Source organism: Callithrix jacchus, chromosome 20, assembly GCF_049354715.1.
Source record: "Callithrix jacchus isolate 240 chromosome 20, calJac240_pri, whole genome shotgun sequence".
Taxonomy (NCBI): Eukaryota; Metazoa; Chordata; class Mammalia; order Primates; family Cebidae; genus Callithrix; species Callithrix jacchus.
In genome coordinates, this window is record NC_133521.1 from 45125837 (window position 1) to 45691048 (window position 565212).

Here is a 565212-nt window from a genome sequence, read left to right on the forward strand (position 1 = left end):
GCAACCTCAAACTTCTGGGTTCAAGTGATCCTCCTGCCTGAGCCTCTTGAGTCACTGGGACTACAGGCATGCTACATGTCTGGCTAATTTTTAAATTTTTAGTTGAGATGGGGTCTTGCGCTGGTGACCAGGCTGGCGTGAACTACTGGGCTGAAGTGATCCTCCAGCCCCAGCCTCACAGTGTGGGCCACCATACCTGGCTGCATATTTTATTGATTCTAAGATTTGAATTTTAACATCTCTAAAATTAGGACGTATTTACACGTAATGACAGTTTTTTTTTAATTCTTAAAACCATAATAACATAATGGTGTATCTTGCAACTCATGTTTTCTAGTATTCCACAAAATACAGTTGCTATTTTGATAACTATTAGTCGAATATGCATACTCTATTATTAGAATTATTAATATAACAGAATATAGCATGTTTAAATTCACATATATTCATTTGAATAGCTCCAGGACTGTGGTAAGAAGTCAGTCAATGTCAGGCATTATTCCTATCACCAACTGCCCCCAGTCGGGAGGAAGTGGCCCATTTAGCTGGAGCTAAAAGAATACCCAGGGCCGGGTCAGTCTCTAAATCACCCACCTGTAAGTGAGGCAAAGAGCCCGGCAGGTCCTTCCTCCATCCTTCGCCACTCAGGTTCTAAAAATCAATTTTGCAGTTGCTGGCTAGATGGAGGGGAGCATGGGGCAGATGGAGATCGCTCACCCACCTGCTGGGTTAGGGCTAGGGTTTAGGGCTAGTGTTTAGAGTTAGGGTTATGGTTAGGCTTTAGGTCTAGGGTAGGATTTGTTAGGGTTAGGGTTACGGTTTAGGTTTAGGGTTAAGGTTAAGGTTTAGGGTTAGGGTTAGGTTTTAGGGTTTGGTTTAGGAGTTAGATTTAGGGTTCACATTTAGGTTTTGTTTTAGTGTTATGGTTTAGCGGTAGGTTTAGGGTTTTGGGTCAGGGTTAGGGTTTAGGGTTGGGTTTGAATTAGGTTTTATGGGTAGGTTTAGGTTTAGGACTCGGGTTAGGGTTTGCTTTAGGGTTTGAGTTAGGGATTAGGGTTAGCTTAGGGTCATGGGTAAGGATTTAGGGTTAGAGTTAGGTGTCCGGGTTAGGGTTAGGATTCGTGTTTCTGTTGAGGGTTAGGTTATGGTTTCAGGTTACCTTTAGGGTTAGGGTTTGGGTTAAGTGTTGGGGTTAGGGTCAATTGTTAGGGTCATGGGTTAGAGTTAGTGTTAAAGTTAGTCTTTAGGGTTAGGGTTCATTTTATCATGATCCTGGGATTGGTTTATGTGGCTGCACAGCAAATGCCCATCAACTAGTTTACTTAGAAGAATAAGCGGGGCCGAGCACGGTGGCTCATGCCTGTAATCCCAACACTTTGGGAGGCTGAGGCGGGCGGATCACAAGGTCAAGAGATCGAGACCATCCTGGTCAACATGGTGAAACCCCGTCTCTACTAAAAATTACAAAACATTAGCTGGGCATGGTGGTGCATGCCTGTAATCCCAGCTACTCAGGAGGCTGAGGCAGGAGAATTGCCTGAACCCAGGAGGCGGGGGTTGCCGTGAGCCGAGATCGCGCCATTGCACTCCAGCCTGGGTAACAAGAGCGAAACTCCGTCTCAAAAAAAAAAAAAAAAAGAATAAGCATTTATTCTCCCACAGTGCTGCGGGACACAACTGTGGCATTAGCAGGACCGTGCTCCCTCCTAAGTCTCTATGGCCAGGACCTTCTTAGCCTCTCCCCGCTTCTGTGGGCTTCAGGCTTTTCCTTGTTTCGTAAACGCCTCACTCCCGTATCTTACCCCGTCTTTGTGCGCCTTCCCCCGTGTGTCTCCGTGTCCTGTTCTTTTCAAGACACTATGGTTGTATTTAAGCCCCATCCCGTTCTATTGTAACCTCATTTCTAACTAACGACTTCAGCAGAGACCCTGTTTCCAAATGAGGTCACATTCTGAGGTTTTGGGTGGACATGCATTTTGGGGGTTTCAGCCCCGAACACCTCGGGACCGCAGCGCTCCCTGACTCTGTTCTCCACTTCCTCATCTTTGCTTTTTTCGCTCCCTGGCTCGTCTGCCGGTTCTGCGAGGCATCTCCAACACCAGCCATGGTGAACAGTCTGTTCTGTGCAGACGGAAAAGGCGGCGCCCAACCAGAATGTCCTCGGGGCTGCTGTTGGAAGATTGTCAGTTAGAGAAGAGATGCGGGAAAGATAAACGCAGGAGAAATAATTCATAGAAGGGAACGGCACACTGCATGGCCTCACTCCAGCGCATAAAAGTTTGTTACCACAGTTCCTTGGAGCTCTATTCATTGTTTTTGTTTTTCCTTTCAGAAAAAAACGAAACGAAAATATTCCAGTTAAGCGCTGAACCTTTTTTTTTTTTTTTTGAGACGGAGTTTTGCTCTTGTCACCCAGGCTGGAGTGCAATGGCGCGATCTCGGCTCACCGCAACCTCCGCCTCCTGGGTTCAGGCAATTCTCCTGCCTCAGCCTCCTGAGTAGCTGGGATTACAGGCACGCGCCACCATGCCCAGCTAATTTTTTGTATTGTTTAGTAGAGACGGGGTTTCACCATGTTAACCAGGATGGTCTCGATCTCTTGACCCCGTGATCCACCCGCCTCGGCCTCCCAAAGTGCTGGGATTACAGGCTTGAGCCACCGCACCCGGCCCAGCGCTGAACTTTTCAAAGCACAAAGACAGCACAAGAAAGTGTGAGTTTAGGGCATTGGCTCTTCTCTTTGTTAAGGTGAGAGGGAAATAAGCAAGGCAAATATGTTGTCACTGAGTGTCACAAATGAGACTGTCCTACCAAGGGCCAGAAGGAAGCCTCTTACGAGTCCTCAGGGTTTGTTAATTTTAGGGAGCCTCTGGGCACCCTGGGGTCCCAGTGCTGAACAATGCTTCGGGGATTGTTTAAAAGGCACTGTGCACTTGGTTTTACTGGAATTGTGGAAAAAGTTTTATGAGGTCAGGTCTAATTATTTAAAAGCTGGATGGGATCTTAAGAAATCATATATCTCAGTGTTTCCCAGAACTGTATCAGCCTTAACACATTTTTTTTGAGAGAGGGTGTCACTCTGTCGCCCCGGCTGGAGTCCAGTAGTGGGATCACGGCTCACTGTACCCTGAACTCCTGGGCTTAAGCAGTACTTCTGCCTTAGCCTCTCCAGTGGCTGGAACTATAGGTGTGCACCACAATGCCAGGCTTAATTTTTTTAAAGTTTGTCATACAGATGGGGTCTTGCTACAATGCCCAGGCTAGTCTCAAACTCCTGGGCTCAAGGGATCCACCTGCCTTGGCCTCGCAAAGTGTTGGGATTACGGTTGTGAGCCACCACACCCGGCCAACACTTTTTTTTAAGTAACGAATATTTTGTAATGCTTCTTTTATTATTCTGAAATGAAATTCGTAGAAAATATAACCCACCTACAAACCAGCTGCAAAAAGAAAAACAAATTGCTGTAATGCCCTGACTGTAACATAAAGCAAAAGCACGAAGGAAAGTCAATTGTAATAAAATGATATGGATTTGACAAGGAATGTTCAGGTCCGGTCGTATCAGGTGACATGATGAAGTGGCCTGATGCTTGCAGCAAGACAGTCACATAAATGTGATGGCCACAAGTGCAGGTGGACACAGGTGTGTCACGTGGAGGCTCAGAGACCGTGCAGGTGCTGCTGCCAGTGATGGGATTTTCCCACATGCTGGACAGCTCCGGGGGGAAGTCCCCCTTATCACACAGTGGTTGCATCCCCAGAATATCCAACGTAGATGACAATGATGCAAAAACAGACACACCCAGAGTTCAGTTCTAGACCCATGTTTTACAAGAGGATTTGTCATTCACCAAAGCCTGGTGGGACATGGAAAACCAGAGGGATTGGGGGACTTCTTTATTTGGGGAACTGTCCCACTTGTACCCCTGAAAACTTCCAGAAGGCCCCTGGGGGCAGCGCAGCTTCTGTCCAGGACCACCGATCTCTGCCGTTGGTTACTTTTTAAGGTCAGCAAAACGAGGCCTAACGCATGCCACAGAGCCGAGTGTCCTGGAGGGATGTGATGGACGAGCCTGGGACGCCCTCAGCACAGGGCTCTTCCCTCCCAGCACCAGTCCCTCCTTCCTGCTGTGGGAGGGCGGGGAGACATGGAAGCTTCCAACCTAAGTTGCCTTCCGAGCTGCCATGCCTGTGAACTAGCCTCCTGGAGGGGGGAAATCCCAGGCAACCTGGACGTTGGTTTACTACAGTGAAGAGTTTAGAGCAGCACTTCGGAATCAGACTGGCCTGGGTCCAAGTCCTGGCTCTCCCATAAACTGGCTGTGGGTTCTTGGGGAAGTTCCTTAATGTCTCCCCGAGCCTCAGTTTTCATCACTGTAAAATGGGGTTAACAGTATTCCCCAATTACAGGGGAGTTGAGAGTACTTAGCGCAAAAGATGCATTGACTTTTTCTCTTGTAGCGTGGGAAGCACCAGGCAGTGAATTTGAGAAAGTGACAAAAGAGCCTTAGCCTGGGAGGCTGGAGCAAAGAAATCCCTTTTCGAGGAATCCTCCGCCACTTGGTTTGTTTTACAATTCAGGGGAACTAGGCGCACTGACATGTTGTGCGCACCTCCATCTAGTTCTAGAACATTTCTGTCACCCCACGAAGATCACCCGTATCTGTTGGCAGTCCCTCCCCATTCTCTCCTCCCTCCGGCCCCTGACAACCGCCCATCCATTTTCTGTCCCTGTAGACTGGCCACGCTGGACCTCTCGTGTAAATGGAATGAATCATGTAATATGTGGTCCCTTGTGTCCGACTTCTGTCACTCAGCGTCGTGTTCAAGGTTCTTCCACGTTGTCGGGTGTGTCAGAGCCCCGTTCCTTTCAATGGCCAATAGCGTCAGTTGTACGGATGAGGAGTTCTTTGCTCCTCAGTGGTGGGCATTTGTTTTTTTCCCACTTTTCGGCAACGGTGAGTCCTGCTCCACTTTGAATGTCCTGGCCCCTGGCCTGTCATTGGTGTGGAATGAGAGCGAGCTGGGGCTGTTCTGAATCTGGGCCTTTGTTCTGGGTAAAAGGACACAGTCTTTGGAAGGAGACAGACCTGGGTTTGGATTCCGATTCCATATAAGTCACCGGTGCCTTAACCTCTCCGAATCCCAGCTTCTTCGTCAGACAAAGGGGTGGTTATGAGGCACGGAGATGACACCTGTGTGTGCTCAGCACATAGTAGGGATCCAACAAACAGTCTCTCATTTGTGTTCAGAAGCTCCTTTAATGCCTTGGTTATTACACTGCAGCCTGGGCAGGGTGTCCCTTCCCCCAGCTCCAAGGTACGGCTTCCTATGGGTCCTAGTCAGGGATGCACCTGAGCCAGCTGGTAGGGCTCACAACAACAAGAGCCAGTGATGAGTGTGTCTTCCCTACTCCACATTCAGAGACTTTGCATTGCCACCTTGGAATCAACCCACTGGGAGTGTTCACAGCCTGGAAATCAGCAAACCTTCAAAGCAGGGTTTATGCCAACCCCTGACCCCTGGAGAGCCAGTTGTTAAACATTTACCAACACCACAGGTTCTAGTATTTTCTGTTAAGCTGGCCTGGTGGCAACAGGCCAGAGAGATCGGGAGAGGGTGAGGCAGGGCAGTTCAAGGGTTAAGCCCAAGGGTGCTGGAGCAGATATGTGATCTTGGTCCTGGCCTGCAGGCCTGCCACCACTACAGAATCTGTGAGCTCCACATCCTCACTGTTCCCCATCTCCCTTGGAGCTCAGCTGTGCCAGCAGTCCCTGGAGGGACGTCTGCTGGGTGGGATGTAGGGAGTGGGGACTTCTGGGGAAAGCATTGCTCCCCAGTAAAAGTGATGCAAAGGAGGAGCCGCCTCCTTTTCTTGGATGTTTTCATATGCACACGGTGACTCCTGGAGCTGCAGCAGCCACCATGTGACCATGTGGAGAGAGGCCTAAGAAGCAGGCCAGTGTGCAGAGAGTGTGAGGGCAGAAGGAAAGAGCTTGGGTTCCCAGTGGCGCTGAGCCAACCCTGGAGCTGCCACCCCTGGACTGCTTACATGAACCAGCAAAAGTACCTTGTTCTTTAAGCCATTTTAATCCAATGCTCTGCTAGTTGTAAACCAAATAACCCTGATCCAGATGCCAACACATGAAGAGAAGAGCAGGAAGAGACTATGATTCCAAGGAGAATTAAAAAAAAAAAAAAGAATTCCAAAGGGTAAATTCAGAGAGATGACCTACAGATTAGAAGCAAGGAATATGCCCTGGGTAAGGCCAGGCAAGGATTTTTCCAATTCAGGAAGTGGAAAAATTCTGTTTTTATTTTTATTCTTTTTTAATTTTTAATTTATTTGGAAAAATTCTTAGAAAAAGTATAATCCACCAAAACTGACTCAAAAAGAAAAAGAAAGTCTGAATAGTCCTATAACCTTGAATAAAATGGACTAGTAGTTTAAAATCTTCCCATAAAGAGCTGGGCATGGTGGCTCAGGTGTGTATTTCCAGCACTTTGGGAGGCCAAGGTGAGTGGATCACCTGAGGTCAAGAGTTCGAGACCAGCCTGGTCAACATGGTGAAACCCCGTCTCTACTAAAAATACAAAAAATTAGCTGGGTGTGGTGGTGCATGCCTGTAATCCCAGCTACTCGGGAGGCTGAGACAGGAGAATTGCCTGAACCCAGCAGGCGGAGGTTGCAGTGAGCCGAGATGGCGCCATTGCACCATCCAGCCTGGGTAACAAGAGCGAAACTCCGTCTCAAAAAAAATACAAAGAATTAGCCAGGCGTGGTGGTACGTGCCTGTAATCCCAGCTATTGGGGAGGCTGAGGCAAGATAACTGCTTGAACTTGAGGGGCAGAGATTTCAGTGAGCTGAGATGGCACCACTGCACTCCAGCCTGGGCGACAGAGTGAGTCTGTCTCAAAATCATCCTCATCATCCTCCTCCTCCTCCTCCTCATCATCTTCCCACAAAGAAAACACCAGGCTCAGTGAGTTTTACAGATGAGTTCTACCAAACATTTAAAATGTCAGACAGTCTTACACAAACTCTTCCAAGTAATAGAACAAGAGAATATTTCCCAACTCATTCTATGAGGCCAGTATAACCTTAATATGAAAACCTGACAAGAATGTGTGAGAAAGGAAAATTATAGGTGAAAGTCATCACAGAAAATAGACACAAAAATCGAGACAAAATACTAGCAAAGCTAGCCACTGACACTTAAAAAAGCAATATGTGATGACAAGCACACATTTATCCCAGTAATGTAAAGGCGAGTTCACATCAGAGAATCTAGAAATGCCATTCATCACAGTGACGGGCTAAGGGAGAAAAACCTGCGCTTGTTCATACAGATGCAGACAGAGCAATGGCTGATGTTTAAATCCTTTCGTCAAAAAAACAATTGGCAAATTAAGACAAACGTTTCTTCATATGATAACACATACCCGCCAAATGTTACAGTAAACGTCATTCTTAAGGGAGCACATGAGAAAACGTTTCTTCTCTTCGACATTATATTTCTGGTGCCAGCGTAGAACAAGGAAAATGAATAGAGGTATCGGGGCTAGAAAGGAAGGAACAAAACTATCATCTTTCTCACATGACATGTCTACACTAAAAACTTACGTCTGCAGAAAAAAACACTAGAAATGATAACAGAGTTTAGCAAGGTAATTTCCGTGATTAAACGGTCAGATCTCAGAGGCAAGGGGACAGAGCCGTAGGCGTATGACTCGCACAGAAGCACACGGTGCTCTTAGCAAGCGCAGAGCCCATCCCGGGGCCACTTGTCCCCAGGGTGACTTCTTGGCTGGTGAGCGGGGGCAAGGCTGAGCCTGGACATCAGTCTGCAGTTCCACCTGGTTGGAGGGGAGGCATGGCAGGGTGGGGCGCCAGGTGTGGGCCTTCCACCCCTTCCAGGTGTGGGCCCCGTGGGTCTTTCGCTTCCCTCTCCACTGGACCCGGTAATCAAGCTAGCATGCAACCCAGTGGCTGGGTTAGTTTCCTTTGTGGCTGCAGGGAACAGGCATGGCCACATCTGATGGCCTTCCTTGAAGGTAGCACATCAGCTGATTCTGAGCCTTTCTCACTCGGCCTCTGTCTGTCTCTTGCTCCTTCTTGCCTCTCACCTCCCCAGGAGCAAGGGTCTGGTTGCACAGAGCTTCTGCTCATGCCCCACGTACACCCTCCTGCTCTAGTTGTCTATTGCTGCCTAAAAAACTACCCCGGACCTAGCGGCTAAAAAGCATCGATCAGACAGACGCGGCGGCTCATGCCTGTAATCCTAGCACTCTGGGAGGCCGAGGTGGGTGGATTGCTGGAGGCCAGGAGTTCGAGACCAGCCTGGCCAACGTGGCGAAACCCCATCTCTACTAAAAATATTTTTAAAAATTAGCCAGGCGTGGTGGTACATGCCTATAATCCCAGTTACCCGGGAGGCTGAAGCATGAGAATTGCTTGAACCTGGGAGCTGAAGGTTGCGGAGAGTGGAGATCGTGCCACTGCACTGCAGCATGGGCAACAGACAGAATGAGACTCTGTCTCAAAAAAATAAAAGAGAAAAAAGAGCAATCAGGTATTGTGGTCACAAATCTCTAATTTGGCTCGGCATGGTGGCTCATGCTTCTAACCCTAGCATGTTGGGAGGTCAGAGTGAGAGAATTGCTTCAACCCAAGAGCTTGAGACCAGTCTGGGCAACATGGTGAGACCCTGTCTCTGTCTCTACAAAAATTTTTAAAAAAATATTAGCCAGGTGTTGTGGTGAGTGCTTGCAGTCCCTGCTACTCGCAGGCTGAGGTGGGACAACCGCTGGAGTCCAGGAGGTCCAGGCCTCAGTAAGCAATGATTCACCACTGCACTTCAGCCTGGGTGACAGAGTGAGACCCTGTCTAAAAAAATAAATAAACAAATCTGTAATTCGAGCAGGGTTTGGCAGGGACAGCTCATCCTTGCTCTCTGTGGGGTCAGCGGGAGCAGCTTAAAGCCTGAGGGTGGTGACCCAATGTCTGGGAGCTGGAATCGCCAAAGGCTCTCTCACCTACAGGCCCAGTGCCTCACCTGGGGCGCTGGCTGAAACACCTACCATGGCTTCTCCACAGGGCTTGGCTCCAAGAGTGAGCGTTCCAAGAGAACCAGGTGGAAGTCGACTTACCTGTTACCACCCAGCCTTACACGTCACCCTGACCGTTATCCCAAGCCCACCAGGATTCAAGGCTCAGAAACCTAGACCCCAGTTTTTGATGGGAGAAGAGGCAAAAATCTCATGGTATGAAGAGTGTGTAGGAAGAGAAAGATCATTGCAGCCACGTTGGGAAACACGGCCCGTCACTCCTCCCCACCACTCCCAGCCTTCCCCTCATTTGATGACCAACCCCATTCTCTTTCCAGCAGAGGATACCCATGACCCGGGCTGGGCCAGACACCACGCACCGTCTCTCCAGCCACAGTGGTTGGTCCAGGGCTGGGCAAGTGACCAAAGCCTTTCATTTGGAGTTTGTACCTAGCTGAAGCCGGCAAGCCAAGCCTCTTCTTGCCCCAGAGCCAAGATGGCAGGGGTGAGGCCACATCAACTGTACATGTGACTTCGTGACCTGCAGCATCAGCCCTGGACCGCTTATCTTCTGTCTTCTTATGTGAAAAATTCCGCCCTTGGCTGGGGAAGCCACTGGAGGAAGGTTCCAGTGACTCACAGCTGAACACAACCCTAATTTACACTTGGAACAAATGGCTACATTCACAGGCACCCTAAGTTCATCACTGAAACACTTGGAACAAATGGCTACATTCACAGGCACCCTAAGTTCATCACTGAAGTCAACACAAAGCTCAGTGATGATCACGATTTGTGATTCTTCACAAGACGCTGTTGACAAAGAGACCACATCTCTCTTGTTTATCTTTCCATCCCAAGCACCAGACATCAAAGACTTAATACATTGGTCTTGAATGAATGAGTGAATGCAGCGGGCTAGCAAACGCCACAGCGATGGTGACTCTGGCATCAGATGGAACAGGGTCCCAATCCCACTCCCTGTGCTTGCCTGCTGAGTGACCTTGGGCAGCCCCATTAACCTCTCTTGGCCCCAGTTTCCTCATCTGTAAAACGATAATACAACTGACCATGTGCAAGGGTGGTTGTGAGGGTAACTGAGGTTGAACCGATGTTCACTGCTTTTGATGTTATTGAAATTGGTAGAGGTGATGAGAGCAAAAAAAGCCAGAATATGGGGTCCGGGCGCGGTGGCTCAGGCCTGTAATCCCAGCACTTTGGGAGGCCGAGGCGGGTGGATCACGAGGTCAAGAGATCGAGACCACCCTGGTCAACATGGTGAAACCCCGTCTCTACTAAAAATACAAAAAATTAGCTGGGCGCAGTGGCTCAGGCCTGTAATCCCAGCTACTCAGGAGGCTGAGGCAGGAGAATTGCCTGAACCCGGGAGGCGGAGGTTGTGGTGAGCCGAGATCGTGCCATTGCACTCCAGCCTGGGTAACAAGAGTGAAACTCCATCTCAAAAAAAAAAAAAAAGCTAGAATATGATCTCTCAAGTGTTCACCCCACCTCCATTCCTGAAGCAATGGGATCAGGCTCTACCGTGTACTTAGCCTTAGATAGGACAGTTTGGGTTGGGCTCTGTGGGTGGCTCTTCTGTTTGTCTCACTTGGGATCACCTGTGTGGCTACAGTCACCTGGCGGCTAATGGGGCTGCGTGGTCTAAGAAGCTTCTCTCACAGGCCTGGTGGTCATTTTGGTGGCTGGCTCTGCTCTTACAGCGGTTCCCTGCTCCACACAGCGTCATCCTCCAGTAGACAGCCTGGGCATCTTCACAGCATTTCGTCAAGAGTAGAGTGGCAACAGCAAGGTCTCTTGAGACTGAGGTTTTGAAGTCACACAATATCGCTTCTGCCACATTCTATATATTTGTCAAAAGCTTAGAAAGGAAAATATATTTCTTCTACATGCAACACTTTGCTTCTGACAGCAAATGGCAGGGTATTGATTACCCACACCAGCAAATCTTCCAACTTTTTGACATAGCTGGGTGTCTCACAGTTCAATCTAATTCCAACACTACCTAGAATTAGCACCAGATCTCACAACTGAGCGACTCAGTCCCATGGTACAGCCTCCACTTCAGATGCCAGTTGCGAGTCTCGGCCTCCCTTCAGGTTGACCAGCTATGGCTTACAGCTGATTTAGGAGTCCTCATGACCCCCTCCTCAGGCTCGATAATTGGCAAAAGCTGGGCGCAAAAGCTGGCTCATGCCTGTAATCCTGGGACTCTGAGAGGCTGAAACAGGCAGATCACATGAGGTCAGCTATTTCAGACCAGCCTGGCCAAGGTGGTGAAACCCTGTCTTTACTAAAAGTACAAAAATTAGCCAGACATGGTGGTGCGCGCCTGTAATCCCAGCTACTCAGGAGGCTGAGGCAGGAGAATCACTTGAACCTGGGAGGCAGAGGCTGCAGTGAGCCAAGATCCAGCCAATGCACTCCAGCCTGGGTGACCCAGCAAGACTCCGCCTCAAAAAAAAATTGGCAACTGACGTACAGAACTCAGGGAAATACTTTGCTTATGTTCACTGGTTGATTATAAAGAATGTGACTCAGGAACAGCCAAGTCATGGACAGGGTGGAGTGGACAGAGTGGGATGGACGGGTTAGTAGGAGAGGCACGGTGGGGGTGCGCGGTACAGAGCTCCTATGCCCTCTCCAGGTGCACTGCCCTCCCTGCACCTTGATGTGCTCAATAACTCAACGCAGAAACTCTTTGAAACGCCTTTCTAGTCATTTAGGGGTTCTACGGAGGTCACATTACACAGGCATGATTGATTACATCATGAGGCCTTGGGATTAAGTCGATCTCCAGCCCCTCTCTTCTCCCTGGAGGTTGGGGTTGGGGAACACGGTGACTGAAGTTCCAGCCCTCCTCTGGCAACCAGCCCCCACCCTCCAAGAGTCATCTCATTAGCATAAACTCAGATACGGTTACTAATAATGGTTTGGATACTTGTCCCCTCCAAATCTCATGTTGAACTTTGACCCCCAATGTTGGGAGTGGAGCCTGGCGGGGGGTGTTTGGGTCGTGGGGCAGATCCCTCACGAATGTCTTGGTGCCATCCATGCAGTAATGAGAGTTCTCCAGTTCTCTCGCTCTAGTAGTTCCTCAGGGACCTGATTGTTTAGAAAGCCTGGTGTCTTTCTCCGCGTGCCTCTCTCCTCTCCACATGACCCTTGCTCCTTTTAACCTTCTGCCCTGCCTGGAAGCTTCCTGAGCTCCTCACGGATGCAGATGCTGGCGCCATGCTTCCCATGCAGCTGGCAGAACTGTGAGCCTAATACGCCTCTTTTCTATATAAACGACCAGCCTCAAGCCTTCCTTTACGGCGACAAAATGGGCTAAGAGAGTTGTTATTGTCAATAACAAAAATGCTTTTCCCACTCTTACCGCTCGGGAAATTCTGAGGGTTTTAGGAGCTCTGTGTCCAAAACCAGGATGGAGACGATGTAAATGTTTCTTATTATATCACAATGTCACAAAACCCTTTGCAGATTTGTTAAGTCACATTGCAAAGTAGAGCCTGTATACAAGGCACCTTATTTCAGCTCCAAACCGAGGATCAGTTTCCCCATGAGCATATCATCCCCCCGGGCATTCACCCCCCAAATCTGCATTTTCCCCATCACTGTTGCAACAAATGACCACACAAACTGTGGCTTACAAAGCACACATTTAGTATTTTAAAGTGCAGGAGGACTGAACTCTAAAATGGGTCTGCCCCTTCTGGAGGCTCCCGGGAAGCATCTGCCCCCTTGCCTTCTGCGGCTCCTGGACACCGCCCGCATTCCTTGGCTCATGGCCCCTCCTGTCTCCCAAGCCAGCAGAGTGGCATCTTCTCCCCTTTCTGACTTCTTCCTCCCTGTCCCCGGGATCCCTGTGATGGCCCTGTGCCCACAGTATAATCCAGGATAACCGCCCCCACCTCAAGATTTTTAATTTAATCATATCTGCAAAGTTTCTCCTGCCAAGTAAGGTAAATTGCTTGGTAAGGTAGACGTCCACAGGTTCTGGGGGTTAAGACATGGACATCTTTGGGGGTCACCGTTCTGTCTGCCTGCAACCTCCGCCTCCCGGGTTCAGGCAATTCTCCTGCCTCAGTCTCCTGAGTAGCTGGGATTACAGGCACGCACCACCATGCCCAGCTAATTTTTTGTATTTTTAGTAGAGACGGGGTTTCACCATGTTGACCAGGATGGTCTCGATCTCTTGCCCTCGTGATCCACCCGCCTCGGCCTCCCAAAGTGCTGGGATTAGGGGTGTGAGCCACCGCGCCTGGCCCCTCTGGGGACTGTTTTAAGGGAGTGTGCCCCAAATACATCATTAAAAGCCTGGACCCGCAGCCAAATGACCTCGATTCAAATCCCAGCTCTCCCGCGTCCTCATCGTTCGACCTCAGCCAATGTGCTTCACCTCTCCGCACCTCCATTTCCTCTTCTGCACGATTGGGATGTGTCAGATCCTGCTGCCATAACACACGTGCCGTAGACCGCGTGGTTTAGACCTCACAGTCCTGGAGGCAAAGTCTGAGGGCAGGGAGCCAGCAGGGCCAGGTTCTGATGGAGGCTTTCTTCCGGCTCGTAGGTGGCCACCTTCTCCTAGGTCCTCACGTGGCCGGGCGTAGAGGAAGAGGGGGTGTGGGGAGAATGCGCTCTGGTGTCTCTCTGATGAGAATGTTAGATTTGGACAAAGTGTACGAAGAAATCAAGGAAAGAATGAAGCAACAAAAGCAGAGATTTACTGAATATGAACGTACACTCTGCGGTGTGGGAGCAGCCCCGAGCACAGGGGCTCAAGGGCCCCAGACACGAAATCTCATCCAGTCCAAATACCCCCCAGAGGTTTCCCGTTGGCCACTTGGCGTTCAGCCCTGTGAATGAAGTGGTGGCCTGTGATCAGTCCAATTGGTCAAGCGAAGTGACAAAGGTCACACTCCTATGCAAACATCTGATTGGTTGTGGAAAGCAACAATCAGAGGCTGAGGTGGAGTTAGTCTGTTGCCACAATCAGTCTGATAGGTCGCAGACAGCAGCCAATCAGAGGCTGAGGGGAAGTTATTCTGTTGCCACAATCAGTCTGATAGGTCGCAGACAGCAGCCAATCAGAGGCTGAGGTGAAGTTATTCTGTTGCCACAATCAGTCTGATAGGTCGCAGACAGCAGCCAATCAGAGGCTGAGGTGAAGTTATTCTGTTGCCACAATCAGCCTGATAGGTTGCAGACAGCAGCCAATCAGAGGCTGAGGTGAGGTTATTCTGTTGCCACAATCAGTCTGATTGAGAGGTTGCAGACAGCAGCCAATCAGAGGCTGAGGTGAAGTTATTCTGTTGCCACAATCAGTCTGATAGGTTGCAGACAGCAGCCAATCAGAGGCTGAGGTGAAGTTATTCTGTTGCCACAATCAGTGTGATAGGTCGCAGACAGCAGCCAATCAGAGGCTGAGGTGAAGTTATTCTGTTGCCACAATCAGTCTAATAGGTAGCAGACAGCAGCCAATCAGAGGCTGAGGTGAGGTTATTCTGTTGCCACAATCAGTCTGATAGGTTGCAGACAGCAGCCAATCAGAGGCTGAGGTGAGGTTATTCTGTTGCCACAATCAGTCTGATAGGTTGCAAAAAGCAGCCAGTCAGAGGTACTTTCAATTTCCCATTCGCCCGCAGAAGACGTGGGGGTTTGCAAAGGGGTAGCCGCTGGTCCTCCTGTCACTTAGGCGAGGAAAGGTAAGGCCCTCCTTTCAGTTTAGTTCTGGGAAGTCAGCATGAAGCGGCCTTAGGTTCGGGGCCTTCAGACCCTATTCTTCTGCCTCGAGGATGCCGATACGTGTCGGCTCTGTGTCCTCACCCAAATCTCGTCCCCAGGTGTGGAGGGAGGCTCCTGGTGGGAGGTGACCGGACCACGGGGCGGTTCCCCGAAGCGGCTCTCCTGATAGTGAGCAAGTTCTCGCTGGACTTGGTGGTTTTTTTTTTTTTTTTTTTGAGACGGAGTTTCGCTCTTGCTACCCAGGCTGGAGTGCAATGGCGCGATCTCGGCTCACCGCAGCCTCCGCCTCCTGGGTTCAGGCAATTCTCCTGCCTCAGCCTCCTGAGTAGCTGGGATTACAGGCACGCGCCTCCATGCCCGGCTAATTTTTAATATTTTTTTAGTAGAGACGGGGTTTCACCATGTTGACCAGGATGGTCTCGATCTCTTGACCTCGTGATCCCCCCGCCTCGGCCTCCCAAAGTGCTGGGATCACAGACCCGGCGGTTTGAGAAGGCAGTTTCCCTGCTCTCTGTTGCTCTTCTTGCTCCTGCCGCCGTGTAGAGAATTCTTTGCTTCCTCCCTGACGGTAAGTTTCCTGAGGCCTCCGCAGCCAGGTGGAGCTGTGAGTCAGTTAACCCTCTTTCCTGTAGAAAGGACCCAGTGTCGGGTGTTGTTCTGTGGCAGTGTGAACGCGCTCATACGGATTCTAACCCCTGCCTTACCGGGGTCCTGCCCTCATGGCCTCGGCGAACTTTAATCGCTTTCTGATTGCAAACACCGTTGTCCTGGGGGTGAGGGCTTCGACCTATGAGTTTTAGGGGCACACGATTCATAGCACAGGGCCATGATACCTTCCAGAGTCCTGAGGAGGAAATGAGCGAATACGGCTCAGAACGGGCTGCGGCACCGGGCAGTGCGGGGCGGGTCGTCATCATCGTCGTCTTCGTTTACAAAACTTACCTCTGGGCTCTGCAGCCGAGGTTTCACACGCACCCTAAAACACGAGAGAGAGGGTGTAAGAGGAGGCGGCAAGTCCAAGTTGGAGGGATAATAGTTTCTTCCAGGCCTCAGGGGGTTGCCCTGCATGCCTTTTGGGGTTTGGGGTCCCCCCATTCCAGCCTGGGGTTCTCTGACATTAGCATGCATCCCAGTCACGTATGTTACTCTTAAAATGCGGCTTCCTGAGTCTCGTCCCAGACTAACTGGATCGGCCCTTGGGGTGGAGCCCAGTGGCTGCATGGTGGCTCACACCTGTGATCCCAGCACTTTGGGAGGCAGAGGCGGTGGATCACTTGAGGTCAGAGGTTCGAGACTAGCCTGGCCAACATGTTGAAACCCTGTCTCTACTAAAAATACAAACAAACAACAAAAATTGGACATGGTGGCTTGTACCTGTAATCCCAGCTACTCCGAAGGCTGAGACAGAATTGCCTGAACCTGGAGGCGGAGGCCTGAAGGCAGAGGCTGCAGTGGGCTGAGCTCAAGCCAGTGCATTCCAGGCTGGGCAACAGAGTGAGACCCATCTTTACAAAAAATTAAAAAATTAGTCAGGGGCAATGGTATGTGCCCGTGGTTCCAGCTACTCAGGAGGCTGCAGCAGGAGGGTCCCTTGAGCCAGAAGTTGGAGACACCAGTAAGCCACAATTACACTTCGGCACTGCAGCCTGGGGGACAGAGCAAGACCCCGTTTCTAAATAGATACGTATTTCTGATGTCAGAGAAACTGTTTTCATCAACTGTGGGAAAAACCCTAAGACTCACTCATAACCACTGACCACGAACACTCCCAAGTCAAAGTTGTTTCTACCTCCCTGAATCCAAAACTCCCGCTGACGAGCACTGAGCCTTGATGTGAACATGGCCACATCCAAATGTCCAGGCAGCCCTACAACTCCTCACAGTCAGGTTCCTGCAGTTTCCTCAAGATGAAGAAGCATTTTGCAGGATGAGATCTGAGCATCACGCTCTGCCCAGTGATTCCGTTTGGAGGGGAAATGCTTTCCCATTTGCCAGGCAGAAGAGGTGGGGGTTTGCAAAGGGGGAGCCTCTAGCCTCTGGTCCTTCTGCTACTTAGGCATGAAAAGTTAGGGCTCTCCTTTCAGTTTGGTTCTGGGAAGTCAGCGTGAAGCAGCCTTAGATTCCCTCCTTCAGACCCTGTTCTTCTGCCTCAAGGATGCTGATGATATGGTTTAAATCTGCCCCACTCTTGCTTTCTAACGACACTTGACATCGGATGTTCACCACTGATGTAAGTTCTCCTCCGCCACTGTTAACACAGCCATGTCCAGCTACTGAGGCAGAGGCAGCAATCCTCCAGGCCGGAGCGTGTGCAGGAGACCTCCATTCATTTCGTAAATGTGAACGACGCAGTTGCCAGTTCCTTTTGACTCATTTTTTCCTTCCTTTCCACCGCTTGCCAGTTGGGGTGGACTCCAGCGTGGCTGAGGGCAGATGCCGCCGCCCCTGAGAGCTGCTTCTGGTTCACGTGGCTTCTGAGGGAACCACAACTCCAGCCCTCCTCTCTGTGGGGGACACACATTCACCGCTTGCCCTCTGTCCCCAGAAGACATTTTCTAACAGCCCAAGGGCCGATCTGGAATCAGAGAAAAACACTCCCTGCGGGAGTCTGGGGGAGTATATGGTTTGTGTTTTATTAGCCCTTGCTGGGTCTCCAGATCTGAACCCCAGCGGGGCCTGTGTCCTCAGATCTTCCCGAAGCGCACCCCTGAAAGCCAGCTTGGGCAGCCGGAGGATTAGAGTGAATGAAAATCATTAGCTGAGCTGTTTGTTTGGCACACGCGTGTGCGCAAGAGCCAGAGGCCATTTTCAAGGGAAAACGCCCGTTGCAGATTCCTAAAGCCTTTCTCATTTGAGACTTGATCCTGGCAACGACTTGATGAGATTGGTTTATCAGCGGGTCCATTTGACGGGCAGGAAAGTGGTGTCGAAGGGAGGCCGGGTGACTTGCCCACAGCCACACAGCTGAGAAACAGAGAGCCAGACCCGGGTGAGGACCTGCTGCCTCCGCAGGGCAGGGTACACCTCCCCCTCTCTCTTCCTCCTGCCCCCTTTCCTCTTCCTTTCTTTTTCTCCAAACTTCCATTCATGTATTTTAAAAACTTTTTTTGGAGATGGGGTCTTGCTATGTTGCCCAGGCTACACCCAAGCTCCTGGGCTCAAGCACTCCTCCCACCCTGGCGTCCGGAGTAGTCAGGATGACAGATGCTCAACCACACCTTGCTCAACAATTTTTAATTGAAAAATTAACATATGCAAATGATAAACAGTACAGGAAAGGACGCCAGACCCCCATTTTCTAGCTATTGTGTGCATATGTGCTTGTGAACACATGTGTTTGCACGCTTAGCTGTGCATGTGATACAGTACACGGCCTCCTACACAGACAGGCAACCCATGCACTGGGTGCCTCTGGTTCTTATTTCTCTCTCTCTCTCTTTTTTGCAATGGAGTCTCGTTCTGCCTCCCAGGCTGGAGTGCAGTGGCGTGATCTCAGCTCACCGCAAACCTCTGCCCCCGGGTTCCAGCCATTTTCATGTTTCAGCCACTCAAGTATCTGGGGTCGCAGGTGTCTATCACCACACCCGGCTAATTTTTGTATTTTTAGTAGAGACAGGGTTTTGTCATGTTGGCTGGGCTGGTCTCAAACTGCTGACCTCAGGTGATCTGCCCACCTCGGCCTCCTAAAGTGCTGGGATTGCAGGTGTGAGCCGCTATGTCTGGCCTTTCTTACTTCTCTTGAAAGCTGTCCTGTGTCCACCTGGATGGAGCCGCCACTCCTTTTGCTGACTGCACATGAGCTCTTGGTGCATGGGGACCAGGCTGTCCTTGTCCACGCCTCCCCCGCGACAGACATGAGGCTGCTCTCAGTCTCTGCTGTAATCAGCGTGCAGTGTGGGTCACGCCTTTAGCACATACATGCCTTCGTGCCCCTATGCCAGTGCATCAGTCAGCAAGAATCCTCGGAGGAGAACTGCTGTGCGGGAGGATTTACCCCTCTCGGTGCCGGGGCTGGGGTTAAACTGCTTCCCCATAGGCTGCACCTGCTCACATGCCTGCCCTCCGAGTGGCAGACCAAGCCCCTCACCCCTAATGCCAGGCAACGCAGAGCCATCCCAGGGAGCTCTCTCTAATCAAAGACACGAAGGTGTTTGATCTGCCTGATTTTCAAATGATTTACCCAGAAAATATCTACCTCTCTCAGCCCCTGGTGTGGGGAATATGAGCCCTTCCCTGGAAACACTGTTAGGGAAAAAAAAGGAAAAAAAGAGAGAGAGAGAGAGAATGAGAGAGAGAGAGCCCGTTGAAAAGGGCGTCCCTAAAACGTGGACAGAGGAAGCAGGGAGACTGGAGTCCAGACACTCAGATCCTGTTGTCACCCCACCAGGGCCCACCCAGCAACACCGAGACATTGAAAAGGGCCCTCCTGAGCATCTAAAAACAGTGCTGATCAATTCCGGCCACTGAGCCTCCCTCAGTTCCCAAATCACCAGCAGGGATTTTTTATACCCCCTCCACCCAGCCACCCTGGGTCCTATGCAGCCACCCTGGGTCCTGTGCAGCCACCCTGGGTCCATGCATCTCCGGGACTCACAGATGAGATGGAACTGTCCCACGCATGTTCTCTGGGGCAGAAACTGCTGCGGAGCCTGCCAAGGCCACTCCTGGGGGGCCAGGGCAGAGCGTCTGACCCAGGAGGCTGTGGCCTTGCCACCCCAGGCCTGGCATGGCCTGTGGACAGTGGCCCGTCCCACCAGCCACCAGGAACCTCCCTTTAGTGCCCACCCCATCCACCTCACCAAGACTGATCTAGAAATTATTTATAGACCCAAACTCCACAGAAACCATTGTGCCTGCCGTTGCCATGGCAATGGGGATGTGGCAGGAGCACCAGGCTTTCAGGCTTTCCCAGGCCTTTGGTGGCCGGCAGGGGCGATCAGCGTCTACCAGGAGCCCCTACGTTGCCCACCTCCAGAGACCCCCGGAAGTGAAGAAGACAGGCTTCCCACCTGCTTCCAGCAGGGCTGGCTGCGTCCTGGAAGGCAGCACCGCTGGTGAGTGGTTTGGTTTTGTTTAAAACCTGTCCATGAAAGCATCTAGAACAATGTCCCCAAGACCGGTGGTGCACCTGTCTGTCACCCGTGAAACCCCTCGGGGACACAGCCTCCGACTCCCACTGCAGAGCAGCTGCATCAGGCTCCTGGACGGCGGGGTCTAGGAATCTGTGTTTTGGTTTTGGGATCTGTGCAAATCCACGTGACTCAATAATCCAAACATACAGAGAGCCTGGGAACTCTTACCCTGCTCTGGCGCCCTGCGTGTCCTCTCTCATCTGCTTCTTGTGTCTCCGGCTTCTTTAGGGAGTCAGCAAATACGACACGGTCCACGTTTGCCTTTCCCTGCTCAGAAAATAAAGATGCCATGGCCAGGCTTCTGTACCTTGCTTTTCTCACTCAATGCGATTTTCCAAAGCTGTCACAAAATCCGCTCCTTCTTTATTATTTTTTCTTCTACGGCAGCACAGCGTGGGTTCCCTCCTGTGGGTGGGTGTGCCAAGAAATCTGCTTGCGTAACCAGACCTTTTTCCTAGGAGTTGCCCAGATGCAGCCCCTAGGATGAGGATGTGTTTGCAGTGACTGTTCAGGGAGTGCTCGCTGGGGACACAGTTTGGGGGTGGGAAGCTGGACCGGAAAGGGAAGGGAGCTGGGCAGGGTGCTACGTGGGCACAGTCCTTCTGTAGCCTGAAGGAGCTGGGGGAGGGTGGGGCATGCCTGACCCTGCAGGGGAACTGTGGAGGGTCAGTCATGCCAAGGGATGCCCCAGACTGAGACCAGGGAGCTGGGGGCTTCGTTCACCCACCCAGAACCCACCTGTGTTTGGTTAAGGGCAGTCTAGGGAGATCTAAGTTACCAGGCATTTCCATGCATGTGTGCAAAGCAGCTTCTCAGAGCCCAGGGCCCATCCTCCAAACCAGGGGTCTCCAACCTTTGGGCCACAGCAGGAGGTGAGCAGCAGGTAAGTGAGGAAAGCTTCCTCTCTATTTATAGCCTTGCCTGTGGCTCGCGTTAACGCCTGAGCTCTGCCTCCTGGCAGATCAGTGGTGGCATTAGAGTCTCATAGTAGCATGGACCCTGTTGTGAACTGTGAATGCGAGGGATCTAGGTTGCATGCTCCTTCTGAGAATCTAATGCCTGATGATCTGCCACACGGCAGTGACCAGCAATGGACACACATCCCTTCCCTTATGAAGCATACACTCCAGATCAGTGTTGCCCAATAGAGCTTTCTGCACTGAGGGAATGTTCTAGATCTGCCTTGTCCAATAAGGCAACCACTAGTCCCATGTGGCTGTTGAGGCTTTGAAATATGGCTGGTACTGGTTCGTGGCCTGCTAGAAACCCGGCCATACAGCGGGAGGTGAGTGGCAGGTGAGCGAGTGAAGCTTTACCTGTTTATTTACAACCACTCCCCATGGTCTGTGCACTGCCTAAGCTCTGCCCCCTGTGAGACCAACTGCAGCATTAGCTTCTCATACGAACGCAAACCCTGATGTGAGTTGTGCATCTGAGGGGTCTAAGTTGTGCGCTCCTTGTGAGAATCGAATCCCCGGTGATCTGTCGCTGTCTCTGATCACCCCCGTATGGGATTGTCCAGTGGCAGGAAAGCCAGAGCAGGGCTCCCACTGATCCTACGCCATGGTGAGCTGTATAATTATTTCGTTATATATTACAATGTAATAATAATAGAAATCAAATGCACGGCGAGTCTAACACGTTGAGTCATCCTGCGACCACTCACCCTGCCTGGTCCCTGGAAAAGCTGTCTTCCATGAAACCAGTGTCTGGTGCCCAGAAGTTTGGGAACCACCGCTTTAAACCGCTGCTGGTGCTGGAGGTATAAACACTCAAAGCCTTGGAGTGCACAAAAATGGTAAAAAGGGATGCAGGGATCGGCAGGGGCCCTGAGGTTATCCAGTACACGTTTTCAATGGGCTCTGTTATAACTGGTTCAGACAGGGAGCCTCCCAGAGCTGGGAATTCACCTGCCCCGGCTTCAGGACAAGCCATGAACAAATTATCACCCATTTACTCAGCCCTTCTGTGAACCAGGCCCTGGCTAGACTAAGGAGTCCCGGGTGTGTCGATCCCAGTGCGTTCCCTCCAGGGGCACGGCACTGGATAGGAGAGGGCCGAGCGCTCCCGTAGCTTGAGGCAGCTGGTGGCCCTGTGTGCTCCTGGCCCTGACTCAGAAATAGCATGACCTCGCTGCACCTCCTGACCTGAGATGTGCTGAGAAGCTCTGCAGAGATCATTCTGCTCATCAACAAGTTTTGTCTCTGTTTGTGCATTCAGCACAAAATATGCGTGTTGGTGTGATAAACTTTGTAACACGTTTCCAACATTTGATCTACAAAGTTTAAAGTCTTTCCAAAAAGCAGAGCCCTTGAAGGTACTGGCACAGATTCCACAATCTGAGGCCTCCTCATGGCCTCTGGAGCCCCCTTCTCCTGCTTCCCACATAGGGCTGCCGTGGGGGGTCCTCACGGCCTCTGGAGCCCCCTTCTCCTGCTCCCACATAGGGCTGCCGTGGGGGGTCCTCACGGCCTCTGGAGCCCCCTTCTCCTGCTTCCCACATAGGGCTGCCGTGGGGGGGAGGGTCCTCACGGCCTCAGGAGCCCCCTTCTCCTGCTCTCGCATAGGGCTGCCATGGGGGGTCCTCACGGCCTCTGGAGCTCCCTTCTCCTGCTTCCCACATAGGGCTGCCGTGGGGGGGGGGTCCTCACGGCCTCAGGAGCCCCCTTCTCCTGCTCTCGCATAGGGCTGCCGTGGGGGGGGGGTCCTCACGGCCTCAGGAGCCCCCTTCTCCTGCTCTCGCATAGGGCTGCCGTGGGGGGTCCTCACGGCCTCAGGAGCCCCCTTCTCCTGCTCTCGCATAGGGCTGCTGTAGGGGGGGGGTCCTCACGGCCTCAGGAGCCCCCTTCTCCTGCTCTCGCATAGGGCTGCCGTGGGGGGTCCTCACGGCCTCTGGAGCCCCCTTCTCCTGCTCCCACATAGGGCTGCCGTGGGGGGTCCTCACGGCCTCAGGAGCCCCCTTCTCCTGCTTCCCACGTAGGGCTGCCGTGGGGGGTCCTCACGGCCTCAGGAGCCCCCTTCTCCTGCTCTCGCATAGGGCTGCCGTGGGGGGGGGTCCTCACGGCCTCAGGATCCCCCTTCTCCTGCTCTCGCATAGGGCTGCCGTGGGGGGGGGTCCTCACGGCCTCAGGAGCCCCCTTCTCCTGCTCTCGCATAGGGCTGCCGTGGGGGGGGGGTCCTCACGGCCTCAGGAGCCCCCTTCTCCTGCTCTCGCATAGGGCTGCCGTGGGGGGGGGTCCTCACGGCCTCAGGATCCCCCTTCTCCTGCTCTCGCATAGGGCTGCCGTGGGGGGGGGTCCTCACGGCCTCAGGAGCCCCCTTCTCCTGCTCTCGCATAGGGCTGCCGTGGGGGGGGGGTCCTCACGGCCTCAGGAGCCCCCTTCTCCTGCTCTCGCATAGGGCTGCCGTGGGGGGGGGGTCCTCACGGCCTCAGGAGCCCCCTTCTCCTGCTCTCGCATAGGGCTGCCGTGGGGGGGGGTCCTCACGGCCTCTGGAGCCCCCTTCTCCTGCTTCCCACGTAGGGCTGCCGTGGGGGGTCCTCACGGCCTCTGGAGCCCCCTTCTCCTGCTCCCACATAGGGCTGCCGTGGGGGTGTCCTCACGGCCTCTGGAGCCCCCTTCTCCTGCTTCCCACGTAGGGCTGCCGTGGGGGGTCCTCACGGCCTCTGGAGCCCCCTTCTCCTGCTCCCACATAGGGCTGCCGTGGGGGGTCCTCACGGCCTCTGGAGCCCCCTTCTCCTGCTCCCACATAGGGCTGCCGTGGGGGGTCCTCACGGCCTCTGGAGCCCCCTTCTCCTGCTCCCACATAGGGCTGCCGTGGGGGGTCCTCACGGCCTCTGGAGCCCCCTTCTCCTGCTCCCACATAGGGCTGCCGTGGGGGTGTCCTCACGGCCTCTGGAGCCCCCTTCTCCTGCTCCCACGTAGGGCTGCCGTGGGGGGTCCTCACGGCCTCTGGAGCCCCCTTCTCCTGCTCTCGCATAGGGCTGCCGTGGGGGGGGGGTCCTCACGGCCTCAGGAGCCCCCTTCTCCTGCTCTCGCATAGGGCTGCCGTGGGGGGGGGGGTCCTCACGGCCTCAGGAGCCCCCTTCTCCTGCTCTCACATAGGGCTGCCGTGGGGGGGGGGTCCTCACGGCCTCTGGAGCCCCCTTCTCCTGCTCCCACATAGGGCTGCCGTGGGGGTGTCCTCACGGCCTCTGGAGCCCCCTTCTCCTGCTTCCCACGTAGGGCTGCCGTGGGGGGTCCTCACGGCCTCTGGAGCCCCCTTCTCCTGCTCCCACATAGGGCTGCCATGGGGGGTCCTCACGGCCTCTGGAGCCCCCTTCTCCTGCTCCCACATAGGGCTGCCGTGGGGGTGTCCTCACGGCCTCTGGAGCCCCCTTCTCCTGCTTCCCACGTAGGGCTGCCGTGGGGGGTCCTCACGGCCTCTGGAGCCCCCTTCTCCTGCTCCCACATAGGGCTGCCGTGGGGGGTCCTCACGGCCTCTGGAGCCCCCTTCTCCTGCTCCCACATAGGGCTGCCGTGGGGGTGTCCTCACGGCCTCTGGAGCCCCCTTCTCCTGCTCCCACGTAGGGCTGCCGTGGGGGGTCCTCACGGCCTCTGGAGCCCCCTTCTCCTGCTCCCACATAGGGCTGCCGTGGGGGGTCCTCACGGCCTCTGGAGCCCCCTTCTCCTGCTCCCACATAGGGCTGCCGTGGGGGGTCCTCACGGCCTCTGGAGCCCCCTTCTCCTGCTCCCACATAGGGCTGCCGTGGGGGTGTCCTCACGGCCTCTGGAGCCCCCTTCTCCTGCTCCCACGTAGGGCTGCCGTGGGGGTGTCCTCACGGCCTCTGGAGCCCCTTCTCCTGCTCCCACGTAGGGCTGCCGTGGGGGATCCTCACGGCCTCAGGATCCCCCTTCTCCTGCTCTCGCATAGGGCTGCCGTGGGGGGTCCTCACGGCCTCTGGAGCCCCCTTCTCCTGCTCCCACATAGGGCTGCCGTGGGGGGTCCTCACGGCCTCAGGAGCCCCCTTCTCCTGCTCTCGCATAGGGCTGCCGTGGGGGGTCCTCACGGCCTCTGGAGCCCCCTTCTCCTGCTTCCCACATAGGGCTGCCGTGGGGGGTCCTCACGGCCTCAGGAGCCCCCTTCTCCTGCTCTCGCATAGGGCTGCCGTGGGGGGTCCTCACGGCCTCAGGAGCCCCCTTCTCCTGCTCTCGCATAGGGCTGCCGTGGGGGGTCCTCACGGCCTCTGGAGCCCCCTTCTCCTGCTTCCCACATAGGGCTGCCGTGGGGGGTCCTCACAGCCTCAGGAGCCCCCTTCTCCTGCTCTCGCATAGGGCTGCCGTGGGGGGTCCTCACGGCCTCTGGAGCCCCTTCTCCTGCTTCCCACATAGGGCTGCTGTGGGGGGTCCTCACGGCCTCTGGAGACGCCTTCTCCTGCTCCCACATAGGGCTGCCGTGGGGGGTCCTCACGGCCTCTGGAGCCCCCTTCTCCTGCTCCCACATAGGGCTGCCGTGGGGGGTCCTCACGGCCTCTGGAGCCCCCTTCTCCTGCTTCCCACATAGGGCTGCCGTGGGGGGTCCGTAAATCATCCTGAAAATGGAGCCTTGCACTCAGGCACCCCAAGTTCTGTGCGAGCCGCACGCTTCTCAGCCAACATGCAGCTGTGCAGGAAGTTCCTTATAAGGATTTCCTACTCTGTGTGGACCATCCATGTGTGTGTTGTATCCAACCTCATCTGCATTCCAAGTCTGTGCCGAGCTTCCTGTGGGCAGGAAGGGCCCTTGCTGCCTTCTCCCTTGTGAAGTGGGGGCATGGCCAGGGCATGAGGTGTCTTTCTGAAGTTAGAGAAAGGGACCTGCTGGGGTTTGAATGTCTGTCCTCCCCAAAGCTCATGCTGAAATCGAATCCCTAAAGTGGCAGTATTGAGAGGCGAGGCCTTGGGGAGGTGATCAGGTGGAGGGGGCTCTGCTGTCATCGATCGATGAATCCGCGGGTGAACCGAGGGATGGACCGGTTAATGGTTATCCCAGGAGTGGGACGGGTGCCTTCTTAAGCAGAGGGAGGAAGACCTGAGTGAGCAGTCAGCCCCCACACCGTGGGACGCCCTGTGCCGCTTCCAGCCTCCATAACTGTAGGAAATAAATCCCCTTTCTTTATAACTTGCCCAGTTTCCGGTATTCTGTAATAAACGACAGGAAACAGGCTAAGAGAGCACTCCCACCTGAGTGGACTCAGCCTGGAAAGGCACAGTCTGCAGTGTGGGAGATTTTTAAAGGTGCCTCAGGATGGTCAGGACTCCATCCACGCTGACCACCCCTCCTCATTAACGTGGGATATCAATGAGGGCTTCGGTTTGGGTGCTGTAACGAAGACAAAGTGGCAGAGACTGCCAGAGGTGGAAGGTGAGTTTTCTCTGTCTCTCATACCGAGGTCGAGCTGGTGTGGCCCGGCGCCTTCTCATTGGTCACCCTACAATTCCCCTTGGGTGTGATCTTTGTCCATGTGCTGCAGGGCGGGGTCGCAGGAAGCCGACCCAGGGTGGAAATTTGCATGCAGGAAAGGCCTGGGCACGCTCTTGGGGAGAGGCAGGACCGGCAGACAGAGGAGGTGGCTGAGTTGCTCCCACGGGGGCTCTGAGGCTGGCATGGCCATCACAGTTGTCCCAAGTGGGAGTGAGGGGCTTGGCCTCTGTTGCCCCCCAAATAGGTGTGCCTCTATGCTAGCCAGCTCTCTTCTGCTAAGGGTAATTCCCAGAGAGAGCTGAGAGTGGGCCATACTCCAGCCAGCAGGAAGCGGCAGGGGAAGGGGAAAACTCCCCAGTCTGTGCAGGGAGAGGCTCAGAAGGTGGACGCATCACTTTTTATCCTTATCTCCACATCTGCCTGCAAGGGAGGCTGTGGGGTGCAGCCATGTGCCTGGTTAGAAGTCAGGGGTTAGAAGTCATGAGAGCAACGGGAAGACTGTGACACCTGGCACCCAGTCGAGCCAGCCCACAGCCTCGGTGCTTGGCAAATCAGTGCATGAGCAAAGGAGGGGTTAGAAGCAGCGTGCGTGCTGTCAGTAGGATGACTGTGATGTCTTCTCTTGGCTCGGGAGCACGAAGAGTGATCCTGTGTGTATTAGTTCCCTGTGCTGCATTGTGTCACAAACTGAACTGTTTAAAACAACACATGGCCAGGTGGGGCGGCTCACACCTGTAATCCTAGCACTTTGGGAGGCTGAGGCAGGAGAATGGCTTGAGCCAAGGAGTTTGAAACCAGGCAAGATAGGGAGACCTTGTCGCTACGATCTCTCTCTCTCTCTCTCTCCCTCTCTCTCCCTCTCTCTCCCTCTCTCTCTCTCTCTCTCTCTCTCTCTCTCTCTCTCTCTCTCTCTTTCTCTCTCTCTCTCTCTCTCTCTCTCTATCTTAGCTGGGTGTGGTGGTGTGTGCCTGTGGTCCCAGATATTTGGAAGGCTGAGGTGGGAGGATCGCCGGAGATCAGGAAGCCAAAGCAGCAGTGAGCTCTGGTTGCACCACTGCACTCCAGCCTGGGTGACAGAGCAAGGCAGGTCAAAAACCAAACCAAAACACAAACATGCACACATGACCTCACCATTTCTGTGGGTCAGGCATCCAGGCACAGCCTAGCTGGTCTGTGCTCAGGGTCTCTCAAGGCTGTAATTGGGGTGTTTGCTGAGCTGTGTTCTCATCTGCAGGTCCAACTGGAGCAGAGTCTGCGTTGCATTGATCTGGGCTGTTTGCAGAATGTATTTTCTGCAATTGTAGGGCTGAGGGCCTGCTTTCATGACTGACTGTCCCCTGGGGGCTGCCTTTGTCCCCTGCTCTGTGGCCCCCTCCAAGGGCATTTCACAACGTGGCTGTTTCCTTCCTCGAGGCTGGCAGGAGAACTCCTCACTCCAGCCCACTGAGATGGAGTTAATGCAATGGAACGGGCTCATAGGAACTGCCCCTCGCGTTGCCACTTTCTGTCATTCAGAAGCACGTGCTCACCCTCAGAGCTGGGGACCACACAGGATGAGATTTTCTGAGGGTCACCATGGAACGTGTCTGCCGCACCCTGATACCGTGGGGATAGACTCCAAAGGCCTGTGCTCTGGGCCCGTTTCTGCTGCTTCTGGGTGCCCTCTGCCCAGCCACTCACCTCTGCTGGACCTCAATGTCCTCCTCTGTCCAGCAAAGCCATAAAGGTCAGTGGTCATTAATTCAACACGGAAATGGATGCATTTGTTTTCTGAGATCCAGAGAACATGTTTAGCTGGTTTTGTGTTAGTCGTTGGAACACCCCCAGCTGTGGCCGTGAAAGCTAAGGGTGGCTGGGAGCTTGTATGGGCCGAATGTTTCACAGACACTTCTAGTGTAACCCTCAGAGAGGCTGAGGGACCTGCCCAAGCCACCCAAGTAGGAAACGGCGTGGAAGGGGCTCCATGAGGGTAGGTGGGCCTTCAGAGCCAGGCCCTTCCTGCTAGGGCACCCTCTCTCCTACTGTCCTGGCTCCCTGATGGAATCTAGCATTCCAGCAGGTAGCGGATGGTGGGAGGAGGCTACCCCTTTAACCTTGATGAAGTGCCAGGGAAGACTTTGGCAAGCTGGGCCCTTGTGCCCCATGCCCCCTACCCCTCCCTCGCCCCACCTCACTGCTTTCATCTGCGCTCAGGGCAGAGAAGGGCTGGTCTGACGTCCAGGCTGCACTAGTGTGCCAACCATGGGTGTCTGTCTTTACAACTGCCCGTCACGGGGGCACAGTGATCCGACCTGCGGACACGCAGCCGTCACCTGCCACTGCATTCACTGCCTCTGAGGCCTCCTAGGATGCCCATTGTCTGGCCTTTTCCACTTGCCTGGGGCATTCCTCTCTGGGTGGGTAGGGATTGGTGGTCTCCAAAGGAAGAAGGCGGTTTTGGTCCCTCAGTCAAGAAATGCCTGTCACGCTTGCTTCAGAACCACCCCAGGGGATGATTTATAGAGGTGTGGATTACCAGGTTAGGGCAAGTGGGGACTACAGCAGGCCCAGTGACCCTCAGGAGCTGGCTGCAGAGCTGCCATCCCTCGGGCTGAGGGAGGAAGCCTGTGGTGCTGGAACCTGGAGGGGAAGCCATATGGGGTTCAGAGCTGCAGAAGGTATGACCTTCAGGGAGGAACGCGCGGGCCAAGGACCCGGTGAGAAGGGCTCTAGGGAGGTAAGCGTCAGCCACCCTACTGCTGCCTTGTGCTGATCTCATGCCAGGGTGCTCCACAGCCAGCTAGAGGCCAGGGGGCAGCAGGGTCTACTTCTGCCTTGTGCTGATCTCATGCCAGGGTGCTCCACAGCCAGCTAGAGGCCAGGGGGCAGCAGGGTCTACTTCTGCTGTCAAAACCTGGGCAGAGAACAGGGTGGTTAGGGGCAGACATGGATGTGAGGGGCCATGGAAGACATGGGAGACATGACCCCTGGTGGTTTTGGTTCCCTATGATGTGGCAGGCATGGGGCAGGGTGTTGGGAGTGGGTCAAGGCATGTTCTGTGGCAGGAATGGAGTAGGGCATTTGGAGTGGGCATGGTGGCATGTTCTGTGGCAGGCATGGGGCAGGGCATTTCGAATGGGTGTTGGCATGTTCTGTGGCAGGAATGGAGTAGAGCATTTGGAGTGAGTGATGGCACATTTTGTGGCAGGCATGTGGCCGGGCATTTGGAGTGGGCATGGTGGCATGTTCTGTGGCAGGCAAGGGGCAGGGTGTTTGGAGTGAGCATGCTGGCATGTTGTGTGGCAGGCCCATGAGGCAGGGCATTTGGAGTGGGTGGTGGCATATTATGTGGCAGGCCCATGGGGCAGGGCATTTGGAATGGGTGGTGGCATATTATGTGGCAGGCCCATGGGGCAGGGTGTTTGGAATGGGTGGTGGCATATTATGTGGCAGGCCCATGGGGCAGGGTGTTTGGAGTGGGTGGTGGCATATTATGTGGCAGGCCCATGGGGCAGGGTGTTTGGAGTGAGCATGCTGGCATGTTGTGTGGCAGGCCCATGGGGCAGGGTGTTTGGAGTGGGTGGTGGCATATTATGTGGCAGGCCCATGGGGCAGGGTGTTTGGAATGGGTGGTGGCATGTTGTGTGGCAGGCCCATGGGGCAGGGCATTTGGAGTGGGTGGTGGCATATAATGTGGCAGGCCCATGGGGCAGGGTGTTTGGAATGGGTGGTGGCATGTTGTGTGGCAGGCCCATGGGGCAGGGCATTTGGAGTGGGTGGTGGCATATTATGTGGCAGGCCCATGGGGCAGGGCGTTTGGAGTGAGCATGCTGGCATGTTGTGTGGCAGGCCCATGGGGCAGGGTGTTTGGAGTGGGTGGTGGCATATTATGTGGCAGGCCCATGGGGCAGGGTGTTTGGAGTGGGTGGTGGCATATTATGTGGCAGGCCCATGGGGCAGGGTGTTTGGAGTGGGTGGTGGCATATTATGTGGCAGGTCCATGGGGCAGGGTGTTTGGAGTGAGCATGCTGGCATGTTGTGTGGCAGGCCCATGGGGCAGGGCGTTTGGAGTGGGCATGGTGGTCATGTTTTGTGGAAGACATGGGGTAGGATGTTTGGAGTGGGTGGTAGCATGTTCTGTGGCACACATTGGTGGCAGGCTAAGCAATGTGGCCAAGATCACACGTGGCAAGCAGTGGAGCTGAGCTCAGACCCGGGGTTCTCTGCCTCCAAGTGTCCCCTTCCTACTGTGGCAGACGGATCAGGAATTCCGATCTGAAGCCACCCTACCGTTCCTGTGGGCTGGGGCTGGTGTCTGCAGGCCGTGCTGTTGTTGACCATGGTGTGGGCTGGAGCTGAGCTCGGGAGGAAGTGCCGGGAAGATTGAGGCTTTGCTGCATTCTAGAGTAGGGGCGTGGATCAGAGGGAGGAAAGGAAAGAAAACGGGCGAGGAGAGAGGAGGGAAGGCCCCAGGGAGAAGCCAGGAGCCTGGGAGTGCGAACTACCCCACAGTCCAGACAGTTCTCTGCTGGTGAGTCAGCCACTAACAGCAAAGAGGGATCTAATTGCAAAAAGCAAAGCATATTAATGTTTTTTTGGAAAAAAGCTATAATAGCTTTATGACTTTGGGGTGGGGAGGATTTCTTTTACAAGGTCTCTGAAGCACAGACTGTAGGAGAAAATACTGATAACTTAGATGTGAAAACGTTAAAACTGTTGTTCAAAAGAAAAATTCTGGTGAATAAAGTGAAAATGTAAGTCTCACAGATTAGAAATTATCTGCAATGCAAGTAACGGATGAAGAGGAAGTGTCCACGCTCTGTAGAGAACTGAAAATCTACACATGAAAGATAAGCAAGGAAATAGACGGAGGCTGGGCATGGTGGTCACGCCTGTAATCCTTTGGGAGGCCACGGTGGGCGGATCGCCTGAGCTCAGGATTTTGAGACCAGCCTGAGAAACATGACAAAACCCCATCTCTATTAAAAACACAAAAATTAGCTGGGCATGGGGGTGCATGCTTGTAATTATAGCTATTAGGGAGGCTGAGGCAGGAGAGTTGCTTGAACGTGGGAGGCGGAGGTTGCAGTCAGTTGAGATCGGGCCACTACACTCCAGCCTGAGTAGCAGAGTGAGACTCTGTCTCAAAGAAAGAAGAAAGGAAGAAAGAAAGAAAGAGAAAGAAAGGAAGGAAGGAAGGAAGGAAGGAAGGAAGGAAGGAAGGAAGGAAGGAAGGAAGGAAAGAAAAGGAAGGAAGGAAGGAAGGAAGGAAGGAAGGAAGGAAGGAAGGAAGGAAGGAAGGAAGGAAGGAAAGAATAGAAAGATGGGTAAAGGGCTCCACAAGCAAGTCAGAGAAGACGCGTGTGGTTAACAAATGTCTGAGGAACCAGTGCCTTTGCTGGCTGAGAAATTGCAAGTCAAAGTCCCACGGTGATGCCTGTCCATGCCCAGCAGATTGACAAAACTTTAAAAACCTAGCCACCCAAGTGATGCAGGGGAGGAAGGGAAGCGGGTATCGTGCACTTTGCTGAAAAGAGGGTGGCTGCGCGCAACGGCCAGTGGAGCGGACAGCGTGTACGCCCACAACCAGACGCCCCTCTTTAAGCACAAGCCTCTGTGGTCCACAGCAGTGTCACCCAGGATGGCAGGCAACCTGGAAATATTCGTTGATAGAATGAATAAATAAATTATGGCAAATTCCCACAACGGGACACTGGAGCCATGACAAGAAATGAACTAAGGCCACATGGCTACAAGTCAAGGCAGAATGTCAAGGCAGAAAGGCTGAACGGTGGACGCTGCACGGCTCTGTGGACACACAGCTGGAATCATTCCTGGGAAATGTGGTCGGGAGCTGCATGGGAGGGAGCTTGGGAGCTCCGTCCTGCTCCTCACTTGCTTTCTCAGGGAGAAATGCGTGGGGAAGGCAGGATGTGTGTGGCAGTATGCACGCATGGACATGTGAGTGTGTGGCAGTGTGTGTGCATGTCTGTGTTAGCATGTGGCAGTGTGCACGCACAGACGTGTGCGTGTGCAGCAGTGTGTGCATTTGTGTTAGCCTGTGGCAGTGTGTGCACGGATGTGTGTGACAGTGTGTGCATGTATGTGTTAGTATGTGGCAGTGTGCACACACGAACGTGAGTGTGCGGCAGTGTGTTTGCATGTATGTGTTAGCATGTGCACGGAAGTGAGTGTGGCAGTGTGTGTGCGCGTATGTGTGGGCACATGGCAGTGCACATACGTGGATGTGTACGCATGTGGCAGTGTGCATGCACGGATGTGTCTGTGGCAGTGTGTGCATGTATGTGTGAGCACGTGGCAGTGTGCATGCGTGGATGTATGTGTGTGGCTGTGTGTACGGATGTGTGAGCTGTGGCTGTGTACGTGTACCAGTGTGTATGTGAAAGGTGCGTTTGTGTGGGTGTGTGACAGTGCGTGTCTGAGTGTGCGTGGCGTGTGATGATGAGTGAGAGTGTGCCAAGGAAGAGGTTTTACACTCCCTGGATGCAGGTATCCTTCCTGGGCCACTGCCCAGGTCCTGCCTCCGCCTTCGGTCCCTGCCTGTCACGGGGCATGGGGTACTTGTGCCACCGGCACCTGGCGTGGGTGGGCTCGAGAGGAACGAAGCTCCTGGCCTTTTTTACCCGAGGGAGTGGCTTCTGAGGGAAGTGTGGGTCACGAGGGGACCAGGCTGAGCACCTGGGGCTTTTTGGAGACGGCTCCCACCAGGTGTGCTGCCCCGGCCGTCCAGCAGGTGGCGCGCCTGGGCAGTTGCCAAAGGACGTCAGGCGTCCCGCCCACCCTTTGGAGCAGGCGGTGAAACTGAGGCTGGACTTCTTCCCGTGAACAGCAGGGAGTCCATTCCCGCAGTCCACGTGCTTATGGGGCCTGGCTGGGTGCTGGGAGCCATGGTGAGCAGAACAGACGAGGCCTTCCCTTCCGGATCTTGTGTCCCACTGAGGACACAGGCAGAGCCCAACCCTGAGGCTCTGCCGCCCACTCACACCCAGCATGGTTTGCACGCGAGACCCCCATCATCTGCAGCCCTGGGCCGCGTGGGGCCTACACAGACATTGCTGTGCACCACATGCCTCTCCTGTGAGCCTGAAAAATCCCTGCAAGAGTCCTGCCGCCTCCATCTCTGCGTGTTTCAGGGACAGGCAGCCCATCCTGGTGGACAGAGTGTGGGGGCACGGGGGTCAGCACAGCCGCTCCACGAGGCTCACCATGCTCGAGCTGTGTGGCCGTGGGCAGGCTGCGTGGCCTCTTAGGTGGCGTCAATGATGGTGACAACCACAGAAGGTCGTGGGGAAGGCTGACCAGGTGTGAGAATGCCCTGCAGAGGCACGGGCCCCCCACACAGGCACATGGCCAGACCGTCCCTGCTTTCATTGGAGGGTGTAGAGAGGGGAATTGCATCCCTAAAACATATGTCTAAGGCTGGGCGCGGTGGCTCACATCTGTAATCCCAGCACTTTGGGAGGCCGAGGCAGGCGTGTCACGAGGTCAGGAGATAGAGACCATCCTGGTCAACATGGTGAAACCTCATCTCTGCTAAAAATACAAAAATTAGCTGAGAGTGGTGGTGTGCACCTGCAGCCCTAGTTACCCAGGGGAGGCTGAGGCAGGAGTATCGCTTGAACCCAGGAGGCAGATGGAGCAGTAAGCAGCCTGGGTGACAGAGCAAAACTCCATCTCAAAAAAAAAAAAAAAATATATATATATATATATATATATATATATATATATATATATATATATGTCCAAGACTGGGAGCAGTGGCTGACGCTGTAATCCCACCACTTTGGGAGGCCGAGGTGGGCAGATCATCTGAGCTCAGGAGTTCAAGACCATCCTGGCCAACATGGCAAAACCCCATCTTTACCAAAAATACAAACATGAGCCAGGCATGGTGGCATACACCTGTAGTCCCAGTTACTCGGTACGCTGAGGAGGGAGGTTCACTTGAGCCTGGGAGGTAGAGGCTGCAGTGAGCCAAGATTGCACCGTGTCCTCCAGCCTGGGTGACAGAGCCAGACCCCATTTCAAAACAATCGATATGTTCAAGTCAAAACCCACTTGTGAATGTGGCCTTATTTGGAAATAAGCTCTTCTGCCAATGCAATTAGTTAAGATGAGGCTGTACTGGAGGAGGGGCGACTGTAAGTCCAATGCCAGGTGTCCTTTTAAGAGGCAAAGAGACACACACAGAAAGGGCCACATGAAGAGGCGGGAGGAGACCAGGGTGGTGTGGCCACAAGCCCAGCAATGCCTGGAGCCACCAGGCACGGCTCTACCCAATCCAGTAGAACCAGGGAAGGTCTGGCCGTGGTGCCTGAGCAGAGGGACCCCAGTGTCTCTGCAGGGTGTCCTCACGCCCAGCCAGTCTCCCCAGGACCCCCGTGGTGGTGCCAATCATCGTCCCCACATGTCAGTGCAGGAGGGGTCTTCCCCTAGAGACTTCGAAGGGAGCACACACCTTGATTTCCGGCTCTGGGCTCTGGACTGTGACAGAGAGGGTACATTTCTGCTGTAAGCCATGCAGCGTGTGGTCATTTGTCTCCACAGCCCCAGGGCTCAGGCAGAGGGAGAGCACAGGAGCGCAGAGGAGGCAGGAAACACCACAGCAGGGCTGAGAGGTTGGCTGGCTCCCAGCCCCGTGTGGCTCTGAGACCCGGATTGGCAGTAGCTGCACCTGGGTCAGGTGGGTGGCTTGTGCTAGAAGCAGAGGGCTCGTACCCAAACTCGGCACAGCGCCATGCCCAGCTGCTGCACGCGGCCCCCTCCAGGCAGTGGCAGCACCTTCACTGCAATCGGCCCTGGGTGTCCTTCCCCTTTCCTTGCTCTGTGGATGCTCTGAGACATGGCTGAGGAGGTGCTCCAGGCCGTGGCATGGTGAGAAAGGGTGGGCTCCGCACACGTGGCTCAGCACTGGAGTCCCGCTTCCACCACTCTCAAGCATGAGTAGGGGAGTTTACCTGAGCCTCCATCTCATGTGTACAAGGGGCTGAAAATACCTAGCTCACAGGGCTGTCGTACGGATGAGAGCGGACGTTGCCTGTCAAACCTGGCATGGAATAGGCGCACAAGGCATGTGACATCGCACAGACAAATGCTCCTGGAAACGGTGGGAGAAAGATGCAGACGCCCTGCCTCTTGGTTTCCACTGGGAAGTGACCCAGCCCTGGAGGAGGGGGCTGTCAACAGGGTCCATGCAGTGGGGGTGGGATCAGAGCCTGGACGTGCATGTGGCCCTTGCTTGGCATTTCCTCAGAGGGACAAGATTTCCTCAAGGGCAGAGAGGGGGGAGTCCACCTAACACCCGTGTAATTTGAGAGAAAGCAAAGGTTCCTCGGGAGGAACGCTGGAGTCAGAGGAACAGACGATGCTCTGAGGCTCCACAGGGGAACACCAGCGCTTCAGAGGCGTTGGGTCCGACAGGAGGATTCCCGATTCGGGTGGAATGAAAGGTGCACACTGGGTCACGAGGTTTTCTGCAGCTCGTGCTGGAGATTCCCTTCCAGTGACTCACTTTTTCAATGAGTCTTGGAATTCATTCATGCCGAGAGGAGCAACGGATGACAGACCCCTTGTAACCAGCAAGGGCTCTGTTCTCTGAACACAGGGCCCAGGGAGTGCCAAGAGAAGCCCCAAGCCCAGCCCTCTTCCCGTGCTGTTTGCCCGGCTGGAACTTGATGGCCAAGCATGGTCAGCTTCTGTTTGCATGCAGGAGGGACAGCGGGTGGGAGCAGCCGTTCTGGGGGAAGCTTTAGGTTAGATTTTTGTTGCTTATTAATTTTTATTTTTTTGAGATGGAGTCTTGCTCTGTCACCCAGGCTGGAGTGCAGTGGCACAGTCTCAGCTCATTGCAGCCTCTGCCTCCCAGGTTCAAGCGATTCTCCTGCCTCAGCATCCTGGGTAGCTGGGACTGCAGGCAGGAGTCACCACACCCGGCTAAGTCTGGTATCTTTACTAGAGACTGGGTTTCGCCATGTTGGCCAGGCTCATCTTGAACGCTTGACCTCAAGGTGATCCACCTGCCTTGGCCTCCCAAAGTGCTGGAATTACAGGCATGTCCCACTACACCTGGCTGCTTCTTTATTTTTTTAAGTTTACATATTTGCGTGCGACTGTACATGCTGTTTTCTTAATGGAAATGCTACGGCCTCGATGCCAATGGATGCACGGTGATATGGGCTGAGTGCGTCCCCCTCAAAATTCCTATGTTGAAATTCTAACACCCAAAGTGATGGCTTTGGGAGGTGAGGCCTGTGGGAGGTGCTGAGGTCCGGAGGGTAGAGCCTCGTGAATGGGATTAGTGCCCCACTTCCTTATGTGAGGACACCGTGAGAAGGCGTCATCTGTGAACCTGGAAGCCCTCACCAGACACCGAGTTTCCCCGGGCCCTGAATTTAAACTTCCCAGCCTCCAGAACTGCAAGAAATAACGTTTCTGTTGTTTAGAAGCCACCCAGTCCATGGAGTTTTTATTATGGCAGCCCACACGCACTAATACACGTGGGCATCTAGAGATAAAGCAGTTATAATGGTTAGTTTTTGTCTCTCAGTCAGAGTTGAACTTTGGTAAGTACAGTTGTTTTAAATGAACTGTCGCCTCAGAGGTCCCTGTGTGTCCTCTCAGCCGATTCAACACAACCAGCGGCCAGGAAGCAATCGTGGCTGCAGAAGAAGCTTTGCGCATAAACATGCTCGTCTCAGCGTGATTCACGACAGGAAGTATTGGGAGCAACTTACACGTCCAACAAGAGGCAAGGGTGAAATAGATGATGCTGCTTTCTCCAGATGGAATATTGTGGGATCATCGAAAGAGAGGGTTTAAAAAGGGAGAGAGAGATGGTTACAATGTGCCTGTCCTGGGACCCCGCAGTTTCACTTCAGAAGTTATCCCAAAGACAGGCACGAGGGCAAGCATGGAGAAAGAAGAGTGATGGGGTTTCCCAATTCTTACAAAAAAATCAGAAACCCCCCACGGTCCCTCAGTAGAGGCCTGGTGACACGAACCTGCGACCTTGCACAGAATGGAATGCAGTGACGGTGCTCAATTAGAAACAGGACCTAGCGAAGGGGCAACATTTAAAGGTGTGTTGCAGGAGGTGGGGGTGGTGGTGGTGAAGGGAGTTGTCTGGAAAGAGGGGAGCTGGGACCATCCAGAGGCCTGGAACCAGGGCCACCAAGCAGAGCTGAGGCTTTCAGAAGGGAAGGAGGCTCCTGCCCACCACTAGCAACCAGGAGGAGACAGGGGTAAGTACACTGCTCTCTCCACCCACTGTGCTCTGCCCTGGTCTCCTGCTGGCCAAATCCAACTGGAAGGCAGAGGGCTCAGTGGGGTGGGGTAGGTCAGCCCCCAGAGCATGGGGTGGGTGGAAAAGAGAGGAGATTGGGGGCTGGCAAGCTGGAAAGATGGCACTACATCTAAAAGCGTACCCGTGTGTGCCCAGAAATTCTGATGGTGACATAGTATAGTACCCTCATTGTCCTGATCTCGATGGAGCTGTAAGAGAGTACAGTGAAACAAAAACATTCTAGGCGTAGATGTATAGTGTGAATACACGTGAGTGCATGCATATCCACGTGCACATACACGCATAAGATGAAAAATGACAGAGAGCATCAAGCAGATAGGTAGGTATGATCTTAAATTTGGAAACCAATCAGTAAATACATTTATGTAGAGAGCTTTAAAAATCACCATCTGGCATCTGCGCACCACAGGGCTCCCCGTGATGAGTCCTGAGACCTGGCGGCTCCTTGTCCTCCCTCCACTCATTATACCTTTGATTTTCTGAATGTTTTTGCAATGTGTGTGTGCGGCTCTCAATGAGAAAAGCAGCTATTTTGCAGTAAACAAATAATGCTGCAAGGACAAGCGGTGTTTACGTGGGTTACAGCGTAACGTGCACTGGTGCACATGAGGTGGGAAAAGTCCGGTGCCCACTGTGAGTGTCTGGTGTGATGAAGAATGAGGTCGTGTGTGGGTGGAAGCATCCCTGCCTGGGATGGATCCAAGGAGTTAGACTCTGATGGGTGGAGGCCGCGTTGGGGCTGGTACTTTTATTCTTTCTCCACATTCCATGCACAAAACCAAACCAAATGGGCTTTTTTTTTTTTTTTGAGACAGGGTCTTGCTCTGTCACCTAGGCTGGAGTGCAGTGGCATGACCTCGGCTCACTGTAATCTCCACCTCCTGGGTTCAACAATCCTCCCACCTCAGTCTCCTAAGTAGCTGGAACCACAGGCATGCATCACCATGCCCAGCCACTTTTTGTATTTTTTGTAGAAATGGAGTTTTGCCACATTGCTCAGGCTTGTCTCAAACCCCTGGACTCCTGCCTAGGCCTCCCAAAGTGCTGGGGTTACAGGTGTGAGTCACCGCACCTGATCCCAAATGAGCTTTAAAGGGAGAGCAGGAGGCCCAATGATTGGCCAGGGAGGAGGCTGGGCTCCATTTCCAGGGAAGAGGAAGGGGCCAGGTCAGGTCTAGAGGCTGGCTGTCTCAGTTTGCAGCTGGGGAAGCCGAGGCCCAGAGGGAGCCTGTTATTAATTAGTGCTGGCTGACTTTTCTCCCCCACCCCAAGCGGGCCCTTCCGCACCTGCTCCCTCTTGGGACTAAATGCCCTACAATCCCCACTGAGTGGAGAAGCTGACAGCTTATAAAACTGGTTCCTCACTGCTCAGCCAGGCTTTGAACCCTGCTGGACTCCGGTGGCACAGGCTGCGCGAGGCTTGCCTGTCCCTGGAAGGGCCACTCCTCTCTAGTCAACGAAATCTCCTTGCCCAGGAAGCCGGACGGCCCTTGTCGCGGCCGAGTACCCCTGCCGTGTGCCTGGCTGTTGCCCTAGCTGAGTGCCCTCGATTTCCCCCTCTGGCCCGGGCAAAAGCGGCAGAGCTGGATGCCAGGGCCCCAGGGGCAGGGAGGTGAGTGGGTAACACTCCTCCCCCTGCAGGTAAAGTGGCCACCCAGCTTCAGGCCGCATCACAGACACACAGGCCCCCAGCCACTGCTGGGATCACTCAGCTGGGTAATGTCTCCACTTCTTAGCTGGACCAGAGCTTTTGCATCCTGCCAAGACTTTCAGGAAAACAGCTGTGTGGCTGGTGAGTAGAGGGGCCTGGCCCTGGGTAACCTTCCTGGCTAGCTGGCCCCAGGGACACAGCAGGCACAGAAACAGCCTCCCTTCTCCCCAGCTGCTGGCTCAGGGTCTAAGGGACGCTGACAGGCCTGTCCCCAGCTCAGGGCTGGCCCTGCTTCCCTTCCAGGCTGAACAGAAAGCAAAACATCAGCCTGCCGGCCTGTGGGGATTGAGAGGGGCAGGTGTCACTGCCCTCTAATGACCTGGACATTCCCACAGCCACTTGGGTTCAAAGAGTTTAAAAGTTCCCACTGCTCGGAGGACAAGGACAGGCCAAGCGTGTTTGCTAGTGCAGGCTGTGGATGTCCGACCCCCCAGGAGCAGGGATTCCGTGGTACTCCTGGGGGACTTTGAGGGCCTGTGAACACAGCAAGGAAAATGTATGTGCTTGTTTTCACCAGCTTTTCACACACACACACACAGACCCTGGTCTCAGGGAGATCAGTCAGCTGTGACTTTGCTGCCACAGAGCCCTCGATAGGGAGTGTCCACACGGACACCTCACACCAGCGCCGTCTTTACCTCTTCTCCAGGCAGGCGCTGTGATCACCCCACTTTACAGATGAGAAGACCCAGGCTGAGTGAAGGGCATTCAAGCCCACCTCGCCCAGGTCAGAGACCGCCCCAGGGTTAATGGAAAACCAGAATCGCAGGATTCCACAGTGGCTGACCGCCCCACACAGGCCCACCTCTAGCAGAGGAGATGGGATGGTTAGAGCTGGTTACTTAATGTGCTATAAAGAACTCCCTATCACTAAATTTCCTTCTGGAGCTGTGTGTGTGCGTGCGTGTGTGCGCGCGCGCGTGTGTGTGTGTGTGTATAACTGGCTTTGATGATAATCTGTGCATTTATTTATGCGTTTACTTTTTTTTTTTTGAGGGAAAAAGAGAAAAAGAAGGGAAAAAAAGAAAAAGGGAAAAAGGAATATTACTTCATTCCTAAAATGGGTTTCAATAATGGCCGATCAATATTTTGAATGTTTAAAGTGGTTAATGCATATTTTATATGTTTAAAATGGAGACCTCTATTGTGTTTATTTGTTCTGGCTCTAAGTTCAAGTCCTGGATATCGTTATCAATTTGTTGTCTCCTTGAATCTAAATCTCATTATGTGTCTTATGTATCTGGGTGTTAAGATCTCTTATTGTTACATTAATCCTTTTACCCTTGCATCCTTGTAGCTTTGAAATCTATTTTATTAAGTGTGAGAATTGCAACTCCTGCTTTTTATTTATTTATTTTTGCTCTCCATTTGGTTGGTGAGTTTTTTTCCATCCCCTTGTTTTGAGTCTTTGTATATCTTTAGATATATCATTAGATTTTGTGGATAATGTATATTATTTATGCGTTTAAAACATTATTCTGGGGAGGGATCCACAGGCTTGAATGTAATGGCAACTGGGTCCATGGCATGGAAAGGGTTAGGAACCTTTGCTTTAGAACCTGTTAGTAAAATCATAATGAGGAGGTGAAAAATAAAATGCCACTTCTATGAGAGCAGGGCCTGCCTGTCTCCAGCGCACTGCTCTCGTTCTGGCCTCTGAAGGAGCTCTGGGACACGGACAGCATCTGATTTCCAGAAAGCGTGCCCAAGTTGACACCTTTTGCCTGTTTCCACCCCTCTATCCCCATTGGTGCCGCTGAGGCTGTTGTACAGAGAGCCCTGCAAATGCAGCCTCAAGATAAAACCTTGAGAACAAGATGCTTCTCTCATATAAACCCCGGAGCTGCCATGCCCCTCAATAACCACATATGGGAGAGATGAGTTCCGGAGCAGTATGCAGAAATGGCTCTGCAAAACCAGCCCAGGTGCAAATCCTGGCCCCATGATTCACCAGCTGGGAGACCTTGAGTGATTTTCCTAACCTTTCTGGCTCTTGTTTCCTTAGCTGTGACATAGGCTTGATCATAGAACAATAAAAATTATTCCATATTTGCTTGATCACATATCTATACATTTATTTACCCAGCCATCTGACCATTAGTCCATCCACTCACCCATTCATCCATCTGTCCATCCATCCACCTATCCACCCATCCATCCATCTAGCCATCCATCCACCCACCCCCCCATCCATCAATTCATCCATTCACCCATCTATCTGCCACCCATCGACCCATCCATCTGTCCACCCATCGACCCATCCATCCATCCATCCATCCATTCACGCATCCACCTGTCCACCCATCTACACATCCATCCATTCACCCATTCATCTATCCATCTATCCACCTATTTCTCCACCCACCCACCCATCAATTTATCCATCCATCCATCCATCCATCCATTCACCCGTCCACCTACTCACTCACCCATCCATCCATCTATCCATCCATCCATCCATCCATCCATCCATCCATCCATCTATCCATCCACCCATTTCTCCACCCACCTACCCATCAATTTATCCATCCATCCATCCATTCACCCATCCACCTGTCCACCCATCCACCCATCTACATATCCATCCATTCACCCATCCATCTATCCATCCATCCACCCATTTCTCTACCCACTCACCCATCAATTTATCCATCCATCCATCCATTCACCCGTCCACCTACTCACCCATCCATCCATCCATCCATCCATCCACCCATTTTTCCACCCACCCACCTATCAATTTATCCATCCATCCATTCACCCGTCCACCTACTCACCCGTCCATCCATCTATCCATCTATCCATCCATCCATCCACCCATTTCTCCACCCACCCACCCATCAGTTTATCCATCCATCCATTCACCCATCCACCTACTCACTCACCCATCCACTCACCCATCTATCTATCATCCATCCATCCACCCATTTCTCCACCCACCCACCCATCAATTTATCCATCCATCCATCCATTCACCCATCCACCTGTCCACCCATCCACCCATCTACATATCCATTCATTCACCCATCCATCCATCCATCCACCCATTTCTCCACCCACCCACCCATCAGTTTATCCATCCATCCATCCATTCACCCATCCACCTACTCACTCACCCATCCATCCATCCATCCATCCACCCATTTCTCTACCCACCCACCCATCAATTTATCCATCCATCCATCCATTCACCCATCCACATACTCACTCACCCATCCACTCACCCATCTATCCATCCATCCATCCATCCACTCATCTATTTATCCATCCATCCATCCATTCACCCGTCCATCTACTCACTCACCCATCCACTCACCCATCTATCTGTCCATCCATTCATCCATCCATCCATCCATCCACCCATTTCTCCACCCACCCACCCATCAATTTATCCATCCATCCATCCATCCATTCACCCATCCATCTACTCATTTACCCATCCATTCACCCATCTATCCATCCATCCATCCACCCACCCATCCATCAGTTTATCCATCCATCCATCCATCCATCCATTCACCCATCCACCTACTCACCCATCCATCCATCCATCCATGCATCCATCCATCTACCCACCCACCCATCAATTCATCCATCCATCAATTCACCTGTCCACCTACTCACTCACCCATCCATCCACCCATCTATCCATCCATCCACCCACCCACCCACCCATCAATTTATCCATCCATCCATCCATTCACCCGTCCACCTACTCACTCACCCATCCATCCATCCATCCATCCATCCACCCACCCAGCTATCCATCACTTCATCTTCCAATCCATTTTATTTTTCGATGTTTCTCAGAATCCATACATTTCCCCCTAAATACTTCCACATGCAAATCACTAATCAGTCTTCACTATTTCAGAAACTTAATTTTACCTCTAGAAATGAAGTTGGCCAAGTCCTTCCTCCTTCTTGCCTCTCCCCACTCCCACCCTGCCACTCCAGGCTAAGATGTACTAAGGCGAGAACCAGTAAGACCCTCTGAACTCCTCCCAGGCCCCTTGTTTCTGGAAGCCCCTCTGTGGAGGAGGATCTAAGGACAGTCTGAAGTTGGTGTCTTTGTTCACGAGGGGTTGCTCCTCCTGAAGCCCTTTAGTGACAGCCAAGCACTTGCCTGGCTGTGGAGGCTTTTGCTTAGCTTCCCCTGGCTGTCCGGCCAGCTCTGGCACGGGTGCAAGTTCATCACCTTGGACCAGCTGCCCCAGAGGTAGCGAGCTCCCCATCACTGGAAGTGGTTAAGCAAGGACTGAAAGAAGCTCTGGTGAGGGCTGGAGGATGTTCTAGAGAAAATTTTACCCAGAACGGGGTTGAACTCCATCAGGACTTCTCAGCTTCTGCTCTGTTGGTATTTTGGGCTGGATAACTGTTTTGGGGCTGCCCTGTGCACTGCAGGACATGTTGCCATATTCCTGGTCTCAATCCATTGCATGTCAGTAGCAGCCACCTGCTAAGCAAAATAACAACCCATAATGCCTCCATGGGGGGTGAACCTGACTCCAGGTGAGAACTTCTGGACTACAGGAAATCTACGTCCCTTGGACCTTGAAATTCCACGGTTGGTCCTGCTCCCCAGGGCGCCTCCCTCCTCCTCCCCTGTGTTCATGGTCCTGTAGCCTTTCCGTTGCCATGGAAACTGGAATTGTCTTTGCCTCTTTTTCCTCCTTTGTCCACCCCATCTACACATTCTTTCAACCAACAAAACCCACGTGCCGAGCCCAGGGGACACGGATACGAACCGCCCCCATGTCCTCTTCTGGGGCAGCAGTAACAATGGTCTGGCCTCCCTGAGCAGTTTGAGGATGGAGAGGACGCCAGGAAACGCGCGGAGCAAAATGCAGGCTCGCAGTCGATGCTGCCAGCTCTTAGAATTGTAAGCTGTGTGGGGGGCAGGGGACACCGGGCGACAGAGGAGTGGCCAGCTCTGGCTGGGGGCCCGGGGGCCGGGGGAACAGATACCTGGCCTGCGTTGGAAGCAGGGTCTGCGGGGTGGAGGCAGTCTGAGCAGTGGGAGCAGCAGCGAGGCGAGGTTGGAAGCAGCACGTGTGTCGTCACAGAAAAGCCAGGAGGCAAGTCCCCCAAAGCCCCAGTTCCAGTCTTCGGGCTTGGTCCTCACCCTGGGGGCGCAATGTCTCTGGAGGGTTTTGAGTGAATGGCATGGATGGGGAGTGAGAAGGGGGCGGGAGTGGGGACTAAAAGAGCAGCAGGCAGGCAGTTTCAGCAGCCCAGGAACTAGGACAGCCTGGGGGCGGGGCCAAGCCAGGGAGGAAGCCAGGGGGCGGGGCCATTATTGGGGGAGCAGCCATATCCTTGGGGTGTAACTAGGTCTCCTGGGGTTGGAGCCAGGCTGCCTGGGGTGGGGCTAGGCATGGGGGCGGAGCCAGGCTCCTGCAGAGAACCCACGTGCCCTGGGCTTGGGGCCTTAACTGGGGAGACAAGCCAGATTTTCTTGAGGTGTAACTAGGTCTCCTGGGGGTTGAACCAGGCCTGGAGCAGGACCCAGACCTCAAGGGGTGAGGCCAGGTCTCCTAGGGGTGGTGCCATGCTTGGAGATGAGGCCATGACTGCGGAGGGAACCAGATCTCTTTGCGGTGGAACCCCGTCTCCTAGGGGTGGGGCTAGGACCAGGGCAGGTGCCAATATCTTGGGGGTAGAGCCAGGCCTGGAGGAGAAGCCAGACCTCAAGGGGCAGGGCCAGGCCTTTGGGTTGGGCCAGGACTCCTGGAGGTGGGGCCACACTTGAGGGAGGAGCCTGGTCTCCTGTGGGCAGGGCCAAGTAGGGTGGAGCCAGGCCTCCTGGGTGCTAAGGGAAGTCCAGACGGTGGGACCAACCCTGGGGCGGGCCTGCGCTTGGGGAGGGTCAAGCCCAGAGGCAAGGCCAAGCTGCGGCCTAGTTAGGGAAGGAAACCAGAAGAGGCGCCTCCTCGCTGGGTTTGCGGCTGAGCCTCACAGCCTGGTTTTCACGGGGTGCCTTCGTCTTTAGTCAACATCTGTCCAAACAGTACCTTTGAGAATCTTTGCCAAAGCGTTTGCTTGTAAGGATTGGAAACGACCATCGTCAGAGGACTGGTTAAACCGACCAAGGTCACTGACACCGCGCAGTGATGCGCAGCCGGTGTGACTGCCCCTGCGGAGGACGTCTAGGTGCGTTGTCGGGAGAAGGTGCAAGGGCAGACAGCGTGGTCTGAGTGCTCTGTGCCACCATTTGTCACAAAAGCAAAACAACATGTAATCATGCGGTTGTCTGTGCGTCCAGGATTTCCGGAAAGACCCCGCGGAACTGGTCATATTGCTGGCCTCTAGGAAGCCGGGGGTGGGACAGGGCTGCGAGGGACACGTCTCACGTCATTCTCACTTTAATCCTGAGCCACCTGGTGCTGCGTGGCTGTGGGGAACAGAACCAGACACAGGGCCCAGTGCGCAAAGGCGCGCGTTTCGCCCCGGGACCGGTGGCATCCAGACACAAGCAGTCCTGGCCAGGGCAGCAGCTCCACTGGAGCAGCAGCCTCATCTGCTCCTGTCGTCTTGACCTCACGACGGTGGCTCCACCGCTAAAGTCATGAGGCGGTCCAGGTTTTAGGGAGAGCGGTGCTCGGTGCAGCAGAGGGAAGGGCGCTTCCAGAAGCCTCCACGCTGACCTGCAGGTCTCACTGGCAGCCCTGGGCACATCGCCCTGCCAGCCACAGAGAAGGCTGGGGACATGTCGTTTCTTGGCGGCACCATGGCACGCTGGACAGAGCTGAAGCAATGTAGGAAGTAAGCGAGCTTGGAGCTGGGGCAGGCATGTTTGCACCTCATGGCCTTTGCACTCTGTAACCCTGTTTCCTGCCTGATAAATTCAATATCAGCCAATGAGCCATGGCTGAAAACCTGCCCAGGGGAGCCAGCTGCTCAGCCCCCCATCCAGACCCCCAGCCCGTGTCTGTGGCCCGGCCTTGGTGCAGGACCCCTGCCCCTGTGGGAGCAGAGGCAGGCATGGTTTGGTGGAAGGAGGTTTAAGGCAGCAGGCCCCGCTTCCTGCGGGTGAGAGGATGGGGGCCGTGCCAGGTGACAGGTGAGATGGCAGATGGTGGCAGAGGGGGGTGCCAGTCTGGGAAGTAATGAGGTAGCTCATTATCAGGCAATCTTTGTTTGTGGCTGAGAACTCAGCTCCAGCCCAACTCAGCTCTGCCCAGGTCAGAGGCCCGCTGCTGCCTGTGAAGAGAGCGTTGCCCTGTCGGCCTGCAGAGTGGGAGCTGCCCCTTTATAAAAAGTGCCTCCTAGTCACCCGGAGATGTGCTTCAGATGCAGATCCCAGGCTCTGTTACCCAGAGACTGAAACCCAGTGGGTCAGAAGGGTCAGAAGGGGCTCAGCAACCTGCATTTTTAGACAAGCTCCCAGGTGATTGGGATGCACGAGGTCCCTGGCTTGACTACAGATTTCTATCCAGAGGGCACAGCCCTACACCCAGTGTACACATTTGCTTCTGTTTGGTCCTCACTGGATCGCTACCCACAAGGTCAAACTATCACCACCGCATTTCACAGACAAGGAAATGCAAGCCCAGAGAGGTGCAGTCCTGTGGTCTAGGTCGCACAGCGGTTCCAGAGGAGCCTGCACCTGGCAGACAGCCTTGGCCTCCCGGCGAGAACGACAGGCAGCCTTGGCCTCCCGGCGAGAAAGACAGGCAGCCTTGGCCTCTGGCAAGAAAGCCCTTGCAGCTGCTCTGTTCTGTTTGGCCTTTTTTCTCTTTCTTTTTTTTTTTTGAGAGGGAGTCTCACTCTGCTACCCAGGCTGGAATACAGTGGCATGATCCCTGCTCACTGCAACCTCTGCCTCCCAGATTCAGGTGATTTCCTGCCTCACCCTCCTGAGTAGCTGGTATTACAGGCTCCCACCACCATACCTGGCTAATGTTTGTATTCTTAAAGTAGAGAAAGTGTTTCCCCATTTTGGCCAGGCTGATGTTGAACACCTGATCTGAAGTGATCCCACCTCGGCCTCCTGAAGTGCTGGGATTACAGGCGTGAACCACTGCGCCTGTCCTGTCCTGTTTAATCTTGCAACGCACTTGAAGATCTGACGCTGTTACCCACCTTTAATAGACAGGGTGGACTAAGGCCTTAGGGGCTGGGTGACCACTCTGAGTTCCAGCCCTTCCAGACAGTAGGTGTCTGTATTGGGGTTCTCTGGAGAAGCAGAACCAAAAGAGTACATGTGTACGTGTGTGCGCATGTATGTGTGCACACATGCATGTGTGCATACACATGCGTGTGTGTGTCTGCATGTGGGTGCATGTGTGTGCGTGTGTGCATTTGTGCACGCATGCATGTGCGTGTGTGCTTACACGTGTGGGTGTGTGGGGGGACATTTATTTTAAGGAACTGTGGTGAGTGGTTGTAGAGGCTGACAACTGCACGGTCTGTGCATACACGTGTGTGCGCGTGTCTGCATGTGTGTGCACATGTGCATGTGCATGTGTGTTTACACGTGTGGCTGTGTGCATGCATATGTGTGTGTGTATGTGGGGGGCATTTATTTTAAGGAACTGTGGTGAGTGGTTGTAGAGGCTGACAACTGCACGGTCTGTGCATACACGTGTGTGCGCGTGTCTGCATGTGTGTGCACACGTGCATGTGCGTGTGTGTTTACATGTGTGGGTTGTGCATGCGTGTGTGTGTGGGGGGGGACATTTATTTTAAGGAACTGTGGTGAGTGGTTGTAGAGGCTGACAACTGCACGGTCTGTGCATACACGTGTGTGCGCGTGTCTGCATGTGTGTGCACACGTGCATGTGCGTGTGTGTTTACATGTGTGGGTTGTGCATGCGTGTGTGTGTGGGGGGGCATTTATTTTAAGGAACTGTGGTGAGTGGTTGTAGAGGCTGACAACTGCACGGTCTGTGCATACACGTGTGTGCGCGTGTCTGCATGTGTGTGCACACGTGCATGTGCGTGTGTGTTTACATGTGTGGGTTGTGCATGCGTGTGTGTGGGGGGGGGCATTTATTTTAAGGAACTGTGGTGAGTGGTTGTAGAGGCTGACAACTGCACGGTCTGTGCATACACGTGTGTGCATGTGTCTGCATGTGTGTGCACACATGCATGTGCATGTGTGTTTACATGTGTGGGTTGTGCATGCGTGTGTGTATGTGGGGGGGCATTTATTTTAAGGAACTGTGGAACTGCACGGTCTGCAGGGTGGGCCATGAGTCTGGCAACCTGGGGGACGTCAGTTGTAGCTCAGGTCTGAATCCGTTTGCTGGCAGAATTGCTTCTTGCTTGGCGAATATCAGTTTTTTCTTCTTCGTTTTCTGTTCAACTAACTGGATGGAGCCCACATTCTGGAGGGTGGCCTGCTTTACTCAAAGTCCACCAATCAAAATGTTCCTCTCACCCCAAAACACCCTCATGGAAACATCCAGAATAACGTTTGATAAATATGTAGGTGCCCAGCCAATTTGACGCATAACACTGACCATCACAACACCAGTAACTACTTGTTGAATGACTAATAAACCTTCCTGGGGCCAGGCAAGGCCCGGGTCTGTGAGGGCCAATTGTTCGTGGGCATGAACCCAGGTCTGAAAAAGCTCCCGTGGCCCGTGGCTAGCTCCTGCCCAGGTGGCTGCCTCTTGCTGTGGCCTTAGTCCTAGTTCCTAGTTGCTCCCTGCTGGAGGTGAGTCCAGGATGGGGCCAGCTCGGCCCCCAGCCGCCGCTTCCACACACAGCCATGCCCAGCCCTGCAGGGCATCTGCAGTTCCGGCCAGGAGGCCGGTGGCCTCTCTGGAAACCTGTCAGCTTGTTCCTCACAGGGGTGGCCTCCAAACACCAGTGGCCTCTCCGGAAACCTGCCAGCTTGGTCCTCACAGGGGTGGCCTCCAAACACCTATCAGCACCTGTGAGGAATGACGGAGCCTTTGTTTTACACATGACCTGCAGCCTGCAGCTTGGCTTGTCCCTCTCGTTATGTAACCTGCCGCCTGGGGAGGGCTCCACGTCTTGCTGTGTTGACCTGAACTTGTCGTCGCAGGGGACTGCTCAGGCTCAGGTTCCCTGTGGGCAGGTGGTGTCACGTGGGGGCTTGGCAGTCCGATTCTGGCTGGAATCCCCACTCTGTGTGGCAGCCTGGGCCTCAGTTTCCTCAGCTGTAAAATGGAGAAAACACTAGGACCTGTTTCCAGGGCTGCTGTGGGAATCAAAGGGAAGGAGGCAGGAGCCATGTGTGTGTGTGTGTGTGTGTGTGTGTGTGTGTCCATGAACTCAACGCTGCCACGGCCTTCAGTGTCCTTATTGGGGTGCACGCGTGTGTGTGTGTGTGTGTGTGTGTGTGTGTCCCCATGAACTCAACGCTGCCATGGCCCTCAATGTCCTTATTGGGGTGCGTGTGTGTGTCCATGAACTCAATGTTGCCACGGCCCTCAGTGTCCTTATTGGGGTGTGTGTGTGTGTGTGTGTGTGTGTCCCCATGAACTCAACGCTGCCACGGCCTTCAGTGTCCTTATCGGGGTGCGTGTGTGTGTGTGTGTCCATGAACTCAACGCTGCCACGGCCTTCAGTGTCCTTATCGGGGTGCGTGTGTGTGTGTGTGTGTGTGTGTTCATGAACTCAACGCTGCCACGGCCCTCAGTGTCCTTATTGGGGTGTGTGTATGTGTGTGTGTGTGCGTGTGTGTGTGTGTCCATGAACTCAACGCTGCCATGGCCCTCAGTGTTCTTATCAGTGTGTGTGTGTGTGTGTGTAGGGGCACTTATTTTAAAGAATTGGCTCATGTCCCACCCTCCTCCCTGTCCCTGTTGTGGGCTTCCCTCAGGAGAAGGCTTTGGTGGGGAGGTGCTGTTCTGCACCAGCCATCTTCTTGCTACCTGTCAGCAAGTGGCTCACCTGCTGCCACTCCAGGCAAGCTGTGGATTGAGGAGCCCTAGTCCCGATCTGCCATGGGTCGTAGGAAGTCAGGCATCTGCATAGACCAGGAGCGGCGGCAGCCCGGCCCAGCTAGAGTGTGGCCTTTGAGGAGCCCTAGTCCCGATCTGCCATGGGTCGTAGGAAGTCAGGCATCTGCATAGACCAGGAGCGGTGGCAGCCCGGCCCAGCTAGAGTGTGGCCTTTGAGGAGCCCTAGTGCCAATCTGCCATGGGTCGTAGGAAGTCAGGCATCTGCATAGACCAGGAGCGGCGGCAGCCCGGCCCAGCTAGAGTGTGGCCTTTGGCAGAATCGTTCAAGTCCTGCTCTGCCCTCTGTGACTGAACAGGAAGCTTGGCATCTTTGGGCATCAGACTCCTCCTCTGTAAAACGAGGGTGGTGACAGCAGTGCCTTCAGGACAGTGTCTAGAATGAAATGTGAGATTGTAGGTGCTGTGGTTTGAATGTCTGTCCCTCTGAAATACTTGTTGAAACGTAATCCCCAATGCACCCAAGTTAAAGGCCCCAAGGTGGGCCTTTAAGAGGTGAGTGGGTCAGGCTGTGTGTGATGGCTCACTCCTGTAATCCCAGCACTCTGTGAGGCTGAGTCAGGTGGATCGCTTAAGGTCGGGAGTTCAAGACCAGCCTGACCAACATGGAGAAAACCTGTCTCTATTAAAAATACAAAATTAGCAGAGTGTGATGGCACATGCCTGTAATCCCAGCTACTTGGGAGGCTGAGGCAGGAGAATCACTTGAATCCAGGAGGCGGAGGTTGCAGTAAGCTCAGTTGGTACCATTGCACTCCAGCCTGGGCAACAAGAGTGAAACTCTGTCTCAAAAAAAAAAAAGGTGATTGGACCATGAGGACCGTGCCATTCCTATGTTAATGGGTTTTTAGAGGAATGAGTTCTTATGGACACTGGACTGGGGTTTTATTAGAAACACTTGAGCTCACACTCTAAGCCTCTGTGCCACCTCTGGGCACCACAGAGGGCTCCCACCAGCAAGAAGGCTCCCATCAACCTTGAACTTCTCAGACTCCATAACTGTAAGAAATCAAATCCTTTGCTTTGTAAATTTCCCAGTTTCAGGTATTCTGTTGTAAGCCACAGAAAATGGACTAAGGCAGTGGGAAAGGGGCTTATCCTAGAACCTGGCAGACAGTGAGGACCCCAAATAAAAATACACACCGAGGAGTTATCAAGAGCGGCCTGTCCATGAGGGGCCCTGCTCCTTCTTACCGTGGGCACTTGCATTAACTTCCTTATCAACATAGAATTAAGCTGGAATTAGGCGGGTGAGGCGGCTCATGCCTGTAATCCCAGCCCTTTGGGAGGCCGAGGGAGGGAGATCACCTGAGCTCCAGAGTTCAAGAACAGCCTGGGCAACATGGTGAAACACCGTCTCTACTAAAAATACAAAAATTAGCCAGGCGTGGTGGCAGGTGCCTGTAGTCCCAGCTACTCGGGAGGCTGAGACATGAGAATTGCTTGAGGTGGAGGTTGCAGTGAGCTGAAATCATGACACTGCACTCCAGCCTGGGTGACAGAACAAGACTCTGTCTCAAAAAAATAAATAAATAAAAATTAAATTAATCATCTTTTTCTGTTTCACCGTGTGCATTTAGTGTGTTCACAGAGTTGTTGCCCCGTGACCGCTATTTAATTCCAGAACTTTTCATCGTCCCACACGGGAACTCTGTCCCCATGAGCAGTTCCTCCCTGTACTCTCTTCCCTGGCCACCTTTTTTTTTTTTTTTTTTTTAACCTGTGCTGGCCATTTTCTGTAAGTGAAATCACACATGGTGTGGCTTTGTGTGTGTGGCTTCCTCCTCTTTGCGTGCTGTTTTCCGGGCTCATCCATGTTGTACGTGTCTGAGCTTCGTTTCTTCTTGCAGCTGAATGGTGTTCCATTGATCAGATCAGATGGACCACTCCTGATCTGTTCATCCACTGAAGGACAGTGGGTTGCTTTCTTTCATTATGTGCCCAAACATATCTTTTTTTTTTTTTTTTTGAGACGGAGTTTTGCTCTTGTTACCCAGGCTGGAGTGCAATGGCACGATCTCGGCTCACCGCAACCTCTGCCCCCTGGGTTCAGGCAATTCTCCTGCCTCAGCCTCCTGAGTAGCTGGGATTACAGGCACGTGCCACCATGCCCAGCTAATTTTTTGTATTTTTAGTAGAGACGGGGTTTCACCTTGTTGACCAGGATGGTCTCGATCTCTTGACCTTGTGATCCACCCGCCTCGGCCTCCCAAAGTGCTGGGATTACAGGCTTGAGCCACCACGCCCGGCCCACATATCTTTACTAGTAGAGTGTTAATGGAAGTATGGCATACATGGGAAAATTGCCCATGTCATACATGCACCATTAGCTGAATTTGCACTGGTGAATACAGCCATGGAACAGCACCCAGGCTGAGAAATAGAGCATTACCAGCCCCCGGAAGCCTCTTTTATGTCTCCTCCTAGACTGTCCACTCCCTGACAGTAACCATTAATCTGACCATTCATCAGCTTTATCTTCGAGATTAGGCCGGGCTCAGGAGCTCACGCCTGTAACCCCAACATTTTGGGAGGCTGAGACAGGCAGATCACTTGAGATCAGGAGTTTGAGACCAGCCTGGCCAACATGGTGAAACCCTGTCTCTGCCAAAAATACAGAAGTTAGCCAGGGGTGGTGGTGTATGCCTGTAATCCTAGCTACTTGGGTGGCTAAGGCAGGAGAATTGCTTGAACCCAGGAGGCGGAGGATGCAGTGAGCCAAGTTCGAGCCTCTGCATTCCGGCTGGCTGACAGAGTGAAACTTCATCTCAAAAAAAAAAAAAAAAGATTTAAGTCTGAGATTTACAGAAGTGAAATGAAACAGCGTGTACTTTCTGTGCGCCTGGCTTCTTCCAGCCACTGCCATAGCCGTGCAAGTCACGCATACTGTTATATGTTGTTTTAGTTCATCCATGTTCATTGCTGCATAATATTCCCTGGTGTTCCATGGTACAAATAGACCAAGTCCATTTATTCATCTGTGTGGGTTGCTCCCAGGTTAGGGCTGCCACCGTTCATGCTGCTGTGAATATTCTCATACGTGTCTCTTGGCGAACAAACGTACAGGTGTGAACCTGTTGCATCCTGGGAGTGGGGCCTGAAGTCATGGCTGTGCATGGTCAGCTCTCATTGATGCTGCCAGTTCTACAGAGTCCTGAGATCCAAGACCCTCTAGTTGTATCGGCAGGTTCCGGTTGTTCTACATTAACTTTTTTTTGTTGTATTGAAATACCGTTCACGTACCGTACAATCCATCCATTCAGAGTCCGCAGGCCAAAGCAGTGAGTAGATTCACGGAGTTGTGCCGCCATCGCCACAGCGTTTTAGAACATTTTCATCACTCCTGAACCCCTACCTGTCAACCCCCAATCCTTCCATCCCCTCAGCGCTCAGGTTTTCTGTGTCTATGATTTGGACATTTCATGCACATTGAATCACACAATATTTGTCTTTGGGGTTTGGCTTCTTTTCTTCAGCGTGATGTTTTCAAGGCTCATCCACACTGTGGCATGTGTAAGGATCCATTCCTTTTCATGACTGAGTAATATGCCACCATATAGATAGAGCACATTTTGTTGAATCATTCATCATGTGATTGGGTTGCTTCTGCCTTTTGGCTATTGTGAACATGGCTTCTGTGAGCATTCATGTGCAGGCTTTTATGGGACAGATGTTTTCCATTTCCTCGGGTAGGTATCCAGCAGAAGTAGGGGGTGCGAAATGTGATGACTCGGGGCTGAACTATTTGAGGAACTGCCAGATGGCTTTCCATGGCAGCTGCACTGTTTTAACATCCCCACCAGAGCTGTCTCTGTGCCTAAGAAAACACGCCGCTCCAGTGCTGAGCTCAGGCAGACCTCGAAGGGCTTGGCATCTTTTTGCTGGGGGGTGGGAGGGGACAAGGTAGTGTCTGCTGCAATGTTGGGGTCAGCAGCTCAGCAGTGTCCAGGACACCCTTGGTGGTCTGGTACTAATGCTGTGGCCACGGCAGTGTCTCAAGGTCCCGCTGCCCAGAGTCCCCAGCGGGACCTGCTGCCCACATCCTCAGACCCCTGACTGTGAACTGTCACCTTCCCACCCAGAGTCCCCAGTGGGACCTGCTGCCCACATCCTCAGACCCCTGACTGTGAACCGTTACCTTCCAGCCCAGAGTCCCCAGCGGGACCTGCTGCCCACATCCTCGGACCCCTCACTGTGAACCGTCACCTTCCCACCCAGAGTCCCCAGCGGGACCTGCTGCCCACATCCTCGGACCCCTCACTGTAAACTGGCACCTTCCCTTGTTGGCAAGAGTCTCCGGGGAAGAAGAATTGGTGTGAACTCCCCGTGCGGGGGGAAGTCTCATCATTTTTAGGGAGTTTCTCAGAGGCTGCCCAGTGGCAGTTGCAAGCCCATATGTGGCCAAAGCCCACTCCAGCCAGCTGGGGAAGGGGAACTCAGACAGCCCTTGAGCCTTAGTCCCTTGCAATCCAGAGAGTTCCCCTTGGAGTGGAGAAATTCCCCAGAACAAGAGGAAGGGTTCTAGGTCCTGCCTGCAGGCACACAGAAGCCCCTGGGGCAATGCCCCTTAGATACACATACAAAGGAGGCCACACACCCAGCAGCAGTGACAGAGCTCGGTGCCAAACACTGGACACTGAGGGGCAGGACATTCCATGTGGACGCATCTGCACAGTCTCCTGCCCAGAGAGGAGACCCTCAAAGGCAGCCGTCTTCTGGCCTTCTGGTCTGAGCCCAAATTCCCTGCTCTAACAAGGCCTGGGAGTTTCAGAGCCTGCCCCTCGTTCCACAGTGAACTTGGACAAGTCCCTTCCCATCCTGGGTCTCTTCATGCCCATCAGTGGGGCTCCGGGTACACCTGGTGAAGCCCAGAGTTCTTCCTGCCCTGAACTCTCTGGGAAAGCTGGGATGAACCCAGCTCTTTTTGGGCAAAAATCCTCCAGGCTCATTTGCCGGTCAGTGGCTGTCCCTGAGGCCATGTGAGTCCATATTCCAGAGCTCAGGAACACTTGGTGGTGGAGGCCAGCCACCCTGGCCAGAGACCGCCCTGTGTCTGTGGAGCCCTTGGCCCTCCCAGTGGTGAGGAGGAAGGAGGAGCCGCCGCTGGAAAATGCCAGGGGTCTACATTGTGATCGGCGTGAGTTTGCTCCAAGCATGGAGGCCGGTTCTCCTTCCCTCCTTCATTTGCTCAGCTTTGAGCTCACGGACTGACACCTACCAGGAATTTGATAGATATTTATTGAATGAATGAAGTCATTCATTCACTTATTGGCTGAAGAAGATTGAAATCTTACAGTCAGAAGCTGCGGGCACAGAGGCAGCCCAAAGCTTGTTTATTAAATGCCGGGTGGCTGCCCCTTATGTGGCCTTAGTCCTGGGCTCCTAGTTGCTCCCTTCTGAGGAGATGAGTCCAGGATGGGGCCAGCTTGGTGGCCGTGTCCTGCCAGCCCGGTGTGACTTCCATGGTGCCCTCAGGAGCAGGTGACAGTGTAGCACCAGGTGCTCACAGCGCCTGTGACGGCCTCACCTGGAAACTGGGGAAGGGGGTGGTAAAGATGGGCACCGTCATTACGTGAGGCTGACTGCTGTCCAGCAACAGAGGCAAGGCCGTTGGGAACAATGCTGGGTCGGGCAGGGGCTGCCTTTTCCTTGTCTGAATGCCATTCACACCCGGCTTCATTTTTCTTCTGAGTCACACTCTCCAACCTGGACAAGGCCATCTATTACTGGAGCTTTAAGCTGCTTTGTGACCCACAGAAGGACGGCCGCGCTTGGTGAGGCCTGTTCTGCCCTGGGGGCTCATTCTGCCCTGTTCTGCCCCGGTGGGGGCAGACAGGATTTTTTTTTAAATCGAACCAGAGGTGCTGAGCAGATTAGAGCAGCGTCAGCAGAGGGAAGATGGATGAGGCAGGGGCCAGGGGACGTCCTGGAAGCCCAGATCCAGGTTGTTTTTCGGCTGAGACCCACCGTAGGGCTGTGCTGGGCCTGGAAAGACTCATGACTTCTCAAGACCATTTTAATACCTTCAGTTCTTTTTTTTAGTTTTTGAAATGGAGTCTCGTGCTGTCACCCTGGCTGGAGGGCGGTGGCGTGATCTCAGCTTCCTGCAGCCTCTGCCTTCCAGGTTCAAGCAATTCTCCAGCCTCAGCCTCCCGAGTAGCTGGGATTACAGGTGCCCACCACCACACCAGGATAATTTTTTTGTATTTTTAGTAGAGACGGGGTTTCACCATGTTGGCCAGTCTAGTTTTGAACTCCTAACCTCAAGTGATCCACCTGCCTCGGCCTCCCAGTGTGCTAGGATTATGGGCATGAGCCACCGCGCCCGGCCAATACCTTCAGTTCTATATTTGCGGAAGTCGTGTTCTGAGATCTCTCTCTCCAGCAGCTTCCTACCTGACTCAACTATGATCCTCAAATGGCCTCCAGGCTTCTGGCCTCGCCCCCAGCCTCCTACCAGCAATAATCCAAACCCCACCTCGGCTCATTGACGGTGGACAGCATGCCGGTAAGGCAAGACATAGGCAAGGGCACAGGCAAACTTCCCGTGGAGGCCTGGAAATGAGATGCTTGGAAGCTATATTTTCCAATAAGGAAGCAAGCTCAGAGAGGCCGAGTGTCTGTCTGAGGTCCCATAGGTGCAGGTGGTGGAGCTGACACTGAACCTGAAGTCCGGTTCCAGAGCTCCACCCTCGCTCCTGTTACAGGTGTAGCCTCAGATCATGGCCCTGTGGCCCAGGCTGGGGTCTGCCCAACACTTCTGCGTCCCACCCACACTCCCCTCCCCAGGAAGATGCCCCTGAGAAGCCGGGCCACCTGGTTCTCTGCAGTCTCTGCGGCACCTGCCCCGACCTTCAGCCAGGATCTGCCAGGTTTTAGGACATCTTAGAGGATGTTCACTCAGGTGAGAAACCTGTGGATAACTGTGTGTGCCTAGGATCAAACATCACTGTACACACAAACGTGCACTGCACAATTTTACTCCATCCGTTGTCGGGAATGCAGTGATTTTGCCAGCGGAGGGGAGACTGTTGCGTTGAGAACTTTGGTTCAGAACCCAGGTTTTCACGCTTTGGAAAACCGCATCCCCAGTGGTCAGGCTGAGTAAGGTAGGTGGGTACTCCAGGTGCCACGCTGGGGCTGGGTGCCAGCGTTTGCTGTGGGCCATGGTGGCAAGCAGACGACAGTCCTGCTCTCTCTTCCCCAGGGAGGTGTGGAAAACCCGTTATTTTACATTTCTGTTTATTTCTTTCTGATCAGCTGCATATTGCAGTTGGGGAACTATATGGAGTCAAAGAAGGAGTTTTGAGGTTTCCATGCATTTCATTTCAGGATGACAGTAGACATGTAAAATTATTTGCTGTGAAGAAGGAGGTTGGTCTGTTGGGCTGAGCACTGCCAGCTGAGCAGATGCACCCTTGGGGATACTTGAATGCTTTTTAAATCGTTTCTAGGTGTGCCACTTGCGCGCTCTCTCCCCTCCCCTCCCCTCCCCTCCCCTCCCCTCCCCTCCCCTCCCCTCCCCTCCCCTCCCCTCTCCTCTCCTCTCCTCTCCTCTCCTCTCCTCTCCTCTCCTCTCCTCTCCTCTCCTCTCCCCTCCCCTCCCCTCCCCTCCCCTCTCCCCCAAACAGCTTTATTGAGGTATAATTAATATATTGAAATCTGGCCAGGTGCAGTGACTCATGCCTGTAATCCTAGCGCTTTGGGAGACCAAGGCAGTTAGATCACTTGAGATCAGGAGTTTGACAATAGCCTGGCCAACATGGCGAAACCCTGTCTCTACAAAAAATAAAAAAATTCGCTGGGTGTGGTGGCACACACTGTGGTCCTAGCTACTCAGGAGGCTGAGGCATGAGAATTGCTTGAACCTGGGAAGGGAGGTTGCCATGAGCCAAGGTTAGGCCACTGTACTCCAGCCTGGGACACGGAGCAAGATTCTGTCTTAAAAAAAAATCTGCACATATTTAATGCATAATTTGATGAGTTTGGACATAGGCAAACAGCCCTGAAACCAACGCCAGGATCAGGAAAATCAATACACCCAGCACCTCCAGAGCACTCCCCATGTCCCCTTGATTGTGGTAAGAACACAGTGCAAGGTTTGCCCTCAAACAAAGTTGTTTTTTTTGTTTTTGTTTGTTTGTTTTTTGAAATGGAGTCTTGCTCTGTTGCCCAAGCTGGAGTGCAGTGGCACCATCTCTGCTCATTGCAAACTCTGCCTCCTGGGTTCAAATGATTCTCCTGCTTCAGCCTCCCAAGTAGGTAGGATTACCAGTGCCCAACACCACACCTGGCTGATTTTTGTACTTTTAGTAGAAACAGGGTTTCACCATGTTGGCCAGCTGGTCTCAAACTCCTGACCTCAGGTGATCCACCCACCTCAGCCTCCCAAAGTGCTGGGATTGCAGGTGTGAGCCACTGTGCCCGACCTATTTTTTCATTTTTATTTTATTGTATTTTATTTTGAGACAGTGTCTCACTCTGTCACCCAGGCTGGAGTACAGTAGTGCATTCATAGCTCACTGTAGCCTCAAACTCCTGGGCTGAAGCGATCCTCCCTCCTCAGCCTCCCAAGTAGCTGGGACCACAGGGGTGTGCCACTACACTGGGCTAATTTTTATTTTTATTTTTGTAGAGATGGGGTCTCACTATGTTGCCCAGGCTTGTCTTGAACTCCTGGCCTCGAGTGATCCTTCCACCTCTGTGTGAGACACCGCACCCAGCTCCCTGGTATTTTTATGTAACTTCTTAAAATTAGCATCCAAATATGGTCCATGCCATGCACCCTGTGGTTCTGTGGCTCTTCCCTCCCTGGTCCCTTCCCATTTCTCCAGCCTACCCCACCCCAAGACAGCGGGGACACCCACTTTCCCTGTGCAAAATGGCCTTCCTGTCTCCCATCTGTGCATCCAATCAAGATTCTAGGAGCACCCACCGCGTGCTGAGAACTGGGGCACATTCCTGAGGATGACCCTGGTCGTCCCTGCCATGTGAACAGCAGAGTCTAGAGGAGGAGACAGTAGAGACAAGTGCTAGAAAAAGAGTGGCTGATGGCTGCCGCCACTGCTGAGAGGCCAGGAGCCTCCCCCTGCCTGCTCCCTCCTCCCTGCGCTGATCCCTTCCTCCTGTCCCCAGCGGGCCGCCTGGTTAATTACTGCTGCCTCCCAGCTTCTCCAGCTTCTCCAGCTCCCACACCTCCGACTCCCCAGCCTGAGGAAAGAGCCTCCCTGGTCCCCTTCCTGAATGATTTTTTCATGCCAGCCACACTGGGCTTCAGAAAGCGGGGTCCTGTGACAATTTCCTTTTTATCAATCAGTCTCAAAGAAATTCATAACCGACCCAGAGTCACCCAGAACCTCTGAGGCAGGATTCAAACCCAGCAGGACCTCAGGGTCACACTGTTTTTTCCCCTAGGGTTGAGAGAGCAGAATCCGGGTGGACACTGGAGTCCCTCTGAGTTTATGAGATATATCAGGGGTTGGCAAACCACAGCCCTTGGGCCAAATCCCACTGCAGCCTGCTTTTGTGAATAAAGCTTTATTGGAACACAGCCGCACCTGTGCACTGACATATTCCTTAACGGCTGTTCTGTTTGTCCAGTGGCAGAGCACAGGGATTGCAACAGAGCCAAAAATCTTCACTGTCCAGCCCTGTATAGGAGAGTTGGGCAAACTCTGTGCTACGTGCTTAGCAGGACAGAGAAGGAGAAACCCGTGGGAGCCTCTCTTCCCCCAACCTAAATTTCTTAAGATTTAAAATTAAAGGCACTTTCATGTAGTGGCCTATTCTTGAAGTGGCTCCGAAAAGGATTCCTCGTTCGGGAAGGCGGACGGCGTGAGACTGTGGAGGTGAGAGTAAGAATCGTAGGGCCCAGGTCTGAATTCTAAGCATATACTTCCCAATCTGTGTGCATTCCCTGCATGAACTATTTAATTTAAATTTTTAAAAAGAGGAAGAAAATAGCCATCTCCATGGTTTTTCCTTCTCATTGCTCCAATTCCATAACAACAAACCCTCCAGCAAGCCTCAATTTATTCAAATTCCTGAGCTGGGTTTGGAGGGGCGGGAGGCAGAAATCCCGTCCCCCAGATTGGATCGTGCTGTCACCAGAATGGGCTTGGTATTTTTTTCCAGTGAGTGCCTTGGTTTGCATGAGGACAGTCGATGGTGTCACGCCCACGCTGGGCGTGGCGGAGGAGAGGACTCCGTGGGGAGCTGAGGGACGGCCCACTTCCTTGAAGCCTGAACTCACAAAGAGGCATCAATGAGCCTCTCCCGAGCAACCAACCACCTGCCCACAGCCGGCAGGAATCAGTCCTGGCAGGTGAGTGCTTGAATTTCCCTGGGCTGCTCTAACAAACACCACAGCGGGGGGCTTAAGCTACGGGAACCATTCTTTCACTCTGGAGGCTGCGATGAAGGTGTGGGTGAGGCTGGTTCCTTCCCAGGGCGGCGAGGGGGCCCCTGGTCCAGGCCGTGCTCCTTCCCTCTGTTTCTTCACATCGTCTCACTTCGAGGCATGTCTGTGTCCAAATTTCCCCTTTTTATGAAGATCCTGGTCATACTGGATTGCAGCCCGCCCTAATGACTTCATTTTAACTTATTAGTTATTTATGTCATGAGATGGAGTCTCACTCTGTCGCCCAGGCTGGAGTGCAGTGGCGAGATCTTGGCTCACTGCAACTTCCACCCCACAGGTTCAAGCAATTCTCTTGCCTCAGCCTCCTGAGTAGCTGGGATTACAGGCGTGCACCACCACGCTCAGCTAATTTTTGTATTTTTAGTAGAGACAGGGTTTCACTGTGTTGGCCAGGCTGGTCTCAAACCCCTGACCTCATGATCCGCCCGCCTCTGCTTCCCAAAGTGCTGGGATTACAGGTGTGAGCCACTGCCTCTGGCCCTATAACCTCATTTTAATTTGATCACCAAATAAAGTCACATTCGGAGGTACAGGGGGTTATGACTTGGGGGAGTTCAATGATGGTTCCCCCTTGTCAGGGAGTGCACAGCAGGCTGCTTGGGCTGATGACAGAGCTGGGTACAGAAAGCTTTGGTGGGGTGACCTAGACCGTGAGTGCAAGCAACAGTGTGAGTGATCCTGGCCCCCACCCTCATGACCACAGGACCCCAACTCTTTCTCCAATCCCAGCCTTCTGGACTCCGCGTCACCGTGGGCATCTGTGGGGCAGGCAGCCTGGGAGGGGCAGGTGGACACAGTGATTCATGCCGCCTTCCCCGGTACACAGCGCGCCCTGGGAGGAATGGCTGTCATTGCAGTTGAACCCATGCAAGGAAGCCACTAGCATCTCATATTCCTGGGTAAGAGCAGGTATCCTCTCCCACTCATCCACTGGGGGGGTCTTGTGGCCTCCCAGCTGAATGAGGGGCTCACCCCTCCCACCCCTCAGTGAGGCGCAGACCGCACCTGAACGATTCTTTCCTCCACACCCTGGCACCAGCTACCCCTCCTCAGCTTTTAAAGTACTTTAAAAATCATTTATCAAGAAACAGTACTGATCAGGCCAGGCATAGTAGCCCACACCTGTAATCCCAGCACTTTGGGAGGCCAAGGCGAGTGGATTACTTGAGCCCAGGAGTTGGAGGCCAGCCCGGGCAACATGGAGAGACCTCATCTCTAAAAAATAAAAAATAATTAGCTGGAATTATAAATTTAAAATTTGCTCCCAGTGACTCAGGAGGCTGAGGCAGGAGGATGGCTTGAGCCAGGACGTTTCAGTGAGCTGTGATTGTGCCACTGCACTCCAGCCTGGGCAACAGTAAGACCTTGTCTCAAAAATAGGCTGGGTGCAGTGGCTCATGCCTGTAATCCCAGCACTTTGGGAGACTGAGACAGGTGGCTCATTTAAGGGCAGGAGTTTGAGACCAGCCTGGCCAACATGGTGAAACCCTCTCTCTACCAAAAATATTTTAAAAATTAGCTAGATGTGATGGTGAACACCTGTAATCCCAGCTACTTGGGAGGCTGAGGCAAGAGAATTGCTTGAACCATGGAGGTGGCAGTTGCAGTGAGCCGACATTGTGCCATTGCACTCCAGCCTGGGCGACAGAGCAAGACTCGATCTCAAAAAAATTAATAAAATAAATAAATAAGTACATGAAAAACATTAATCAGAATTTCTTTTCTTTTCTTTTTTTTTTTTTTTAGACAGAGTCTTGCTCTGTTGCCCAGCCTGGAGTGCCGTGGCATGATCTTGGCTCACTGCAACATCTGCCTCCTGGGTTCAAGCCATTCTCCTTCCTGCCTCAGCCTCCTGAGTAGCTGGGATTACAGGTGTAAGCCACTGTGCCTGGTCAGAATTTCTTGTGTTCCACATTTCACAGACATTTTCACAAAATGCCCTTAGAAGCCCCATGAGGAAGGCCGTGTAGGGAGAATGCTCAGAGACGGGAAGTCGCCTGTCCAAGGTCACACAGCTGAGACCTAAACGGGGTACTGATACCTGAGCCCTGGATATCCGCAGGGCTTGACATCCTTCAAGCACATGTGCACAGAGACAGCTGTCAGCAGGGATGCTCCCTGGAGGAAGGATGGCTCGCCTGGCATATGCTTCAGAAAAGTCAGGGGGAGGTAGAATAGGGGGTGGAGGAGAGAAGATGGCTTCCAGGTGGAAGCTGGTGATGGGCCCCAGGTAGGCACCCCAGATAGCACCCTAGGTGAGCACGAGGGGTTCATTATACTCTGCCTTCTTAGATAGGTGCGTATTTGTCATTTTCCATGTAAATGGGTTTTTTCCAGTGATCTTGAGTAAGTATATGAGATAGCCTTAAATGTAAGGCCAAGTTTCCCTCCATCCCCCAAACATATGCTTTACAACAGAGGGTGTGGTGGACGTGGTGTGGCTAACACAAGACTGGCCATGCAGGAGAATCGCTTAAACCTGGGAGGAGGAGGTTGCAGTGAACCCCAGCCTGGGCAACAAGAGGGAAGCTCTGTTTCAAAAAAAAAAAAAAAAAAAAAAAAAAAAGACAGGCCATTATGGAGGTTCAGTGGTGGGTACATGGGTGTTTTGTTGTTGTTATTGTTGTTTTGAGATGGAGTCTTGCTCTGTTGCCCAGGCTGGAGTACAATGGCACAATCTCAGCTCACTGCAATCTCCACCTCCCAGGTTCAAGTGATTCTCCTATGTCAGCCTCTCAAGTTGCTAGAATTACAGGCACACACCACCATGTTGGGCTGATTTTTGTATTTTTAGTAGAGACGGGATTTCACCCTGTTGGCCAGGCTGTTCTTGAACTCCTGGACTCCAGCGATCCACCCGCCTCAGGCTCCCAAAGTGCTGGAGTTACTGGCATGCGCCGCCATGCCTAGCTGTGGGTGTTTGTTATGTTATTCACCCTACCCTTTTATGGGCTTGCAAATCTCCAAAATAGAAATGAAATAATAATAAGAACAAACTGTATCAGTTTAGAAAGAAAGTCATCTAACCATTGAGTCTTCACAGGTTAGTCTTTTAATGATTTCTCTTTGCACAGCCAAGTACTGTCTGGGAAGACACCTTGTTTTGAAACAACCTCAACTGAGAAACTCTTAGAGGAAAACTGAGGGAAACAACAACAAAGGAGGGAAAAACAACAACAACAAAAAACCCACAGATTCAGTAGCTCTTCCTGAGGGCGGACCTCCCAAGTGCAGACACTGCCTTTTAAACATGTCTTTAAAAAGAAACACTGGGCTGGGCACGGTGGCTCACGCCTGCAACCCCAGCACTTTGGAGGGGCTGAGGCAGGAGGATCACTGAGCCCAGGTGTTTGAGACCAGCCTGAGCAACGTAGCAAGACCTTGTCTCTACAAAAAAACAGAAATAGCCGGGCATGGTGACGAGCGGCGGTCGTCCTAGCTACTCGGGAGATGAAGCCAGAGAATCACTCGAGCCTAGGAGATCAGGGCTACAGGAAATCGTGATTGCACCACTGCACTCCAGCCTGGGTGACAGAGTGAGACCTTATCTTGAAAAAAAAAAAAAAGAAAAGAAAAAGAAACATTGGTTGTAAGGAGTGGAACCCAACCCTACAAGTCAAAAGGGGTGGGAGTGGGGGTGCAGAATGAAACCTGTTGTGATTTTTTTTTTTTGAGGTGTAGTCTTACTCTGTCACCCAGGCTGGAGTGCAGTGGCATGATTTCAGCTCACTGCAACCTCTGCCTCCCACCTCAGCCTCCTGAGTAGCTGGAACTACAGGTGTGCACGACCATGCCTGGCTAGTTTTTGTATTTTTTAATAGACACGGTGTTTCACCATGTTGGCCAGGCTGGTCTCACAATCCTGAGCTCAAGTGATCCACCCACCTCTGCTTCCGGAAGTGCTGGGATCACAGGCGTGAGCCCCCGTGCCTGGCAGAGAGTCGTGTCTTGATAAAATGAACCTCAACAGCGCCCAGGGTGTATTAAAATCTCAGAGAACTCAGAAGTGAAGAGAAGATGGTGTGTTTTGGAAAACAGAGTTAGAAGACTCAAGAAGTAGTTCCTGAAGATGAGGACGGTGATGTTGACGCGGGTGATGGAGGCGAGTGAAGGGACTTGAGTGAGAAGCAGAAGAAGCACATCTTCCAAATTCATGCACTGCATGAGGGTGAGGAACCGCTGTACCATCAACCCAGACATTTACGAGACGTGGCGCCGTGATTTTGTTCTCTACACAAATTCTAGTTGGGTGTGCGGGTGGTCTTCCATGAGGTGACTCAGGGCCCAGGCCCTTTCCCTGTGGTGGCTTCACCATCCCCTAGGCACCAGGGTCTCGGGAGGATTCCTGGCATCCAGCCAGCAGATGGTGAAGACTTGGGAAGGATGGGTGTGGGGAGTTTCCAAGGCCAGGCGTGCCCACCATTATGTCCCAGTCTCACTGGACAGACTGTCATGTGACCGTCCTGGCTGCAAGGGAGGCTGGGAAATGGAGACAACCTGCGTTGTCAGGAGTATGGGAAGCAATCTGATGAACAACCGGCTAGTCTCCACCCTACACCCTATCTTATCTCACTTTCGATTTCAAAATGCATTTCTGATTTAATGAATGAATTACGTTGTGTGAGCACTCTTGTGACTTTTCCGTCCATGGTCAAATCATTTACATGTTCAAGATGGATGGAGAGCATGTAGAGGATCCAGTTGGATGTTGACCTGTATTTATGGTTCCCTCGTACGTAGGGCAAGTGCTAGTTCTTGGTTTGGAAAGAGGTTTGCACTAGATTCAGTGAAAAGAGCAAGTTGAAGAACAGTTCACAGTTAGAGTCCCTACTGTCACCTGAAGAGCTCACAGTTAGAGTCCCTACTGTCACCTGAAGAGCTCACAGTTAGAGTCCCTACTGTCACCTGAAGAGCTCACAGTTAGAGTCCCTACTGTCACCTGAAGAGCTCACAGTTAGAGTCCCTACTGTCACCTGAAGAGCTCACCGTTAGAGTTCCTACTGTCACCTGAAGAGCTCACCATTACAGAGTCCCTACTGTCACCTGAAGAGCTCACCGTTACAGAGTCCCTACTGTCACCTGAAGAGCTCACAGTTACAGAGTCCCTACTGTCACCTGAAGAGCTCACAGTTACAGAGTCCCTACTGTCACCTGAAGAGCTCACAGTTAGAGTCCCTACTGTCACCTGAAGAGCTCACAGTTAGAGTCCCTAATGTCACCTGAAGAGCTCACCGTTAGAGTCCCTACTGTCACCTGAAGAGCTCACGGTTACAGAGTCCCTACTGTCACCTGAAGAGCTCACGGTTACAGAGTCCCTACTGTCACCTGAAGAGCTCACGGTTACAGAGTCCCTATTGTCACCTGAAGAGCTCACCGTTAGAGTTCCTACTGTCACCTGAAGAGCTCACCATTACAGAGTCCCTACTGTCACCTGAAGAGCTCACCATTACAGAGTCCCTACTGTCACCTGAAGAGCTCACCATTACAGAGTCCCTACTGTCACCTGAAGAGCTCACAGTTAGAGTCCCTATTGTCACCTGAAGAGCTCACCGTTAGAGTTCCTACTGTCACCTGAAGAGCTCACCATTACAGAGTCCCTACTGTCACCTGAAGAGCTCACCGTTACAGAGTCCCTACTGTCACCTGAAGAGCTCACAGTTACAGAGTCCCTACTGTCACCTGAAGAGCTCACAGTTACAGAGTCCCTACTGTCACCTGAAGAGCTCACAGTTAGAGTCCCTACTGTCACCTGAAGAGCTCACCATTACAGAGTCCCTACTGTCACCTGAAGAGCTCACAGTTACAGAGTCCCTACTGTCACCTGAAGAGCTCACCGTTACAGAGTCCCTATTGTCACCTGAAGAGTTCACAGTTAGAGTCCCTACTGTCACCTGAAGAGCTCACAGTTAGAGTCCCTACTGTCACCTGAAGAGCTCACGGTTACAGAGTCCCTACTGTCACCTGAAGAGCTCACCGTTACAGAGTCCCTATTGTCACCTGAAGAGTTCACAGTTAGAGTCCCTACTGTCACCTGAAGAGCTCACAGTTAGAGTCCCTACTGTCACCTGAAGAGCTCACGGTTACAGAGTCCCTACTGTCACCTGAAGAGCTCACCATTACAGAGTCCCTATTGTCACCTGAAGAGTTCACAGTTAGAGTCCCTACTGTCACCTGAAGAGCTCACAGTTAGAGTCCCTACTGTCACCTGAAGAGCTCACGGTTACAGAGTCCCTACTGTCACCTGAAGAGCTCACAGTTAGAGTTCCTACTGTCACCTGAAGAGCTCACAGTTAGAGTCCCTACTGTCACCTGAAGAGCTCACAGTTAGAGTCCCTACTGTCACCTGAAGAGCTCACGGTTACAGAGTCCCTACTGTCACCTGAAGAGCTCACCATTACAGAGTCCCTATTGTCACCTGAAGAGTTCACAGTTAGAGTCCCTACTGTCACCTGAAGAGCTCACAGTTAGAGTCCCTACTGTCACCTGAAGAGCTCACGGTTACAGAGTCCCTACTGTCACCTGAAGAGCTCACAGTTAGAGTTCCTACTGTCACCTGAAGAGCTCACAGTTAGAGTTCCTACTGTCACCTGAAGAGCTCACAGTTAAAGTTCCTACTGTCACCTGAAGAGCTCACCGTTACAGAGTCCCTACTGTCACCTGAAGAGCTCACCGTTACAGAGTCCCTACTGTCACCTGAAGAGCTCACCGTTACAGAGTCCCTACTGTCACCTGAAGAGCTCACGGTTACAGAGTCCCTACTGTCACCTGAAGAGCTCACGGTTACAGAGTCCCTACTGTCACCTGAAGAGCTCACAGTTAGAGTTCCTACTGTCACCTGAAGAGCTCACAGTTAAAGTTCCTACTGTCACCTGAAGAGCTCACCGTTAGAGTTCCTACTGTCACCTGAAGAGCTCACCGTTACAGAGTCCCTACTGTTACCTGAAGAGCTCACAGTTACAGAGTCCCTACTGTCACCTGCACATCAACAGCTTGGGAGGTGAGTGGCTTGGCTGGAGGGTTCAGGGTGGGACCCCCACAGTGTGGCTTCAGCATTTATTACCTCCTGTGAAAACACAGGAGGTAGAAGATGAGTTTATCTTTCTTAGAAAAAATAATGTGTGTAGATGTGTGGCAAAATGTATATAAGGAAACAACCCAGAATATTAATACTGGCAATGCCTTGAGAATAGAAAGGGGAAAAATTTTAATAAAATAGTAAATATTTTATTGCCCATTCATACGGAAAAGTGCACAAATTGTGAATGTCCAGCTTGATGAATTTTCACAAATGAAACTCCCATGTGTAATCAGCACCTGATTAAGCCATAGAACATTCCAGACCCCCTTCCAGGCCCTCACTCCTCTCCCCGGGGTGGCCAGTCTGGCTCCGAATGCCCCAGGCTAGTTTCCACGGTTGCGGCCTCTGAGTCATGGTGAACGGAGCCTCCCAGGGTCCGGCCTCTTGCACTCAGACTCACGCTGTGAGAGTCACCCCGCTGTGTATGGAGTAGAGGCGAAGGGGTGCATTCCCTTGCTGTATAGTGGAGCAGAGACATTTCAGCCTTTCTTTATGATACTTTGTATTTCTCATTCCTCCAAGGTGGAGAGATATTGCTTGTACAAGGAAACAAAGTTTCAAAAATTAAATGGAGATAAAAACCATGTTGATTTCAAAGGAGAATTCTGACAGCAAAATCCCAGGGCGGTCTTTGTTCTCTGGTCCTGGAGGAACTGCAAAACATATCATTCTGGCCTTGGCCAGCCTGTCTGTCCACAGTGTCACCGCAGGCGGTCTCCTCTTGGGTCCCATCGTCCAACTTCAGCAGGCAGATGCGGCCAGATGTCCAGGAGCCAGGCGGGACACAGCCCAAGTCAGCTAAATATACGTGCGGGAGGCACCTCCCAGCCTGTGGGTCCCTCCTGGCCCCTTTCTTTCCCACTAAAGCCGGAGGTACAGGGAACAAAGGCAGCTGCCCCAGAAGAGCTGAGGCCAGGTGGGAGGTGCCCTGGAGAGTGGCCAAGCCCGTGAGCTGGGGCAGAGCCAGCTCTGTCAGCCATCGGCCATTGAAGAAGGCGTGCAGCTTATGCAGAGCTCGGGTGATTTGGGGGCAAATCTCCCAGCCCTTAGCTGAAACGGAAAGGGTCTGGAGGACATATGGGGTACCCCTTCCTCTCCGAGGCCAGGCTGTAGGCTGGCGTTGTAGAGCCTCCCTGTCTCCCACACCACCCACGCCCCATGAGTTTGCAGGAGCTGCCTGCCTCCTGGAGTCCTCCCTCCTGACTGTGGAATAACCACATGTGCTACATACACGCTGGTGTTCTTGCCTTCCTAGCGTGGGAAGGAGCTAGAACCAAGGGAAAGATGGCAGGCCAGAGTGTCCCTCTGCCGGGTGGCTGGGGGAAACAGTTTTGCTCACATCTCCAGGATCTGCTTTGGAGGCTCAGGGGGTGGATCCGGAGCTGGCTAGAGGGCTTTGCATCCCACCACTCGTGTGGTCTTAGGAAAACCACTTCGCCTCTGGAGTCTCAGTTCCCCCATTTGTAAAATGGGGATGATGGTAGGACCCAAATTATGGGGTTCTGAGAATTCAGTGGGTTAAAAAAAGTAAAACTCTTAGAATAATATTTGACTCATGATAAGCACTTGATAGCTATTATTAGGTGAGCAGACTCACACATGCACACACCCACTGATACATGTACACACACGCACACACCCACCGACGCATGTACACACACGCACACACCCACCGACGCATGTACACACACGCACACACCCACTGACGCATGTACACACACGCACACACCCACCGACGCATGTACACACACGCACACACCCACCGACGCATGTACACACACGCACACACCCACCGACGCACGTACACACACGCACACACCCACCGACGCACGTACACACACGCACACACCCACTGATACATGTACACACACGCACACACCCACCGACGCACGTACACACATGCACACATTCATGAATATACACACATACAGTACACACATACATATATGTACACAGTCATGCACACAGGGACAATACACACATGTATCTATACATGTATACACATGCAAGCACAAGACATATACATCTGCACATTACACATGTACACACACATACACACATGCATACACACAGAGACACACTGACACACATGTACACGAGTCACCCAGACTCTGGACCAAGGCCACCAGGGTACAGTGGGGCCCACCCTCAGGTGCCGGCCCTGCGCTTGCAGGACTCCCAGAGAGCGCCCACCTGACGTGTCGCAGCCTGGACACCTCACCTGCCTCCTGCAGCCCCCGCCCGACTGAATCTTCATAGGAGGCAGCATGGCCTGGTGCAGCCCGAGAGAATGAGCATCTCGCCATGTCTGGTGCAGTGACCTTGGGAAGGTCTCCTACTTGTTATTCATTCTCCTTATAAATTATTATTCATTCTGACTAACGGCAAAGTTGTTCCTCCCTTGGGCCAGAGGCTGACCCTGCTGTTTTAGATTGGGTTCCCTGGGCAGCCAGTTCCCTGGGAGCTGGGAGCTGGGAGCTGGGATCTGAGTAGAAAGAGTCTATCGGGAGGGATCCGAAAAGCACAGTGGGAGGGCGGGGGCACAGTGGGGAAGGAAAGGAGCCGGACCAGATGCAGCAGTGAGCAGCTGGGGCTCCATCTTGTTGTTGGGGGGCCAGGAGCGGCAGTTGTAGACAGCCCGCAAACCTTGACTCCCATTTGCTGTTGGAGGGCAGCTCCTGGGGTGTAAACTCCCAGCACTTCCAGCCTGCCCTGTGCCCTGGCTTCTGGCATGGCCCTCCTCCCAGATTCATGGGCACCATCTCTGCACACCTGTTAGCTCATACCTGGTCTTCTATTCATGTGTGAACAGATACTCACGGCAGGCCTTCATGTGCCAGACCAGGGTTCAGGGCAGCGAGGCATACATCCCTGCCTGCAGGAGGCTTACCCGCTTCATCCGGAAGTTTCCGCAAAGCCAAGAAGGATCTGAAAGCATGGGGCAAGGATGAGGAGGAGGTGAACAAAGGCCAGGCAGCACTGAGATCTGACAGACTGGTAAGAATTGGGTGTGTGGTGGGGGGAGGTAGTTCCTCAAAATTATATGAAGAATCATCCTCTGACCTAGCAGTTCTGCTCCTAGGTGTCTGCTCAAGAGAATTCAAACAGGCGCTCAGACAGATGCCATAGCAGCATTATCCACGATAGCCAGAGGCTGGACACTACCAAGGGTCTGTCACTGATGAACAGATAAACAGCGTAGTCCATGCATCCCGTGTGGAAAGGAAAGACGTTCTGAGTCCCACCGCAGCCTGGCGTGGAAACTGTGAGGCAATCATAAATATGACGGCATGTTGTGATTCCATGTACGTGAAATGTCTGCAGTAGGCAAATCCATAAACACAGAAAGCTCACGAGTGCTTGCCAGGGGTTGGGGCAGGAGTCAGGAGGGGGAGTGGCAGTGGCTGCTAACAGAGACGGGGTTCTGTTCTGGGGTCATGGGAGTGCTCTGGTGCTAGATGGATGGTGCTGCTGGTTGCAAGAACTCTGTGAATGACCCAAATGCCACTGTATTGTCCAGGTTAAAATAGGCAGGGTGGCATGGTGGCACACACCTATAGTCCCAGCTACTCGGGAGGCCAAGGCAGGAGGATCACTTCAACCCAGGAGGCCGGAAGCTGCAGTGAGCTGTGACCTCACTGCACGCCATCCTGGGTGACAGAGTGGGATGTCGTCTCTAAATTTAAAAATCAAATCAAATAAATAAAATGGTTAAAGTGATAAGTTTTGTGATGTAAAGTTTGCCTAAATAAAAAGAGTTAGCAGGGAGCAGGGGGGATTCTAGGCTGAGGGATGAGCATCACTAGGGCCTTGGGGACAGAGGCACTTCTCAGCATGTGTTGGAAATAGCTGCTCGGTGCCGCAAAAAAAAAAAAAATGAGCACTGAGACAAAGGGTTTTTCAGCAACGTGATTTTTACTTCCTGGAGGAAGGGGACCCTCACTAGCCATCGTGCCATGAGAGTACAATGAACACAGGAAAACACACAGATTTATCCCTTACGCATTTGGGGTCGTCCTTACTGCTGTGTCTGATCTCCGTTGGCTGGAGCCAGACCTCACGTTCTAAACTAAAACCCGATTGGCTAACAACTTAAAACTCTCTAAACAGGTAAAAGCAGTGGAGAGCTGGGGCATGCCTGTGAGCACGTCCAGCACAGGTATCTTGGTTAAAGTACAGGACACAGAATGTACCACGTGCCTGTAAGCACGGCGTGTCTAACAGCTACATAGCACAGGGCTTAACAAAGTTATTAGCACACTTATTCTTTAACAAGAAAGGAAACTAAGCTTTTCTACTTCCCACAGCCTGGCGCCCAGAGAAGCAGCAAGGCCTTGTACACAGAGCTGGAGGGGTGCAAGAGGGAGCCTCCCTGGCCGGTCCCTGAGCTCGCCTAAACCACAGCCTGAGATCCGGCATGCCCTACGCACTGTCTGCTTCCTGTCCTGGAATCTCTGTCATCTGGAGGTAGGTAGATGACTGATCCCATTTCACAGATGAGGGGAGGGAGGCCTGAGGCTTAGGGAGAAGGGTGGTGGGTGGGAATAGGAAACCCAGGTCTGTCTGACTCCCAAGCCCCTTAGCACGGTGGCGGGAGTTCCAAAACCCTCCTGTGGCGAGGGCTGCTGGGTTTGGTGTCAGCAGGTCAGAGTCAGGAAGAAACCTCCACCGAGGGCGGGCTCTGTGAAAACTGGGGCTGGCTCTGCTGATTCCAGAGTCAAGGCAGCAAGGGAACTGGCAGAGGACTAGAGAGAGGGCTGCCTGCCTGGAAGAGGGAGGGGGATTGCGAGAGGGAGGCTTCACTATCAGCACGTCCCTCTGCACGTGGATGTGCTGGGGTTGGCCCTGGCGTGGGCACAGCTCAGCACACTGTGACAGGGTTCATGTTGGTGGCTGCCGCCTCAGGCCCGGGGGGTGGGTTGTCACATGCCCTCTGAGGCCAGGACATGATGGGGAAGAGGTGTCTGGAGGCTGTGGGTGGTGGAACCTGCTGGGCCCACGTTCCTCTGTGTCCCCTTGCCTGGCCTCCTTGGGCCGAACAGGTTCCTCAGATATCTGCTGCCGCCTAACGCTCCCCCAGCCTCGGGGCTGAAGACAACGCATTTACCATCTCATGGTTTTTGTGCGTTGCAGAACATGGGCCTGCCTGGCTGAGCGGTGCCGGCCCAGGGATCTCACATGCCCAGAGTCAAGGCATTGGTCCGGGCTGGGGTCATGGTGGCTTCAAATGGGGCTGCAGGACCCAGTTCCAAATCGCTGGCCAACCTCAGGCCTCCGCTGGCTGTTTGCAGGAAGCCGCTGTTTCTCGCTAGCTGGGACCCCTTAGGGCACAGCACAGCACAGCAGCAGCTTTCCACAGAGAGGGAGAGAGGCTGAGGAGGCCACGGTCTTTCTGTAACCTCGTGTCGGAAGCAACATTGCTGCACGTCGGCCCTAATCTCTTGTTAGAAGCGAAGGACTAAGTCCAGCCTGCACTCAGGGGCAGGAAAGTTAAGCTGTCCTTTTGGCTGATCAGCATTGACTCAAGCGGCTCTGATCGTTCACCTGCAATGTGGCTCAGGACGCTCCTCCACCTGCAGCTACGCCGCAGCTCACACACCATCCTCCTTCCTCCTGGCAGACGAGTTGTTTCACCTTTCCGTTGCAGTCCTTGTTTTTAGAGGAAGAGTGTTGAGGAGCAGAGTGCCCAGGAATCTCTCTTTAAAACCAGCACCACCAGTGTGCTCAGCCGGGGGGTTTGTAGTTTCACCGAGGCTCCGTGAGCTGCTGTGTAAACTCTGCCTGAGGACGTGGCAAGAATGGGAGATTTGGGATGGGCACGGTGGCTCACGCCTGTAACCCCAGCACTTTGGAGGCCGAAGCAGGCCAATCATGAAGTCAGGTGATCGAGACCATCCTGGCCAACATGGTGAAACACCATCTCTAGTAAAAACACAAAAATTGGCTGGGTGTGTGTGTAGTCTTGTGGGCGCCTGTAGTCCCAGCTACTTGGGAGGTTGAGGCAGGAGAATCGCTTGAACCAGGGATTTGGAGGTTGCAGTGAGCCGAGATCGCACCACTTCACTCCAGCCTGGCAGCAGAGTGAGACTCCATCACACACAAAAAAAGGAATGGGAGATTTGGGGTCTGCAGCCTTGTGTGCGCGCTCTGGTCTTGCCACTTCCTGGCTGAGCAGCCTTGCACTCTTCCTCCAAAAACGAGGGCTATAAGGGAAACGTGACACAGCCTGCCTGCCAGGAGGCAAGCGGAGGCGGCATGAGCTGTGGCCTGGCTGCAGGTGGAGGAGCATCCTGTGCCACATTTCAGGTGAACGATGAGAGCTGCCCGAGTCAATGCTGATAACCAAAAACATTGCATCATCCGGGCGCGGGGGCTCACACCTGTAATCCCAGCGCTTTGGGAGGCTGAGCTGGGCGGATCACTTGAGGTCAGGAGTTCAAGACCAGCCTGGCCAACGGGGTGAAACCCCATCTCTACTAAAAATACAAAAATTAGCCAGGCATGGTGGCAGGTGCCTGCAATCCCAGCTATTTGGGAGGCTGAGGCAGGAGAATTGTTGAACCTGGGAAGGAAAGTTGCAGTGACTGAGATTGCCCCATTGCACTCCAGCCTGAGTTACGGAGCGAGACTCCATCTCAAAACAAAAACAAAACAAACAACAATGTGATATCGAGGAGAAAAAAGCCAGTAGTCGAAGGATTGGACAGTGTGATGCCCTTTACGTGAATCACGCGTGCCGTGCGGTTTCCGGGTGTTGACATAGGGGCAATGGCAGCAACAACGCGTGAGGGGCAGCAAAGCTTGGCGGGGGTAACCTCTGTGGGGGCGGGGGGGTGGGAAGGCAGAGTGGGTGGAGCTGTAACTCTAACTCTCTAGCGTTGATCTCCTTAAAGAACACTACAGAGCAAATATGGAAAAGAACATTTGTTAAATCTGGGGGGTGGTACAGGGGTGTCTGGTACATGTTGAACTGTTCATAGCTGGAAATTGTGAGTGTATTTTGACAGCCTCAGTTCTGTGAAGATGCTCTAGGGAGAGGCCCGGCTGGAGCACCCCATGTTGATAGGGATGCTGATATGGCAGGGCTTACGGGGGCCATCACATTCCCTCAGTGACACACATGTGAACACATACGCATGTTGTGCATGCCACAGAACCTTGCATCCGACCCCAGGAAGGGGGCTTGTCCGTGTGCAGTAGAGTCTGACTCCATTTCTGGTAACTGGCTACCCATGGCATTTAAACCTCACCCCCGTGTTCTCTGCTCCAGGCTCCAGGCGGGCTGATGAGAAGGCCCAGGTGTCCCCACTAGACCTGGCGCTCGTACGAGGTTCAAACCTTCCCATGTGTGCGGAAGCCCTCACCCACCCCACACGCTGACACGGCCCCCAGCTGGTCTCTCTCTCTTGCTACTGTAGCCATTTCCGGCCTGGCTTGGGAAGCCAGCCTCCTCACCCTGAGAGCCCCCTTCTGTGGGAGGCATGCTTCTCCCTGCACTCCGGGTATGTCTGGACATCTCAATGCAACTGCAGGTCGGTGGGGAGCTATTCCACTCCCTCTGTGTGGCCACAGCACATTGACGCCTGGGAGGCGCTCACCTCCGCATTCTGGAAGGGCAGGGCCAGGTGAGTCAGGCATCCACCAGCTGGCACTGGTGCTTTGTCTCCTGGACTCAGCCTGAGCTCAGCCGAAGCCCCTGGGTGAACCCTCTCCTCACTGGGAGCTTGCAGGCTGGCCTCCCTCTGCCCACCCCAGTCCACGGCTCTCCCCTAGGACTGGCCCTCAACCTCAAGGCCCTGGTGGTAAGAACTGCCCCTGTCTGCAGGGGGTGGACACCGTGCTTGTGGGTGGGTGGGTGGGGGCTCTTTCTCCTGGGCCAGCTCATCAGTCCTCGCAGGTGTGCATCTCTGAGCATGCACAGCCCCCCTAAAATGCTGGGGAGAACAAACCGCTTACAAATCTGCGGAGCTCAGTCAGCAGCTTGCCTCGACCATCACCAGGCAAAGGGGCCCTTATTCTTGGTGGCATCTTAGGTTCCAAGGAGTGTAAGGCAAAGGCCATCAGCAATTGTGTGGTAATGATTGGGCACAGGCCTGCCAGGGTCGTGCCTCCGGTGCCTGCGGTCATTACAAAAACTACCCTGAGGGTTTGCTGGGAGGGTTCACACCAGACCGTATGAAATTGCCTTTTAAGAGACGTAAAGCGGCCAAATACTGACAACTTCTTTTTTTTTTTTTTAATACAATTTCATATGGTTCATTTGAAAAGTGAAAGAAACTAAACATTTTGCACCCTCCCCCCACAACATTCACGCGGGTAGAGGTTGGGTTGTGAATCTCCCCAAGCCAGGGAGGCACAGGCATTTGTAGCCTCTTGGGGGTGGAATCACACACATGGGATTTTCCACATGGCTTCAGCGCTGCATGGTCACCGCCGTCCAGACGGGGTCTCCCTCGGTCCACGATCCTCTCTGGGCCTGCTCGCCAGGCGGTCCCGGGAACGCAGGCCCACAGGCCGTGAAGCTGCAGGAGGGCTCTCCAGCCCCTCTGTACAGGGCTCCTACCTTTCCCAACGCCACCGGCCAGGCCCTTCACTGCCCAGTCTCCATACGGAGAACGGGTGGCTCTGAGCCTCCCTGGGGCCGATTGGCTTGGCAGGAATTGGCTGCATCAACAGCCTGGCTGGACTGGTGGCTCATGGCAGCAATTCAGGTACTGTGGGGAAGGCAGGAGACCTGCCCAGACACAGGCAGCGTCCCAAGAATGGGCTTCTCCAGCCTGATGACCACATGTCAAGCCTGGCCATGAGCACACTCTCCTGGGCTGTCATCTGCCCCGGCTTCCTGTAAGAGGGGTGGGGGGGGCGTGTACACCCGGGGCCCTGGCCACTCAGTGTGTGGGCCCCAGACCAGCAGCATCACAGAAATGCAGAGTCTTGGGCCTCTCCCAGACCTCCTGGACCAGAACCTTCATTTGAACAAGAGTCCAGGGGACTCTGATGCACACAGGCAAGTAGGGAAGGCTGACACACACACAACCACTAGGCAACAGAGGGTTTGCAAAGTGCCCATGCCCTGCCATCCACCTTTTGGGATTTATTGGAAGGAAGCAGCCAGACACACACACACGTGTGCACGCACACACACACGGAAACATTTGGAAGATGCAGCATTTGGAAGAGTGATTTCACACATACACACACACACATGCAAAAGCATTTGGAGGAGTACCCACACTCACACACACACACACAGAAGCATTCTGAAGTGACCACACACGCACACATGGAAGCTTTCTGAAGAGTGACCCCCCACACATGTGCACACACACACACACACACACACACGAAGCATTCCGAAGTGACTACACGCACGCACACACATGCACACTCACACATGCACACACGCACACAAAGGCACACAGAAGCATTCTGAAGTGACCACACATGCGCACACACTCACACACACATGCACACATGGAAGCATTCCGAAGTGACCACACACGCGCACACACACATGCACACACGCACGTGAACACACACACGCACACACGGAAGCATTCCGAAGTGACCACACGCACACACACACACACACATAGAAGCATTCTGAAGTGACCACACATGCGCACACACTCACACACACATGCACACATGGAAGCATTCCGAAGTGACCACACACGCGCACACACACATGCACACACGCACGTGAACACACACACACGCACACACACACACACATAGAAGCATTCTGAAGTGACCACACACACGCACACACGGAAGCTTTCTGAAGAGTGACCCCCACACGCACACACACACACACACGCACACACGGAAGCATTCCGAAGTGACCACACACGCGCACACACATGCACACACGCACGTGAACACACACACGCACACGGAAGCATTCCGAAGTGACCACACGCACACACACACACACACGCACACACGGACACACGGAAGCATTCCGAAGTGACCACACACGCACACACACTCACACATGCACACACACGCACACGCACACACACGCACACGGAAGCATTCCGAAGTGACCACACACACACACGCACACACGCACGCACACGCACACAGAAGCATTCCGAAGTGACCACAGATGCACACACACACGGAAGCATTCCAAAGTGACCACACATGCACACACACACACACAAATACACGCACACACGGAAGCATTCTGAAGAGTGACTCCATGCTCGCCGCAGATGTTGTGGCACCCTGGCCCTGGTGGAGGCTTCCGTTTCCTCCTCGAAGAAACCCAGGGAGGTGGCTTCTCTGACAGAGAAGAAGCTGAGGCTCTGGGGGTCTAAGGAGCCTCAGGCTGCCCAGCCAGGATGAGGCAGCCTCGGGAGTTTAATTCAGAGAGCTGGCTTCTAGACCTCTCGTCCCGCCACCGGCCTCGGCAGCACATGGTCCCACAGTGGCGTTATTTACAATCAAAAGGCTGTGTGGCAATCCCAGCTCCAGCTCCAGGGCTGCCCAGGATTGTGGTGCCTGCCTGTGCGCCTGGCATCCTTCTCTCTAATTTGAGTCATGACTAACACCCCCCTTGTAGTACATTCAGGTCAACACCACTCTGTATTTATCGGCCCGGATTCTCTGCCTTCCTCCCTGGACTGTCCCCTCTCTGTGCCCTGTAAGAAGTCCCAGAACCCCAGGGGCTCCTGTGGCTTCCCAGCGGGAGGAGCATGCCGTCCTGTAGGCTGAGGCCTGCCCAGCTTTGGTTGCTGTGACCGATGCTGGTGTCCTGGCTTCCACTGGCCACTGATGGCCCTGTCTGTGCTGACCGGGAACTGGCATCGCCATGGGCAGCCCAGGGCAGTGCACATTCTAGAACCTGGTGCTCAGGACCAAGGGGTGGGAAGGGAAGGGCAGAATATGATACCCCCACCAACCCCGGTGTCACTATGTAACCACAGCTGTGGAATCTTCCCATTCAGTGGGTTCCCAGTACTTCTAGTAGGCACATGTCTTCCCACGGACAGCCATGGCCACCTCCCCACTGCAAACTCCTGGGAATGGGCGGCCAGGGACACAGATGGCCCAGCACTGGTGACATGCTGGTCTAAAGCTAGCTGGCCTCCTGCCACTTCTAGTCTTCCAGAGCCCCAGAGAAGAAGCCCACCCTCCCCCAGCACTGTTCTTGCCGGGTTTCTGCCCACAGTGAGGGTGTTTCAGAGGCAGTGTGAATTCTGGAGCCAGACTGCCTGGGTTCATAACCACACCCTGCTGCTTAGCAGCTGTGTGACTTTGGGCAAGTGGCTTTACCTCTCTGTTCCTCAACTTCCTCCTCTGTAAAATGGAGTCATAATAGCACACTTGCATGGCTGCCGTGAGGATTACAGGAGTTATTCATACAAGAAGCGTTTAAAAGTAAGCCCTATATAAACATCAGAAGGCTCTAAAGCAGTGTGTAAAAGGTAGAAACATAAAAACGTTTGCTATTATTAATAGAGACAGAGGGCACTGGCTCCCAGTAAGTAGGACCGTGGAAGAGAATGTAATGAAATGGGAAAACGGGCAGGACGATTGCAGCGTGAAAAGAGGGGAGGACAAATCAGCCTTTTCGGTCTGATCTGAACTTTGTAAAACACATCTGTGTTAAATGTATGTAGAAAGAACAACTGGAAGGAAAAGACCGTTAACCATCACAAATGCTCCATGGTTTGGGATGACGATTTTCATTTTTTTGTGATTTTCTGTACTTTGTGAAATTTCTGGAATAACCGCAATGGTTATAGTATGAACTAAGTGCATTTTTATGTTATGTTACGTTGTTATGTTATTTATTTATTTTCATAGAGACGGGGTCTTGCTCTGTTGCCCAGGCTGGCCTGAAACTCCTGGTCTCAAGGGATCCTCCCACCTCAGCCTCCCAAAGTGCTGAGGTTACAGGCGTGAGCCACTGTGTCTGCCCCCAAGTGCACTTTTAAAAGCTGCGCTGCACAGTAGAAAGCTGTAGCTCATGGCTCCCCAATCCTTTTCGTGCGGAGGAGCCACCTTTCGTCTTCCCAGAGCCTTGGTCCCTTCGGAAGGTGAAGGTGTCGGGGAGCTTGGGGCAGTGGGGATGTGACAGGAACCCTGGTCCCTTTACTGTCACTGGTCATTCAACTTCAAGATGAAGATAATTATGAAAAGAGAGGCAGGAGGAAGGAAGAAGAGGGATAACGCAGAAGGAGTTTGGATGGACCAGCAGGAAGGAAAAAGAAAGTTTGTGATGGCGATGATGATACAAAGGATAGCGAAGATGCTGTTGTGTCAGTGATATCCGAGGGCTTCCTGGAGGAAGGGCTGGTGCATTTTTCAGAGCTGCTCTTGGGTTCCCCACTTCTTGTTGTGCAGAGGAGCCACCTTTCATCTTTCCAGAGCCTTGGTCCCTTTGGAAGGTGAAGGTGTCGGGGAGCTGGGGCAGAGGGGATGTGACCGGAACCATGTTCTCTTTACCCAACTCTCCAGGAAACACACAGAGCTCCCAGGCCAGTGGCTCTGCCTCTCCCACCTCTTGGGACTTCTGTTCCTTTTCCTGGGGGTGCCTCCGGAGCAGGGCTGTGTGGACATGGTGGAGCCTTGTTTAGTCTCAGCCCCTGGTACACAGTTGTCCATGGATAGGAGGGATTGCTGCTGTTAACGGGGACAGTCACTTACAGTCACCGCGTGCACACAGCGTCATTCTGTGCCGACAGGAGGGGCTGGTTTTTTCTTCCCACTTAACAGGTGACAACCCACAGGCTCAGAAAGGCTGTGTAATTTGCCCGAGACCACTCCGCTAGCAAGGGGCAGAGTCAGGACTGAACACAAATCTTCAGAGCTCACTGCAGGCTTTCGCAAGTTCTTTACTTCTTATTCAGTCAGGAGATTCTGTAGCTGGCATAACTACTTGTCAGCCAGACCCATCTTCAGGTCATCAGCAACCACACTTGCCGTCGGTTGACTGAATGTGCTGAGCTTCGACAGTGGGGTCACGCGTCAGCCACACGGGTCAAGGGCACGTCGGTTTTGTTCCTCATCGCATTCCCAGCCCTGGCGTCACCTTTCTTGGATGATTCCTGAGTGAGCTGTTGAATGTTCAGCGTGAAGGGTCTGGTTTGGGGACAGCAAGGGTGGGTGCGGAAGGGGTTGGAGCAAAAAGAAGAGCCTTGATCCCACCCAGCTTCCCACCTGGTGAAGGGCAGAGACTCACTTCTGCTAGCCCAAGACAAGGCATGTTCTTGCATAAGGTGGAGCTCACAGAAGCTGTCATGGGGTGGGAGAGTCACTCAGGCTCCAGGGAGCCCCATGATCTTTGGCCCCCAAAGGGATGGAGCTGCACTTGAGCTGTCATCCTGTGACCTCCCCCTCACCCACGTCTTCCACTTCCCGATGGCCATCCTGGGACCAGCCCTTCCTCCAGGAAGCCCTTGGATATCCCGTCAGCTCTGGCCACAGTGTGGGGCAGGGGTGACTGTCTCAGAGCCAGATTTGTCCTGGTCTTTCCATGCTCCTGAGTCATTTTCTCCAAGAACAGGTCACGGGGACACCACAAGACTGACATCTTGGTTCCAACACATGCCCCATCCTCAGGGCACAAGGCTCTCATTTGAGAGGCAAGGCTGCCACATCTGAAATGGTGGCGGCTGGCACCACACGCTGTATTTCCTGTCCTTATAGGACCGTGAGGGCACAGAGCAGAGGAGGATGGATGCGGGTGAGCGTCCTCACGAAGAAGGTGAGTGTATCACTTGGGCTCCTGCAGACACAGCATCCAGAGAAGAAGCTAAAAAAAGAGAAAGATTTTAGATCAGCCTTCATCAAAATTACAAATTTGTGCTGCAAATGACACTATGAAGAAAGTGAAAAGAAAACTCACAGAATGGAAGAAAATATCCCCAAATTTTATATCTGATAAAAGACTTGTATCCAGGATGTATAAAGAACTCCTGTAACTCAGTCATAACAGTTTGGACAAAGTCTCTATCAATAACTTGGAGAAAAATAAAATAAAACGGGCAAAGGGTCCAAACAGGCGTTTCTCCAAGAGGACATACAGATGGCAAGTAAGCGCTTGCAAAGACGCATGGCACCGCTCACATCAGGGAGAGCAAATCACAGCGTGACCGCCCGTCTTTCTGAGGACGCTGTCATCAGAAAGACAGACAAAAACCAGTGTGGAAGAAGATTTGGAGAAACTGGAACCCACGTGTGCTGCTGGTGGAAACGAAGGATGACCCGGCCGCTGTAGAAACAGTCTGGCAGCTCCTTAAAAGGTAAAAAATACACAGTTACCGTATGACCTGGCAGTTCTACTACTTTTAGGTATAAACCCAAGAAAGTTGACAATTTACGTTCACCAAACCCTTGTACATGCACGTTCATCATAGCCCTACCTGGAAACACCCCACATTTCATCCACTGAGGAACAGACAAAGCGCGGTCCAGACACACAATGGAAGATTAACTGGACAGAATAGGGGTAAAAGCACCAGCGCTCCCTATGACACTGAGGAACCTCAAAACACTGTGCTCAGCGAAGGAAGCCAGCACAGAAGATCACATTACACTGTCATTTCACACCAGACCTCCAGAACTGGGAAATCCAGGGAAACGGGAACCAGGTGAGTGGTTGCCAGGGTCTGGGGGCACTGTGGGGGATGAGGGGAGGCTGCTAATGAGTATGGCCTTTCTTGCTTTTCCTTCTTTTGCTCATCTGTTTGTTCTGTTTTTTTGTTTTTTGTTTTTTGTTTTTGAGATCAAGTCTCACTCTGTTGCCCAGGCTGGAGTACAGTGGAGTGATCTTGGCTCACTGCAACCTCCGCCTCCCAGGTTCAAGCAATTCTCCTGCCTCAGTCTCCTGAGTAGCTGGGACTATAGGCATACACCACCATACCCAGCTAATTTTTTTGTATTTTTAGTAGAGATGGGGTTTCTCCATGTTAGTCAGCATGGTCTTGATCTCCTGAAACTCACGATCCACCCACCTCAGCCTCCCAAAGTGCTGGGATTAAGGCGTGAGCCACCACACACAGCCCCTTTCTCCCTCCTCTCCCCTCCTCTCCCTTCCCTTTCTTTCCTTGTCTTTTTTTTTTTTTTTTTTTTTTTTTTTTTGAGACAGGGTCTCCCTCTGTCACCCAGCCTGGGGTGTGGTGGTGCAATCACAGCTCACTGCTGCAACCTTGACCTCCCAGGCTCAGGTGCTCTTCCCACCTCAGCCTCCTGAGCAGCTGGGACCTTAGGCACATGCCACCATGCCTGGCTAAATTTTTGTTTTTAGTAGAAATGCGATTTCACCATGGTGGCCAGGCTGGTCTCAAACTCCTGGGCTCAAGGGATCCTCCTCCCTTGGCCTCCCAAGTGTTGGGATTACAGGCATGAGCCACTGCACCTGGCAGGGTATGGGCTTCTTTCTGGGGTAGTGAACAGGTAAAGTGACATTGTGGTGATAGTTTACAACTTTATGAATTACTGAAAACAGTGAATTGTATGGAAAGTACATTATATCCCCACAAATATTTTTTTAAAGTGTTTCATTTTCAAATGCTAGAAAACCCAACTCGAAGTGATCTAGGCAAAAAGGGAACTTGTTGGTGCCTATTCCTTGGTCAATGGGTTTGTTCAGAGATGGTTTGGCTTCAGGTACTGTTAGATCCAGCGTCTGAAATAGGTTGTCAGCTCCCAGGCCAAGCCCATCCCACACAAGGGCTGAGTATATGGAGACACCTGAGTGCTTTTGCCCCAGTTGAGGGGTCTCTCCTTCTTCCTGGAATTTACATTCTATACAATTCACCTGTTTGAAGTGTACAGTTCACCATTTTCAGTGATTCATAACGTTGTAAATTATCACCACAATGTCATTTTACCTTTCCACTATCCCAGAGAGAAACCCCACTGCCGGGCGCAGTGGCTCACCCCTGTAATCCCAACACTTTGGGAGGCCGAGGCAGGTGGATACCTTGAGCCCAAGAGTTCCAGACCAGCCTGGCCAACATGGTGAAACCCCATTTCTACTAAAAACAAAAAGAGTGGTTCATGGGCAGCCCAAGTCCCCTGCAGGCTGCACTGGCATAGGAGAGGAGGAGGGCGAGGCCACCCTGGCCCATCTAGGCAGAAGGCAAGGTGGGGGAAGTTCTGGAAGAGAAAGGGAGCTGTCCTCAGTCCCTCATTACCTCTCAGTTGCTCTGTGATCCCAAGAAACGACTTCACCATCATATTCATACATTTGGTCAACCACATGCATATACTGAATACCTAGTGTATACAGACACTGACTGCCCTAGGGAGAGAACGTAAACACAGCAGACCCGGTCCCTGCCCTGAAGCATTTAGTGACAAGCGCTGATGATGACACAAACCCAGCCACAGGGGTGCTGAGCGCTGATGCCTTTGGTGGGTGTGGGCCCAGGCAGGCTTCCTGGAAGAAGGAGAGACTTGAATGAATACACCAGGCAGAGGGAACAGAATGTGGCCAGGCAGAAGCCGGCTGGAGCAGGTGGGATATGGGAACTGGAGCATGATGTAAAGACCGGGAGGCAGGAGGGCTTGGCAGACAGCAGCTCGGGAGAGCCTTGGGATCCCTGTGAAGGAGACTGGGCATTATCCTGAGGCCAGTGAGCACTGATGAAAACCTGCCTTGACGGGACAGGTGGGAACTCACCTGGCCTGGCCTGGCCTGCACGCTGCTGGAAGCTGGTCTACACTGGCCTGTCCTGCACGCTGCTGGAAGCTGGTCTACACTGGCCTGTCCTGCATGCTGCTGGAAGCTGGTCTACACTGGCCTGGCTGACAGGCTGCTGGAAGCTGGTCTACACTGGCCTGTCCTGCATGCTGCTGGAAGCTGGTCTACACTGGCCTGGCTGACAGGCTGCTCAAAGCTGGTCTACAGTGGCCTGGCCGACAGGCTGCTGGAAGCTGGTCTACACTGGCCTGTCCTGCACGCTGCTGGAAGCTGGTCTACACTGGCCTGGCTGACAGGCTGCTGGAAGCTGGTCTACACTGGCCTGGCCGACAGGCTGCTTGAAGCTGGTCTACACTGGCCTGTCCTGCATGCTGCTGGAAGCTGGTCTACACTGGCCTGGCTGACAGGCTGCTGGAAGCTGGTCTACACTGGCCTGTCCTGCATGCTGCTGGAAGCTGGTCTACACTGGCCTGGCTGACAGGCTGCTGGAAGCTGGTCTACACTGGCCTGTCCTGCATGCTGCTGGAAGCTGGTCTACACTGGCCTGGCTGACAGGCTGCTGGAAGCTGGTCTACACTGGCCTGTCCTGCATGCTGCTGGAAGCTGGTCTACACTGGCCTGGCTGACAGGCTGCTGGAAGCTGGTCTACACTGGCCTGGCCGACAGGCTGCTCGAAGCTGGTCTACACTGGCCTGTCCTGCATGCTGCTGGAAGCTGGTCTACACTGGCCTGGCCGACAGGCTGCTGGAAGCTGGTCTACACTGGCCTGTCCTGCATGCTGCTGGAAGCTGGTCTACACTGGCCTGGCTGACAGGCTGCTGGAAGCTGGTCTACACTGGCCTGTCCTGCATGCTGCTGGAAGCTGGTCTACACTGGCCTGGCTGACAGGCTGCTCGAAGCTGGTCTACAGTGGCCTGGCCGACAGGCTGCTGGAAGCTGGTCTACACTGGCCTGTCCTGCATGCTGCTGGGAGCTGGTCTACACTGGCCTGGCCTGCATGCTGCTGGAAGCTGGTCTACACTGGCCTGGCTGACAGGCTGCTGGAAGCTGGTCTACACTGGCCTGGCCGACAGGCTGCTGGAAGCTGGTCTACACTGGCCTGTCCTGCATGCTGCTGGAAGCTGGTCTACACTGGCCAGGGCTCCAGCCCACTATTGTGACTTTTAGGTTCATCTCCAGTTTCTGGCCCTTTCCACCCTGGCTTTGACTTTTGGCTGCACCTGCCCTCCTGGAGTAGCTCAGCCTCTTTCCAAAGCCTTGCCCAGACTCTATGACTGTTGCTGCCTTCCTAGATGAACCAGAGGATTCACCAACCTCTTCCTGCCACCCACACTGCTCAGTGACCATCCGCGGGGATGAACGAGTTGGTTCCATGGTAGGTAAGACAAAGGCGCAAGGAAACCACCAGCAGCCTCAGCCTAATGAGGCCTAATCACACCTGTTAGCCTTGGGAGGCAGACAAGGAGAGAATAAATAAGAGCAGTTCATCTGGGGAAGCGTTACTTTGGATAGCTCTTCTCTCCCTTCCCCTCCCCTCCCCTCCCCTCCACTCCCCTCTTTCTTCTCTTCTCTTGTCGGAGATGGAGTCTCACTGTCATGGCGCCATCTTGGCTCACTGCAACCCCTGCCTCCTGAGTTTACACGATTCTTCTGCCTCGGCCTCTCAAATAGCTGGGACTACAGGTGCATGCCACCACACCTGTCTAATTTTTGTATTTTTAGTAGAGATGGGGTTTTACCATGTTGGAAGGGCTGGTCTCCTGACTTCAGGTGATCCACCAGCCTTGGCCTCCCAAAGTGCTGGGATTACAGGCATGAGCCACCACGCCTCGCATGGATGTCTTTGTGTGATTTGGCACCCTCTTCTGAGCAGGAAGGGGTGAGTGGGACCTCTGAAACTCTCTCTACCGCCATCCCCAAGTGCCATGTTGGCAATATCAGCTTGTGTCAAACAAGGTCAAAACACAGATCAGAAATAGCCACAGCTGAGATTCTTAAAAGCACTTTCAGACTGTCCCCTTCGTTTAAGTGACAGGCATTGATTCGGGGGTGCTTACTGCCCATTCATGTGGTCATTTGTTCATTTATCATTTACTCAAAAATGTAACGACTGCACCCCTACTGTGTGCCAGACATCATGGCAGTTGCTGAGGAGAAGAGAGAAGGAGAGAGAAGAAGAGGCATCTGGCAGGGCTCCCCGCTCCCCTTTTGAGTGGACGAGACCATGAGTAAAAGGATAATTACATGGCAGAGTGGTATATGCTATAATGGGGGTGCACAGGTCCTGACAGAGCTCAGAGACACCTAACGTGGCTCCAGGGACCCCAGAGAGGGTGTTGATGGTGAAGGCTGAGAGTGAATGAGTGTTCTGCAGAAGAAATGTGTGCACACGTTCCAGAATACACGGACAAGAAAGTGAAAGTGGTTGTTTTTAATAAAAACAGCCACAAACCATAGGCAACTTTTTTTTTTTTTTAGATGGAGTCTTACTCTGTTGCCCAAGCTGGAGTGCAGTGGTGTAATCTTGGCTCACTGCAACCTCCACCTCCAGGGTTCAAGTGATTCTCCTGCCTCAGCCTCCCTAGTAACTGGGACTACAGGCGCGTGCCACCATGCCCAGCTAATTTTTGTATTTTTACTAGAGGCGGGGTTTCACCATATTGGTTAGGCTGGTCTTGAACTCCTGACCTCATGATCTGCCTGCCTCAGTCTCCCAAAATGGTGGGATTACAGGCGTGAGCCACTGTGCCCGGCCATGTAACCAACTTTTATGTCGACCTGGAGTAGAAGGGTTGAGTCACACTTGAGATATTCTCGGGATGGAATACTATACAGTAAAGACAACAAATGAACCTTAGAGACCCAGCCCCATGTGTGAATCTCAAGCACGATGTTAGGCAGGAAAGAAGGCATTTGGTCTGATTTCAGTCACACGAAGCTCAAAAACAGGAGAAACTGGGCCATGGTGCTTAAGATGCACATAGGCAGGTGGCAGCATTAGAAAGACAAGCAAAGGCGACCACAAGCTCAGGTTAATGGCTCAGTCTGGAGGGAGGAGAAGGTTATGGCTGGAGAGGAACACACAGTGGGATTTGGGGTTTCAGTAATGTCTAATTCCTTGAACTGGGTGGGCATTATCTGGGCATTTGCTATTTAAGTATTCATTATATTATACAAATATGTGGCTTGGCCAGAGGCAACTCATTTTTTCCCAGCGAGGGGAGATTTGCACACTCGAGACAGAAGTGTGGTGGCTACAAGCCTGTACTCTGCTGTGAGTCTGATAGGCTTCCCTTTGTGGGCAACCTGACCCTGTGGGCAACCTGGGCAACCTGACCCTGTGGGCAACCTGACCCTGTGGGCAACCTGGCCCTGTGGGCAACCCGACCTTTGTGGGCAACCTGACCTTGTGGGCAACCTGACCTTTGTGGGTAACCTGACCTTGTGGGCAACTTGACCTTTGTGGGTAACCTGACCTTTGTGGGTAACCTGACCTTGTGGGCAACCTGACCTTTGTGGGCAACCTGACCTTGTGGGCAACCTGACCTTGTGGGTAACCTGACCCTGTGGGCAACCTGACCCTGTGGGCAACCTGGCCCTGTGGGCAACCTGACCCTGTGGGCAACCTAGCCCTGTGGGCAACCTGACCTTTGTGGGTAACCTGACCTTTGTGGGCAACCTGACCTTGTGGGCAACCTGGCCTTTGTGGGTAACCTGACCTTTGTGGGTAACCTGACCCTGTGGGCAACCTGACCCTGTGGGCAACCTGGCCCTGTGGGCAACCTGACCTTGTGGGCAACCTGACCTTTGTGGGCAACCTGACCCTGTGGGCAACCTGACCTTTGTGAGCAACCTGACCTTGTGGGCAACCTGACCTTTGTGGGCAATCTGACCTTGTGGGCAATCTGACCTTGTGGGCAACCTGACCTTGTGGGTAACCTGCTCTGCTTTACTGCTTGCTCACTTCCACCTTAGGTAAGTGAGTTGGCTTTAATGACATTTCACAGATGACATCTGTAAAACGATAATACTACCAGTCTCATAAAGTTGTTTTAGGGTTAAATATGACATGATAAAGTAGGTTCAGCACAGAGCCAGGCATATAAATGTAACCATGATCACTATCATTATTACTACCAACATCACCATTCTCATAATCCTCATCACCGTCACTGTCATTGCCATCATCACCACCACCATCATCACCACTATCACCATCACCATCAACACCATTATAATCACCACCATCATCACCACTATCACCATCACCATCATCAACACCATTACCATCACCATCACCACCACCATCCCCATCCCCATCATTATAATCATCACTATCACCACCACCATCACCATCATTATAATCATCACATGACCACCATTACCATCATCACCACCACCATCATCGACACCATCATCACCATCACCACCACCGTCACCATCATTATAATCATCACCATCACCACCATTACCATCATCACCACCATCATCACCATCACTATCATCCCCATCACCATTGTCACCATCACATCACCATCACCATCATCATAATCACCATCATCACCATCACCATCACTATCACCACTATCACCATCACCATTATCACCATCACCATCATTATCATCACATGACCACCATTACCATCATCACCACCACCATCATCGACACCATCATTACCATCACCACCACCATCACCATCATCACCATCACCATCATCACCATCATCACTATCACCACCACCGTCACCATCGTTATAATCACCATCACCATCATCACCACCATCATCACCATTACTATCATCCCCATCACCATTGTCACCATCACATCACCATCACCATCATCATAATTACCATCATCACCATCACCATCACTATCACCACTATCACCATCACCATCATCAACACCATTATAATCACCATCACCATCATTATAATCATCACATGACCACCATTACCATCATCACCACCACCATCATCGACACCATCATCATCACCATCACCACCACCATCACCATCATCACTATCACCATCATCACCACCATCATCACCATCACTATCATCCCCATCACCATTGTCACCATCACATCACCATCATCATAATTACCATCATCACCATCACCATCACTATCACCACTATCACCATCACCATCATCAACACCATTATAATCACCATCACCATCATTATAATCATCACATGACCACCATTACCATCATCACCACCACCATCATCGACACCATCATCATCACCACCACCATCACCATCATCACCATCATCACCACTGTCACCATCGTTATAATCACCATCACCATCATCACTATCACCATCACCACCATCATCACCATCACTATCATCCCCATCACCATTGTCACTATCACATCACCATCACCATCATCATAATCACCATCATCACCATCACCATCATCAACACCATTATCATCACCATCACCATCATTATCACATGACCACCATTACCATCATCACCACCACCATCATCGACACCATCATCACTATCATCACTATCACCACCATTACCATTGTCACCACCATCATCACCATCACCATCACTATCATCCCCATCACCATTGTCACCATCACATCACCATCACCACTATCACCATTACCATCATCAACACCATTATCAAATCACCATCACCACTATCACCATTACCATCATCAACACCATTATGATCACCATCACCATCATTATAATCATCACCATCACCACCATTACCATCATCATCAGCATCATCATTACCATCACCATTGCTACTATCACTGTCATCACCAGCATTAACACCATTATCATCATCACCACCACGGTCACCACCATTATAATCACCACCAACACCACTATTACCATCATCACCACCATCATCACCATCACTATCATCCCCATCACCCATCATCACCATCATTATAATCACCATCATCACTATCACCATCATTATAATAATAATCATCACTACCATTACCATCACCATTGCTACTATCACTGTCATCACCAGCATTAACACCATTATCATCATCACCACCACGGTCACCATCATTATAATCACCACCAACACCACTATTACCATCATCACCACCATCATCACCATCACTATCATCACCACCACCACCACCATCCCCCTCGTTATAATCATCACCACCAACACCACCATTACCATCATCATCACCAACACCATCACCACCACCATCATCATCACTAACACATCATCATCTTCACTATCCTTTCCATCATCGCCATCACAAACTGTCTTTTTCCTTCTTGCTAATCCATCCAAATTACTTCTGCTCTATCCCCATCTTCTTCCTTCCTCTCACTTCTCTTTTCATAATTATCTTCATCTTGAAATTGAATGACCAGGGACAGTGCTGTCTGGAGTCATAGGTAGTTCTAGATCTTAGTAAGTAAGGAAGTGAAATCATGCTTATCATTTTTTCAAATATCTTCCTTTCTCAATTTTAAACCATGTCTTATTGACAGAACTCATATCCCAATTTTGGGCTCAGAATTTGCTTCCTCTACTCGCACTAGAAATGCTGATCATATCTTTTCTGCCATCACAAGGGAGGACCCTGGCCCCCACTGGTTGACCACAGCTGATCGAGTCAGGAAGCGACACCTGACCCAGGCTGAATGTCTCTCTTAAGATTCAGGAATCCGGATCCCCGGAGTCCAGGTTAGTGACTTCAGGATGGGAAGAGCAGACTGCAGCAGAGAAAGCTGGTCTGTGGAGGGCAGAAACACGAGGCAGACTGGCTGACAGCAGAGATGTAGGGCCCAGTAAGAGAGAGACTGGCACAGTGGGAAAGTGGCCATCTGCAAGCTGGGCAGAGAACTCTCACCAGGGACTGAATCAGCCAGAGCCTTGATCTTGGACTTTTAGCATCCCCAACTGTAAGACACTGCTGTTTCCAGCCACCCAGTCTGCAGTATTTCGTTATGCCGTCCCGCAAAGACTAATACACAGGACTTGGTAAACGTGTTCTGTAAAGGACAGCATGGTAAATATTTTGGCTTTATGAGCTATATGGTGTCTGTCATAACGACTCCACTCTTACGTGGCAGTGTAGACGCCACTCTAGACACACATAAATGAATGGCCATGGAGGCACCTCAACGAAATTCTGTTGATGAAAATGGGCAGTGGGCCAGGTTGGCCTCTGGGTCACAGTTTGTGTGATACCTGGCTTAAAATAACAAGCTTTATCTTTTTTTTTTTTTCAGAAAATTGAAATGATGACAAGATGTGATGGGGAACACTTGTCTCAGCTCCATGTGGTTTTAGTGGGTGTCCTGCCCGGGGTCTGGAGGATCTACTCTCAAGATGGTATGCTTTTATGGCTGTCAAATGGTGCTGGCTGCTGGCTGCTGGCTGGGTGTCTGGCTGGGGCCGTCGGCTGGAGGACCTTGTTTCTCTCCTTGTTGGCATGTCCAGGTGCTGCTTAGGCTTCCTTACAGCACGGCAACTCGGTTCCAAGCTTGAGCACCCCAAGAGCATGAGGCAGAAGCTGTGTTTCTGTTTATGAACTGACCTTTGAAGGCACATTATGTCACTTTTGTGATAATCACACACTGGCACAGATTCAGGGGAAGGGAATGCAGAGCCCACCTCTCAACAGGCGGGTGTCAACCCCACACTGAAAGAAGATCAGGTGGAATGGGGGATCTTGTGGACATTTCACAGTGTTATGGCAAAGACAGGAAAGCAAGCACACATCAGTCGATTGTGGCTCAGTTCTTTGAAGGAGACCAACAGGCTTTTGTAGGATGAAAGGGGAACTTCCTTTCTGCAGTACAGTCAGGGAGCCTCTCTGGAGCTGAGAAAAGAAAGATTTCGTGGTCTGTTGTCATGGGAAGAGGCACCAGGCAAAAGAGCAAGGACCCACGTCTGGAGGCCCCAAAGGGTGCAGGTTGGAAGTCTAGGCAGACGTGGGCTTGAATCCCGTCCACTCATTATTTTCCCTCTGGCAAGGCACTTTACCTTGGTGGGACTAAGTGAGTCTTTTAAAAAGGAGCGTGCAATTCCACATCACCTGAGTCCATGAAATCACCAATGTGCTCTTATCCTAGTGCCTGGCTCACATGTGGGTTACAGCTTTTTTATCTTTCTCCCTGGTTTTTGTTTTTAAATGGCTGGGTGGTACTATGTTTATAAGGCTTGGAGAGTTTCCTCCAAAATGAAAGCAGTACTGCCAGCCCTACTTTAAGGGGGAATGATTTCCAAACTGTACAGAACAAATGCCTCTAATAGCTGCCTTTCAATGACTGCAGCCTGTCAGTGCTGGAGTGACGGACTACAGGAAATGAGAGGGTCAGTTGGAGTTGCGGAGAGGGGCTTGGAACTGCAAAGGCGTGGAGTGTACACTGGCCAAAGGTGGAAGGTGCTGACCAGTGGCTACTTGGAAGAAATCACCATGTTCCAGTAGGAGCTCAGTTGCAATCCACTGCTTGTGTGAAGGAAGGCTGCTGATTCAGCAGCAAAAGGGTTGGAAGTAAAATGGAAAAAATAAAAAGTAGAGCACAGGAGTGGTGGCAATGTTTATTTCAACAGGCAGAGGGCTGGACGTCTCCATGCAGGAATCCTTGACCCTCCTCGAGGGGACGGCCGCCAGGAACAGCATTACTGCTCACTTCCACAACGTTTACTGCGTGCTGCGTGCCTAGCTGTTGAATTCCCACGGTAACCCTATGGGAACTATGTCATCTCCATTTTACAGATGAGAAAACGGAGCTCTGAGACATTAGGTGACCGCCCAAAGCCACAATGCTCGTGGGCCCGGGGCCAGGATTTGGACCTGAATCTCTTGAGGACAAGGGTGTAGTTCCTTGGGCCCACACATTTATAATAGGGAAATTTCCATGGACACGAAATGGACACGAAACAGCCCAGAGATGCTCTTTCATACCCATTTAGGTGAACAAGGTAAAATAAATGGAAAGAAAATCAGAATTTTGAGGACACCAGTGTCGGCGGGAAACAGAGAACCACCAGCCCAGGCACGCTGCAGGGTGAGAGGTCAAGTGCTCCAGGTGTTTGGAAAGCGATTTGGCAGCTTCCAATAAAGCCCAAGATGTAGCTGGTCCTGTGATGCCACCGCAGACATGTAGAGAATTTCTGCAGAGGGGCAAAGGGAGACAGTGCTAGAAAGCTCACTGAATCACTCTAGCTGCACAAAACAAAGGAAGCCCATTGCCCTCAATGTCCCTCGTTGACTGGGTGTATGAGGAGGTGACTGTCCTCCTAGCCGCCGGTACTCTGGGGAGGGGGCTTCGGTGCCCAAGGCAAGAGGTTGAGGTTGAATCCTGGGACTCGAAGGAGGGGCTGATTTTCCTGAGAGCCGGGTGAGCCAAGAGTGGGGACCATCGTGATTGTCTCCACAGGGGAAGAGCTGAGCAGGGCCTCTGGCTGCTTGGAGGCTCCGGAGCGCACCTCTTTTCCAGTCCTAATCTGAGGCTCCAGGCCTGGCTTGCAGTTCCTGGCACACCGCGCTGCGAAGTCACCGGCCCACACTCCCAGCGCGGGGACCCTGTGCAGTCCCCACCCCCATCAGCCCACAGCACCGGGCTGCTGCCATTTCCCCCGCAAGCATTCCAGGAGGGCTGGGGACGCCGGCTTCTGCCTGACGATCCAGGAAATGCATTTTAAATGGGTCCCAGGATGCTTGGATCCAAGAACCAGACACCATCTCTTGGAGGGTGGCGGAGGCTGAGAGTGTGTGTGGAGAGGGACGTGGTAACACCCGAATGGCGGTCCCACTTTGCTCCCCCAAAGCGCAACCGTCCCCGAGTGTGTGTGGGGGGCTACCTGTTGGCCAGGGCGCAGGGTGCACGAAATTCGGGTAACTTTGCTCCAAGATACTTGCGTGTGTCCCGACTCTCATTTAATTTATAGGGGAGAGGGATTCGCCAAATCCCTGTTTTCTGGGGCGAGCCTCCCTCCCCCCACCCTTGGACCCAAGCTGCCAGAAGGAAGAAGGAAGGATTGTTTGTCACCGGAGAAAACCACCTGTGGTTTGCAAAGGGCCTCAGTCGAGTCAGGGGCAGGCGGGGCAGATCCGAGCCCAGTGGGAGGGGCGACTCGCGGGGGCGAACAGGGGCAGGGGCAGGGGCAGGAGCGCCCAGCTCGCGGGGCCTGCTCAGCCGGCCTCACCGCCAGGTTCCCTGCAGGGGGCCGAGGGCGCCCTGCGTGCTGGGAGCCTTCCCATTACGCAGTTCCTGTACCTTTAAATCCCAGTCCCGGAGTGGGCGGGGGCGCCCCGGCTGGACCCCGGTTTCCAGGCCGGCGGGTGCCCCGGGAAAGCCCCGGGAGGGGAGCGCGGGGCGGGGGGCGCGGAGGGCGCGGAGGGCGGGGCGCCCGGGGTCCCCGCCCGCGCGTCCTGCCGCGGCCCTCGCCAGCTGGGCCGCGCCCCTCTCGGGGCCGCCGTGCTCCGGGGGCGGGCGGGGGCTGGGGCGGGGGCGCGCGGGCGGGGTGCGGGCGCGCGCGTCGCGCGGCCCGAGCGCGCGAGCCGGGCCCCAAGCGCACGCCGCCGCCGCCACCGCCGCCGCCGCCCGAGCCGCCGCATTGCTGCTGCCGCCGCCGCCCCGCGCCCGGCCCGCGGCCCCCAATATGGTGCAGCCGCCCGCGCCGCCGCCCGTGCCGCCGCCGCCCGCGGGCCCCGCCGCCGCCCTCGGGCGCCCGCAGCGCGGCAGCCGCAGGTGGGGGGCCGCGGCCCGGGCCTGAACCGCCCCCTGCCCGGCCTCGGCGCGGCGCCCTCCCCGCGGGGCTGCCGGCGAGGGGCCCTCGCCGCTGAGGTGGAGCCGCGGGCCCCGCCGCCGCCGCTCCTGCCCCCTCCCTCCCTCCTCCCCTCCCCCTCCCCTCCGGTCCTGTCTCCAGCGGGAGCGCGAGACGCTGGTCAGGCTCCGCGGCGCAGCTCGAAAAGGAATAATCGCCCCCGATTGACTGAAATTCCTCCGGAGCCGGCGCCGCGGCCGCCCGCGCCCGAGACCGCGCTCCGGGGCCGAGTCCGCCTCTCCTCCGGGAAACGCTCGCGACCCGGGGCCGCCGGCGGCCGCGACTCCGCTCTGCCGATCGCCTGAGTCCGTTTTCGCCGGTTGCGGGATCTGGAACCGAGTTACATGCATGTCCAGTGGGGGCAGGTTTAATTTTGACGACGGAGGGTCCTACTGCGGAGGCTGGGAGGACGGCAAGGCGCACGGCCATGGCGTGTGCACCGGCCCCAAGGGCCAGGGCGAATACACCGGCTCGTGGAGCCACGGCTTCGAGGTGCTGGGCGTCTACACCTGGCCCAGCGGCAACACGTACCAGGGCACCTGGGCGCAGGGCAAGCGCCACGGCATCGGCCTGGAGAGCAAGGGGAAGTGGGTGTACAAGGGCGAGTGGACGCACGGATTCAAGGGGCGCTACGGGGTGCGGGAGTGCGCGGGCAACGGGGCCAAATACGAAGGGACCTGGAGCAACGGGCTGCAGGACGGCTACGGGACCGAAACCTACTCGGACGGAGGTAGGTGCCGTGGGCCGGGCCGGACCGGGGCGGGAGGGGACCTGCCCGCGATCGCGCTCCTTCGGTCGCTCTCCTGGGAAGTTGAGCTGCGCCCTCCGCTTGGGCCGTGGGCACCAGGGGCGGCCTTTCCCGGGCTTCCCTGGAGGCCATGGTGGCTCCTGGCTACAGGTTGCCCCGCTGCTTGGTGGGGACAGTGCCCCTGTGCCAGCTGAAGGGTGTTGGGGGCTTTCCGGGGGCCGAGCCTAGGAGGGCCCAGCAGAGCATCCGTGCGTCGGACACGGCAGGCCGGAGACCTGTGAGAAGGGCCAGGCTGGGCCCGCGGCCCTGGGGAACCCAGCAAGGACAGAGGGGGCTGGGCGAGGGTCCCTCCCCTTGTTGGCTTTGCCCCCCCCCACCCTATAGGCCGCCGGTCGATCAGGCCCCAGGTTCGCTTCTGGTGTTCCTGCGGCGCCCGAGGGCCTTCCTTGGCCCGAATCGGCCCAAGCCCAGGGAAAGGGAGTGATGGGGAGCGCTGGGGGCGGGGGATGCCAACCCGAACCAAAACAGCCAGGCAATAAACTTCTAGGTGGTTGGACGCGGGCTAGCGCTGTCGAAGCAGGCTGCTGGAGGGAGGAGGGAGGCCCGTCTGCTCAGTGAGAGCCCAGGAATCTCGCCTTTCAGTGGCTGCATCGTTTTCACCATTAGTTGAGGGAATCGGTCTGTTCCTTCATTCTAAGATGCCACCACATTCGGGGCAGAGCCGGGGCCGGAAGCCAGGGAGCTGCTGCCTGCTCCTGCTCCTGCTGCTGCCGCTGCCGCTGTAAGATGGTTTCTGTGCAGGCAGCCTTGGCTGGCTCTGCAGCTGCCCGCCTGACCGGATACTCCAGATATCCACTCCTCAGTGCACCTGACACGCACGGAGCCCAAACAAACAAACTGGCTTCCCCAGCCTGTCCACCCCCATGTGGGAGCTCATTCTCAGAGGCGTAGGTCCCCTGCCTCCCTCGGGCAGCTCGCTTGTTTCAGGCATGGATGCCTGGGAAGGGAGTGAGACGCAGCAATGACTCGTGCTTCTGCTGGGAATAAAAATCCTGAGCGAACGTGTGCTCCGGTCCTCCCCGCACGCTCGCTGCCTCCGAGTCTCATGAAGAAAGCTCGGAACACCTGCTCCCCGGCCACATCCAGGAGTGGCGGGGGGCTGGAGAGTAATTATTATTTTGGCTTATGCAACTGAAAAGCAGGGTTCGTTATTACCCGAAGAGGAGGAGGAGTCTGGGGCAGTTAATTATATAATGCTCCTGCCTGTCAAAGCCGTGCCCAGGCGGCCTTTTCTGTTCCGTTTTTGTTTTCATGGAGCAGGTTGGAGAGCTTCCCTGACCCTGGGGCGCTGAGGGCCGGGCAGGAGCAGACGGTGCTCCCTTGGTTCCAGGCTGTGGGCCTGTGTATGTTTGTGTGTGTGTGTGTGTGTGTGTGAGCGCGTGCGTGCAGGCACAGGGAGGCCCGGGCAGCAGATGTGGGTGGCTGAGACAGGCAGGCAGCCTGGCGCTTCCAGCTGGCTGTTTGAAGCCCAGGGGCTGCTGTCTCCCTCAGGCTCTGGCCATGAGGCTCTGCAGAGCCATCCTCCGGAGTGCTCCTGGCTGAGCTGGCTCTAGGAAGACTGTGCAGGCCTGGCTCACACAGAGGAGAGGGCCCAGGGCTCTCATTGTCACTGATCCCCAGATCCTGAGAATATCTGGGGGTGAGGCTGAGTACCTCACTCTGCCCACCCTCCCCAGACATCTCCAGTGTCCTGAGGAACCATTTCTTTCATTCAACAAATACTTATGGCACACTTGCTAGGAGTCAGGTGTGCTGGGCTCTGGGAAACCACACTGAGCAAAGCAGACACAGATCTTTGCCTTCATGGAGCTTACGTTTGAGGGAGAAGGGGTGGCGATTATGTTGTGACTTTTTGGGGAAGACAGGATCTGATTCTGTGGCTGGCCCTGAGTTTAGGATCTGATGGGTTAAGGGGAGGGATGTTTTTCTCTGTGGGTCAACTTCCCTGGGCTCTGTACTCCAGCCAGCCAGCCAGCCAGCTCCCTCAGCATCCTGCTCCCCTAAGCCCTTCCCCTCCTGGTGGTCCTGCCTGATTGTGTCCATTCTACAGATGAGGCCAGTGAGGCCTGGGCTGTGTGATTCAGGAATCCAGGGCCCACAGCCTTTGGCCGCAGGGGTTCCCGATCTGTCTGGGGCCAAACCCCCCATGCTTCCACATCACATTGCCTGGAGGAAGCCCAGCTTGTCAACATTCTCTCAAGAGGTTTGCAGTTCTTGGCTCTCCCATAGGTGAAGCCAGGCAGGCACGCAGATGGAGGGCTTCAAAGCCGGCTCTTCCTTTTGGTTGGTGACATGGCATGACAGGAAATGGAATTGACCCTTCTGGTCTGGAGGACTCAGGCCTGGACATCTGGGCTGCTTTTCTGGAGGGCTCCCAGCTTCCTGGTGGGAAGCAGGTGACTGGAGTGACTGTGGCACCGAGTATCCCCAGGCAGGCCATGGAGAGAGCCTAAAGGGTGTGGGGAATGCCAGAATGGGGCAGAAGCCTCCATGCCTCCTTCCTAGTCAACTGGTGGGTGGTGACAGTGGTGTCTGAGGGGCAGTGAGGAAGGAGTTAATGGTCGTAGCTCCACTCCAACTTTTCTTTTGCAGAAGAGATGGGGAAATATCGGGCAGCCATCAGCAAAGCTCTGGAACCTTAGCCCAACTTTTGGTGCTGACTTGGGCAAATGGCGATTTTCATGAATGATGCACCAACAGCCAGTGTATTCCATGTGCAGCTGGAATTGGTGTGGAATTTCAGCTGGGGCCACCTGTGCCAACTCCTCCTCCTCCTCCAGGTGTGTCTCCCCTTAGGGTGACACACCCTTAGTCAGCTCCCCTGACTGAGCTGAGTAGCTTCTACTATTTGCATGGTGAGGCCCGGGGGTGTGGGGTACAGGACCACCTGCCTGAAGTCAACCCCAGCTTGCATCCTGGGCTTCAGTCCCTGCCCTACATGCCCTGTTTTGTGACCTTGGGTGAGTTACTTAACCTCTGAGCTTGTTTCTTCATCTTTACAAAAGGTTGATAACAACACCTGTGAGGTGGATGAGGATTAATTGAGAATGGGGCGTACGGCTATGCCAGGAACATAATGAGCATTCGTTATTATTTCCCATTCGTTTTGTCATCACAGTTCCAATATCTGGACATGAGAATGGTGATCATGTAAATGACGATAAATAGCAACATTAGATACTTACTGTGTGCTGAGCGTGTGGCAAGTGTTAAGTGAATTATAGCTCTTAATTTTTATACCTCTAGAGGGTGGTTTTCTTGTTATTCCCATTTTCCACACTGGGAGGTGCAGGCTCTGAGTGGGCGTGGCTTGGGAGGAACCGGGACACACTCAGGACAGCTGTCCCAGAGCCTGAGCTTTTGCTAGGTACACCTCTCTCTAAATGCCCCTGTGCAGAAATACCTTCTGTTCTTTCCTCTCCTTCATATCTCTTCTTCCGTTGTGGGTATGGTGGCCCAGAATTGCAGGTGAATGCCTCTGCACAGATATGCTCACCCATACCCTGCCCAGGATCCCTTGCCCCCTGAGACCCACCATGCATGCCTGTGCTGCACTGAATAGGTAGATCTTTCCTTCGGGTGCTGTGTACACAGAACCCCTCAAATCAAAAGTTTCCCCCTCCAATAAACCCTCCTACACCCTGAGAGATATGAGTCATCTCACGCCCAAGCCTCTCCCCCTCATACTCAGGTCCCGTTCACCGGCCCAGATTCCTCAGCCCACACAAATCACACACACCCACAGTCAGAATCAGATCCCCCCAGGCGCCTGCGCGCACACATGCGCACAAAACACCTGCCACCCGAAGACATTTTCCATCCCGTCCCCTAAAACACAGCCACTGTGCCCTCCTGGCCTTGTTTGCTCCCCACTGGACAAGGACTGTGAATCTCTACCAGCCTTGTAAATGGGGAGCTCAGATGACAGAGGCAGTGGTGTGCTTTGCTTCCATTTTAAACACATTTATGCTGTCAGTGCCCCTTTTAGGGAGAAAAATCCCCCGTTAAACAAAATGAACTACCATTGGGCATATTCTTTGTGCTTGGCTATGACAATGCGACAAGTGAATTCTTTTTAAAATGAGTGCCTAGGTTAGGAGGAAATAGGTTCATTGGCATGGAGATTATGCCAACAGAAAATCATTTCAGAAACAAGCCAGCCCCGAGCAGTTGAAGATGAAAGCGTTTTCTCCCAGATTCTCTTTCCGCTACTTTGGGGGGCGGGTGGTAAAAGGCTCCGTAAGGTGAAGAGAGAAAGGAAGAAGCAAACAGCTAGTTTTTTTATTGCCAGTTATAGCTGAGAAAGAATTGTGGCTGAAGAGCGCCCCTACCCACGCCAGCCCTCAGGGCCTTTGATGGGCTTTATCTGAGGAATCCTGAGATGAGCTGGCTGGGGAGTAAGGACCAGCACCCGCCTACAGTGGCGATCTGGAGTAGTGAGTGAGCAGCCCCAGCTGACACAGAGAAGGAGAGAGAGAACTCTGACCTCTTCTTCTCTGAGGACATCCAGTGGGAGAGAGCAAGAGGGGGTAGGGGTGGGGGTGGGGGAAGGAACTGCTGCTGTTCCCTCCAAGGCTTTTTCTTCCTGTTTTCCCCAGGCCTCCATGACTCTAAATATGACTAACTCTCAACTGTGAGCTAATAATGTTGACTGTAACGCCCTTTGTGTCCTTAGATGACAAAAAGAGTTGTGAGTACCAGAGGAGAGGGTGATGTTGGTGTGAATTTTCTGCAATGGTCTGTGTCTCTGTGGATAGGGCGCTTCCCCAGCTGGTGGTGTCCTGGCTGTGAGAGGCTGCGTGGTGGATGGAGCCACCGCTGCACGGGGGGGGGGGGGGGGGGGGGGAGTCCTGGCTGGAACTTGAGCAAGGTGCTGGCTTCCTGTCTGGAGAGGAGAGGAGACGAGGCAGTCCCTTCAGGACCTTGGAGAGCGCTCCTGGCTGCCTGGGCCTCCCTGATGGCTTGCGGGCCCACTTTCCCTCCAGGCATCGTCTTCAAGCCAAACCACCTCCCCTTGCCAGTGGCTGCCTGACCCCGGACCCTCCAGCACACTTGACCACCAGAAGTGTGTCTACACCTGCGCCGGATGTGGGGCAACGCCTGCGATCCCAGCACTTCGGGAGGCCGAGATGGGAGGATCACTTGAGCCCAGGAGTTTGAGACCAGCCTGGGCAACATTGTGAGACCCTGTCTCTACAAAAAATACAAAAATTAGTCGAGTGTGGTGGCGCGCTCCTGTGGTCCCACTACTCAGGAGGCTGAGGTGGGAGGATTGCTTGTTCCCTGGAGGTCAAAGCTGCACTGAGCCAAGATGGTGTCACTGCACTCCAGCCTGCTGACAGAGCCAGACCCATCTCAAAAGAAAAAAAAGAAGTGTGCCTGGTCCTACTCTGTCAGTGCGTGGGCTCCACACTCCAGGAAGTGCCACCACTTGGCATGCCTGCCTATTTTTTCACCCCCACATGGTCCTTCCTGAAAAAGTAAGTGTCTTCTGGGGGTCATACCCTCTTCTGGCCAACTGGGAGAGCAGTTCCCAGCTTGTGGAGGTGGGTTTGGGGTTAGACCTAACTTTTTTTGTTTTTATTTTATTTTTTTGAGACGGTCTCCCTCTGTAGCCCAAGCTGGAGTACAGTGGCACAATCTTGGCTCACTGCAACCTCTGCCTCTCAGGCTCAACCGATTCTCATGCCTCAGCCTCCTGAGTAGCTGGGACTACAGGTCTGTGCAACCACACGTGGCTATTTTTTTTTTTTTTTTGAGATGGAGTCTCTCTCTGTCGCCCAAGCTGGAGTGCAGTGGTGCGATCTCGGCTCATTACAACCTCCACCTCCCGGGTTCAAGCAATTCCCTGCCTCAATCTCCCAAGTAGCGGGGATTACACATGCCCATTACCATGCCTGGCTAATTTTTGTATTTTTAGTAGGGATAGAGTTTCACAATCTTTGCCAGGCTGATCTTGAACTCCTGACCTCGTGATCCACCTGCCTCAACCTCCCAAAGTTCTAGGATTACAGGTGTAAGCCATCACGCCTGGCATAGCTGGGTGATTTTTTGCATTTTAGTAGAGACAGGGTTTTGCCATGTTGGCCAGGCTGGTCTTGAACTCCTGAGCTCAGGTGATCCACCTGCCTCAGCTTCTCAAAGTGTTGGGATTACAGGTGTGAGCCACCACGCCTGGCCTGGGGTGGGACTTTATAGTGAGATGTGTAGAAGTTGCTCTGAAGTCTGAGGTGTATTCCTGCCATAGGTTGTGTGTGTTCAGTTCTCTTGGAGCATAACAGGGGTCATAAGTCCACACCCGAAGGCAGGCAAAGGAATGACTCATCTGTATCAGTCAGTGAAACTGTTTTGCCACCATCCTCTTTATATCCACCTCGACAGATGATTCCTCTAGACTAGCTGTCCCCAACCTTTTTGGCACCAGGGACCAGTTTCATGGAAGACAGTTTTTCCACCGACTAGGATTGGAGGATGGTTTTGGGATGATTCAAGTGCATGATATTTACTGTGTGCTTTATTTCTATTATTATTACATTGTAATACATAGCGAAGTAATAATAGGACTCACCATAATGTACAATCAGTGGGAGCCCTGAGCTTGTTTTCCTACGACTAGATGGTCTCATCTGGAGGTGATGGGAGACAGTGACAGGTCATGGGACATTAGAGTCTCATAAAGAGTGTGCAGCATAGATCCCTGGCATGAGCCATTCGCAATAGGGTGTGCATTCCTGTGAGAATCTAAAGCCACCGCTGATCTCACAGGAGGCGGAGCTCAGGCAGTGATGCACGTGATGGAGAGCAGCTGTCGACAGATGAAGCTTCACCTACTCACAGCTCAGTTGCCACTCACTTCCTGCTGTGTAGCCTGGCTCCTAACAGGTCACGAACCAGTACCAGTCACATTTCAAGGGCTCAGCAGCCACATGGGACTAGTGTCCGCCGTATTGGACAGTGTAGATCTAGAACATTCTATCAGTGCAGACAGCTTCATTGGGCAACACTGGTCTGGAGTGTAAGCTTCATATGGGAAGGGATGTGTGTCCGTTGCTGGTCACTGCTGTGTGCTCAGTGACTAAAATATGCTGGCACGTGGTGGTCAATGAATATTTGTGGAAGGGATGAATCATGCGAGTAAATGTGGTGGCGTTTGGTAATTTTGTTTACCATGATTATTTCACATGCCTGTTTCATCGAAAGACCTTAGAACTGGACGTAGTTCAAGGGAAGTTTTTCCCTGAGACCCTCATGTCCGCAGGTCAGTCTCACTTTACAATTAGCATTAAAATGAGGCAGGTGGATTACGAGGTCAGGAGTTCAAGACCAGCCTAACCAAAATGGTGAAACCCCGTCTCTACTAAAATACAAAGAAATTAGCTGGACATGGCAGGGGGCACCTGTAATTTCAGCTACTGGGGAGGCTGAGGCAAAGCATTGCTTGAACCCGGGAAGCGGAGGTTGCAGTGAGCCAGGATCGCACCACTGTACTCCAGCCTGGGCAACAAAGTGAAACTCTGTCTCAAAAAAAAAAAAAAAAAAAAAAAGCCAGGCATGGTGGCTAGCACTTGTAATACCAGAGCTTTGGGAGGCTGAGGCGAGTGGATCATGATGTCAGGAGTTCAAGACCAGCCTTGCCAACATGATGAAAGCCCATCTACTAAAAATAGAAAACTTAGCCAGGCGTGGTGGCACACACCTGTAGTCCCAGCTGCTCGGGAGGCCGAAGCAGGAGAATGCTTGAACCCGGGAGGCGGAGGTTGCAGTGAGCCAGATTGCACCACTGCCCTCCAGCCTGGGCGACAGAGTGAGAGACTCCATCTCAAACGAAATAAAACAACAAACAAACAAAACGTGCCGTTCTAATTCCTTGATCAATTTTGTTTGGTGGTTGGCTTTGTCATTGCTTCTTCAGAGACTGCTGGTGTTTTATATCAGAAGGACAAGGGTGGCGGATGCAGTGAGCAATGGAGGGCTGCCGTTGTAATAATGAGAAGCAGCCATGACTGGGAGGCAGTTTTGGACCACGATTTAATGAGTAGCGTTCATTGCAAAGTGCGAACAGAGACACACAGAAAGGTGAGGGTCCTCCAGTCTGCTTAGCTTCTCGCTATCTTTTTACTTCTGCCTTTTCCTTGTCTCGATTCAATCCATCATCGGAGAAGCCTTTGCCGAGTTCAGACTGTGTTCAAGGCACAAAGACAGAAAAACTCAGGTCCAACCTCAGTGAATCAGCCCATAAATATTTGCTGAGTGTTCTGTATGCAGGACAGAGTTTGCAGTAACGTAGAAGATTAGGAAAAAAAAAACCGAATAAATAAAAATGAACATGTAAGAAATAGGATGTCTTATATTCTACCAGAAAGAATAAGGAGTCTGAACAGGGATGCAAAGCCAAAATATATGGAAGAATTCGGGGTTTCTCATGCCACAGTGGGAGTCCTGAATGGAAACACCACAGGGCAGGGGCCTGAGGAGCGGGGGAGGTGTGTGTGTCCTTGAAGGAGCATCAGAGGCTCCCTGGGGTAGGCAGCGCCTGAGTTGAGTCTGGAAGGGCACTGGGGTGATGGCTGTTATCCCAAGCCTGAGGTTGCAGACTTCGTTGGAGGCTGTGTCTCCCTCGGCCTCAGTTTCCCCATCTCTTTAATGAAGTCATGACATTTTTTTCGTTCTCAACATGTGCCGTCTCCGTCTTTCCCAGGAATGTCACGGGTGTTGTTCTGGACCCCGGAGGGCTCTCTGGTGGAAATGCTTTCCAAAAACCCTGAGAGTCGCTCTGTCTGCTGCTGGTAGAGTCTCAGTTGGTCAGGACACGGGCTTGCCTCTGTCTGCTGCCCTGTGGCCGTGTTTCCCAAGCTTCAGTATTATAAGAACCACCTGGAAACTGTGTCAAGACAGATCGCCAGCCCCACCCCTGAGTTTCTGGGCCTGGGATGCCACCCAAGAATTTATATTTCTTACAAGTTTCAGGCGATGTGGAGGCTGCTGGTCTGGGGAATCTCACTTTAAGAACCGCAGTCCTGGCCAAGTGCGGTGGCTCACGCTTGTAATCCCAGCGCTTTGGGAGGCTGGGGCGGGTGGATCACGAGGTCAGTTGTTCAAGACAAGCCTGGCCAACACGGTGAAACCCTGTCTTTACTAAAAATACAAAAATTAGCTGCGCATGGTGGTGCATGCCTGGAGCTGCTCATCCCAGCTACTCAGGAGGCTGAGGGAGGAGAATGGCTTCAATCCCTGGGGGCGGAGGTTGCACTGATTGCAGTGAGCCGACATGGTGCCACTGCACTCCAGCCTGGGTGACACAGTGACACTGTCTCAAAAAACAAAACAAAACAAACCACAGTCCCCGGCTTATGCCTCCTCACCCTGGTTACACGTTAGAGTTAACAAGAGTGAGTCCCTGGGAGACCGTTAGAAATGCAGGGTGTCAAGCCCACCACCGACTTCCAGAGTTGGTGTCTGGAGCTGCTCAGGCGACTCCAATGCAGGAAACACTGCCTTAGCCCCGTCTTTTTTTTTTTTTTTTTCGAGACAGAGTCTCACTTTGTTGCCAGGCTGGAGTGCAGTGGCGAGATCTCAGCCTATTACAACCTCTGCCTCCCGGGTTCAAGCAGTTCTCCTGCCTCAGCCTCCCGAGTAGCTGGGACTACAGGTGCTCACCACCACGCCCAGCTAATTTTTGTATTTTTAGTAGAGACAGGGTTTTACCATGTTGGCCAGGGTGGTCTCGATATGTTGGCCAGGGTGGTCTCGATCTCTTGTCCTCGTGATCCACCATCCTGGGCCTCCCAAAGTGCTGGGATTACAGGCGTGAGCCACCGTACTGGCCTAGCGCACTCATTTTAATCATAGCTGTGCATGGGGTTCATCTTGGTTGTTTTAAAAAATGCAGATGCCCAGGGCTCACCCATAGGTGGTGATTGAGGTCCTCTGGGTGCAGCCTGGGCCTTGGAATTCTTTTTTAATTTTTTTGAGACAGAGTCTGCCTCTCTCTCTCAGCCTGAGATGCAATGGTCTGATCGTGGCTCACTGCAGCCTCTGCCTCAGCCTCCTGAGTAGCTGGGACTCAAGCCATCCTCCCACCTCAGCCTCCTGAGTAGCTGGACTACAGGTGTGCCACCCCCATACCCAACTAATTTTTATATTTTTTGTAGAGACAGGGTTTTGTTCCGTTTCCCAGGCTGGTCTCAAACTCCAGAATTGAAGTGATCAGCCCACCTGGGTCTCCTGAAGTGCTGGGATTCCAGGTGTGAGCCATTGCGCCAGGCCTGGGATTCTTTTCTGAACATTCCAGGCGACCCTAAGGTCCAGCGCAGGTTCTGGAGCATCGGTCCCTGGACATCGCTTGAGAGTTTTGCTAACTGACCCACGCCAGGGTCCATGCAAGACCACCGACGTGGGAAACTTTGAGGCTGGCGCCCCAGCCTGAGTATTTGGTCAAAGCTAGCAGGGCCTGGAATCGCAGCTGTAGGTAGAGTTGTTCAAACTCTGGGTCAGGTGGTTAATGAAATTAATACAGTGCAGTAAAATAAAATGAAGTATGCTAGAAAATGTCTAAGCACAATAGCTGTTTCTTTTTGTTGTTTTTTTTCTTTTTCTTTTGTCTTTGAGCTGGAGTCTTGTTCTGTTGCCCAGGCTGGAGTGCAATGATGTGATCTTGGCTCACTGCAACCTCTGCCTATCGGGTTCAAGAGATTCTCATGCCTCAGCCTCCTGAATAGCTGGGATTACAGGCACCTGCCACCACGCCCAGCTATTGTTTTGTATTTTTAGTAGAGACAGGGTTTCACCGTGTTGGCCAGATTGGTCTCAAACTCATGACATCAGGCAATCCACCTGCCTCGGCCTCCCAAAATGCTGGGATTACAGGCATGAGCCACCGCGCCTGGCCAATACCTACATTTCTGTAAGGAAAAGTGCTGCTCTGTTTCTGTCACCTTGTGGCCTTCTCCTATGTGTCTGTGTCCCCTCCTTTTCTGTTTCTTTCTTTTTCTTTTTTTCTTTTTTTTTTTTGAGACACTTTTGCTTTGTTGCCCAGGCTGAAATGCAGTGGCATGATCTGTGCTCACTGCAGCCTCCCAGTTTCAAGCAATTCTCTTGCCTCAGCCTCCCGAGTAGCTGGAATTATAGGTACATGCCACCACACCCAGCTAATTTTGTACTTTTCGTAGAGACAGAGTTTCACCAGGTTGGCCAGGCTGGCCTCGAACTCCTGACCTCAAATGATCTGCTCACCTAGGTTTCCCAAATGCTGGGATTACACATGTGAGCCATGTGCCCAGCCTCCTCTGTTTCTTATAAGGACACCTGTCATTGGATTTAGGGTCCAGCCTAAATCCAGAATGATCTCAAGATCCCTAACTTGAGTATATTTGCAGAGATTCTCTTTTTGAATAAAGTGCTAGGGATTTGGACTGAGGCATATCTTTTGGGGGACACTATTCTACTCACTACAGTGTCTTACAGATTTCAGTGGGAAAGTGCTGCGAAGCCCATACATTTGTCCCTTGGCGTCTTGAGGGGATTTGTTCTAGGACACCCTGGAAATACTGAAACCCTCAGGTGCTTAATCCCCTCGTAGAGAATAATACAATATTTGCACATAACCTACACATCCTCCCGTGTACCTAATGCCATCTCCGCATCATACTTACAGTACCTAATACTACTTATACCATGTTCTGTAAATTATTTTATTGTACTGTTATTTTTATTGTGTTGTTTTTATTTTTATTTTATATTATTATTTATTTTTCTGGGATGGAGTCTCACTCTGTCACCCAGGCTGGAGTGCGGTGGTGCAATCTTGGCTCACTGCAGCCTCCGCCTCCCGGGTTCAAGTGATTTTCCTGCCTTTGCCTCCCGAGTAGCTGTGATTACAGGTACGTGCCACCGCACCTGGCTAATTTTTGTATTTTTAGTAGAGATGGGGTTTCACCATGTTGGCCAGGATAGTCTCAAACTCCTGACCTCAAGTGATCCGCCCACCTCAGCCTCCCACAGTGCTGGCATGACAGGCGTGAGCCACCGTGCCCGGCCTCTTCTCTTGTCTTTGAATACATTTTTGATCTGCAGTTGGTTGAGTTTGTGGATTGAGAACCTGAAGCTATAGCGGGCTGACTGTGTCTGATAACCCAGGACTGCAAGGCCAGGGAGTTCCGTTCTTTCTAAAACACCTATTTTGTCCGAGGTATTGTGCTGGGCATCTTTATCATAGATGCCTCTTTCATTTCTTAAGACAATGCCTGGAGATACGGCAGGCCACTCCTGGGTCACACTTGTTGAGGTCACGCGGCTGCAAAGTTGTTTCCAGCTGCAGAGTTGTTTCTGGTGCCCCGAGATCATTTCTTATTGGAGCCAGCATTCCAGCTGCCCCCTTGCTTTACAGATGAGGAAACCGAGGCCCACCAAGGCAGGGCCCCTGCCCCAGGTCTCACAATGAAGCAGGCGCAGAGAGGTCTTGGTGGGCCTTTGCCCAGCAATTTGTAAACTTGGGGGTCTGCCAGTGATGTGGACACGGAGCTGGGTGCCCACTCCCAGGATAAACCCAGATCCCTGCACACACAAGGAGCCACATATCCCCTCCCAGGATAAAGGCAGGTCCCTGTACACATGAGGGGCTATGTCCCCTCCTAGGATAAACCCAGATCCCTGCACACATGAGCGGCTGTGCGTCCCCTTCCAGGATAAACGCTGGTCCGTGCAAACACGAGGGGCTGTGCATCCCCTCCCAGGATAAAGGCACGTCCCTGTACACATGGGGGGCTATGTCCCCTCCCAGGATAAACCTGGATCTCTGCACTCGGGGGGCTGTGCGTCCCCTCCCAGGATAAACCCAGATCCCTGAATACACAAGTAGCTGTGTGTCCCCTCCCAGGATAAACACTGGTCCCTGGTCCCTGCACACACGAGGAGCTGTGCATCCCCTCCCAGGATAAAGGCAGGTCCCTACACACATGAGGGTTAGTGGCTCTTCTGAGAGTTCACAGATTCCCGGAGACCCCTCCACAGACCCCTAGATGAGAGAGAACCTGTCCATCCTCTGTGGGGCCTAAGTGTGCCTGGATCGATCTCATTTTGCAGTGAGTAGAAAAATGGGCTGGGGTCAGCAGATTCCTGCTGGCCTGGTGAATCGGAAACATGGCTTGGCTAGAGTAGACCCTAGCTGAGTTGGTCTCTCACCTCGTCCCCTCCCGAAGGCCCCTACCCTTGGGGTCAGCATCCAGGCAGCGCGGGATGCCCAGAACCTTCTTTCTTGTCCTGAGCTCTTCTTCCCCAGCTCGGCTTGGACTTGAATATCAGCTGTTGTGGTTCTTTCCTGCCCAGCGAGCGGGACCAGGCACTGGGAGCTTCCTCTGCTTCATTCGTTTCGTCTCTTGGTGAGGAAAGCACGGCTCCCCCATTTTCCAATGGGAAACTGAGGCTCAGAGAGACAACGGAAGTGAGAAGTGATGGAACAGGGACTCCGTAACTCCAGACACATCTGAGTCATCTGACCAGGCCTCCCTGAACCGGGCTGCCCAGAAGGGAGCCCAGGAATGCCCAGGAGGGTCACACGGCCAGGGCTGTTCAATGCAGGTGGTCCTGGGACCACCCCTTGAGAAGCCCCAGTTGCCTTCCCCCATCTGCTTCTGGAAACAAGGAGAGGAGGCATTGCTAGAGGGAGGCGGGTGGGGGCAGAAACCCGGTCTGTCAGGGTCAGCCCCGGGCACAGCGCCCGACAGCAGAGGAGAGCTCCGGAAGTCATGCCTGGGTGGATCAATGAGTAGTCAATCAGCTGAGCTCTGAGGGACAGGAGGGGCTGCCGGTATGGAGAGAGGGAGGAGGAGCCTGCTGGGGGGAGACCGCGTGCAGGGGTGCCACGGCCGGAGCCCGCCTGGTGTCCAGAGAGCTCTGTGGCTGCTGCAGTCGGGAGAGGGGCACGGGGTCTGAGCACAGACAGCTTCCAGGCTGGGGGGCGGGGGCGGGGGGAGGGGCGACACTGGATCTTGTCCAGGACGTGGGAAGGACGCTGTCTGATTTAAGCAGAACAGCGATGCATTCTGGTTTTGTATTTTTGTAATAAAAACACTTTATTTTGAGATCACTGTAGAATCCCGGGCAATGGTGAGGAATAGATCAGAGACCCGGAGTCTGCCTGATCCTGTGTCCCCGAGGTAGCGTCCTGTGAAACTGATGGTGTGTGGAGCTGGCTGCTGACATGGACACAGTCAGGACGGGGAGCACCGGGGCCCCGGGACCCCTCGTGTCACCCTTTTGTAGCCACACCCCCTGCCCCCGCACAGCAGCCTCTGAGCTGTTCTCCATTTTTTCAGTTTTGTTTCCAAAATGCTCTGTACACGGAATCGCACAGTTCATTGTCTTTGGGGCTGCCTTTGGTCACTCAGCCTCATTCGCTGCAGATTCTTACAGGTGTTTCCTGTATCAATAATTCTTTCCGGGCCGGGTGCGGTGGCTCACGCCTGTAATTCCAACACTTTGGGAGGCCGAGGCGGGTGGATCACGAGGTCAAGAGTTCGAGACCAGCCTGGCCAACATGGTGAAACCCCATCTCTACTAAAAATATAAAATTACCTGGGCATGGTGGTGCACACCTGTAGTCCCAGCTACTTGGGAAGCTGAGGCAGGAGAATCACTTGAACCCAGGAGCCGGAGGTTGTAGTGCGCCAAGATCATGCCATTGCACTCCAGCCTGCGTGACAGAGCGAGATTGTCTCAAAAAAAAAAAAAAATACAATACTTCTTTCCTTCTTACTGCTGGGCGGTGTCCCGCAGTGTGGATGGACCACAGTTCGTTTAACCATCTGTCCCTTGAAGGGAATGTGGGGTGTCTCCAGCTTGGGGCGTTGTGAATTTAAAAAGCTGCTGCTAGCTCTCAGGTCCAGGTCTTCCTGTGCACAGACGTCTTCGCTTCTCCAGAGTGGGGGCCAGGAGTGCTGTCGCTGTGCCGTGTGGGAGTTGTATAGCTGAGTTCAGGTCATCACTCTCGTGCTGGGAGGGCAGGGAAATGGGGGGCCAGAGAGGAAGCTGGGGGTTGTGGGAGGGATACCAGGTCTAAGTAGGGGTGCCTTGTCTGAGGAATGAAGGTAGTGGCTGGGTCTGGTGGGGGCTGTGGAGGCGGGGGCCAGGGATCTGGGGCTGGGTGGTCCTGTTCTTGCAGGGATTTGGAGAAGGAGCAGGTGCGGGGGTCGTGAGTCACCTATGAAACATGCTCAGCAGAGAAGCTGTGCACACACAGCTGGGGTGACAGAGCCAGACTGTCTCAAAAAAAAAAAAAAAAAAAAAGAGAAGAAAAGAAACTGGTCCCCTGGAGTGCTGGGGGTCAGCAGCTAACTTCTTGCCCTGGTGGCTGGACCTGACTTGGCACAGAATGCCAGGGCCAGCACCCCCATCTGCTCTGTGTCAGGAGGGGCTGCTGTCAGGCAGAGGTGGCTATTCCGAAATCCTACGGGAGTCGGGGAGGGAGGGTTCAGGGCAGGAACAGCCCAGACCTGGGACCCCCAGCTGGGCAAGGGGCTCCAGGGTGGTCTGGGCCTGGTTCTGAGCTCTGTGAATCCAAGGCTGAAGGGCTGGGGCTGGGGTGCCTTCTAGCTCCCAAGAGCATTGGCCAGTGCAGCCCCCAGGGCTTCCCCTCCCGATTCTCCCTCTGAGAGAAACGTACCCACCCAGTCGCCACAGGGAGCAGTTGCTATGCAGACCCCACTACGGCCTCGGTCGGTGGATGCAGCCGGCCAGGCCCACAGAAGGCTGTGGCTGAAGGGCTGGGTTTATTCTTCCCTCCAGTGAGGGTGGACGCTCCCCCAGGAACCTCGGGGTGAGAGGGTGTTGGGAAGAGCCCGTGTAGGGTTGGGGTTTGGGTGGGTGGTGGGGAGGGGAGGGTCCAGGGATGTGGGGCTCAGTAGACCAGGAGCTGTCAGAAGGGGGGCAATTCTCTTGTGGGGGCCTCGGCCACTGTTGCCTCCAGAGTCGGGAGACCTGCAGGAAAATCATGAGGAGATAGATCAAAAAGCAGCTGCTCCTGGTCTCAGCCCAGGGTGGGGGTGGATGGGTGCTCGTGGGTGGTACAGTGACCCGTTTTTGTCTCACTCTGCTGTGATCTCAGAGTGACCTTGTCTGCCTGTGGTGTTCTGGGAGATGGTTTTGGTCCAACAGAAGAATGACGCAGCCTGGCAGGAGCTCCTGTTGTCAGGGGTGCCCCTTTAGGTGCCACCTGCCCCAGAGCCACCTGCCTTCAGAGTCCTCCACTGGTCCTGTGTTTCCCTGCGCCTCCAGGACTCTTGGGAGGTGGCTCAGGGGAAGTTTCCAGAAAGCCCAGTCATTTACTTCTCTCCTCCTTGGATTGGGTCTGAGGTCAGCTTCCCCGGGGACACTCAAGCCTCTGTGAGCGAGGACAGAGTGGCTGGAGTGAGAATAGGTGCCAATGACCTTTGGTGGTGGTGGTGGGGGTGTCTCCAGCTGCGTTCCCTGCATTCCCAGTCCTCAGTGATCACCAGGTGCTGTGGTCTTGGCTGCAGAGGGGGATGTATACAGCCCCTCCTGTATACAGCGGCTGTGGCAGGACCGGGAGGGAGAGCTGTCTCCTCTGTGAGGCTGTGGCTGGGGTGGGGTGCGCCAGATCAGGCTCAGAAGTTCAGTGAAGAACTAAGGGCTGGGACCTGCAGGAGGAGCTAGGGGTGCATGGGGTCTGGGAGAGCCCCAGAGATGGTCAGGGTCTTCTGATAAATCAGAACAGCCCCCCAGAGACCCCCCACCAGAGGCCCAGTCCTGCTCCAACCCTGGGAGTGGACCAGGAGAGTGGGCTGGGCTGGGGAGATAGGGTAGCCAGTGCATTGCTCCCAACTCAGACTTCAGTCACCCTTCCAGGGCTGGCAAGGCACTGGGGGTATGAGAGGGCCCTGGGGTCCCACTGTCATGGAGGACTTGCCTTCTCTGCCTTGGCCACTACTACCTGGGTCCTGCTGGGGTGTAAGGCCAGAGGAGGACCTGGCAGAGGTCAGCTGTGGGCAGGGGAGCAGCAGCGGTGTCCAGGCCCCTCACAGGCCAGCCCTGCAGATTCTGGGCCAGTAGTGGGGGCCTCAATGGAGGGGTCACTCTGCCCACCCGGGACACTGCCCAGCCAGCCTGGGTCCCAGGGTGGGCCCTCCTTCGTCCCAGCCTCCGTGGCCCCGTGTGGCCTTCTCGGAGCTGTGTGTGTGGTCTTGCACACCGCAAACCCTCGGCACCCTCCCTGCTTGGGCGTCCCTCCCCCCAGGCCTAGCTGACGCCAGGAGTCAGTGTCCATGGAGGTCTGCCGGGGGTGGATGCTGCTGTCCTTGGCCCGTTCCTCCCTGGCGGGCTGTTCCGACATCCGGCAGGGTGGGTGTGAGGCTCATGACGGGCTCCCTGGCCAGGTCAGGCCTGGGGGGTAACCCTATCCCGGGATGTTTGCTCCCGCTGTGTGGGGACGTGCCGTTTCTGTGAGCGACAGAGTCACTGATGTGGCCAGTGGGCTGAGGCACCTTCTAGTTTAAGGAAATGCTAAGTTTCAAGTGAAGCTTGGTGAAAGTAAGGGTGCAATTTCATTCCCTAAGGAAGCAACCTCGCCTTCCCTCTGTGGACCTCTTGGGAGCTGCAGACCCCAGGTGCCGGACCCCTGACCTCACCCTCCTCCTCTGGAGCAAAAGTGGTGCCTGAAATCTGAGGCTCCCTCTCTCAGTCCCGAGCCAGTCCTGCCCAAACACCCCCACTTCGCGGGGGCCACAGGGACTCTCAGGGCAGATGTTGGGGTGTCTGTGGAGGTTTAGGGGCACAGCTTGAAAACTGTGGGGTCCTCCCTGGGGACGACATGGCCAGCTGTGGGATCCCCCCAGGTGGCAGACAAGCTTTCTGGGAAATCCTCCTCCTGTGAGAGCCCCCCATGGAGCTCCCATCATGGGAATGGAGGGTGTGGCCGTCAAACATGGCCTTGGCATTGCCAAGAAGTCTAGGTGTCCCTGCAAGCCGGGAGGGGACAGTGTAATTGTGCGGACCCTCCAGGGCTGAGGCTGGGACAGCCTCCAGAAGCCAGAATGTAGCTGTCACTCCTCAAATGGAGGGTTTCCTCATCCTCTGATTGCAGAAAAAGGGCTCCTGTAAGCCTGGCTTTTAAAAAATCCAGCTTTACTGGCATATAGTGCATACACCGTACAGTTCATCCACATAAAGTGTACAGTCCAGCGGTTTCTAGAACTTTCAGGCTTGTGTCACTCTCACCATATTCAATTTTGGAACATTTCCATTGTCTCAAGAAGAAACCCTCTACCTAGCTGTCACTCCCCCATTCCCACGCTCCCTGCCCCACAACCGAGACTCCATTTCCTGTCTCGTGGGTTTGCCCATTCCTGGTGTTTCACTTTCGTGGAGTCACCTGCTGGGTGGTCTTTTGTATGTGGCTTCTGTTGCCCAGCGTTGTGTTTTCAGGGTTCACCGGTGTGGGGCTGTGTGAGCCTACTCCTTTGTATCGCTGAGTGATGTTCCACTGGCGCGCACCGTGTTTTGTGTGAACCTGTCACCAGCTGGCAGAGTTTTGGGCTGTTCTGAGTCGTGCCGCTGTGAACGTTTGCGTGGTTTCGTGTCCTCCTTGGTGGAGGTGGCGGGGGTGGCCTGACAGGGTTGCAGGGTAGCTCTGGGCCCAACTCTCTGAGAAGAGCCGTTAAACACATACCCAGAGCTTCTTTTATTTTTTACTTTATTTTATTTTTTTGAGACAGAGTTTCACTCTTGTTGCCCAGGCTGGAGTGCAGTAGTGCATTCTGGGCTTACTGCAACCTCCACCTCTCGGATTCAAGCAATTCTCCTGGCTCAGCCTCCTAAGTAGCTGCGATTACAGGCAGCTGCCACCATGGCTGGCTAATTTTGTATTTTTAGTAGAGACGAGGTTTCCCCATGTTGGCCAGGCTGGTCTTGAACTCTTGACCTCAAGTGATCTGCCCACCTTGGTCTCCCACAGTGCTTGGGATCATAGGTGTGAGCCACTGCGCCCGGCCTTATTTATTTATTTATTTTTGAGACGGACTTGCCCAGCCTTATTTTATTTATTTTATTTTGAGACGGAGTCTTACTCTGTGAGCCGGCACACCTGGCCCACAGCTTCTTTTAAAAAGAGACTGCTGGGCTGGGCAGTCTCTTTTAAAAAGAGACTGGGAGGCCAAGGTGGGCAGATCACTAGGTCAGGGGTTTGAGACCAGCCTGCCCAATATGGTAAACCCTTATCTCTATTAAAAATCCAAAAACAAAAAATAAATTAGCCGGGCATGGTGGCATGCACCTGTAATCCCAGCTACTTGGGAGGCTGAGGCAGGAGAATCACTTGAACCCAGGAGGCAGAGGTTGCAGTGAGCCAGGATTGCGTCACTGTACTCCAGCCTGGGCAACAGAGTGAGACTGCATCTCAAAAAAAAAAAAAAGAGACTTCTGGGAGCTGAGTCTTTTCTGGGGTCCCACCTGGGGACTGAGCACTGGACATGGCGAGGTCTGTGGAGGAACCAGAGTGATGGTGAGAGCTGTGACTATTGGAACACGCAGTTGGTGCCAGGCATCTGAGTCATTCCTGAACCCTCAGCGTTCCCTCCTCGGGGGTCCCGGCCAGTCCCTACCCTCCTCCTCCACACCTGCCCCAGCAGCCTGCAGGTCACCTGGGCTCAGCCCCATCGTCAGCCGCCGGGGACCCACCTGAGAGGTCTGAACCCTGCTGTCAGGGCTACAGGGTCATGGGCCATTTTCACAGAAGGGCTGCTGAGCAGTAGGAGCAAGGCCAGCACGCACTCTGCAGCTGAGGCCTTGAGAAGGAAGTGGCGAGGAGGAGGAGGAGGAGGAGGGGGAGGAGAAAGAATAAGGGGGGAGGGGGAGGAGGAAGAGAAGGAGAGGATAGAGGGGAGGAGGAGGAGGAGGAGGAGGGGGAGGGGGAGGAGGAGGAGAAGGAGAGGATAGAGGGAGGAGGGGGGGAGGAGGAGGAGGAGGAGAGGGAGGACTGGCCCCACCTGCTGGCCTGTGTCTCAGAGTGCAGACCAGGGGGACATGAGGATCTCACAGGGATTCCTGAGGGGTCTTCATGAGGCTGTAACAAATGTTATGCCAAACCCCTGTCAACTCCAGTGGGCACGGCACAGGGTTCAAGGGCTAAAGCAGTGGCCAGGGCTAGCAAAAGACACCTGGGGTTTATTGGGGGCCACAGGGCGGGGCAGAGGGGAGGAGAGTGCGGCCGGCTGCAGACAGCGCGAAGTTCATATGGCACGTTCACCCCGTACCCTCCGCTAACCGCCTCCACCTGGCAACCTTCATTCAACCCACACTCAGGGCCTCAAGCCCCCGCACAGCACAGGTTCCACAAGACAGGCCCAGGGCTCAGATGTTCCTCATAGCCAAGGAACCAACCTCCAGCCTGGCCACTCCCGGGTTCCTTAGCTCAGGTTGTTCTTGGGGAATGGGTAAGTGACTGCAGTGGGGGGCGTTTACCCTACAGCAGGTGTTTGGTGGGGGAGGAGTCTCCTCGGGGGTGCCAAGAGCAACAGTGGCCGGGGTCTAGCGTCTGCGGGGCCACTCTCGTTACTTTGTGCTTAGGGTGTCCTCAGCTGGGCATGGTGGCTCACGTCTGTAATCCCAGCACTTTGGGAGGCCGAGGCGGGTGGATCACGAGGTCGGGAGTTCGAGACAAGCCTGACCAACATGGTGAAACCCTGACTACTAAAAATAACAAAAATTAGCCAGGTGTGGTGGTGGGTGTGTCTATAATCCCAGCTACTTAAGAGGCTGAAGTGGGAGAATCGCTTGAACCTGGGAGGCGGAGGTTTCGGTGAGCCAAGATTGTGCCATTGCACTCCAGCCTGGGCAACAAGAGCGAAACTCTGTCTCGGAAAATAAAAGGGAACTGGGTCTTCAAGGCAGCCCTGTGGGTAGGAATTATTCGTATACTGTATTTCATTTTACACACGTGCAGACTGAGGCTGCCTCTCTAGTCCCAGGCTGCACGGTTATCCCCATGGAGCTGGGATGCTGGTGTCTTAGCCTGGAGCCTATGCGCACAACACGCACCCTCCTGCCTCTCCTGACCAAGAGTCCTCCAAGAGGACTGGGGCTCTCCTTCCAGCACCAACACGGCCGTTGAGCCCAGCGCCCAGGAAGCTGAGGCCTGAGGCTCAGAGACAGGCTCCGAGGGGTGTGGGGGCCTCTGTGCCCAGATTTTCCCTGAGGCGCTGGCTCATAGCTCCACATCTCCAAGGGCCTGCCTGAGCCCGGGGCTCCAAGCCATGCCCTGAGGGGACGGACTCCCTTCCACACAGTCCTCAGCCTGAGAGTGTCACACTCAGAGCCCCCTGGCCTGTGGGGTCCTGCATGTTCAGAACCCTGGTACTTGGGAAAAGGAGGTGGTTGGAAATACCCATGTTCCAAGGGAAAGTGGCGGGAGCGGGTGCCTGCTGGGGGCCAGGAAGTGAAGACATGAGCTTCACTCATGCGCAACTCTTGAGCAGCAAGACTGTCGGTCCTAAAAGATCATGTAAAAAGAGTAGGGCATGGGGGCTCATGCCTGTAATCCCAGCACTTTGGGGAGGGCAAGGTGGAAGGATCTCTTGAAGCCAGGAGTTCAAGACCAGCCTGGACAACATAGTGAGGCCCCATCTCTATTTATTTTAAAAAATAAATTTTTGAAGATAATTTTATAAGAAAAAGATGGTTGGTTCTGAAATAAGAATCACCTGGGAAGCTCTTAAAAGCCTCGTGTCCCGGCCTCCCCCAGCCCTGCTGAATCAGCGTCTCTGGGCCGGAGGGCAAGGCCAGTCATTAGTTTCCAACGTTCTCCAGGTGATTCCAACTCAGACCTCTGCTCTAGAGCTGTGGCTCAGCTTGAGGAGCATTGGGGCCCCTGGGGGGGTGTTGAACCCAGGTTGTGGGGCCCCAGTCCCCAGTTCCTGATGTAGCTGTTGGGGTGAGCTGAGAAACCGCTGCAGAGCCTGCTTTTCGGAGTTTCCAGGTGGCACCACCAGCTTGAGAGGACCTTGGTGCCACTGTAACGATAGCAGCAGTCTCCGGAACCTTCCGCAGGCCTCTGTGTGCTCACAGGTTAGACCACCGAGACCACCGTGCACCAGACCCAGTGTGGGCCTCGTGCGCAGTGCTGTCTAACTTGGCAAATGCAGATGCGTTCCCCCAGTGCCCTCGGAGGTGGAAACTGTGGTCCTCATTTCACAGGAAAGGACAGTGAGGGGACCGTGACCACTGTTAGTGCTGGCATCTGGCTCCAGCTCCCGGGCTCTCATCCCTTTGCTATGCTTCTCCTTTGCAGATTGGAGGGAATGATTTTTATCCCCATCGAGGCTCAGAGAAGTCAAAGTCTTGTGTCAGGGGTCACGTGTCTAGGAAGCCAACAGACCGGATCCAAGCTCAGATCTGCCCGACTTCTGGCCATGTGGGTGGGGAGTGGGGGGTCTTGTTAGAGAGGGAGCAGCCCTGCCCTGCCCTGCCCTGCCCTGCCCTGCCTTTGGCACCATCTCTGCACAGGTAAAAGCATCCGCCACGCACCAGGCAGGCCACCCTGCACCTCACAGGCATTTCCACTAACCCTGCTGTCTGCCAGGCCAGCCCATGGGCCCCACTGCCTCCTGAGCATTCCCAACAGCAGAGCTCTGGGCAGTGAGGGGAGCATGGGTCCCTATGGGCAGGCCTGGGAGGGGCGCCCTTCTGTGCTGCGTCCCCTCCCTGCCTCCCCTGTGCACACCCACATGAGAATTGGGGTGAGAGGGCCCCAGGGAGGAGGGAGGAAGCCCAGGAAGCCAGGGTTGAGGGCAAGGGTCAGTTCCTGCCTGCCCAGGCCCCACAAGGCACACGTGAGGCTAAAATTTTGGAAGGCAGCAAGAGGACACCAGGTCTTCTGGGCCTGTGTGTCTCATCTGCCCACCCGGGAGAGGACGGCGTTGGCGTGGATAGGTCAAAAGGGGTATCACGACCCTCCCACAGCCCAGGACAGGACGGTCCTCGGGGACCAGAGCCCCCATGGTGGGTACTGGGCTGCTACCTTGGGTGGTGCTCTCCCCAGCTGTCGCTCTTCAGAGCAAACACCCCTCGCTGGCATCTGCCCTCCTGGGTGAGTGAGTGAGGGAGGGAGGGTCTGGGTGGGCTGTGGCATGATCAGAGCCAGAGCTGGCCTTCATATAGGGCGTGAGTTTTGGAAGCAGACACGCCTGGTAGGGGTCCTGGCTCAGAAGCTGCCCCGACATTAGCACCTGGGCAAGTGGCTTAACTTCATCACTGAGTGTTGGCATCTGTAAAATGGGCATGACAATATGCTAATGTCTCCCTTGCGGGGCTGTGCAAGGTCGATTCAATGGCCTGTGGAAGCCCCTAGCGTGGTGAGCGACGCTGGCGGCATCAACCTTAGTGGTAGGTGGAAGGAGAGCCTTGCTCTCCCCGTGAGGTTGCAGTAAGAGAAAGCAGAGTCGGTCCCCAGCGGGTGTGGCTGGGAGGATGTTCCAGGACCAGTGGGAGCACTGGGGGTCACTGTGCTCCCAGTGGAGAGGGCTTCTGATAGGGTCTACAGCTGAGCCCCACTTCTCAGCCTTGCCCTGAACCCAGAAATCAGCCAGAGTCACTGCATGTGGGGCTTCCCAGTGGGATGGGAATGGGGATGAGAGGGGAACAGAAAGGCTGGGTCCAGAGTCTCCCAGGCTCCTTCCAGGCTCCAGGGATAGCCTGCAGGTGGGGCTTGGGTCTCCACCTCTTGTTGCTGTGTGGCCTTGGGTAAGTGACCTCAGCTCTCCAAGCCTCGGCGTGCTGTGGGGGAAGTCATGCCTGCTGCTGTCTCGGTGTTTCATGAGTGCTGCTGAGCAGCAGATGCCAGCAGACTGTCCTTCAGACGTGGCAGCTGGATGGGGTTCCTGACTGCTGGAGTGGCTCATGAAGGTTTTTCTGTCCCTCTCAGGCAGCTGATGCAGGATATTTAGTAAAGATAACGCATATTTAAAAGAATGCTGTGTATTCTGAGATTTGGCCCATCCCATATTTGTAGGGTATTTTTTTGGGGGGTGGGGGAGGAGTCTCTGTGTGTTGCTTGGGCTGGAGTGCAGTGGTGCAATCTCAGCTCGCTGCAACCTCCACCTCCCAGGTTCAAGTGATGCAACCTCCACCTCCCAGGTTCAAGTGATTCTCCCTCAGCCTGCCGAGTAGCTGGAATTAAAGGCATTGGCCACCAGCCCTGGCTAATTTTTGTATTTTTAGACGGGGTTTCACCATGTTGGTCAGGCTGGTCTCAAACTCCTGACCTCGTGATCTGGCCGCCTCGGCCTCCCAACTTTGTGGGTTTTTTTTTTTTTAAAGAATTGATGTGAAAAAGACATTGCCTTTATTTGTAATTGCTAAAAGTTGGAAGCAACAAAGATGCTGTTAGATAGGGAAGCCGATCAGCAAACCGCGGTGAGCAGCGGGAGGACGCAGAGCAGGTGCTCCGAGGGAGAAGCCCATGTGAAGAGGCCGTGTCCTGCGGGGTTCCACCTCGACGGCATTCTGGAAAAAACAGTGACAAGATCGGTGGTTGCCCAGGGTTGGGGGCGGGAAGGGCTGGACAGGCCGAGCCGGGAGGATTTGTAGGGCAGTGAAACTACTCTGAGATGCTCTAATGGCGAGTGCGTGTCAGGATGCCTTTGTGCACACCGTGGAAGGCATGGACCCTGATGAAAACCGTGGCTCTGGGTAATAACGGATCAGTGTGGGCCCATCAGTTGCAACAGATGTCCCACAAGATGCTAATATCAGGGGAAGTGGGGCGCGAGGGGGTACAGTGTATGGGGACCGTTTGTACTTTCCACTCATTTTTCTCTAAACCTAAAACTGCTTTTAAAAAAAAAAAAAGAGACCTGTTGTGATGAACCAATGTGGAAGAAGCAACGTTGGAACATGCCCCGAGTCCACGCTGGGCGCCAGCTGGGGTGTGGCAGCTCCCCGAGGTTGACTTTCTCTGAGTCTTGTCCTCACAGCACAGGTTAGCGGACCTCCAGCCCCCACCCTGGAGGCACTGGCCTTCTGAATCCCCTCACACCTGGGTGGGGTCAGGACGCACCTGGGTCCCATTTGCTGCTCTCCTCGGGGTGAAGACGCACCTGGGTCCCATTTGCTGCTCTCCTCGGGGTGAAGACGCACCTGGGTCCCATTTGCTGCTCTCCTCGGGGTGAAGATGCACCTGGGTCCCATTTCCTGCCTGCATCTGGGGTCAGCGGCTGTTCTTGGCACCTCCTACCCTAGGGTGGTGGTGCCTTCACATGATGCTTGTGGCCTTTGGCATGTCCAGCCTGTCACAGTCATCTTCCTCGCCCTCAGACCTTCTGACACCACCTCTGCTGTCTCCTCTCCCCTTGCTCTTCTGAGGAGATTGTGGACCTGCCCTGCTGGCGCCCTTTCCTGGCATTCCCCACCAGCCTTCCAAAGACACAGGGAAAGGGCATACGCCAGCCACTCTTCCATGGGGAGCAGGACTCCACCCACCTCAACAATGTAGGAGTCCCCTCTGAGCCTTGGTTTCCACGGCTGGAAAAACAAGGTTAATGTCACTATTGTGAGAATCTCCTCGTAAAGGCATCTTCCCATCCTGTCCTCTTTAAAATTTTTAATCCTTACTGATGAGATATTATGTGCCCATAGGTTTAGGTGTCATTTGGTGCTAAAAACAAACTTGAGTTTGGAGCAAAAATCATGTGCGTCTTTGGAGACTGACCACATCTCCAGCTGCACGTTTTGCCGTTTCCTGTGTCAATGTGACTTGTAGCCGTTACCTGTTGACTTCCTGCTGTAGTCGATGGACATTTCCAATCTCTTAGACCCTGTCCTGCTCCCACACCAGCTGTGTTCAGTATTGCGTTATCATGTTTTGTGTTAAATCCATACTTGATGTTTTCATTATGGCTGTGTAAGTATTCTTACTGCCAAGCCCAGCAATGGAGTCTGATTCTATAGCGTTCTCATGCATAACCTGAGTTAGTAATTGTCTTGCTTTTTTTCAATTGCACTTTTCTTTAGATCACCCCTTAGTTCTTTTTTCACCTTTGAACTTCTCAGTGAAACACTTCTTGAAGGTACGTTGTGCTAGAGCAGTCAAGCCAGATTCTCTCAGTAGCACACAGATGTACAAATATGTTTGTTTATTGATTGATTGCCTTCTTCCCACTTCTCCCCCATCTTCCTGGATATGTCCTTCACTTCCCATGTGTTTGGTCTCCTCATGTTGCCTTTCATGGTTTCCTCCCTCATTTTGATGGAGGACATCCTGGGGTAGCTTTTGAAGAAAGGATGCATGGAAGATAATGTTTTTGTCACTTGATTATTCGGTAAATTGGTGTGTGTAGAATGCAAGGTTGAAAATCATTTTTGCTCAGAATTTGGGGTGCAGTTTTCCACTGACTTCTAGGTTCAGTGTTGCTGTTGAGAAGCCCATGCTGTTCTGAGTCTCAGTCCTTCATTTGTGGTCTGTTTTTTTGTCTGGAAGCTTTTACGGTCTTTGTTGTCTGAGTTTTGAATTTCATGCCACTTTGTCTTAGTTGGGTGTCTCTCCCCTCGTATCTCTGAGCCCTCCAGTCTGGACACTCACACCCTTCCGTGCCAGGAGACTTCCCTGTTTAAATTGTTGCTCATTTTCCTTCCCTGCGTTCTATTTCCCTGTCCTTTTTTTAAAGAGATGGAGTCTTGCTGTGTCATCCAGGCTGGAGTGCGGTGGCATGGTCACTGCAGCCTCCACCTCCTGGGCTCCAGCCCCTCCTGAGCTGAAGCACTGGGACTCCAGGTGTGCCCCACTATACATGACTGATTGAAACAAAATTCTGGCCGGGTGCAGTGGCTCACGCCTGTAATCCCAGCACTTTGGGAGGCCAAGGCAGGTGGATCAGTTGAGGCCACGAGTTTGAGACCAGCCTGGCCAACATGACAAAACCATGTCTCTACTAAAAACACACAAATTAGCCGAGTGTGGAGGCATCGGGGTCTTCTGGGGAACCTTTAAATTTCTGACTGTTTTGCCTACCGCTTTTTTGTTGTAGTTTCTGAAAGATTTTCGTGATTTTTATCTTCCAGCTAATTTACCAAAATGTTTCCTTTAGCTACCATACTTTTAATTTCCAGGAGCTTTTTTACCCTGGTCTTTTTTTTTTGAGACGGAGTTTCGCTCTTGTCTCAAGGCTGGAGTGCAATGGTGCGATCTCGGCTCACCGCAACCTCCGCCTCCTGGGTTCAGGCAATTCTCCTGCCTCAGCCTCCCGAGTAGCTGGGATTACAGGCACGCGCCACCATGCCCAGCTATTTTTTTGTATTTTTAGTAGAGACGGGGTTTCACCATGTTGACCAGGATGGTCTCGATCTCTTGACCTTGTGATCCACCTGCCTTGGCCTCCCAAAGTGCTGGGATTACAGGCTTGAGCCACCGCGCCCGGCCTTTTTTTTTTTTTTTTTGAGATGGAGTCTCACTCTGTCACCCAAGCTGGAGTGCAGTGGCACAGTCTCGGCTCACTGCAACCTCCGCCTCTTGGGTTCAAGTGATTCTCCTGCCTCAGCCTCCCAAGTAGCTGGGATTACAGATATGTACCACCACACCCAGCAAATTTTTGTATTTTTAGTAGAGATGGGGTTTCACTACGTTGGTCAGACTGGCCTGGAACTCCTGATCTCAGGTGATCCACCTGCCTCAGCCTCCCAAAGTGCTGGGATTACAGGTGTGAGCCACTGCGCCTGGCCAGTCTTTCCTTTTTAATTCCATTTTTTTTCATTTTCTATTTTATCTCCGAGGATTTAAATTCTGGTTCCTTGATGTCTTCTCCCACCCACTGCATTTTTTGATTCCCCTTAACTTTTTTAAAAAACTCATTTGTATGTTTTTGTCTTTTTCTTCCCTGCCCAGGCTCCTCATGTCTGAGGACCCTTGACTGTTCATGTATTGAAGCAGGGTACCAGAAGGCTGAGTGGAAGCCTCAGTGTGTGGCAGCCTTCGCTTCTGGCTGCAGCCTGTTTTTCTTAGAGGAATTTTCCACCTCTCTCCTGGATGAAGTCATTCTCCCTTTTTGGGTGGGGAAGCGGGCAGGGTCTCGATTCAGAATGAGCACTTCCTCACTGCCTACTGAAGCACTGGCAAAAAAAAAAAAAAAAAAGCAGGGGGGGAAAAACAATGAGCACTTCTGTGTCAGTCCTGTGCCTCCCCTCCTCCTCTGCCTGGTGCCTCTGGGGTGGGCTTGCGTGAATCTGTTTGCCTAGAAACTTTCCTTCCTGGGTCTGCAGAAGGAGAGAGAACATTCTTCCTTTCATTCATTATTGATATTTTCTCAGCAATCTGGCTTTTTATCTTCTCTCTTGGTTTGTCCTAACTTGAAGAGATGGCGTCTTGCCCTGTCACCCAGGTTGGAGTGCAGTAAGGTGGTCACTGCAGCCTCGACCTCCTGGGCTCCAGCCCTTCCTGGTCTGAAGCAGCTGGAACTACAGGTGTGAGCCACTACACATGACTAATTTGAACAAAATTCCGGCCGGGCGTGGTGGCTCATGCCTGTAATCCAGGTACTTTGGGAGGCTGAGGCAGGCAGATCACATTCGGTCAGGAGTTCAAGACAGTCTGACCAACATGGTGAAACCTCAACTCTACTAAAAACACAGCAATTACCCAGGCTTGGAGGTGTGCGCTAGTAATCCCAGCTACTTAGGAGGCTGAAGCAGCAGAAATGCTTGAACCTGGGAGGTGGAGGCTGCAGTGTGCCAAGACTGCACCACTACACTCTAGCCTGAGCCACAGAATGAGAGTGTCTCAAAAAAAAAAAAATTTGATAAAGACGGGGTCTTGCTGTGTTGCCCAGGCTGGTCTGGAACTCTTGGACTCAAGCAGTCCTTCCACCTCAGTTTCCCAAAGGGCTGGGGTTGCAGGTGCCAGCCACCACATCCGTCCTGTCCTAACTGTTACTTCACGATTTCTATAATCACCTTGCTAGAGACAGAGTTCTGTTTCCTTGTGCTGCCATCACAAAATACCACAGACAGTGTGGCTTGACCCACAGTAGATTTCCTCGCAAGTTCTAAGGCGGGAAGGTCCTGGTCAAGGTGTGGGAGAGTTGGTTTTTCTTTGTCTTCATGGACTTGGCCCTCTGTGTGCCTCTGAGTCCCTTCTTAGAAAGACACCAGACCTATTGGATTAGGGCCCCCAGGGCCTTCATTTTTAACTCAGTCACCTCGCTAAAGATCTTGACTCCAAACAGTGTGACATTCTAAGGTGGCAGAGGGTGAGGGGTGGCTGGGTAGGACTTCAACGTTCCCATTTTGGAGAAACGCAGTTAAGCCAATAATGAACTCCAGCGGACACAACTATTCAGAGTTCTGCTGAGATTAAACTTTATCCGATGGGCTGGGTGCGGTGGCTCACGCCTGTAATCCCAGCACTTTGGGAGGCTGAGGCAGGTGGATCACCTGAAGGCAGGACTTGGAGACCAGCCTGGCCAACATGATAAAACCCTGTCTCTACCAAAAATATAAAAATCAACTGGGCGTGGTGGCGGGCACCTGTAATCCCAGCGAATCGGAAGGCTGAGGCAGGAGAATCACTTGAACCCGGGAGGTGAAGGTTGCAGGGAGCTGAGATCACACCACTGCACTCCACCTGGGCAACAGTGAGACTCCATCTCAAAAAATAAGCGTCTAATGTTGGTCGTAACAACATGGGGGACATGGGTGCTCTTACAGTGTTTTCCGAGGATGGTTTGTTACAAACCGTAGCACCAAAGTCTTCCTTTTGACCAAGCAATTTCATTGTAGGAATCGATCCTAAGGATAACATTTAACAGCATGAAAAGATTAGCTGTCGAGACGGAGGAGTGACCTGAATGCCTTGCGGCATAGGATTAGCTTGTAATTTATGTGCTTGTGAAACACCGTGCATTGGATGGGGCCTCCGTGCAGCCGGGGACGAAGTGGGCGCAGAGAGACAGGAGGGCCAGGGCAGGGGCGGGGCATGGGGCCGCCCCTGGAGAAAGGAGCCCTGGACCTTTGTGAATGCCATCTCTTGGCCAGCACAGGGCTCTCCCCATCCTGTTGGACCTGTGCCCGGGGCCTGGTTGCTGCAAGCGTTCCAGAGGGGGCACAACAGGCAAAGACCCCAAGGAAAAGGGTCTGTTCTGGGGCATCTTGGGCCGAGAGGAGGTTCAGGTGACCGAAACGCATCCAAAGTGACTCAAGTGGAAGGTGGGTGCTGGGCGATATGCAGGCCTGAGGGGTGTCAGAGCCGGGAACAGGGAGGCCATGGGAAGCCCACGGGAGCCAGTTCTGAGTCCCCTCTGAGGGTGGAGGCCTGGCTGCCTTCCTGGTGATGCCTGTTTCTTCCTTTCTCTGCGGGTTGGCTTCTCTGCCTCCCCGCCTCCAGGTGGGAAGGGGTCCTGCTGGCTTTATCTGCTCCCAGCTGCAGAGCCAGCTCCTTGGGCTCCCCTGCCCTGGGCAAATACTGGTGTGGCTAGGAGAGCTAATTGGGGTTTGGTCAGCTGTGATGGGAGGGGGGCGCTCTGGTCTGTGCCCACCCACAGGAAACAGGCCCTATAGGAGGCAGGTGAGGCCGGCCAGCGTGAGTCAGTGGTCCAGTCCAGAACAGAGGCTGTGACCCGCCAGGATGGGAGAGAATGGGCTTTGGGGTTGGGCCTCAGCCCTGAGTGGGCAGGCCGAGAGACCCTCTGTGGGCAGGTTTCAGTCTGACACTAGCTAGGTGACACTGGAGAGTGAGTTTACCTGTCTCGGCCTCAGTTTCCTTCTCTGTTAAGTGGAGCTCTGAGGTCCCAGGGCAGCATGTGCCATGAAAGGGGACCTCTGCCTGCACGAAGCTCGGGAAATGTTTCCCCTTTCCCTCCGCACTGGACTCTGGGATGGTTGTGTTACCCTCCGTCGGAAATTTTGCCTGCTGGTCCTCATGGGTCGGGCCACGCCCAAGTGAGTCTTTCCCGGGTGGGTTGTGGCCACGAGCTCAGGTCTGCAGTGGGCTCCTTGCTCCTCCCAGCAAAGGGCTGGCCTTGCCCCACCCTGGGGCCTCTCAGATGCTCTTTGGAGGTGTTGACCTGGGTTGCCCCTGCACCGGCCATGGCCCTGAGGAGGTGGAGCACACAGTGGGGGCTGCACTCTCCCAGCGGGGACCCGAGGCTCTGAAAGTAATGTTTTGGAAAGAACGTCAGCTGACGTGCTGGGCTTCAGAGGAGGAGGAAAAGCACGTGTGTGAGATGTGCGGGCCCTGGTGAGAGACAGGCAACAGTAGAGCCCGTCGGCCACACGTACCCGCAAGGCCAGGGGCCTGGGCTCAGCCGGCTCAGGGGTATGCTGGCCCGGGGCTTCCGGACCCAGATGATGCCACTGACCATGCAGGCCAGGCACTGAGTGACCATCCCAGCGGATATCGGAGCAGTGTCCCCTGACCATTAGGAATGCAGCTTCCTTGGCTGAGCCAGCCTGGCAGAGTAGGAAGGGAGGGCCATGGCCCTGTGGGGGATGCAGCCACAGCTCGAGTGACACCTGCTGGCGGGCTCATCTCGTCTGCTCTCCTCCGCGAGTCTGTGGTGGTTCTAGTCCGGCAAGGTTTAGGGGGTTTCTTCCTCACCTGAGGTCTGTCCACACCTCCTGACCGCATCTCATGGTGTTTGGGCCATCGGTGGGTGAGACGGCCGCAGTGGAGCTGGGGGCACCTGTGTGTGGAGGCGGCACCAACACCCCCTGCAGCCACACCCTCCTGAGAGGGCGTGGAAGGAACCAGGGCACCCCGACCAACCCACTTGCGTCTGGGGTATCTTCCGGGGCCCCAGGGCTGGGGCGACTGGAGCAGACAGCACATAATTCAGCTCTGGGGGCCATGCTGACTGAGACAGACCCTTGCAGTGGCCCGCAGGGATGGGCTTTGTCCCCCAAGCACTGGGTCCTGGCTTTTCGCATACAAGCATGCAAGCGACTAGTTGGGTTCGATGGAACAGGCTTTGGGAATCAGCGCCTTGGATTTGACCCCCACAACTTTGGGTCTTGACCTGCGGAGAGGCTCCACCACCTGCCCTGGGGTGGGTGGGGGCATCTTGCATCTGCACCATCCAGCTCAGTCGCCCTGAGCCACAGCTGGCTGCCAAGCACGGGGCGGGGGGGAGCTGCTGGCACAGCCAAGGCACTGAGCCCAGACTTTTTATTTACTTAATAAGCATAAATGCAAACGGCCGGGGGTGGCCGAGCTGATGTCGAGTGCACTCAGTGACTCCTTCACAGTGGCCACCGAGGGAGGGAGGGGAACAGCTGTCGTCAGTGGGGGTCCCAGCCCATCCTCTCTCTGGGGTAAGCCCTGCCCCTCACTGCCTGTCTTGGGGCCGTGAAGCTTTGGTGCCCTCTGCTGTGGGGTGACGGGGCCAGGCTACGCAGGCAGTCATGGCAGAACTGAAGGGCGTGTGCGTTCCCGCAGCCAAACCCCTTCTCCTATCGATACCAGTTATAAAATCACAGCTGTGTTCCCACCAGGGGCAGAAACCCAACACCGTACAGTTGCAAACACGGGGCAGGACAGCTCGGTGGCCCTCGTTACTGTGTGCCGGGAGGTGTGGCCAGAGCTCCCTCAGCCTCAGCTTAAACGGAGAGGTGGGTGTGATTGTCACCCCATCTGACAGGTGGGGAAGCTAACCGAGGGCTGAGACGGGACTGACCTCCCCCAGGCGTAGTACAGGCAGCACAGTGGGACCTGCACACGGCTCTCTGGTTTTGGTGCCCACGTTCCCGGTACTGCTGGCCGGAGGGCAGCGTGGCAGGGATCAGGCCTCCACAAGGCCCTGTCGGCCATGGGAGTTCGACTCTGTTCTCAAAGCTCCTGGCACCTGGCCAGCATTCTGTTGTCGTAGGAGTTGGAAGTCTTACATCCGTATTTTTACCTTGCTGGGCTTCCACCTCCTGCTCTCCTGCCCTCACTATATTCTTTTATTTGCACAGTGTAAAATTAACCATTTTTATTTTATTTCTTTGAGATGGCGTTTTGCTCTTGTTACCCAGGCTGGAGTGCAATGGCGCCATCTCGACTCATGGCAACCTCCGCCTCCCGGATTCAAGCGATTCTTCTGCCTCAGCCTCCTGAGTAGCTGGGATTACAGGCGTGCACCACCATGCCCGGCTAATTTTTTTTGTATTTTTAGTAGAGATGGGTTTTCACCATGTTGGCCAGGCTGGTCTTGAACTCCTGACCTCAGGTGATCCGCCCGCCTCGGCCTCCCAACGTGCTGGGATTACAGGCGTGAGCCACCGCGCCTGGCAGAATTAACCATTTTGCCGTGTGCGGTTCAGTGGCATCGGCACATTCACAGTGCTGTGCGATCACCTCCTCTATCAAGTTGTAAGCCGTTTTCCTCACCCCAAAACCCCGGCCCCACGAGCAGCCACTGCTGTCACTCATCTGGCCACCATCACTTTCTGTCTCTGGATTTGCCTGTTCATGATACGGAAGAGTGAGTGAGGGTGTGTGTGTGTGTTTTAAACAAAGGCTGGTGGTACTAGGTCTCTCCCCCTCATCTTGCACCCACATTGGGCCCGGGGTGTGTCTGTGTGCACGTCTTTGGCCCCCGGGTACACGGGGCCCAGTCCTGTGCTGCACCAATGGGGAGTCTGAGGTCGTTATGAGACTCCAGTGACTCCCAGGCCCTTCTGCTCTCCTTTCCAGAGCTGGGGCTTCCTCCCTGGGATAACAGCCACCACCGGCCGTCTGTGCTTGAAGGCCGCTGCACTTCGGGGTGCCCTGGGCACATGTCGAGGGAAGACAGATTCCCTGCACTCCCGGGTCGGCTTCTTGCTTAAGGACTCTAGATGCCCGCCTCCTGGGTAGTGTTCCCACGCTGAGCTGCACTGGAGGGTGTGAGCAGCATCCGGGGGCCCAGGGCTGCAGAGGGGTTCCGTGTTGTCAGAGCAGTGCTGCTTTGAGTTTTTCTTTATGTATTTTTTTTTGAGATGTAGTTTCACTCTCATTGCCCAGACTGGAGTGCAGTGGCACAATCTTGGCTCACTGTAGCCTTCACCTCCTGGGTTTGTGCAAACCCAGGGTCCCCAGGCTCCACAGTAGCTGGGACTACAGCCACCTGCCACCACATCCGGCTAATTTTCGTATTTTTAGTAGAGATGGGGTTTCACCATGTTGGGCATGCTGGTCTCAAACTCCTGACCTAAGGTGATCTCACCTGGCCTCCCAAAGTGCTGAGATTACAGGCATGAGCCACCACTGGCCAATTTTTTTAATTAAAATAATTTTTTTAATGAAATGGGGTCTCACTGTGTTGTCCAGGCTGGCTTTGAACTCCTGGGCTCAAGTGATCCTCCTGCCTCAGCTGTGTTTTGTGTTTGTGCCAGTCCTTTGCTGGTGAACAGACATGTTCACCGGATACCTAAGTGCCTGGACCACAGGGCACAGGGTGGGGGTGGCGTTCGTGGCCGGGACCTTGCTCTCCCAGAGGCTACTGGGGAGAAACGGGAATGACCACCATGGTCCGTACACCAGGACTGCATGCAATGCCAGGAGCGGCAGGCTCAAGAATTGGGGGGGGATGGCGAATATGAGGCTCCCCCTCCCCTCCGAGGACAAGGCCTCTGTAGGAGGGGACAGGGTGGGGCTGAGGTGGGTGGCCTTGGTTCAAGGCAGAGCTTGGGGAGTGAGGAGAGTGAGGAGCATGCGGGACCTGGGGTCCCTGCTCTGCTCACCTGCTGAGAATGAGCCAGTGTTGGCCTCTGGTCTCCATGTCTGTAGAGCAGCTTCCCTGCTTCCACTCCTGTAGAATGAGAGTGACAACATCCAGCCATAGGGTGGTGTGGGTTTGGGGAGAGGACACAGATAAGGTGCCCCAGTCCCCCTTCCTGGCCCCAGCCTGGCATCCTCCCTCTATCCAAGGGAAGAAGCAGGGGTCCGCTTACAAATCTCTCAGGATGCAAAGTGTGGCCCCCAGCCTGGTGCCTCTGCAGTGAGCCCAGGATGGAAGGTAGCCTTGGGATGTGGGAGGACAGGTGAACCTGGATCCAGGCTCTGCTTCAGGTGACAGCCATGGGTTCTAACCCTGCTCCTTCTGCTTCCTGGTTGTGTGTTTTTGGGGTGGCCACAGCCCCTCTCCAGCTTAGCTGCCTCATGTGGGAAGAGAGGTGCAGGGGTCCCACCATGATCGTCATAGTTGCCATCAACAGAGCATTAGCGACTTTCCAGCACCTGAGGCAGTCGCCCTGTCATCTGTACAGCCCCATCACTTGGGGCCACAAAACTTTGGATTCCACACTTAGTTTGGATCCTGCCCTCTGTTGTGGAGGGTGTGGTGGGGGGCAGTGGGGAGGGGAGGGGCAGCGGGGAGGGGACGGCTGCTTTGCTCCAAAAGATGGCAGTGCCTGCCAGCTGCTGTAGCCTCTCTGTTTAAAAAGCAACTGGCGGAACAGGAGCAGCTGCCGCCAGCTCCCATCCATTTTGTCCTCTGAAAAGAGAGCTCAGGGGTGGCCAGGTCCTCAATTTTCATGAGACAAGAGAGATGTGAACTTTGATGTGAAATCTCTTGGTTTTGAGATGTTGCCAGGTAATTCCAATTTTTTTTTTTTTTTTTTAAGATGGGGTTTCACCATGTTGGTCAGGCTGGTCTTGAACTCTCGACCTCAGGTGATCTGCCCGCCTTGGCCTCCAAAGTGCTTGGATTACAGGTGTGAGCCACCACACCCAGCCTAGTAATTCCAATTTTCTATGAAAATGTCAGCGCGACAAATTAAACCTACATGTCCGTAAATCTCAGCCTCTAGGCCTCTGATCTGCAGCCTCTGCTACTGTGAGTTGGAAGTTTGGTGGGATGGACCCTCTGTTCTCCCCGCAAAAGCCCTTACCAGGGTGGCACATCCACTCCGTCATTGCCTGGCTGCAACGAGAAGCTGGAATGACTAATGAGACTTGAGGTTTGCCACGGCGGGCCCCGTGCTGAGGCTGGGGTGTCCTCACAGTGACCTGCGGCATGAGGAGTCTTGGTTCCATTCCACAGATGAGGAGAATTGAGGGCCAGCAGGGCCCAGACACTTGCCTGAAGTCATAGCTCACAGAGCAAGACGTGGGCCAGGTCTGCAGACCGGGTTTCTTTTTTATTTTATTGTGGTAAGAGAAATACCAAATGTGTTATGTTAGCCACTTTTCAGTATACAATTCAGTGGCATTAATTACATTCACAGCGTTAGGTAGCTGTTGTCACTATTTACCTCCAGAGTTTCCCACCATCCCGCTGTCCCTATTCAGCACGGACTCCACACGCCCCACCCCAGCCCTTGCACCCACGGTGGTAATTTCTGCATCTCTCAGCGTGACTAAGGACCCTGTGCACCTGGAAGCTTCCAATATGTGGTGTCTTTTGTGCCTGGCTCAGTTCACTCCGTATGATGTATTCAGGTTCATCCACGTTGCAGCCTGTGTGAGAATGTCCTGCCTTGTCAAGGCTGACTGGTTCCATTGTGTGGACGGACCGCATGGTCTGTGCATTTACCTGGTGATGGACTTGGGGGCTGCTGCTACCTTTCCAGCCCTGGAAACAGTGCTGCTGAGAACCCAGATACACAGGCAGCTGCTCCGGTCCCTGTCCTCCTTTGTTTTGGGGATATCGGGTCTGATGATTTTATGCCTGAAGATCATGGGCCACTGCCCGCTCCCTGTGCCCTTGACTGTCTTACATGGTGTGCCCGCTGTGTGGTCTTCCACACTCTTCTAGGATAACTCCAGCAATGGGGAGCTCACTGCCTCCCAGAGCAGCCCACTCAGTGCTGAGCATGTAGCCCACACCTGAGTTTCTGCAGCTGCTGCTTATCAGCCCCCTGGCCCAGGTTGCATCTCCTTGTCCCCACCCAGGCGCTTCCATGTTCACTCTGTGTTCTGTGGTTCTCACTCTGCACCGCAGACTCCAGTGTCTCCCTTCTCCCTCCCTGGTTTCCAAGAGGGGACAAAATCTAACCATGAGAAGCAGGATGGAGGTGTCTTCAAAAATAGCCACTGGTCATAGAAGTAAGAATGTTGGCTGGGCGCAGTGGCTCACGCCTGTAATCCCTGCATTTCGGGAGGCTGAGGTGGGTGGATCACCTGAGGTCGGGGGTTCAAAACCTTCCTGACCAAAATGGAGAAACCCTGTGTCTACTGAATATACAAAAAATTAGCTGAGAGTGGTGGCGCATGCCCATAATCCCAGCTACTCCGGAGGCCGAGGCAGGAGAATCTCGAGCTTGGGAGGTGGAGGTTGCAGTGAGCCGAGATTGTGTCATTGTGCTCTAGCCTGGGCAACAAGAGCAAAACTCCATCTCAAAAAAAAAAAAAAAAAAAAAAAAAGAAGTTGTAAGAATGCACTGTGGTGTGTCTGCCTCCACATACCCCACAGCAGGTTTCATCAAGATCGCAAGCACACTAGTTGTGATGTGGCTTGTGCCGGTAATCCCAGCACTTTGGGAGGCTGAGGCGGGAGGATCTCTTGAGCCCAAGAGTTAGAAACCAGTTTGGGAAACATGAGACCCCATCTCTACAAATAATTTAAAAATTAGCGGAGCATGGTGGAACGCACCTGTAGTCCCAGCTGCTCGGGAGGCTGAGGCAGGGGGACCGCTTGGGCCCCGGGGTTCCTGGCTGTAGTGAGCTTCGATGGCATCCCTGCACTCCAGCCTGGGCTACACAGCAAGAACCCGTCTCAAAACACAATTAGTAGGAAGCTCAGGCAGGCCTGTGGCTGCTTCCACCCTGTCCGTGGCCGGACTGTGCCCCCTCCTCTGTCACTAGGCACTCACCCTTTTCCCGTTGTCTCCCCAGGGACCTACCAGGGCCAGTGGGTCGGTGGCATGCGGCAGGGCTATGGCGTGCGGCAGAGCGTCCCGTACGGCATGGCCGCGGTCATCCGCTCGCCCCTGAGGACGTCCATCAACTCCCTGCGCAGCGAGCACACCAACGGCACCGCGCTGCACCCCGACGCGTCCCCGGCGGTGGCCGGCAGCCCGGCCGTGTCCCGCGGGGGCTTCGTGCTCGTGGCCCACAGTGACTCCGAGATCCTCAAGAGCAAGAAGAAGGGGCTGTTTCGGCGCTCGCTGCTGAGCGGCCTGAAGCTGCGGAAGTCAGACTCCAAGAGCAGCCTGGCCAGCCAGCGCAGCAAGCAGAGCTCCTTCCGCAGCGAGGCGGGCATGAGCACCGTCAGCTCCACGGCCAGCGACATCCACTCCACCATCAGCCTGGGCGAGGCCGAGGCCGAGCTGGCGGTCATCGAGGACGACATCGACGCCACCACCACCGAGACCTACGTGGGCGAGTGGAAGAACGACAAGCGCTGCGGGTTCGGTGTGAGCCAGCGCTCGGACGGGCTCAAGTACGAGGGCGAGTGGGCCAGCAACCGGCGCCACGGTTACGGCTGCATGAGCTTCCCCGACGGCACCAAGGAGGAGGGCAAGTACAAGCAGAACATCCTAGTCAGCGGCAAGCGCAAGAACCTCATCCCCCTTCGGGCCAGCAAGATCCGCGAGAAGGTGGACCGCGCCGTCGAGGCCGCCGAGCGGGCCGCCACCATCGCCAAGCAGAAGGCTGAGATCGCGGCTTCCAGGTAGGAGGGCGAGGGGGCGGGGGCTTTTCTCGGTGCCCGGGAGGTGTCTGTGAGCCTGGTCTGTTCAGTCCAGCTGTTCCTGGAAGCCTTGGGCCGGGTTTGGTTGGAGGCCTGTGCTGCTGTTTTTCTCAGACTGTGGCCCATGGAACCCTAGGGTTCCCTCGAGGTTCTCAGAGGGGACTGTGGGCAGGATCGGTGCAGGGAAATGGTTGGTTTGTGGGGAGACCTGCAGCCTCCCTTGAAACCGAGCAGTGGCTCTGTTCTATATGCTGATGTTTGAAGCATTGGTGGGTGAAGAAGGTGCTCTTTTCCGTTGGTATAACACATCAGAGCACTGCTGTGCTGGCCAGGAGGGGTGATGCCACCAGGTGGGGCTGGCAGGGCCAGTACCGCAGGCATGTGGGAGGTAAAGCTACAGAGGCCTGCTGTCTGGGTTCTTTCTGGTCTCTGCGAGATGGCTGCAGCTGGGAGGCCAGTTGCAGGTGCCTGGCAAGGGCGCTCACGCAGGCCTGGTGCTTTGGGGCAGCCGCTGTTGTGAATTGGCTGCATGACTTACTGGCTTTGGGGTCTAGTGGGGCCTCTGGGCTCTGAGAGGAGTGGGTGCAGAGGTAGCTATGGGTGGGACCCACGTGCCTTGCGGGTTCCTTTAGGGGTGGGTACAGGGTGGCCTTCAGGGCTGGAGGAAGGTGCCTGGGGTCTGGTGAGTATGTGAGCCTGGGGCTGGTCCCAGCGAGGCTGTGGCCAACAGGAGCCGCCTGTGTAAGAAGTTCCCCCCTGGAAAGCCAAGGGCCTCACAGGTGTACATTTGGGTGCTGAAGTAGCCGAGGTTACTCAAGGGCTTCGTCAGGACTTGGGAAGGCATTTTGGGAAGCCCAGAGCCTTTGCTTCCCACTGCGTTTGCTTTCCTGGGCCAGAGGTGGGCCCTTGGAGTAGCCCCCAGAGTCTTGGGGCAGGGATCTGGGACCTTTGAGGGAAGTCCTGGGCTGCCCAGGCAGGAGGCTTCCATGGGGACGTTCTCCTGCATCTTTCTGGATGCTTCTGTGTTCACAGCCCGGGGCAGGCGTGGCATTCTTCCAGGAAAGCTCCCAGCTCTGGTACGGCTCAGCCTTTGCCGATCTGTCACTAATTAAACTTCAGCCACGCTGGTTCTGATTTTCGGTGACCTTTGATCTGTAGTGAAAAACAAAAACAGTGGCTGTGCTTTGTTGGCAGAAGATGCCGCTCGCGACTTCTGTGGTTTTAGAGGGAAACGAGGTAGATTCCAAGAAGCCTGAAGAAACATGGAATTACCACCCGACACTGAGGTCCAGAAGCGTTCTGTTTGCCTGGTTTCTGCCCCCCCAGAAGCGTTAAGGCAGGGAAATAAACTGGAGCCCATGTGTGGCTGCTCACCTGGTATTTTAAGAACAAATTAGATTCAGGAGTTATTTTTTCCGTCATAAACGTAAGGCTTGTTCCATAGGAAAATGAATAATACCGAAGGGGGGAAAGAGGCGTTGGCTCCGAGCTGATGAATCCACTGAGCACTCTGCTGGCATTTTGGTGAATGTCTTTCCCCCTCCATTTGTTGCCTTTTGTTTTCCACTCTTTCTATTTTGTGCATTTTTTACCCTGGTGACAAGAAGCAGTTCTGGGGGCGGGGACGGCGGCAACACGGATCTGAGGAAGCTCGTGGCAGGTCCCGTGTGACCTGCAGGTTGGTTCATTCCTTCATCGCTTCGTTAGTTCTCGGCAACTCGAGGACTTGGCGGAAAGTGGCCCGCAGGACTGAGCTTATTTTACAGCCATGGCGCCGGGCGGATGTCTGTGGGACTTGGGGGACATGGGACGAGTTTAGACCGTTTTCACACGAATTACTCGAGACATGAAGAGAAGCGTCTTCCCATTAAGGAGCCGAGGAAGATGGACAGCACTGGGGCCGGCGGAGGTAAGGAGCTGCCCGGAGGCAGGTTGTCAGCCTCGCTGGGTCTTGGCTTCAAATCTCTGAAGGACTGTGAAGCTCAGGGTGTAACGGCTCTCTTCTTTTGGCATCCAGCCTCCGACTGGGGTTTTGGGGGCCCCACAGGGTCTGTGTGTGGGACTGTTGTTGTGGGAAGGGTCTACTTGGAGAAGGGGCCTATGTATAAGTGGGCAGCATGCTGGGGTGAAAGCCCAGGAGCTGGGCCAGAAGGGTGAGACCCAAGTCCCCTGCAAAGAGCCGGGGCCAGGGCGGGGTGGGCGTACCTCCTAGTGAGTCCCCAGCCTGGCATGGCCAGTGCCCCTGCATCGCCTGGGGAGGCATTTTACTTCATGGGCAGAAGGACAGACAGATGGGAGAGGGAAGGGGCGGGTCTGCAGGCCTGGGTACTGTGAAACTGGAAGAGCCCATTGTTCCCAGCCTGTGAGACCCTGCAGCCCGTGCTGCCTGGCGGGTCGGGGCTCGTCTTCTGTACTGGCGGAGTCACCGAGCTGACTCCATCCCTTCACCTGAGCAGGTGCCATGGGCAGTGAGGTGGTTCCTGCTTCCGACATGACGGGGTCTTGGAGGCAGCTCCTTTTTGAGAAAGGAACTGGGTCCCCCGACGTGTCCTGCTGTCCACGTGCACAGCTCTGTGTGCCACGCGTGGCCTCCCCACCACCGTGCACAGCCTACACATCTGTGCACACCCACGGAGCCGGGGTGTGCGGCCACAGGTGCACCCAGGTGAAGGGAGGTGTGGCCCCTCCTTACCCTCGTTTCCTGGGTGATCTCTAGATCACTGGCATTTAAAGTGTCCAAGAGAGGAGGCGTCAGCCCTCAAATGGGCGCTAGGACCTGGCTTCTCACTCTAACCTCTGAGACCCGCAGACCCATGTCCTGCCTGGGTTGTCATGGCCTCGTGCCCGGGGCTAATCACCTCCCCTCTGAGCGGGGCTCCCTGCTCCCTGTGGTGTCCCGGTGTGGGGCTGGGCCCGTGGGCTAATCACCTCCCCTCTGAGCGGGGCTCCCTGCTCCCTGTGGTGTCCCGGTGTGGGGCTGGGCCCGTGGGCTAATCACCTCCCCTCTGAGCGGGGCTCCCTGCTCCCTGTGGTGTCCCGGTGTGGGGCTGGGCCCGTGGGCTAATCACCTCCCCTCTGAGCGGGGCTCCCTGCTCCCTGTGGTGTCCCGGTGTGGGGCTGGGCCCGTGGGGCCCTGGTTGCACTTGGTGCCGGCGGGGGTGGCAGGTGTGTTTGTGACAGGTATGACTTGGAGGTGGGAGGCAACACAGCATTTCTGGTCATCAGAGGTTGGAGGATGAGTCTCCATTCCGGGCTGCAGGGCCTGGAGCTGTGTTTTCTCAATGGGGTTAGAATTTGGAAAAAAAGAGAAAAAAGGAGGGGACAGAGACTTCGGCCCTGGGGAGTGAAGCTGATGAATGGTTGGCTCGGGTGCCCACAGCCCGGGGCCGACCCTCCACTGGAGCATGAGTGTGGCTGCATCACGTGGGCTGAGGAGTGACTGGCCCCGGGCGGGCTCCTGCTGCTGCCACAGCCGAGGACTCCAGGGAGCCACAGGGCGGCTCGTGCTGTGGACTTTCCTCTCTAGGATGGGCGACATGTTTACATCCCGATTCCCAACCCAGGGCCACTAGTGAGCAGCAGATCACGAACAAAATTGAGTTTCATCTTCCAGAGTAACCCAGGCCTCAAGGACGGGCGATGGATTCATTGTCTGCCCAGGCACAGTGAGGGGGTCGGGACAGGCAATGCCATGCACAGGTGCCCTGTGTGTGCCCTCCTGGCAGGAGATGCACCATAAAAATGCCTTAAGTGGGCCGGGCATGGTGGCTCACGCCTGTAATCCAAGCACTTTGGAGGCCAAGGCAGGTGGATCACCTGAGGTCAGGAGTTCAAGACCAGCCTGACCAACGTGGTGAAACCCCGTCTTTAAAAAAAAAATGCCTTAAGTGTTTGAAGGCAGGAGGGCCATTGCCCTGTGGTCCACTGCTAGGTGACACAGCAGACTTTCACTAGTGAGAATTCCCACTGGGGTGGAGGGCCGCACAGGAGAATGGCACGGGGAGACTGCAGCCCCTTCTCACCTGACCTCAGCTCCAGGGGGCCACCAGCTCCTGCCCGCCGCTCTCTGCAGCAGAGGGTCTCACCCCTACATAATCTCCTGGAACCATCTGCTTCAGCCCTCCCTCGACTCCACTGCCACCCCCTCACTGGGCTGCACTCTGCCTCCCACCTGTATTGCGGTAGTGCGTGTCATGCCTCATTTCCCCGTGGGGCCGAGGCCTCCAGGATAAGACGGAAGAGAGCCAGGGGCTCTCAGGCCAGAAGCATCTGAGTCCAGCGGACCAGGTCAGAAAGCAGGTGCCGAGGCCCCACCTAGACACAATGAGACAAAGTCTGAGGTGAGGTATGCAGCCTGACCACCACCTTTACGAGCCCACCAGACACCTGGAGAGCCTCGAAGGCTCCAAACCGTGGGCACGTCCCAGACAATGATGTCACATGGCCAGGGAGGGCATCGTGGGCCTCAGAACCCACAGTGACTCCAGGGCCTAGGGCTGAGGCCGAGTTCCCACCCTCCAGGGCCAGTCCCCTCAGCAGCACAGGACCTCAGCCTGCCCCTCTGCCAGGTGGGAATGACAGCACCACCTCTCAGATTCTGAGCTCCAGACCTGCTGCCCCGTTTTCCATGAAAACACTGTCCCATCTTCCTGCCTTCCCTGCACACTGCTCTCGAGGGAAGGGCCCGGCCCTCTGCGGAAGACACAGCCAACTTTTCTCACTTCGCCCAGCCTCATAAGCCCTGCCGGCTTCATTTTCAACAGCCAGTCCCCTCTGCCCCACAGTTCTGGTAGAAGCCGAGCTGGGGGCGATGGGGCAGATTGTAGCCTGTTTCTCCTTCCCATCCCTCTCCCCACCGTGTGGGCCCTGGGGCCTGCTCCGAACCCCAGGGCGATGGTTCATGGCCCAGGTGGCATCTCAGAGCGTGACCCATTGGCTGCCTCTGCTGCAGGAGAGGGAGAGAGGGGGCAGCCCATGTGAAAGCCATGTTCCCTGCAACCCCGCAAAGCCTGCAAGAGCTCAGCCCGGATTTGATGCCATCGTTTCTGCTGGGACCCCCTCTCTGCCTGCATCTCATGTAAACGTTGCTATGAAGAGATGCCAAGGGGTTTGGCAAAGCAGAAGCCCAAGCCGAGAGGAGGAGGAGGGATTGTTCTGAAGGCCAGGCACACCTGGTTTCCGTGGGCTTCCTGTCACTATGCTCTGCAGATGCTGCGTTTTTACAGAGTGGAGGTTTATGGCACCACACGTGGAACAAGCCCACTGGTGCCATTTTCACAACAGCACGTGCTCACTTTGTGTGTCTGTGTCACATTTTGCTGATTCTCATGGTATTTCAAGCTTTTTCACCATTGTGTCTGTTCATGGTGGTCTGTGATCAGTGGTCTCTGACTACTGTGGTTATTTGGGGATGCCACACGTCGCACCCATATGAGACAGTGAACTTAAATAATCTATGTTCCGACGAAGCCTTCCATCGGCCGCCCCCCATCCCTCCCTCTCCTCCAGTCTCCCTGTCCCCCGAGACATGGCAGTATTCGAAGTAGGCCAGTTAATAACGCTCCAACAGTTTCTAAGTGTTCATGTAAAGGAGAGTCTCACGTCTCTCAGTTTAAATCAAAAGCTGGAACTAAGCGTAGAGAGGAAGGTGTGTCGAAAGCTGGGACAGGCTGCAAGCTCTGCCTCACGTGCCAGGCAGCCTCGTTTTGAATGTAAAGGAAAAGTTAACAAAGCTAAAAGTGCTAATCCAGTGAATACGTGAATGATAAGAAAGTGAAACAGTCTTACTGCTGATACGGAGAAAGTTTTGGGGTCTGAATAGAAGGCGAAGCTAACCACAGTGTTCCCTTAAGCCAAAGCCTGATCCAGAGCAAGGCTCTGACTCTCTTTAATGCTGAGAGAGGTGAGGAAGCTGCAGAAGGAAAGTTGGAAGGTAGCGGAGGTTGACTCCTGAGGTTGAAGGAATGAAGTTGCTTCCAGAGCAGAAAAGTACAAGGTGTGGGCCGGGTGCGGTGGCTCACGCCTGTAATCCCAGCACTTTGGGAGGCCGAGGTGGGTGGATCACGAGGTCAAGAGATCGAGACCATCCTGGTCAACATGGTGAAACCCCGTCTCTACTAAAAATACAAAAAATCAGCTGGGCACGGTGGCGCATGCCTGTAATCCCAGCTACTCCGGAGGCTGAGGCAGGAGAATTGCCTGAACCCAGGAGGCGGAGGTTGCGGTGAGCCGAGATCGCGCCATTGCACTCCAGCCTGGGCAACAAGAGCGAAACTTCGTCTCAAAAAAAAAAAAGTACAAGGTGAGGCAGCAAGGGCTGGTGGAGAAGCTGCAGCGTCACCCGGAAGATGTGGCTGAGATTTTCGATGAGGGCGGCTACACCAAACAGATTTTCGCTGTCGATGGAAAAGCTTTCCATTGGAAGATGATGCCATCTAGGACTTTTATAGCCAGAAAGAAGTGAATGCCTGGCTTTGAAGGACAGGCCAGCTCTCTTGTTAGGGGCTACCACAGCTGGAGACTTCCACCTGAAGCCAGTGTTCATTGACCGTCCCCAAATTCCAAGGGCCTGTAAGAATTGTGGAAAATCTTCTCTGTCTGTGCTCTAGAAACGGACCACCAAAGCCTGGATGGCCACACATCTGCTTACAGCATGTTTCTGGAATAGTTTTAAGCCCAGTGTTGTGGCCTCCTGCTAAGAAAAGGATTCCTTTTAAACCGTGCTTACTCACGGAAGAGCTCCCACGGAGATGTCCCAGGAGGTGCCTGCTGCTCTCATGCCTCCTAACATGACGGCCAGTCTTCAGCTCTGGCTCCAGGACCGATTTTGACTTTCAGGTCTCGTTATTGAAGAAATACATGTCGTAAGGCTATAGCTGCCCTAGATTGTGATTTCTCTGATGAATGCGGGCAGAGTCCATTGAAACCCCTTCTGGAAAGGATTCACCATTTGAGATCCCGTTAAGAGCAGTTGTGATTCAACAGTGGAGGTCAAAATATCCACATTAACAAGAGTTTAGAAGTTGATTCCAATCCTCATGGAAGACTTTACGGGCTCAAGTGATCCTCCCGCTTCAGCCTTCCAAGTAGCGTGCGGGGAGGGTGCATGCATCTGGGCTAGGATGGCCTGGGCAGGGCCAGCCCTGGTCTATCCTGGAGGGCAGGCGGGTGCAGAGCGCACAGAGGTGGCCGCCTGGACGGTGGTGCCGATTCTTGTGAGTTGAGGCCCTTGGATCTCTGTGGCGGTCAGCAGGACCATGGTGGCCAACAGGACCGTGGCGGCAGGCCTGTGTGCTGGTTGTCAGCTATGCCCCTGTGATTTTTCCATGTGCGTGCGGCCTTGACTGGGCATGTAGATCAGAGATGACAAGCCCTGGTACCTCTACCACTTTTCTTCCTGCCCTGCACCCACTACAGACACAGCTAATTGGTGGCCGTGTCCAGAATCTTCTCAGCAGGCCGGCTCTTCTGGCAGCTCAGGACTGTCCTGCAGGCATGGCGGGAAGTGAACTGTGAGGGGAGGTTGGGCCCTGGTTGCAGAGGAGAGCAGTGCGTGGTCTCCAAGCCGATCGGTGCCTGGACAGGACTAGAACTCTCTCACCCAGGCCCCTGCTTTCAGCCTTGTTCCTTCTCTCGCCCCTTCACACCCAGGCTGGGCTCGGGAATCCTTGTTGATCATGGGCTTGAAATGTCCTCTGAACAGCATTGCTCTGGGGATGTGCAAAACGCAGGGTGGGCCCTGCTCAGAAAGGGGCTTCCAGATCCCTTTGTGTCTCCAGCCCCTGCTGCGTGCCTGCCCCAAGCTGAGCCTGGGTCTGAGCTGTGCCTGGGGGGCCCCATCTGTCCCCACTCAGCTCTCTGCCGTGGCTTCCTGGCTGCAGGGCTCACCATGAGTTAGGGATCTCCGCTGGCCTCGCCTGGAGCTGAGGGTGGAGGGAGGCACAGCAGCAAGCCCTGTAGGTGGGCCCGGGGAGGGTCAGTGATTTACAGAAGGGTTGCCTGAGACACTCTGATGGGCCATCTAGGAAATACAGCCTTAATAGAGGGGGGCTTTTTTGAGGTTTTTTTTTTTTTTTTTTTTGAGGTGGAGTTTCACTCTTGTTGCCCAGGCTGGAGTGCAGTGGTGCAATCTAGGCTCACCACAACCTCCGCCTCCCAGGTTCAAGCAATTCTCCTGCCTCAGCCTCCCAAGTAGCTGAGATTACAGGCATGCACCACAACGCCCAGCTAAATCTGTATTTTTAGTAGAGAGGGGGTTTCTCCATATTGGTCAGGCTGGTCTCGAACTCCTGACCTCAGGTGATCTGTCTGCCTTGGCCTCCCAAAGTGCTGGGATTACAGGCATGAGCCACCGTGCTTGGCCGATATTTTTGGTGTTTAAAAAATATTTCTCATTAAAATGATAACATCCTTATAAAAATATTAAGACATGGAGACTGATGTGTATGAAGCCACCAGAGAGCACTGCACGAGGTCCGCCCTGTAAAGGTCATTACAGCATTTTCAGACTTGCTTCAGCGCATAGTAAAATCTGCGTGTCGCTCCTACGTCATTTCCTTTTGTAGAAATAAAGTCGGACTGTGCCTATTCCTTTGTAGCTTGGTTTTGTTCCCTTTCGCCTACATCAAGGTCATGTTTCCACGTCAGGGTATTCAGGTGTGTGTTTCCTGAAGAGCCACGAAGTGTTTCGTGATGTGGCTGTACCATGTTGCCCTAGCCTTACGCTACTAATGAACATTTGGACACATCTGATCTTTCAGTCTTACAAGGGAGCAACAACCGTCCGAGTCCACCCTCGCTCGCTGCTGGCCTGGGGAATTCTGCGTCCTGGTCTCCTAGAGCCTGTGTCGCTGGCTAGGTGATGCGTGTGTTCAGAGTTGTGAGTAGATACTTCCTCATTACCCGGTACGAGGCTGTCCTGATTGACCTTGGTTGGGAGGGAGGGGGCTCCCAGAGGAAGTGACAGGGTGGCCTTGATCACTGTCACTGAGGGGCTTCTCCGCGCCACAGGACTGCTGACTTCCACAGATGTCCACATCCTAATCCCGGAACCCGTGGGCATCACCTTCCATGGTAAGAGGGACTTTGCAGATGTGATTGAGTTGAGGCTCCTGAGATGGCAGATCACCTGGAATTATCCAGATGGGCCAAATAGAATCACAGGGGCCTTGGAAGAGGGCTACAGAGTCTGGGAAACTGTGGGCGCAGAGGGATGCTGTAGGATGGTGGAGGAGCAGCCACGGCGCCTGGAATACAGGCGGCTGCTAAGAACAGGAAAAGATGAGAAATGGCTTCTTCTCCAGGCACGCAGCACTGCTAAGACTTTGATTCCAGCCCCATAAGCCTTCTTGTGGATGTGTGACCTGTAAAGCTCCACCTGAATAAGTGTGTGCGGTTTGAAACCACTGTGTGTGGCTACTTTCTCAGCTCCTGAGACCCGTACGTGCCACATTCTGGCTGGGGCAGGTCTATCCCCTCTGGTGCTCCCATTTCTAGAATGGATGTGCCCGTCCCCTCCCTCAAGGCCCCAGTGAATGAAATTCTAAAATGCTCCATCCGTCCCAGGTCCTGGTGTCAGCCAGGAATGTTTTCGCCGAATCTAACCCTGGAGCCTCCTCTGGCAGCTGGAGCCTAGTCCTCATCCGTCTTCCTGAGAAACAGCAGTGGCTCTTCCATCTGCCAGCTCTGTGGCCCCCTGCAAGAAGCTTCAGATCTCTGGGGCTTGTTTTCAGTTCTCTAAAATGGGTTGAGGACGGCGTCTGCCCTGCAGGTCCTTATGAAGAGGGATGCACAAGGTTCTAGCTCGGAGCCCCCGGCTGGGCCACGTGTCTGTCAATGTTGGCATCATTGTCAACGTGGGCGTTGTTAAGGTTGTTCTGACCTGACTGAGCCTTGGCACAAATCACATGGTGTCTTTACCACCCAGTCCCCCCGGCTCTGGTTCCACTGGCTCTCGTAGGTTCCTGAGTGTGGGACTTTCCACCCCATGGACACTCGCACCCAGAGGATGCCCTGTGTGGCAGCTCCATGTCCTTTGTCCTTCCCTTGCCTCTCCCTAAGGGTCCCATTTTAAGTCTGAATTAAGGCCAGGCTCAGTGGCTGACGCCTATAATCCCAGCACTTTGGGCGGTCAAGGTGGGTGGATCACCTGAGGTCAGAAGTTCGAGGCCAGCCTGGCCAACATGGTGAAACCCCGTCTCTACTACAAATATAAAAAAAAGTAGCCGGGCGTAGTGGCGGGTGGCCTCAACTACTCAGGAGGCGGAGGCAAGAGAACCTGGGAGGCAAAGGTTGCAGTGAGCTGAGATCGCACCATGCCCTTCAGCCTGGGCAACAAGAACAAGACTCATCTCAAAGAAAAAAAAGTCTGAATTAAATCCTGTCCACATAGTACCCCCGAAGCACCCCCAACGTGCCTGGCTCCAGTGTCAGAATGCAAATGTGTGCTGCCCGGGCCAGGTGCCCTGTCCTGCCAGGAAGCGCCCGTGACAATGGGTGCCACATCATGTCTCCTTGCGACCGGCGTGTGGGAGCGGGTGGGGAGCAGGGTGTGGGAGGAGCCCCCTGCCCCTGACTGCTCTGCAGTTTCCCTGCCCGGTAACATGGTACCCTGGGTACCAGTAAGGCCATACCCATGTTGGAGATGTTTGCGTTTGTTTCAATCCCGCCTGGAGCTTGGCGGGTGCTGGTGGGAGGCGGCCCTCGTGTTCCTCACTGTCCTCCCATCCCAGGTCCACCCATGCCCTCTGCCGTGGACTTCACTGCTCCTCCTCCCTGGCTGTGGGTTGGTTTGGTTGGTGGGAAGGCGGAGCGATGCCATGGCCACGTGAGTCCAGGCCCTGAGAGGCCTCGTAGTGTCCCCTTGCCCCTCTTGTCCTCTGCCAGTGACTTGAAAATAGGCCCTGGGGAGTCTGGGGATGAGAGTCCTTGGGGAAAACTTGGAGGTATGTATGCAGATAACTGATTATTTTGCCTTTTTTTTTTTTTTTTTTTTTTTTTTTGAGACGAAGTCTCACTCTGTCGCCAGGCTGGAGTGTGGTGGTGCAATCTCAGCCCACTGCAACCTCCACCTCCCAGATTCAAGTGATTCTCCTGCCTCAGCCTCCTGAGTAGCTGGGATTACAGGCGCCCACAACCACGCCCGGCTAATTTTTGTATTTTTAGTAGAGAAGGGGTTTCACCATGTTGGCCAGGATGTTCTCCATCTCTCGACCTTGTGACCCACCCCTTTTGGCCTCCCACAGTGCTGGGATTACAGGCGTGAGCCACTGCACCCAGCTATAACTGATTATTTTAGGTCTCTCAGTGGGGTTTCTTTGTTTCTTGGAGATAACCGTTACTCAGCATTGCCATGATAGCCACTGACTGATGCAGGGCCTGGCGGGTGGCTCTTGAAGGCAGATGGGAGGATCCTGTCCACGTGCTGTCCTCACGCCAGGAACTCTAGCCACATGGGACCACTGCTGCTCTGGGACACGCCTCGTCTTCCCCGTATGAGTGTCTTGCCACTGCCATAACAAAGCACCACAAAGGGCTCAGAAACACACTCCCTCATAGCCCTGGGGGGCAGAGGTCCAAAATCGAGCATCATCAGGGCTACACTTCCTCCTGAGGCTCTCAGGAGGACCGTCCCTGCCCCTTCAAGCTCTAGGCTGCCCCTTGGGTTTTTATGGTTTTTTTTTTTTGAGATGGAGTCTTGCTCTGTCACCAAGGCTGGAGTGCAGTGGTGCAATCTCAGCTCACTGCAACCTCCGCCTCCTGGGCTCAAGAGATTCTCCTGCCTCAGCCTCCTAAATAGCTGGGATCACAGGGGTGAGCCACTACACCTGGCCCTCCCCTGGGTTTTGAAGGCCCTCCCTTCCCCTTGTCCCCATCTCACCATCCTTCCCTCCTTTCTCCTCACTCCCTCTCTCCCTCTTTCCCTGTTGGAGTTCTGCTTTCCTTCTTGGGTGGAATTTCATGTTCCAGCAGGTGATCTATGTGTCTGAGGAAAGGCCGTCATGTCTGTGCTCACATAGTCCTTAAGGCTCTCAATCCTGGAGCTGGGGAGAGACCTGTTTCTTCAGGGCCTAGAAAGGCTTCGACTGGCTCTGTTGAAGCCCCCTGCCCCATCTCTGCCTGTAAGGGCTGGAATTTCCAATTGGCCGGGCACATGCTCACTGTAGATGTGAGGGCAGGTGGACGTGAGAGGCATATGCTGACCATCAGCTCCCCTAGAACATGGGTGGGGAGGGCCTCAGAGGACACTGCAAAAACACATGTCCCAAGCCCAGGGGCAGCGGTGTGGGGGTCCATTCCTCACAGTCACAGGGAGTGTACCAGCGCCTTGGCAGTTTTCTTTTTTCTTTCTTTCTTTCCTTCCCTATCCTTTTCCTTTTTTCTTTCTTCCCTCTCTTTCTCATCTTTGCTTTTTCTGAGACAGGGTCTTGCTCTATTGCTCTACCTCCTGGGCACCTGGGACTACAGGTGCACCCACCTGTAGTTTTATTTTGTTATTTCTTAGTATTACTTCTTTGTAGAGACAGGGGTCTGGCTATGCTGTCCAGGCTGGCCTCAAACTCCTGGGCTGAAGCAATCCTCCCGCCTCAACCTCCCAAAGTGCTGGGATTAAGGTGTGAGCTACCATACCTGGCCCAATTTTCTTTCTTTCTTTTTATCTTTTCTTTTGAGTCTTACTCTGCTGTCCAGGCTGGAGTGCAGTGGTATAATCTTGGCTCACTGCAACCTCCACCTCCCGGATTCAAGCAATTCTCCTGCCTCAGTCTCCTGAGTAACTGGGATTAAAGCATGTGCCACTATACCTGGCTATTATTTTGTAGAGACAGGGTTTCACCATGTGGGTACAGCTGGTCTCGAACTCCTGACATCAGGTGATGCACCCACTTTGGCCTCCTAAAGTGCTGGGATTACAGGTGTGAGCCGCCACGCCTGGCCGTTTTCTTTCTGTGGAGCTGGGATTACAGGTGTGAGCCGCCACGCCTGGCCGTTTTCTTTCTATGGAGCTGGGATTACAGGTGTGAGCCGCCACGCCTGGCCGTTTTCTTTCTATGGAGCTGGGATTACAGGTGTGAGCCGCCACGCCTGGCCGTTTTCTTTATGGAGCTGGGATTACAGGTGTGAGCCGCCACGCCTGGCCGTTTTCTTTCTATGGAGCTGGGATTACAGGTGTGAGCCGCCACGCCTGGCCGTTTTCTTTCTATGGAGCTGGGATTACAGGTGTGAGCCGCCACGCCTGGCCGTTTTCTTTCTATGGAGCTGGGATTACAGGTGTGAGCCGCCACGCCTGGCCGTTTTCTTTCTATGGAGCTGGGATTACAGGTGTGAGCCGCCACGCCTGGCCGTTTTCTTTATGGAGCTGGGATTACAGGTGTGAGCCGCCACGCCTGGCCGTTTTCTTTCTATGGAGCTGGGATTACAGGTGTGAGCCGCCACGCCTGGCCGTTTTCTTTCTATGGAGCTGGGATTACAGGTGTGAGCCGCCACGCCTGGCCGTTTTCTTTCTATGGAGCTGGGATTACAGGTGTGAGCCGCCACACCTGGCCGTTTTCTTTATGGAGCTGGGATTACAGGTGTGAGCCGCCACGCCTGGCCGTTTTCTTTCTATGGAGCTGGGATTACAGGTGTGAGCCGCCACGCCTGGCCGTTTTCTTTCTATGGAGCTGGGATTACAGGTGTGAGCCGCCACGCCTGGCCGTTTTCTTTCTATGGAGCTGGGATTACAGGTGTGAGCCGCCACGCCTGGCCGTTTTCTTTATGGAGCTGGGATTACAGGTGTGAGCCGCCACGCCTGGCCGTTTTCTTTCTATGGAGGTATGTCCACATACTGTAATACTCGCCTTCTCAAAGTGTACGATGCGGTGGACTTTGTGCATTCAACAGACTGTGCAACCTTTGTCGGTGTCTATTTCTGGAACACCTTCACCCCCAGAGAGAACCCTGCACTCCAGAATGGTTCATCCCCCTCCCTGCAGCCTCTCCTCAGCCTCTGGCGACTGCCAGTCTCTTTCCTGATTCTGGGCTTCCGTGTGAATGGAACCACCATACGTTCTTTTGTGCCTGGCTTCTTTGACTGTGCTCTGCCTTCAAGGCTCACCAGGGTTCGGGGGTGTAGCGTGCGGCGGCGTCAGGGCTCCCATTGCTTCTACGTCTGGCTGAGCGATAGCCCCTGTGTGGACAGAGGACGTTCTGTTCATCTGCTCGTTAGCTGGTGGACATCGGTGTCGCTCACTTCTCGTCTCTTCTGAATAAAGCTGTTGTGAACGTGGCGTCGGCATTTTCGTGTGGCTGTGTGTTTTCACTTCTCGGGTATATACCCAGGAGAGGAGTTGCCGGGACCTATGGTGACTCAGTTTAACCTCCCGAGGAGCCGCCAGACTGTTTTCTTCTTTTTTATTTTTTTTTGAGACAGAGTCTCACTTTGTCACCCAGGCTAGAGTGCAGTGGTATAATCTCAGCTCACCGCAACCTCTGCCTCCCAGCTTCAAGCGATTCTCCCGCCTCAGCCTCCTGAGTAGCTGCCACCACATCTGGTTAATTTTTGTATTTTTAGTAGAGACGGTGTTTCACCATGTTGACTGGGCTGGTCTTGAGCTCCTGTCCTCAGGTGATGCACCTGCCTCGGCCTCCCAAAGTGCTGGGGTTACAGGTGTGAGCCACTGCACCGGGCCTCATCAGACTGTTTCCGACAGCAGCCGCACGGGGATGTCCCGCCAGCACTCCCCGCCGTCTGCCCCCTGCCTACAGCCGTGCTGGGGGGTGTGAGGTACATCTTGCTGCTGCTGTGATTTGCAGTCTGTGGAGGCCGATGGCGGGGAGCACCTTTCTGTGTGCCTGTTGGCCATTGTGTATCTGCTTTAGTGAAAAGTCTACAGCTTAGGCTTTCAGTAACTGTTTGCATCTCCTTCCGTGTTGAGTGTGTTTATCTGTTGGCATCTGCCTCCCTGCCTGAGACCTGGAGCTACCCGAGGGCGGGACCCTGCCTGGTTCTGTGTTCAGGAGTGGTCTGGGCTGTGAGTTTGGGTAGGTACCGAGGGACGGGGCTGTGTGGCTGGTCCCAGGCATCTATCCACCTGGCTCCACACCCTCCTCACCAGGCACTGTCTCAGAAAAGAAGCCGGGTCCCCGGGGGCCAAACCTGAGGGTAGCCAGTAGGCGCACGTGGCTTTTGCAGCTGTGGTGGGAGGCTGGGTCCTTGATGAGCTCACCTTCTAGAGCTCTCCCATGTTCTGCCCTCTTCTTGCAGGAAGCGGTGACCACCTGGTCTGGGCGTAACCACATATGTCCACTGTGTGTCCACATATGTCCACTGTGTGTCCACATATGTCCACCGTATGTCCACTGTGTGTCCACCGTATGTCCACTGTATGTCCACATATGTCCACTGTACACTGTGTCCACATATGTCCACTGTATGTCCACATACGTCCACCGTATGTCCACTGTGTCCACCGTATGTCCACTGTATGTCCACATATGTCCACTGTATGTCCACATATGTCCACTGTGTGTCCACATATGTCCACTGTATGTCCACATATGTCCACTGTGTCCACATATGTCCACTGTGTGTCCACTGTATGTCCACATATGTCCACTGTGTCCACTGTATGTCCACTGTATGTCCACATATGTCCACTGTATGTCCACATATGTCCACTGTGTGTCCACTGTATGTCCACATATGTCCACTGTGTGTCCACTGTATGTCCACATATGTCCACTGTATGTCCACTGTGTGTCCACATATGTCCACTGGCCGCCTGGTGGTCTTTGACAGGAGCACGTGCTAAATCCCTGTTCGGCTTCAGGAAAACGCTGTTGTCGCAAACCAGCTCCTCTTTGTTGCAGGTGCCCAGGGGCGAGCCTGGCGAGTTTCCTTAGCCAGGGGCCAGTTTGCCTGGGGTTTGAGTGTCTTGAGTGAGGTCCTGCTTGGTCCCTCCTTGAAGGTCTGGCAGGGACAGTCCTGGCATCAGCAGTAACCTTGGGGAGGGGAGTGCCGAGGCCGCTGCCGTGGGCTTCCTGAGCCTTCCCGCCACCCCCGCAGGGGCCCTTGGGCTGCATATGCACACAGCCTACGGGGTGACCACCAGGGAAAGTGGCTTCACTTTGCTGAGCCTCAGTCTCCTTGGTTGCAAAACAAAGTAATTTTCTTTTTTTTTATGAGACGATCTCCTTCCAATCTTTCCCTCAGGCTGGAGGGCAGTGGTATGATCATAGTCCACTGCAGCCTTGACCTCCTGGGCTCAAATGAGCCTCCCACATCAGCCTCCTGAGTAGCTGGGACCATAGGCGTGCACCACCATGCCCAGTTAACGTTTTTATGTTTTGTAGAGATGGGGTCTCACTATATTGACCAGGCTGGTCTCCAACTCCTGGCCTTTAGAATTTTCTGCCTCAGCCTCCCAATGAGCTGGGGTTGCAGGTGTGAGCCACTGCGCCCAGCCAGTAATGTTCTGTTTCCATTTCCTGTGTTCCCTAAATAATCATAACCGTTTCCAAGGGTGATATTCATAACATGTGACCAGTGCGGCCCAGGCACGGGCCCGCGGCCCAGCCCCCAACGTAGAACCCGTTTGGCTATCTCATGGTCCCCGATTCTGCTCTGCCCACCTTGTAGGAGGCTCTAGATTGAATGAGGTTTGACAGAAGGTGCTCACCATGAGCCTGGCCCCGAGTCCACTCGGGGGTCTCACTTGCCATTCTGCTGTTGCCACCGCACCGTTCCTTTCGGCCATGTGCCCTCCTGGCCTCTGCATAGATGTCCTGAATGGGACTGCTGAGGGTGGGGCATGGCTGCGTGGCAGCGGAGCCTTGGCCTCTGCGTAGATGTCCTGAGTGGGGCTGCTGAGGGTGGGGCATAGCTGCGTGGCAGTGGAGCCTTGATAGGGGGTCCCTCGGGGCATGGCTGGCAAGCTGCACCCCTTCAGAGTTAACTGATCAGTGTGCATGGCCGTGAACATCCCTACCTGAGCTGCTCAGCCCCGTGGATGCTGTGAGGCAGGCAGAGACACCGCCCTGCAGGTGTCTCTGCCTGCCTATCTTCTGGAACATTCTCCTCGGTGCAGGTGGCGTGACACCTGTTTTACAGCCCAGGGAACAGATTCTTTCATCATGTTCCTTCCAGCTGAACCCTCAGCTGGAGTCACCCCAAAAGCCACAGGCAAGAGAGTTCGTGCAAAGGACTGGACACAAATCTTCCTGAGGTCGGGGTGGGTTGGGATTCCAGAGAAGGAAGCTGTGAACACCAGGGTGACCAGTCCATGGCCTTTGTTGGCAGACTCACAGAGGGGGCTGCCACTTCCTGGGAACGGGGAGATGAGCGAGGTTCTGCCTTGGTATGTCTGCAACGACGGGATGGGATTACAGAGTCATAGGAGGGTGAAGGAACTTGGCTGAGGGCCAGGGCCAGTGTCCAGGCTTGATCTCCCAGTGTTCTGGGGCAACAACCTGGGCAAGTGTATCAGTCAGTGCCTGGGATCAGGGCTGCAGAAAAAACGTGCAGATGGCGGTTAGGACGGAGGAGGAGGAGGTGGAGGGAGAGGAGGAGGAGGAACGGGGGCCCCTACGTGCCTTGGGTGTGTGCTCTTCTGTCTCCTGGAGTCTGCCTTCCTCCTCTGCCTCGTGGCTCAGCTCGGGCTACCATAACGAAATACCATAGACTGGGTGCAGAAATGTGTTTTCTCCCAGCTCTGGAAGCCGGACAGTCCGCTTCTCAAAGAGCGAGGTGCTTGCGGGGTTCTGAGAGGGCCTCTGTCTTTGGGCTCCTTCTCACTGTGTTCACAGGGCGTTCTTTGGTGCATGGAAGGGATCTCCCTCTCCCTCTTTTTATAAGGCCACCAATCCCATTCAGATTCGGGCCCCGCCCATGTTGCCTCCTATTATAAGGCCACCAATCCCATTCAGATTCGGGCCCCGCCCGTGTTGCCTCTTATTATAAGGCCACCAATCCCATTCAGATTCGGGCCCCGCCCATGTTGCCTCCTATTATAAGGCCACCAATCCCATTCAGATTCGGGCCCCGCCCGTGTTGCCTCCTATGATAAGGCCACCAATCCCATTCAGATTCGGGCCCCGCCCGTGTTGCCTCCTATGATAAGGCCACCAATCCCATTCAGATTCGGGCCCCGCCCGTGTTGCCTCCTATGATAAGGCCACCAATCCCATTCAGATTCGGGCCCCGCCCGTGTTGCCTCCTATGATAAGGCCACCAATCCCATTCAGATTCGGGCCCCGCCCGTGTTGCCTCCTATGATAAGGCCACCAATCCCATTCAGATTCGGGCCCCGCCCGTGTTGTCTCTTATGATAAGGCCACCAATCCCATTCAGATTAGGGCCCCACCCATGTTACTCATTTAACCTTAATGACCTCATTAAAGGCCCTGTGTCCACATACAGGCATCTTTGGAGTGGGGCTTCACACAGGAACCTGAGGGGGACTCAGTCCGGAGTACCTGGTGTGTAGGAGGAGGCCGGGCCAGTACTGAGCACCCTGCCTATGAGTGAGCCTTACTTCTCAAAGAACAGTAAAAAAATTAAAAAGGAGGAGGCCAAACTGACCAGACCTAAAAAAACAGCGTCTTAAGGTCTGACACCTGCCGTGGCATGAATGAGCCTGAGAACACGATGCTGAGTGAAGGAAGCTGGTCACAAAAGGACAGATGCGGCCTGTGAAATACCTAGAACAGGAAACTCACGCAGACAGGAAGTGGACTGGGTTAAATTCATGCGGACAGGAAGTGGACAGGGTTACCAGGGGCTGGACTAGGGAGGAATGGGGAGTGGCTGCTTCATGGGTGCAGGTTTCTGTTGAGGGTGATGACGGTGCCCTGGAAGTGGACAGAGGTGACGGAGCCACCGCGTTGAATGTACTGAATGCCACTGAACTGTGAACTTGAAAATCATTTAAATGGCAAGTTTTGTTATGTATATGAAAAAGGACTTTGCACTAAACAGGAGAAACTCATCTCTCTCAAGTACCAGTCACTCAGTATGGAGACTGCGCTGAGGTCGCTGTGCCCAGGCCTATTCTGTCCCTAGCCATTCCATCTCTCGGGTGTGACCCAAGCTCACCTCCGTGACCACAAGAACACAGTGCAGCCCAGTAATTGCTCAGGGACTGTGCTCACATTCTGTCGGCCAAAACTTGGTCATGTGACCTCACCTTGCTGCAAGGGAGGCTGGGAAATGTAGTCCTTAATCTGGGAGGGGGCATCTGCCTGGTTGACAGGGGGGCTTCAGTGCTGTGGGAGAGGAGGGCTGGTGGCTGCCAGGGATGGACAGCTGTCTCCACCACACCTGGCCTCACAGTCATCACACTCCAGGACATAAATGTCCCCTCTGTGGCAAAGTCTTCCCTGGGTGTTGAAGGGACTGTGGGCCCACATCCTGGTCTTCGCAAGGTGGCCCTCCTGTTCCAGACAGCACCACGTGGCCCATGATTCAAGTGTGAAGATGCCACCTGTGCGTTAACAGGCCTGATGCCAATCTGGGCACAGGGCAGGTGTTCAGCAAATGCTGAACAGATGCCTGAGAGCTGGCTACTAAAGTGACCTGCTGAGGTCACAGGCTGCCAACCAGTGCATGGCATTCGCAGCCCAGCTCCGGAGTCCGGGCAGGGATTCTGTGTTCTCTGCCTTTGAGAAAAGGGTGGGAGAGTTAGGACAGGAATTTTGTTTTTCTCTCTCCCTCTCTCCCTCCCGCCTCCATTCCTTTCCCTTTGTCTCCCTCCTTCCCTCTTTCTTCCCCTCTCTGTCCCTCCTGTCTTTTCTTGTCTCCCTATCTGCTTTGCTCTCTGTCTCTCTCTCCTATCTTTCTCCATCTCTCTTCCTCCCTGTCTCTCTTTCTCGCTCTGTCTCTCCGTTTCTGTTTTTGTTCCCCTTCTCTCTCCTCCCCCCAACTCCTCTGTTTCTCTGTGTCTTTACCTGTGGATTCCTGAAACAGACCCAGGGCATGACACAGTGGAAGGCAGACACCAGAGGCATCTGGGTGTCCCCCATGTCGGCGTTTGTAAGGCAGGAGGCCCCAGCAGGTGGAGCAGGAGAACTCACCTCCTGCCGTGGAGGATCGGGAAGAGCTGCCTTTCCTGAGCCCCTCTCTCCTCCAGCCACCCTCACCTGGGGCCTGATGAGAGGATCATGGCGGAGTGGGGCTTGCTGTGGGTCTGGCACTCAGGCAGGAGTGGGTGGCCCCTCAGCCCCCGTTTTCTCCTCTCCAAACCCAACCATCCCAATTAGTTATTTGCTCCGCAGGACAGCTTGACTGGCTGGTGCCTTGCTGGGTAATTACATGAAGCGGCTGAATAAGGGTGCAGTTGCTGGGGGAGAAACAGTTGCAGACCGGGGCTGTCACGGTCCGGGACGGCTGCAGCAGCCACAGCAAAAGCCACGCAGCCCACCCCATGTGTGGCCGTGTTGAGGCGGCTGCTGCGGCAGCTTTGGCAGTGCCTTGCTGTGGTGAGGTGGGTGACGGCTGCCTAGGCAGAGGCTGAGGAGGGTTCTGAGGCTGAGTCTGGGCTTACGGAGGGGCCGTGATGGGTTAGTAATGGCTGTCCCTGGCAGACAGGAGCTGCTCACTCCTCAGCTATGCAGACCCCAGCTTACGGACTTGAGCGCTGCAGGGTTAGTTGCTCACCTCTGCTCCTACGTGCCCCCGGCATTTTTCCCCCCGTGGGGGAGAAAATGGCTAAAATATACACAATACAGCCAGGTGCAGTGGCTCATGCCTGTAGTCCCAGCACTTCGGGAGGCCAAAGCAGGTGGATCACCTGAGGTCAGGAGTTAGAGACGAGCCTTGCTAATATGGCAAGATCCCCTCTCTACTAAAAATACAAAAAAATTTAGCTGGGCATGGTGGTGCGTGCCCGTAGTCCCAGCTACAGGGACTACAGGCATGAGGTTGAGGCATGAGAATTGCTGGAACCTGGGAGGTGGAGGTTGCAGTGAGCCAAGATTGTGCCATTGCACACCAACCTGGGTGACAGAGTGAGACTCTGTCTCAAACCCCCCCCCCCCACACACACACACAACATAAAACGTATGCTTTTGGCTAGGCACAGTGGCTCACACCTATACAGCGCTTTGGGAGGTTGAGGTGGGTGGACCACATGAGGTCGGGAGTTCTGGACCAGCCTGGGCCAACATGGTGAAACCTCATCTCTAATAAAAATACAAAAATTAGCCAAGTATGGTGGTGCATGCCTGTAATCCCAGTTAACTTAGGAGGCTGAGGCAGGATAATCACTTGAACCCAGGAGGTGGAGGTTGCAGTGAGCCGAGATTGTACCACTGCTTGTAACCGTTTTTAAGGGTACAGTAAGTGGCGTTAAGCATATTGTGTAATCCTGACTGCCATCTGTCTCCAGAACTCCTTTCACCTTGCAGAACTGAAACCTTGAGCTCTTTAAACACTAACTCCCACTCCCCGAGGTCCCTCCCCAAGCCTGGGGATTAAGCACCTAGCAGCTGCTGTCTGGGGCAGGATAGCATGACCCTGTTCCACCCCTTCTGGGCCCATTGAGCTCTGCTGTGGAGGGGATACCTTTCTCTGACACTCCTAGTCTGGGGGTGGGGAGGCACCAAACCCCAGCCCTGCTGCCTGGAAACCCTGGGCAAATGGCATCACCTCTCTGTACCTCAGTTTCCTCATCTGTAATGAAGAGCTGAGTACAGGACCTGCCTCCAAGGCTGGGGAGAGATGGCGGTGCACAGGGACCAGTAATGTGGAGAGAACTTTCCAGTCCAATGACATCCCTCTGAGAAAGACTCTCCCTGGATTCTGTTTCATGGAGTTGAGCCTTTCCCCAGAGCAGACGCTTTGAAACTGTCTTAGGTGGACAGTGGATGCTGCTGGGAGGGCACAGAGCACTTCCCAGGAGCAAGATTTCCTGGGATTGAGTCACAGCCCTGCTGTAGGGCTGAAGTGAAAGGGGCTTTCCCGGAGAGCCTCTCTCACAACTCTGTTCCGAAGTGGCCAAGCTAATTCGGTTCCGTCCAGGGCCACAGGCAGGACTGGGCACCACTCCCCATGCTCCTGTCCTGGGGCTGCACAGACCTGTGAGTGCACCAGGGTCTGGCACATGGCCCTCGCAGTCTGCGCAGCCCCCATACCAGTCTCCCAATTTTGTAGAGAAAGCCCCAGCTCAAGGCCATATGGGTGGGGCCCTAATCTGATGGGATTGGGGGCCTTATAAGAAGAGGAAGAGAAGGAGATCCCCTCCAGGCACCACTGGACAGGTGAGTCTCTGCCTCCTCACCAGCTACCTCTTCTGCAGATGGCCCCCCAGTCACACCATCATATCGCCTGCCTGAGTCTCACGGTGCTTGTCTGTAGGAGGGGTGCCTCCTTATGGGGCGTCCACATAAGGTTGGAGAGAAACAGCTCCGCCCAGTAGTTATGAGTCCTATGCCCTCCAGGACACAGGCAGGCAGATCTCCCATAGCCTGTCCCGGTTTCTCCGAGACTCAGTTTTCCCGTCTGTCCACTGGAAGGACAGTGGTACCGGCTGTGAGAATCCCTTACCTAAAATGACTGGGATCAGCAGTGTTCCGGATCTTGGCTTTCTCTAAGCTGTAGAATATTTGTATACACATAATGAGATATTGTGGGGGTGGGACCCAAATCTAAACACGAAATTTGTAACACGTAAGTTTCTGGAGGCTCCCCAGGGAATCCGTTCCTCACCTTTCCCAGCTTCCAGAGGCTGCCTGCGTTCCTTGGCTATCGGTCCCTCCCCCGTCTTCAGAGCCAGCAGGGCAGCCTCTCCTCTCCTCGCTGACCTCCTGTCCCCCCTTACAAGGTCACTTGGGTTTCGGTGGGACCCACCCAGATAATCCAGCGTCATCTCCCCCTCTCCTGATCCTTCACTCAGTCATCTCTGCAAAGTCTGTTTTGTTATGTGAGGGGACATTTTCACAGACATGCTCTGGGGATCAAGACAGGCATATCTTTGAGGGCCGTGATGCTGCTGACCATGCCCTCTTCTGGGCCTGCCCTTTGGATCAGAGGACAGCAGTGGACTCTCTTTAGGGGGAGCAAAGCCTCCCACTCTAAGCATGGGCTGGACTTTGGGGAACCATGAATGGGAAGGGGTCGACATCATGGGTCACCACTGTGTGTGACTGTCCAGGGAGGCTGGGTGAGGGAAGAGCCAAGTGTCTAACTGGGGGAGAACCGAGGACATACCTCACTTTCTCCTGAAGGCCAGATGTGCCTGCTCAGAGACAAAGAGTCATGGGACAGCCCCTTCCTGCTGAGGCTCCAAGAGCAGGGTCAGCACCTCGGAGAGTTCCCCACAGGCAGCTGCAGGGCAGGGAGCAAATTCATGGGGCCTTAGATGGGGAACATACAGGGTTGTGGTTTTCTTTTTTCTCTTTCCTTTCTTTCCCTTCCTTCCTTCCTTCCTTCCTTCCTTCCTTCCTTCCTTCCTTCCTTCCTTCCTTCTCTTTCTCTTTCTTTTCTTTTTTTTTTTCTGAGACAGATTCACCAGGCTGGAGTGCAGTGGCACAATCTCAGCTCACTGCAATCTCTGCCTCCCGGGTTCAAGCGATTCCTCTGCCTCAGCCTCCCGAGTAGATGGGATTACAGGCGTGGGCCACCACACCCAGCTAATTTTTATATTTTTAGCAGGGATGGGGCTTCATCATGTTGGCCAGGATAGTCTCAACCTTCTGACCTCGTGATCTGCCCACGTTGGCCTCCTGAAGTGCTGGGATTACAGGCGTGAGCCACTGCGCCTGGCCATAGGGTTGTGGTTTTCACTGCATGGGGATGAAACAGCATTTTCGCCATTACGAAGCTGGGGCTCTGGCCCCCAGCAGGAAGTGTGGGGTATTTTGATGCTCCATACGTGTCCCATCCTCCGAGGGGCACTGATGCCCCCACGACTCCTAAGTGGCCAGTGATTTGACGCTCACGGATACAGCCTGTTATTTAGTATGCTAATTCAGAAGGACGTGCATGGCTGTCTCACAAATTTGATTTTTAAGCAATTTAATACTTCAGAAAACTTGGTTTCATTTTAAACCTGCACCTTTTATTTTCTGTGCCGATAGTCACCCCTCAAGGGGGATCCGTAGGCCTCCCCTGCCTGCCCTGGGCACAGGGCGGTTCCAAAGCCTGGTTCCAGAGTCTGAGCTCTGCTGCTGTTTCTCTGTGACTTGAGGCAAGGGACCCTGGGCTGCTGAGACAGCAGCCCCCTGCCTGGGGAGGCGAGTGTCAGGCCCCCGGCACACTCAGTCCATGTTTGAGGATCCTGCGGGCGCCGACAACATGTTCCACATCTCCTAAAACCAAAACCAAAAGGACGGTCAGATTCCGCCCCCAACCCCCCGCCCCCGCCGGCTGCCTGACTTTAACAGGCTCGTGTCTGATTTTTTTAGGATTGTCAGCCTATGGGTCTGGGTTTACTGTATGGTTGTTTACAGTCGAAGTGGGTGTCTTGTCCTGATTTGTTTTCCAGGATGTTTGTTTTGGAGTCAGGGGTCTTTGGGGTGGATGAGGCAGGAGAACCAGGCTCAAATGAGGCTCTGCCCCCTTTTCCTGGCCCCTGGCGGCCCCTCCAGAGTCTGTCCTGGTGGTAGACCCCAGTCCCCGCTGACCGCTGACCATGCTGAGAGTTTGGGAAAACTGCATACCTGCCTTGGGGGCTTGACTGGGAGGCTGTTTTCCTCTGACTCACCTTGAAGTTAAAATGCGCCTCAGCCCCTCCTCAGCCCCCAAGCAGGGTTGTAACTTCCTCCACCTGTCTCCCTGTGAAATCCACCCTCCGCGGGGCAGCCTGGGACCTGGGATGGCCCTCCCTGCCTGAAACCTTTCAGGGCTTCTGCTGCCTGCAGGGAAAAGCACAGGCTGCTTTCACAGACTTCCCATGGGAGTGGGTGCTGCCTGCTTTGTAAGCCCTGAGCTCACTAATCTCAGCCATCACATGCTGTTGGGCACCAGCCTGTCTCTTTGGACCGTAAAAACACCTGTTGGGTTGGCAGGATAAGTAGGCAGGTTTTTATCTAGGGCTATACATTTCCTGGTTGTGTTGTTTCAAGGTTAATTTTCTGTCTGTCTCTCTCCCTTTTTTTACTCCCTCAATGGAGTCATGCCCTATCACCCAGGCTGGAGTGCAGTGGCATAATCTCAGCTCACTGCAACCTCTGCCTCCCAGGTTCAAGCAGTTCTCCGGCCTTGGCCTCCCAAGTAGTTGTGACTACAGGCCCGTTCCCCCATGTCCAGCTAATTTTTGCATTTTTGGTAGCGACGAGGTTTCACCATGTTGACCGGGTTGGTCTTGAACTCCTGGCCTCAAGTGCTCCACCTGCCTTGGCCTCCCAAACTACTGGATTACAGGCATGAGCCTCTGTGCCTGGCCAAGGTTAATTTCTTGGTAGTGATGGTGGGACAGTCAGTTTTGCTACAAAGTTTGTTTTGAAAATGAGAATTGGTTCCCACATGATTGCTGTATCAGGGAACAGTTTGAAGATAACACAAGTTTTGTGTTTGCCTTTGTGAGATTTCACCCACCAGAAACACTGCGTGAACACAGCCACGGCCCCCACCAGAAACACTGCGCGAACACAGCCACGGCCCCCACCAGAAACACTGCGCGAACACAGCCACGGCCCCCACCAGAAACACTGGGTGAACGCAGCCACGGCCCCCACCAGAAACACTGCGTGAACGCAGCTACGGCCCCCACCAGAAACACTGCGTGAACGCAGCCACGGCCCCCACCAGAAACACTGCGTGAACGCAGCCACGGCCCCCACCAGAAACACTGCATGAACACAGCCACGGCCCCCACCAGAAATACCACTGTGTGAACACAGCCACGGCCCCCACCAGAAACACTGTGTGAACACAGCCACGGCCCCCACCAGAAACACTGTGTGAACACAGCCACGGCCCCCAGCGTGACTGATGGGCTTGTGTTCACAGAGGAACACACAGGATGCATATGCCCCTCACACAGCCCTAGCTGCCCCGGGCACCCACCCCATCCTCATCAGGGCACACCTTCCACTGACCCTCCTCGGCCACTACCACCAGCTCTACAGCACACCTCCCTCGGGAAACTTACAGCGTTCTCAAGCCCAAGTGCTGTGTTGATGTGTCTCTCAACCCCTTGACCTGTGAAACCTTGCTGCTGTTTTTATTAGGGTTCCTGTCTGTTTTGAGACCTCCCCTCATCCTGTTCCCCAACAAGCCCTGTGGTTTTGACTGCGTGGTTTTGCATGCAGTGATTTCTAGGAACACAGATGTCAAGTTGTAGTGAAATAGACTATTCTGTGCTCATGTGAGGGAATGGCCTTGTTTTGAGGAAATCAGTGCTGAAATACTGAGGGGTTAAAAATAATACAGCCAGCCAGGCACGGTGGCTCACGCCCGTAATCCCAGCACTTTGGGAGGCCGAGGCGGGGGGATCACAAGGTCAAGAGATCGAGACCATCCTGGTCAACATGGTGAAACCCCATCTCTACTAAAAATACAAAAAATTAGCTGGGCATGGTGGCACGTACCTGTAATCCCAGCTACTCAGGAGGCTGAGGCAGGAGAATTGCCTGAACCCAGGAGGCAGAGGTTGCGGTGAGCCGAGATCGCGCCATTGCATTCCAGCCTGGGTAACAAGAGCGAAACTCCGCCTCAAAAAAAAAAAAATAATAATAATAATCCTAGTAATAATACAGCTGTCTCCTTTGCCAGTGGAGGCTGGGGTCAGGGTGGAACAAGAGCTCCCCGGTGAGCCACCCCCGACTACAGGCCACCGGCCCTCCCCATCCTTGCTGCAGTGCAGTGGTGCGGGGGTGTGTGACCCACAGCTCACGTGTGGGGACACTGAGGTCCTGGGGGCTGTGTGACTTGTCCAGGGTCCCAGCTAGCAGGTGGCAGAGCGGGACCTACATGCAGAGGCCTGAGGAAGTTTGAGGACCCAGGTCCCCAGTGCATCCCCAGGGTGAGCCTGGCCCCTGCCCGGCACGTTTGCCTGTCCCCTGAAACTGCCACTACACACAGCTGTGTGCGTCTCCACAGCAGGAGGCGTCTCTGTCTCTTTGCTCCTGGTTGACAGACAGCTGGCACTCAGTTGCTACTCCCTGAATGGATAAACCAGGAGCCAGGTGACCCTCTTCCTTGCCTGAACTTGTCCCTTCGACTCCAGGGAGGGAGGCCTTGAGTACCACCATTGTTAAGGGAGAGATCACTGGCCTGCCCCTCGTCTGAGAAGCCAAACTAGAACCTTTTCCCCGGGGCGAGCTCACAGGCTTCCCTTCCAGGACCCCCAGTGCCGGATCCCCGGGACCTTCCATTTTATCGGGGTCTCCCATTGCAAATCCCCTGCCTGGGCTGGCTTCCCTGGGTTTTGGTTTCTCCCCGATGTGCAGGCTCTTGCAGTAGGGTCTGACCAGGTTGCTCTGGAGAACGAACAGCACCGGCCCAGCCCGGCTGTGACCTGCTCACCCTGGACCCCACACTGTGCTTAGTGCTTTAGGTCTGCGAGAACCATCTTTGGAGAATCCTGAATCTGGGACCCAAGCTCTGAGGGAACGACCTCCTCTGGAACCCCCAAGGCCTCCCAGCCCTGTGGGATGAGCCCCCCACCACAGATGCTGAGACAGGCCTAGAGAAATGGAGCCCCCACCCCGACATAGCTCTATGGCCTGGCCTCACCTGCAGGCAGGGGTCCTAGGAAGCTGTGGATGGGAGCCAGGCTTGGAGAGGCGCCCAGAACCGCGGCCCCCGCTTCCTCCCGGCTGCCCTGAGTCTGCTTCTGTCAGACCCAGCCTCCCTCCCAGCCCGTTTCTTTCCCTCTTTGATGAGGCTGATGTGACAAAGATCTTTGCTTCCCAGAATGTTCTGTCCCTGGTTGGAATGCTGGTCATCGGGACACAGCCTGTCCTCGGCTTTGAAGTCAGATTTCATCACTGTCCCCAGGCAGCTGGCCAGCCTCTGCCAGCCTCAGCCTGGTCGCAGCTGGCACCTCCAGCAGGCGCTAAACCAGGGGTGCACATGGTTTTGGTCGGTCCGTGGGGCAGATCAGCAAGTGCAAGTGCAGGATGCCCTACCACTGAATTTCAGATAATTAATAGGTAATTTTTGGGGCAGAGTCTCACTGTGTCTCCGAGGCTGGAGTGCAGTGGTGTCTCAGCTCACTGCAACCTCCACCTCCCGGGTGCAAGTGAATCTCCTGCCTTAGCCTCCCAAATAGCTGGGATTACAGGCACCCACCACACTTGGCTAATTTTTGTATTTTTAGCAGAGACAGGATTTCATGATGTTGGTCAGACTGGTCTTGAACTTCTGACCTCTGGTGACCCACCCACCTTGGCCTCCCAAAGTGTTCATACTACAGGTGTGAGCCACCATGCCTAGCCTAGTTGTTTTTTTTTAATTTGGAGGCAGAATCTTGCTCTTTTGCCCAGGCTGGAGTGCAGTGGCACAATTACGGCTCACTTCAGCCTCAGATTCCTGGGCTTAAGTGAGCCTCTCAGCTCAGCCCCCATCGTAGCTGGGACTACAAGTGTGCACCACCAGGCCCTGCTAACTTTCTTTAAAATTTTTTTATAGAGGCAGGTGCCTGCAGTCCCAGCTACTCGGGAGGCTGAGGCAGGAGAATCGCTTGAACCCGGGAGGCAGAGGTTGCAGTGAGCTGGGGATTGGGCCACTGCACTCCAGCCTGGTGCCTAGTGTCAGAGCGAGACTCTGTCTCAAAAAAAAAAAAAAAAATTTTGTTTTTGCAGAGACAGGGGTCTCAGTATGTTGGCCAGGCTGGTCTCAGACTCCTGGGTTCAAGCCAGAGGGGGTCTGGGCTGGTACTCTTGGTTCTCCAGGGCGACCTTGCTCAGACCCCTCCTGCCTTGGCCTCCCACAGTGCTGGGATTACAGGCGGGAGCCACCATGCGTGGCCACATGATGGGTGATTTTCAGTATAAGGGAACCCCTAGCGTAACTGTCCCCATTGTGAGGTGGGCCGTACTGTTGGTCTCATTCTGAAGACAGGGAAATGGAGGCCACAGGAGCTGAGCAACCTGCCTTGTCGCCCAGTGGGTGCCTGGCAGGGCTGGTATCTGAACCCAGGCCCTCGGCTCCTGCGCGCCTCATCCGTGGTGGAATCAACTTCCTGCAGCTGCCGTGACCAAGCACCACAAACCAGGCCTTAAACACAGAAATGCCGTCCCCCGCCTCTGGGGCAGAAGCCTGAGACCAGGGTGTGGGAGGGCTGCGCCCCCTCTGCAGGCTCTGGGGAGGGTCCCTTCCGGCCTCCAGGGGCTGCCAACCTCCCTGGCGTGGCCACGTGGCCTGTTGCTGCTGTCTCCATTGTCACGTGGCCTCGCCTTCTCTGTCTCATATTTCCCTCTGAGCACAGCTGTGCTTGCATTTACAACCCACCTGTGTAACCCGGGACGCCCTCCTCTGCAGAGCCTCACCTTGATCTCATTCGCAGATATGCTTTTCCCTATGTGAATGGAATATTCTGAGGATCAGGACGTGGCCTTGCCTCGTTGGGGGCCACTATTCAGCCAACTGTCTTTGCCAGGCACAGGCAGGTTGAGACAGTGTCACGCTCTGATCAGAACAACCGCCTTACTTCCCCAGCCCTGTTCATAAAGACAGAAGGAACTCCTGTCCCGCCCTCACTGAAGTCTGGAGTGTGAGGACCCTTTATCTGGTCTTGGGAGGCCAGGTGGGTCATGGGCACAGGACAGCATCACAGGCAGGGCCTGGCGTTGCAACGCCTGGGTCTTCATTCTCACCTGTGACAGTGGGGGTCCTGGCCAAGGTCTCACCACTTGCAGGGCCTTGAAGATGAAGGGGTTAGATGCTGATCCCCTAGAGCTCCCCCTGGCTTAGGATCAACACGCTTTTTCTATAAAGGACTGGAGAATATTTTAGGCTTTGCTGGCCCTGTGATCTAAGTCACATGCTCTTCTCTGTTGTCGGGCTGCGTTTAGCCCGTGGCCGTGTGCAGAGACCCCTGCCCTTGGCAGACACTGTGACTCCACCTGCAAATCCTGAGCTCTCAACAGCTCTGAACAGGCTCTGTGGCTTCAGAAACTTATCTTCTGACTCCGTGGATCTTGCCAGTTTGTCCTGGAGATCCTGCATCCTCTGCTGCCGTGATGAGCGGAGCACAGCACCCAGCTCCGTGCGCCAACGTTTGGTGTCTTGCCCTGGCCGAGCCTATCCCCACTTCCTTTCCCTGCCCCTCCAGATGCTCTGGATCCGCTGGGACACTCTGGCCTTTTCACCCAGCTGTGCAGCTGCTTTGTCTAGAGGCTGTGGCTGGTGCACACCTCTGAAAACTGTGTTGCCGTCACATGTATCTCGTGGTCTGCGTTTGTGGATTCCACCTGGGCCTGTCCCTTCTCCGTGTTGCCTGAAGGCAGTTCCCAGGCTTGTGTCCTGCACCTCTCTGCAAATGCCCTTTCCAGATCCCGTTCAAACCCTGGCCCTGCTGCGGGGAACTGGGGGAGTGAGTTCCATCAGTGAGCCTTCCTGCCTCCCTGTTCAATGGAGATGACATCTCCCTTCTCGGAGCAGCTTCATACAGATGGTGTGGCCGGCACACTCATCCTGCATCTGTTACAACACGTGCAGTTTACTCTTTTATAAATGGGAGAAAAACCCCTGTCCTTGGAGCTTGTCAGGTGAGAATTGAATGAGCTGAGCCAGGGCACAGGTGGGGCTCGCTGGGCGTTGGGTCCTGTGCCTGCTCTTCTTGGCGCTGTCTGGCCACATACCTCGTCTGGTTCCATTGCTGTCAGAGTCTCTCAATGGGGCCATTTGTGTCCAGATCCCAGCCCTGGTGCTCACACCATCACAGGCCACAGAATTGGATTCCAGACCCTGCCTCCTCCACTGTCTGCACAGTGAAAATGGGAAGGGACATCCCTGTGGAGCCCCAACTGGGACCCAGACTGCCCGCCCCCAGCTCCCACCCGCTCCAGCTGCCCCAGAGGCAGTTCTTCGTGAATCTCCTTGCGCTCACCTGGGTGTGGGCTCCAGGGAGCTGCACACGCGTTACAAACATCTCGTTAATCTTCTAGGAGGTCCCCTGAGGCTGGGCCTGTGACAGCCCTGCCCTTGGAGAACTGAGAATTACTAAGGAAATGGCTGCTGCGTCTCCAGGTGGCACAAGGCTTGGATGTGCACCATGTCTGACCCTGGGCCCTCACACCCATGGTGTTCTTTGCAGCAGAGGTGCAAACAGTGGCCCGGGTTCTGCAGCCTCTGGTCCGCCCCCAGTCCTGCAGGAATCTCGGTCATGTTAGTGAGATTTGGGATTGGGGATTCAGGATGCCTACCTGCTGGACTTGGCTGCTGAGTGAGGCTTAAGGCCCAGATGGGATGTCTGAGCTCCACCATGCCTGACTTTGGAGGGGCTGAAAAAAGGAGACTTGGTTATCTTTTTTTTTTCCTTTTTGAGCTGGAGTCCCTCTCTCTTGCCCAGGCTGGAGTACAGAGGCACGATCTTGGCTCACCGCAACCTCCACTTCGTGGATGTGGCCCATGGTCCCTGGCAGGTGGCTTGGCAGCCTCTGAGCCTCAGTGTGCCTCTGTGAAGTGGGGTGACCCTAGCCCTGTGCTCATGGACACATAGCATGGGAGTGCGGATGTGGCCCACGGTGAAAGCTCTGCGTCTGCTCCATGGTGAATTTCCACAGCGGCAAGATGGGCCTGGCAGGGTTCAAGCGATTCTCCTGCCCCAGTCTCTTAAGTAGCTGGGACTACAGGCATATGCCACCATGTGGTGCTAAGTTTTGTATTTTTAGTAGAGATGGGGTTTCACCATGTTGGTCAGGCTGGTCTCGAACTCCTGACCTTGTGATCTGCTCACCTCAGCCTCCCAAAGTGCTGAGATTACAGGCATGAGCCATCGCATCCTGCCAAGACGTGGCGATCTTTAGGCTAAGAGATGGTACTGTGCCACCACCGGGAAGAGGGAGCTCTGCGACATAAGCCTGGGTCCCGGCTCCTCTGGCCACTTGTCTGTCACCCTGGCAGGTGGCTTGGCAGCCTCTGAGCCTCAGTGTGCTTCTGTGAAGTGGAGTGACCTGTGTTCATGGACACATAGCATGGGAGTGCGGATGTGGCCCATGGTCCCTGTCAGGTGGCTTGGCAGCCTCTGAGCCTCAGTGTGCCTCTGTGAAGTGGGGTGACCCTAGCCCTGTGCTCATGGATACATAGCATGGGAGTGCGGATGTGGCCCACGGTGAGAGCTCTGCGTCTGCTCCATGGTGAATTTCCACAGCGGCAAGATGGGCCTGGCTTGTGGGGTGGAGGCCAGGATGGTGTGAGGGCCGCCTGGTCAGAGCAGGAGGTGGGAGGGAGACGGAAGCCAAGCCGGACCCCGGCAGAAAAGGTGGAATGACAAGAAGCCCAAGAGCTGTTGCTGCTGACGGGTGGGTGCGGCCCGAGGAGAGCCAGTATGGGCAGACTCTGGGGCCCTCTGTCCTGTTAGGGGACCTGATGAGCAGACAGGTTGCAGCAGCTGGCCAGTGTCTCCCGGTGAGGGCCAGACTGCACATGAGGCTGTGGGCATGCCTGCCTGCCTGTGCCAGCTCCAGCCATGGGGGCATGGGTAGTCCGAGGCTGTGTCCTGAGGCTGTGGGAGCTCTGCCTTCATCCTTCCTTTCACAGGTAGGGATGCAGGGGTGGGGACTCCACGGTGCCCATGAGACAGCCATTTACTAGACCCCCAAGGCCCTGATGGAGGTGTGCCCGCCCCTCAGGAGCAGATGGTGAGGCGGGGTCTGCACCGGCCAGTGTGGGCAACTCTGGCACCCGCAGAGCCCAGCAGCAAGGGTGGCGGTCTGTGGGGAGCCAGCCGCAGCCACCAGCATTGCTGGAATGTGCCAGAATAGTAGTGTGACCTGCAAACAACCTTGGCCTCTGTCGACCCTGCCACCACAGTCCTAGGTGAAGCTAACCCACCTGTGGCCTTTGCGGGGTGAGTGGGGAGGTTCTCCTGGCCAGGCCTGACTGATGGCCCTGGTGCTTGCTCCCTAGGGTCCCCTGCAGTCTGGCCTGGCCTTGCTGTCAGTTAATCTATCAGTAGCATTGGGCTGGGCACCAGGATCCAAGCAGTGGACTGCAGGCCAGGGCCTGTCCCATCTAGTGGCCTGTTGCTGTCCCAGGCCCTGGCCAGCATCCTGTCGGTCCTCCTTCCAAGCCTGTGCCTGAGCTGCGTGATCGCCTTTCCTCCGAGCACTCCTCAGACAAATCCCTAGAGCACCCACTGGGTGCCACACACCGAGGATGGGATGCCAGGCAGCACACAGCCCCAGTCCCCGAGGAGCTGTCGGGGGCAGCTCCGGTGAAAAACCATGGAGTACATTGATGTGTAACTTCAGCAGGAGCCCGCCCTGTGCCAGGCCCTGTTTGTAGGATGGGGGATGAAGACCCTGTTCCCATGGCGCAGATGGTAGCGATCTGGGGACTCTGGCAACGTGTATGGGGGAACGGGGAGGCGAGGGGTCAGGAACGAGCTTCTCAGAAGTGACATTTGGTCAGAGGCCCAAGAGCAGGAGTCGATCCTGGCCCTCCCTGAACCAGGGTGGTGTGACCCCACTCCCCCCAAGTGAGGGCAGCGAGGGTGGTGCTGGCATCCCAGGGCTGGCATCCTGGGGCTGTGGCTGGTACAGTCGCTTGGGACCCCCGCCCAGCAGGGCCTTGCATCTGGAGTTGAACGCTGGTCCCCACCTTGAAATTCCTAGTCGTTGAGTCTTTGTGACTTGTACTGGGGAGTCCAGCGAGACAATGGAGTGCATGTGGGGGTCTTTGGAGCTTCAGCCCATGCACAGATACCTCTGTCTGCTCCTCGCCTCCCCAGCAGGCTCTCAGCTGCCTGCCCCAGAGACCAGGCCCCACCTGGCCCCTTCATCACCCCAAGGCAGCCACTGGGTTGTGTTGGAGGAGGGAGGCCCACGCACCACAACTGTCCTTTCCCCATCTGGGCTTGCTCCTGTCCACTGTGGTTGGGGCAGAGGCCGGGGAAGGAGGTGACCACCAGGCCCCAAGAGCAGGAGTCACCCACACAACACCTGCACCCAGCCCCGGACTCCAGGCCACCCGCGCCGGCTCAGCCCTGCTCCGAGCCCCCGGTGCTGGGATCTCCCACCCTTTGGTGTTGCCAGACCCTCCCCAGGCCCGAGGTTCCTGGAGCTTGAGAACCCCCTTCCTGACCCACGGAGGCGGGGCCGGTCCTGAGTCTATTCCAGACGTAGGGCACAGACCTGCTTCCTTCTTAACTGAGTGGAACAGAGTGATTTTGAAGATGACCTTTCAGCAGGGCGCTAAAAAGGCAAACGGGGGGGCTGTTGGTGCAGCTTCTAAAACCAGTTTTTAGATAAATGCATCTTCTGTAAGTGGAGGGCGGCCACACCCAGCCTGGCCTCAGGTGCCTGACGAGACAATGAAGTGCATGCGGGGGTCTTTGGAGCTTCAGCCCATGTACAGATACCTCTGTCTGCTCCCCAGCAGGTGTGGGGCCGGGCGGGTGGAGATGCAGTGCCCTCTCTCAGCTGGGGTCTAGGGGTGTGGGGTGAAGGAGGAGAAGAGGGCACGCTGAGTCTGAACATAGGCTGTGGCCTATAGGTGAGGGGAGGCGGCAGGAAGGAAGGCAAGGTCAGCTCCTGAAGAGACTGGATTTCTAACATGCCGGGAGCCCTGCGGTGTCATGGCAACTGGCAAGAGTCCCTCTCCGTCCCTCCCCCACTCCCAGAAGCAAGATGGTCCCAGGCTAGCCGGCTGCTCTCTGGCCTTGCCCTGCTCCCAGACCCCGCTGTAGGTAACACACCAGCCATGCCCTTGGCAGGAGTTCCATCCCAGGGGCCTCACTCACTGTGAAGTCAGGGGATGGCGGGCAACTTTGGGGAGCCTCCTCAGCACCAAGGTGCACACATGAGGAGTGGGCAAATTGGCCCCCCCATCGTCCATCACTTTTCATGCTGCGTGGTGGGAGAACAGGGCGGGCTTGAGGTCTGGCCTGGATATTTGCGATGTTGGCGCCCTCCACTTACAGAACCTTTGTGACGGGTGCAGTGAAGGTTCTGATTGGTTCGAGTGATGAGGACACAGTTGCAGTCTGGGGAGATGGCCACAGAGCAGGGCATCCACGAGGCAGGCCACGTTTAGTGGCATAAAAGTGGCATTTATAAGTGGGTGGTGGTGTGGGATGGGTAGTTCATTAAATGGCATGGGCTGCTCAGGTGGCCATCGGGGAAAAAGGTAAAGTTGGATCCCTACCTCATACCAAATAACTTCTAGGTGGATAAAAAATTCCAACATAGGCCATGCAGTGGCTCACACCTGTAATCCCAGCACTTTGGGAGGCTGAGGTGGGCAGATCACCTGCGGTCAGGAGTTCAAGACCAGCCTGGCCAAGAGGGTGAAACCCTGTCTCTACCAAAAATGCAGAATACCAACCGGGTATGGTAGCACGTGCATGTAATCTCAGCTACTTGGGAGGCTGAGGCAGGAGAATTGACTGAACCCGGGAGGCGGAGGCTGCAGTGAGCCGAGATCACACCACTGCACTCCAGCCTAGGCGACGGAATGCAACTCCGTCTTTAAAAAAAGTTTAAAAGTAAAACATAAAAGCTGGTTTGCTTGCTGCATAAAACACTTCTACAAATCAACAAGAAAAAAACCAGCCGCACTCTTAATAACAGAAATATACATTAAGACAGCAGTGAGATGATGCTGGGTTTCGCTTGCCTTGGGAGAGATTTGAAAGAAATACTGATGACGGAATTGCGGAAGATGTGAGGAGACAGCCCCTCACGCTTTGCTCGCGGGGGTGTGATTGTTGTCTCCTCCCTGGAGAGAAAATTGTGAATCTCTAGCGAAGTTCAGACTCCAGGAACGTTTAAGCTGCAGCTTTGATTCAGCAGTTGAGCTTGTGGAAATGTCTCATGAACATGGATGTGAAATATCATGCATACAAGGTTATCTTTAGAACGTGAATTGTAATAGAAAATGGAAGACAGCCTTCACGTCCATCAGCATGAGCAGACTTGCTGTGTTTTGGTGCGGTCATTAAAAGGAACAAGAGGCCGGGGGTGGTGGCTCATGCCTGTAATCCCAGTACTTTGGGAGGCCAAAGTGGGAGGATCACTTGAGGTCAGGAGTTTGAGACCAGCCTGACCGACATGGCGCAAACTGGTCTGTGGGAAAAATACAAAAATGAGCAGGGTGTGGTGATATGTGCCTGTACTCCCAGCTACTTGGGAGGCTGAGCCAGGAGAATTGCTTGAACCTGGGAGGCAGAGGTTGCGCTGAGCTGAGATCGTGCCACTGTGCTCCAGTGTGGTTGACAAGGCGAGACTCTGTCTCAAATGAATAAAAATAAATAATAGAACGAGAAACCTCTGTTTACTGATGTAGAACAATCTCCAAGATACAGTGTTAGGTTAAAAAAGCAAAGCAGGGGCGGAACGGTGTGTGGTGGGCTGACCCTTGTGTCCGGGTTTCTAGTGTGTGAGAGCATTGGAAAACCGGAGCCTGTCCTGTGACGGAGTTTTGAGCGGGCATGGAAAACAAAAGGTATCTTAGTGACCTCCTAAGCAGGGACACCATGACCTAGTAAAAGCAGAAACGAGTCATTGGAAAAAACGTGGAGTATAGCTTTGCTTGTGTGGCGAAAATAAGGTGTGTATGTCTATAATCAATGGGGGAGAGGAACTGAGAGAGAATGGACCCGAATTAGGAGACATGTTCTGTGCGAAGCTGAATACGTGTGGAAGGGCTGACGGAGTTTACTGTTATTCTCTATGTTTTAAAATGTTTTACACAGAAATTATATATTACTTTTATCTATTTTTATTTGTTGTGAGGTGGAGTCTTGCTCTGATGCTGAGGCTGGAGTGCAGTGGCTCGATCTCGGTTCACTGCAACTCTGCCTCCCGGGTTCAAGCCATTCTCCTGCCTCGGCCTCCCAAGTAGCTGGGATTACAGGCACAAACCACCACCCCTGGCTAATTTTTGTATTTTTACAAAATACAAAAAGACGGGGTTCCGCCGTGTTGGCCAGGCTGGTCTTGAATTCCTGACCTCAGGTGATCCACCAGCCTCCGCCTCCCAAAGTGCTGGGACTACAGATCTCACCCACTACGCCTGGCCAACTTTTGTATGTTTTTAAAAATAAAGTATCCAGCCACAATCCCTGAGGATAGCCAGACTGTGGAAGGTTTTAAACCCATGTCTCAAGGATGATTTCTACCACCCCATGCCCTGTCCCCAGGCAGATGCCTCTCGCCCTAGCTGGCAGAAGCTTTCATCCCGCTCTGTTTCCCTAACTTGCTGACCCCTCCCCTGACCCTCGGCCTTTTGCGGCCTGGAGCTCTCTTCTTCCTGCCAACTCCTCATGCCTCCCAGGCCTCAGCCACCCCTGCTTCCTCTGGGCCAATGCTGGGCACCAACCCAGAGTGTTGGTGATGCTCATTGCTCCAGTGGCCCCGTCCAAACTACCCTTCCTGTCCAGCTTCCTCTTGCTCCTTGGCAGAACCTGTCCTGTGCTTTGAGGCCCTGGTGCCTGCACAAGTCCAGCTTGTGGGTGTGCCCTGTTCGCTCGTGCTGAGCCAGTGGACAGATGAGCCCAACAGACACTGCTGCAGCCCGCAGCGGCACAGCCGTGCTGTGGGAGGACCTTTCTGTGTCTGGGGCTTTGTTTCCCACACTCCTCCTCTGACTCTTCTTGTTTTGCTCCAGGAGTGTGGCTTTCTAGAGTTTTGTCTGATTTTATAGCACAATTTCGTTTAACTCAAAAAGGGACTCCACCGTGAAGGTTTAGAGGTGGTCCCGGCTGCAGCAGGAAGCACAGATGGGGCACCTGCTGCCCATGCCCCGTTCCCTGGCATCACCTCTGACCCAGGAAGGGCTGGGGAGGGGACCACCTTTCCCCACCTTTCACACACGCTCATTCCCGTCCTATTTCCCACCCTGCCCGCCGCGAGGCTGCCTACGCCTATGCCGTGCCGGCGCTTTGCTCCTTAATTCCTCTGAAAGAAAGGCTTTCTGTGAATCAACAGCAGGAAGAAGGCAGATCAGCCCTTGGCAGGAGCTGGGAGGAGGGACGGGGAGGGCGGCTGATGGATACGGGGTTTCTGTCGCAGGGGACGAAAGTGCTGTAAAGTGGATTACGGTGACAGTGGCCCGCTTCTGTACATGTGCTAAAAACCGTTGCCTCACACTTGCGTAGAATGTGCAGTCCCGGGAATGTGTTCTTTTGATGTGTTGACCTTTTTATCAGCTGTCTTCTCGATGGGACCCAAATCCCTGTCAGAGCCAGGAGCTCCTGTCCCTGTCCGTTTCCCTGTGTCCTAACCCAGCAGTGTGTTTAGCCTGTAGTAGACACAGAGTCTAACAACATCTCTGTGAACCAGCGGGTCTGTAACGCGCCATGTCGCTCTGACTTCCTTCTTCATGTTTGTGGTATATAAAGATAGCGTTTAGCCTGCACTGATGGCATATAAATGATAGCTCAGCCAGGCACAGTGGATCACACCTATGATCTCAGCACTTTGGGAGGCCAAAGCAGGTAGATCACAAGGTCAGGAGTTCAAGACTAGCCTGACCAACACTGTGAAATCTTGTCTTTTTTTTTTTTGAGACAGAGTTTCGCTCTTGTGACCCAGGCTGGAGTGCAATGGCGCGATCTCGGCTCACCGCAACCTCTGCCTCCTGGGTTCAGGCAATTCTCCTGCCTCAGCCTCCTGAGTAGCTGGGATTACAGGCATGCGCCACCATGCCCAGCTAATTTTTTTTTGTATTTTTAGTAGAGATGGGGTTTCACCGTGTTGACCAGGACGGTCTCGATCTCTTGACCTCGTGATCCACCCACCTCGGCCTCCCAAAGTGCTGGGATTACAGGCGTGAGCCACCGCGCCTGGCCCGTGAAATCTTGTCTCTAATAAAAATACAAAAATTAGCCAGGCGTGGTGGCGGGTGCCTATAGACCCGGCTACTTGGGAGGCTGAGGCAGGAGATTCGCTTGAACCTGGGAGGCGGAGATTGCGGTGAGCCAAGATTGCGCCACTGCACTCCAGCCTGGATGCCAACGCAAAACTCCGTCTCGGAAAAACAAACAAAATAAATGACACGTCAGAAAAGCTGCTGAAACAGTAGAACTCGCCCACCAGGTATCCATCAGGTCTTACCCAGCATAAGAACAGCAGGGCTGTGTGCTTTCTGCGCCTCATCCCATGAATCTTTGCAGGGGTCCTACAGGGGCCCTCTTACTAAGCCTACTGCACAGGTAAGGAAACTGAGGCTCACAGATGATGCAGCCGGTCACCTCCGAGGACAGCGTCACCCTGTCATACCCTCGCCATTTGATGACGCCCTCCTGGAAGTTTGGAAAGCGGTGATCCAGAGGAACTGGGTGGGCTGGGGGGCTCTTTACGGAAGACCTCACTTGCCCATTCACTCGTTCACTCGTTCAGCTGAACACCCACCTGCGAGTGTGTGCCAGCCTGTGCTGAGCAGCGTAGCCCACAGTGGGTAAGGCAGACTCTTACCTGCCTGCGACGACCACAACCACAGAATTGTGTAAACAAGGTAAAGCTGGAGGCCGGAGCTTGTGGGGATGGGGATTGAGGCCAGGACTGTTTTTCCAAGGAGTGATATTTGGCCTGGGATTGAAAGTCATGAAGGAATTGAACTTTAAGACCCTCTAGGCTGGGTGCTGTGGCTCACGCCTGTAATCCTAGCACTTAGGGAGGCCGAGGTGGGTGAATCACCTGAGGTCAGGAGTTCAAGACCAGCCTGGCCATCATGGTGAAACCCCCTCTTTAAAGAAATAAAAATAAGAGACCCTCTAGTAGGGCTGGTTGTGTGTGGTTGACGCTGTAATCCCAGCACTTTGGGAGGCTGAGGTGGGAGCTTTGTGGCCATGAGTTCGGAATCGGCGTGGGCAACATCGACCCCATCTGTAGAAAAATAAAGAAAATTCGCCATGCGCAGTGTCTTCCTACCTCCTTGGGTGGCTGAAGTGGAAGGATTGCTTGAGCCCAGGAGTTCAGGACTGCAGTGAGCAGTGATCTTGCCACTGCACTCCAGCCTGGGTGACAAACGGAGGCCCTGTCTCTAAGAAATAAAAATATCTACCGGCCAGGCATGGCGGCTCATACCTGTAATCCCAGCACTTTGGGAATTTGAAGCGATTGGATCACCTGAGGTCAAGAGTTCAAGACCAACCTGGTCAACATGGCAAAACCCTGTCTCTACTAAAAATACAAAAATTAGCCGGGCGTGATGGTGCATGCTTGTAGTCTCAGCTACTCGGGAGGCTGAGGTAGGAGAATCGCTTGAACCCGGGAGGCAGAGGTTGCAGTGAGCTAAGATCACACCACTGCATTCCAGCCTGGGCAGCAGAGCCAGACTCCATCTCATATATATATTTATACATATATATGAGTATATGTGTGTGTGTGTGTATATGAGTATATGTATGTACACACACACACACACACACACACACACACACACACACACACACAGTCTCTCACTCACTCTAGTGGGCTGAATGGTGTCCCCAAAAGCTATGTCTGTCTGGAACTGCACTTCCACCTTCTTGGAATAAGGGTCTCTGCAAATGGAATTGGTTAAGGACCTGCAGATGAGATTCTTCTGGATCAGGCTGGGCCCGGATCCAAGAACAAGTGCCCTCGTGGGGCAGAAGAGGAGAGACACGGCCGGAGGAGGCCACGGGAGGGCCGAGGGTGAGAGGGGAGTAAGGCTGTCCGCAGCTGGACAGAGGACAGATGGAGGATTTTTTTTTTGTTTTGAGACAGAGTCCCACTCTGTCACCAGGCACTAGGCTGAAGTGCAGTGGCACAATCTCAGCTCACTGCAATCTCCACCTCCCGGGTTCACGCAGTTCTCCCATTCTCCTGCCTCAGCCTCCAGAGTAGCTGGGACTATAGAGCGCGATACCACCCCCAGCTAATTTTTTTGTATTTTAGTAGGGACGGGGTTTCACTGTTGGCCAGGATGGTCTCAATCTCTTGACCTTGCGATCCGCCCACCTCCACCTCCCAAGGTGCTGGGATTACAGGCGTGAGCCACCACACCTGGCCTGCAAATGTTTTAAACGAGAAATGGGGGTAAGGGAAGACGTGGTCTAAAGATAGAGAGGTCACCTGTCAGGTCTGGATCTGGAATGTTCTCTGGCTTTCCAGACTGCTCTGATCGCAGACCTCATGTCTTTAACATCCACCCTGGGTCTGGAGAGATGGGCAGGGTGGCTCCTACCTGGGCCTTGCTGTTTCCCAGGATTTCCTTTCAGGCTGTGGCTCGGTCTGTGCCCATAGTCTTCCTGTTGGCTCATCTGCCCCTGGAGCTGTCCCACGCCGGCCCAGCCGCCGGTTCTAGGTACACCTTCTCCCTCCCAGCCTCCCTCTGTGCCAGCCCCAGAGGTGGACCCCAGCAGCAAATGAAGCTTGCACTCTAGGCCCTGGGGACCTCAAAGCTGTCAACGTAACATTTTCTATTTTTTGTCTCAAAGGAGGAGCCCCCAGGCATGTAAGCCTCATGATCCACAAAACCTGGCCTCCTCCTAGGCCCCTAACTTTTAGTATCAGGACTAAGTTGCAGGAGGTTGCCCCATCCAGGATGCAGGCTCAGCCAGGTTCGCAGCATGAAATCCCCTGGAGAAAGCTGAGGTCACAGCTCCTGGCGCCTCTGCTCAGAGGGTTGGGGCCTGGGAATCTGCATTTCTGTGATGCGCCCCCCCCTCCTCCCCCCACACAAACCCTCCCCAGGTGATGCTGCAGGCCTGGGAACTGCACAGGCCCTGGGCACAGGTGGGGACACCCCTGCAGGTTCCACCTGTCCTGAGCATGGCCCCTGCTGAGCTGTGCCTACTTTCATTCCTAGATGGGAGCCTAGGAATGACCTGTGCTCAGACGTGTCTGGCTGTGCTCAGACTGGTCTCTCAGCCTTCTAGCCCCTGGGGCTCAGTCCACCCAGTGCCTGGCTCCAGAGTAGCACCTATTGTCTCCCTTGCTGGATGGGGGGTGGTCTGCTGCTCCCAGACCCCAACTCTCCTGGCCTTGGAGAGATGGCCCCTCTTCCCTTCCCCTCCGGCCCAGCTGCTGTTGGAGGTGGTCGGGTGGGAGGAGGACACTGGTGGAATGTGAAAGTCTCAGTGTCCAAGGCTGCAGCCCCCCTTGGCCAGGACCACCCTGCCCTGGTCACCCTCTGCATTTTAGACCCGTTGGGGCTCGCGGTGTGATTTTGCCTCTGAAACATTTCAGACAGCTCTGTCGCCCAGCATGGCCGTGTCCCTGCTTCCAATTTGAGGCCCCCACAGGCCTCAGTGTCCCCGCTTATGAAATGGGAGAGCAGTGCCCCTCCCCTCATGGAGCCTGAGGGTTCAGTGAGCTCACAGACGCTGAGCCTGCTGCGGGGCATCTCCTGGGGCCATTCTCAAGATAATTTGAGCCCTGCTACTGCTCAACAGCCACTGGGCCTGCAGCACCCCATCCCCTGTCACCCATCTGCCCCCGAGCGGTGTCCAGGAAGGGACAGTGTGCCATGACCCCTCTGAAGGCAGCTCGAGCTCTGGCAGGGTCCCTGGAGCCTCCTCCTTTTTCCCGCCGAGCTAGCAAAAGCTCCTGCCTCTCTCTCACCCCCCAGAGGGGTACCTCTCACAGGGCTGGCCCTGGGAAGACCCCTCAGCTGGCCCCTGTCTGCCACTACCCTCCCACTTAGGGAGCCCCTGGGAGCAGTCGGGTGCCAATGGCTCTGGAGGGTGGGTCCTTGGCTCCTTGATGTCTCAGCCCAGGGTGGCAGGGCTTGCCACTCAGCGTCCTTCTCCAGGGGTGTCCTCAGAGAGCAGCAGTTTCTAAACTGGGGAGTCAGGAGCTCTGGGGCAGTGCGAGACACAGGCCAGCTGGGAGCATGCGGAGGCGGCACCCACCCAGGGAGGACCGTGCCAACCCTGTGGTGCTGTGGCTCCTGGGCAGCAGGGCCCTTCTCAGTGTGGGGGAAGGCTATGGTCCAGTGATGGGGGGGCTGTGGTCCAGTGATGGTGGGGGCCGTGGTCCAGTGATGGGACCGCGATCCAGTGACCAGTGATGGACTGCAATCCAGTGATGGAGGGGGCCGTGGTCCAGTGATGGAGGGGGCCGTGGTCCAGTGATGGAGGGGGCCGTGGTCCGGTGATGGGGGGCTATGGTCCAGTGATGGTGTGAGCTGTGGTCCAGTAATGGGGTGGCTGTGGTCCTGTGAGTGGGGGCACTGTGGTCCAGTGATGGAGGGGGCTGTGGTCCAGTGATGGAGGGGGCTGTGGTTTAGTGCTGGTGGGGGCTGTGGTCCAGTGATGGAGGGGGCTGTGGTTTAGTGCTGGTGGGGGCTGTGGTCCAATGATGAGGGCCTGTGGTCCAGTGATGGGGTTGGCTGTGGTCCTGTGAGGATGGGAGCTTTGGTCCCATGATAGTGGGGCCTGTGGTCCAGTGGTGGTGGGAGCTGTGGTCCAGTGGGGAGGAATATGGCTTTGGGGCTTTTCGGTCTCCCCATTGTACAGATGGAGAGACTGAGGCTGTAGGGGCCAGCAAGCAGCCCAGGTCCCTCTGCAGATGAAGGGCCGGGGCCAGCCAGGGCTGGTGCGGCAGGTCCCGAGCCGTCTGCTGACTTCCAGTCTCCTGCCAGGGACGTCCCCACCTTCCTGGCCCCTGACGCAGAGGCTGTGTCTGATGCTGTGTGGCCCTTTTCCCAGCCAAGTTTCTCTGGAGCTACTCCCTGCCCCTCTCTGTGCCCCAGCAGCTTGCTCCGGAGTCTCGGGGTTTCTGAGAATCTCAGGGTAGGGACAGTGTGTGATAAAGGCAGGAACCCGGGAGTGCGAGGGCTCTCTTGTGCCTCTGGCCCCTACTTCTATGACTAATGAGCCCTTGAGCCCCTGTTAAGAGGCAGGTTCCAACCCTGGGGGGCTGGGCAGGGCCTGTGGATCTGCGTTTCTGGCTGGCTCCTAGTGCGAACAGCTTGGCTGGGGTGGCCTCAGCACAAGACCCTTACTTGGGGCCTCAAGGCCTCTGGCTCCCCGCTGTGGCTTCCCCTCCCTCCTCCTCTTAGTATCTCATTCCTTGTTCAGGTGAAAACTGGGTGGGAGGTGGCCTGCCCTAGTCAGTGGCTGGGCCTGGCACTGAGCTGGCTACTGCCTCTGCCCACCCCTTGCTGAGCAATGCTGGAAAGCAGGGCCCGGGGATCCTAAGTCCAGCCTTCTGAGGGCTGACCAGCCTGTTGGGGGGCCTGCGGATCCCACCTCCAGGCCTGGGTCTTCCTCTGGGCCCCTGTGGGGAACAGGTCAGCCACACACCTAGCCCGGGGCGTGGCCTCCCCACCCAGCTGCCTCCCTGGCAGAGAGGCAGGGTTGCCTTGGCAACAGCACCTGAGGAGGAGGTGCTTGCCCGGGGTGTGCTGCTTTCCCTGTCTTCAGTAAGGGAAGAGGCTGGCTTCCTCTGGTGCAGGGTGGCAGCGGCTGTCCTCCTTTGCCTTGGAGCCTGGTTTACTCTGGGCATCCCTGAGCCACCGCATTGGTGGGATGGGCTGGAATGGAGGGTCTGAGGGTGGCTTCAGGGCCGGCGATGATGGCCAGGGAGGAAGTGCTGTGGGAGTGGAGGGGCTCTGTGCCAGGGAAGGAAGTGGTGTGTGGCTGTGCCAGTGTCCCTGGGCAGCTAGAGCCAAGCACCCCCGCCTGGGGCCTCAGCTGCAGGTATGATTCCCTCACAGTCTGGAGGTCCGAGGTCTGAGACTGGGGGTTGGCAGGGCCGGTGCCTTCCAAGGGCCCAGAGCAGGGACCAGGTCCAGGCTGTGTTCCTCCCCTTGTAGCAGGGGGTGCCTCGCATCCTCCCTCAGGGCATGTGTGTCCAGATCTCTCCTTTCGGGATAACATGACAGCATCCTGACCACCCCAGTCCCCAGTGTCACCTCACTGGGGACGTAGATAACCCTTTGGGCCAGCTGCCGTGTTTCCTGGTTCTGAGCATGGAAGCCCGCTTAGGGGATGTGGCCCCAGGGCCCTCCTAGAGGGGTTCCCCGCCCTCTCCTCCGTCTCGGTGGGCCTTTCTTCTGGCCTGGCACTGAAGATTGCAGCTAAGGCAGGAACAGACCATGGTCTGCGAGCTCCACGTGTAAGGTAGCCCTGCTCCGGGGCAGCCGAGCAGCCACCCTGACTGTCCTTTCAGTTTTCTCCAACGTAGCGTGTTTTATTGTAAAACACAAACACTGTGAAATGCAACAGTTGTCTCCCGTTTATACAGACGCCCATCGTACTAGATAAGAGCCCGCCCTAATGGCCTCGTCTTAGCTTGGTCACCTCTGTGAGACCCTGTCCCTGAACTAGGTCCCAGTTGTGGGCACTGGGGGCAGATGCCACCGTCTGTTCTGGGGGACATGGTTCAGCCTGTCATGTGTGCACAGCTCCCTGGCAGAGATGAAAGTCCTTTCTGCAGTGAGAAGAAAAACCCGCTTTAAAATGTGGACTGTCCAGCTGGCCTGATTTGCCACATGGGGACCATGCACCCCTGGGTTGGAGAGGCTGACCCCACCCCTTCCCCCTGTGTAATACTGTGTGTCTCCTTTCCTTTCCATGGCCTTGTTCCTCTTGTCTGTGAAATGGGCAGTGTGGGGATTCGACCTTCCCCCCGTGCTCCCCTGGTCTGGCTCCCAACCCGCCACGTTAGCGCTACCCACTCAGTGGTCTCTGTCAGTCTGCAAATGTGACCGGCTCCTCCGTCTCCAGCCTGGCCTCTGCATTCCCATGCAGCCAGCCTCCCCTGCACTGGGTATGGGGAGACAAGCAGGTGGGGGGAGTGTGGAATGGGAGGGGGAGTCTGAGTCTGGAGGACCTTCTGAGACCCCCGAGAAGCCTCAAGAGGGTCCCTGGGTAGAGCCTGTTTCTCCTCAATGATGTCACTTCCCTTTAAAAATGTAAGGTTGGATGCAGTGGCTCACACTTATAAACCCAGCACTTTGGGAGGCTGAAGTGGGAGGGTTCATTGAGACCAGCCTGGGCAACATAGCGAGATCCCCTCTGTACAAAAAAATGCAAATACTAGCCTGGCACAGTGGCATGTGCCTGCGGACCCTCTGTCCATTACATAAAAGGCCTCTCTGGGAGACGCTGGTGGCCTCTGCCCCAAGAGCTGGAGGCTCAGTGCAAGAAAACTCAAGGCCAGACTTTGTAGAGGATGTAGACGTGGGTGTGGCCCCTCACCTGTCCAGTGTGGTCTGGACTCTTGATGCCACTTCCCCAGGGCCCCAGGCAAGTAGCTCAAGTCTGGCCTTGAGTTTTCTCACCGGCAAAATGGGGGTCTTATGTTCCTCCTTGTTGGAAACAGATGCTAGTGCCACAAAGAAAAATCAGCTCTGAGACGAAGGATCTCTCAGCAAGCAGGTTTTGCTTCCTGGACTGCAGAAAGGGGACCCTTGCGGGCCATCAGGCCGTCAGTACAAGGAGCAAAGGCAGACAGACACACTTCTCCCTTACACATGTGAGGCTGTCCTAACTGCTGTCTGATCTTTGCTGGTTGGAGCCAGACCTCACAGTCCAAACTAAAACCTGATCAGCTGACAGCTGAAAACTTATTTAAACAGGTAAGGGGCACAGGCTGGGAGCTGGGGCATGCCTGTGAGCACGTCCAGCACAGATATCTTGGTTAATGTACAAGGACATGGAACGTACTATGAGCTAAGCATGGCGTGTTCGACAGCTATATAAGGTGGGGCTTCACGAAGTTATCAGCACACTTACGATTTACTCTAACAAGGAAACCTGAAAGAGGAACTTTTCTACTTCCCACACTCACGGAGCTGGGAGGTGGGTCACATTGCAAATGGATGCAGAGGGCCAGAGCACAGCCAGGCTGTCCACCAGGGCTCTGCGGAGGGGCTGTGGGGGTGTCTCCTGCAGCCATGTGACACTCAGTACCCACCCAAGGAAGAGCAGTAAGTGTGATGCCCTAAAGCTAAACGCTGAGCTGTCTGCTGTCAGCCTCCTCACTGAGGACCGGGTGGATGAGGGCTCTTCTGGGACGCGGAGGCTGAGTTCTGATCCACCACATCCCGTGTACTGATAATTATTGAGACACGTTAGTCTGGGCTGCAGGCGTTAATAATGCATTAAGAGGGTGAGGGCACCAGCAGCTGCCTGAGGGCAGGCGTTTGCACAAAGTGGAATCGGGCTGCATTTGCTTCTTTCTGAGCTCTGGCTGTTTTCCGCCAGCTTCTCTCCAAGGGAAGTGCAGTGATGGGCTCCGCCCTGAGGATTCGGGCTCCCCCGAGGCCGCTGTTCACAGCCAGGAGACCCGCAGAGTGTGTGCACTGGGGCACACTGGGCTTCGGGAGCTTGCAGCAGCCCGCCTCAATTCGGGGCACCCGGAGGCTTGAGGGAGAGGTGTCCTCATGGAGAGGGGACTGAGCTAGGTGGAAAGGACAGACTGCCTGAAAAGAGAGTTTCTCAGGAGCAGAAAGGGCCAGAGGCATTCATGGCCAGCCAGTTCCATGAAACCAGCCTTTCATGAGCATTGAGGACCCCACAGGCCAGAGGTCCTGTACTGGCGACCCTGAGGTTCTGTGTAGCTTTGGCACGCCACCTTCAATAGCAGAGGAGGGCCCAGCAGTGGAAGTGCCACAGACAGGCATCCCTGTGACAGTTCTGTGCCTTCACCTGTGCCCCCCGGCGGTGCCAGCCATATATAGGACCTTGATCCAGCTGTGCACCCTGGGGCCACAGCATCTACTCCGGCCGTCCCCGATCCCCTGCCCCCACAAAGCTTCCGAGAGCCGCCCTGGCAGACCATAGGTGTCCACGACCCTCGGAGTTCTGGCCCAGGTGTTAAAGTCCAGTCTTAGGAGAGCGTTCATGTTGACCCTCTCCCGGTTTCTTGTCCCTGGATCTGGCAGCCTGGGGATGGATCCTGAGCTCCCTCCCGGACCCTGTTGGCCAAATCCTGCTGGGAGCCCAACCAGAGTCAGCCCAGCACCTCCCTGGAGAGTGTGGGGACCTGCCCTTGTGGTTGGTTTGGTCCCATGAGGGGAGCCAGGGAGATCCTGGGAGGCAAGTCTCATGTTAGAGGTCACCGTAGGGGTCTTCCAGCAGGAAGGGCTGCTTGGTCTCTGTCAAGAGGGCAAAGGTCACCTCTGCAGGACCTGGAGGGAAGGTCAGGCCCTCAGCTCTGTCTGCCCGGGTTCCTTTACCCTGCGTCTCCAGTCCTGTTCTTTCTGGCTCTGGCCTCGGCACGGGATGCTGCCCTGCTGAGTGCAGCCTTCTGGGTCCTGGCCTCCCTCCGACCCTGGCTGCAGGAGGTTGGAGTTTCCTGAAATGGTGCCCGAAAGCCCCCTGGCTTTTACATTTCACCTTGAAACACCCTAGACTGTTGTCTCTTGGATGAGGCAGTGGCCTCCACAGAGTCTCCCACGGCCACGGTCCTCCCAGTTAGGTGGCCCTTCGGACTCTTCAGGACTCAGCAGAGCACCCTCCTCTAGGCCCAGTCTCCACAGAAATGGCCACCAGGGGCTGTCCGCACCCACTCACCCCTGCTGGGGTCCTCCTGACCTCCCAGAGTCTGCTCTCCAGATCCATGCTTCCCTGCTGCATGGCTGCCTGCCGGAGATGAACCTGGAAGAGGGGAGGATAGCAGGGCTGGGCGGGGAGAGGCTGCTGTGGGTCTTCAGATGGAACTGAGTTAAGGAGCGCGGGATGAGGCCATCTTGGATTACCTGGGTGTTCTGACAAGGGAAAAGGCGAGACCCAGACACAAGGGAGGAGGCGGCATGGCGACAGGCAGAGGCAGGCGTGAGGTGGCCACAAGCCACGTCAAGAGCCCCTAGAAGCTGGGAGAGGCAGGAAGGAGCCTCCCCTGAGCCTCTGGAGGGAGCACGGCCCTGCTGATACTGGTGGAACCTCCAGAACTGTGAGGAGAAACCTCTCACCTGTGGTCATGTGCAGCCGCTGCAGGAGACTCACGCCCTCACCACCCAGACAGAGCGAGTCTCACCAGGCTGGCACCTGCTACCCAGGCAAGAGGGGCCTGATGCTGCACCGGGCTGCATCTGCCTCTCACCAGGCCCCAGGAGAAATGTCACCTGTGACTGCCTGTGTCGTCAGGGTGAGAAAGAATCTATCAGGGACGCAGGCTTTCTGAGATGCATCTGGAATCCCTGTAGCGGAGGGTGGCCCAGAACCCGCCTGGGACCCATCTGGCTGCATCTGAATCAGGAAGGGCCCACGGAGATTTCAGGTGCTCCAGTGATCCGGGGGTGGGTGTTTAGTCTCTTCTGGGCTCTGGCCAGCCAGCGTCTATTGCTTGGTAAGAAGAGGGAGTCTGGTTGTCAGGGCAAATACTGCCCCCAGCCCTGGGGCAAGCTTGGAGGCTCAGGTCAGTTCTTGGAAGGGAAGGTCCAGGCTGCGTCGAGCTGACCCCTGGGAACCCAGAGACAGGGAAGTGGGCAGGGCCAGAGCCACCATTCTGTAGCTGTGAGATCCCCATGGGGTTCGGAACCACCTGTGTGGCTGAGGTGGAGTCTTCATGCCTTTGTTTCCTCATTTGCCCATGAGGAGTGATGCTCACTGCTGCGCCTGTCTTAGGGCTGTCACATGTGTGGAATGGGCCCTCTGGAAAGCTAAGGGCCATCACCCAGTACCAGCTCTCACATGAGATGTGTGAAAGACCCCTGACCCCAGGAAAGAGGCTTTCTAGCTCAAGGGGAGTGGGTGAGGGCCAGTGAGAGGTGAGCAGTCACTCCAGGCCTCATCAGGAGCTGCCTCCTGACCTCTTGGCTCCCCTGCCAGCTCAGCTTAGATGCCCTCTCTTCCAGGAAGCTCTTGTGACTGCAGTAGTGGTCAGCCAGCTGCCCTGCTCACCTGCTCCTCCAGCTCTCCCCAGTCTGGGGGCGGTTCTCTAGGACAGAAGCCCCGCCTGGCCCCCTTGTCCACCCAGCACAGTCCTCCCTTGAAAATGTCTTGGTCAGCTCTTGGCTCCCTGCAGCCCCCACTGCACCCTATCTTCTCATCATGCTTCTGTGCTCACCAGGGCCTCTGGGGCAGCAATGAACACAGTCCGTACTCAGCAGCTTCAGATAAAGGCAGGGTGAATGGGAGGCGTCCAAGAAGCCCCAGGCCTGCTCTGGCCCCTGGGTCATCAGCACAGGTAGCAGTTGGGAGCACAGGGGCTGTGAGGACCTGAAATGGAGGTCTGGGACTCGCATCTTCCTGTGGACCTGAGCCAGGGAGCTGCCCCTGAGTGAGGGGAACAAGGAGCCATCAGTGGTGGGGAAAACCCCGTTTTGACTTGGGCTGGGCTAGCCCCCCACTGTGGGGTTGAGGGCTGTGGGTTCTTGTGGCCCCTCTTCCAGCAGGCAGGGAGAGCTGGGGCGCAGTGGGTGCGGTGCTGGCAGGGCAGGAGTCGAGGAGGAGGGCTGTGTGCCGTGAGCTTGCGGCTGGGCCAGTTCCCCTGGGGAGTGGGCAAGTGGACATGGGGGGGGACTGTGGGGTTGTGAAGTGGGCTGCTAGCAGAGTGGCCGTGCAGCAGGTGCAAGGGGGGTCGAGGTATGGGTTGAGAACTCTGGAGTTTGCCCCTTGGGTGGTCCTCCAAGCGAGGTCCCTGCACCAGTGGAGGCCACTACCTCACCTGGGAGATTAAAATGCGGATTCCCAGGCCCCATGCAGACCTGGGGAATCAGACACTCCAGGGCTGGGTCAGGCCATCTGGGTTTTATCTCATCCTGCAAATACCCTATTTCCAGATAGTCATATTCTCAGGTCTAGGAGGAATGAACATTTTGGGGGACACCATTTAATCCACTGCAGGTGCTGAGGGTGGAATTCGGGGGTCACTGCAGGCCCCACCCACTCCTCCATGTACAGCTGTGGCTCTGTCCCCTGTACCGTCTGCAGCAGAGGTGGCCGGGTAAATCCTGCAGTCTGCTCCCAGGTGGGAGGAGCCCCGGCGTCTGGCCTGGCCAGCCCACGGTCAGCAGTGGCCCAGGAACCAGGCCTCTTCTCACTGCCTGCCTCTGGGTCACGGAGCGGGTCATGGGAGCCTCATGCCTAGGGCCAGGCATGGCCAGAACCATCACCATGTGTTCCCTGGGGCAGGTTGCAAGAAAGGCAGGGTCATGGGCAAGCAGATGGGGGTGCTACAGAGCCACGGTGCAGGTGTGGGGGCCCCGTGTGAGCTCTGAAACCCTCCACAGGTGGGAGCCACAGGCGTCAATGGCACCCGAGGCCTGGTGTCATTTATAGTGAGCCTCTGCAGTGCGTTGGGAGCTTCCTTCTCTGGGAGATGCGCTTGTCTGGGTTTGTTATATTTTACTGCTGGCACTGCGTCTTTGAACGTATATATGTAAATACACGTATGATGGTGGTGAGTTAATGGTGGTGGTGGTTTTACTAAGCAGATGTGGGAACCAAATAGCGGCCCCTCTGGTGAGTTTCCCATTGGGTGCTGTGTGCTGTGTGGTGGGGGCTCTGTGGTCCAGGTCTGAACCGCCTGGGAGGTGCAAGACCCCGTCTTCTCCAGGAGCTTCCCAGAATGTGAGAGACATTCACAAAGTACCACCCGTCACACGAGTCAGGATCATTCTGGAAAGTGCCCTGGGGCAGGCATTTTCCTACTTGCCTTGGCTTCCAGGGAGCTTGGAGCCTGCTTTCCTTCCAGTCCTGGGCGATTCTCAGGCAGGAGCTGGGAGTGTGCAGTCCTGGGAGCTGGTGCGTGGCTGACCTCAGCTTCTGAGCCCAGGGCCAGCCGTGTTCCGGGCATCGCAAATCCTCCTGGAATCTGAGGAAAGCCATGGACCCTCTACATGTGGGGAGATCGTGCAGAAAACTTTTGAGTACAGTTTCAGGGGATGCGCAGACCACCCACAAGATGCGGGGTACACTCCCTGGCTCTTGGAACCCTGGTGTGGGGCATTCTCAGCAGCTTGCCTCATTTCCTGGACACACATTCTTGGCTGTGGTTTTTATTACTCTCTGTATGTAAATATCATAGATGTATTTTCTTCTATTAAAATTGTTCCTGGTTAGCGCAGTGGAATTTTGAAAGGAGGAAGCCGTCTCAGCAGTGTGTGCTTCCCAGGGTTAGCCCGTGCACGTGGAGTGACAGGTGTGGCAGAGATGGAAGGCTCAGGCTTCGTGGAAGGTGTCTGTGCCCTGCCGGGTGTGTGTTAATCCTCACCTCCAGGGCGATGGTGCTGGGAGGCCATGAGGCCCCAGTGTGACACAGCAGGAAGGTGCTGTCCAGGACTCAGAAAGTGGATCTTCTGCAGACAGAACAGGGAGAAAAAGTAATGTCTGCTGTTCACGAGCTGCCGGAGCTGTGGTGCTTTGCTCCAGCCTGAACTGAGTAACTTGGGAACCGTGAGCAGGAGGCCTCCCAGGGAGTCTGCTCGGAAGGGGGACTGGCATTGCGCCTCAGTTTGCCACGGCCACCCGCAGGTCTCCCTGGATCCAGCACACCTGGTAGGAAGAAATAGAACACCCAGGCCACTGTGATGCACAGAGCCCCATGGTCTGTCTTTGGGGCATCTATCTAGGCCCTTGGTTTACAGAGGCCAGGGAGAGGACAGAGGGGCGGCGTGCCCAGCCACTGATGGGAACACTGGTGCCTCCGTGGCACACATGGGTGTCGGCATCATCCTTCAGCTGGGTGAGGAAAGTGCCCACCAGCTGGCACTGGGGCAACAGCAGGAAGCCCAGACACACAGCGGCCTGTCACCGTGTCTGCCCTGCAGTGGGGGAGGGGGTGTCGTCCAGGCTTGGACTTTCTGTGCATGTGCCAGTGGCTGTTGATAATGAAATCAGAAATCTTTTCGAGACAGTCTCACTCTTATTACCCAGGCTGGAGTGCAGTGATGTGTTCTCGGCTCACTGCAGCCTAAATCTCCTGGGTTCAACCAATCTTCCTGCCTCAGTCTCCCAAGTAGCTGGGACTACAGAAGCACACACAGCTAATTTTGTAATTTTGGTACAGATGGGTTTTCACCATGTTGCCCAGGCTGGTCGTGAACCACTGAACTCAAGGGATTGTCCCGCCTTGGCCCCTCAAAGTGCTAGGATTATAGGCATGAGGCACCACCCTCTGCCCAGAGATGTTTTCAAGCATGTCCCAGTGATTTTAATGAATGAACAAGGTCTGAGCCAAGCCTGTTGTTGGGGGGCGGGTTGGCGTAGGACCTCCACCACACACCCTGTCACCTGTGTTTCCTGCCCCCCTCACATTCCTCCCTGGCTCCCCCAGGACCTCCCACTCTCGGGCAAAGGCCGAGGCAGCCCTCACAGCAGCCCAGAAAGCCCAGGAGGAGGCGCGGATCGCCAGGATCACTGCCAAAGAGTTCTCCCCTTCCTTCCAGCACCGGGAAAACGGTGAGTCTCAACCAGCTTGGCACAGGCACTGTGGGGGTGGGGGTCCAGCTGATCTGCGTTGACTCTAGGACCCTACTTGAGATGAACGTGTAACTGTTCCCTGAAGGGTAAGAAACACCTCATTCTTAAGTTTCTCTGAATAGAATGAAGTCCAGTGTGGCTCCTGCTTCACTGTCTTGGCAGGAAACGAGAACCTAGTATTGTTCTTGGTTCCCACCTCCTGTAGGGGAGTCCCAGAGCTCCAGAGAGTTCTCGGGGCTGGTCCTATGATGCTGCCCCTCCCCGTCCAGGCTGCAGGGTCAGGGCTGCCAGGGACTGAGCCACTAGCAGACAACAGGGACACTGCTGGCTGCAGAGCTGTCCCCTAGGTCCTGTGGTAGCCTCCCGTTCCCAAGAGCCCCCTGCGGCTCTTTGGAGACCAGGGCTTCTTGATCCCCTGTAGAGAAGGGGAGCCCAGCCCCAAGACTCGAGGCCTCAGCAGCCTCACACAGCTGGGTGGGGTGCAGGGGGAGCGAACTGGGCTCCTAGGCTCTCACACTGGCCCTGGTACCAGCTGTTCCAGCACCCTAAGACACAGTTCCAGGCATGTAGCGGTGTCAGCGGCCTTGCTGACAGCTCGGCCTCCCTAGGCAGGTCGTCAGTTAGGGCAAGGGGTTTCCTCTCACCTTCAGGACAGGCAAATCAGAGTCGGTGGGACCCCAGTTCACACCCCATTGTCCTTGGGCGATTTCCACGCCATAAGTCTCCCTTGTAGTCTGGGAGCTGCTGCCTGCTCCTCCTCTTGTGGTCTGGGGCCAGCCTGTCTTCCTCTAAGTGTCTGTGGGGTGGGGAGACCCCAAAGGGCTTTGGGAGCCACGGTCCCCAGTCCCCCCTACTTCCCTGTAGTGTTTCAATGAGTGGGAAGCATTTGCTGCCCCAAGGTTCTACCTGGTGCCCTGGCAAGGGGAAACCTCATCCTCACAGGCGACGCAGCCTTGCTGAACATGCAGGGTGACCCCGCCCACTGTTGTCTTGTCCCCCAACAGGGCTGGAGTACCAGAGGCCGAAGCGTCAGACCTCCTGCGACGACATTGAGGTGCTGTCGACCGGGACGCCCCTGCAGCAGGAGAGCCCCGAGCTGTACCGCAAAGGCACCACCCCCTCTGACCTGACCCCCGATGACAGCCCCCTGCAGAGCTTCCCTGCCAGCCCTGCAGCCACCCCGCCGCCCGCACCTGCCACCAGGAACAAGGTCGCCCACTTCTCACGGCAGGTGTCAGTGGACGAGGAGCGGGGTGGGGACATCCAGATGCTCCTGGAGGGCCGGGACTGCGCCCGAAGCAGCTGGGGCGAGGAGCAGGCCGGGGGCTCCAGGGGCATCCGAAGCAGTGCCCTGCGTGTGGACGACCTCCGTGCCCGAGGCTTGGGCCGCAAGCAGCCTGGGAACCCCAAGCCGCGGGAGCGGCGGACGGAGTCGCCCCCCGTATTCGCGTGGACTTCCCACCACCGGGCCAGCAACCACAGCCCTGGGGGCGCCAGGCTGCTGGAGCTGCAGGAGGAGAAGCTGAGCAACTACAGGATGGAGATGAAGCCCCTGCTGAGGATGGAGGCGCAGGAGGCACACCCCCAGAAAAGACGCTACAGCAAGGGCGGGGCCTGCCGGGGCTCAGGGGACGACCACCGCCCTGATGACCGGGGCTTTGGGGTGCAGAGACTGCGGTCCAAGGCCCAGAACAAGGAGAACTTCAGGCCGGCCTCCTCCGCAGAACCCGCGGTGCAGAAACTGGCGAGCCTGCGGCTGGGCAGTGGGGCCGAGCCTCGGCTGCTGCGCTGGGACCTGACCTTCTCCCCGCCCCAGAAATCCTTGCCTGTCGCGCTCGAGTCTGACGAGGAGAACGGGGATGAGCTCAAGTCCAGTACGGTGAGTGGACCGCCACCAGGCTGACCCCAGGGGAGGCAACAACCGCTCCACTGATCTGGCGTTTCCAGCAAGGGCGCTGCTCCTCTGTTCTTCTGCAGAGGTGGGGCGGGGTGGGCGTACAGCTGGGAGGGGTGGCCCTGAGGTTGGTTTACCTGTGAGGCTGGCACCCTCCCCCTAGGCAAGCCATGTAGGTGCAGGTGTCACCCCCTCTCCTTGAGGGGACTGCCCCAGGCTGTTCTCTAGAAAGCACATGAACCTCCTGACTTCCAGACAGCGTGAGACCCCTGCGCTCCCCGCAACTTCCTCAGCTCCAGCTGCTCAGGAGAGTCTGGCCCCTGGGCAGTAGCCTTGGGCCTTGAGTGTTCTGTGTCCTGGACAGGAACTCAGAGGCTTAGAAACAGCTGGGGATGGGGGAAACTGCCAGTCACGTTTTATCTCACCTGTGGCATTGGGCTTGGAGCCAGCTCCTACGTGAGGTGCCCTGTGTGTTTGATTCCCTGAGCCTCGCCCACCACCCATTCAGTCCTCCAGGGCAGGGGGCTTGGAGGGAAGAACAGCAGCCCCTTGGGCTAGACTTGGTGTGTGGGGCTGGGGATCCCCTTGAAGGGACCCTCACCCTAGGAATCCCATTCTGCAGCTACATATGGTGGCTATGTAGGGTCAGCGCATGGCCAGGCCCTCACCCACCAGGGCTCCACCTGCCCGTGCAGCCCAGGCAGTGCTTGGTGCCTTGGTTCTGGGTGCTGAACACAAGTGCCACAGGCAGCTGTCTGGCCCCTGGGTGTGAGGACATCGGGAGCTGTCTGCATAGGATGGTCGGGGAGGGGGCACAGGTAGGGGTCGACCTATTGAAAGGTCCATTTCTGCCTCTCCTGGAAACCACTCTCCATGTCTGTCTTGCTGACCGGTTCCTAACATGCCTCCCCTCCTCCAAATGTCCACAGAGAACAGCCCCCTGTGCTCCTGCTGGGACCAAAATACCAACTCACACTTGCAACTTGATTTTCCCCACCGCAGCTAGAGACTTGTGCACATGGTTATTTTAGGAACAGCCAAGTGATGGGCAGGGTGGGAGGTGTAGGGACAGGTTCTATTTTTAGCCTGCTTAATGCACTGGCACTTGCGGGTGCTTTTAAATGAACCTCCCTGGGGTCAATGCGTGAGCTGGGGACAAGTGCCACGCTGGCCTCGGGGGTGTAAGTTAGCTATGGGACAGCCAGGGTGCTGCATGCCGAGTGTCCTGCCCATTCTCCAGCTGGGGCTTACTTGGGGGTCCCATCAGCTGTAGCATCGTGTTCCAGCTGAGCTCCTTGGAGGTGGCCGCCCTGGTGCAGAAAGGTTTCCCTTCGCCCCTCTCTCCTCTCACACCTTGGGGGCTGTGTCTTCTGCCAGGTCTAAGGGAGATGGGGTGGAGAGGCACGGTCACTGCTAAGCACTATCCCAGGCTCTGTCTGGGAAGAAGGAGGGGCCTGTGCCAGCAAGCGTCCCTATCAGGGGACAGGTGTTGGGGCAGTCACTGTCTGTAGCTCAGCTTGTTGGTTGAGCAAACTTTTTTTTAAGTTTCTTGGCTGAGAACAGTGTCTTAAGCATGTAATCCCAACACTTTGGGAGGCCAAGGCAGGCAGATCATCTAAGGTTGTGGTGAGTTCGAGACCAGCCTGGCCAGCATGGTGAAACCCCGTCTCTACTAAAAAATTAGCTGGGTGTGGTGGCACGCACCTGTAATCCAAGCTACTCAGGAGGCTGGGGCACGAGAATCTCTTGAACCTGGGAGGCGGAGGTTGCAGCAAGCTGAGATGGTGCCATTGCACTCCAGCCTGGGAAACAGAAGACTGTGTCAAAAAATAAGCCAGTGTCCCCAGGACATGCAGGGTCCAGTTCCCAGTGTGAGAGGAGACACGTGGGCCTGGGTGATGATGGCCACGATGTAGACTATAGAGGGGGAGGGCAGGCAGCCGGGGAGTCCCTACCAGGTGCAGTGTGGAGCCCAGCGGGGAGGGTATGGGAGGCCTGAGGATAACGTCCTGACGGGTTGCTTTCACAGTAATGATGAGAGATACTCACTGGCAGCTTGTCCTGAAGTCCAAATGCAAAACCGCCAGCCAGAGCCAGACAGAGACAAGCACTCACACCCATCATCACCACCACCGTGCTGAGCGGTGTGCTGGCATGGACCTCCTGAGGAAACCATGCCAATGCATGGAGTGGCCAAAGCCTAGCCAGGCCACAGACAGGGCCACAATGAGCAGTGCAGCCCAAGGCATGTGGTGGGCAGCTCCTGGAGACCACAGGGAGGAGAGGTGGGCACCCAGGTATGGGCAGGACTGAACCAGAAGAGGGGTGGCAGCCTGCTCAAGGCAGGGTGTCCACCCCGGGGCTGCGAAGGGGCAAGGTCATGGCTGTTTCAGGCCCCCTACTCAAGCAGGCCCCCAGGGGAGACGAGCCTGGGTGCTGGGCTCAGGGCTGTCGTCAGCTGCGACACTGCGTCATGAGGGGCACGGCCCATGCACAGGATGCTTTCTCTGGCTGAGTGGAGGCCCTTGCTGCTACCACACCTCCACTTCCATCTGTACCTCAGGCACCTGCTGGGCTGGGAGGTTGTGGAGGGGGTGAGCCTGGTACTACTGTGGCTGCTGTACCCCCTGGGCAGGACCTCGTCCTCTGAGGACGCTTATGGGGCACACCTCTGCATTGTCTCCCCTGAGCAAATGGCAGACCCAGGAGGCAAAAGGGTCCTTTGGCCAAATGGTAGAGCAGGAGGCTGCTTCTTGCCCATGGGACATGGCATCCAAGCTTCGAACCACAGGCTGATTTCCCAGGAGAGATTTCTCCCACTGGGACCCATCCCTCCCCTGAAGCCAGTGTCAGGCACTGCTCTGACGGTGTGGCCATGGAGAGCTGACCTCAGTGTGGGTATCTGCTGTTTCTGGGTAGCTTCACTGAGAGAATTCATGGACTATTCAGTCCACCTGCCCAGAGCATGTGCAAGTCAGTGGTTGTAGTGTATTCTGCTATCTAAATCAGTTCCATCACCTGAAACCTCAGAGCGCAGTCACCCTGTCCCCTCCTCCGCTCCTGGCAGCCCCTGCTCTGCTTTCGGCCTGGTGGGTCCTGGTGCCTGGCTTCCCTCGCAGCATGCATCACTCCTGCCCCCTTCCTCTGGCTGAGTCGCATCTGCGGTTGCCTAGACCGTGGTGTGCTGCCTCTGTGTTCATCCGCCGACAGACAGCTGGCTTTGCTTCCACTTCGGGGCTGTTCTGGACCCCACTGCTGTGGGCATGTGGAAGGTTTTGAGTGAGTCTTGAGTTTGCCCGCTTAGATCTATGCCTGGGCGTGAACTGCTGGGTCACAGGCAGTCTGATTAACTCTCCCACTCTTAGAAGCCATCAGCTGGGGGCTCCCAGGACAGCAGGTGCTTCCTGCTGTGGGGTGGGGGGGAAGGGGGACTGTTCAGGCTCCCCTCACTGGCTCCTTGCTGCAGGCTGGAACAGGCCTTGCCTGAGGCCACAGGCTCTACTCAGTCTGCAACAGCCAACCCATCAGGGCCAGACTTGGGGGCTTAAAGGAGTCTGTCAAAAACCACTCTGGTAACGGGGAGCAGGGAGAGCAGCAAGCGCTGTGGAATGTGCGTCCCGCGACCTTCAGGAGACCTGGTCTGTCTGTGGCGTACAACAACTGGACCTCTCTGTGCTAGGAAGTGGGGGGCTCAGTGTGTTGGGTAGAAGCGAGCTCTGAGCAGCCTCCTACCTCATGCAGGTGCCCACACAGCTCCTTCCAGGATGCTGTGAGAGGCAGAGCTTGGTGATGGGGCGGCGGGGGCAGCACAAGTGTCCTCTGGAAGCAGACCCTGGGCAAGGCTAAAGGGGGTGCCCCCCACCATTCCTGGGCAGGGGCCACCTTCTAGGAGGTGCTGTTCCCTGTATCTGCAGGGTGGCCCCCCATGCCTGCCCTTCCAGGGGACAGGAGCTTCCAGCAGGCTTTCCCAACCTCCATCCCCAAGGGGCCCTGCTGTCCTTCACCCCTGCCTCGTGTGAGCAGCACAGGAGAGTAGGCTGCAAGAATCCCTGCAGAAGGGCACCCTAGGAACAGGCTCCGGTGGGAGCTGCGTGTCTTACCTGGCCCCGGCAAGCACACGGCAGCTGGCAGCTCAGGCTGAATGCCCAGGCTATGCTGCCAAAGGGGTAGCCTGGCGCTTGGGGCTCTTGCAGAGGCTGAGGACTCGTGAGCAAAAGCACTGCGGGACCGTGGTCCAAGTCAGAGGCAGCTTGCAATTGGACACGGGCGTCCAGAGCCAGTTGACAGGAGGGGAGGTGAGGAAGGTGTCCTTACGGGCCTGTCGGAGACCTCTGAACTCCAGGGCCACTCTGCTGGGACACACGTGACACTGGCTGTGGCAGCCGTGAGGGCACTTCTGAGATTCTGATCACAATGCCCGAGGTCTCACTTCCACAGAGCAGGAGAAACCTGCTGACTGGCACAAATGCAGCCAGCACCGAGATGCTGGCTTACAGGCAGGCCTGGGTGGTTCTCTCTAAGGGGGCCCCGCCCGGGAAGAGCTGGTGCTCAGGTCTCAGGGCTACCAGGGAATTCCAAGACCAGCAACCTCAGGCTTACAGGCAGGAGGGGCTTCTCTTCCCAGTCTGGATTGAGGGGCTTGGGTCTGGCGGACCTCTGGGGTCCAACCATCACTTAGGCTTTCCCCTCCTGGGGCTGCTAGTTTGGTGAAGAGAAGTGGGGGGAGGTGTGGTGGTCCCGGCAGAGGTCCCCGCAGGTATCACTCACCTCTTCCCCTCGCTCTCTTCTAGGGCTCAGCTCCCATCCTGGTGGTCATGGTGATCTTACTCAACATCGGAGTCGCCATTCTGTTTATTAACTTTTTCATCTGAGGAGATTGTCACGGTAGCAGACATAGGAAAAGGGGACATCAAAAGCAAAACCACAAGCAGGGAAAGACCGCAACTCGGACAGCCCAGCGACTTCCAAGTCCTCTCACAGAAGAACCACATGACTGGGTATCACTCACAGTTTGCCTTTTTTTCTGGGTAATGTCTTTTGGATTTTAGCCAAAATTCTTTGCTTGTATAACACTCTGCTGTGTGGCACGGCAGGAGCAGGCCAGCACGCAGCCCCTCCTGCTCCATGTGGAAAGAGAAGGATCCCAGCACATCTGTGGTAACTAAGGACGTCATCCTCGTGGTCACATCCACACCCAAGCTGGGTGTGGATGGAGGGCAGCCCCCTGAGCAGCTGGCTCCCGTCGACGAGTGTGTGGATTCGATGCTTCCTCTGTCTAGAACAGATGGGTGACAAGTACGGGTGGGAGGTGTGGGGCAGGGTGGCCCACCACTGTGGGCAGTGGCCTGGCCTTTCTCTGAGATCTGTGCTGCACCACGAGGAGGGGGAGGGACCGGCTGCCTCCTCCCCGAGACACGGATGCAGGCCCTTCCCTCTTCTCGGCACTGCCCCCGGCCTTCCATGAGAAGCCGACTCCCCACACCGAGTTTTAAAGCAAAGCCCTTTTCTTCTGCTGCCCATTCGCTGTGGGCCCCATTCGGCCATTCCCCCACCAGACCCCAGGGAAGCCAGGCCCACTGCGATACCGGAAGCCAAGGGGCTGTGCCCTGGAGTCGGCCTCATGCCAGGGTTCTGGCTGTGCGCACTTGGCGTGCAGGGTGGACGCATGGGCTTCCGTGTCCCCAGCAGTGAGGGCCCTCCAGGACGCCTTCTCCCACGGTTACTGACCTCCACGGGTTTTCACATCTTTGTACTGTGCCTGCCTCAACTTCCCCAACAGATATGCATATTCCTTCCAGATGCCTCAGTGCTACACCAGAGCGGGCCTGGTCCCAGGACAGGAATGTGGTTCCACGCAGTGGCTTGAGACTTCCTGAGAAACTGTAGCATATCCAACACCTCCCCAAAAATGTACAATATAACTTGTTTCGGTCCAAAGCAGGTTCCTTATGTTTCTGCCTTCCCCGCCAGGGTCACTCCATCACCCACACAAAGGAACAAGGTTTGCCAGGATGTCCGAGTGCCCTATGGCCTTGGCTCTCATGTGCATGGATGTGCCTGAGGGGTCCGGGCACGGCCACACATGGGGCCCTGTGCCTGGGGAGGCGCTGCAGGGGCTCCCCGTCCGGCCGTCTTGGGGCCACAGCCCGCCTTCTGGACTCTGCCTTGCTTTGCTTCTGTTGAGCTGTTTCTCTGCCGCCTTTCGAGCAGACCTCTTTACTACACTGCACTGGATTGCTATATTTTTAACCAGAAATAAACTAAAGATGAGAGCATGTTCCAGTTAAGTTCAGTTTTACTGTTTTCCGTTACGTCACTCCCCATTCCTTCTGGCAGTCTGGTCTGGGGGCACAGAGAGGGAGGGAGAGCGGAGGTCACACCGTTCTGATCATGTTGCTTTCTAAAGGGATGTGACTTCTTTTTGTACATCTGACTTTTCCGATTTTTTTAATACCAACTGGTTGCTGCAGACCTAAAGTGAACCAAATAAAGATTCCTGCTCTTTGCAGCTCTGAGAGTCACCCCTGCTGGGAGATGTGTTTTGTAATTGTCTGCACTCTTTGCAAAGATCACAGGCTGCTTTAGTATGTTCCAGTAACCGCACTACACACAAAGGTACCTGTGAGCAGAACACACGTTCACGAGACGCGCACCGAAGCAGGGGTCTCCAAGTGAAGCCGTGGATCCAGGCCTAGGGGCCGTCATCCGCTGCCCTATACAACCTAGAAAACGAAGCCAAGGCCTGGCCCCTTGCCTTCCAGCAGCAAAGGCGGAGGCGAGAGCCACTTCTCCATGAATTACAGGAAGAGTCAACCAGGCTCAAATGCACCTGGTCAGAGAATCCAATCTGTAATTCGTTTCCAAACGGGGTGATTCAGAAGGCTGCTTTCCCACCTGTCCGGAGCCTTGGACTGCCTTGACGGGTGCGCAGTCCTTCCACACGGGCGCAGGGCTGTGTGCTTCCCTCCACACAGCTGGGCATGGCAGTGTGTGCCAGGCTGGCTGCTGCTGCATGGAAAACCTAACAAGTTTTCATTCACCCCACAGTGGCCTGCTGAGAGCCATTTTCCTCCCCTACAGCTTCTTCCAAGCTTTACCTGTACAACCCAGAGGCCAGGAGAAAGAAGTAGCATCGCCTCGAGACAGCAGCGTGGTCTCGGGTGTGGGGGTGGGGACTGCCATGGGCCAGGCTGGTGTCTCCCTGTCCTTGCCACCCTGCAGACAGGTCCACCTCTGGCCCAGGAGCAGATCGGGAGCCAGCCCTGTCCTGGAAGAGCTGGAGAAGAAGACCCTCTGCCCCAGGGCCTCTGGTGACCCTGTGTATGCCCATGGCTGGCCAGTTCTACTTCCCAGTCTCTGCACCGTGGGTGGACCAGTGCCTTCTGAAGCTCAGGAGTGCACGAGCACCTGAGACATTACCCATGCTTTCGGATCTAGGACCATCAGGTCACAGGATTCCCAGAGGCACAGATCAGGCATGCAGTGCCTGAGCCAAGCTCACTGACAAGGGGGACGGAGGTGACGTGGAAAAGCAGGGTAGATGCGAAGACGGAATGTGCAACTTCCCGTCCTCTGCAGTGCAAGCACACTGCACAGACAGGGACTCTCCTCCTGTGGCATTCCAGCACGGCCGTGAGGATACACACTGTTGAACAGTGGGCCCTCCCCTGCGTGCACTCAACTCACTCCCTGTGAGGCCCCAAGCCAGGCCATGGGTCAGCGGTCCACAGGGCGTCCACAATCCAGGCCCTAACCACACTTGCTCTTTTCAAGAACCACACGGCCACCCGCCTCACTGAGTCGCCAGTCACCCAGAGCACTGCAGACCTAAGGGAGAGCCCGAGGGAAAAGCCCAGTGTTCCCGTTTGTCACGCTTTTTCAGTTAAGGACCTCGGCTGTCCTTCACTACTTCCCTGGGAAGTTTCATCGCCAGCTGGACCCATGGGAGTGAAGAGCCCTTGGGGCCTATGGCGGCCCCCAAGCTGCTGGCGCTCCTGGGCTGTATCAGGGCGGCACATCCAAGACCTCTCCCCCAGCGTCTTCATGGGATGGTGCGATTCCACCCTCACGTGCAGTGAGTCGAGCTCATGCTCGGTTTCTTGGATCCTAAGTCTGGTCCGACTCTTCTTGCCTTTGGTCTTGGAGACTTGGCATCAAGGTTCCTATTAGATGTTTGGACATCACCTTCCATAGCTGCAGGTGCTGTGACCGCTTCTCCCTTCAGCTGGCTGACAGTGCCTCGCACAGCACGCCCGACGACATCAGGACACTGCCCTTCCACAGAGCCTTTAGCCTTGCCTGGGCCAGGGTCTGCCCTCTGGCCCAGGCCCAGGCCCAGAACCCCAATTCCAAATGAGGCAGAGGGAGGAGGTTAGAGGGCAAAGGGACTCAGCTTGGGCACCTGTTTTAGCTTCTCTGGTGCCCAGGCCATGTGTCAGGCGAGGCAGTCGATAAGCAGAAACTCAGGAAGCGATCGTTCCCGAGTGCCAAGAAGGTTGCTGGCTTAGCCTTAAACAGACAAGGCAAAGTGTAGCTGCCTTTGTTTAAAAGAAAAAAGCCACGCTGTATTTTAACAACGTGCCCCATGCCTAGAAAATGAACTATGGAATGCATGCCGGGGCGGGGGCAAGTGCTGGAGAGGGACAGAACCAGGGTCCAGGGAGAACCAGGAAGCCCCCGAGGGCCAGCGCTTTTTGACCAGTAGAGGCACGGGCCGGCACCTGGTGTTGGCTGCAGAGGGACAGTCAACCCTGCTAGAGCAGAGGACCTCAGCCACCCTGGTCAGCAACAGGGTGGCAGGGTGCTCAGGAACAGGCAAAGCCACACTCTAGAGAGAAGTGAACGCTCCTCCCAGACTGCGGCCTACCCATTAGGAACACGTGCTTTTTAAGTCTGTTTCTCCATGAAACCCAAAGAAGAAGGGCCTGAACTGTGAATGCAGCCACAGTGTTCTGTGCCAGCTTGTTCCCAAGGCTGGGAGACACAAGTAGCCCCATGATGGGGACATGTCATGCGGGAGCTCACTCCATGTGCATCTGGGTGCCAGGCCCAGGCTGCCGGGTTTCTGGGGTTGGCAGAGCAAGCCAGGCAACCACCTCACACCCCTACCTCACAGCCACTCATCGGCCTCGTCCACTCCCGGCATTTGGGATAATCATCCTCTCTCGGGCACACCCTTCTCCTGCGCCTAGGCCGCCTGCTCGGGCCCACAGCACCCGCCTGTCCGCCATCCTTCCTTCCTGCCTCTAGGCCGCCTGCTCGGGCCCACAGCACCCGCCTGTCCGCCATCCTTCCTTCCTGCCTCTAGGCCGCCTGCTCGGGCCCACAGCACCCGCCTGTCCGCCATCCTTCCTTCCTGCCTCTAGGCCGCCTGCTCAGGCCCACAGCACCCGCCTGTCCGCCATCCTTCCTTCCTGCCTCTAGGCCGCCTGCTCGGGCCCACAGCACCCGCCTGTCCGCCATCCTCCCTTCCTGCCTCTACTGTGCCTCAACAGCACCACCACTACTTGTTAACAGCTGCCATCGACACCGAGGGAGCCTCTTCGAGCCCAGGGAGTGGCTGAGGTGGCGCTCTGCTGTGCACCTGCTCCCTGGGGCCCTCCCAGCAGTGGCTGGTGGGCGTTCTGCTCTGCGCTTCTTGGTCATCTTCCAGGCCCTGCAAGGAAGCTCAGCCCAGTAGCCAAGCGGCTCCTTGCAGACATTAACACTGGGTCTTGTCCCTTGCAGAGAATAATGCCGGGTCTGGCCTGTGATGCCAATGCTATCGTGAGAACTTCTGACCCCTAAGATCAAAACGGTCTTCGGGTCCCAGAGCTTCCTGCACAATTTTGTGTGGAACCAACCAGGAGATTCCACCAGAGCTGGGTTCACCTATGACCACCAATGGCCTCCAAGCCCAAAGGCTGTCTCTCCTGACCACTACAGCCAACTCCTCCTCCACAGAAGCTCTGCCAGGCACCAAGGAGGGCCAGTCTGCTGGGGGCTCCCTGGCCCTGGGTCAGGCTGAGAGAGGAAGAAGGGTGTGAGGGTGCGGGGGCAGGGGGGTAAGCCTTGCAGGGCAGTGTCTGGCCCATCCTGCACCCCCAGACTGGGAACCCCCAGCTTTCTCGCATGGGCATCTGGGGAGCCCGGTCCCCAAGTGAGGCCACATCAGAGCAGACTTCCTCACCCGGCACCTTCCCGGGGGCATCCATAGCCTCCTTGGGGGCTGGCACTCTGCTGATGCCATTCCCTCGTGGACGCGGCGTAGGCCTCTCTAGCTGGACTCTGCTCACCTGGACTATCTACTGTTTCCACGGAAACCCCATCCCAGAGCCCTGCAAAGATCAGACCCGCAGGGGCCTCTGGACTAGGGGAGCCACTGGGAGAGCACACCCTTGCTCAGCCTCACTCCAGCTGCGGAAGCCTCACCCTGCTGCCAACACCTCTGAAGAAAAGAGGGTGAACCCACGTTTTCTTCCACGTCTGCCCCGGCACATGTCAGCTGTCTGCTACTACCCTGCACAATCATTCTGTGCAGTGACAGAGAACTTCTTACTGACGAAGTGGTTTAAAAACTTACCTGAGCCTTTTTTCTTTGCTTTTAGCTGGAAAAAGCTTGGTTACCTACAAAATGAAAGTGAAATGATTTTCCTGAATGAATGTAACAGTTTAAATCATACTGTTAGGAAAGAAAAAAACACTCAACAGTGAAGAAAAGTTTCGCTCCTTGTAATAAACGATGTCTGACACTTTGGAATGCTGTCTCGTCTCATGACAAACCCGTGTCTTTACCGGCAGTTCTTCCACTGCAGAGCTGCACGGCGGCCGTGGAGACAGAGCTGGGCAGCGCGTGGAGGCTCTCCTGGCTTCTGAGCAGGAAACGCGAGTGAGTGAGCACGAATCTCGAGTGAGTCCTGTGGTGTCTGGGTCTGCACACACGGGGTCCTGTGTCGCTGGCTCACCCGTGGTGGCCGGAGCATGCCTCCCCAGCCCCAGCTCCCCACTCGGGAGCTACTGCGCCTGCAGGCAGCGTGGGACCAGGGCTTGTCACAGGCTGTCAGTCAATGGAGGACACAAGAATAACCGGAGAGCCAGGCTCTGTCCTCCGGGAGCACACAGGCAACTTTTTAAAATGCAAGCATTCATGTAATTAAACGTCCCCATTTCTGTCTCTCAGGAAGCGGTTACTCTCACGCTTCTCTGCACCTCTCACGCCTCAGTGATGCCTCGGAGTCCTGCCTCTATGGGTGGCTCCTCTGGGTAGCCTACAGCCAGTGGGGGCTTGGAAGGGCTCAGAGGGTTCAGACAAGGAAAACGACGGGCGTGAGCTGGGCTTGAGGAAGCTGGGTCACTGTGGCACCTGCATGACCCTTGGCCATGACCATGCATCAGCTTCCAGCAGGGACTGCTTGTGTGCCTCGGGACGCCACTGTCAGCAGGGTCCCAGTGACCCAGTGTGGCCAGGCCCCGGATGGCACTGCTGCAGCTCTCGTCAAAGAGAAATGAAGGTGACTGCAACCTGTGCCAGGAGCCATCTGGGTTACGAAAATGAGACTGGCCTCTAGGGCCCATGGCCTCCAAACAATACTCAGGAGAGAAGCGTCCACTAATAAGCTGCTTCTACGCACAGAGCAAGGCGAGCTGAGACCATGCTCACCACAGCTAGAACTCGGCCCCTCCTCCATCCCCCGGTCCTTCCAGGGGAAGGCAGAGTCTTCTCTGATGAAAGCCATCAGGCACATGGCACCACCTTCTCACTTTAACACCCGAGGCCACATCCAGCACAGTAGCTCACCTCATTACCTGAATGTCACGTGGAAGGTGGCTCCTGAGGGCACCCTCCAGCTCCCATGCAAAGTCCTGGAAAGGGTCTCTCTCACCAAAGGCATCTTGGCATTTGGTCACTCAGTGACTTTGTAACTGTCACGTAGCCAATGACATCCTGCTGATACCAACTCAATTTTAAAAAATCAGATGTGAAACTGCAATCAACACTGCTGTCATCTAAAAGCACACACAGATAACTGCCCGACGAGGGTTCCCAAGGTCAGCCGGTGGTTCCCTCGATGATCATTCCATCCAGCACCCTCCCGCCACTTCCCCTACCAACCACCAAGAAAGCCACCACTTGTGGCCAATTCCTCCAGTTCATCCTCACACAAAGCATGGCCTACGTGGGAAACGGGGAGAATGGAGAACAAGACGGTTCATACTTAAGATCCCACAAAGCTCTGCGAGGAGCTGTGGCCCTCTGCCAAGTGAACTGGCCAGATTCCTCACCTTGCACGTCTGCCCACCCTCCAGGGAGGGGTCTGGGGGCTGTGTGGGAGGGCTGGAACTGAGGGAAAGGCTTCCTAACAGCCAGCAGCTACCACACCGAGGAACCAGGAGAGAAGGCAGCACCAAGGATGGTGTGTCCCAGGGGCGCTGCACCAGCAGTTCCAGGGACACAGAGGCGTTGGGCTTTCATGCCGGCCACCCATGCCCTATAGTGGCTATCTGGACACCGAGTGGTTCGGTTCCATAAAAGCGGGCTGCAGCAGACAGGGCAGACCACAGGCCCGGGGGCAGGCACAGCTCTGCAGAGGAATCCACCATCCTGCATGTCGTTCCGCGTCCCCCACAGTTCCACATTTAAGGTGCGCTGTTGGTGTTTTAATGACGGCACGGCAGCTGCTCTGTGCTGGGAGCTTGTCTGTCTCACCCCCACTGGTTCTGATCAGCATCTTTCATTCAAACTAGATCTTCAGCAATAAAAACAAAATGCTTTCTATACCAGACAGTGTACAAGAAGTTTCTTCCTCCGGCTTTTGTCATTTTTCTTTCAACCTGGTTGATTGAAAAGCATGTTTCCTTGGAATCCCATCTCATCACCAACAGGCTCCTCTGAACGAAAAACAGTCTCTGCTAACAGACAACTGCATTGAAGCCACCAAGATCTTTCCATTCCTTCCTCCAAAAGCAGGAGGGAAGAAAGAACCAGCCACACAACAGGGTCCATCTTCTGGATGAGGAGCTGAAGAGCCCGGGCGGGCCTAGGCAGAGCATGTGAGGATGCAGACCCGGCCACCCGCGCTCTGGCTTCTCGGCCCTGCCCAAGCACCTCCCAAGCCGCTCAGCGGAGAGTGTGAAGCACCCTGATGCCCGGCACTGACAATGCCCAACTGGCTGCCAAAGCCTGACAACACAAACCCAAGCTGCAGCCCTCAAGGGCAGACAGGGAGGGCCAGCGCCAGCAGCAGTGCCACCCAGCTCTGGATGTAGCAGACAGGTGTCCCAACCAGGGAGCAGGCAGTGCCCAGAGCCTTCCCTCTTCTCATCAGCTTTCCCATCAAGTGAGAATGAAGTCTCAAGTGAGGTCACACCCTTGGCAGTGGCGGGGCCCTCGGGGCCAGTTCGTGCCGCCTACCCGTGCTTCCAGAACACCCGGCTGACGAGGGGTTCAGTATGTGCCCCTGCTGGGGAAGAGCCGGCCAAGTGCCCAAGATGATCCTCAGAAGCGACAATTCTGAATCCGCTGCCCCAAGGGGACCTGGGTGTTGCTGGGCCCACCTGGAGCGTGAAGACAGAGTGGCACAGAAGACAACCTTCTCGGTGGTCTTGTTTCAAGTCCACGGAGGTGCTCACAGGTGCCCACTGTCCAGTCAGCTTCTAGCCCTCTCCCAGCAGCACTTCCACCTGCCCAATGCTGGCTCCACCAGGAGGGGTCTCCTCAGCACCCTTGTTTTCAATCCCACCTAAGAAATGGGATGACGGTGGTTATGTCAACCCCATCGGAGAAAACTAAGGACCCTATATTCCCACTGTTCGAAATATTTAAGATACACTGCACCAGGTGTGGTTTCAGTGCTCACCTTTGACCCCAATTATGCAAATCAGAACTGGCCTTCAGTCTCGGACAGGAGCATGCCTCGGTCGGGGATGAGCGCACCATAGCCTTCGGGGGAAAGGGGGCCACAGCTCTGGAGCCAAGAGGAGCTGGATGGGGACACCCAGTGGCAGCCATGTGGGGACAGTGGGAGCCCTTACCCTCCAGGGTCCCTTCCTGTCATTTCGCAAATGCCAACCCTAAGCCCAGTCAGGACAGGAACAGGGATGGGCCCACACTGCCCCCCGCCAAAGACCGTGCAGTGGCATGGGAGCTCCCAGGAGTGAGGCCGCGCTGCACGTGAGGAGCCTCCCATATGAGACCTTCGAGGAGCGAGCCAGCGGCGCTTCGCACAGACGAGAACTGGGAAGCTATGCCCTGGCCACAGCTGTGTCTGAGTTTCTGGGCGTCAAAGGAAGATCCCGGGCATGAGGATGCACAGGCAGCAGGACCTATTCTGTTTTCACAGGGGGAAAGGCCCATGAAGCACAGCGTATTCCAGGGTTTCCAGCGCAGAAACCTGCTTCCCGAGGGCCCCTCGTGTCCATGGTTCCACCCTCCAGTGTGGGGCAGCCTTGCTAGGCCCAGCCCTGACCACAGGACTGCGGTGTGCCCAGGCCGCACAGAAGACAACCTTCTCGGTGGTCTTGTTTCAAGTCCACTTTATTTTACACACAAACAGGCTGCTGAGGGAATCCACCTGCACCGCACTTGGTCAACATACGGCCTGGCACAGCATCAGAGACTAACTCATGGGAGCATGTTTACACCCCGGCCTGACCCCCTTTCAGCACCTTCTCCTCCTGTTTGTCAGGGCTTGGGCTGCCGAGAGCGTCACCGAACATGGCTGGGTCCTGGGTGGACGCTGGCACAGCACTCTCCAGGCACCCCCGGCAGGGGCTCTTCAGATGTGCAAGGAGGAAAGATAGACACACATTCAGCCTCAGGGGAGGGCTGTGTCGGAGTTTAGAGAAAACAGACCACAGGAGCTGCACTCGCTAGCGAGCTGCCCACATTACTCCAGGCACCAGTGTTTAAGAATTTAAACCTGCCTCACAACATCTGCAGAACAAAGCTGAATTCTACTAGAAATCCGATAAACATGAAAAGCCTTTCACCAACACCAGGCAGCCACCACCCGTGAGCCCACGACGCTCACCTCAGTCCTCCGCGCTGCTCTCCTCTGCACTGTCCTCGTCCTCATATCCACCCTCGGCGCCCTCGACCTCCTCCTCACTGTCCTCTTCTGAGTCCGTCTCCTCCAGCCACTCTTGAGTTTCTTCAAAAGCAGAATGAACACACAGATGTCAGCACAGCCTGGGCAGACCGGGGGAGTTGCAGGACAGTGGTGGCCACCTCCTGGGGAGATTCCATGTTCTTAAGAAGTCTACTGGGTGCAGTGGCTCATGCCTGCAATCCCAGCACTTTGGGAGGCTGAGGTGGGCAGATCCTGAGGTCAGGAGTTCAAGACCAGCCTGACCAACAACAGTGAAATCCCATTTCTACTAAAAAAAAAAAGAAAGAAAAAATTAGCCAAGTATGGTGGCATGCACCTTTAATTCCAGCCACACAAGAGGCTGAAGCAGAACTGCTTTAACCCAGAAGACAGAGGTGGGAGTGAGCCAAGATCGTGCCCCTGCACTACAGCTGGGTATTAAGAGTGAGACTCCCTCTCAAAAAATGAAGAAAAGAAAAAGAACCAAAATGTGAAATCAAACTCCTCTTCCCCAACTACCTTCAGATCCACAAAGAAAACAGAATGTGTTCCCCGGGCCTTAGCATGCAAAAGCAGCCCTGGAAGGAGCCGCTGGCCAAGGTGGGCTCCTGCCGCCCTCCCCCCGGCTCACAGGGCCCTTAGAAAACAGCGAGCATCCTGCACCAATGGTTCGCACCATTCCCCAGATTTGTGGATTTTGCTTTAGCTTTAGTCTCAGATCTTTAAACTACATGGTGGCTTGAGCCCAGCAGCCGTTGGGGAAAACAAGGAGGACGTGAGACTCAGCAGCAGAGGGACCCTGGGTCAGGCAACAAGGCCAGAGGTGCAGACCCAGGGCCTAGGGGCCCAGCGCGAACGGCCACCCACAAACAAGCACACAGTGGACGACAGAGCAGCAGATGCCCCGTGCCCTGTGCCACCAGAACCACGGCCCCCGTCAGCCCAGGGTGGGCCCCCCTTTCCACTAAAGGGTCCTGTTCTCACTTCGCTCTGACCATGGAGGCAGGAACACAGGCCGCCTCTGGGCAGCTTACACAACTGAGGGCTCTAGCTCCCACGCGCAGAGGCACTAAGCCCCCTGGCTTACCTGGGTCCATCTCCACCAAGGCCTTCCACGCTTCCATCCTGTGCAGGTCCAGGCAGTGCAGGTCGCTGAGGGTGATCTGGCGGTCGCCGGCCTCAAACATGCCCCCGTAGACGTAGAGCATCCCGTGCTTCACCGCCAGCATGGCGTTGGAGCGTGGACACGGCCCGGGCACGGGGCTGCTGGCCTCCTCGGAGCTGTCTTCATCCTCAGACTGGGCCTGCCCCACCGAGCCTGGGGCGGCCAGCACCTGCTTAATGGTGACCACGGTCCCATCCTCAGCCACCACCTCCTTGACTACCTCCACGGGCCCTTGGGCGCTGGCTCTCCCACACGCCTGCTTGCTGCCACCTTCGGGCTCCTCTTTTCTGCCCCGCCTGCGATTTTTCTTCTCGGATTTGGGTCCCTATTAACAGACCGAGGGAGCAGAGAGGCAGCAGCTTCAGCGAGGCAGGGGTTGGTCCTGCTACATCCACGAGGCCAAGCAAGGGTTTGCAGTAACTGCCCATAAGCATGGATAGTAGGTGACCCGGGAGGACACTGCCCCGACCGCTCTGGATGCAGGCACTTAGGGCCGCAGGGGCATGCTATCTCCCACTGGCCTCACCATCCACTATGGGGCTGGAGGAGGAAACCCTCCTTCGCGTGTCCTCACTGAGGGGCGGCCCCACACCTCCCCAAGAGGTGGACATGCTTACCAGACCCCACACTCAGTGCACCAGCCCTCAGGCTCTGAAGCTCATCCTGGGAAAACTCAATCCACCCCCAGTGCTGGCTCCCAGAAAGACTAGGGAAGCCAGGCTGAGGGGCTTCCTCCCCTTTGCCAAGCAAGACGGATGGTGGGGCCCACAACCCCAGCAAACGAGCTGTAAATGAACTACAGGTGGTGAGCCAGAGAGGGGCCCTTCCGCACCAAATGTGTGTAAAGCAGAGCTCTCGGGTCAGGCTGCCTCCTGCAGGACACCTGTCCATCCCTCTCTGTCCCACTTCCCTGGCTGTGCTGCAGGGGTCAGTCTGGACCCTTCCAACACAAAATGCTGCCAACTCATGAGACGACATGCCAGGTTACCTCCAGATTTTCCAAGGGTCACTGCCTCTAGATCAACCCAAGTCAGCTTCACATTCTGGACTTTTAAGATGCGCTTTGTATCTGGACTGTGCAACAATGAGTTTCAGAAGGGAAAGCTCTCTAAGGTCCTCAGTAATCCTGGGGAATGTCAAGGACCCTGAGATCACAGTCGGAGAACCGTGACACTAATTCTTCCGCTGGGGCCAACAGGCTCTCCGAGAAGCCACACACAAACCTGTGCGGACTGAAGGGACTGCTCCGAAAACTGGGAAACCGAAGCGGACTTTGGATCCAGAAACAAACCCTCGTGTTTCCCCCATTTCCAGCCCAGGTGCCACGACATGTCAAGAGCAGCTCCAGGAGTATGCCACCAACAGGGACCACCACACCTTGGCCACAGACCTTTCTGGGTCTGGCTGACCTGGTCCACTCAGAGACCCTGAGGCCAACTGGTGGGCCCACTTCTGGGGCTGTCACCCACTGTCTGCCTGTGCTTGGCTCAGGAAAACAGTAAAGATGGTGCCAGGAAAGCAGGGACACTCCAGCGCAGTAACAACACAAGCTGGTCGGCACCAGAACCTCCTGCAAACTCTCCTCACACAGAGGGCCGGGGAGGTCCGGGGCACCTCGGCCCAGGGCGGGTAACTCCCGAGACAGAAGCACCATCAGCATCCGGGATGGGCTGAAGGGACCCTGACCAAGGGCTCCCAAGCCCAGTCGCCCAGGACACAGGCAGAGGCAGGAACTCCCACCCCTCCTGAGAGGTCATGCGCTTGGGGCCCCAACATCCGAAAGTACAGAAGGGAGGCAAGGAGGGCAGGGACCCGAGTCAGGGCTGTGTACCACGGCACATGCTACTCAGAGGCTGCCCTACCTTCAGCTGTCCTGCAAACCACCGGTTCCTGGTGGCGTCGTAGAAGTACAGATCGTTGAAGAACTCTCCCTCCAGGTTCTCCTCCTCTTCCTTATCACAGACACCCCCGAAGAACAGGGTCTGGTGATTGGGGGCCATGGCCACAGAAAAGCCAGACCGTGGAGTGGGCTTGACACCCGAAGGGTTAATCCGAGTCCACACCCACTTGTCTGTCAAAAGAAAACAAGCAAACGGAATAAAAACAGAAGAACAGAGCCAGGCCAGGACATGCCCAGGAACCCAGGTGTCCCTGGAGACAGGGTAAATGAAAACTGTCAGACTTCGGGCAAAAACTCTGCTCCCTCTGCAGCAACACCATTCAACACCCCATTGAGTTCCACCCTTCTCCTTCAGAGAGCTGGCAGTCAACAGCTCTCCACACCCCCGGCACCTCTACCTATGGAGCCGCTTCAAGCCGCAGAGGAAAGGTAGGGATGAGGCGGAAGCGGCACACGAAGTAGACTGGCATGGCAGAGGGGCTTCCCGGGGAGGCCGCGCTGCACGAGGACCCCTCCATCCAGGGTTGCGAGGCCTACACCAGCCCCGCTTAGGCCCACAGTTGGCCAGCTCTACTTTAGGAGGGCTCTGCTTCACGCTTTCTCGGCACGTGCCTACGCAACACGCCAACCCTCAAACGTAGCCCAGTGTGAGGTGCAGGAAATGTCTTCCCACCACTTCTAAGAGAAAGAATGGAGATTTTTTTCTTTCCTCTAATGAACATTAAAAAAAAAAAAAAAAAGCAGCATCAAAGGGCCGCATTCCGTGTGGTGCGAGCCATCACCCATCCATGCCCCACAAGTGCGGCTCTGGGGCCACCCACCTCATTCCTGCCCGCACCGCCTGTGTTAAGAACAGGGCACACCACCAGAACTCGCCACACCATCAGGCCAGGACCCTCTCCAGTTACAGAAACCCACACATGCAATGTGCACAGCTCCCCCTACAATGTTTTCCTCCTAGGGGCTGAGGAGCTGGGCACACTGGCTCCGGGCCTCCCTAACTGGAACAAAGTCCAGCATCCAGGTTCAAGTTCACAGTGGTGTGAGCTGGGAAACCGACTGAAAGAACAAGTCCTCATCAGCCAGGGGTGCAGTAAAGCAGGGCCATGGGGTGGCACCTGGACCTTTGACAGGCAAGTGGGTATGGACTCAGACTAACCCTTCAGGTACTTCTGAGGCCTCAGCCTGAGGAATTTTAGTGCAAGAAGGAGGTACAGACACTTTGCACAACGGTCCCCTCTCCCAGGGAGGGTGGAGAACTTGCCGTGGGTCACAAAGGCAGACCTGTCCTAGGCACTAGGTCTCCTGGGTCTAGCCCAGCCCTATGGTCCCAACCCACAGCCTCCCGTGAGAGCGCTGCCCCCCCGCTTCCTAGGGGCACTGGGGACACTAAGCTCCATGGCAAACGCTCTCAACCCATGCCTCCTGGCATCACTCCCTTGCTCTGGAGCAGGAACAAATGCCATTTCTCCCTTTATTTATTTGTTCATTTTTGAGACAAGGTCTCACTCACTCATACAGGCTGGAGTGCAGTAGCACAATCTCAGCTCACCACAGCCTCCATCTCCCAGGCTCAAGCAATCCTCCCTCCTCAGCCTCCTGAGTACCTGGACCTCTAGGCACACACCAGCATACCTAGCTACATTTTTTTGCTTTTTTTTTTAAAGAGATGGTATCTCACTACTCGGCTGCTGCCCACAACCACCCAAGAGCCAGCGCATCACCACAGTGCCAGGCAGCTCCTGTGACTCCGATGGCTCATACTCAAGGTCCTGGAGAGCTTGAGACCCTTGCGGGGCCCGTCAGGAGGTGCTGAGGAACATCATGCTCGCTGTTCCACAGTGGCTGTCCACAGGGTATCGGCGCCCATGCAGCTGAGTCAGCCCGTCTTCAATGCTCCCAGGGGTGACCGCTCAGCAGGTGTTCCCGTGTCTGCAGACACCAGGACTGGAGCCTGTCCTGCCCACCCCACCCACAAAGGGACCATCTTGGCAGGCCTTCCGCTCCAGGCAGGGTGCAGGGGCTCAGAGCCAGCCCCATATCCATGGGTGTCTCACTATGCTGAGGCTTAGGCTCCGCATCCCACCACAGGCGGACCAGGCAGCCCCCGCCCTACCTTCTCTTCCGTCCTCTGGCTTCAGCAGGAACATGTCTGAGTGCCGCGTGCCTTTGTCCACGTCCTTCTTGACTCTCTGCAAAGGAAAAGAGCTATGTGAGAACCGGGGGCATCTACAGTGACTGCTTACAGCCCCCCACGATGTGGACGGAAGGAACTGGAGGCCTTTTCTGCAGACCACCCTAAAGCTCCGCAGTGTGCCTGCAGTGTACCCAGTGCTGGTGCCAGCTGACAGGCAGGCTTCATCCCCTCAGACTGGGTCCATCTGAAGGGGCCACCCTTCCAACGGCCGCGATCACACAGTACACTAGCGTTCCCGTCAGAGTGCGCAGCTTCCACGGCAGCCCTGGGGCCTCTAATACATCACAGAGCCACTCCCCATTCCTGGTTCCGGCGGAGTCTCAGTTCCCACCACCTTTCAAATAACAGGATTCAGGCTTCGGAGCAGAAACCGAGTGCCTACTGTGTGCAGGGGGGCAGCCACTGCCACTGAAAGGCTTCTCTAAGCTTCGAGAACAAGTAAGTCCGTGTCCCTGAACCCTTAGTCTTCTGCCTCAAGTGAGCCTCAGCACCCCAGCCCGACCAGGCACACCATTCCCCGACACCCAGGCCCTACGTCCTGGCGCCACAACCCTTACCTGGGAGCTAGAGTGGTGAGGAGACACCCAGCAAACACGTGCCCTGGGTGGAGGACCCAGTCCGTTTCCATCTCATCTTTTTATTTGCCTGCACTTTCATTCTCTACTTGTTTTTAAACAATAATCTGTAAAAGTTTTACTACCTAAGGATTTTCACTCAAAGAAAAATGCGCAGTAACACCAAGCGTGCAGGACGGTGAGTTACCAGATGCATCTTCTCTTACTGGACTTACCCAGCTTCCGTAACGCTTCTGGATGAAGCATCAAGCTACTATGGCACATTTTTAAGACTGGTCCAGCAGTGTTTCCTAAAGGATCAGCAACAGCATCGCTACATGAACTGTCCAGAACGTCCTCGTTTAACCCATTGGACTCCTCCTTTTGATCCTCATCGGTATCACGCTCCTCGACCGTCCGTGCCCTGGGTGTGTTCATTGACACGTCATTTCCCAGGGGCCGACTGGGACTCAGCAGCTCTGCCGCCTTCTTTCCAAGGCCGGCCGTTTATCTCGGTGCTTCGCTGCTGCTCTTCTGCTAGGCTTTCACTGGGCTCGGAAGCCAACACCTCGGTTTCAGATGAGTTTGTCAGAAAGGGACCTCACTCAGCAGCAGTTACATGATGTGCACTACTTGCCACGACTTCATCCTACTGCTAACAAAATCTCCGTGGAAAATAGGACGATCAGTCGAATTCGTTTTAAACAGGTCTAAACTTCCTACTTCCCAGGTATTCCACTCTGTCAATAACATCCGCAAACTGACGTTTAGGGAACAGTCTCTGTGCCCGGTGCTCCGTGTGTCTGGTGAGCATCTTCAGGGCTTCAGCCTCGTGACCTTTACCTTTGGATTTTGCCTTATCAAACACATGCCTTAAGGCTGGAAGTCCTCTCTCTGAAGTTCATCTCTCAGCATCCAACTTGGGTGTATTTCTTCAGCTGTTCTCTCTGGAGGTGCTGGCACAGGTGCTCCATGTCCTGAGCCTCATCAGGCTCAGCTCCTTCACCATCTTGTCTCTGGAGAGGCTGGAGGTGGGCAAGGAGGAAAATCTCATCTTCTACACGCTCATAACCAACCATGCCATTCTCCTCCGGTTCTAGCATCTTTTCTTCTCATGCAGAAAGCCCAATTCTCTTTTTTTAATCCACTATTTTAGAAGTTTCATGTTTACAGAAAATCGAGACGACAGTACCGAGAGCTCCTGCGGGTCTACACCAGTGCCCCCAGGTGCCAACACCTTCCTCTCCTTGGTGCCCTCGTGACGGCTCAGGAACCGGCACTGACCCGTTCCTGTGACGGCACCCACGCTTCATTCAGAGCCCCCAGTGCTCCTCAGATCCTCCTGCGCCGCCATCCCACTCGGGGTCCCACAGGCCATTTCGTCCTCTCGCCGCCTCAGGGTCCTCTGGGCTGTGAGCCTCTCCAGCTCTCCTTTTTTCTGAGGACCATGATGGCTGTGTGGACAGCTCGGGTGTTACAGAGTGCCCCTCTATTGGGACTGTCTGCTCTCTTTCTCATGCTTAGACTGGGGTTATGAATCATCGGAAGACGCCAGGGGTGAACTGCCCATCTCACCAAGTCCCATCAAGGGTCCACACCATCAACAGGACTCATCGCGGTGGACACTGACCTGGACCACCTGGCTGAGGGCGTGTCTGACAGTTTCTCTTGGGCTGTGCTCTATGGACTCACAGACACTGACAGACTTTGGTCACGCTTCTGCCATCGCAAGGGTATTGACAGACTTCAGATGCGCTGTTTCGTGGATACTGACGTAGACTTCAGCCATACTATGTGGCCCCCTGGGTGTTGAGGAAGACTTCCGGTGCGCTCTGTCTCACGGATACTGACGTAGACTGCGGCACGCTCTACCCATCGTGAATACTGACACGAACTTCGGGGACGCCTGGCCTCAGGGATACTGACGTAGACTTCCGGTGCACTCTGTGTCTCAGATACTGACAGACTTTGGGTACACGCTGTGGTCTTGTGGATACTGATGTTGTCTGGGTACGCTCCATGTCTCGCGGACACTGACCAAGACTTCCGGTGCACTCTGTGTCTCAGATACTGACAGACTTTGGCTACACGCTGTGGTCTTGTGGATACTGATGTTGTCTGGGTACGCTCCATGTCTCGCAGACACTGACCAAGACTTCAGGTTCACTCTGTGTCTCAGATACTGACAGACTTTGGGTACACGCTGTGGTCTTGTGGATACTGATGTTGTCTGGGTACGCTCCATGTCTCGCAGACACTGACCAAGACTTCCGGTGCACTCTGTGTCTCAGATACTGACAGACTTTGGCTACACGCTGTGGTCTTGTGGATACTGATGTTGTCTGGGTACGCTCCATGTCTCGCAGACACTGACCAAGACTTCAGGTTCACTCTGTGTCTCAGATACTGACAGACTTTGGGTACACGCTGTGGTCTTGTGGATACTGATGTTGTCTGGGTACGCTCCATGTCTCGCAGACACTGACCAAGACTTCAGGTTCACTCTGTGTCTCAGATACTGACAGACTTTGGGTACACGCTGTGGTCTTGTGGATATTGATGTTGTCTGGGTACGCTCCATGTCTCGCAGACACTGACCAAGACTTCAGGTTCACTCTGTGTCTCAGATACTGACAGACTTTGGGTACACGCTGTGGTCTTGTGGATACTGATGTTGTCTGGGTACGCTCCATGTCTCGCAGACACTGACCAAGACTTCCGGTGCACTCTGTGCTCAGATACTGACAGACTTTGGCTACACGCTGTGGTCTTGTGGATATTGATGTTGTCTGGGTACGCTCCATGTCTCGCGGACACTGACCAAGACTTCCGGTTCACTCTGTGCTCAGATACTGACAGACTTTGGGTACACGCTGTGGTCTTGTGGATACTGATGTCGTCTGGGTACGCTCCATGTCTCGCAGACACTGACCAAGACTTCCGGTTCACTCTGTGCTCAGATACTGACAGACTTTGGCTATACACTGTGGTCTTGTGGATACTGATGTCGTCTGGGTACGCTCCATGTCTTGCGGACACTGACCAACACTTCTGCTACACTCTGTCTCACACATACTGACAGAGACTTCTGGTACACTCTATGTCTCGGAGTACTGACAGAGACTTTGGGTACACGCTATCGTCTCGTGGATACTGACATAGAGGAGAGATCGGCTATGCTCTGTCATCACCCATCTCTGTTGCTCGGGTTGTTCAATAACAGAGCTGCTACTCGGAGCCAGCCTTTATGGCTGTTCCTGGGTCCCTGTGACTTGCATCTTCTCTGTGGGTTTAAGTACTTCCTTAGGCTCTGGCACCATAACATGCTCAACTCTTCCTGTATACCCTCATACCTTTGCTCAGCCCTAAAATTAGCCATTTCTCCAGGAAGTCCTGGTTCCCTTTGACGGAGAATACCATTGAAAACCAACATTCGTTGTAATCCCAGCACTGTGAGAGGCCAAGGTGGGCAAACTGCTTGAGTTCAGGAGTTCAAGACCAGCCTGGGCAATGGCAAAAACCCATCTCTACCAAAAATTACGAGAATCAGCCAGGCATGGTGGCACGCAAGTGCAGTCCCAGCTACTCCCAAGGCTGAGGTGGGAGGACCACTTGAGCTTGAAAGGCAGAGGCTACGGTGAGCCAGGATTGTGCCACTGTACTCCAGCCTGGATGACAGAGCAAGACCTTATCTCAAAAACTTTAAAAACTAAAGAAAGAGACCAAGATGTGGACGCTGATGTGTACACCGCTGCTGGGGAGCACTGCTTCTAGGCCCTCCCATCCGGTAGAGCAAGGAAGTATTTGTTTACAGCTCCTTTCCTTATAGCTAATACGTACTGTATTTACTATCATGGAAGAAAAACATTTTCCTTTTGAAACATGAAAATGATCCACTGTCCACAGAGACTCTGGATTTCCACCTGGGCCTGAGTGTCCTAAAGCTAAGAAGGCTCCACGTTAGCCACACGGAGAGCGACCTGAACCTCAGGAAGTGAAAACTGGGTGTGGGTCTCTTATTCTCCTTCTGGAAGCAGCTGTGCAGTTCAAGTGATGCACTTTCTAAACATTACAGACAGCGACTGAGACCAGTGTCTGTCTATAGCAGGTTGATAGAAAACGGCTGTCGCTTCTGTGCCTGCTTTTCCAGACCTGAAGGCCTAGCATTATTGGGAACTGAACTGAAGCCCAGAGACTTCCTCAGCTGGGGGGACAAGGAAGGAATTCAATGACATCTCCGTGTGTCATCAGACACTTAAATCATCGCTCAGCTTCCGCAGGTCTCTGTCCCCTTGTAGTACCCTGCACCTGTCTACATTAACTCTCCTGTTTTGCTGACAGCAACATTTTCTTCTTAGAACTAACAGGCTATGGGGGAATCTTTTTTTTTTTTTTTTGAGACAGAGTCTTGCTCTGCTGCCAGGCTGGAGTGCAGTGGCACAATCTCAGCTCACTGCAACCTCTGCCTCCTGGGTTCAAGCGATTCTTCCGCCTCAGCCTCCCAAGTAGCTGGGACCATGTGCCACCACGCCTGGCTAATTTTTTCCATTTTTAGTAGAGACAGGGTTTCACCATGTTGGCCAGGATGGTCTCGATCTCTTGACCTCGTGATCTGCCCACCTTGGCCTCCCAAAGTGCTTGGATTACAGGCGTGAGCCACCGCCCGGCCTTTGTGGGAATCTTTTATGCTACCGTATTTCAGTACTTTCCCTCCAGACCATGCAAGCCAGAGACCTGGAACATGTTACAAGGCCTGCTCTACCCACATGCGCCCACAGGTTCCTTCCACGAGCTCCTTCCCAGCACACGGCTGGCCGGCCACACCCTCTAACAGGGCCCATGGGTCCACCTCCCCAACAACCTCCACCTCCTTCTTCTACAGCAGTTTCTTCTCTTGGGAGTGTTGTGGCTTTTCCCAGAATCCAACGTACCTATGTTGAAAGAAGATGACACCCAGCAGCCTTGCTGCCCTCTGTGTGGATCGCCGGTGCTCCGGCTCTGTCTATCAATGTACATCAAACAGCTTTCCATTCATGCAGTCTTTCCAGAAAAACTGACTAGACGTATTAAAGAAGTCAACAGAATCTGAATGAATTTTTGGAGATGTCAAATTTCTGTCTAGGGAATAAAAGGGACCTCGGGGTCACCGCTGTTTTAGGGACGAGCTCTTCACATGCCCCTCGGGAAAGGCTGCTGTTAATGCCGCCCTAACAGTAACACCAGCAGAGGCGCTACAGAGAAGCTTCTTTTCCAGTCAGACTTCACTCTGACACGCTACTGCTGGACTTCAGAGACATGTGCGAGAGGCGCCAAGCGTCAACAGAGTGTGAACGCAACAGGTTGTCTCTGGATTACTTAGCATCCAGCTGAGCCTGAAAGTTTGGAAGGGCACCGGCCACACAAGCCACGTCCTGACGGGCTCCACCTCCCGCAGAATGTAGTACAGGCCACCTAGCTGAGCCTGCAGTCACGTCCCCTGACGGACCACCCCCTCCTGCAGAATGTTGTGCAGGCCACCTAGCTGAGCCTGCAGCCATGTCCCCTGACGGACCACCCCCTCCTGCAGAATGTAGTACAGGCCACCTAGCTGAGCCTGCAGTCACGTCCCCTGACGGACCACCCCCCTCCTGCAGAATGTAGTACAGGCCACCTAGCTGAGCCTGCAGTCACGTCCCCTGACGGACCACCCCCCTCCCTCAGAATGTAGTACAGGCCACCTAGCTGAGCCTGCAGCCATGTCCCCTGACGGGCCACCCCCCTCCCGCAGAATGTAGCACAGGCCACCTAGCTGAGCCTGCAGCCATGTCCCCTGACGGGCCACCCCCCTCCTGCAGAATGTTGTGCAGGCCACCTAGCTGAGCCTGCAGCCATGTCCCCTGACGGACCACCCCCCTCCTGCAGAATGTTGTGCAGGCCACCTAGCTGAGCCTGCAGCCATGTCCCCTGACGGGCCACCCCCCTCCTGCAGAATGTTGTGCAGGCCACCTAGCTGAGCCTGCAGCCATGTCCCCTGACGGGCCACCCCCCTCCCGCAGAATGTAGCACAGGCCACCTAGCTGAGCCTGCAGCCATGTCCCCTGACGGGCCACCCCCCTCCTGCAGAATGTTGTGCAGGCCACCTAGCTGAGCCTGCAGTCACGTCACCTGACGGACCCCCACCTCCTGCAGAATGTAGCACAGGCCACCTAGCTTAGCCTGCAGCAAGTCCTCAATGCAGCCGCTTCAGCTCGCCGAGCTGCAAGCTCAGACACCAACCCATTTCAACCATTAGGAGAGGAGAAGCCACCGCAGGGCCACCCCAAGGACCCCGTCGTTGGCTCAGGCCTGGTCACAGAGGGGTCCAATGGTGCAGTCGTGGATAAAGGCTGCGGAATGTGTGCGGGAGGAGGCGCCTTGGAGTGGTCCTGGGAGAGGACAGTGCTGAAGGCAGCCCCAGTGTTCCCAGAGGACAAAATCAGGCAGGGAGAGGGTGTCAGTTCCGAGCGGACGTGTGTGAACACAAACCACAGGGGCCACTCCTTCCCACATAGCCCCAGCTCCTCACCACTGAGCCTGTCCATCCAGGCACCTGGGGACGGTTCCTAAACCACCATCACCAGACGCTGGTCCAGCGGCCCATCAAGAGCATGGCTGGCGCAGGCAACAAACACACGCACCGCACCCTCCTCGCCTCACACAAGCACAGGCGATGAACCCCTGTGGAGACACTGCACCACCTCAGTGCACAGCAGGCGTCTCACGTTTCGCAGGGCTATGTCAGAGAGGGACCCATGACAAGAGGACCCCACCAACAACTCGTCACGTGACAGCGTGGGCTCGCACACACCTTCCTGGCAGGGCTACTGCTAAAGTACCAGCCCGCCCATTATGTCCGGCATCACTTCCAGTCAGCCTCCTTTTGAAAACTGCTTCTGTGAAGCTGTGCCCTGCCACAGCCGCAGGCTCTTTGGGGACACTGCTGTCAGGATGGTTTCCGCAGAGCCAGCCAGCGGTCCCCACCACACCTGTCTCTCCACTCAGTGGAGCCTGGCCTCTGATGTCGGCACCTGGACAAGGCTCTGCCTGCCTTCCGTACCTAAGCTGGCCCCAGCACCCCTTCCCATCCACCTTCGCAATGGCCAACGGCCACTCAACACCTTCCAGTCAAGACTTCTTCCTGACGCTTTCCAAAACTCACCATTTTCACCTTCACCATTAAAAAATATACCCACGAACAGTCAGGTGTGGTCACGTGTCTGTGTACTGGGACGTAAGTAAGAGCTACTACTGTACCCAATTCCCAGCATGAGACAAGCTGACCCATTCTGCAGCCAGTGACCCAGGAGAGCTGGTCACGAAGCTCAGAGGTCCAGTGGGCATGCAACTCTGGCTCCGAGGTCAACCTGGATCTCAAGTGACACAATCCCCACACTTATGATGACTCAGGTCTCCCGAGTCACACGATCCTCACACTTCCGATGACATGGGGGCTGTCTGATTCCAGTCTTCCAGGAGCTCAACTCCCAAGTGGCAAATGAAAGGAACTTCTGGCATCTGCCGCATTCTCTACGGCCGCATGGAGACAGTGATGCAGACAGCAGCCCTCTCCTGGCTGTGCTCGGACCTTGGCTCCTGACCACAAGGCGGATGACAACGCCTGAGACCAAACCTCGGAAGGAGGGCCCCACCCTCAGCACTAGGTGATAAACCTTCTACCGTTGCGCCCCTCCACCCTCCCCATCCAAATGCCATTTCTACAGTCACACCTGCATCTCCCCTTCAGGCTGGCCTCATGTGCCACCTTCTCCTTAGAAAGCTGTCCGATTCTCTGAAGAAGGGAGAAGTCCCCCTCTCTGGAAGCTCCCACAATGCCAGAAGACACACTGCGTCCTTGCGCACGCGGATGTGGGCCGGGTCTGATGTCCCACAAGTTGTATCTCTTTTGTTAGGATACAAGTCATCGTAGTAAAAGCACCACCTGGACCCAGACTGACTTGGAATTCATAAAACCTGGTTAAGATGCTCACCAGACACCCGTTCCTTGTGGCAGTGCAGAGGCTGGGGGGTGTTTCAAGTACTCCCTAGGCTACACAGATGCATCCTGAGGGAGCCTGAGATGGGATGCGGTTATGGGAGGAGGAAGGCGGGCAGGTGTCTGTGAGTCCCTCTTAATCTAGAGCCAGGCCCAGCCCCAAGGTCAAGGCTCTGAGCACTACCGTCCATTTCATGAACTCGGGCTCTTTGCAAGTCAAACTCTGCAGCCTTGCCATGCAGAACCCGGGTCAGAGAAGGCTCCACTTTGATGAAACGCTGTCAGGCACGGCACTGTCCAGTCACTGAGCATGCAAGTGGACAAAAGTCCGGCTCTGTGAGACTCTTCTCCGGGCTGGGAGACAATAGCCAAGTCTGTCTCCAGCAGGGAGGGCGGTGAGCAGGAGGACAAGGACGTGAAGGTGGATGGAAGCCCAGAACCATGGGAGTTCAGTGCGAAGGAGACTGGCCTGATTTGCGTCTGCAGCTCGCTCTGGCTGCTGCATGTGGCATGGTCCAGAGACAGCAGAGAGAGAAGGACCAGGCCCCAGGGAGGCACCAGCTCTGGCGGAAGACCAGAGAGTAGAGTGCGTGGCAGCCAGCAGGGATCAAGTGCTCTCCCAGCCACCTCTACTTGCTCAGCGAAATGTGAGTGAGGGTGGGTGGCGGGTGGCAGGACCCCCTGGGAGCATGGAGGGGCCCGTGGGGGAGAGGCGTGTGCCCATGGTGTGTGGGGCCTTCTCTGGCCTCTGGCCTGGGCTGCACAGCAGCACAGCACAGCTGGGTCGGGTCCTGCCACGAGGACAGAGCATGCAGGATGGGGGGTAATGGCGCTGGAGCAAGGATGAGCTTCCCCCAGCCCCAAGCTCAAGCACAGGCCACGTGCCGAAGTTTCCTTCAGTCCCTGCAGACTGCCGCCGCCGCGCAGCTGACCACCTACGTAGGCTACCCACTTCTTTTTACACTCCGTACCATTCACAACTCAGATCTCTCACTAATTCCTACAAATCCCCCATGAATCCAAACAGACAAGCTTTTTGCTTCAACTCCAAATGCCACAGGCTCAAAGCAGAGAGCCACTGAACTAAGTGGATTGAGATCGGCCACCGTCGGACTGAGGATGGGTGCGCACGGCTGGAGGCGGCAGCTGCTGAGGATGACAGCGTTCTGATGAGGGTGATCCGCGCTGAGCCGGCCTGACTGCTCACACCCTGCTGCACTCCACGAAGCATCTGCTGTGACAAAGCACTACACCAGGCATCCTGCCCGACATCTGGCCCAGTCAGCCTGCTCTCGGTGCCCTCCTGGACGTCAGAGTATCTAGACGAGCATGACCGATGCCGGCCACTACTCCATAAAATAAGGGTGATTTTCTCTGTCCAGAACAAAAGATGACCAAGAGAAAAACCAGATCAATCTGGTCAACTCAGTTCACTCTCTTAACAAATGCCACTAAAAGGCTGAAATCCGATGGGCGCAGTGGCTCACGCCTATAATCCCAGCACTTTGGGAGGCAAAGGTCACAAGGTCAAGAGTGCAATACCAGCCAGACCAACATGGTGAAACCCCATCTCTACTAAAAGTATAAAAATTAGCTGGGTGTGGTAGTGCAGCCTGTAGCCCCAGCTATTTGGAGGGTGAGGCAAGAGAATCGCTTGAAGCCAGGAGGCAGACGTTGCAGTGAGCCGAGATCACACCGTTGCACTCCAGCCTCGGCGACAGAGCAGGACTCCACCTCAAAAAAAAAAAAAAAATCAGTGAGGATGTGTGTTTGAAGGTAAAATCATAGAAATGTTAAGAAGGAGGGCTGAACTCCTTTCTTGCCAGGGCAGCAGAATCTACCACATCCAGCTACTAAAACGTGCTGCACTATGTGTTCACTGGCATGGGGGTGGGAAAGGCTGGGGCCCAGGACACTGACGTGGGAAGTTCTGGAAGTTGTTTCTTGACAGGTGGCCAAGCGTGCATTCACCAGCCAAGGTCTTGACAGTCCCCGGGTGACTGAGTTGAGGAGGGCCTTCCCGGCTCAGCTGCTGCACGTGCTCCAGCACTCAGAGAGGAAACTCGTCCTCTTCTGGAGCCAGATGCCAGGGAGTGGCCCCACCTCCAGGAGATTAAAAACCAGTAACAGAAACAAAAACCTTGATCCTGCAGTTACTACCTTCACTGTAAACTTTTTTGTTGTTGTTTTGAGATGGAGTTTCGCTCTTGTTACCCAGGCTGCAGTGCAATGGCACGATCTCGGCTCACCGCAACCTCCACCTCCTGGGTTCAGGCAATTCTCCTGCCTCAGCCTCCTGCACTGTAAACTTTTATTTTTGTTTTGAGACAGAGTCTCAGTCTGTTGCCCAGGGTGGAGGGTGGTGGCACGATTCCGGCTCACGGTAACCTCCGCCTCCCGAGTTCAAGCAATTCTCAGGCCTCGCCCTCCCAAGTAGCTGAGATTACAAGTCCTCACCACCACGTCCAGGTAATTTTTCTGTCTCTAGTGGAGACAAGGTTTCACCATGTTGGCCAGGCTGGTCTGAAACTCCAGACCTCAAGTGATCCACCCACCTCAGCCTCCTAAAATGCTGGGGTTGCAGGTGTGAGCCGCCCCACCCAGCCCACTGTAAACATTTTAAAGCAATAGCAGAAATCTGTTTCCTACTAGGTCTTGGAATCCAAGTGGTCACAAAACCATCCAGGAGAAATGTTCTCCACTGATACTGCAGGAGCAGCTCAGTACCCACAGACGCTTCTCCCAGGAGCTCTCCAGCACAAGGGCCCCACTGCTTGGGGTCTACACTATTTACATAATTAAGCGATGGCTCACAAATACATGATTATAATTATCTAACTAGGCAACAGGAAAACACAGGCCTGACACTTCCTTGGTGCCTCGTAAGAAATGAGGTGAAAGGAAAAACGCAGCCACTGCCAGCTTCCCTGATGTGAAGGCGTCCTTCCTGCCTCCGTCATTCTACCCATCAATAATGCAGTCACTCGACACCAGTCCCAAGCCAGCTCCTTTCCACGTGTCTCATCTAGGAAGTGGTTACTGCGGACCAGCCATTGGCAGGCTTGCTGTTCCTTAACTGACCTGCCCTGCCAGCCTCCGCCTGAACCCTGCACTGTCTGTGCCATCAGAGCACCCGCTCCCTCTCAGGCACTGCCTTGCTGACACCAGTTCCTAGGGGGGAGCTCAATGCCCCCCAACATTCAGGGCTCTTGCCATCCTCATAGACCTCTGAATTCCGGCCACCAACTTTCCCCGGCGCACTCTGCACGATTCCAACCCTTTGCTCATGAACTTCCCCTTGTTTGGAAACTCACCCTAACCATCCCCTTCCTTCCTATCCTCAGGTCCCAGCCCACCCTGTGCCTCCCGCTTCGTGGGTCTGCCTGGGTCTAGCAGCCCGAGGTGCTGCCCTGCTCCAGGACAGTCAGTACTCACTTGGGCCTCTCAGCTGCACTCTGGGCCAGTAAGAATGACATTTAAAGCTTACAGAGACCCCAAGTCACACACTTTATGAAGGAAACACTCAGTAACACATTCCGAAATCCTAAACTTGACCATCTAAAAGAAGCATTCAGTGTTTCCCATGTTTTGCAGATGAAGCTAAAAAACAGAGAGCATTTTCCTATAGCTAAAAGAAAGCAAATGCCCTGGTGGGAAGAACTACACAGAAGAAGGGGGTCTAGAGGCACACCTCCACTTGTAGCACACAGGGAGCGGTTCCAGGAGGGAAACTGAGGCAAGAAATGCTGGCCATGGTCTCACAATCACACGCAGGAGGGCACACCCACTCAGAAAGACCTAGGCTGACTCTAGCGGGGGTTATCTGTCTTCCTTTAGGGAGCTCTGCTCACAAAACAGTCCAGAAGTATCGGGCCAGCCTTTCTTCCCAGTGCCCAGGGAAGACGCCTTCTCAGGACACTGAACACACCACAGCAGGCAGGAAAGAAGAACCGAATGCTGTGAGGACTGGAGAGGAAGAAGCACATCTGCAAATGGCCCATCGAAACAGAAAAGCTGAAAGCCCCTCGAAGACCAATCACCAGAATAACTGATCATCGGTCAGGCTGCGGACGCCAGGCTCCACCCACAGAAACCCGCTGCATCTCGACATGCTCCCAACAGGCAGAGACGCCATTCTGAATTCACGAAGAATATATTCTCTAGTCACAACGGAATAAGCAGAAGTCATGACCAGAAAGACGTGGGAAAATCTCAATGACCTGAAAATTAAACACCACCCTCTGAAGCAATGCACAGTCCAAAAGAGGCACAAAGGAAATGAGAATCATTTTAAATTCATTGATAAAATTCATAAAATGTAGTTAAAATAGTTATAGGAGAAAAGCCGTATGATCAATAAATGCAGATAATGGATTTATCAAATGTTCACACTCATTTTTAACAGAAATTCCTGGAAGAACACAACTCGAAATGTAAAGGACATCTGGGAACCGGCCAGAGCCAGCGGTCCTGGTGGTGGGTGTCTGGGCGCGTCCCTCCCGAGACAGAGTAGCGCTGGAAATCTCACTGCACACCTCCATTCAACACTGCGCTGGAGCCCCAGCTGCTGCAGTAAGACACGAGGAAATGAAAGGCATGGCGACAGCAAAGGAGTGAGCGAGGCCGGGCACGGTGGCTCAGCCTGTAATCGCAGCACTGTGGGAGGCCGAGGCGGGCGGATCACAAGCTCAGGAGATGGAGACTATCCTGGCCATGGTGAAACCCCGTCTCTACTAAAAACACAAAAATTAGCCGGGCGTGGTGGCATGTGCCTGTGGGCCCAGCCACTCGGGAGGCTGAGGCAGGAGAATCACTTGAACCCAGGAGGCGGAGGTTGCAGTGAGCCAAGATTACGCCACTGCACTCCAGCCTTGCGACAGAGCAAGACTTTGTCTCAGGGAAAAAAAAAAAGGGAAGAAAAGAAAGGAGTAAGTAAAACTGTCCCATTTGGGTATTACATGATTGCTTTCATAATTTTAATGAATCTGAAAAACTAAAAATAAAATTCAGCAAGATCACAAAAAACAAGGCAAATATACACACAAAAAAAGTTTTTGTTTTTCTGGTTTTTTTTCTTTTTTTTTTTTGGTGGAGTTTTGCTCTTGTTGCCTAGGCTGGAGTGCAATGGCGTGATCTCAGCTCACTGCCACCTCTGCCTCCCGGCTTCAAGCCCGAGTAGCTGGGATTACAGGCATGCGCCACCACGCCCGGCTAACTGTATTTTTAGTGGAGATGGGATTTCTCCATGTTGCTCAAGCTGGTCTCAAACTCCCGACCTCAGGTGATCGGCCCACCTTGGCCTCCCAAAGTGCTGGGATTACAGGCATAATCCCAGTCTGTAATCGCCCAGACTAAAATGTGTTAATTGCCCAGACTAAAATGTGTTTTTATGTATCAGCAGGAAGTAATTGGAAAGTATCATTTCAAGAACTCCGCTGACAACAGCATCGATAAACATAAATTTAATCAGATGGAAGTCCTTTACACTGAGAAATAAAAGCACTGCTGAGAAAGATTACAGAAAATTGGCTGGCCGTGGAACTCACTCCTGTAATCCCAGCACTCTGGGAGGCCAAGATGGGCAAAGGCCCAGGAGTTCAAGACTAGTCTAGGCAACGTGGCAAAATCCAACTCTACAAAGAAACATAAAAATTAGCTGGGCGTAATGGTGTGCACCTGTAGTACCAGCTATTCGTGGGGCTGAGGGGGGAGGACTGCCTGAGCCCAGGTCGAGACTGCACTGAGCCAAGATGGCGTCACTGTACTCCAGCCTGAGTGAAAGAATAAGACCCTGGCTCAAAAAAAATTATAATAAAAAGAGCCGGGCGTGGTGGCTCACACCTATAATCCCAGCACTTTGGGAGGCGGAGGAGGGTGGATCACGAGGTCATGAGATCAAGACCATCCTGGTCAACATGGTGAAACCCCGTCTCTACTAAAAAGAAAAATACAAAAATTAGCTGGGCATGGTGGCGCGTGCCTGCAGTCCCAGCTACTCAGGAGGCTGAGGCAGGAGAATTGCCTGAACCCAGGAGGCAGAGGTTGCGGTGAGCCGAGATTTCGCCATTGCACTCCAGCCTGGGTAACAAGAGCGAAACTCCGACTCAAGAAAGAAGAAAAGAAAGAAGAAGAAGGAGAAGGAGGAGGAGGAGGAGGAAAGAAGGAAAGGAAAGAAAGAAAGAAAGAAAGAAAACAACACAAAACAAAAATAGGCCAGGTGCGGTGACTCATGCCTATAATCCCAGCACTTTGGGAGGCCAAGGCAGGTGGATCACATGATCAGAAGTTTAAGACCAGCCTGGCCAAGATGGTGAAACCTCATCTCTACTAAAAATACAAAAGAATTAGCCAGGCATGGTGGCAGGTGCCTGTAATCCCAGCTACTCGGGAAGCTGACAGAGAATGGCTTAAACCTGGGAGGCGGAGGTTGCAGTGAGCCAAGATGGCGCCACTATACTCCGGCCTGGGTGACAGAGAGACTTTGTCTCATTAAAAAAAAAGAAAAAAAAAAAAAGAAAAAAGAAAACCAAAATAAATTGAGAGATAATCCTTGTTCAAAGATTGGAAGACTCAGAATCTTCCCTAAATTCATCTACAGATTGAAAGCAACTCTAATCAGATTTCCAGCAGCTCCTGAAAAGGGCTTTGGGCCTTCTTTGTTAGACATCAACAAGTTCACGGTAAAACGTATACAGAAACGTGAAGAACTCCGAACAGTTCAAACTTTAAAAAGCAGCAGCTGAATGAGTCACTAACAAGGCGTAACAGCGAGGATGGTGAGACACTGGCATCAGGACTGACGTGGATCAGAACGGAGCCCAGGAACTGAACTGTATTCCTGCAGTCACATGATTTCCAACAAGGGTTCCTAAGGTATTCAGTGGGGAATCAAAGGCCTTTTTTCCTTTTCTGAGACAGTCTCGCTCTATTGCCCAGGCTGGAGTGCAGTGGTGTGATATCGGCTCACTGCAACCTCTGCCTCCCGGGTTCAAGCGATTCTCCTGCCCCAGCCTCCCGAGTAGCTGGGATTACAGGCATGTGACACAACTCCCGGCTACTTTTTGTATTTTTCGGTAGAGACAGGATTTCACCATGTTGGCAAAGCTGGTCTTGAACTCCTTACCTCAAGTGATCCACCTGCTTCAGCCTCCCAAAGTGCTGTGATTACAGATGTGAGCTACCGCACACAGCCTAAAAAGCCTTTGCAACAGATGATGCTGAGATAGAGGAGTATCTATGTGGGGGAAATGGATGAGCCTCAATACCCACCTCATGCTACTCTTGAGAATTATTTCAGGGCAGATCACAGGACTAATTATAAGACCATGTAATTTTTAGAGAAAAGTATAAGAAAATCTTTGTTACTGAAGGTAAACAAGGTATCACAGAAAGTAACAATCATAAAAGAAAAACATAAAAAATTAGATTTTATCAAAACTCTAAGCTTTTACTCATTAACAAACCAGGCAGCCACTACGGCGGGGGTGGGGGGCTGGGGGACTGTAACACACCTGAAAGGGACTGCTCTCCAGAACGCAAACCTCTGCGACTCACCAGCAAAAATACAACCCATTACAAACAGCAGAAGCCGTGAACACACACTTGAGGGACGATGTACACATGACTGATAAGCTCACAAAAAGCGCTGGACACCAGCAGTCCTCAGAGAAATGCGAAATAAAACCACAAGATACCACACGTCCACCAGAACGGCTAAAACAAAGACTGATGCCCTCAGGCTGGTAAGAACCAAAACGACTAGAGCTCCCTGACGTTTCCGGCCACTGCTTTGGGAAGACGGCTGACCAATCCTTCTTAAATAACACCCACACCCACCCTAGGGTGCAGCAGTTCCATTTACCCCAGAGAAACCAATGTGGAGCCACACACAGACCCCCACGGACATGCCCATAGCAGCTTCATTCAAGGCACATCCAAGGGCTGTGTCTTCCCAAGAATGGAAACAGCCCAGGTGTCCCTCAGCGAAAAACAGAGCCACAAACTGTGGGGTAGTCACCTCACGGAACACTTCTCAGCACGAAGCAGCAATGAACAAAAACAGGCAGCATATGTGAATCTGAAACGCTCACTGAGTGAGATTTGCTCAAATCTGGGTGACTGCGTTTAGTGGACGCTCCGGGACAGGCAGATCTGATACGGTAGGAAAATCAGAGCAGCCTCACCTCAGCGGGGGGTGACAGCAGGGGAGCCAAGTGGGAAAGGCAGGGCAGGACCAGGGTGTGGGTCACACGGTGTGCACACTTGTAAGAATGTGTGCCCTCAGGCTGGGTGCGGTATCTCACGCCTGTAATCAGAGCACTTCGGGAGGCAGAGGCAGGTGGATCACAAGGTCAGGAGTTCGAGACCAGCCTGACAAACATGGTGAAACCCCATGTCTACGAAAAATACAAAAAAAAAAATTACCTGGGCATGGTGGCACATGCCTGCAGTCAGTCCCAGCTACTCAGGAGGCTGAAGCAGGAGACTCGTCTGAACCCAAGAGGCTGGAGTGAGCCGAAACTGCCCCACAGCACTCCAGCCTGGACGACAGAGCAAGACTCCGTCTCAAAAAAAAAAACAACGTGTGCCCTCACTAGGGTAAGTTACGCATAAGAAATGACCCTGGACTTCAACTTGGTCATACGCTGAGTGTTTAGAGGAGGGCGCCTGTGCTTCCCTGTGAAACACGTCGAAAAGACAACGGAGAGAGGGCGAAGGGTACAGCCACGTAAACAGACACATGGTGAAGCAAGTACAGCAAGATCTCAGCACAAGGACCTGGAGGAGTGCGTGAGTCTTCCCTGCAAAACTCTCTCAACTTGGCTGTGTCTCAAAGTTTTCAAACTGTAAAGGATTTCTCAAAACCCTACAATGAGATACCATTTTGTGCCTCTCAGATACACAAAAATGTCAAGGTTGGTGAGGTGTGAAATGGGAGTGAAGCAACAGAACACTAGGGTGCCGAGGACTGAGCCTCTGCCAGCCACCTCTACAGAGCACATGCCCCACGAGCAGAATGCCCAGTGTGCACGTGGAAAATCACACCCCACGAGAATGCCCAGTGTGCACGTGGAAAATCACACCCCACGAGCAGAATGCCCAGTGTGCACGTGGAAAATCACACCCCACGAGCAGAATGTCCCAGTGTGCACGTGGAAAGTCACACCCCACGAGAATGCCCCAGTGTGCACGTGGAAAATCACACCCTACGAGCAGAATGCCCCAGTATGCCTGTGGAAAATCACACCCCATGAGCAGAATGCCCCAGTCTGCCTGTGGAAAATCACACCCCACGAGCAGAATGCCCAGTGTGCACGTGGAAAATCACACCCCACGAGCAGAATGTCCCAGTGTGCACGTGGAAAATCACACCCCACGAGCAGAATGCCCCAGTGTGCCTGTGGAAAAATCACACCCCACGAGCAGAATGCCCCAGTCTGCCTGTGGAAAATCACACCCCACGAGCAGAATGCCCAGTGTGCACGTGGAAAATCACACCCCACGAGAATGCCCAGTGTGCACGTGGAAAATCACACCCCACGAGAATGCCCAGTGTGCACGTGGAAAATCACACCCCACGAGCAGAATGCCCAGTGTGCACGTGGAAAATCACACCCCACGAGCAGAATGCCCAGTGTGCATGTGGAAAATCACACCCCACGAGCAGAATGTCCCAGTGTGCACGTGGAAAATCACACCCCACGAGGATGCCCCAGTGTGCACGTGGAAAATCACACACCACGAGCAGAATGCCCCAGTGTGCCTGTGGAAAATCACACCCCACGAGCAAAATGCCCCAGTGTGCCTGTGGAAAATCACACCCCACGAGCAGAATGCCCAGTGTGCCTGTGGAAAATCACACCCCACGAGCAGAATGCCCCAGTGTGCAGGTGGAAAATCACACCCTATGAGCAGAATGGCCGGTGTGCACATAGAAAATCACACCCCACGAGCAGAATACCCCAGTGTGCATGTGGAAAATCACACCCCACGAGCAGAATGCCCCAGTGTGCAGGTGGAAAATCACACCCTATGAGCAGAATGGCCGGTGTGCACATGGAAAATCACACCCCACGAACAGAATACCCCAGTGTGCATGTGGAAAATCACACCCCACGAGCAGAATGCCCCAGTGTGCAGGTGGAAAATCACACCCCATGAGCAGAATGGCCGGTGTGCACATGGAAAAAATCACACCCCACGAGCAGAATGCCCCAGTGTGCATGTGGAAAATCACACCCCATGAGCAGAATGGCCGGTGTGCACATGGAAAATCACACCCCACGAGCAGAATGCCCAGTGCGCATGTGGAAAATCACACCCCACGAGCAGAATGCCCCAGTGTGCATGTGGAAAATCACACCCCATGAGCAGAATGGCCGGTGTGCACGTGGAAAATCACACCCCATGAGCAGAATGCCCAGTGTGCACGTGGAAAATCATACCCCATGAGCAGAATGCCCAGTGTGCACATGGAAAATCACACCCCACGAGCAGAATGGCCGGTGTGCACATGGAAAAACACGCCTCACCAGCAAGAGACACCAGCACGCATCCGGAGGACATGCTCCACCAGCAGGTGGGTGCAAGAACATTCCTGTCGTGCTGTTCCCAGCTTACAAGAGAAAAAAGCCCATGAACAGGAGTGAGGAGAATTTCATTCCACAGGGACTACTATGCAGTAGTGAGGGTCCACGAGACAGGAAGGAGACCTCAGGAATATGGAGTCGTTCACACTGCACTGCTGAGAGGGGTGTGGATGAGAACATATGGTCTAGTAGTCGCACCAAGTTCACAGAGGAATACCATCTCCTTTCTAATTCAATAAAGAGAACTGTTGGTATGAAACCAATGAGTCATCCTATTTGAAAGTTTCCACAGAAAGGAATGTCCCTGTCCTCACGCCGCACCTACCTGTTTCGAGTAGCCCCCGTAGAGGACAATGCCGCCTTGAGGAGTGACGGACATCTGGCAGCCGGATCGGGGTGTGGGCCCCGTCCCAGCCGGGGACAGCTTGCTCCACGCGAAGGTGTCCAGGTTAAAGGCATACACATCGTTGTAATAGATGTAATCCCTGGTTAGAACAAAGCAACACCGTCAGGATCAGCAACACTGGAAAAAACCCTGACATTAAAAACTGAACCCGATTTAAATTAAAGGTAAATTTCCTACTGTTTGGAAAAACCTCACACCATTTTTCTCCTCTGCTCTCACACCAATGTAACAATCAACACAGAAACCTGGGCGTTTTCCCTGCAACAGGCCACAGACACCTGCCGTACCTCCTCGACTTCAATCTTGACGCAAACTACCTGGAGGTGGCCCAACACTTTTACCAAGTCACCTGTGTAAGTGAAGTGTGAATTTACACGAAAGGACCGCAAGCACATGAGTTTACATTTGAAAACCAGAAATAATGCTGGCCCACACATGCATAGGAATTTTTTTTTTTTTTTTTTTGAAAGCAGGTACTGTTTATTAACTGAGTAGCTTAGAAAAATAATCATGGCAGACACCTCAGTTCATTCCTCTAATAAGCCTGTTGATCTGGTCCCCGCTGTTGCCAGCATCTCCTCCTCCTACAAAATGGGTGTTTTTCCTTCATTCCGCCTCGAGGAAGATGATTTGAGGGGCCACAGGGAGTTACTGGCTTCTTTGAAGCGTTTTCCAGCAGTACAGACCCCATGAATCAGATCTTCCATGCAGACGGGACCATGTTCTCCAAGAGATCAAGCAATCAGAGCGTTACCTGTCAAAGCAGTTCCCTCCTCACTGATTTTGCCATAACCACGTTTGATGATTACTCATTTACTGACTTCAGATTTGGGTTTCCACATGCAATATATGGCTCTAACCCTCAGCCTGTTAACAGAAGCTTTGCTGAGCTTCACAAAGGTTCCACTGAAGATCTGAGGAAGGAGAAGCAGCTGCAACACCTTTCCGGCCTGTGGTCTCACACCGCTGAGACCTCTGATCCTGATGACAGACGCATCTGGGCTCTGCAGGTACACAGAAGTCGCCGGTGTTCCTTGCCATGCTCGTGCTCGCATTGGATTTTCAGTTCTGTCCATCTACCTATATTCCTCGTGGCGGTGCTTCGATTTCTCATAGGGAAGCTTCCTCCTTGCCTTTCGAAGCATCTTTCGGGCAAACTTCTTTCTCAGGTGCTTCATCTTCAGCTCTGCGAAATTCCTTCACTGCTTCTTAAGGGTTTCTGGCACAGCAGGAACCCTCCATGGTTCCAGCCAGAGAAAGAGCGAGGCATAGGACTTTCATCTGAAAGCCTTACTCTATTTCCTTACAGGTAACACAGGCGGTTACATTAGGTTACCAGGTGTGCAACTTGAAGGGCAGCAGTGAACGACACATTTAACTGAACGATCAGAAGGGAGGGATGCGCAGCCTGGCAGGAAGAGCGGTAGGTAGGACGCCGAGGTGGAATGGAGGGTGAGCGAGGGGGCTACGCGCTCTCAGAAAACAGCAACCTGAGAACACAGTGGGGCAACGAGGCATGTTAACAGGAATGCCCTTACCATTTCCTGCCTTCCTCACTACCTGCCGGACCCAGCTCGCAGACTGGGCCGCATAGGGAAGTGGCAGCTTTGCTGGAGGCACGGGGAGTCTCCGCGGCACACCCAGAACATCCCGTCCTACATGGGACTTTGACAGAGTAATTGTAAAAGAGTAAGACACTGCTCTCTGGCTACTCAAAAAGGAGAGCAGAACTGATTTAAGGAAAGAAAAATGGAAGAGCGAGTGGCTCTAGCCCGAGTCTGAAGTACCTGGTTTTCTCCTGTTCGTTGCTGTTTTGTGTGAAGCAGGAAAAGTCACAGGGTGTGTACCCAGCACCAGTTGCCACGCCTGGTTTTCAGATAAACATACTGGGCACGCCGGGCTCATGCCTGTAATCCCAGCACTTTGGGAGTCTGAGGCAGGTGGATCACTTGAGATCACAAGTTCAAAACCTGCGTGGCCAATATAGAGAAACCTCACATCTTTACTAAAAATATGGAAAACTACCCAGGCACGGGGGCAAGCACCTATAATGCCAGCTATTCGGGGGGCTGAGGCACGCAGTTTGAACCTGGAAGGTGGAGGCCACAGTGAGCTGAGTAACTTATGAGTTCCCTTGGCTTCCTCAACTTTTTTTCTTTTTTTTCTTCCATGAGTATCTCTCTGTCGCCCAGGCTGGAGTGCAGTGGCGCCATCTCGGCTCACTGCAACCTCCACCTCCTGGGTTCAAACGACTCTCCTGCCTCAGTCTCCCAAGTCGCTGGGATTACAGGTGCCCACCATGCCTGGCTAATTTTTTACTTTTTAGTAGAGATGGGGTTTTGCAAAGTTGGCCAGGCTGGTCTTGAACTCCTTACCTCAGGTGATCCACCAGCCTTGGCCTCCCAAAGTGCTGTAATCCTAGCACTCCGGGAGGCCAAGATGCTGAGCCACAAAGCCCAGCAGCTTCCTGTCTATTAAAGAGAGATGATGGCCTGCTAGTGACAGCCTGTTCTTGAAGAGAACGAGTGTAAAACATTTGCAAACCATTCAAAATTATAGCATTGCCCCATCCAGGTAACTCCTTCGAGGACACAAAACCATGCCTTGTCATGGTTTGAGTTTGTCCCCCCAAACTCGTGCTCTGATCCCCAGAGTGCAGTGCTGGGAAAGAGGGCTGCGAGAGGCGTGTGGGTCAGGGGCGGGCCCCTCGTGAGTGGCTTGGCGCGGCTTTCCGCTAGCTAGGAACAACACTGGATTAGTTCCCTCAGCAAGGCATTAGTTCCCCAGTGTGCACTGGCATAAAGTGAAACCTCTTTTTAAAAATGACCTATTCACAGGTATTCTGTTACAGCCACATAAAACAGACCAAGATACTTTTTTTGAGTCAAGAGTCTCACTCTGTCACCCAGGCTAGGGTGCAACAGCACAATCTCGGCTCACCTCAACCTCCGCCTCCCGGGTTCAAGCAATTCTCCTGCCTTGGCCTTCTGAGCACCTGGGATTCCAGGTGCGCACCACCACACCTGACTCATTTTTTTGTATTTTTAGTAGAGATGGTTTTCATCATGTTGGCCAGGCTGGTCTCAAACTTCTGGCCTCAAGTGATCCACACACCTCGGTCTCCCAAAGTGCTGGGATTATAGGCGGGAGCCACTGCGCCCAGCCTTCAATACCTTTTAATCTGAATTATGTTCTTAAAATTTGCCCCCTTGTAAAGTATTTAAGCATTTGGATCCCCTTTCCCCCCAATTCACAAAATTAATGAGAACGTATTTGTAAAGAAAATCTGAAACCTGGCTGGGCGTGGTGGCTCACGCCTGTAATCCCAGCACTTTAGGAGGCTGAGGTGGGCACATCACTTAAGGTCAGTCACTTGAGAACAGCCTTACCAACATGGTGAAACCCAGTCTCTACGAAAAATACAAAAATTAGCTGGGCATGGTGGCAGGCACCTGTAATCTCAGCTGCACAGGAGGCTGAAGCAGGAGAATCGCCTGAATCCAGGAGGTGGAGGTTGCAGTGAGCCAAGATCACACATTGCACTCCAGCCTGGGCAACAAGACTGAAACTCCGTCTCAAAAAAAAAAAAAAATTCTGAAACCTTAACTGAGCCCAATCCATATCATAATGTCTCAGCCCATGATGGGGGAAGCTGAAACCTTACATCACCTGCCCCTCCTAACCCACCCAGCACAGTCCTCCCACGTGGCTGAAGAGACTTATCATGATGCACCAAGAATCAGCAGAGAATCACCAGCACGTGCAACTGGACTGGCAACGTGACAAAGGTGTGACTGGCACCCTCACATCCGTCGTGACGTTATTTCCGAAGGGGCCAGTACAGAAAGAGAGCTTCAAAGGAGGCCCCGGAGATAAAGACAGCCATTGTCTCTCACAGCACAGGAGGCCAGCAGAAAGTCCTTCAGAAGAGATGGCCTTCACCTTACCCAGAATGTGACTGCGCTTGTGACACAGGGATAAGCAGCTCCCTGCATGTTGCTTTTCCGGACTGAACCAAGGAAGCTCAAGGATACACATGAGCAGATGACAGGCCTACAACAATCACAGCACTCACCCTGGGCAGCCGTGCCGGCTGCACCAACATCCACATGCCATCAACAGAGAACAAGGTATCACTGTGGAAGGTATGCTATTGCTGCTTCTCTGGACAGGAGTGTGTTTAAGTGACTACAGACCAGTGGCTCTCAAAGTGAGGTCCACCGGCCAGCAACGTCAGCATCATCTGGGAGCTTGTTAAAATGCACATTCTTGGGCCTCACTCCAGCCGAGTCGGAGCTGCAATCAGCCCTCTAACCAGTACCCCAAGGTATTCCGAACCCAGATAAGGTTTTAGAATCCCATTCATTCATTCAAAGTCTCACTCTGTCACCCAGGCTGGAGTGCAGTGGCAGGATCTCAACTCACTGCAACCTCTACCTCCTGGGTTTAAGCGATTCTCCTGTCTCAGATTCCTGAATAGCTGGATTACAGGCGCCTGCCACCATGCCTGGCTAATTTTTTTATTTTTAGTAGAGAAAGGGTTCACTATGTTGGCTAGGCTGGTTTTTAACTCCTGACCACAAGTGACCCACCTGCCTCACCATCCCAAAGTGCTGGGATCATAGGTGTGAGCCACTGTGCCTAGCCAAAACCCCATTTTAGATAGAACTAGCCGTGTCATCTGCAGGGCCTGGTGTAAACCTAAAATGTAGGGTCCCTTGTTCAACAAGGTTAAGAATTTCAACACGAACACAGCATGATGCCAGCGCAAGGCCAGGTGTGTGGCCCTTCAGAGTCAAGGCCCTGTGTGGCCACCCACACCAAGGTCCGGTGGAGCTGGATGTGGGAGAATGGGCACATCTTTCTTATGTATTCAGAATGCTCTTCCCGTAAAAAGTCTACCCCTTAAGGCTTCAGGAAAGAAAGATTTTTCCATTCTTGGTACCAACCGTGTACTTTCATGGAAGCCACCAAAAAGGATCAACTGTCTCTTCCAGGCCACCATCCGATGTCCACTCCGACCCGAAGGACCCCCTGTTGATCTAAAACCAAAGAAACAAAAAAACACTATGAACTTGCTTATTGCTGGTTACTCTAAAAATGACAACAGACGAAACCCCATTTCTCACTGATTTCTGTTGTGTGAGCACTTACTGCTCACACAGGAAACACCGTGAGCTGCCAAAACCATCTGATAAGAGCCGAGCTGTCTACTATAAACCTCGGGACTAAAGCAGGGAAGATCTCCATGACCTCGGAGTGCATAAAGATTTCTTAGGTACAACATCCTAAACAGGGCTCCATCAAAGTACAAAACCTCAAAAACACACCATTAGAAAATACAAAGGCAAAAGACAGACTGGGTGAAATATTTTGAAACACATGACTAACAAATGATTTGAATCCAGAATATATACAGAATTCCAATTTTTTTTTTTTTTTTTGAGATGGAGTCTCACTCTGTCACCCAGGCCGGAGTGCAGTGGTGCGATCTTGGCTCACTGCAACTTCTGCCTCCCAAGTTCAAGCAGTTCTCCTGCTTCAGCCTTCTGAATAGCTGGGATTACAACGTGCACCACCATTCCCAGCTAATTTTTTAGAAGAGATGGGGTTTTGCCATGTTAGCCAAGTTGGTCTTAAACTCCTGACCTCAAGCGATCTGCCCGCTTCAGCCTCCCAAAGTGCTGGGATAGCAGGCATGAGTCATTGTGCCCGGTCCAGAATTGTACCTTATAGTAGTAAGATAAATGACCCAATAAAAATACAAACAAAACATCTGATCAGAAGGTTCATACTATATAAAAATGGAGGAATAAAGATGGAAAATGGCCAATGAAAACAGGAAAAGATGTCCACCATCACAAGTGGTCAGGGAAACACATGCCAAATCCACCAGGACCTCCTACCACACGTGGCTGGGCACTTGAGCTCAAGACGACATCAAGCGCTGAAGCGGCTGCGGGGCAGCTGGACCCATGGCACCGGTTAGAACGCAAGACAGTGAAGCCACAGTGACTGTTTCTTGTCATGTGAAACAAACTTGGTGCACAACTTAGCAATATGATATTAAACATTTACACAAGAGAAAGGAAACCAGTGGTCCGCACAAGACTGACACGCACATGTTCACAGATGCTGTCCTTCAGGGGGTGAATGAACAGTGCACGCTGCTGCCCACACTGGGGAGGACTTCTCAGAAACAAAAGGGAATTGTTCACTGACGCACACAGCAATCACCTCGCTGAACAAAAGCAGGTTCTGCTGGACTCCACACACACGAGTGTCATAAACGCGAGATGCCACCATGGCCCACAGTGGCTTCCCGGGGTAGGTGCCGGGAGGGGACCAACTACAAAGGGCAGGAGGGCGCTCTCTGGGGTGATGAGAAGGACTACATCTCGACTGTGGTGGTGATCACATGGGTGTGCATTATTTCATAACACTCATCTAACTGTATACCTAAAAGGTACGCATGTTATTGAATTTTATTATAATTATGCCTCAATAACAGATATAAAAATATACAGCAATAAATACAAAAAGCAAATTTAAAACCTTAAAAATATACAAATAATAAAAACAAAACTATAATCGACCTCCCTAGAAATCAAATAATTTCAAATAAAGCAGATCCCATTTCATTCTATCAACTTGACAAAGATGTTTAAGGAACAGATTCTTTTAGCTCAGAGTTTACTTTAAAAAAAAAAAAAAAAAGCCGATTCTTTAAAATACTGCCTATCACCAGAGAGTGCTCAAGAAAACTAAGTGAAAAGGCAGGGTGCAAAGCCAATCCTGCTCCAGATTCTAAACAGGGGTACTTAGTGGTTTTCTGGTCTTGATCTTTCCTGCATCTCCCAGCAGTCCTCCAGTAAGCAGCCATGATTTTCACACCCAGAGAAAGGAGCAAGAGAACAGAGTGGGGTGGGGAGGAGGCGCTGGGGCAGCAGGTGCTCAGAAAGCTTGCAGAGGTGCTTACACAGGCCACGGATGTGCAGGGCACCCAGGAAGAGAGAAGGCCGGGCACACAGGGAAGGTTTTGGGCTACAATATGTGCTGGGACTACCCAGGAAATCTACAGCCACAGGCACCAGGGCGGGGTCTTAAGGCGGGTCAGTGGGCAGAGGCGCTGCAGCCATTCCCTGGGATCCTGATGACTCGCCTCACCTCCTGCTTGGGAACCCACTCCCTGGGATCCTCACTGATGACCCACCTCGCCCACTTAGGAATCCACTCCCTAGGATCCTCCATGGCTTTCACACTCGCTCTCTGCCTGGCCCTCCAACCTCTCCACACAGGTCACAGAAACTCTGGACTGCAAAGGGTGGTTACAGCTTCAGTCACACAAGTCGGCGCCTATGTAGACAACGCATTCTTCCTCCACTTATTCTGCACGTTACAGACTCCCCTAAACCCACTTACAGCGTTTTCTGTTAAAGCCTACAAAGAGGCAAGCACCCTAAAAACACATCAAGACACGAAATCTAAAAGTTAAAAGGAAGCTTGAGTGATCGATTCCAAGTTTACAGTTCAGAGGGATCACTCACCGCAACAGCAGAGTGACTCCCAGGGGGCTGGGGCAAATTCCGTTCTCACTGTTCACACGCAGGTTCCCAGTGGCTTCTCTCCTCTAGCTCCCTCCACCCGCAGCACCCCTTTTAATGTGGCACTCAGAATAACCACCACCACACCCATCCATGGAAAGTTGACCAGAAGCAATCAGTCCCTTTTTCTAGACACCAGTTCTACTAATCCAACCTGGAGCTGGCATGAGCCTTTGGGGTGGCCTCCTCACATACTGATGCATAGCAGGATCTCAGCTCACTAAGTCTCCATGTCCTCACTTCACAGTTCCACAGACTCCACAGCAGCTCCATCCCTCCTGGCTGGGTGCCCCACGGGACGGAGCCATAGAGCGGCCACACCGCATGGGAGAGAATCGATTGAGAAGAAAACCCCACACACATGGAGCAAGAAGTGAACTCCCATTCTTGCTGATCCATTTCCTGATGGATTACTTTTTAAGAACAACCTGAGGACCAGGCCTTCATTCAAAACTAAGCCACTGTGTCTGCATCTAATCTGCTTCAAAAAAAGAACTGAGTGCTGTCACTGCCATCCCCGTCCAGCAACGGAATACAAGGCCTGGGGCTGAGGGGTGCCCCCCGGCCGCCCTACCGGCGCTGCGGCGGGGCCTCCTTCCGCTGCCTGCATGGGAATCCCACCGGAGTCTCATCCTCTGGCTGACACAAAGGACTCAATTAACTTTCTGTGGCAGCAGCCAAATATCACAGTGTTTTGTACCTAAAAAGGGAAAAAATTCTGTAACAATACTCCACATCCCTCTTTAGAAAAATAAAGTTACTTCAAAAAGCCCATTTATATTTGAATCCCCAACAGGCTTTGCAACTGCCGTCAAGCCTAAATGTGGAGTCTTAGAACATTCACATGTCCTCCTCAGCCAGAAGTCTGTGGACATCACAGAATCCGGTGAGGCGTCGTGGGGGTGGCTGCCTCGAGGCTCAGAAGCTGCACAGAACAGAGCGCCAGATGGGGCAAGCTGCCAGGCAGTGTCCCCACCAGGCCCGTCAAATGGGCTGTGCCATGACATTAACAGAAAACGGATATACACCAGATAACTCCACAAGTTTAGGGTACAATCAGAGGTAGCACTCCGTATGCAAACACTTCTCAGAGCAATTCTGAAGTCCATACCTTGCTAAATTCTACAATATACGGTCTCACACTGCTTAATGACAGGTTCTGAGAAACAACACACTGTCCGGCAACTCTGTCACTGCGCTGTCAAGACTGTGCTGTCAGAGTGCACTCACGCTCCTGGAAGGCACAGCCCGCCACGCACCTGCGCTGTCGGGAGAACCCACTGCTTCTCGGCTACAGCCTGGACTGCATGGTACTGTCCCAGACACTCTAGGCCAACATGACAGGATGACAATTATTTGTCCCAACACAAAAAAGGGAGGTAAAAACGCAGTATGATCATCCTAGGGAAGCGCCAACGCACGGGCAGTCCGTCCCGGACAGGAGTATCATGACAAAGCGCCACTGCAGGACCTGCCGCACCCGTGGCCTTGAGACATCTGCCAAGCAAAGGAGCAATTCCTACCGTACCCCTGAAAGTCCAGGTCACAGGGGCTGAGCCAACAGGGAACTCTACCTAGTGGGTCACCCTCAGAGGAGCCCTGTCTCTCAACAGCGGTTATAGAACAGCCCCAGGAGAACCGTGTGCACGCAGCTCCCCTTTCATTTCAAACACATGCCTTTGGAATTCCGTCCCGCTCCTCCGAGGATCAAGCCCATCAAATAAGGAATGACGGCGGAGTAAAAACAGACACTTACCCACGGCATGTGACATTAGCAGCCGTCTCCAGAACTCAGGCAGCCTAGAAACCACACCCTCGTCTCATCCTCATGATGACCATTCACAGTAAACCACCATTTGTGGAGTGTTTATTCTATGCTATGCACAGTCCTCTCATGGCATTTACCCTCACTTTACAGATAAGAAAATCAGCAGGGCGGGGTGGCTCACGCCTATAATCCCAGCACTTGGGGAGGCTGAGGCAGGTGGATCAGGAGTTCGAGACCAGTCTGGCCAACATGGTGAAACCCCGTCTCCACCAAAAATACAAAAATTAGCTGGGCGTGGTAGTAGGCGCCTATAATCCCAGCTACTCAGGAGGCTGAGGCAGGAGAATCACTTGAACCCAGGAGCCAGAGGTTGCAGTGAGCCAGGATCACACCACTACACTCTGGCTCACCTCCTGGTTTCTCTACAGATCAGTCTCTCTCTGCGTCCACCTGAGTCCCCCCCCCGTCCTATCACGGATCCAAACGATCATCATTCCCTATACAACAGGGAGTACACGGACACCCTGGCTTTCCGGCAGGGAAGGTGCCGTCTTCAGGAGCTACTGCTGCGTGCTGTCCATAGAACCCACATTTCCGTGGAGTCAGACAGCCTCAGAACACGTAACCCAACCCGCCCACACCCATGCCTACAGGGCAGAGCAAGCGTGTCCATTCCCACGGAGACCTGTGCTTCATGCCTGAGACCCTCTGAGGCCAGTCACTGTAAGGCGCTGTCTGCCTGACTGCAGCTAACTCGTTGCTGTCCATTACAGAATCATCCTGGTGCGGCGCGTTCTCCAGGAAACTGACTTTCACTCAGATGCAGCTTTGGCTGATGACCAAATGATGACCCTTTCCTCACAGCAGGAGGAAACATCGTACGCGCACGCACAAACACACACACACTCACACACCCCCCATATCTTCACACAACCAGTGTCAATCATCTCCCACGCGCTCCAATGCACAGAAAGATGCATGCGCTGTCCGTGTTCACTGCAGCATGACCTGCAATAGCAGAAAAGCGGAAGCAACCAAGTGCCCAACAGAGAGCAGATAAACAAAACGTGACCCATCCACACACCAGCGCACCACCCACACGGCAGCATGCCGTCCACACCGCTGGCCCGCCGGCCCACCGGCCATAGCGCCAGCAATTCATAGCGCCAGCACGTCGTCCACACACCAGCACACCATCCGGTCACAGGAGTGAAACACTGACATCCAGGACAGCAGGATATGTCCTGACAGCATCACACAGAAAGAAGAGCCCGTAGTTTGATTCCACTTTTATGAAATACCCAGAATAGGCAGATCCACAGACGCAGGCAGCAGGGACCAGCGATGGAGGAAGGTGGGGTGACTGCCAGGGGAGATGGGGATTCTTTTTGGGGGATGAAAATGCACTAAATTTAAATCACCGTGTTGGTTGCACAATTCTGTGAATATGCTAAAAACCACTGAATTATACTTTTTAAAGGGCAATTTGACGGTATATGAATCACATCTCAGAGAAAGCTGTTACGAAACACCTATCGGGCACGGTCCTGAAGTGGCCTGGCCTCCATCTGTGAGTCAGACGATCCCTCAGACGGCACCAGCTCAGAAACCAGTGGAAGGAGACCAATCTCTCCCCACCTCCTGCAGCTCCTGGGAGGGACAGGGAGAGAAGGTGGCGAGTGCCTAGAGATGCGCTTACTGTCACGTGTGGCAGGCGGATCTAACCAGGCTGTGAGTGTTTAAGCCAGCAAGCTCAGCAGGCAGGGCAGGCCCACCATGATGGAGGAGGGAAACGATAACTCCAGCACACCGACCAGACACACGTGTGGCCCGAGGGGGGCCCCCACTCCCTCTCTCCTCCCTATCCCAGAGGCCCTGGGCTGGGCGGCACAACAGGAGGTGTTCAGGTCGGGCGGCGGGGAGAGGGGAAACCCTACTTTGAGGGGCTCCCAGGAGCAGCCACCTCCCTCTCTGCTCCAGAGCCTGACGCTGGGAGGGCCCAGGCCTGACTGGACCATAGCAGGGGTGGGGGGGGGTGTGGCTCCCGCCTTCCTGGGAGCTGTCTGCACCCCCAGCTGTGACCTGTCTCCACGATGATACACCTTTGTCAAAGAAAAACCCTCTGCAAACACTAGGTGCTGGCCTGTTTAGTGTTTCAGTTTCTAGTCACTCTTGCCAAGAACCAGACAGACCTTCAGTCACCAGCATCTGTTCACATGAGAGGGAAAAGGGGAGTCTTCCACCCTCTCCTCTTCCCAGCCCTCCCCACACCCGCCATGATTAACACGACCGCCCTGAACACAACTCCTTCCTTTGCATCTAACTCCCTTCAAACTCACATGAGCACAGCACATTTAAAACAAACATACAGAAATAAAAATAAGAAACAGTACACAGATCTATGCTGCAAAGTCAGAATGGGGCAGCTCTGCAGGCACCTCCCACTCAGGGTCGAGACTGAAGAGACCTCAAAATAGCTGCAAGCGCTGGCCACATGCAGCCGTCCAGCAACGAGGTGACGCCCACATGCAGCCGTCCAACGACGAGATGACACTCATATGCCTGAGTTTTCATCTTGAAGTCACCATTACTATTTTCCCTCATTTTCAACCATTATGAGGTAGGCATTCCTATCTGTTGCTAGAACGGAGAAGAGGGTGAGACTGTTACAAAGTATCCACGTCATCCCATGTGCTACAAAAACAGCCACAAGCCAACCAAAACGCAGGAGACAGCGCCCAACAAGTGCTGACCGGACGGAGGGCCACGTGCCCATCAGGAACCGGAAAGCGGCTGCTGCATCACCGGCTGAGCTCCACCTCCTGTCAAACCAGCAGCCTCAGATTCTCACAGGAGCATGAACTCTATTGTGAACTGCACACGCAATGGCCTTGAGTTGCAGGATCTAGGCATGTGCTCCTTAGGAGAATCTAACGCCTGATGATCTGAGGTGGAACAGTTTCATCCTGAAGCCATCCCCCAACCCCACCATCGGTGGAAAATTGTCTTCCATGAAACTGTCCCCTGGTGCCAAAAAGGCTGGGGACCACTGCTATGCATTAACCCACCTCAAATCAGATAGCACCCCAAAATACGCATCCCTGTTAGAAGTGACAACAGGAGGGACTCTATTCTGCCTTCCTACGAGACAAACCGTAAAAGCCAAGGAACAGACTCCTCCAGATACTGAATTCAGACGCTGCACCTTTACCAATATTTCATTCCTACTGCTTCGGTCCCCTCGGCTGAAAAACTAACTCGCCCCACAGGAGTCAAAAATATTCACTAAAAAAACAATGCACAGTGCAGGATTGGATCATGGTGGCAACTTCTACTCCGTTTCCTGATGAGCTGTTCCTGGAATTCTGAAAAGAATTAAGCCCACCCCATGGGGATTCCCTCACACTCTGCACAAGGCCTGCCAAAGCAATCTTCCCCAGAAAGGGCAAAAGACAGTCTTCATTGTGGCTGAATCTCCTGACCTTTCCTTTTAGATCCATTAAAAAAAAAATGACAAAAACAGCCAAAGTAGTCCTCTCTCGGCAGCGGCCACGTAAAGCATGAACCACCGAGCCCAGTTAGTCCTCTCTCGGCAGCGGCCACGTAAAGCATGAACCACCGAGCCCAGTTAGAGGCAGAGACAGAGGCAACACTGCACCAGGACCCCACACGCTGCAGCACAGCCCGAGAAATCGACAGGCTGCCTGCACCCTGCAGTCCCCTGCCCTGTCCCCAGCTACACTAGGACATGACCATCAATCAGGCTGTACAGCACTCAGAGTCCGCCCCACCACACAACCATAGAGAATGCTTTCGTTCTGCAATCTTGAGTAACTCACAAAAGCAAAACCTACACTATTTTCATTGTTAAGGCTCTAAGAGGTATTTTACATGAATATTCTTACTTCCTATAAGCAGCAGCTAAACAGTTTCATATCCGCTGCGAAGTATTCAAAATAAGCATGCCTTCCAGCAGTCACCGAGGCTGATCAGATCATAACTGGACTCTGTCTACGGTCCAGAGCTGTCAGGACTGGCATCGTGGAGAGGCTGCAAGGAAGTCAGGGTAAAACGCAGATTCCTCAACCTCACCTCAGACCTGCTCTGAATGGACTGACGTCTGCAGTGGGAGGGCAGGAAGGAGCATTCTCCTGGGCTCCCTAGGGGCTACGTGGAGTACGAAGGTTTGAGAACCACCACACAAGGTCCTCGTCTCTGCCAGTGGACGGCTCTGCTGGCCACTGTGCCAGGAAAACCCCCAACTGTTCTCTAAGCCCCGAATCAAAACATGGCCCCTCTAGACAAGCCGCCCGTAAGGCCTTCCTGTCAGGGCAGGAGAGACTCATTCTGCAAGGCGCTGCAGCTGTAGTCCGGTGTCTGCCAGTTATGAAGCGACGGTGAGCACAGAGAACACTGTAGGAAAACCCGACACAGGGGTGTCCCGCACAGGCACCCAGCACGAGCCCTGCCTTGAGGCTGTTAGAACCATCACACACGAGGTCAAAGGCCTTATAAAAGTGTAAGCCTTGCACTCTGATTTTGTTTTAAGTCATGGGGCCTCATGTCGCCCAGACTGCAGTGCAGCAGAGATGCAATCACAGCTCACTGCCACCTTCAACTCTCGAGCTCAAGAGATCCTCACCCCAGCCTCCCAAGCAGCTGTGCCTACACATGTACCAGCGTGCCCAGATCATTTCTTCGTTAAAGATGGGGTCTTACTATGTCGTCCAGGCTGGCCTCAAACTCCTGGGCTAAAGTGATGCTCCCAGCTCGGCCTCCTAAAATGCTGGGATTACAGGCATGAGCCACTGCACCTGCTCTCGATTCTGCAATTTTACTTCAGGGCATTTTAAAGTTGACCGAAGAATTATAAATAAATAACCCTAACTTCCCAGGGTGTTCAGTGGTTTCGATTTGACACTCTCACCACCACAGTCCAGGTTTAAATTTTTAAATAAAGGAATAAACTCAACTAAATGGAGAGAGGTACAGTGTTCCTGAGGGGGTGACTGTGGATTATGATGGTGTCACTCCATAAACACGATTTATCAGCAGGTGCAATCCCACTGAAACTCTGCTGGACTTTCAAAATCAGAATTTGAGGGCCGGGCACGGTGGGTCATACCTGTAATCCCAGCACTTTGGGAGGCCGAGGTGGGCAGATCATCTGAGGTCAGAAGTTCAAGACTACCCTGGCCAACATGGCAAACCCGTTTCTACTAAAAATACAAAAATTAGCCAGGCATAGTTGCAGGCACCTGTAATGGCCCTTACTCAGGAGGCTGAGCAGGAGAATCTCTTGAACCAGCAAGGCAGAGGTTGTAGTGAGCCAAGACTGTACCACTGCACTCCAGCCTGGGTGACAGAGCTAGACTGTCTTAGAAAAAAATAAGGATTTGAAAAACTGATGGTAAAGCTCATGAAATAAAAAGCAAAGACTTTAAATGAGAAAAATCTTTCAAGTTATCAAAATATAAAGCTACAGTAATTAAAATAGCATCAAAAAATGACATCAAGAAAAGATCAATAAATCGAAAGAAACCTCAGGAACGATACAGATCTCCTCCTGTGCACACGGTGTGCACGTACCGGGTTCTCCAGGTGTGTACTTGCAGGTACACACACACATATGCAGGTGCATGCACAGACGCGCTCCCAGACATGTACACATGCATGCAATCATGCACACACACACATGCATGCAATCACAATCATAGGCGTGCCAGCACACACGCCACATATGCATGCACACATGCTCACTCTGTCACATACACATGCACGCACATAACCATGCATACACAGGGACATGCACACACGCACGCTCGCACACGTGCAATTACATACGCATGTGCACACGCAGGCCTTTTTCCAAGCATATGTTGTTCTGCATCCTGTTTTTTGGAAATACTTTTGTACATGTTTTTTGCACAAACCATGTACAAATACGGCCTGCCTCGTGATGCCCTCTGCCCAGCCTGCTGCTCGGCTTCAGAGGGCACCACCGTCCCTGATGTGAGCTCTGCTTGATGTTGCAGGTGCTTTCTCCCCACCGGTCACTATTTTTAACTTTCCTTGTGGTGTCCTTTTCCACACAAAGACCTTCCTGTTTTATATGGGCAAATCCATTCATCTATTCTGGCTTCTGCTGCATGTCTTGCTCAGGAAACCTTAGCTAAGATGTGCTTGGAGCTGGTACACAATAGAAGGGGGTCACCCACATTGAAGGTCTTCAAGACAACATAGGGACAGGGTGGAAGAGGGCAGGTTGAGGCCATGAGGACAGTCAAGACACCTGGTGTTAATGAGGACAAGCACTCAGCACCCTGAGCTGACTACATGGTGGGAGAGAATGTGGAAAGGGACCCGGACATCTGCTGTCCAACATCATCTCCTGCAGACCATTTGTTACCACTGTGACTCTCATCAGGGCCTTCACAACCGAGTAAGGGTCTAGGTAAGGTGTCTCCCAATCACAGACAGGTGAAGCAGCAGTAACCAAATCCTGCTGAGCAGCAGACATACAGAAATTAAGATGCTCAGCCCGGCACAGAGGCTCACGCCTATAATCCCAGCTACTCAGAAGGTTGAAGTGGAAGAATCACTTGAGGCCAAGAGTTCAAGACCAGCCTGGGCAACATAACAAGACTCCATCTCTAAAAAAAGAAAAAAAAATTTTTAAGCTGGACACAGTGGCTCACATCTGTAATCTCAGCACTTTGGGAGGCAGAGGCAGGCAGATCACGAGGTCAGGAGTTCAAGACCAGCCTGGCCAACACATCAACGTGGTGTGATCACACCACTGTACTCCAGCCAGGGCAACAGTAAAACTTTGTCTCTTGAAGAAGGAAGGAGAGAGAGAGAGCGCGAAAAGAGAGAAAGAGAGGAAGGAGGGGGGAGGGAGGAAGGGGGGGGAGAGAGAGAAAGAGAGAAGAGAAGAGAAGAGAAGAGAAGAGAAGAGAAGAGAAGAGAAGAGAAGAGAAGAGAAGAGAAAGGAGACAGAGACACAAGAAAGACCAGAAAGAAAAAGAGGCCGGGCGCAGTGGCTCAGACCTGAAATCTGAGCACTTTGGGAGGCCAAGGCGGTCAGATCACTTGAGGTCAGGAGTTTGAGACTAGCCTGGTCAACATGGTGAAACCCCATCTCTACTAAATAAATAAATAAATATCAAAAATTTAAAAAAAGAGAAAGAAAGGGAAAGAAAAAGTGAAAGAGAAAAGAAGAGAAAGGAAAGATTGATTAATTTAGGGGCACACCCTCAATTTCCTGACCTCCAAATCTGTACTCAGAACAGGCTGTGCCTCATCAGACTCACACTTCTCACGCCCCTCCAAGGGTGACCTGCAGACCCACCAGTCGCACCCTGGCTGCCAAGGCAAACATCTCAAAGCAATGCTTGGCCAGGTCTGTTCATCACCCCACAGGTCTCCCTTGCTAATGACTACTTAGGCCCACAGAACCAGAAATCACCACCAGAGACAGATATCTCCACAAACGATGATTCTGGCAAAAAGAAGACAGTGAAGGACATAATTCCCCTGTAATTAAAACAAACCTCCTGTTTTAATTGTTCTAATTTCAACAAGCACTCAAGTAACAAGATGTCTGTTTATCAGACAGTCCTGACCCCAGGCAGCTGCCTGGATGTCCTGCGTGTGGCTGAGCCAACAGGGTGGGATGCAGCTGGAGCTGCACACGAGGGTAGGGGCTGCCACCCGCGGCTGCCTGCCCAAGAAAGGGGCCAGGGCCACTCTAAAAGTGACCAGGCACCCCCCATGTACCCCATTTCCCTTGGAAATGCTATTTGCAAAAATTAATCAGGCTGGGCGTGGTGGCTCACGCCTATAATCCCAGCACTTTGGGAGGCTGAAGTGGGCGGATCACAAGGTCAGGAGTTCAAGATCAGCCTGGCCAATATGGTGAAACCCCACCTCTAATAAAAAATACAAATAAATATTAGCTGGCCTGGTGGTGTGCGCCTGTAGTCCCAACTACTCGCGAGGCTGAGGCAGAAGAACTGCTTGAACCCAGGAGGCAGAGGTTGCAGTGAGCCGAGATCTCGCCACAGCACTCCAGCCTGAGTGACAGAGCAACACTTTGTCACACACACACACACACACACACACACACACCCCGATTTGCCAAATGTGAACAAGCAAATCAGTCCCAAGTGGGCTCTGAAAGGAATAGTTAAAAAAACAAGAGACGAGAGGATGACGACCGCCTGCTGAGCGCAAATACTTTACATGAGTTTCAAGACACACACACCCACTTTCAGCATCAAAGTCATTTCCTAATTGCTGTGCCGACTAAAATGATGAACCTTTTCCAAAGCAAGCACGAGAAAGGGGACTGAAAAGCTAGGGAACACAGTAACCCACCCCACCCCACCGCGCCTTCTGGGTCCTGCTGTAAGGCCAAGGTCATGCCGCCCTCCAGCACATGCGCCCAGTGCAGCGAATCTACCTCCACCCTCTGTGCAACGTGGACTCTTCATCTGACTGGTTAACACCGCCAGCCTCGAGCCAGGCACAGCAGTGGAGTCAGAACAGGCCCCAACACCCCAACAAGGCTCACCGTGACATAACAAAGCTGGGGCTCCAGCGAGCACCGTCGCCCAGCCGAAGCCCCGGATGTGGAGAAGGCCTGTGTGCAGCAGCCTGCCTCCTGGGAAAGGGACTTCTGCTCTGCCACTTTAATGGCAGGAGATGGTGCCTGTAAGGGTGGGTCGCAGCCACGGCAATCAGGCCAAGCCACACCTAGAGAGACGCTAACAACTCTACTTCGGTCTGGCATTTCACTAGGCGGCTTCTTCTCTTCAAAAACTGGTAAGCAAACACACCGTCTGACTCTACACGGAGACAGACACGCAGCTCCTGACTAATGGGAGATACCTGTGGTAAATGTACATCAGAAACCCTGGCAGCAACATTCCCAACGAAGGGGGAACCAACAGAGGCTGAGCGGGTTCATCAAGAGAAATGTCAGTGTCCTACCTGCCTCACACAGAAAGAGCACCCCCTTTCAGTAAACGACACATGGATGGGGATCGGCCCCCCTTCCAGCAAGCAGGGTACCTACAGCTGCCCCCAAGCGCATATATGAAGGCGACAGGATGGTAACATGGCCATCGACAGGCTGGTGGTGGATGACGGGAGGAACCTGGAGAACAAGCCCAAGGCACGGCTGCCCCAGCTGATCCTGGCAGTGCCGTCACCAAGGCCAGGCAGCTGGCGCCCTCCACACGTGGGCCAGGCTTCTCTGTGAAGGGTCCAGAGAAAACGTAGTCACCCAGGACTCAGCGAGACTGGGCTCCCAGACGGTGGCCCAGGATCCTCCCAGCCCTGGTATTGTGAGGTCTGCTCCCAGCACTCGGGATCAGCAGAGCTGTGGCTGGGGCTCAGCACACGAGCACAGCGGAGCCGTGCCTGGGGCTGTTTCTCACCCGGCTTCTTACCTGACTTGTTCCCAGGTCTTGGTGGCCAAATGCAGTACCCAGAGATCCTTGTAGTGGTAGAACTGCTCTCCGTTGGGAGAGGCAAACTCCCCTCCAAAGACCCACAGCTGTCCGCCACCTTGAGGCACCATCACCGCCTGTGAAAAGAAAGGACAGGTCAGAGCACAGTCACACAGCAGCAGGGCCCGCTCCATGGATGACCGGCAGTGGTGAGGGCTTGAGTACCGCATGACTGTCTCAGCTGGCCTCCAAAGTGACCGGCCCCACACTCAGCCACTGTTCTCTCCTGCCTGCCTAGGCTGCAAAATAAACATCCATTTAAATGTAGACAGTGCCATATCCCATCAGTGGACACAGCCAGTTACTTCAAACATGAGCAATGCACGGCACAACCTAGCAGTGTCTTCCTTACCTCTGAGTATCTGTGACAGAGCTGCCCTCCTACTGTTCAGCCCTTTCCTACCCATTAAGTGCTAACTCAATTACCCTCCACAAGGACAATGTGCACGTAAAAGGAAGTGTTCGTGGGCCGGGTGCGGTGCCTCACACCTGTAATCCCAGCACTCTGGAGGGCCGAGGTGGGAGATCAGGGGGTCAGGAGTTTGAGACCAGCATGGCCAAGATGGTGAAACCCCGTCTCTACTAAAAATACGAAAATTAGCCAGGCGAGGTGATGTGTGCCTATAGTCCCAGCTACTCAGGAGGCTGAGAAAGAAGAATCCCTTGAACTCAAGGGGCAGAAGCAGCAGTGAACCAAGATCGCACCACTGTACTGCAGCCTGGGCAACGGAGAGAGACTTCATCTCAAAAAAAAAAAAAAAAAAAAAAAAACGAAACTCCAGAGCCTGAAACACACCAGGGAGTCCTGACCCCCGACTCCAGAGCCTGAAACATGCCAGGGAGCCCTGACCCCCGACTCCAGCACCTGAAACATGCCAGGGAGCCCTGACTCCCGACTCCAGCACCTGAAACATGCCAGGGAGCCCTGACCTGACTCCAGCGCCTGAAACATGCCAGGGAGCCCTGACCTGACTCCAGAGCCTGAAACATGCCAGGGAGCCCTGACCTGACTCCAGCACCTGAAACATGCCAGGGAGCCCTGACTCCCGACTCCAGCACCTGAAACATGCCAGGGAGCCCTGACCCCTGACTCCAGAGCCTGAAACATGCCAGGGAGCCCTGACTCCCGACTCCAGCACCTGAAACACACCAGGGAGCCCTGACCCCTGACTCCAGAGCCTGAAACATGCCAGGGAGCCCTGACTCCCGACTCCAGCACCTGAAACATGCCAGGGAGCCCTGACCCCCGACTCCAGCACCTGAAACACACCAGGGAGCCCTGACCCCCGACTCCAGAGCCTCAAACACGCCAGGGAGCCCTGACTCTCGACTCCAGAGCCTCAAACACGCCAGGGAGCCCTGACCCCCGACTCCAGAGCCTGAAACATGCCAGGGAGCCCTGACCCCCGACTCCAGAGCCTGAAACACGCCAGGGAGCCCTGACCCCCGACTCCAGAGCCTGAAACACGCCAGGGAGGCCTGACCCCCGACTCCAGAGCCTGAAACACACCAGGGAGCCCTGATCCCTGACTCCAGAGCCTGAAACACGCTAGGGAGCCCTGACTCCCGACTCCAGCACCTGAAACATGCCAGGGAGCCCTGACCCCTGACTCCAGAGCCTGAAACATGCCAGGGAGCCCTAACCCCCAACTCCAGCACCTGAAACATGCCAGGGAGCCCTGACCCCCGACTCCAGAGCCTGAAACATGCCAGGGAGCCCTGACTCCCAACTCCAGCACCTGAAACATGCCAGGGAGCCCTGACCCCCGACTCCAGAGCCTGAAACACGCTAGGGAGCCCTGACTCCCGACTCCAGCACCTGAAACATGCCAGGGAGCCCTGACCCCCAACTCCAGCACCTGAAACATGCCAGGGAGCCCTGACCCCCGACTCCAGAGCCTGAAACATGCCAGGGAGCCCTGACTCCCAACTCCAGCACCTGAAACATGCCAGGGAGCCCTGACCCCCGACTCCAGAGCCTGAAACACGCCAGGGAGCCCTGACCCGACTCCAGAGCCTGAAACACACCAGGGAGCCCTGACCCGACTCCAGAGCCTGAAACATGCCAGGGAGCCCTGAGCCCTGACTCTAGCACCTGAAACACACCAGGGAGCCCTGACTCCTGACTCCAGCACCTGCAGACAGCTTCCTCCCTGGTGCAGGGACAGGGGGCCCAGGCAGAGCAGGCAGTCTTGGGTAGCTGAGGAGTCAAGGGCTAGAGTTCAGGGACACAGAGGCAGCTGGAAGTGGCAGGGCAGTTTTGGAGAGAGGAAGCTATGAGAGACAGAGCCCTAGAAATCTGCACAGAAGCGCCCCTTGGAGTCTCTGTACACTAAGCTGTACCTTGGCAGGGTGAGACCCAGGAGCCACCACTGTGAAGACAAAAGCATGAGAACTATCTGAGCTTACACGGAGCTTGGAAAGAGGCAAGTTCCAACCAGATGGGATAGAAAGACATTGCTGATCACACAAGGCACTCAGTAGAGACTGCAGGAAGGCCACCGTGAGGGCTGAGCTAGCCCTAGACACAGCAACAAAAAGATCAAGATGAGAGTCGGGAGGAGGTGGGAAAAGAAAAAAGAGAGATCAAGATGATCTGCAAGGACTGAATCACCTGCCAAGACAAAACGCAACACTGTTTCCCAGGTGGAAAAATCCAGACTCTCAGGCCAGGAGCAGTGGCTCACACCTGCAATCCCAGCACACTGCAATCCCAGCTTGCAATCCCACCTCAAGTGGTGGATCACCAGTCTGATGAACATAGTGAAACCCTGTCTACTAAAAAAAATACAAAATGAGCCGTGTGGTGGCGCACACCTATAATCGCAGCTACTTGGGAGGCTGAGGTTACAGTGAGCCGACATCCCACCACTGCACTCCAGCCCAGGTGACAGAGTAAGACTTGGTCTCAAAAAATAAATAATTAAAATAAAACGTCGGGCACAGTGGCTCACACCTGTAATCCTAGCACTTTGGGAGGCCGAGATGGGTGGATCATCTGAGGTCGGCGTTTCGAAACCAGTCTGACCAACGTGGAGAAACCCCGTCTCTACTAAAAACACAAAATTAGCTGACCGTGATGGCGCATGCCTGTTATCTCAGTTACTCAGAAGGCTGAGGCAGGAGAATCACTTGAACCTGGGAGGTAGAGGCTGCAGCGAGCCAAGATTGTGACATCACACTTCAGCCTGGGCAACAAGAGCAAAACTCTGTCTCAAAATAAACAAACAAATAAATAAATATAAAGAAAGAAAAAAATAAAACAATCCAGACGCTCAATCGGCAGCATCCACAAAGTCCTGCATCTAAGCACACGGTGCTAACAGGAAAATATAAAGTAATAACAGGAGAAAAATCAGTGGACAGAAACAGAACTGGAAATGAGACGAGAGAATAGGACAAGGGCAGTAATCAATTAAACGTGTTCAAAGATTTAAAGGAAGATGTGAACACACTAAGTAGAAACTATAATCGAGAACCAAACAACTTCTAGAGCTGAAAAAAAATACATATAAATACATAGTTCACAGCACATCCACTAATCTTGAAGAAGGGCAACAAAAACTACTCAAAATGAGAGAGAAAATAAAGGAAGACAAAGATTTCCATTCCCCTGTAGAATATTACAGTCTAATGTACATGTAATTTAACTTCCAGAAACATCACAAAGAGAGCAAAATCAAATGTACAGAACACTAATACAGGCTGGGCGCAGCGGCTCATTTCACGCCTGTAATCCCAGCACTCTCAAAGGCTGTGGTGGGGGTATCACTTGAAGCCAGGAGTTCAAGACCAGCCTGGGCAACGTGGTGAAATCCCTTCTCTACTAAAAATACAAAAAGTAGCCAGATGTGGTGGTGTCTGCCTGCAATCCCAGCTACTTGGAAGCCTGACGCAGGAGAATTGCTTGAACCAGGAGGCGGAGGTTGCAGTGAGCCGAGACAGAACCACTGCATTCCAGCCTGGGAGACAGAGCACGACTTTGGCTCAAAAAAATAAAACAAAAATTCAAATGTAGAAGGCACCTTAGTCACCTAATACAATCCCAGTCATCCAATACGATTACAAGATTCAGGTCAGAAAAGGCAAGCGAATGGCCACTCACAAGCCTGTGGGCCTCATAGCAACTCACACCAAAACCCAGAGATCCATACTTCCCAATCTCACCCACATCACACACCAGAGAAAAACCCTCAAAAACAAACCATGACAGGTCAGGCGCAAGTGAAAAACACAAAGGCTTTCGTGGCATCAACTGTTTAAGAATGGAGTCAACAACAGTAATTAGAACAGAAAAGAATAGGTGAGAAAGGCCAGGTGCAGTGGCTCACGCCTGTAATCCCAGCACTTTGGGAGGCCGAGGTGGGCAGATCGCTCAAGGTCATGAGTTTGAGACCAGCCTGGCCAACATGGTGAAGCCTCGTCTCTACTAAAAATACAAAAAATGAGCCAGGCATGGTGGCAGGCGCCTGTAGTCCCAGTTACTCAGGAGCTGAGGCAGGAGAATTGCTTCAACCTGTGAGACAGAGGTTGCAGTGAGCCGAGATCGCGCCACTGCACTCCAGCCTGAGTGACAGAGTGAGACTCTGCCTCAAAAAACAAACCAAAACAGAAATCCAAGAGTATAAAAATCTAGTTTTAAACCCGCCCAAATGCCTGCAAGCCTGCATCTGCACGGGATGTTCACTAAGCTCTGGCAGGCATGTCCTCCTCACAGACCCAGCTTCATGAGCAAGTGACTTCTAAGCACAGAATCAGCAAAGGGGGAAGGAACTATTTCAGAGGGATGTGTGAATCATGCTGTGGTCGCCTGGTGTGATGATCTTTCTCCGCACCGGAGAGGCAGGCACTCAAATTATTCTTTGTGCAAGTCCAACCGTAACAGAGTGGAACCAAGGGTAAGGACAGAGGACCCAACCTTCCGGAGCTTACCGAACGTCCGACGCCGGGGCCCCTTCCCCAGCAGGATGTGATGGCTCCGACGGCGCTCTGCCGTGTGAGGACCGAGCTGGCAGCATGCTAAGTCAGTGCTCCTTCTCCGTTACCCCTTACCACTCATTTTCTGCTGATACCATTGTTTTCCCTCCACCATGCGCACCTTTCCCAAACGCCCAGCTCTATCTTCACCATCTAGTCCAGACCGTGGGCCTCGAGTAGAAGTGAGCATTCTGCTGGTGGCTGGGACACGCCAGGCATGACACCGGATATTTTACATGGAATATCTCACAGGATCCTCGTGCCCCTGGGGAGCAGGCGTTCACCCCCCTCGTCTCCCAGTGAAGAAGCTGAGTAAAGAATCCAAGGGAGCGAACAGCAGAGCCACGGGATCGCACAGCCCAGTCCCTCCCCATCAGCCACCGTCACCTATCAACTCTCCACATGTCTACCAGACTCTCACATGGGAACAGAGGGAGGACACTACCTGGTGAGCACAGCGCCTCGGAGGTGGACTGGGGATGTCGACTTTGGTCCAGGTGTCCTTTCTGATATGGTAGACATAGAGCTCATTGTACAGGACGGTCTGCAGGAAGGAAGAGGCGTGTCAGTGTCACGAACGATACACTTCCAGGGCAGCGGTGAGAACAATCTAAGCATTACAACTCCCTGGAAACTGACATCCTGAAGCAACGTAAACCATACAGCACAGGGAGGCCATGTGGCTGCTTCCCTGGGGCCCTCTGGGGTGACAACGCCATGAAAATGACCGGACGCCCACAAGGCCCATGAATGTGAAAGGTACTGAAAGCCCTTGTTTATTAGGATTGGTCATTTTATTCATTCATTCATTCATTCATTCATTCATTCATTCATTTAGGCAGAGCCTTGCTCTGTCGCCCAGGCTGGAGTGCCGTGGCATGATTTTGGCTCACTGCAACCTCCGCCTCCCGGATTCAATCGATTCTCTGCCTCAGCCTCCCAAGTAGCTGGGATTACAGGTGTGCGCCACCACGCCTGACTAATTTTTGTATTTTTAGTAGAGACTGGGTTTCACCATGTTGGGCACGCTGGTCTCAAATTCATGACCTCTGGTCATCTGCCCGCCTCGGCCTCCCAAAGGGCTGGGATTACAGGTGTGAGCCACCACATCCAGCCAAGCCTAGTTTCTAAATGCACAAAAGCTCAGAGAGGAAGATGGACAAGTGCAGTCTATCCCCCAGGGCCATCCCAGGCTGCAGGGAAGGTGAGCTCCTGCTTTGCTGTTTCACATACAATTCTGAAACACAGATCTTCCTGGCCTGCTCAAACAAAAAGTAGCCCTACGATGTATCCGCACTTTTCCCATTTAAGACAAGCTGGAAGCTGAGGGTAAAATCTGGAAACCCACCAGGAGGAAGAACAGAACAATCATCCACAACAAGGGCTGCGCCCATCAAGAGCGACAACGCAGAGCCAGGCTCCTAAGTCCCAGGAACGGAGACCACAGCACCACTGATGTCATCAACAGTCACGCCAGGGCCTGGACAGTCCTGGTGACATCTCACATCAGGTCTGACAGCTCAAGCGCGTGGTATGAGGTGGGTGAAAGGGCCAATGCGTATTTGATGTCACTGCCTTAACTTTCTATCAAATGATACTCATGCAATACGGGAAGAAAAGAAAAAATATATACTTTACTTTTTGGCCATTGAAATATTCACCTCCGAAAAGGATTAATTCATCTTTCTCAGGATGAGCCGAGAGGGAGGCATTTAACCTACAAGAGACACAAGCAGCAGGTCATCAGGTCTCCCCGAATCCCCGCCTGAGCGCCATCCCCTTCCTCACAGAATCCTCTATCACCACAGACTGGTGCCTCTACACTTCCTTAAAGGAGAGCCTGGCATCCAGAAAAGCAGCACAGGTGCCAACCTTCTGGCCCCTCTACCAGTGCCCAGGGCCACACTCCCAGGACAGCCCTGCAGCTGGGCTGACAGTGTCTGGTTGCTTAAAAAAAAAAAAAGTCCCTAGGCAGGAAGAGGTCCAGATGCCCCTATTAATGAATCAAAAGTTCCAGAACTGTCCTTTGTTTTTTTTTTTTTTGAGTTGGAGTTTCGCTCTTGCTACCCAGGCTGGAGTGCAATGGCGCCATCTCGGCTCACCGCAACCTCCGCCTCCTGGGTTCAGGCAATTCTCCTGCCTCAACCTCCTAAGTAGCTGGGATTACAGGCACGCGCCACCATGTCCAGCTAATTTTTTGTATTTTTAGTAGAGAGGGGTTTTCACCTTGTTGACCAAGATGGTCTGGATCTCTTGACCTCGTGATCCACCCGCCTCGGCCTCCCAAAGTGCTAGAATTACAGGCTTGAGCCACCGCACCCAGCCTTGTTTTCTTTGAGATGGAGTTTCCCTCTTGTCACCCAAGCTAGAGTGTAATACCACAATCTCGGCTCACTGCAACCTCCACCTCCTGGGTTCAAGCAATTCTCCTGCCTCAGCCTCCTGAGTAGCTGGGATTACAGGTGACCACCACAATTCCCAGCTAATTTTTGTATTTTTTAGTAGAGATTTTGTATTTTTTAAGGTTTCACTGTGTTGTCCATGCTAGTCTCGAACTTCTGATCTGCCCACCTTGGCCTCCCAAAGTGCTGGGATTACAGACCTGAGCCGCCACACCTGGCCCTCAGAACCATCCTCTTTTAACAGCCTTTCCTCTCCAATCACCTCAAAACTGTTTTAAAATTTCAGTCTTGGCCGGGTGCAGTGGCTCACACCTGTAATCCCAGCACTTTGGGAGGCCAAAGCAGGTGGATTATGAGGTCAAGAGATGGAGACCATCCTGGCCAACATGGTGAAACACTGTATCTACTAAAAATATAAAAATTAGCCGGGCATGGTAGCACGCGCCTGTGCAGCTACTCGGGAGGCTGAGGCGGAAGAATCGCTTGAACCCAGGAGGTGGAGGTTGCAGTGAGCCGAGATTGCGCCACTGCACTCCAGCCTGGCGACAGAGCAAGACTCTGTATCAAAGCAAAAAAAAAAAATTTCAGTATCTAAGTATTTCAATATACATGCCAAATACCTTCCCATCTAAAAAATATAGACTTTCTGCTTCTTTCACATAAAAAGAGAAATAAGAAAATTATTTTTTAAAAAGCGTGGGCCAGGCTGGGGCAGGCGAATCACTTGAATCCAGGAGGTGGAGGATGCAGTGAGCCAAGACTGTGCCACTGCACTCCAGCCTGGGCCACAGAGCAAGACTCATGTGTCAAAAAAAGAAAAAAAGTAAGTAAAGACATTACGACCACTTCAGTTGAAAGTAATTGCTGGACATGGTGGCTCACACCTGTAATCAGCTCTGAGGGGGGTGGATCATGAGGTCAAGAGTTCAAGACCAGCCTGGCCAACACGGTGAAACCCCGTCTCTACTAAAAATACAAAAATTAGCTGGGCATGGTGGCACATGCCTGCAATCACACCTACTTGGGAGGCCAAGGCAGGAGAATCACTTGAACCCTGGAGGTGGAGGTTTTGGTGAGCCAAGATCAGGCCAGTGCACTCCAGCCTGGGTAACAAGGGTGAAACTCTGTCTCAGAAAAAAAAAAAAAAAGAATAAAGAGTGTTTCCCAAATTTCTCTCACCCTGAATCCTTTTTCACTTGAACACCTACTGAATCTCTGCAGAAAAGTACCAAACACAACTTGGGAAACGATCCCCACAGGGCCCAAGCTGAGGCCCCGACCCAGCTTGCAGCCGCACCAGCCCAAGTGTTTCTGCCACACAGGAAGGTGAAGTACAGATGCAGCTGGTGCCATGCCCCGTTTTCCAGGGAAGTCACACAGAGCCAGTTCTGATGGTGTGCACATTTAAAAACTGGTCATTCTAGCTGTGTGTAGTGGTACATGCCTATAATCCCAAGACTTTGGGATGCTGAGGCCGGTGGATCACCTGAGGTCAGGAGTTTGAGACCAGCCTAGCCAATATGGTGAAATGCTGTTGCTACTAACACAGATATTAGCCAGCTGTGGTGGCGCATGCCTGTAATCCCAGCTACTAGGGAGGCTGAGGCAAGAGAATCACCTGAACCCAGGAGGCAGAGGTTGCACTGAGCCAAGATCATGCCACTGCACTCCAGCCTGGGCAACAGAGCAAGATTCCATCTCAAAACAAAAAAATGTACATTCACCACATGTAACTTACATTCGGCCCTGAGGACAGCATACGAACTGAAGGTAAGAACAGCCAGGCGCGGTGGCTCACGCCTGTATCCCAGCATTTTGGGAGGACCAGGCGGGTGCATCACCTGAGGTCAGGACTTCAAGACCAGCCTGACCAATATGATGAAACCCTGTCTCTACTAAAAATACACAAATCAGCCAGCACTCCTATAGTCCCAGCTACTCAGGAGACGGAGGCAGGACAATCACTTAAACCTGGGAGGCAGAGGCTGCAGTGAGCCAACGTCGCCCCACCCCACTGCACTCCAATCTGGGTGACAGAGCAAGACTCAGTCTCAAAAAAGAAAAAAAAAGGGGGGGGAATAAAACTCAAATCCTAATGGACATTCAAGCGAAACCAGGAAGGAGTGCCTTTGGGAGTGGCCCCAACAGGACTCACTCTGCTCAGGGACTGATCACCACGCTCCTCCCACCTCTGTGCAGGTGATAACCCTGCCTCTGAGGCCGGTGGGTGCAGCTAGTCGAGGCAAAGGCAGCACAATCACGACCCCCGCTGCAGAAGGGCTGAACACCGGTTTCCACTTGGGCCTGCAGCAGCTTTATTCAGAGGGAAAATCCTGCAAGGTTCATCTCCTACTGAGGGAAATAAAGCAAAACCATTTCTCATTCCAGCTCATCCCACGTGTTTGAAATCCTACGGGCTTGCAATGTTTGTACATAATTTTCAAATTCATTTAAAATGGCTTATACACAATTTATGTTTAAGAAACTTTTCACTTGAGAATTTAAAAGCATTACAAACACAGCAAAAAGTCATGGTGATTTTCAGCTTTCTGCCTACAATACGCTCTTTTAAACTACCTTAAGAACCAAAGAAGCCAGGCGCAGTGGCTCACACCTGTAATGCCAGGACTTCGGGAGGCCGAGGCAAGCGGATCACCTGAGGTCGCAAGTTCGAGACCAGCCTGAACAACGTGGATAAACCCCGTCTCTACTAAACATACAAAATTAACTGGGCGTGGTGGCGCATGCCTGTAATCAATCTCAGCTACTTGGGAGGCTGAGGCGGGACAATCACTTGAACCTGGGAGGCGGAGATTGCAGTGAACCGAGATCATGCCACCGCACTCTAGCCCGGGCAACAAGAGGGAAACTTCGTCTCAAAAAAAAAAACAAAAAAAACAAAAAAACAACGAACTAAAGAAAAGCTCACTGGGGCAATGCTTTCATGCACACATCAGGACCTTCCAAGACCTTTCAATCCCAGCACAGGAGCCTGGCGGGGAGCAGCTGTGCTGGAGTCCCCGCCCCCTGCTTTCTGCAGGACAATAACGCTGAACAGAAGAAAGGGACCGGAACAGGTTTTACTCATGAAAGTCTCAAGTGCCTGGTCATATATGAGACATGGTGCTATTTAAAGCAGTTTTTCAATCGATGGAAGAAAAAGAAACAGACACACAAGGCAAAAAACGCGGCTTGCTCACCTTGGTGAGGGCGGGGAGCACGGAGTTTCCACAACCTCAGTCTTCCTGGCATCGAGTGTCTGGAAATGGACTATGAGCGCCTCCAGGTCTTCCTAGGAAAGCAAGCAGGCACACGTGAGCCTCGTTCCCTGGACGTGCCGCGGAGCCACAGCCTGGTCAGCTGTCCTCCAGTCAGCGCGACTGGACTGGGCTGTCACGTCTGAACTGTAACACGCTGTGCCTGTGTTTGAAATGCACAGTTCGACACACTCCAGAGTCACCAGAGCTGGACCTCAAAGGCGGTTTGCTTAGAAGCGTAAATGCTCCAAGTATCACTCACTCCAAACCCTGCAGGACCTCCCACTTGGCCAAGCCCCTCGCTCCCTCAGCGCCTCTCACAACCCAGGCCCGGCCGGCGCACCTGCCTGCCCTCCCGTCTGCCGTGTCCGATTCCTCCACACCCCTCTACCCCAACAAAATCAGGAAATACGAGCTCCACCACAGCAAGGCTTTCAACTGGTTAGAACACTGCCTGCACAGCAAGGGCTCGGCAAACACCAGCTGCAGCCTATCTGTCGAAGCCCTCGAGTTTTCCTAGCATGGAGGGTGACTTAAGGCACTCAGGGGGCCAGCACAGAGGGCAACAGTGGAACTGAGTGTTCCTGCCTCAGCCACAGCCCATTTCCCAACACTCACGAGACACCCCAGCCTGAGAGCTCAAGTTCCTTCTATCCTCAGCTGTCCTTGGAGCTAGACACCTGCAAATCATTTCCCTCCCCCACACCCACCTCTCCAACCCCACCTCCCACCCAGCCCTCACTCCCCAAGCTACACCGGCTTCCTCTCCGTTCATTCAATGAACACACACCACGTTCCCTCAGCCTCAACAGCTGCCTCATCCCATCAGCCCACCCCTCAGTTTCAGGTTTCCTTCAGCCCACCCCTCAGTCTCAGGGTGAATGTCAATCCCTCCTGGTCAGAAGCTCTCACAGCAGGGCACACTGCTTAGAAGTTATATATGTGATATTTAAAACATATAAGGTACAGAACTATATCCAGGACACTCCTGTGCACCGATCTCAGGGTAAGAAATAGTGTTACCCGCGTGTGGCACCCACACATCCCCCAAAGTAACCACTACCTGGAACTCAGTGCTTACCAGTCTCAAGCTTTTTACAATTGTTACACATGTGGATCCCTAAGCCACACGGGGTGCTGTTTTACAGTTTTAAATCTCACTAAATGGGCTGGGTGCGGTGGCTCACACCTGTAATCCCAGCACTACGGGAGGCCAAGGCGGGTGGATCACGAGGTTAGGAGTTTGAGACCTCCCTGGCCAACATGGGGAAACCCTGTCTCTACTAAAAATACAAAACATTAGCTGGGCATGGTGGCAGGCACCTGTAATCCCAGCTACTCAGGAGGCTGAGGCAGGAGAAGTGCTTGAACCCCAGAGGCAGAGGCTGTAGTGAGCCAAGATCACGCCATTGTACTCCAGCCTGGGCAACAAGAGTGAGACTCCGTCTCAAAATAAATAGCTACTAAATGGTATCATACCCCATTCTTTCAACTTGCGTTTTTTTCGCTCAGCAAGGTTAAACAGTTCAAATACTAACGTCTATGAACTGAGAAAGCTTTGCCATTGCTACTCTAAGGCAGCAGTCTTTAAACTTGAGTGAACCTCATCACTGGGTGACTGAGGAAGAGCAAGGTGGTAGGATCTGGGTGACGCCGGTGGCCTGGTCAGTAACAGCCTCTCCACGGTGACATTAAGCTGAATGCTGAGAAGACGACAGGAGTATGGCTGGGGTAAAAGACCACAGACAGAACTCGGCATGTTTGAGACACTAAAATAAAAGCACTCTAGCAGGAGGGAGCCCAGGGAGATGCTGGAGAGGCAGGAAGAGCCAGGATCAAGTGCAGGTGCCAACCAGTGATCTGATACAGGAGTCTCTGAAAAGACTGTCCAAGCTGTCCCCAAGATCCCCCTTCCCCCAATAATTCCCAGGACTGTCAAATAATGGGATTACCACTCTCGTGATTAGCATGCACAGCTGAATTTAAGAGAGCGACGATCTTCCGTGGACCTAGCCTAATCAGGCCAGTTGTTTTAAAGGTCTGAGGGTTCATTAAGGTAACATAAGAATCCGGAGGCCTGATACACACTGTGTCTTATGGAAAGCTATAGTTACAGTCACCTACATACTGGGCACTGGAAGGACACATGAAGATGAATAAAAATGACAACAGGTAACAGCTGGTTACTGAATGCTTTTTGCCAAGCACCATTCTGAAGATGCCACACAAGGAAACTGACTTCCTGTGCCTCGACCCTAACCAGCAGGTCATGCCACTGCACTACTCCAGCCTGGGCGACAGAGCACGACTGTGTTTAAAAAAAAAAAAAAAAAAAAAAAAAAAAAGGCCAGGTGTGGAGGCTCAGGCCTGTAATCCAAGCACTTTGGAGGCCAAGGCAGGCGAATCACCCGAGGTCGGGAGTTCAAGACTAGCCTGACCAACATGGTGAAACCCCGCCTTTTTTTTTTTTTTTGAGACGGAGTTTTGCTCTTATTACCCAGGCTGGAGTGCAATGGTGCGATCTCGGCTCACCGCAACCTCCGCCTCCTGGGTTCAGGCAATTCTCCTGCCTCAGCCTCCTGAGCAGCTGGGATTACAGGCACGTACCACCATGCCCAGCTAATTTTTTGTATTTTTAGTAGAGACGGGGTTTCACCATGTTGACCAGGATGGTTTCGATCTTTTGACCTCGTGATCCACCCGCCTCGGCCTCCCAAAGTGCTGGGATTATAGGCATGAGCCACCGCGCCCGGCCGAAACCCCATCTTAAAAAAAAAAAAGAAAAAGAATGTCAGAGCTAAGAGGAGGGTGAGGGAAAAGTCCAACTCCATTATTTAAGTGATGAGTACACGGAGAGATCAACGATTTAGGAAGAAAAGGGACAAAGGAATGAGGTCAAGAGCTCTGGATTCGAGACATCTGCTCACATCCCAGTTCCTACTACTTCATGGTTCACCTGCTGTTCTGAATTCCTATCAAACTGGAACACCAGTGCTGCGGAATTCACCTGGTTGTGAGGTTTCAAGCCCAGGTAGCACTGTGCCTGGCACACAGCAATCAACACTGGCCATGAAAACTGCCCCCGGTTAGAAAACCCATGAGCAGTAGCCGAAGAACACTCAACCCCGAGTTCAGGACCCTCCCGCAGACACTGGGCTGAGGACAAAAAGGAAGGAAACCACAGTGGTGGCCGCCATCAGCTGCTATGATACCCTGCGGCTCCAGGGCCTTCTTCACTTACTTAAGCCCACCTGCTGCTCACCCCTCAGGATTGCTGTGATTGTCCTTTAAAAAAAAGAAAAGAGTGAGGTTCAGAAAAGTTAAGAGTCTTACTCCCAGCCGGGGGCGGTGGCTCACGCCTGTAATCCCAGCACTTTGGGAGGCCGAGGCGGGTGGATCACGAGGTCAAGAGATCGAGACTATCCTGTCAACATGGTGAAACCCCGTCGCTACTAAAAATACAAAAAATTAGCTGGGCATGGTGGCGCGTGCCTGTAATCCCAGCTACTCGGGAGGCTGAGGCAGGAGAATCGCCTGAACCCAGGAGGCGGAGGTTGCGGTGAGCCGAGATCGCACCATTGCACTCCAGCCTGGGTAACGAGAGCGAAACTCCGTCTCAAAAAAAAAAAAAAAAAAAAAGTCTTACTCCCAGACCAGACATCTTGCAGAGGCACCCCCCAGACTCAACTCCAGGTCGTCCTTCGCCAAAACCCTGCCTCTTCCTACCATCTGGTCGCCCTTTAAAGGGAGGGAGAAGGGGTAGGAAACGCAGAAAAACACCCGGGACACCATACAAAGAAAAGCAAGCGCGTTAAAGGGGTAGCTCCGTCGTTCTTAGAGAAGCGGCCGGACGCACGTGGAGACTCGGGAAGGGGCGGGCCCCGTGCAGCCGACCGGACGCGGCACCGGGGCAGTTCCTACGGCACCGGCTCGGCTCCCACAGAGCACACGAGGACCCACAACCCCGGGGGGCGCAGGGGCTCGACCGAGGCTGCACGGCTGCGGCGTCGGGCCGCTCAGGTCCCATCTGTCCCGCTCACCTCCTCCTTCCGCGAGCGCTTGGACACCTTCTTCTCCATCTTGGCAGCTGTCTTCTCCGCGCCGCGGCCCTTCTTCTCTTTCTTACCCTTCTTGCCCATCTTGCCGGATCCGAGGCCGCGCCGAAACGCCAGAGGGGGAAACGGCGCGCGCTCTCCGCCCGGAAACAGGTGTTCGTGGGGCGGAGTTCGGCCGTGTCTGGGCTCCGCGCACAGAAAGGGCGTCACTTCCGGCCCCGAGTCCGAGTCGCTTCCGGGTGGAGGCACGAGTGGCTTCTTGACTGGGTTCGGTCTTGGAGCTTGGTCTTTGGCGGCGGGCTCGGGGGCCTCGGACTCTGCATAAGGTCCGGGAGAAGATGACTCGCTCTGGGCTGGGCGCGGTGGCTCATCCCTGTAACTCTGGCCCTTTGGGAGGCCCTGGCGGGCGGATCGCTTGAATCCAGAAGTTCGAGACCTGCCCCCACCGCCCCCCACAACTCTACAAAAGAAGAGAATTAGCCGGGCGTGGTGGCGCGCGCCTGTGGTCCTGGCTCCTCCAGAGGTTGAGGCGGGAAGATCGCTTCACTCCAGGGATTCCAGGCTGCGGTGAGCTGTGATTGCGCCGCTGCACCCCAGCCTGGGCGACGGAGCGAGATCCTGTTTCCAAAACACAGAAACCAGAAAGATGGCAACCCCGGCCTGACCTACCTGAGACATGCTTGCCATTCTCGCGCCCTGTGCCCCCACCTAGCCAGTCCCGGCGTCCGAGGAGACGCGCCCTCTGGGTTTTATTTTTATTTTTTGAGACAAGGTCTAGCTCTGTCGCCAGGCTGGAGTGCGGTGGCGCGATCTCGGCTCACTGCAACCTCCGCCTCCCGGGCCCAAGCGATTCTTGTGCCTCAGCCTCCCGAGTAGCTGGGACCACAGGTGCCCGCCACGGCCGGCTCATTTTCTGAGTTCGCCCAGGATGCACGTGGCCCGTGTAGGCACATTGCTTATCCCTGTGTAGAATTGCCTAAGTATTAGCCGCATTTTTTCCTCGTGGACCAATCAAATGAATGCTGTGGCCTCACTCCCTAGAAAAAAATTTCATAGTTACAAGGGTTTGCAGACTCTAAATAAAGACAGTCCCTTCCACCATCCCATTTAAAATGTGCCAGATAATGGCCGGGCGCGGTGGCTCACGCCTGTAATCCCAGCACTTTGGGAGGTGGAGGCAGGCAGATCACGAGATCAGGAGTTCGAGGCCAGCCTGGCCAACAACATAGTGAAACCCCGTCTCTACTAAAAATAGAAAAAAAAATAGCTGGGCGTGGTGGCAGGTGCGTGTAATCCTACCTACTCAGGAAGCTGAGGCAGGAGAATCACTTGAACCCGGGAGGCTGAGGTTGTAGTGAGCCCAGATGGTGCCATTGCACTCCAGCCTGGACGACAAGAGTGAAACTCCATCTAAAAAAAAAAAAAGTGCCAGATGCTGTTAGGTACTAAGGACATGTCCTCAAATGTCCTCGTTGGTAGGCTAGAGCTAATGTTAGCATCCTGCAAGGGGCCTCAATTTGTGGAGCCTGAGAAATAAAGATGGGTAAGATCCGAGTGTCTGCTAGGAAACTGTACTCGAGGATTTGCCTCAAATCACATAAGAAACGGCAAAATCATCTGCAGAGCATGGAATGCTAGGATTTGAAAGAGCAGAGTACAAATGCTCATCACTACTTAGAAGATGTCATCTTTGGACTTGTAATCAAGGAATAAGGCAAATTAAGGACAAAGGCAAGCCAAAGTTTGGCAAAGGGAAGGCATAACTCAGAAAATAATCTAGTGTATTACTTTGTGTGTGACTCAGCCTTTAAGTTACCTTAGATCAGCTGGGCTGGGGGGGCTCATGCCTATAATTCCAGCACTTTAGGAGGCTGAGGCAGGTGGATCACCTGAGGTCAGGAGTTTAAGACCAGCCTGACCAACATGGTAAAAACCCGTCTCTACTAAAAATACAAAATTAGCCAGGCATGGTGTCTCATGCCTGTAATCCCAGCTACTCTGGAGGCTGAGTCAGGCGAATCGCTTGAGCCTGGGAGACAGAGTTGCAGGGAGCTGAGGTTGCACCACCGCACTCCAGCCTGGGAGACAATGGGACTCCATCTCAAAAAAAAAAAAAAAAAGTTACCTTAGATCTAATCAGTGACTAGTCACTGAGCAGCCAAGGAGGAATGATTTTCCAACCAACTCCAAGCCTTGTCCATAAACCTAATTCTTTTTATTATATTTATTTACTTATTTTTGAGAGGGAGTCTTGCTCTGTTGTCCAGGCTGGAGTACAGTGTCACGATCTTGGCTCACTGCAGCCTCCGCCTCCCAGGTTGAAGTGATTCTCCTGCCTCACCCTCCCAAGTAGCTGGGATTATAGGTGCCTGCCAACATGCCCAGCTAATTTTTTTTTTTTTTTTTTTTAGAGACAGGTTTCTCCACGTTGGTCAGGCTGGTTTTGAACTTCTGACCTCAGGTGATCTGCCTGTCTCAGCCTCCCAAAGTAGTGGGATTACAGGTGTAAGCCACCACACCTGGCCCCATAAACCAAGTTCTTTAAGAAGAGAAATGAAATTTTGGGAAATAACGAGAAGAAAGGTAGAAGTGGCTGAAGGTCACCATGGTCTCCAGCACCACTTGTAGGAAACCTGTGTGATGATAGGAAAAAAAACCGAGAACCAGTTAGAAGCTGAGCAAAGAGGAGCTGGAGACTCTCACAGAAACCTCAGCATCTAGGCATGATTATCTTCCACGATGACCTGCAAAAGGCTCAATCCTCACTATCGTCCTGGGGAAATAGTTCTGTCCCCTCCAGGCTGCTCTGACTTTAAGCACATATCTAATCCTTCAATACTTTTCTAAAAATACTGGGTAACCCTGAAGCAATGCACTTGAAGCAAAACGGCTCTTCATTCACGGGACATCTACGTGCCAAACATTGCAAAGGGGCCCGTTTCAGGCAGCGAGAGGGGGTGCATACGACCTACTGAAGATTGAGGAGGATCTCGTGGACCCCGGGTTTGAGGCTTTTGTTATCTGAAAGAAGCTTGCAGCTAAATGGAAGGCTCTTAGATTATAGGTGTCACGGTGATTCACGTGAGATTGAAATTCTCATCACTGAGAAAGACAGGGAACGGAACATCTACAATGAGACCGGATCCTGAAATACTCAAAAGATTAAGGACCGGGCTCTATTTTAGAATTCACGGTTTTGAAACGAATGCGTTCCCTCTATCACTGACTTGCAGTGTATTTCATGCGACCAGGCGCCCTCTGCTGCCTTCAGGTAGAAGTGCAGAAGAGAAAAAGTATTAACACGGGACTAGGTTTCAGGAAAATATGCCCACTTCTAGTCACCCTCACCGCAAGTACTCAGTGTGACTGCAAGGCTTTGCCCAGCGTGGTATGGAGCACGTGGCTCTTTGTGCGTTTCTCGTCTGGAAACTGGGAGTGCTGAACTAGTTCACCCACTACACAGGATTCTTGGGAAAATCAAGTGAAATAATAATAAAGCTTAGCAAAGTAAACAAGCGAAATACAAAGTTGGGGTTTTTTTTTGAAATGGAGTCTCACTCCATCACCAGGCTGGAATGCAATGGCATGATCTCACCTCTGCCTCCCAGGTACAAGCCATTCTCTAAGCTCAGCCTCCCAAGCAGCTGGGATTACAGACACCCGCCACCACACCCGGCTGATTTTTGTATTTTTAGTAGAGATGGGGTTTCACCATTTGGCCAGGCTGGTCTCAAACTCCTGACCTCAGGTGATCCACCCACCTGGGATTACAGGCATGAGCCACTGCGCCCAGCCTTACTGAATGTTTTCTACTTCTTTGAATCCATTCCAGAGAGAAGAAGATTTCCAACTATAATCAGGAATGCATCCATGTGTTGCTTGTATACAATAAACTGTATATGTTTCAAGTGCACACAGGTGGCCAGGAGGAGGCAGGTGGGTGCTGAGAAGCAACAGGAATCTACAGTTGGCTCCTGGCCTCTGAAGGGCCCCCACTCAGGAGAAGCCTCAAGGGATGAGGAGAAACAAGTACGGAATTTGTCAGCCTTGAGGGTCCAAACTGGAAACGTGTGTCCCTGGGTAGGGTAAATGGATCACCTTCTTTAAGATTTTGCAATTTCTTTTTTTTTTGTTTTTTTGAGATGGAGTCTCACTCTGTTGCCCAGGCTAGAGTGCAGTGGTGTGATCTTGGCTCACTGGAACCTCCACATGACAGGTTCAAGAGACTCTCCTGCCTCAGCCTCCTGAGTAGCTGTGATTACAGGTGCCTGCCACAATACCCAACTAATTTTTTTGTTAGTACAGACTGGGTTTCACCATGTTGGCCAGGCTGGTCTCAAACTCCTGACCCCAGATGACTCACCCGCCTCAGCCTCCTAAAATGCTGGGATCACAGGTGTGAGCCACCGAGCCTGGCCAATTTTCCAATTTCATAGCATAAAGCAATATGTGACGTTCTTCTAATTAAAACAATAAATGAATTAAAGTGTAGAATTTAATATGTATTAACACTGTCGAGGTCAAATAAAAATATAGCGGGATCAGCCGTGTGCAGTGGCTCACGCCTGTATCCCAGCACTTTGAGAGGCCGAGGCAGGTGGATCACGAGGACAAGAGATGGAGACCATCCTGGTCAACATGGTGAAACCCCGTCTCTACTAAAAATACAAAAAATTAGCTGGGCATGGTGGTGCGTGCCTGTAATCCCAGCTACTCAGGAGGCTGAGGCAGAAGAATTGCCTGAACCCAGGAGGCGGAGGTTGCGGTGAGCCGAGATCACGCCATTGCACTCCAGCCTGGGTAACAAGAGCAAAACTCCGTCTCAATTAAAAAATATATATATAATTATATATATATTATATATATATTTCAGGATCAATAAACAAAACATTTTGTATGGGAATCACAGAATTACATTGTGGGGCATTTCCACAGGCTGGGGTGAACTTCAGTATGTCCAAAGAACAAAGAGCAAGTTAGGGATTTTATTAAAAAGAGAAATGTGGCCAGTTGAGGTGGCTCATGCCTGTCATTTCCCACACTTTGGGAAGCCAAGGTGAGAGGATCATTTGAGGTCAGGAGTTCGAGACTAGCCTGGCCAACATGACAAAATCCCGTCTCTACTAAAAATACCGAAATTAGCTGGCTGTGGTGATGCACACCTGTAGTCCAGCTGCTCGGCAGGCTGAGGCAGGAGAATCCCTTGAACCTGGGAGGCAGAGGTTGCAGTGAGCCAAGATTGTGCTACTGCACTCCAGCCTGGGCAACAGACTGAGACTCCATCTCAAAAATAAAACTAAAAAGGGCCGGGTGCGGTGGCTCAGGCCTATAATCCCAGCACTTTGGGAGGCTGAGTCAAGTGGATCACGAGGTCAAGAGATCAAGACCATCCTGGTCAACATAGTAAAATCCTGTCTCTACTAAAAATACAAAAATTAGCTGGGCGTGGTGGCGCATGCCCGTAGTCACAGCTACTCAGGAGGCTGAGGCAGAAGAATTGCTTGAACCCGGGAGGCGGAGGTTGCAGTGAGCCAAGATCGCACCATTCACTCCAGCCTGGGTAACAGAGCAAAACTCCGTCTCAAAAAAATAAACAAAAATAAAATAAAACTAAAAAGAGAAATGTGGCCAGGCATGGTGGCTCACGCCTGTAATCCAAGCACTTTGGAGGCCAAGGCAGGTGGATCACCTCAGGTCAGGAGTTCAAGACCAGCCTGACCAACATGGTGAAACCCGTCCCTACTAAAAATACAAAAATTAGCCGGGCATGGAGGCAGGCTCCGGTAATCCCAGCTACTCAGGAGAATCACTTGAACCCGGGAGCTGGAGGTTGCAGTAAGCCAAGATCATGCCACTGCACTCCAGCCTGGTGACAGAGTGGGACTCCTTTAAAAAATTTTAAAAACCTCTTGATTAGTTTATGTTTTTTTAGGATTTTACAAGATGGAATCCTACAGCCGGGCACGTTGGCTCATGCCTTAATCCTAGCACTTAATCCTAGCACTTCGGAGTCCGAGGTGAGCAGATAGCCTGCGGTCAGGAGTTAAAGACTAGCCTGGCCAACATGTTCAAACCCTGTCTCTACCAAAAATACAAAAATTAGCCAGGCATGGTGGCGCATGCCTGAAATCCCAGCCATTCAGGAGGCTGAGGCAGGAGAATTGCTTGAACCTGGGAATCGGAGGTTGCAATGAGCCGTGACAGTGGCACTGCGCTCCAGCCTGGGCGACAGAGCGAGACTTGGTCTCAAAAAAAAAAAAAAGAAAGAAAGAGAAAGGAATCCGACCGTATGTACTGTTTTGGTGGGGTCAAGCTCTGGCTTCCTTCATTCACTAAGCCTCACTCTGAGATTCATCCATGCAGTTCCTGTATATGAATCAGAGGTCCATTCCTGTGCATTCTGAGTAGGGCGAATGCACCACACTTAACGCACCTGGAAACGCATGCTTGGGCTGCTTTCAGTTTGCGGCTATCCCCAAAAAAGCTATTGTGAACATTCGTGCCCAGGTGTTTGCACGAACGTACACTTTCATTCCGCTTAGGTAAATCCCTCAGCAGCAGAACAGCAGGCTCACGTGTGGAGGGCCTGTTTAACTTTTTGAGAAACTGCCAAGCTGTTTTCAAAGTGTACTATTTTGCATTCCCAGCAGCTGTGTGGGAGAATCCCCGTGCCTGCACGCCCTCCCTGATATTTGGTAGGAGCAGACTTTTTCACTTTAGATACTCTATTACAGTAGGCACACAGCTGTATCTCACTGTGCTTTAGATGTGCCTAATGGCTCATGACCCTGTGCATTGCCTTTTGTGCTTATCAGCTTGACCGGGCGCAGTGGCTCCCACCTGTAATCCCAGCACTTTGGGAGGCTGAGGCGGGCAGATCACAAGGTCAGGAGTTCAAGATCAGCCTGGCCAACATGGTGAATACCCTGTCTCTACTAAAAAAATACAAAAATTATCTGGGCATGGTGGCATGTGCCTGTAATCCCAGCTACTCAGTAGGCTGAGGCAGGAGAATTGCTTGAACCCTGGAGGCAGAGGTTGCAGAGAGCTGAGATCAAGCCACTGCACTCCAGCCTGGGCGACAGAGCAAGACTCTGTCTCAAAAAAAAAAAGCTCAAATATTTTGCCCATTTTTTAATTGGGTTGTCAGTTTTCTTTTTGTTGAATGTCAAGAATTCTTTTTTTTTTTTTTTTTTGAGACAGAGTCTTGCTCTGTTGCCAGGTGCCAGGCTAAAGTGCAGTGGCACAATCTCGGCTCACTGCAACCCGCACCTCCCAGGTTCAAGCAATTCTCCTGCCTCAGCCTCCCAAGTAGCTGGGACTACAGGTGCATGCCACCACACCCAGCTAATTTTTGTATTTTTAGTAGAAACAGGATTTCACCATGTTGGCCAGGATGGTCTTGATCTCTTGACCTGGTAATCTGCCCGCCTTGGCTGCCCAAAGTGCTGGGATTACAGGTTTGAGCCACTGCGCCCGGCAAATGTCAAGAATTCTTAAGATATTTTGGCTGGATACAGTAGCTCACACCTGTAATCCCAGCACTCTTGGAGGCCGAGGTGGGCAGATTATAAAGTTAGGAGATTAAGACCATTCTGGTCAACACAGTGAAACCCCATCTCTACTGAAAATACAAAAATTAACCAGACTCGGTGGTGCATGCCTGTAATCCAGGTTACTTGGGAGGCTGAGGATGAGGATTGCTTGAACTCGGGTGGCAGAGGTTGCAGTGAACTGAGATCTCACCACTACACTCCAGCCTGGGTGACAGAGCAAGACACTGTTCCAAAAAAAAAATAGGCCGGGCGCGGTGGCTCACGCCTGTAATCCCAGCACTTTGGGAGGCCGAGGCGGGTGGATCACGAGGTCAAGAGATCGAGACCATCCTGGTCAACATGGTGAAACCCTGTCTCTACTAAAAATACAAAAAATCAGCTGGGCACGGTGGCATGTGCCTGTAATCCCAGCTACTCAGGAGGCAGAGGCAGGAGAATTGCCTGAACCCAGGAGGCGGAGGTTGCGGTGAGCCGAGATCACACCATTGCACTCCAGCCTGGGTAACAAGAGCGAAACTCCGCCTCAAATAAATAAATAAATAAATAATAAATACAATTTAAAAAATTTAAAAACTCAGCTCAAATATTTTGCCCATTTTTTAATTGGGTTGTTTTCTTTTTATTGAATTTCAAGAATTCTTAAGATATTTTGGATGGGCGAGGTGGCTTACACCTGTAATCCCAGCACTTTGGGCTTTGGGAGGCCAAGGCGGGTGGGTCATGAGGTCAGGAGATCAAGACCAACCTGGCTAACACAGTGAAACCCCGTCTCTACTGAAAATACAAAAATTAGCCAGAAGCGGTGGCACGTGCCTGTAATCCAAGCTACTCAGGAGGCTGAGGCAGGAGAATTGCCTGAACCCAAGAGGCAGAGTTTGCGGTGAGCCGAGATCTCACCACTGCACTCCAGCCTGGCAACAGAGCAAGACTCTGTCTAAAAAAAAAAAAAAAGATATTTTGGATTCAACACCTTGATCAGATATGTGACTTACAAATATTTTCTCCCAGTCGGTGGCTTTCACTTTCATGCTCTCAAGGGTGTCTTTCAAAGATCAGAAGTGCTTAATTTTGATAACGTCCAATTCATCCATTTTTTATACATTATGCTTTTATTTTATATTATGTCATTATGTCATATTTTAAATATATAAAATAAATATGCTTTTATTTTATATTATGACATTATGTCATATTTTAAAACCATTTACCTAGCATTAAATTATGACATTTTCCTTCCACTAGTGTCCCTTACAAAAGAAAAGTCACGACATTTTTCTCCTAAGTTTACTTACCAAAGTTTTATAGTTGTTTATTTTGCAAATAGATCAGTGACTGATTTTGAGTTAGTTTTTGTTTGGGGTGCAGGATATAAATCAAAATGTTGGCATATGGATATTTATTTATTTATTTATTTATTTTTTTGAGACGGAGTTTCGCTCTCGTTACCCAGGCTGGAGTGCAATGACATGATCTCAGCTCACAGCAACCTCCGCCTTCTGGGTTCAAGCAATTCTCCTGCCTCAGCCTCCTGAGTAGCTGGGACTACAGGCACGCACCACCATGCCCAGCTAATTTTTGTATTTTTAGTAGAGACGGGGTTTCACCTTGTTGACCAGGATGGTCTCGATCTCTTGATCTCGTGATCCACCCACCTCGGCCTCCCAAGCATATGGATATTGAATTGCTCCACCAGAATTGGTCGAAAATACTATACTTCCGCCAATGAAGCCATCTCACCTTTATCAAAAATCAATCGGTGGGCACTGTGGCCGGGCACTGTGGCTCATGCCTGTAATCCTGGCACTTTGGGAGGCTGAGGTGGGCAGATCACTTGAGATCAGGAGTTTGAGGCCAGCCTGGCCAAGATGGCAAAACCCCATTTCTACTAAAAGTACAAAAATTAGCTAGGCATGGTAGCACACACCTATAATCCCAGCTGCAGGCTGAGGCAGGAGAACTCCTTGAACCTGAGAGGTGGTGGTTGCAGTGAGCCAAGATAGAGCTACTGCACTCTCACCTGGACGATAGAGCAAGACTCTGTCTCAAAAAAAAAAAAGAAATCAGCTGGTTATGTGTGTACTGATACACATTTGAGTTTCTTTACGGACCCCACTTCTTTCCATTGACCTCTTGCCCTTCTCAATGCCAATACCACAGCTTTGATTACTGTAAACTTCTGATACGTTTTTAAATCAGATTACATTCGTCCTCTGACCTTGTTCTTTTTCAAAGTTGTTTTTATCCAGAATAGTTCCCTTGTATTTCCTTACGAATTTTGGAATTAGCTTGTCAGTTTCTACGGAAACAATCTCCTGGGACTTTTTAATTTTTTTATTTTTTTTTTGAGACAAAGTCTCACTCTGTTGCCCAGGCTGGAGTGCAATGGTGTGACCTCGGCTCACTGCAACCTCCACCTCCAGGGTTCAAGCAATTCTCCTGCCTCAGTCTCCCAACTAGCTGGGATTATAGGCACGTGCCACCACAGCCGGCTAATTTTATATTTTTAGTAGAGATGGAGTTTCACCATGTTGACCAGGCTGGTCTTGAACTCCTGACCTCAGGTTATTCCCACCCCTACCCCACCCCGCCCCACCTCAGCCTCCCTAAGTGCCGGGATTACAGACATGAGCCACTGAACCCGGCCTTTTTTTTAAATATATATAGAGAGACAGGGTCTTGCTGCTCAGTTGCCCAGGGTGGAGTTTAGTGACACAGTCATAGCTCACTGCAACCTCAACCTCCTGGGCTCAAATTATCTTCCCACCTCAGGCTCCCCCATACCTAGGGCTACAAGTGCATCCCACCACAGCCAACTCGTTTTTTTTTTTTCCCCCAATTAAAAATGTGTCCCCGTTTCTGTGGAGACAGGGTCTCACTATGTTGTCCAGGTTAGTCTTGAACTCCAGGCCTCAAATGATGCTCCTGCTTCAGCCTCCAAAAGTGCTGGGATTGCAGGCCTGAGCACCTGGTCTGCCTGAGATTTTGACTGGGAATTCTCAAAATCTATAGATCAGTTTAGGGAAAATCGATACTTACTATTCAGTCCATAATATAATATGGCTCTTCAATTATTCTGGCCTTTTAAAATCCTCTTTGAGGCTAGGCACAGTGCCTCACACCTGTAATCCCAGCCCTTTCAGAGTCTGAGGCGGGTGGATCACTTGAGCCCAGGAGTTTAGACCAGCCTGGCCAATATGGCGAAACCCGTCTCTACCAAAAAAATTAGCTTGGCATGATGGCACATGCCTGTAATCCCAGCTTCTCAGAAGGCTTGATAATTGCTTGTACCTGGGAGGTGGAGATTGCAGTGAGTGGAGATCACACCACTGCACTTCAGTGTAGGCTACAGAGAGAGACTCTGTCTCAAAAGAAAAGAAAAGAAAAGAAAAAAATTTCTCTCTTAGCAATTTTTGGAGTGTTTCCAGTATATGTCTCTTGCATATCATTTGTCGAATTTTTTTTTTTTAAACGAAGTCTCATTCTTTTTGCCCAGGCTGGAATGCAGTAGCTGGGATTACAGAATGAGTAGCTGGAGTTACAGGCACCTGCCACCACACCCAGTTAATTTTTTTATATTTTTAGTAGAGACAGGGTTTCACCATGTTGGCCAGGCTGGTCTCGAACTCCCGACCTGGTGATCTGCCTGCCTCAGCCTCAGCCTCCCAAAGTGCTGGGATTACAGGCGTGAGCTACCATGCCCGACCCCTTTGTCAGATTCATAGCGAGTCTTTCACATTTTCTGATGCTCATGGCATCACTCACTTTTAATTCCTGATTATAATTGCTAATACGTAGAAAAACAATCGTTTCGTCTGTGGGGCATGCATCCATAATCTGGCTAAGGTCACTTATGAGCTCAAACAGCTTTTTGCAGATTCCGTAAGCTATGTGGTCTCTGTTTAAAGACGGTTAAATTTGTTCCCTTTCAGTCTGGATGGCTTCTTTGTATTTTTCTTGTCATGCTGCATAGGCTGGAACCACTACTGTTATGTCCACTGGAAGTGAAAGTGGATATTCTTGCCTTGTTCCCAATCTTTTTTTTGTTTGTTTTTGAGATGGAGTCTCACTCCGTCACTTAGACTGGAGTGCAGTGGTGTGATCTAGGCTGACTCCATCTCCTGGGTTCAGGCAATTATCCTGCCTCAGCCTCCCAAGTAGCTGGGATTTCAGGTGCCCACCACCGTTCCTGGCTATTTTTTTGTATTTTTAGTAGAGACAGGGTTTCCCCATGTTGGCCAGGTTGGTTTTGAACTCCTGACCTCAAGTGATCTGATCACCTCAGCCTCCTAAAGTGCTAGGATTACAAGCCTGAGCCACGGTACCCAACCCTTGTTCCCAGTCTTAGGAGAGAAGCATTCAATCTCTGTGGTAGGCAAATTCTAAGTTGTCCCCCAAGATTCCTGTCCCCTAGGGTACATGGCCTGAAAAATCCCCAGGGCTGGCCAGGTGCCATGGCTCACTCCTGTAATCCCAACACTTTGAGAGGCTAAGGATGGTGGATCACGAGGTCAGGAGTTTGAGACCAGCCTGTCCAACATGGCAAAACCCCGTTTCTATCAAAAATGCAAAAATTAGCCCGGTTTGGTGACATGCGCCTGTAGTCCCAGCTACTTGGGCTGAGGCAGGGAAATTGCTTGAACCTGGGATGGGGAGATTGCAGTGAGCTGAGATCACACCACTGCACTCCAGCCTGGTGTGGCAGATTGAGACTCAGTCTCAAAAAAGAAAAAAATATATATTTGGTTTGCTAAAATTTGGTTAAGAAATTTGGCATCTATATTTGAGAAGGATCATATTAGTCTGTAGTTTTCTTTTCTCTGAATATCTTGTCCCAGTTTGGTTTCCAATGAATACTTTTCTCATAGAATAAGCTAGGAAATACTCCCTCCTCTTCAATTTTCTGGAAGACTTGGTATAGAATTGAGAGTGTTTCTTGCTGAAATGATGGGTAGAACTCACCAGTGATGCCAGCTTGGCCCAGAGTTTCCTTTGTGGGAAGTTTTCTAACTACATATTCAATTTCTTTAATAGATACAGGGCTATGTAGCTTATTTACTTCTCCTTGAGTGAGCTTTAATCGTTTGTTTGTTTTTTTTTTATTTTTATTTTTTGAGATGTAGTCTCGCTCTGTTGCCCAGTCTTGTTTGTTATTCAGTGGTGCAATATTGGCTCACTGCAACCTCTGCCTCCCAGGTTCAAGCAATTCTCTGCCACAGCCTCCCGAATAGCTGGGATTACAGGCACCCACCACCACGCCTGGCTAATTTTTGTATTTTTAGCCAGCTGGTCTTGAACTCCTGACCTCACGATCCACCCACCTCGGCCTCCCAAAGAGCTGGGATTACAGGCGTGAGTCACCACACCTGGCCAACAGTTTGTCTATTTTTAGGAATTTGTCCATTTTATAAATTATGTGTTGAATTTATTGGCAAAAAACTGTCGTAATTGTCCCTTATTAACCTTTTCCCATCTGTACATGTACAGTGATGTCACTCTCACTCCTCATGTTGGTAATTTGTCCCTTCTCTTTCTCTTGTTTTTTTTTTTCTTGATCAGCCTGGGCCAAGTTAGAGGATTATCAACTCAGCATTATTGATCTTCTCAAAGAATCCAAATGTTTATTTTACTAATTTTTCTCTATTATTCTTTTGTTTTCTTTTTTGTTTTCCTTCTTTTTTTTTTTTTTGAGACAGAGTTTCACTCTCGTTGCCCAGGCTGGAGTGCAGTGGCGCCATCTTGGCTCACTGCAACCTCCACCTCCCGGGTTCAATTGATTCTCCTGCCTCAGCCTCCCAAGTAGCTGGGATGACAGGCACGCACCACCATGCCTGGCTAATTATACATTTTTGGTAGAGACAGGGTCTCTCCATGTTGATCAGGCTGGTCTTGAACTCCCTGACCTCAGGCGATCCACCTGCCTTGGCCTCACCAAGTGCTGGGATTACAGGTGTAAGCCACCGCACCCGGCCTTTCCTTCCCTTTTTTTTGAAACACAAGTCTCACTCTGTCACCCAGTCTGCAGTGCAGTGGCACGATCTTGGCAACCTGCACCTCCTGAGTAGCTGGGATTACAGGTACGCATCACCACACCAGGTAATTTTTGTATTTTTAGTAGAGATGGGGTTTCACCATGTTGGTCAGGCTGGTCTCAAACTCCTGATCGCAAGTGACTTTCCCCCCTTGGCCACTCAAACTGCTGGGATTATAGGCATGAAATACTGCACCCTGCCTATTTCTAGTTTTTTAACTTAGAAGCTGAGGTCAGGGGCCAGGCGCAGTGGCCCAAGCCTGTAATTCCAGCACTTTGGGAGGTTGAGGCAGGTGGATCACAAGATCAAGAGATCGAGACTATCCTGGTCAACATGGTGAAACCCCGTCTCTACTAAAAATACAAAAATTAGCTGGGCATGGTGGTGCGTGCCTATAATCCCAGCTACTCAGGAGGCTGAGGCAGGAGAATTGTCTGATCCCAGGAGGCAGAGGTTGCGGTGAGCCGAGATCACGCCATTGCACTCCAGTCTGGGTAACAAGGGCGAAACTCCGTCTCAAAAAAAAAAAAAAAAAGAAGCAGCAGCAGCTGAGGTCATTGATTTCAGACCTTTAAATGCTTAGTGTTATCAATTTACCTCTAAATACTGCTTTTGCTGCATCCCACAGGTTGTGATATGTTGCGTTTTGATTTTCATTCAGTTCAAAATACTCCCTAAATTTCCTTTCAATTTCTTCTTAGGCCCATGGTTACTTAGAAGTGTGTTTTTTAGCTTCCAGTTATCTGGATATTTTCCAGAGATCTTTCAGGAAAGAAATTTCTTTCCCTAACTGCTTTACGATTTTATCTATTCTGCAGTTTCACTAACATGAATCTAAATATTGGCTGGGTGCGGTGGCTCATGCCTGTAATCCAAGCACTTTGGAGGCTAAGGCAGGCGGATCACCTGAGGTCGGGAGTTCAAGACCAGCCTGACCAACATGGGGAAACCCCGTTATTTTTCTTTTTAAAAAAATAAAAATAAAATCATGAATCTAAATATTAATGTTATTTTATTTTATTTATTTATTATTTTTTAGTGGGTCTCACTCTGTCGCCCAGGCTGAAGTGCAGAGGCACAATATCGGCACACTGCAACCTTTGTCTCCCAGGTCCAAGTGATTCTCCTGCCTCAGCCTCCAGAATAGCTGGGATTACAGGTGCCTGCTGCCACGCCTGGCTAATTTTTTTGTATTTTCAGTAGAGATGGGGTTTCACCATGTTGGCCAGGGTGGTCTCAAACTCCTGACCTCAAGTGATCCGCCTGCCTTGGCCTCCCAAAGTGCCGCGATTACGGTCATAAATGATGTTTTTTTAGTGTATAATTAATACACAGTCATTTTCAAAATGTGGAAAATGCAGATGAGTATAATGAAGGAAATCTCCAAGTCACCTGTAGACCTCTCTGCTGCACACCGCCACTCTCACATGCGGGGGTGTTTCCTGCTGGCCAGTCTGAGTAAAGCTCCACGCTGCAGAGTTGCTCACCTCAGTGTGGTGCACACGGCCTCCTTCCCACTGATCTCAGAAGCAGCGCATGAAGATCAAGGACATTCCGTAAGATATCAGATGCAAAGACAGGGCAGGAGAAACTACCCAAACCTAGAAAACAGCACAGAAAACGGAACAGAAGATAGAAGTTAAGCTGGAAATGCTAATTACAGACTCAGAAGCAGCTTTTAATGTCCTATCAACAACAGGGAGCCAGGGATTGGTTGTGAGGAAGCCACGGACCCAACATGCTCCCTGCGTGAGACGGCAGGTTCACACCTGTCTCCCAGGGGGTGTGTGCCCTAACCCTCCCCAAACACAGCCAAAGCCTCCCTTTGCTGCTTGCAGTAATCAGAGATGCCCGACAGAGGGAATACCAGGATCAAAGCCACACAAACCTGTTGCTAAGTGTGTTTTTGTGTTTTTTGTTGTTGTTGTGGTTTTTTTTTTTTTTTTTTTTTTTTGAGATGGAGTTTCGCTCTTGTTACACAGGCTGGAGTGCAATGGCGCAATCTCGGCTCACCGCAACCTCCGCCTCCTGGGTTCAGGCAATTCTCCTGCCTCAGCCTCCCGAGTAGCTGGGATTACAGGCACGCGCCACCATGCCCAGCTAATTTTTGTATTTTTAGTAAAGATGGGGTTTCACCACGTTGACCGGATGGTCTCAATCTCTTGACCTCGTGATCCACCTGCCTCGGCCTCCCAAAGTGCTGGGATTACAGGCGTGAGCCACTGCGCCTGGCCATGTTTTTGAAAAAGTAAAGCTTCTTGACCAAATAATTCAAGACACGGATGATTCTCAAAGTAGATTTTTTTAATCCTGTAATACCAATGTTTTGAGCATCTGGCTTCTTGTTTTTATATTTTTTTTAGATGGACTCTTGCTCTGTCATCCAGGCTGGATGCAACCTCTGCCTCCCAGGTTCAAACGGTTCTCCCTGTCTCAGCCTCCTGAGTAGCTGGGATTATAGACACCTACCACCACACCCAGCTAATTTTTAGTATTTTTCAGGGCAGAGTGAAATTAAAAACCTGCAAGAGATGCTCAGCACGTGAATTGTCACAATGCACTGAGTTTCTACAGTAGTGTTAGTACCATAGAGGAAATGTTGTGAGTGGGAACATCCTGACTTATTGGAAATCCGACGATAGGAATGTTTTTTTCTGGTGTGTCTTTGAAATAATGGACATCAGTGAACCAATTCTCCAGCCAAGATTCCTAGTATAAGCTTGGGTGTGCTTCTTCCAACACAGCAACTCTGGACTGGGGACAGCGGCTCACGCCTGTAATCCCAGCACTTTGGGAGGCCGCGGTGGGTGGATCACAAGGTCAGGAGTTCAAGTCCAGCCTGGACAAGACGGTGAAACCCTGTCTCTACTGAAAACACAAAAATGAGCCAGGCATGGTGGCAGCCATCTGTAATCCCAGCTATTCAGGAGGCTGCAGGAGGAGAATTGCTTGAATCCCAGGGGCAGAGGTTGCAGTGAACTGAGAATCACACCGTTGTACTCCAGCCTGGGAGACAGAGTGAGACTCCATCTCAAAAAAACAAAAACAAAAACATAGCAACCCTCAGATTCTTTTTTTTTTTAAGACGAAGTTTCGCTCTTATTACCCAGTCTGCTGTGCAATGGCGCAATCTCGGCTCACTGCAACCTCCGCCTCCTGGGTTCAGGCAATTCTCCCGCCTCAGCCTCCCGAGTAGCTGGGATTACAGGCACGCGCCACCAAGCCCAGCTAATTTTTTGTATTTTTAGTAGAGACAGGGTTTCACCATGTTGACCAGGATGGTCTCTATCTCTTGGCCTTGTGATCCACCTGCCTCGGCCTCCCAAAGTGCTGGGATTACAGGCGTGAGCCACCGTGCTCGGCCAAGCACCCCTCAGATTCTAGCGTAGATGTGTCTGCTGCATGTCACCTGCTCTGTGCTAATGCATTTCACTAGTGTTGCCAAGAACAGCAGGATGTGGTTACCGGGGCAGTCAGAACGAAGGTTTCAGGACCACATTTCTGTGAAGTGTAAGCATCTGGCCTTCTGCAGACAGTTTGTGATGACAGTCTGTGGGGGAACGGTGAGGAAAAAAAGCCCTTCTTCTTTAGAATTAGGGAGGTTTCAGTGTGATCTGTTTCCATGGCCAGGCAGCCAGAATTTCAGGGCCTGCCACCATGAACCCTAAGCATACATTGTTGACTATGGGATTATCGGGCTGGAAAACAGCTCGTTCCTGGGCTTAAGGAGCCAGATGGACTGGCTGCTCTGAAGAGCCATCTTTGCATTGTTCCTCGTCCGACTCCTTGCTCACCGCAGCCGCCTCCACCACGCGTCTCCTTCGCCCTCGCAGACTCCGGCAGCTTTATCGCCAGAGTCCTTGAAATCTCGCTTTCTTTTTAATCCCCCGCCTCGGATCACCGGCCGGCCCCACCATGTCAGACGCAGCGGTAGACACCAGCTCCGAAATCACCGCCAAGGACTTGAAGGAGAAGAAGGAAGTTGTGGAAGAGGCGGAAAATGGAAGAGACGCCCCTGCTAATGGGAATGGGAATGAGGACAATGGGGAGCAGGGGGCTGACAACGAGGTAGATGAAGTAGAGGAAGAAGGTGGGGAGGAAGAGGAGGAGGAAGAAGAAGGTGATGGTGAGGAGGAGGATGGAGATGAAGATGAGGAAGCTGAGTCTTCTACGGGCAAGCGGGCAGCTGAAGATGATGAGGATGATGATGTCGATACCAAGAAGCAGAAGACCGACGACGAGGATGATTAGACAGCAAAAAAGGGAAAGTTAAACTAAAACACACAAAAAAAAGGCCGCCGTGACCCATTCACCCTCCACTTCCTGTCTCAGAATCTAAACGTGGTCACCTTCGAGCAGAAAGGCCCGCCCGCCCACCGAGGGCAGTGCCACCCGCAGACAAACGACGCGCTCTCCACTACCCAACCCGAACCATGAGAATTGGCAACAGGGGAGGAAAAAAGAACCAAAACTTCCAAGGCCCTGCTTTTTTTCTTAAAAGTACTTTAAAAAGGAAATTTGTTTGTATTTTTTATTTACATTTTATATTTTTGTACATATTGTTAGGGTCAGCCATTTTTAATGATCTCGGATGACCAAACCAGCCTTGGGAGCGTTCTCTGTCCTACTTCCGACTTTATTGTGGTGTGACCATGTTCATTATAATCTCAAAGGAGAAAAAAAACCTTGTAAAAAAAAAGCGAAAACGACAACAGAAAAACAATCATATTCCGAGCATTCCAGTCCCTTGGTTGTGTGTGTACTTGGCTGGACTAGAAGTAGTTGGTCTGTATGAGATGGTTAAAAGGCCAAAGATTAAAAGGTTTCCTTTTTTGTCTGTGAAGTTGCTGTTTATTTTTTTTGGCCTGTTTGATGTCTGTGTGAAACAATGTGTCCAACAATAAACAGAAATTTTATTTTGCTGAGTTGTTCTAACAACAACAAAAAAAAGAAGCCAGATGTTCAGGGTGCGAGCGGTGGCTCACGCCTGTAATCCCAGCACTTTGGGAGGCCGAGGTGGGCAGATCACAAGGTCAAGGGTTCGAGAACAGCCTGGCCAACATGGTACAACCCCGTCTCTACTAAAAATACAAAAATTAGCCGGGTGTGGTGGCGCAGGCCCACAGTTCCAGCTACTCGGGAGGCTGAGACCGGAGAAGCACCTGAACCCGGGAAGTGAAGGGTGCAGTAAGCCGAGATCATGCCACTATACTCCAGCCTGGGCAACAGAGTGAGACTCTGTCTCAAAACAAAAAACAAAAAAACAGTGAATGAATAACGGCCCCAACGACTCATAACAGGGTGCAGAAAACGTTTATCCAGCATGGTCAGAGCAGGGGAATGTTTCTGTTGGTCAAATGTTTTATTTTATTTATTTATTATTTTTTTAAAGATGAGGTTTCACCATGTTGGCCAGGCCAGTCTTGAACTCCTGACCTCAGGCGATCCACCCACCTTGACCTCCCAAAGTGCTAGGATTACAGGCGTGAACCACCGCACCCGGCTGGTCAAATATTTAAGTAATATAATGTGCTGTACACAGATCATCACTTTTCCAAAGACTAAGAACCTTACGCATTTGATATTTTAAAAAAACACAAGTGGGATAAAAGAGAAGACTTAGAATGATCTCACAGAGGCACAAGGACTGGTGAGTAGATTTATAGCTGAAGGGAGGAGAGAACCCGGTTGTGAAGCAGACACAGCTCGTGTCTCAGGACCTGGACTGCACAGGCCTTGACAACCTACTGCAAATCTGCCACTCTGAGCTTTAACACACTTTTAAAGAATTTGCTATCACCAGCGCCGTGGCTCACGCCTGTAATCCCAGCACTTTGGGAGGCTGAGGCGGGCAATCAAGAGATGGAGATCATCCTGGTCAACAAGGTGAAGACCCATCGCTACTAAAAATACAAAAAAATTAGCTGGACATGGTGGCACATGCCTATAGTCCCAGCTACCCAAAAAGGTGAGGCAAGAGAATTGCTTGAACCTGGGAGGGGGAGGTTGCAGTGAGCAGAGATCGCACTGTATTCCAGCCTGGTGACAGAGTGAGACCCTGTCTCAAAAAAAAAACAAAAAAAAACTGCTGTCAGGGCCAGTCACAATAGCTCACACCTGTAATCTCAGCACTTTGGAGGCCAAGGCGGGCAGATCCCTGGAGGGCAGGAGTTCGAGATCAGCTTGGTTAACATGGCAAAAACCCGTCTCTTCTAAAAATATAAAAGTTAGCCAGGAGTGGTGGCAGACACCTGTAATCCCAGCTACTCGGGAGGCTGAGGCAGGAGAATCACTTGGACCTGGGAGGCAGAGGGTGCAGTGAGCTGAGATCACACCACTGCACTGCAGCCTGGACAACAAGAGCTCAACTCTGTCTCCAAAAAAAAAAGAGAGAATTTGCTGTCAGCTCTCACTCTGATTCATATGTCTTTCTTTCTTTTTCTTTTTTGCTGTAGGCTCGGGTGAAGCAGAGGGGACTGCTGCAGCTGCTGGAAACTCACCCAGGGTGAAAGCCAGGCGCAGGTGAAATCGCTGAGAGGTCGTGGAGGCCTCCTGCTCCTCTGTCTCCTGCCAGGGGCTCTACGCGGGGCCCCGCCAAACCATGCCTGCACGCCAGCCCCTCACATGTTCCCTGGATACTGGGAAATTGTTGACTGATGACTATAAATCATGGACATGTCTCTGTGTCATGCGCCACTAATGGGGATGTGTGAACTCAAAGAGTAATGAGAAGCCACTGGCTACATGTCGCTGTGGCCAAAACCCAGAGCACGGACACCGCCACACACAGGCGCGGAGGGGGCATCTTTTCATGTAAGCCATGAGTTCTCCAAAAGCAGAACCTCCGGGATGCCAGTGCTGAGATACAGTGGGTGGGTGCCTAGAAGCCAACCCCCGCCTTCCAGAAAGTAGGGTCAGGGGACATACTCGCCAGGACACCAACGCGAACCTGTGGCCTCCCACAGGGAGCACATATGGTTCCCAGTTGCCTTAGAGTCTGATCATGGATGTGTTGCCAGCACGACGTGAGGGTGGCCCTGGCTCCTCTGTCTTCCTGGTGACCCAGGGGACCCTGGTAGAGATGTGGCTATTTCAGGCCAGGGCAGCAGCCGGCCAGACGGCCGGCAGAGGACAACAAGCACACGACCCATGAACACTTGGCTCTACCCAGGTGCACACAGCGTTTGCACATTAGCATCCGTTTAATAATAATAAAAGAATAAGCCTTTGGGAGGCCGAGGTGGGTGGATCACGAGGTCTAGAGATCGAGACCATCCTGGTCAACATGGTGAAACCCCGTCTCTACTAAAAATACAAAAAATCAGCTGGGCATGGTGGCTCGTGCCTGTAATCCCAGCTACTCGGGAGGCTGAGGCAGGAGAATTGCCTGAACCCAGGAGGCGGAGGTTGCGGTGAGCTGAGATTGCGCCATTGCACTCCAGCCTGGGTAACAAGAGCAAAACTCCGTCTCAAAAAAAAAAAAAAGAAAAAAGAAAAAGCAGCAAGAGAGAAAGCTGGAAATCTGGGTGACTCGACTTGCTGCATTTCTAAATTACCAGAGACGCCGTAAGCTGAGCATCCTCCCCCTCCCCTGAGCAGGTCCCCATTTCTGACCTTTGGCTCCCAGCCCCAGGCAGGAAGAGTCAAGGGTCAGAAATGGGGACCAGTTGAACGGGTCTGTCACATACATTCCTCGGTAATAGCATGTTCAAAGTGGCAGTCCGTTTTCTTTCTTTCTTTCAAAACAGGGTCTTGGTCTGTTTCCCAGGCTGGAGTACAGTGGCGCGATCTTGGCTCACTGGAACCTCTGTCTCCTGAGATTAAGCAATCTTCCTGCCTCAGTGTCCCAAGTAGCTGGGACAACAGACATGTACCACTACACCCAGCTAGTTTTTTACTATTTTGTATGGAGACAGGGTCTCATTATGTATGTTGCCCAGGCTGGTCTCAAATTCCTGGACTCAACTGACCCACATGCCTCAGCCTCCCAAAGTGCTGGGATCACAGGTGTGAGTCACCACGCCTGGCCAGCATTTCGTTTCTTCTTTTCTTGTTGTTGAGATGGAGTCTTGCTCTGTCACTGAGGCTGGAGTGCAATGGCACCACCTCGGCTCACCGCAACCTCCGCCTCCTGGGTTCAGGCAATTCTCCTGCCTCAGCCTCCTGAGTAGCTGGGATTACAGGCACGCGCCACCATGCCCAGCTAATTTTTGTATTTTTGATAGAGGTGGGTTTTCACCATGTTGGTCAGGATGGTTTCGAACTCCTGACTTCAGGTGGTCCGCCTGCCTCAGCCTCCCAAAGTGCTGGGATTACAGGCGTAAGCCACCGCGCCCGGCCTGTTTCCTCTTAGCATCACTGGCCCTTTTTCCCCCTGCAAGGAGACGGTCTGAGCTTTCCACAAGGGGTCCATGAGTTTCCTGGGGCTCCTACCTGGCCGGCAGCTCCAGGAGCCAGGCAAGGGTCTCTTTGAGACATGGTCCCACCAGAGGAGAGACAGAGCTTCGGAGACATGAATGTCCTAGACCATGGGACTCGGACCCCTCACCCCACCCGCCACACCTGCCAACCCCCTCCCCCACCAGCCTGCAGGGTGGCAGGAAGCCTGGGTCATTCAGCTTCCTTAGGCACGTTGGCTGATGCAACATGACTCAGAAGTTGAGTCCAAGCACCAGGCCTGCAATGTCCGAGTCGGCCACCAGGGGTCAGTCCTCACGCGCAGAAGGAGCCTGGCAGCCGCAGGGTGCAGACATTGCATCAGCCTCACCGGGACGAAGAGGAAGGATGGGGACCAGCCCGCAGGCGGGGCTGAGCCTCTTGGCAGAGCCCTTTGTCAATGTCAGCAGAAGGATCTGGTGTCCTTTCTGATCCGGGACTTCAAGGCTGGCTGCCCCGGCACTCAACCAGGTGGTTGGTCCCCAGGCAGCCGCTGGGGCAGTGGTACCGGGTCTCACCTGGCCAAGGGGGAGTCAGGATGCCCTCTGAAGCGATGTCCTGGAATCCCGAATTCACTCCTACCCCCAGGTCCATAATGTGCAAGAAGCTACCTTCTCGTTCCAAAGTTTTAAGCAGGGGCTTTGGTGCAGACGTGGCAACGGTGTGTGAGGATGAAAGCAGGGGAGAAATAGCACTTTATGTTCACGCTGTTGTCACCCACAGCCTGGGGAGCCACTTCCTCTTCACGGCTCGGGCCACAGAGAGCACATGTGGGCTCCTTCCCATCTGCCAGCCCGACCCAGCAGTGGGCACCGCCGGATCCCTGAGACCTCACCCAGGTGTTCTGCCCAGCTCTCCTCATCCACACAGGACAGAGGGGGTCAAGGAAAAGAATATGAATCTGAGGCCGGGCGCGGTGGCTCAAGCCTGTAATCCCAGCACTTTGGGAGGCCGAGGCGGGTGGATCACGAGGTCAAGAGATCGAGACCATCCTGGTCAACATGGTGAAATCCCGTCTCTACTAACAATACAAAAATTAGCTGGGCACAGTGGTGTGTGCCTGTAATCCCAGCTACTCAGAAGGATGAGGCAGGAGAATTGTCTGAACCCAGGAGGCGGAGCTTGCGGTGAGCCGAGATCACGCCATTGCACTCCAGCCTGGCGTGTGTGGTAACAAGAGCGAAACTTCGTCTCAAAAAAAAAAAAGAATATGAATCTGACGCTGGGACATTTGCAACCCTTGGAGTCACCAGCACCTGGCATCTGTTGTCTGTGGAGACCAGTGAATGATGGCTCAACTGTTCTGAAAACAGATGAGTGTGGAAACGATGTTCTTCTGCTTCCTGCCTGGGGAGAGACATGACAGCCAAGGGCTCAGGGCAGGAGCTGAGGGTTTGCTTTTCATCCTAATCTTCAAGGTGATCATCTTCAAAGGGTGTGAGGGGGCAAGAGCTGAGCTCTGCTTTCCTGAAGAGAGCGCCACACGTCCCCCTCAGCCGAGCTCCCTGTCCAGCTTCCTGTGCCTGCCTTCCTCCCTCCGCCCACACCCCTCTTCACTCTCTCTGCACTGCTCAGCTTTCGGGAGCTATTGCCCGTGTCTCCTTATTCATTACCTTTTTTTTTTTTTTTTTTTTTTTTTTTAGACAGAGTCTTATTCTGTTGCCCACGCTGGAGTGCAGTGGCTCAATCTCGGCTTATTGCAACCTCCGTCTCCCAGGTTCAAGCCATTCTCTTGCCTCATCCTCCCAAATAGCTGGGATTACAAGTGTGCACCACCACACCAGGCTAATTTTTGTATTTTTAGTAGGAGACAGGGTTTCACGATGTTGGCCAGGCTGGTCTTGAACTCCTGATCTCAAGTGATCCACCTACCTTGGCCTCCCAAAGTGCTGAGATTACAGGCGTGAGCCATCTCGCCCGGCCTCATTTACTTGTTTTGACAATTGTTTTCTTTTGGAATAATCATAGGTTTGCAGGACAGCTAAGATAGTTTCTCCTCGTCGTCCTCCATACAGGGGTCCACTGGTCAAAACTAAGTAACCAACATTGGTATATTGCCATTAACTCAACCCCAGAGTAGGTTTGATTTCACTGGGTCTCTTCCCACCGATATCCTTTTCCTGTTCCCACCCAGGATCCCACGCAGGAGACAACGCTGCATGTAGGTGTGGCTCACTCTTCAGTCCAGAGATTTAGACCCTAAAGCACCTCACCCAGTGTGGCCCCAGGCGTGTGGCCTCCTGCGGCTGCTGCTGAGAGGAAACACACGGAGTCACGATGCTCGGTGGCACCCTGCATGCCTCTGCAGCCCGTGAACCCAGAAAATCTGAGGCACGTCTCAGTCAATCACAAAAGCTTATTTAGTCAGGTCAAGGACACACACTGTGGTGGTGTGAGCCTGTAGTCCCAGCTACTCAGGAGGCTGAGGCAGGAGAATCCCCTGAACCTAGGAGGCGGAGGCTACAGTGAGCCGAGATCAAGCCACTGGACTCCAGCCTGGGCAACAGACTGAAACTCCATTTCAAAAAAGTAAATAGATCGAATGGAAACACTCCAGCTATGACCGGAAAGATCTGCTTTGGGAGGGCGCCTGGGTAAATGAAGCGTGAACTATTTGATTAACAAATGAGAAGATGACTTTGTAGCTTTACTTCATTTGCATGGCCCGCACACCAAGTCAGTAACGTCGTTCACACAGGGCAAACACCCAGCAACCAGTGGAAACCTCTACCGGGTGTTCGAACCCAGGAAAATTCTGCCGCCAGGTTCTCAGCCCCAGCCTGCGAGGCGTGCTCCCGTTCTCAGAAATCTCTGCTTTGCTGCTTCCTTCTCGTCTTGCTTTGTCTGTGCGTTCTGTCCAATTCTTTGTTCAAGACAAGAACCTGGACACCCTCCACAAGAACCTGGACGCAGCCTCAGGAGATCCTGGGGACATGTGCCCAGGGTGGCTGGGGCATGGCTTGTTTTGAACATTTTAGGGAGACGTCAGACACCGATTGATACATGTGAGCCTAAAAGGCAGGACAGCTCGGCAGGCAGGGTCCTCCACAGGTAGGGAGAGACAAAGGGTTGCATTCTTCTGAGTTTCTGATAAGCCTTTCCAAAGGAGGCCATCAGGTAGGCATTTATCTCAGTGAGCAGAGGCTGACTGGATAGAAAGGGAGGCAGGTTTGCCCTAAGCCGTCCCGGCTGGACTTTTCCCTTTGGCTTCATGATTCCGGAGGGCACAAGATTTCTTTTCCTTTCACAAGCTGAAGAGGCGGTGGGAGCTGCCTTTGGCGCTGTCCCTACTGACCGGACTCAGGCCTTCCCCTCCCTTTACCCGAATGGGTCTCTCATCTCTGCAGTTGCCTTGCTCAAGAGATTCAGCCAAAGTATCAGCCCTTTACTAAGGATAAACCACAGCTCTTGCTGTATGTACATCACCCGTTGCTGAGACGTGCAGATACCAAGTTCTCTGGATGGAACCATCTAGAATCTTGGTTGTCATAGGCTGGGCGTGGTGGCTCATGCCTGTAATCCCGGCACTTTGGGAGGCCAAGGCAGGCGGATCGCTTGAGCTCGGGAGATTGAGACCAGCATGGCCAACATAGCGAAACCCCGTCTCTAATAGAACCACAAAAACTTGCCGGACGTGGTGCTGCGCGCCTGTAATCCCAGCTACTTAGGAGGCTGAGGCAGGAGAATCGCCTGAACCTGGGAGGCGGAGGTTGCAGTGAGCCGAGATCACACCACTGCACTCCAGGCTGGGCGACACAGCGAGCTTCTGTCAAAAAAAAAAAAAAAAGTATCAGCTGGGCACAGTGGCTCAAGCCTGTAATCCCAGCACTTTGGGAGGCCGAGGCGGGTGGATCACAAGGTCAACAGATCCAGACCATCCTGGTCAACATGGTGAAACCCCGTCTCTACTAAAAATACAAAAAATTAGCTGGGCATGGTGGCGCGTGCCTGTAATCCCAGCTACTCAGGAGGCTGAACCCAGGAGGCGGAGGTTGTGGTGAGCCAAGATCACGCCATTGCACTCCAACCTGGGTAACAAGAGCAAAACTCTGTCTCAAAAAAAAAAAAAAAAGTATCTTGTTAGTCATGGGGATTGAAGCCTCTCTGGGAGTCCTGTCCCCTTACTCCTTCTGTCCACGGTGTGGCTCCTCACCATGAAGTGCCAGCTCCCAGACTCCCCAGGCCAGCCTGGCTCAGTGCCACCCACCCTGCAGCCTCTCCCGACCCCCCACAGCCAACCCCAGCTGGAGATCACAGGAGGCCACACAGCGTCCAAATGCCGACAAAGTAAGTTATCGACCAATAAAATGAAAGGGGGAGCTTGTTGAGGTGCTTGCCCATCCCACTGCGCAAGGATTGCGGCTTCCACTCAAGCTGATAGAACCCATCTACGCATAAGAATACACAAAACGGGGGCCGGGCAAGGTGGCTCAAGCCTGTAATCCCAGCACTTAGGGAGGCTGAGGCGGGCGGATCACGAGGTCAGGAGTTTGAGATCAGCCTGACCAACGTGGTGAAACCCCATCTTCACTAAAGATACAAAAATTAGCCAGGCATGGTGTCAAATGCCTGTAATCCCAGCTACTCTGGAGGCTGAGGCAGGAGAATCGCTTGAACCCAGGAGGCGGAGGTTGCAGTGAGCCGAGAGCACACCGCTGCACTCCAGCCTGGGCAGCAGAGCGAGACTCCGTCTCAAAAAAAAACAAAGAAAGAAAAAGAAATTATGGTTTAGGAGTCATGAAGCCCTGGTCTTCCAGCTCCTTCAGATTTTCCAGGAACTCCTCTGGAGCATTCTGCAGGTCACAGAGGTCACCGTGGCGTCCGTGGTGCCATCAGTCTTGGCTCAGTCCGGGCAGCAGGCAAGGTGAACGCACTGAGCAGTGATAATACCCTCGGCTTTATTTAGCAGATCAAGGAACCAAACACGAGCAAACTCAGCTGCTGGCTCAAGGCTGCTCAGAGGGTCCGTGACTCAGTGCACAGCTCCTCCCGCCTTTATTGATTTATTTAGAGACAGGGTCTCACTGTCACCCAGGCTGGAGTGCACTGGCGTGATCTCGGCTCACTGCAACTGAGGAAGGAGACCCTTAATTCTCTTCAGTGTCTGAGAGCCCTTCACCCCACACATCTACATCGCATTTCAACAGCAGAAGTAAAGGCTGGCAGACCCGGGAGGGCAGCACCCTGAGTCGCACTCCTACAGGTCGCAGGCATGGTATGGAGGAATCTCTCCAAGGCATTGTTTTTCCTTAAACACGACCACACCCCACCTGTCACTTCGTGCTTAGTTCATGGATCAAGACGCTTTCACATGTCATTTCTAGAGCTGTAAGCCTTTACAGGGCAGGGATTTTCTTTATGCGACAGCTGCTCCTGGAGGAATCAATCGCCCCTTCATTCCCAGTTTGGTGTTCGAGAGATTTGTTTTGCAGCCTTTCCTGCTACACAACCTTGCCTTCCCCAGGCTCAGGTAATTCTCCCAAGTTGGGGCTTGGACTATAGGTGTGCACCCCCACACCTGGCTAATTTTTGAATTTTTTTGTAGAGATGGAGTTTCGCCATATTGCCAAGCTGGTCTTGAACTCTTGGGCTCAATAAATCTGCCCTCCTCGGCCTCTGAAAGTTCTGGGATTATAGGCATTAGCCACTGAGCCTGGCCCAGATTTTGTTTCTTGTTTTGAGACAGAGTCTTGTTCTGTCGCCCAGGTTGGAGTACAGTGGCTCAATCTCAGCTCACTGCAACGTTTACCTGCTGGGTTCATGCAATTCTCCTGTGTCAGCCTTCTGAGTAGGAGGGATTACAGGCATGTGCCACCACGCCCAGCTAATTTTTATATTTTTAGTAGACATTGGGTTTCACCTTTGTGGCTAGGCTGGTCTCAAACTCCTGACCTCAGGTGATCCACCTGCCCTGGCCTCCCAAAGTGCTGGGATTACAGCTGTGAGCCACCTCACTAGGCCAGTGGCCTGGAGTTTCTGTTTCTGCATTCAGTCTCTTAGAGGGAGCATGTCGTGTGGCCTCTGGAAAACTTCACTGCACACTCATGAGAGAATCCCTGGAATTTTTGTTTTGCTTTCTTATCATCCTCTCTGCTTTTTTGTGGGGATTTGGAATGTTCACAAAGTGTGCTGCCACTGCCATCTTTCCAGGACCCTTCATAAGATTGTTGATAAGGGAAAGAGGTAAGAAACAGAAGGTGGGCTGGGTGTGGTGGCTCCTGCCTGTCATCCCAACACTTTGGGAGGCTGAGGCGGGTGGACCACTGGAGCACAGGAGTTTGAGACCAGCCTGGACAATGTGGTGAAACCCTGTCTCTTCAAAATGCCCAAAAATTAGCCAGGCATGCTAGTGCACACCTATCGTCCCAGCTACTCTGAAGGCTGACGTGGGAGGATGGCTTGAGCTGGGGAGATCAAGGCTGCAGTGAGTGGTATCCACACCACTGGACTCCAGCCTGGGTGACAGAGTGAAACCCTGTCTCAAACAAAAAGAGAAAAAGAAAAAAGAAATAGCCGGGTGCGGTGGCTCACGCCTGTAATCCCAGCACTTTGGGAGGCCAAGGCAGGTGGATCACGAGGTCAAGAGATCGAGACCATCCTGGTCAACATGGTGAAACCCCGTCTCTACTAACAATACAAAAATTAGCTGGGCGTGGTGACGCGTGCCTGTAATCCCAGCTACTCAGGACACTGAGGCAGAAGAACTGCCTGAACCCAGGAGGCGGAGGTTGCGGTGAGCCGAGATCACGCCATTGCACTCCAGCCTGGGTAACAAGAGCGAGACTCCGTCTCAAAAATAAATAAATAAACAGAAGGTGAAACCGCAGTGTTCTCTCTCAGCGTGTCTATTTAACATTGCACCAGAGAGCTTAGCACAAAAGGCAGGAAAAATAAATAAAAGACGTAAGGTTTAGAAAATGGAGAAAATTTAAAGAATGTACTGATAATCTATTAGAATTAATAAGTACATTTATCTAGGTTGCTGGATACCAGATCAACATACAAAAACTGGTTGTTTTTCTGTATATCAGCAGCAAACCAAACAAAACGATGCTAAAATCTTAAAAGTTACCGTTTATAAAAATCGTCAAATACTTAACAATAAATGAAACAGGCTGGTGCAGTGACTGACACCTGCAATCCCAGCACTTTGGGAACCCAAGGTGGGTGGATCACTTGAGGTCAGGAGTTTGAAACCAGCCTGGCCAACATGGTGAATCCCTGTGTCTATTGTAAATAACTTGGTGAATCTCTGTCTCTACTAAAAATACAAAAACTACCTGGGCATGTTAGCGTTCACCTGTAACCCCAGACGCTCAGGAGGCTGAGGCACGAGAATCGCTTGCACCCAGGAGGCGGAGGTGGCAGTGAGCAGAGATAGCACCATCGCACTCCAGCATGGGTGACAGAATGAGGCTGAGACTCACAAAAACAAAAACAAACAAAGACTTTGCACCCTCTACGCCGAAAACTACAAAACGCTGTTGAGAGACATGTAAAGAGACCGAAATAAAGGCAAGGCTAGATCTTAGTAGCCGAGAGAAGACTAAGCATTAGAAAGACGTCCGTTCCCCCCAAACTAACCTATAGCGTCAACACCATTTTCTTTTTTTCTTTTTCTTTTTTTGAGACAGGGTCTTGCTCTGTCGCCCAGGCTGGAGCGCTGCAGCTTGATCTCATGTCACTGCAAACTCCACCTCCCAGATTCAAGTGATCCTCCTGCCTCAGGTGTGTGCCACCATGCCTGGCCAGTTTTTGTATTTTTAGTGGACACGGGGTTGCCCCATGTTGGCCAGGCTGGTCTCGAACTCCTGATCTCAGGTGATCCTCCCGCCTCAGGCTCCCAGAGTGCTGGGATTACAGGCGTGAGCCACTGCGCCCAGCCTTCAATGCCATTTTCAGCAAAATCCCAGAGGGTTTTCCATTGCAGGAGTGTACAAGCTGATTCTAAAACTTAAATAGACATGCAAAGAACTGGGAATGGCAAAGGCAACATGGGGGAAGAAGAGAAGTGAGGAGCAGGGGTTGGCTTTCCATCTGTCAAGGTAGTGGGACGGCACATGCAAGATAATGAACAGGTGAGAAGCTGGACATGAGACTTCACAGAATCCCAGCGGATGTTCCTTCCATTCCAAATGAAATCGATTCACGGGACAGCCCCACAGTTCACACCGAAAGGAAGGAAGGCAAGTAGGATGAGCACATGGTCATGAAACCTTCCCTGTCTTTTTTTAATTTTTATTTTCTGAGATGGAGTCTCACTCTGCCATCCCAGGCTGGAGTGCAGTGGCGCCATCTCAGCTCACTGCAACCTCCGATTCCTGGGGTCAAGCAATTCTCCTGCCTCAGCTGTAGCTGGGATTACAGCTGTGTGACACGATGCACGGCTAACTCTTTTTGTATCTTTAGTAGAGACAGTGTTTCGCTATGTTGGCCAGGCTGGTCTCCAACTGCTGACCTCAAGTGATCCACCTGCCTTGGCCTCCTGAAGTGCTGGGATTATAGGCTTGAGCCACGATGCCTGGCCCCCCGTCCATTTCATAATGGCTCAGCATCTGTGGGAAATCTCCTTCATTTATTTATTTAGAGATGGAGTCTCACTGCTGTGGCCCAGGCTGGAGGGCAATGGCATGATCTCAGCTCACTGCAATGTCTACCTCCCAGGTTCAAGTGACTCTCCTGCCTCAGCCTCCTGAGTACCTGGGATTACAGGTGTGCACCACCACAACCGGCTAATTTTGTGTTTTTAGTAGAGACGGGGTTTCGCCATGTTGGTGAGGCTGGTCTCGAATGCCTCACCTCGGGTGATCACCTGCCTCGGCCTCCCGAAGCACTGGGATTACAGGAAGGAGCCCTGGAGCCTGGGTGCTTTGGGTGTTCTTGAGACCCTACGCTGTCCCACACACCACAGCAAACAGCTCTGACCCACGGACAGCTCCTGGCCTTTCCCAGCTGAAGGCTTCTCCTGGGCTTACCTGAGTTCTTGGGCCAGATTTTACCCAGCTGCCAGGAGGCCGCAATTCCACCAGACAAAGCCAAATATGCTCATTTACTATTTTTTTAAATTACAAACAGGCTGGTGAGTCTTTGGACCTAAGTGGAACCTTGACAGTGGCTGACGTTCACTGCTTGAGGAGGTACGTGTTACTGAAACGGCCCCGAAAGCTACACTTGGCCGTTTTCCTTGTTTCCGACCCAAGCCTCACGCAGGACTGTGTGGGTGCTGCCTGCAGATGATGGGAGGCCCGAAAGACCACCAAGATAGCCGAGAGGGCCCCTCAGGCTTGTTCCCTCAGCTTGGGAAGTCACAAAGCCATTGGAATGAGATCCAAGGGGCCCAGCAGGTCTTGGGTCCTTTCAGCTGTTTCATCCCTTGGGAATTAACACACGGGAGCCCAGGGTTCTAACATACAAGGGTGGGAGAGGGGGCCGGGTCATGCCCCGAGCATGCCAGGTCATGGTCCCGGTCACGTGGCAGAGGGAACTGCTCTGTGCACACAAGGCACGAGCTGACTGGCAGGGCCGCTGAGTCACGGGAGATTCGGGAGTCAGTCCAGTGTACACAGTGTGTTAAAGTGCTCCCCCAGCGTCCGCCACGAGTCGTTGTGAGGCGGGGCTGCTGCTCATGATCTTCCCTGAGGCTTCTGCAGCATCCCGCCGGACACCCGGGTCCTCTCGCCATACAAAGAAAGCCCAAACCCACTGCTTCTCTTTGGCCGTTAGCTTTCGGCCTCTTCAAGCCGCTCTTTGGGGTCTCCACGGTCTCTGGTGGGATTTCTCACTGGGAATCAGGTGTGCATTGGGTTTTCCAACTTTATTACCCAGAGAAGACTGGCTTCACTGGCTTTCCCTCTCCTAGGCTAGCAGACACATCTTTTCAGCCTGGGCAAAAAATCCCATGTTCCAATTATCCAGAGATGATGATACGTTTCGCTGTAATTAACCCACCAGAGCCCTAGGGCGCTCCCTGCAGAATGGGGTTGCCATGGCACATGTGCAAGGGAGCTGGCTCTCCCCAGCCCTCCCAGGCATCTCTGCCCTCCCAGCTCCCAGGGCTCTCCCTCTCAGAGAGGAGCAGGCCAGGCCTGACTGCCAAGACACGGGCCATCATCTACCCATTGTGGTTACACAGCTTGGCTCAGCAATGGCACCGCGCCGACGACTTGTTCTCTGCTGTCTGTAGTCAAGGCCATTTGTTAGCAGTGGGTTAAACAAGGATTCCTGCCGGGCGGGTGGATCACCTGAGGTCAGGAGTTCAAGACCAGGCCTGGCCAACACGGTGAAACCTCATCTTCACTGAAAATACAAAAATCAGCCGGGTGAGGTTGTAGGCATCTATAATCCCAGCTACTTGGGAGGCTGAAGCAGGAGAATGGCTTGAACCCAGGAGGCAGAGGTTGCGGTAAGCCACGATCACAACACTGCACTCCAGCCTGGGTGACAGAGTGAGACGCTGTCTCTAAAAAAATGTTTTTTTAAATAAACAAGACTTCCAGACCATGGGTGAAGATGACCGGCTAGAGAGTTGGGCACAATTCCCCGTTTCACTGTGTGGTTTTATTCGTTGGAAAGTTCATCTGTTCAAGTGCACAGACAGCATTCAGAGGCCGGAGACGCCAGCATCGCCCAACACACAGTGCCCTCTGTTCCCCGGCCCAGGCCAAGAGCTCTTTGTGTGTGTGAGTGACTGGTCAGTGACTGGGCAACAAACCCACACCGGGAGACAGACGGCGAGCCAACTCCACCCACCAGCCTCTGGGGAGCCTCACTCACGAGCACCTGCAGAGGACCACCTGGCACCCAGCCAGTCCAGAGGCCTCTGCTCTCCTCGAGCTCAGGACAAATCAATAAATGTGCAAGATGGTTTGGGATCCTGAATATGTTAGGCAGGGCGAGGGAACAGGAAGGACGGGGGCTCCTGCACGTGAGGGCGTCGGGAGGGAGCGGCCCCTGGTGTTGACATGGGGGTAGAGGTGGGGAGGTCAGAGAGGCCGGGCCCCTTCACACGGGGTGGGCAGGGGAGGGATTTGCTCCCTCTGGAGGCTACAGGGGAGGGTCCTTTCCACCTCTTCCAGCTTCTGGGGGTGCACCGGCCTCCTGGGTTTGCAGCGTGTCACTCCAGCTCTGCCTCTGTCCTCATGTGTCCTTCTTATAAGGATACCTCTCATTCCATTTAGGGCCCACCCCAATCCAGCGTGACCTCGTCTTAACTCATGACACCTGCAAGGACCCTGATTCCAAATCTGGTCACGTTCTAGGCTCCGGTGGAGACAAATTCTGGTGCTTTGTTCTGTTTCTGTGGAGCCTTGTGTGTGGGAAGGGACAGGAGAAGAACCACATTCCAGTCTGGGGCAGATTATTATTATGCCTCATTCCAAAATTTAAATGTGACACAAACCAAAACCTTTTTGGAGAGGCCTCTGCTCAGTCAGTCAATCCAGGAATATTTACAGAGCAGCTGGTCTTGGGTTCAGCTCTCCGATTTGTACTGTACTGCCTGAGAGGTATTGGCGATTTGCTCTCAAAACATTCCCAGGCTGCTAACCAAGAGGACGAGAACAACGTGCTATTTTTCTTTTTTCTTTTTGAGAGAGAGTCTCACTCTGTCGCCCAGGCTGGAGTGCAGTGGTGTGATCTCAGCTCTCTGCCACCTCTGCCTCCCAGGTCCAAGCGATTGTCCTGCCTCAGCCTCCCAAGTAGCTGGGATTACAGGCATGTGTTCCATGCCTGGATAATTTTTGTATTTTTAGTAGAGACAGGGTTTCACCATGCTGGTCAGGCTGGTCTCAAACTCCTGACCTCGTGACCTGGCCGCCTTGGCCTCCCAAAGTGCTGGGATTACAGGCATGTGTTCCATGCCTGGATAATTTTTGTATTTTTAGTAGAGACGGGGTTTCACCATGCTGGTCAGGCTGGTCTCGAACTCCTGACCTCATGACCTGACCGCCTTGGCCTCCCAAAGTGCTGGGATTACAGGCATGAGCCACCTTGCCCAGCTATTTTTCAAGCAATAGATTAGATATAACCCACCTACCGTACAGTTTGCCCATTTAAAGTGCACAATTCAATGGCCGTTAGTTCAATGACAGAGTTCGGCAGTCATCACCCCAATCAATAGTAGAACATTTTCTCTTTTCTTTTTTGAGACGGAGCTCATTCTGTCGCCCAGACTGGGGTGCAGGGACACCATCTCGGCTCACTGCAACCTCCACCCTCAGGGTTCAAGTGATTCTCCTGCCTTGGCCTCCCAAGCAGCTGTGAATACAGGTGCCCGCCACCATGCCTGGCTAAGTTTTGTATTTTTACTAGACATGGGGTTTCACCATGTTGGCCAGGCTGGTCTCAAACTCCTGACCTCAGGTGACCTGCAGCCTCGGCCTCCCAAAGTGTTGGGATTACAGGTATGAGCCACCCTGCTGGCCAAACATTTCCTTTTTCATATTTTTTTGAGACAAGGTCTGGCTTTTTTTTTTTTGAGATGCAGCCGCAGCCCAGGCTCAGTGGGCTCACTGAAACCTCTGCCTCCTGGGCTCAGGTGATCCTCCCACCTCAGCCTGCTGAGTAGCTCAGACCACATGCCACCATGCCCAGCTGACTTTATTATTATTTATATATTGATTTACCAAATTGAGATGGGGTCTTGCTATGTTGCCCAGGCTGGTTTTGAAGTCCTGAGCTCAAGTGATACACCCACCTCAGCCTCCCAAAGTGCTTGGATTCCAGGCATGAGCCGCCATACCTGGTCCCAGCTAATTTTTTTTTGTATTTTTGGTAGAGATGAGGTTTTACCACGTTGCCTACACTGGTCTTGGGCTGAGCTCAAGCAATCCACCTGCCTTGGCTTCCCTAAGTATAGGAGTGAGCCACCATGCCCAGCGTAAGTTTTCCTTTTTAACTTATTTAAAATACACAGGACTGTATAAAGCAGAGATCACCTCGGGGTTTGTAACATGCACAGATGCAACATGTAAGACAACAGGAGCATGAAGCATGGGGGCTGGGTAAGTACGGTCACAAGGCTTCTACACTTCATGTGATGTTTATATTTCTTTTTTTTTTTCGAGACGGAGTTTCACTCTTATTACCCAGGCTGGAGTGCAATGGCGCGATCTCGGCTCACCGCTACCTCTGCCTCCGGGGTTCAGGCAATTCTCCTGCCTCAGCCTCCCGCGTAGCTGGGATTACAGGCATGTACCACCATGCCCAGCTAATTTTTGTATTTTTAGTAAAGACGGGGTTTCACCTTGTTGACAGGGATGGTCTCGATCTCTTGACCTCGTGATCCACCCGCCTCAGCCTCCCAAAGTGCTGGGATTACAGGCGTGAGCCATCGCGCCCTGCCAATGCGTATATTTCTAATACTGAGTAGTCCGTGGAAAACTTAGGGTAGACATTGCAATCCCTAGAGCAACGAGGAGTAGCTAAAAAGCCACAGTTCTTGCTTCAAAATGGTAATACTCGAGCCAGGCGTGGTGGCTCATTCCTGCAATCCTGGCACTTGGAGAGGCTGAGGCAGGTGGATCACTTGAGGTCAGGAGTTTGAGACTAGCCTGGCCAACATGGTGAAACCCCGTCTCCACTAAAAATACAAAAAACAGCTGGGCGTGGTGGTGCACATCTGTAATCCCAGCTACTCGAGAGACCGAGGCAGGAGAATCGCTTGAATCCAGGAGGCGGAGGTTGCAATGAGCTGAGATTGTGCCACTGCCCTCCGGCCTGGGAGACAGAGCAAGACTTCATCTTAAAAATATAAATAACAGCTAATACTTGGAACAGAAATTCCAACTTGACCACTTAGTGGCTGTGCGATCAGAGGCAGGTCTCTCGGCCTCCCTAAACTTCATCTGTCACGGGAACTGAAAAATCCATGCTGTTTACCCACTAGGGTGTCCCAGGGCATTAAATGAGGCTATATCAACTGTGCATTACGTTTTGTAACCTGAGAAGCATTGTTAGCCTGCACAGGGTCCCCTTCATTCAACAGAATTCTCGCATACCAGAGAGGATGGTTTCCTCCCTGTGCCCCCAGAAAAGAGAGACCGTCTCTGATTTCAGCAGACAGCTGCGTGAAGGCCTCGTCTCCTTGGCAGGGGGTCAGTCTCAGCCAGTTGCTGGTGAGGACCTCTGATCCCACCTTCAGGTCCAGGATCAAAGGGATTGTTCCTGTTTCCTCAGGACAGAAACCAGAGGCCTGGGGCTTCGTACATTTCCCAGGTAAATGTTATGCACACACACCCCCTCTCCGGCCCACAGGAAATGCGCATGTCTGGAAGCCCGGTGATGGTCATCGCACATCGTCAGGCAGTTTCCAAAGGCTGAGGGGACCTGGTGGGACAGGTGAGGTGGCCAGTCCCAGGTCCCATGACGGCTTCTGGCACAGCTGGGATCCCTGCTAACTCGGAAGAAGGGCTCTCTGCTCATCCTGCCGCCTCGGTGCCCTGTGGACCCTGGTCAGTGGCCTGAAGCCAAATGCCCTGGCGTGCCCTCCCTGAGCGATCCCCTTCCCGGCTTGAACTCTTTGGGGTTCCACTGCTCACCAGGTGTGGAAAGTAAAAAGTTCCTCTTTAAAGTTTCCGTTCTTGTTAAAGAATAAATCCTAAGTGTGCTAATAACGCTTTGTTAAGCCCTGTCCTATGCAGCTGTTAAACATGCCACGCTTACAGGCACGAGGACATTCTATGTCCGTGTACTCTAACCAGAATGTCTGTGCTGGACGTGCTCACAGGCATGTCCCAGCTCTCCATTGCTTTTACCTGTTCAAAAAAGTTTTAAGTTAGAGCCAGGTATGGTGGCTCATGCCTGTAATCCCAGCACTCTGGGAGGCCAAGGCAGGTGGATCCCAAGATCAGAAGTTCACAGACCAGCTTGGCCAAGATGGTGAAACTCCATCTCTACTAAAACTATAAAAATTAGCCTGGCATGGTGACAGCACCTGTAGTTCCAGCTATGTGGGAGGCTGAGGCAGGAGGACTGCTTGAACCCAGGAGGCAGAGGTTGCAGTGAACCGAGATCATGCCAATGGACTCCAGCCTGGGCAACAGAGCGAGACTCAATCTCAAAAAAAGAAAAAGAAAAAGTTTTAAGTTATTAGGCCGGGCGCGGAGGCTCACGCCTGTAATCCCAGCACTTTGGGAGGCCGAGGCGGGTGGATCACGAGGTCAAGATATCAAGACCATCCTGGTCAACATGGTGAAACCCCGTCTCTACTAAAGATACAAAAAATTAGCTGGGCACGGTGGTGCGTGCCTGTAATCCCAGCTACTCGGGAGGCTGAGGCAGGAGAATTGCCTGAACCCAGGAGGCGGAGGTTGCAGTGAGCCGAGATCGCGCCATTGCACTCCAGCCTGGGTGACAAGAGCGAAACTCCGTCTCAAAAAAAAAAAAAAAAAAAAAGTTGTTAGCCAATTAGGTTTTAGTTTCAATTGGGAGGTCTGGTTCCAACCAACAGAGATCAGTCGCAGCAGGGAGGACCACCCCAAATGCGTGAGAGAGAAACGTGGTTGCTTTTCCTTTGTTGGTTGTGCTCGCAAGAGAAGATGGCTGGTGAGAGTCCCGTCCCTGCAGTCCGGGAAGTAAAACTTGCCTTGCTGAGAGATCTGTTGTCTTCGTGCTGATCTTTCTCTGCGGCCCTGAGCATCTGTTTCCAACACCAGGGGTGTCGCTTCGGAAATGACACTGAACAGCCCCTGTTTCAGAGGCCCAGCCCCGGCAGGAGTTCCCCCAGCCTTCCCGAGCCTGGGCAGCTTGGGCGACACCAGGACACCCTTGCCGTTCCCTGCCGTGACGCACCAGAAACCAGGCAGCTGGTGGTCCCAGAGGGCCAGGTCTAAAGGGAGGCGCCGCCAGGTGGGGTATCCAGGCTGCGGAACACCCATGGAGAGGCTGGGGTTTCCAGCCAGAGAAAGGGACAAAGCAGAGCCCTCTGAAGGCTGCTTCCTACAACATCTAGGCGGACGTCCTCAGCAGCAGGTCGCTTTGTTCCGGGGACCGTCTTAGAGGGGAAATGGCCAGGGAAATCTCCCACGGCCTAGCCTGGCCCGCGCGCTTCGTCTCCTGCACATCCCAAAGATGTTAGATGCCACTGCTGCCCAGATACCTCCGAGCGAGCTTGAGAAAAGCCTGACCCTGTGTGTGTCACCCGCGTGAACCCCCTTTGACTCTCCAGTCCCCAAACGATGCTGAATCTCCCGCCCAGCTGCTGGGCCCTGGCTCGCCACTGGGGAGGCCCTCAATCCTCTCCGCTTTGATCCTTCCAGTGAGGTCATGGGAGAACTGATGGCATTGGGTGCTGCAGGGCACATGTGCTGCTGGGTAAGAGCCTTGGACCGCCAACTGCAAGGGATGCTGTGGAGGGCTCTCTGGAGACCCCCACAGCACTGAGGCTCTGGTTCCCCAACCAGGAGTCTCTCCTCAAATTGCTCTCCAGGAGCCGCCCTTGGTTAAAGCAAGCTCACGTCCCAGGCCACGGTCCCTCCCAGGTGACCCATGTGGAATCTCTGGTCAGTGTCACATGAGGAGAATTGAAGGCTCAGACCCCGTAACCCAAGGCATCACTGGATTGGATCACTGGAGGCCTCTGTGGCCACCATGTTGCCTCACTCCCACCTCTGCCAGATCCTGCTCGCTGCACTCCCCCACGCCCCCACCCGCCCCGCGGGCATCGCTCCAGAAGCTGCCTGCCTGCCAATGTTGTCTCAGAGCATGTTCATCACAGCAACAGAAAGCACAGACGTGTAAATGGCTTGAAAACTAATACTTCTTTCTCATGCACATCAAGTCCACTGGGGGTCCAGAAGGTTGCCCAGGGTGGCTGCTGCCAGGGGAGGGCCCACAGGTGACCCACACCGACCCCTGCTTGCCCAGCCATCGTGCAGAGGACGGGGAAGGTGAACCCCAGCGAATAAGGGCTTCCACCAAGAAGCGACACCCATTGCCTCCACTCCCAGCCCACTGGCCTTCCCGAAGTCTGAGACTAGAATTCCTGCCTGTGTGTAAAACGGGATTGGTGGACAGCCATCAGATCTGCCACGTTTCAGGAAAGTGATTTTGTTTACATGTGTGTAGACTGGGTGCCTCCTTCTAGACAGAGCCCGGTCCCCTCAGTCTCATTGCCCTCTTTTTATTTTTAAAAATTTTTTGAGACGGAGTTTCACTCTTATCACCTAGGCTGGAGTGCAATGACACAATCTCGGCTCACCACAACCTCCACCTCCTGGGCTCAAGTGATTCTCCTGCCTCTGCCTCCTGAGGACCTGGGTTTACAGGCACCTGCCACCACACCCGGCTAATTTTTTGTATTTTTAGTAGAGACGGGGTTTCACCATGTTATTGTCCTCTTTTCATAACAGATATTTTTGAACGCCTCCTTTCAACCCTGAAATGAAATCCACAGAAACTGTAACTTGCCAATACATAGAATTTTTAAAAATCGGCTGGTCGTGGTGGCTTATGCCTGTAATCTCAGCACTTTGGGAGGCCAAGGCAGGTGGATCACGAGGTCGAGAGATCGAGACCAGCCTGACCAACATGGTAAAACCTCACTTCTACTAAAAATACAAAAATTAGCTGGGCGTGGTGACAGGTGCCTATAATTCCAGCTACTTGGGAGGCTGAGGCAGGAGAGCCGCTTGAACCTGGGAGGCGGAGGTTGCAGTGAGCCGAGATTGGGTCATTGCACTGCAGCCTGGGTGACAGGGCAAGACTGTCTCAAAAAAAAAAATCTACATGATACATATTGGACCATCTATGCATGAGAAATAAATTGAGGCAGAAATGAAAAGAGCAACTGGCAATAAAGCAAAATGAATTTCAAGGCATCAATTCTCAGGCTGCGCTTTGCTGGAAGACACAATAAAAACACAAATGCAGCCGGGCGCAGTGGCTCACGCCTGTAATCTCAGCACTGTGGGAGGCCGAGGCAGGTGGATCACGAGGTCAAGAGATCGAGACCATCCTGGTCAACATGGTGAAACCCCGTCTCTACTAAAAATACAAAAATTAGCTGGGCATGGTGGCGCATGCCTGTAATCCCAGCTACTCGGGAGGCTGAGGCAGGAGAATTGCCTGAACCCCGGAGGCAGAGGTTGCGGTGAGCCGAGATCGCGCCATTGCACTCCAGCCTGGGTAACAAGAGCGAAACTCCGTCTCAAAAAAAAAAAAAAAAAAAAGGAAAAAAAGAACAGTCACTCTGGAGCAAGGAGATTCCATGTGAGAAACCCCACCACCCAAAGACTGCCAGGCAATGGGGAGCCCACGTGGAGACACAGTTGCCTGAGCAGCCCCAGGGATTCCAACCCTCCCCACGCAGGGGCCACACACATCGATGAAGAAGCCGTGAGAGGGCTCCAGACTCAGCCGCCACCTGACTGCAACCGTCGGGGAGAACCTGCACATGAACCGCCCGGCTGAGCCCAGACTGTGCCGGACTCATGCGCTGCTACAGTATTGTCCTAAGCCTTACGTCTTGGGCTTATCTGTTCTGCAGCAATAGAGAGCCCAAGCAAGCAGCTTGGTGAGGACCAACACAGTCTCCCGCTCTGGGGTACGCACTGTTAAACAGCACTCCCTCTCCGCTGACACGGTCTCAGGAGTGGATGCCACCTCTGTGCAGAGAAGCAGAGGCCCCTCCCTGGAGTTGGAGGAGCCCAGGCCAGAGTACACGGGGTGACATGAGTCACAGGCTGGCGCCAGGTGCTTTTGTGCAGGGAACAAAATGCAGCTACATGTAGTGGCCCTTCCGAGAGCTCTCGTGGCCAAGATGAGGCAGGAAGAGACCCTGATGAACATTCCACCACCGTCCTTCATGACATCCTTCCTGACTTGCAGTCCACAGAGGGGCCCCTTTCTGGTCCTGGGGAAGTCTGTGCAGCAGGGGCCTGGCAGGATGCCCGACAAAGAGAGGTTGGGTGCCAGGAGAATGTGGAGGAGGGCGCTGGCGGGCTCAGCAACTCACGGGCCAGGACCTGACACTGCCTCCTGGGCACAGGTGTGCAGTCACTGCTTGCCCCAGCCTTGTTTGCCCAACCAAGCTTGTTTGAAGTTCAATGCCAGGAACATCAACATGTGCCCTGATCTGGAACGGAGAGCTTCCTGCCCCCCATCTGTGGCTCTTCTGCCCCGGAGGCACCTACCCACTCCCTGGTATACCTGCCTGCCCAGAGCTGCCTGGTGTCATTATCCAGCCCTGCCCTGCCCAACCTGAAGGGTTTGGGCCTCCAGATCCCCTGTGCTGTGTCCACCCTGTTCTAGGCCCAGCAGCCTCTCTTGTCCATGGGGGCCTCTCTTGCCCACTATGGCTTCCAGCTGGGTTTGTGGCTGGGTTTCCTCTCCAGCTCCCCGCTGCAGCTCCGCTGTAGAACATGCTCCTCCTGGAAGGCCAGCAGCCCCTCCCTGCTGCAGGGATCTTGGGGCCTTCTGGGCCCTCCCGTCCTCCCTGAGCTGGGGGGGCCCTGCTCCTGCTTTTTTGGAGCCTCAGTCTCCCAGGCCCTTCCCACTCTGGCAAATACTCCCTGAATCCTGCCCTCCCTCCTGCCACCTTCTCGACACCACCTTGGCTGAGGAGGGTAGGAGGGAAAACAGCACGGCTACAAGGAGTCCTGGGGTGACCCCTTGACTCCACCTTTCCTGGAGGGCACCTGCTCAGTGAAACCCACAGCACCTGGACAGACACTTTATCTCCAGTCTGGAGCTCTCACGGGCAGGGGCAGCATGAGGAGAGAGCGGAGGGGCCCTCATCCGTCCTTCCCCAGAGGCTGATCTTTCCTGGTGGTCTCTGGGACCTCGTGGCCTTCGGGCCTCCAATACCGCCCAGCCACATTGCTGAGGGCGAGGGACCGAGTCTCTCTGTGGCCCGCTTCCTCCTGTGTCAGAGCCATCATCACACATGGCCACACGCCAGCCTGCCTGTGGCTCACCCAGCGGGGAAGGAAGTGAGAGCTGAGACCCGCACGCAGCGCCCCAGGCAGCAGGCCCCTGCCCTGTCCTGGGTGCATAGACCTCTGACTTTCCACAGGGCCCTTTTCTGTTTTTTTTTTTTCTGAGATGGAGTCTTGCTCCGTCGCCCAGGCTGGAAGTACAGTGGCACGATCTTGGCTTACTACAACCTCTGCCTCCCGGGTTCAAGAGATTCTCTTACCTCAGCCTCCCGAGTAGCTGGGATTACAAGCACGTGACACCACACCCAGCTAATTTTTTGTATTTTTAATAGAGTCGGGGTTTTACCATGTTGGCCAGGCTGGTCTCAAACTTGACCTCAGGTGATCCACCTGCCTCGGTCTCTCAAAATGCTGGGATTACAGGAGTGAGCCACCGCAACCAGCTGGCTCTGTGTTCTGACACCTGAGAAGGTGCAGCTCACCTGATCCTGGGGTTTAATTGGGCCCCCAGTTCTCCCAGAGGAAGTCTGAGCAGTCCGAGCTGAGCCCACTGGCTCTAAGAATCTGAGTTTACGTGGGATGAGTAGGGCGTAGTTTCCCCTGCTCTGGAGGACGGTGGGGTAGGATGGGGTAGGATGGGAGGCCAGCCCGGGGCAGTGGGGGCAACAGAAGCTGTAGGAAAATCAGCCACCAAGGGGCCAGTACCACAAAGCCTGAAGGGACAGCCAATGGGACTGGGCATCAGAGCAAAGGGCGGAGGGCAGAGGGACAGGACGCCCAGGGAGGCCCCCCACCAGCTCACCCCCTCCAAGAACATGCTCTTCCAGTGAAGTCACTGCAGCCCCCCCACACGGAGGATGTGGCAGCTTTAGGGTGCCTGGGGATACGAAGGTGACCAAGTCCCGCCACTGTGGTCATGGGACGTGTAGCTGAGGACGAAATCTATCAACCTCCCTTAACCTGACCCGTGCTTAGAAATTCACGGACACGCGTACATGTGTCGGAAACAGAAGTGGCAGGAATCGTTCTCTCGAAGGAGCCGTGTTCTGCCCAGACCCCTGAGGCCCCGCCCAATATCCGCCAGGTAGGGCTGCCCCCGGGCATCCCAGCACCCCAGACTCCTCTCTTTGTGGCCGGGGCACTGCCCACCGCTCTTTAAAAAGCCCACCACTCCCTTCCATGCCCAGGGCTCAATCCTGCCAAAGCCTGGAGATTCTGTTCCCTGGGGTCATTTCCCCAGCAGCCCAGCGCCCACCCAGCCCTGACAGGGCCTGTCCTGGGAGACGCCTGCAGGGCGGCCCTTACGTTTTCTCTCCCAGTTCTGTGCCCACACACATTTGTAACAGATCTGGAAGGAGGGGGGCTTCCCTTTTCTGGGGGTCTCGCTCCACAAGGCCCCACTAATTGCTCAAATTGCCTTGCCAGCACCTTCCCGGTAGGGGATGCAGCCGCCTTCCCAGCCGGAACTGCCAGGCAGAGCTGTAACCCACACTCTGCTTTAATCACTTCTGCCCCTTGCATCAGCCAGCAGCCTCTCTCATCCGGCATGGGGGGGTGCAGCTGGGCAGAGCGGCCGTTGGTAGGAGCCCACTAAGCCGTGGTGGCTGGCTCGCGGGTGGGATGGGAATGGAGGTGCCCCAGGGCTCTTCTTTCACCCCAGAACACGTTGCACCCTTTGTGTGCAGGCTGGCACCCGCACAACTGGCGATGATGGGTGTAACACGGTCCAGTTGCTCCTGTGAGCTGCTGTGACACGCGATGCCCTCACCTGGGACAAGGCAGGCTTTCCTATGAGTCACCCCTGAAGGCATGGCCCTTGTAAGCAGGGGTGGAGGAGAGCAGTGAGGTTGGGGTGGGGCCCTTTCAGGAGTCAGCCCTGCGCGTTAATTCACACAGTGACGGCGGGAGCCAGGATGGCCATCTGCATTTTAAGATGCTGCCATCCACGGAGGACTGGAAAGGGGGAGCATGACCCAGGCGCCTCACCGAGCACACACATGCAAAGCCACACAGTCCACACCCCAACAGACTCGGGAAAGAGGCTTCGCCCACCAGCTCCCAGTGCTGCTGCTGCTGCCTGCAGCCCTGTTTGCAGCTGAACTTAGTTCTTAACCAGGAGATACCTGGCAACATCTAGAACAGGGGTGTCCAGTGTTCTGGCTTCTCCGGGTCACCCCGGAAGAATTGTCTTGGACCACACATAAAATGCACTAACAATAGCTGATGAGCTAATAGAAAATCGCAAAAAAAGTCTCATGTTTTAAGCAAGTTTACAAATTGGTGCTAGATGCAGTGGCTCATGCCTGTAATCCTAGGACTTTGGGAGGCTGAGGCGGGCGGATCACTTGAGGTCAGAAGTTCGAGACCAGAGTGGCCAACATGGTTTAACACCATCTCTACTAAAAATATAAAAATTAGCGGGTGTGGTGGTGGGTGCCTGTGCCTGTAGTCCCAGCTACCTGGGAGGCTGAGGCAGGAGAATTGCTTGAACCTGGGAGGCCGAGGTTGCAGTGAGCTGAGATCTGCAGCACTGCACTCCAGCATGGGCGACAGAAAGTGTATCAGTTTGTGTTGGGCCTCATTTAAAGCTGCAATGGGCCACATGAAGCCGGTGGGCCTCGGGTTGGACAAGCATGGGGTAAAATATTTTGGATTGTCACAACTAAGGGGGAGGCTGCTGCTGGCCTCCAGTTGGTGCAGGCCAGGGATGCTGCTGAGCATCCTACAATGCACAGGAAACAAACCTATTAGGCCCACAGTGAAGAATGATCTGGCCCCAAATCCCAATAACCAAGACTGAAAAACCTAGGCTGGGAGAGACGGTGCTGTCATCGATTGGTTATGTCTGCTACGAAATGAGATCCTTAATCCTCTTAAGCTTCTAGGGGCCCTTCGCCCTAGACTTCGACATGGCATTTCAATAGGGGAAGTAAAGGCTGGCAGACGTCGGTGCCACCCTGAATCGCACTCCTACAGATCGCAGGCATGGTATGGAGGAATCTTTCCAGAAGGCATGCTTTTCACGTACACAGGATCAAACCCCACCTAAGTCACCTACTCCATGCCCACTTCACAGATCAAGACCATTCACGTGTAATTTCTAGAGGCGTAAACCCAGGACCCTTTCACCTGTAATTTCTAGAGGCGTAAACCCAGGACCCTGTCACCTGTAATTTCTAGAGGCGTAAACCCAGGACCCTGTCACCTGTAATTTTTAGAGTCATGAACTTTTTAAAAGGCAAGAATTTTCTTTGCTGGTGAGCTCCGCTTTTAGGCAAGAGGCCACTGCTGCTCCCGGCTGAATAAATCACCCCTTTCTTCCCAGTTCGTGTTGGAAAGGTTCGTTTCGTGACCGTTCCTGCCTCAAACCACTGGCGCAGACAGGGCGCTGGTGACACGTGCCATCCTTGTCCCGCCCGGCCGACTGTCCTGAATGTGTAAACCATCTCACCTGCCATAGTTCTCTCTAGGACCTTTACACCTATGGTCTGCTTTGCTCTGTGAGCTCCAGGCTGAGGAGGGGTGCTTGGGCCTGGGCCACGTTGCACAGCTGCGTGGGTTCTGCCACGCGCCGGCCTCATTGGACTGTTGTTTTCTTGTGGGTAGTTTTTTTTGAGACAGAGTTTCGCTGTTGTTACCCAGGCTGGAGTGCAATGGCGCGATCTCGGCTCACCGCAACCTCCGCCTCCTGGCCTCCGGCAATTCTCCTGCCTCAGCCTCCTGAGTAGCTGGGATTACAGGCACGCGCCACCATGCCCAGCTAACTTTTTGTATTTTTAGTAGAGACGGGGTTTCACCATGTTGACTAGGATGGTCTCGATCTCTTGACCCTGTGATCCACCCGCCTTGGCCTCCCACAGTGCTGGGATTACAGGCGTGAGCCACTGTGCCTGGCCAATTTTTGTATTTTTTAGTAGAGACTGGATTTCACCATGTTGGTCAGGCTGGTCTTGAACCCCCAACCTTGTGATCCACCTGCCTCAGCCTCCCAAAGTGCTGGGATTACAGGTTTGAGCCAGTGTGCCTGGCTAGGAATCTGTTTTTTAAAAAAGATTTTAAACAACGTACTTTATCTTGATACAGATTTGGGTTGCCAAGTGCAGGTGTCTGGCAAACTCATGGAGTGGTGGCTGGGAGGTAGTGTCCTTCGGCATATGTGACGGGACACAAAGAAGGAAGGAAGGGGTGGAAGGAGGGGAGAAAGGAAGAGAGAGGACCCTAAACCAACGCCGAACACAAGGTGAAGCCCAAATCCAATATGATTCCCAGCGTTTCCCTAACAGCTGTCATCCCGTAACTCCACCATGTCCCTATGTCCTGTGCCACTGGTGTGTTTTTTTTTGAGATAGAGTGTCACACTGTTGCCCGGGCTGGAGTGCAGTGGCACAATCTCAGCTCACTGCAACCTTGGCCTCCCGGGTTCAAGTGATTCTCCTGCCTCAGCCTCTTGAACAGCTGGGATTACAGGCACTCCCCACCCCCCCACGCCCAGCTAATTTTTTGTATTTTTAGTAGAGATAGGGTTTCATTATGTTGGCCAGGCTGGTCTCAAACTCCTTACCTCGTGATCCACCTGCCTCAGCATTCCAAAGTGCTGGGATTACAGGCGTGAGCCACCTCTCCTGGCCCTGGAATTCTTTTTTTGAGACAGAGTCTCGCTCTGTTATCCAGGCTGGAATGCAATGGCATAATTTCGGCTCACTGCAACCTCCGCCTCCTGGGTTCAAGCAATTCTCCTGTCTCAGCCTCCCACGTAGCTGGGACTACAGGCACGCGCCACCATTCCTGGCTAATTCTTGTGTTTTTAGTAGAGATGGGGTTTCACCATGTTGGCCAGGCTGGTCTCGAACTTCTGATCTCAGGTGATCCACCTGCCTTGGCCTCCCAGAGTGCTGGGACTACAGATGTGAGCCACCACTCTTGGCCCTATGCCACTGGTCCAGTGGCGTGATCTTGGCTCACTGCAACCTCCACCTCCTGGGTTCAAGCGGTTCTCCTTCGAGGTATGTACCTCCAAGACTGGAAAACACATGTTCAAAGAAACAAATATTCACAGCCTCCTGAGTAGCTGGGACTACAGGTGCATGCCACCACGCCCAACTAATTTTTCTACTTTTAGGAGAGACGGAGTTTCACCATGTTGGCCAGGATGGTCTCGATCTCTACCTTGTGATCCGCCCGCCTCAACCTCCCAAAGTGCTGGGATTATAGGCATGAGCAACTGCACCCCGCGACTCATTTTATTTACTTACACAGAAAACCAGCATCTCTGGCTACAAACAGGTGGTAACTGAAAACAAACACCAAGAAGTAAAATGTCAGCATTAAACTCACAGGTTTCTGTTGTTTGGACCAGAGCCCCTGAATTTCCTTTTTTGCTGTTAAAAAAAAAAAAATTCATGAGGCTGGGCGCAGGGCTTACACCTGTAATCCCAGCACTTTGGGAGGCCAAGGTGGGCAGATCACTTGAGGTCAGGAGTTTGAGACCAGCCTGGCCAACATGGCGAAACCCCATCTTTACTAAAAATACAAAAATTAGCCGGGCATGGTGGCACATGCCTGTAATCCCAGCTACTCAGGAGGCTGAGACAGGAGAATTGCTTGAACCCGGGAGGTGGACATTACAATCAGCCGAGATCATGCCAGTATACTCCAGCCTGGGTGACAAGACTCCATCTCAAAAAAAAAAAAAAATTTCGGGGGCAGTGGCGCATGCCTGTAAGCCCAGCACTTTGGGAGGCTGAGGCCGGCGGATCACAAGGTCAAGAGATCGAGACCATCCTGGCCAAGGTGGGGAAACCCTTTCTCTACTAAAAACACAAAAAGTTAGCTGAGTGTGGTGGCACACACCTGTAATCCCAGCTACTCGGGAGGCTGAGGCAGGAGAATTGCCTGAACCCGGGAGGTGGACGTTGCAGGGAGCAGAGGTTGTGTCACTATACTCCAGAGCGAGACTCTGTCTCAAAAAAAAAAAAAAAAAAAAAATTCACCAGTGTTGAGAGGTGTCAGAGGCATGCAGTATGGGGACTTTCCAACGCAGTCGGCAAGGCTGAGAAGCTGATGAGGACGTAAGTTTATCAAATTCTACTCAGGGCTGTTTAATACTGGGGCCTCAGACCATCCAAGCCCCCTCTGGGACTCAGCTCCAAGGCACTCATGCATATTTTTGGAGGAATGGCCCACGGCCAGCTTCACCTCACCTGCCTGGCAGAGTAAGGGAAGGAAATCCCTCTTCCCCTCCAAGCCAGGTGGCTGGGGAGACTTGAGACAGGGTGGGGCCAGCTGGGACTGAAGATGGGGCAAGGTCCAAAGAAACCCGGGGACCCAGAGAGTCCACTCCCCGGTGTGTACCTCGAAGACTGGAAAACACACGTTCAAAGAAACGAATGCTCACAGCAACACTATTCACCACAGGCGGAAGGCAGAAGCAGCCCAACGTCATCCACAGGTGAACGTACATATTCCCACAATGGAACGGTATTCAGCCATACAAGGGAATGGGGCCAGGCACAGTGGCTCACACCTATATTCACAGCGCTTTGGGAGGCTGAGGCAGGAGGATTGCTTGAGCCCAGGAATTTGAGACCAGCTTGGGCAACACAACAAGGCTTCGTCTCTATTTTTTAAAAACTGAGGAGGGGATCGGGGGCACAGTAGCTCACGCCTGTAATCCCAGCACTTTGGGAGGCCGAGGTGGGTGGGTCATGATGTCAAGATATTGAGACCATCCTGCCCAACACAATGAAACCCCATCTCTACTAAAAATACAAAAAATTAGCTAAACATGGTGCACACGCCCATGGTCCCAGCTACTCAGGAGGCTGAGGTAGGAGAATTGCTTGAACTCGGAAGGCAGAGGTTGCAGTGAGCGAGATTGTGCCACTGCACTCCAGCCTGGGTGACAGGGCAAGACTCTATCTCTTTAAAAAAAAAAGCCGGACGCGGTGGCTCAAGCCTGTAATCCCAGCACTTTGGGAGGCCGAGGCGGGTGGATCACGAGGTCAAGAGATCGAGACCATCCTGGTCAACATGGTGAAACCCCGTCTCTACTAAAAATACAAAAATTAGCCGGGCATGGTGGCACCAGCCTGTAGTTCCAGCTACTCAGGAGGCTGAGGCAGGAGAATTGCTTAACACAGAGGTGCAGGTTGCAGTGAGCAGGGATCATGCCACTGCACTCTAGCCTGGGTGACAAAGCAACACTCCATATAAAAAAAAAAAAAAAAAAGGAAGTGACAGGCAGAGTGAGTCCCCAGCCATCACAGAAATGCGCTGACGTCCTCTGCTCTGTAGAGAGAGGCATAGGCTGCCCCCAAAACCGCCCGGGACCAGTGGGATGATGTGACGTCGAGTGGCTTCTCACGCATGGAGGGGTCACTATTCTTCCAGCAGGAGTTTTGGTGCTGCTGGAAAAGTTATCCTCAGGAAAATGAGGCGGAGGCCGAGACTCAGCGAGGGGCCTGTCCCACGTTATAGTCTGAATGGAAGCAGAGCTTTGCACAGCTGAGACTAAACCCATGTTTCCCAGAGATCCACAGGAACAGCTACGTCAGAGGCACTGGAAGCTGCCACAGAGGCCAGGTCGCAGCCCCTGTTGTGGGTGACATAGTGTGCCCCCAACTGGGAACCTTGCGTGGCCTTCTTTGGAAATAGGGTCTTTGCAAATGTAGTTAAGATGGGGTCACACTGGAACATCTGTGTACCCCATCCTGGAACAGGGTGTACCCCAAATCCAATGGCTGCTGTCCTATTAGGAAGAACAGACACAGAGACACACACAGAGGAGAGGCCACGGGGGGAGACACAGAGACACGCGCAGAGGGGAGGCGACGGGAGACACAGAGACACACACAGAGGAGAGGCCACGGGGGGAGACACAGAGACACGCGCAGAGGAGAGGCCACAGAAGACACAGAGACATATGCAGAGGAAAGGCCACAGGGAGACACAGAGACATGCAGAGGAGGGGCCACAGGGGGAGACACAGAGACACGCGCAGAGGAGAGGCCACTGGGGGAGGCACAGAGACACACACAGAGGAGAGGCCACGGGAGACACAGAGACGCAGGGCAGGGGCCACAAAGCAGCAGGAGCCATGAGAAGGCAAGGGCAAGGACTGAGCAATGTGGCCACAGCCGAGGAACACCCGCAGCCAGGGGCAGGAAGCGTCCCCCTCTGGAGCCTCTGCAGGAGTGCGGGCTTGCCTACACCTTCACTTTGAAAACAGGTTTTTTTAGCCGGAGTCTTGCTCTGTCGTCCAGGCTTGGTCTAAGCTCAAGCTCACTGCAATCTCCGCTTCCCAAAGTCAAGCAATTCTCCTGCCTCAGCCTCGTAACTGGGACTGTGGGCGTGCACCACCACACCTGGCTCATTTTCTTTTGAGGTGGAGTCTCACTCTGTCACCCTGGCTGGAGTGCAGTGGCGTGATCTTAGCTCCCTGCAGCCTCCGCATCCCAGGTTCAAGCGATTCTCCTGCCTCAGCCTCCAAAGTAGCTGGGACTACAGGCGCCCACCACCACGCCTGGATAACTTTTGTGTTTTTAGTAGAGACAGGGTTTCACCATGTTGGCCAGGGAGGTCTAGAACTCCTAGCCTCAAGGCTCCCACAGTGCTGGGATGACAGATGTGAGCCACCGTGCCCAACCTTGAGTTTGAACCTCTGTCCTGCAGGACTATGAGAGGATCAATATTCGAGCCAACAGCCTGTGGCCATTTGTTGCCGTGGCCGTAGGGAACGACAGCGCTGCCTGGACTCCCGGAGGGGGACGGCGGTGGGGGGAGTGAGGTGGGGGGAGTGCTGTCACAGGCATGGCCGACGCAGAGACGCCCTGTAGAGGCATCCTGTACGAGACCCGCAGCAGGGTTTGCCCACAGCTTCCTTCCGCCCCTCTCACATCCCCGGGGGGAGCAGCAGGTGCTTCGCCCCTTCTGACTGCACTTCAGCATCCAGCCCCCTCATCACGGCACTTCTGTGGCCCACAGAGCCCTGAGGCCAGGACCCAAAGCCGGTACATCTGGCTGAGGCCCGTCCACACCTTCCGGACACCCGTGGCTTCCGCAGCATCTCCACTGTCCATCTCTGCCCATCCTGGAACTGGTCACCATGCTGCTGGGCCTCTGCATGCTGTGGGGTCCCCACAGATGTGAGCATACCCCTTGGGGAGCCAGGAGGTGCAGAGGCACCACCAACACCTGGGGCATCGGTTCCCCTTGCAGGGCTGCCAGGCGGTGATTCTCAGCAGCCCAGGCACAGCTGTGGCATTCATGTCCCCGGCTGCTATAATTGGGTTCTACAAACCAGGCGGCTTTAACAACAGACACTGAGTGTCCTGCAATCCTGGAGGACTCAAGCCTGGAATCCCGAAGTCGGCAGGACCTGGCTCCCTCCAGAGGCTGCAGGGGAGGCTCCTCCCTCCTCGGAACCTCAGCACCTGGCTGCTGCCCTCCACTCCCTGCCGTCCTCTTCACACAGCCTCTCCTCTGTGTGTCCAAATTTCTCCCTTCTTTTTTTTTTTTTTGAGATGGAGTCTCACTCTGTCACCCAGGATCTCGGCTCACTGCAACCTCTGCCTCCCGGGTTCAATCGATTCTCCTGCCTCAGCCTCCTGAATAGGTGAGATTACAGGTGTCCGGCACCACACCCAGCTAATTTTTTATTTTTAGTAGAGGTGGGGTTTCGCCATATTGGTCAGACTGGTCTCGAACTCCTGACCTCGTGATCCAGGAGGGTGATCCACCCATCTCACCCTCCCAAAGTGCTGGATCACAGGCATGAGCCACAGCGCCGAGCCAATTTCTCCCTTCTTATAAGGACACCTGTCGTTGGATTTGGGGCCAGCGCTTTGGTAAGTGTGACTCATCTTAGGTAATCACATCCACAAACACAGTTTCCCGACAGGGTCATGCTCACAGATACAGGGGTCAGTCAGGACTAGAGCAGATTCTAGGGCAAACCCCACCCACACAGCCATAGAAAAGTGAGGCCTCTCCCAAACCACAACCAGGGAGAGCAGTGTGCAGACTGAGCCCTTTCTCCAGCGGGCCTCCTGTCCTTGGCCCCACTGGAAGTCCCTGGACAAGAGAGCCCTTGAAGCAGGCTGGAAGGTTCAGGCCCCAGGCGCAGAGGTGGGCAGAGGAACGCAGCAGACATGAGTGAGAGGGGCAGCCCTGTCCCACACCCCTCCCTCAGAAAAGCCAGTAGAGAGAAGACAGTCTCCTCCCATGCGGGGTCCTTGAAGCAGCCCCTGTATGCTGGTGACTCTGGCCGCATGTGGCTGCCTGCAGGACTGCCCCAGACTCCTCTGGAGGCCCACCTTCTCTTAGCCAGTGTCCTCGGCTTCACCGGCCACAGCAAAGCAGCTGAATTCCCCAATTCTCCGAGTTCTTAGATGCAAAGCTGCCCAAATGGGGAAGTGATTCTGCTGAGGGGATGGGCAGCACAGAGGGATGGGTGTGGTGCGGGGGGCCTGCTCCGCAGAGCGGCCCCAGCGGCTGGACCCCCGATGACCGCAGAGCCTCTTCTGCTGCTGGAGGAAGTCACGTCCATTCATCCCACACCTGTCACGAGCTTGGGCGGCTCCAGTGCTGGGCATTGATTAGAAAACAAGCCAGGGAGGCCAGGCCTGGTGGCTGATGCCTGTGATCCCAGCACTTTGGAGGCCAAGGAGGGAGGATCACCTGCAGACAGCAGTTCGAGACCAGCCTGGCCAACATGGTGAAATCCTGTCACTACTAAAAATCCAAAAATTAGCTGGGCATGGTAGCACATGCCTGTAGTCTCAGCTACTCAGGAGGCTGAGGCAGGAGAATTGCTTGAGCCCGGGAGGCAGAGGCTGCAGTGAGCAGTGATTGCGCCATTGCACTCCAGTCTGGGCGACAGAGTGAGACTCCATCTCAAAAAATAAAAAAAAGAGAGATTGAGACCCTGAAGTAAAACCCAAAACTATCAAAACCCGGAAGACGGCCTGGGCAGTACCACCCTGGAGAGGAACCGGCAAAGATTTCATGAAGGCGCCACCAAAAGCAATTGCAACAGAAACAAAACTTGAACTCAGCTCCTGCAGTGAGCGCGTCCTCCTGGACCCATCCTTTCATTTGACCCACGTTTTCCCAACTCACTCACCGCCCGGTTTCTGCTGCCTCTTCCTGTGAAGGCTCAAATCACACAGCGGCCCGTTTATCCATCCCTTTCTCAGCCAGGTGAGTTCTCAGCCGGGGCCAAGCAGCGCCGCCAGGCCCGTGGGGGGCTCAGAGAACAGCTCCATAGAGGGCTTCTGCACAGCAAAAGCAGCTATCAGCAGAGCAGAAAGACAACCTACCGAACGGGAGAAAGCTTTGCAAAGTATGGGACCGACCAAGCTCCAAAAGCCAGCGTCTTTGAGGAACTTAAATACACAGGAAAAAACAACCTCCCCACCCCCCCCGCTTTTTTTTTTTGAGACGGAGTTTCGCTCTTGTTACCCAGGCTGGAGCGCAATGGCGCGATCTCGGCTCACCGCAACCTCTGCCTCCTGGGTTCAGGCAATTCTCCTGCCTCAGCCTCCCCAGTAGCTGGGATTAGAGGCACGTGCCACCATGCCCAGCTAATTTTTTGTATTTTTAGTAGAGACGGGGTTTCACCATGTTGACCAGGATGGTCTCGATCTCTTGACCTCGTGATCCACCCGCCTCGGCCTTCCAAAGTGCTGGGATCACAGGCTTGAGCCACTGCGCCAGGCCAAAACACCCCATTTAAAAGTGGCCAAAGGACACGAACACACTTTTCGTGGTTTTGTTGGTTTGTTTGAGATGGAGTCTCACCCTGTCGCCCTGGCTGGAGGGCAGTGGCGCGATCTCGGCTCACCGCAACCTCCGCCTCCCGGATTCAAGTGATGCTCCTGCCCCACCCTCCCGCGTAGATGGGACTAACAAGCGCCCGCCACCACACCTGGCTATTTTTTTTTTTTTTTGTATTTTAGTAGAGATGCGGTTTCGCCGTGTTGCCCAGGATGGTCTTGCACTCCCGAGCGCAGGCAATCCACCCGCCCCAGCCTCCCAAAGTGGGAGGATTACAGGCGCGAGCCACTGCACCCGGCCTGAACACACTTTTCAAAAGAAGACATATATACAGCCAACCAACATATGAAAAAAAGGTATCACTGATCATTAAAGAAATGCAAATCAAAACCACAATGAGATACCATCTTAAACAAATTCATTAAAAGGTCAGGCCGAGTGCCATGGCTCACACCTGTAATCCCGGTACTTCGGGAGGCCGAGCTAGATGGATCCCTTGAGGCCAGGAGTTGCAGACCAGCCTGGGCAACATGGAGAAACCCCGTTTCTACTAAAAATACAAACATCTTCTGGGTGTGGTGGCGCATGCCTATAATCCCAGCTACTTGGAAGCCTGAGCCCCGAGAATTGCTTGAACCTTTGAGGCAAAGGTTGCAGTGAGCCGAGATTTCGCCACTGCACCCCAGCCTGGGTGACACAGTGAGACTCTGTCTTAAAGCCAAGGCTTGTCTGCCTGGACCTTCTCCCTGGAGTTCCGGGTGCACACGGAAACATTCCGTCCCTTCCCAGGCCCCCTTTCAAGGATATAATGGATTTATCATGGATTCATTTGCCAGCTTTTCCACCAGGCCAACTGCACGCCGGCTGTGCTGCAGGGGCCCTTGCATCCTGGATCGGATGTGCCCAAGGCCTCATTCCAAGAAAGAGAATGATTTGTAAGCGTACCGTGATCCCGAATGCCCTCTCACTTCCATCAAACATGACATTATCTTTACATGTTCTCATAGGGAACATTGAAACCTTTCGCAATATCTTGAATCCAAACCAAGGCACTCACAGCAGCCTCACCTGGGGAGTGAGCACCCGCCGAACGCCCTCCTACGGAGCTGCTCTCTGAGTCCTCTGCAGAGGCCAGGTGGGGCTGAGAACCCAGCGGGGTGATAAAGTGATTGATAAGCTGCCGCTGTGTGATTGGCGCCTTCCAAGCAAGAGGCAGCAGAAACCAGGTGATGAGTGAGTAGGGAAAACACGAGGAGATTAACGGATGGGTCCAGGAGGAGACACTTCGCGCAGGAAGCCACCCCAGCGCAGCCTGCTGGGGCCTGAGGCGCTGAACAGAGCTGCTGTGTGCTAAGCATTCTGGGTGCACTTACGTTGTCAGATCTGAACCTGGGGTGGTTGCCAGGCTACTGCCAAGACAGGAACATTGCGTCCCTTGTGACATCTGGACCTGAGCCATCTCAGTGTGGAAGTCATGGCCAGAGAGTTTTCTAGAACCTGAGACCTTGACTATCACCTTATCCTATCTCTCTTTTTTTTTTTTTTTTTTTTGAGACGGAGTTTCGCTCTTGTTACCCAGGCTGGAGTGCAATGGCGCGATCTCGGCTCACTGCAACCTCCGCCTCCTGGGTTCAGGCAATTCTCCCGCCTCAGCCTCCTGAGTAGCTGGGATTACAGGCACGTGCCACCACGCCCAGCTAACTTTTGTGTTTTTAGTAGAGACAGGGTTTCACCATGTTGACCAGGATGGTCTCGATCTCTTGACCTCGTGATCCACCCGCCTCGGCCTCCCAAAGTGCTGGGATTACAGACGTGAGCCACTGCACGCGGTCTTTTTTTTTTTTTTTTTGAGACAGAGTTTCTCTCTTGTCACCCAGGCTGGAGTGCAATGGCACAATCTCGGCTCACCGCAACCTCCGCCTCCTGGGTTCAAGCAATTCTCCTGCCTCAGCCTCCTGAGTAGCTGGGACTACAGGTGTGCATCACCACGCCCAGCTAATTTTTTTGTATTTTTAGTAGAGACGGGGTTTCACCATGTTGACCAGGATGGTCTCGATCTCTTGACCTCGTGATCCACCCGCCTCGGCCTCCCAAAGTGCTGGGATTAGAGGCATAAGCCACTGCCCCTGGCCAACCTTGTCCTTTAAAAAATAAAAACAAATAAAGGGTTGCTTGCTCTCAGGTGCTGACCCTCCGTTCCCAGGCACTGCTCACTCTCTTCACCTCCTCCATCCTCATCAACACCACAGAGGAAGGCAAAGAGAAGTCCCAGATGTTGGAGGAGAACAGGGGCCTGGGCAGGGTGAAGGGGAGAAGGGTGGACAAGGACGAAGTCTCCGGAGAGGCCACTGCAGGTGGTGAGAACAGGCACTGCCCGCAGGCCGGCTTGCCTGGCAGCTCTCCATTCACTTCAGGGATCTCTTCCAGCTATCCCCACTGTTTACGCCCTTCTAGAACATTCTGGGAAAAATCCCAGGGCTGCCACAGGTGGGTCTGAGGCATCTGGGTCAGCACTCCACACCTTTCCCTGGGATCAGAGATCAGCCACGACCCCCCAGACCTGACTCCCAGGCAGTCAGCATTCCCAGAGCCTCAAGACCCAGCCAGGAGCTCCTCCCACCCCCCTGGCTCGGCAGGAGGTACAAACAGCACACACTAACGGGCGGAGCTGGGACCCCCATGTCAGGGCTGGTCGGCAGCCTGGATCCTGGTGCCTGGCCTAGGTGCTGTGAGCCCCTAGGAGTCCAGGAGGCAATGGGGAGAGGATGAATACACCACAGCTCTCAACCTGGGCTCTGTGTCCCAAATCCAGATTTTGTTTTTGAGACAGAGTCTCACTTTGTCATCCAGGCTGGAGTGCAGTGTGGCACAATCTTGGCTCACTGCAACTGCTGCCTCCCGGGTTCAAGGAATTCTCCTGCCTCAGCCTCCCAAGTAACTGGGATTACAGGCACCTGCCACCACGCCTGGCTGATTTTTGTATTATTAGCAGAGATGGGGTTTCACCATGTGGGTCAGGTTGGTCTGGAACTCCTGACCTCAGGTGATCCACCAGCCTTGGCCTCCCAAAGTGCTGGGGTGACAGGCGTGAGCCACCGCGCCCGGCCTGTAACTCTTTATGTTTGGCTTATCTGCGACCCTCTATTTTAATGCAGACTCTTTAATGAAGTGTGACGCACATGCCGTAAGTGTCTGCCGTTTGGTGAATTTCAAGAAGAGGCCAGCGCCCCGTTCCCAGCACTGAAGTGAGGAATCAGACTGAGGCCCCACGCAGAAGTCCCTCGTGAGAACCCGCTTCCATCACGTGCCACACAGAAGGGCATCTCCAAAATGGGCATCCACCTGGAGCCGCAGAATGTGGCGATATTTGGGAGTAGGGGCTTTGCAGATGTAAGGAGCGAGGATGAGGTCCCGCTCGCCTTAGTGTGGTAGGGCCCTAAATGCTATAACTAGGCCCTTACAAGCGGAGGCAGGGGCGAGGCTGAGACTCGAGTGGTGTAGCCACCAGCCAGGAGACAGCAAGGACCCTCCCCAAGACTCCTCAGAGGGAGCATAGCCTTGCTGTCACCTTGACCACAGATGTCTGCCTCTGGAACTGGGACGGTGCATTCCTGTTGTCTAAGTCACCTGTGTGTCCATTTGTGGTGGATGTGACCGCAGCCAGAAGGCACTCATATGGCCCCATGGCCACATGGCCTCTTGCCACCAGCAAAGAGGAGCAGCTGTGGGTGAGTCGCACCCTCTGGCCAAGGGCAAGCCAGGGGCTCAGCTGACAGCCGCCAGCAGGCACCTGAGGAGAGCAAGGCTCAGTGCAGGCACCAGCTGGGCTGCACCCCACAACGTCCACCCCTGGCCTGGACCAAGCCGGCCAGCAGCTGCCACCCTGAAATGGCTCCTGGAAGGGACAGGAGCTGTGACAGCCACGGTAATAACATTCATCGCAGCCCACGGTTGCTGGAGGTGTCCTAGGCACCGAGCTTCGTCGGCCAAGTCCTCGACGCTGCAGGCAAAGTGTTGGGGTCACACAGGCCTTGCCCCTGGAACAGGAAACCCAAGTCAAACTGGGGAAGCTGCGAGGACATCTGCTGGCTTCTGTAACCGGCGTCCAGAGGGAGCGTGTGCTTCCGGCGGTGTCTGCTTCCCTGCTCCTCTCCTGGGGCTCTGGCGCGGTCGGCGGCTCTCAGGATGGGCCGAAGCTCCGGCAGTGTCAGGGCTCGGGGGCCTTCGGCAGCGTCCAGAGGAGGGAAACTGCCTCTTCCAGGAGCCTGCGGCACTAAGAGGAGGCTTTCTGCAAACGCTGCCGGCAGCTTTCCCCCGACCCCAGAGCCACAGCCGCTCCCGAAGACAGTCCCAGGAAGTTCAACCACAGAACAGCCGCAGCCCAGGAGCCGCCGTGGGCCTGAGCTCCCCAGAAGCGCCTGGGATCAGGAAGGCCGGTGGATCCACGGGTGCCGATGGGTGTGTCAGAGGCGTGTGAACCAGACCAACTCCATCTTGAGTAGGGGCTGGGTAAAATGAGGCTGAGACCTACTGGGCTGCATTCCCAGATGGTTAAGACACTCTAAGTCACAGGATGAGATAGGAGGTCAGGACCAGACACAGGTCATACCCACCTTGCTAAGACGGTTGCAGTGAAGAAGTGGCCAAATCCCACCAAAAGCAAGACAGGTGAGACTCACCTCGAGTCTCCCTCACTGCTACACTCCCAGTACCACGACGTTTACAAATACAGCGGGAGGATCACCTGAGCTCGGGAGTTCGAGGCCAGCCTGGACAAAATGGAGAAACCCTGTCTCTACTAAAAACACAAAATTAGCCAGGCATGGTGGCGCATGCTTGTAGTCCCAGCTACTCCGGAGGCTGAGGGAGGAGAATCACTTCAGTCAGGGAGGCCGAGGTTGCAGAGAGCCAGGATCGCGCCACTGCACTCCAGTCTGGGCAACAAGAGTGAAACTCCCAATTAAAAAAAAAAAAGAAGCGGATGAGGGGGAGCCAGGGCAGGGGCAAGGAAAGAGAGTTCAGTGAGGGGGCAGCGCATGCCAAGTCCCCGAGGTGTGTCCTGGACGTGGAATGTTCCAGCAGGCGGGAGAAGGCCGTGGTGACCTTACGTGCAGACAGGAGGGGAGAGGGGCTCACTAGACCTGGGGAGAGCTGGCCAGAGCAGAGGGGCGACAGCTCAGGAACGGCTGCGGAGCTGCGGCTCTGTCCGGGTGGGTGTCGTTGGCTCCTGCTGTCATCCGTGGATTCACCCAAGCCAAAGTTGGAGATGGGGAGCCAGCAGGCTCGGGACAGAAACACGGGCCCGTCCCTCGCCATCTGCCACTAGCGGACAGCGACCCGTGCATGAGCTGCTCTGGAGGATGGCAGCTTCTGGCTTGCAGTCCAGCCTGAGTGTCTCTGCATGGCCCGTCCTGGGGTAAGGATCTCAGGAAACCTCATCAGCCTCCTTCCTGAAACCCAAATGCCACACGACAGCTGCGTTTCTCAGAATCTCACAAATCCTAACCCCGCCCCAAAATCCTGGCTGGCCTGACAGTCACTTCCTGGAGCCACTTGCCCTGCAGCCTCTGGGTCCCTTTGCAGGAGCCGTGGTCTGTCCGTCTGTCTGCCTGTCCATTTGTCTGCCCTTTTTGCAGGAAGCACCGTCGGCAGCTTCCACGTCTTCCAGAGTCCCCTCGGTTTGTGAGGCTGGTTGGGTGATGGCGTTTTCTAGCTCTTTCTTTCTGTACCCTAGAATGTAGCTTGCCCAAGACCAGTGACGTAAGCCCGATCTATTCATTTCACCACTGTCCCTGGCAGGAGGAATTTCTCTGAAAGGACCCCAGGAGCCTGGCGAGGGGTACGCTAGGAAGGCAGCTGGTGACAGGCGCTGGGCAGAAAGCCTGCTTGTGGCTGAGAATGCTTTGAACCTTTTGAATTTTGTACTATTCTCATATACTGCCTATTCAAAAATAAGTCATTAATTGAGACAATGAGATCATCCTCTTTGATACAAAAAGGCAAAATCCTAACCAGAGTCCTGTCATTCTGCTGCTCGATCTCATCCCTGGCTGGAATCCGTCACCCCAAACTCCCCATGCCCCAGCCTCAGCGTCTCCATCTGTAAACCAAGGCCCAGGCCCTCCTGGGTGTGGGCATTTCACTTTGTGACTCTGACTCGTGGCAGGCTGAAGCCGTGGCCTGGGCCCCAGCCCTGTCTCCCTCCGCCCCACTTGCAGGCTGGTTAAATCCGGTGAGTCAAGGCTGGGCTCGGTGGCTTACACCATAATCCCAGCACTTTGGGAGGCTGAGGCAGGTGGATCACGAGGTTAGGAGTTCAAGACTAGCCTGGCCAATATGGTGAAACCCTGTCTCTACTAAACATACAAATATTAGCGGTGGTGGGCGCCTGTAATCCCAGCTACTCGGGAGGCTGAGGCAGCAGAGTCACTTGAACCAGGGAGTCAGAGGTTGCGGTGAGACGACATTGCACCACTGCACTCCAGCTTGGAGACAGAACAAGACTCCATCACAAAAAAAAAATCCTATGAGTCAAATCCTCCAGGAGCGGCTTCCACAGTCGGAGAGTCCAGGACAGCTTGTCACTCAGCAAGACACGGACGGCCCACCCAGGGCAACTGAGGACAGCAAGGCGGGGTCTGTGGGTGAGAAACCCCCATGAGTCCCAGTGGAAGCTCCAGCGCTGCTCCAGGGGCAGCAGGAAGGTCATGAGAGGTCTTTCCACCCTCCTTCAAGGTGGCCTCTGAAGAGGCCAGCACACAGCCCATGGAGGCAGAGGCAGAATCAATGAATCTGGCTTTTAAGGAGCAAATAAACTTAGGCTTGTTGGAGTCTCGAAGGCATCTGGCACTTACATTACCCTTAGGGTTCCTATCGGAGGCCCCAGCCCTCCGCGGAGGCTGAGCAGCCAGGGACAACGCAGTGCCTCTCCGCTCCCGTTGCCTGCTGACCCAGGACCCGCAGAGACAAACAGCAGCCTGGAGCATCCCCGGGACAGCAGGGGAGACCCGCATCCCTCCTCCACCCACACACTAGGGACCCCCACACCTCCCTCATAGCTTGTGAGGAGCAGCCAGGGGTCCAGGGTCAAAGGCAGACAAAGTCGGACGCCCGAGCTGGAGAGGAAGCATTGGCAGATGTGCCCTGGGTGGGGTCCTGGGGTCTGCAAGGCACGTGGAGAAGGCCCAAAACAGGCCAGAGGGCAGCCTTCAGCACACACTCGAGGAAAACCATACAAGGCTTCCCACAGCTCTGCACCGCGTGGCGAATTTCCACCCAAGTATGTCCACAGAGCCCACGGGACAGACCAACCACAGGACAACCTTCCCAGACAGCCTGATGACTCTCAAAACTGCATTTAAAAACCACTGTTTTAGGCCGGGTGTGGTGGCTCACGCCTGTAATCCCAGCACTTTGGGAGGCCAAGGCAGGTGGATCACGAGGTCAAGAGATTGAGACCATCCTGGTCAACATGGTGAAACCCCATCTCTACTAAAAATACAAAAAAAAAAATTAGCTGAAAAAAAAAAAAAAAAAAAAAAAAAATTAGCTGGGCATGGTGGTGCGTGCCTGTAATCCCAGCTACTCAGGAGGCTGAGGCAGGAGAATTGCCTGAACCCAGGAGGCGGAGGTTGCGGTGAGCCGAGATCGAGCCATTGCACTCCAGCCTGGGTAACAAGAGCGAAACTCCGCCTCAAAAAAAAACCACCACCAACAACAAAAACCACTGTTTTGATGAATGGGTGAATCATTCACGTGATTCAAAATTCAAAAGGAACAGAATGATGCCTCCTGGAAATGTGTTTCCTGCCCCACCCCAGGGACTCAGCCTTCTGCACCTGAAATCACCTTGGCAAAAGTCCTATCAGCGGAAACAATGATAACATCGAGCTAAGCTAACCCAGCCCCTGTCCTGCCTTTCCCTTAATTATTAAGCTAACCTTGGAAGACCTTGGCTATTTAAATGATTGATAATAGGCCTTGCCCCAAACCTGCTTTTGTAAAGCTAATGGGGGGTACCCAGGATATGGGAACCAGAGTTCTGCTAAGGCAGAGCGCGAAGGACTGTCACGCATTATCCCGGAGATTATCCCAGAGACGGTAAGATATGCAGCTTCCTCCATCACCCCTGCAAATAACACCACTGCTGTAGACTGAGGTATCTTTTGAGAGGTTTTGCCAGGTTTTTTGCATGTCTGACGCCCACAGCTCCACCCAGACTCCACGGCTCCACCTGGACCTCCAGCCCCAGCAGAAGCATTTCGGCTGCAGAAGGACAGGTTCTCCGACTCCCTGCAAACTGCCTTTGAAAAACCCCTAATCCACGCACTTCGGACGAGATGGTCCGAGGATGAACTCCGTCTCCCGTTTGGCGTAGCCGGCCTCGTGTCTGTTAACCTCTTTCTCTACTACGGCCAGGGATCTGTCTGCATGCAACTGTCAGGAAGAACCCTGGGCCGTTGCAGACCTTTCCTTTTTTTTTGGTAACATCTCTGTGGGGATATAACTCACCTAGGACACAGTTCACACACACACCTAAAGTGCACAGTGCAATGGTTTTGTAACCCCAAAAGTATCTCAGACAAGTCTCAACGCCTGTAACCCCAGCACTGGGAGGCCAAGGTGGGGGTGGATCACCCGAGGTCAGAAGTTTGAGACAAGCTTGGCCAACACAGTGAAACCCTGTCTCTACTAGATATATAAAAATTAGCTGGCTGTGGTGGCGCATGCCCATAATCCCAGCTACTCAGGAGGCTGGGGTGGGAGAATCGTTTGGACCCAGGAGGCGGAGGTTGTGGTGAGCCGAGATTGCACCACTGCACTCCAGCCAGGGCAACCCAGTGAGATTCTGTCTCGGGGAAAAAAAAAGTATTTTTGCTGAGGTTAAGGGTGCGCCGTGACGCAGCCTCAGGAGGTCCTGATGACATGTGCGGAAGGTGGTCACACTACAGGTTGGTCTTACACAGTGGGAGACTGGAGACATCAATCAATATATAAAAGATAAACGTAGCCCGGGCACGGTGGCTCACGCCTGTAATCCCAGCACTTTGGGAGGCCGAGGTGGGTGGATCACGAGGTCAAAAGATCGAGACCATCCTGGTCAACATGGTGAAACCCCGTCTCTACTAAAAATACAAAAAATTAGCTGGGCATGGTGGTGCGTGCCTGTAATCCCAGCTACTCAGAAGGCTGAGGCAGAATTGCCTGAACCCAGGAGGCGGAAGTTGTGGTGAGCTGAGATCGCGCCATTGCACTCCAGCCTGGGTAACAAGAGCGAAACTCCGTCTCAAAAAAAATAAATAAGTAAATAAAAATAAACGTTTCCCTGATCAGGTAGAGCCAAAAAATAAAGATAAATGTAGTCGGGCGCGGTGGCTCATGTCTGTATTCGCAGCACTTTGGGAGGCTGAGCTGGGTGGATCACCTGAGGTCGGGAGTTTGAGACCAGCTTGACCAACACGAGAAACCCCGTCTCTACTAAAAATAAAAAATTAGCCTGATGTGGTGGCACATGCCTGTAATCCCAGCTACTCAGGAGGCTGAGACAGGAGAATTGCCTGAACAGGAGGGCGGAGGTTGCAGTGAGCCGAGATCGAGCTATTGCACTCCAGCCTGGGCAACAAGAGCAAGAAAGACTCCGTCTCAAAAGAAAAAAAAAAAAAAGTTATACCTGGGTTCCATCCACAAAGGCCAGGCGACTGGAAGCAGGGAGGGGTCTTCCAGGCCACAGGTAGATAAGAGACAAAAGGTCGGATTATTTTGAGTTTCTGATTAGCCTTTCAATGAATGAGAAACTGATAGGGATAGTCCCTGACGCCCCAGTCTGGCCGACTTAAACAATAGGGCAGAGGCGGGGATGGGGCACGTTTGTCTTGAGAGCAAAGGGATGAGCTCCACACAGAGTCTCCTTCCGGGCAAAGTGTGCGGGAGGAATGTGGCTTTTTATCTCTGCGCTGATCTCATTTACAAAGAGAATGGGAGGCGGGTTCCCAGCTTGACTTTCCCCTTTGGCTTGGTGATTGGGGCCCCGAGATTTAGATTCTGTTCATGATACTAGGATATTCACAGTGCCCTTTGCCCACCACAGTCAACTGAACATTTCCATGCCGGGAGAATTCCCAGGGCCACCTCGAATTCTCCCTGGGGGGGAGCCCAGAGTTCTCTCATCGAGCCCCATGGACTCGCCAGCATTTTTTTGAGATGGAGTCGGCTGGGGGCAGTGGCTCATGCCTGCAATCCCAGCACTTTGGGTGGCGGAGGTGAGCGGATCATCTGACGTCAGGAGTTCAAGCCTAGCCTGGTCAACATGACCAGAGACTGGGCTTGAACTGAGATAGATGAGACTCGAGGATGCTGGGTCCGCCCGGGACAAGGCCTGATCCTGGCCTCAGTGATGCCTGAGCCGTTTTGTCCCCTCAGATCCATCAGAACAAAAATGCTTGTTCAAAACAACAAAAGCTTGTTAAGCTCCTCTGCCTTCCCCAAGACCTGAACCAGGAGACCCCTCAGCCTGTTTCCCCCAGGTCAGCCTGTAACCCCCACCGCAGCCTCCGAGAGACTGGGCTGGCCAGGGGGGACCTGCTGTATCTACCCGGGGTCAGGCTCCCTCCCTGCCTCCCCCACCAATTCTTTCCAGCCCTATTAGGTCTCTCCATAAAAGCAAAGCCCCTTGCCTGACTCTGGAGACCTCGCAGACCCCGTAGGTGGAAGGAATGCACCCCTGCCGTGAGAACCCCCCTCCCAAGTTCTGCAATAATCCTGTAGGAATCAAGCTCTCCTTACTAAATCCGGATTTGTTTTTTATTTGACAATTTATTCTCTGTGGAATTCTCAGCTCAACTCAAGGGATGGAGCCAAGCTCAGACATAAAACAGGAGCGACGTCAATGGTAGATGCCGGAGTGGGGCCTCGGTCCTGCCTGGTGCATTCTGAGACCCGGCCCCGTCCCGAGAGGGCAGCAGATGCAGGGGAAAGGATGGGGAGGAGGCCAGCGGAGGATCCAGGCTCCTGGCCGCCTCAAGATAAACTGTCCTCCCTGCCAGGGTTTGAAACTCGGTCATTAAAGAGTGAAATTGGCACAGTGAGTTGGAGAATATGGCAAAACCCTCCTGGAGACGGAGAGCCCCCGAGTGCAAAACCTATCAGGGCGAGTCTGGGTCCAAGCCCATCGTGTCCTCACCGGGACCTGCCCACGCCTCTCTCCCAACTGTCAGGAGTTGTCGGGGGGGTGGGGGGGTGGGGGGGTGGGGGGGTGGGGATTAAGGGGATTCTCTGGGCCGTTCATGGGAACGGCAGCCGGATTAGCTGGAGGCTTTTGCCGAGGAGGGGGTGGGCTCGGGCAGCCCAGAAGACACTCAGAGAGTTTGGAGGGGCAGTTACCAAAGAGGTGGGTCATGCCAGACACCATGGCCTTGACTTTGGGGTCTCATTTTATGGGTAAGAACCCTGCCCTGGCTGGGGGGAGGCTAGGGCCACACACCCATTCTCCAGCTAACCTTTGCAGCTGTCAGAGAGGGAGAGGCAGATTCTGGAGGCTTTCCTCACCCTCTTTGACCCAGAGAGGATTTAATCCGGAGTGAAGCTGGTTGAGACTAGTTTTATGAAGGATCTGTCCACCCAGGGCGCCAGTGCTGACTTTCCTCCACCTGCAGAATGTCTTTACCCTCTGGCTGTTAGGAAAAGGGCTGGGGCTTGTGGGACCCGGCAGTGAGCAGGTCAGTGCAGGGCCTGCTTGGTGTGGCTGCATATGCACAAGAGACAGGAATGTAGGCGTTTCTGGCTCAGGGAGAACGTTGGACAAGCACAACAGGCACCTTTGAGGGTGAGGATTTGCATTTCTCCTGGTGATGAGGCCAGGTGTCTTGCACGCCGGTTGTGCTGTGAGGGACTGAGGCCAGGCCCAGAAGGAGGATGGGCTGGAAGGAGGGGCCAGTCATGCAGATGGGGGACCAGGTGCCCAGGTCCTCCAGGTGCCCAGGTCCTCCAGATGCCCAGGTCCCCCAGGTGCCCAGGTCCTCCAGGTACCCAGGTCCTCCAGGTGCCCAGGTCCTCCATGTGTGTGGGTCCTCCATGTGTGTGGGTCCTCCAGGTGCCCAGGTTCTCCAGGTGCCCAGGTTCTCTAGGTGCCCAGGTCCTTCATATGTGTTGGTCTTCCAGATGCCCAGGTTCTCCAGGTACCCGGGTCCTCCAGGTCCCCAGGTCCTCCATGTGTGTGGGTCCTCCAGGGGCCCAGGTCCTCCAGGTGCCCAGGTCCTCCAGATGCCCAGGTCCTCCAGGTGCCCAGGTCCTCCATGTGTGTGGGTCCTCCAGGTGCCCAGGTCCTCCAGGTGCTCAGGTCCTCCAGGTGCTCAGGTCCTCCAGGTGCCCACATTCTCCATGTGTGTGGGTCCTCTAGATGCCCAGGTCCTCCAGGTGTGTGGCTCCTCAAGGTGCCTGGGTCCTCCGGGTGCCCAGGTCCTCCAGATGCTCAGGTCCCAGAGGGTCCTAGGAGCTGCACCTGGGAGTTCAGTCCAGCAGGACCTCACAGGGAGACAGGGTGCTAGCAAGGAGCTCTGCAGGAGGGCAAGGTACCAGGGGAGGGCTGGCTATGGGGAGACCCAGGCTTTCTGCAATTTAGGGTCAGTGAGAGGATGGGTCACTGTTTCCATTAGGGAGCCTTGCTCTCCTTGGGAGGAGAGCACCTGAGAAGAGGCCTCATTCGAATGCATCTGGGACTCCTGCCCCCAGCAAATGTTCTTCCCCACCATCCTCTGTGGGAGAGGGAGCTGCACAAACCATTAGTTTATGGTCACCATCTCCCACAGTGCTCAAGGCATGAAAGTGCCCCTTGGAAGGAGGGCAGAGTTTGCAGGGCAGGGCTTGCTGGGTCCACGCGGGACGAGGCCAGGCTGTCCACAGCCGCTTTCTTGGCCTCATCCATGATTCCCTGAGCTGTTTTGTCCCACAGATCCATCAGAACAAAATCCCTGTTGACCAGACTCGAGTTCAGCTCCTTTCCCTCCCACAGGCCCTGAACCTGGACTCCCTCAGCCTGGGCCAGCCGGTGACTCCCCCGGGGAAGCTGATTTGCTGTTCCTCAGGCCTCCACACCACTCCCCACACAGGAACAAAGAACAAGGCTGAATTCTTTGCAAGCTTGTTCATACCCCCCATAAAAGAAAACTTTTGGCTGGGCGCGGTGGCTCACATCTGTAATCCCCACACTCTGGGAGGCCAAGGCAGTTGGATCACTTAAGATCAGGAGTTCGAGACCAGCCTGGCCAACATGGTGAAACCCTATCTCTACTAAAAAAAAAAAATTAAAAAAGTAGCCGGACACAGTGACATGCACGTGTAATCCCAGATACTCTGGAGGCTGAGGCAGGAGAATCACTTGAGCCTGGGAGGTAGAGGTTGCAGTGGGCTGGGATCGCACCATTGCACTCCAGCCCGGTGATAAATCTCCAGCTCAATTAAAAAAAAAAAAAAAAAAAAAAAGGTGGGCACGGTGGCTCACACCTGCAATCCCAGCACTTTAGGTGGAGGCAGAGGTGGGCGGATCACCTGAGGTTGGGAGTTCAAGACCAGCCTGACTAACATGGAGAAACCCCATCTCTACTAAAAATACAAAATCATCTGGGTGTGGTGGCACATGCCTATAATAATCCCAGCTACTCTGGAGGCTGAGGCAGGAGAATCACTTGGACCTGGGAGGTGGAGGTTGCGTTGAGCTGAGATCGTGCCATTGCACTCTAGCCTGGGCAACAAGAGCGAAACTCCGTCTTGAAAAAAAAAAAAAAGAATCTGGGTTGCCCGGCTGCTGTGGCTCACGCCTTGTAGTCCCAGCACTTAGGGAACCCCAGGCAGGCAGATCACTTGAACCCGGGAGTTTGAGACCAGCCTGGGCAACATAGCGAGACTCCATCTCTATGAAAAGTTTGAAAAATTAGTGTGGTGGTGCACACCTGTAGTTTCAGCTACTTGAGAGGCTGAGGCAGGAGGATCACTTGAGCCGGGAAGGTAGAGGCTGCCATGAGCTGAGACTGCACCTCTGCACTCCAGCCTGGGTGACAGAGCAAAACTCTGTCTCAAAAAAAAAAAAAAAAAGTCTAGGTTGGGTTTCGATTTTGACATTCCCCTGCCTGTGTCCACCTCCATCTACAGGGCTGGACAGAGCCCTGCCGCTCAGTCTCTGGGCACCTGTAACTGCTGGAGCCCAGAAGGGAGCCCCTCCCATCGTCCCACAGACCAGTGCCCCAGAGCCGCCACTCACTCACGGCCCCCGAGCTGAGATGGGGTGCTGGCTTCTTTTCATTTCTTCCACAGATATTGACCAGACTTTTGTTCGACCAGATCCTAGAACTGGGAGACCTGGCAGGGGACAGGGCAGATGAGGACCTGTCTTCAGGGACCCTCCCAGGGGGGTACCCATGGGTGACTACCCACACCAGGCTGGCAGAAGGCGCCGTCAGGGCAGGTGTCTGACCATGCAGGGCAGCCTGGAGGGAGAGCAGGCCAGGTTGAGTGGGGCGTCTGCGTTTCTCTTCAGGGCGGGAGGAGCTCTTATTCAGCAGGGCACTGAGGGATGAAGAACAAATCGGATTTGTTTTTCCGTGTGTTGGTTTTTGAGACGGAGTCTCACTCTGTGGCCCAGGCTGGAGTGCAGTGGTGAGATTGGCTCATCGCAATCTCGGCCTCCTGGGTTCAAGGAATTATTTTGCCTTAGCCTCCCTAGTAGCTGGGATTACAGGTGTGAGCCATTCCACCTGACCCCAAATCAGGCTTTTTTTTTTTTTAAAGATGGGGTTTCACCATCATGGCCAGGCTGGTCTTGAACTGCTGACCTCAGGTGATCCACCCACCTCGGCCTCCCAAAGTGCTAGGATTACAGGCATGAGCCACCACGCCCGGCCCAAATCAGGCTTTTAAAGCAGTTGACTAGAAAAGGTTATAGCAGCACTGAGGGCTTTTGCAATGGGGGACCCCTGCTCCCACCTCAGGGTCTACAAGGAGCTCCAGGGTTAGCCAAAGGGATGTTTTTTTTTGAGACAGAGTCTTGCTCTGTCGCCCAGGCTGGAGTGCAGTGGCGTGATCTCAGCTCACTGCAACCTCCACCTACCTCCTGAGTTCAAGCGATTCTCCTGCCTCAGCCTCCTGAGTAGCTGTGATTACAGGCATGTGCCACCACAGCCCACTAATTTTGTATTTTTAGTGGAGATGAGGTTTTGCCATGTTGGCCAGGCTAGTCTCAAACTCATCATAGGTAATCCACCAGCCTCTGCCTCTGAAAGTGCTGGGATTACAGGTGTGAGCCACCGTGCCTGGCCCGGGTTTTTTTTTTTTAATGGGGGGTGTGTACAAGGCTAGAATATGTGGGGGGAGTAGGGGTGGGGGCCTGAGGGGCAGTAGATAGAGAAGGTTCCATGGGCCAGCCCGGTCTCAGGGAGTGGGGAGTCACAGGTTGGCCCAGGCTGAGGGTCCCTGTCCTAGACCTGGGAGGAGAGCAGCTGAGCCGAGTTTGGTCAACAAGCGTTTTGTTCTACTGCACCCCTGGGGATCACTGGAGAAGCCAAGGGGACTCAGGGCCTGGGCTGGGCCTTGCCCTAGGTAGACCCGGGGTGGGGGCACCTCTGAATCTCACCCAAGTCACATGGGAAGGGTTTTCTCTGCACAAGCTGTTTCTGGAACACAGGGGTCGGGGTTTCTTAACCTTTGCTGTTTCCAGAAGCCCAGGGCTCTCTGAGTGCTACGGTGGCACCACACATCACAAAGGAGCTGCTTGGGTCAGGGCCGGGGGCCACTGGAGTGTCGTCAGGAAGGGGGAAGGGCCGAGGAGGCCGTGGCTGCTCACCACACTGGTGGCACCTGCGGGGCTGGCTTGCCCGTGGCTCCCAGCCCCACCCTCAGTTATCACTCAGCAGGTCCCAGGGAGTTCCCAGTTGCAGGTGAGTGAGGGCTGCTCCACCCAGTGACCTCGAGTGGCCGGTGTCAGGGGCTGGGGCAGCCAGAGTTTGAGTTCTCTTCTCCTTCCTGTGCCTCGACAAGTCCATCCCAATGGTCATGTCCCCAAAGGGGTGCGCACCTGCCAGGGCCATCCAAGGTCCCCAGCTCCAAAACTGCTTTCCAATTCCAGCCCCTTGGGACGGCCAGTTCTCCCACATTTGCCTTTGAATAGCACTGAGAGGCTTGGGCTTCAACTCCCAGCAGGGGAGGCATTATTAGAATGCACCTGAAACCTCCCAGAGCCCCGGGAGGTGGGCGGGCCCTTGCTGCCTGGGTGGTCACGGTAGAAGGCTTGCACAGGTCCGGGGCCAGGGCTCCAGGTGACCCCAGCTGCTGCACAGGCTCCCAGCTGCACCCCAGAACCCTCTGGCCCGCCGCTGGGAAAGGTCTCCCTGAAGGAAGGGCCCGATCCCCAGTCCCAGACCTCTTTGCTAACACCTCGTGGAGCTGACGGCTCACCCCACTGAGTTTATATTCCCAGCACCTGGAGCCCTCCCGTCCCTCAGCACCAGGTGGGACTCGGTGTCTCCAGGATCAGACTCAGCCTATGGGACCACTCAGGGCCTGTGACCCAAATCCCTGTCCCCCACCCCCTCTTCAGGTAGGATGAGAAGGCATAGGTCCTGGTAACAGGTGCCTCCACAGGTTCCAGGACGGGGCCCCACGGTTGCCCTCTGAGGCTTGGGGGTATCCTGGGAACCCAGAATCAGGGCTTCCTCTTTTCTTGCTGTGACCCCAGGCTGGAAAGGCTTCCTTCCTGACCTCCTAGGAGCTGGAGCCCTGCGTCCTCCCAGCGGGTGACCCCCAAGCCCTCCTCAACTTTGCCCCTGCAGCTCCCTGGGACTGAAACCTTCCCGTCCACCCTGTGGTCTCCACCTGAATGTCCCAGCCCCCCCACTCCCAAGGCAGATCACCCTGGAGGGGTTCGTGCTCACATGTGGGGCCTGTGCTGCCTGCCCATGGCTCACCCCCACCCGGTGGCCTCAGCGGGCTGTTGGTTGAATCAATGAATGAATGTGTGACAGTGGAAGGAATGGGGTGGCCAAGGGGGGGCTCAGGAACGTCCCCACACCCAGAACCCGGCGCTGAAGAAAAGAACACAGAAGAATGTCAGTCGTAGGATGATTCTGAGTGTTTCTTTAAAAACAAAACCCCACAAAAAAGCCAGAATGCCTTGCCCAGCCCAGCCCAATGTAACAGGTTAGCCATTAACACAAAATAAGACATCCCAGCCACACACATTACTCGGCAGAAGGTGTCCGGCCTGCTCGGCCGGCGTCACAGTGGATGGCCCTGCGTGGCTGGGACACAGACAGGGAGCAGGCGTGGCACCTGCACCACGCAGAGCAGCAAGGCTGAGCGAGACCACTGGAAATAAATAAACACGGTGCCGACAGCATCTTAAATGAATAAGATGTTAGCACAACACAAAAAAGCAAAACGACTGAAAAACGCTTGCTTGTCTTGGCGGGGTGGCTTTCAAACACCTGAGACCCACGAGTGGGAACCACTGTGGCATCTGTCAGTGGAGTATGGAGAGAGGGGGAAGGGAAAGTGAAGTCGTCTGAGACAGCCCCTATGGTGGCCCTGGCCCCCTGTGGAATTCCAGCACAGCAGGAGGGGGAGCGGGCACAGCCCCTGCCTTCTGAATTGGGGTCCCTGGGCTGGGTTGGGGGACACAGCACCAAGGATCACAGAGCGGACACCCCCCCATGACCTTCTGTGGAGTTCCTCCCCCTCACAACCCAGATGCCCGGGGGAGACTGTGCAGCCTGAAGAGGGACCGCAGCGGCTGCCGCTACTTTCCGCCAGACACGGGCAGCCCCCATGTTGCCCACAGCTGAGCAGCCAACAGGCAAGCGTGTCTCATGGACGGACAACTAGCTCCTGCTTCCTTAAGGCATGTCCACCTCCCAGAGCAGGAGGCTGCAACAGAATGGCATCCCAAGGCCCCTGCGGGGGGCAGAAAACGGCAGACACCCACACAGGCCCTGTCGGCCCCCATGGAAAGCTCCCAGTGGTGGATGCGTCCAGGGAGCAGCTCCCCTGTCTCGAGGGCTGTGACTGCCTACGATGTTCACTGCCTCCTGGGTGCACACAACCGCCCCCCAGGCAGGCTGGGCACCAGCTGTTGGTATCTGTGGCCAAGAGAACAGGTCCGGAGGGACTGGGTGTTGTCTCATCCAAGAGTCAGTTCATCTGCCTGCTGGTCCTTGGCCTCCAGGCTGTGGGCTGATCCCTTGGGCCCCAGAAAAGATGCAGTTCCTATGAGCAGACACTGGCAGCCAGTCCACGTAAAGCTGGAAGCAACGGGGCAGGGGTGCCAGGGCTGGACGGGCCCCTGGGCTGTGGAATAAAGGTCTTCATTCCTCAAGCAGGAGAGATGGACATCTGGCCCGGGACCCCAAACTGTTCATCAGGTTTCTGTGGGCCCACTGGATGGTGAGGGGGTTGGTGCCTAGGCAGAGAGTGGCAGAGCTGGTGGCTTGAGCAAGCTGGTCAGTAAAGCTGTGTCCAGCCTGCTCCAGGGCCTTCTGGCTTGCGGGACTCGGGGCTGTGCCACAGGGCTGCTCGTCCAGCCACAGCTGAGCACTGGGGAGAAGCTGAGGAGGCAGAACCCCCCAGAGCTCAGGAGGGGCCTGGCAGGGTGGTCTCCTTGTTCTGTGGGCCCCTGGCTGCTTCCACAGAGGCAGAGACAGCTCAGGAAAGTGGGCCGAGTTGGCCAGGCCTCAGCTGCCCCCCCGCAGGGAAGAAACAGGAACGAGGAAAACACGGGCTGCTAGTTCCGCCTTTCCACGGGGGGTGAGGACCAAGTGCACGTCCAGGGGCCTCTGGACCCTGCAGGTCGCAGAGGTGAGCCGTGCTTGACACTATCTCCAGGACCAGGACAGGCAGTGAGGGTGACAGGCAGGGCGAGGAGGTGCCTCAGCCGGGAGCGGGAACCCAGCCCCAGACGTAAGGGGCTGCTGTGGGGTGCTGGGTGGAACTTTGGATCCTGAGGGCAGCAGCGACCTCGGGCTGGGGACGCTGCTGCGTGGGGCCCAGGGTGGGCGTGCACTGGCGTGCCTGGCCATGGTGTGCCTGCCTCGTCTCTGTTTCCAGAAGACTAAAATGCGAGGCTCCGTCTGCGTGAACCAGAGCTCGGCCTCCAAAACTGGACACGGAGGCCGCACTGCCCTAAGGCCAGGCCTGGGGAGCTGGCGGGGATGCCAGCATACCCACTCCCCAGGGCTGCTCACTGTCTCAGGGTGGTGTCTCAGGAGTCCCACAGGCCTGAAGCGCCTCCTGGGAGGACCCTGGAATCACCCACCTTGGATCGTTCACCTTGCCCAGCCCCCCACCTGCCCCACTCCAGGCACCTCCACCCTGGTGCCACTATGGCTGAGTTTCTGCTCTGCAAACCCTCACTGCAGTGGCCGTGTCTCTTCTGGGACTGGTGGGAGGCTCCTATTTTGGGTCTTTAAGGCAGAGACATAAGCCCACGGGGTGGTTTTCATGAATGTCACCGCATTTTTAACCATAAAAAAATAAAGAAGCCAAGCATGTGTGTGTGGGGCCGGCTACCTGGCTATCAGTGCAGGTCTGCGGTCACGATGAGGCTCCAAGTCTCAGTAGCTGTTTGCCCAGGGACAGTGATCTGGTCCCTGGCACATAGTGTGCGGGAGAAAAACGGGAGAAACGGGAAAAAGGAAGGCTCCTGCCCTCCGAGCCCCTTGAAACATCATCTTGTGGTGTCAACTTGACCCAGAATTTAAGTTAAAAAAGACAGACTTAAACAGAGGAGGGAAGGGAAAAGGGCCCAAGGAGACCGGAAGCCGCTCCTGGCAGGAGCACAGGCCCCGCCTGGGTCCCAGGGTGGACCTCACTTGAGGGACGAGACTCGTAGATTCGTACCAGTTTCCACAGCAGCCTTGGCTGCCTGGCCTGGGAGGGACAGCGAGGGACACTGGGTGTGCAGCTGAGCTGTGGATGGCGGGGAGCTGCAGTGGGCTCGGGGCTCTGCGCATGCTCCTCCGCAGTCTCTCGGCCTCCGGGCTACGTCTCCTGGGGCACCACCTGCATGAGCTTCTGACACACGACGGTTGTGGAGACTGTCAGGAGAGAAGACTGCCGTGTTAGCCAGGGGGCTGGGTGGCACCCTGGGACATGGGGGCGTGAGTTGGGGCTCCCCCAGCCCTGTCACCAAACCCAGGGCCACCATCTCTCCTGAAATAGCAGAGAAGCCAGAGCCAGGATTTTAAGGAAGCCTGCTGACTTGAGCACGTGGATATGGGGTGTGCGAGGCACTGCCTGCTGCTGAGATGCACAAGTGTGGCACCTGCTCCAGAACCCTGGGGAGGGAGGGGGAGCACGGCCTGCGGAGCACACAACCCAGGCCCTGGGGTCTTGGCAAAGCACAATGGGGAGACGACGGGCCTTCCTGCCGGGCCGTGCCAGGGACGCAACCTGGACCTAACACCCAGACCGCCAGGCTGCCCTGCAGGAAAAGCTGGAGGAGCCAAGTCTGCTAAGGGGTCCGTAGGCAGACCCGTCACACCCGGGACTTTCTAGAGTGTCAGGATAGAGACGGGGTTTTGTTTTAAGCTCTTGGTGTCCTGAATGACTTTTAAAAGCCACCTAGTGACATGGTGATGAGCGTTAGGGCCCGCAGGCACCCTGGCCTTTTTCTAGGAACATGGCCACATTTGCAGGCTCTAAGGAGGGGTCCTAAGCTGGCAAAGCACCCCCAGGGCTGCTGCTGCAGAGAGTACCCTAGAGGGGTTTGTTCTACTGCCCCCCCCCCGCCCTTTTTTGAGATGGAGTCTTGCTCTGTCACCCAGGCTGAAGTGCAATGGTGGGAGCTTGGCTCACTGCAACCTCGAGCTCCCAGGTTCAAGCAATTCTCCTGCCTCAGCCTCCTGAGTAGATTGGATTTCAGGTGACCCCATGCCCAGCTAATTTATTTATTTTTAGTAGAGATGGGGTTTTACCATGTTGGTCAGCTTGGTCTCCAACTCCTGACCTCAAGTGATCCGCCTGCCTCAGCCTCCCAAAGCGCTGGGACTACAGATGTGAGCCACCACGCCCGGCCTCCCCCTGCCTTGCTGGGTAAATCTGCTGTGGCAGCCCGCAGGATTTTGTTACTTGGCTGCAGTAGCCTAATTTCTGGAATCCCTCGTCCTAAGAGATCAGCTGCTGCTGCGCTAAGTGTCTTATCCCTGAAACACGTGGGCCGTGAGTCACGGGCGGGCAGTGCAGTGACCCGAACCCTCCTGCCACCCAGCATGCTTGGACCATGTGGGTGGAGATGGCCGATGTCTCTCAAGCCCCTTCGCTGCCCCAGGCAGAGGGTACCACGGGCTATGGGCCAGCGAGACACTCACAGATGCCCTGGAGAAGCCACTTGGGCTTGTTTTTCCACCAGACCCCTAAGAAGTAGACGGGCAGCCCGCTGAGGATGATGGTGAAGCCGATGCCACACTCCACAGGGGTCTTCCAGAAGGAGACGGCGATCAGGAAGAGGCAGGCCAGGATGAAGAACACGGGCAGGGCCAGGTTCACCTGCGGAAGAGGACGGAACCTGGCTGAGCTCTGCGGCTGTGTTGGAGCCCCTCCCGGCCAGCCTCCCTCTCCCAGCCCCAAGGTTCTTCAGCCTTTCTGGGCCTTCCACACCCACTCGCTGCTGACTTCCAGGTCACCAGAATGTGACCTGCACCCCGTCTGCCTCACACACAGTGCTACCTGCCCCTCCCTGGACTCTGCACACAGTGCTAGGCCGGTTGCCCAAGGCTCAGTTGGCTGCTGCTGCAGGACGGAAGGGACCGGCTCTGTCTCCGGAGGCATCCCATGGGCAGGGAAGGTCACGGTTCCACTCCCATGCCCCAGGCCTGGGAACCCTGAGCTTTCAGGAGGTGTAGGGACCTGACGCTTCCAGGAGACTGCCCTCTTGGAGACCCTGCTGTGGACAGGGCTGAGCAAAAGCCCATCCCTGAGGCTGCAGCCTAAGCCGTCACCTTGAGCAGATGAACTCCACCCGGCAGAGAACCCAGGCAGGGCTTCAAGGAACCTGCAGGCCCAGCCCGTGACCTGCTGCTGGGCATGGCTGTGGGACTCAGCTGTCCCGAATGCATACTCAAACAGGCCACCCTGGGAGACGCAGAGCTGACCACGGGTCCCATCAGTGCAGGCTGCATGGCTGCCCTGTCCCCAGGGAACAGATGTCCACCCTGTGCCCAGGCTCACAGTGGGCAGAGCCTATCCCGTGCCCAGGTCTCCATGGAAGCTGAGCCACTGCCATGGCCAGTGACTGCCTTGTGCCACCTCTCCTGGGCCAGGCTGGGCCTTCTACTGGCTCCTGCTCCGAGGCCCTGTGGCCAGGTTGGCATGGCAGGCACAAGCTGGTGCCCAGGATGGGCGGCTCCCTCCTTGCCCTACACAGTCTTCCTTCAGAGCTGCATCTGGGTTCTTGTTCTGGCCATATTTTAAAGCCCTTGTTAAACAGCGTTCACAGGACTCCCACTGGGCCCCAGGAACACAGGGGGCGAGGTGGCCCCAGCAGGGGAGCGGGGCTCCCGTGACAGACATATGACAGCTGAGTGACGAGCTGCTGGCCAGCAGCCACCAGGGGCTCTGTGCTCTCATCCTGTGTCAGGGCCAGGGTGGCAGGGCTTGCTGGGTCCTGGGCGGGGGGAGCATGGCCTCCGAGGGACGGCCCCCTTTTGGAGAAAGCAGCTCGGTGACAACAGCTGCCCCTCTGCAAGGAGCTGCTGGGGACGGGGAGAGCCCAGCTGGGCCCAGGAGTTCCTAGGGCCAGGCACCCCACACTGTGCACTGCACCCCCCAGCACAACCGACCACCCTGTGAATGCTGCGCCAGGCCCTGCGGGTTTACGCAATGTCCTTATCTGCTTCCCTTCACTCAAGGGAGCTCTGTCCATCTGCTGTCCTTTGAGGAACCCCAGCTCCTTGTCAACGGTCAACACCGGAATTAGGTGACCCCCGTGTCTGCTACAGAAGCACAAGCAGACAGCCTCATGCCCCTCCCACCGGGACCCCCTGCAAAGTAAGCCCTGGTTTAGCTTGATGGGGACGTGGCCTGGCGCAGGTGCACACAGGCAGGTGCAGGTCCAGAGGCTGAGCTGGGATGCCGGCTCCCGACCTCGGGTCCTCAAACCCTCGGACCCTGCCTCTGTGAGGGCAGCTGGGTGAGCGGGAGCCCAGACTCACCTTGATGGGCCGCTCCAGCTCAGGCTTTCTGTAGCGCAGCCAGATCATGCCGATGATGGCCAGGGCCACGCAGAGCCAGTTGAAGAAGCTGAAGAAGTTGATGACGGAGAAGATGTCCTTGGAGAAGGCGTAGAGCAGCGTCATCACGCACTGCAAGAGAGGCGGCCGCTGAGCCCGGGCGGGAGGTGACGGAGGCCACTGGGGACTGCCTAGTCTGGCTGTGCCCAGCTGAGCACACTTGCAGGTCTTTTGTTTTAAGAGAAACCTCATCTGAGCACGAGGTCTTGAAGGAGGGAAGGAGAGAGGGAGGAGAGGAGAGAGGGGGAAGAGGGAGGGGAAGAGGGAGGAGGGACGGAAGAAGGGAGGGAAAAGAGGAGGGAGGGGGACGCGGGAGGGGAGGACGCCGGAGGGAGTGGAAGAAAAGGAGACCACATCTGGGTTTCAAGGACAGGTGAGGAGCACAGTATGCATTTGCAGCTGGGCCCCTGGACTGCAGCTGTGTGAGGCCACAATGCGACCTAACCCAGCATCCATCAAGAGGACAGTTTCCACAGCCCCCAGTGCAGCTGTCAAAACAGTCCTCACAGATGCTCCAGGGAGCCCAGAACTGTGGGCTGCTCTCCCTCCAGCTCCCCAGGCACACTGCACTTCCCAACTCGTTTCCAACACCGGAGAAGCAAGGGCCAGGACCTGAGGCCAGCCCACAGGAGGCACTGCAGCTTCCTCTGCCTCTGCTGCTCTCACTGGCTCTGGGGGAAGCAGCTGTGTCAGTGGCCTCTCCAGCCCTGGTCACACCCTCAGATGAGACTACAGCCCCAGGAACCAGCGCCCTGAATTCTTGACTCATGGGAACTGTGAGACAATAAGCGCTTTTCCTTTCAGACCACGACGCTTTTGAGCGATTTGTGACACAGCAACAGGGAACTGGGGCAATCCCAGGGGCCGGCACAGGGAGCCGCAGGAGTGGAAGGACAGGGCGTGACGCGCCCGCTAGAGAAAGCGACACTGGCAGGCAGTGCCTGCGGAGGCAGAGGTGGAGTGAGCAGGCGGCAGGCAGGCAGCAGCCTAGCTGTGCTGGAGCTTTGTCTCTCACATTTCTGACGGTCTGAACTGCTGGTGGCAGCCACCATATGCTATTTTGGGATAAAAATCTAAAGCCCCTCCAGCACTCTCTGGCAGTCGGCGGAGCTCGGCAGGAGGAAACATTCCGCTGTGTCTCCAGGCCACATGTGAGCTGCCACCCGGTCCACACCCCAGACAAAGTTGCAAGCTGTGGCAGCCTCCTCTGGGGAGCCCTGGACAACCCCCAGGGATGCAGGCGCGGGGCTGTGTGGCAGTCTTACCGTGAACACAAGGGATGGCATGGGGGTGAGGAGCTGTGGGTGGATCATGGAGAGGATTGAGGGCAGGTGGCCTTCCCGGGACCCCACAAAGAAGAGCCTGTGGACAGAGTGGAGAGGCAGTCAGCCATCACCTCACTACCCAGGACAGACGAGGACGTGGCATGCTGGGAGTGGACGGGGCCTGTGCCTGGCTTGTCTGGGCCTCTCGCGAGAGTGGGGAACAGAACCCTCTGGCTTCTGGCTGTGGGCCTCTCTGTGTCCCCAAACAACTCGGCTAGCAAGGACAGAAACTCCAGTCCCAGGGGGTCAACAGGTGGCAACAGGGCACCTAGGACACCACAGCTGGCCTCTGGGCAGGGGTGGGAGGCGAGGGGCAAAGTTCACGCTTCCTTTGTTTTTTTGAGATAGGACCTCACTCTGTCACCCAGGGTGGAGGGCAGAGGCACCAACTGGGCTCGCTGCAGCCTCGACTTTCCAGGCTCAAGCAATCCCCCCACCTCAGCCCCCCAGGTAGCTGGGACTACGGGCATGTGCCACCACCCCAACTAATTTTTGTATATTTTTGTAGAGATGAGGTTTTGCCATGTTGCTCAGGCTGGTCTCAAACACCTGAGCTCAAGCGATCTGCCCACTGGGGCCTCCCAAAGTGCTGAGATTACGGGCCTGAGCCACAGCGCCCGGCCTGTTTGAGCTTTAACAAGGCATCCCCGGTTTCAGAGGCAAACCTTTCACAGACACAGAGAATGCTGAACCTGGCCCTGAGGCCTGGGCCTCCCTCACCTGTAGGGGGTCGGGCTGCACTCACCTGGAGGACGTGAACAGGGACCCATTGACTGAGCCGAAGCAAGACAGGCCCACGAAGACGGGGATGATCCAGGACATGACGCCCAGGTGATAGTTTCCGAAGTCCTAGGCAGACACAGAGTGAGCTGGGCCCCGCCGGGCGGGCCCTTGGCCCTTCCCGCCCTCGCCAAGAGCCCTCTGCAGAGGAGAACCTCTCAGGCTGGATTCTGGCCTCTGGGGGGACTTCTGTCTGCACGGCCTGCTTGTATGGGAGCCCTTGTGGGCCCAGATCTCCCCACTCCCCTGGGACTCCTCGGAGCAAGCTGTGGCCTCCATGTGGGGATTCTGCCCTCCCCATCTGGGGTCCTTCACAGGCCCAGCATGGTGCTCGGTGGGTGGTGGGCGGTGGGCTGGGAGTCAGAGCTCCCACTCCCTGTTCCCTTGGCTGGGAGGGCAGTGGGAGGAGCCTCAGAAGCTGCCCAACAGCCGTGCCCAGGCCTGGCCTCCGTCCCGCCGAGCCAGCAGCAGCCACACCTTCCAGCAAACCCCAGTCTGCAGCAGACACCAACTTTTCAATACTCAGATTTAAAATGACCGCTGCCCTGAGTCCCCTAGGCATTCTGGCTTATAGCTGGTTCTGGGTGTGGCCTGGAATCAGACTTTAAACCCCCTCTCCCCTGCAATCTGAGGACGATCCCCAGACATTCCCTCTGCGGTCATCGTGAGAGGAGACCCATAACCACCGCTCCGGCCCTCCAGGTAGGGGAGGCTTGGAGATGCGGGGCACCCCTCTGGTCTGGAGGCCCCTCAGGGCCCTGGTGGAAGCTGGCGGGTCGCAGCTCACCACAGCCACGGCCTCCGACGACAGCATCTGCTCCGTGGACAGGGTGGTGAAGTAGGCCAGGTTGGTCAGCACGTATACCAGCGTCACGATGGGGAGGGAGATGATGATGGCCAGGGGCAGGTTTCTGGAAGGAACATGGGCGACACATCACTCAGGGCAGCCTGGGCTGAAGGCCAAACCCCATGGCCAGGAGCCAGGCGGGCACCCCACCACCAGCAGCTCTGGCCTCTGTGCCTGGCTTCTCGAGGAAGGCAGGAAGCACTGAGATAGCACAGGCTGGGCAGGAGGCTGGGCCTGGAGGGGGGACCTGCAGAGGCCTGGCTGGTGCCTTGGCTGCAGGCCTCAGCTTTCCCACCTGAGAAATGGGGATTCTTCTGGGTGACCACAAGGGCTCGGGAGAGCTACGTCAGGTGGCCGGGGCTCACTCCTAACGCCTGCTCACAAGCTGCCAGGCCAGGGAGCAGAACCCAGAGCCTGAGCAGCTCCTCTGGACCGTCCTGCCCTGAATGGGGGCCTCAGCTGTCACCTCTTCTCTGGGGAAACCTTGCCACCACCCCCATATCCTGCTGGCCCCCCAGGCCCCAATCATAGCTCTCCTGAGAGCAGGCCGGAGCTGACCAACAGGCTTCTAGTGGAGTGTGGCTGCCCCGTCTCACATTCAAATAATGAAAAAAGATGACTCAGAGCCGTTGTGCTCTTGGGCGCCAAGATGTCATTCTCAAAACATACTCTGTCGCACCTGGACACTTTGCCCCCAACCCTTGACCCAGCTGAATATGACATCTCTGGCAACGCGGCGGGCACCAGTCCAATAGTTGGCCTTAAGAACCGGCTGAGGCTGGGCGCGGTGGCTCACGCCTGTAATCCCAACACTTTGGGAGGCTGAGGCGGGTGGATCACGAGGTCAGAAGTTCGAGAGCAGCCTGGCCAATATGGTGAAACACCGTCTCTACTAAAAATACAAAAATTAGCCAGGAGTGGTCTGTGTGCGCCTGTAGTCCCTGCTACTCAGGAGGCTGAGGCAGAAGAACTGCATAAATGCAGGAGGCAGAGGTTGCAGTGAGTCGAGGCTGTGCCACTGCACTGCAGCCTGGATGACAGAGCAGGACTCCATCTTAAAAAAAGAGCCAGGCTAAACTGAGCCCCTGCTTCAGTACGACGACCCCAACTGCCGAGGGGACTCAAAGACCCTGCCTGGATTCATGGGACCGAAGCATGATCAGCGACGTCTGTCCTAACTGCAGACCCACTCCTAAACTCACTCCTGGGAGCTCTGTGTGGATCTGGGACCCTCTTCTTCTGGGATCACGTTCTCAAAACCGACAGGGACAGGAAAGAAGATTGTATCCGGGAAGGAACATTGGACCAGACACTTCACCTCTCACATCAGGTCTGGCAACGATGACACACGTATTCCTGTCTAAACACATCGTCTATTAATTTAAAAAAAACACAACTCCGCCCACGTACCTGTAGGGGTTGATCATTTCCTCCGTGACAAAATTCAAGTAATTCCTAAAATTTAGAGAACAGTATTTCATTGTCTGATCCTCAATACAGAAAAGAAATCTCGGAGGGGAGAGCACCCCGGGCTGGCTGATGAGACCCCTGCCCCAGCAGGCTGCTCGCTGGGCTGGAAAGCGGACCTGGAGCGGGAGCTCAGCCTCCTGTCTGCTTTGGGGGTCCCTGCCACGCTTCCCAGGCCTCCTGCATGCTCCCTGCCCACTCGCCCACAGGGGTGATTCTCAGGTTCTGGTGAGGCCCGCCTGAGCGCAGGAGCCGGGCTGCGGACCTGAAGGGGAGCAGCTGCAGGGCTCAGCGGCCTCCACGTGCTGCCTTTGCCGTGGCCGAGATGCAGAACTGGAGCCAGGGCGGGGCTGCAGCAGGCAGCCTCCCCACACTTCCTAGGAATGCGGGTGACTCTGGGGGGTCACCTGCCACTCTGTACCGTCCACTCCCTTTAACCACTCCTAGATGACTGGGAGGTTTGGGATTCCTGGACCCATCAGGGACCAAGGTCCCTTGTATCCCCAGACCAAGGGACCTAGACATTCCAGAACCTACCATCCTCCGTAGGCAAAGAGGCCGCTGTACAGAGCCAGCACGATGTTCCCCACATCCAGTTTGGTGCCTTCAAATGAGAACTTGGGATCTAGATTGGACACATCACCTGGCAGAGGCCAGAGAGAAAGGAATGCTGGGTTAGAGAGCGCTGCGCGGTCAGCCTGAACATTACCGTAGCAAACCTGCTGGGTGAACGGTCTTCTCTGCGGCCAGTAAATGGGATGCACCTGCTGAGCCACACGGAGGCTGCGGAGTTCCAACTATAACGGGAGGAAGGTGGCCCCACCGGAGGCCCTGCGCCCACCTGAGAGAGGACAGGCAGCTCTGACCACTGCCCAGGAGGGCCTTTCAGACGCTCGTCTACAGGAGGGTAGGAGGGAGGGGTCAAGCAGCCCCAGCAGACTTCAAGAACGTTCTGTGAGACCTCATGACATGGGTGTCAAGGTGGTACACGAAGGCAGGGGACCTGGGTTTGCATCCCGGCTGCGGCACCAAGGAAGGCCCAGAGGCACCAGGCCCCTGCTTCTCCAGGCGTGAGGAGCTTGGAACAGACCCTCTCCCCCTGGGCTAGCAGGAAAGGCCTGGGGAACACAGGTCCATCCTGGACTGCGGTAAGCGTGCAGCCTGCTGGGTCCGAGGACGAGCCCTGTACTCCCGTGGGCAGTGCCTTCTCCTTTGCTCTCTGAGGACACGTGCCACTGGACTTCGTGACTGGCCCACCCTATCCCAGGGGGACCTCATTGCAAAACGTGGACCTCAGTCACATCTACAAAGACCCTTTTTCCAAATAAGGCCACCAGCATTTATTGGTTCCCCAGGAAGATGTGTCTTTGGGGGGCCAGGAAATAAACACCACAGAAGGGCTGTCTCTGGAAGGTCACCTGGCTGCTCAGACAGCTCTGGCCCTCTCTGTGGCTGTCACCTCCCCTGTGAAATGGGCCCGGAATACATCGCCTGGCCGCAAGTCACTCAGGTCACTCGCCCCATGGGGTTTTCGTTCCTGGCTCGCAGGGCTCTGGCGGTGGCACAGACACCTGTCTGACAGATGACCGTGCTCAGGAACAACTTCAAAATGAGACCAAAGACACCTCCGGGACAGAGGAGCTGGGTCACCCCCGCCCACCCGCCAGGTGTGTACAGAGCTGGAAGCACAAGTTGAATCTTGGTCAGGTGGTGAACTGTCCAGGCAGGGGCAGGCCCCAGGGCTGCTGTGTCCTACCATGTGGCCTTGACCACAGGTCACCATGCAGGCCCAAGAAGGAGAACCGCCTCAGTTGCCCAGTGAACACTGCAGAGCAAGCAGGAGAGGACGCTTCAAAGGGGAACCAAAGAGAAGTTCCCATAAAACCTTGGCAATGACCACACACGAAGTGCACTTCAAAGGTGGCACCGGATTTCCTACAGCAGAGCCCACATGGGGTCCCTTCCTGATGGGTGGACCCGGTTCCTGTGGCGCGCTTGCTTCCCCGAGGCGTGCAGGATGCCTGCGGCTCTGGCCCCAGCTCTGTCTGTCCCGGATGCCAGGTGCGCCCGGCCCAGGCCTTTGATCTTTCAGCCTGAGCTGGGGATGCTGGTGGGTTCCCCGAGGCCTTGATCTCCCGAGAAGAATGAGCTCCGGGGCCACCACCCGCATGTGATATGTTCCGGGTCCTGGTCACAGGGTGGTCAGCAGGCAGGGCTGGACCGGCTCAGGACAGGGCATTTTCCACAGCAGCTCGGCCAAGACGCCCACAGCCCCTCTGGCCTCCCTCCCATCTGCTCTCTGACGGAACATTCTGGAATGTGCAGACCTTCACATCTGCAGAGCCCCACTGTGTCCTGCCCACTTACTTCTGCTGTGTGTGTGGGGAGCGGGGGCATCTGTCCTGAAAGTGGGGAAACAGGCACATAAGGACCTGCCAGGCACTTGAGAATCCAGGTCCCACCGCCCCTACCTGGCACTCACACTGGGAGGGGGTGAAGGTGATTGCTGGAGGCCAGAAACATGCCCCGTTCACTGTGACGCCCCCCAGCCCCAGCCTGGGCTGATGGAAAGGAGGTCTCAGAGCACAGTCCCCACCACACACATCAATCCCCATGACGGGAGAGGTGGCTGGCTACCACACAGAGGGTGGCTGCTTCTGCCAAGAACAATACATGGAGGCTTCACACAGTGAGGTCTTCAGGTGGGGGCCAGACACCTGCAGCCCCAAGTCCTGGGTTACTTTTTTTTTTTTTTTGAGACAGGGTTCCACCACGCCCAGCTAATTTTTGTATTTTCAGTAGAGACGGGGTTTTACCATGTTGCCCAGGCTAGTCTCGAACTCCTGGCCTGAGGTGATCCACCCGCCTCGGCCTCCCAAAGTGTTGGGATTGCAGGTGTGAGCACTGTGCTGGGCCAGGCCTGGGTAACTTCCACTCTGTGGTCAGTCGTTTCTAGGACTCCAGCACTGGGGACGGAGCACCTGTCACACGATGGCATTCCCTGGGGTTCACAGCTCCATGCTGCAGCCTCTGAAACTTCCACGAAAATCAGTACTAGCTGCTCTGACCAAGCACAGACTCGCGCCATTGCACTCCAGACTGGGCAGCAAGAGTGAAACTCCGTCTGAAGAAAAACAAAAAGCCGGGCACGGTGGCTCACGCCTGTAATCCCAGCACTTTGGGAGGCTGAGGCGGGCGGATCACGATGTCAGGGGTTCGAGACCAGCCTGACCAACATGGTGAAATCCCATCTCTACTTAAAAACACAAAAATTAGCTGGGCATCGTGGCGCACACCTGTAATCCCAGGTACTTGGGAGGCTGAGAAAGGAGAATTGCTTGAGCCCGGGAGGTGGAGGTTACAGTGAGCCAAGAGCCAGCCACTGCACTCCAGCCTGGGTGACAGAATGAGACTCCATCTAAAAAAAAAAAAAAATCATCCCCTGGCCAGGAATAGTGCCTCACATCTGTAGATCTAGTACTTTGGGAGGCTGAGACCAGCCTGGGAAACATGGCCAAACGCTGTTTCTACAAAAAATACAAAAACTCGACATGTATGGTGGTGCATGCCCATAGTCTCAGCTATTTGGGAGGCTGAGGTGGGAGGATAACCTGAGCCCGGGAGACAGAGGATGCAGTGAGATCCAGCCATTACACTCCAGCCTGGACGAGAGGCTCCAGCAGGGGAGACTCAGCCAGCCCCCTCTCCAGCCACCCGTGTGGCTTCCATTCTTAGGACAGTGTGGCCAGGACTGTCCTGCTGGAACCCTCTGGGTGGGAGGCTGTCCAGGGCCTCTCTCTGCCAAGCGCCTAAGGTCCTGGAGGACAGTGGATGTGCACGGAAAGATGGTATCCCCCAACATCACAGCTTTGGGTGCGACCCACTCCTCACCCCGCATGGGTGATGGCAGGAAGGCAGAGGTTCAGCTTTTTAGGACTCCAGTCAAGCCACCCCAAGCGCCTCTAAGCTGCCTGCCTACCATGGACACAGGACGTCCCTCCCGCTGACCAGGGACAGGGCGTGGGGTACAAGCGGGGATCTGGCCTCAGCAGAGCTGTGGGGTTTGCCAGCCCTGGACTCTGCCAGATGTTGGCTCAGGACTCAGGTGGCTTTGTTGGACACCTGACCAGAGGCCACCTCTCTCTCCATGGGTGCCACGTCTACTGGCCCATAGTGGCGATTCAGCCTGGATCCTTCAGAGCTGTCCCTGGGGCCAGGGCTGACACAGCCTGATCAGGCTTGGGGGTGACACCCTGGGGCTCTGCCTGCCTCCAGCAGTCCTGCTCTGACAGCAGCTCTGCTTTAGGGTGGCCTGGAGGGTGGCAGGAGGGACCTGCCTGCAGTCCAGGGCAGCTGGACGCAGAGAGGTCACCACACTCATCCGCTGACACCACCAGCTGCTGTGCCAGGCTCCTGGATACACGCAGGGGGAGGAGGTGGAATTGGGATTTAGAGTATTCAAACCCTGGGGGCAGTGCCCCTGCACCTCCTCAGTGTGACCAGGGGACATTCTGCATGCCGGGAGATGTGGGGTTGTCTCGATGGCGGGGTGGGGTGCCACTGGCACGGAGTGGTGGAGGCTGGGGATGCTTCTGGATTTCCTGCAATGCACAGAACGTCCTCACCCCCAACAGAGGGCCCACGACAGCAGCCACGCCAGGCCGAGACGCCGTGCGAGAAGGCGAGACAAGACGGGCTCCTCTCGGCCTTCTCTCCCACCAGCCCTAGACTTGGACTCGATCCCTGCTTCAGTATAAAGCGCCAGGCGCTGGGCTGGATGGGAGGAATGACCGAGTGACCCACTCATCCCACAGCCACGAGCCTCCACACCTGGATTCTGTGCTCTCCGATCGGCCTCCACCCACAAGGAGGGGACAGCGTGGCCGAAAAGACAGCGAGGAAGAGAATCGCTGTGGACAGATGGAAGGAGTGACGTTTGCAAGAGCCCCCAGAGATGTGAGGACAGGCTCAGCGCAAAGCTGACGAGTGGGCCCTCCAGCCCCTTGCTTGTTCCCAAAAGGCATGCTCCTCAGGGGCTGGGGGTGCTGTCGTGAGAGCGAATGCACAGCCAGGCCCTGGGAGAGCAGGCAAATTGCAAAGGCCATGGTGACCCTGGGACCCAAGCACAGCAGCCTCGTCCCTGGATCGACTTCCCTTGAGAATGGGGTAACTGGGGTGGGAGAGCTCGAAAGGCCCTGGGGAGATGATTTCAGGGAAAAGCGGGCCTTGACCCCTGAGTCAGGCAGATGCAGCCATGGGAACCATCCACCCCGAGGCTGGAGGGGGAGAGCAGAAGGCATCGGCTGACGGAGCCTGGGGGTGACCACCGTGGCCAAATGCATGTGGAACAGATGGAGAGCCTGACCCCTCCCTTCCTCCGTGAGGTGGCCAACCCGGGGGCTCCTGACTCAGAGGGATACACAGCCACTGTGTCCCTGAAGAGCCTGCCCAGCCCAGGGAACATGGAACTGTGTAGAGGGTGGACGTCAACCTTGGGGCTGACAGGGCCCTCGCCTGCCCAGGAAACCCCTCCAGGGACAAGCCAGTCACTCCTCAAGTTGGGACCTCTGCTGTGCTGGAGCCTCCCACCTTCCGGCCACTTTGCCCCTCGGGGCTCTACGTGGAGTGTGTTGAACAGGGTCCCCAAAATTCACATCTGCAGGATGTGTCCAAGCGGCAAATGTAGTCTCTGCAGGTGCGATTAGGCAAAGGACCTCGAGGTGAGATCATCCGGATTAGAGGGGGCACTAAGGCCAATGACGAGCATCCGTAATGACAGAGGAGACAGAGCTGGAGCCAGCCCACGATGCCCGCAGCCAGGAGCAGCTGGCAGGGGAAGGCGGCACCCTGGGTTCGGACCTCTGGCTGCCAGGACCGGGACCGTCCGCGTGTCTGTTGCTGAAGCCACCCAGTCTGTGGGCATCTACCGCCATACATGCAGGGGCCGGCCGTGCCACCCGGGGGAGTGAGTCGGCCTGCTTCTGAGTGAGTCACAGACATGGTCGGGGGCCGGGCAGCTGCAACCCACACCTAATTTCTCAGTCACCAGCCTGGTGCGCAGCCCACGGCTCCTCATCTAAGACGGGGCTGGCCATGGCCAGGGCTGGGGGCCTGTGTGGTCAGCATGGTGGAGCTAGCTGCCCTGTGGGCTCAGGGAGGAAGTGTGGTGACCGCCACACGGGTTCAGAGCCCAGGCCCCTCCTGGGGACCACGCCCGGGCTTCCTCTGGTCTGTCCACCCCAGGCTGTGGCTATCTGAAGCCTGGGAGCCGTGATGGGGCAGGACTTTGGGCTTGGGGACTCTGGCAGAGACCAGAGGTGCATTCTGACCCCCAACGGTGTCTGTCCATCTTAGAAACGTGTGTAGGAGCGAGCCCTTTGCTCAGAGCTGCCAACCTCACACCAGAAGGAAAGAGCTTTTTCCAACTCCACAGGCCGGAAAAGACCCTGAGAAGTGTCCCCAGCACAGGGCTGTGGCCGCGACGCCTCCCACACTCACCTTTTCCTGCGGCTGCTCTGGCCTCTGTCCGCGTCTGACCAACAGCACAGGGGGTGGAGGCAGCGGGAAGACGAGCCCCGCTCTGCAGCCTGCCATCCTCCCGAGGCCGACCACACAGAGGCATGGCAGGCCCAGGACAGGACACAAAGACTTCTGGAGGACGTGGCCGCTCAAGCGTAAAGACTTCGAGGCCCGAGTGAGGTGCCGCGAGCCGCGCAGCCGGGACACCCCTTGGGTGGGCAGCGCCACAGCCCTGGCTCCAGGCCCGGCTTGTCTGCAGCAGAGCCACACTTGAGCCCGGCACCAACCTGGGAGTCCCTGAGCGCGGTGTCCTGCCTGTCCCTGCATGACCCTGGGCCTGTGCGAGACGCCTCACAGAGTCGCCCGGGAATCCCCTGGGAAGGCCAGCCTGGAAGCCTGCAGTGAGCTCTGGCAGCTCGAGGTGAACTGTGGCTGGCTCCTGCCTCGGTTGACACGGCCTGGGCTCAGCTGGGGGTCGCTCTGAGGCCCGGGACTTGCCCTATGTCCTGCTGGGAGGGCGGGGCCTGAAGCTCTGTCTGCCCCACGGTAACCACCTGTGGACATGCGGCCTCTATGGATTAAGGGCAAACGGAATCCTCAGGGTGGGGGTGTGACCTGACAGGATTCTCACCCTTACAAGGAGACTGGACAGCCCACTCTCCCACGAGGACACAGCGAGGGGGCATCTAAGAGCCAGGAAGCCCCCAGCCCAGGGTGTCAGGGTCCTTGGCCTGGCGGGGCCTTTCACCGACGGGCCCCCCCGACCCCTGCACCAGGCCCTCCGAGGCTGAAACCTACCCCCAGGCCTGCTCTCACCCCCAGAGAAAGCAGCAGTCAGGGCGTGAGGTGAGGAAAAGGGGCTGTCAGACCCTGCCCGGCACTGGCTCCCTGCCCGGCACTGGGCATGCGGTGACCTGGCCTCGTCCCTGCAAGGGAGGACAGCCCATTTCCCAGGGGAGGACACCGCAGCCAGATGGGGCCAGAGGAGGGCTGGACGTCAACCCACAGAGGGAGGCGGAAACTTCCTCCAGGAAGCTCCTCGGGACAGGGATTAGGAGAGACCCACCCTCACATGCACTCAGGTAGAGCCAGGCCCAGAAGAAGGGTGGCTCTAAGCCACAGCCCAGGGGGGCCTCTCAAGTTGCCTCACGAGGTGACCCCTCCACACCCCAGAGCCAGACTGCCAAGGTGCGGTGGAAACGTTTCTCCCACCAGAGCAGTCCAGCAGCTGGGTGTGTGCTGTGACCATCGAGGGGGACTTTGTCGGAAACATCACCCAGGGCCAGGTGCCCCCACCCACAGGGAGGAGGGACTGAGACAGGGCCCGGGCACCCAGGGCCAGGTGCCCCCACCCACAGGAAGGAGGGACAGAGACAGGGCCTGGGCACCCGCAGCCAGATGGGGCCAGAGGAGGGCTGGACGTCAACCCACAGAGGGAGGCGGAAACTTCCTCCAGGAAGCTCCTCGGGACAGGGATTAGGAGGGGCCCGGACGGGCTGGCTTCAGGGGCTCTCACCAGCCAAAGACATGCAGGCTGGGGCGTGGGGGCCTGTGTCCTGGCTGCCACGAGGCCCACCCACACACCTCTGTCCTCCCCTTCCCACATGCCCAGAGGCCCAGCCCTTCACATCGGGATTGGACGGAGGCCCTGGAGCAGGGTGACTGCTGTTATTTTACAGACGAGGCTCAGGAAAGCTCAGGGACCTGTGCGAGAAGGTCTGTAGACCTGCACCCCCTCAGGATACACGTGTTACTCAGGAACCGACCCGCCAGCCTTTCCCATGACACGTGACACCCCACCTGAACCTCCACCCAGGTGCACTCTGGGAAGAGGTGCAGGCCTCCCCGAGGCAGCGCAAGACCCTGCACACCGGCCCAGGGTCACAGTGGGGATGGGAGGGACCTGTCCACTGCTCTGTGGGATCTGGGGCAGGCCACCACTTCTCTGAATCTAAAAGGCCCAAGAACCAAAGGAAAACCATCATTTCAAAACTGTCACGTGACACACAGATGCATCCCCGGCTGCACTGCCCGGCGGCACACATGTATTTACCGCCGGGGACACGGGACCATGCAGAAGTGCCGTACTCATGGGTGCAGATCACATCTAGAGGCGTCGGCCACCGGGACCCAGGTCTGAGCCCCACACAGGGGAAGCATTTTCTCCTCCTGCCCCTCCTCCTGGGGCGAAGGACAGCAAGGCGCATGCAGCGTAGCTGGCCAGGGCTTGCTCTCCTTTTGGTGCACAGAGTGAAAGGGCAAATCTTGCTCCAGGGGAATAATGACCTCCAAGAGTACAGCGAGGGAGGACACAGAAAAGAAAGTTTTCATGGCATCTTTTTATCTGCACAGCTATCCCATCTGTGACCGCCCAAGGAGAGAGGGGTGTGTTCTGCCACCGACCGCCACAGCCTGAGCAAAGCACAGAGCGCCCCACTGTGTCCTCCAGGAGGGACGTGGCGCCGTTGCTGGGCACGGACAGCAGAGCCCGTGCACTCGCTCCCACCTCCGCCCCGGAAGCGAAGGCCCAGCCACCCTCTCTTAGGGAAAGCCTGAGTACCGGCGTCGGCCTTGGCTGGGTGTTGGGAATGAGGAACCCACCGATAAGAAGCAGGAGGGAGCAGGTGAGGGTGCACTGGGGCGCCCCTGCCCACCATGGCCCATCCACCTCAGTCGCCTGGGGGCTCTGGGCTCTGCTCCCTAGACTTCTCTCTGCAGCTTCCTGTCTAAGCCGCCGTCACCTCCTGTCCCCTACCCACAACTCATGGGGCAGTGGGTCACATCTGAAACCTAACTTGAATACTGTCTCCCCTTTTGAAAAGGCTGGGGCTAACTGCAGAACCTCATGTGACACCTAGGGCTGTGTGTCCCCTCGCTCCAGCCCAGGGCGGTCCCTGCATAGCCGGCCCCTGTCAGTCAGTCACCCAGCCGCCCCTCCTACCCTGCATCTCGGGGAGGCCCAACCCCTCAGAAGGGCTTTTCTGGTCTGCACTGGGGGCCCTACCTGTCCCCCAACTGCGACTCTCTCATTCCCGTGCCTCTGGTTCTCATGTCCCCCCATCAGCTCTAGATGCAGGGCCGTGTCCTCACTGGGACGTGGCACAGATGTAGCACATGGGGCTGAGGACAGTTCTGTGAAGGCCACTCGGAAGGGGTGATCATGACCTTCCCTGACCAGGAGGCAACAGGCGAGAGGCTGTGCGGCCGGTCAAGGGCCTGCAGGACCCTACAGCCAGTGTCCCCACAGCACAGAGGCCACCTGGGGGCCCCGGGCAGCAAGAAGGAGCCTTTTCAGCCCTGATGGGGCAGGGCACCCAGGGTGTGGGCCAGGCAGGTGTGTGGGCCAGGCCTGCTCTGCCAGATTTTTGCTGCATTCTCCAGGCCCGGAGAGGGCCAGTGGCCAGTCATTGCAAAACTGGGGCTGGAAGTATCTGGGGCCCTGCTGCCAGGTACCAGCAAGGGGAGGGACAGCTGCCAAGGGCTTTGCGCCCAATGGGGATACAAAGTCAGGCAGCCTCTTTGGGAGAAAGGGGTGGACAGGTTAACAAGCAAGGCATTCATCTGGTAACAAAACACATCTCTTGAAGCAAACGGGAGAGAGGAATTCTGCAGACGTGGCGCTGTGTCCCAAAGCGCAGAAGGGAAGCGCGGGGGGAGCACGGGGCGGGGGAGGACGTCTCAACAGCTAACGGAATTACAAACGCATTATGTATTCAAGTTGAACAAAAGCTCTTTGCCATCCCTACTGAAATTTGTTTTTACAAAAGTCAGGTTCCCTCCTACAACTTTCCTGGCTCTGAGGAGAGCAGCCAAGCGGAGGCCTTCACAAGCAAAGTGCCCCTTCCCTGCCCTGCACACCTCCCGGAGGCTCGGGTTGGACGTTTCTCCTGCTTGTAAAATGTTACTCGGGCCCGACCACCTCTCTGGGCAACTTCCGAGTGCGTGGGAGCCATGGGATGAGTGAGTCTTGTCTTGAGTGACGTAATGGAACCTGAGGTCCCAGTGAGCTTCACAACTGGAGTGTCCCACCAGCTCTGGGGTGGCTCTGGTACCCCGAGCGACGAGCGACTGAGAATCCCCAGTCAGACACACGCATGGGGGACGGGTCTGAGCTCCTGAAGGGATGACCTGGGCCACCTTCCAGCGCCACCTGGGAATCTGGTGGGACGTTCCCGTTGACAATGATGACACAGGTGGCCAATGCTTGCTTCGGGCTTTTGTACAAATTAATGTATTTGATAAAGGCAGTCTGGCACCAGCCTTAGGAGTTCGTCTCCCTGTCGTAGGTCAGTATAGCCCAGCACTGTGTCCCCCACAGCCCAGGTCACCTGCTGGGCACAGAGTCCCCACCCCAGCTGCAGCCAGGCAAAGTGCTGTTTGGCCAGCAGGGGGCGCCGGGAGCAAGGGGAAGGCCCGGCCAAGGCCCTGGCTGCATGCTGAGTGCTGCTGGGCACCTGTTCAGTTCACAGCCTGCCAGCGGCAGAGTGCACCCAGGAGGGCAGCCTGGACCCGAGGCAGGGCCCCATGCAGGATGAGGCGGTATCCACGTGTCTGCACGTTTTGGTTTGGACGTGCATGGGGCAGGAAGGGGCAGGGCAGCTCACAACTTGCTGGGTAGGGGCCTGCGCTGTCCTCTGCATCCCTGGGGTCCCACCTGCCTCCCCCACGGCCATGTGGGACCAGGCGGCCTCTCTGTAGCTATGAGCAACTATGAGTCACCAGAGCTTGCATCTGCAGGGTGCCCGCACTCAGCGACAGTGCCACAGCTCGGGGTGGAGTCACCTCCACCTGAGGCTCTGGGAGAGGAAGAATGAGGACAGTCCTAACTGCGCTGCTCCTAGGCTGGTTCCAACAGGGATGGAGAAAAGCTCAGCAGGAACTGCAGAGCGGCATCCGCACCGGACTCGAGCATCCTCCACTCCAAATGCACCCAGCCCCGGGCAGGATCCGGCGCCCAGGACTGTGTCCCCCAGGAGCTGCGACCACCCAAACAGGGACTGCTTATCAAACCCCAGCCTGACCTCGCCGCAGAACAGCACAGTGCGGAAATGGTAGAGGCTCTGCAGGCAGACACAGAACACACATCTATGGGGTGGGTGTGTGTTACAGGGTCCGGAGACACCCAGCAAAATGCCAACTGTGTCAGCCAATGTCGACAGAGAACGCACATGCCAGGGGTGGGGGCCATTTCACACTCATTCTCCTCGTTATTCCTCCCAGCAGCCCTAAGAGAAAGCAGCTCGGAAAAAAGGCTCAGAGAGGGTGAGTGTGAGTGACTTCCCCGAGGTTGCACAGCACACGACGAAAGCCTGGGCCCCCCAGCCTTAAAACTTTGGTGCCTGCTGGCTCTCACTTGCTCCTGAATGTGAACGGTGGGCACGTCTGAGTGACGGGCTTCCAAGGTTTGTGTTGTTTTCCATGCTTATCTGATCTTTCTTAATAAGCAGACAGAAACATGGAGAACCCCACCCTTCCATGGAGTGACGAATGAACCGCGGCACGGTCAGCCGCACGGCCCCTTTGGGGAAGGCTGGGGATGACAGCACTAGGGACTCCGACAGACCCCGGGAGAGACGGTGCGGGGAGGTCAGCACAGCAGGCACAGCCCCTGCCAGCGCTGGAACATTCTACATCCTCCCCAGGTGAGGTCACAACGCGTCGGCTGCACACTCGACTTACAGACATCACTGCACAATAAACGAAAACCGCCAGAGCCCCTCCTGGGGGTGCCCACGCTGTCCCACGGGAGCACTCCTGTGTCCCCTCTGGGTCGGATTTCACTTGCTGGGTGATTTTCCCAGAGGGAAAGCTCCACGTTGTGTGGGACCGCAGAGCTTTGGACTGGGAGCTGTACTCACCCTTCCCGATCTGGACGAAGCCCAGCAGGATGATCAGGGCCAGGGCCAGGAGCTTGGCGGCGGCGAAGGCATCCTGGACCCGGGTGGCGGCCTTCACGCTGTAGCAGTTCACGGCCGTGAGCAGCACTGGAGGGACAGAGGACAGTGGTGAGTCCCACAGGCAGACACCAGCTCCAGGGGAGGCTGGGAGGGGACCGCCCCATCCCACTCCAGCGCCAGGGCTAGGCCCACCAGAGAAACGAGCTCCTGAACCAGCTCCAGTCCCACGCCAGCCCCTAGGCAGGCCCTGATTTCCTGGGACCTGTTTTGATAAGACTCGCAGTTGTTTTAGGTCTAAGGGCTAGATCCCAGGTGCCCATCGAGGGCTGTAAAGGACCTTCCCTCGCTCCCCCACTGCATCAGGCCAGAGCACCATCTGTAGTCAGGGCTTCCAGTGGGGGCGCTGTCTCCAGAGACCCAGGTGAGCAAGGTGACCGTGCCACTCGGAAGGTGCCCACTACCTCTTTTTGCACCTACTCAGCACCCTGGCCAGACGGTGAGACCCACGCACAGCCCAGCTGCCAAATTGCATGAGGGTGGGCCCTTTCCTCAAAGTGGGGTGTCCTGCTGCCCTGGAACTACCCGGCCAGTCACCTGGGGACAACGGGGCTGGTGCAGCACGGGAGGGGCTGTAGGGGCCTGTGATGAACAGAGCTGCACATCCTGAAACCGAAAACAGCACTGTGTGCTTCAGAAGCCTGAGGCCTGAGGGGCTCCACACAGATAGCTGGAGCCCCTGCCCCAGAAGGCACCGCTGGGCACCCGTTCAGTTCACAGCCAGAGCCCCTCCTGGGGGTGCCCATGCTGTCCCACGGGAGCACTCCTGTGTCCCCTCTGGGTCAGATTTCACTTGCTGGGTGATCTTCCCAGAGGGAAAGCTCCACGTTGTGTGGGACCACACAGCTTTGGCCTGGGAGCCACTCAGGGATGGGGACTCCGTGCCCCGTGAAGGATACACAGGCACAGCCTCGAGATGTGGGGTCAGGTACGCTCAGACAGGTCTCCAGACACCAGCAAGTCCTCCAGGGCTGTCAGGCCCCAGCTCTAGGCCAGAGAGTGCGTTTGTGTGTGTGCTGGGGCATGTGTTGAGATACGCAGGCACGCGGAGCCACTATCCAGGGATCTGTGAGCTGGTGGGAAACAGTCATCCCCGCAACTTAGACTCAAGTAAATCACATTAACCCAGAGGCACGGAGCCCGTGACACCCCTCACTGCCGGCTGCTCTGCCCTTCACTCCTCTGTGCCCACGAGGTATCTGTAGTTGTCAGGAGCCTGAAATCTGCCCGTGGGAGCGTCTACACCCCAGAAGTGGGCAAAGCCCACCACGGGCCACCCGCACAGTGCTGCTCAGGCTGCAGGCAGGTGAGAGCACCGGAAAGGCCACGGCTTCCTCTTCTCTTTCCGCACGGGAGGCATGCTCAGAAGACTCTGCCAGCCGTGGCCTTGGGGACTCCAGCGAGTGGCTTTTCCCCAGCGGGACAAATCCTATGGAATTTTTAGTGTGAGCAACAGACCCCAGGTAAAGACATCCACGCTGCTTAACCGACCGCACCAGGCGGGGAACACACGGGACCTGTCGTGGAGTGAGGAATGGCCGCCGGCCTCCCCTCCGATCTCTCGGGAACTAACCAGCCCGCCACACCTCCTGGAAGCTGGAGCAGACTGCCAGGCACTGGGAAAGCCTGGCTGACAAATGTCTGAAAGTAGGTGTGTTCGCTGCCATTCTCAAAACAAAAAGTGCGAAAATCCCCTCCGTTCCTCACCCAAAGGGAAGCGGTGAGGAGTGGGAAAATCCCCTTGTCCCAGGACTCCCAGGGACATGGAAATGTCGCCAGTCCACAGCCTCCAGTCCAACCCTCGGGGCTCAGCTGGGTTGCTCAGTGGCTCTGCGTAGTTCCTTCTGCACTGCCCAGGGCGAGAGGCAGGTCCTGGCTTGACAGTCCCATTTACTTACAGGAGTGGAGGGAGACCACAGAAGCAGCCGGGCCTCAGGGACCTTGCGGGCAAGCGCGGATTCCGGATTCGCAAGAGGCTGGCTGATTGCATCACTCGCCCCAGAGGGAGGTGGAGGAGGCGTGGCCAAGCCGCAGAGGAGGCTGCCTTTCCCCAGGAGACGGCGGGCTCCGCCACCACCAAGCTCCAGAAACCAGACAGGCGCTGCCGGTGCGGCCCCCGCGGCTGTCACCTCCGCTCGGGGGCTGGAGGGGGTCCAGGAAAGGCAGTGATTTGCCCAGAAGTGCCAGCCATGGGCTGTCCTGCCACACTGACATGGTGCTGGGCACTGACGCCATCACAGCTGTTACCGTGGGTGGGACAGATGCCAGGCCCCCCGCCACACCCCCGCCAACACCACCCCGCCTGCCCAGTCCCAACCAAAAACAGTCCTCAGGGGCCGGTGGGTGCCACAGGGAGTGGTCACCCGATCATCTCCTGACATTAAAAAGAACCACGGGGCGGGCAGACAGGAGGGGCTGGGTCTTGGAAGTCCGGTGGGAAGCGCACGGCCACAGAACAAAGAGGACCTTATCATATTTCTTTCTTTTATCACAAGAGCATAAGGCTTCGTTATTCTCCTCAATGTCCTTTTTTTAACTCTTAGGATGAAATAAAATCTTAAACAAATACATGAATTCGTCTGGGTTCAGTACTTTCTGGCTTTAAGGAGACGAGGCAGTCATGGGCGAAGTCGGGGGTTTCAACCTCAGCCCTCGCTGGGACCGGCCCCCCCAGCCTCCGTGTCCACACCTCTGAGGTGCGGCTGGCTGACCCCACAGCAGGGAGATGGGCAGAGCTGTGTCTTGAGTGGGGGTGGTGGGGGGGGCAGTGGTGGTGAGCACACAGGGTCGGCAACCTCAGATAAGTGTGGCTGTGCTGGCCCGTGGGGACAGCTGGGCCAGGAGATAAAGCCCTGTGGCTTGGCTTGACCTGCAGATAGTTGGGCAGGCTGAGCTGGGAGTCCCTCCCAGACTGGCGTGCTCTTCCCATGGTCATCTGGCTGCCTCCCACCTGGCTGGCTGGCCAGGGTCCCTTGGAAAAAGTGCATTGGAGGGACCCCTGCCCTCCTCCTCCCTTCACCTACACCCCCATCACCCCCCAGGGGCAGTGCGGTGTCCTGGGGAGGTTGCCACCACCCGGCATGGGCTAGGGGGACACCCCCACCCATCTCCTTTGCCTCCCCATCTCTGGAGTGAGCTCCCAGAGACACTGACCTCACAAACAGGGCAAGAAGGAGCCTGAACAGGGAAGGACCACAGACAGGACAGGTGCACACCGAGACCCCTCACCTTGCTCCCTGCCCACTCGCATGCGCAGCCCCCTCCCCTGACCTGTAAACCAGGAGGCTGCCTTCTCTAGCCCCTGGCCTCTCCCCTGGGAGAGATATTCTGAGGAGCACCCAGAGGCTCCTCCCCTGCCTGGCACCCCCGAACTCACTTCTGCAGCGTCTGAACCTGTCTGCCTCCCCTGATGCCGGCATCTTGGTCGCCTGGTCCCAATTCTGTCCAGCTCCTGATAAAATCCTGCCAGACACAGGGACAGTCCTTCAGGCTCCAGTGTCGGAGGACAGGGTGGGGGAAAGACCAGTAACAGGGGTGTTGGATGTGGAGAGCAGATGAGAACTACGGCTCCAGCTGGGTGGGGACCCCAGGCCCCAGGAACCCTCCCCACACAGACTAATGCCTCATGCTTTCCGGTGACAAATGTGTAGCAGGTACAGGAGCGTCTGTGGATAAGGCTCAGGCCCAGCCTTGAGGAAAATACTCTTTGCTGGCCAAAAAGGCCGCCCCCTGGGCCACCAGTCCTCACCTGCCCCGCAGCCAGACAGAGCAGAACAGTGAGTACTGCAGGGCCCCGCACCTCGGCCTGCCTGTAAGTGGGGTACCCAATGAGCATGGGGTTTAGGAAACTGATATCTTCCTCCCTGGCCCCTTCAAGCCTAAGCCTGGCCACTCTGAGTGCCCCAGGCACGCATCCAAGAGTCCCTTCCATCCCTTTCAGGCCCAACAGGAACAGAGGTGCTGCCTGGCCCCAGGGACTTCCTCCAGGAGTCTTTGGAAAGAGAGCGTGTGGTTTCAGAGTCTGTTGATACAAAGGGCCAGCCCTGGGGCAGAGATGGTCGTAGATGGAGACAGCACACAGGAAGTGGCTGGTGACATTGCTGGCTGCAGGAAGGCCAGGAAGCCTTGTTCCCCAGAGCACACCCGGCACAGCAGTTGGCCCTGGGCAAGAGAGCAGCAGCTGACCCTGGCCCGACACTGGTCCGTGCCACCCAGCCTAGCCTGCAACCCCGAGCCCAGCCAGTACCTCTCAAACCTGACACCCAGCCTTGGAGCCTGGGGCCCCTCTGCAGCTGGCTGGGGGTCCTGAGATAGCTTCTTTTATTTTATGTTATTTATTTATTTTTTAAAAGACGGAATTTTCATCATGTTGGTCAGGCTGGTCGTGAACTCCCAACCTCAGGTGATCTGCCCGCCTCGGCCTCCCAGAGTGCTAGGATGACAAGCATGAGCCACTGCGCCCGGCCAAAATGGTTAAGATGGTAAATTTTATGTTGTGTTTATTTTATTTTTCTGAGACAGTCTTGCTCTGTTGCCAGGCGCCAGGCTGGAGAGCAATGGCACCATCTCGACTCACTGCAACCTCCGCCTCCCGGGTTCAAGCAATTCTCCTGCCTCAGCCTCCCGAGTTGCTGGGACCACAAGTGTGCACCACCGCGCCTGGCTAACTTTTGTATTTTTTAGTAGAGACGCGGTAGCACCATGGTCTCCATCTCCTGACCTCGTGATCCGCCCGCCTCAGCCTCCCGAAGTGCTGGGATGACAGGCGTGGCCGCCGCGCCTGGCCTGAGTTATCTTCTTTGTTGGAACCCACTCGGTACACACAGGGCCCCGAACTTAGTGGGAGCCCAGTGACCTTCCTTCCTCAGTGAAATCAGTGCCTTCCTCCCTGGCCACTGCCAGTCTCAACATCCCCTGCTCTGAGGGCAAGCCTCCACCTTCACCGATAGAAGGCCCCACAATCTCCCAGGGCATTCCCCGGTGGGGCATGTAAAAGCAGTGGCAGGGGTTGGGGGTGACAGAAACCCAGAGCTTCTGGTCAGGCAGGTGGGGGGTGCGGGGGAGCACATCTGCACACAACAAGCTCCTAGGTAGGCTGGCGCTGCTGGTCCACATCCCCCACCCTTCACACACAGTGCCTTCCTGGACACGTCATTCCACTGTGGTTCAGAAAACTAATGTGTCTGACCCTGTGACCCCTGTCCCCACCCAAGGCCAACGTCTCCCCAGAATGGGCTGGAACGCTGAGCCCGCCCACGCGGGCTCCAGACCCACCTGCCTCCCATTGCTGGCCGCGGAGAGAGGTCGAAGTGGTCCAGAAACCCCGAAGAAAACAGCAGCTCAGGGCGGGGCAGCAAAGGCAGCGCCTCCAATGTGGAAGCCCAGTCTCCGCTGAGCACAAGTCCCACCTGGGGGCCATGCGGACACGAAGCCAACCCGGACAAGTGGAGAGATGACCCAAGGCCCTGGGCCCGCCCACCTGCTCAGTGTTGGTTCGCTGATTCCTGCGGAAACAAATCACTAACAGGCTGGTGTCACATCTCCAAATTCCCTTCAGCAGCCCTGGAACACGTCTTTGTGCCTTTTTCTGTTTTTACCCGCGGCTGAGTTAGGCCCGATGGCACTGTCCCGGCAGGCACGGGGATGGAGGTGTCAGCAGCTGTCCGGAACGGGGCTGACACGCGTTTCAAACAGCCCAGGAAGGCGCAGATTTGGGAAGCTCTGAATCTGCTGACACCCCAAGTCCCGGGGTGAGTGGGAGAACCCAAAAAGGGCAACCTCTCATTTGGTTGGGCTCTCCCGACTCAAGTGTCCTGGGGGATCCGGGTTTCCCACGGTCCCGACTCCAGGAGACCGCCAGGAAGGGCCACCCCCGCCCCCGAAGCCCTGACATCAGGCCACCTGGTGCTGAAATGCTGTAACTCGGGCAAGCTACTTTGGGGACTGAGCCTCCCTTTCCTTTCCTAAGGGATTGGCACACCGCCTCCCGGTGCAGGGGCGAAATGCCTCACGCACGGACGTGTCCTATGTGCCCCATGATAGCATCACCACTAATCTGATCAGTCACTGCCGCGCCATTATCCTCGCGGCACAGATGAAGCTGTGGGCATCAGTGATGAGGAGCCACCACCGCTGGCTAAGTGTGGAGCCTCGCACATCTCTGGCCCAGAAACTTACGCTCACTCCAAAACCTCTACAGCTCCATCAGTCAGGTTAACAAGAAAAAGGAGAGAAAACCACTCCAGTCACACTACTGCGGGTGGAAGGACACTTGTGGCCGCCAATGCAACACCTGCATTTCATAGCTGGGGTAAACATACATCAGAGACGTTGTCCTACTTGCTGAAAGGCACGCAGCAGTTCCTGGGCAGCGGAGTGAGGATTCTTTGGTCTCTTAAATGTCATCCTCGTGCTCTGGCCGCTTAACTGGGCTTTTCAATCCTGGCTGTCCCAGAGAAGCAGCAAACCCACGTGGGCTCCTGGCCAGCGTCCAGGCCAGTCCAGTTCAGCAGCAAGTGTAAGCAAACACCGCACAATGAACTCGCCGAGCAGAGTGCACTCAGGCTTAGCCAGCACAGAGCCTGTCCATCTCACAGGCGGAGGCAGCTGCTCAAAGTGAGGCCAGGCCTCTCCCCAGCCCCGACAGGCTCTGCAGGTGCAGTGATGGAAGCCAAGAAGAATCCCTGGGGATGGGGAGCCTCAGCTCTGAGCGGGGCCTGAAGCCATCTCAGGGCCTGTACTGGCCAGGGGCTCCTGCTCTCCTCACCTGCCCTATCACCTGTCAGGGCTGTTCGATTCCTGGCTGGCCCCTCCCCTACCTGACCCCTGCCGCAGACCCAAACCACCCCAGATGCCCAGCTCTAAAACAAGCACCCAGAGATGTCAAATGCCTGGCTCCGGGCCACATAGCTTGAGGGACTCAGAGCTCCAGGGACAGAGCCTGGGCCCTGCTCAGGCCTTCTGCAGAGACCCTGGGCTCTTCAGGCGACTCAGCTCACAGGGCCCCTACATGTTACCAGGTGAAGACACAGCCCCAAAACCCTCTGGCTCTGAAGCCACATGTGAGCCTCCAGCAGCTAGAGAGCACAGGGACAAAATGCTGGGCTGGCCCCGGGATCACAGGGCCTTGGTTCTGTACCAGTTGCTGTCTGTGGAGCATGTACACCAAAAATAAAATTCTAAGCCCCCAACCGACTGAATGGACCCCTCCCTCTTGGCCAAGGGGATTCCAAAGTTAACCTGAAAATAAGTTCAGGTCATGACGGAAGAGGGGTCACGTACGCTTCGTTATCCCCCTGCCTCCTGAATTCAGGTGCAGCTGACCAGCACTAGGCTGACAGACGGAAGCATGTTACCCCAAAATACACAGCTCTGACATTTTAACATGGCCCTGCAAAGCTGTATCTTGTGGGGAAAATCTACATTCTGTAAAGAACTCCCTTCCCTTTCCAGGGCTTTTCCTGATCCAGGAGAGACTGAAGTGAGCCCGGCACCTTTTCAGGTCCGACAGACACAGGTACCACCTACTGAAGCCTGCTACCGGGAAGGTTCGTCCACAATAAGAATCTTGGTCTCTGGGTTGGGCGCGTTGGATCACGCCTGTAATCCCAGCACTTTGGGAAGCTACACCTGAGGTCAGGAGTTTGAGACCAGCCCGACCAACATGGCGAAACCCTGTCTCTACTAAAAATACAAAAATCAGCCAGGCATGGTGGCAGGCACCTGTAATTCCGGCTACTTGGGAGGCTGAGGCAGGAGAATCACTTGAACCCGGTTACAGTGAGCTGAGATTGTACCATTACACTTCAGCCTGGACAGTGGAGTAAGACTCCCTGTAATCCCAGCACTTTGGGAGGCCGAGGCGGGTGGATCACGAGGTCAAGATATCGAGACCATCCTGGTCGACATGGTGAAATCCCGTCTCTACTAAAAATACAAAAAATTAGCTGGGCATGGTGGCGCGTGCCTGTAGTCCCAGCTACTCAGGAGGCTGAGGCAGGAGAATTGCCTGAACCCAGGAGGCGGAGGTTGCGGTGAGCCGAGATCGCGCCATTGCGCTCCAGCCTGGGTAACAAGAGCAAAACTCCGTCTCAAAAAAGAAAAAAAGAAAAAGCAAGAATAGAATCTTGGTCTTCAGGACCTCCTAACTTACCCAGATATTCCTTCCTACTGATTCCAGGTCTTTAACTAGTAACTCTTTCAACCAATTGTGAATCAGAAAATCTTTGGCCAGCTGTTGTGAATCCAGCCCTTTGGGAGGCTGAGGCAGGCAGATCACCTCAGGTCAGGAGTGTGAGACCAGTCTGGCCAACATGGCAAAACCCCATCTCTACTAAAACACAAAATTGGCTGGGTGCGGTGGTGCGCACCTGTTGTTTCAGCTACTCGGGAGGCTAAGGCAGGAGAATCACTTGAACCCAGGAGGCGGAGGTTGCAGTGAGCTGAGATCTCGCCACTGTACTCCAGCCTGGGTGACAGAGCGAGACCTCAGCTCACAAATATTTATGTGTATATAAAAGAAAAATAAATAAATCTTTGAACCCACCGGTGCCTGTGGAGCCCCTCCTGCTCTGGAGATGCTCCACCTTTCCTGGCAGAAACAAGACCCTTCCATGTATGGACTGATGTCTGTCTGTAACTTCCGTCCCTGTAAAATGTATGACCTTGAGCTGGGCGCAGCCCCCTGGGGCACAGGTCTTCAGGACCTCCAGGCCTTAGTGCTCACATTTGGCTCAGAATAAAACTCTTCAAATATTTTACAGAGTTGGGCTTTCTCATTAACAAGCAGCTCACACAGGAGCGTCTCAGCAGTTACAGATGCCAGCCCGCCACAGGTCAGGGAGACTCGGCAGGCAGAGGTGTGCAGGCATCACGCTCTGAGGGGCCGAACGAACGGGAAGTCTGCGCTCAGTCCTCACATAGTGGGCAAATCCTAGGGCAGGGGAGAAGCGTCCTCGGACAGGGATGCAGAGACAGAGATGCTCCCAGGCTCCTGGCGACACACAGGTGCTGAGTCCACCTTCCGGAGGGAGAGTTCAGGACTCGGCCAGGATCAGGGAAGGAGATGCTGGGCGAGGGGCCCTGCCCTCCTGTTGCAACAGGGCAGGGGCGGGAAGGGGGTGCTGCCACAGGGCCTCCGGGGAGCAGGCGGGTGCAGAGTACCAATCTGCATGCTTACACACGTCCTGTCCCTGCAGACAGGCTGGGCAAGGCCTGCCCATGGCCAGCCATACAGGTAAGGCTCCAGGGACGGCCAGGTCTACGGCTGTCCAGCGCAGCTGCTGTGAGTCGGAAGGACGCAGAAGGGTGGAGGCTGTGAGGGCCCCCAGGGGTGGCTGGGGACACAGATGAGCTCTGACCCATCTGTGTCCTCACTTGGGTTGAACAGACCACCCAGCCTTGCTAACTGGCACCAACCCAGACCCCTGGCTCCCCCCATACTCCCCAGGTGTGGCTGTGTGCTCCCCTATGGCTGATGACAAATGGGGGCTTCAATGTAGAGGTAGGCACTGTGGCCCCAGGCTCCCAGCTCGAGCCTGCCTCAGTTTCCCCAGATGTAAATTGGGGATTATCACTGGCTTCAAAGGCTGGGGTGGAAAGATAGTGATGAGAAGTGTGAGTCCAAGCTGAGTATGGTGGCTCACGCCTGGAATTCCAGCACTTTGGGAGGCCGAGGCAGGCAGATCACAAGGTCAAGAGATCGAGACCATCTTGGCCAACATGGTGAAATCCCATGTTGTAAAAATACAAAAAAATTATCCGGGCATGGTGGCATGCACCTGTGGTCCCAGCTACTTGGGAGGCTGAGGTGGAAGAATCGCTTGAACCCGGGAGGCGGAGGTTGCAGTGAGCCGAGACTGCGCCACTGCACTCCAGCCTGGTGACAGAGCAAGACTCCGTCTCAAAGAAGTGTGAGTCCAAGCATGTGCCCTGCCTTGGACAGCACTCTCCAGGGGGCGCCTCTCACCCTGGCAGGCTCCAGGGGGTCTACGCAGCCCACTCTTCTGTGTGAAAGCGCCTGATACACATTTCTGGGCAAGATTCTGCACATTGTGTTGGATTATGAAAGACATCTGTGACCCAGGAAAAAAGGGTCAGGAGTGCCCGCTAGGCTCTCCGGTGTGCCTCGGGGTCATGTGCTTCTGTGGACTCGCCTGGCTAGGCCCGAATCCCATGACGAGGCGTGACCTGCCCAGGCGCCGGCGGCCCTTTCATGTCTGGCCGGGAAAGTCGGATTTCAGCGCTAATCACTGGCTGCCGCCTGCACTGAGCCCATGGCTGGAGCTTGGGGCCCGCCCAGCTCCTTACACACCCAGAACCTTTGCTAGCTGAACCAGGGTCCCAGCCGTGGGGATGGGGGCAGAGGGATGCAGGCATCCCAAAATCCGACCCGGGCCGGGTTTTACACAGGCCTAGACTGAGAAGCGGGGCTACGGGCTGTAGGCGCTGGACACCCAGGGCGTGGATGGAGCTGCCAGGCAGCCTAAAGACCCCGGGGCAACACACGCAGGCCCCCTCTGCTCTCTGGTCACTAACTGGCCAACTGGCCTTGGAGTCCACTGACCACAGCTAAGTCCACAGCTGTCCAAACCCACCCTGACACCTTTCGTCCTTTAGGGAGGAGCACAGAGACAGTTGTGGTGATTCCCACTTCCACCCACAGCCCCGACCCTGAGCCTGTGCCGAGGGACAGTGGGTGGGCTCCGGGTGACACCCCAGAGCTCCAGATGAAGGGAAACCCTGGCTCCTCTCTCTGCTCCTTCCCTCCCCATCTTTTTTTTTTTTTTTTCCGAGACGGAGTTTCGCTCTTGTTCCCCAGGCTGGAGTGCAATGGTGCGATCTTGGCTCACCGCAACCTCCGCCTCCTGGGTTCAGGCAATTCTCCTGTCTCAGCCTCCTGAGTAGCTGGTATTACAGGCACGCACTACCGTGCCCAGCTAATTTGTTGTATTTTTAGTAGAGACGGGGTTTCACCATGTTGACCAGGATGGTCTTGATCTCTCGAACTTATGATCCACCAGTCTCGGCCTCCCAAAGTGCTGGGATTACAGGCTTGAGCCATCGCGCCCGGCCCCCTCCCCATCTTTGTTCCCTTGCTCCTTCCTCCTTTTTGCCAAAGGAGAAGACAGTAAGCTAAGGGCTGCTCAGAGACGCAGGCACGAGGAGGAACGGTCACAGCCCGTGTGACTGGCACCTTCTCACGCGGAGGCCTGTGATCCCCAGACACCTGGCGCTAGGAAAATCCCACTCCACAGCCAGAAGCAGGATCGGGGCGCCCAGTGGATTTCTCAAAGGCTTGGCTGCTCTCCTGGCCTGATGCTAACAGAACAATGTCTCAGCTCACAGGTTCCTAAACGCACACCCACCCGCAACGGATCTGCTGAGGACGGACGGCCATGGGGAGGGCCACCTCACTCCAGGGAGCTTGGCACTGTCCCCCATGAGGCCAGGTGTCCTAAGCCACCTGCAGCCAGAGTCCCATGAGACCAATGGGCGTGCCGCCTGGGTTTGTCCCAGCAGGCAGGGTCCTGTCCTTCGCCCAACTGGGACAGAGGAACAGGAGGGGCTCCTTCTGCTTTCAGTGCATGGAGGGGCTGTCTGCGGGCCACTCCCAGACACCTATGCACTTGGGGAAGTGACTGAGTGGGCCCACTGGCCCTTCTTCTGAGAGCCTCTCCCTGGAGGCGAAGACCCCTGAGGTGAACAGTGTCTTCTGAAGCTCTCGCCTGGGCTCGAACTCTGAGCAGATGCTACCGTACGAGCAATGCAGAGCAAGCTGGGGCCCAGAGAGGTCAGCTAACCTGCTCAAACCAAGTCCAGGCCCAGCCGGAGTCTCAGCACCAGGCTGTGTGCCTTCTGATAAAACCTACGTCCCCGGAATTTCCAGTACACGCTACCAAGTCTTCAGTAAGCAATAAATAACACACACAACCCTATTCTCATGCCAGGTTCCACAGGGCCGCCCAGAGAGTGATAAACGGAGCTGGCTCCTCTCGCCTTTACGATGAGTGAGAAACACACCAACACGAAGACACGCGTGAAAGGACCTCGTCTCCTAATGAGACCGACAAGCAAGGGCTTTTTTTCACTTTCACCACCAGTGGGATGGTTGTGAGCAGCGAGGCCAAACCATTTCACAACACGATTATTTAACAAAAAGAAACTTTCTGTGGGACGTGCCTGGGGGACTAAAAAGACAGCCAGCAAAAAATGAGACCCTTGTTCTCCAATCCGGGCTCTCTCCTGAGGCAGCCTCAGAGGCCCGTGGGCTGAGGATATAGGCACGAACGCCTACTGTCTGTAGCATCGGGCTCAAGAAATAACAGGGTACAAGGTGCCCTTTCCCGTCCAAAGGAGAAATTCTCAAACCCAACCTTATGTGTGACCATTAAAACACTTTCTATGGGTTTTCACTGCTCCAGGAGCCATGTCCAGAGGCCAAACGCCCAGCCTCTCCTTCACACCCCAGAAAGCCCATCCTGCCCACTGGCCCGGGCTTGGGGCCACCCCCCCTCCACCTGAGAGGCTGCCACATGTACATGCTGTACGACTTCTCAGAAGCCCCCCTACAAGGGCAGGGTCTCCCTTTCTGGGATATCTGCTGCCTTCCTGTGAGCTGAAGTCAGAGCGACCTGAGAATCGGCTTGGAGTTGTACCAGCCTCAGACAAGCACACCCGCTTCTCAGCAGAATCTGCATGTTCAGAGAACACAGTTACTCCTCCTCCCCTTACACACAGAGGAAGAAGGGATTCCCCCTCGCAGAGAGCACATCCCTTTGTTACTGAAAATCTCTTTCCAAAAAAAAGCAACACACACCACACAGGAGGGTCAGAGAAAACAAGTACAAATGGCTTAGGGACATGAGAAGTGTGGCCTTCACTTTCCCTGAAAGGGATGCTATTAACCAAACCCTCGCCTCTGGGTCAGAGCAGTCTGGCAAGGACAGAGCCTCCCTCAAGGCCGTCCCTACCCACTGGAACCAAGAGGACTGCTGGAAAGCTATTTAAAATACTTTTCCGTATTCCAAGAATGTTACGAAGAAAAAAAAAAATACTTTTTAGGCTGGGCATGGTGGCTCACGCCTGCAGTCCCAGCACTTTGGAAGGCAAAGGTGGGCGGATCACCTGAGGTCAGGAGTTTGAGACCAGCCTGGCCAACATGGCAAAACCCAATCTCTACTAAAAATACAAAAAATTAGCTGGGCGTGGTGGTGCGTGCCTGTAATCCCAGCTACTCCAGAGGCTGAGGCAGGAGAATCACTTGAACCCTCGAGGTGGAGGTTGTAGTGAGCCAGGATCCTGCTACTCCAGCCAGGGCAACAAGAGTGAAACTTGGTCTCAAAATAAAATAAAAAAATAAATAAACAAATACTTTTTAAAGCCCTATTACCAGAAAATAAATCCAGGAATGTGTGACTTAGTTAGTACAGCCTCTTTGGAAGGCACATTAGCTATCAAGCTAGAATCCACACACCCAACCGGGCGAAATGGCTCATGCCTATACTCCTAGCACTTTGGGAGGCTGACGCTGGCAGATTACCTGAGGTCGGGAGTTTGAGACCAGCCTGGCCAACATGGTGAAACCCCATCTGTACTAAAAATACAAAAATTAGCCAGGCATGGTGGCACATACCTGTAGTCCCAGCTACTCAGGAGCATGAAGCAGGAATTGCTTGAGCCAGGAGGCAGAGGCTGCAGCAAGTCAAGATGGTGCCACCACACTCCAGCCTGGGCAACAGAGTGATTCTGTCTCAAAAAAAAAAAAAAAAAATCCACACACCCCTTTACCATTTGCACGAAGCTGGGAAGCCCTACGCAGGGGCTTACAGGGGCTGTGGTGAGCACACTGGGTCTTCCTAGCAGCTAGAAAGCCGAAGGGCAGCCTCTGTGCACTGCCTGGGGAAAATGACAAGATTGCCTTTTTTTTTTTTTTTTTTTTTTTTTTGAGACAGCGTTTCGCTCTTGTTACCCAGGCTGGAGTACAATGGCGCGATCTCGGCTCACCGCAACCTCCGCCTCCTGGGTTCAGGCAATTCTCCTGCCTCAGCCTCCTGAGTAGCTGGGATTACAGGCACACACCACCGTGCCCAGCTCATTTTTTGTATTTTTAGTAGAGACGGGGTTTCACCTTGTTGACCAGGATGGTCTCGATCTCTTGACCTCGTGATCCACCCGCCTCGGCCTCCCAAAGTGCTGGGATTACAGGCGTGAGCCACCGCACCCACTTTCTTTTTTTGAGATGGAGTCTCACTCTGTCACCCAGGCTGAAGTGCATCTCAGCTCACCGCAACCTCTGCCTCCTGGGTTTAAAGCAATTCTCCTGCTACAGTCTCCTGAGTAGCTGGGATTATAGGCATGTGCCACTACTCCCGGCTAATTTTTGCATTTTTAGTAGAGATGGGGTTTCACCTGGTTGGTCAGGCTGGTCTTGAACGCCTGACCTCAGTTGATCCACCTGTCTTGGCCTCCCAAAGTGATGAGATTACAGGCCTGAGCCATGGCACCAGGCCAGCGGGGAATTCATTTTAAAGGTTAGAGTGCAGGCTATGTAAGCTATTAACCATGTCATCACCTACCGAGCCACCATGTACCTAGGCAGGAGGGAGACTCAACCAGTGAAACTCTCCTAATGACAAGACAAGAATCCGAGTCACCCTGACATCCACATCTCCAACACCCAGCAGGAGCCACAACCTCTCCCACTCGGGTCCACGTGTTGGTGTGGCTGCTCAGCTCAAGAGCCTCAGGGAAGCTTCCGACCCCAGGCAGCCAGAGCCCTGCCAGAGTCTCGCATTTACGGAGAAATGCCTCCCCCTTCCCCTCCCCGCCAAAGTAGAGCGAGGCATAGAAAGACTCCAAAACCCCAACAGCGCCAGCAGGTCCTGCCAGTCAGAAGCCACTCCAAGTAATTACACAGTCCCCTGATCTCAAGGCTATGACCCCAAACTATAAATTTAGCCCTTTCCAGCCTGAATGTGTGCACACTACTGAGATCCAGGCCGACCCTTATATTAGCTGGCAGCTCTCAACGCAAATAAATCTAAGTTTGGGATGGCCCAAGTTCCAACATAAACTTCGAAAGCAGGGCGCTTCCAAAGCCATGGGATGAGCCTGAGAATCACCAAGACCCGCCCCCCACCTCCCGCAGGCAAATCATGTGGCATTTGGCACAAGAGATTTCCCCCCTGAAATCCCAGAAGAAAACTGTTTTGAAAAAAGCCATTCTCCCTGGCCTGGCGAAGAACATACCAGCACTGAGCCCACCACGCCAGGACCACGCCCCATGGCTGTTTGCCAGCGTAACCCGCGACCCGCACGTCCATCCACTCCAACACGGACTGAATATGCAGCCAAGCTCCCCTCTCTCACTACCGGGCAACCCTCATAGGGGCTCCCTTAGCCTACAGCAGCACGTCACTACTCTCATACGATTTTATTACTACAGTTTCCTTTTGCGTCAGCCCACGTCACTGATTCCTGACAAGCCGGTTTGGAGACAGAAATGATTTTTTTAACTGCAATTCCCTCTCACCAACCAGCCAGCTATTGGAGCTCTAACAGTAAACGGGCCGCTCAGCTCCACGTGGGTGCCACGCAGGAGGCTGGGAGTACTGCTCAGCGGGGCCGACAGGAGGCTGGCACTTGGTTAAACCGCTTACGTGGGGGAATGGAATGCCCATCGAAGCGCAGGGACCCTACTGCCGCCTCACTGGAGATATTCCTAGACTGTGGGGAGACTCCTAGACTGTGGGAAGTGTAAAAGAATGAATGAAAGAAACGCACGTGGTTTCTGCGACCAATGACCTTAGGCTAGAACTGCTGAGACGGTCCAGGGATGCAGAAAGGTAGAGATGTGGGATCCAGGGGCGCAGAGACCCAGGGACTCCGACCCCGCAACCCCCGGCCCGCGCCCCGTACTCACGCACGCAGAGGCAGGCCACAAGCTTGGCAGCCTCCTCGGGCACCGGGCAGGTGGGGAAGAGCGGCTTGAGCAGGTAGGTGGCGAAGACGAGGGCCACGATGTACTGCGAGGAGGGCCGGATGATGAGCAGCTCGATCCAGAGCTTGAGGAAGGCGGGCAGCGAGCCGTAGACCTCCAGCATGTAGGCGTAGTCGCCGCCCGACTTGGAGATGGTGGTGCCCAGCTCGGCGTAGCACAGCGCGCCCACGATGGAGAAGACGCCGCACGCGGCCCACACCACCAGCGCCAGCCCCGGCGAGCCCGCCTCCTTGAGCACCCCCGTGGGCGTCACGAAGATGCCCGAGCCGATGATGGTGCCCACGATGATGGCCACGCCGTTGAGCAGCGTGATGCTCCGCTGCAGGGTCACACCCTCGCCCTCCTCCGCGCCCGCCGGGGCCGCGCCGTCCGCAGGCTGGGTCGCCAGCATCTTCTCCCGCGCCTCCTCCTTCTCCTCGGCCGCCGGGGCCGCCACTGCGCGCCGCTTCGGACCCGCGCCCGCCATGCTCTCCGCGCCGGCCGGGCCTGGGACACTAGAGCGCCGCCGCGCTGAGGGGAGTGTGCGCGCCGCCCGCCGCCAGCCGCTGCGTCAGCGCCCGCGCCCGCGCCGCCTTTTATACCCGTGCCCGCCGGCCCCGCCCACCGCCCACGGCCCCGCCCCGCCGCCGCAACCCGCCCGACAGGCCCCGCCCCTTCCCCGCCCTTATCCCCGCCCCCTCGGCTCAGCTCGCAGCACGTGCGTCTTCTGGCCGCCTGGCGGGCGATTCCCGGGCCCGCGTGGTCCCCGGAGGTCCTAGTTCTCCGGCGCGTGGAGACCCCGGCCTCGCAACCTCCTTCGCGGCGTCCGCGGTGCGCCTGGGCGGGGTCTGGCGGTCAGGGCGCGCCCCTTCACCTGCTAGCCCGCAGCCTCGCGTCCGACGTGGGAGCGGGCGGTGCACCAGGGCTGGCCTGAGGCCAAGGATGGGGTTTGGGGTGGCAGCCCACCCCCTAAAGGGAACCTAGGCCCCTGTCCCGCTTGGGCTGAGGGCATGGAACCGACCCCACAGCCAGATACTGGGGCATCTGGGAGGGATGACAGGGGAAGCTCCCGCAACCCCCTTTCAGCCCGGGGGAATGCATCACTGGGCCGTGAGCCTTGCTGCGAGATGGGCTAAGGGAAGAACCGAACCGACCCCACCCATTGTAATTCCCTTTGTGTCCCCAAGGAATCTTGCCAAAGACCAAAGACGGGGATACCTGGCCCACAACTTGGAGAAACAGTAACAACACAGGCTTTGGGAAGCCATCAATCTGCCTGAGCTCAATTTAATCAACAGAACGGGAAGCCATAGGACCCACACCCCTAAATCTAGCTGGGGAATCCGAAGGCAGGCTTTAGGGTGAAGGGGCTTTAAAGGTTGTTATTCCTGGGGAGTTCGAGAGGTGTTCCAGATAAGAAGGGTTGAGAGGTAAATAGAGGAGGGAGCTCGGAATGCCAAGTCACCTAGGCCTGAAATCCCGAAGGAGTATAAACACTTGCTGGAGAGTGACAGGATGAGTGAGCAGCCAAAGACCTGTTCAGAGGGTGGGGGTCAGGGAGGAAGCTCCTGGGTATCGCCCCGACCCTGGCTTTCTTGGCGTGTGTCCTGACAGGTCCATGGAAGCTCACAGCAGCAGCCTGCAGGCAGGCAGGAGGCCTTGGTTCTGGTTCACGGTTGGGCCTCCCAGGGCGAACAGGCAAACACCATTGCAGAGCTGAGTGTTCACAGCGAGACAGTCTGCTGGGCAGATGCCTCTGGAATCTACAGAATTCCAAACAATAGCCATGGTGGAGGGGGGTTGGAGCCATCCTGGGACCTCCAGGAATGTCCAAGCGCCATCCTGAGGAGGGGGCAGCTGAGGAATGCCAAGGCTTGTCATTCTGGACCTTGCTTGTCCCCCAGTATGCCAGGCATTTCTCTGCAGTGATAAAACCACCGAACATCTCAGCAGCCCAGGCAGCCACAGGCAGGGGAGCCCAGAGGTGACACAGGTACTAACTTGCTATCTGTCGTCCACACCGCTGGCTGGGGAAGGTGCAGAGAGCCCTCAGTCTGCCCCCTTCTTCCCTCTGTGCCCGCGGAGAGAAGGAGATGCTGCCACCACGGCTGGGCAAACTCACAGAGTGGTCACTGAGTCCTCCCCAAGAGCTTTTTAGGCAATAGGATAGCTGCCAATCAGAGCCACTTTGCAGATAAGGAAGCCGAGGCTTAGCAGGGTTACCTCGCTCGTCTAGCCAACAAGGGGCCTGGGAGGCCGTCCTTCTGACTCTGAACTTACACCGTACTTTTAGTCATTCCGCCATTCTTCTTTGGGCAACAGAAGGCCAAGCAACAGTCGTACCCCAAAGCATAGAATTATAACCATGGTAAGCCAAGGACTTGACAGGGGGCCGAGAGAGCCAGCAACAGGGACCAGGCAGGTCCAAATAGACTTTTCTGAGGTGGTGCCTGGAGCCAAGAGTCCAGAGTGAGTGAGAATTCATAAGGGAGGCACGGGGGCCCCACATGCACAGAGGGACCCTGCACAGGGAGTGAGAATTCGTAAGGGAGGCACGGGGGGCCCCACATGCACAGAGGGACCCTGCACAGGGAGTGAGAATTCCTAAGGGAGGCACGGGGGGCCCCACATGCACAGAGGGACCCTGCACAGGGAGTGAGAATTCCTAAGGGAGGCACGGGGGTCCCGCATGCACACAGGGACCCTGCACAGGGAGTGAGAATTCCTAAGGGAGGCACAGGGGGGCCCCCGCATGCACAGAGGGACCCTGCACAGTTGGTGCAAGTTATGGTCGGTGCCCACAGGGCCGGGCTGGAAGGGAGACAACAGCCATGAGCGTTTTCAGGTCACATGGCTCTTACGCCACCTCAGTCGGTTTTTACTAGGTTTTCTTGTGACAATATCTTAGATTTATCCAGCTAATCGACTAATTTCAGGCTTCCCTGATGCAAATTTCAAGTCCTGAAACGCCTTCACCTGCAAGCTGTGACTCTCAAATCTTAGCGAAGAGCGCCATCTGGTGGACCGATTCGGCAGCGTTTCGTTTTTTTACAGACGACTCAGCCCATCATGAGCAGTCACAGCTGTCTTTTCAGCTCGTTAGTAATTTACCAAAAGTTGTGTATTTTCAGAGGTTAAAAAAAAAAGCTGGGCACGTGGCTTATTCGCACTTAAGTTGGTTGGGAGAAGAGTTTCCATAGCGGGAAATTTGGGTGTGTGCACGTGGCTTATTTGCACTTAAGTTGGTTGGGAGAAGAGTTTCCATAGCGGGAAATTTGGGTGTGTCTGTCAAAAGCCTTTGACTCAGGAATTCCACTAAGGAAATAAGAATATATGCTGTGTTTTGGCTACACAGTGTTTTTTTTTAATAGCGATGAGGTTTCACCGTGTTGGCCAGGCATGTCTCGAACTCTTGACCTCAGGTGATCCACCTGCCTCAGCCTCCCAAAGTGCTGGCATTACAGGCGTGAGCCTCTGCGCCCGGCCTACACAGCTGTTTACTATAGCTTTATTTATTTATTTATTTTGTTTCTGTTTTTTAAAGACAGGGTTTCCCTGTGTTGGCCAGGCATGTCTCGAACTCCTGACCTCAGGTGATCCACCTGCCTCAGCCTCCCAAAGTGCTGGGATTCCAGGCGTGAGCCTCTGCGCCCGGCCTACACAGCTGTTTACTATAGCCTTATTTATTTATTTATTTTGTTTCTGTTTTTTAAAGACAGAGTTTCCCTGTGTTGGCCAGGCATGTCTCGAACTCCTGACCTCAGGTGATCCACCTGCCTCAGCCTCCCAAAGTGCTGGGATTCCAGGCGTGGGCCACCTCGCCCAGCTACTATAGCTTTAAGAGGTAATAGCCAGTGTCGGGTGAGGTGGCTCATGCCTATAATCCCAGCACCTGGGGAAGCCAAGGTGGGAGGATTGCTTGAGTTCAGGAGTTCAAGACTAGCCTGGGCAACATAGCAAGACCTCGTCTCTCCCTGAAATTGAAAAGATTAGCTGGGCATGGTGATGAGTGTCTGTAGTCCCAGCTACTCAGGACGCTGAGGCAGGAGGGTGGCTTGTGCCCAGGAGCTTGAGCTGCAGTCAGCTGTCATGGTGCCACTGCACTCCAGCCTGAGACAGAGTGAGACCCTGTCTTGAAAAAAGAATAATAGCCAATGTTGGAAATAATCAAAACGGCCAGCAGGGTTGCTTTGGTAAACACCGCACATCCACACGGTGGAACGAAGTGCCTGTCGCCGGCAGCAATCATGATGTGTCTTTTTTTTTGAGATGGAGTCTCCCCCTGTCGCCCAGGCTGGGGTGCAATTACACAATCTCAGCTCACCGCAACCTCCACCTCCCAGGTTCAAGCGATTCTCCTGCATCAGCCTCCTGAGTAGCTGGGATTACAGGTGCCCACCACCGTGCCCAGCTAATTTTTTGTATCTTTAATAGAGACGGTGTTTCACCACGTTGGCCAGGCTGGTCTTGAACTCCTGACCTCATGATCCAGCCACCTCGGCCTCCCAAAGTGCTAGGATTACAGGTGTGAGCCACCGTGCTTGGCCTGCTTTTATTTTTATTTTTTAATTGTACTTTGGGGTCTGGGGTACATGTGCACATCCTGCACCCTACAGGATTGTTGCATGGGTACCTACATGCCATGGTGGTCTGATGTCTCTATCCTCCCCCCACTTTTTTATTTTTTGAGATGGAGTCCCACTCTGTCACTCTGGCTGGAGAGCAGTGGCATGACTTCGGCTCACTGCAACCTGCATCTCTCAGGTTCAAGCGATTCTCCAGCCTCAGCCTCCCAAGTAGCTGGGGCTACAGGTGCCCGCCATCACCTCCAGTTAATTTTTGTATTTTTAGTGGAGACCGGGTTTCGCCCTGTTGGCCAGGCTGGTCTTGAACTCCTGACCTCAGGAGATCTACCCAAAGTGCTGGGATTACAGGTGTGACCCACTGCGCCCAGCCTATTTCTTTACTTTCTGAATAAACTTGCTTTCACTTTGCACGGCAGACTCGCCCTGAATTCTCTTTTGCACCGTGTCCAGGAACCCTCTCTTGGGGTCTGGGTCAGGACCCCTTTTCTCTAACAGAATGGGTTGATCAGGACACAGCTCTGCGGAAAGTGGAGAAGCCCATGCAGGTCCTTCTTAAGGCTGTTTGCAGCATAAATGAGACCAGGCATCGGCAGCCCCTGTCAGAGTGCCAGCGTGGACATGGGCAGGTCACCCTCTTCCGTGAGGTGAACCCATCGTTATTCTGTCTCATTTGGAGGAATGTGGGGGAGCAGCCTGGCTGCAGGGCATGGGGAGGGATGGACAATCCTGTGTTTCTCTGTCTCGCTGCTCAGGGGCTGTGGTTTTCATCTCAGCAAAATGCAGGAGCGAGTGCCTGGGCGGATCCTTGCTCTTCCGTTGTTTTTTTCTTTCTTTTTCTTTTTTTATTTTTGAGTTGGAGTTTTGCTCTTGTTGCTCAGGCTGGAGTGCAGTGGCACAATCGTGCTCACCGCAATCTCCACCTCCTGGGTTCAAGCGATTCTCTTGCCTCAGCCTCCCAAGTAGCTGGGATTATGGGCGCCCGCCACCACACCCAGATAATTTTGTCCTTTTAGTAGAGACGGGGTTTCTGCATGGTCTCCAACTCCCAACCCCAGGTGATCCCCCTGCCTCGGCCTCCCAAGCTGCCGGGATCACGGGCCTGAGCCACTGCACCCGGCCCCTTGCTCTTCCTTTCAACTCATTCTTTTTCCTGGAAAAATGACTTACCTTGTAAACCCTTTAAATAAAAAATAGATTTTTTTTTTGAGACGGAATTTCGCTCTTGTTACCCAGGCTGGAGTGCAATGGTGCAATCTCGGCTCACCGCAACCTCCGCCTCCTGGGTTCAGGCAATTCTCCTGCCTCAGCCTCCTGAGTAGCTGGGATTACAGGCACACACCACCGTGCCCAGCTAATTTTTTTTGGTATTTTTAGTAGAGACGGGATTTCACCATGTTGACCAGGATGGTCTCGATCTCTTGACCTCGTGATCCACCCTCCTCAGCCTCCCAAAGTGCTGGGATTACAGGCGTGAGCCATGGAGCCTGGCCCAAAAACAAACTTCTAAGGGCCCCCGAGTCATAGAAACAAGCTTCCTCCTCTGCCAGGGCTTGTAAAATGTGACCTGAGAGACTGGTTCAGGCCTGGAAGGGAAGCGGGGGTGGGACCGGCCTCCTCAAACCTGTGCGGCACTAACACAACGCAGACTTTACGTCTGATCAGACACGTTTTACGGCCTGTTCTCTTTGAGTCTGCTGGCTAAAAGCTTCATCTACGTGACGGAACTGTGATCTCCACCACCTCTCACCACAGTGCAAGCATCCCTTTCTATTGAGCACAGGCCTTTTTCTTTTTCTTTTGTTTTTTGAGACGCAGTTTCACTGTCCCCAGGCTGGAGTGCAGTGGTACCGTCTCGGCTCACTGCAGCGTCTGCTTCCTGGAATCAAGTGATTCTCCTGCCTCAGCCTCCAGAGTGGCTGAGATTACAGGCGCCCGCCACCACACCCCGCTAATTTTTATAGATTTAGCAGAGACTGGGTTTCACCATGTTGGCCAGGCTGGTCTCGAACTCCTGACCTCAGGTGACCCCCTGCCTTGGCCTCCCAAAGTGCTGGGATTACAGGCATGAACCACTGTGCCTGGCCAATTTTCATATTTTTAGTAGAGACGGGGTTTCATCATGTTGGCCAGGCTGGTCTCGAACTCCTGACCCCAGGTGACCCCCCGCCTTGGCCTCCAAAAGTGCTGGGATTACAGGCATGAACCATTGTGCCTGGCCAATTTTCATATTTTTAGTAGAGATGGGGTCTCACCATGTTGGCCAGGCTGGTCTCGAACTCCTGACCCCAGGTGACCCCCCACCTTGGCCTCCCAAAATTCTGGGATTATGGGTGTGAGCCACCATCCCCGGTGATGATTCCACGTCTTTAGACAAACTCAACCAATTGTCAACCAGAAAATGTTTAAATTTACCTCTAGCCTGGAAGCCCCTCTCCCGCTTTGAGCTGTCCCACCTTTTGGGACCAAACCAATGTATTTCTAAAATGTACTTGATGGATGTCCCCTGTCTTCCTGCAATGAATAAAAGCTGCACCCCAACCACCTGGGGCACCTGAGGCTGTCACGGTGCCACCTCAGCCTTGGCAGGATACGCTTCCTCAATTAACTGAGACGGGTCTCAGATTTTCGGGGTTCACAACCCTTCATTGAAGTCGGGGGGCTGCCTCCCTCCTGTGAGTCCCTCCCGGGCCGGCTCTCATCAGTCTATGGGAGAACCTTCCGCCTCTTTCCACGTAGCACGTGTCCTTGCTTCTTCCGAGGCGTGTCCTGAAAGCCATGCGTTCATCACGCTCAGAGGGTGGCTTTTCCTGTCTGCTTGCTTGACGAGGTGGGGCCGCCCCGAGTACCGTCAGAGACTCCGTTCTGTTTCCGGGCACATAGGTGTGTAGGGCAGACACTCCGGGAGTGTTCGGCCTGGGCCGGGCCTTAGAGACTCTTGACCGTCTAGGAAGACTGACGGCCGAGGCACGTCTCAGTCATTTTAGGTTAAATGCAACACAAGGGACGGGCCTGGGGGACGGGTCGATGCCTTTCTCCGAAGATGATTTTGAGGCTTCAGTATTGAAAGGGGAAGGGCAGGACACTGGGAAAGACAGTTTTCACCTGAGGGGGAAGCGGAAAATGCACGTTTTTGCCTGGTTCAGTGACTCTGCCGTTTTACAGAAGGTACCGTAGACAGCAGGGCAGCAGAAGCCATGAGATGGGTTTGCCTCAGGTGGGCGGAGGGACGGCTCCGTCAGTTCCGTCCCTCATCCCGTGAAGAGGAGCTGTCGGTTTACAACGTCGGAATGAGCTGGAACAGAAACGCTTCAGGGTACATTCCTTATGGGCAAAATTGCTGGAGGTGTGTGTAGCTTTTCATCGGTGCGTTTGTTTGAGATGGAGTCTCGCTCTGTCACCCAGGCCGGAGTGCGGTGGCAGGATCCTGGCTCGCGGCAACCTCCACCTTCTGGGTTTAAGCGACTGTCCTGCCTCAGCCTCCCAAGTGGTTGGGATCACAGGCACGCGCCACCACGCCTGCCTCATTTTTGCATTTTCAGTAGAGACCGGGTTTCGCTGTGTTTGCCGGGTGGGTCTCAAACTCCTGACCTCAAGTGATCCGCCCGCCTCGGCCTCCCAAAGTGCTGGGATTACAGGCGTGAGCCGCTGTGTCCGGCCAGGCTTTTCGTCTGTTCCTAAATCATTAGGAAGCGAAACGGGAGGCAGGTTTGCGGGACACGGCCCCGGCTGGACTTCCCCTTGGGCGTGCTGAGTGTGGGCCAGGATTTCGTTTCTGTTCACACTCTCTATGCCATTCGATTTTTGCAGCAACCATACTTAGTCCTCATGGTTGGAGAAATGGGCAGTTCAGTGAGTGGCCCATCCCGGCTTCAGAGCCAGGCGGCCCCTAATCCTCCTGGCGATGCGGCCGCCACATGCCGCTGGCAGTGCCCCTCACATGGGCACGCAGATTGACAAGCTCCAGGATTCTCCTGGTCAGAGAACTTCATTTCAGCTGCTCCTGGTTGCCTCTTCATTGGAAACATCCACCATTCTTTTTTCTTTTTTGAGAACTGTGCTTCTGGGGCCAACCGGTGGAGGAACCTGAGCCACTGGTGTGTCCCTGCCACTGCACAACTGTGCCCCTGGGGATGGCGGCTGGAGGACCCTGAGCTACTGCTGTGTCCCTGGGGATGGCGGCTGGAGGACCCTGAGCTACTGCTGTGTCCCTGGGGATGGCGGCTGGAGGACCCTGAGCTACTGCTGTGTCCCTGCCACTGCAGAACTGTGCTCCCAGGACCAGCTGAGTGCCTGGCTTCCACCCTCAGACTTTCTTTCCAATGTGGGCGGAGGGAACACGGAGGGACAGCGGGTGCAGCAGCCCACACTTGCTGGGTCAGGTGTGGTCTCAGTGACGGGGGTGTGAAGATGGAGGTGAGGATGGTAGTGGGAGGCCCAAAGTCAAGGACAGAAGCTGGAAGAAGCAGGAGGTGTCCTGGAACCCCCTCGGGAGCCCAGCTCTGGCCCCCAGGACAGTGAGAGAAGGACTTGCTGCTGCCTTAAACCCCTGTTTCTGGTGCTTTGGTGTGGCTGCTCCAGGGAAGCGGTGCTCCCACCCTTCCTGTTTCTCAGACACACACGTGCCGTGGTGAGTTCCAGCCCTAGGGGTGGCCTTGCGGGTGTGACTGGAAGCAGGCACCAGACCTGCTGATTGTCCTGTGCCAGCAATCAATCACCCGATCTGTCCTCCAGAGAGTTTTAAAACTCGGTGAGTGGTGTACTGGACGCCTCTCAGCGTGCCCCGTGCACACGGATCTACCACAGCACAGAAGCCTGCACCTGGTTCACAGCCTCCCAGGGTGGCTCCCTGTGCTGAGCACCTGTTTGTCACTGCAGGAGCACAGCTGTTCTCTCCCAGGGACACTGTGGAGAGCCCCCTGCCTCTGAGGTTGGCGGGAGCAGTGAGGGAGGGCATCCCTGGCCACTCAGCTGTGCACTGGAGCCGGGGGCAAGCAGAGATTCAGGGCCCATTGCCAAGGGCTAGGAGCTTCCTGAGTTGGGTAAAGTCCACTGTGGGCTCACGCAGAGGCTGCACTTACTTCCCGGTTATTCACTCCCCGCCCCCTTGCCCTCTGTCTACCTCTGGGCACCTTGTACCATCTACTGACCTCAGGTGATCTAACTGCCTCAGCCTCCCAAAGTGCTGGGCTTACAGGCATGAGCCACCGCGCCCGGCTAAAAAATAGCTTTAAATGTTGAGTTGCGGTGAAGCTGTGCACTGAATTATGAAAGAAAACGAAGGAACAGGTCACGGGGATGTGCATGACAAGCTCCTCTCTCCGGAGATGAAGCCCCACCTGCGTGGATGGCTACTGTCTGACTTCTGCACCTGTTCATGTGGTCAAGAACCTACCGTGTGTGTGCAGGGCGGCCCTCTCTGAATTCCCGGGATTGATAAAAAGGATCAGCAGATTTCATTTTGTTTAAAAATAACTCCCTACGTTAGGAAATGTCTTAGCGCTGCTAAAAAAGATCCCCAAGCTGACACAGGAAATTCTGACAAAGGAAATAATCTCAGCACGGAAAAAATATGGCCTTACTCTTTAGTGCTGTCGGTAGCAAACATACCTTCAGTGGGACTGATCCTGCTTTCCTGTGGGCGGGCAGTTTAACATTTCCAGAGACCCGGGAGCAGGTTCTCCTCCTCGGCCACCGCGCCGTGAGCCAAACCTGCGTGTTGTTAAGTGAGTGAATGCGGCGACGCTCACCTGGAGCTTCCCCCACTCTGCCCGGGTTGCAAGAACTCATTGCTCGGCCTGCAGCTCAGCGCGAGGCTGGAAGCAGCTGTTGAATTCTGCAGGCCCCGGAGGGCCCTGAACGCTTTGCAGCCGCCACCTTCAGCGGGGCTTGCTTGGGCACTGTGGCCGTGGGCAGATGCCATTCAACCAGGTCAGATTTACATTGTCTTTTGAGAGTCTCAAAAACCAGAAGACGGAAATTTGTAGGTTATAATTCAAGTCTCTATTTTGGAAAATATCCAGGTGGATGTTGTTTCCCACCAAAACAATGTCTTCTCTTTTTATTTATTTTAATTATTTTATTATTTTAGAGGTCATCGAGAAGCAAACACCTTCTCTTGTGCGTGCCCGAAAACCAGGCTGGTGCATACTACGCCATGTGTCCGTGTGTGAGCCATGCTGCTCCACATGTGACCCACGCTGCTCCGTGTGTGACCCGTGCTGCTCTGTGTGTGACCCGTGCTGCTCCGTGTGTGACCCGTGCTGCTCCACGTGTAACCTGTGCTATTCCATGTGTGACCCATGCCTGCTCCACGTGTGACACATGCCTATTCCAGGTGTGACCCATGCCTATTCCATGTGTGACTCATGCTGCTCCACGTGACCCATGCTGTTCCACGTGTGACCCATGCTGCTCCACATGTGACCCACGCTGCTCCGTGTGTGACCCGTGCTGCTCCGTGTGTGACCCGTGCTGCTCCGTGTGTGACCCGTGCTGCTCCACGTGTGACCTGTGCTATTCCACGTGTGACCCACGCTGCTCCGTGTGTGACCTGTGCTGCTCCATGTGTGAGCCATGCTGCTCCTGTGTCTGTTCCCTGTCTGATCGCACCTGCTCCCTGTCACTCATTTTGTCTAGACTCCTCAGTGATGAGAGCCCCCAGTTACCCTCATTTAAGGTAATTTCTAAACATTTGTAGCCAGATTCACCTGCAACTCGTCTGTCAACTCATCAAACATCTCAAAATGGCTGGACATACACCTGGCTTTGTGAGAACGCGTGTTCCGAGACACCCCAGCCTGCACGTGACCCACAAGTGCACACGCCTGTGATAATTTGGGATGCACAGGAGCCTGCGGGGGAGGGGATGCTGCTGCCTGGGGCTGGCACCAAGGAAGCTATCGTGGAGAGGGGGTGCTGGGCTGGGCCTTGGCAGAGAGGAGAGAGTGCCCCTAGCAGACCCAGGTAGGGCGTGCCCAGGAGAGGGAGCAGTGCTGGGAGGCCCTGGGGCAGCACACAGCAATCTCTGAGCTTACAAGTGAGAGCACTGCAGCCCGGGTCACCGGAATGCGTTCATTCTGTGCCTTGGGCAAGCAGAACCCCTGGGGGGTCACATTCCAGGGGGGATGCAAGCATCATGTAGCAATTTGTGCCTGATGCCAACAGCTGGGGAGGGCACACAGGGAGGCCATGGTTGGGGCAGGTGGATGAGAGGTGGCTGAGGATGGGAAGCAGCCGTGGGGACAGCAACCCCAGCCAGAGGCCCACGCACATGAGGCCACTTGGAAGAGGGCTGGGGGCTCCACATCTTTCAGGAGAAACTCCAGCTCAATCCCAAGTCTAGGGGGAGGCCTGAGTTTCGAACTGGGCAGCAGAATGGCCAAGTTTCGGTTCTCAAAAAAAACCAACTGTTAAAAGAAAAGTGGATTTGGGGGAACAGGGGCAGAACCTGGAAAGGAAGCAGCTAAATCAGAAGGCCAGCTTGTCACTCAGGCTGCAGCAGAGGGGACAGAGAAAAGTGGACAAACTCGGAATATGCTGCTGTTTGGGGGTCCTCCAGCGGAGCCAGCTGCTGCTCTGGGTTCAGGGAGTGAGGGGCGAGGAGGGCCTGAGGAGACTCCCCGTGCTCCCCGTTTTGGGGTGAATTTATCAAGACGGAGCCATGGGTTCAAGCCATTCTCCTGCCTCAGGCCCCCAGGGACACGCAGTAGCTCAGGGTCCGCCACAAGCTAGCCCCGGGAGCACAGTTCTGCAGTGATGGCCACGCCAGTGGCTCGGGGGTCTCTACCTGCCAGTCCCGGGAGCTCAGTTCTGTGGTGACGGTGATACCAGCAGCTCAGGGTCTTCTACCAGCCCCCCACCCCCATCAGGAGGCGGGCGCAGGCGTCTTCCTGCTTCACAGAAGAGGAAACTGAGGCTTGGAAAGCTGCGTGGAGTCACTTGCTTGGCGCCACACTAACCAGCAAAGTGGCAGAGGTGGGATCTGAACCCAGGACCTTTTGACTCTGGGCCTGAACTGCTTTTATTATTTTGATGTGAAATTCAGATAGCATAACATTAACCGTGAGTCGTTTAAACACGTACAAATCCGTGGCGTTGAAGTCACTCCCAGTGTTGGGCAACCATCCCTATCATCTAGTTCCCAGACATCTCATCACCCCAAAGAGAGCCCCCATCTGCTCAGCCCTCACTCTCCATCGCCCCTGCCCCCAGCCTTAAGCAGCCACGCATCTCGTCCATCTCTCTGGATCCTCCTGTCCCGGACGTTCGTGCTCACGGAATCAGCCAACACGTGGTTACCGGCCCGTTCAGGACCAGTGTTTTCAGGGTGCGCCATGTTGCAGTGCCTCCTGCTGTGTGCGGCTGAATATTGCTCCAGGGATGGCGGATGTGTGACGTAGAGAAGGTCCTTCTTGGTTTCCTTTCTTGTTAAATAATAAATTTGTGAATAACTCTTTGTGTCCTACATAGCTGTTGAACATGCTGTGCTTACAGGCACGTGGTACGTTCTGTTTCCTTGTACTTTAACCAAGATATCTGTGCTGGACGTGCTCACAGGCATGTCCCAGCTCCCAGCCTGTGCCCCTCACCTGTTTAGAAAAGTCCTAAGTTATCAACCAATCGCATTTTAGTTTAGATTGTGAGGTCTGGCTCCAGCCAACAGATCAGACACAGCAGTAAGGACGACCCCAAATGCCTAAGGGATAAATGTGTCTGATTTTCCTCTGTTGGTTGTACTCTCGTGGCAGCATGGCTAGTGAGGGTGCCCTTCCTGCAGTCCAGGGGGTGGAAACTGCTTGCCGCGAGATCCTTTGTCTCAGTGCTGACTCTTCTTTGCAGCACCACGGTTTCCAAGAGTGGCCCACATTTGGTTTCTCCATCATCTGCTGACGTACAGGCCTGAACTCTCCTCTGACTGTTGCTTCCATGTCATTTTTTTTAGAGACAGAGTCTCGCTCTGTAGCCCAGGCTTGAGTGCAGTGGCACGATCTTGGCTCACTGCAACCTCCGTCTGCCAGGTTCAAGTGATTCTTCTGCCTCAGCCTCCTGAGCAGCTGGGACTACAGGTGTGTGCCATCATGTTCAGCGAATGTTTGTATTTTTAGTAGAGACAGGGTTTCACCATACTGGCCAGGCTGGTCTCAATCTCCTGACCTTGTGATCCGCCTGCCTCAGCCTCCCAAAGTCTTAGGATTACCGGCATGTGCCACCCGGCCCAGCCTATTTTTGTTTTTCAAGACGGGTCTCACTGTGTTGCTTGGGCTGGAGTGCAGTGGTGTGATCTCAGCTCACTGCAGCCTCGACCCTCCTGAGTTCAAGTGATCCTCCTAGCTCAGCCTCCCGAGTAGCTGAGACTACAGGTGCACCACCACCATGCTGAGCTAATTTTTGTATTTTTTGTAGAGGTGGGGTCTCCCTATGTTGTCCAGGCTGGTCTTGAACTCCTGGGCTCAAGCGATCCTCCCTCTTTGGTCTCCCAAAGGGCTGGCATTACAGGCATGCGCCACCACACCTGGCCTTCCGTGTCAACTTTGATGTGCAGAGCACGTCTGAGAGCAGCAACAAGACAAAGGTCGGGGGTCAAAGCTGAGAAATGGGGCCGAGCCCTCCCTGGTGGTGGGTTGTCAGCTCAGGGCCTGAAATGCAGGCAAAGCCTATTTTTACCTAGTTGAACATAAGCAAAAAATCTGGCCCTATAATCTCCAACTTTGCTTCTCGCTGTTACTCAGCAATTGCAGGCCTTCCGACCTTACTGGCAGGCATGGGCGCTGTTTACCATTTCCCCATTCCAACTTCAAAAAACAGGGTGACGACCTGAATGTTCAAACTGAGGCTACAGGCATTCGGTGAAGGAAAGTCGCGGCTCTCTTTTCTCTAACAAGAATGGCGGATGTGGCTGGGCACGGTGCTCACACTTGTAATCACAGCACCTTGGGAGGCCAGGGCCGGTGGATCACGAGGTCAGGGGTTCAAGACCAGTCTGTCCAATACAGCGAAACCCTGTTTCTGCCAAAAAAACACAAAAATTAGCCAGGCATGGTAGCGCACGCCTGCAGTCCCAGCCGCGTGGGAGGCTGAGGCAGGAGAATCACTTGAACCCGGAAGGCAGAGGTTTCAGTGAGCCAAGATCGTGCCATTGCACTCCAGCCTAGGTGGCAGAGTCAGACTCTGTCTCCAAAAAAAAAAAAAAAAAAAAATTGTTTCCAATGAGGAGGCGATGGGGCTTCACGGTGCCACCTGATATAAAGTTCCCTTTTTTTTTCCTTTTTACTCATAGGCGGAAGTTGAAATGAAGTTCTCTGACCGGGAGAATCCTGGAGCTTGTCAATCTGCGTGCCCATGTGAGGGGCACTGCCAGCGGCGTGTGGCGGCCGCATTGCCGGGAGGATTAGGGGCCGCCTGGCTCTGAAGCCGGGATGGGGCACTCACTGAACTGCCCATTTCTCCAACCACGAGGACTAAGTATGGTTGCTGCGAAAATCGAATGGCATAGAGAGTGTGAACGGAAACGAAATCCTGGCCCACACTCAGCACGCCCAAGGGGAAGTCCAGCCGGGGCCGTGTCCCGCAAACCTGCCTCCCGTTTCGCTTCCTAATGATTTAGGAACAGACGAAAAGCCTGGCCGGACGCAGCGGCTCACGCCTGTAATCCCAGCACTTTGGGAGGCCGAGGCGGGCGGATCACTTGAGGTCAGGAGTTTGAGACCCACCCGGCAAACACAGCGAAACCCGGTCTCTACTGAAAATGCAAAAATGAGGCAGGCGTGGTGGCGCGTGCCTGTGATCCCAACCACTTGGGAGGCTGAGGCAGGACAGTCGCTTAAACCCAGAAGGTGGAGGTTGCCGCGAGCCAGGATCCTGCCACCGCACTCCGGCCTGGGTGACAGAGCGAGACTCCATCTCAAACAAACGCACCGATGAAAAGCTACACACACCTCCAGCAATTTTGCCCATAAGGAATGTACCCTGAAGCGTTTCTGTTCCAGCTCATTCCGACGTTGTAAACCGACAGCTCCTCTTCACGGGATGAGGGACAGAACTGACGGAGCCGTCCCTCCGCCCACCTGAGGCAAACCCATCTCATGGCTTCTGCTGCCCTGCTGTCTACGGTACCTTCTGTAAAACGGCAGAGTCACCGAACCAGGCAAAAACGTGCATTTTCCGCTTCCCCCTCAGGTGAAAACTGTCTTTCCCAGTGTCCTGCCCTTCCCCTTTCAATACTGAAGCCTCAAAATCATCTTCGGAGAAAGGCATCGACCCGTCCCCCAGGCCCGTCCTTTGTGTTGCATTTAACCTAAAATGACTGAGACGTGCCTCGGCCGTCAGTCTTCCTAGACGGTCAAGAGTCTCTAAGGCCCGGCCCAGGCCGAACACTCCCGGAGTGTCTGCCCTACACACCTATGTGCCCGGAAACAGAACGGAGTCTCTGACAGTACTCGGGGCGGCCCCACCTCGTCAAGCAAGCAGACAGGAAAAGCCACCCTCTGAGCGTGATGAACGCATGGCTTTCAGGACACGCCTCGGAAGAAGCAAGGACACGTGCTACGTGGAAAGAGGCGGAAGGTTCTCCCATAGACTGATGAGAGCTGGCCCGGGAGGGACTCACAGGAGGGAGGCAGCCCCCCGACTTCAATGAAGGGTTGTGAACCCCGAAAATCTGAGACCCGTCTCAGTTAATTGAGGAAGCGTATCCTGCCAAGGCTGAGGTGGCACCGTGACAGCCTCAGGTGCCCCAGGTGGTTGGGGTGCAGCTTTTATTCATTGCAGGAAGACAGGGGACATCCATCAAGTACATTTTAGAAATACATTGGTTTGGTCCCAAAAGGTGGGACAGCTCAAAGCGGGAGAGGGGCTTCCAGGCTAGAGGTAAATTTAAACATTTTCTGGTTGACAATTGGTTGAGTTTGTCTAAAGACGTGGAATCATCACCGGGGATGGTGGCTCACACCCATAATCCCAGAATTTTGGGAGGCCAAGGTGGGCGATCACCTGGGGTCAGGAGTTCGAGACCAGCCTGGCCAACATGGTGAGACCCCATCTCTACTAAAAATATGAAAATTGGCCAGGCACAATGGTTCATGCCTGTAATCCCAGCACTTTTGGAGGCCAAGGCGGGGGGTCACCTGGGGTCAGGAGTTCGAGACCAGCCTGGCCAACATGGTGAAACCCAGTCTCTACTAAAAACATAAAAATTAGCCGGGTGTGGTGTCGGGCGCCTGTAATCTCAGCCACTCTGAAGGCTGAGGCAGGAGAATCACTTGATTCCAGGAAGCAGACGCTGCAGTGAGCCGAGACGGTACCATCGCACTCCAGCCTGGGGACAGTGAAACTGCGTCTCAAAAAACAAAAGAAAAAGAAAAAGGCCTGTGCTCAATAGAAAGGGATGCTTGCACTGTGGTGAGAGGTGGTGGAGCTCACAGTTCCGTCACGTAGATGAAGCTTTTAGCCAGCAGACTCAAAGAGAACAGGCCGTAAAACGTGTCTGATCAGACGTAAAGTCTGCGTTGTGTTAGTGCCGCACAGGTTTGAGGAGGCCGGTCCCACCCCCGCTTCCCTTCCAGGCCTGAACCAGTCTCTCAGGTCACATTTGTTTTTTTTAAGAAGGGGTTTTGAAGATGATATGGGGTGGAATTAAAAAAAAAACCCAAAAAACAAGAGGAAGGGGTTTCCCTGTGTTAGCCAGGATGGTCTGGATCTCCTGCCCTTGTGATCCACCTGCCTCAGCCTCCCAAAGTGCTGGGAGTACAGGTGTGTGCCAGCGCGCCTGGCCAGGTTACATTTTACAAGCCCCGGCTGAGGAGGAAGTTTGTTTCTGACTCGGGGGCCCTTAGAAGTTTATTTTTGACTTAAAGGGTTTACCAGGTAAGTTGTTTTTCTGGGAAAAAGAATGAGTGGAAAGGAAGAGCAAGGGGCCGGGCGCGGTGGCTCAGGTCTGTCATCCCAGCACCTTTGGAGGCCGAGGCAGGTGGATCACCTGAGGTTGAGAGTTCCAGACCAGCATGACTGACACCGAGAAACCCCGTCTCTCCTAAAAAGACAAGATTAGCCCGGCGCGGTGGCCGTTTATCAGGACGGGGTTGGTGAGCACAGAGTTGGGAACACAGCGGTGCATGGATAGCCCACCTTCCAGCAGGAGGGACAGGTCTCAAAGAATGACAGCCCCAGGCGGATCACCCTGAGTCAGAGTTCAAGACCAGCCTGACCAGCATGGAGAAATGCCATTTCTACTAAAAACACAAAATTAGCCGGGCGTGGTGGCGCATGCGTGTAATCCTAGCTGCTCAGGAGGCTGAGGCAGGAGAATCGCTTGAACCCGGGAGGCGGAGGTTGCCATGAGCCAAGATTGTGCCACTGCACTCCAGCCTGGGCAACAACAGCAAAACTGTGTCTCAAAAAAAAAAAAAAAAAAAAAAAAATGACAGTCCCATTACTGCTGGGTATTACTGTGTTCCAGGTGTCACCAGGGGCTCAGCTCAGGCTGAGGGAACAGGAGTAGCAGGCATCCATCTGGCAGGTGGTGTGGGGCAGGTTGGGGAGGGTGCCCTCAGGCCCATCAGGACAGCCACTGGAGCCCTGGGGTGGGAGGCGGCTCATGTCCTGGCCCTGGCGGGCATGGAGTGGGCTGCCAGGAGAGGGTGGGGATGGGGGTCAGGAGTGTGGATTTTGCCCCAAGGGGGCAATGCTGAGGGGATTTTGCGGGGCATATGGCCCACTCTGAGCTGGCCTGGATCTCCAGAGGGTCAATGGGGAGGACGTGCTGGGGATGGGGGAGGAAGGGGAGGAGGAGGAGGCGGTGGCTGGGAACAGGCAATGCTCCTCACACACGCGCATCTTTATTAAATGAGAAAAGCACATGAAAGCAAAGGGAGGAAGCCTTGAACCTTAAAAGTTGGGCCAGAAATTCTACAACACAATCGTAGCCACCGTCTGATCACAGTGAGAGCCCTGCCTGGAGACCCGCAGACCTTGACCGCGGCCCCTGGGGCCCGAGGGAAGCCTCCTGTTTCTCCACGGCCCCTGGGGTGAGAGGGAAGCCTCCTGTTTGTTTTCTGTCCTGTTGCTTTGAGGGCTGCAGTCGATATCTCTTCCTCTCGGCGCGTTCGCGGTTTCATCTCAGCGTGCCCAGTCTTGGTCGGCTTCCCGGGTGTACCTCCGTGTCTCAGGATAAACATTGGTTTTAAAAATAACTGACAAAGGCCATTTTTCAGGAGACAAAGGTGTTTGTGCACTCAGAGGGCCCCCAGTGTAGATATGGAAAATGGTCAGCCACTCCCTGCTTCTCTGGGTGTCCTGCTGGACATGACCGCAATGTGGGGCTGTAGAACTGGAGCCCAGGGGTGGGAGGGGCCGCTGTCCTGACCCTCTGGTCTCCTGGACCCTCCTCGGTACCCAAGTCCCCATGGAAATGGACGGCGCATGGAGAATGGCTGTATGCTCCTGCCCCCATCCCAAGCTCCAGATTTGGAGACCATCCCCTCCACTGAGCTTGTCACCCCTTCCCCGCCGGAGAAGTGGGCTGTTCTCATAGTGCTGTGGGAAGCCCAGGCGGGTGCCTTCCTCTGGCTGCTGCTTCCATCAGCGTTAACTGCCCGTCATTGTCAGATAGGCTTTCTCCTGGGTTTTAAGGTTCGGGACTTTCTCTCTTCGCTGCATTTTTCCTTGACCCATTGCACAAATCGGCGGAGGCAGGAGTGACATGCTGCCTACCCCTTTGGCCTAGGGGGTCAGCAGCGACTTTCTCAACTTCTCATGTGAGCCCCAGTTTCCTTCTAAAAACCAGGGACGATTTTGTAGAACTTGTCACATCTCCATGGGAGCGCCGTGGCCCCACCCCTGACAACACCATCTGCCACTTTGGCAGCTTCCTAAAACACCATTCCCCAGGGGCTGCAGCGAGCTTGGGAGAGGGCTACACCCTGCATGTCAGCCTGACCCACAGCGGGGCTGGAGCTGCCGAATGTGCACACTTCACCCAGGGCCTGGGTCAGGAGCGGGTGAGGCATCTGCACACCCTGTCCTCCGGTAAACTCTTCTTTTTTTTTTTTTGAGACGGAGTCTCGCTCTTGTTACCCAGGCTGGAGTGCAATGGCGCAATCTTGGCTCACTGCAACCTCCGCCTCCTGGGTTCAGGCAATTCTCCTGCCTCAGCCTCCTGAGTAGCTGGGATTACAGGCACATGCCTCCATGCCCAGCTAATTTTTTGTATTTTTAGTAGAGACAGGGTTACACCATGTTGACCAGGGTGGTCTCGATATCTTGACCTCGTGATTCACCCACCTTGGCCTCCCAAAGTGCTGGGATTACAGGCGTGAGCCACCTCGCCCAGCCTAGTTTGTGTGTATGTGTATGTGTGTGTTTGTGTGTATATATATATATATTTTTTTTTTTGGAGGTGCAGCCTTGGTCTGTGGCCCAGGCTGGAGTGCAGTGGTGCAATCTCAGCTCACTGCAAACTCCGCCTCTCAGGTTCCAGCAATTCTCCTGCCTGAGCCTCCCAAGTAGCTGGGATTACAGACGCACGCCACCCTACCTGGCTACTTTTCGTACTTTTTTTTAGAAGAGACAGAGTTTCACCATGTTGTCCAGGCTGGTCTTGAACTCCTGAACTCAGGTGATCGGTCTCGCCCCTCCAAAGTACTGGGATTACAGAGGAGTGAGCCACTACACCTCCTTTTTTTTATTTTGAACAGTAATTTTGCTCTCGTTGCCCAGGCTGGAGTGCAGTGGCGAGGTCTTGGCTCCCTGCAACCTCTGCCTTTCAGGTTCAAGCAATTCTCCTGCCTCATCTTCCCGAGTTGCTGGGATTACAGGCACCTGTCACCACAGCTGGCTAATTTTTTGTATTTTTAGTAGAGACAGGGTTTCACCATGTTGGGCAGGCTGCTCTTGAATTCCGTGACCTCAGGTGATCCAACCGCCTCAGACTCCCAAAGTGCTGGGATACAGGCCCGAGACCCCTCGCCTGACCTAATCTACTTATTCTTTATCCTCCCAGAATGAAATGGTGTTTACCACCTTGGGAGACATTTTTCTGTGCTTATCTGACCATAAGGTAACATTGGAAGATAACACGATTACGTTGATTGTAAAACTTTCTTCTGGCCGGAAAATTTTTTAATGTTATGAAAAATAAAAATACTGGGATGGGCATGGTGGCGCATCCCTGTAATCCAAGCTACTGCGGAGGCTGAGGTGGGAGGATCGTTTGAACCCGGGAGGTGGAAGTGGCTGTGAGCCGACATTGCACCATTGCACGGCAGACTGGGTGACGGAGCGAGAATCTAAAACAAGAGAAAGAAAAGAAAAGGGAAATACTCTGCTAATTTGGATTTTTTTTCCAAGCAAGTGATAGGTAAAAAGAAAGCCACACTGGCTGAAGAGAAAGAGCACCCGTTGGCTTGTGTCCTTGATCCAGAGCTCAACGATGGCTCTGCGTGTGGCTTTTCTGTCTCCGAGTGTGGCTTTTCTGTCTCCGAGTGTGGCTTTTCTGGCTCCGAGTGTGGCTTTTCTGGCTCTGTGTTTGGCTTTTCTGTCTCTCTTTGCTGATGTCTCTTTCTTGGCAAGCTCATTCCTTTGGTGGAAAGAGAGCTGCCACTTGTGCCAGGACGGCTTCCATAAATCAATGTAACATTTGTTGGGTGTCAGTTACGTGGCAAGCTCTATTCTAGACTCTGGGGACGCAGCCTAGACTGCCTCAGGTCTGACCAGCCTTTGTGCGTGGAGCTCACATTCTGCCGGAAGGAAGCAGACCTTGAATGCATAAACACAGAAGGTCTGGGGTGGAAAGTCACGGGGAGAGGAGAGGGCCGGGAGGGGAAGTCTCTTCAACAGGGGCCATTTGGGCAGAGACCAAGGGAGGCGTGAACCACATGGCTACCTGAGGGCAGAGAGGCAGAGAATTCCAGGCAGAGGCTGGAGGCAGGAGCGGCCTTCCGGGGTCCAAGGGGCAGCCCGAGGGTGAGGTCAGCCAAGTGCAGGGGTGAGGAGAGAGGCTTCGAGGCAAGAGTGGGTAATGGGTCCCCACAAGCTGGTGGGGACTTTGAGACTGCTGCCGGGTTCTGGGCAAAGGGCATTTTTGCGTGGGGATGCGAGGTTTGGCTGGGCTGCCAGAGTTCTCTGAAGTGGTCGTTCCGGTCCTCGCCACCAGGTCCTTGCGTGCCTTCTGGAGGCTTCTCCTGCGGATTTAATTAGCATTTTCCTAATGATTAACACTGTCGAGCGCTTTCCACAGATACACTGGTCTTTGTATACGCTCTTCCACCAGATACCTCCTTCAGTCATTCGCCCATTTTTCTCTTGGGCTATCTGTGGTTTTCTTTCTTTTTTTTTTTTTTTTTTGAGGCGGAGTTTCGCTCTTGTTACCCAGGCTGGAGTGCAATGGCGCGATCTCGGCTCACCGCAACCTCCGCCCCCTGGGTTCAGGCAATTCTCCTGCCTCAGCCTCCTGAGTAGCTGGGACTACAGGCGTGAGCCACCATGCCCCCAGCTAATTTTTGTATTTTTAGTAGAGACCGGGTTTCACCTTGTTGACCAGGATGGTCTCGATCTCTTGACATCGTGATCCACCCGCCTTGGCCTCCCAAAGTGCTGGGATTACAGGCATGTGCCACTGTACCTGGCCTATTTTTGGTTCTTTTGCATTTCCATGCAAATCTAGGATCAAGTTGTTAATTTACACACACACACACACACACACACACACACACACACCCTGATGGGATTTCTACTGGAGTCCATCCAATATATACATCACTTTGGGGAGAACTGGTGCCTTCATAATGGAGAGGGTGCCAGTCTGTGAACATGGTGTAGCTTCTGCTACTCAGAGCTTCTCTCATTTCTGAATGATGCCGTGTTTTGTAGTTTTCACGGTAGAAGTTTTGTATCTCTTTTGTCAGATCTAATTTGATGTTCCGATGCTATTGTTAATGACATATTTCTACATTTTTCATTTTCTCCTTATTACTTGTTCATAGAAGTATTGATTTCTGTATCCTGTCCCTGTGGTTGGTGATCTTGCTAAATTCAGTAATTTATTCCAGTTATTTGTCTGTAGACATTTGAGATTTTCTTTCTTTCTTTTTTTTTTTTTTTGAAACAGAGTCTCGCCCTTTCTCCCAGGCTGGATTGCAGTGGTGTGATCTTGGCTCACTGCCTCCACTTCCCGGGTTCAAACAATTTTCCTGCCTCAGCCTCCCAAGTAGCTGGGATTACTGAGCCATGGCGCCCAGCCCTGACATTTGGGATTTTCTACATACATCATCATGTCATTTTGTCATCATTATTTACATCTGTTGGATGTCCACTGCATACCAGGTAGTAGGCCAGACAGCCTGTGGATAGATCGGGTGGCTGTACCCTGGAGCTTGAGACAACTGCAGGGAGGGAAGGGAGCCAGGAGAGCGCATGGCACAGGCAGGGAAGGGAGCCAGGAGAGCGCATGGCACAGGGAAGGAAGGGAGCCAGGAGAGTGCATGGCACAGGGAGGGAAGGGAGCCAGGAGAGCGCATGGCACAGGGAGGGAAGGGAGCCAGGAGAGCGCATGGCACAGGGAGGGAAGGGCACCAGGAGAGCGCATGGCACAGGGAGGGAAGGGCACCAGGAGAGTGCATGGCACAGGGAGGGAAGGGAGCCAGGAGAGCGCATGGCACAGGGCTTGGTCCCATTGGAGCAGGACAAGTCAGCCATGCAAAGGGAGGCTTGAGGTGAGCTTTTAGCAGGAGAGCTCACTGCAGACACTCAGGGCACAACAGTCTAAGTTAAAGTCAGCGTGGTCAGGAGAGGCGCTGTACCCCGCTAAAAACAATGTTTCCCACCGGCCCAGCTGACAGTGTGGACAATGCTGGGTGGAGCTTTCAGGAAAGGTTCTTCAGGAGCCCAGTTCAGCCTCTGGCCTTCCCATGGTGCAGTGGGAAGGGGGTAGGAAACGCAGTAGAAAGGCATGGTAGTCGAGGGACATTCAACAAAGGTGTTGTGTGGCTTCCCCTGTCTTGGTATTTCCCTGGGGGCACCCTCCGGGCCTCTCACCTCACACTCCACCCCATCCCCAACACCAAGGATCTCTCAGTGCCTGGGATTAGCAGCAAAGAATGGCTCCTAAAGACGCCCTCGTCCTAATCCTCAGATTCTGAAAATATGTGACCTCGTATGACAAAGGGGACTTGCCTTATCATTAAGCCAAGGGTCTTGGGTGGGGAGAGTAGCCTGGATTATCCAGGTGGGTCCAGTGTCATCACAAGAGTTTTTTTTTTTTGAGACAAAGTTTCACTCTTATCACCCAGGCTGAGTGCAACGGCAGGATCTTAGCTCACTGCAGCCTCCGCCTCCTGGGTCTAAGCCATTCTCCTGCCTCAGCCTCCTGAGTAGGTGGGATTACTGGCATGTGCTGCCACGCCAGGCTAATTTTTGTATTTTTAGTAGAGACAGGGTTTCACCATGTTGGCCAGGCTGGTCTTGAACTCCTGACCTCAGGTGATTTTCTGCCCTCCTTGGCCTCCTAAAGTGCTGGGATTACAGGCATGAGCCACTCATGTGCCTGGCCACAAGAGTTCTTTTTTTTTGTTTTTTGAGACGGAGTTTCGCTCTTGTTACCCAGGCTGGAGTGCAATGGCGCGATCTCGGCTCACCGCAACCTCCGCCTCCTGGGTTCAGGCAATTCTCCTGCCTCAGCCTCCCGAGTAGCTGGGATTACAGGCACGCGCCACCAAGCCCAGCTAATTTTTTGTATTTTTAGTAGAGACGGGGTTTCACCATGTTGACCAGGATGGTCTCGATCTCTTGACCTCGTGATCCACCCGCCTCGGCCTCCCAAAGTGCTGGGATTACAGGCGTGAGCCACTGCGCCAGGCCCAAGAGTTCTTATAAGGAGGAAGCAGAAGCTGGAAGGACAAGAAAAAGGATCCTTCCCTCAAGCCTCAGAGAGCAGCAGCCGTGCTGACCTTGGTGTCAGGCTCCCAGCTCCCTGAGCCAGAGGATCAATCTCTGTTACCTGAAGCCACCAAGTTCGTGGTACTTCGTTACAGTGAAGCAAAGCACCCTGCAGTGCCTCGGCTCCCGTGTCACACCCACGTCACTTACATGTGTCTCTTTCACTTGCCGCTGAAAAGCACATGGACTCAAACAGCGATCTCATTCTCTCTTTTTAATTCCAGAAGCCACGTACAATCACACTGTGAAACTTGGGAAGCAACGCGTCCTTCCTTCAAAGTCAGCCCTGTTATTCACGTGGACCTCGTGTCTCTAGGATCTCGTGCCCTCGTTAGTGGCCTGGAAGGAAGCCCGGACCTTCCGGTTCATCAGGGGTTGAAGCGGACGACAGTTGTTCACCATCACCTTCTCCTCTTCACCAAGTGCGGAAAACAGGAGCGTGCGGAACGCGGAGAGCTGGAATAGAGGGCAGCCGGGGTGAGCTTGGTATGGGTGCGGGGTAAGCCAGCCCCCAGGTGTCCCTCAGGCCTCGGGTGGTCCCATCCCATGATGAATCAGGGATGGCCCCAAATGACCAGTAAAATGGTGGAGGTGACCACATGGTGCAAGTGACGGTGTGCAAGGCAAGCATGGCTGCTTCGGCCTGGCTCTCCAGGATCACTTGCTCTGGGGGGAGGCTGGTCGCCATATTGGGAGGGTACTCAACCAGCCCTGAGGAAAGGTCCACGCGGGGAGGAACTGAGGCCCCCAGCCAACTGCCAGCACCAATTTGCCAGCCACTTGGGAGGGCCAACCTTGGGAATGAGTCTTCTAGCCCTAGTGGAGCTTTCAGATAGCTGCGGTCCCAGCTGACATCGGGCTACAACTCCATGAAAGATGGTAAGCCAGAGCCACCCAAATTCCCAAGCCACGGAAACTGTGGGAGATTATAAATGATTTTTGTCGTGGTTGTTGTTTTGAGATGGAGTTTCATGCTTGTTGCCCAGGCTGGAATGCAATGGCAAGATCTCAGCTCACTGCAACCTTGGCCTCCCAGCTTCAAGTGATTCTCCTGCCTAAGCCTCCTGAGTAGCTGGGATTACAGGCACAAGCCACCTCGCCTGGCTAATTTTGTATTTTTAGTAGAGACAGGGTTTCAACATGTTGGACAGGCTGGTCTTGAACTCCCGACCTCAGGTGATCCACCTGCCTCGGCCTCCCAAAGTGCTGGGATTCCAGGCCTGAGCCACTGTGCCCTGCCATGCCCTGCATATTTATATGACATCAGCCACCCTGGCTTAATGCTGTTGACTTTGCTTCTACTTCCCTGCCAGACAGCACTGTGCTGACACGAATGTCCTGTTCCTGTGCTGCCCCTCCACACCTGCCCCCCAGTCTGTCCTGGTGGCACTGACCCGGAATGGGCACTTGTCACATATATGCTTGCCCAGTGGTGTAAGAGCCTTGCTGACAAGGGCCACCTTCAACCAAAGCCTTCCCCATGTCCAGCAGCTGTGGCTGGGAGGCAGGCAGGTATTCCACATCCCATGTCTCCGAGTACAAATTATATCATGCCCTAATTTGTAAATAAGAGAATATTTTCACAGACCCAGGAGACAGAAGGACCCTCGAAGAGCTCACCTGGAGCTGTGAGAAAGAGCTGAGCCAGAGATCTTTGGCGCGTGGGTCCTGGCCCTTAGGGGAATTCCAGGGGAACTGCCGTGACTGCTGAGAAACGTCTGACGGGCGGGGGTGGGGGGTGGGCGGCACACTCGTGGCTCTAAACCACCCTGGACAGACAAAATTCCTACAGACTCTTTTAAGATTTCCAGAAAAAATATAGTATAACTTTTACTTATTTATTTATTTTGAGACAAGAGTCTCACTCTGCCACCCAGGCTGGAGTGCAGGTGAGATCTCAGCTCACCACAACGTCTGCCTTCCAGGTTCAAGTGATTCTCCTGCCTCAGCCTCCCATGTAGCTGGGACTACAGGCGCCTGCCACCACGCTTGGGTAATTTTTGTATTTTTATTGATTGATTGATTTGAGGCGAAGTTTTGCTCTTGTTATCCAGGCTGGAGAGTAATTGCACAATCTCGGCTCACTGCAGCCTCCACCTCCCAGGTTCAAGTGATTATCTTACCCTAGCCTCCCAAATAGCTGAGATTACAGGTGCCCACTAATTTTGTAGTTTTAGTGGAAACGGGATTTCACCATATTGGTCAGGCTGGTCTCAAACCCCTGGCCTCAAGTGACCTGTCCGCCTTGGCATCCTAAAGTGCTGAGATTATAGGCATGAGCCACCATGCCCAACACAATAGTATAACCTTTAAAAATGTGTACAAGTATTATCAACTGATTTTCAAAAAAACAAAACAAAACAAAACCCAGGCATGGTGACTTATGCCTGTAATCCCAGCACTTTGGGAGGCTGAGGTGGGTGGATCACCTGAGACAAGGTTTCACCATATTGGTCAGGCTGGTCTTGAACTCCTGACTTCATGATCCGCCCACCTCAGCCTCCCACAGTGCTGGGATGACAGGCCTGAGCCATCACACCCAGCCTACTTCTCTCTCTTTTTTTTTTTTTTTTACAGCAATTTTACTGGACGATCAAGCACTGACCTAGTTCAACCTCATGTCCTTGGGGCACCTGCTCTGCCTGGAGGCTGAGCCACTGGAGATCAGATAGAGCTGCCACAAAGCCATGTATCAGGGCCTTTCCCCTCCTTCCTGCTCTCTCATATCTCAATGTCGTAAGAGAGCTGTGTTAAGGAACTGCTGGCCAATCTCAGCAAGCTCCGACTTCAGCTGGAAATTTCTTCTTGTGTAAGAACGCCCCAAATGCATGAAAGGAGATCACTTGACAACACTCTTATGCAATATCTTAGTGAAGCTGCCAAGCAGGAGAAACGCCTTCCATGAAGTGCCACCGTGCCAATCACAGGCACAGCTCCATGAAGTGCCACCGTGCCAGTCACGGGCACAGCTCCATGAAGTGCCACCATGCCAGCTACGGGCACAGCTCACCTGGCCTGGGGCCACTTCAACCGGCTCCTTCTGGATGATCCAGGTGACCGACTCGGTCAGTGGCGGGGTGGTGAGGGAGCCTGGGTAGGTCCAGTAATCCCGGCAGGTGGGCAGCAGACTGGACGGGTCGAAGGGGCCCATGGCCGCCCGCGCATCCTGAGAGACCGAGAACCACAGGCTGTGTCAGTTCTCAGGAAGGAAGAGAAACGGCGCGGCATCGTATCTCAGCATGTGAGGCCTTCATGGCACTTGGAAGGAGCGCCTTCCCCCAGATAAGGCCATGAGGCCGCTGCTGTCACGCTTGGGAGCAGTGAGGAGAAAATGTGACCCTTCTACACAGAGCAGGGATTCCTGCCAACTCACACTGGTGGGAAGTACATTGCACCAGCTTACACTGGCGCTTACACTTTTCCCTTTCGAAGTCAATTCTTGACTGGGCGCTGTGGCTCACACCTGTAATCTCAGCACTTTGGGAGGCCAAGGCGAGTGGATTACTTGAGGTCAGGCGTTCGAGACCATCCTGGTCAACATGGTGAAACCCCTGTCTCTACTAAAAATACAATTACCTGGACGTGGTGGTGCGAACCTGTAATTCCACCTACTCAGGAGGCTGAGGCAGGAGAATCACTTGAACCCGGGAGGCAGAGGTTGCAGTGAGGCAGCAGAGTGAGACTCTGCCTCAAATCACAAATAAATAAACAAACAAAGCCATTTGTTTCTGCATACCTTGGCTGCAAAAAAAATTACTTTCTATTGTGATAAATTATACATAACATAAAATTTACCATCTTAAACCATTTTTTGTTTTGAGATGGACTTTCGTTCTCGTTGCCCAGGCTGGAGTGCAATGGTATGATCTCGGCTCACCAAAACCTCCACCTCCCAGGTTCAAGTGATTCTCCTGCCTCAGCCTCCCGAGTAGCTGGGACTAGAGGCAGGAGCCACCACACGCGGCTAATTTTGTATTTTTAGTAGAGACGGGGTTTCTCCATGTTGGCCAAGGCTGGTCTCGAACCCCTGACCTCAGGTGATTCTCCTTGACCTTCCAAAGTGCTGGGATTACAGGTGTGAGCCACCGCGCCCAGCCTCCTAACTCTTTTTTTTTGAGTTGGGGTCTTACCTTGTCACCCAGGCTGGAGTGCAGTGACACCGTCACAGCTCATTGCAGACTCTAATTCCTGGGCCTCCCAAGTAGCTAGGACCCGCGCCAGGGATTACGATTGTTTGTTGCCACAGGGTCTTGCCATCTTGCCCAGGCTGTTCTCCAACTTGTGGGCTCAAGCAATTGCCCCGTCTTAGCCTCTCAGAATATTGGGATTCCAGGCGTGAGCCACCGTGCCCAGCCAGCTCTTCTGGGTCCATGCCCAGAAGTGTGTGATTGCTGAATCACAGGGTAGTTCTATTTATAATTTTTTTTTTTTTTTTTTTTTTAAGACAGAGTCTCGCTCTGTCTTCCAGGCTGGAGGGCAGTGGCAGGATCTCAGCTCATGGTGGCCGGGCCTGGCAGCAATGTAGCCCACCCCATCATCAGCGTCCCCACCCCACTGAGCACAACTCTGCATCTGCCCTGGTCAGCACCGTGGGACAAGAGTCCAGCTGGAAGTGACAGCGTCCCTGCCTCCCTGCGCAGCCACAGCACCTTGACCTCACTTGGGCCTGGCTTTCAGAAGGGGAAGGTGGCGACCCAGATGCCTTGGGCTTGTCTCCTGAGGCCAAGCAGTGAGGGTCAGGGCCGGGAGAGGTGGCTGAGCTACCAGAAGGAAGCCCAGGAGTGTCCACGCTGGCAGACACATGCATCACTTCTGTGTACACATGTTCACATTTGCAATTATCCAGTTAATTTTTTTAAAAACAGCGTTATAAACCGGTTGTGGTGGCTCACATCCGTAATCCCAGCACTTTGAGAGGCCGAGGTGGGAGGATTGCTTGAGGTCAAGAGTTTGAGACCAGCCTGAGCAACATAATAAGACCCTGATTCTACAAACAAAACAAAAAGCAGCCAGGTATGTGCCTCACTCCTGTGGTCCCAGGTACTTGGAAGGCCAAGGTGGGAAGATTGCTTGAGATCAGGAGGTCGAGGCTGCAGTGAACCGTGATCACGCCACCGCATTCTCGCCTGGGTGACCCAGCAACATCCTCTTCTTTTTATTTTTTTGAGACGGAGTTTTGCTCTTGTTGCGGAGGCTGGAGTGCAAAGGCGCGATCTCCGCTCACTGCAACCTCTGCCTCTCAGGTTCAAGAGATTCTCCTGCCTCAGCCTCCCGAGTAGCTGGGATTACAGGCACCCGACACTACGCCCAGCTAATTTTTTGTATTTTTAGTAGAGATGGGGTTTCACCATGATGGCCAGGCCAGTCTTGATCTGCTCTCAGGTGACCTGCCCACCTTGGCCTCCTAAAGTGCTGGGATTACAGGTGTGAGCCAACATACCTGGCCAAGATCTTTTCTTAAAATAAGTAAATAAAAATTAAGGTGAACAATCATATGGTTTTGAGATATTCATGGTTGGGCAGTCATCACCAAAGTCAATTTTAGAACATCTTCGACACCGCAAGGAGGAAACTTGGTACTTTTTAGCTCTCGTCCCCTCCCTGCCCCACTGCTCTGGTCTCTGTGGGTTTTGCGGGACTGAATCATGTAACGTGTGGACATTTGTGTCTGGCGCCTCTCACTCAGCATGGCGTGTTTGAGGCTCACCCACACTGCAGTGTGAGTCAGAGCTGTGTCCTTTCTGACTGCCAAGGAACGTCCATTGCACAGCCAAGCTGGGTTGTGAAGGGGCGGGCTGCTTGTGCACATGGGTGACAGGCGGGTGTGCAGGGAGACATCTGGGTGACAAGCGGGTGTGCAGGGAGACGCTGGTCTCCTCCTGCCTGCCACACATCCCCGCTCCTAGGGCAGTGATGTGCCAGTCGCTTTCTGAGCAACTACTTCTAATTTTCTGAACAACCCTCTGAGAAGTATTTCTAGTTTCCTGATGAAGACAGACAGACAGACAGACAGACAGAGAGACAGACAGGCAGACAGACAGGCAGACAGAGAGACAGACAGACAGACAGACAGACAGAGAGACAGACAGACAGACAGACAGACAGACAGACAGAGAGACAGACAGACAGACAGAGACAGGCAGACAGACAGACAGACAGGCAGACAGGCAGACAGACAGAGAGACAGACAGACAGACAGACAGAGAGACAGACAGACAGACAGACAGACAGGCAGACAGACAGACAGACAGGCAGACAGGCAGACAGACAGGCAGGCAGACAGGCAGGTAGGCAGACAGGCAGGCAGACAGACAGGCAGACAGACAGACAGGCAGACAGGCAGGCAGACAGACAGACAGACAGGCAGGCAGGCAGACAGACAGACAGGCAGACAGACAGACAGGCAGACAGGCAGACAGACAGGCAGACAGACAGACAGACAGGCAGACAGACAGGCAGACAGGCAGACAGACAGGCAGGCAGACAGGCAGGTAGGCAGACAGGCAGGCAGACAGACAGGCAGACAGACAGACAGGCAGACAGGCAGGCAGACAGACAGACAGACAGGCAGGCAGGCAGACAGACAGACAGGCAGACAGACAGACAGGCAGACAGGCAGACAGACAGGCAGGCAGGCAGGCAGACAGACAGACAGGCAGACAGGCAGACAGGCAGGCAGACAGACAGGCAGGCAGACAGGCAGACAGACAGGCAGACAGACAGGCAGGCAGACAGGCAGACAGACAGACAGACAGACAGGCAGACAGACAACTTGCCCAAAGCCACACTGCAAGTCAGGGCCACTGAGGCCTGGCCCGCTCTTCCCAGGGCCACTGAGGCCTGGCCCCCTCCTCCCAGGGCCACTGAGGCCTGGCCCCCCGCTCCTCCCAGGGCCACTGAGGCCTGGCCCCCCCTCCCAGGGCCACTGAGGCCTGGCCCCCTCCTCCCAGGGCCACTGAGGCCTGGGCCTCTCCTCCCAGGGCCACTGAGGCCTGGCCCCCTCCTCCCTGGCCCCCTCCTCCCAGGGCCACTGAGGCCTGGCCCCCTCCTCCCTGGCCCCCCTCCTCCCTGGCCCCCTCCTCCCTGGCCCCCCTCCTCCCTGGCCCCCCTCCTCCCTGGCCTCCTCCTCCCTGGCCCCCCTCCTCCCTGGCCCCCCTCCTCCCTGGCCTCCTCCTCCCTGGCCCCCTCCTCCCTGGCCCCCCCCTCCTCCCAGGCCCCCTCCTCCCTGGCCCCCCCCTCCCAGGGCCACTGAGGCCTGGCCCCCCTCCTCCCAGGGCCACTGAGGCCTGGCCCCCTCCTCCCTGGCCCCCCCCCCAGGGCTGCAGGAATCAGTGAGGGGACTGGCAGGCCCCAGCCACTCCACTGCCTGCAGGTTTCTTGCCAAGGAAGCTTTCTAGCCTGTGTCTAGGGGACAGTACGCCTACGTGTTGCATTGTCATCCCCAGAAGCTCGTGTCCTGTCTCCACGGTGCCTGAGGGCTGGAGCAGCCATGTGGGTACAGAAAGCTGCTCCCCCTTGGGGGCCCTAAAACAAGTCAGGGACCTTCTTTTATGCGTGTGGTAAGCCCAGGCAGCTAGAATGGTGCACTGGTGAGCACGCCGATAAGGCTGGGACCATCACATCCGTTATCTGAGCGTGGATGGACCAGCCACAGGTGGAAAGCGCCACAAGCCTTTGCTGGTGGAAGTGGGTTGCTCCACTTTTCTACTAAGCCTGCCCCACACTGGAAACAGCTCAGGGAGCTTGTGGGGCTCCACACAATTCAGCAAGGCAGAGTACAAACGGTGGGGGAGGCTGGGCGCAATGCCTGACGCCTGTAATCCCAGCACTCTGGGGAGGCGGGCAGATCACCTGAGGTCAGGAGTTCAAGACCAGTCTGGCTAACATGGCGAAACCTGGTCTCTACTAAAAATACAAAAATTAGCCAGGCATGGTGGCGGGGGCCTATAATCCCAGCTACTCGGGAGGCTGAGGCAGGAGAGTCGCTTGACTCCGGGAGGCGGAGGTTACAGTGAGCCGAGATCGCACCAGTGCACTCCAGCTTGTGCGACAGAGCAAGACTCCATCTCAAACAAACAACAACAAGAAAAATTGGGTGAGGAAACAGGGAAACAGATCAGGCAGGGACAGTTGACCCTGAAGGGCACACGAGGGACCGTTTGGGGTGTAGGTGCTGCTCTGTGGGGTTCTGGGCTGGGGGATACACGACTCTATGCATTTTTCAAGACCCATAGAACTGTACACCACAGACAGTGTCTTATGATGTTGCAAATTCTCAAAACAGCCCCGGATGTTGGGGAAGCCAGGATGGAGCCCAGACTGTGGTGAACGAACCTAACTGGATTACAGACGTGGGACAAGCCTCCCAGAGGGGCCGGGGAAGAGAGGAGCAGGCGCAAGAATCGCTGGGCTATAGAGTTCCAGAGCTGCCACAGCCCTCTTGCGCTGAAGCCCCAAACCTTATTCAGTTTTGTTTTTTTGAGACAACGTCTAGCTCTTGTCCCCAACAGGCTGGAGAGCAGTGCCTCGATCTCGGCTCACTGTGACCTCCGCCACCTGGGTTCAAGCGATGCTTCTGCCGCCTCAGCCTCTCAAGTAGCTGGGATTACAGGTGTGCCACTATGCCCAGCTTTTTTTTTTTTTTTTTGAGATGGAGTTTTGCTCTTGTTGCCCAGGCTGGAGTGCAATGGTGAGATCTCGGCTCACCACAACCTCCGCCTCCTGGGTTCAGGCAATTCTCCTGCCTCAGCCTCCCTAGTAGCTGGGACTACAGGCACACGCCACCATGCCCAGTTAATTTTTTGTATTTTTAGTAGAGACGGGGTTTCACCATGTTGACCAGGATGGTCTCGATCTCTTGACCTTGTGATCCACCTGCCTCAGCCTCCCAAAGTGCTGGGATTACAGGCATGAGCCACCGCGCCCGGCCCGAATTTTTATATTTTTTGTAGAGATGGGGTTTCACCATGTTGGTCAGGCTGGTCTTGAACTCCTGACCTCAGGTGATCTACCCACCTCAGCCTCCCAAAGTGCTGGGATTATAGGCGTGAGTCACTGCACCAGCCTTTTTTTTTCCAGATGGTGTTTCGCTCTTGTCACCCAGGCTGGAGTGCACTGGCGCGATCTCAGTTCATTACAACCTCTACCTCCCGGGTTCAAGCAATTCTCCTGCTTCAGCCTCTCAAGTAGCTGGGATTACAGGCAGGCACCACCACGTCCTGCTCATTTTGTGTTTTTAGCAGAGACAGGGTTTCTCCATGTTGGCCAGCCTGGTCTAGAACTCCCGACCTCAGGTAATCCGCTCCCCCAGGTCTCCCAAAGTGCTGGGATTGCAGGCGTGAGCCATCGCACCCGGCCCCTATCTTGTTATTCTTGATTTTGTCTTCTTTTTCTTAAATAGGACCCCACATCTTCAAAGTTTCATGCCCCGCCCAGCCTAACTCCACCCTTGCTTTGGCCTCTCAGAGCCTCAGTTTCCCCAGGTGTGTGCTGGCAGCGTGGTGTCGGTCGCGGCGTCCGTCAGTGCTTGCCACGTGGGCGTGGAGCGTGGTAGATGCTGCTGCCACCGCCACCAAAGCTGGAAGAGCCCCCATGAGGGCACAGAGCTGTTCCGTGGATTCCCTGGACCCGGTGGGCTGTTTCCAACTCAACAAGGCAGCCAGTTCCCCCGTGACTCTTGGGAAGGCAGGGGTCGGGAGGTCCCCAGCAGCCTGAGGAGCGTGCAGCTTGTTCAGGCAACGAGGGCGGGGACCCTCTGGGGCAGTTTTCGCCAAAACTTCGAGCATGCAGAGGGGGTCAAAGGTGAAGCCTCGAGGTCTCCATTCTGGGATTGTCTGCCCGGGGTCACCAGGGCCACACTGGGGCTGTGCCTGCATGCTGGGAGCAGAGTGCACAGTGACACAGGTCGGCACTGGGAGGTGCCCGTGTGGATGGGACGGTGCTGGGGGTGGGGGTGGGGATCCGGGCTTCTGGGTGGCACCTGATGTGGTCTGGGTTACGGCGTGGCCCATGCTTCCCCCTAAGCTGCCAAAAAGCTCAGAAACGTGCGGCAGGAGCTGGAGCGTAGACCTGGGTTCCGACAGCAAGTGGGAGCGGGTGCCATGACGGGAGCTCAGGCTACATGGATCCACTTTCTGGGTTTAAAAGCGGGCTCTTCACCTGCCAGCTGTGTGCCCGGGCAAGTCCTTCTTTGCCTCTCTGAGCTTTGGTTTCCCTGTGTGTGTAGAGATGACTCATAGGCCTACCCCATGGAGTGATGGGAAGTTCCAGTGTGGTCATTTACGTGGAGGGCTGTCGTTTCTTTGCACCCCTACCACTGAGGTGTGATGGTGAAGTCCCCTCCTCCTTAGCCTGGGCAGGTGCTCCCGGCGGGATCGGTGAACAGAAGCAGAAGGGGTGCTTTGTGACACGGGAAGCCGGAGCAGAGAAGGACAGCAAGACCGCCTGGCACCCGGGCTCCGTGGCTCATGCCTGTAATCCCAGCACTTTGGGAGGCTGAGTAGAGTGGATCACCTGAGGCCGGGAGTTCAAGACCAGCCTGACCAACATGGAGAAAACCTGTCTCTACTAAAAATACAAAATTATCTGGATGTGGTGGCGCATGCCTGTAATCCCAGGTTCTCGGGAGGCTGAGGCAGGAGAATGGCTTGAACTCAGGAGGCGGAGGTAGCAGTGAGCTGAGATCGTGCCACTGCACTCCAGCTGAGCAACAAGAGCGAAACTCTGTCTCCAAAAAAAAAAAAAAAAAAAAAATGACCAGCTGGTTCTCTCTTGAAATTCACCCTTGGAGACCTGAGCACTGCAAAGTAGCCAGCTGGGTCCCCAGGGAGCAACCACGGGCGGGATGCCTGGAGGTCCCCTACTGAGTCAGTCCCACAGCAGGACCTAGACCAGTCTGCAACCAGGAGAGGTGGCAGGGACTAAGTGACTGCGGTCCTTCCGGCCCGAGTTCAGGACAGTGTGTTCCTCAGCTGAAGGACACCAGGAAAGCGGCCCAGGAGCTGCAGGCACATCCCTGGGTGAGGACTGCTGAGCCCTTGGGGGTGGGTGGTAGAGCTGGCATTCAAAGCCAAGGCCATCTGCCTTGAGCCTGCAGCCACACAGCCCCGTCCTGCCCTGCACTGCCCTCCACTCAGGAGTTACATTCAACCACACTTCTAGCATTTTCCATCACAAGGCCGTCATTCTAAAGTTTCATGGATCCCCACAGGGTAATAGCTATCTCTGGGAGTCAGGTGATCGAAAGCACCCGAAGCAACAAAAAGCCACCTGAACCTCAGTGATGGGGTGCTGGACTGCATTTTGTGACGGGCAGCAGCGCCTCTGCACTGCCACGGCAGTCGTGGGTGTGTGAGTGCTGGCCACAGCTGGTGCTTGAACCAGACTGCACATTCAACCAAGGACCAGACACGCTCCTTATTCTCTTACACTGTGAGATTGCTGCTCTAGTGTGGAATTGTTTTTAATTGAGACAGAGTTTCGCTCTTGTTACCCAGGCTGGAGTGCAATGGCGCGATCTCGGCTCACTGCAACCTCCGCCTCCTGGGTTCAGGCAATTCTCCTGCCTCAGCCTCCTGAGTAGCTGGGATTACAGGCGCGTGCCACCATGCCCAGCTAATTTTTTTGTATTTTTAGTAGAGATGGGGTTTCACCATGTTGCCCAGGATGGTCTCGATCTCTTGACCTCGTGATCCACCCACCTCGGCCTCCCAAAGTGCTGGGATTACAGGCCTGGAATTTTTTGTTGTTGTTGAGACAGAGTCTTGAGCTGTCGCCCAGGCTGGAGTGCAGGGGTGTGATCTTGGCTCACTGCAACCTCCATCTCCTGGATTCAAGTGATTCTCCTGCCTCAGCCTCCTGAGTAGCTGGGATTACAGACCTTTGCCACCACATCCAGCTAATTTTTGTATTTTTAGCAGAGACAGGGTTTTGCCATGTTGGCCAGGCTGGTCTAGAACTCCTGACTGCAGGTGATCTGCCCGCCTCTGCTTCCCAAAGTCCTGGGATCACAGGTGTGAGCCACTGCGCCCGGGCTACTGTGGATGTTTAACATCTCCATTTCTCAGGCCAGGAAGCCGAGGCTCAGAGGTGCCCAGCTCTGCAGTGGTGGTCAGGGCTCTGGACCTGGGAGGACAACTGCGGGGCTCTCAGATAGACTGTGCTATGGGAGAAGCTCCCAGGAGTCCTACGCTAGGAACCAGACAAGAGAATTGTTCAAGTCTCTTCCCATTCCCTGACACAAGAAGCAAAGACTCTTGCCCCCAACACTGGGCCTTTTATCTCCAAAGGTCTTTTTTTTTTTTTGAGTCTCTCTGTGTCACCCAGGCTGTAGTACAGTGGTGCAGTCTTGGCTCACTGCAACTTCCATCTCCAAGGTTCAGGCAATTCTCCTGCCTCAGCCTCCCAGGCAGCTGGTAGTACAGGCATTCGCCACCACACCCGGCTCATTTTTATAGTTTTAGTAGAGAAGGGCTTTCACTGTGTTGGTCAGGCTGCTCTGGAATCCTGACGTAACGTGGTCCGCCTGCCTTGGCCTCCGAAGTGCTGGGGTTACAGGCGGGAGCCACTGTGCCTACCCTCTTAAGGTCTTTTGAACTTTCAAGAGTCTAACTTGGCCAGGTGCGGTGGCTCATGCCTGCAATCCCAGCACTTTGGGAGGCCAAGGTGGGTAGATCACTTGAGGTCTGGAGTTTGAGACCAGCCTGGCCAATATGGTGAAACCCCATCTCTACTAAAAATACAAAAATGAGCTGGGTGTGGTGGTATGCGCCTGTAATCCCAGCTACTCAGAAGGTTGAGGCAGGAGAATTGCTTGAACCCGGGAGGCGGAGGTTACAGTGAGTCGAGATTGCACCACTGCACTCCAACCTGGGTGACAGAGTGAGACCCAGTCTCAAAAAAAAAAGAGTCTAACTCTGTATTTTTAGGTGTGGAGAGAGGAGCCCCGAGATCAGCATCAGGACCTGATCTGAGACCCTGGCGGCGCTTCCTCCCTCCCCCGGCAGCATTCCTCCCCTCTTTGCCTAGAGAATTCTGACTTACCCCATGGGGAAGAAAAGCTCCAGAACCCGGCTGGGCGCGGTGGCTCACGCCTGTAATCCCAGCACTTTGGGAGGCCGAGGCGGCTGGATCCCGAGCAAGAGATCAAGACCATCTGGTCAACATGGTGAAACCCCGTCTCTACTAAAAATACAAAAATTAGCTGGGCATGGTGGCGCGTGCCTGTAATCCCAGCTACTCGGGAGGCTGAGGCAGGAGAATTGCCTGAACCCAGGAGGCGGAGGTTGCGGTGAGCCGAGATTGCGCCATTGCACTCCAGCCTGGGTAACAAGAGCGAAACTCTGTCTAAAAAAAAAAAAAAGGAAAAGAAAAGTTCCAGAACCTTCTACGGGAGGAACATAGCCCTTGGGTAAAGAGTCCTTCACAGCCAGCTGTTTTCTTTCCCACCAAGAGGTGGGACACCTGGTGTGGGAGGTGGATGCTGGCTGCGAAAACATCCCCGGCCCAGGTTTCCTCTGGCTGGGGAGCAGCGCAGAGGAAGAGGGTGAGGCGTCAGCACTCTCAGAACCACGGCCTTGTGGAGTTCCTGAGCAGGCAGACGGGGCGGCACGGAGTGATCTGGTCCTGGTCCCAGGAGGCCACCCCGAAGCCAGCATCAAGGCGAAGGCCGCGCACAGATCAAACGGCTCCTTGAACCCCGAGGAAGGGCTGGTCCCTGCTCCATCTGGACCAGCCCGCACCATTGTTAGCCCAGGCTGAAGCCTCATCCGTCCCCACATCTGAGGCTCTCGTGGACTCCTTCTGCCCTGGAATTCTTTTGTTTGCGGCTGAACAAATAAACTACATTTCTTTGGAACTTCCCCTTTTCCCTCAAAGCCTTTTCTTTAGCCGATCTTGGAGAAAGGTGACCTTCTTGTCCCTGCCATCTTTTCGAGCTGTGCTTGATGCAGGGAAGCACACAGAGAGCTGAGCAGCTTCCTCTCTGCCCTTGGGCTTAGGTGCTCACAGGGACTGTTTTAGGGACTCTTTAGCTCCTTCCCAAGGAGCGTGCTGGGTGGCGCACGGGTCAGCACTCTTAAATGTTACTAGTTCGGCATTTGTTTCCATCTGTTTTGAAACACTTTATCATTAGTGAATCTCATCACCCAGGGCAGGGCTAACAACTTTATCAGCTAATCAATTTAAAGAAAAATATTAAGTAGGCTGGGTGCGGTGGTTCATGTCTATAATCCCAGCACTTTGGGAGGCCAAGGCAGGAGGATCACCTCAGGTGAGCAGCTTGAGACCAGCCTGGCCAACGTGGTGAAACCCTGTCTCTACTAAAAATACAAAAATTAGCCGGGCATGGTGGTGCACACCTTTAGTCCCAGCTACGCAGGAGGCTGAGGCAGGAGAACTGCATGAACCTAGGAGGCAGAGGCTGCAGTCAGCCAAGACCGTGCCACTGCACTCCGGCCTGGGCGACAGAGGGAGACGCCTCAGAAAAAAAGAAAAATACTAAGTAGTGAGTACTCCCACTGGCAGGCAGATATGTCAAATAAAGAGAATGCTGGCTGCAGAGCTGAATTTTGGGAACTTCCATCAAGCCCAACAGCTGTATTTTATGGAGGAAGAAGCAGGGTCCCAGAGCAGTCGTGACTTTGAAGTCAGAGAGAGTCAGCTGTGGACACACAAGCTCAGCTCCGTGGAATCCCGTTTCCAGAACTGGAATCACAGCCCCTCCGCGGGGCTCTTTCTATTATGCTTGTAAATGAATCGCTTCACCGAACAATTTTGCTTGTCAAATTACGCTGATTTCAAATAGGCAGCTCACCTTATGTTTTATTTCCGGCAAGATGTCCACCAGCCTCTGCAGCGTCTGATGATGGGCCCCGAGCTGCACGGCAGACACGAGGTGTCAGACGAAAAGGCAGTGGGTGGGTGGAAAGCTCGCTCCACTGTCAATATGCCACATTTTAGACGCAATCCTAGGCCACGTGCGGTGGCTCACGCCTGTGATCCCAGCGCTTTGGGAGGTTGAGGCGGGCAGATCATCTAAGGTCAGGAGTTAGAGACTAGCCTGGCCAACATGATGAAACCCAGTCTCAACTAAAAATACAAAAATTAGCTGCGTGTGGTGGCGTGCTCCTATTGTCCCAGCTACTAGGGAGGTTGAGGCAGGAGAGTCACTTGCACCCAGGAGGTGGAGGTTGCAGTGAGCCGAGGCCACACCACTGCGCTCCAGCCTGTGTGACAGAGCGAGACCCTGTCTGGAAAAAAACCAAAAAACAAAACCCAATAGCAATCCTAATGATGGGTCACCATGATTTTCATTAGGCAGTCTACACCCCCAGCAAGCGATTACCTTTAAAAACACGCCTATCACGGCCAAGCCATTCTCTCCCATGACAGCTTCCTTGTAATTTTGGTATTTCACAGAATTCCAGTGAACTAAATGCAGCTGAAACATAGTGGAAAGAGAATTTAACTGATCAGCAAGAGATAAGACAGCCGCTTCCGCTGCTGAATGGCGGGCCTACTGTCCACTTAAGCACAATAACAGATAGCGCGGTTCCAGCCAGATGTGCAAGGGCTCAGCTCCACCAGCACGCCGAGCTCCCAGACACTTGACAGAGCCCAGGGAGAGCCTCCGTCCTCCTGGTGGGGGAAACGGAGGGGACTGTTTTAACTTCATCTTGTAGAAATGGGTGGTGTCATTATTGTCTACCTCTGAGTTATCCTTGGACAAGAATTACCAGATAAAACTTAGGCCTCGGCCAGGCATGGTGGCTCCAAGCTCACCGGGATGGGCACAGCAAGCCCTTGGGCTTCTTCCATAACCCACCCTGGGACCAGGGGCCCTGTGCAGGGCACTGGGGCCAGTGAAAGCCGCACAGCTCCTCCCTGCCAGCAGGCTACATGCTCCCGGGTGCATCTGGGTCAGTGAGGGTGGGTGTGGGCTTTTCCTGCTCACCTATGGCTCACCTGGAATGCCACACCTGAGGCCCCACTGTAGACCCCACCTCCCCACCTCCCCTAACCCCCGCCTCTAGGAAACTGCATACTGCAGCGTGGGCCAGACACTCGGCCAGGCTGGGCGTCCCCAGCCCCTGCTCAGCCCGAGTCAGGGAGGTCCCCGGGTGCCCAAGCTCACTGGCCTCTTTCGGGGTAAATTGCAACAATCTTCTTCCTTTAAAAATATCTGGTACAGGTTCTAAAACGTATGTGGTTAGATGAACAGACGCACGCGGAAGGCTGTTGTCTATTTATACATACGTGCAAAACGGTAACAATAGATCTCACTCGCTATTTATAAAGTGCCCCGAGGTCACCCCTGGGTGTGCGATTACACACGGTTTTCGTTTTGGTTTGGGTGGACTCTAGCTCCACAGCTTTACTGTCACAACAATAACGAAAAGTTTAAAAAACAGAAACGGTCCTCAACTTGAAAAAAAAGGGTCGAAAGGTCAGGTGGGCGGGCGGGTGAGCAGAGGTGTGAGGAAGCGAACGCGGCAGAGACGATCCACACAGGGCTGAGACGGCAAACTTGTGGGTTCCTCTCACACATTTTTTTTTTTTTGAGACAGAGTCTCCCTGTGTCTCCAGACTGGAGGGCAGCGGCGCAATCTCGGCTCACCGCAACCTCTGCCTCCCGGGTTCATTTGCTTCTCCTGCCTCAGCCTCCAAAGTAGCTGGGATTACAGGTGCCTGCCATTAGGCCTGGATAAGTTTTGTATTTTTAGTAGACATGGGGTTTTTCCATGTTGGTCAGGGTGGTCTCGAACTCCTGACCTCAGGTGATCCGCCCACCTCGGCCTCCCAAAGTGCTGGGATCACAGGTGTGGCCACCGCACCTGGCTCTCGTATTCTGCTTTCCATTTTTTTGGTACGTTGCAAAAATTTTATCATAGAATATATGGGGAAATCTATGAGGCATCACTTATCACCCAAAGTAACCACGAAAACCAGGTCCCAACATTGATCTGCACTCCTTTTCCCTGTTGGCTCCCACTTCGGAATGCTGAAAATAAGACTGCTTTAAGAAGATGGTCTCGGAGGGGCGTGGTGGCTCACGCCTGTGATCCCAGCACTTTGGGAGGCCGAGGCAGGCGGAACACGTGAGCTCAGGAGGTGGAGACCAGCCTGGCCAACATGGTGAAACCCCGTCTCTACTAAAAATACAAAAATTAGCTGGGCATGGTGGTGCGCGCCTGTAGTCCCAGCTACTCGGGAGGCTGAGGCAGGAGGCACAGGTTGTGATGAGCCGAGATTGCACCTCTGCACTCCAGTCTGGGCGACAGAGTAAACCCCGTCTCACAGCAAACAAACAAACACATAAAAGAGAAGATAATTTCTACTGCAAAGATGCTCAACTTCTCAGCAGAGCCCTGTGAGTCTGCTAGGCTGCAAGCACACAGCTGAGTGAGGGCTGAGAAGACCACGCTCTGACCTTCTATCCAAGTTCCATAACCACTCAGAACCTCAGTCTCCTCTTCTATTAAATGAGAGTGCTCACAGTGCCTTCTTTTTTTTTTTTTGAGACGGAGTTTCGCTGTTGTTACCGAAACTGGAGTGCAATGGCAACATCTCAGCTCATCGCAACCTCCGCCTCCTGGGTTCCAGCAATTCTCCTGCCTCAGCCTCCCGAGTAGCTGGGACTACAGGCATGCGCCACCATGCCCAGCTCATTTTTGTATTTTTAGTAGAGACGGGGTTTCACCTTGTTGACCGGGATGATCTCGATCTCTTGACCTCGTGATCCACCCGCCTCGGCCTCCCAAAGTGCTGGGATTACAGGCGTGAGCCACCGCGCCCGGCCCACAGTGCCTTCTTTGGAGGGGAGGCGTGTAACTGAATAGGTGAGGTGGCTGCTCTGCTTTGAGCACTGACAGTCCCAGGTCCCAGGAAGTCCTTTGCACCAAGCAGCTAGGATGGCTTGTTCACCCCCCACGACAGAGCTGGAGACAGAGAAAGCGTCCAGATTGAGGACCACGTTAGGCCACGTCTACGAACCTCTGCGGGGTACGCGTGGTCGTCCACTGCGTGCTCCGAGCCCCCCTCGTCCGCTGCTCCCCAGTGGAAGTGAAATTGCTTCAGTCTGTAGTGGTTTTCCAAGGGCCCACCACTGATTCCTGGAAGAGAAAGCAGCGAGACGTGTGTGTCGTTTTGTCTGTGGTGTTACCGGACGCATTGTCTGCGATCTCAGGTTCTCTGAGTTCACTCGCAAGGGGTTGCTGTATGGTGGAAGTGACAAGCCAAAGGTGGGCTCCGTCTGCGCTGCTGACCCTGCCCCGCCCCCAGCCCAGCGCCTGCCCAGACGCTGGCACTAAACGCAGAATGAATGCAGGGTCCCAGTGCTGCCGCTGGGTGGCGGTAAGGGCCTCAACTCCCTGTGGGTAGAAATCGGTCAAGAACGTTTTTGATACCACCTGTCTGACCCTCCACACCATGCAGACTTTAATTAAAGAAAAAGATGTCTGGCCGGGCGCAGTGGCTCACGCCTGTAATCCCAGCACTTAGGGAGGCCGAGGTGAGTGGATCGCGAGGTCAGGAGTTTGAGACCAGCCCGACTAACATGGTGAAACCCAGTCTCTACTAAAAATACAAAACGTAGCCCGGTGTGGTGGCACACACCTGTAATCTCAGTTACTAAGGAGGCTGAGACGGGAGAATCGATTGATCCCGGGAGGCGGTGGTTGCAGTGAGCTGAGATCGCGCCACTGCACTCCAGCCTGGGCGACGGAGTGAGACAGAGACTCTGGCTCAAAACAAAACAAAAACAAGGAAAAGAAAAAGACGTCTTCCAAATATTTTTAAAAAGCAGCTTAAATCCTGTCACCAAATAATGTCATAAAATAACACACAGTGAGCGAGGTTTTTATTTTGTTTTTCTTTATTTTATTTTGAGGTGGAGTCTCACTGTATTGCCCAGGCTGGAGTGCAATGGAGCGATCTCGGCTCACCACAACCTCCACCTCCCGGGTTCAAGAGATTCTCCTGTCTCAGCCTCCCAAGTAGCTGGGATTACAGGTATGCGCCACCAGGCCCAGCTAGTTTTTGTACTTTTAGTAGACATGGGGTTTCACCATGTTAGCCAGGCTGGTCTGAAACTCGCGACCGCAGGTGATCCACCCGCCTTAGCCTCCCAAAGTGCTGGGATTACCCACGGAACCTGGGTGAGCAAGGCTTTTAAACGAGCAGACTCTGAGATACAGCATCAGTCCTGACCTCTGGCAGCCCCTGCTTACCCTGGGCCCACCACAGGCCCCGCTTCGATTGGAACACCCCTTTCTTTTCGTTTGTTTGTTTTTTTTGAGACAGAGTCTCACTTTGTCTCCCGGGCTGGAGTGCAGGGGCGCGATCTCCGGTCACTGCAACCTCCACTTCCCGGGCTCTTGCACTTCTCCTCCCTCACCCTCCTGAGTAGCTGGGATTACAGGTGCGTGCCACCACGCCCAGCTAATTTTTTGTATTTTTAGTAGAGATGGGGGTTTCGCCATGTTGGTCAGGCTGGTCTTGAACTCCTGACCTTGTGATCTGTCCGCCTCAGCCTCCCCAAGTGCTGGGATTACAGGCGTGAGCCACCATGCCCAGCCCACTCCTTTCTTTCTTTCTTTTTTTTTTTTTTGAGCCCGAGTTTCACTCTTGTTACCCAGGCTGGAGTGCAACGGCATGATCTTGGCTAACCACAACTTCTACCACCCGGGTTCAAGCGATTCTCCTGCCTCAGCCTCCTGAGTAGCTGGGATTACAGGCATGCGCCACCACACCTGGCTATTTTTGTATTTTAGTAGAGACAGGGTTTCTCCATGTTGGTCAGGCTGGTCTCAAACTCCTGCCTCGGCCTTCCAAAGTGCTGGTGGTTACAGGTGTGAGCCACCGTGTCTGGCCGGAACACTCCTCTCTTTCTAAGTCACCCTAAACGCTCACCTTAGAGTCAGCACTCCCCACCCGCAGGCCTCCAGGTGCCCTTCTCCATGGCACGGTGCCAGGTGCGGCCTCCCAGGCCTCAGCCATGAGCACTGCTCCCCGAGGCCTCTGGCTCTGCACTGCAGCCATGGCTGCCATCCCCAGGCCCAGGCAGGGCTGGGAGTCTGCCTTCTAGCCAGCTCCCCAGGGGCTGTGATGTGGCTTCTCCTGTCTCTGAGCACTTTGTCACTAACAGATTTCCATCAGCGACTGCTGCAAACGTGGTACCTGTCCCACACGTTGTTTTCATTGAAAGACACAGAGCATGCTCGTGGCTGGGCAAGGCTGGAAGGCACTGGAAGAGCTGGAGCCCGACCACCAATTTGGGGTGGCCCGAGTGCCTTCCACAGCTGTGGAGGAGCCTCCTGTCACCTGCCTTGCTCACTTCACCTCCCGCTGTGGCAAAAGCCAGGAAAGCAGTGAGTGTGTGAGGAGTGCCCTGTGAGCTCGACACTGCCGCTCCTGGAGGTTTCCCGGCCTCAAAAGTGCTCTTAGCTGGGCTGAGTGCGGTGGCTCAGGCTGGTGATCCCAGCACTTTGGGAGGCCAAGGCGGGAGGATCACTTGAGGTCAGGAGTCTGAGACCAGCCTGGCCAACGTCGTGAAACCCTGTCTCTACTAAAAATACAAAAATTAGCTGGGTGTGGTGGCGCGTGCCTGTAGTCCCAGCTACTTGGGAGGCTGAGGCAGGAGAATCGCTTGAAGCTGGGAGGTGGAGGTTGAGGTGAGCCGAGGTGGCACCACTGTACTCCAGCCTGGGCAACAGAGCAAGACTCAATCTCAAAATAAATAAATAAATAAATAAAAGTACTCGAGGCTGGAGGCACCGGGATATAAACTGGAAAATGGAAAATGGATTCAGCTCTGGTCCGGCCAGGGGCGAGGCAGGTGCTGGAGAAGCCACGGAGCTGCTCACGGCTCCTCTTTGCTCAGAAGCAAGCTCAGTGCTGGTCTGGAGCGCCCTCGGAGTTGCATCCAGTTTTAAATTTTACCATTACGAGCTAGTCTTCTCTTTTCCTTAAATATACACGGACGAATTACATCTCAATTTCAAAACAAGACACAGGAAGAATCCTTTCCCTAACAAGCACGTAAAATCACTTTGTTAGGCCAGGTGCGGTGGCTCACCCCTGTCATCCCAGCATGTTGGGAGGCCAAGACGGACGTATCACTTGAGATCAGCAGTTCAAAACCAGCCTGGTCAACGTGGTGAAACCTCGTCTCTGCTAAAAATACAAAAAATTAGCCTGGCGTGGTGGCAGGCGCCTGTAATCTCAGCTACTCGGGAGAATGAGGCAGGAGAATTGCTTGAACCTGGGAGGTGGAGGTTGCAGTGAGCTGAGATTGTGCCACTGCACTCTAGCCTGGATGATAGAGCAAGATTCTGTCTCAAAAAAAAAAAAAAAATCACTTTGTTGCTAACAATCAGGTCTTATTCTATGGTGGCCCATGGTGCTGTGAGCAAGATGGAGCCCCTACAGGTGGGGAAGCCGAGGCACGAGGAAAACCTCCCCACTGGGTCACATCGTAACTTTCACGGTGATTTTCTAACTCTGAAATTACAAGAGGGATGAGTTTTTTTCCTTCGAGAGGGCAGAGTATGCGAGCCCACTGGCCTCTGTAGTTTTGTGTTGTATTTTAACTCACTGGGAGAGGTGAAGCAGTTTGCCCGCAGTCCTGAGGTATGCTGATGGGAACCAGGGTTCGAATCCAGCTTTGACACCAAAACCCATACCTTTTCTGCTCAAAACACAATCTTGTTTTTTTAGGCTGAGTCTCACTCCATTGCCGAGGCTGCAGTGCCGTGGTGCCATCTCGGCTCACTACAACCTCTGCCTCCGGGGTTCAAGAGATTCTCCTGCCTCAGCCTCTGGAGTAGCTGGGATTGAGACATCTGCCACCGTGCCAGGCTATTTTTTTTATTTTTTTTTTATTTTTAGTAGAGACAGGATTTTCCCATATCGGCCAGGCTGGTCTCAAACTCCTGACCTCAGGTGATCCATCTGCCTCGGCCTCCCAAAATGCTGGGATTACAGACACGAACCACCGCACCCAGCCTCCAAAACACAATCTAAGGAACTTACAGAACCACAGAACACAAGCAGGGTGAGCTTTGTGCTGGCTTCTGCCAGCCCCAGGGGCACCGACGCGCCCCGATTGGTGGCTGAGATGGAGCCCGCAGGCGGGTCGCGTCTCGCTCTCGGGGTGGGCTCACTCACGATGAGTTTACGGTGTGGAAATTCATGTCTGTGTCATCTCTTCTAGAATAGAAATGCCTAGAAGCAGGGATGATGGATACCTCATGGACAGGTTGGACTGGACCCAGCCTGGTCAGCGCCATTTGTAAGACTCTGAGTCCCTCCGGTCGCACCCAGGACAGAGGCTGTTTCCGTGTGGACCGTCACCGTGTCCACAGGACTTAGTGCTGGAGGGTCACTGAAGGCACAGGGCAAACGCTTACGGGATGAATGAATAGAGGAGTGGATGGGACGAGTCGGTTCTCTGATTTGCTCATCGAATCGCTCGGGTAGTAAGCAGTTCCGTGCGTTACAGTGGAATCCAGCCTTTCCCAAGGCAGCTCGTGAGCCACCTGGGATTTCTAGGAAAGTCCACAGAACACAGAAATAAAGACCTGGATATGCAAGTTAGCTCTGCTTCTAACTTACCGTGTGACCCTGGGCAAGTAGCTGAGCCTCTCTGAGCCTGAGCCTCTGTCCTTGGAAAACGAGGAGAGTGGGCAGGATAAACTGAGACAGGGCAGGAAGGCTTCTGTAAAGTGCTGTCTGATGATGGCAGCGGTGGTGATTGTGCATTGCACACTTTTCAGGGGCTCTGTGGCTTCATCTGTGTAAAAAGTGACTACATGTTTCTCCTGGTCCCAGCGTAAGCACCCTAGGGTTCTGCCTTATGCACCTAAATAGGGTCCCAAAGAGAGTGACGCCAAAAGCATGAGGCATAAGTTCCCTGACAGCTGACGCCTGCCAGACCCCCACCCACAAAACCTCGTCGAGAAGTCAGCCTCCAGGCTGTGCAAAATGAGGCCAGGAACGGGAGCCACTGGGACCAGAAGGGACTCAGGAGCCCTGAGCCTCTGCAGGGCGAAGTGCTGTGCTAACTCTGGGGCTAGAAGACTTTCCCAAGGCCACCCTCCCGGCAGGACTGGAGCCCACGGGGCATCTCCTCACCCTTGCCCGACCACGAACTGACCTACAATTCTTTTTTTTTTTTTTTTGAGACGGACTTTCGCTCTTGTTACCCAGGCTGGAGTGCAATGATGCAATCTCAGCTCACTGCAACCTCTGCCTCCCGGGTTCAAGTGATTCTCCTGCCTCAGCCTCCCGAGTAGCTGGGATTATAGGTGGCTGCCAACGCGCCTGGCTAATTTTTGTATTTTTAGTAGAGATGGGGTTTCACCATGTTGGTCAGGCTGGTCTTGAACTGACCTCATGGTCCGCCCGCCTCGGTTTCCCAAAGTGCTGGGATTACAGGCATGAGCCACTGAGCCTGGCTGGCCCAGAATTCTTTCCTGCAGCAGCTTCTGATGGGCTGGACCCCCGCCTCTCTACCCGCTGGAGTTGGAGACCATGGTCAAGTCAGCCCTTTCCAATCCGCACCCTGAGGGGAAGCATGGGGCCCTTGGAACACGTGCCCCCCCTCCCCCGCCCACCCAGGATGGCTCGCGGGCCTCTGCACATCTGTCTGTAGCTGAACAGGGAATTGCTTGGAACGGCGGCCACTCTGGGCTGGGGACAACGCATGCTGAGGGAAAACCCAAAACGGCGACTGTATCTCACTGGCTCTGTAATATGCAAAGACTAACGAAGTGGGAAGCCAGACGTCTGCTCTTCTGAGAGGGTCACTGCCAAGGAAGGCTGGGCCGCGCGTGCTCCCGATCCGGCTGTGCAGGGGCCGAGGATAACTCGGGCTGGGCTGGAGCGGCCCCCGGTGGCGGATCGGTGGAGAGGCACCTGGAATCTGGCAACGTGGCGCGCACCGGGTGCACGCGTTTCACGAAGACACAGAGGCCAAATGAAAAGCTCGGCCTTTTCCTGAAAATGTCAGCGGGTGTGGATTCCACGGGAGCCTCCTCAGCATCCGTCAGGTGTGAGATTCATACACCTTGAGCCTCTTTCAAGGTGAAACAGAATCTCACTGCAAATGTTAAATCCCACTGTAAATTCCAAAATTAGACCTGCCCGGCAAAGACAGCCCACCAGCTCTCAGGCCACTACTGCACTGCAGCCAGGGCGGCAGAGCTGGTGATCCACTGCCTCGGCCTCCCAAAGTGCTGACATTACAGGCATGAGCCACCGGGCCCAGCCTAAAGTGACTTTTCACAATGACAATCAGTGTCAGGGTATTCTTAATTAAAAAAAAAAAAGGAAGCCCAATTCAGGAAAAGGGGTCTTTCACCTGCCAGGCCCCAGGCCCCAGGCCCCAGACTTTGCTAACAGCAGGGCTGGTCCACCAGGAGGCACTGGCCACTGTTGCCTCAGCGTTCTGTGCCAGCAGGTACATCAGAACCGGCTCGTGGAGATAGAATGGAGCGATTACCTCAGCGCGGCAGAGCCTCCCGGCATAGTAGCAGATGATGTTCGGTGCCAGCTCCAGGACGTGGTGTGCTGGCCCCAGGGAATGTGGTCTCTGCATTATAGCAGATGCTGTTAATAGCTGTCTGTTTGAGTGCAGGACTTTCACCAAGATAAGCAGGCTTTTGGCAGGTGTCAAATCAGTATGAGAGAAGTTTGAGATGTTCTAATCACCTGAAACTTCAAATAACACGGTGCCGCAGGGCCCCGCCTGCTTCCGGCTTCACTCCCGGAGGTAATGCGAGGCTTCCGTGTGCCACCTCCCCAGGCGGGCAGGAGCCACAGCCACTGCGAGCCCTGCCCACAGATCTCTGTGACCAGGGAACCCAGACAGCTCCCCGGAAGGTGTCCTCTAAGACCATCACATACTGGCTCTGGTTTGAAAGCCAGACAAACGTGGCCTCAAATCCTGGCTTCGCACGGTGGGGCTTTGCAAGTTGCATCTGACTGTGGCCCAGACTAGACGTTTGGAAGAGGATAATGATGCCAACTTCACGAGCCCAAGGCAAGGAGTGAGTACGTGACGCCTACCAAGTGACGTGACGCCTAACAGTGCCGGGCACACAGTGCGAGCTCAGGTAAGGGTGCCACTTACTACTGTTATGGCTGGTGTTATGGTTATTATTAAAATTACCATCATCTCCCAGGAGGGGCGGCGGCTCATGCGTAACCCCAGCACTTTGGGAGGCCGAGGCGGGTGGATCACAAGGTCAAGAGATCGAGACCATCCTGGTCACCATGGCGAAACCCCGTCTCTACTAAAAATACAAAAAATTAGCTGGGCACGGTGGCTCGTGCCTGTAGTCCCAGCTACTCGGGAGGCTGAGGTGGGCAGATCAATTAAGGTCAAACATTTCAGACCAGCCTTGGCAACATGGCAAAACTCTGTCTCTACTAAAAATACAAAAATTAGTCAGGCGTGGTGGCACACGACTGTAGTCCCAGTTGCTTGGGAGGCAGAGGTGACAGACTTGCTTGAACCCGGGAGGTGGAGTCAAGATCGTGTCACTGCACTCCAGCCTGGGTGAGACCGAGACTCTGTCTCTATGAACAAATAAAATAAAATAAACTTGTTATCGTCACCACCATCGCCATCATCTCACAAGACAGAGATCCACGGTCCCCTGAAATAGCCACCATGAGCCTTAAGGTAAGACCTACGAGTAAAGACAGCGGAAGATAAATATGTCTTTTTTTTCTTTTGAGATGGAGTCTCGTTCTGCCGCCCTGGCTGGAGTGCAGTAGTGCAACCCCGGCTCACTGCAACCTCCGTCTCCCGGGCTCATGCGATTCTCCTGCATCAGCCTCCTGACCTCAGCTGATCCACCCACCTCAGCCTCCTAAAGTGCTAGGATTACAGGCATGAGCCACCGCGCCCGGCCGATAAATATGTCTTGAGAAAATGTCCATGACAAGGGGCTTAGCCAGCTATGCAAGCGTAAAGGAAGAAAAGTCCCTCCTTCATCCAACAATACTCACAGCACCGACCGAGTTTCCCCCGTGGGCCGGGCACCACGCTCAGTGCCGGGGACGGAGGGAGCAGGCTGTGGGCTCAGGCTTGCCCCTGCAGACCTTGGAATCAGGAGGGACAGGCGGACGGTGGCGGAGATAAGAAGCTATGAGTGGGCCGGGCGTGGTGGCTCACACCCGTAATCCCAGCACTTGGGGAGGCCGAGGAGGGCGGATCGTGAGGTCAAGAGATAGAGACCATTCTAGCCAATATGGTGAAACCCCGTCTCTACCGAAAAAAAAAAAAAAAAAAAAAAAGCTATGAGTGTCTGAGAGGTGAGGGTGTGGGCTTTGGGGCCCTAAACATGCCTGGGACACCCGGGAGGGCCCCCATGGAAGTGTCTCAGCAGAGCCCTGAAGATGAGTTTCTGTCAGGTGACAATAACGACGGCCCCAGGCAGAAGGGGATGACCGGGGGGTGGAAAGGACCACCGTGAGAGCAGATGCCACGACAGAGGAGGCGGAAGCTGTGGCCGGCAGCGGCGCTGTCAGGGGCAGCAGGAGACGGCGTTGGACGGGCAACGGGGTCGGCGCCAGTGGTGGCCAAGGGAAGGCAGGAAACTTCGTCAACAGGGTTTGTTTGTTTTTTTGAGATGGAGTTTCGCTCTTATTGCCCAGGCTGGAGTGCAATGGCACGACCTCGGCTCACCGCAACCTCCACTTCCCCGGTTCAAGCGATTCTCCTGCCTCAGCCTCCCAGGCAGCTGGGATTACAGGGATGCACCACCATGTCCGGCTAATTTTGTATTTTTAGTAGAGACAGGGTTTCTCCATGTTGGTCAGACTAGTCTTGAACTTCTAATCTCAGGTGATCCACCCTCCTTGGCCTCCCAAAGTGCTGGGAGTAGAGACGTGAGCTCCCGTGCCTGGCCTTTATTTTATTTTATTATGTTTTTAAGACACTCTTGCTCTGTCACCCAGGATGGATGCAGTGGTGCAATCTCAGCTCACTGCAACCTCCACCGCCTGGGTTCAAGTAATTCTCCTGCCTCCCAAATAGCTGGGACTACAGGAACGCACCACCACGTCCGACTAATTTTTGTGTATTTAGTAGACACAGGGTCTCGCCATGTTGGCCAGGATGGTCTCAAACTCCTGACCTCAGGTGATCGACCCGCCTCGGTCTCCCAAAGTGCTGGGATTACAGGCGTGAGCCGCTGCACCCACCCCATCAGCAGGTTTTGAATGTGCCAGTCCTTTTTTTTTTTTTTTGGGACAGGGTCTCCTTCTGTCACCCAGGCTGGAGTGCAGTGGTGCGATCATAGCTGGCTGCTGGCTCAACCTGGTGGGCTCCAGCCGTCCTCCCACCTCTGCCTCCTGAGTAGCTGGGACCACCATGCCCGGCTAATTTGTTTTTTCTTTGACAAGACCACTGTTAAAAGCCCAGAAGAATCATACAGCTCGCGTGGGCCTGTCTTGAATGTGCTAAGGAGTGTGTTCAGCATTTCAGACAGAAAAGCCTCAACGCTCCTCTTCCACGGGCCTCCACCGTAGCTCCTTCGGCGACTCTGCTTCTTCTTGCCTTTTGCCATCTGAGTCTCCGAGCCATGGCCCGCCCACGCCTCTCTGTACGAAGAGCCCACACTCAGCTCCCGTCCCTCCTCCTCCATCCTACCTTGCCCGAGCACCTCGCCTCCCAGTGACTGACCCGCTCCCCGGCCTTGCCTGCTCCTGGGAAGCGTAGCTGGCCTGTCCTGCACACCAGCCTTGTAGACTTGATGCGGCTGTGAGTGGTGGCCCACGGGGGGAGGGTCATCTGCGAGGGCAGGAGGAAGTGCAAGTGACATTCACTACAAGCAAGTGTAAGTGACATCCGCCACAACAGGCATAAGTGACGTCCACTTCGAGAGACGTGGGGAGGGTGGCAGCGCCTTCATCCACTGTGCTTGGCTTTGTTTATCTCCTGGGTGATTTTTCCCCGGACTTCCCAGCTGGATCTGCGTGTGAGCCAGGGCTCGTCTGGGAAGGCTTTGTGACCTAGCCGTCACCTGCAGTCAGCATCTCTGCTCAACATTCGCTGGGAGCAAACCACAGCCATGTCACAGATTTACAATAGCAGCGTCTTCTTTTTTTTTTCTTTTGAGATGGACTCTTGTTCCATTGCCCAGGCTGGAGCGCAGGGGTGTGTTCTTAGCTCACTGCAACCTCCGCCTCCCTGGTTCAAGTGATTCATCTGCCTCAGCCTCCCTAGTAGCTGGAATTACAGGCATGTGCCACCACGCCTGGCTAATTTTTGTACTTTTAGTGGAGATGGAGTTTCATGATGCTGGCCTGCCTCGGCCTCCCAAAGTACTGGGATTACAGGTGTGAGCCATCATGTCCAGCCAAAACTTCCACTGACCTTGGGCCATTTTCTTTTCTTCCTTTCGTTTTATTTATTTATTTATTTATTTTTTTGAGATGGAGTCTCTCTCTGTCACCCAGGCTGGAGTGCAGTGGTGTGATCTCAACTCACTGCAATCTCTGCCTCCTGGGTTCAAGCAATTCTCCTGCCTCAGCCTCCCGAGTAGCTGGGACTATAGGCAAGTGCCACTATGCCTGGCTAATTTTTGTATTTTTAGTACAGATGGGGTTTCACCATGTTGGTCAGGCTGGTCTCGATCTCTTGACCTCATGATCTGCCTGCCTTGGCTTCCCAAAGTGCTGGGATTACAGGCGTGAGCTCCCGTGCCCGGCCAGCAGGAGCCTGTCGTATGGAGCAGGAGTATGCTGTTGCCTATGGCTTTGCAGACACTCTGAGTGATGGCAAGAGGAAGTCATGGGTGATTACAGCGGGCATCACCGCCTGATGGGGTTTCCAGCTGGTCCTGAGCACATCACCGTCCATCTTCTGTGTCCACAGTGACTCCTATTAAATGAAGCATTTTGTTAGGCAACTGCCCAGGGCACTGAGGGGTTGGACAATGGCAAATTAACCCAAGTGCCACATGGGGGGTGCAGGTGCAGACCTCCCCAGCCCATGAGCTTGGAATGCCGTTCAGCCCTGCTGCACCCCCGTCTGTCTCCAAGGCTGAGCAACTGGGTGGGAGGAGGAGGCACAGAGCCTTCTGAACACAGCTAGGGCCACTCACTGGCCCTGCCAGGGAGCAATGCCATGGGGAAGCCAGGAGGGAGGGAAGGCGCAGTGGCGGTGGTGGCGGGAGCGGCACTGGGGCTCAGCTACCGGCACAGAGCAACACAAGAGAGCCAGGGAAGAGTGGGAGGGAGGGCGCGGGGCTGGAGGACCGCTCAGTCCACTGGTGGTCAGGATTCAGCGAGGGGCTGGCATGGGGCCATGGCCACCGTCCACAGAGTGTTACCCTAGGCAAGATTCTCATTCCCCTCATCAGGAGGGGACGGGTGCAGAGAAGCACAGCAGTGAGCCAGGAACAGCTGAGATGAAACCTTGGCTTCTCCTGTCTTCAGAATGAGAGAGAATCCACAGAGGAGCCAAGAAAAACCCGGAGCACAGAGGTAATGGGTAAGGGGTGTGAGCGGCGTGGCTGGTGTGGCCACACCACTACCCGCTCCATCCTGAGCACTTCACAGACGTGGCCCTCTTCATCCACGCAATGGCCCCTCCAGCCGCTGAATGAGCTAAATGAAACCTCGACCCGCGCTGCAGAGCCCTTCCACTCTCACATGCCTCTGCTCACTCTGTCGCCCAGCACCTGTGTTCAGGGCATTGTGTCGGCAGCGCTGCCTGTAAAACCACCCACAACTCGAAGCTCCACCAAACTCACTCGCAGTCACGAAACTTCCGTCACTTCCTGCTTTCCTCCAAGGCCCATAGCAGATTTGTGAACTTCCAAACAAAACTTCATATTGAAAAACCGATGTACCCACAGCATTGTAGAATGACTTTTACAAAGGAAAAGCGAGGCAGGGCGTGGTGGTGTGAGCCCGTATCCTCAGCTACTTGGGAGGCTGAGGTGGGAGGATCAGCCTGGGAGGTTGAGGCTGCAGTGAGCTGTGATTGTACCACTGCACCGCAGCCTGGGCGACAGAGTGAGATTCTGTCTCAAAAAACAGAAAAAAAGGCCGGGCGCGGTGGCTCAAGCCTGTAATCCCAGCACTTTGGGAGGCCGAGGCGGGTGGATCACGAGGTTAACAGATCGAGACCATCCTGGTCAACATGGTGAAACCCCGTCTCTACTAAAAATACAAAAAATTAGCTGGGCACGGTGGCGCGTGCCTGTAATCCCAGCTACTCAGGAGGCTGAGGCAGAAGAATTGCCTGAACCCAGGAGGCGGAGGTTGCAGTGAGCCGAGATCGCGCCATTGCACTCCAGCCTGGGTAACAAGAACGAAACTCCGTCTCAAAGAAAAAAAAAACCACAGGGGGGAAAAAAAATACCCTACTGTTATGCCATCACCGCCTGGTAAACAGTTATTGATTTTTCCACCTGCAGTGTAACTTTTGGGTCCCTTCCTGTAACCACATCTATTTGGTAAGGTTTTTTTTTTCAAAATAAGCCGATAACATTTGATAAGTAACAACAGTGTATTAGTCTGTTTTCATGCTGCTGATAAAGCCATACCTGAGACTGGATAATTTACAAAGAAAAAGAGGTTTAATAGACTCACAGTTCCACGTGGCTGGGGAGGCCTCACAATCATGGCAGAAGGCGAAAGGCATGAGTTGCATGGCAGCAGACAGAGGGAGAACTAAGCAAAAGGGGCTTCCCCTTATAAAACCATCAGATTGGCCTGCCATGGCGGCTCACACCTGTAATCCCAGCACTTCGTGAGGACATGGTGGGTGGTACAGCTTGAGGTTGGGCATTTGAGACCAGCCTGGTCAACATGTTGAAACCCCGTCTCTACTAAAAATAGAAAAATTAGCTGGGCATGGTGGTGCACACCTGTAATCCCAGCTACTCAGGAGGCTGAGGCAGAAGAATTGCTGGAACCTGGGAGGTGGAGGTTACAGTGAGCTGAGATCACACCACCACACTGCAGCCTGGGTGACAGAGCGAGACTCCGTCTCAAAAAACAAACAAGCTCTCGTGAGACTTACTACCATGACAACAGTATGGGGGAAACCACCCCCATGATTCAATTACCTCCCACTGGGTCCCTCCCAGAAAACGTGGGAATTATGGGAGCTACAATTCAAAATGGGATATGCTGGGGACACAGCCAAACCGTATCGGTTACTTGTTAAATTACATCCCTGGGCTGGGCGCAGTGGCTCATGCCTGTAATCCCAGCACTTTGGGAGGCAGAGGCAGGTGGATTGATCACCTGAGGTCCGGAGTTAGAGACTAGCATGGCACACATGGCAAAACCCAGTCTCTACTAAAAATACAAAAATTAGCTGGGTGTGGTGGTGGATGCCTGAAATCCCAGCTACTTGGGAGGCTGAGGCAGGAGAATCGTTTGAACCCGGGGAGTGGAGGGTGCAGTGAGCCGAGATTGTACCACTGAGTTCCAGCCTGGGCAACTGAGCGAGGCCTCATCTCAAAAAAAAAAAAAAAAAAAAAAAAGAGACGTCCCTGGCCTGTGAATACGACCACAAAGCCTGCCCTGCTGGAATAAGCCCTCTCCACGTTCCCAGAGGCACGGTCCCATCTCCACTCCCTCCACACTCCCCGACGTTCAGCAGCTCTGCCTGCTCCCTGAAACTGCCAGGCATGTTCCTGCCCAGGCCCTTGAACTTGCAGCTTCACAATTAGAGAAGAGTTCTCAGAGAAAACACAGGACTCCCAGTTAAGTTTGAATTGCAAAGAGAGCAACACATTTTTGGTGTAGATCCCAAATACTTAGCATAAGTACGGCTCGTGTAATGTTTAGGATGCTCATGTTTTAAAACAGTGATGCTGGAACGCTTCTCCCTGCCGTCACGGGTCTGGCACTTTCTTACCAGTTAGGGCTCGGGTCCAGGTCTTTTCTGACCGTGCCGCGTAACGCTCACAATCTCCCTCGGCGGAGTCAGCTACGGTCCAACGTCTGCTTTCATTTTCACCAGACCACTTATCACTGTCCCAAACCGTCTTCTTAGATGCGGATTTGTTTACTGTTCCACAAACTTGTGGAGAGAAGTATCTATTAATTAATGTTTACTTGTGATCTTATCCCACCAGAGCACAAGCTCCATGGGAGCAAGGGTTTCCCTTCTCCATCAATCCTTTGTTCCTGCAAAAGACCACGCAGCACACAGGGGTCGCTGTGCATGAAGTCGGGTGGTTAGAAATGGTCTTTTGGGGCTGGGCGAGGTGGCTCACACCTGTAATCCCAGCACTTTGGGAGGCTGAGTCAGGTGAATCATGAGGTCAAGAGATGAAGACCATTTTGGCCAACATGGTGAAACCCTATCTGTACTAAAAGTACAAACATTAGCTGGGCGTGGTGGCGCGTGCCTGTAGTCCCAGCTACTTGGGAGGCTGAGGCGGGAACGGCTTGAACGCAGGAAGCAGAAGTGGCAGTGAGCCAAGATGGCACCATTGCACTGCAGCCTGGGCAACAGAGTGCGACTCTGTCTCAAAAGAAAAGAAAAGAAATGGTCTTTTGGATCCGAATGATGACAACACTTGCTCTACCCCCTGACATTTTGTCCAATGTGATCCCACTTCTGGCCATGGTTGATTGGATAGGAATGGGCACTGAAACCATGCTGGGCCAATCAGAGCCCCTTCCTCAGCCCCGCTCCTAATGCGTGCAGGGCTGGGCCAATCAGAGTCACTGCCCTGGGAATTTGGAATTGGAATCGAGCAAGAACAGGAGCAGTTGCTCCCCAGCGGCCGAATCTCTAGCTGGTAAACGTTGGAAGCTGTTTCATACATTTTCATGTTTCAGTCTCGAAGACCAGAAAAGCGGAGAAAACATCTGTAGAGACACAGGGGACACTGACGTCTACCAAACTCCCCCCAAAATATCCACACCCAGGCCCGAGGGAAAGAACAGGAGCTACATATGGAAAGGAGATGGAAACACACGTGTGCACACATGACACACATGAACACTCACGCACACGACACACGTGCACACACGTTCACACATGCACACCTGCACATATGTGCACATGCACACACGTACACACAAGAACAAACGTAGACGAACAGACGCACACACGTATACACGTGCACACACACAAACTCACATGACACATGTGCACACAGACACATGCACACACGGGACATGACACACGTGCTCATGCATGCACACAGGAACACACACATGTATGCACACACCTGCATACAGGCACGCACATGTGTACACATGAATAAGTGTACACACATGAGCACACGACACACGACACAGGCACGCACACACACACGCACATGTGCACACACGCACATATGCACACATGAACACATGCGCACACATGAACACAAGTCATGACACATGCATGCACACACACACATGAACACACATACACACACGATCACGACACACATACACCCGTGAACACACATACATCCATACATACACGAACATGCACACACGCACACACGTAAACACACGAACACACATGTACACGAGCACACGAGCACACACACGAATGCACATGAACACACACGTGCACACACCACCACACACATGTGCACACACATGCACACATGCACATGAACAATGCACACACGTACATGCATGTGCACACAAACACATGAACACATACATGTACACACACGAACACACACAGGGACACACATGCAGGTTTAGGAACCGGACTGCCAGTTCATGAATTTGCAGTGACAACTTTCCCAGGATATAAGCGTGATGGTCATGTCCTTTCATCTCAGGCCGGGGGTCATCCTTGGACCACACAGCCAGTTTCCGCCCTGGCAGGGCCAGAATTCCCCTCCAAGGAATTTGCTCTTCCCCTGTCTCTCATCTTGCAGCTGCCAATTCATGCCCCACTAGGGGAGCCAAGAGGTCCCTCGAGCCTCCTCCCTTTATGGGGACAGCCCCAGCAGGCAGCCCCCAACCCAGGACTAAGGGTTCTTGCCGCTGTGGTTCCCTCCCGGTCACCTCTCCTTTGACTTATGTTGCTGGAGTTTGTTTCTCCAAGTGACAGAAGTGAGGTCCACAAGCTTTCAGATCATTCCTTCCCTCCAGGAGCAAAGCATTCATTGAGCTCCTGCTGTATACCTGTGCTGCACAGGGAGCCGATTCCATGATGGTGAAGGCACCGTTGGACTCTGGCTCTTGGGCCTCGTTTATATTTTATGTTGAAGGAAGCTATTGTCTACTGAATGCTCAATTCTCCCAGCACAGTGGCAACCTCTTCACATGGCCCTGCCCAGTGAGCTGGCCCCCCTCCCCCGCACCTTTAGGGAATGAGCTGAGCCGTCTGCGGTGGCCCTCGAGGTGGGATGGGTTCGGCGTGGCTCCGAGGGGGCCCTCGAGGTGGGACGGGCGCCGTGTGGCAGTTCTTGGATCCGGCTGCCGTTTTCCTTTGTGACTTGCACCTCTCCTCTCCTCCTTCCCTCCTCCCCTGGCTTTACTCCTCCCTGCACCCTGTCCCTCTTGGCCTTCAAGGCCATGGACATTCCCTGGAAAGAGCCCCTGCCGCCCCCTCTGTTACTCACTGTCCCTGGCTGGTGAGTGCTGGCACCCTTGGCTTCTAGGAAAACCGCTGGCAGCATCTGCGTGGACGGAAATTTCCTTGGCCTCTCCGTTTGTTTCCCTTTGCTTCTGGTGCTGACCTGGTGTGGCCCGAGCCTCAGGAGCCTGTCTGTGCTGTTCTCCGCACCTCGAGCCTCCTCTGCTCCCTTCCCTTCCTCTCACGGCACTGCCCTCCTTCCATCCAGGGCTTTGCTGTCTCTTTGTCTCATTCCTCTCCGTTTCCCTCTGAAAACCCTCCTCTAGCCCTACCCATCCTTCATCTGCAGGTCCCATTCCCTCTGCCCCCCGCCCCCAGGCTCCTGATTCCCAAAGCTGGTGAACAAAGGGGACAGAAAATTTGCGAAGGAGAGGACCCAGAACCTGGAAAAACAGGCTGCAGAGATGGGAGGGAACGGGGAGCACGTGAGGTTGAGTAGGAGAAAAAGAAAGAGGAAGCTGGGATTCCGAGAAAATGACAAAGTGGAACCAGATTGGCCGGTGTGGACGGCAGCCACAGGAGGAACGAGGCAGCCACAGGAGGAACGATCCAGCTCGTTTCCACGGCCCAGGAGAGACATGGAATCCTTTTGGTCTGTGGCAGGGAGGGGCGTGATCCTTTGAGCAGACTCGAAGCCTGGGGGGAAGCCAAAAGTGGGGCTGGGACAAGGTCAGAGGCTGACACCGGGAGACAGACAGCTGCAGCAGCCTTGGACCTGAGAGTCAGGGAGGGGCCGAGGTCAGCTCGGGGTCCGCGGCCAGGGTGCACACCCAGTGAGAAGAGCGCCCCGTCCTCACTGTGGGAGCAGCATCCTGGGCTTCCCTGTGGGATACTGCCCACCGCTCCCCGAGCACACCTTGTTCCAGGCGGGGTCACCCTCAGGCTGGCCAGAAAAGCGGCCAAAGCCCGGCCCGTGAGAATCAGCCCTGGGACAGTGGCTGGAACTGCCAGGAAAGAGGCGACGCTGCTCCTCTGGAGGCCGAGCCACAGCCTCGGGTGGCCGCCTTCACCCCATCAGGAAACTCCCATGAGTGGCCCCTGGGGAAAGCAGAGTGTGGGGGAGCACTCAGGCCCCTGGCAGTGTTGTCCGACCCCTGCACCCGGCTATAGCCCGGACTCTTTAGGATCAGAGCCAACAAATGACCCTCTGCTTTGCTCAAGCCAGTGTGAGGTGGGGTTCTGCCAGGTACAGCCACACAGAAGTCTTAAAGGAGCCAGAGAATCCCTCACTTGGAGAGCAGCAGTGAAATCCCAGGCTGCAGGGACAACAGGGAGGAGGGCAGGGGGCAGTGGCCGGCGGCTCACACCAGCTCTGGAGCCAATGGTACAAATCTCTTCCCAACTCCACCATCAGTGACCTCAACTTGAAATCGTGAACTCGGCCGTGCGGGAGTATTTACACCGTGGAAAGTGGAGAACAGCACGCATCACAACTCTTGACCCTCCATCCAGCCCCAGAAAGCCAGCTGCTAGGCCTGTACCGGCACTCCCCATCCATGGACTCAGGAGGGCTGGGACCACTTCCGAAAGCTGCACCAGGTCCAGCTTCCCTGAGGACAACTGAGTCACAGAGCATGGAGCTCTGAGCCACAGTCTGCATGGATCACGTTAAACAGGTCATAGCCAACTTGCCCCTCACCCGGATCTGCACAGACCCCACCTGCAGCCGAGTTAGGTTTGAGCACAGAGTAAAAGGACTAAAACTGGCGATCCTCCTGCTCCCTCCCTTCCATTTCCTCACTCTCAGTTTTGCCACTGTTTTGTTTTGTTTTCTGAGACGATGTCTCGCTCTGTTGCCCAGGCTGGAGGGCAGTGGTGCAATCACAGCTCACTTCAACCTCCGCCTCCTGGGTTCGAGCGATTCTCCTGCCTCAGCCTCCTCAGTAGCTGGCACTACAGGCGTGCATCACCACGCCCTGCTAATTTCTGTATTTTTAGTAGAGAGGGGGGTTTCACCATGTTGGACAGGCTGGTCTCGAACTCCTGACCTCAGGTGATCCACCCACCTCAGCCTCCCAAAGTCGTTAGGATTACAGGCGTGAGCTACTGCGCCTGGCCAACTTAGTCACTTTTATTTTATTTTTAATATATTTTTGAGACTAACTCTCACTTTGTCACCCAGGCTGGTGTGCAGAGGTGTGATCTCAGCTCACTTCAACCTCCGCCTCCTGGGTCCGAGCGATTCTCCTGCCTCAGCCTCCCGAGTAGCTGGGACTACAGGCGCGCACCACCATGCCCAGCTAATTTTTGTCTTTTTAGTAGAGATGGGCTTTCACCATGTTGGCCAGGCTGGTCTCAAACTCCTAACCTCAGACAGCCCACCCACCTCGGCCTCCCAAAGGGTTGGGATGACAGGCATGAGCCACGGCCCGGCCGCTTTTGTATCAGGATTCTTGGAAGCAGGTGATCGAAACTTAGACTGATTTTAAAAAGAGGCTTGTTAGTACAGGGGTCGGCTTGGCTTCAGGTACAGCTACATTCAGGGCCCCTGACATTGGCTTGATCCTTGATTTCTCGCCCTCTGGGCATTGCCCTCCCGTGTGGACACTTTCTCAGGTGGGTCCTCACCTGCTGCCTGGCACAGCTGACCTTTGCCCAGCCGTAGAAACAATCTCTTTAAATGCGCCCTGGGAAAAACTCCTTGGCTCTCATTGGTTGGTCTTGAGTCACGTGCCCATGCCTGGCCCAATCGCTGCAGCCAGTGACGGGGCTGTTCCGCGTGGCCACGCCCAGCTCCCCACCCACGCCTGCCTCTGGACCGCAGGAATGGGAGTCGGAGGATGGGCTCCCAAGGAAAACGGTCGCTGGATCCACGAGGCGGGAGGACGGAGGTGGAGCCCGCAGATGCCCGGGCAAAGCCACGGACTGTCGGGGTCAGCGGCACCTGGGAGTCCGCTGGCATGAGATTCTAGGTTCAGCCTTGCACCTGCCAAATTAGAAGGTCTGGAGGAAGCACAGGTTTTGTTTTAGAGACAGGCTCTCGCTGTGTTGCCCAGGCTGGAGTTCAGTGGTGCAATCACAGCTCACTGCAGCCTCAACCTGCTGGGCTTAAAGCAAGCCTCCTGCCTCAGCCTCCCGAGTAGCTGGGACCACAGGCGTGCACCACCACGTGCAGCTAATGTTTTTACTTTTTTGTAGAGATGAGGTCTTGTTACCCTTCCGCCTTGGCTTATCACAGTGCTAGGGTTACAGGTGTGAGCCGCCGGGGTGACAGGAGTCTGTGCTCTAACACACTCTCCAGGGGATGTCGATGCCCTCCGATGTGTGAGAACTGTCAGCCCCCCACTAAAATTAGCCTTTTATCCACTGCTGTGAACAATATCCTCAGCAGGACCAGGTGCGGCGGGGAAGGGGTGGTCCCAAGAGAAATTGCACGGCTGTTCCTGGAGCAGGGGGTGCCGCACAGGCAGGCACACAGCTTGAGATACCGGATCAAAAGCAGGCTTTGACCTGTGATCCTGGGTGGTAATTACCATCTGCAGGGGTCTTGTTTTCCAGCCCAAAACCTGAGCCTGAGTTCCCTTGGGGATACAGAAGCATCTAGATTCCAAGGCACACATGCTGCCACTAGCTAAACAAAAAATCGCAAGTGTGCCCGCAAAGCACGGGATGTCCCTGCTCCACTGCCAACAGGGCCGAGGCGAGGGCTTGTTCTTGTTCTTGCCCTGGGGGGTGAGGGGCGGGCCTCCCGTGCAGACCTCAAGGCCCACTGGACACAACCTCTACTGGGCTTGAGCCAGAGGCCCATCGGGGCCTTGGGGCGGCTGCCGGCTCTCCTGGGGTCCAGTGAGCTTGGCCTCGCTCACCCTGGGTGCTGGTGCTCCCTCTGTGTAGAGGTCAGCTCCTGTGGGCTCCTGCTGGATTTCTGTGGATGTTTGGTACAGATTCTTTCTGTAAAGGATGCCCACTCCCCAGATTTTCCTCTGCAGAGCAAGGAGTCCCATTGGGAGGCCTCTATGGCCTCTGGCCAAGGAGTTTCTCAAGCCTCATTTTCACATCTGTAAAATGGGCCTGGTTTGTGCCTCCCACAACTGTTGAAGGAAGACTGTAGTTGTGCAAGTGAAGCCCTTGGCGAGAAGTGAGCTGGTGACGGCTTAGAGTCCGCAGGTGTCGGAACGGAAGCCGGCTCCTGCAGTGGGTCACTCACCCTTGGCAGTCGCCCCTTCTCTCAGCCTCCATTTCTTCTTACTGAAAATAAGCATCTTGCAACACTCTCTCCGGTGGCTCCTGGCTTGTGCTATGCTGCTATTCATCAGTGGCCATTTTTTTTTTTTGAGACGCAGTCTTGCTCTGTCACCCAGGCCAGAGTGCAGCTGTGCGATCTCAGCCCATTGCAACCTCTGCCTCCCAGGTTAAAGTGATTCTTCCGCCTCAGCCTCCTGAGTAACTGGGACCACAGGTGTGTGCCACTATGCCCGGCTAGCTTTTGTATTTTTAGTGGAGACAGGGTTTCACCATGTTAGCCAGGCTGGTCTTGAACTCCTGACCTCAGGTGATGGACCCGCTTCGGCCTCCCAAAGTGCTGGGATTACAGGCGTGAGTCACTGTCCAGCCTGGCAGTGCTTTTAAAGGGGGTCCGTCCACATACCTTCCTCCTTCTAGGAGCAGTATCAGGATTCCCCTGGGACCCCCTGCTCCTCACTGCGTGAGGTCTTGATGACAACATTAGCCGGGTGTCTGATGCCCCACCACACCGAGGGCTGGGTGTTGGCCCAGGCTCAGCCACCAAACCCTTTGTCTTGGGAATTTATTTTGTAAAATAACAAACAAAAGTCCAAAATAATCTTCAAAGTTTTTATACTTTACGACTTGGAGGAAAACAAATCTGTTATGAAAACACCAGTGAGACCCACACCACAGATAAAAATTATACAGCAGGAGTACAAATCCCACAGCGCTCATAGGTATCCCTGACAACTGCTGTTCTCAGAATGATGAGTATATTCACACAACCGCTAATCCAAACAGCTGAAAGTTCAGGAACTGTCATTCTTCGTTCAATATTTTGAAGTGGCTGCATGAAGCGTGTTTAGATGCTACACATCAAACCTGAGAAGTCAGTCTTAGTTACTTCCTGGGAATTGGAACTTGGAACGGACCAGCAAGGGAAGAAAACCCATTGGTAAGGAAATAAATAAATGAACGTGGAAATCCCACCCGCTGGTCTCCGAAGCCGGCCTGGTCTGTGCCTCCGTGGATCTGGTTGTCCACCTTTCCCTTCTCTTCTCTGAGCTGGTCGTGTTCTTCCATTAAGTTCCACTTTGCTTACATTGGCTGGAGTTGGGGTGACAGCTGCTGGCACCCAGCGAGCCCCACACGGGAAGCTTCCGTGGGGTTGTGGTGGAGCGGGACGAAGCAGCTGTGAATGGCACTGAGCACACGGGCAACGTGGCTCCTTCTCACCTTTGAGAGGACAGAGGGACCCAGAAGGAAGGACGGAGCTGGAGCCGGGGTGTTTGCGCTGTGCTGCGTAGGGCCTGGCGCAGAGAAGACACTTACGCCCTGCCCCCTCCACCTGGTGCCTTAGAGGCAGGAGCAGGCTCAGGCCGGCCTCCGCTGCCCATGGGGCCCTTCTCCCCGGGCTCCAGGAAGGCCTGCACACACGTCTCAGGGCGCACATCTGCGGGCAGTGTACCTGCTCACTGAGGTCCCTGTGGTGAGAATTTCTAGGCATATGCAGACTTAAGAGGCTGAAATGCAAGCATCATGTCATGATGAAGCCAGGACATGGCTGGGTGGACCTCCCGTGACAGTAGGAGCTGGGGAAGGCCCCGGCGAGGGCACTTGATGTCAGGAAGGTGGACGGCGGAGCGGGCATGAAGGTGAGCATGGGGCACCATTACGTTGTTGTCCGTCTTGCCTGGAGGAGGCAGAAGCGTGGAAGCAGGGCGGGGCGTGCTGGCAGCCATGTGGAGTTTCTGTGGAGATAGGGCGCTGAGCGCTGGCCTGGGGTGGCCTTGCTTCTCTCCCCGCAGCCTTTGCAGTGGCTGCCCCTCCTATGCCCAATCACAGAGGAAGAAAGGGAGGCTCATTTATGCCTTTAACTCTGTTCATCTGTCAATTTACTGAGAGCTTAGGGTGCCTGGCATAAAATATCAGACCAGACAAAGACCTGCCCAGTGGAGTGACATCCTCGTGGGAGAAACAGGGAGTGAACAAGATCCCCTGGCGCCTGGGACCCACCAGGGAGGAGGCAAATGGGGGCAGCCGAAGAAGACGTGGGACTGGAGCGGGGGCTGCGCTGGGGCCCCAGGCTTGATGATTCCGCAGGAAGAGTCAGTGGCAGCACAGACAGAGCCACACTCAGGGCGGAGCCACAGCACCGAGCCACAACACTCGGGGCGGAGCCGCAGCACAGACAGAGCCACACTCGGGGCGGAGCTGTATTCAGCAAAAGGATGCAGAGTGAGATCAGCCATGGGAAGAGGTGCCTGGACTGTCTGGAGGACCCCAGGCAGAAGCTTCTGGAGTCCTCAGCAGGGGAGACACATAGGACAGGCTTAATTCTCCCCGACACCAGCAGTGATAACACGTGTGGCGGAGGCGTGTTCTGTGCCACGGCAGCTCACTAGCGAGCGACTCAGTGCCCAGGGGTTTATTGGGGGCTGGTCAGAGAGGAACCTGATACCCAGCACGTGCTCTAACTCCAGACCTGGAGCAGGAAAGGGAGCAGGTGTTCAGCATGAATGAGGCTTACAGTGACACCAGCTGTGCTGGGAAAACACTACGTAGGACATAGCAGCTAGTCCCGATAAAAATGCAATCATCGGAGGCCTGGAGAGAACCTCCCACACCTCAGAGCATCCACCTGGAACTTCGGAGGATCTTGGCGCAGATTCGAGGGGATGATCCGCAGAAGCCTTGGCTGAGCGCGGGGACCCAGCAGGAACTTGGTGGCTTCTGGGACCTCCTAGCCCACCCTGTCCCTCCACACCGCCTCCCACCCGCATGTCCCCGAACAGCATCCTGTGTAACTCTGCTCCCCCCAGGTGCCTCCCAGTCTGTCCTCATAGCAGCTGCAGGGTCCATTTAAAAGGTCAGCCAGGGTCTGCAGTGTGGCTCACGCCTGCAATCCCAGCACTTTGGGAGGCCGAGGCGGGTGGATCACGAGGTCAAGACATCACGACCATCATGGCCAACATGGTGAAACCCCGTCTCTACTGAAAATACAAAATTAGCTGGACATGGTCGCACGCTCCTGTAGTCCCAGCTACTTGGGAGGCTGAGGCAGAAGAATCACTTGAACCTGGGAGACAGAGGTTGCAGTGAGCCAAGATGGCACCACTGTACTCTAGCCTGGGTGACAGAGCAAGACTCTGCCTCAATAAATAAAAAAAAATAAAACCAAAGTCAGCCAGGTCAAACCAGCAGTGATTTACAGGCTCCCGACGCCCCTGCCCTGCTGTGGGCCCAATTTGCTTCCAGGTCTCTGCCTAGATTATCAAGGCCAGAGCGGACGTCTCAGCCACCACTGCCTTCCGACATGCAAGACCTTCGGGTTTCTATTAGCTCGTCTCTTTCTCCCGCTGGCTGTGGTGCGGGCCCTGCGGGAAAGGGTTTTTCCTTTAGACGCACCTGTGTGCGAGCAGGTGCCAGCGTTCTCATCCCCCTGCTGTGTCCTCCCCTAAGCCACTCTGTTCCTGCCCCAAGCAGCACAAAGACGGCGACATTCCCTGCTCTCTTCCCCATTCTCTGAGAAGCTCCTGGCCCTGCTCCCAGAACACCGGGAGAGGAGAAAGTCCTGGAGCCCCGAGCCCCGACTCCCACTCACCTGACGCCTCGGTGCTATCGTCAAATTCCACCTGGAAGAGGTAGCCGGAGTTCCAGACGTACAGGCAGGATGCCGCGTCATAGGAGACCTTGAGTGGTTTCAGCCTCGGGTCATAGATGCTGTCCCTCCACCGGATGTTGATGGGGGACTGCCGGGTGCCCCCCGGCACGGAGACCGGGCCCGTCCAGAGTGGGTGCACTGTGGTGAGAGAGAAGGAGACCCTGATGAGGCGTCAGCTTCATGTCATGTCTTGGACGGACAGGGCAGAAACCCGGCCGCACGAGACCCCGCAGGTCCCGACTCACGGGGAACTGACCCAAGGGAAACTGGCAAGTGGGGTATCCTGGGCAGCTGGACCCGTGCCCGCAGGGTGCCCCTGCTCCTCTGCTTTTGGAGCCACCATGGGACTTTCTTTCCCGCTGGAAGCCACCACCTCCTGGTCCGTGCCACCTGTGGGGGTGGGTTTTTGTTTCTGTGTTGGCATCGTCACAGAGTGGCCACAGGAAGTCCGCAGAGACCTTGGGGAGGACAGGTGGACGGAGAAGGGCGCTGTCAGGAAGGCGGGCTGAGCGCAGTGGGACTCTCGTCTCTCAGGATGGGTTTGAAACCTGTCTTCACAGTCACAGGGTTTGCTGCCTCCATCCCCCTGTCACCTACATCAGCCATTTCTCCCAAAGTTATCCCTCCCCAACCTCCCCACCCCCCACTGTCCCTCCCCTAGCCCCCCACCCCCAACAGACCCCAGTGTGTGATGCTCCCCTCCCGGTGCCCATGTGTTCTCATTGTTCAACACCCGCCTATGAGTGAGAACATGCGCGGTTTGATTTTCTGTTCTTGTGTGAGTTTGCTGAGAATGACGGTTTCCAGGTTCATCCATGTCCCTGCAAAGGACACAAACTCATCCTTTTTTATGGCTGCATAGTGTTCCATGGTGTGTATGTGCCACAGTTTCCTTGTCCAGTCTATCATCGACGGGCATTTGGGTTGCTTCTTGTCTTTGTTACTGTAAGCAGTGCTGCAGTGAACATACATGTGCATGTGAGTCATGACACAATTTTTAAAATCCATTATTTGGTGATATTTAGGTTATTTCCAACTTCTTGCAATTAAACAAAGCAGTGACAAGCTGCTGTTCTTTCCCTGTATTCTCATCTGGATTGCTTTCTTCTTACAAACTCCTAACCACAGAATTGCTGGGTCCAAGGGTGTGTCCAGGAGAAGTCTAGAAAACAAGGATGAAGATGTACAGCCCCGGCCAGATGCGGTGGCTCACGCCTGTAATCCCAGCACTTTGGGAGGATGAGGTGGGTGGATCACCTGAGGTCAGGAGTTCAAGACCAGCCTGGCCAACATGTTGAAACCCCATCCCTACAATAATGGAAAAAATTGCCAGGTGTGGTGGCGCGTGCCTGTAGTTCCAGCTATTCGGGAGGTTGAGGCAGGAGAATCGCTTGAATCTAGGAGGTGGAGGTTGCAATGAGCCGAGATTATGCCACTGCACTCCACCCTGGGTGTCAGAGCGAGACTCCATCTCAGAAAAAAAAAAAAAATAGATGTCTAGCCTTGCTGGAAATGCTTCTCCCACCCAAGTTGAATGATTAGCGAATTGTTGTGTTTTGTTCTTTTTTTTTTTTGAGACGAAGTTTCGCTCTTGTGGCCCAGGCTGGAGTACAGTGGCGTAATCTCAGCTCACTGCAACCTCCACCTCCCAGATTGAAGCGATTCTCCTGCCTCAGCCTCCCGAGTAGCTGGGCTCACAGGCACCCACCACCACACCCAGCTAATTTTTGTATTTTTAGTAGAGACGGGGTTTCACCGTGTCAGCCAGGATGGTCTCGATTTCCTGACCTCAGGTGATCCGCTCGCCTTGGCCTCACAAAGTGCCGGGATTGCAGGTGTGAGCCACCGTGCCCGGCATGGATTTTTCAAGACAAAAAGAGAAGATGAAAATACAGATGTTCAGGTAGGGTGTCCCAAAGTTCAGGGGTTGTCAAGTATTATTTTTATTTCGATGGAGTCTCACTCTGTGGCCCAGGCTGGAGTGCGGTGGTGCGATCTCGGCTCACCGAAACCTCCACCTCCCGGGTTCAAGAGATTCTCCTGCCTCAGCCTCCCGCATAGCTGGGATTACAGGTGCACGCCACCATGCCCAGCTAATTTTGTATTTTTAGTAGAGAAGGGGTTTCACCATGTTGGCCAGGCTGGTCACAAACTCCTGACCTGAGGTGGTCCAGCCTCTGCCTCCCAAAGTGCTGGGATGACAGCTGTGAGCCACTGCGCCCGGCCTTGCCAAATGGTGCTTTAAGCTTTACACATAGGGCAGCAGGGAAGACACATCTGTGGGCCGAAACCCCAGCTCTCCCCGCTCGCCCTCCCCGCGTGCCCGCCCTCCCCGCTCCCTCTCGGAGTTACTGGGCACATTATTTATCCCCTTTCCCCCAGTGTCGGTTTCTTCATCTGCAGGAAGGAGAATGAGGGGGTAGAATCATAGCAGCTTTGTGGAGAGGAGAAGCTGGCTGGCCGCGGCGACGGCCTGGAACGCTTTCCCACGGGTGATGCAAGATGCCCCGCCTTACAGCCCAGCCCCAATGCCCAGCCCCAACGGCCACACACAGAAATAAGTACCCAAAAGCACTGACTGAGCACCTTCGGCATCCCGCACATGTGTCCCATTCCCTCTCATATGATGGATGAGTGTGGACGTGGTGGCCACGAGGGGCCTTTGTGTGGCCTTCATCCCAGCATCTGCTTTAATTTAGAACCACACAAGCAGCCCCGGGCTCCCATTGTTCATTTTAAAGAGCCCCTCTGAGGTCGGGAGTGTGGTGCCTGCCTGTGATCTCAGCTACTCGGGGAGCTGGGGCAGGAGAAGCACTTGAACCCAGGAGGTGGAGGTTGCAGTGAGCTGAGATTGCGCTGTTGCACTCCAGCCTGGGTGACCGGAGTGAGACTCCATCTCAAAAACAAGAAAAAAAAATAGCTGGGTGAGGTGGCTCATGCCTGTAATCCTAGCACTTTGGGAGGCCAAGGCAGGTGGATCACCTGAGGTTGAAAGTTCGAGACCAGCCTGACCAACATGGAGAAACCCAGTCTCTACTAAACATAATAAAATTAGCCGGGCGTGATGACGCATGCCTGTAGTCCCAGCTACCTGGGAGGCTGAGGCAGGAGAATCGCTTGAACCCAGGAGATGGAGGTTGCAGTGAGCCAAGATTGCGCTATTGCACTCCAGCCTGGGCAAACAAGAGAAGATGAAAATACAGATGTTCAGGTAGGGTGTCCCAAAGTTCAGGTGTTGTCAAGTGTTATTTTTTTTGCGATGGAGTCTCACTCTGTGGCCCAGGCTGGAGTGCAGTGGTGCGATCTTGGCTCACTGAAACCTCCGCCTCCTGGGTTCAAGAGATTCTCCTGCCTCAGCCTCCGAGTCGCTGGGATTAAAAAAGCACGCCACCACACCTGGAGCACCTTTGTATTTTTAGTAGAGATGGCGTTTCACCAGGTTGGTCAGGCTGGTCTCAAACTCCTGACCTCGTGATCTGCCCACCTCGACGTCCCAAAGTGCTGGGATTACAGGCGTGAGCCACCGTGCCTGGCTTTGTTATCCTTTTTTTCACTCATTCAACAAATATTTACAGAGCTTTTCTGACAGGTCAAGCCCCAGCCCAGGTGCAGGGGACATGGAAGCAGAGACACAAGGCCCCTGCACCAGGAGACCAGTATTTGCTCGTAATTCACACGGGTGCAGTCTGGAAAGAGACCCCTCTCCCTGATGCATTCTTGGCCTTCAGGTGTGATGATGGCTCAGCAGATCTCCAGTCCCTTTCCCTTGACCTCCATAGGAGGAGCTGTCCCCACCCCCAGTGTCACTGGCCACGTGGTGACCTGCCTTGACCATCGTGACATGAGCAGTGGCTTGGAGTGCGCTGGCACAGCTGCGCCTTGCCCGGTGAGTGCCTGCCCTCCATTGTGAGAAGAACAGGCCTCAGGTGGCTGTGGAGGGAGGATGAGGGATGCAGTGAGCAGGCCTGGACCCACCCAGAGCAGGGAAGCCGGCCCAGCCAAGCCCAGCCTGGAAGAAGACTTGGATACCTGAGCAGGAAAGATGCAGTAAAATACCCGAGAATGCGCAGCGGTGGGCCTGGAGCGCCGCTCAATAAGCACTTCTCCCAGGGAAGTCCAATCTTTCACTTCTCGGGCCAGCGTGGTGGCTCACGCCTGTAATCTCAGCACTTTGGGAGGTCGAGGGGGGTGGATCACCTGAGGCCGGGAGTTCAAGACCACCCTAACCAACATGGAGAAACCCCATCTCTACTGAAAATACAAAATTAGCTCAGCATGGTGGTACATGCCTGTAATCCCAGCTACTTGGGAGGCTGAGGCAGGAGAATCACTTGAACCCAGGAAGCGGAGGTTGTGGTGAACCGAGATCGAGCCATTGCACTCCAGCCTGGGCAACAAGAGTGAAACTCTGTCTCAAAAAATAACCAAATTGATTTCTAGTGTTTGCCAATGACTGTGGTGTAAATACTCCCACCATGGCCAATTTTAAGTTACCAATGTGATATTGCTGATCACAGACTTAGTAGCAGATGGGCACTGCCAGTGCTCTCCCCGAAACATGACTAGAAAACATGATTAAGTGATCAAACAATCCCCCTAAAATGATTATTTCTTAGACAGGGTCTTGCTGTGCAGCCCAGGCTGGAGTGTAGTGGCCCGATCAGGGCTCACTGCAGCCTCAAACTCCTGGGGCCACACCTCCTGACTCAGCCTCCCGAGCAGCTGGGATAACAGTGTGTGGCACCATGCTCAGCTAATTTTTAAATTTTTCTATTTTTTATTTTTAGATATGGGTTCTTGCTGTGCTGCCCAAGCTGGTTTGGAACTCCTGGTTTTGAGCCATCCTCCTGCATCAGCCTCCCAAGGTAGTGCTGGGATTACGGGCGTGAGCCGCCGTGCCTGGCTCTAAAATTATCCCTGAATGTTTTATAAGTTTTTGACTGTTTTCTCAAGGCCAAACCACCAGTGATTTTTCAATCATTTTTAGTAACGATTTTTTTTTTCCCAAATGAAATATTCTGCAGAATGCCCGTGAATAAAACACCAAAATAGAAGGATGAATTCCTTCTGAAGTTCCAGTCTTCCCTGCTGGGCAGAGTGCGTTCTGCTCTTTGTGGAACTCTGAAATGATCTGGCCCAGCCTAGGGGTGACTGGTAACAGACTGAGGGAGGACCACAGCGTAAACGGGTTTAGGGGCTGACGCGGAATATTACATGTTGCCACAGTAAGAAACAGAATACTACGTGCTGCCCACTGGCAGGGCCGTGCATAAATCAACTCCCTGCGGGAGCCACGGCAGCAGCTGGCATCCAGCCAGGGCACCCTGGTGCCATGTGCTGTCCCGAGCCTCAGCTTGGTTCCTTATTCCAATGACTCTGTGCGATAAACACCATTATCAACACCCTATTACAGACGACAAAACTATGGCTGAGGGAAGCTAACGAAGTCACAGAGGGGCAACAGCCGCAGAGCCGGGGGGCCGAAGTTCCAATCTAGGCAGCCTAGCGCTCTCCATGCTCACACTAACAATAAAAGGGGGGGGCTGGGCGCAGTGTCTGTAATCCCAGCACTTTGGGAGACCTCAGAGGGTAGATCACTTGAGGTCAGGAGTTCAAGACCAGCCTGACCAACATGGCGAAACCCTGTCTCTAATAAAAACACAAAAATTAGCCGGGCACCGTAGCGCACGCCTGTAGTCCCAGCTACTCGGGAGGCTGAAGCAGGAGAATTGCCTGAACCTGAGAGGTGGAGGCTGCAGTGAGCCGAGATCGCCCCATTGCCCTCCAGTCCCCAGGTGTGGACCCCCACAGAAGGAATGAGTACTGCTCACTGAGAGTCTGGGGTGGGCCAAGCTTTCCACATGCATCGTGTCATCCTTCCACGGCCCTGGGAGAGAAAGTGGCCACCCCCATCTCAGGAGGCGGACATGGAGGCTCTGGGGTGAAGACCCGCCCGGGTCCCACGTTGGCAAGTGTCAGGAGCATCCTGGGGTCTGGCTCCGAAGCCCATGATCTTTTTTCTTTTTCTTTTCTTTTTTGAGGTGGAGTTTTGCTCTTGTCGCCCAGGCTGGAGTGCAGTGGCACGATCTCGGCTTATTGCAACTTCTGCCTCCTGGGTTCAAGCAATTCTCCTGCCTCAGTCTCCCAAGTAGCTGGGGTTACAGGCATTCGCCACCACGCTCAGCTAATTTTGTATTTTTAGTAGAGACAGTGTTTCTCCACGTTGGGCAGGCTGGTCTCAGACTCCTGGCCTCAGCTGATCTGCCCGCCTTGGCCTCCCAAAGTGCTGGGATTACAGGTGTGAGTCACCGGGCCCGGCCAGCTCGTGCTCTTTCAATGGACCAAACACGGAACGTGTGGAAGATGTGGGTTAGGAGAGAGCCCAGCAGCTGCCAAAGCAGGCTCTGATTCTACAGAGGAAGCATGAGACCCAGAAAGAGGAAGCACCAAGGTCACAAGGCACTGGCCATGTAGGAGGAGGGGCTGGCCCGGGGCAGTTTCCTGGCAGAGCTGGCTGAGTGGTTTACTGGTTCCAGGTTTGCTCGAGTGCGTTCTCTGCTGGAGTGTTTAGGAGTGACCGTGACTGGCTGGTGCAGCCCATTCCGCCGGGACTGGATGGCGAGTCACACCAGTGAGTCTTGCGGGAACACGGGCTACCCGCTGCCCCCGGAATCTCGCCCTCCCCAGGACCTCTGAAACAGAGGCTGAATTATTCACCCAAGGTCACCAAATACAAGAGAAACGGAATGGAAATCTAAACCTACTGGCTCGGGACTGTCCCGTCTCTCATCTCGAAAGACCCCATCAGCCAAGACAAGCATCCAGTCACATCTCGGGAAACTGGGGGCTCTACTTACAGGTGTTACTGCTGGTTCTCTGTGCACAGGACTGCTGAGAACACCATCGCTCTGGCCTCACTGGACGGCTGCAGAGAGGACCCCGCATCTGCTCGACCATGAAGGAGAAAGCTGATGTCTTGCAGGTGTTCCTCCCCAGCATCTTGGGTCTGTGCCCACAGCCTCTAATCCGAAGAGGGTGATGTTCCCTGCTGTCTGTTCTCACTTTGATCAGGACCATGGAGGGCTGGCATATACCTGCCTCTTTTTGTAGAAACTCATCCCAACCCCTGAGCCTAATGGTTAAAGTTCAACCCATGCCTTTCCCAACTTGTGGGATGTCACTTAGTTTGGCCTAGGGGTGGGTGCACAAGGGCAAGTGGCCTCTGCTGGGGACAGGCCACTCAGGTCACTGGGGTTTGATCTGGCAAACAGTGGGGCAAGTCTGCCAGGGAGCTAGAAAAACTTTACAGGGGTGGGGGGGCTGCGTGAGCACTAGGGAATGACGCAGGGGCGGGGGCGTGTGGACGAGGGCGGAGTCCCTGTTTCTCTCTGGTGTTGACCCTGTGGTCTGGGGCCGTGGGACACTCAATAGCAGGCACAAAGCCATGGCGTGCATGTGCGCAGGGAATGGCAGGCTCAAAAGTACCGGAACAGGACTCACCAGAGCACTGCTCAGTGGACGGGCCAGGGAGCAGGTGGCTTCTGTCTGCCCGCCAGGGATCCTGAAGTCGCAGAGTCCTCACTTGCCACAAAATAGCTTCATCCTCACCGGAAGCAAGATGCCCTGCAGCTTGGGACACTTCCAGGCCATGTCTGCTGTCTTGGCATAAATATTAAGCAAGCCATCTTTCTTTTTATTTTGATTTATTTTTATTTTTGAGATGGGGTCTCACTCTGTTGTCCAGCCCAGAGTGCAGTGGTGCAATCACGGCTTACTCAATCACCTGGGCTCAACTGATCCTACCTCCTCAGCCTCCTGAGTAACTGAGACTATACGTGCGTGCTATTACGTCCAGCCAATTTTAAAAAGCATTTGTAGAGGCAGATTCTCGCCATGTTGCCCAGGCTGGTCTTGAACTCCTGGGCTCAAGTGACCCTCCCCACCTTGGCCTCCCAAAGTGCTCCAGTTACAGTAATGAGCCACTGCCCCCGCCTGGTGCCTCCCTTCATGCCCAGTGTCCACATGGGGACAGTATGTTAGCGGGTCACCCTCACCAGGCAGCTGGTGATATTTGCAGATGCCAACCCACGAAGAAGCCTCCCTCAGGCGGCTCAGCGGTTTATTCACCCAGACACGTTTTACCTGTGAAACGAAACCTATGGGATTGGGATGTAGCAGTTTGTGAGTCTTTGTTGTTGTTTAAACTTATAGTCTTTTAGAGGGCAGGGATGTTGCAACTTTTCATAGAATCCTGGAAGCTTGGATCTAGAAAACCCTACAGAACTCAAGTGTTGAAATGCGAGTCCACTGTAGGCTCCTGAGAACCCACGAATCCCACGGAAATCCCACACACGATGTGGTCCGTGGCTTTCGGCCATTGCCCTGGTGGCGCCAAGAGTTTGCCTGCAATTGTTGTCACAAAAACCAAGTCTGGATGAAAGGACCCTCCTTCCCACACAGCCATGGTGGAAACGGACCCCCCTTGGGAAGCCTCATTCACTCACTCACTCACTGGCTTTTGCCTCCAGTTCCTCATCTGTAAAGGAGGAAGATTCTAGGATTCTATCAAACATGATAACACTCTGCCGAGCTGTTGTTGGCACAAGTGATGCCCTGAGAGCGGCCCTTCCATTGCTGCAGGCCAAGCCCCCACCCCAGGCTGCGCCAGCCCCACATGAGAGGTGGCGTCTCCTGAGGATGCGCACCTGGGCAGCCAGTGACGCCCCACAGGCTTCTGGGGCCCATCCTCTGCCATCCTCAGCCATCCTCTGCCATCCTCAGCCATCCTCAGCCATCCTCTGCCATCCTCTGCCATCCTCAGCCATCCTCTGCCATCCTCAGCCATCCTCAGCCATCCTCTGCCATCCTCTGCCATCCTCAGCCATCCTCTGCCATCCTCAGCCATCCTCAGCCATCCTCTGCCATCCTCAGCCATCCTCAGCCATCCTCAGCCATCCTCAGCCATCCTCTGCCATCCTCAGCCATCCTCAGCCATCCTCTGCCATCCTCAGCCATCCTCAGCCATCCTCTGCCATCCTCAGCCATCCTCAGCCATCCTCTGCCATCCTCAGCCATCCTGCCCTCTTCAGCCATCCTCTGCCATCCTCAGCCATCCTCAGCCATCCTCAGCCATCCTCAGCCATCCTCTGCCATCCTCAGCCATCCTCTGCCATCCTCTGCCATCCTCTGCCATCCTGCCCTCTTCAGCCATCCTCTGCCATCCTCTGCCATCCTCAGCCATCCTCTGCCATCCTCTGCCATCCTCAGCCATCCTCAGCCATCCTCTGCCATCCTCAGCCATCCTCTGCCATCCTCTGCCATCCTCAGCCATCCTCTGCCATCCTCTGCCATCCTCAGCCATCCTCAGCCATCCTCTGCCATCCTCAGCCATCCTCTGCCATCCTCTGCCATCCTCAGCCATCCTCTGCCATCCTCTGCCATCCTCAGCCATCCTCTGCCATCCTCTGCCATCCTCAGCCATCCTCAGCCATCCTCTGCCATCCTCTGCCATCCTGCCCTCTTCAGCCTGCTCAGTTCCGGCTGGCGGTGTTGCATCGGTACGCGTGGGTGGGGGGCTCCCTGTCTTCCTCATCTCCTGCTGCCCCGTGGCAGGACTATGCCCTACTTATAAAATATCACCAGCCTCGGTGCGTTAGCCAGGGCTCTCCAGAGAGACAGAACCAATGGGATAGACAGACATATAGATAGATTAGATACAGAGAGAGAGAGAAAGAGGTGACATAGATAGATGACAGATTAGCTAGAGAGAGATACATAGGCATACAGATGTCAGACTACAGATAGATGATAGGTAGTTAGGTAGATAGATGGTAGTTGATGATAGATGATTGGTAGGTAGGTAGATGATAGCTAGATGATGGATGACAGCTAGATGATGGGTGATCGCTAGATGATTGATGGATGACAGCTAGATGATGGGTGATCGCTAGATGATTGATGGATGATAGCTAGATGATTGATGGATAGCTAGATGATTGATAGACGATAGCTAGATGATCGATGGATGATAGCTAGGTGACTGATAGTTGATAGCTAGATGATTGATGGGTGATAGCTAGATGATTGATAGGTGATAGCTAGATGATTGATGGATAGCTAGATGACTGAGGGACGATAGCTAGATGATTGATGGATGATAGCTAGGTCATTGATAGGTGATAGCTAGATGACTGATGGGTGATAGCTAGATGATTGATGGACGATAGCTAGATGATTGATAGGTGATAGCTAGATGACTGATGGACGATAGCTAGATGATTGATAGGTGATAGCTAGATGATTGATAGGTGATAGCTAGATGATTGATGGGTGATAGCTAGAAGATTGATAGGTGATAGCTAGATGATTGATGGGTGATAGCTAGATGATTGGTATGTGATAGCTAGATGATTGATGGACGATAGCTAGATGATTGATATGTGATAGCTAGATGATTGATATGTGATAGCTAGATGATTGATAGGTGATAGCTAGATGATTGATAGGTGATAGCTAGATGATTGATGGGTGATAGCTAGATGATTGATAGGTGATAGCTAGATGACTGATGGGCGATAGCTAGATGATTGATAGGTGATAGCTAGATGATTGACGGATGATAGCTGGGGATGATAGGCTGGGGATGGGTGGGGGAGGGAACAAGCCCAAAGTTGGGAAGGGTGGGGTGGGGAGAGACTCAGAATAATACAGACAGAGGCAGAGATGAGAGCGAGCCTGTGCCGTGGACTCCCGGCGGCAATTTTGGGAAGCCCTGACCCTGGCCCCACTCCTGGAGGTGCAGGCTTTGGTGTCCTCAGAGGATCTCATGTCAACCCAGATAGAGAAGCGACCACCGAGCTGCCTGGCCGTGGGTTTGGCCAAGACAAACGAGAAGTCAGCCAAACTGCCGGGCGGCAGCACTGCCTCCCTCCGCGCCACCGACTTTCAAATGCATGTTTCCACGCAGGTGACCTTCCCCACGCCTTGCTGGCCCACTTCACAGGTGAGGAAGGTGAGGTACAGGAAACGTGGTCTGCTCCCCCACTTTCAGAGGGTCCCGTACCCACACGGTCCTGCCTGGGTAGGATCCTGGTTTCTCTCGACAGCCCAGAGTGCCTGCCTGTCCCCGGAGCGGTGGGGTCCATGCTAGGCATAGCTGACTGCCGCTCCCTCCCGCCACCCCTCAATTGTCCTCTGGTTTCCCAGCGGGGTCCCCTTCCAGGGCTCTAGTTCACACCAAAGCCCATCTCTTACCTTCACACCCTTACAGGGCCCTTGCATGAAGTGGCAAAGGGAGGGGAGAGCGGGGGATGGATTGTGAAGACCATGGGCGGTGGCCATGACGTCCGGTCTCCCATCCCCGGGAGCAGGGTGTCCACCGTCCCATACAGCACCCGGACACCCCTCTCCCCGGCATTGGGCTCAGGGCCACGTCCTGTCAGTTTCGCCCTGTGGAGCCTCTCCAATCTGTCCATTTCTCGCCCTCCGGTCCGCACTGTCACCTGCCTGCAGCAGGCCCCTCTCTGTCCCCTGCAGCCTGCCACACCTTCTCAACTGCGCTCCCCGAATTCACGCAGGATCGTGTATTCCCTCCCCCAACTCATTTTCCGGCACTCCGGCCAGATGGACTTCTCGAAACACAAATATGATCCTCCCCACTCTGGCCCCGACCTGCGTGAAGCCTTCTCAGGACCAAGACAACACCGTTCCTTGCTGACAAGGACGCCCTGCGCCTTCACCAACTTTGCTGACACATATCACCTTCCTCCTTGTCTCTGCGCCCACTGTGGCTGTGTGACCCCAGCTGTATTGCTCGGCCTCTCCCGACTTCAGGCTCTTCACAGAGAATAGGGATTATGGGCTGGGCGTGGTGGCTCACGCCTGCAATCCCGGCACTGTGGAAAGCCGAGGCAGGCGGATCACCTGAAGCCAGGAGTTTGAGACCAGCCTGACCAACGTGGAGGAACCCCGTCTCTACTAAAAATAGAAAAATTAGCCGGACATGGTGGTGCGCACCTGTAATCCCAGCTGCTCGGGAGGCTGAGGCAGGAGAGTCACTTAAACCCAGGAGGTGGAGGTTTCAGTGAGCTGGATTCTGCCACTGCACTCACAAAGTGAGACTGTCTCAAAAAAAAAAAAAAAAAAAAATAGGGATTATAGTAAAATGTGCCCAGATGGCGGTAACTCAGCCCACGGTGACATGATCACACCTGCAATCGAACCTGCCGCTAATCGCGTCATGAACTCCACGCCATGGACTCCTCCCACCATCCCTGTGAGCTGTGAGATCTGAACACCAGTTCCCAGGGTGGGAAGCCGAGGTCCGAGAGCCTCAGCAACCTGCCAAGGGGAGGCTCAGACTCTCAGCGCTGGCCGGGCAAAGGCCAGGTCCTCACACTTCAGGACAGGCAGGCGCAGCGCTCCAGGATGGCTCGCCATCTGCCAGGCTTTTCCTGGGTCATCGAGCGCATCATGAATAATTCATCCATCTTTTTCCTTTTTTATTTTTTTTTTGAGATGGACTCTTGCTCTGTGGCCTAGGATGGATGGTGTGAACTCGGCTCACTGAAACCTCCACCTCCCAGATTCAAGCGATTCTCCTGCCTCAGCCTCCTGAGTAGCTGGGATTACAGGCACGCGCCACCATGCCCGGCTAATTTTTTGTATTTTTAGTAGAGACGGGGTTTCTCCATATTGGTCAGGCTGCTCTGGAACCCCTGATCTCATGATCTGCCCGCCTCTGCCTCCCAAAGTGCTGGGATTACAGGCCTGAGCCACCGCGCCCGGTCAGTGAACGGTTACCCTTGTGACATTTCCAGAAAGGGGGCCCTTCCAAGGTTCCATGTTTTCTGGATGTGGGTATTCCGAGGTGCTGACATCTGTGACATTCACGAATGGCCGAGTGCGCACAGGTTTAAGTCGCCCCCACAGGCCAGAGTGCACCTCCTGCTCCTGCTATGATGCCCCCACTAATGTGACCGTAACTTGACTGACGCCAGGAGATGATCGGATCCTTGTACGGACGGGCGAGTAAGTGAACCTTCGCTTTGCTGATGACTGGCTACTTCACTTTAAAAAACTGTGGTGAATCGGGAGCCGCGGTGGCTCAGGCCAGTTGTCCTTGCACTGGAGGACCCAGGCTACGTGTTCGAGGCCAGCCCGGGGAACATAAGGACCTCTCATTCATTAAAAAAAAAAAAAAAAAAGGCCAAGGCAGGTGGATCACGAGGTCAAGAGATCGAGACCATCCTGGTCAACATGGTGAAACCCCGTCTCGACTAAAAATACGAAAAATTATCTGGGCACAGTGACGTGTGCCTGTAATCCCAGCTACTCGGGAGGCTGAGGCGGGAGAATTGCCTGAACCCAGGAGGCGGAGGTTGCGGTGAGCCGAGATAGCGCCATTGCACTTCCAGCCTGGTTAACAAGAGCGAAACTCCGTCTCAAAAAAAAAAAAAAAAAAACCAAAAGAGCGAATGGACTGTGCGGCAGTATTGAGCAAAGCCTTCCTCTACTTTGGCTTCCTGAGCAGCAAAATAAAAACGAAATCAAAACCATCAAAAATGAAAAAGTGTAGTAGCTTACTCCTGTAATCCTAACTCTTTGGGAGGCTAAGGCAGGAGGGTCACTTGAGGCCAGGAGTTCAAGACCAGCCTGGAGGACATATTGAGACCTCTGACTCTACAAAAACAAAAATAATTCAGGCGCTCCTGGTGGTGCACGCCTGTGTCCCGGCTGCTCTAGAGGCTCAGGTGGGAGGATCACTTCAGCCTGAGAGGTAGAGGCTGCGGTGAGCTAGGACTGTACCACTGCATTCCAGCCTGACGACAGAGCAAGCCCCTGGCTCACGGTCACAGTTTTGATTGGCTGAATTCTGACCATGAGCTAGTGAGCAGTGAGTGGCCTTCAACAAACCTCCCCGCAGCGCCGGACGCCGGGAATCCCAGCACTTTGAGAGGCTGACAGGTGGATCACCTGAGGTTGGGGGTTCGAGACCAGCCTGACCAACGTGGAGAAACCCTGTCTCTACTAAAAATACAAAAATTAGCCGGGTGTGGTGGTGCATGTCTGTAGTCACAAGCCTTTGGGAGGCCGAGGTGGGAGGATCACTTGAGGGGAGGAGTTTGAGACCACTCTGGCCAACATGGGGAAACCTTGGCTCTACTAAAAATACAAAAAATTAGCTGGGCACGGTGGCGCGTGCCTGTAGTCCCAGCTACTCAGGAGGCTGAGGCAGGAGAATTGCCTGAACCCAGGAGGCGGAGGTTGCGGTGAGCCGAGATCGCACCATTGCACTCCAGCCTGGGTAACGAGAGCGAAACTCCGTCTCAAAAACAAAAAACAAACAGCAGACCTCACGGTAGCTTGTTCCATGGTCACAGGTGGATTCACCTTTGCTCACAAGTTCCTTCTCTTGTCCACTCACGCCTGCTTGTGACGCTGAGCCCAGCACTGCACCAGGCCTGGAAGGAGGAAAATGGCAGCTCCGGGCACGGACTTGGTGAGATTTTGAAATAATCTGAACATCACCCTCAGTTTATCTGCTTCCAAGCCAGATATTCAGGCAGGCGTGCTGAGAATTCTTACACAGGGAAGTATTAATATTTGAATACAGCCAAGATGCAGGTGGAGGTGGAGGCGGCGGGCATGTTTCCTGAGAACTCGTCCTGTCCCTGCTGCCTGAGGGAATATTCTGTCCCCTCCATGCCAGTGGACTCCACACTCCAACCAACGCGTTCTGGATTCCAAGTCCGGCTTGTGCCTCTTTCCAGCCCTGCCACCTCGAGGGGCAATTTTTCTTTTCTTTTCTTTTTTTTTTTTGAGATGGCATTTTGCTCTTGTTACCCAGGCTGGAGCGCAGTGGCGCGATCTCGGCTCGCCGCAACCTCCACCTCCTGGGTTCAAGCGATTCTCCTGCCTCAGCCTCCTGAGTAGCTGGGATTACAGGCATGCGCCACAATACCCAGTGAATTTTGTATTTTTAGTTGAGATGGGGTTTCTCCACGTTGGTCAGACTGGTCTCGAATGCCCAAGTTCAGGTGATCCACCTGCCTCAGCCTCCCAAAGTGCTAGGATTACAGGTGTGAGCCACTGTGCCTGGCCAATTTTTCTCATCTTTTTGGATCTGGTCTTCATGTTTAAAAAAAGACAGGCCCTAGCTACATACCAGCTACCAGGAAAAAAAAAAAAAGACCCCACCTTCCCATCAGTACCTTTCCTGGCACCACTACCCTTCTGCGGCTCCTCCTTGGAGTGTTTGTAAGGTTCTTTTGCTGTGAGTAACCCAGCCGCCAGCCTCAGTGGAACCTCTGGGCCTCATTCTGGAGGAGACTTTGACTCGGTAAGGTTGCCCATGGTCGCACGGCCTGTGACTGCGCTCAGTCCTGGTTTTATCAAGGTAAAGCCTTTTCTTCTCCCAGTGAAAACAGCTCCCTTGCCCTGGGTTTGGGAGATCAAAGGCATTCTTGCTCATTGCAAATAATTCGGAAAACAGAGTCGAGTGTAAAGAAGAAATGAAAGGCAATGCAGTCCAGTTAAACAGAGGGAGATAACCAGGAATGACATTTCCAGGAATTGCCCTATACTTTGGGAATTTTTTCCTAGGATTACCACAAATGCACATTTGCACATTTATTCTACATAAAATATAACGTGTGCACATTCGATGCCATCCTTTTTTTTTTTTTTTTTTTTTTTTGAGACGGAGTCTCACTCTGTCGCCCAGGCTGGAGTACAACGGCAAGATTTCGGCTCACTGCAATCTTTGCCTCCTGGGCTCAAGTGATTCTCCTGCGTAAGTCTCCCAAGTAGCTGGAATTACAGGACTGCGCCACCACATCTAGGTAATTTTTGTAATTTTAGTAGAGACGGGTTTTCACCATGTTGGCGAGGCTGGTCTCGAACCGGTGACCTCCAGTGATCAGCCCGCCTTGGCCTCCCAAAGTGCTAGGATTACCGGCGTGACCACGGCGCCTGGCCGCCATCACTTAGGCATGTGTTTCATGTAGGAAATGTCTAAGACCATAATCACTACTGTGTGTGCTACCCCCCCGCGCGCGCGTGAACTCAGGCCCCTCTGGACGGACAATGGGGACCCCTGACCACTTACATCTTTGGAAACACGCCTCCCAGCGCTCCGGAACCTCAGGGCAGGACTCGTCGCAGCAGCAAGTAGGACCCGCTGGGGGCGCACAGCCCACCTGAATCATTGTAACTACAAGTCCCAGCAGCCCCTGGTGCGGGGACTGGACGCCGCGACCGGAGTCCGGAGAGACTACAAGTCCCGGCAGGCAGGGTCCAGACGAAGGCACTACGAGTCCCAGAATGCATCGCTCCTAGCTTGCGCAGGGAACCCTGGGAGATGTAGTCGTTGAGGAAGCTAATGCCTATTCATTCCATCTCAAAGAAGATGCAAATTCTTCAGACAGTCCACTGAGATGAGTTTTCTCAGGCAGGCCAGGCGCGTGGGCGAAAAACGGGGGGAAAAAAGCCCTGGGAAGCCGATACCGTCGCGGGAGAAGCCAGCCTGCGCATGCTCACCGGGAGGCCGAGCGGGAAAAGTGCGCGTAGTGGGCCTCGCCGCCCGCACGCCCCGCCCCGGCCCCGGCCCCACCCCCGGGCCTGCGCGCCCAGTGAGCCTGCGCGGAGGGCGGGGGCCGAGCGTCGCGGGGAGGGGCTCGCGGCGCCTGCGCAGAGCGGCGGCTTCTCTCGCGAGGACGGACGCCATTATCGCATCTCCCCGACAAACACCACGAGAATTCCGCAGCCCACACGGTAATTGCAGCTCCCGCAGCCGGTCGCGCCTCCGCCTCCCCCTTCCCGCGGGGCGAGAGCGAGAGCGAGATCTCCCTCCTCCCTCCTCCTCCTCCTCCTCCCCCTCCCGCCCGCCGGGCCGTCCGCGCCGCAGCCCCGCCGCCGCCAACTGTCTGGGCCGGGCGAGCGCCCCCAGCTCCTCGCTCCCCGTCCCTGGCCGCGCCCCGGAAGAGGGGCTCCCGCTTCCTCGCTTCCGCACCCCCTGCCCCGCCGCGCCCCGGCGTCCGTTGGGCCGCGGCTGCCGTAGCCCGGCCCGGGGGCCTCGAGCTCCCGATCTCTGCTCCGGGGCCGCGGCGGGGAGACTGGAAAGGCCTAGAACCGCGCCCGTGCTCCTCGGGGGACCGAGGTCTCCCTCGGGGGTGGCTCCTGCCAGCCAGCCGTGAGCGACGGGCACCGTTTCTGTGCCTCCTCCATGGCTGTGGACAGGAGCCCCAGTAGCCCAGGACTTGCACGCGGAAGCCTCCGGCGCGCAGCGAAACGGGCGATCTCAGGGCTGCCGCCGAGCTCGGCGAGGACCCCAGCCCGTTCCCGGGGGCCCCCTCCTCAGCGCCTGTGTGCGAGTTCTGTGGTGCAGCCCCTAAAAAGGGGGCCGTTTGTTTTTCCCTGGGGTGCAGAAAGTAGATGACGTTCCATCCCCACTGTGTGAGCGCACTGGAGACAGTGCCTTGCTGGAGGGGACTGTGGTTTTTCCCTGAGGACGTGGCAGGGCTTGTCTTGCTCTTGGGGAGATACATCAGCCCTGAAGAACTGTGAGCAGGTGCACGAGTGTGGGCTCTGAACGGTGGCGAGCTCGCACCCTCCCCGGGGAGGCCCGGGCCGCACAGTTGATGTGGAGCCGGTCATTCTCTGTTTGGAGTTGCCTGTCTGCCCGGGAATGTACTCCAGGGCCTGATGGCGTTGGCGGAACTTGCGCTGCAATAAATAACCGATAAGAGGAGGCAGTCTTAGGGTACACTTGTAGCTGGAAGTTCTTGGGGGACAGAAAAATAGCTCGGAGTAGTGAGTGGTTCTGAGGAAGATCAGAAAACATCAAATTAAAACTAGATCTGGTCATTTCGCCCGCAGCTCGCAAATACCCAGTGCTAGAAGAAAACACCGAAACGAGGTGAAACTGTATGTAGGTGCATTTCCCCTGCCTTGCAATTCAAATAAGAATATATTCATAAGCTGCAGCAAGTACCACTGGGCAGGGAGACCTCCACCCAGGCTGCGCTGGAGGCAGTGGGAAGACGCCCAGGTAGAAGAGCATCGAGGGTCTGGCGGGGCCCATAGCCTACGGAGCTGAGCCTCGGGGCTGACAGCATTCCAGGCTGAAGGCCCCCAGCAGGCTCCGATCCACATGTTAACAGGTGATTATTGTTAATAAACAGGTGTTCTGTATTTACTTACAACTCAAGAAATATTCCAGGTAGGCAGTTGTTACCCGCTTACCACTAACTGAAAGGTCCTCTCCACAAGGGAGCCACGGGGCCAGGGCAAACTTAATGTTTCTCAGCAATGTTGGATTCTGTGCTCACTGGTTTTAATGTTTTTATTTTCTGGAGGCAGGATTTTAACTGTCTGCCAGGCTGGAATGCAGTGTGGTGATCTTGGCTCACTGCAGCCTCAACCTCCCTGGCTCAAGTGATCCTCCCACCACAGCCTCCCAGGTAGCTGGGACCACAGGTGCCACCACACCTGGCTAATTTTTGTATAGTGGGGGGGGTTTCGCCTTGTTTCCCAGGCTGTGGCTTTAATCTTTAAAAAAAAAAGAGCTTCAGGCTGTGGGGGCAGCTCAACATCTTGCATCCTTCACCGTGACCCCCACTCCATAGATGAGGTGATGTGGCTGCAGATGCTGAGGGCATGTGTGCAGATGCACAGAGCCAGGGCTCCAGTTCAGTCTCTCTAAGCTGATGTTCTTAAAAAACACACCCCATCCATTCAGTGTTTTAATCAACATAGTGTATACAGCAGCCATGTCAGTGGAAGACTTACATGAAAAGCAGTGTCCCCTGCCCCACCTCCCAGCCCCATTCTTCAAAGCCTGGTTTCTTGAGGTCCTTCTCCATAGCTCTAAGTAAGCTGGTCTTTTCATTTGTTTTTGAGATAGGATCTCCCTGTGTTCCACAGACTCTACCCAGCCCTGGTGACCCTCAGCCTCCTTAGTAGTTGTTGCAGGCATGAGCTGCCACACCTGTTGCCCAGGGTGGGCTTTAACGTGCCCTTTAAGCTGATACTTTCTTTTTTTTTGAGATGGAGTTTCGCTCTTGTTACCCAGGCTGGAGCGCAATGGCGTGATCTCGGCTCACTGCAACCTCTGCCTCCTGGGTTCCGGCAATTCTGCCTCAGCCTCCTGAGTAGCTGGGATTACAGGCACGAGCCACCGTGCCCAGCTAAGTTTTTGTATTTTTAGAAGAGACGGGATTTCACCGTGTTGACCAGGATGGTCTCGATCTCTTGACCTCGTGATCCACCCATCTCGGCCTCCCAAAGTGCTGGGATTACAGGCTTGAGCCACCGCCCCTGGCCTAAGCTGATACTTTTTTTACTCAGCCTTGACTTTGTGTTATGATGGGTGACGGATCCCTTCTGTCACATGCCGCCTCCTCCATCTCATGTACCCTGTTTTCAGGGTAGGGTCAGGTCCCCTCCTTCTTCAGCCTCTCAGCTTTTTCTGTAACCTGCACACGAGCCAGCCTGATCATTTCCCTTCTTCTATGGCTGGGTGTGTTCAGGACTCCATGTTCATGTCAGCGTTGTTCATTTCAACGTGAACCCCTGCCAGGTGCTCTTCCTCCCTGTGGAGAACCTTCTCCCTCCCTGAATCCTTTCTGATCGTCTCTGGTGTTCGTGGTGTTTTACTGTGTGCTGAAGTGTGGATTCCTACTCTGGTACTGTGACTCTGGTGGCCGGTCCTTCAGCTCTGGGGAGCTCCCTCGTCGCGTCTGAGACGGTCTTCCTCTCCCGTTCTGCCCTTCTGTCCTAGGAGCGCCTGTTAGTTTGTGATGGACATTCCAGATGGACCCCTGGAGTTGCGTCTTTATCCTTCCTTCTCTACCTTGTTTATTCTAATTTCTGGGAGAGGGCTTTAATGTATCTTCTGATCCCGTCTGAAGTATTTATTCCCACAATCAAATTTTTAATTTCCAAGTGTGTATTTGTCTTGTTCCTTCTTCTTAGTAGCTTATTGTTCTACAGACGCCTCATCTCCGTGACTCTGAGGAAACTGGTGAGGATTCTTTTCAGTTCTCCTTTGTTCTGATTTCTTGTTTCCTCTAATGTCACTTAGAAAAAGTGTTGGCTTCTTGCTTCGTATGGCAAGTTCTCCTCTAATGCTGATAGTTACTGTTGTCTGAGGCAGGAGGAAGCTGGCGGAGAGCCCTGTGCAGTCTCCCCTTGGGTGATTGGGAGCTTGTGATGGCGGGACCTGGAGTGCCAACTTGCAGATATTTTCTCTGGGCTGTTCTGCGTTTTTTTTTTTTTTTTGAGATGGAGTCTTTCTCTGACGCCCAGGCTGGAGTGCAGTGGCACGATCTTGGCTCACTGCAACCTCTGCCCCCCAGGGTTCAATCGATTGTCTTGCCTCAGCCTCCTGAGAATCTGGGATTACAGGCACGCACCACCACACCTGGCTAATTTTTGTATTTTTAGCAGAGATGGGGTTTCCCCATGTTGGTCAGGCTGGTCTCGAACTCCTGACCTGGTGATCCACTTGCCTCAGCCTCCCAAAGTGCTGGGGTGACAGGCTTGAGCCACCACGCCTGGCTGCTGTTCCACTTCTTTACGAGGGCCCTTTTGCTGGCGGGGGAGTTAGCACTTCTGTGTGGGACCCACTTGGCAGGTGTGGGTGTGGCCTGCCCACAGGGCTCTGGGAGCCCCACGCCTGTGCCCCTGCTTTCCCCTTGCTCTGATCCGGTTCTTTGCATGTGTCAGGCATTTGTGAGGCCCTCTCCTGCCTGTGTTCTCTCTTGTGGGTTTATACCACTCTATGAAAGATCATGTGAATGCAGCGAGTGGGGGTCACCCGTGTGGCCAGTCACTCCCCTTGAGCAGGAATCTTGAAGTCTGTTGCATTCCCTCCACCTGCCTGCTTTCCTGTAGCCTTGGTAATTGCCCACGGTCAATGGGATGAGGTGCATTACGCAGCGCCTCTGAATTGCAGTGTGGGTGGGTGGCTCCGGCCCTGTGGCCTTGGGCTGCCAGCACACCTGGGCAAGGCCCGGCAGAGCTGTGTGGTAGCAGAGACCCTGACTTGAGGCTCCTCATGGGGGCAGTGTGCCACCGGCACCGTCTGCCTGGCTGGCTCCAGGGAGGGCCCGCAGTGGAGCAGTGGGGACCGTACTGGGAGCATGCTCCGGGTGCACTGTAGCCGACTGGCACTTGGAAGTTGTGCGTAGCGAGGTGAGTGCCGTCTGCCACAGCCTTGCTAGCAGAGCGGCCCAGCAGCACCGCTTGCGTGTTGGTGAGAAGCAGACTTGAGGCCCCACCCAGATTCTGATGCAGAATCAGGCTCTGTAGCTCGGTCAGCTTTTAGTTTTCAGGTGATTTTAGACTTAACAGAAAAGATGCAAAAGAATATTTCCGTGAGCCTCCCTGTTCTCTTCATCTGCTTCCCCTAACGCTGACGTCTTACCTAACCAGCCATCCATGTCAACACCAGAAAGCTCAGGTCCACACAGCGTTACTGCCTTGATGACAGACCTTCCTCGAACCTCGGTTTCCCACCAGTGTCCTCTGGCTGTTTCCAGATCCCACCCCGGACCCTAACTAACGCTAACCCTGCGTGTGTGTGGCCGCCACACCTCCTCAGTGTCCTTCTGTCTGTAATATTTGCATAGTCCCAAAGTATCTCTCCCAAGATCTTTATACATCACAAAGGGAAAAATACAACAGTAGCCTCTCAGTGGAGAAACCCACAGCTACCGCGTGAAGCAAGCCACCAGCCAGAAGGTGTGACACCAAGGCCCAGTGAGACATGCCACCGCTCTAGTAGCATTGCCAGAAGTGCAGGATCCTTGTGAGAAAATGTTGCACCCAAACTGAGGGGTGCTCACCAGGATACTGGCCAGCGCTTTTCAAAAGTGTCCAGTCGTGAGAAAATTTACACAAACTGAGGGATGCTCCCCAAACCCTGGCCCGTGCTGCTCCGAAGTGTCCGGGCCTTGAAAGATGGGGGACTCAGAATTTGATGCAGTGGGGTGACCAGGTGAAGTGTGCGCCCTGGTGCACGCGGAAGGGCTTCGCCCAGCCGTGACGGAGGTGAGGATGTGGGGGGTTGGGGTGCAGGCGCAGGTGCTGGGCGGTGTACCCTACTGGGCTTTCAGACCCTCAGGCTTGCGAGTGTCAGGGTCTGTGGTTATCTTCATCGAATCTGTACAGATCCCCACGACTTCAGTTACACGATGAAGTGAATTATGTGACATGATGTTGCAAGGCTGACCTTAAAATGTCTGTGTAACTCGTGGTACCAGTTTAGCCACTTAAATCCAGAGAGAACTAACATTTCCTCGTTTTGAAGAAGAGACTTCTGGGGGAACGTAAACTTGAGGGTCTCAGTGAGAAAGCCCCCCCTGTACTGAGGTAGACACGCGTCTGGGTTTTCGCACGGATGGTGGAGGTGAAAACGTGACGTCATGACTTGGTCAGCAGACGTGCCCTGAACCATCCGGAAGTTTGGCGGCTGTGGGAAGGAGTTTCGGGAAGTTGAGGACACCATTGGGTGGAACCACGCTGTTGCCATTTGCTTTGAAAAAACATTTGTTTTGTGTGTGAGCTGCGCCTGGGGCCCCTGAGCCCCTGCAGGAGAGTGGGCTGAGCAATTGGGAGGCGGCCTTCCCAGCCTGCAGAGCCTCGCCCAGCTTTCCGTGTCGGCCCTGTGCAGCCAGTGGGCTCGCCTGGGACTCCCCCGTCTGTTGTACAAGACTCCACTCTGCCTGCTGCTGTGGAGGAGAGGATGGCTCCATCCTCGGGGAGGAGAAAACCCTCCCCCACCCTCTGTCTGGAGCTCCATGCACAGGATGCAGTGCGTCCCAGAAGCCCCTGTCAGGGTGCCATGACTCTCAGAGAGATTAGCACCCCAGGGCCTCTATGGCCGGAGCCTGGGAGTGTTCTTTGGTTAAAATGTGTGGGAAGTGTTAACTCCTGAGCTGCCAGCAGATGGTGCGCTGAGATACTGTGCAGGCACATGAACTTGATTCTTGTTGTGAGTGAACCGTCTGCACCTTTCACGTCCATGAGTAGTCAGGAGCCATCCGATTGGATTAAAGGTTTTGGACCGTCAGCTTCCATGGCAGAGTGGATACCAGGACTCGCTGCTTCCCCGAGGAGTGTCTCTGGGAAAGGGGTCGGTGGAGGTGGAGGATGGCACGGTGCCCCAGGTGGAACCCCAGGTGTCCAGCTTACAGCACGGGAGCTGTGGGAGGAGGAGTCCCGTGGAGGCGGCCAAGAAGGTGGCAGGCTGAGAGCAGGCTGCACTTATACCTGAGGTCAGTGGGCAGGAGGGGCGGGTGTGGGTGTCGGCTGCGGTCCCCTCCGCTCTGCCCGGCTGTGTTCACCTTCTGTCGTTGTTGAGCCTAGATCCTCTGTGGCAGCCTAGCCGGGTGGGCTGGCGTGGAGGCCTGTCAGGAGGCCTGGATGGTTCTGAGCCAAGCCCACAGAGCAGGGCCTGCATGGACACACCTTCAGTAGCAGCCGTTTCCCTTCCGTGTCTCAGAGCACGCAGTCGTGGCCCGGAGGGACTCTCCTTTTCCCTAGAGATGGAAGGTCATCAGATACCTTGAAGGAAAGCTTAATCTTCCCGAAACTAGACGCACGTTTGGATGGAACGAGGAGGGCGAGTTTGGTGTGTGTGCGGTTGGCCTTTCCTCACAGGTGTGAACGGGCTTCCCGTGAATGTGGCAGACCCTTCACCTTACCAGGGCCATGGTCTCTGCTGCTGCCGTGGCACGCTGCAAGCTCGGTGGGCGGTAGGTAGCTCGGAGTACCACGACTGCCAGCCTGCGTTTTGTGCCAGGATGCTTCCCCGAGATTCGGGAAGTTCACACTACGTGTTTGTCGACTGAGTCTGACGGAGAGGCTGGGCGCCCTGTTTACCCGCCATCAGTTGTGGCTGTCAGTGCGCGGACACAGTTTGCAATCATTGGTCTGCTGTCTTGTCATTTTCGGTTATCCCCTTTGTTGTGTGGGTCACATTAGGTGGTGGGCGTCGGTCATTTCTGCCCGGCGCCTTCGTGTTCTTGAATTCTCGAGTCTTTAGAAACTGGCACTGGTCTTACTTCGAGTGCCTTATTTTTCACAATTTGGCTGTGAACCCAAATCAGCTGAGTGGGGCGTGGCCAGCATTAAGAATGCTGGATACAAAGGAGCGCCTTGGGTAAGCAGGAGGTGCCCCGGAGTGGCTGAGGGCAGGCGTCGGCTCCTGAAGCTTTGGTGATTCAGGCGAGGGTATGAGCGGCTTCTTGGAGGCCCCAGTCCAGAGGAGTGGAAACCACTCTTCTGTGATGTGTGTCTACTGGCTGATGGTTACATTTGGGTAACTCTGGATGTAGTGTATAAAGATCATTTTTTAAAGACCATTCACCGGGCCAGGCATGGTGGCTCATGCCTCTAATTGCGGTGCTTTGGAAGGTTGAAGCTGGAGGATCATTTGAGCCCAGGAATTGGAGGCTGCAGGGCTGCAGTGAGCCATGATTGCACCACGGCACTCCAGCCTGGGCAGCAGAGCGAGACCCTGTCTCAGGAAAAAACAAAAAAACCTTCCCCTTAAGCCACTTGTTTAGGGGTTGCTATAGTTTAACATGTAGTCTCTGATCCAAGTTGTTTATAATTTCTGTGGAGGTGAGACTAATAACCTCGTGGTGGAAAACACCCCAGCTAGCTCGGGGGCACAGACTCGCGGCCACGCCTGTTTGCAAAGAGACAGGCCCAGAATGATTGCAGGCTTCGGCGTCTGTCCGTTGCAGAGAGAGAGAATTCTCAAGGGGGCGGGAGTGAGGAGAGCAGAGGCTCCTGGGAGGGGCCTCAGCATGATGTTAACACACCGGGGCCTGGATGGTGGCACCATGCATGCCCACAATGGTGGAGATCTTCGTGGAGTTCACTGATGGATCCCAAAGGCCCAGGATGGGATGGCATGCTTTTCTGCAAAGAGTCAGAAAGAACGTTAAGTGTTTTTGGCTGCGTGGGCGTCACTGAAGCCACTGGACTCTGCCATTGTATTGATAAGCAGGCATCTTATTTGTGGGCACTGATAATCGAGGTGTATGTAGTTTTCTCACGAAGTATATATATATTTATACACATATATGTATTTTTGTTATTTCTCTGTTTAAAAACGTAGAACCCATTCCTGGCTCACAGGCTGCGTAGAGGCGGGTAGAGACCTGGACTGGGCCGTGCGCCCTCGCGTGCCACCCCCTGACCCAGAGTGTGTTTGCCTCGGGAAGGAATAAGACAAGGTTGTGTAGTGAGGCAGTGGCTGGACGGGGAGAGGCCTGGGCTGTGCACAGAGGAGCGGAGGCGTGAGCCTGTCCTCAAGGGAGGCGGTTCACCAAGCTGTCTGTGGAGGAGGCCCACGGAGGAGCAGTGCTGCTCGGCCGCAGGAGGGCTTGGTGGGCATGGGCTTCCTGCTGCAGCCCGTGTGGTTTTGGGAGGGACACATGGAGTGCCGGGGGACGAAGGGGATGGCCAGGTCAGAGTGTGTGTGGCAGGGGGTGATGCTGCCCTTCAGAGTGATGGTCGCCAGGGGACTCGGTAAGAGGCCAGGTCCTGGGTGAGGGGGTGTGTAAAGTGAAAGCAGGGTGATGACAGTGGGGCTGCAGGGAGGCGGGCTGGTGGGAGGTGGGCTGGTGGGAGGCGGACTCCTGGTGGTTCTTGGGGAGAAGGGTAACAGGGAAGTGAGGTGGGTTCAGCTGTGGAAGTGCTGGGATGGCTGTTCCAAGTGACCATGATCTAGACGGGTTGAAACCCTGGACTGAAGAAAGTGCCAGTGAGAGGCCAAGGCAGGAGGTGGAGACCTGTGGGTGACAGGTGTTCCCTGCACCTCCTACCCCTGCCCCTGGGAGATGGTCCCCAGGGGCACCTTCACTGGGGGCCGGCCCTCATACACACCCCTGCCTACCTTCTGGGGGCTTCTGGAGCAGAGAAGGGGCCTCGAGACCACGAGGAAGGCCATAGGAAGGGGAGATGCAAAACGGTGGCCGAACGCAGGTGCCGAAGCAGCCAGGAGATGGTGCCGGGGCTTTCGTCTGGCACCTGGGGTGAGTTCCCGTCTGGCCGTGGCTTGGAACTACACGGTTTGCTTGGGGTCCAGCAGCAAGTGGGAAGAGAGCGCGTTGGAGGATGCGCTTGGGCGAGGGTTTGGAACGTGCCGGAAGAGTTTGCCAGGCAAGGATTTGGTTGTAGCAGGTGGGTCACATGGTGTATTGGGAGGGTTTTGTTGTTTTTACCCTAAAGATATACTTATTTGCGAAGTTTTTGTTTTGGGGCAGTTTGAGATGTATACACACGTGGCAGCGATAGTACACGGAGGGCCCCGGGCCTGGTGTGCAGTTTCTCCGCTGTTGACGACACTCACAGCCGCAGTTCACGGCACATGTTTGACGTGCCCTGGCCGACTCAGCAGCGTGAGCTGTTTCACGGAACCAGCGACTCTGCCTGATAAAACGGAAAGTCCAAGGAAGGCGCTTTGGTTGCATTTCCAGGTTGGGTGACGAGGGAGTATCTGAGCTGCTGGTTGAACTAGCTGCCTTGTTCATGTAACACTATGAAAGAATAATTGACTAATTATTGACATATCTTACTAAGTGAATGAAGTTAGCCTGTCACTTCAAAAAGTCAGCTAACAGTGTTTGTTGCCAGCGATGAAATTTGAGCAGTCAAGTGAAGTTGGAATTTTGGAAAGCCCATCTGCCACCGTGAGCCTGAGAGCTGCCCGTAGAGCAGGCGCCACTGCTAATGTTGATGGACCGTGTGCTTTTGACGTTACCGAGGGAACAGCATTTGGGCGGCCGCACACCCGGTGAGCCGATGTTTTCCCGCTGCTCGATGCCGGATCATGCCTGGTGAAAGATCCATGTAAGGTACGGGTCAAGCCAATGGACTTTAAAGCCATCAAGTACAAAAAGCTCACGGATGTGCTTCAGATTCCGCATCGCAAACAGCCTCTAAGGAAGAACAAAGTTGGATTTTGGTGTCCTGTTAAAGAAGAATCTCCACAGTTGCCTGTAGAGGCTGTTCAAATACTTTTCCCTTGTCTGGGTCCATCTCCTTGTGAGGTTTCATTACCGTTCATTTTTTATGCTTTTTGTAGAGGCAGGGTTTCGCCATGTGGTCCAGGCTGGACTCCAGCTCCTAGACTCACACAGTCTGCGCTCCCGGGCCTCCCAGAGTGCTGGGATTACAGGCGTGAGCCACCGGGCCCGTCGAGGCTGTGTTTTTGTCATAGGCGTTGGCAGCAGACCGCAAGTGGAAGCAGATAGGAAACTCGAGTTGCTTTCAGTTAAGCCGGGCACTGGAAAGTCAGACGGAAAACAGCGTCCCTCCTCTCACCAAGGTGTTGCTGTCGTTCTTTGGAAGCTGTAGTTATTTTTCATAAAACATGTTTTGTATGTACAATGATGTGAATGTTTGTCCCCTTTGAAACTCGTGTTGAAAATTAATCCCCAGTGTCACAGTATTAAGAGGTGATTGGATCACGAGGGCTCAGCCCTCAGCAATGTGTTAGTGCATTCACAGATCGATGGCTTCTCCTGGGGGGAGGTTACTGAGAGCGGGTCCCTTAGAAAAGCCAGTTTGGCTGTCTCTCCTATCCCCACTGGCAGGAAGGCCCTCCCCAGACGGGCCCCTGGACCTTGGACTTCCCAGCCTCCTGAACTGTAAGAAATACGTTTCTTTATGTAATGAATTACCAGTCTCAGATCTCAGTTATAGCAACACAAAATGGACTAAGACAGCGTTAATATGTAATATGCTGATTTGTATTATTTTTAAATAAATGAAACTTTTTGTTCTGATTGGAAATGTGGTAAATGTTGGTGGGTGAAATCTACACAAGTGCAAGCCCCTCAGGACCCTCGGTAACCTTCGGATGGTGAAGAGGGCCCTGAGGCCGGAACGTTGGAACTACTGCCTGAGGGCCTACACCCTTCTTGAAATGTCCCTGGGAATGATGGGTGATGATGTGCCAGGTGACGTGATGTATGCTCATTTGCTCGGGGTTGGAATCTGACACTCACTTACATATTTGAATGTTTCCCCCTTTCCCTGCAAATACACATTCGTGGGCTGTGTTAGAGAAAAAGCAGTGTTAGGCTGGGCGCGGTGGCTCCTGCCTGTAATCTTAGGGAGGCCAAGGCAGGTGGATCATGAGGTCAGGAGTTCGAGACCAGCCCGGCCAAGATGGTGAAACCTCGTCTCTACTAAAAATACGAAAATTAGCTGGGCATGGTGGTGCATGCCTGTAATCCCAGCTCCTTGGGAGGCTGAGGCAGGAGAATCCCTTGAACCTGGGAGGTGGAGGTTGTAGTGAGCCCAGATTGCACCTGGACGGCAGAGCTAGACTGTCTCAAAAAGAAAAAGCGGTGTTGCCTGAATGTCCCCGAGCCTAGGTGGAAGCCCTCGGGAGGAGCGTACTTGCTTCTGGTTCCCACTGTGTCTCATGTCTGATCTGCCGTTGATAGTCTTCCTTCCCATTGTTTCCCACTCCTTTCACCTCCACCTCAGACTGACCTGGAGGAAGAAAAGAGAGCTGTGAACCTCCCCCCCCAGTTTAATACAAATTGACTTCTTTGTGTTGGTGGATTCTGCCTTTCTCATTATTTTGTTGTTTCTAGGCTTCCATCCCCAAAGGATTTCACTCAGTGGAGTGATTGATTTCTTGGCAGTGTGCCTGTTTCTGGAGATTCAGCTTTTTACCGTTTACTACCTAGTCTCTTCTTGAAATGGAAGTTCCTGTGCTAATTTTTATGGCGTTGTGGACCTGCGATTTCCAACTCAGGTGGCCTGGGAGTCTCCACATGGAAGCCATCGAGGAGAAGGGCAGTAGCGCCAGCTGGGGATGGGCTGGGAGCTTGGTGGCTGTGGTCCTTCCTTGTCACCTGACTGTCCCAAGCGTCTTTGGACGATCGCATGCATGTGACTTGTGCTTAGGACTGTGTCCTGCTGGTGCTTACAGTTCACTCAGTTCCTGAGTGCAGCGCAGGCCAGGCCCTTTGCTGACTTTGTGCCACCAGGAATGTACTCGATTCATATTTTTGTCATCTGTAGAGTGAGGTGGGCCCTTCAAGATGTGGGAGGAATGGCTATGGCTGTGGAATGCATCCTTTTAGGCCCTCTGCGTGGCCTGATGGCCGGTGGGTACTGTGATTCACGCCATGTCAGATGCCCGCCCCGGGACGTGATGCTTCTGGGCTGTACTGTTCCTCTTCCTGTGGAAATAACCACGTCCAAGTCAGATGCAGCATTACGGCTTTTCCTAAGGGTTGGCAGAAGAAACAGCTCGTTGAAGAATGTCTCCCTAAAAACACTGATGGGAAAATCCATTCTGTCGTAACACCCCTGGTGAAACGCGTGTGCTGCGGCTTCCGTAGCGGCGGCGATCAGACCCGGTGTTGCGGGAAGCCCGAGTGCTGAGCCAGGGAGTCTTGCTACTTTTCCCTTGTGATGAGCACTGATAACCTATAGCGTTTTGTTTTTTAATTTCTGTTACAGCTAAGTTTTATGCCCAGTTAGAGTGGGTTTCCTTTTAATGGCTTTTTTTTCTCTTTTAATGGGTTTGTGCTTTTGTTTTATGGGTGTCCAAAAATTTTTGGAGTAGTAACAGCAAAATGAAAGTGGCTTTGCAGTTGTCTGTTTCACATGATGCCTTTGCTGACAGCTGATGGGCCGTGTCATTCACACTGATTCCACATTCATCAACTCAGTGTTAGATTTGTGACTTAATCAGAGCACAGTCCTTATTGAAATCAGGACGTAGGCACAACACACTTTGGAGATCTTAATCCATGGTTTTCAGATATGATTTCTGACGTTCATCATTGTGCTTCGGGGAGTGACGTCAGTGGTGGGTTCTCACTGGATTCATCACGGGCTTATTCACGGGGCGTGTTGCGGGCCAGGAACTGTGCCCGGCCGTGAGCACCATAGTGCTGATTCCTGCCCTTGTGGAGCTCACCTTCTAGCAGGAGACACTAAGCAAGAGAACGCTTTAAGATGTGTGGTAGCTGAGACAGTAGAGCAGGAAAGAGTGTCGTGTGGCTCAGTGCCGAGGTGTTCAGGAGGTGTGCAGGGGTGGCCAGCCCCGAGGCAGTGCCCTGAGCTGGGTGTGTCCCTGGGGAGCTCAAGGAGGCCCGAATGGAGAGGCGAGTGAGTGGGCAGCTAGGAGAGCCCAAGGGGCTGCGGAGGTCTCATGAGACGGGGAACCCTGGGAGGGCATGGAGCAGATGAAGAGCATGGCCTGGCAAGTGTTTTTATGTGACCCCTTGAGTGCCCTTGATTGGGATTACAGCAGAGGTGCAGGTGACAGACTGCCACATGTGAGCCACGTCTGAGGGGCTGGCCTGGGTCCAGGCTGGGAGTGCTGGGCTGGGGAGATGAGGCCAGGTCGGGGCGAGGGAGGATGGAGGTTTTGGCTGGAGCGGGAGAAGCAGGTTGGTTTGGGGCAGGTGCCAGGGACTCAGTTTGGACATATTAGAATCGAGATGACCCCCTCGGGTGGAGATGTATCTACAGCCACAGGCCGATGAGCCGCCAGGTTAGTGCCGACTGAGCAAAGGTCCTAGGGCCTTGCCCAGGGCATCATCAAGTCAGGAAGTGAATGTGGGACAAGCAGAGAGACAGAGGAGCAGGGGCCAGGCAGGGATGACAGCCTGGGGGGAGCTGGAATCAGCTCGGTCAGGCATTGTGGTGGGGAGAGTGTGGGCAGCGTCTGGGCTGGAGCTGAGTGACAACCCAGTGGGTGGGATCTGGAGGTGACGTGAGCACAGAAAATGATCACAAGTACAGGCGGGGTTTCTGAGGAATTTTACCTGAAAGGGAACAGAGAAATGGGGCTGGGGCTGGAGGGGCAGGTGGGAAGGCGGCGGCAGCATGGGGGAATGGTGTGCGAGGGTGACGCCGAGGGCTGTGGTGGAGTGCTGACTACACGCTCCGCCCCTGGCCTGAGGAGGCAGGACTGGGCATTCTTGGGAAAGGAGAGGGAGGAGAGCAGGATCATCCACTGAGCCTGAGGAGCGTAGGCCCAGGAGCAGGGGAGAGTTCACAGGGCAGGGCCAGGTGGGGTGGGCACTTGGCATCAGGTGCACCTGAGGTTGATTAGAAGTAGATTCTCTCCATCCCTGCCCCACGTGTGGGTCCCCATGTCTTGGTGGCTGAGAGGTGGATTTAAGGCAGGGTAAAAGATGGTTCTGTAAAGTTTATCAAGATTTGATGTAGTTGGCCTCACCCGCAGGCTCATTACTTTGTTTTAGAAGCAGTTTCATGGTAATAAATGAATAATGCTTGCATATGGAAAGCCAGCAGTCCAGGAGGGCGGAGTGGACTGGAGAGGGGGGGCATGGTTGGAGCGTCCCTTCGCCGGGTAGCCTGAGGTTTGCCATTTGTCATCCCTAACCGTCTTGCACGCATTTGCACACACGGACACCGTGTTTAGGGGACAGAATTGGGGTCACCGTCCCTACCGCTGTGCAGCTTTCCACTTGTATTCCTTTCTGTCACTGTCGTAAGCTGGAGCTCTTTCCGTTTGGTTCACAGAGTTAGATCAGGCTCATCCGTAGGAATGAGTGTCGTGTCCGACAGTCTGGATGTGTGTGGATTCCTCAGCACTTCCGTTGTGTGGAACATTGAGGGTGTTACTCTGGGCTGTCCCCTCTGTTTTTCCATGTGCTCCCTGAGCCCTGCACCTCGGGGGACTCGGTAGGGTTGTGAATAGTTGCTGCAGTGAGAGACCTGCTCGAGCGTTAGTCTCAGTCCAGCTGTTTTATTACATTGCTCTGGACTAGCCCCAGGACTTCTGAGAAATGGCAAATTTAACTTGCCAAAATAGCAACCGCAGGCGTTGCTCTCCTCCAGTTTTCTTGGGCTTGTTGCCTCCTTTTTTTCTATTGAAATCTTTACTGTTAGCAGAATTTTAAATGACTCTTGATCCTGGCAACAGAGGCGTTTGGAGTAAACAGCTCCAGTAGTGTGTGGTGTCCTCACTTGGAAGAGTTAGGGTTCAGGATTTTATGGTGAGGTCAGAGTATTTTCTTAAGCCACTTGCAGAGCTTCTAGAAACTGGGAAAAAGCTTGAACTGGGCATTTAAACCTATTTCCTCTGGCTCCTTAAGAGAGGCAGGAATTTCACCTGGACTCTTCGGACCCAGAGCCGTGTATGGAAGGGCTCAGGGCATGTCCTTTGGTTTAGTCGGGCCACACGTGGTGGGCTCCAGAATACCCTGTTTTGAACCAGGTGGGTGGTTGGGTTATTTTCCTTTGCGTTGAGGAAGTTCGAGGCTGGCAGCCTGGGCCTGTATGGCAGCTCCCGAGATGGGAGGGGCCTGGGTTCCTTCCTCCCAGGGCTTTGCTCCACCTTGCCAGCTCCTCCCACGCCTGCAATTGTGGGGACCAGGTGCACGGAAGAAAGGACAAGGCCACAGGTCAGCGCCCCTGAGGGAGGTTTCCCCAGGGGCTGCCATGTGCCACTTCCAGGCTTGTGTCACAGCCTGCTGTGGGACAGGCTGGAAGGGGAGTCTGTATCTGGCAGATACAGAGAAGGGGCGTCTCTAGTGTCAGGGGCTTTTCCATGAGCACTGGGGAGAGCAGGTGCTGGCACCAGCAGCCAGCAGTCTCTGGGATTAGGGGAGCCTCAGAAACTTTGCAAAGTTTTGTCTTGTCTTACTTTTTCCTGGAAAAGGTTCTTTTTTTTCTTTTTGTATTTTTAGTAGAGATGAGGTTTCCCCATATTGGCCAGGTTGGTCTCCAACTCCTGACCTCAGGTGATCTGCCCACTTTGGCCTCCCAAAGTGCTGGGATTATAGTCACAAGCAACACTGTGCCTGGCCGGAAAAGGTTCTGTAGTTTTTTTGCTTTTTTTTTTTAAGGTTCTGAAAGGAATCTGCGACTGCAAAATGTTTTAAATGCACCAGTGCCAAGGTTTGTTGGGTGGTTTTTAACTGAGGACTACTGGTTTCATTAAGAAGTTTAGTTGACCGGGCACGGTGGCTTACAGCTGTAATCCCAGCACTTTGGTAGGCCAAGGCGGGCGGATTACGAGTTCAAGACCTGAAGTCAGAAGTTCGAGACCAGTCTGACCAACATGAAGAAACCCCATCTCTACTAAATATACAACATTAGCTGGGCGTGCTGGTGTATGCCTGTAATCCCAGCTACTCCGGAGGCTGAGACAGGAGAATCGCTTGAACTGGGGAGGTGGAGGTTGTGGTGAGCCGAGATGGTGCCATTGCACTCCAGCCTGGGCAACAAGAGTGAAACTCCATCTCAAAAAAAAAAAAAAAAAAAAAAAATTGGTTTATCCCTTTAAAAATATTTGCTTCTGGTTCTTTTTTTTTTTTCTTCTCCTCCTCCTCCTCTCGCTTCTGGTCCTTAACTTGGAAAAAAGAAGGCTGCATTGATGACATGTAGCTTTGATCTTCAAGCTGAGTACCAGCAACTCTGTGCTGAAAGGTCCTCCTAGAGGACGCAGGGTTAGCGTGGCCACATCACTTTGTTCATGCTGGTTGTGCCTGACAGGGCCCCTCAGTCAAGGCCATGTGGCTTCTGCTTCCTTGGAGTAGCTGTGAAGGCTGAGCAAGAGTCCAGTCGTGACCCCAGCGTCAGGGTGTGAAGGACACTAGCGCCCAGCATCGAAGTTGGGGTGGATACTCCCCCCACAGTTTAGATCTGCGGATCTTCTTGTCTGGTCATTTTTAAAAAGTATACTTACTATTTTTGAAAAGGTGACAAATGCAGATGATAAAAATGGAAATATTATTAAAGGATGAAAAGTAAAAAGTGATTTCCTTTTCACCCATGCCTCAGGGATCGTGTCGGTCTTTTATATCTTAACCTGGAAATATTCTGTGCATATTTCACATATTTCTTAAAAATGAAACGTGTCATCCGCCCCGCCCCGCCCTGTTGATAGGCCCAGTTTGGGAACTGCTTCTCAGGGGTTCTTGTTGGCTCCTGACGCCTCATGTTATTCCATCCGTAGCTGCGCAGTGCTGACGTCCGTTCCTTTGCTGCTAAAAACAGTGCCTTAAGTCGTTTTGTGATGGGTTTTGTGTGGTGTGAATGTATGTCCCGGCTGAGTGCTGAGTGGTGCATGGCCAGCTTAAGGGCTCTGACCCTTAGCATTCTGAATGCTGTTGCTCTTCAAAGAGGTTGTACTCATTTACTCCCGCCCAAAAGCGCAGCAACCATGTTTTCTGATACATTCTAAGTAAGTGTATCTTACTTTGTGATTTCGGCAATCTGATTGGTGAAAAATAGTGTCTTGTTTAAATTTGTTTTAAAAATTACACAAGACGGCCAGGCGAGGTGGCTCAGGCCTGTAATCTCAGCACTTTGGGAGGCCGAGGCAGGTGGATCATGAAGTCAGGAGTTTGAGACCAGCCTGGCTGACATGGCAAAACCTTGTTTCTACTAAAAATACAAAAATTAGCTGGGCGTGGTGGTGCGCGCCTGTAATCCCAGCTACTCAGGAGGCTGAGGCAGGAGAATCGCTTGAACTTGGGAGATGGAGGTTGCAGTGAGCCGAGATTGTACCACTGCACTCCAGCCTGGGCGACAGAGTGAGACTCCATCTCAAAAAAATAAAATAGATACGTAAATAAGAGATTGAATATCTTCTCATAATTTCTTTTTCCGTGAATTCATTTTCATTTGCTTCTGCCCATTTTTATTAGGTTGATTGGTCTTCTGTTGCTGTGAAAAGAATAATTTAGCTTTTTGGCTTATGTATAGCAACTATCTTTTCCCCAATTAGTTTGAATTTCGCCTTAAAAGACCCTTTTAATTAAATATAAAACTGTCATAGAAAATCCCGTAAAATAAACTAGGCCTTAATTACTTAGACACCGTTGTAACAACCCCAATCAGGCGTCAGTCGCCCGGCTCCATACGCCTCCCCGCAGCATGGTCCCTGTGGGCCCCTTGGCTCCAGCTGTTATCCTCACTTCTAGGATAAATCACTCACCTGTTAGGGTTTCACTACCCAAACGTGTCTTCCTTGACGCTGTGGTTGAGTTTTGTCTGTTTTTTGTTACTGTTTTAAAATCTCCTTTAGTTATGCATTCCCCAGAGGTCTCCTGGCACCTCCATGCAATTGATTGATTGATTGATTGAATGAATAGATCATTTGTCTGTGAAGTTTCATAGTCTTTTTTCTTTTCGAGACTTAGTATCGCTCTGTCCCCCAGGCTGGAGTGCAGCAATGCGATCTCTGCTCACTGCAACCTCCACCTCTCGGGTTCAAGCGATTCTCCTCTCTCAGCCTCTCTGGTAGCTGGGATTACAGGTGTGCACCACCACACCTGGCTAATTTTTGTATTTTTAGTAGACAGGGTTTTACCATGTTGGGCAGGCTGGTCTCAAACTCCTGACCTCTGGTGATTGACCTCAAGTGATCCACTCACCTCCTCCTCCCAAAGCGCTGGGATTACAAATATGAGCCACCATGCCCGGCCGAGTTTCCTAGTCTTGATTTTGATTCTGCTGTTTGCATTTCTAAGGTGTAGTTTAGCATGTTCTTCTGGCCTCTGTATTTCCTATAACTTAGGAGATGTTAGGGTTCCAGAAACTTAATTAGATTAAGGTAGGGCAGCCTCCCAGATAGATGGTATTTCCTTCTTCATTAATGAGGCAGGTGGTGTATGTTTTTGTTTTACTAGAGTCTTAATTCATCAGGGATTGCCAAATGATGACTGTTCTGTGGCTGTAATACTTTTAGACGGAGAAACATTCGATTGCTTATGATTTGGTTTTTCAGTGGTATGATTTGTATAAGAAGGCAGAAGAAATGCTTGTTTTTTCTTTTTGTTATTATTAAAATTAGGGCAGGGCGCAGTGGCTCACGCCTGTAATCCCAGCACTGTGGGAGGCCAAGGCGGATGGATCATGAGGTCAAGAGATCGAGACCATCCTGGTCAACATGGTGAAACCCCGTCTCTACTAAAAATACAAAAAATTAGCTGGGCACGGTGGCGCGTGCCTGTAATCCCAGGTACTCAGGAGGCTGAGGCAGAATAATTGCCTGAACCCAGGAGGCGAAGGTTGCGGTGAGCCGAGATCGCACCATTGCACTCCAGCCTGGGTAACGAGCGAAACTCTGTCTCAAAAAAAAAAAAAAAATTAAAGGCCACTGGGTGCGGTGGCTCACTCCTGTAATTCCAGCACTTTGGGAGGCTGAGGCAGGCGGATCACGAGGTCAGGAGTTCGAGAGCAGCCTGACCAACATGGTGAAGCCCTGTCTCTACTAAAAATATACAAAAATTAGCCAGGTGTGGTGGCGCATGCCTGTAATCCGAGCTACTCAGGAGGCTGAGGCAGGAGAATCGCTTGCACCCGGGAGATGGAAGTCGCAGTGAACTGAGATCACATCATTGCACTCCAGACCTGGCAACAAGAGCGAAATTCTGTCTCAAAAAAAAAAAAAAAAAATTAAAGGCTTGGTAATACGAAATCATGAATTTAAAAGTATTTCCCTTTCAACCTAGTGAAGTTGTTACCCTTGCTGTTGGTCAGCTTTTTTCCATCTTTGGCCGGAAGCCTCTTCACCCTGGTCCCGGGTCCTTTGGGTAGAACCCTGCCTTTGATGGCGTCCTTCTGTCTGGTCTGACAGGGTGTTCTGGCTCATCTTGCTTCTTTTCTCAGATCTGGAATGAGCCGTTTTTCCAGGAAGCCTTGGTTTCTTCTGGTGAGAAATGGTATTTGAAAGCCGTAGTCTGGGCTCTAGGGATGCATTGCTGCTGTGCAGATCACTGTTTCCCCGCCTCCGTGGTGGTCAGCGCCGGAGGGGTGTTTATAAATACACATGCGCACATGCACACACATGCACACACAGACAAGCACACACATGCACACACGCACACACACGCACACACAGACACGCACACACATGCACACACACATGCACACACACATAGACATGCACACACACATGCGCATACACATGCACACACACACAGACACACACACACAAATGCACACACACAGCCACACACATACACATGCACACACGCACACGTGCAGACACACATGCACACACAACACATGCACGCATGCACACACGCACACAGACACACACATGCACACACACGCACAGACACACGCATGCGCACATACACAGATGCGTTCATATTTTCCCCCTCCCCCTTCCCCTCCCCCTTCCCCTTCCCCTTCCCCTTCCTTTCTTTTTCTTTCTTTCTTTCTTTTCTTTCTTTCTTTCTTTCTTGTCTTTTTCCCTCCCTCCCTCCCTCCCTCCCTCCCTCCCTTCCTTCCTTCCCTCTCTCTCTGTCTCTCTCTCTCTCTCTCTTTCTTTTCTTGATGGACTTGCTCTTGTTGCATAGGCTGGAGTGCAATGGTGCGATCTTGGCTCACCGAAACCTCTACCTCCCAGGTTCAAGTGATCCTCTGCCTCAGCCTCCTGAGTAGCTGGGATTATAGGCATGTGGCACCACTCCTGACTGATTTTTTATTTTTGGTAGAGATGAGGTTTCTCTATGTTGGTCAGGCTCATCTCGAGCTTCTGGCCTATGATGATCTGCCTGCCGTGGCCTCCCCAAGTGCTGGGATTACAGGCGTGAGCTACCACACCCAGCTGAGGTTATATTTTCAGTTCAGATCTGTGACTTCAAGGTGTTCGCTTGACGTCTTTATCTGGTTTTCCTTGTTAACAAGGACATGAGGGATGACAGAATTGCACACGAGGCAAGGCGTTCTCAGAAGGAACTCTACTGGCCGGGCGCGGTGGCTCACGCCTGTAATCCCAGCACTTCGGGAGGCCAAGGCGGGTGGATCACTTGAGGTCAGGAATTTGAGACCAGCCTGGCCAACACAGTGAAACCCTGTCTCTGCTAAAATACAAAATTAGCTGGCCATGCTGATGGGCACCTGTAATCACAGCTCCTCGGGAGACTGAGGCCGGAGAGTTGCTTGAACCCGGGAGGTGGAGGTTGCCGTGAGCCGAGATCATCGCCACTGCCCTGCAGCCTGGGCGACAGAGCGAGAAGCCGTCTTAAAGGGAAACAAAACAGAACATGCAGAAAACCGGCACTGCTCCCCGCGGCCGCTGACGAACATCGTAACATTGTTGTTTGCGTGTTCTGGAAATGGTTGGAAGGAACTCTCCCGCTCCCACTCCTTACGGCCACTGAGCATTGTAGCGTGTCTTTTTGTTTTTGAAAGTTCTGACATTTGTTTTTCACATGTACTCACAGTTCCTCCCGGTTTCACGCACTGACATCGTGTCTGTGCTCAGCGCGTGGCCTTGTGTGCTCCTCCTCCTCTCCTCCGGGGTCTCAGCCTTGCGTGCAGATAGAGCACTGCTCACCAGCCGCTCTTCCCGATGCGGTTTGGTTTTCTGAAGCGTGTTTGTTGCCCGTGCTTTCAGGAGGGGATTTTGGGAATACTGTTGTTCTCTGAGGACTGGATGTTGAAGAAACTCTACTGCCTTTATACTTGAAAGTAATTTTGTTTGGATATAAAATTCTTGGCTCACATTTCTTTCCTTGTGTATCTTAAATATGTTTATCTCTTTTTTTTTCTCTTGCAGTTTGATAATCTAATTTTCTTTCCATTATAAGTCACCTAGTCTTTTTTAAAAATTAAAAAGAAAATTCTAAGTATATGTATGTATGTATGTATGTTATTTTAGAGATGGGGTTTCACCATGTTGGGTCACGCTGGTCTTGAGCTCCTGACCTCATGATCCTCCCGCCTCGGCCTCCCAACTGCTGGGATTAGAGGTGTGAGCCACTGTGCCCTGCCGAGTCACCTAGCCTCATGCTTGGGTGGCTAAAGGAATTTTTGTAGGTAATGTTTTTACTGGGCTGTGTTTTGGTGCTGGTTGTTCTGTTTTTCCCCCTAGGTTGTCGTGTAACCCTTTAATGAGTCGTTTCAAGCACCCTCCCTCCTGCTTTCTGGAGAGTTTTTTTGAATTACAGTTTTTATTATTCCATTTCATTGCTTCGGTTTTCGTCTTTTTTCGAGACAGGGTCTCTCTCTGTTGCCCAGGGTGGAGTGTAGCGGTGCGATCAGAGCTCACTGCAACCTTGAACTCCCAGTCTGCAATGGTTTTCCTGCCTCAGCCTCCTGAGTAGCAGGGACTACAGGTCTGTGCCACTGAGCCAGTTAATTTTTAAAATATTTTGTAGAGACAGGGTCTTGGTACGTTGCCGAAGCTGATCTTGAGCGACTGACCTCAAGTGATCCTCCTGCCTCAGCCTCCCGAGGTATTGGGATTGCTGGTGTGAGCCGCTGTGCCTGACCAGTTTTCATCTTTCATGGGACTATTATACATATGTTGGGTCTTCTTTTCTTGTCCTACGTGCTACTTTTTCTTGAGGTTTTTTTCATCTCTTTCTTTTCTTCAAATTTTTCTCACTTTGTTTTTCTAGAGGCACTACTGTGTTGATTTGTTCTAAGTTTCTTCTAGTTTAGTCTTAATTCTGAAGTTATTTTTTCTTTTGTTTCTGGTATATTCTCAGTTCTAGCACCTTGTTTCTAAGTTTTTCTAATGCTAGTTTATGGTTAATGGTATGTTGTGTGTTTAACATATTTCAGTTTGTTTTGAAATATTGGGATATAGTTGTTTTGTTAGTTTTCATCTTTTTGGGGATTGTATGTTTCTAGAATGCTTTCATTGTCTGCTGTGACGAAGCTAGTTTGCTTCTTACTCTTTTTAAAAGTGTTAGTTTTGTGTGATGTTTGGCCTTAGTACTTTCTGTGGCTCATATGTCTATGATTTTGGCTTTTCTGAGTGTTCAGCGGGGAGGCTTGGTTGAGATCATTCCTCTAATGTCAGTGTTCGGGGCTCTTCCCTGTGTTGTTTGGAGGAAGTCTGGAACGGGCAGCAGCTTATTTTCTGAGCACTCTGGGCTCTCTTGTCCCCTCCCACCTTTAATTAGCTTTCATGCTCCTTTGTCTCCAGTTTCCATGCCCCACACATTCTGTGTTCAATTCCAGGCCATTTCTTTTTAATGTATTTGGCCTAAATGGGAGCTTTGGACAATGCGTTTTGAGAGGTTTTGGGGTACAGAGCACTCTGGCCTCTGGGTTAGCCCTGTAGGCCCCTGTGTGGGTCTCCTGGTGGGTCCGGCAGCTGCTGCTATGGCCCGGCTCCTGCTTCCCTCTGCCTCCTCCGTCCTATGCCCGCGTGCCCTGCTAAGCTTGTGGCTTCCAGTGTCCCCATCTGCTCGTGTTTGGGGTTCTTGAGGACTGTCCCGTCGCCTCTTTCTGTTGTCAGTGTTGGCCTGGATTTTGGCTTTGCTGTCGTTGGAGCTCTGCGTGTCTGTATTGGAGAATTTGGGGAGATGAAACGTCTCATTCCATCTTTCCTGAGTGGGACTTTTTAGAGGTTCAGCACTGGTCCCTCTGAGGTTGTGTTTCCCTGTCCAGTTTTGTCATCAGCTCTGTTTCTCGTTTTCTCAGTTCATCTCATCTTGCATAAAGTTACAAGGTGCCTTTGCTGTTTTACTGATTGTACCTGTGATCACACATTTATGAAAAATATTGCCTTTACTCTATGCAAATAGGGTTTAGGACGATGTGTGGCTCCTTCTTCCACAAGTTGTTATCTCCAAGAAATTCCATAGCTGCTGCCGCTTCAGCCGTGAAATGTAAGTCTAGACAAGGGAGAGGAGGAACTGCGGTGTTTGTAGGATTTTGGGACGTGTGAGGCCTGGCCATTTAATTTGATTCCTGTTGGGGCTTATCCATTAGCAGAAGTTGTGAGTAGACTCAGAGTTGAAACCATGTGACCTGAAAATCCCACTTTTCCTTCTGCTGTGGGGGTTGCGATTACGGACAGCAAACGGACCCTTCCTGGTGAAAGGAGCTGTGCTGTACAGAGCTGGGCGCAGGGATTCTGCCCTCAAGAAGTGTGTAGTGTGTTCAGGACAGACGGTTTATTTCATACCGTTTATGTATCCGTGATTAAAGTGTAGTGTGATAAAAGGTATTATGGCCACATTCACTCCTGATTTCTAGGACGTGCTGTTTTGCAGGACTGTGTTTGGACCTGTGTGTTCACAGACCATAGTTTGAGGGATGCTGCCTCATTTTTGTTTTGGAAAGTGAGTTCTCTTGAGGCCTAATCGGAGTGTCGCAGGAGCTGGAGGAAAGCCCCTGACTGTGTTTCAGACACCGTGCGGGGCTCGGGGACGGCCCTGCCCTGGCAGCACAGTTGTGGACAGGACAGATGGTAACCCCTTGGTCATGGTGGGGGGATGCCGCTCGGGTTCAGGACTGAGGCTGAGAGCAGAAAGAAAGCAGAACAGAGGTTCTGGCCTGTGGGGGCAGCAGAAACGGAGTCTAGATGGAAGTCTGCAGCTGGGAGAGATTGGGGAGGAGGATGGCGTATCACCATGGAGACCAGCGTGTGATGCTGCTTTCTGGGGTGGGGTGAGTGTAGCAGGGCTGAGGCCCCACGGACAGGAAGCAGGACACTTACCGTAGGCAGTCAGGTCCCATGGAGACTTGAGCTCAGGGAGGACGTGTGCCAGCCAGTGTTGGGAAGGCGACTTTGGAAGGGCATGAGGAACGCACTGGGAACACAGGCCCTGGGCGGCTCGTCCAGTGGTTAAGGAAAGAGGCAGCGGGTGACGTTTTCAATGATTTGTTAATTTTCAAAGAAACTGACCTTTTGGTAGTTTGAGGCAAGAAGAACCCTGCATGTAAAAATCTGCAGCCATTTACGGCCTCTTGGGTACACCTGCGCGACTCGTGGTTTTCATCATTCCACACGTCGTGGTGGTTGATGTCCTCTCCTCCTCTGCTTCTGTTCCGTAGGTGACCAGAAGCCAGCCCCGCTGTGAGTTGAACTCTTGCGTGTTGACCGGCCCCTCTCCTGCTCTCTGGATGATGTCTGAACACGACCTGGCGGATGTGGTTCAGATTGCAGTGGAAGACCTGAGCCCTGACCACCCAGGTACAGAGCTGTGGGACAGTAGGTGAAATATTATTCTCTTTATTCTTGCTCCATTTTTTCTTTTAATTAAGCAGAAAACAAAGTAATGCATGCTGTGTATGAAAAGTTGGAACCCTAGAGATGAGAACGCTGCCAGCCCCTCCCTTCCCTCGCCTCTGCAGCCTCAGCCCCTGTCCCTTCTGGAGGGGGCCCTGCAGCACTTTGTCTCAAGGGCCACCCCTGCTCCCGCTCCTCGGGGGTGTGTGTGTATGTTCTATACCATCTCCCCTACCCTGTCCCTGTGCAGCATCATGGAGCCTTCTGTATTGTGATCCTCGGTGTGCAGCGTCATGGAGCCTTACAATGTTGTGTGTATGATCCTGTGTGCAGCGTCATGGAACCTTACCATGTTGTATGTGATCCCACGTGCAGCATCATGGAACCTTACCCTGTTGTGTGTGTGTGATCCCGTGTGCAGTGTCATGGAACCATATCATGTTGTATGTGATCCTGTGTGCAGCATCATGGAACTGTACCATGTTGAATGTGATCCCATGTGCAGCATCATGGAACCTTAGCATGTTGTGTGTGTGATCTTTTGTGCAGCGTCATGGAGCCTTACCATATTGTGTGTGATCCTGTGTGCAGTGTCATGGAACCTTACCATGTTGCAGGTGATCCCGTGTGCAGCATCATGGAACCTTACTATGTTGTGTGTGATCCCGTGTGCAGCGCCACAGAGCCTTAACATGTTGCGTGTGATCCCATGTGCAGCATCATGGAACCGTACCACGTTGTGTGTGATCCCGTGTGCAGCGTCATGGAGCCTTACCATGTTGCATGTGATCCCATGTGCAGCGTCATGGAGCCTTACCATGTTGTGTGTGATCCCGTGTGCAGCACCCCGGAGCCTTACCATGTTGTGTGTGATCCCGTGTGCAGCGTCACGGAGCCTTACCATGTTGTGTGTGATCCCGTTTGCAGCGCCACGGAGCCTTACCGTGTTGCCTGTGATGCCGTGTGCAGTGTCATGGAACCTTAGCATGTTGTATGTGATCCTGTGTGCAGCGTCATGGAGCCTTACCATGTTGTATGTGATCCTGTGTGCAGCATCACGGAGCCTTACCATGTTGTGCGTGATCCCCTGTGTGCAGCATTCTGGAACCTTACCGTGTTATGTGTGTGTGATCCCGTGTGCAGCGTCACGGAGCCTCACCGTGTTGTGTGTGTGAGTCTGCTCTCTCTCACAGCTCCACAGTACTCCCTCACAGGTGCTCCTCCCCGTTAACTCTTCCCTTTCGCAGGGCTCCTGGCAGAGTCTGTCTGATTTTTCCTTTATGCACACCCTGTGGAGAAGACCTTTGCATATATATCTTGGCAAATAGATAAGTTCCTAGAAGTAGAATTGCTGTGTATGCTTAAAATTTTGATAAGACACTGCCAGGTTTTCCAGGAAACAGGAATGTTTTTCTAATATATTCCTCTGACAATACTTGAGAACAAGTTTGTTCTACACCTTTGCTAAGGCTGATAATTTCCAAAGATGATGTTAAAGGCACATGTCTACTTTGAAATAATTACAACCAACAGGGTAGCTTTGAGAAAGGGAATCCTGAGTCTCAGGAGCTTCATCCCTTTATCTGTGAGGACACTTTGTCCATACTTAACTGTTTAAAAAGATTCTTCTTTTCTTTTCTTTTTTTTTGAGACGGAGTTTTGCTCTTGCTACCCAGGCTGGAGTGCAATGGCGCGATCTCGGCTCACCGCAACCTCCGCCCCCTGGGATCAGGCAATTCTCCTGCCTCAGCCTCCCGAGTAGCTGGGATTACAGGCATGCGCCACCACGCCCAGCTAATTTTTTTGCATCTTTAGTAGAGACGGAGTTTCACCATGTTGACCAGGATGGTCTCGATATCCTGACCTCGTGATCTACCCGCCTTGGCCTCCCAAAGTGCTGGGATTACAGGCTTGAGCCACCGCGCCCGGCCAAGATTCTTCTTTTCTTTTTCGCCGTATAGCAGTACGTGTTTCATGGTTCCGTTAGGTTTGACGTGAGCAGCCCCCACAGTCGTGTTTCATGGTTCCGTTAGGTTTGACGTGAGCAGCCCCCACTGTCGTGTTTTATGGTTCAGTTAGGTTTGACGTGAGCAGCCCCCACTGTCGTGTTTCATGGTTCAGTTAGGTTTGACGTGAGCAGCCCCCACTGTCGTGTTTTATGGTTCAGTTAGGTTTGACGTGAGCAGCCCCCACAGTCGTGTTTCATGGTTCCGTTAGGTTTGACGTGAGCAGCCCCCACTGTCGTGTTTTATGGTTCAGTTAGGTTTGACGTGAGCAGCCCCCACTGTCGTGTTTCATGGTTCAGTTAGGTTTGACGTGAGCAGCCCCCACTGTCGTGTTTTATGGTTCAGTTAGGTTTGACGTGAGCAGCCCCCACTGTCGTGTTTCATGGTTCAGTTAGGTTTGACGTGAGCAGCCCCCACTGTCGTGTTTTATGGTTCCGTTAGGTTTGACGTGAGCAGCCCCCACTGTCGTGTTTTATGGTTCAGTTAGGTTTGACGTGAGCAGCCCCCACTGTCGTGTTTCATGGTTCCGTTAGGTTTGACGTGAGCAGCCCCCACAGTCGTGTTTCATGGTTCCGTTAGGTTTGACGTGAGCAGCCCCCACAGTCGTGTTTCATGGTTCCGTTAGGTTTGACGTGAGCAGCCCCCACAGTCGTGTTTTATGGTTCTGTTAGGTTTGACGTGAGCAGCCCCCACAGTCGTGTTTTATGGTTCTGTTAGGTTTGACGTGAGCAGCCCCCACAGTCGTGTTTTATGGTTCTGTTAGGTTTGACGTGAGCAGCCCCCACAGTCGTGTTTTATGGTTCTGTTAGGTTTGACGTGAGCAGCCCCCACAGTTAAGTCACTGAGCATTTCGGGTGCCTGCTTATTCTCTCAGGAATGTTAGAATCCAAATGCTGACAGTTGTTCCTCCGGAAGAGAGAATTTGCAGAGCGTTGTGAGGAAGTCTGATGTCCGTTTGTATGATCTGCTTGCTGTGTTAATGGAGGAAACTCCCTTTGAGACTAGTTGTAGTATGGAAGGGGTGAGTGATAAAAATAGTTTTGGAATGGAGTGGTCCTGGGGGAATATGAAGCAGCGTTTCAGGAGTGCTATGGTTAGTTTTCCACATGATTACTGCACATAATAATTTTTAAAATTCCTGTTTCTAGTTTAGAAGGCAAATGACAGTTTCTTTAGAAAAGATACACTGTAATCTTATGAAAGAAAATTATTCCAATTACATACATTGTGAGTGATTTCAGACATTAAAATTCTCGCAGCCTACTTCCCCAATAAATTCTCTCTTTGTAGGCTGTGGCCCTAAAAAGCTTAGAGAAATAATTTCTAATCTTGATGTTGTTCCATCTCTGTTCCTTAAATGCCTGAGAACTATAGTTTCTTAAGAATTTGTTAACAGCCTACTGTGTGCAGAGCTCCGAGGCCTGCCCCGATGCACACCTGCTCTCTGAGACCCAGGGGAAGGCGTGCACAGCTGCAGATACCTTGGTGTATCACAAATGTTCGCATCCATAGTGGGTTTAAAGTACTTTCCTCATCTCTAAAGTGTATGTCAAATGACATTGAGCAGGATAGTCAAGAAAGCAGGATAAGCAAAAAGTTTCCAGGATCCTCCTGCTTGTAGCAGCTTTTAAATTGTTGCTGTGTATGTCTTTCCAATCCTTCCTATTTTTATTTAAAAGAAAGACTTCTGAGATCTTCTGACTTGGTGTGTACTGACCATGGCTTGTGCTTACTCTGCCTGTCGGGATGTAAAAATTGTGACTTGCATCGGGCCTGTCATTGCAATTGATGTGATATCTTGATTGATTGATTGATTGATTGGAGACAGATTGATTGATCTGTCAACAGGCTGGAGTGCAGTGGCACGATCTCAGCTCACTGCAACTTCCATCTCCTGCATTCAAGTGATTCTTCTGCCTCAGCTTTCCAAGTAGCTGGGGTTACAGGCGCGTGCCACCGCACCATCACGCCACCACACCTGGGTAATTTTTATATTTTCAGTAGAGATGGAGTTTTGCTGTGTTGGCCAGGCTGGTCTTGAACTCCTGACCTCAGGTGATCCACCCACCTCGGTCTCCGAAAGGTGACAGCCACTGCGCCCGGCCTGGTTGTGATATCTTTGAAATGAACAAGGAATTATTTTGTCTAATTCTAAAAGTGATGCATGCAAAATTATAAAAAGAAACACATACAAAAGCAGCGAAGTACAAAGAAGAAAATAAATGTCACTTGCATCCCGCTACCTGTGGGGTCATTACTGGGTCATTACTTTCATCTGCCTTTACGATGAAACTAGCTCGCTGACCCCAAAGAAGTCCCGTCACCTTTCCGGACTTCTTTTCTCCTCGGCAAATTAAAAGGTTAGAGTAATTCGTGGGAGGGTCTCTCTCCTTCCAGGCCTGGTTTGATGACCAGTTTCCACTGAGAGTAAGGAGCCTTTGACTGAGGTCCTGAGAACCTTTGACTAGCCACGGGCACTTGTAGCCATGGAGTTTTAAGAGTTTCGTTAAGTGAGAATTCATCTGCAAAGGCTTCAGTGGAGATGGTTGACGGACGAGCTTCCTGCCTCGGGATTCGCCAGGCGGAAGGCAGAGCCCTTGGCAAGCTGTGTGCTGCTTGGGAGGCAACAGTGGTCTTTGGCTTTGCATAATTTCCCGCCGGGTAGATCAGATTTGACTGCCTTTGTCAGGACCTGTGAGAGCTTCCTGTTAGAACCATGGGTCGGTGGAGCATTTTTAAGTTTTGGAGTTTTGAGATGAATCATCTAGTGTGTACAGGCTTAAAGGCATGGGTGCTCTTTTTTATCTTCCAGTTAAGACCTTCCTCAGAATGTCAGTCTGTGTAACATGTCCAGGGGAGTTGCTTTGGCTGAGGTGGAGGCAGGGACTAGAGAGACCTGCGCACTTGGCTTTCCCCTGGGACTTTCCCCCACCAGCCCTCCTTCAGCAGCTGGAGAATCAGAATGCCTGGCAGGAGTGCTTCACCCACATCAGTGGGCAGCCTGTGTATCAGGTGCTGAGAGCGTGGTCTGCCCTGGGGTGGGTGCTGTGACCTTGCTGGTGTCACTGTATAGACAGGTGTGAGTTGAGGCTTCCTGAACAAGGTGGCATTTGAGTGGGGCTGGACAGAGGTGGTTTGATTTCCCTGGTGGAGGTGGCTGGAGGTTGGTGGTGTGGGAAGGGCTGGGACACAGTCAGTACTGGCAGAGTGGGCAGGTGTCATCTGGACACAGTGAGGTCGTCCTGCTTGGCAGACACGTGGTGTGCCGAGGGGCGCATGTGCTGAAGGGCCAGCATTCAGGTTTCTGATTTTTTCCTACCAGAAGTGTTACAGTGAGCTCATATGCAGGCAGGTATATAATACCTGTTCTCATATACTGGCATTCATTTTGTAGAATGCAGTCACAAACTGGCGTTACTGTTAAAAACTTAATTCAAGCTATTAACCTGGAGAGTCCCAGGTACTCAGAGGCTGAGGTGGGAGGATCCCTTGAGTACAGGAACTTGGGTCCAACCTGGGTGACCTAGCGAGTGAGGCCTCATGTCTCTAACAATAAAAAGAAAACCAAAAGCGATGATGGTGATCCTGGAGTCCATACTCGGTGCTCAGTGGAGAGGAGGGCTGCTGATGAGGTGGACGGTCTCGCTCCTCCCACGCGTGTGTCGCCCTTTAGCTCAGCGTGTGAGTGTGCAGGGTAGAGCGCGCTGGGAGGAGTGCCCCAGACAGTTCACACTCATTTCAGGCAAGAAAATGAGAGGAAAAAATACTCATGGCACAGTCTCCAATCTTTAACAAGAACTGTTGACCTTAATTTTCCATCTGTAACTGTGAATAAGTAAATTGTAAAACTGACTAGGTCTAGGGAAAAGGACTGGAGGGTCACAGAGAAACAGAAGTGTGGTTTGCCGAGAGGAGGGAACCGTGGGCAGTGTGGTGTCTGATTTCGAGGTTATCTCTGACATTGTTTTTGTCGTCAGTTTTAGACGAGAGGAAGGAGGTCAGGACCACATGAGGCTGTCCCGAGATGGGGCGGAGTTGCTTAGCCTGTGGGAAGCCGTGAAGATCCCGACACTTGCTGGTCTCATCTGCGCCTGGGAGGGACGGGGGACGGGGGGGGGCGGGGGACGCGGGGCGGGGGACGGGGGGCGGGGGGCGGGGGCGGGGGGAAGGTTCTGTCACTTAGCGTATTAAGGTTGAGACTGTTTTGATTATCAGCACCTATGACGACGTGATACTCCGTGTTTTTATTCCTCCCTTTAGTTCTGGACCTGCGGATAGAGTGGTTTTGATTTTGGAATGAGGTAGCCGACAGATTTTATTTTCAAGTTGGGAAGAAATAAGTCATTATTGATTGGGTTTTATCAAACCAGCCAGGGCAGCCCCACAGAGCACTGAGTGAGAAGCTTGCGGTTTTGGGGCTGGGATTGACTCAGTGGCACATTAGGGAAATAATTACCCAGTGTCTGGGCTTTTCTGGGGGTGAAGGAGTTACTCTGTTTTCTGCCTGACTGAGAATAAATTCAGCTGTCCCCATCACACAGCAAGCGTCAGGGGACGCTTCCCACAGGATGAGCAACTCAGCCCTGGCTTGGGGCGGCCTCAGTGTGGTCCCGACCTTCCTCTTGTCTAAAACTGACTACAAAACTGTCGGAGATAACCTCAAAATCAAACACCAGAATCGGCCACAGTTGCCTCATCTTGGCAAACCACGTTTCTGTTTGTCTGTGACCCTTCCAGTCCTTTTCCCTAGACCCAGCCAATTTTTAAAAATTTACTTATTTGCAGTTACAGATAGAATATGAACTAGATTCCGCTATTTCTCATTCAACCTAAAGGTGTCAGCACTGTTTACTATCTTAATGTTAAAATAATTCTGTACAGCTTTTGACGTTAAACATTTTTTTCTCTGTCACTGATTTCAGTTGTTTTGGAGAATCATGTAGTGACAGATGAAGACGAACCTGCTTTGAAACGCCAGCGACTAGAAATCAATTGCCAGGACCCCTCTATAAAGGTAAAAGTCTTACCCTGTTCTGTGATGTATAGTGCGTCGGAGATTTCTAGGGCTGCTGGAACAAATTACCAAAACAGGATGGCTTAAAAGTGGAGCCTCTCAGCTCTGGAGGCCAGAAATCCAATACCAAGATGTGGGCAGGGTTGTCTTGCTCCCTCCAAAGGTTCTAGAAGGTGGATCCTTCCTGCTTCTTCTAGCTTCAGGTGGCTGTGGGCCTCCCTGAGCTGCGGGCTCGCCCCAGCCTCTGCCTCCCTCTTCATGTGGCTGCCGCCTGTGTGTCTGTTTCCCTTTCTCTCCTCTAGAAAGGACTTGTCACTGGATGGAAGGGCCGCCCTAGTCCAGGCTGACCTCATTGACCCTTTCCCAGTGAGGCCGCATGGATGCATTCTGGGGTTAGGGTGTGGGTAAGCCGTTTTTGGGAGTCACCAGGCAGCCCACTATGGAAGAATTGTGCTGAGTCTCAGCATTTTTTCTCTTAAAGAGCACGAGGAGTAAGAATTGTTAACCCTGAGGTGCTGCCGAATGAGGCATCTGCCCACACTCCCGCAGGCCCATTTTGGATGGCAGGAGAGTGAACTTACTGTGGCCAGTGAGGAATGACTTCTGTGCCTGTCATTTGAGTCACCTAAGTTCTAAAGTTTACTGGAGGGTTCTTGGGTACTGCCCAGTGGATTGTTTTTGGATCTTTGAATTTGATTGGTTCCCTTGTCTGCAGAGTCACGGAGGTCAGTATCCGCACGTGTGGGAAGTCTGTGAGAGCAACACAGAACCACAGTCACTTTTCATGTCATTCCTCTACTTACACACGGTGTCTGTTTGGTGATATTTAATTCGTTCTGTTAACAAGGAGAAGCAGTGTAATGTGTATGAGAAACTGAAAATGCATTGACAGTCAGATGCCTGTTTCCGACCAGGATAGAACGTGGCTCTGTTAGCAAACGCTGCCTTATTCCCTAAAGAAAATGCAGTTGACGTCTTATCACAGAAGACACACTTACTACACACAGCACAGAAATATGTCAGGGGGGCCTGGAAGTGGCTGTGCCTTCATCCTTGGCCCACTGTTGAGAAGAGTTTGGGCCCCCGGTTGAATCCTGCCGTCTGCATGGAGGTGTGTGCATGGCTGTAGGTTGTTTTATTAGTATATAAGAGTGATTTTCACCCCAACCCCAGACAGTCATCTGTCATTCAGAGTTAGAATAATGTGGGTGTACTGTGTAAGGAACTCGAGAGCCACACGTTTGATACCTTCAGGCTGTTGAAGATAGTGGGGATGTCAGTGGCCATTCAGGGATTCAGCAGCGATGGGTGCTTTTCAAGACGGGCATGTTTGTCACGCCATGGACCTTGCCTTCTTTGTAGGTAAGCTGACTGAGCGTCATCATGTGGGCTTGGGGCCACCTGAGGCCGCGCCTCCTTCCCTCCCACACACAGTCCAGCACAGAGCAGTCAGTCAAGGAGGGTGAATTTCAGTTGGTTTCTTGAGCTCCTTTCTCTGTTGGCACCCTTGTGCTGAGTCTTACCAGGAGACGAAGGTGAGCTGTTGGGCGATCTGTGGATTGTCCTTCCTGCAGTGCTGTCCCTGCCACTATGCACCAGGTCTCGATGCCAGCGACTTGATGTATGGTAGCGCTGTCATCTTGATACTCTGCAGGCTCCGTTGAGAGCAGAAGAAGCGGGCCGTCAGCAGTGCAGCAGGTCAGCCGCAGTTAGTGGGAGGCCATTCCAGCTCCACTGTGGGCTGCCTCCCGTGCCCCCGTGCTGCGGGTCCCCGGCCAGCTCTCGGTGGCTGCTCTGTGATGCCCCTGCTCTCCTGAACCTACCTCCCCCTTCTTTCTGATGGTTCCACTTTGGGCCCCACATTCTAAATCATGGGCAGAAAAGGAGAGAGAAAAGGTGAAACACAAATTCTGTGCTATTTTCAGCTATTGATTCTTAAGGCAGGTAGTAGCCCTCCTGAGTGCTGAGCAGGACTGGCAGGTGTTCCCCAACCTGCCCGTCCCTAGACACGAAGGAGCGTCCTTTTGTCTGCTGGTGAGACCTGGTGGAGGGTGTCTCTTTTGCACAGTGCAGTTCCCACGTGATTAAAACGTTTCCATGTGTGTTCGTGGTGGCTCCTGGCTGGGATGGCAGCTGGGGAAATGACGTTCTTTCCTTTCTGGTTTGTGTGTTTGCTCTGTTTCTTGGGTTTGGAGTCCGGCATATCACTGCTCACTGTGGTTACGTGGAGTGAGGAATCCGGAGGAGACTCCACGGGAAAGGTCAGACGGGGAGCCCGGCTCTGCCAGCCGCTAGGTGGCATGCTTGCTGCTTGAGCCCCACAGAGCCTCTTGACCAAATCCCCGAGTCAGGGCTACTGGGGGCCAGTCACCTTCAGATTAGGCAGCCAGTGTGTTGTGACTGCGCATGGCCTGTGGCTTCTATGCTGTTTTGATGTTAGGTGTAGTCTGTTTCTGTTGCTGAGAAGGTTTGGTTAGTGGTATGTGTAAACTTACTGATTAATAATATATTAAACTACATACTTTTTTTATTATATGGGCACAACTAAAAATTGCAACTGCTCACAGAAGTAAAACACTGTTTAAGTCATCACATTTTAAACAGGAAATGTGACTCGTATGTCACATGTGAACTCGTTACTCAGCTGTTTCTGGCTCATAGCTAACAAGCTAGTTCCATCGTGGGCATCGTTCTGTCCGAATAGATAGAGTTGAAATCAGGAAAGCGCTGTTTGGTGTTTCTTGGGATTGTCTTCTCTTTTTTTTTTTTTGAGACGGAGTTTTGCTCTTGTTACCCAGGCTGGAGTGCAATGGCGTGATCTCGGCTCACCGCAACCTCCGCCTCCTGGGTTCAGGCAATTCTCCTGCTTCAGCCTCCTGAGTAGCTGGGATTATAGGCACGCGCCACCATGCCCAGCTAATTTTTGTATTTTTAGTAGAGACGGGGTTTCACCATGCTGACCAGGATGGTCTCGATCTCTGGACCTGGTGATCCACCTGCCTCGGCTTCCCAAAGTGCTGGGATTACAGGCGTGAGCCACCGCGCCCGGCGGGATTGTCTTCTCCCAGTTCAGGAGACCCTTTCTAAAGCCGGTCTTTCTCCACTTTCAGTCATTCCTGTATTCCATCAACCAGACCATCTGCTTGCGGCTGGACAGCATTGAGGCCAAGCTGCAGGCGCTGGAGGCTACGTGTAAATCCTTAGAAGAAAAGCTGGACCTGGTCACCAACAAGCAGCACAGCCCCATCCAGGTGCCCATGGTGGCCGGCTCCCCTCTCGGGGCAACGCAGACGTGCAACAAAGTTCGATGGTAAGAACAGACCCGGGTGCGGGGCCTTCGGGTCCCCTGGGGAGAAGCGCATCTTCCTCGCCCAGGCCCGCCGTGTAGGTGCAGTTGGCTGGAGATGCCAGGTGTCTGCCTCGCAGTGTCAGCAGGTTCTCAGTGAAGCTGACTGTCCTTAGACCGAACCCGAATGCCTGGCATCCTGCCAGGACCACCTCACGTTTCCTTTCCACTCACCCCAGACTGACGCGTCTTTTCTTTAGAACTTACCCACCAAATCTTAGAAGAGGTACATGTGCTGCTTTCCTTTTTCCTTCTCTACCTGGCCAGTCTTCAGGTCTGTCTTTCTTCATGTGTGGTGTTTATACATTTCACGTGAATATATCAGACTGTCCATTCAAGTCTGCAGTTTTTACTGTGCTTATTTTTAAAAAGTGGAGTCTAATCTTAGAAGCTGTGTGGTACTTCACGTGCTGTTTTAATAGAACCTTTACAGTGGGACTTGCCTGGGCGTCCGCTCATTCAAGGCTCGTGTCACTCTGGCTGGCAGCTTGCGCCGAAGCTCGGGCACTGGTGTCGCTAGCCTTCCCCACACCTGGCTAGAAGGAAGTCCTGCCTAAGGCAGTGGACACGGCATGGCTTTGTGCCTGATGAGGGGCCATTTGACTAAGAGCTGCTCTCTTCAGGTTCCCTGGCCCAGCCGCAACCCTCTGCCCGGTGTGTCTACGAGGAGAGAGCACGGTGGGATGGTGGGTGGGGGCGTCGGGGGACATGTGGACGCTGAGGAATGGGAGCCACAGCAAGCCTGGAAGGACTGTGTGTGCTGGTGGCTGGTGCTGGGTTAGGGGCTTTGTAGACCTCCCCGGGGAGTGTGGGGAGGGAGAGCAGGGGCTCCTGGGCTGGCTGGGTTTGGGATGTTCATGAATATACCCTAGTACTGAGGTGGCAGCTTGTCCTGGCTTGTCTGGGGGCAGCTCCAGATGATGGCTGCCATGCTGGCTAAAGCAGTGGTGCCTCTTTGAACTCTTAGGCATGCTGGGGGTTTTGGAAATGCTACCTGGCCCTCCTCCGAGCTCCGCTGCTAGTGGTGGAATTGGCATTTCAGTTCGCAGGCGGGAGGTGGGGATCGTATTCCTCTGAGATGGAGCCATTACCCTGTGCAATGATGTCACCCACGTGTGTCCTCCCAGCAGGTGTGTGTCGACTGTGTCCTCTGTGCAGGGATCTAGTGATGGAGTTGGCATCTCAGCAGGCGGGGGGGGATCGTCTGTGTTCCTCTGAGATGGGGCCTACCCTGCGCAATGATGTCACCCACGTGTGTCCTCCCAGCAGGTGTGTGTCAACCGTGTCCTCTGCAGGGATGCTGTGGGGCTCTCAGGTCAGGTGTGCAAAGCTGTCAGACCCAATGCCTTTTTTTTTAGGGTAGTTTTTTGGTAATGTCCTCTTACTCTAAAATGTAGTGTTTAGAAAATATCATTTATGTCTCAAAAAAAAACTGAAAATATAACTTATAACTTAATAGACTGCCCCAGCTATAGAGGATAAATGTGGTAGTAGTGTGTAATAATGGTGCTGGTTGGCTGTGAAAAAGCCGGACGTCCCATCTGGTGTGTCGCATCCTGCTGATGGGGAGGGGCGGTCCCCGCAGACTGACCTGTGTGACTCTGTGGGTTCAGACCCCAGCTGGTGATGGAATATTACAGAATGGCGAGCAGTTCCTAGTGAAGTTTCAAGTAAAGCAAAGTATAATTTTTTCTTGACTTACGTAATAGTTGAATTTGTGGAAAATTCAAGTCATGGTAAAACCATGCAAAAATGTTTCGTGTGTAAATGTTGAATAGAGTACGATTCTGGGATCAGAGAGTTAGAAGCATGTTTTCCACCCATGAAGTTCTGGTTCATCCTAAATTTTGTGTGTGAAGAGTTTTTGTTGGGCAAGACGGTCTTACTCACTGAGGGATGCAACCTCCCTCACCTCCGCCGGCCAAATTCCAGTACTCTCTTAATCCTGACCACGGAATATGCCCCCCGGGGTCTCACAGCACCCCTGGGTACCTGCCATTGAGAACCATTGTTCTAAGGAACCACACCAAAGAAGGAGCCTCTCCTGCCCACAGGGCCTCGCCTGCTTGGAGGACGGCAGCCCCATCACTTATCAGGCTGTGCTAGTGTTGGACAAGTCATTGTCAACACTTGGGAAAAGTGTGGACAGAATCCATCATTAGATTCCACCACTTGTGATGTCTGCGGGGAGAGAAGTTCCTGTGGACGATGAAGAATCCAGAGGTTTCCATCATGGCTTCGCCTCGAGGGTGCCTTGTTTGGATTCCATGTGCCCAGGGTGGAGCTTGGGCCTCTGGCTGTCACAGTAGCCCTGGCGGACGCTGTGGGGTGACCTTGGCCAAGTCTTGCACTCATTTCCATCAGAGATTCTAGTTTTCTCGTCTTTAAAACGAAGATGAGAGGAAGAGGACCTGGAGCTGCTCTGGGGCTGCTTCGGCCCAGGTCCCCCTGCTGTCTCAGGGTAACAGTGTCTGTGCCCAGGAAGACAGATGCTGGGCTGCCCGGGGACAGGGCGGCGCCACTTAGGCTGAGCTTGTCACTCCTGACTGCAGCGCCATGTTCCTTTGATTTTGGGTTGTCTGGTGATACAGCTGCTTGCCTGGGCAGAGGCGTTTCCAAGCTGCAGGGAGTCACACTAATCCTGCTGTCTTCAGCGATGGCAGGACCGCTGGGATGGTGTTGTGAGTGCATGGTCAGAAATCTCCCATGCTTCCCTCTCTTGGGGGCAGTGTTATTCACAGACCTGCCGGGGTTGTTTCTCTGCCCGTCAGCGAGCGGTGAATGAGCAGGAAAATCGTCTCATAGTGATCAGGTGCACAGTCCAGCTAACCCGGATGTGTGACACCTTTGGGTTGGAACGAATTGTATTGGCAAGGCAAAATCAACTATTGTAGAATATATTTAGCATATATCACCTGGGCTTTATTAATATTGCTAATAAAACCATTATTTGTAAAAATTAAGATTAATAGAATTGTTCTTCCATTTTCTTACAGTTTTAAATAGGATAAAAATATATTTTATTTAAAATACTATTGAAAATATATCCTATTTAAAACAACAAGAAAGTGGAGGAATGATTTCCTTTTTTTTTTGGACACAGAGTCTTGCTCTGTCGCCAGGCGCCAGGCTGGAGTGCAGTGGTGCAATCTCGACTCACTGCAACCTCTGCCTCCGAGGTTCAAGCAGTTCTCCTGCCTCAGCCTCCCAAGTAGCTGCGACTACAGGCGCACGCCACCACACCCAGCTCATTTTTGTATTTTTTAGTACAGATGGGGTTTGATCATGTTGGCCAGGATGGTCTCAATTTCTTGACCTCATGATCCTCCTGCCTCGGCCTCCCAAAGTGCTGGAATTTTTTTTTTTTTTTTTTAATTGAGACTCTGCTCTGTCACCCAGGCTGGAGTGCAGTGGTGAGATCTTGGCTCACTGCAACCTCTGCTTCCCAGGCTCAATTGATTCCCTTCTGCCTCAGCCTCCTGAATAGCTGGGATTACAGGTGTGCAGCATGATACCCGGCTAATTTTTATAATTTTAGAAGAGACGGGGTTTTGCCATATTGGCAAGTCTGGTCTTGAACTCCTGACCTTAGGCGATCTGCCCGCCTTGGCCTCCCAAAATGCTGGGATTACAGGCGTGAGCCACTGCGCCTGGTGGAATGATTTCCTTTCATAGGAAACTTTTAAATAGAGTATTTTTGAATGACTTTCGAAGGAGGCCAGGTGGCTCATGCCTGTAATTCCAGCACTTTGGAAGGCCGAGGTGGAAGGATCGCCAGAACTCAGGAATTCCAGACCAGCGTGGGCAACATAGCGAGACCTCCATATCTACAAAATATAAAAAAATTAGCTGGGCACAGTGGCACCTGTCTGCAATCCCTTAGGAGGCCGAAGTGGGAGGATTGCTTGAACCTGGGAGGGCGAGACTGCAGTGAGTCATGACTGCGCCACTGCATTCCAGGCTGATCGAGACACTAACTCAAAAAAAAAAAAAAGGTATTGTTAAGTCTGGCATTTCTTCCCACATAAGTTCTTTTCAGAAGTCTCACTCTATCATCCAGGCTGGAGTGTAGTGGCGCAATCTCGGCTCACTGCAACCTCTGCCTCCCGGTTCAAGTGATTCTCTCACCTCAGCCTCCCTAGTTGCTGGAACTGTAGGCTAATTTTTGTATTTTTTGATGGAGGTGGGCTTTGCCATGCTGGCCAGGTATCTTTCCATATAAATTCTGAAAATTAGAAATAAAAATTGCCAACAGTTGAAAGCTGTTGACAGAAAAGTGTAGGGAAGAAACAGTGGAGAAGAACTTAACCCCAGTCCGTTAATGAAAAGCGGTGTGTTTAGATGAGAATGTTACTAATTTGTATACACGTATGAGTGTTGTTTGAGAATTGTGTATCTAAAATGTGGGCAGTGGAACGTGGAGAAGGAAAAGTCTCCGAACAAACTTAAAAAGTGGTTAGCATTCCACATAGTAAGATGCTTCTATGAATTCTTGACTTCGGGCCTCAGATATTTGGGACGAACAGAAGTATGTAAGTCACAGATTGTGTCACATCCCAATCCGGTGCTGTTCAAATAGCCCGATGTTCCCGGGGCTCACTCCTTGCTGGACGGGATTAGCTGGGAAGTCCGAGTGTGATCTTACAGCACAGATGCAGACACCTTAAGGGACTCCGAGTCGTAATGAGGCCCCTGGAGAGAGGGCAAGAAGCTGCCCGCTGTGGTGTCACTTGCCCTTCTGTTTAGAGTGGCCATGTCTGCTCAGAGCCAGCCCAGTCTTCAAGGGCGGGCACAGCAAATAACTTCAAGAAAAAAGAAAAGAAAAAGAAATACAGCCCTTTTTATTTGAAGGTAAAGTTGAATCATTGTAATAAAAATGTGAGTCACCTGGATGGGCTTCATCCAACAGTCGTCATCGACTTGGGGACAAGAAAAATGGTCTTTTACCTTTTTTTTTATTTAAAAAAATTTTTTTAGAGATGGGGTCTCGGTATGTTGCCCAGGATGGAGTGCAGTGGCTACTCACAGGTGCGATCCCACTACTGATCAGCACGGGAATTTTGACCTGCTCTGTTTCTGACCTGGGCGGGTTCACCCCTCCTTAGGCAACCTGATGGTGCCCCACTCCCGGGAGGTCACCATATTGATGCCAAACTTAGTGTGGACACCCGATCGGCATAGTACACTACAGCCCAGAACTCCTGGGATCGAGCGATCCTCCCACCTCCGCCTCCTGAGTAGCTGGGACTACAGGCACGTGCCACCGTGCCCGGCTTTTTTTTCTTTTAACTTTTTTTTAGATAGGTACTTATTTTCTTCCTGCAGGTGTGCCATCGGTTTGGATCTTGCTCCATTGTAATTTTGGTGTAGCAACCTGAGGTTTTAACTTTAAAGATGTATGTTCAGTGGGCCCATCCTTTGAATGCTAGTGTGGACAGTGCGGTCCACGTGGCCTGCAGGGATCAAGGGCATGCGCAGGTATGTTTTTACAGGTCAGTGCGAACAGCCTTTTGTTGTACTTCGACGCTGGACGGACAGCAGTGTCAGTAGGATGTGGCTGAGCATGATGTGTTGCCCGTCACAGGATGCCAGCCCGCATGGCTGTGCATCTCCAGGACACGGGATGGGCAGCAGGGATCTGTTTGCCCAGCACACCTGTGGAGTCGGCAGCTCAGACCACAGCTCAGAGCCCAGGGTTTTTGGCTTTGTTTTCTGAACATATTGACTGACTAGAAAAATTATTATTATTTTTTTTTTTTTTGAGACAGAGTTCGCTCTTGTTACCCAGGCTGGAGTGCAATGGCGCAATTTCGGCTCACCACAACCTCCGCCTCCTGGGCTCCGGCAATTCTCCTGCCTCAGCCTCTTGAGTAGCTGGGATTACAGGCACGTGCCACCATGCCCAGCTAATTTTTTGTATTTTTAGTAGAGACGGGGTTTCACCATGTTGACCTGGATGGTCTCGATCTCTTGACCTCGTGATCCACCCGCCTCGGCCTCCCAAAGTGCTGGGATTACAGGCGTGAGCCACTGCGCCCGGCCCGAAAAATTATTTTTAAAAATAAAAACAAACTAGCCGGGCCCGGTGGCTCTCACCTGTAATCCCAGCACTTTGGGAGGCCAAGGCAGGCAGATTGCCTGAGCTGAGGAGTTCGAGACCAGCCTGGGCAACATGGTGAAACCCCCATCTCTACTAAAATACAAAAAATTAGCCGGGGGTGGTGGTGTGTGCCTGTAGTCCCAGCTACTCGGGAGGCTGAGGTAGGAGAACTGCAAGAACCCAGGAGGTGGAGATTGTGGTGAGCCGAGATTGCTCCACTGCACTCCAGCCTGGGTGACAGAGCGAGACTCCGTCTCAATAAATAAATAAATAAAAATAAATAAAAACTAATTTTAGTTTATTTCAATTGAAAAAAGATTTTTTAAATCTGTTTTTTAAAGTCATAGATTTTTATCTTTAAAAACATTAAACAATTAAAAAGATCTAGCATGTTTCTATTACAATTATAAACCATAGGCTTCTGTATAATAATAGTTCTTGGAATTTTTAAAAAGTGTGATTTCTTTCTTTCTTTTTTTTTTCTTGGGACGGAGTTTCGCTCTTGTTGCCCAGGCTGGAGTGCAATGGTGTGAACTTGGCTCATTGCAACCTCTGCCTCCCGGGTTCAAGCGATCCTCTTGCCTCAACCTACCGAGTAGCTGGGATTACAGGCACGCACCACCACACTCAGATAATTTTGTATTTTTAATAGAGACCGGGTTTCTCTGTGTTGGTCAGGCTGGTCTCGATCTCCCCCCCCGACCTCAGGTGATCCACCCACCTTGGCATCCCAAAATGCTGGGATTACAGGTGTAAGCCACTGTGTCTGGCAAAAAGTGTGATTTCTTTTAAAGTGTGTCTTTAGACATGTGTCACGTAAGACTTAATGAAAAGGAAATTTTTCTTTTCCTCAGAACTGCTATTGACTCGTGGAGAATTGAAATATTTGATTAAGGACTGGTTTTAATTCCCTCTAGTATGCTGGCTGCAGGTTCTCTGTTTTATTTCCTAGAGGGTCTTTTATTTTAAATATTGATAGATATTCCTGGAAGGGCTGTTGTGGTGTTATGTAGGGGTAGGCCTCATTTTGAGCATCCCTATTCTGGCATGTGAGCACAAGAGGTCTTGGCCAGGGTGAACCAGTGTTTTCAGTTTTGGGTCATTGGCATTCTCAGTCAAAATTAGAGCTTTCATAGGCTTTACAGTGTGACAGATTTAAGGGAGAGCTGCTTGAATTGTGAAAAAATGATTTGGTTTCAGCTAAGATGGTTTTGTTTAATTCTTTTCTTATTTAATAATGAATTTTGGTTGCTTTCATTTAATTTTGTGCATGTGTGATTTCTCTTCCTAACTGGTCTATATGACCTTGCACAGCTGCATTCTGTTGGTGACCTAATTGTGATACTCTGTACATGCTAGGGCTGAGGACTTGCCAAAGAAAACATACAGTCTACATACATGCAACTTAGGGAATTGTTCATATAACCATATGGTTCAGAGATACAATCTTAACCAAACTAATGTTAAACATAAATTTAAGTGTTTTAATGATTATGTACATTCTGATAATTTGGAGAACTTCTCTAGTTTTAGAATAAACCATAACTCATTGATTGGGATTGTGTTGAATCTGTAGATTGGTTTGAGGGAATTGCCAACTTAACAGTATTGAATATTCTGATCCATGAACATGGTATGTCTCATGCAGGAGTTCAGTTTCTCTTAAAAGGGTTGCGTGGTTTTCAGTGTTCAGCTCCTGCGCATATTTTGTTAAATTAATCTCTGAGTACTTGATACCTAACAGATGCTCCCATAAATATACTGTATTTTAAATTTCAATATCCATTTATTCATTGGAAGGATGTAGCAGTACAACATATTTTTCTTTACTGCCCTTTATCCTGTGTCGTTTCTAAATGAAATTGTTGTAGATTTTCTGTAGGATTTTAAAAAGTATATGTGATTATGTTACCTTTAAATGGAGTTTTCCTTCTTCCTGTAGAGTTTCTGTAGCTTCTCGTACTTTACTGTGCTGGCCATGACCTTTATTTCAGTATATGTACTTCTATTTAAAAGTATTTCTGCCTTATTCCTGATCTTCAAGTGAAAACATCCGGCCTTTCACCATTAACTATGATGTTTCTAGTGTATTTTTCCTAGATGCTCTTCATCAGGTGGAAGAAGTTTCCTTTATTCTTTGTTTCTTGGGAGTTTTTCACACGAATGAATGGACATTGAGTTATCACATACTTTTTATGTATCCACCCGAGATGAGTGTTTGGTGTTCCTTCTTGATTCTTTTGTTAAAGTGAATTACCCGGATTTTGAATGCCAGCCGAACCTTGCATTTCTGTTACGATAAACCTGACTTGATCTAGGTGTATTACGGTTTAGATATATTAACTGATCAGTTTCCTAATATTTAATTAAGACTTTTTGCGTCTGTGTCTGTGGGACATGTTAGCCTGTAGTTTTTTTTTTGGCCATGTCTTTGTTTTGTTTTGTTTGCGTCTGTGTCTGTGGGACATGTTAGCCTGTAGGTTTTTTTTGGCCATGTCTTTGTTTTGTTTTGTTTGCGTCTGTGTCTGTGGGACATGTTAGCCTGTAGTTTTTTTTTTGGCCATGTCTTTGTTTTGTTTTGTTTGCGTCTGTGTCTGTGGGACATGTTAGCCTGTAGGTTTTTTTTGGCCATGTCTTTGTTTTGTTTTGTTTGCGTCTGTGTCTGTGGGACATGTTAGCCTGTAGTTTTTTTTGGCCATGTCTTTGCTTTGTTTGTTTGCTGACCTCAGAAATGGAGCTGGGAAGCTGCCCCTCATTGTCTGCTTTCTTAAAACGTTTCTGTGACTTTAGTTTTCTTTCTTTTAAAAAGTTTGATAGAATTTGCCAGTGAAGCCTAGATTTTTAATCATGAATTCAATTATTTTAATAAATACAGAACTTTGATAACTAGAATTTCTTGAGTTAGTGTTAATTTGTGTCTCTGAAGATTGTTTTCCTTGCCTCCAAATTCTAGAATTTATCGGCACACTGCTCCTTGTGGGACCCTCTGTGTGTTTTACACGTCTGTGGGTCCGCGGCTGCTCCATTGCCAAGCCTCCCTGGGCTCCTTCGATCTGTGACTGTTTCTCATGCTTCCTTGTTTTTGGCGACTTTTTGAGGTATTTTGTAGGATGTACCTCTGTTGGGATTTGCCTCCTGATGAGACCGGGGTCACGGGTTTTGGGGAGGAAGGCCACAGAGGTGAAGCCCTTCTCGTCACATCCTGTCCAGGCCAGCACCGTCAGCAGGACTCAGGCCTTGATGCCGACGCGGGTCACCTGGCTGAGGCTGTTCAGTGTTTTCCACTGTCAGGCCACGCTCTTCCCCCTTGCATCCTGCACTTTTGGAAGGAAGCTGCTGTGCCCGTCGTCCGCCCCGGTGAGGAGTAGGGAGCTGTGTGCTGCCTCCTCGGGGGATGGGGGGAGCGGCGGAGCGTCTCGGACACTTTGGTTAGTCTGCCTGGGAGGCTTGTCTCTTCTTTCGCATTTACGGATTTAGTCACTCATCTGTTTACATCAGCACATGCTCATGGAGATTTATTTTACACTTTGGGTTAGAATCCAGTACTGCTTCATTCTGGGGCTCACATCCTTCCAGCTTTGGCCATCGGCAGCTTGTTAGTTGGCTCCTGTGCCCCTTGACATTCCCTCCATTCCCTCTTCATTGTAGGTGTTTTCTTGTTAGTGTTTTGTTTTTTTCTTTCGAGACGGAGTTTTGCTCTGTTGCCCAGGATGGAGTGCAGTGGTGGGATCTCTTCTCGCTGCAGCCTTCACCTCCTGGATTCAAGCAGTTCTCCTGTCTGAGCCTCCCAAGTAGCTGGGATTACAGGCTGTGCCACCACACCTGGCTAATTTTGTATTTTTATTAGAGACGGGGTTTCCCCATGTTGCTCAGGCTGGTCTCGAACTCCTGACCTTGTAATCTGCCTGTCGTGGCCTCCCAAAGTGCTGGGATTACAGATGTGAGCCACTGCGCTTGGCCTGAAGCTCTTTTACTTGCATGGTGCTATCAAATGCTTCTCCAGGCTCATTGTGCATGCCTTTCCCAGCCTAGAATCAGCCCTTTCTGCTTGCATTGAACAATGAGGTTAGAGATGAGGATGCCCTGGCAGAGACTAGGATGTGGTGCCCCAAGACCAGGAGGCGGTGCGCGGTGGTGTGCCTCGAGCGTGCGAAGAGCCTGGCGTTAGAAACCAGGAGGCGGTGCGCGGTGTCCTCCGAGCGTGGGAAGAGCCTGGCTTTAGAGACCGGGAGGCGGTGCGCGGTGTCCTCTGAGCGTGGGAAGAGCCTGGCGTTAGAGACCAGGAGGCGGTGCGCGGTGTCCTCCGAGCGTGGGAAGAGCCTGGCGTTAGAGACCGGGAGGCGGTGCGCGGTGTCCTCCGAGCGTGGGAAGAGCCTGGCGTTAGAGACCGGGAGGCGGTGCGCGGTGGTGTGCCTCGAGCGTGCGAAGAGCCTGGCGTTAGAAACCAGGAGGCGGTGCGCGGTGTCCTCCGAGCGTGGGAAGAGCCTGGCTTTAGAGACCGGGAGGCGGTGCGCGGTGTCCTCCGAGCGTGGGAAGAGCCTGGCGTTAGAGACCGGGAGGCGGTGCGCGGTGTCCTCCGAGCGTGGGAAGAGCCTGGCGTTAGAGACCGGGAGGCGGTGCGCGGTGTCCTCCGAGCGTGGGAAGAGCCTGGCTTTAGAGACCGGGAGGCAGTGAGCGGAGGTCCCTGGTGTTAGAGACCAGAATGTCGTGCGTGGCAGTGCGCGGTGTCCTGCGAGCCTGCGAAGGGCCCTGGGCAGCTTTTCACTTGAACACGCTGCCTTCCTGTGCTGCTGCAGGTGTTGACTTCCATGGAGTCATTCGCCATGCTGCCTCCCTCTCTCCCTAGTAGTCGTTTCTGTAGCTTCTAGGAAAGAGGGAGAAACACAGATGTTCTCTACCTCCTCGCCCTTCTGATTTGGGACGGTTGGGGGAGGTCCCAGATCTCTGTCCACGCACAAGCATGCGTGGGGAGAGCAGCCTGAGGAGTTACATCTGCAGCCTCTCAAAGCCAATTGCCAGAGGCTAGACGCCTTTCTTCAGCAATGAGTTTTGAAAGTTTGCTGCATTAGGTTAGTCCCATTTCACTGGCACAGTGGTTATTTGTGGGGCTGCTTTTATATTCTATTTTGCTCATTTCATTAGATATTAGGAAGAAAATTTTAATGCTGATTTATTTTTATCCCTGAGAAGTTTTGGTTAGATCATGTTTTTATGACTTTTTAATCTTTAGCGTGGTGCAATGGCTTAGGCCTGTAATCCCAGCAACTCGGGAGGCTGAGGTGGGAGGATCACTTGAGACCAAGAATTTGAGACCAGCCTGGGCAACATAGTGAGACCCCGTCTATAACAATAAAATCAAATACCCTTTTAACCTGCAAGCAATAGAAATATGCTTTCAGTAAATGTTTGATTAGTCTGCATGCTGACTGTATTGACTGGGTGACATGAATCATTGCAGTAGCGGGTTCTGTGGACTTGTGGTTAGCGTGGTGGGAGGTTGAGTCTTGCTGTGTTCAGTGTGCAGTGTGCGCTCTTCTGCTCTTCCCCCAGCTGCCTGCAGGTGCCTCCGATGCCTGAGCCTTTTATTCTGTGCTTACCCGTGTTGCCTTGGGGTCCTCAATTGGGAAAGGGGAGAGACTGGAAGGTGCATCCTGTGTTTAAGGCCTGTGTCCGGGAGGTGACACACCTCTCTCCTGTTGGAAGCCCATTGATGGACTCTGGCCACAGGGCCGTGTGTGCACAGAAGGGCTTGGGAAATGCAGGTTGGATGCACAGGGGCTCCTGGGAGAGCCCTGTCGGCAAGGGAGTGGGCTGTGGGCTGCTCCGGCCTGGGGGCTTCAGGGTACCTGCTCTTTCCACCTGCCTGCCCTTCTGCTTTCCTCCTGCTGAAGCTCTGACCGCCCTGCAGCTCCCCTTTTTGTAAGTACGTTACACTAACCCCGTTTCTTACTTACAAGGCCTGGGTCCTTCTGTGTTACGTAGCAGCTTGAATGTCCATGGGAGAAAACGTACTTAGGGAACAGGTACTGGAGTTTTAAACAAAATCTGTCCATTTTTCCCTAATAAGTAAAAGCAGAAAAAATTACTTGAAGTACTTTTGAGCTTGCTGTTGTTGAAATAGTTTTTCTTGAGATAATTCATAAAAATTAGAAAATGACTATCAGATTTTCTAAACTGGACTTGATGATTATTTTCACTTGTAAAAGGGGTGCCTACCGGAGTGCAGAGTGTCACGTGGTGAGGCTGCGCTTTGGGTGGGAGGAGACGGAAGCTTGTTTGGTTCAAACGTACGTCAGATACTCTGATGGCATTCACCCTCTCCCTGCTGTAGGAGACAGCCAGGTATTGCGGTGGGAATGGGACTGGCCGGTGACTTGGCCACACAGGTGGCAGCGCTCTGTCAAGATGTTGGGCTAAGAGGGGCGCCCAGGGAACGCAGCACGCCCGGCCTGGTTCATGCAGCGACCTGGAACGGGGGTCCCTGCAGGCTGGGGTCCTGTAGTGCCCAGGGCGGGCTTCTCACTTGCTGAGCGTTCAGTGCAGATTTGTGAGGTGCACGTTTAGTGGGTTTGGTCTGGGACATTTGAAAATTATTATCTTTTCTCAGAGAGTCGCACTCTGTCACCAGGTCGTAGTGCAGTGGCATGGTCTCGGCTCACTGCAATCTCTGCCTCCTGGATTCAGGGGATTCTCCTGCCTCAGCCTCCCAAGTAGCTGGAACTACAGGTGTGCACCACTGCGCACATCTAATTTTTGTATTTTTAGTAGACATGGGGTTTCACCGTGTTTGCCAGGATGGTCTCGATCTCTTGACCTCGTGATCTTCCCACCTCGGCCTCACAAACTGCTGGGATTACAGGCGTGAGCCACCGCGCCCGGCTGATGTTTGAAAGTTACTTAAACTCATATTTGGAGGGTTGGTGCTTGCTTCTCCTCAGATTGTCTCTCAGTGCCTCTATGTGAGTGGAGGGTTAGGCAGAGAATGGAGTCACGTCTACTCTTCATCCTGTGATCATTTGTGTCCAGCAAGCACCCACAGCGGTATCTGAAGTCACCACCGCAGCTCCTGTCGCTCTCCTGCCCCATCTTTTCCATGTTTGACAGCTTTCATGGAACCTAACCACAGACTGAGACCTCCCACCCGGCATCTCAGCTGCCTGTCCCAGTTCGTTGGAGGTGGTTCAGTGCTAACCAGTGCTGCGAGGGCTGTCGGGTTCTGCTCACTGTCTGTGGCTCAGATGTTCTGCTGCTCGGAAGTGCTGGTGGGGCCCTGGTCCTGCGTGTTGCCCTCCCATCCTCCCTCCGCCCTGCGTGATCGTCTGCACTGGACCATTGTGTGGTTTCTCAAGGCTCTGCTTCACAGTAACTTGGTTTTTGTTCCCTCCTGTAATAATACATGGCAAATACAAACTTGTGAAAATAGTTGAAATCCTGCATTTTTCCGGAAGAGTTTTCGTTTTCTGTCCTCCCTTGGTGGCTGCTTTGCGTGCACTTGAGCAAAGCCTCTTGATGGAGGACATGTACCAGGTTTTGCTGTGTTGCTTTAGGTGTCACCAGTAACAAGTAGAGGAGCTTAAAAAATAGTACTTTTGGCCGGGCGCGGTGGCTCACGCCTGTAATCCCAGCACTTTGGGAGGCCGAGGCGGGTGGATCACGAGGTCAAGAGATCGAGACCATCCTGGTCAACATGGTGAAACCCCGTCTCTACTAAAGATACAAAAAATTAGCTGGGCATGGTGGCGCGTGCCTGTAATCCCAGGTACTCAGGAGGCTGAGGCGGGAGAATTGCCTGAACCCAGGAGGCGGAGGTTGCGGTGAGCCGAGATCGCACCATTGCACTCCAGCCTGGGTCACAAGAGCGAGACTCCGTCTCAAAAAAAAAATAGTACTTTTGAGTGACATGCAGTTGATGATACCTTTATTTAGAAAAACCTGCTGGTCCCGTGATTTCCATGCGCGTGGAATGGTGCTGTTCTTACACTCGCTGTGGGGACAGATACAGCTGTGATGCCAGCCTGGATTTTCCTGGGTGCAGATCACAGAAAGGTAGTCTTCCCAGGTTGGTTTTTGGAGAGTGAAATCCAGGAATGGTGTTTTATTCTCTGGTGATAACCACTGCGTTCCTGGTGCCAGTTCCTTCCCTGCGCCACCCTTCCACCACAGAGTGTACCGCAGAAATCCCTTGACTGAAAGTGCTAAGGCTCGAAACTCAGGAAGGGAAACCGTGAGTCTGCCCGTTGAGGCGAAGCTGTGTTGCTGCCGCCTGTCTAAACACACCAGCGCTTCCTCCAGGGCGGCGCCAGGTTTGCTGGTTTCTGGGTCATAGCCTGTTCTTTTGTAGAATCTTTTCCTTGGAAGCAGAACCGTGAGCCCTTTGGTTGTGACTCACACCTGTTCCTGCAGAACCTAGAGGTAGTGAGTATGTGTCCTTACCTCCCAAGTCTGGGGTGATGTTTGGCCCTTTCTTCCCGGGGTGCCAGCAGTTGGAAGGGTGCCAACACTCACATGGTTACGAAAGCTAGATCTGTCCCACAGGAATGGAGCTGGGATGGAGTGACGAAAAGCGTCTGCCGGTTTTCATGCACGTGTGCCACCTCAGAAGCTTTACTAACCGGGCATGGTAACAGCTCGTGCTGTCTCAGTCTGTTCCGTGTTACACATTCAGCATCAGCCCAGCCGTCCTGTGCTATCAGCTGTTCAGACGAAGCACCAACAGTTAGGGAAGTTAAACCCCGTTAAAAACCCATGTCCAGTTTATTCTCCTTAGCGTTGGGGCTCCTGCCGGCAGTGCAGGTCCCTGGGAGCGGATTGTGTTGAATGACTGATGTGCTCTTACCGTGAATGTTGTTGTTTTAAGGCCTTCTTTTTCTTTGTGATTCTTTTGTTCCCTAGCGTCGTCCCCCAGACTACAGTAATACTCAACAATGATCGGCAGAACGCCATTGTAGCCAAGATGGAAGACCCCTTGAGCAGCAGGGCACCGGATTCCCTGGAAAATGCCATTAGCAAGTCAGTAGCGCGGCACCAACCCCACCTTTCCCTGTCCCTGAGGAGCCCCGTGAGGATAAGTCAGCCCCTAAGCCAGGGCACAGTCCGGCACATGCTTCATCTCTGTGGTCACAGGGTTGAGCCTGGCAGGCACTGCCCCAGCTCTCTGAGGTCGGGGAGGGCAGGCTGGGTGAAGCTGAGTGCTGAGCCCAGCCACACCAGGGGCAGCTGTCGCTGGGGACTTCTGCGTCTCGTGCTGGCTGGGTTGTGAAGGGGGCTGGCTCTGTCTCCTCACAGCAGTTGGTGAAGGCGCTCATCCTCCCACCTAGCTCAGTGGTACACATCTGTCTGTCTGTGCAGAAGCTCGCAGGCAAACAGACGCCCTCTCCCACGCTTGCTAAGTGGTGCAGGCATGTTGAGTTGACGGCTTTTTTCCTTTTTTCTCTTGAGATGTTTTGAGTGGAGCTTTGGCCAGAGGTGGGAATGAATGAAAGACACCGTCCCCACCCTGCGTGACAGGAGGGCCAGGCAGTGGCCTCTGGCTGCATCTGGGCCCTGCTCTCCAGGAAGGCCTCCTGGGCTGCATGAACCCCCGAGGGTGCTGGCACTTTTTGTTTCCCATCTGTGTCTTCACAAAGTTCTATTTTGCTTTTTCTCTCAGTCTCCTTTGTGGATTGCTCCTCCTCCAGCTTCGTCCCCTTTCCTTGTTGTCTTAGCTCAGTTCTCCAGGGCTGCAGCTGTGGTCACGAGGGCCTGACACATGGGGGCGAAGGGAGAGGAGGTGGCGACGGGCGGTGAGGAGGTGCCAGGGTCAGCTGTGCCTCCGGGGCTTGGCGCTGAGGTCAGCCGGGCAGGTGCCCAATGTTGAGGATCCAGTTCAGCGTGGACATCACTCTAGAGAATCCAGTCCAGAAAGTGCTAAGTGCAGCGCCCTCCTCTGGGTGCAGACAGTGTTTGCAACACCCTTTTTTTTGACTTTGCGAACAGAATTGTGCTCCTTTCTCCTCTCCTGGTGCGTAGCCGTCCATGGTAGAGGTTGTTGAAAAGGGAAGTAGCAAGTGTCTCCGTCACCCTGTTTTTGAGCATGTTGTGGAGCTGGCCTCGCCCAGCCTTGTGGGCAGTGTTCTGTCATTCCACATCAGCAGCTCTTGGGATGACGGCAGCTCCCGTGGAATCTCAGCCGGCTTTTGAAGCCCCCTTCAGGGTTTTTTGCCCGTGGGAACACTTGGGAGTGGTGCTTGCGTTGCAGAGACGGAGTCATTTCCAGGGAGCCTCGCAGCGTGGGTCCAGCTGACCCAGGTCTCTGAGCTCGGTCTTCCGAATTTGGTCTTTCCTTTAACATGGCCTTAAAAAAGACTCTTCTTCGAGTGCCAACATTCTATAGGATGACCTCTGAAATCAGAGGGCAGCATTTTGGGCCTGAGTCTCAGTGAGTCACGATTTTACTTCTTTCGTGTTGTACATATTTTCTCTAAATGGTTAAGTTTTACTTTATACAGTTTCTTTCAGCCCCAGGCCATTTTCTCCTATGGAGTTGCTGTTAATCTTGGTAGAGAGCGCTGTCTGGGAAGGCCGTGTGATCCACTGGTCCACACAGTTAGATTTGTGATAAGTTGAGGAAGGTGCGGAACTCGGCGTGCTGGTTGTGGCTCTCACCCCATTGGGCTGGTGTGTTTTTTCCCGTTCAGTGCTGTGCCTGGGCGTCGGCAGAACACCATTGTGGTGAAGGTGCCAGGCCAAGAAGACAGCCACCACGAAGACGGGGAGAGTGGCTCGGAGGCCAGCGACTCTGTGTCCAGCTGCGGACAGGCCGGCAGCCAGAGCATCGGGAGCAACGTCACCCTCATCACCCTCAACTCGGAAGGTGCGTCCCAGGCGTCCTCTTTCCTTGGCCAGAGCAGCAGTAGGAATGTTTTTGTTTGTTTTGCTTTTTTAGAAATTAATATATGTTTGTTGTTTTTTAAAAAAAAAATGATACCGTATAGGCCGGGCTTGGTGGCTCACGCCTGTAATCCTAGCGCTTTGGGAGGCTGAGGCGGGTGGATCATGAGGTCTGGAGCTCAATATCAGCCTGACCAAGATGGTGAGAGCCCGACTGTACTAAAACTGCAAACATTAGCCGGGCGTGGTGGTGGGTTCCTGTAATCCCAGCTGCTTGAGAGGCTGAGGCAGGAGAATCACTTAAACCCGGGTGGCAGAGGTTGCAGTGAGCTGAGATCGCGCCACTGCACTCCAGCCTGGGCAACAGAGTGAGACGGCGTCTCAGAAAAAAAAGGAGAGATAAAATGAAGAAAGGGAGAATAATTGCACCAGTGTGAGATCTCTGAACCTTTTGGGATTTTTCTGTGCACACTTCATGGTGTGACGACTCCCTTCCTTCCCTTACGTGGCGGAAATCTGCCCACGCTGATGCAGGTGGACAGCGTCGTTTGTAGGCAGTTTCACTCATTTCATCGGCTGTCGATGCCTTCAAGGATGGCCCCTGTAAGCTTTCCTTCCTGACACTGGCATCGGCCTGCCGTCTTCCCACGTCTCTCAGATCAGTGTCTGGACATGGGCTCTCAGAGGCGGCTCTCTGGCTGGAGGACTCGGCTTCCACGGGGCCTGTGGCATAGGTCGCACTGCCTCTTTCCACCTGGATTCCCACCTGGATTCCCAGCGGGGGCTTCTCTCCTGCAGGCTCTGAGCTGTCCTCCCTCCCAGCTCAGCCCACCCAGTGTGCCTTTCATAGGCCTCTTCCCCACAGAGCCTGTGTGTGCCCTCATCCTGTCTCCATAAGTGACCAATGACTGTCAGTTACTACAGCGTGGAGAAAAGAGAGAGCCAAACACAGTCAGCTCTGTGCGGCAGTGGTGAGCATGGGTTTTGTTTACTTACTAGGAAGAACTCGAGTTTTTCCTGCTTCTGTGTGTGAGTTGTTGATTTTTCCTAGCAACTCAGTGTCGATGTGTTGACTGAACAAAGGTTTTCCTGTTAGGAAGACTCATTACCGTATCTGAAACATTGAAAATAATGTTTTTCACAAAAATTGCTTTTCCCTCTAATACAGAGCGCCAGGATTCAGATGGCAGCATGGTGGGAAGAGAGAGAGCTTAGGTTGATCTATTTTTTTCCAAGTTGAGATCTAATTTGTGTACCCTATGGTTCTAAAGGTCCACCTCAGTGGTTTGTAGTAGATTCACAAGGTTGTGGAGTCATCACTTCTACTTCTAGAATATATTTTATTACCCCCAAAATCAGCCAGTATCCACCAGCAGTCACTTTCCATTCTTCCAGCCTCCAGCCTCTGGCACCCACCCGTCTCCGCCTGTCCCTCTGGGCGTCCCCATTGTGGACCCTGAGTATAGATGGAATCCTGTGACGTGCACTTTGTCGCTTGCCTCAGAGCATTGTCCTCTTAGTGGCTGCATGATACGCCGAGGTCCGCACGGCCCGCGCTCTGTTTCTCCATCGTCAGCAGTGGACATTTGGGTTGTTTCCACTTTTTGGCTGTTGTCATTAATGCCACCGTGAACATTTATGTGCAGGTTTTTGCGTATGTATGAAATGAAATTTGAGGAAAAGAGGGCTTCTGCTGATTTCATCTTCATGGAAGTTGGAAATCACATCGCAGTGACGACAGACTCATTGTTCTGATTATTTTTCAACGTGGATTCTGTAAATCCCCACGTAGATCTGGCCACCGCCTTAAGGCCTGGCGTGTGTTTGGTTTAAATTGTGTCAGCGAAGGCACAAAAAAGTTGATGATTCTGGGGAGTGCAGGGTCATAAAAACAAAAACATTTAAAACCAACCTAGGAGAAGATATCAGATTTGGAGCCTACTTAGTACTAATCTGTATATATAAGGAAACATACAAATATTCTTTGTATCTGAGGTTAAGTTCTTTTGATGTTTTGTGTAGGACAGTTTTCTTTAGCAAAGTCTTTGAGCTGAGTTTTTTAGCCATATTACCACTGCTTGTTCTCATCAAACATAGTTTTGATGTACAACACAGGTTGTTAGGATTGGGGTGGAGAGCTTTTTCTAATCTTAATTTTTACTTTATTTTGAAGATGAGGTCGTCATCTAGAGCCATTCTATTTTCACATTCATTAGGAGGAAACGTTTATAATCAGCCTCTTTCACTGACTCTGTCCATGGGAATGTATATCCCAGCGGGGTCGGTGTTAGGAAAGTATCAGCTTGCGCTGCATTATTCGACATAGCGGATGTGGAAAATCGCAGACAGAGGAAGTCATCTTTAAATGATTGCTGTACATGCGAATGTTGCAATAACAGCCAGTCCATTCGCGTCTCTTCCATCAGATTCACTGTCAGCCCACAGGGGTGTCATCTGGTCAACATTTCCGTGAGGTTCAGACGTGCGGAGAACTGTGCCAGCAGCTTCCCTGCCTGTGCCCCTCTCCCCCAGAGCAGCTGGGCAGGGGCGAGTCAGCACGTTGATGTGACCGAAAGCATGATGAATATGGAGGTGCTAAGGGGACACGCTTGTCCTTCCGTTCAGTCTGTGTTAAGGGGGGACGCGCTTGTCCTTCCGTTCAGTCTGTGCTAAGGGGATGCGCTTGTCCTTCCGTTCAGTCTGTGCTAAGGGGATGCGCTTATCCTTCCGTTCAGTCTGTGCTAAGGGGACATGCTTATCCTTCCGTTCAGTCTGTGCTAAGGGGGGACACGCTTGTCCTTCCGTTCAGTCTGTGCTAAGGGGGGACGCGCTTGTCCTTCCGTTCAGTCTGTGCTAAGGGGACACGCTTGTCCTTCCGTTCAGTCTGTGCTAAGGGGACGTGCTTGTCCTTCCGTTCAGTCTGTGCTAAGGGGACGCGCTTGTCCTTCCTTTCAGTCTGTGCTAAGGGGACGCGCTTGTCCTTCCGTTCAGTCTGTGCTAAGGGGACGCGCTTGTCCTTCCGTTCAGTCTGTGCTAAGGGGGGGACACGCTTGTCCTTCCGTTCAGTCTGTGCTAAGTGGGGACGCGCTTGTCCTTCCGTTCAGTCTGTGCTAAGGGGACATGCTTATCCTTCCGTTCAGTCTGTGCTAAGGGGGGACACGCTTGTCCTTCCGTTCAGTCTGTGCTAAGTGGGGACGCGCTTGTCCTTCCGTTCAGTCTGTGCTAAGGGGGGACGCGCTTGTCCTTCCATTCAGTCTGTGCTAAGGGGGGACGCGCTTGTCCTTCCGTTCAATCTGTGCTAAGTGGGGATGCGCTTGTCCTTCGTTCAGTCTGTGCTAAGGGGACGCGCTTGTCCTTCCGTTCAGTCTGTGCTAAGGGGACGCGCTTGTCCTTCCGTTCAGTCTGTGTTAAGGGGACATGCTTGTCCTTCCGTTCAGTCTGTGCTAAGGGGGGACGCGCTTGTCCTTCCGTTCAGTCTGTGCTAAGGGGACGCGCTTGTCCTTCCGTTCAGTCTGTGCTAAGGGGACGCGCTTGTCCTTCTGTTCAGTCTGTGCTAAGGGGGGACATGCTTGTCCTTCCGTTCAGTCTGTGCTAAGGGGGGACGCGCTTGTCCTTCCGTTCAGTCTGTGCTAAGGGGGGACGCGCTTGTCCTTCCGTTCAGTCTGTGCTAAGGGGACACGCTTGTCCTTCCGTTCAGTCTGTGCTAAGGGGGGACGTGCTTGTCCTTCCGTTCAGTCTGTGCTAAGGGGACGCGCTTGTCCTTCCGTTCAGTCTGTGCTAAGGGGGGACGCGCTTGTCCTTCTGTTCAGTCTGTGCTAAGGGGACGCGTTTGTCCTTCCGTTCAGTCTGTGCTAAGGGGGGACACGCTTGTCCTTCCGTTCAGTCTGTGCTAAGGGGGGACGCGCTTGTCTCTCTGTTCAGTCTTTTTAGGCCCTGACAAGAGACAGGAGCCGCAGGAGACAGATTGTTCTCATCTTGTAGAAGTATTTAAGTGCCTTAAGTCTTTGAGAACCACAGATTTCAAAACAGTTATTTCTCAAGAATTCCAAATGGCTTGTATCAATTCCAAATTGGTATGCTGTTTTATATCAAATTTGGAGTCAGTTTATTGTACAGCAAAGATACTGTATCATGTTATTGTAGGTTTTTACTTAGGTAATTTCATTTGTCATGACACATTCCATTGGAATCAGAAGGAAGGTACCTCCTGACCGTTGGGAGTCTGAACAGTAGACTGTGTCTCACTGGAGCAGGAAGGAAGGTACCTCCTGACTGTTGGGAGTCTGAACAGTAGACTGTGTCTCACTGGAGCAGGAAGGAAGGTACCTCCTGACTGTTGAGCATGTGGACGGTAGGCTGTGTCTCACTGGAGCAGGAAGGAAGGTACCTCCTGACTGTTGAGCATGTGGACGGTAGGCTGTGTCTCACTGGAGCAGGAAGGAAGGTACCTCGTGACTGTTGAGCATGTGGACGGTAGGCTGTGTCTCACTGGAGCAGGAAGGAAGGTACCTCCTGACTGTTGAGCATGTGGACGGTAGGCTGTGTCTCACTGGAGCAGGAAGGAAGGTACCTCGTGACTGTTGAGCATGTGGACGGTAGGCTGTGTCTCACTGGAGCAGGAAGGAAGGTACCTCGTGACTGTTGAGCATGTGGACGGTAGGCTGTGTCTCACTGGAGCAGGAAGGAAGGTACCTCCTGACTGTTGAGCATGTGGACGGTAGGCTGTGTCTCACTGGAGCAGGAAGGAAGGTACCTCGTGACTGTTGAGCATGTGGACGGTAGGCTGTGTCTCACTGGAGCAGGAAGGAAGGTACCTCGTGACTGTTGAGCATGTGGACGGTAGGCTGTGTCTCACTGGAGCAGGAAGGAAGGTACCTCGTGACTGTTGAGCATGTGGACGGTAGGCTGTGTCTCACTGGAGCAGGAAGGAAGGTACCTCGTGACTGTTGAGCATGTGGACGGTAGGCTGTGTCTCACTGGAGCAGGAAGGAAGGTACCTCCTGACTGTTGAGCATGTGGACGGTAGGCTGTGTCTCACTGGAGCAGGAAGGAAGGTACCTCGTGACTGTTGAGCATGTGGACGGTAGGCTGTGTCTCACTGGAGCAGGAAGGAAGGTACCTCCTGACTGTTGAGCATGTGGACGGTAGGCTGTGTCTCACTGGAGCAGGAAGGAAGGTACCTCCTGACTGTTGAGCATGTGGACGGTAGGCTGTGTCTCACTGGAGCAGGAAGGAAGGTACCTCCTGACTGTTGAGCATGTGGACGGTAGGCTGTGTCTCACTGGAGCAGGAAGGAAGGTACCTCGTGACTGTTGAGCATGTGGACGGTAGGCTGTGTCTCACTGGAGCAGGAAGGAAGGTACCTCGTGACTGTTGAGCATGTGGACGGTAGGCTGTGTCTCACTGGAGCAGGAAGGAAGGTACCTCCTGACTGTTGAGCATGTGGACGGTAGGCTGTGTCTCACTGGAGCAGGAAGGAAGGTACCTCCTGACTGTTGAGCATGTGGACGGTAGGCTGTGTCTCACTGGAGCAGGAAGGAAGGTACCTCGTGACTGTTGAGCATGTGGACGGTAGGCTGTGTCTCACTGGAGCAGGAAGGAAGGTACCTCCTGACTGTTGAGCATGTGGACGGTAGGCTGTGTCTCACTGGAGCAGGAAGGAAGGTACCTCCTGACTGTTGAGCATGTGGACGGTAGGCTGTGTCTCACTGGAGCAGGAAGGAAGGTACCTCCTGACTGTTGAGCATGTGGATCGTAGGCTGTGTCTCACTGGAGCAGGAAGGAAGGTACCTCCTGACTGTTGAGCATGTGGACGGTAGGCTGTGTCTCACTGGAGCAGGAAGGAAGGTACCTCCTGACTGTTGAGCATGTGGACGGCAGGCTGTGTCTCACTGGAGCAGGAAGGAAGGTACCTCCTGACTGTTGAGCATGTGGACGGCAGGCTGTCTTCGTTCTTGTCTTTCGTCAGTAGTCTTGGTCTTGGTGTGCTCATGGCTTTGTTTTGTACCTGACAGCGTGTGGGCTCCCGTCACTCAATGACTAGGCTGCCAGCTGAGTTGGAGAGACAAGTTGAGCTAAAATGGACCTAGCGTGGGACCTGTTTGCCCATGAAGAGATTTAGTTAGATTCTAAATCAAGAGTTTAAATTCCTGCTGCGTATGCATTTGGTAATTCTTACACCTGTTTCTAACCCTACACATAAAATGTTAGGTACTTAATTTCAGCGGAGGATTGTCATTGAATTCTACTTGCATTATTGCCAGGAATTGGTCACATGGACACCCCTGTCAGTAGAATGACTTATGTGGTAGCCCCTGGTGGTGCTGGTGAAGGCTGCTGAGGCACAGCTGGGAGAGTTGGGCCGTCGTGAGAGCTGTCAGCTGCGGCCGTCCTGCCACTGCTGCTGGCATGCCATGCTCTGCGGCCAGATTCACAGACCTCGCTGTCCATGGAACACTGGGCACATGGAAAGAACATGTAATCACGCTGTGCTGTGCGGATTTACAGACCTCGCAGTCCATGGAATGTCAGCCGTGCACAAGGAAATAACATATGGCCACACTGTGCTGTGTGGATTTACAGACCTCACAGTCCATGGAATGTCAGCCGTGCACGAGGAAATAACATATGGCCACACTGTGCTGTGTGGATTTACAGACCTCGCAGTCCATGGAATGTCAGCCGTGCACGAGGAAATAACATATGGCCACACTGTGCTGTGTGGATTTATAGACCTCCCAGTCCATGGAATGTCAGCCGTGCACGTGGAAATAAGAACATATGGCCACACTGTGCTGTGTGGATTTACAGACCTCGCAGTCCATGGAATGTCAGCCGTGCACGAGGAAATAACATATGGCCACGCTGTGCTGTGTGGATTTACAGACCTCGCAGTCCACGGAATGTCAGTCATTTACGTGGAAAGAACGTGTAGCCACGCTGTGCTGTGCTGTGTGGTCGGATTCACAGACCTCGCAGTCCACGGAACGTCAGCTGCGTACCTGGAAAGAACATGTAGCCACGCCATGCTGTGGTCAGATTGGCAGACCTCACAGTCCACAGAGTGCCGTTCATGCACATAGAAAGAAGGATATTTAGCTACAAACATTCCTCGAAAATTTATTTACAGAATTTATCTTATGTAAGTGTTTTAAACATAACTGCTGTATGTGTGAGGTAATAGTGAAATACTTCTTTGTGGCAGTCCGGAGTTGATCACTAACGAGAGTAGGACTACAGAGAGATGAGGGACCACAATAAAACCAAGGGAAGTGGGAGACAGCAGCGTAAGAACAGGAGCAGGTCTGCGTGCCACAGAGCGGCCGGAATAGGAGAGAGAAATTATTGGTAGAGACGGTCCATGTGTCCCAGTGCTGGGATAGGAGAGATGAGTTATTATTGGTAGAGACGGTCCATGTGTCCCGGCGCTGGAATAGGAGAGATGAGTTATTATTGATAGAGACGGTCCATGTGTCCCGGCGCTGGGATAGGAGAGATGAGTTACTATTGATAGAGATGGTCCATGTGTCCCGGCGCTGGGATAGGAGAGATGAGTTATTATTGATAGAGATGGTCCATGTGTGTCCCGGCGCTGGGATAGGAGAGCTGAGTTATTATTGATAGAGATGGTCCATGTGTGTCCCGGCGCTGGGATAGGAGAGCTGAGTTATTATTGATAGAGATGGTCCATGTGTGTCCCGGTGCTGGGATAGGAGAGATGAGTTATTATTGATAGAGACGGTCCATGTGTGTCCCGGCGCTGGGATAGGAGAGATGAGTTATTATTGATAGAGACGGTCCATGTGTGTCCCGGCGCTGGGATAGGAGAGATGAGTTATTATTGGTAGAGACGGTCCATGTGTGTCCCGGCACTGGGATAGGAGAGATGAGTTATTATTGGTAGAGACGGTCCATGTGTCCCGGCGCTGGGATAGGAGAGATGAGTTATTATTGATAGAGACGGTCCATGTGTCCCGGCGCTGGGATAGGAGAGATGAGTTATTATTGATAGAGACGGTCCATGTGTCCCGGCGCTGGGATAGGAGAGATGAGTTATTATTGGTAGAGACGGTCCATGTGTCCCGGCGCTGGGATAGGAGAGATGAGTTATTATTGATAGAGACGGTCCATGCGTCCCGGCACTGGGATAGGAGAGATGAGTTATTATTGATAGAGACGGTCCATGCGTCCCGGCGCTGGGATAGGAGAGATGAGTTATTATTGATAGAGATGGTCCATGCGTCCTGGCGTTGGGATAGGAGAGATGAGTTATTATTGGTAGAGACGGTCCATGTGTCCCAGTGCTGGGATAGGAGAGATGAGTTATTATTGGTAGAGACGGTCCATGTGTCCCGGCGCTGGGATAGGAGAGATGAATTATTATTGATAGAGACGGTCCATGTGTCCCGGCACTGGGATAGGAGAGATGAGTTACTATTGATAGAGATGGTCCATGTGTCCCGGCGCTGGGATAGGAGAGATGAGTTATTATTGATAGAGATGGTCCATGCGTCCCGGCGCTGGGATAGGAGAGATGAGTTATTATTGGTAGAGACGGTCCATGTGTCCCGGCGCTGGGATAGGAGAGATGAGTTATTATTGGTAGAGACGGTCCATGTGTCCCGGCGCTGGGATAGGAGAGATGAGTTATTATTGGTAGAGACGGTCCATGTGTCCCGGCGCTGGGATAGGAGAGATGAGTTATTATTGATAGAGACGGTCCATGTGTCCCGGCACTGGGATAGGAGAGATGAGTTATTATTGATAGAGACGGTCCATGTGTGTCCCGGCGCTGGGATAGGAGACATGAGTTATTATTGATAGAGACGGTCCATGTGTGTCCTGGCGCTGGGATAGGAGAGATGAATTATTATTGGTAGAGACGGTCCATGTGTGTCCCGGCGCTGGAGCCATTTTGAGCCCTGATGTAACGACACAGCCTGTTGCTGTCCTTAGGTTTGAATCCTGTGTGGGCTTGCTCTGTGTTATTCATTGTTGGAACCATTTATTTCATTTTATGCGATGTTGTTTTTGAAATTCATAAACAGCCTGAGTGAGCCTTTGCAAAAGCCAGATGAAAATTAATTGTTACCGTGGGTGCATATCTAATTTGAATCTTCTCTGGAGACTTACCTGGAGAGGGTGAGGCTGAGCTTGAGCTCAATTGAGGTGGACTTGGCTGCGTTGTGGAAATTACCCCACACTGTGAGGCTCTGAAGAACCCTGCAGTCCAGTGACCTGTAAAGGATGGCCTTCTGATTTGTTCACTGTCCTACTGGAGATGGAAATCCAGCATTCGCCACCTCTGTGACGGCAGGGGACTAATGTGTGGAATCTCAGGACAGGAGCACTCGGAGCCATCACCCGGGCCACCTCTGTGACGGCAGGGGACTAATGTGTGGAATCTCAGGACAGGAGCACTCAGAGCCATCACCCGGGAAATGACTGTGGAACTCCGCTTCACGGGACGCTCACGTGCAGTTAGTCCTTTGGTCTTGGACGACACACAAACTGACATTTGTCAGAACTCTTGTTTCATCTGTTTTTGGGAACTCAGCCTTCAAATGAAAGTAGGAGAGAGGGACCCTAAAAAGCTTGTCTTTCAAGTAGACTGCCTGAGAGGAAAGGACACATTAATAGCTATTCTCTGTGGTCTGACAGCAGATTTCAGGCTGGGATTTTTAAATCATCGTTTCATTTCCCTTTTTCCCCCGAATATGGAATTCTGAATGTATAAAAACTTGAGTAATCAGCAGATCATGTCAGGAGGCAGACATAAGACATTACCTTCCACTTCAGTGCAGAAAAGCCATCATTGAAACGCAGAGTATCTGAGGATCAGCAGCTTTCTAGGAAGAGACTCTAGAAATGTGCGAATCACTGGTTTTTATCGGGCAGGGACTTCTCAGGGCCTGGAGCGTTTTCCTGCAGTCCCAGTCTGCCTCTCCCTTGGCCTGTGACCTTGATCAGGCTCATTCATTTCTGCAGACGTCTCAATGCCTCTTCTGTGAGATGGGTCATAGACTGGCTCAGCTGCTGGGGTTACTGTGGACGAGGAGCTGAGGCCTCTGGCATAGTGTAACTGTGGGCTCAGGAGCTGCCCCGGCAGGATAGGTTCTCCCGCAGCACTGTCTGTGTGCCCATGGGCCTGCCTCATGCCTAGTCCTTAGACCGCTGCCCACACCTCACAGAGCTCACTCAGCCTGCCGGACAGAACGGGCTCTTCCCTCAGTGCTGTGTGCCCTTGGGCCTGCCTCATGCCTAGTCCTTACAGAGCTCACTCAGCCTGCCTGTTCAGTGCTGTGTGCCCTTGGGCCTGCCTCATGCCTAGTCCTTACAGAGCTCACTCAGCCTGCCTGTTCAGTGCTGTGTGCCCATGGGCCTGCCTCATGCCTAGTCCTTACAGAGCTCACTCAGCCTGCCTGTTCAGTGCTGTGTGCCCATGGGCCTGCCTCATGCCTAGTCCTTACAGAGCTCACTCAGCCTGCCTGTTCAGTGCTGTGTGCCCTTGGGCCTGCCTCATGCCTAGTCCTTAGACCGCTGCCCACACCTGTCGGAGTTCAGCTGGCCTCTGCGCTCTGGTGTAGGAGGCAGGAAGCCTGCCTGGAGCTCTGTCTATACACGGGGCTTGCGCTATGTGAGACCCCCTACACAGGTCAGAATCCCCTTGTTCAACAGGGCCCACCCCAAGCCTCTGATTTGTGGGGGTGGGGCAGGGCGTGAGAATGGGCATTTCCAGCAGGTTCCTTGTCACTGCTGATGCTGCTGGTCTGAGAATGTGAGTCCCAGGGTGCTTCCTCTAGATTCCTGGTTAAATCGATTCACTACATGGGCGCTAATTTATTATCTTGTTCCTCACGAGCCTTCGTGAGCGTGCTTCTCAGTCTTGGCCATACATGGGGTCACCTGGGGGCTTCTGATGGTACTGAAGGTGGACCCTCCCTGGCCTCCACTGACGGCACTGGAATTGCAGGGCCTGAGGTCACTTCACTGCCTCTGTGCCAGACCCTACCCTTGGCCCTGGGCTCCCAGCGCTGAGTGAGGGGAGGTGCCCCCGGCCTGGGGGAGTGGACGCCTGAAAATCTCTAGTGCCTAGTGGAGTGAGGCGGGAATGTTGTTGCCAGCAGGAGCTCCATGGACACAGGCGTGGGTGGGAACCAGAAAACTGGGGACGTCTGCACTGGTAATGCGGCTGTGCTGGAGTGTGAAGTCCAGGGCGTGGCGCTGTGAGCCGTGAACCCCAAGAGGCTGGCACGAGCTAGGTCCTGCTGGATGCTGAGGCAGGAGCTCCCTGGGAGGACAGGCCAGATGGCCACTCTGCTGGGCTGAGTCCCCTGCAGTGCTGAAGAAAGGCCAGGAAGAATTGTTGAGGCGTAGATGAGGCCAGTGGTTGTGGAGGGAGGGCTCGCTCAGTGTGACCCACAGTGCGGAGGAGCCACCCATCGCTGGGGCAGCTCCGTGTGGGGTGGAGGGCACAGCTGGCCTTGGGCGCACTGGGTCTGGACATTTGCACACTGGCCCTTAGATGGGGCATGAAGCCTGTGGGAGGATGAGCTCCGCGGCTGTCCTGACATTACCTTGAGGTGGGAGCCCAGGGAGGATGGAGATGGTGGGCGGCAGTTCCCCCAGAGCCGGCTCTTACTGTAAGTCAGGGAGGTTCTCGGTGTGGCCATGGGGAGCCCACGTCATCCCTCCTGGAGGGTCTGAGTGACAGTTTGACATGATTTTGACTCATTGTTTGAAAAACAACTCTAAATTCTTGTCGAATGTTCACTTAAAAAATATCATCTCACCACGGAGAGCTCAGCCAAGTGTGGGTTAGCCCTGTCACTCCTGCAGGGATCTTTAGCAGTGTGGTGGCTCCGGCTGAGAGCCGTTGCTCACCGTCCCTGCACCATCCTCGCACTGGCCCTGCATTGCCCATGTCCTGGTGTGGGTGACGGTTGCGGAGGCCCATGAGGGAAGCTGCTGCCCTTCCTGCTGCCTGCCTCGGGTCCTCTGCTTGTGATCTCCAGGTCCTAAGTCCAGAGATGTTTGCTGTCACTAGAGACCCCCTCCATCTGACCAGAGTTCCAGTTAAATGAGCCTCTGTGCTAGGAACCCTGGGAAGTTCAGACGGTGCATCTCGTGCAGGCCGTGCCTACCCCAGGTCCTCTGCTGTTTGGGGTTATTGGGCATCCCTGTCATCAGCTGCTTGTCCCCTCTGACCATGCCCTCTACTCATGCCCCCTCAGCTTGTGCCCTCTGCCCATGCCCCCTCAGCTCGTGCCCTCTGCCCGTGCCCCCTCAGCTCGTACCCTCTGCTCATGCCCTCTCAGCTCGTGCCCTCTGCCCGTGCCCCCACTGCCTGTGCCCCCTCAGCTCGTACCCTCTGCCCATGCCCCCTCAGCTCGTGCCCTCTGCCCGTGCCCCCTCAGCTCATACCCTCTGCCCGTGCCCTCAGCTTGTGCCCTCTGCCTGTGCCCCCTCAGCTCGTGCCCTCTGCCCGTGCCCCCTCAGCTCGTGCCCTCTGCCCATGCCCCCTCAGCTCTTACCCTGTGCCCGTGCCCTCTCAGCTCGTGCCCTCTGCCCGTGCCCCCTCTGCCTGTGCCCCCTCAGCTCGTGCCCTCTGCCCGTGCCCCCTCAGCTCGTACCCTGTGCCCGTGCCCTCTCAGCTCGTGCCCTCTGCCCGTGCCCCCTCTGCCTGTGCCCCCTCAGCTCGTGCCCTCTGCCCGTGCCCTCTCAGCTCGTGCCCTCTGCCCATGCTGGTTTAGCTTGGACCACGCTGGGTGTGGGCACGCGCTCTCTGCCTGGGTGACTGGGCCCTGCTCGGTTCTCCACCCTTCCCTGTCACTCCTCTGCCCTACACTCCCTGCTCCAGCCACTCTGGTTCTCTTACCTTCCTGGAGCATGTGGTCCCTCCTGGCCCAGGCTGGCGCTGCTCTCTGCTCTGGAATGTTCCTGGTGCTGCTCTCTGCTCTGGAATGTTCCTGGTGCTGCTCTCTGCTCTGGAATGTTCTCCGAGTTCTTCCCCTGGGTGACTCCTTCTGTATTTCCTGCCTCGGGTCACCTGTTCTTGTCTGAAGTCAGCACTAGCCCTGCCTGTCTCCCTTCACTTGCAGGCCACTGTCTCTGGCGCTTGGGAGTCAGGAGGGGTGGGCTGAGGTCTTGCACTCCAGCAGCTGCTGGGTGGCTTCCGCAGGTGCTCAGGTGCTCCTCCAGTGCTCCGGCAGCTTTCACTTCATTTGTACCCCTTCACCTGGGGCTCACTGGCTGGCTGGGGCTGGGAGCCCACATCAAGCAGCCCCTATCTAGGATCGAGGCTGATTCCCGAGGCCCCGGCTCATGCTGGGTGGTGTCTGAGGGTGTCACCCTGGCAAAAACCCCATGTCTACTAAAAATACAAAAAATTAGCTAGGCATGGTGGCGTGTGCCTGTAATCCCAGCTTCTCAGGAGGCTGAGGCAGGAGAATTGTCTGAACCCAGGAGGCGGAGGTTGTGGTGAGCCAAGATCGCGCCATTGCACTCCAGGCTGGGCAACAAGAGCAAAACTCCGTCTCAAAAAAAGAAAAAAAAATCCCCAAAGTTGGAGCCTCTCACCTTTCCAGCTGTGGCCTCTGGGCAGCCCCTGCCACGAGACTGCGTCCGTTAATTAGTTTTGAGGCATACGTTTCATTTGGCTCTTCACGTCCGGGTGGAATGTACAGTGGCTGACAGATGGTGTGACAGATGCATGTGTCTGAGCCCACGTTCCCAGCACCATCCGTGCACTTCTCAGCAGTCTCCGAGCTTTGATACTTCTTAATCTCCTCTTACCCTGAATTCCCAAAATTAGAGCTTTTCTATCCTGAGCTACAGCCAAGAGCCCAGCCACCGTGCCCTGCCCCCATGGCGATGACCAGCCCTTCCCTGATACTTCATGGAAATCTTCTGTCTTGGGGAATAATGCGTTTTGGCGAATGAGGCCGCTCGTGAAGGGAGCCGTGCGCACTAGGACCCGACGGTTGGTGTCCACGGCTTCTCAGCTGTGCTCCAGGCTTCCTGGCCCAGCTGGCACCCCTGGCTACCGTTTTAGGAGCCAGAAAGTCAGTGTTGGGACATTTCAAAGTAAAGCTTACAGACATTTTGTGGTGGCGATGCCCAGGGTGGCATGACTGTAACCCGGCCTTAGGCCGTGGAGACTCTGACGGAGAGAGGAGGCCTCCTAGGTCCTGGCCCCTGGAGGGAGGTACTTAGGTCTCCACCCTTCCGTGGAGGAGGACGTGCCGGGGAGGGGAGACTCCCAGCTTTACTTTGGTTCAACTTGAGGGTCAGAGGAGATGGTTCGGGAGCTGCTGAGCTTCCCAGCTGGAGCGCCAGTTGTCTGGCTTATGATCATGTGTGCGGCTTTCCTCTGTCACACGGGAAGGCTTTGAAAAGGGGGTTTGACAAGCCGCCACGTCTTTCACCAACTGTACTTGCTCAACCTGAGGACAACCCGGAGAGGCCACTATGCAGAGAAGGAGGCTGTGGTTCAGAGACCAGTGACTTGTGGAGGGTCAGCTAAGAAGCTGAGAGCTGGCGCTTGCTTGTGAGAGAGGCGGAGAGGTGTGGAGGAGCTGGCGGTCGTCACTCCCTGGGCAGGCGGGTGGGAAGTCCCACTCCATCGCCACGGGAATGTGCTTTGCTGGCGAGCTTCGGCTTCTCCAGGTGCCTGGCTACCTCTCTCCTCCATGCGGAGTGTGGGCCTGTCCACGGATCCTTGCTGTGGCTTCGCCGACGGTGGAGAACGTGGCGCATTCTCACACCTGAGTACGCCGCTGTGGGCGGCTGCATTTTAACTGCCCTGAGAATGCCGGTGTCCAGGGCATGCTGTGACTTATGCTGTGCAGAAGCAAGGGCTGGCATTGTGTCCACGGGATGGCGGCAAGCCAGTTGCTGATGCTGGAGCCACAGCCTCTGCGTCCTTCTTGGTGGGAGTGGCGGGCCGGTGGGAGAGCATCCCTGGCAGAGGTGAGGAGCCCTGGGGAAGGTCCCGTTCAGCAGGTGGCTGGGGCAGGTACCGACTGTGTGTAAGGATCTGATACTGCCAGGGTCCCAGGTCCGGGATGAGCACAGTGTGTGACCCTGTTGGTGCTCAGATCCCACGGCCCCACAGGCCCCTGCCCCGCTGCTCTCGTGTCCCCGCACCCTGCCCCCAGGTGCAGCCTTGCCTTTCTCTTTTTGTTGTTAGTGACCTTTGAGGTCACAAGATCATAAGGGTTGAGTTCCACATGATTAAGGGATGTCCGTGGCAAGGAAGGAGCTTTGGCTACGAGGAGGGGAAGGGATTCCAGTGCTCTAGGCAGGTCAGGGCACGTGCCGCGCACAGACCCCAGGCTCACTGTGGAGCTGCCTGGCGGAGGCGTGAGGCTCACAGAGCATGAAAGGGCAGCGGTGCTGGCCGGGACTCCATGGGGAGGAGCAGACCTGTCGGAGCTCAGCATGTCCTGCACGGAGCCATTTTCTTGTACCAGGCGGCCGACCCACAACAGTGCAGAGGGCACTGTGGGGCGTGCCGGGCTCCTTAGGCTGTGTGGAGGCCCCACAGCCTCTTCTCAGTGCAGAGTCCTCTAAACATAGGAATAGGCGGTGGCTCACCATTCTTCCAGAGACAGGTGTGGCAAGTGGTCTCCTTCCAGATGTGGGCAGAAAACCATTGTTACTTTTTAAAGCTTTTCACCCTGCTGGGGCTGTGAAGAGAACCTGGTGTTCCACACTACAGCTTGTTTGATGTCACCTCTTCCACCTGAGGATGAGCTTGGCCTGTGCTCCCGCTGGGGTCTGGGCGGCATCCCCTGGGGGCTGCGGAGGCTCCTGCTGCTGGGCACACGCTGGCCAGTGCTGTGCCAGCTGCAGGCAGGGCCGTCCCGGAGCTGCAGGCGCCGGGGGCACTAGGTGTGCTGCGAGCCGCTTGCCTCACTGAGTTAGCAGGGCAGGCTCAGCTCCGAGGGCTGGCCTTGAGTGCAGGACTGCCAGGACGCTGCCTGCCGGCCACATTCATCCATGTGAAATGGATGTCAGGACATCCCGGCCCCCTCTGGGGTGCTGGGATCGTTTCCGTTCCTCCTCATTCTTTGGCAGCCTTTGGAGGCTCCAGTGCTCTTGGTGACTGTATCGCAAGTCGGGAGGGGTCTGCCCAGCTTTCCTGGGTGTGTCTGAGTGGAGCACTCCGCTGCCCTGAGCGTGAGTGTGTTCAGGCCTTGGCCGTCTGAGGACCCTGTCTTCTCTCTTTCAGAGGATTACCCCAACGGCACCTGGCTGGGCGACGAGAACAACCCCGAGATGCGGGTGCGCTGCGCCATCATTCCCTCCGACATGTTGCACATCAGCACCAACTGCCGCACAGCCGAGAAGATGGCGCTCACGCTGCTGGACTACCTCTTCCACCGCGAGGTGCAGGCCGTGTCCAACCTCTCGGGGCAGGGCAAGCACGGGAAGAAGCAGCTGGACCCGCTCACCATCTACGGCATCCGGTGTAAGTCGAGCCCTGCCTCGGGGAGCTGGGTCAGGACCCGTGTTTCAGTGCTGGGCACGCTGGCGTCAGTAGGGCCGGCCTGGGGCTGCGTTTCTCCGGGCGGTTTGGGGATCACTGCTTGAGGGGATGGGTGCCCGGTTGACTCTGATGTGTGTATTATGCATGGCGTGCCTGCGCCACGGTATCTCATGTACCCCATAATATTTTACACCTACAGTGTACCCTTCAGTTAGGGTGAAAACCTCCTCGCCTCCTGTCCTCAGGCCACTCTTGAGGAAGTGGGAGGAAAGCCGGGGCCTTCCCTGCGGTCCTGCTGGCTGTGTTGACACAGGCGCCGAGCCTCTCCGGAGCGGGTGGAGTGCGCCTGCCTCCTTCCTTCAGAGAGGGCTGGGGCTTGGCAGCCGTGCCAGGGCCTTGGCGCTGACCTGGCTGTGATGGAGCCAGAAGAGCTCCAGAGCTCGATTTTCATGCCCAGCCCAGCCTGCGATGTTTCCCTCCCCTCTGAAGAGTGGGACTTGCTCCAGTGGCGATGGCAGTGTTGTCCTTCGATGGCGTTTGACAGCTGCTCAGGTCCTCCTTGCCAGCGTCCACGGTCCATCTGCTCCACAGAGCCCAGCTGCTCCAGAAGCCGCCTGCCTGGCTTCTAAAGTGAAGCATTAGCAAGCGCAGGAGACACGGGGCACCTGGTGGGAGGGGGCGTCTTCCGGAAATCTGGGTTCTAGAGACTTGCCACAGGGGAGCGTGAAGTGTGAATCTGATCTCCCAATTAGGCGAGCAAGGTGATGTACTTTGCGTCCAGGTCTCACCATGCCGGGGGCCGCTGTTCCTATAGGAGAGAGCCTTGCTCCTCTGCGAAGCTCAGTGAGGCCCTTGAGCCTCTGTCAGGAGCGGTAAGCAGTGGGAGGGCTCGGCTGTTGAGTAGTTGCTGTGGAAATGGGGTCTGAATGAGACTGAGGGGTTGTGCTAACTGCAGGTTTTCCTGGAAGCTGCTGAAAGGTGGTGCCCACGTCCTGCCCACACACGTGAGCAGGTCGAGGCATCTTCCCATTGCCATGTCTCGGCCCAGGCGTGTGCCCTGGCTATCAGACACTGGCGGGCACCTGTTCTGGACCCTGAAGGTAATCTCAGATGATTGCCTGGGAGATCACATGTGGGGCCCCCTCACAGCTTCTCAGGGGTGGAGTAAAGCAGGTCACAGAGGAACAGAGGGTCACAGGGCAGGTGTCACAGCCTTATTCTGAAGGGCCACATGGCAGATGATTCAGGCTTTGTGGGCCCTGGGGTCTCTCTTCAACCCCTCAGCTCTGAAAGCAGCCACAGGTGAAGAGCATGGCCATGGCTGTGCTGTGACAGGACACTGCCTTCAGAGGCGGGCGGAAGGCCCACCACCCCCTCCTCAGCTTTAGGGCATGGCGTGGCCGAGAGCGTACATCTGCGTACCTGATCACGTGAGGTGCTTGTAGCTTAAAACCCAGGGGTTGCTTTGTGCTGGTGCTGGGCGTGTAGACCATGGTATGGAGTGCACTGAGATGTGTAAGTCAGTGTGAGGAATGGCAGACAGAAGCATCTGGAGCCCGCGAGGTAGCGTGAGGTGTCACAGGAGTGTCAGGCTGGGCTGCGCTTGGAGGGGCAGCCTGGACAGAGAGGAAAGGATGGTGACATGTGGGTGAGTGTGCCATGCGTGTGGGGCGGTGATGTTGTGGGGTGGGCCCTATTCCCAGGTGAGGTGGGTGAGTGTGCCATGCCATGTGGGGCGGTGATGTTGTGGGGTGGGCCCTATTCCCAGGTGAGGTGGGTGAGTGTGCCATGCCATGTGGGGCGGTGATGTTGTGGGGTGGGCCCTATTCCCAGGTGAGGTGGGTGAGTGTGCCATGCCATGTGGGGCGGTGATGTTGTGGAGTGGGCCCTATTCCCAGGTGAGGTGGGTGAGTGTGCCATGCCATGTGGGGTGGTGATGTTGTGGGGTGGGCCCTATTTCCAGGTGAGGTGGGTGAGTGTGCCATGCCATGTGGGGCGGTGATGTTGTGGGGTGGGCCCTATTCCCAGGTGAGGTGGGTGTGCCATGCCATGTGGGGCGGTGATGTTGTGGAGTGGGCCCTATTCCCAGGTGAGGTGGGTGAGTGTGCCATGCCATGTGGGGCGGTGATGTTGTGGAGTGGGCCCTATTCCCGGGTGAGGTGGGATGAGTGTGCCATGCCATGTGGGGCGGTGATGTTGTGGAGTGGGCCCTATTCCCAGGTGAGGTGGGTGAGTGTGCCATGCGTGTGGGGCGGTGATGTTGTGGAGTGGGCCCTATTCCCAGGTGAGGTGGGTGAGTGTGCCATGCGTGTGGGGTGGTGATGTTGTGGAGTGGGCCCTATTCCCAGGTGAGGTGGGTGAGTGTGCCATGCCATGTGGGGTGGTGATGTTGTGGAGTGGGCCCTATTCCCAGGTGAGGTGGGTGAGTGTGCCATGCGTGTGGGGCGGTGATGTTGTGGAGTGGGCCCTATTCCCAGGTGAGGTGGGTGAGTGTGCCATGCGTGTGGGGCGGTGATGTTGTGGAGTGGGCCCTATTCCCAGGTGAGGTGGGTGAGTGTGCCATGCCATGTGGGGTGGTGATGTTGTGGAGTGGGCCCTATTCCCGGGTGAGGTGGGTGAGTGTGCCATGCGTGTGGGGCGGTGATGTTGTGGAGTGGGCCCTATTCCCAGGTGAGGTGGGTGAGTGTGCCATGCGTGTGGGGCGGTGATGTTGTGGAGTGGGCCCTATTCCCAGGTGAGGTGGGTGAGTGTGCCATGCCATGTGGGGTGGTGATGTTGTGGAGTGGGCCCTATTCCCGGGTGAGGTGGGTGAGTGTGCCATGCGTGTGGGGCGGTGATGTTGTGGAGTGGGCCCTATTCCCAGGTGAGGTGGGTGAGTGTGCCATGCGTGTGGGGCGGTGATGTTGTGGAGTGGGCCCTATTCCCAGGTGAGGTGGGTGAGTGTGCCATGCCATGTGGGGTGGTGATGTTGTGGAGTGGGCCCTATTCCCGGGTGAGGTGGGTGAGTGTGCCATGCGTGTGGGGCGGTGATGTTGTGGAGTGGGCCCTATTCCCAGGTGAGGTGGGTGAGTGTGCCATGCGTGTGGGGCAGTGATGTTGTGGGATGGGCCCTATTCCCAGGTGAGGTGGGGTGAGTGTGCCATGCGTGTGGGGCAGTGATGTTGTGGGATGGGCGCTATTCCCAGGTGAGGTGGGATGAGTGTGCCATGCTTGTGGGGCGGTGATGTTGTGGAGTGGGCCCTATTCCCAGGTGAGGTGGGTGAGTGTGCCATGCGTGTGGGGCAGTGATGTTGTGGGATGGGCCCTATTCCCAGGTGAGGTGGGATGAGCAGGCCGTGCCGTGTGGGGCGGTAGCATTCTTCGGTGGGTCCTGTTCCCAGGGGAGGAGTCCCTGCTCCTCCAGGGAGATGACAGGGGCATCAGCTATGAAGCTGGAGGGCGGCCAGGTCTGATTTGGAAATTCAGGCTGAGGCATCATCCACCATGTGTTGTTTTTAAAATCAGGCACAGAGAATGTTCCAGCAAGGTGACGGACATGAGAGGGCAATACTCAGAGTGGAGCCTGTGGCAGTGGGGTGGCCGTGTCTGTACTCAGGGAGTCTGTGTGGGGCGGTGGAAGGCACTGCATGCTGCCAGCCCCAACTCCCTGCGTGTTGTGGCCGTGAGCTGACCTTCCCTGCTGAGCTTGCTTGGGAAGGGCTGCCAACCTCGACTGGGGTCTGGAAGCCTGAATGGGGAGTGGGAGACTGGCATGGGCTCTCCTGGGCCTGCCAGCTTTGGGGCTGTCCCCCAGATAGCCATGGTCACTGGCTTGCTCACCAGGCTGCTGGACCTCATGGCTTGGGGCATGCTCATGCTGTGAGTACCCAGCCTCCTCCTTGGCACTCAGCGACCCCCTTGGCAGCTCACTGGCAAGGCAGTGTCTGCTTCTCTTTTCTTTGGGAGTTGGAGTCTCACTTTGTTGCCCAGGCTGGAGTGCAGTGGTGTGATCTTGGCTCACTGCAACCTCTGCCTCTCGGGTTCAAGCAGTTCTCCTGGCTCAGTTTCCTCAATAGCTGGGACTACAGGTGCCCGCCACCATGGGCCAGTTTTTCTGTTTTTAGTAGAGACTGGGTTTCACCCTGTTGTCCGGGCTGGTCTAGAATTCCTGTCCTCAGGTGATCTGGCCACCTTGGCCTTTCAAAGTGTTGGGATTACAGGTGTGAGCCACTGCACCCGGCCTCAAGGCAGTGTCTTGTGGGACAGGAGCTAGAGCTCGCAGGATGGAGTTAGTGCCTATAATCGTGGCCCGTGTGACCACAGGCCTTTGCTGTGCCTCCCTGTTCCCAGCTCCTCTGGTGTCCACATGGAGAGGAGCCCTGCTCTATGGACTGAGAGAGCACGGCCCGCCCTCATACCACCTGCCCGGGCTCACTTCCTCTGGAGTGAAATCTGGGTGGAGATGGGAACAGGAGCTCCTTCTCCCGCCCTCTCAGGCCAGGTGGACCTGTGTCGCTTGCGCTTAGGTGGAATTGTTGAAATGTTCAGAACATTGCTTTACCCTTCTCCCTGTGGCCCCGTTTCATTCTTAATGATTGTTGCTCAGAAAACAAAACAAGTCAGATAAATGCATGGCGCAAACCTCCCCAGCCCCGGCTTGAGCCGCGTGGGAGCGGAATTGGCTGTATCGCCCCACCTCAGTCTGCTGTTGCTTCAGAGCCGCAGTGACGCCCGTGGCCTCAGCAGTCAGAGGCCTGCCGTCCTCACCAACCTGGGCAGCTCACGAGGGGGCAGGTGTTAAGTTTCTCCTTCTTACTCGTCCGCAAAAAGATTTTGTTTCTTTTTCTGAAGGAAAAGTCCATATTTTGAAGCACACAGTAGGTGATGTCTCTAAGCACCACCTTCCCGAACTGAGGAAATGAGCTTTTGGAAAGAGGGAGAGAGAAATTTGCTTTTTGGGGTGTTGGCTTTCTTAGAGTTCCCAAGGACCGGTGGAGCCCTGGATTTGGGCAGCTGACGTTTGCGTCTTATGCAAAGGAGCTTATTGTCAGGCCTTTGACAGCCTCGGATTGTTCTCCTGAGGGATGAGCTGGAAGGGCAGCAGCACTCGCCTGCCTGTTTTCTCTGCGAAGAGAGAGTGGGTTAGTTCTTAGGATTTCTACCCATGGCTCACACAGGCCTCTGCCCGGACTGTGCATCCAAGCCGCTGACCCCGATCTGAGGACTTTCCTAAGGACTGCTGTCTACGGCCATGCTGCCCTGAGCACGCCCGGTCTCGTCTGCTGTAAAGAATGCTGCTGTGGATGGCAGATCCCCTCGAAGCCTCCTAGCAGTTAGGGATTGGATTCATTGGCACAGAGTAAAATGTTATGCATTCAAGCTTGGCCTGTCGGACCATTGTAGTTCTTTTTAAATCATTCACTCCAAGAGCCAGTGGTATTTCCTAGCAGGAAGCAGCGGCTGCCAGGGGCTGCTTCGCTTGCACCTGTCCCTATTGTGTCTTGCAGGGTGCCTCACAGGTTCCTGTGGCCACTGTGACAAAGCTCCCAGCCTGGCTGGCTTAGAACAGACTGGTGTTCTCACACAGGTCTGGAGGCCGATGCCTGGGATCGAGGTGTGAGCAGGGCCACGCTTACTCTGCAGGGTCTTTCCCTCTCCCAGCTTCCGTGCTGGCCACATCCCTCCAGCCTCTGCCCGCGCCCCCCATGGCTGGCTTCTCCCTGTGTCTCCTCCTGTCTCCTTCTCCTCTCCGTATGAGGACAGTCACTGGATTTGGAGCCCCTCTTCTCCAGGATGACATCATCACAGCTTAGGTCATCACGTCTGCAGAGACCCCAGTTCCAAGTCAGGTCACAGTCTGGGGTCCTGGGCAGGACATGAGTTTTGTGGGGACACTGTTCAGCCCAGGACACAGGACACAGGTTCTTTTGAACTTGGGTGGTCAAGTGCTGTTTCTTCTCCAGGTTCTCTGTGGGGTGAAATGGTGATGCTGCCCTGTATGTGTCTTTCAGGGCAGAATGTGGACTCCACACAGGGGTGGATGTCTGTCTGCGGTGGGACATTGAGCCCCCGACAGTGACCTAGAGCTGGGAGGAAGGTCTGGTCAGTGTGGGCTCCAGGCAGAAAAGTGGGCGGAGCCTCCTCAGCAGGTACCCAGATGCAGTGACCTGGAGGTGGCCCTGCAAGTCGCTGTGACGGGCTCTCTTGCTAACAGACCAAGGACAGGTGTGACCCCACAGTCTTTTCTCATAAAGGAGTGAGGCAGCAGGCTTGGAGAAGGCGGCCTGCTTGGCCTGGAGGCTGGATGTATGAGGGGTGTGGGCTGCATGCTGCCCCCAGGAGGGAGCGTGTCAGCTGGCTGCCATTGGACAGAGGCTTCGGCTGGACATGTGAGGGGCATGGGCTGTGTACTGTCTTGGGAGGGAGCATGTCAGCCGGCTTCCACCGGGCAGAGGCTTCTAGACGCCTTTTGTTTTTCGAGGCAGCACTATCACGTCAAGTCTGTAATTTCAAGAGATGAATTGTTGGCACTCCGTTTTGTGCTGTACTTTCCCTTGCACTTGAGATGGCATTAGCTGGGGTGGTGCTTTTCATTCCTTTGTCACTGATAAGAGCATGCCACCCACCAAGGCGCAAGATTATAAGCCGTTCTGGTTCTCTTGTTCATTTCCCACAGTACCTCTCATGGCCACACAGAATGAGAGCTGGCAGTCGGCTTAGGATTTGAACCACCAGAGTCAGGGACGGGGGTTCTGGAAAGTGGGAAGGCAGTTAATGGTGATGGGGACCCTTTGGCTCTTTGGGGACCGCAGGACAGCTCTTCAGGAAGGGATAGGCACATGTGGTGACAGGGACGCTGCCTGGCTGAGCTGGAGGACAGGCCTGTCCCGGACTTTGGGGGGCCTTGATGGGCGTGATGTGGGGATATGCCTGGGGAAGGCAGGGACTGAGGCTGGACAGGGTGGTCTGCTGCCGGGTGACACCACGCCGTAGGGATCCCATGAGCCTCAGCAGCCGGATGCTGAGCACTTCTGTTCTCATGTCCTGCGCACTGCAGTGGGGGAGACTCTGCCTATAGCAACATTCAACCAGGCCTCCCACCAGCGGGGGCTGTGGGCGCCTTGGGCTGAGGGGGCCCAGGACAGCAGAGGCACATGTGTGGGGTGTGCGTGTTCTTCCCATCTCCCCAGCGCCTCTTGTGGGTTCTCAGGACCTGCTGAGGGCCACGTGGTGGGGCTGCTGCTTCCCCACCTGGTTGTCAACTCAGGTGTCACCACCCCAGTGTCAACTCGGCGGCGGGAAGCGTGCACTTGAAGAAGGTGGTGCTCACTCCTAACTGGTGATTGGACTTGGACACATCACAGTTGTGCTTCTTCTGGCTTTTGCCTCAAAACCAAGGTGAGAGTAATGACAGTCTTACTTCATGAGGCTTTTTTTTAATGTCCATCGAATAACTTGACAGAAAAAGCTGTAGGTGGAAAACGGCCGTTAAATTCCATCGAATGACACGAGAGAAGACGCTGTCGGTGGAAAACCGTTAAATTCCATCGAATGGCACGAGAGAAGACCCTGTCGGTGGAAAACAGCCGTTAATTCCATCGAATGACACGAGAGAAGACGCTGTTGGTGGAAAACCGTTAAATTCCATCGAATGACACGAGAGAAGACGCTGTCGGTGGAAAACAGCCGTTAATTCCATCGAATGACACGAGAGAAGACGCTGTTGGTGGAAAACAGTGGTTAATTCCATCGAATGACACGAGAGAAGACCCTGTCGGTGGAAAACCGTTAAATTCCATCGAATGACACGAGAGAAGACGCTGTTGGTGGAAAACAGCCGTTAATTCCATCGAATGACACGAGAGAAGACCCTGTCGGTGGAAAACAGCCGTTAATTCCATCGAATGACACGAGAGAAGACCCTGTCGGTGGAAAACCGTTAAATTCCATCGAATGACACGAGAGAAGACGCTGTCGGTGGAAAACAGCCGTTAATTCCATCGAATGACACGAGAGAAGACGCTGTTGGTGGAAAACAGTGGTTAATTCCATCGAATGACACGAGAGAAGACCCTGTCGGTGGAAAACCGTTAAATTCCATCGAATGACACGAGAGAAGACGCTGTTGGTGGAAAACAGCCGTTAATTCCATCGAATGACACGAGAGAAGACCCTGTCGGTGGAAAACAGCCGTTAATTCCATCGAATGACACGAGAGAAGACCCTGTTGGTGGAAAACCGTTAAATTCCATCGAATGACACGAGAGAAGACCCTGTCGGTGGAAAACAGCCGTTAATTCCATCGAATGACACGAGAGAAGACCCTGTCGGTGGAAAACCGTTAAATTCCATCGAATGACACGAGAGAAGACCCTGTCGGTGGAAAACAGCCGTTAATTCCATCGAATGACACGAGAGAAGATGCTGTCGGTGGAAAATGGCCGTTAAATTCCATCGAATGACACAAGAGAAGATGCTGTCGGTGGAAAATGGCTGTTAAATTCCATCGAATGACACGAGAGAAGACGCTGTTGGTGGAAAATGGCTGTTAAATGCAAGGTGATCTTTTGATCCCATCACGATAGGATTTTTCCTGCTCCCGCTGTCACGTGCGGCTGCTCAGTGCTGTCAGAAAAGGTAAAGAAAGCAGCACCTCCAGGAATCGGAGCCCCTTGCAGACCCTCAGAGTCCCAAGGGCTGCCCAGAAGCGGGCGCTTGCCCCAGCTGCTGTCCGGTAGTGTCTGTGGGTGGCACCTGCACCCATCTGTGCGTGTTGAGATTCTCCCCCTCCTCACCCACCGCGCTCTGGTGGTGGCGCTCGGGCGGCTGGTTTGTCCTCTGGGTCTCCTTAGTGGCTGGCAGGGGCATTTGCCCAGGCTGGGGCCTGAAGTGTGGATGGAAGGAATGAGTAACGCCTCAGGACAGTGTAAACTCAGGAGGAGGGAACTAGATGAATATCTATATTTTCTTTAAAGGGTATGAGCCAGGGTTAGATTTTTACACAGTTGAATTTAAATGTTAATGTTTTTACTCATTTCTCTTAACCTGAACACCTGTGTGTTTTAGATATATCTTCTTTCCTGCGACTAACCTGTTTTTAAATTTTGCACGGACTCAGCTAATCCTTAGCAGTAGATGGACGTCTTCTCCTGGAGTGGATGGCATGAGGGCAGCAGGAGCGCGGTTCTGAGGATGCTTCTGTTGACTGACTCATGCTCTGAGGATGTTTCCTGCTGATGGGCTGGCCGCTTCTCCTCTTGTCTCCTGCGGCGGCAGCTGGCCTGCTTGGCATCTAAAGTCAGTAGCTGGGCTCTCCTGAAGCCGTCTGAGTGGTTGTGGAAGTTGGGTTTCACAGTAACTGCGGTGCAGCCCCGGCCCTCGCTGGCCCTCCTGTATGGATTTCGTTGTGATTTTAATGGTTGGGTTCGCCTGTGGCCACAGCCAGCGGCTGGTTTCCTGTGCCAGTCACTAAAGTTGCTCAGCTGGGGTTTCCTGAGGCATGCCAGCCACCCGCCAGCATTTGAGTGGCGGCTCTGACTATGTTGGAGATGACCTGAAAACGAAACCGAAGGGCCGCCGAGGCCGTGAGGGCACAGAGGTGCCGCCGAGGCCGTGAGGACACAGAGGGGCCGCCAAGGCCGTGAGGGCACAGAGGTGCCGCCGAGGCCGTGAGGACACACAGGTGCCGCCGAGGCCGTGAGGGCACAGAGGTGCCGCCGAGGCCGTGAGGGCACAGAGGGGCCGCCGAGGCCGTGAGGGCACAGAGGGGCCGCCGAGGCCGTGAGGACACACAGGTGTCGCTGAGGCTGTGAGGGCACAAAGGTGCTGCTGAGAGGCCGTGAGGACACACAGGAGCCGCTGAGAGGCCGTGAGGACACACAGGTGCCGCTGAGAGGCCGTGAGGACACACAGGTGCCGCTGAGAGGCCGTGAGGACACACAGGAGCCGCTGAGAGGCCGTGAGGACACACAGGTGCCGCTGAGACCGTGAGGACACACAGGTGCCGCTGAGAGGCCGTGAGGACACACAGGAGCCGCTGAGAGGCCGTGAGGACACACAGGTGCCGCTGAGAGGCCGTGAGGACACACAGGTGCCGCTGAGACCGTGAGGGCACACAGGTGCTGCTGAGACCGTGAGGACACACAGGTGCCGCTGAGAGGCCGTGAGGACACACAGGAGCCGCTGAGAGGCCGTGAGGACACACAGGTGCCGCTGAGAGGCCGTGAGGACACACAGGTGCCGCTGAGACCGTGAGGGCACACAGGTGCTGCTGAGACCGTGAGGACACACAGGTGCCGCTGAGAGGCCGTGAGGACACACAGGTGCCGCTGAGAGGCCGTGAGGACACACAGGAGCCGCTGAGAGGCCGTGAGGACACACAGGTGCCGCTGAGAGGCCGTGAGGACACACAGGTGCTGCTGAGACGCTCGAGGTTGATCTTCCCTCGGAGCCTACAAATCCCACCCTCCTGGCCAGCTTCTTTTCGTCTGGAGCACAGACGAGTTGGTTGTCATTATACAGACAGTCAAACACGTCTCAAGTATCTATAGAGTTAGGAAGCCTGTTTCCAAAACCCGCGGGACTTTGGATGCCTCTTCTTCCTCTGTTATTATTTCCAACGTTTTAGTCTCAGTGGGAACCGATTTCTGGGGTTTGGGCCGTAGGGTCCAAGCTCGAGGCTCTTGGTAGTCGAAACAGGACACTTTTCAGCGTAATCTTTTTATTCCTTCAGTTTGCGATTCCATCCTGTATTTTCCTGTAAATTCATGAAGTGCAGAGCCAGCTTGGGACCGCTGTGTTGGAGAGCCCTTCCCTGATGCCTGCACTCATCCTCGGTGCAAGGAAGGGCTCCTACGGCTTAGTGGGAGGGGCCTGGGTTGGTCCCGTCTCCTGCTCCACCACGGCCTCCGGAACCTCAGTTTTCTTCTTACTGAATACCAGGCATCTCTGGATGCTACTCAGGGTGTGCCGGGAGCTCTCTGTGGCACAAGTGGTAGAGAACTGGGGGTCCCAGGTGAGCCTCAGCCCCACAGTGAGAGTGACTGTGCCCACCTGGCTTGTGGTGCAGGGACTCCGGGGATGAGGACAGAGGCCCTGCCCTTGACGGGTGTGTGCTGTAGTTGAGAAGGCACAGTAGAAAGGCGTAGAGAATAGCAAGCCTCGGACTTGAGCAGTGATGGGAGGGTGACTCACACTCTGTGACGATCACTGTTTACAACACACCTGGGTGCAGCCACCGTGCCAGGACATCCTGGGTGTCTGACCTGCCTGCTGCGCAAGGCCGTTCTGTGTGCCTGACCGGCATGGGTGGACACAGCGAAGGCCCCTGTGTGTGTGAGGGAAACGGAGTGAACACTACATGCATGAATTCTCCACACACTGGAACGTGGTCAGTAGTCTGACCAAGCAAGTGGGAGGAGGGTGGGAGCCCAGGAGGGCTGGGACTGGGAGGTGCGAGGAGGGTGGGAGCCCAGGAGGGCTGGGACTGGGAGGTGGGAGGAGGGTGGGAGCCCAGGAGGGCTGGGACTGGGAGGTGGGAGGAGGGTGGGAGCCCAGGAGGGCTGGGACTGGGAGGTGCGAGGAGGGTGGGAGCCCAGGAGGGCTGGGACTGGGAGGTGGGAGGAGGGTGGGAGCCCAGGAGGGCTGGGACTGGGAGGTGCGAGGAGGGTGGGAGTCCAGCAGGGCTGGGACTGGGAGGTGGGAGGAGGGTGGGAGCCCAGGAGAGCTGGGACTGGGAGGTGCGAGGAGGGTGGGAGCCCAGGAGGGCTGGGACTGGGAGGTGGGAGGAGGGTGGGAGCCCAGGAGGCCCAGGAGGGGCAGGTGGTTGTCGAGGGGGATGGTGGAGCCGACTTGAAGGAAGGAGGGTGGTGGCCGAGCAGGTCTGAGTGAGCAGAGGAGTGACAAGTTCTGCTTCAGTTGTCGAGGTCCCTGAGCTCCGCCTCTGGGCACTCGATGTGCTGGGTGCTGTGAGTTCAGGGCAGAGGGAAGCTGGAGCACGGGAGAGCTGGGAATCCTGTGAGCGCCTCAAGTGCACATCTGGTGTGGGCGGCCCAGGTCACAGGAATGGGGAAGTTAAGTAACTGGAAAGAGTGTGTCACGATCGAGAGCCCTGCCTGTGGGCCACTAAGTTCCTTCTGTGCAGTGGGCCTTTCCGAATCCTTTGCAGGAAGATGGGACTGGCCTGGCGGGTAGGTTCCTGGGGGAGGCCTCTGCAGCGGGCCCAGGCTCTGCCGCCAGGCGTCTCCTGATAGCCGTCCCAAGCAGGCCTCACCTCTTGTCCTTGGATGTGTCCTTTCAGGCCACCTTTTCTATAAATTCGGCATCACGGAATCCGACTGGTACCGAATCAAGCAGAGCATTGACTCCAAGTGTCGCACGGCATGGCGGCGCAAGCAGCGGGGCCAGAGCCTAGCGGTCAAGAGCTTCTCGCGGAGAACGCCGAACTCATCCTCCTACTGCCCCTCAGGTAGGCCTCGTGCTGTGGGACAGGCTGCCCTCCCCTGCTTGGCGAAGCTGGCCTGATGGCACTCAGGGCAGTCCAGAGTGTGGCGGGCAGCTCCAGCAGCTGCCAGGAACCGAAGTGGGAGGCTGGTCCGGTGCACCTGGGGCAATGGAGCCGCAGCACCTTCTGCCTGGCCCTGTGAGCCCTTCCGCAGACAGCCTCAGGCCCGCCCCAGGCTCCTCCGGGAGGGACACAGGGCCCGTTGGGCCTCCTGGAAGTCTTCTGGCCGGGGCGAGGAGGGCTAGGCCTTTGTGTGTGGGTGCTGGCCGTTGTATTGTGATCTGCCTGGTGACCCCAGGTGAGGAGCAGCTGGATTCTGAACTGCGCTTTATTTTTACTCTGAGTTCATGGCCTTAGTTGGATTTAAGCACAAGGTAGTGGAAACAGTTCTCCTGCAGTCACCTCTCAGGCGTCGCCAGGAGAATTTTCACTAGGGATGGCAATGTGACTCGACAGCGCCTTTCCCCCACCGCATCTCAAATTAGTGTCCTAAGTATTTGAATGCAAAGTGTTCTTTGAAAAGTCCCCACAGTAGCTGCAGTGGCAGCAGCTCCTGGAACTGGAGCTCTGACTGGGGCTGGGTCAGGATGTGAGGGCAGCGTAGACAGGGCCGACTCTTCGACTCAGTGGAGTCTTTGTCCTGGAAGTGCTGTGAGTGGCAGACCAGACCCCTGGCGTTCTCCCGGCGTCTCGTTCTTCCTGAAGCTTCAGGAAGTGGTTTCCTGGGCTGTTTTGGTAGTTATCAGATACTCGGCCTCAGCTGCTGCCCAGGGCTTTGAGGACGGGAGGTGGCTGGCTGGTGTGGGCCACACCAGTTGTGTCCCTACAGCAGCGCTTTATTGGGAGACGTGTGTTGTGAAGAAGCTCTTCTATTCTAGGCCTTTGTGCTACAATTAGGAATTCTGCCTTGGGTCTGTAGAGAGGCAGCAGTCCTGGGATGTGGTGAAGGCCTTGGCTGAAATACTGTGTAGCACAGTAACCTGTGGCCATGGAAATGGGGCTGTGGGAATATTGCTCATGACCTGAATTACGCCCTTGAATATGCATAGTGAGGCAGCAGAGAGTGGACCTGAGAACTAGACTTAGGGTCGGTTACCATTTTCTATTACAAAGATATGTGGAAGTTGACTAAAAATCTATGTGTGATGATTCTTACAGTGTCTGTCTCTAGATAGTAGGATAATTTTTGTTTTTCTCTTTCATTATCGTTTTTCATTTATTTCCAATAAGCCCGCATTAGTTTTATAGTTTTAAAAAATGCCATTTAAAAGCCAGAGAGGACAGGCATGGTGGTTTACGCCTGTAATCCCAGCACTTTGGGAGGCCGAGGCAGGCAGATCACCTTGGGTTAGTGGTTCGAGACCAGCCTGGACAACATGGTGAAACCCTGTCTCTACTAAAAATAGAAAAATTAGCTATTCAGGAGGCTGAGGCAGAAGAATCTCTTGAATCCAGGAGGTGGAGGTTGCAGTGAGCTGAGATTGCGCCATGTACTGCAGCCTGGGGGGACCCCCCCCCCAAAAATAGGGGAGATTTCTGCCTTTGGTCAGGCATAGTAGCCGGAACCAGATTGAATCCTCTTGCCATCGAAATCTGGACAAAAATGTATGAATCAGCTGTCCTAAGACGTTAGACAGGCAGCAGCGCAGGACTGTGGTCTTTGAGGGAAGGAACATGAGAGGAGGGGTGCCACTGGAGCAGCAGGGGGTGCCAGGCAGAGCACAGCACAGTCACTGCCTTCAGGAGATGGATTGGAGAGGAGCAAGGCTGAGGCAGCTGCAAGTTGTGGAATCAAGTTCTTAAAAGCAGAGAGACAGAAAAGAGCTCCAGCGTCTGTCCAGGGGCCTCCTTGGGCCTTTGGGGACTTCCAAAGCAGGCATGAGCTGAAGGGTCCCTAAGCTCACACCAGGCTGGGTGGTGGCTGGATTCCCAGCAGCCAGAGTGGAGAATCCGCAGTGATCAGTCACTGCAGTAGCCAGCCCTGCCTGCTGGTGGGGCTCAGCTGTCTCTAGAGTACAGGCGGGGCTTAAAACAGCCTGAGAGGGAGCACACTGAACCACAGCAGCAGCGCTTTCCAAGACAGACAGCAAACCTAGACACCCAGCAAAATAAAGTTACAGTGTCCAGTATCCAGTCACGAGTACCAAGAAGCAGGAGATGTGACCTGGGATCAGAAAAGCCAGTCAGTGGAAGGAGACCCTGCCTGGAAGTAACTGACAGGGCATCGAAGTCCATTAAATTACATACAAGGATCTGAAGGAGAAAGGAACACAGCAGGGAGAGGAAAGGAGACATAACACCACCTGGAGCTCCTGCACTCGAAAGGCGAGGAGAGCGGCTGCCAGGCCTGCCCTCCGTGTGTCTCAGGTACGTGCGTGTGGCAAGGTTAGCGGCCTGTTCCATCCCACGGGGAACCAGAGCCCAGGTTAAATGACTTCCCAGGACCTTAGTGAGCAAGAAGCTGCTGTTGTGTAACCTGACAGGTGGGCCGGCCTGCGTTATTAGGACACTGAAAGATCTCGAAGGGGTAAACTTAACCCGGTGCAATTCCACTGCTGCAAATGGAGCTCAGAGCATTTGTGCGGGAGCAGCCTGCGAGGCTGCGTGGTGTGCAGGAGCCTCCTTGGAGCCCGTGCGGTTGGAAGGTGCACACCGGGGCACACCCATTCTTAGTTTGTATGCCCTGTGGCCCCAGGGGAGCTGTGTGGGGACGGACTATCACTGTGGCAGTGGGCTGGAAGCCATTGTCTTTGGGAAATGGTTAGAAATGGAGATTTCACAAGGTTTGATAATGGTTTGTTAGAAGCCTGGAGAAGTGATGCGTCAGTGAAGAATGAGGTTGGGTTTGCAGGTCCTAGGAGGGTCAGTGAAGGAACAGCAGGTTCGGGGAGGTGGGCTTCAGCCCAGCTGGGATTTTGTCATCTTCCTGGGGTCCACAAGGCTTGCTCAAGCACTTGTGCTGGTGAGTGCTCTGTAGCTGCTCAGGGGGACAGCAAAGCGCCGTGGCCTGGGGGAGGGTGCTTTGGGACATGGCTCATCTCTGCAGGTGCTCAGGTGGGGTCAGGGTCTTCATTCAACATGCAGGTGGTCCACCTTCTAATAACATGGCCCATCTCTGCAGGTGCTCAGGTGGGGTCAGGGTCTTCATTCAACATGCAGGTGGTCCACCTTCTAATAACATGGCTCATCTCTGCAGGTGCTCAGGTGGGGTCAGGGTCTTCATTCAACATGCAGGTGGTCCACCTTCTAATAACATGGCCCATCTCTGCAGGTGCTCAGGTGGGGTCAGGGTCTTCATTCAACATGCAGGTGGTCCACCTTCTAATAACATGGCTCATCTCTGCAGGTGCTCAGGTGGGGTCAGGGTCTTCATTCAACATGCAGGTGGTCCACCTTCTAATAACATGGCCCATCTCTGCAGGTGCTCAGGTGGGGTCAGGGTCTTCATTCAACATGCAGGTGGTCCACCTTCTAATAACATGGCCCATCTCTGCAGGTGCTCAGGTGGGGTCAGGGTCTTCAGTTGGAGCTGAGTTCCCCACGTTCAGCATGCAGGTGGACCACATTTGAATTACATGAAAGTAGGATTCTGATTCAGGGTAGCTGGGCAATTTCTAGCATGTTGCGATTATTGACATTTTATTATGTGGCCTGGCACGGTGGCTCAGCTGTCATCCCAGCACTTTGGGAGGCTGAGGCAAGCAGATCATTTGAGGACATGAGTTTGAAACCAGCCTGGCCAACATGGTGAAACCCTGTCTTTACGAAAAATACAAAATAAATTAGCCAGGTGTGGTGGTGGGTGCCTGTAGCCCCAGCTACTTGGGAGGCTGAGGCAGGAGAATCGTTGGAACCGGGAGGCGGAGGCTGCAGTGAGCTGAGACCGCACCACTTGCACTCCAGCCTAGGCAACGGAGCGAAACTCTCCAGAGGAAAAAACATTTTATTATGTTACTTTAAAAATTGTATTCAGTGCAACGTGTGTACTATGGCAATTTAATACCTACCATTAGCTATGGGTGAACAACTCATGGAAACCTTTTTTTTTTTTTTTGGAGATAGTCTTACTCTGTTGCCCGGAACTGAGTGCAGTGCTGTGATCTCGGCTCACTATAACTTCCTATTCCTGGGCTCAAGCGATTCTCCTGCCTCAGCCTCCCAAGTAGCTGGGGCTACAGGCATTTGCCAGCATGTCTGTGTAATTTTTGTATTTTTAGTAAAGATGGGGTTTCACCATGTTGGTCAGACTGGTCTCAAATGCCTGACCTCAAGTAATTCACCCACCCCAGCCTTTCAGAGTGCTGGGATTACAGGTGAGCCACCACATGTGGCCCACGTTCTTTAATCATCAGAAATTTTATGGTTTTTGTTTTTCTCCATGCATTCATATCAGCGTTCGACTTCTCTCGCAGAATTTCATCTTACTGCTTTTTTTTGTTTGAGACGGAATCTTGCTCTGTTGCCGAGGCTGGAGTGCAGTGCTGCCATCCCAGCTCACTGCAGCCTCTGCCTCCCGGGTTCAAGTGCTTGTCCCGCCTCAGCCTCCTGAGTAGCTGGGATCACAGGCGCACGCGACCGCACCCGTCTAATTTTTGTACTTTTAGTAGAGATGGGGTTTCACCATGTTGGCCAGGCTGGTCTCAAGCTCCTGACCTCTGGTGATCTGTCCGCCTTGGCCTTTCAAAGTGCTGGGATTACAGGCGTGAGCCACTGTGCCCAGCCCTTATTACGTGTCTATGCATTAACTTTTTTTGTTAGTTGTCATAATTCTCTGCAAGAAAATTATGTGTATGCGTTGAAAATTAAAAGCTTTTCTGTGCTCTTAATATTCTAAGTGTTTAAGAAAATTATGATTGCGGTATCATTATAACGAAAATATGCAGTACATCAAAGCACATTCTTGTTTTGATTAAACACAGCACATACATTTGTTGGAAATGTAGCTTTAAGTGCGTGGCTGAGGTTTTTTCCCTATTAGTTGAATTACCCATGGACAGATACTGCCGGCCTGAAACAGCTTTTGATGTCCACTTGCAGAACTTCATTCATTTGAATAAGTTGGGACTAGAAGGGGTTTTGTCATGGCAGCGTCACTCCACTCAGCCCATCTGCGTTCCATGTGGGAAGCCTCAGCTCCTAAGACGCTCTCTTAGTGACCTCTGCAGAAGAGTGGAGGCGGTGCGAGTGAAGGAGGAATGAAGCATTTCCTCTTCTCTGCTGTGGGAGTAGAGTGAGGGATGGACAGGGGTGCGGGGGCCCATGTGCTGCCGGAAGCGATGCCTAAGAAACTTCTCGTTCACCTCATTCGCACCTGTCGCCCCACAGAGCCGATGATGAGTACCCCACCGCCCACCAGCGAGCTCCCGCAGCCACAGCCGCAGCCGCAGGCGCTGCATTACGCCCTGGCCAACGCGCAGCAGGTGCAGATCCACCAGATAGGAGAAGACGGACAGGTGCAAGTAGTACGTACCCTCCCCACCATGCACCTCGGGCAGGGCGGGCGGTGGGGCGGGCCACCGCTGCGTTTTGGGAGCACAGTGATAGCTTGGGAGGAGGCATAGGGACCCCATTTAAAGGAGAGGCGATCGTGGCTGTGAGCTCTTGCATTTTGCAGATGTGGGCAGCTGCCGCAGTACCTAGGGGTTGAGGCACATGGTGGGGTGCAGGCATTCGCTCAGCTCACCTTGGTCCTGGGCGATGAGCTGCGAGGGCCAGGCTGTGCTCCTGGGAAGCAGCGTAACAACACTCAGTTCAGAGGCGCAGGCGTCTTCTTACTGAGGGAAAGAAGGTAACTTCCTTCTAGGATCAGTGGCAAAAGCTTGAGGCCATTGTTCCCATGCAGCCTTTCCCTCGGGGTTTCTCAGCACACCCAGGCTGGGCAGACACACCCCAGCAGCACGTCAGTGCCCTGCCTTGCCTATGTGGAGTTCTCTCTCAGGGTTTTGTGGCCCAAGCTGCAGCCAGCCTGATGAACTAGGGACTGACTCCCGGGTGAGGTCCCTCTACAAACACCTTCTGAATTTTGTGGCACAAGAGTAGGGGGGTGGCAGAGAAGGAAGACTTTTTCAGAAGCTTTGCTGGGTGACTAGAAATTGTACCTGTGTCACTAGACACTGCTGATGTTTTTAGTTGCGCCAGCCCCTTCGGGACCTCTGAGGTCAGTGGTCATCGTGTGCCCCCTGGGAACAGGGTCCTCTAGTACTGAGAGCGGGGTGCAGCTCTCGTCTCCTGTGGCTTCAGCACATTGTCTGCAAGGGGGAAGGCTTCCAGAAAATGCTGGCGCGTTTAGGTGGGGCATTATCCTTTCTCTTCCACAGGAGATGGGACAGTCATGAATAGTGAATTTCCCAGGCTAATTCAACTCATATGACACTCACAAAGGCAGCTACTCTCATCTTGTTAGTATGGGGCTCTTTGAAAGGGTTCCAGAATACGTAACAGTACCCCCTATGCCATAATGCTTACATAGAACATTCTACAGGAGTTTATTTTAAGGTCCATTTTGACTAAGAGTAATTTCAGATAAGATAAGGAGTATTCATTTCATTTATAGGTTTATAGGAATTGTCTGCCTTATGTATAAACATTGGATTCTTGAATTTTTTTGTTTTTTTGGAATCACATTTGTGTTGACTCAAGCTGTTTAAATAGTCATATGAGTGTTTCTTTGATTTAAAAAACATTGCCTGTTGTGTTCTGAGTGTGGGCGCACAAACGGCTCTCCCGCTCCCGGCCACGCTCGGCCTGTGTAGCCTCGCAGCACCCCCAGAGAGCTGAGCGTATCATTTGGAAAGAGGGGTTATTCTCATTTTTCTGTTTCCCTTCTTTTCTTTGTGTCGTGCACATTTTAAAATGTACTTAGTTTAGTGACATTCAGAAATGTCAATACCTTTCCTCAGACCTGTTGCTGCTTTGTGAAGTACCGTAAAAGGCTCTGTGTGCGTCACACAGTATCCCTTATCCACAGGTACCCCCTTATCCACAGGTGTCACACAGTATCCCTTATCCACAGGTACCCCCTTATCCATGGGCGTCACACAGTATCCCTTATCCACAGGTGTCACACAGTATCCCTTATCCACGGGTACCCCCTTATCCACGGGTACCCCCTTATCCACGGGCGTCACACAGTATCCCTTATCCACAGATACCCCCTTATCCACAGGTGTCACACAGTATCCCTTATCCACGGGTACCCCCTTATCCACGGGCGTCACACAATATCCCTTATCCACAGGTGTCACACAGTATCCCTTATCCACAGGTGTCACACAGTATCCCTTATCCACAGGTACCCCCTTATCCACAGGTGTCACACAGTATCCCTTATCCACAGGTACCCCCTTATCCACAGGTGTCACACAGTATCCCTTATCCACAGGTGTCACACAGTATCCCTTATCCACGGGCGTCACACAGTATCCCTTATCCACAGGCGTCACACAGTATCCCTTATCCACAGGCGTCACACAGTATCCCTTATCCACGGGCGTCACACAGTATCCCTTATCCACAGGTGTCACACAGTATCCCTTATCCACAGGTGTCACACAGTATCCCTTATCCACGGGTACCCCCTTATCCACGGGCGTCACACAGTATCCCTTATCCACAGGTGTCACACAGTATCCCTTATCCACGGGCGTCACACAGTATCCCTTATCCACAGGTGTCACACAGTATCCCTTATCCACAGGTGTCACACAGTATCCCTTATCCACGGGTACCCCCTTATCCACGGGCGTCACACAGTATCCCTTATCCACAGGTGTCACACAGTATCCCTTATCCACGGGCGTCACACAGTATCCCTTATCCACAGGTGTCACACAGTATCCCTTATCCACAGGTACCCCCTTATCCACGGGCGTCACACAGTATCCCTTATCCACCGGCGTCACACAGTATCCCTTATCCACAGGTGTCACACAGTATCCCTTATCCACGGGCGTCACACAGTATCCCTTATCCACAGGTGTCACACAGTATCCCTTATCCACAGGTGTCACACAGTATCCCTTATCCACGGGTACCCCCTTATCCACGGGCGTCACACAGTATCCCTTATCCACAGGTGTCACACAGTATCCCTTATCCACGGGCGTCACACAGTATCCCTTATCCACGGGTGTCACACAGTATCCCTTATCCACAGGTACCCCCTTATCCACGGGCGTCACACAGTATCCCTTATCCACGGGTGTCACACAGTATCCCTTATCCACAGGTGTCACACAGTATCCCTTATCCACGGGCGTCACACAGTATCCCTTATCCACAGTGTCACACAGTATCCCTTATCCACAGGCGTCACACAGTATCCCTTATCCACAGGTACCCCCTTATCCACAGGTGTCACACAGTATCCCTTATCCACGGGCGTCACACAGTATCCCTTATCCACGGGCGTCACACAGTATCCCTTATCCACAGGTGTCACACAGTATCCCTTATCCACAGGTACCCCCTTATCCACAGGTGTCACACAGTATCCCTTATCCACAGGTGTCACACAGTATCCCTTATCCACGGGTACCCCCTTATCCACGGGCGTCACACAGTATCCCTTATCCACAGGTACCCCCTTATCCACAGGTGTCACACAGTATCCCTTATCCACAGGTACCCCCTTATCCACGGGTGTCACACAGTATCCCTTATCCACAGGTGTCACACAGTATCCCTTATCCACGGGCGTCACACAGTATCCCTTATCCACAGGTACCCCCTTATCCACGGGCGTCACACAGTATCCCTTATCCACGGGTACCCCCTTATCCACAGGTGTCACACAGTATCCCTTATCCACAGGTACCCCCTTATCCACGGGTGTCACACAGTATCCCTTATCCACGGGTACCCCCTTATCCACAGGTGTCACACAGTATCCCTTATCCACGGGTACCCCCTTATCCACAGGTGTCACACAGTATCCCTTATCCACAGGTGTCACACAGTATCCCTTATCCACGGGTGTCACACAGTATCCCTTATCCACAGGTGTCACACAGTATCCCTTATCCACGGGTACCCCCTTATCCACGGGTGTCACACAGTATCCCTTATCCACAGGTACCCCCTTATCCACGGGTGTCACACAGTATCCCTTATCCACAGGTGTCACACAGTATCCCTTATCCACGGGCGTCACACAGTATCCCTTATCCACGGGTGTCACACAGTATCCCTTATCCACGGGTACCCCCTTATCCATGGGCGTCACACAGTATCCCTTATCCACGGGTACCCCCTTATCCACAGGTGTCACACAGTATCCCTTATCCACGGGTACCCCCTTATCCACAGGTGTCACACAGTATCCCTTATCCACGGGTACCCCCTTATCCACAGGTGTCACACAGTATCCCTTATCCACGGGTGTCACACAGTATCCCTTATCCACGGGTGTCACACAGTATCCCTTATCCACGGGTACCCCCTTATCCACGGGTGTCACACAGTATCCCTTATCCACGGGTACCCCCTTATCCACGGGTGTCACACAGTATCCCTTATCCACGGGTACCCCCTTATCCACAGGTGTCACACAGTATCCCTTATCCACGGGTGTCACACAGTATCCCTTATCCACGGGTGTCACACAGTATCCCTTATCCACGGGTACCCCCTTATCCACGGGTGTCACACAGTATCCGTTATCCACGGGTGTCACACAGTATCCCTTATCCACGGGTACCCCCTTATCCACGGGTGTCACACAGTGTCCCTTATCCACGGGTACCCCCTTATCCACAGGTGTCACACAGTATCCCTTATCCACGGGTACCCCCTTATCCACAGGTGTCACACAGTATCCCTTATCCACGGGTACCCCCTTATCCACAGGTGTCACACAGTATCCCTTATCCACGGGTACCCCCTTATCCACGGGTGTCACACAGTATCCCTTATCCACAGGTGTCACACAGTATCCCTTATCCACGGGTACCCCCTTATCCACGGGTGTCACACAGTATCCCTTATCCACAGGTACCCCCTTATCCACAGGTGTCACACAGTATCCCTTATCCACAGGTACCCCCTTATCCACAGGTGTCACACAGTATCCCTTATCCACAGGTGTCACACAGTATCCCTTATCCACAGGTACCCCCTTATCCACAGGTGTCACACAGTATCCCTTATCCACGGGTACCCCCTTATCCACAGGTGTCACACAGTATCCCTTATCCACGGGTACCCCCTTATCCACGGGTGTCACACAGTATCCCTTATCCACGGGTACCCCCTTATCCACAGGTGTCACACAGTATCCCTTATCCACGGGTACCCCCTTATCCACGGGTATCACACAGTATCCCTTATCCACAGGTGTCACACAGTATCCCTTATCCACGGGTACCCCCTTATCCACGGGTGTCACACAGTATCCCTTATCCACAGGTACCCCCTTATCCACAGGTGTCACACAGTATCCCTTATCCACAGGTACCCCCTTATCCACAGGTGTCACACAGTATCCCTTATCCACAGGTACCCCCTTATCCACAGGTGTCACACAGTATCCCTTATCCACAGGTACCCCCTTATCCACGGGTGTCACACAGTATCCCTTATCCACAGGTGTCACACAGTATCCCTTATCCACAGATGTCACACAGTACCCCCTTATCCACGGGCGTCACACAGTATCCCTTATCCACAGGCGTCACACAGTACCCCCTTATCCATGGGCTCACTTCCCCAGGTTTTAATTACCCATGGTCTACTGGGATCTGAAAATACTAAATGAGAAGTTCCAGAAATACACAGTTGGTCAGTTTCAAATTGTCTACTCTTCCGGGTAGTAGCACGTGAAGTCTGGTTGTCCTGCTCCGTCCGCCTGGGACACGAGTCCTCCCTTTGTCCAGCGTGTCCAAGCTGTGCGGCCTGTCTGGCAGGAACAGGTATAGGATACACGGTTCAGCACTGTCCACGGTTTCTGGCATCCACGTGGTGGGGAGAAGGGGGCGCTTCTTGACAGCCTCGTGGATGAGGGGGCTACTGGGAACCAAGTATGAAGCGCTGACCAAGCTTATGCTAGGTATAGACTGTATTGCAGTATTAGGGGCGAGTTATCTCTCTGAATGGCAGACAGATAATCCGGAACACACTTTCCGGAAGACGTTTCTTGTTTCCTTTGCTTTTGATTTTCTTCTGATGCTTCTTGGTGTCTTTTCTTGCTGCGGATCCCACAGGGACACCTCCACATCGCCCAGGTGCCACAGGGGGAGCAGGTCCAGATCACGCAGGACAGCGAGGTGAGTCAGCCTCCACTGGAGCATTGTCCCCGCATGCTCCTGACCTTCGTCTGTGTCACAGTGCGCTGGCAGCTGGGAGCCCCGAGGATGGGGCACGTGGGCCACGGCTGGGGGACTCTGCTTCGCGGGTGCACAGGCGGGCCTGAGTCTCTGTGGCCTCACTGCCTCCTCCTCCTGTCTGTTGGTCTCTACAGCTTCTGGTCTGTCTTGGCCAAGACCTCCTAGGTCGATGTTTCTGCTCCTGGCTGGAAGTGTCCTCTGAGTACCCTTCTCTCCCTGTGTGGCCCTGCCCTTCCTGCCTGGGGAGGCCCCCAGTGAGCCCAAGGTGTGGCCTGCCTCTGCACAGGCGACCTGATACACTCCCCTCATATGCCATGTGGCCCCAGTGTCCTCGTGGCCACAGTGGGATTAGTGCCGATTTCATGGGATGGTGGGGAATCCCGTGAGGTGATGCTGCCAGTCCTGAGAGCTGATACTAGCCCTTGACACACCTGTCGGCTCTGTGGTTGTCTCCGTTGTCTCAAGTGCAGGAGCCCTCCCAGCCACACGCTCAGAAGTGTGGGCTCAGCTGCTGTTGGGATGTGGAATGTGAAGGCAGGACTGATGGTCTGAGCTTTCAGAAAGCCGAGGCTGGCTGGTCCCCATGCTCCGTGTCTGTGTGCCAGGGCAGGACTGTCTCCTGGTGGCTGGTGACCGTCCTTTGACTCTGGGCTGCTTCCTACCACACAGGCACTCAGCAGCATACACATGTGGTACTGAGTGACCGTTTTGCGCTCTGGGGGATGAGGAACATGGCTGTTTCTAGGTCGTGACAGCGGCACCTGCACGATAGTGTGTCATTATGAAGATGTCGGGCTTCCCCACACACACCTGCGGCAGGGACCAGGAAGCCTGGGGCTAGGTTGAGGGGACCTTGGAGATGTTAGTGGGTGTGTGAGGACTCCTGGGAGCTCATGCAGGGTGCAGGTTCTGTGGAGGAGCAGAGGAGTGAGAGGCCAGAGGGTCCTGCCCAGGTACCTGTGAGCAAGGCTGTGGACACATGCACGCCGTGACATGAGGAGCACGAGGGACTGGGATGTGTCTGCTGGTGGTGGCTTTAATTTGGACACCAGCAGTTCCCAGTGGGTTATTCCGAGAGGGGAGCACATGCTTGAGGTTCCAAGGGCGGAATGAGGATGAGGTGAAAGGGGAGGAACGAGGTTACGTGGGGGCGGTGAGCCCCTGGGAATGAGCGGGCTCATCCACACAGCGGTGTGACCAGGTCACTAAGAAACGTGTAGCAGATGGATGGATGGAAGGAAGCACCAGGGCAGGGGGCAGGTGGGGGACAGTCCTGGGAGGCCAGAGCAGAGCCGGGTTCTGTGTCTGTGGGTGGGTTGGGAACCATCTCTGTGGGGATGCTGGGAGATGCACCTGTTAGCTCAGGGAAGTCAGCTGCAGGAGTGGGGCAGAGCCCTGAGCCGCTGCGAGGGGCAGGATCTCAGCCGCAGCTGCCAGTGCACCAGCTGCCTTCCAGGGGGCAGTGGAAGGTTTGCTTCTCAAGGCACAGATGCGTGGGGGCTGGGAGGCCAAACTCGATACTCTAGAAGCCTTGCGTTCATTGGAGTGCTTACTTTCCTTATAGTCATTGGAAATGAAGGAAAATTGATAAGCAGCAAAAGAAAAAATCAGCACACGTGCTGTTTATGGTTGGTCTTTACTACGACTGGAACTTGAACTTTGTATCATCAGTTTTGTATCCTCAGCCCTCTCAGTTTTCAGCACTGAGGCAATCTTGTGTGGGTAGTTGCCTTCCTTGTTTCCATCGGGAATTAGGATTGCTAATCATATTAATGATGGCTTTGTGACAAGTGACAGTGTGCCGTCTCATCGCAATAAATTCATACCTCGTTCATTGAAAATTATTTTGCTGAAACAAGATACTGAAAATAAACATTTAGCAGGGTCTAACAGACTTAGAACAATTCCTTTTTACAACAGACAAAAATGGATTTCCAGCTGGAGAGCCCTTAGCAGCTCTGTGGTTGAGTGAGCCGGTGGGTTGCGTGCGCCCATGTCTGGCGTGATGTGCCACAGCTCAGTAAGGTGTCCCCATTGGGGGAAGCTTGGCAGCGCGCACATAGGACCTTTCTGTGCTACTTTTTGTGAGTCTAAAATTCTTTCAAAATAAAAAATAAAGCAAAAATGTCATTTTCGTTAGGGGTCAGGGTCGGGGAATGGGTACAGTGCTTTTGGAGTTGTTTGTTCATCTTTACAATAAAATAGTACCTAGAAATTGAAGCCTTTGGCTTTGGGACTGTTTTGCTACTGGAGGTTGAAATTTTGCAGAACTGGTGTGTTTCTCATTCCAGGTGACCTGCAGTGTGTTTGGCGTATTTCTGCTTATGACTGTCTCCTCTGATTCTTTGCAGGGCAACCTCCAGATCCACCACGTGGGGCAGGACGGTCAGGTGAGTGCCCCGGGCCCCACTCACCTGTGGGTGTTGCGCTGCCGAGGGGTGGGGCTCTCACGGGAGGGGTGGGACGGTCAGGTGAATGCTTCAGTCCCCTGCCATACACCTGGCCTTTTCCTCACATGCAGGGCATTGTGCTGCCAGGGAGTGGGTCTCTCACGGGAGGGGTGAGGGTGTGAAGGCCCCTCAGTGTGAGCCCCTGAGCAGGACTGGCTTTTCTCACCGTGGCAACGCACGGGCCTGGAAGGGGGAGGGCGGGGTTAAAGGTTACATCTGCGGCTCTGTGGGTAGCTTTTGCTTTATGGTGGAGACATACCCGCCGCGTGCCGATGTTATTTTCTGCACACCCATGCGGATGTTGGTGGTGGTCGTATCTGCGCAGACAGCTCTGTTAGCAAAAGGTGGGTTTGCCGTCAAACCCTCAAACTCGGCTGCTTCCTAATCCTTGACACGCAGAGTGACCAGTCGGTGAATACCCGGTACAAATTGTCTTTCCGAAATGATGTGCCCCTTCGATGCAGGCCTGGGGAGGGCGTGGCTGTGCAGGACAGGCAGCTCGCGGTGGTGGAGGCTGTGTTGTTCCCAGTGCTCATGAGGACCCTTTCTAGTCAGAAGACGGCTGTCACTCTGGATTACTACTGAAGAGTCTGGTTGGTCTTCCCATTTCCTAAAACAAAAGCTGTGAAGTTGCCAGTGAGAACCATAAACAGCTGCCTGCGTAGCGAGATCGTGCTGTTTTTCAGAAGCACAGCGCCCGGTCCTTCCAGAAGCCCGTGTGCATGCCCTTTGCCACAGCCAGGCCCTGCGGACCTCTGACCTAACAGAGCCTGGGCACCGCAGGAGCGAGGCGCCTCCCAGATGACGGGGACAGAAGGGCACGTGCATCCCGTGGGCTTTGCCTTGACCCTCAGAGGCACCTTGGGAGGAGGGCTGCGGACCCTCCAGAAGCGGCTCCTGTCAGTTTCTCAGTTGGGAAGTTTGATCTTAAACATCAGCCTGAGGGTCTGTCTGCTCAGGTGGTCCTGTAGCTCAACCCACCTATAAATAGGAAATCGCTGCTTTGGAGGAGAGCCAAAGGAATGCAGTTTTTTGTTCTCTCTCTCCTTTTTTGAGACAGAGTCTCGCTCTGTCACCCAGGCTGGAGTGCACTGGTGCGACCTCAGCTTACTGCAGTCTCCACCCCGCAGGTTCAAGCGATTCTTCTGCCTCAGCCTCCCGAGTAGTTGGGGTTGGACGTACCCATTAACCACCACGCTCGGCTAATTTTTTGTATTTTGAGTAGAGATGAAGTTTCACCTTGTTGGCCAGGCTGGTATCACACTCCTGACCTCAGGTGATCTGCCTGCCTCAGCCTCCCAAAGTGCTGGGATTACAGGTGTGAGTGCGCCCCGTGCCCCGCCTTGGAATGCACTGTTTTAGATCCACAGCCGTGTGTCTTCCTCGCTCTGTCGGGGTGGCGAGGCTGTGTGGGCGCAGTGCGAGTCAGTTCTCGGCACCGCTCCGTCGGAGTGGCGAGGCTGTGTGGGCGCAGTGCGAGTCAGTGTGAGTCAGTTCTCTGTACCTCTCTGTCGGGGTGGCGAGGCTGTGTGGGTGCAGTGCGAGTCAGTTCTCTGCACCGCTCCGTCGGGGGGGCGAGGCTGTGTGGCGCAGTGCGAGTCAGTTCTCTGCACCGCTCCGTCGGGGTGGCGAGGCTGTGTGGGCGCAGTGTGAGTCAGTTCTCTGCACCGCTCCGTCGGGGTGGCGAGGCTGTGTGGGCGCAGTGCGAGTCAGTGCGAGTCAGTTCTCTGCACCGCTCCGTCGGGGGGGCGAGGCTGTGTGGGCGCAGTGCGAGTCAGTTCTCTGCACCGCTCCGTCGGGGTGGCGAGGCTGTGTGGGCGCAGTGCGAGTCAGTTCTCTGCACCGCTCCGTCGGGGTGGCGAGGCTGTGTGGGCGCAGTGCGAGTCAGTGTGAGTCAGTTCTCTGCACCGCTCCGTCGGGGTGGCGAGGCTGTGTGGGCGCAGTGTGAGTCAGTTCTCTGCACCGCTCCATCGGGGTGGCGAGGCTGTGTGGGCGCAGTGTGAGTCAGTTCTCTGCACCGCTCCGTCGGGGTGGCGAGGCTGTGTGGGTGCAGTGCGAGTCAGTGTGAGTCAGTTCTCTGTACCTCTCTGTCGGGGTGGCGAGGCTGTGTGGGCGCAGTGTGAGTCAGTTCTCTGCACCGCTCCATCGGGGTGGTGAGGCTGTGTGGGCGCAGTGCGAGTCAGTGTGAGTCAGTTCTCTGTACCTCTCTGTCGGGGTGGCGAGGCTGTGTGGGCGCAGTGCGAGTCAGTTCTCTGTGCCTCTCCATCGGGGGGGCGAGGCTGTGTGGGCGCAGTGTGAGTCAGTTCTCTGCACCGCTCCGTCGGGGTGGCGAGGCTGTGTGGTGCAGTGTGAGTCAGTTCTCTGCACCACTCCGTCGGGGTGTCGAGGCTGTGTGGGCGCAGTGCGAGTCAGTTCTCTGCACCGCTCCGTCAGGGTTGCGAGGCTGTGTGAGCGCAGTGCGAGTCAGTTCTCTGCACCGCTCCGTCGGGGTGGCGAGGCTGTGTGAGTCAGTTCTCTGTACCTCTCCGTCGGGGTGGCGAGGCTGTGTGGGCGCAGTGCGAGTCAGTGTGAGTCAGTTCTCTGTACCTCTCCGTCGGGGTGGCGAGGCTGTGTGGGCGCAGTGCGAGTCAGTTCTCTGTACCGCTCCGTCGGGGTGGCGAGGCTGTGTGGGCGCAGTGCGAGTCAGTTCTCTGCACCGCTCCGTCGGGGTGGCGAGGCTGTGTGGGCGCAGTGCGAGTCAGTTCTCTGCACCGCTCCGTCGGGGTGGCGAGGCTGTGTGGGCGCAGTGCGAGTCAGTTCTCTGTACCGCTCCGTCGGGGTGGCGAGGCTGTGTGGGCGCAGTGCGAGTCAGTTCTCTGCACCGCTCCGTCGGGGTGGCGAGGCTGTGTGGGCGCAGTGCGAGTCAGTGTGAGTCAGTTCTCTGTACCTCTCTGTCGGGGTGGCGAGGCTGTGTGGCGCAGTGTGAGTCAGTTCTCTGCACCGCTCCGTCGGGGTGGCGAGGCTGTGTGGGCACAGTGTGAGTCAGTTCTCTGCACCGCTCCGTCGGGGTTCTCACGGTCAGCTGGGACAGCAGAGGGTGGGACTCCAGTCAGTCTGTCTCTTCGTTTTCTGCAAGACAGTGGTTTTTGGTTCTGCTGCTGGTGAAACCGTCTCATAGTTAAAGCACTGCGGGACTTGAGTTCCTAGGAAAAGTAAGGCGTGCCACTGTCCATGTTCCCTTTTCCTGTCTCTACTCCTGAACAAAATCCACTTGGAATTTTACAGGTAGACCCGGCTTTTATTCTAGATTGCTGCAGTGCTTCTGTTGATGATGCAGACAAAACTCTCCCAGCTGTGTTGTGAGGACAGAGATTCCAGCTTTTCTCAGCAGGCGTGGAGGCCCGTCAGCGCCGGCACAGGTCCGAGTTCAGGAAGGACTCTGAGGGCTGACGCTGGAGGAGCTGCTGTCTGAAATTCCTGAAGAACTGTTCTGGTGTCTCTGGTTCCTCCGTCACTGCTGCTGCCCCACACACCTTCTCACTGGGAGCAGGGTCGTGACTGCTGCTCATTCCTGCGTCTTCAGTGGCCCCTCCAAGTCCCCACTCTCTAAGTGGCCTCCCTGCAGAATGAAGCTGCTGTACTGACTGCTGTTTGTGTTAAATGAATAATAATTTATAAATCGCTTGTTTTTGTTTTTATCCCCCCATGAACTCTCATGTTCTTCTCACCTCCTGATTGCTATTACTGGTCATGTTTGTGGGACCTTAAATCAAAGACGGCTTCAGGAGAGGCCAGTGGGGGGAATCTCATACCTGGCTGCTGCTTCTCTTGTGAAGGAAACTGCTGTGTGACTTAAATAAACAGCCGTGTTCGTCTGAAGCTGCCTTTTCTGGTAAAGCTGTGTAGCGATCCCCTCGCCTTCTGTTTGTGGAAATTCTTTGTTTTTTGTCATTTGGCCAGTTCTCATCCCCACCGTGCTACACCCTGCGCGTGCAGGCTTCGTCCTCCAGGCTGGCCGCACATTTGGGAAACAGAAGGATGTTTCAAAAGGCCCGGAGAATTGCGCTCACCTCCATGTTGCTGACTAGGCTGAGAAGCCCCGAGCTGTGAGCGGGGGGGTCACATGGCCCATTTGCTCTCCTCCCCGCCCCCTGCCCACAGGAGGATACTGCGCGTGGGTCTAGGGCTCTCACTTCTCCAGCCAGACTTGACCTCAGAAGTGTCCTTCATGTAACGCTGCAGATGGCTCAGCTCTCCGCCCCATCCCAGTACCCTTGGCTTGCCCTGGTTGAGCGCTGGCTTGATTGACAGGAGACCCTGTAGCCTGCACTCACTCCGGGTGGATGGGGAAGGCAAGGAACAGCACTCAGCCCGGCGCAGAGAACACAAAGAAGTGGGCCCGGCTGCTGTCAGTTTCCAGATCACTGACTTAGGATTAGCTCAGTATTCACTTCTAAGCCGTAGTTTCAGCAGTCATTTAAGAATGGTTATGTGCCAGCGGACTCAGAATCTGACAGAGCAGCTAGAAATCTCCTCAGGGCAGGTGGCCAGGAGACCTGGCCTTCCCTCTTCTGGCCATCTGTTTTAAGTCCTGGGCTGGGGCCTGCACCCTGCATCCCGCCCCCTTTCCTTGTGCTGGGCTCACACTTGTTGGCTTTCCTCCTATTCTGCTTCTGAGATGATCGTTGCTATTACTTGAATTATTTTCCGAGTCAGTGGACAGCTTCTGTGAAGATAGCCTTCCTTCTTTGCTCCGTGGAGGGACAGTGTGCACTGTGCTTGTGGACTGCCGCTGGGCGGTGGGTTTGAGGCCGCGTCTGCAGCCGGCAGCAGCGTCAGTTCCAGGAGGGGCCCTGGTGGCTGCGGTGCCCTGCTGCTGGGCTGGGAAGTGCCATCATGCTGCATTGGTGTGACCCTGCGGCACCAGCTGCCAGGGACCATCTTTGTGGATTGAGTTTTCTTTGAATTAAATATTGAGAGATTGTAGTCACACCCCACAGTTGCCATTTGCTGTCTGAGTGGAAAATAGGAAGCCCTGCATTGTTCGTGGCTGTGTGGCCAGTGTCATGTCCACAGCGGCTTTTCTTTTCTTCCCTGCTGTGAGATGGACTGCCCTGTCTACGCTCTTTCTGCCGTGACGTCTCTGTCCGCTCTGATACTGAGGGTGCAGGAGGGCTGTCTCGGCCTCCTTTCCCTGTCGCCCCCGGCACCTGCATCCTCTGGCTTCGTTGCCGACAGTCGTGGTGTGCGCTTATACCTGGTTCTGGGTCGCAGTCAGGGTGGGACTCACAGCTGTTGGGTGACTCTGGGAGGGCTACCCTGGCTGAGGCTGTCTACTGGCAGTGCGCTGCAGGCGAGCGTGACCCTCCCCTAGGGAAGACTCACTAGGGTCCATTTCAGTGTACCATTCCCAGGGTATGCTGGGAGTGCACAGAGACTGAGAGACACAGTAGGAGGGGTCTGGAGAGCCACCTGCACCAAGTCCTCAGGACAGCGATGGCACAGCCATGGGGCGGGTGACTGCTGCTGCCTCTGTGAGACCAGAGGTCATGGGCACCTGAGTCCAGTGAGGTCGGATGGAGCCCCTGCTGCTTAGCCTCCTGGAACCAGTGTTGGATCAGCGGTAGCAGACGGTGCATCCCACATGTGGGCAAGAGGATTGGAAAGATCCGCAGAGGGGTTCAAGGGACGGTGCGGGTGTGCACATGGGGGACACGCTGGCTTCATGGTGCTGCTTCCTCTTCCCCGAGCCGTGCCCGCCAGTGCTGTGTAGCCTCCAGTCCAGGAGTGCTTACTGGCTCCCTGCTGCTGGCCCCTGTGGCCTCTGCTCTGCCAGCTGCCTGGCCGTGATGCCAGTCCACTCCGATGCTTCGTCTTCATGGTTCACTTTCATCTCTAGGTACTTATGCTGTCATGCCCCAGTGTTCCAGCATCGCTGGCTGGAGGAAAGAAAAGGAGGTGAAGGGATTCCTTAGAACATGGAAATTTATGTTGCAGCTGAATCTTTAAAAAAAAAAATTGTTCTGTGCTGGCACACACCTGTAATCCCAGCACGCTGGGGAGGCCGAGGTGGGAGGGCTGCCTGACCCAAGGAGCTTGATACCAGCCTGGGCAGCATAGCGAGAACCTGTCTCTTCAAAAAATAATAAAAAACTGAAAACTTAGCCAGGTCTGGTGGCATGCGCCTATAGTCCCAGCCACTCATGAGGCTGAGGCAGGGGGTAGCTGGAGCCCAGGAGGCCCAGGCTGCAGTGAGCCATTATGGGGCCACTGCCTTCCAGCCTGGGCAACAGAGCAAGACCGTCTCAAAATACACAAGTGTGCAGTGCAATGGTTTTTCAAAAAAACTAAAATATTTAAAAAATTGTTTTCAACCACTTTGGCTGGTTTCTAAGGTGGTGTATTATCTTGCCTCCTGAATAACAACTTTACAGAAGAACGAGTGTTCGGGCTGCTTCGGGAGGGGCCTCGGCGTGTTTGTGAAGAGGCTGTCTCCAGCTTTGTAGAGCAGAGCCCACTGTACGCGCCTCCCGCCCTGCACCACGTCGCCATCATGCTTCATCCCGCACCTCATCTGCTGCCTTCGGGGGAAGCCACACAGCCTGTGCTGTTGGAGTTGAAATTAAAACGCAGTGGTTCTGGTCACGGCTTCTGGCACGGGGAGCTCCTTAGGGTGAGGTGCGTGGACCTGAGCCTGGGCCTTTGGCTTTTGGGATACGTTCGTGGCTGTGTTCTGGGTGCTTCGTCGACACTGGAGTTCTGGAAAAATGGCTCCTTCGTAAGCTGATGAAAACTGGGCTGATTTCTTTTGTTCCTGCCTCACCGAAGGCACGAGGCATTTGGCAGCATTTTCCTCTACTGGACAACCCCCTTAGTGTCGACTTTGCTGCTCAGTGAGTATTTGAAATCAATCATTTGCAGTCCTGGGAGGGAAGATCACACAGAAATTCGGAGTGGTTTCGGTAGAGGTGCTGCTGCCCATGTGGTGAAGTGAAGGGATTACAGAACCTGTCTGAACAGAGGACAGGCCTTGTGTAGTCAGACCGGGGCCAGGGGTCTGGAATCCCTGGAAGGACTGCAGCTGGGAGAGGCCGGCCGCTGTGCCGGCGATTCCCAGGAGGAGAGCACGTTCAGACAGACTGTGGCAGGAGCGTAAGATGATTTCTCGTTGAAGGAATTTCAGTTTTCAGCTGGTGTTAATGATAGTAGAATCTTTAATTTGGTGCAGATTTTCAGAAGAATTCTGAAAAACAAAACCCTTACAAATGAAGAGTCACGAGGTTGAAATTTGCCGTGAGGCGGATGACTTTATTTTTGAGTGCATTTCAAATGAAAATTGGCGGCTTTCTTAATGAGGTCATGGGAACTTTTGCGAAAGGTGGATAGACCAGTTGGCCACTTTAGAGGCTGGCAGGAGGGGAGCCACTGCTGTCATTCCCGCATCTTGGTGCAGTTGCTTCGCTGCCGTGGGGACCCCGAGCCAGCGCTGTGTGACCTGGGCAGGCTCCCTGTAAAGGCCGACTCCTGTTGTGCAGCCAGTGCCGCGTGCCCCCGCAGTGATGACTGCACCCGTCCTGTGTGGCTGGGCCCCACCAGCATCTGCCCAAGCCACGGCAGGAAGGCGGCTTGCCGCTGTGGTTCCAGAACGCTCCTCCCTCGCTCACGCGTGTGTGCTCACACGGTCAGAACAGGTCCATAGAATGGTAGTATTGCGTGCCGATTGCACTCATATTTTTCATTCTGTTTTCTGTTTCTCTTCCTTTCATCTCTTTGAAGACTGGCTGTGGCACATTGCATTGATTTTGCAATCCACACTTTGAAAAATACTGGAATAGATGATTGCTAATGTCTCTTTTTAAATGTTTTTGAGTTGGAGTTTTGTTCTTGTTGCCCAGGCTAGAGTGCAATGGTGTGATCTCAGCTCACTGCAACCTCCACCTCCTGGGTTCAAGCGAGCTAATGTCTCTTTTTTAAGAGCTTGGAGGTCTAAGTTGTAATGAGTAGCTGGGACTGTAGGTGTGTGCCATTGCACCCGTGTAGTTAGGTAATTTTTAAAAAAACACTTATAACTCTATATGGTTTATACTGTGTACATTCATATTCTTCCCTTATATTTTGATAAATCAAAAAATAATTGTTCTTGAATTATATTAGAAAGCTGTTTAAAAGGTGATGTTCAAGCTTAAGAAAAATGATTATAAACTTGCTATTTAAAAATTAACTTTTAACATACTTCTCAGGGCTTTTAATCTAGATCAGGACAATTAGGATTATCCACGCCACCTCAGCATTAGAATGAAATGAGGCTTATCCACGTCACCTCAGCATTAGAATGAAGCTAGGATTATCCCTGTCACTTCAGCGTTAGAATGAAGATTCTCCGAGAACTCGAGTCAGATTTTTGGTGTGGCCACCCTTCTGTTGGTCAGTCCGTGGTGGGTGTGGGCCGGAAGGTGGCTTGATGTTTGCCGTGGTTGTCCACGTCCCTCCACGCTGTCCGCAAGACTCTGACAGAGTTGTCTCTGGATGCATTTGAGTGTTTCTTACAGGGGAGGCCAGGGCCAAAGGAAGGCTTTCATTGCCGCTGGGCCGTGCCAAGGGGTCTCAGCGGGAGCAGCCCTTGGAGGCCACAGACTGACCTCTTCCAGCGACAGGAAGGACCTTTCTTCCCTCTGCAGCACCTGTCGGTCATAACGTGCCTGACTCGCTGTTCCCTCCCGGCAGAAAAGTGCTCCCCTCACCCCCCCGCAGAGCGCTCCTATGCTGGGCAGTCACACCATCTGTAGGTGGAGGATCCTGTGAGTAGAGTGGAGAATTGGAGGCGTGGTGCTGAGTCTGGGTTTCGGGGTGCGGGGGAGGCTCAGCTCCTCAGTAGGATGTGTTCTTCCAGGGCCTTGGCCCTTCACTTACCCAAAAATGAGGGAGAGGACCCCGTAGGGCATGGTGAGCTCATTTTAAGTAACTGTCTGACCCCAAAGAGTTTACAGAAAGTGATTTATTTAGGCAGAGAGAGAGAAAACGGAGAAAGAAAAGCAGCTCCCACCATGTCGTGGAAGGGGATCCAGAGATGGAGTCCGCCCAGATGTGGGGGGAAAGGACTCTTAACCTGGGAGATATTCCCGCCCCGTTCAGATTTTCAGTCCTGTGAACTTTGGCTGGAGTGACTGGTCTTTGATTTCTGGGCAGTCTTATCTTCCCGAGCAGCCTGAAAGTTAAAGACACTTAAGCTCCAGGATGGAGACCTGGGTGGAAGTGTGGCACTAGGAAGTTCTTGCCTTTGAAACTACGCCCCCTTGTGGACCCAGAAAGAGAATACGTGCCCTCAGTGCCACCTGGCCACGGTACCTTTCTTCTCCCTGGGGCCACTTCCTAAAATACTCTTCTTGGCCACAGATGAGCACCCGGCTGTGGGTGGCAGATCTTTTCAGAGACAGCTGGATGAGGGGTGGGGCGGGAGAGTCGCCATGGGTCCCAGTCTTGGGGCTGCCACTCCCTCAGTGTCTGTCATCTTGGGGATGCGGGATTTCTTCTTTTTTTTTTTGAGATGGAGTCTCCCTCGGTTGCCCGGGCTGGAGTTCAGTGGTGTGATCTTGGCTCACTGAGGCCTCCGCCTCCTGGGTTCAAGCGATTCTCCTGGCTCAGCCTCCCAAGTAGCTGGGACTACAGGCATGCCTAGCTCATTTTTGTATTTTTGGTAGAGATGGGGTTTCACCATGTTGCCCAGGCTGGTCTCGATCTCCTGACCTCGTGATCTGCCTGCCTTGGCCTCCCAGAGTGCTGGGATTACAGGCATGAGCCACCGCGTCACTTCTTGGTGCTTCTGTGCCCTCTTCATGGCAGTGGGGTGGCAGCAGCAACCGCTCAGGAAGTTGGTGGGCTTTGCTGCCTGGCACTTACGAGGCTCTGGGCTACCCTTGGCTGGTGTCGTCCACCCTCCAGCACTCAGGGAGGGGCGGTGCAAATCCTCACAAACTGACCACACAGGCACTGGCACTCAAGTGTGGAGTAGGCGGGCTGCGGTCTGGAGACAGGCTCTCCCGGTACATGGAGGAGGAGTGGCCGCTGCTCATTGAGTGATGGTCCTGGACTGCCGCTCTGAGAGCCTCCTGACGCGAAGCGGGGCCTTTCCCTTCCATCTTTTGCGTGTGTGAATGCGTGTGTGTGGTTTTAGCGATACTCTTTTAAAACTGTATGCCTAAAGTGTTAGTTACTTGACTGGGAAGTATTCCCTCGGTAAGATGTCCACCAGGACCGAAACTTTTAAAGCAGAGCATCTGAACCTCGTCTCTAAAGCAACCTAGAGTATAACGTTCGTTCTGAATGTGAGTTAAATGATTTGTTAAATACTGGCTGTGACGTTACTGTGTTTGATGATCTTAGGCAGCTGTGAGTTTGCGCATTCCTGGGTGGGTGGTGGCGTAGTTTGTGTTCTTTTTTTAGAAATGTCTGTTGAGGCTGAGTCTCGCTCTGTTGCCCAGGCTGGAATGCAGTGGTGTGATCTTGGCTCACTGCAACCGCCGCCTCCTGGACTCAAGTGATTCTTCTGCCTCAGCCTCCCGAGAAGCTGGGATTACAGGCGTCCGCCACCACACCCAGCTAATTTTTGTATTTTTAGTAGAGTTGGGGTTTCACCATGTTTTGTGTTCTTTAAAATCCACGTGACGTGAACATTTTTTGGTGATCTTAAGGAGCCGTGAGCTCGTGCGGTCCTGGGCGGGAGGTGGTCTTGTTTCTGTTTAAAATCCCAAGTTGGAGGGGCTGCCAGGAGTTTGCGCCTGATGAGTGTCACATGACGTAGGACACCAGGGTGGGGAAGGGCCAAGGATGCTTGCCCTAGTTCTTTGTAGAAAACCGCCAATTTCTCACCACATCTGTGTCAGGCAGCGTCGGAGTCTCAGTCAAGCAGCGTTTTCACGCACATTAGTTCAAGGACTGTACTTCTCCCCCTGAACCAGGAAGCGAGTTTGGCCGCACGTAAACAGAGTGCAGTCCTCCAGATGTGGTGGGTTGGTGGGCAAGGCCAGGGCGTGAGGAGTGACGCGTTTTCTCAGCCTTCTCCTTTCAACACAGAAAATGCCCGTAGAATGAAGTGGGCATTTTAACCTCGGCAAGACATGTTTTAAAAAGCTGAAGTTAGAAATACAGGATCAAAATTCAGCCCTATGTCTGTGCATTAATTAAGAATAATGCACTTAAAAAGTGTATTTTGGGGCTGGGTGCAGTGGCTCATGTCTGTAATCCCAGCACGTTGGGAGGCTGAGACGGGAGGATTACTTGAGGCCAGGGGTTTGAGATTAGCCTGGGCAACATAGCAAGACCCCATTTCTAAAAATTAAAAAAAAAAATGTTTAAACTGTGCTTGATGGTGTGCACTTGTAGTTCCATCTGCTGGGGAGGCTGAAGCAGGAGGATCACTTGTGCCCAAGTGTTTGGGACTGCGGTGAGCTGTGAATGCATCACTGTACTCCAGCCTGGGTGACAGGACAAGACACTGTCTCTTAAAATGTGTTTGTGTGTAAATCTGTGTGTGTGTGTTGGGAGCAAGCCTTAAGTTCCAGTAAATCCTGTCTGTGTTTATATAACGTGGTCTCTGTCCTTTCCCTGGAGCTTTGCTTGTAGTGAGGGCCACTAATCCTACACTTGAGACACCCGACCCTGCATTCCCCATCAGGAGTCTGGTTACCTGCAGGACAGTGCCAGCCTAATGACGCCCGTGCTCCTCCCAGCATTGGTTGGCTTTGGAGGAAGGTGAGGACGTGCTGGCCACTGGATTCCAGCACAAAGGTGGTATTCTTAAAGATGGGAGGAAACATTTGTTTCTACAGTACTTTTTTCTCTGTTAGCAAAGGTTGTAGGAAGGTGCAGGCCCGTGGAGTCGACGGACAGAGGTCTGTGCTTCCTGCTCAGACGGTGTGGAGAGCGGCGCCCGGGGCTGTGGCTGTCCTGTGTGCAGTGTCACTTGGGGGTTAAGTGCTCCCCCAGGAAGGTGGGATACCTGGACCAGAGGATCTCTGAACCCCCTTCCAACTTGAAGATTTGAATTTGAACTTCAGAAGTGGGGGCTGCCATAAACATTTCCCACAAAGTACAGCCCAGCAGTATCGTACTTCTGGGCTCACGTGCCCCGTACGCCTGGGAGGTGAGCTGCAGGAAGGAGTCTGATGGCCGGATACTCAGACCCTGCAGGGAGCCGGACACCCAGACCCTGCAGGGAGCTGGATACTCAGACCCTGCAGGGAGCCAGATACTCAGACCCTGCAGGGAGCCGGATACTCAGACCCTGCAGGGAGCCAGCAGAGCTTTCCCAGGTGAGGAGGGTGCGGCACACGGGCTCTAGGGTGCTCACAACTTGGCTGTGCGAGTCAGTGGAGGTGGGGGGGCAGCAGGGAGGGCGCCTGAGGAGCTGGCTTCCTGCATTCCGCCCGGGGCGCATCCATCATACTTGGTCAAACGGCACCTGGTGTATGTCTGTTCTTTCAGCCCTCCCACTGGGGGTGTGAGCTGGGATGGCTGTAGGTGTCATCCTCATTGCTCAGACCCAGGCTCTTCCTGACGGTGCTCAGCAGAGGGGTCATCCAGGGTGAGGCCCACTGAAGTCGGATGTTCTTAGTAGGAATGGCCTGAGTCTTCTTGTTGCAAGAGCAGCCGCTCAGTGCAGAGCACTCCTGCAGGCCGCGCTCAGGTCCTCAGAGGACTGGAGACACCGGTGCCGCAGACACGTCGTGCATAGTGAGCTCCTGCCTGTTTGCTGTACTTGGCAACAGTGCACCCAAGTGTTGAGTTTGCCTTTGCTTTCTTTTTACACTGCTATGACCATGTACCGTTGTTAAAAAAATGTGAAGACTCTATCTAAATTTGACCCTGATTAGCAGGGTCTCCAGGAGCCTAGCAGAAGCAAACACTGGGACTTAGGGGAGTGCCCCCTGGGTGAGACAGGAAAGCCCATGGGTGATGGGACATGCAGGCCTGCCTGAGGACCACCAAGGCCCGCTGGGTCCTTTGACTCCTGTGTGGCTGCAGCAGCTGGCCGTGACTTTCTCAGAACAGTTTCTCAATTTGGGTGGCGAAGCAGGAGCAAAAATTTCAGTATG

The 565212-nt window shown here is 54.0% G+C and overlaps 7 protein-coding genes, 5 long non-coding RNA genes and 2 pseudogenes across 107 annotated transcripts in view; 4 read left to right on the forward strand and 10 right to left on the reverse strand.

Annotated features, from left to right (window-relative positions):
- Positions 1 to 3373: 3373 nt before the first annotated feature.
- LOC118149676 (uncharacterized) lies at positions 3374 to 20329 on the reverse strand. The gene is made up of 2 exons (XR_004737237.3): positions 20116 to 20329; positions 3374 to 15791 (listed from the first exon to the last, which is right to left on the reverse strand). It is a non-coding gene; the product is annotated as an uncharacterized LOC118149676 (long non-coding RNA).
- Positions 19665 to 72305, forward strand: LOC118149725 (uncharacterized). Its single transcript, XR_013530246.1, has 6 exons — positions 19665 to 19869; positions 60476 to 60665; positions 63836 to 67758; positions 70652 to 70836; positions 70922 to 71144; positions 72147 to 72305. It is a non-coding gene; the product is annotated as an uncharacterized LOC118149725 (long non-coding RNA).
- A 22728-nt stretch (positions 72306 to 95033) lies between these two features.
- On the forward strand, positions 95034 to 196214 carry JPH3 (junctophilin 3). 4 transcript variants are annotated; one of them, XM_002761244.7, is made up of 5 exons: positions 95034 to 96010; positions 133872 to 134649; positions 187888 to 188012; positions 189038 to 189912; positions 194718 to 196214. In XM_002761244.7, exons 1-5 carry the CDS (start codon positions 95629 to 95631, stop codon positions 194796 to 194798), a joined length of 2241 nt encoding a protein of 746 aa, XP_002761290.2. In that variant the 5' UTR covers positions 95034 to 95628; the 3' UTR covers positions 194799 to 196214. The 4 variants fall into 4 exon arrangements, with proteins under 4 accessions (XP_002761290.2, XP_035137794.1, XP_017822337.2 ...); XM_035281903.3 differs by lacking the exons at positions 189038 to 189912; positions 194718 to 196214 and adding an exon at positions 143427 to 143545 and having other exon boundaries at positions 95244 to 96010; XM_017966848.5 differs by lacking the exons at positions 133872 to 134649; positions 187888 to 188012; positions 189038 to 189912; positions 194718 to 196214 and adding an exon at positions 98681 to 98865 and having other exon boundaries at positions 95250 to 96010.
- On the reverse strand, positions 181388 to 194914 carry LOC103789555 (uncharacterized). 38 transcript variants are annotated; one of them, XR_013530268.1, is made up of 13 exons: positions 194695 to 194914; positions 194028 to 194276; positions 192946 to 193182; positions 191632 to 191729; positions 191179 to 191306; positions 186826 to 186910; positions 186268 to 186447; positions 185535 to 185735; positions 184678 to 184886; positions 183581 to 183953; positions 183368 to 183481; positions 183183 to 183266; positions 181388 to 182944 (listed from the first exon to the last, which is right to left on the reverse strand). XR_013530268.1 is itself a non-coding variant. In XM_078357933.1 (11 exons), exons 4-11 carry the CDS (start codon positions 192049 to 192051, stop codon positions 183916 to 183918), a joined length of 1131 nt encoding a protein of 376 aa, XP_078214059.1. In that variant the 5' UTR covers positions 192052 to 192190; positions 192946 to 193182; positions 194028 to 194276; positions 194695 to 194914; the 3' UTR covers positions 181750 to 183915. The 38 variants fall into 38 exon arrangements, 15 of the variants coding, with proteins under 15 accessions (XP_078214059.1, XP_078214060.1, XP_078214062.1 ...); XR_013530263.1 differs by having other exon boundaries at positions 181388 to 182797; positions 183581 to 184070; XR_013530264.1 differs by having other exon boundaries at positions 182131 to 182764; positions 183581 to 184070.
- On the reverse strand, positions 194763 to 316649 carry KLHDC4 (kelch domain containing 4). Of its 15 annotated transcripts, XR_013530252.1 has the most exons (16): positions 263378 to 263575; positions 259281 to 259372; positions 255317 to 255395; positions 254124 to 254222; positions 248642 to 248778; positions 234764 to 234856; positions 229734 to 229893; positions 210174 to 210249; positions 208020 to 208228; positions 206080 to 206482; positions 204936 to 205055; positions 204571 to 204678; positions 204100 to 204233; positions 203763 to 203886; positions 202189 to 203645; positions 201712 to 201850 (listed from the first exon to the last, which is right to left on the reverse strand). XR_013530252.1 is itself a non-coding variant. In XM_078357921.1 (13 exons), the coding sequence occupies exons 1-11, from the start codon at positions 263474 to 263476 to the stop codon at positions 204937 to 204939; spliced, it is 1566 nt and encodes a 521-aa protein (XP_078214047.1). In that variant the 5' UTR covers positions 263477 to 263575; the 3' UTR covers positions 194763 to 198089; positions 200489 to 200532; position 204936. The 15 variants fall into 15 exon arrangements, 8 of the variants coding, with proteins under 8 accessions (XP_078214047.1, XP_078214052.1, XP_078214046.1 ...); XR_013530249.1 differs by adding an exon at positions 200424 to 200532 and having other exon boundaries at positions 200701 to 203645; positions 203763 to 204233; XR_013530250.1 differs by having other exon boundaries at positions 200622 to 203460.
- Positions 199254 to 200230, reverse strand: LOC144580556 (uncharacterized; annotated as a pseudogene).
- On the reverse strand, positions 210899 to 212060 carry LOC144580555 (TIMELESS-interacting protein pseudogene; annotated as a pseudogene).
- Positions 280715 to 281330, forward strand: LOC100412569 (uncharacterized). Its single transcript, XM_054248525.2, has one exon. The coding sequence runs from the start codon at positions 280893 to 280895 to the stop codon at positions 281226 to 281228; it is 336 nt and encodes a 111-aa protein (XP_054104500.1). The 5' UTR covers positions 280715 to 280892; the 3' UTR covers positions 281229 to 281330.
- A 17511-nt stretch (positions 316650 to 334160) lies between the features above and the next one.
- On the reverse strand, positions 334161 to 373767 carry SLC7A5 (solute carrier family 7 member 5). Its single transcript, XM_008986348.5, has 10 exons — positions 373141 to 373767; positions 357123 to 357248; positions 345283 to 345388; positions 344689 to 344733; positions 343219 to 343342; positions 342397 to 342500; positions 341592 to 341688; positions 340249 to 340398; positions 338407 to 338584; positions 334161 to 337134 (listed from the first exon to the last, which is right to left on the reverse strand). Exons 1-10 carry the CDS (start codon positions 373682 to 373684, stop codon positions 337079 to 337081), a joined length of 1530 nt encoding a protein of 509 aa, XP_008984596.4. The 5' UTR covers positions 373685 to 373767; the 3' UTR covers positions 334161 to 337078.
- On the reverse strand, positions 359961 to 362645 carry LOC144580557 (uncharacterized). Its single transcript, XR_013530278.1, has 2 exons — positions 362493 to 362645; positions 359961 to 360680 (listed from the first exon to the last, which is right to left on the reverse strand). It is a non-coding gene; the product is annotated as an uncharacterized LOC144580557 (long non-coding RNA).
- A 24153-nt stretch (positions 373768 to 397920) lies between the features above and the next one.
- On the reverse strand, positions 397921 to 456334 carry CA5A (carbonic anhydrase 5A). 10 transcript variants are annotated; one of them, XM_035282162.3, is made up of 7 exons: positions 456219 to 456334; positions 440051 to 440248; positions 415701 to 415819; positions 413053 to 413148; positions 412522 to 412584; positions 400720 to 400875; positions 397921 to 398165 (listed from the first exon to the last, which is right to left on the reverse strand). In XM_035282162.3, exons 1-7 carry the CDS (start codon positions 456316 to 456318, stop codon positions 398022 to 398024), a joined length of 876 nt encoding a protein of 291 aa, XP_035138053.3. In that variant the 5' UTR covers positions 456319 to 456334; the 3' UTR covers positions 397921 to 398021. The 10 variants fall into 10 exon arrangements, with proteins under 10 accessions (XP_035138053.3, XP_002761295.5, XP_078214089.1 ...); XM_002761249.6 differs by lacking the exon at positions 456219 to 456334 and adding an exon at positions 446968 to 447187; XM_078357963.1 differs by lacking the exons at positions 412522 to 412584; positions 456219 to 456334 and adding exons at positions 420321 to 420498; positions 446968 to 447187.
- A 465-nt stretch (positions 456335 to 456799) lies between these two features.
- The window catches only part of BANP (BTG3 associated nuclear protein), a 156490-nt gene continuing 48077 nt past the window's right edge, over positions 456800 to 565212 (forward strand). For 4 of the 33 annotated variants that reach the window (XM_054248588.2, XM_078357945.1, XM_035282144.3 and 1 more), the window contains exons 1-10: positions 481915 to 482045; positions 488992 to 489083; positions 492194 to 492393; positions 507422 to 507538; positions 509206 to 509381; positions 525633 to 525872; positions 538168 to 538335; positions 543697 to 543833; positions 549561 to 549632; positions 552044 to 552082. In XM_054248588.2, the coding sequence (XP_054104563.2) occupies positions 481958 to 482045; positions 488992 to 489083; positions 492194 to 492393; positions 507422 to 507538; positions 509206 to 509381; positions 525633 to 525872; positions 538168 to 538335; positions 543697 to 543833; positions 549561 to 549632; positions 552044 to 552082 (1329 nt within the window). In that variant the 5' untranslated portion in view covers positions 481915 to 481957. Of the gene's footprint in view, positions 458272 to 478003; positions 480718 to 481888; positions 482046 to 488991; positions 489084 to 492193; positions 492394 to 506230; positions 506945 to 507064; positions 507539 to 509205; positions 509382 to 525632; positions 525873 to 538167; positions 538336 to 543696; positions 543834 to 549560; positions 549633 to 552043; positions 552083 to 552606; positions 552736 to 565212 lie in introns of those variants that run through there. The other 29 variants (XM_078357957.1, XM_054248592.2, XM_008986363.4 and 26 more) reach the window with 21 other exon arrangements.
- LOC144580558 (uncharacterized) lies at positions 511553 to 523143 on the reverse strand. The gene is made up of 2 exons (XR_013530284.1): positions 522276 to 523143; positions 511553 to 516399 (listed from the first exon to the last, which is right to left on the reverse strand). It is a non-coding gene; the product is annotated as an uncharacterized LOC144580558 (long non-coding RNA).
- Positions 528875 to 544787, reverse strand: LOC118149731 (uncharacterized). Its single transcript, XR_004737388.3, has 3 exons — positions 544470 to 544787; positions 544055 to 544145; positions 528875 to 533438 (listed from the first exon to the last, which is right to left on the reverse strand). It is a non-coding gene; the product is annotated as an uncharacterized LOC118149731 (long non-coding RNA).

Bases quoted from the DNA above. Each gene is read 5' to 3' on its own strand.
- JPH3 (XM_002761244.7), top strand. From the start codon at position 95,629: ATGTCCAGTGGGGGCAGGTTTAATTTTGACGACGGAGGGTCCTACTGC. The intron at 188,013-189,037 runs GTGAGTCTCAAC...GTCCCCCAACAG, and splicing joins CTTCCAGCACCGGGAAAACG to GGCTGGAGTACCAGAGGCCG. The intron at 189,913-194,717 runs GTGAGTGGACCG...GCTCTCTTCTAG, and splicing joins ATGAGCTCAAGTCCAGTACG to GGCTCAGCTCCCATCCTGGT.
- LOC103789555 (XM_078357929.1), bottom strand. From the start codon at position 193,086: ATGCGACTCAGCCAGAGGAAGGGGGCAGGAGTGATGCATGCTGCGAGG. The intron at 191,307-191,631 runs GTGCGTGCCACC...CATCTCCCTTAG, and splicing joins CTGAGTAGCTTGGATTACAG to ACCTGGCAGAAGACACAGCC. The intron at 184,071-184,677 runs GTGAGCACAGAA...CTGGGTTCCCAG, and splicing joins TTGCTGCCCCAGAGGCCCTG to GGGTCAGCTCGACGCAGCCT.
- SLC7A5 (XM_008986348.5), bottom strand. From the start codon at position 373,684: ATGGCGGGCGCGGGTCCGAAGCGGCGCGCAGTGGCGGCCCCGGCGGCC. The intron at 345,389-357,122 runs GTGAGTACAGCT...GGCCTCTGCCAG, and splicing joins CTTCGTCCAGATCGGGAAGG to GTGATGTGTCCAATCTAGAT. The intron at 341,689-342,396 runs GTGAGTGCAGCC...CTCTGTCCACAG, and splicing joins TCCCTGTTCACGTCCTCCAG to GCTCTTCTTTGTGGGGTCCC.
- CA5A (XM_002761249.6), bottom strand. From the start codon at position 447,187: ATGGTCCTGATCAAAGTGAGAACAGACAGCAGGGAACATCACCCTCTT. The intron at 415,820-440,050 runs GTGAGTGGGAGT...TTTCTCTTCCAG, and splicing joins CGATAGCACCGAGGCGTCAG to GAATCAGTGGTGGGCCCTTG. The intron at 413,149-415,700 runs GTTCGTAGACGT...ACTATGTTTCAG, and splicing joins ACCACGCGTACCCCGCAGAG to CTGCATTTAGTTCACTGGAA.
- LOC100412569 (XM_054248525.2), top strand. From the start codon at position 280,893: ATGTCAGACGCAGCGGTAGACACCAGCTCCGAAATCACCGCCAAGGAC.
- KLHDC4 (XM_078357921.1), bottom strand. From the start codon at position 263,476: ATGGGCAAGAAGGGTAAGAAAGAGAAGAAGGGCCGCGGCGCGGAGAAG. The intron at 210,250-229,733 runs GTAGGTGCGGCG...TTTCCTTTGCAG, and splicing joins ACGGGGGCTACTCGAAACAG to AGAGTCAAGAAGGACGTGGA. The intron at 205,056-206,079 runs GTAAGCCAGGGG...CTGCTTTTGAAG, and splicing joins CTTGGTGGAGATGGACCCAG to AAACTCAAGAGTGGCTGGAG.